At 43.5% G+C, this 555,890-nt stretch overlaps 2 protein-coding genes and 3 pseudogenes across 3 annotated transcripts; 2 read left to right on the top strand and 3 right to left on the bottom strand.

Moving 5' to 3' along the window:
• Positions 1-147,599: 147,599 nt before the first annotated feature.
• Positions 147,600-157,539, bottom strand: CYTL1 (cytokine like 1). Its single transcript, XM_040335412.1, has 4 exons — positions 157,315-157,539; positions 157,194-157,238; positions 151,481-151,609; positions 147,600-148,247 (listed from the first exon to the last, which is right to left on the bottom strand). Exons 1-4 carry the CDS (start codon positions 157,456-157,458, stop codon positions 148,167-148,169), a joined length of 399 nt encoding a protein of 132 aa, XP_040191346.1. The 5' UTR covers positions 157,459-157,539; the 3' UTR covers positions 147,600-148,166.
• Positions 157,540-191,702: 34,163 nt separating this feature from the next.
• STK32B (serine/threonine kinase 32B) lies at positions 191,703-554,908 on the top strand. Of its 2 annotated transcripts, none has more exons than XM_040335410.1 (13): positions 191,703-191,959; positions 192,054-192,509; positions 282,669-282,724; positions 332,383-332,534; positions 372,053-372,226; positions 425,362-425,399; positions 448,426-448,515; positions 484,439-484,542; positions 485,741-485,857; positions 492,972-493,097; positions 538,219-538,350; positions 541,688-541,752; positions 554,292-554,908. In XM_040335410.1, the coding sequence occupies exons 2-13, from the start codon at positions 192,434-192,436 to the stop codon at positions 554,434-554,436; spliced, it is 1,275 nt and encodes a 424-aa protein (XP_040191344.1). In that variant the 5' UTR covers positions 191,703-191,959; positions 192,054-192,433; the 3' UTR covers positions 554,437-554,908. The 2 variants fall into 2 exon arrangements, with proteins under 2 accessions (XP_040191344.1, XP_040191345.1); XM_040335411.1 differs by having other exon boundaries at positions 191,703-192,053; positions 192,148-192,509.
• On the top strand, positions 360,280-360,414 carry LOC120925205 (annotated as a pseudogene).
• On the bottom strand, positions 400,705-400,833 carry LOC120925175 (annotated as a pseudogene).
• Positions 522,382-522,525, bottom strand: LOC120925208 (annotated as a pseudogene).
• Positions 554,909-555,890: the final 982 nt, after the last annotated feature.

Below are 555,890 nucleotides of genomic sequence, written 5' to 3'. Positions count from 1 at the left end.
ATGAGCATGCATTGTAAAATTGTAGGTACACAAGATATTATATATATATATATATATATATATAATATGTATATATATACACAAATATATATTTATATAGATAGATAGAGAGAGAGGTAGATATATATATATATATATATATATATATATATATATATATATACACATATATATATAGTTATATAGATAGATAGAGAGAGAGGTAGATATATATATATATATATATATATATATAGCTCTCTTGCTCTATCAATCTATCTATCTATTTATCCAAACTGTATACTTATTTATGAAAAGCATGCATTGTAAAATTGGAGGTATACAAGACATTATATTATTATATTTTATATACTGTAATATATGAATAAGCTGTATATAATTGTATTCTTAGATACACTCACTTGTACACACTGCACACAGTATATGATAGTACATAGCTTGATAGATAGGCACATATCTTTCTATCTATCTATCTATCTATCTATCTATCTATCTATCTATCTATCTATCTATCTATCTATCTATCTATCTATCTATCTACCTTGTGCAATTTAGATAGATAGAGCTAGATAGATATAGATAGATATATCCATATATATGCAGTGGGTATAAGTAAGTGTATATAAGAATACAATTATATTCAGCGTATTAATATATTATTACAGTATAGAAATATAATGATGTAGTATAGTAACTATATATATAATGCATGCTTTTCAACTTTTCATAACTAAAAGATGCAAACAGTGTGTGTATATATCTATCTATATACTGTATGCATTGTGTACAAGTGAGTGTATGTACAAATTAAATTACATACAGCGTATTTATATACTGTATTACAGTATTGCACTCTCTAAATATCACTATATATATAGAGAGAGAGAGAGAGACATTAGAAGTATTTCTCATGTTTTTCACACCATGGAGGCTTTGAATCTCCTGCTTGCACACAGCCTGTTTGTATGAAGACTGTTTTGTCTTTAGGGAAGGATCTGGTGACCTATATAAAGTTACACTATAGATATTATAACTCATACACAATATTTCCAGTTTGTAGCTGTAGAAATATGAGAAGAAGCTGTATTTTTGTGGATGATGTGAGCCGGTGGAGCGGCAGCCTAGGCTGTGGCGCAGTACACAGCAGATCTCAGGCTAATTGCAGTAATGAGGCAGGGTTGTGCAGACACAGCGCTGGCTCCAGTTAGGCTGTAGCTCGGGGCGAAAGGAAACTTCTCCAGAGTCACTAATATCAGCGATGCTTTCAATAAATGGCCAGACCTCTCCAGTTTATTAAGCCCTCCTGTCATCCTCCAATTGTTGTTCCCTTACATCATTCTGACTGAAGGGCCAATAAACATAAATTACATCTCAGTTTACAGAAATGCCATGCTGTAATTCCCACTAATAACCCTGGAAGAAGTCTATCAGAACCGAAAAAGGTTAACCTTCTGTAATTTTTCCCTTGTGTCCAAATGATTCCCAGTCCAAAACTTCTATACAAATATAGCTGTCAAGTTTCTCTGATGAGCCTATTGTGGCCTGCAAAGGTTATAATATATAAATAAAGGTCAGCAAGGTTTATAACCCAATGGGATTTCATTATAAAAAGTGGAGAAAAACTGCAGATTATCATCAATCAACCAAATAGATAGATTTTTTTAAAACTGTTGAATGGGATCTGTTGCCTTGGATTACAATTCTCCTATCGATACAGTATTTTTTAATCAGTCTTGGATGATGTTAGAAAAGGGGGGGGGGGGGCAAAGAAAAAGTGCAAATAGGCAATTGTGTACCTGCTTTATTGTTCACAGAGGGCCAGATTCTGAAAGGATTTACGACGGCGCAGCCGTCATAAGTCCTAATCCGACCCGTCGTATCTATGCGCCTGATTCTTAGAATCAGTTACGCATAGATATCCATTAGATCCGACAGGCGTAAGTCAATTACGCCATCGGATCTTAAGGCTCCATTCACACCTAGGCGTTTTAACGCCTGAAGCGCGACGCTACAATACGCCGGAGGGTCGAAATTACATTAGTCTCTATGGAGACTGTTCACATCTCAACGCCGAACGCTGAAACGACGATCGCCTGAAGCTCAAACAAGTTCCGGACCCTTTTTTGTCGCGCGTATCAGGCGGTTTGGGCGTATTTGAGTGTTTCCATTTCCCATAGAAAGTAATGGAAACGCTCGATTCAAGCCACTTGCGCAACAACGGGCGTTTGCTACGGGCGTTTCGACGCTTTAATCAAAATAACTTGTCGCCCAGGCAGAAGATTAAAAAAATCTACCAACATAGCAACAAGTGATGAAAAGATGATAATTTTTCCTATTGGCTAAAATAAAAAACGTCGAAGTACAAAACGTCGGACAACGCTGTATGCAGACGCGCAAATAAGCATGAATACGCGCGAAAAAACGCCCCAAAAAAACGACCGACGCTCAGGTGTGAATGCAGCCTAACTGCATTTTTTTGTTGACCGCTAGGTGGCGCTTCCGTCGAATTCCGCGTCGAGTATGCAAATTAGCTAGATACGCGAATTCCCGAACGTACGCGCGGCCGATGCAGTAAAGTTACGACGTTTACGTTAGGCATTTCCCGGCGAATAGTTGCCCCTGCTATTTGAGGCATAAGTGCGGCGTAACAATGTTAAGTATGGCCGTCGTTCCCGCGTCGAAATTTGAAAAAGTTGTGTCGTTTGCGTAAGTCGTCCGTGAATGGGGCTGGACGTCATTTACGTTCACGTCGAAAACCAATGACGTCCTTGCGGCGTACTTTGGAGCAATGCACACTGGGAAATTCCACGGACGGCGCATGCGCCGTTCCGCAAAAACGTCAATCACGTCGGGTCACGCCCCCCTGTTCCAAATTTGAATTAGGCGGGCTTACGCCGGCCGATTTATGCTACGGCGCCACAACTTACGGAGCAAGTGCTTTGAGAATACAGCACTTGCCCGTCTAAGTTGCGGAGGCGTAACGTAAAGCGGATATACGTTACGCCCGCACAAAATTACGCCGCTGGACGAGAATCTGGCCCAGAGTGACCAGACTAGTCTGATTTCTTGTTATGGGAAGCAACTTCACTTTTGATCAGTTTTTCAATAATAATAATAATAAAAAAATAATAATAATTAAAGTAAATCTATTAATGAAAAATAATGTTTTTTTTTTGTTTTTTGTTTTTTTTAAAAGTGTCAGTATATGAGAAGAGAATTTTAAAGATTTTCTGATGAGCATTATTACATCACATTCAATGTTTGCCTGTCTTGCCCCAAATCAAAAACTGCTCTAAACTTCATTATGTCACTTACAGCAACAATGTAACGAGACACTTGAAGTATCTCTTGTCATTAGAGACCGCAGACAGTCTTTTGTTTGCAATTAGAGGGGCCTTATCAGTGCAATAAAAGAGTTAGCAGAAAACAAATCCTGCTTACATAATACGCAAATATGGCTGCACCCCCCATGTAAACATGTATTTACAAAACACAGATAAACAAGGTTTTAAAGATGTTAACACACTTTGATAACATTATTTACATTCCGCCTAAAAGATATTTTAAATGCTATTAGGGGGGAATTTACTAAATTGGATCAGACAGAAATCAGCTTCTAACTTCAGCTTGTTCCATTAAAGTGGCAGTAAACTCAGCTTTTGAACTTGTATCTACAGGTAAGACAATAATAGGGACAGTCAATGAATATCTCCTCAACTTGCAAGTTGCCCCATGCAAGTGCAGTTGCTCCAAAGCTTAGTAAATGAGGTAAGGCTTTACTTTGCAAAGAGTACCCAATCACATGCAATGAAAAAAAACTGCATTTTTACTTGCACATGATTGGATGATGGAAGTCAGCAGAGCTTCTGCTCATTTACTAAGCTCTGGAGCGATTGCACTTGTAGACTGCAATTGCAATATATGTGCCTTTTACTATATCCCATTATGTCGTAGCCACCCTGGCGGTATGATTATGTCAGATTTTTTGCGACTCAAAGTGGTACAATTGTTTTGTATAGTAATTTGGCGTTTTAAATTGTAGGCCTGTAATTCTTATTCATGATGCACTTAAAGCGGGGGTTCACCCTAAAAACTATTTTCTAATATTCCATTGACATGACCCTCGACAATGACAGTATGAGTTTTTTTTTTTTTTTGCTGTACTTACCTTTGTACAGCTATTTTCTTCCCTGGCTGGGTAGGGCCTCCCGCGGGAGTGGGCGTTCCTATCCAGCAGGTGATTGACGTGATGACAAAAACTAATTCCCCCCGTCGCATAAGGAGCGTCACGAGTTGCCAAAAGAAGCCGAACGGCGAGTCGGCGCTATACGGCCGTTCGGCTTCTTTCGACAACTCGTGGCGCTCCTTATGCGACGGGGGGAGGTAGTTTTTGTCATCACGTCAATCACCTGCTGGATAGGAACGCCCACTCCCGCAGGAGGCCCTACCCGGAAGCCAGGGAAGAAAATAGTTGTACAAAGGTATGTACAGCAAAAAAAAAAAAACGGCATACTGTCATTGTCGAGGGTCATGTCAATGTAATATTAGAAAATAGTTTTTTGGGTGAACCCCCGCTTTAAAGCAGAGGTCCACCTAAAAAAAATAAAAAAAAATAAAAGCCAGCAGCTAGAAAAAAAAAAGCTGCTGACTTTTATTAAATGGACACTTACCTGTCCAGGGTGCCCGCAATGTCAGCAGTCATCCTCGGTGAGGGAATCAGGAAGTGAAGCCTCGTGGCTTCACTTCCCGGGTTCCCTACTGCGCATGCGTGAGTCACGCTGCACTTCCTCACTGGTCCCCGCTATCTTCTGGGACCAGGGTGTTTCCCAGAAGACAGCGGGGGGGAGGGGTTTGACTCAAGCTGGAATCTATGCCCAGAAGCTATGACAAAGCATTGGTTATCAATGTGAAACTAGTTAGCTCTATTACTCTATTATTTTTTTTACCAGAATAAAAGGCACCACCTTTTTACCTTTTATTGGAGTGCGGCAGTCCAAAATTTCTTTTCTCCCATTTATGCCCAGAAGTGGGTGCAAATACCTGTATTATACAGGTATCTGTACACCCCCCGCCTCTGAAAGGTGCCAAATGTGACACCGGAGGGGGAAGGTTCCGAAAAGCGGAGGTTCACTTTTTGTGTGGACCTCCGCTTTAAATCTGTCCAAACAAGAGTCTAGTAGATATCCCGGGTATGATAAAGTTTGAAACACTAAATCATAAATTATAATATAATAAATAACTATAAATAATTAGAAAAAAGTAATATAATAACATTTATTTACCCACGATCGCTCTATTCTGCAAGTGTTCTATTTTACTATCGCTGTTTTCTAGCTGTTCCAAAACCGCTTTTGATGTAAGGGGACACTTTTTGGTTGCCACGGACAATCTCAAGTTTCCAGGCCGAGAGAACTGTACATATAATATAAAACTACATGCAGGGCACTGGACAAAGTACTAGCGACAATTATTTCATACAGATTTTCATGTAAGATTACAGCGTACTGTATGTGTTATGAATTTAGTACTTTTTGAATTTGCCGCCAGGCTCCGCCCCTGTGCATCACAGGGAACGGAGCCTGGCACACAGAGGCATCGGGCGGAGGACACAGTCCGTGGACACAGCGGGGTGACATCACAGGATCCTGGGTACAAGGTAAGTAACCTGCACCAGGATCCTGCAATGCAGTCCCGAGTGTGGCTCGGGGTTACTGCTAATGGTACTGAAAATTAACCCCGAGCCACATTTGGGAAAACCGCCAGGGAGGTTAAACCGACCGGGGGCCCACATTTGTTTTTTCCTTCAAGGAGTTTACTACAACATTAAAGGGGCTGTAAACCCTGATGTTTTACACCTTAATGCAACTTTGAAAAATGTTAATAGATCCAAGTTTGTAGGAATACTGATCTGTGGAATTGGAATTTTTGAAAAACGATATAATCTTTGATCCTTTTACATGGAACTTTTTCCATCCTGACATAATCAGAGCATGGAGCATGGAGCTACAGCACAACATTTCACAAACATATGATTTTCTTGGTGGAGAATGTCATTGGGGTTGTGAAAGGATATCGCATGAGGGAATCGGCCAAACCCATCTAGAGGTACTATACAGATATTAAATGGCATTCTCCAGGTCCAGCCATTTTCTGCCAAAAAGGGTGATGATGTAACATATATGGGAGGGGTAGGCAACCTTAGAGGGATAGGGCCAGATTCAGAGAGAACTTACGCCGACGTATCTGTTATACGCCGCGTAAGTTCTAGGATGTCGTATCTATGCGCCGTATTCTTGAAACCAGATACGCCTGAATTCTGGCTCCATCCGACCGACCTAAGTCTTCTACGTCGTCGTATCTTGGGCCCATATTTACGCTGGCCGCAAGGGGCACTTCCATTGATTTACGCGTCGAATATGTAAATGAGCAAGATACGCCGATTCACGAACGTACTTACGCCCGTCGCAGTAATCTATGCCGTTTACGTAAGGCGTACGTCCAGCGTAAGTTTACCCCTCATAAAGCAGGGGTAAGTCATGTTAAGGTATGGACGTCGGAAACGTCGGAACAGCCGTCGTATTTTACGTCGTTTACGTAAGTCGTACGTGAATGGGGCTGGGTGTAGGTTACGTTCACGTCGTAGGCATTGAGCCGGCATATCTTAGGGAGTATATGCGACGTGATTCTGAGCATGCGCGCGCATGTGCCATTCGTACGGCCATTCATTTACATGGGGGTCACGATTCATTTTAATACAACACGCCCACTACCTGCCTACTTTGAATTAGGCGGGCTTACGCCGGCCTATTTACGTTACGCTGGCGTAAATATGGGAGCAAGTGCTTTGTGAATACTCAGCTTGCCTCTCAGTGTTACGTTGGCGTAGCGCATATGAGATGTGCTACGCCCGCACAAAAATACGCCGCTGTCTCTGAATCCGGGCCATAGAGATCTACTTGAACAACACTGGTGAAGTAAAAGATTAAGGTTTGTTCACACCAGACTGCGAAGCCAGAAAGCCATGTTCCATGTGTGTTTCCTCCATAGTGTTAAAAACGCAGAAAAAATAAAAAATAAGTATTACCAGAGAGTGCAGGGTTTAGAGTGCGTTACAATCAGAATGCAGTGTTTTATGAGTGCGTTACACTCAGAATGCAGGGTTAAGGAGTACATTGCACTCAGAATGCAGGGATCTGGAGTGTGTTATACTTAGAATTCTGGTATCAGGAGTGTGTTGTGCTCAGAATGCAGGGATCAGGAGTGTGTTGCGCTCAGAATGCAGAGATCAGGAGTGTGTTACACTCAGAATGTAAGGATCAGGGCTCAGAATGCAGGGATCAGGAGTGCGTAGCGCTCAGAGTGCATGGATCAGGAGTGCTTTACACTCAGAGTGCAGGGATCAGGAGTGTGTTGCGCTCAAAATGCAGAGATCAGGAGTGCGTTACACTCAGAATGTAAGGATCAGGGCTCAGAATGCAGGGATTAGGAGTGCGTTATACTCAGAATGTAAGGATCAGGGCTCAGAATGCAGGGATCAGGAGTGCGTTACACTCAGAATGTAAGGATCAGGGCTCAGAATGCAGGGATCAGGAGTGCGTAGCGCTCAGAGTGCAGGGATCAGGAGTGTGTTATACTTAGAATGCAGGGATCAGGAGTGTGTTGTGCTCAGAATGCAGGGATCTGGAGTGTGTTGTGCTCAGAATGCAGGGATCAGGAGTGTGTTGCGCTCAGAATGCAGAGATCAGGAGTGTGTAGGGATCAGGGCTGAGAATACAGGGATCAGGAGTGCGTTACGCTCAGAGTGCAGGGATCAAGAGTGCGTTACGCTCAGAATGCAGGGATCAGGAGTGCGTTATGCTCAGAATGCAGGAATCAGGAGTGCGTTGCGCTCAGAGTGCAGGGATCAGGGGTGCATTGCGCTCAGAGTGCAGGGACCAGGAGTGTTTTGCACGCAGAGTTTAGGGATCAGGGGTGCGTTATGCTCAGAATGCAGGAATCAGGAGAGCGTTGCGCTCAGAGTGCAGGGATCAGGAGTGTGTTGAGCATAGATTGTAGGGAACGGAGTGCGTTATGCTGAGAAGGCAGGGATTGGGGGGGGGGGGGGATGTAAAGTGTGGTAGAGGACACTGCCCCTTCACATCACCCCCCCCCCCCCATACACGCACACAGACACAGTAGTGTCCTCTGCCCCTACCTCTGCACACAAGGGACAGAGAAACAGCACAGTTCTGTACAGGGGGTGGGGGAGGAGCTGGCAGTGTGACTTTTAAAATTAACATGCTGGTAATTGGTTGCTTTGGCCCTAGCAACACTTTCCCCTCCCCTCTTCATTGCCTAAACCTGAACACTCACACAATCCATGCATTTATGTTTTGTTTTGGGCAGCAGCTATGGCAGCAGACTTCATAATATAGTCTGATCTTACCGTACATACATGTATGATTGTTCTCTAATGTCTATGATCAGTGTGTCGTGAGGCTCTATCAGTAAAAAGGCAGGGCACATGCTGCCTAGTGCCTACCACTTATTCCTTCTCATTTACAGGAGAAAACAATCAGCTCTGTCATGCACAGTTATTCCTACAAATTGGAAAACCACTGTAAGTAATAACAAGCTCCTCATACATTGAAAATGTTATTTTATCACCCTCTGTGGTATTTCTAACTGGGGCTGTTGCTTGGAGTACAAGACTGAGATTTACTCCTCGTCCTACCGCACAGCACATCCAGATTGACCCTTATTTTTCTGTACTGCAGTTAAGCAAGAGAACCTGGTCTTCTCTCTGCCCCAGCATTAGGGGTGCAACGGATCAAAAAACTCACGGTTCGGATCGTTCCTCGGATCAGGAGTCACGGATTGGATCATTTTTCGGATCGGCAAAAAAATAAAATAATCCCCCCCACTGTAATATCCACATGTCCCCCCCCACCAACTATAGTACCCCCTCGGTGCAGACACCCCCCTCCTCTCAGTACAGTGACCCCCCTCCTCTCAGTACAGTGACCCCCCTCCTCTCAGTACAGTGACCCCCCCTCCTCTCAATACAGTGACCCCCCCTCCACTCAATACAGTGACCCCACTTCTCAGTACAGTGACCCCCATTCTCTCAGTACAGTGACCCCCCTTCTCTCAGTACAGTGACCCCCCTTCTCAGTACAGTGACCCCCCTTCTCTCAGTACAGTGACCCCCCTTCTCTCAGTACAGTGACCCCCTTCTCAGTACAATGACCCCCTTCTCAGTACAGTGACCCCCCTTCTCTCAGTACAGTGACCCCCCTCCCAGCTAGTACCGACAGACACTCCCCGAGCGGTGTGTCCCACGAGTGCGGGCTCCTCCTCTGTGGGTGTAAACAGAAGAGGGCCGCCGCCGGGTGTACCAAGATGGCCGCAGCTCTTGAGCTAGGCCGAAGCCGCGGCCTTTCCTAATGTTACGGCGGCGGCTCCGGAGCTAGGCCGAAGCCGATGCCTTTCCTAGCGTTATGGTCGCGGCTCGGGAGGTAGGCCGAAGCCGCGGCCATAACATTAGGAAAGGCTGCGGCTTCGGCCTAGCTCCGGAGCCGCCGCCGTAACATTAGGAAAGGCCGCAGCTTCGGCCTAGCTCCAGAGCCGTGGCAATCCGCGGATCACAGTGTGTTCCGATCCAAAGGGGGTGACCCGTTCGGATCACGGATCAACTGTGATCTGTTGCACCCCTACCCAGCATGGTAATGGACAGTGCGGGAGCAGCAATAGACTGATTAGGTCATCCTCTATCTTCCTTTCACAATCTATCATGCCATTATAAATACATCATTTAATTTAGGGGCGACACTAGTGCTGGGCACCTGGGGAAAATGCCCTGCATCTCCTGCAGGGTATCCCAGGCAGAGGCGGCTCTAGGCTGTGTGAGGCCTTAGGCAAAACTTAGACATGAGGCCTCACTCACGCCCATAATGGGAAAAATAATTCAAGCAAGAAAAATGGCTACAGAAAATGCACGGATCTAGCCCACAGGTGATTAGCACCAGGACACCCTCCTCACCCATCAGACATATTCAGCCAATGCAAGAGGGAGGAGAGAGGGGGAGGTGAGAAAGAGAGAGGGATAATAGAGAGATCCGATGACGCCAACATTAGTATAAATCACAGGAAAATTAGGCGGCTGCAAGGCCAATGTGAGTGCGAGGCCTTAGGCGACCGCCTAATTTGTCTAATTAGAGAGCCGCCTCTGATCCCGGGCCCTGATGCTGCAATCACTTGCCACTGCAGCCAGCATCTGCCAGGCTGCCTATCAGGAAAATAGAATATTGTACTTAGGAAAGCTTCCCTAGGTTCCTCCTTTGCCCTGATGTGTCAACTGACACAAATGGAGGGGAATTCTTGGGAGGATTCCCCTTGCCCATCACACTGAAGTCTGGTGAGTTCATGGAGGTAGTGGGAAATTGTGTTGGGGGGCCATAATATATTGTGCTGGAAGAATAGTTTTTATGGTGGGTAAAAACTTGTGCTATAATGAGAGATCTTTTTGGGGGAAATGAAGATCCTGGGAGAAGAGATCATTGGGAGAAGAGAAGATTTGCGCTGGAGAGAAGAGATACATACTCCTGACCCCAAACTCTGCAAATTACAAAATCCTGACTCCTACAATCTGGGCATTACACACCCCTAAACCCTGCAAACTTTTAGAACGACCATAAATGGTTCAATTTTGGCCAGTTCAGCAGGGACCTGCTGAGATTGGAACCACACCCCAAATGATGTCCAAGCGGACGAAACACGTTGGATAACGCTCCTGAAACTACTGCACATTGCTTTTTTTACAACCATATGTTACCAGCCTTGTATGGAACTTTTTTGGATTGTCGTCTTGATGTTTTTACAATAAACCCACTATACAATTTTACACTATGTGTGTTTTTTATGTTTTTTTACCCGTCTTCATGGATCACCAAGTTCACCAAGTTCACCTTTGATGTGGAACACTGCACCTTATAGAGATAATTTTCTGGCGGTGGATCCCCTCTGTCGATATCAGAAGTGGCCCATTCGCAGATCATCAACTTGGCATTCTGATTCCTATTGAGGTTATTCCTCATGAATGCCTGTTTGACTCCTATGGTGTATAGTATACGAGTCCACCAAGTCTGGTGAGTGTGCCACCTTATCTTTTGTTCATACACAAGATTCAGTTTGACTTCACCGGGAGGAGTGTGAGAGACTTTTCCCTATACAAGATTCACCTTTGAGCTGCATTATCTTGTTTATTCAAGAACGTTTGTATGTTTTTCATTCATTCACTTTTGGAACATTCACCTTGAGTTAATTTTGTTTATACACAACATATACTGATAGCTGGCACTGGTGGGCACTGAGAGGTGACACTGAGAGGTGGCACTGATGGATGGCACTGAAGGGCATTGATAGGTGGCACTGGTGGGCACTGAGAAGTGGCACTAATAGGTGGCACTGATAGGTGGCAATGATAGCTGGCACTGATAGGCACTGATAGGTGGCAGTGATGGGCTCTGAAGGGCACTGGTGGGTGGTAATGATGGGCACTGATTGGCCACTGGTAGGTTACACTGATGAGGCACTGATTGACACCACTGGTGGGCATTGATAGGTGGCACTCATGGGCATTGATAGGTGGCACTGTTTTGCACTGGTGGGCACTGATTTGTGGCACTGTGGGCACTGGAAGGCGGTACTGCTTGGCACAGATGAGGCGGATGTGCCTCTTCCTCTTCGGGACCGATGTCCCTTGCACAGAAGCCGACGATCGGCTTTCTTTTCTCCTCACACTGTCAGCGTGAGGAGCGGTGACGGTGCATCCATAGAGGGCGCAGGAGCGCAGCCCCCTCTCGCTCCTGTAACGCCACTGAAAAACAATACATAGATTCATGCATTGCATGAGTCTATGTATTGTCGCTCCTGCCGCTGCTGCCCACTATTCAGATGGCCGGCCCCCTGGTGAACGCCGGCCATCTGAATAACAGCAGCTGGTTGACTGTGGAAGTGTCTATCAGAGCCAGAGGCTCTGATAGGCTTTCCGATTACAGCCTGAGGGCAGTAATCGGCTTCCAAATAGTTAACCAGGGGACGCAGGGGGTGTGCATTCCTTGGTTAAGACTGACACACATCTCAGCCAATCAGGTTCACCGGATCTGGTTACCGGTAACCTGATTGGACTCCATCGAGGGATTGTGGAGTAGGATCCAAGGATGGCTGACCAAGAAAGGTAAGTGCCAGGCGGGGGGCCATCTGGCGGCATTTTAGGGGCAAACTGGCGGCAATTGATGGGCACAGTGGCGACAATGGCATGGCACAGTGGCTACGTTTGGCATGGCACAGTGGCGACAATTGATGGCACAGTGGCGACAATTGATGGCACAGTGGCTGAGTTTGGCATGGCACAGTGGCGACAATTGATGGGCAAAGTGGCAACAATGTCATGGCACAGTGGCGACAATTGATGGCCTGGCACAGTGGCGACAATTGATGGGCACAGTGGCGACAATTGATGACACAGTGGCTGCGTTTTATGGCATGGCACAGTGGTGACAGTTGATGGGCACAGTGGCTGCGGTTGATGGCATGGCACAGTGGCTGCGTGATGGCATGGCACAGTGGCAACAATTTTATGGCACAGTGGCTGCGTTTGATGAGCACAGTGGAAGTGTTTGATGGGCACAGTGGCGGCAATTTATGGGCACAGTGGCGGCAATTGATGGGCACAGTGAGGCTGCAATTGATGTGTTTTTTTTTCGTTTGTTTGTGGTGATTGAAAAAGACTAGAGGAGATTATAAAATAAATGGCAATTGTTTATTATGCACAGTTCTTTAGCAAACAAAATGGCAGTTATTTAGAGTATACATCTACTTGAACCCTTTATGCTTAACTCAGCTCTGCAGGACTTATGAATAGTTCCTTAATAGGTGGAGTGGTAAGTGGAATGAAGGGGTGAGCTGGCACCAGCTTATCATTGCTGGATCAGCAGCAACTGTAGCTATTATGTTTAATTTTCTATGGCTACTGTTAAACAGGAACATCTGGCTGAACTGACCATTCCTGATAAAATATAAGTAAACCCTGACAATGAACTTCTTATAGTTGCTCCCTTTAGGTCTGTAGCCATGCCCCTGTAGGGGTTGCTGATTACTGTGGTTCACCTGACATCCTGCCCAGCCAGACATCCATCTCTCAAACACTCAGGCCTCGTACACACGACCGAGTTTCTCAGCAAAAACCACCAAGAAACTTGCTGCGATTTTCTTTTTGCCGAGGAAACCGGTCGTGTGTATATTTTTTCGACGAGGAAACTGTCGAGGATCTCATCGAGCCAAAAAGAGAGCATGTCTTCTTTTTCCTCGACGTGAATGGAGAAACTTGCCTTGTCGAGTTCCTCGACAGCCTAACAAGGAACTCGACGAGGAAAACTATGTGTTTCGCCCGTCGAGTTCCTCGGTCGTGTGTACGAGGCATCAGAGACATAGAAAAATCCATAAGCTTTGTTTTTTTTTAAATTGAGGGGATTGAACATACATGGGTAAAGGATAGTTATGGGATGCCCAGAATGATTCAGCACAACTTGCTTTGGAACTCTATATACACTCCAGTATATACACTCCAGCACAACTTTCCCTTTCTCCTCCAGCACTTCACTTGCTGCATAACGTTACTCCTCCCACACTTTCCTTGCTGCTGACTGTTACTCCTCCAGACTAGCTAGCACCGCATGGCTAGGCCAGACACTCACTTAGCCAGGTCTCAGTGGATTGCCATTTGCAGGCAGGGACCGCAGGCTCCTATAGTGTAGCAAAAATATAATGTCTCTGGTGCTAGCTGTGCTACACATGGCTACTGAGCCCAATAAGCCATCTTCAGGCTCTGCCAGCCCTCCCGGCTGCAATGGCCCTTTCCACTGGCCTTCCCAGTCCACTCTTCTGGTTCTGCACTCATCTCAAACTGCAAACTCCCAGTTCTTTCAGGTGTGCCTCTCCAGCCCTCCTGACTGTGCTTCATTCACAAGCACTACCTTGCTGCGACCAGTTGTCCTCCCTGGAGACTTTTAACCTCCCTGGCGGTATGATTATTTCCGAAAAAAAGGTGCTAAAAGCGGTACCATTATTTGCAAGGAAAATTGGCGTTTTATACTGTAGGCATGTAATTCTTAGGAATAACTCATTTAAATCTGTCCAAACAAGAGTCTAGTAGGCATCCCGGGTATGATTTAAAAAAAAAAAAAAAATTATAAATTATAATATAATAAATAATTATAAATAATTATAACAAATAATAATGTAATTATGATAAAAATTATTCAATAATGTAATCAACTCAAAATCACTGAAATTGACTCAGTTGCAGAATTGTCGCTGTCATTACTTTTATTTTTTCATGACGAATTTCCCCACAAATCGCTATCGCACAATTCTGCAAGTGATTATAATTTATTATCGCTGTTTTCTAGCTGCTCTAAAACCATTTTTGACATAAAGGGACACTTTTGGTTGCTATGGACAATCTACAGTTTGCAGGCAGAAAGAACAGTTTTTATTATATAAAAGTACATGCAGGACACTGGGCAGACCACTAGGGACAAGGGGGGTGTGTATTTTTTACATACAGTACTGTAATCTATAAGATTACAGTATACTGTATGTATTGTGTTTGTTAACCTTTTTGAATTTGGCGCCGTTCTCCGCTCCCGTGCGCCGTAACGTTGCAGGGAAGGGAGATCGGCGGCAGAGGAGGACACTGTGTGAATCGACTCGGGGTTACCGATCGTAGCCAAAAAATCTCACCCCGAGTCAGACTCGGGAACACCGCCAGGGGGGTTAACAGTGTCTCTGCTGTCCTTTCCTTACCCTCTCATGCGCCTCTCCTCCAGGATCTATTCACCTCCTGGTTGCACCTGAGATGGTCTAAGGTCACCCCCCCCAGACTAGGGAGTTCCCTGTAGGCTGCTTACACCTGAGCCTGTCTAAGGTCATCCCCCCCAGACTAGGGAGTTCCCTGTAGGCCGCTTGCACCTGAGCCAGTCTAAGGTCACCCCCCCCCCCCCAGACTAGGGAGCTCTCTGTAGGCACGACAGCTTCCAAACTCTCACTTTAGTACCTCCACCTGACAACAACCCCTTCCCCAGCTGGTCTGACAATGGGTATATAAGAGGCCTTCCCCCTGCCAATCCAGATTGGGAATTGGTCAGGGTTTCCTAAAACACCACAGACAGTTGTGGTGTAAGGCTAGGGTCATAGTTATCTTTTAAGGGCACACACGCAAAATTGTGCAGTTTCCCAGCCTTTTTGCAGACGCGCTGCGGTGGTATTGATTCTTAATTCACCCCCACACATCTGCGATTGTGCACATTTTTGCATGCACCAACATACCTGGTGCCGCAGCAGCAGGCATGTTGGTGCAGAGTAGTTTCTCATAACGGTTAGAGATTTCTTATGAGCATTTTACATGTGTAGGGCAACCCACTGAAAGAATAGGGTGCCATATATGTGATTCTTAGAAATGCACAAAACCACAAGCACACTCCGATAGTGTGAATGAACCCTTAAAGTAGTATTAAACCCGAAAGCAAACATATACCGTATATACTCGAGTATAAGCCGAGTTTTTCAGCACATTTTTTTTTGCTGAAAATGCCCCCCCTCGGCTCATACTCGAGTCATCTTTTTGCACCTGATCTCCTGGACTTTGGGGACCGGCACCGGCACACAAACTTGGCACACATGTAGCCCCACTCTTCCTCTACAAGTGTGCAAAGTTTGTTGTCCAGGGAACCTACAGCCAGTGAGCATTAATTTTTCAAACCCAGGTACCCCTTCCATAGACTCCCATGTTAAACGGTAATTTCTCTGGTGAATTTGGGGATCCGGGCCACTTGGCACACATGTAGATCCATTTCTCCTCTACAGGTGTGCAAAGTTTGTTGTCTGGGGGACCTACGACTGGGGAGCACCGATTTTTCAAACCCAGGTACCTCTTCCATAGACTCCTATGTTAAACGGTAATTTCTAGTCATGGACACAGTGAGGCATGGGCACAATTTCTCTGATGAATTTGGTCGTAAGTCCCCTGGACCCGGAACTTGGCACACATGTAGACCCATTTCTCCTCTACAAGTGTGCAAAGTTTGTTGTCTGGGGGACTTACGACTGGTGAGGAAAACCGATTTTTCAAAGCCAGGTACCCCTTCCATAGACTCCCATGTTAAACGTCAGTCTAGTCATGGACACAGTGAGGCATGGGCACAGTGAGGCATGGGCACAGTGAGGCATGGACACAGTGAGGCATGGACACAGTGAGGCATTGACACAGTGAGGCATGGACATAGTGAGGCATGCACATGGACACAGTGAGGCATGGACACAGTAAGGGATGCACGTGGACACAGTGAGGCATGGACACAGTGAGGCATGCACATGGACACAGTGAGGCATGGACACAGTGAGGCAAAGTGAGGCACAGTGAGGCATTGACACAGTGAGGCATGGACACAGTGAGGCATAGGCACAGTGAGGCATGCACATGGACACAGTTAGGCATGGACACAGTGAGGCATGGACACAGTAAGGCATGGACACAGTGAGGCATGGACACAGTGAGGCATGGACACAGTAAGGCATGGACACAGTGAGGCATGGACACAGTGAGGCATGGACACAGTAAGGCATGGACACAGTGAGGCATGGACACAGTGAGGCATAGGCACAGTGAGGCATGCACATGGACACTGTGAGGCATGGACACAGTGAGGCATGGACACAGTGAGGCATGGACACAGTGAGGCATGCACATGGACACCGTGAGGCAAAGTAAGGCACAGTGAGGCATGCAGATGGACACCCTAGGCTTATGCTCGAGTCAATAATTTTTCCCAGTTTTATGTGGTAAAATTAGGTGCCTCGGCTTATATCCGGGTCGGCTTAGCCCAAGTATATACAGTATTATATTTCAGCTTAGCAATTCTTAGATGAGAAGCCTATCCTGCCCACATATTTGTACTTTGATTTTCTCCATCAGCTCTTCCTCCACAGTTATTACCCTCCTAGACTGTAAGCTCTAACGATCAGGGCCCTCTGATTCCTCCTGTATTGAATTGTATTGTAACTGTACTGTTTGCCCTAACCTATAAAAGTACTGTGCAAACTGTTGGCGCTATATAAATCCTGTATAATAATAATCTGATGGCTGCATTAGTTTCCTTTTTTTAGGCTTTTTGGTGATCCAGCCAGTGAGTCTGCTGTTTTTCAAAAGCACAGGCTCTCCAGCAGAATGTATCAGTTTCAGTGGAGGCCCATCCATATTGGGCGCATGGACGATGTAAACGCATTGATTTCAATGTTTTATTTTTTTTGCGCATGATTAGAGCCTGAGGCTCTATATGGCTTGAAAAAGGGGAGCCCACCCACTTGTGTCACAATAGTGAATTCATATTTGCTATTGTCTTTCTGTTTCTCCTCCCGGGCCAATCAGGTCTTTGGACTTCCGGCCAATCAGGTCTCAGTCAGGACCCACTTCCTGTTTCCTCTGGAGGAGAAGTGATGGCCCCAGAGCGAGGAGCTGCAGCCCGGATCCATGTCTGCCTGATCTGCCTACTTCCTAAAGTAAGGAGGCCTCTGACCGCGGGGCGGGTAGGGGGCGTGTTTCATTTAAATGAAGCGCGTCCCCGCGTCGAACGAACTGCGAATGCGCCGTCCGTAAAAACTCCCAGGGTGCATTGCTCCAAATGACGTCGCACGGACGTCATTGTTTTCAACGTGAACGTAAATGGCGTCCAGTCCCATTCACGGACGATTTACACAAACAACGTAAATTTTTTTTAATTATATGCGGGAACGACGGCCATACTTAACATTGAGTACGTCACCAAATAGCAGCTTTAATTATACGCCGGAAAAAGACGAACGGCAACGACGTAAAAAAAATGCGACGGCCGGTCGTACATTCGGGGATCGTCGGAAATAGCTAATTTGCATACTTGACGCGGATTACGACGTGAACGCCACCTAGCGGACGCCGAAAAATTGCATCTGAGATCCGACGGCGTACGAAGACGTACGCCTGTCGGATCTAACACAGATGCCGTCGTATCTTGTTTTGTGGATACCAAAACAAAGATACGACGCGGGAAATTCTAAATTACGCGGCGTATCAAGAGATACGCCGCGTAATTTCTTTGAGGATCTGCCCCGAGGAATCTGTCCCTTGGACACAGCCAATCACAGATCGCCGCGAACGGCCAATCAGAGTGTCTGTTTGCGATGCGATCTGTGCGGCCAATGAGAGATGATCTCATATGTAAACATATGAGATCATCTCTCATTGCCGTTTTACACAGAGACAGCGGTGCTGTCTCTGGAGAGGAGACCGATCTGTGTCCCTTGTACATAGGGACATAGATCGGTCACCCCCCCAGTCACCCCCCTTCCCCCACAGTTAGAACACTAATTAGGCTACACATTTAACCCCTTCCTCACCCTCTAGTGTTAACCCCTTCAATGCCAGTCACATTTATACAGTAATTAGTGCATATTTATAGCACTGATCGCAGTATAAATGTGAATGGCGCCAAAAATGTGTCAAAAGTGTCCGATGTGTCCGCCATAACGTTGCAGTCCCAATAAAAATCACAGATTGCCGCCATTTCTAGTAAAAAAAAAAATAATAATAATAATAATTCTGTCCCTTATTTTGTAGGTGCTATAACTTTTGCGCAAACCAGTCGCTTATTGTGATTTTTTTTTTTTTTTTACCAAAAATATGTAGAAGAATACGTATCGGCCTAAACTGAGGAAAAAAAATTGTTTTTGTTTTTTTAAATTGGGATATTTATTATAGCAACAAGTAAAAAATATTGTATTTTTTTCAAAATTGTCGCTCTTTTTTGTTTACAGCGCAAAAAATAAAAACCGCACAGGCGATCAAATACCACCAAAAGAAAGCTCTATTTGTGGGGAAAAAAGGACGTCAATTTTGTTTGGGAGCCACGTCGCACGACCGCGCAATTGTTAGTTAAAGCGACGCAGTGCCGAAAGCTGAAATTTCACCTGGGCAGGAGGGGGGGGGGGGGGGGGGTATATGTGCCCAGTAAGCAAGTGGTTAAGGAGCACTGAAAGCAGCCTTGGTTTATTTGGTGGATATGGGCACATACAACCCCTCTCTGACACCTACAATGGGTATTGTAAATGTAATGAGCTTGTATTTTGGGTTACTAGGTGATGAGTTTATTAGTGTGGTGCCACCATGCCCATGACACATTGGCAGATGACATAGGCTGTAGCGATGTACAGACATCTCTGGTCAGCCAGCTCTGGCCTCTTATCTGCTGCTGTTTGAAGATCATGGAGTCTGGACATCGCCTTGCTGTAGATTAGATCGTGTACAGAAACTTTGACATGGGAAAGCCATAGAGAAGATCAAAGACACAAGTCAGAGGAAAGTCCTGGGGCAAATCAAGGAGCTCCATTCATGGAGAAAGCGTTTTTCATGCTTGTCACACACCTTTTCAGCCTCTCCTGAGCTCTGAGAGGAGACAATAGAAGGATGGCATATAAAATCATTGAAAGAGAGACCCCCAACCCAAGGCTGGCACCCTCAGTCTCCCCCTAGCCCCCCATACACCCCTGTGATCTGGTGTCACCCCCCCCCCCCATGTCCCCAGAGATCAGGAATAATTACAGCTGGGATATGTCAATCACTTCCACTTAACCCTTTAATTCCCACAGGCAGCCCCAGCCCTTTCCAAGTGTGGGGGGGGGGGTGCCCCCTAGGCTAAAAGTCCATCCTTGCTCAATTAAATCCAGATGAGAACAATTAATAAATAGCTAATAACAATAAGTTGGGAATCACACGCTTGAGTGCTTCATCTCAATAGGAAATTCGCATACAAAGGAGCAAAAAAGGATTTGTCGGGTCTTTTAAAGGGGGAATTTGGCTTTCCTTTCATTCTTCTTTCTGGCCCCAGGCAGAGCACAAAATAAAACTCACTTTTGTGTCTTTTGTCGTCTTCGGGTTCTCAACGGGTAGCTGCCAGTGAGAATGGGGGGTTGTCTTCTACTTGTGGGTGATGGCGCCGGGCAGACCCCAGTCATTGGGGGGGGGGGGACATTCTCCACTCCTTCTCCTCCATAGACATCTGCAGGACACAGGCTGCTGTCCACTCCATCACACTGCATGTACACCCTATATATAGTACTACTATTTATATACACATCCCATCATACACCCTGTAAAATTATATATATACATCCCATCATACATATACACCCTATATAGTACTACTATTTCTATACACATGCCATCATACATATACATCCTATAAACTACTATATATACATCACATCATACATACACACCCTATATCATACTATATATACAGCCCGTCATACATATACACCCTATAAAATTATATATACACATCACATCATACATACACACCCTATATAATACTATATATACAGCCCATCATATATGGACACCTTATATAATACTATATATATATATATATATATATATATATATATATATATATATATATATATATATATATATATATATATATATCCCATCATACAAATACACCCTATAAAATTATATATATACATCCCATCATACAAATACACCCTATACAATTTGTATATACATCCCATCATACATATACACCCTATATAAAACTATATATACAGCCCATCATACATATACACCCTATATAATACTATATATACAGCCCATTATATATGTACACCTTATATAATACTATATATACACAGACATCATATCACACATATACACACTACACATAACCATATATACACACAGACATCACATCATACATACAGTATACACCCTATTCATTACCATATATACACAGATACCACATCACACATATACACCCTATACATTACCATATGTACACAGACAATTCACTATACACGTACAACTTTTAGATTATATGCAATAATCACCACACCATTTGTACACCCTATACATTACCATACAGTATATACACAGACATCACATTATACATATACCCCTATACAATACCACATACACACAGGCCTCACACTATACATGTAAATCCTATAGATTACCATACATACACATACATCACACTATACATGTACATCGATTACCATAAATACACAGACATCACGCTATACATGTATATCCTATAGATATGCAATAGTCACCATACATTTACACCCTATAGATTACCATATATACACAGACATCACACTATACAAAACATCCTATAGATTACCATATATACACAGACATCACACTATACAAAACATCCTATAGATTACCATAAATACACAGACATCACGCTATACATGTATATCCTATAGATATGCAATAGTCACCATACATCTACACCCTATAGATTACCATATATACACAGACATAACACTATACATGTACACCCTATAGATTATTTGCAATAGTAACCACAGCATATATGTACACCCTATAGATGACCATATACACACATCCTATAGAGTATATGCAATAGTCACCACACCATACATACATCCTACAGATTATTGTATATACAATAGTCACCACACCATACATGTACACCCTATACTTTATCTTTACACAATATATACTAAACACAGTCATCACACTATATATATATTATATATATACTATATATTATCATACAATACACTGTTATAACACTATACTAGTACACAGTACAGTATATATTATATGCAATTGTCACCACACCATACATGTACACACAAAAGATTATTACCAAACATCTACAATATACAGAGACATCACACCATAGGTGTACATCCTAAATATTATATGCAATAGTCACCACTCACCACCCCATATATGAACAACCCTATAGATTCTCATCACAATATATACTATACAGAGTCATCACAAAATAGATACACATCCTATAGATTAAACACACAGTCATCACACCATAAATGTACTTGTACACCCTATAGGTTAGCAGAAAATGTATACAATACATAAGTCATTACACCATAACATATACATCCCATAGGTTTTCACACAATATATTCAACACACATTACACCATGCAGGTGCACTCTATAGATTATAATAGGACATGTTCAACACACATCACCCTATTGGTTATTGCATGATATATACTATACACACACCACACTCAAGCCAAATCCTCAGACCACTCATTATACATACAAGGACATCACACCACACACACACACATACATAAATATACATACATAGGGGTCATTATACCATACATATACACACACCATTCCTCACAAAACACATCGTACACATATCAAACTATACATATACTCACAGGGTTGTTAAACCTGAATGTATGGTTTGTGTAACAACTTGTTACACAAACCATACATTCAGGTTTATAAAGACCCAAACATATGCAGGGTCATTACAACACAAATACTTTCAGTAGGATGATTACTGGTTAGGCGGAGACAGTTCACTTGTTTACTTGAATGTTTACTTATCTTGGTAAATAAGGTAAACTTGAATTTGTGTTCACATCATGTGCAAAAACAAGACAGTAAACACAAATGAACCTTATTTACTAAGATGTACAGTTTACTCAACATAGATACAAGGCGCATACATCATCGCAAACCACACACTCTTCATAAAGAATTCATAGACACAAGTCCATATAAGCACAATAAAACTGTTTTTATTTATTGTTTTGGTGAAGAAGCAGCATTTATTGTTTTTGACAATTGTTTATTTCAGCCCTTTTCCCCTGTTTTAGTTTTTTTCCCCGGTGTGTCAGTAATTCTGGCATTGATAGACATCATTATGTGATACACAGTAATAATATATTCCATTCTCCTGATGGGCTTTGTAGATTTATAAACATGTGAAATAATAACCCCCCCAGACAGGTTCCCCCTCCTGTAGGTAGTTCTAGTTCCAGGACTTTCCCTGGAGGTGGTGGAGGAACTTTCCGAATATTTTATTGCTTTTTCTTGTTTTAGACAATTGAATAATCATGTTGTGGGCACTTTGCTCTGAGTTTTATCCTTTTCTGGATCCGTTTATCGCAAGGTTTTCTTTATTCTGCAGTTAACGTTTATAAACGAATAGGAAAGGCCACAACAACGGGTCAAAGCTGATAAAATACAATTCCAGAATTTTTAACACGTTTTAAAAATATTCTACTTACTGTATATTAGTTATTCATAGTAAACATGTGCGAATTCAATTACACATACTACTAACAACATCAAAACACCAACATAGCAAAGAGCAGGCAGAAGGGGGTAAAGGACGTACAATGACACAATCAGGACAATCCCAACACACACATTACAATTCATCACAACTCACACACACACACACACTAGAGAAAGCAGATGGGGAAGAACAGATGCTATTTATTATTACTTATCATCTTGAGATCATTTTTTTTTTATAGAATGAAATACTAATACAAACCTGACCTTTAGCAAGTATAATAAAAAAAGGTCATTGCCGTACTATTAGTAATGGAAGAGGAGTACAGACAAGCTTAGGGTATAGTATCAATATATTGTTTCAGGACGAATCCGAGTTTTATTATAAAATTGATAAATAGATAGATAAGTAGATAGACAGGCAGACATATAGATAGATAGATAGACAGACAGATAGATAGATAGATAGATAGATAGATAGATAGATAGATAGATAGATAGATAGATAGATAGATAGATAGATAGGACGAGAGTCAAAATAATTAACAGAGTGACGAATGGAAGAAAAGAAGAACGAAAGGTGCCATATATAAATATTACTACACTTTAAACAAATAAGATAAAAAGAAAAGGCAAACACAGATATAGAAATTACAAAAATGACAAATACAGACAGATAGAAGATAGGACGATACATAAGTAGATAAGCAATAGATAACACACACATAGATAGATAGATAGATAGATAGATAGATAGATAGATAGATAGATAGATAGATAGATAGATAGATAGATAGATAGATACAGAAAGAAAAAAATGATAGATAGATAGATCAGACAAGAAAAATATATACTAAGAAAAAAATGATAGATAGATATAGACAAATAGATAGATAGAAAAAAAATGGGCGCTAAAGATAGATAGATAGATAGATAGATAGATAGATAGATAGATAGATAGATAGATAGATAGAGCGATAGCTAGATGAATACATACAGAAAGAAAAAATGATAGATAGATAGATAGATAGATAGATAGATAGATAGATAGATAGATTAGACAAGAAAGAAAGAAAGAAAGAAAGAAAGAAAGAAAGAAAGAAAGAAAGAAAGAAAGAAAGAAAAAATAAAGAAAGAAATGGATAAACAGAGAGATAGACAGAGACATACTGTACAAAGATGAGAAGAAAATGATAGATAGATAGATAGATAGATAGATCTATAGATAGATAGATAGATAGATAGAAAGATAGATAGATTGATTAGACATTGAGAAAAAGAAAGAAAGAAAAAGAAAGAAAGAGAAAGAAATGGATAGACATAGAATACTATACAAAGATAAGGAAAACATGATAGATAGATAGATAGATAGATAGATAGATAGATAGATAGATAGATAGATAGATAGATAGATAGATAGATAGATAGATAGATAGAAAGATAGATAGATTGATTAGACATTGAGAAAAAGAAAGAAAGAAAAAGAAAGAAAGAGAAAGAAATGGATAGACATAGAATACTATACAAAGATAAGGAAAACATGATAGATAGATAGATAGATAGATAGATAGATAGATAGATAGATAGATAGATAGATAGATAGATAGTTTAGACATTTAGAAAGAGAAAGAAAGAAAGAAAGAAAGAAAGAAAGAGAGAGAGAGAGAGAGAGAGAGAGAGAGAGAGAGAGAGAAAGAAAGAAAAAAAGAAAAGAAAGAAAGAAAAATAAAGAAAGAAAGAGAAAGAAATGGATACACAGAGAGATATTCAGAGACATGCAAAGATACATATTGATGAATGGATAGATAGATAGATAGATAGATAGATAGATAGATAGATAGATAGATAGATAGATAGATAGATAGATAGATAGATAGATAGATAGATAACATTAAGAAAAAAATGGAAAGAGAGGGATAGAAAAAGTGATAGATCGAGAGTGAGAGGTGTAAAGAAAAATATACGATAGATAGATAGATAGATAGATAGATAGATAGATAGATAGATAGATAGATAGATAAACAGAAGAAATCAAGGTAAATATAGATAGACACAATTTGACAGACCTTCAATTTTTTTCTAAGAACGTGTTTTTTTATGATTGTTAATAATAATAATAATAATAATAATAATAATAATAATAATAATAATTGTGAATACACAGCACTGATACTCAGCTGAGCACTTTTTACAGGTTGTAATGTGAGTCCATTATCTGGGGATCTGATCACATGACTCCATATAATACCGGTAGGAGGACTTATATCACGTATATAATATAATTACAACAAGCTATAACTACATATGACAAGTACCGTATGACTTAGGTGAATGATACTTATTAAACACTATGCAATATTCTGGTCATGTAATAAAAGGCGCAGACATTTATTAGCAATGCATTATTCTATGACTATGTATAAAGTACTTGTAGAATGTAGTCGGCTGATACGGTGCAGAAATCTGACGTAACACAAATCTAACAAAACTGCCACCATGTAATAGTGCTGAAAGTCAGCCCCATTGTATAATAAGATGTAATAAGTCACCACCACCAGTTTAATGATATTACAGACGTCATCCTCACTGTGACCCAGATTCTCATGTAACATATCATACTCTGTAATCTCCTAGTTATAGAACGCTAAAATATAATCATGGGTAAAGTAATAAAACTATCTAATAACATTTGTTACGTTCTTCTGCTGATTCAATATTAAAGTGGCCCATTGTAGAGACTCGAATATGTCAAACAAAAATAAGTATTAACAGGCTGTTCAGTAGTTGGTTTACTATATTTTTTTTACAAATATACAATACATACAATGACAAAAACAAAAGAAACACACAAACAATAAAAGCAAAAGAGAAGTTATGGATTAAAAAAAGGAAAAAATGAAAAATGATGAGGCTCAAAGCAACCAATTTAGATTCCAACTCTTTTTATTTTAGTGCAAATTTGGAAATGACGTCTGGAATTTTATTGGCTGATAAGAATAAAACAGACATTTTTGGCTGGTATCGAAAAGAAGTGATTTCAGGTTCGGTGGAATACAAATTATAAAATTTGTGACTACAAAAGTAAACACATATTTTAATAAATCAGAACACATAACTTCCTCTACTATATATTAAAGCCCATCTGCTACATTGTATTCGTTATCATAGAGATAGAAACTGCATAAAAATATTGAAAAAGACAGATTTACAACATGTAATAATACAAATGATGTCATCTCTTGTATGTCAATTATTACAGCTTTATAGCTGTATAGATGAAGCTGACACAGTGATCTGAGATGTTGGTTAATAAAGTCATAAACAAGTAATAACACAACATATACGTTTCAGCGTAATAAAACCAGAGATAATGACAGAGGAGGCTAGGGAAAGAAAGAAAGAAAGAAAGAAAGAAAGAAAGAAAGAAAGAAAGAAAGAAAGAAAGAAAGAAAGAAAGAAAGAAAGAAAGAAAGAAAGGAAGGAAGAAAGAAAGAAAAGGAAAACACAGATATAGAAATGACGACTATACAGGCAGATAGAATATAGGGTGATAGAAAAGTAGATAAACAATAGATAACAGATAGATATATAGATAGATAGATAGATAGATAGATAGATAGATAGATAGATAGATAGATAGATAGATAGATAGATAGATAGATAGAAAACATTAAGATAGATAGAAAACATGGGAACTAAATTGATAGAGTGATAGATAGATAAATAAATAATTAAAGAAAAAAATGATAGATAGTTAGAAAGAAAGAAAGAAGGAAGGAAAGAAAGAAAGAGAAAAAAATGGATAAACAAAGAGATGGACAGAGATAGATAGATAGATAGATAGATAGATAGATAGATAGATAGATAGATAGATAGATAGAAAACATTAAGATAGATTGAAAAAATGGGAGCTAAATTGATAGAGTGATAGATATACAGGCAGATAGAATATAGGGTGATAGAAAAGTAGATAAACAATAGATAACAGATAGATAGATAGATAGATAGATAGATAGATAGATAGATAGATAGATAGATAGATAGATAGATAGATAGATAGATGGATGGATGGATGGATAGATAGATAGATAGATAGATAGATAGATAGATAGATAGATAGATAGATAGATAGATAGATAGATTGATTAGATATTGAGACGATATAGACAGAGATAAAGATTGAAAGAAAAAGAAAGAAAGAAAGAAAGAAAGAAATGGATAAACAGAGAGATATATAGATAGATAGAGAGGAAGGACGAAAGAAAGAAAGATAGAAAAAAAGAAAGACAGACTATCTATAAAGATTAATATATTAAAAGTACTTTAAACAGATATGATAAAAAAAAGCAAACACAGTTACAGAAATTACATAGATGAGAAATACACTCAGACAGAGGATAGTGTGATAGATAAGTAAATAAGCAATAGACAGATATTAGACAGATATTAGACAGATATTAGATAGATAGATAGATAGATAGATAGATAGATAGATAGATAGATAGATAGATAGATAGATAGATAGATTATGCATATATTCCTCCCATCCATTGGTATATGGTGCACATGACCCCAGCTGTACATTCTAGATGTGTTATTTGAATTTGTATTGTCATTGATTTGTGTCCATTATCCTCACATTCAGCTTCCTCTTACTGGTTGGGGAGTGTCGCTTGTTCTTCAGGTTGTCAGTTACAAAAGCGACAATTAAAATATAAAAAAAGACAGGAAGAATAGAAGGTGAGGAGGAAACAATGACAGGATGAAGGTGAGATCAAACCGCTCACCTTAGTAATTGTCTCTTTCTTTTATGTGCTGTCCATCCCCTGACCCCCCTCCCCTCCTCTTACCTTTTCCCTGTACCAGTGACAGTCCCTTTGATGTAGAGGAGCCTGTCCTGGCCATATACTGTCTGCTATATACCTCCAGGACTGATAACAGGAACACTGAGCTTCCCCATAAATCAGCCGCATGAAATAAGCGGAGACTGCCTGATCTGGCTCCCATTATACACAAGCAGTCCTGTACAGTCCACATACCAGTGCAAGCTTCCAGATCTGATAGTGCTTACCGGTGTGGGAGATGAGGAGAGCCCTTCCCAAGCATGTTACTCTGCACCAGTCAGAAATTCACAGAATTCAATATACCATTCACTATTTATTACTATTAGTAGTAAAAGTAGTAGTAGCAGCAGCAATAGTATTAATAATAATATTAACAATAATAACAGTAGAACTACTCATCATTATAGCAGTAATAATAATAATAATAATAATAATAATAATAATAATAATAACAATAATAACAGTAGAACTACTCATCATTATAGCAGTAATAATAATAATAATAATAATAATCATTTGTTATTATTATTATTATTATTATTATTATTATTATTATTATTATTATTATTATTACTGCTATAATGATGAGTATTTCTACTGTTATTATTGTTAATATTATTATTATTATTATTATTATTATTATTATTATTATTATTACTGCTATAATGATGAGTATTTTTACTGTTATTATTGTTAATATTATTATTATTATTATTATTATTATTATTATTATTATTATTATTATTATTATTATTATTACTGCTATAATGATGAGTATTTATACTGTTATTATTGTTAATATTATTATTAATACTACTGCTGCTGCTGCTACTACTACTTGTACTGCTGCTGCTACTACTACAGTATTCTTGTTTCTATTTTGCCATTGTTGTTATTATTACTGTTTTTATTATTATTTTTTTTATTGTTATTAATTATTATTTTATGTTATTACTACTACAACTTTTACTACTACTTTAAATGTTTATATTTTGCTGTTGCTGTTATTATTATTTTATTACCATGTTGTTTTGTACATTGTATTTATTACATCAATTCCACTATACATCCATGATAAATAAGTCGCTGACAGCTCCTATAGCACTACAGTGTTGCGCTGAATTATTTGCCATTAAAAAGTTGAACATTTACATTGTTGCTTGAATAAAATTGATTTAATTCAGTTTTTGGTTCAAAACCACATTCATTCATTCATTCATTCATGATTCTAATCTAATTTGTTTTGGATTAGTTGTACAGTAAGAAGTCACAGCTCAATCGATCCTAATCTGAGTTTTTGTATGTGTGCACCATGCTCATTTCTTGCCATAGATATGATCAATATAAGGACTACAAGGAAGACACTAGAGGAGTTATTTTGCTGTCAATCTCTTTTCTCTTTCAAACTAAACATATCATAAAAACACTATTCTCTATGTAATAATTGCACCTAAAAATAAATCTAAACGAAATCTAATGGAATTAGTTAAATATTCGTTAGCACACTAGCAATCTGCAAACAACTTATAACGTTTTAATTCTCCTTTTGCATCCAGAGTCCTGGCCCCGTACTGTTGCATGTATTTTTTCTTCAGATATTTGATTGCCAATATAAATGATAGGTCCAATAGTTGTGAAGGATTTATACTCATTCCCCATGCTGTGCTGTTATGTAAAATACAAGAGGCTCCAAATTGAATGTTGTGGCTCATTGTATTTTTTTTAGAGGTAAGGGCGCCACCTAGAGTTTCTTTATTAAAATGCTGGTAACATACAGGGTAACATGCATTCACTCTGTTTTCTGTAGGTTACCTGCACGTTGAAGAGCCAGGCTGGCAGACAATGGGCTAGATTCACGTAGGTGAGCAGCGGCGTAACGTATCATAGATACGTTACACCGCCGCAAGTTTTCATCGCAAGTGCCTGATTCACAAAGCACTTGCGATGAAAACTACGCTGGCAGCCTCCGGCCAATTCAAATGGGCGTGTGCCATTTAAATCAGGCGCGCTCCCGCACCGGACCTACTGCGCATGCTCAGTTTCGCAATTCCCGTTGTGCTTTGCACGCCGTGACGTCATTTTTTCAAACGGCGACGCGCGTAGCGTACTTCCGTATTCCCGGACGTGTTACGCAAACGACGTTAAATTTTAAATTTCGACGCGGGAACGACGGCCATACTTTAGACAGCAATACTATTGCTGACTAAAGTTAGGGCACCCAAAATGACGACTAACTTGCGACAGGAAACTAGACTAGCGGCGACGTAGCGAACGCGAAAATCCGTCGTGGATCGCCGTAACTCCTAATTTGCATACCCGACGCTGGTTTACGACGTGAACTCCCCCCAGCGGCGGCCGCGGTACTGCATCCTAAGATCCAACAGTGTAAAACAATTACACCTGTCGGATCTTAGGGATATCTATGAATCAGTCGCATAGATAGAAACAGAGATACGACGGCGTATCAGGAGATACGCAGTCGTATCCCTTTTGTGAATGTGGCCCAAAGTTCCTGTCATATAAAGCATAGCGTGCCATATCTTTAACCTCCCTGGCAGTATTATTCTTTCAGATTTTTGGTGCTGAAAGTGGTACAATTGTTTTGCATGGAAATTTGGCGTTTTATATTGTAGGCCTGTAATTCTTATGAATAACTCACTTAAAGGAGTTGTAAAGGAATTTTTTTTTTTGCTGAAATGACTGTTTACAGGGTATAGAGACATAATAGTTAACTGATTCCTTTTAAAAATGATTAAAACATAGATAAAAATCAATCATATAATGTACCTACAGTTTTAGTTTCATTTTTTGCATGCTGTTTCCTGCTTCTGTGATGTACAGAGACTCAGAGCCAATACAGGGCAGTGATGGTTTGTAAAACGAAACTGATTGGTGTTGAGGGGTTTTAGACATACAGTAATCACACCTCCTTGATTAGTGACCACAGAAAGAAAGCTCCCATGACTTTTTTCATCAGGGAACAGACAACCAGGAAGTGTTCAGAACAGAGAAGGATTACAGCAACATCAGAGCAAAAACGAACAATGAGGACATGAAACCAGGACTGCAGTAAGGTAAAGGAAGCTATTTAGCTAAAATTCCTTTAGTGACCCTTTAAATCTGTCCAAACAAGAGTCTAGTAGACATCCTGGGTATTATAAAGTTTGAAACACAAAATCATAAATTATAATATAATAAATAACTATAAATAATTATAACAAATAATAATATAATAATAATAATAATAATAATAATAATAATAATAATAATAATAATAATAATAATAATAACAATTATTCAATAATGTAATCAAATCAAAAACAATGACATTTGCTCAGTTGCAGAATTGTCGCTGTCATTACTTTCAGTGTTTGATGACAAATTTCCCCACAAATCGCCATCGCTCAGTTCTGCAAGTGATTCTAATTTATTATCGCTGTTTTCTAGCTGCTCTAAAACCACTTTTGACATAAATGGACACTTTTTGGTTGCTATGGACAATCTCCAGTTTCCAGGCAGAAAAAAACTTGATTTATAATACAGACATACCCCACTTTTAAGTAAACAATGGGACCAGAGCATGTATGTAAAACGAAAATGTACTTAAAGTGAAACAATACCTTTTTTCACTTCTAGGGTGTAGTGGGGGTGTCAGAAGCTGTAGTTGAGGTCCCAGGGGCTGTAGTGGGGGTTTCAGGGGCACACTGGAACAGGGCGGGCTATGCTCTCGGAGCTTCAGCTCCTTCTACTGTGGCTGCAAAATGTCTGTACAGTACTTGTAAGCCACTTTACATACACTCGCAGGTATGTCCTTACTCGTGAGTGTATGTAAAGTGAGTGTACTTAAAGCGGGGTATGCCTGTATAAAAGTGCATGCAGGTCACTGGACAGACCACTAGGGACAAAGGGGTGTGTAATTATTTTATACAGTACTGTAATCAGTAAGATTACAGTGTACTGTATGTGTTCTGTGTTTTTTATTTTTTTGAATTTGGCACCGATCTCCGCCCCCGTGCGTCGTAACGTCACAGGGAACTGAGCTCAGCGGCACTCGGGGCACTGTGTGAATCGAGCAAGGACACAGCTCGCTCAAACGGCGGGGAGACATCGCAGGATCCAGGGGACAAGGTAAGTAACTCTGTCTGGGCACTGCAATGCAATCCCGAGTCTGGCTTGGGGTTACCGCTATTAGTACTGAAATTCCACCCCGACTGGAGCAGGAAGCAAAGCTGGCGGGCGGGCGGCAACATGCCGCCCCCTTGAAAGTGCCGCCTGAAACCATGGTACCAGCGGGTCCCATGGTAGGGCCGGCACTGACCCCGAGCCAGACTCGAGAGTATCGCCAGGGAGGTTAAATGCCACCAAACATTCTTTGTATGCCCAACCCATAAATGCAGATTTTCATTAAATAAATAGTTTGAAAGAGGATGTGGTATGAATTGGCATGGGAGTAAGGTCCATCATAATAGTCAAATGCTGCAGAATCTGAATGGCTAGTGAGGGAGCACAAGAGGAATGATATATTGCTGGTTCGGCCAGCCAGGGAATGTTGCTCAGTATATTGCTATGCAGGGGGGGGAAGGATGAGTAAGTAGCAAAACAATAATTGCCAATTTTTTTTTTTTTTTATATACATACGCTTTTCAGATCTGTATTATGCTATTTGTCTAAAGTTCCCCTTTACCTGTTGATCATTGCATTGGCTGGTACATTTTTTCTTATCATTTGCGGATTGTGTGTAAAAATCATCTTTCACTTACCCTATTAGACACAACTTTAACCTTATTTTTCAAACTAGATCCTTTCTAAATAGTGTTCTGTGCACACTTCAGAGAAATGTGTATGTAGACCTTCCTTACTTGTCCCAATGATGCTTGTCTGATGAAAATTACCAGCACTCGCTGTCTATAAGCTGGGTGGGATTTCAGCATTTTAAATTACGTTACTGATTTTAACTTAGAATAAACATATTGTGCAATGATTTTTGCATTCCTTCTTTCATAGAAATTGATGGAGATGCTTGTTAGACAGACCACCTCTTTGGGAAGCACATGTTTACAGAATGTTCACCTTCAACATGGGGGGTGAGACGGCGGAGTAGTTCCAATCTTCGCTCCCCTCCTTTTTGTTTTTGTTCTTTGGTCTTTTTTTACCCTGAGAAACTTGAGAGGAGTATATGCTATAGCAGGGGTCTCCAAATGTTCTAAACAAAGGGCCAGTTTATTGTCCTTCAGACTTTAGGGGGCCAAACTGTAGTCAGTGGGAGTGGAAATTGCATCAGTGCAACTAAACATCGCCACATTTGGTATAAGGGGGAGGAATAGTGCCCCATCATTGGTATCTTTGGGAGGAATGGTGCCCAATTGTTGGTGTCAGTTTAAGAAATGGCACCATATTGTTGGTGTCAGTAGGCAGAATAGTGTCTTGTATCAGTGGGAGAATAGTGCCCCAAGTGCCGGATAAAGGCAAGTAAAGGGCCACATCCGGCCCCTGGGCCACAGTTTGGAGACCACTGTTTTTATGAATGATTTGTATAGTTGTTTTTGTAAAAGTATGTAAGCTTTTATATTTGTATAATAATTTAATAAAAATAATTTGAAACAACATGCTTCATATGACCATCGTATTCATTTATCAGGGGTGCCCAACCAGTGGCCCTCGGAGCCTTATGATGTGGCCCGCGACCGCCTGCTTTTCGATGAAATAAAATAGAATAGAATACTGTTTATTACTAAAATCACAGTGTATCACGGCATATCTATTCTGCAGTGGTTACTGGGCTGCTTTCAAACTGATCAGCAGGTGCAGAGAAGTTTACCTGTGGGTTACCTGCACTGAGCCATAGACTTCTGTTATAATCTGCGAGTTTTGTGTGCTTTCTGAAAGTGCACCACATCTATAGCATATAATAGAAGTCTATGGCAAAGTGCAGCTAACCTGCAGGAAAGTCACAGGTGAACCATGCTGCACCCGCGGTGCAGGTAAACAACAGTACATCATCTTTCACCCAGTCAGTCCAAACCAATTGGGACCTCCATTCACCTCTAAGGAGTGGCAGATGTAAATGGACTTGTGTCCATTTACAAATGCCTACCTCCAATCCAATGCGCAAAAAAGTAGAGTGGGCTCTATAGAGTAGAGTGCAGGGCCGGACTGGCCCACCGGGATCCCGGGACATCTCCCGGTAGGCTGCCTGCCCTGCGGCTGCTTTGGGCTAAGCTGTGGCTGCAGCGCAGCGATCCGCTCTCTCCTCCTCCACTACACGTCACACTCACATAGAGTCAGCGGGCATCCCCCGCTGTGTGTTTGCGAGCTGCCTGTGTCTGCTGTGTGAAGACTTTGGCCGCGGTACTGTTTGAAAAGTCCCCCCCCCCCTCCTAGACCAGCTCGTGTCTGCTGTGGGGGGGTTGGGGCAAAGGCTAGTAATGTGGCTTCAGGGTTGCTGGCTTCAGTTATGCTTGGACGGACCCCACACTGACAGAACGCTCCCCCCCCCCCCCCCCCCCTCCTCGCACGGACGTCAGACAGGAGAGAAAAAAGGGATACAGAGAGCAGGATCTTCTAATCTCTCACCCCCCTCGTGTGTGTCCATGTGGCCCCGCCCACATTCCAATCCTCGGCAGCTCCTCCGTGGCCGTGCTTCCCAAAGAGAAACTCCAGCAGCCTGCAGCAGTTAGATTGTGGTGGAAGGACAGCTTGTAATATGGATGCTGCAACCCTCCGCAGAGGATCCACAGCTCTCCAGGTCAGCCAATCGCCTTGCTTCCTAATGAAACTTCTCAGTGAATGAAAAGAAAGCAGCACACAGGTGGGTCAGTCATTGATGGGGCTGAACAGAGTGTGTTGTCACCTCCAGAGTCCCTCAACCAACACAGCAGCCCACTAGGGTTTCCCTAGTGTGGTGCACTACAAGCCCCAGCATGCTCTGCCAGCCTATGTATATGTATAGTACAGACTAGTAGGCCTTGTTTGCTGACCAATCCAGGGCCCAAGCCTTCATTTATGGTAAGGGAAATCCCCCCCCCCCCCCACTTCCTCTCATTTCGCCAGCCTCTGAGCACACCTCTGTGGACTGTGATGTAAAGGGGGACTCTGATGTACGTGGGGGCTTTGCTGATCAGAGACCCCCTTACGTCAGGATTCCAAGAGTACCTCTTTGGGCCAGTTGACTCCAGACGCAGTTCCGTTTGCTTTTTTTATGCACAAAATGCATGCACAGTTTTTTCCATGTATTCTAATGACTTTTGTTGGCTCTAGTTCACACCATGCAGCCAGTTTCTGCACCAGAAACTGACTGCATGGTGTGAACTAGAGCCATTGGAATACATGGAAAACACTGTGCATGCATTTTTACTGCAAAAAAAATACGCACAAAACTGTACGGAACTGCGTCTGGTGTGAACTGGCCCTTACATCAGTTTCCCTTTACATTACAGTCCACAGAGCTCTCCCTTAGAGCCCTTTCACATGGGCAGACTCTGCCAAGCAAATCCACCTGCTCAGTGGGGTTCTCTATGGACCGGTCTGACTGTCATCCAATCTGCTAGATCGGATGCAGGAAGGTGTAAATGGACACGTCTGTTTACATTCGCCTCCCCATACAAAACAATGGGTAGTCCAATCAGTTCAACTGTGAGACTGCATTATGGGCACGGTGAGGCTGCGATGATGGGCACGGTGAGGCTGCGATGATGGGCACGGTCAGGCTGCGATGATGGGCACAGTGAGGCTGCAATGATGGGCAAAGTGAGGCTGCAATGATGGGTAAAGTGAGGCTACATTTGATGGGCACTGTTGAGGCTGCATTGATCTCTTGTACCATGTCTGCATTCTCTGACCATCTCCTGTACCATGCCTGCAGCCCCTTGCATCTCCTGTACCATGCCCGCAGCCCCTGGCATCTCCTGTACCATGCCCGCAGCCCCTGGCATCTCCTGTACCATGCCCGCAGCCCCTGGCATCTCCTGTACCATGCCCGCAGCCCCTGGCATCTCCTGTACCATGCCCGCAGCCCCTGGCATCTCCTGTAACATGCCTGCAGCCCCTGGCATCTCCTGTATCATGCCCGCAGCCCCTGGCATCTCCTGTACCATGCCCGCAGCCCCTTGCATCTCCTGTACCATGCCCGCAGCCCCTGGCATCTCCTGTACCATGCCTGCAGCCCCTGGCATCTCCTGTACCATGCCCGCAGCCCCTGGCATGGTTTTAACTCTTAACTGGAATTTCTGATATATCTATCTATCTATCTATCTATCTATCTATCTATCTATCCCTAGCCCTATGTGCTTTCATATCTGTCTTATCTACCGTATTTATCAGTGTATAACACGCACAGGTGTATAACACGCACCCTAACTTTAAGAGGGAAGTTTCACTGCCCCCTGCGTATAACACGCAGCCACAGTTTACCCTCTTTTTTTCAGGGTAAAAAAGTGAGTGTTATACGCCAATAAATACAGTATATATAATACACTCTTCAAATGTGCTTTATGGTTTTCCCTTTCATGAACAAGAAAATAATGACGTTATTATGTTGGGCTGGTATAATAATGCTATGGGGCTGGTATGACATTTTTTCCAGGGCTGGTTTTTACTCCCAGTCCGGCCCTGGTAGAGTGGGCTGCCATCCAACCGCTCTGCTCATTGTGGCCTGCGACCAGTTACCAAGTCTCTTAAGTGGCCCTTGCTCTTCAAAAGGTTGGGCACCCCTGGTTTAAGTGGTCAATTCCGGAAGGTGAGTGGCCATCAGGGAATGGGGAGGCATGATTAAAACATTTAAAGGGATTGTAAAGGTTTGTGTTTAAAAAAAAAAAAAAAAATAACAAAGATGTCATACCTACCTCCACTGTGCAGTTAATTTTGCACAGAGTGGCCCGATCCTCTTCTTCTGGGGTCCCATAGCTGCTCTAACTCTCTTCTCCCAGCATTGTATAAGCTTCTAGGAGAAGCACTCTCCCGGGGTTACCTTGCAGGCGTGCTCCCAATTCCAGCATTCGGCATCCATAGATGCCAAAAAAACGGACTCGGTCCTGCCCCCCGGATTTGATTGACAGCAGCAGGAGCCAATGGCTGCGCTGCTATCAATCTATCCATTCAAGAGCCGAGAACCCTGGGCAGAGAGGTAGCGCATCTTTGCTGAGAGATCAAAGGTGGTCACTGGTCAGGTGAGTCAAACAAGGGGGGAGGGGGGGTTGGTCACTTTCAGAAGTTTTTTTCAAACAACACAAGGGTTTACAACCCCCTTAAGGTCCCATGAACACAGGATATTTTTTGCTTCCTTGCCTATGCTCCAAGGGAGGAAAAAGCAGCATAAAAACGCGCCTAAAGGTGTGTTTTGCATACACATGTTTAGGCACATCAAGTGGTGGTCATTCATGCCATTGGCCAAAATATTAATTTATTCTGGCTATTGGAATGAATAAATGCTCAAGCGCTAAATGCGCCTAAACATCTGTAAGCTAAATACGCATCTACCACTTTTTGCGGCACAACACTCCTTTCCTGAATGCCCTGGCTCTGTTTTATTTTTGCCTCTAAACACTCCTGCCTCTAAATGCCTGCAAATGCCAATATGTGAAGGAAACATAGGCTAACATAAAGAGGTGCTTAGCAAAAAAAAAAGCAAAAAAAATCAAGCGCCCTTAACCCCCCTGGCGGTATTCCCGAGTCTGGCTCGGGGTGGAATTTTTGGACCAAAAGCAGTAACCTCGAGCCAGACTCAGGATGGCCTTACAGTATCTACAGGCAGAGTTTACTTGCCTTGTCCCTGGATCCTGCGATGCCTCTCCGCTGTGTGATCGAGCTGTGTCCTCCTTGCTCGATTCACAGTGCCCGTGTGCTGCCGAGCTCTGTTCCCTGCAACGTTACGACGCACGGGGGCGAAGATCGGCGCCAAATTCAAAAAAGTAAATAAACACAATACATACAGTATACTGTAATCTTATAGATTACAGTATAGCGATAATAAATTATAATCACTTGCAGAATTGAGCAATAGTGATTTGTGGGGAAATTCGTCTTCAAAAAATTAAAAGTAATAATTTTTATTATTATTATTATTATATTATTTGTTATAATTATTTATATTTATTTATTATATTATAATTTATGATTTTGTGTTTCAAATTTTATCATACCTGGGATGTCTACTAGACTCTTGTTTGGACAGATTTAAGTGTGTTATCCCTAAGAATTGCAGGCCTACATAATAAAAAGCCAAATTTCCATGCAAAATAATGGTACCGCTTTCAGCAAAAAATCTGAAATAATCATACCGTCAGGGAGGTTAAAAGTGCTGTTTTTGATGTCCTGCGGCAGTATTTTTAATATGAAGCCAAGATCAAGAACACAGGGACAAACTAATCTTAGAAAGTATTTTTTTTACCAAAAGAGAATTTTATGCTTGGACTAGACTTCCATCAAAGGTAGTGAATCAGTCAACAGTAAGGCCTCGTACACACGACCGAGGAACTCGTCGTGAATGAAACATAATTTTCCTTGACGAGTTCCTTTTTTGAGGCTTGTGGAGAAACTTGACAAGCTTTTTTTGCGTACACACTGTCAAGACCCAATCTCGTTCTCAAACGCGGTGACGTACAACACATACAACGGCAGAACTGGGAAAGTTCGATTCCACTGGCACAACCCTTGGGGCTGCTTTTTCTAATCTCATGTTACTGCGTGTTAAGTAAAAGTTTGGTAAGAGACGATTTGCACTTTTCAGACTGTTACAGCGTGACAAATGTCCTATCTGCATTACAAACGCTACTTTTACCGAAGGTGCGCTCCCGTCTCATACTTTATTCTGAGCATGCGCGGGTTTCTTAGCATACAAACGATCGTGTTTCTCATCGAAAACCAGCCCGACGAGGAACACGATGAGGAAATTGAGACTCCCGTCGAGGAAAAAGAGAACTTTTTTCTTGTTGAGTTCCTCGACAGTTTTCTCAATGAAAAACATACACACGACCGTTTTCCTCGGCAAAAAAGCTCTGCCACCAAGTTTCTTGATGGATTCTGTTGAGGAAAACGGTCGTGTGTACGAGGCCTGAGTGGATTCAAACATACTTGGGACCAGTGGCGTAGCGTGGGGGGGCTAATTTTCATTTTCTGTGTCCCCGATCTCCGGCCGCCATGTTTACTGTCCAGCGCCCTGTGATTGGGCGTATGGGGGTCATGTGCGGCGTGGGGCTGGCCTGGGTGCGATCGCTCTAGAAGTCCCGCCTCCGCACATGACTGCCATACGCCCAATCACCATGCGACGGGAAACACTGAACATGGCGGCCGGAGACAAGCATTGTGTGAGCCAACGGGGCCGCTGTCTTCCCCTCCACCTGTCCCTCTGCTCTGGTAGGTGTGTGTCTAGCGGAGAGGAGGGGCGAGGCTCGGGGTGGAGATGGGAGCATGGAGCGGAGGTGCAGTGTGTGTCCGTGTGACACATGGAGGCGGAGCAGTGCCGGTGCAGCGTGGAGCGGAGCCGGTGCAGCATGTGACACATGGAGCGGGCTGCGGGTGGATGGCGCTGGCAGGGAGTCGGGACTGAGTCCATAGGAATTTTGCACATCCACATCCAGTGCTGAGGTCATGAGGAGAGTCCTGGTGAAGAGCAGAGAGAGGTAAGGAGTATGGATTTGCACCAAGCTGTGTGGAGGGGGGAGGGGGGTGTGAGTAGTGCAGTGCAAAAAGTAGGACTCCTACTGTAGGAGTCTGGTGGGTCTGTGTAGTAGGTCAGTGTAGGTGTAAGGTCAGTGGGTCAGTGTATGTGTCAGGGAGGTGTGTCAGGGGGTCAGTGTAGGGGTCAGTGTAGGGATCAGATAGGTCACGTGTTCAAAAAATTGAAAGAGTGCAGCCCTATGTGGTTAAAACCATGTGTGAATTAAATGATATGTGAAAAATGAATTAAAAAGAAAACTAATGCAGAGTCTAAAAAGAACACAACATAGTCCGTGAAGAGTTCATTCCAAAAGCACCTCCTATCACGCAGCTTATAAACCACTCTTTCAAGGAAGGCATAGTGCCCTCACAGTTAAAAGAGGGCATAGTCCAACCCATCTTGAAGAAACCCACCCTAGACCCCAAGCACCCACTTCATCGCCGTCCCATAACAGGCCTAAACATTCTCTCCAAGGTCATGGAGAAAGTAGTGGTACAACAGCTGCAACAGCATCTAGATACCCATAATCTACTTGATCCATTTCAATCGGGTTTCCGCCCCGGACACGGTACAGAAACAGCATTGCTCAAAATATGGGACGACGCTCTAGAGGCCGCAGACGAAGGAGAATCTTGTTTCCTTGTTCTGTTGGACCTAAGCGCTGCCTTTGACACCGTAGACCACAAACTATTACTGACTCGGCTAGCGGACGTAGCCAAAGTCGCAGAAGGTGGTCTATCTTGGTTCTCCTCTTTTTTGGACAACCGATCGCAAACAGTGACGTTATCGCACGGAGTCCCTCAAGGATCGCCTCTATCGCCAGTGCTGTTTAACATCTATCTTCGTCCTCTTTTTAAAATCATTAGCAGACAAAAACTGCTTTATCACTCATATGCAGACGACACGCTACTGTATTTCCGCATTTGCAACAAAAAGGATTACCATCTCAATCTAGAGACATGCCTCTCTTTGATAGAGAACTGGATGACAAAGAGTTATCTTAAACTCAACGGAGCGAAAACAGAACTTCTCCTGTTTCACGCCAAGCGTATGAATCAACCTACAACAACTTGGTTGCCCCCGCCCATTCTGGGCAAAATCATCACCCCTAGCGCCAAAGTCAAAAGTCTCGGGGTCATCTTCGACTCCTACATGACAATGGACGCACAAATAGGGTCAGTGGTCAGCGGATCTCACCATCTGCTGCGCCTACTACGCAAACTCACTCCTTTTATTCCCAAAGAAGACATTGCGACCGTGGTGGGAGCGATTGTAAACTCCAGATTGGATTATGCAAACGCCCTCTACCTCGGACTCCCAAAGTACCAAATCGCTCGTCTGCAAGTCGTTCAAAATACGGCCGCCAGACTAGTGACTGGGAAAAAACCTTGGGAATCAATCTTACCTTCACTGAGAGCCCTTCACTGGCTGCCAGTAAAAGACAGAATTGTTTTTAAAGCACTCTGTCTAACGCATAGATGTATCCATGGGAACGCTCCCCATTATCTATGCGAAAAAATAAAAGCTCATAATCCCAATCGCGTTTTGCGATCCACCAACCAAAACCTGCTCCAAATCCCAAAAGCCAATTACAAGTCCAAAGGAGAAAGAAGATTCGCGGTCCAGGGTCCCAGACTATGGAACGCTTTACCAACCAGCATTCGGTTGGAGGAAAACCACTTGGCGTTCAGGAGAAAGATCAAAACTCATCTCTTCTGATACCAAAAGAGACAGGAACAACAAGCGCCCAGAGGCGATTTAGTTCGCATGTGCCGCGCTATACAAGTTCTTCATTCATTCATTCAAAAGCAAATCCGTGAAGGGTTAACTCCCCAAAAAAGAAAAATTGCTTGCCAAGAAATTGAAGTTAAATTTCGGTGAATGGTGAATAAGTCCCAAAATAAACCAGGGTATTGCCAGAGAAGTAGTGAGCAGTGGCGGCTGGTGGTCAAAATGTTTTGGGGGGCACAAACAAATGAAAAAAAAAACCAATTGAAGCCTCACTGTGCCCATCAAATGCAGCCACTGTGCCCATCAAATGCAGCCACTGTGCCCATCAATTGTTGCCACTGTGCCCATCAATTGTCACCACTGTGCAATCAATTGTCGCCACTGTGCCATCAATTGTCGCCACTGTGCCCAGCAATTGTCACCACTATGCCATGCCATCAAACGCAGCCACTGTGCCATCAATTGTTACCACTGTGCCATCAATTGTTATCACTGTGCCCAGCAATTGTCACCACTGTGCCCATCAATTGTCGCCAATGTGCCCATCAATTGTCGCCACTTTGCCCATCAATTGTCGCCAATGTGCCCATCAATTGTCACCACTGTGCCCATCAATTGTCGCCAATGTGCCCATCAATTGTCGCCACTGTGCCCAGCAATTGTCACGACTGTGCCATGCCATTAAAACGCAGCCACTGTGCCCATCAATTGTCGCTAGGGATGTCCTGATACCGATACTAGTATCGGTGTTGGTACCAATACTAGTATCGGTATCGGTACAGTCCCTAAAACATATTACTAGCTCCCCAATCGTTCCAGAAATCATTGCAAACACTTGCCTTATATCCTCCAGCTCATGTTGTGGTCGTATCCATCATATGTGTGGGCATGTGAAGCCCAGTTTCTTTTTCTTCCTGGTTTTCAGGGAGAGGTGCATTCTGGGTGATTTTTAGGCACAGTAATGCCCAGAGACTCCTGGGAAATTAGTGTCATCATTTCCCAGGAGGCAATGGGGCCTTAGGACAGGAAGTTGAACCACCTAGGACCAGGAACTAGGCAGATTAGGAAATCCGCCTAGTAACAGCCAGATAGAAGTGAGTAAAACATTATTCATTTATTTATTTATTTATTTTACATTAAAGGCAAGCTGTTGATAGAAAGTTCATTTTTAGAGTGGAACTCCACTTTAACCACTTCATTACTGGGCACTTAAACCCTCTTCCTGCCCATACCAATTTTCAGCTTTCAGCGCTGACGCATTTTGAATGACAATTGCGCGGTCATACAATGCTATACCCAAATTATATTTTTATCATTTTTTCCCCACAAATAGAGATTTATTTTGGTGGTATTTGATCACCTCTACGGTTTTTATTTTTTGCGCTATATACAAAAAAAGACAGAGCATTTTGAAAAAAAAGCAACATTTTTTGCTTTTTGTTATAATAATATCCCATTTTTAAAAAGCAATAAACTATTTTTTTCCTCAGTTTAGGCCGATACGTATTCTTCTACATATTTTTTATATATTGATTGGCGCAAAAGTTATAGCAATTTAAAGAATAAAGTGCAGCGCTAAAATATGAAAAGTCTAGACTGGAATCTTGGCATTAAATGTAAAATCCTTAATGTGAACTTCAATCTATAGTGCAGTCCCTGTGGTAAGAACTTCAAATATAATAACACATCTATTAAAAGTGAATAAAAAAATATAAAGTAAACGTCCAATTAGCACAGCAAAGAGTATTGCTGAATAAAGTCCACACATGTGTTTCCCAGTAGGTGAATGGAATAACCAAACAGGTGTGAAATAATGAGGTGAAAGAGTTCATAGGTATACTCCCAATGCATGAGACATTCCCCATAGGAATAATTTGATTAGAATCAGTAACAATGGTTTGTCTGAAGCAATCCTCAAAAGGTAAAAAATAGGTAAAATAGGTACTCTTACCCGCTCCGGTGGACTAACATGCTAATACTAGCAGTGAGTCAGATAGGCATGGTGGTCACACCGGACCCTGGGCTCTGTATGGATCAGTCGGCAGGGATGGTCACTCCAATGAGGAAGATGGAACCGATCTGGAGCTGAAGCCTTGTATTTAGAACAGGAACCCAAATGTATGGAGCCAGCAATGGAATGGCCGGGCTCATAAGACAATGTAGTCGATGGGATGGTAGGAAACAGAAAAGAAAAAATGCTCCCAATGGTGCAGGTCAAAAAAACCTTTGAAGGCTTTTTATTAAAAATAAAAATCACGTGATACAATTTAAAAGCAGTATGGGGTACCAGATGTACTACCCGACGCGTTTCGGCTTAAACAGCCTTCAACAGGGGTATATCCTTGTACTCCCAGACTGCTGACTTTTAAATGAAATGAAACCTCAAGCCACACCTCCTTGCGGGGGGGTGACAGGAAGTTGATAAAAGATACACACATTAACATATAAAATCATAGCATCATATAATAACATGTCAATAGCTGCACCAGCTGTTTGTTTGTGTGCTGGCTGCTTATTGTTTATTCATTTCACTTATTATTTACCTTATAGCGCAGTTGTTTTTACATATCCACGCAAAAGTTATAGCGCCTACAAAATAGGGGATAGATTTATGAGTTTTTTTTTATTTTTTATTTTTTACTAGTAATGGCGGCGATCTGCGTTTTTTTTTTTTTGTCAGGCCTGCGATATTACGGCGGACATATCGGACACTTTTGACACTATTTTGGGACCATTCACATTTACACAGCGCTAACAGTGCTAAAAAATGCATTGATTACTGTATAAATGTGACTGGCAGTGAAGGGGTTGACTCTAGGGGGTGAGGAAGGGGTTAAATGTGTATCCTGGGTGTGTTCTAACTGTGGGGGAGGGGGACTGACTGGGGGAGGTGAGCGATGCTGTGTTCCTATGTACAAGGGACACAGATCGGTCTCCTCTCTCCCTGACAGGACGTGGAGCTCTGTTTTTACACACAGAGATCCACATCCCTGCTGTCACCGCCGATCGCGGGAACCTGGCGGACATCGCAGCCGCCACGCACGCGCATCGGCTTCTCAGCGATGCGCCGGGCACAGTGTTTCCCCGCTGCGCGCCCCCAGCGGCGCGCGCTGGGAATGTGAATAGAAGGACGTCCAGGGATGTCCACCCGGCACTTGAGAGCCACGCTGTAGACGTCTTTCGTCTATAGCGTGGGTCTTAAGTGGTTAATGGAGTAATCCTCATAGATTAGAGATCCTCTACTAGTTACGCAGTCTTAATGCCGCTTCTTCAGGAGGATAATCTATAAAAACAAGTACTTTATTAAGAACAGGGATACACACATTTAGCAGATATCAAGTTTATAAGTACAGCATTAATAACAAAAGTAAGGAATCACTTACCTAATACCTACGTTTTTATTAAGACAAAAAAGTTAACAAAATAATAAAAAAAAAAAAAAAAAAAAAAAAAAAAAAAAAGTTCTGATCTGGCTGTTTTTTCTTTGTGCTTTTCAGGGAGAAGAAACAGCCAGATCGCTGTTCCCCGTACACAAAGGCCTGTGTGTTTGTAAACACGGCCAATCAGCTGATTTTACTTGAGATCATTGGATGAAATCTGCTGCCAAACTCGTGCTTTGTCCAATAAAGTAATTTTTTTAATGATTATGTTTTTGTATAGAGGAGGCCCCTTCTGGCAGGGGGACCAAGAAAAATGCCCCTTTTTGACCTCATAGAAATCCAGCACTATGTGATGTTTTTCTGTGTGCATGAGGCCTGAATATAGTAAAGAAGAAAACATGATCCGCACTCTGGTTGTTGCTCTATAAGGCCTTTGGCTGAAACACGTCAACCATTCCAATTTGCGTTTGTCCACTGTGGCTTGTAAATAAACACTATACATTTTTTAGAGCAACGACTGGAGTGCAGATCATCTTCTCTTCATTACTCTACTCAGCCAGCGACTGTGAATCGAGCACCCGGGAACCTTGCTTTCTATGTGTTGTATGGGTAGCAGCACTGACTTTTTTGTTTATATTCCGAATACAGTAAAGGTGTGCCCGACACGTTTCACCAGCCCCTGAAGATGTCTGATTGGCTGGTGAAATGCGTTGGACGGTGACATAATTTCCGGCCAGTGGAACACACGCCGCGACAGCATTTCCTGGTCTCACTGTGACTTTTTTTACCTTGTACAAGTGAGTGTAACAAAGTAATTTTTTAAAGATTTATAAAAAAAAAAACAATATCATGCTATGTGGCCTTTTTGTTCCCTTTGTATGGCATCTGAGCTATAAGGATTTAAAGCAGAGTGGTTAACCACTTCCCACCCGATCAATAGTAAATTGACGTCCGGGAAGTGGTTGTGTAATCCTGACTGGACGTCTATTGACGTCCTGCAGGATAACATGCCGGCGTGCGCCCGCGGGGGCGCGCAGCGCGGCGATCGGTGATGCGGGGTGTCAGTCTGACACCCTGCATCTCCAATCTCGGTAAAGAGCCTCCGGCGGAGGCTCTTTACCACGTGATCCGCCGTGTCCAATCACAGCTGATCATGATGTAAACAGGAAGAGCCGTTGTTCAGCTCTTCCTCACTCGCTTCTGATAGACATGAGTAGAGGAGAGCCGATCGGCGGCTCTCCTGACGGGGGAGTTTGCGATGATTATTTATCAGCACAGCCACCCTCGGATGCCCACACTGGACCACCAGGGAAGCCGCCAGGACCACCAGGGAAGGGGGGCAAATAAAAAAACAATAAAAAAAATAAGAACAATAGATGCCAATCAGTGCCCACAAATGGGCACTGACTGGCAACATGGGCACTGACTGGCACAATATGGGATAAACAAGTGATGCCCAGCAATGCCATGAGTGGCAACCCTCAGTGTCCATCAGTGCCACCCCTCAGTGTCCATCAGTGCCACCCCTCAGTGTTCATCAGTGCCACCCCTCAGTGCCCATCCATGCCCAGTGCCCACCTATTAGTGCCCATCTGTGCCACCCATAAGTACCCATCAGTGTCACCCATAAATGCCGCCCATGAGTGCCCATCAGTGCCGCCTATGAGTGCCCATCAGTGCTGCCTATGAGTGCCCATCAGTGCTGCATACCAGCGCCGCCTATCAGTGCCCATCAGTGCCATCTATCAATGCTGCCTATCAGTGCCCATCAGTGCCGCCTCATCGGTGCCCATCAGTGCCACCTCATCGGTGGCCATCAGTGCCGCCATATCAGTGCCCATAATTGAAGAAATAAACGTACTTATTTCCAAAAAAAATTAACAGAAACATTTAAAATGTATTTTTTTCAAAATTTTCGGTCTTTTTTTAGTTGTTGCGCAAAAAAAAAAACCGCAGAGGTGATCAAATACCACCAAAAGAAAGCTCTATTTGTGGGAACAAAATTATAAAAAAATTGTTTGGGTACAGTGTAGAATGACCGCGCAATTGTCATTCAAAGTGCGACACCGCTGAAAGTTGAAAATTGGCTTGGGCAGAAAGGTGCGCAAGTGCCTGGTATGGAAGTGGTTAAAGGAGACAACTGGAGTAGTGGAGAAGCTGTCTATTCCTGCCAAAGATCCGGGAGGGTAATATCCACAAGCCTATGGAGACTTTGTAGCTGAAAAGCACAAAGTCAGAGATATCCTGTGAGTGTTATACAGCAGTGGTCATCAACCCTGTCCTCAGGGCCCACTAACAGACCAGGTTTGCAAGATTACTGAAATACATCCCAGGTGATATCATTTGCTGCTCAGTGATCGCAGTATTCTAGTCTCCATCTCCCCAAGGAAATACATAAAACTTGGCCTGTTAGTGGGCCCTGAGGACAGGGTTGATGACCACTGTTATACAGCACATGAATAGTATTGCATGAAGCAATGAAGAGCTATAGGAGCTGCACTGAAGCACTTTGTATTTGGAGCACCTTATGAAGAATGTTTGAGGCTCTTTAGTATAAGTCATTCAGTGGAGTCATTTAGTGGAAGCACTTCACAGATGAACGTTTATTTTTGGGACTTATAATAGTAGCACATTATAATGGTTCACTAAATTCGCTGCACAGATGTTTATATGATTTTGTTTATAATTTGTATACGTTTATTTCATTGATGTAAATGGGTTAGCAGCATTTAAGGACAGCGCTGTGGGTGGAGTAGAAGTATTTATGGCAAGTGACTAATGCATGGGCACTTGATGAACAGCGGATGTTACCGTGATTCCCCGAAATTTAGCCCGGGTCTTATATTATTTTGTTGCAATCAAAAACACACTAGGGCTTATTTTCAGGGTAGGGCTTGCAATTTAATCCCCAGTGTGCACAGCGTAAAAGTGCTTGCAAACTGCCAGAATCTTAGCAACCACAGCAGAATATAATGCAAAGGGTATGTGTCTCTGCAATCTAACCGTGTCACATACCTTCCTACAACGCCGCTCTGCGCTTCCGTGGCCCGCCTGATTGTTCTTCCCTGGCACAAGCACTGCAGAGGTAGGGGAGCACGAGATCCCCCGATGACAGCTGGCAGAAGAGGAGAACAGCGTAGATCAGCTGAGCGTGGCTCGGCACTTTCGTGACCCATCTGAGCTCTTCTACCCGCTCTGAGCCTTGCCGAATGGGCGGCTGAATTCCCCGCTGACAGCTGGGGGAAAGAGAGGACTCCAGTGACAATTGAAGGGATGCCAGCAGCCCACAAGCAGCCTAGACTAGGGCTTATATTGCAGCCCTCCTGGAAAATTGGGGTAGATCTTATCTTACAGACCCCCCCAGGACAAACCTCCATTAGTACAGACTCCCCCCATTAGTACAGACCCCCCAGGACAAACCCTCCCATTAGTGCAGACCCCACAACAAACCCCCCATTAGGACAGACTCACCCATTAGTACAGACTCCCCCCAGGACAAACCCCCCACCCCCTCCATTACTACAGACCCCCCCTCCATTACGGTACATAAAAACACCCAGGCGGCAGCTGCAGAGGAGAGGACAGTGTGCACTGTGCAGCTGCGCCACCCGGGTGGAGCACAGATCGCCGCAGGCAGGAGTTTTTTTTAGAGACAGAACGGAGGAGGAGGAGAACATGTGTCAGCACGGACTGCTCCCCTCAGCGACATCACTGAGCGGCTAGTCTCTCTCCACACAGAGATAGCCACTCCGATGTCCGATCTCCGGCTACTTCACGCTCCTCCTCTGACAGGAGGAAGGAGGGCGGGCTTAGGCTAGGAAAACAGCAGCGGCGGGGACAGCCTCCTCACGCACGCTGGAGCTTCCACCTCTGTGGCGCCTGGGTGAACTGCACCCTGCGAACCCGCTTAGGATCGGCCCTGTGTGCACTGTACCCTGATGTGTGGTGCCCTGGGCCGGTCTGGATGAAGTCCAGGGCCACATTTTTGTCCCAGTCCAGCCCTGATGCCAACCCCTCCCGGGTTTGCTTTCCCGACACCCCATGCAGTGGCTTTAGAGACAACAGACTACTTCTTACATCCATACTTTTCCATCCATTCCCGACATCCTAGCTGAACCAACAGGATTTGAGGAACTACTCATGCAGGAAGAACCTCCAACATATGTGGTATCTCAACTTTACTCCCTCTTGCTCAGTATTTCTTCTCCTGGCTGGGAGGCAGACCTACGTTACTCTGTCTCCCCTAATTGACTGGCAAAAATGTCTTATCCTAACGCATAAGTTATCCCTAGCTACTAAGACCCAGGAAAAAGGATTTCAACTGGTAACGAGATGGTACAGATGCCCTTCTACTATACACCATTTCAACTCGGCAGTACCAGATGCCTGTTGGTCGTGTCTTAGTTCCCGGGGTACCATACTCCACATCTGGTGGGAATGCCCTCCTGTACAGGGATTTTGGCAACAGATCTTTAAACTATACTGTTAACTGATGGCAACTTCCATTCAACCTTCACCTGAGGTGGATTTCTTATTTATAATCCCTGGCAAATTCAAATCCATTAAAAAACATGTATTGTAACACTTTCTTGCAGCGGCCAGAGTAGTGATTCCCCATCACTGGAGATCGACAATCGTGCCTTCCCTGGGGGATTGGGCTACTGAAGTGGACCGCATAAGGGACCTTGAAAGTCTGTTGGGGGAGGAATATGGTAAAGACGAACAGTTTTCTCTCACTTGGACTTCATGGTCCTTGTTCCGATACTCCTCTGAGTTCCAGGGATGAGAGTGGCCGAGAAAATGTCGCCTTTGGACTCTGATAGACTGCTTCTTATCCCCTATCTTTCAGCCCCCTCTTTTTTGCCCCTATTCCTTTTCTTATATGTCTAAATACACCCTTAGGAATCCATTGAGAAAATGTACCATGACTTTTACTTATGCATTGTTACTGATTCAGTGGGTGACCCCTACGACGTATTATTTTTTCATAAAGACAGGTTTTCCATATAACCTTTCCTGATGCATTACGTATGGGACAACTATGATCCCCTTTCCTGAAATGATGGTGAATGTTACTTTAACCTGTAATGTTTTCAGGGGTTGCTATCACAGATGGTCTCCGGATGTGCCACATAAACCAATTTTCACTCCATTTTTATGTAACCCGGACTTTATCAATGTTTGTAAGGTTTATATATTCTTCTATCTCTCTTGTTTTCTATATGATTAAAATAAGATTGAATTAAAAAAGGATGCCCAATAGGAACTCACATAACAAGATAGATAATAGGCTCATCAGAAAGGTATAAGTCTGGGACGCTGTGGATGATCATCCACCGAAGAGCCACCAGGGTCTGCTGCCGTTCTGCAGAGTAATTAGGAAAGCCATCCAGACACTTCCAAGATGGCGCTGGAGTTCATGTGTGACCCACAGCGTCAGCAGTATGACATCACTGGAGTTGGAACAAAGCATTTCATGGGCAGACATGCTCTTTCATCAGGCTGAAGATACAGAGATGGAGAGCCTCTGTATATTGGGACCGGCCCGCTGACGCTGAAACTTATTAGTAGTTGGACTAAGTTGGCAAATCATATGCTTTTTTAATATAATAGTATCATCACTAGGGATGAGCCGAACACCCCCAGTTTGGTTTGCACCAGAACATCCCTTCAGGTCTGGTAGGGATATTAAGTTGAACCCTGCGCCATATAAAAAATAATATGGCATAGGGTTCCCCCCAAAATCCATACCAGACCCTTATTGGAGCACACAACCTGGCAGGCCGCAGGAAAAGAGGGGGGGGGACAAGAGAGCGCCCCCCGTCCTGAACAATACCAGGCCACATGCCCTCAACATGGGGAGGATGTCCCCATGTTGATGGGGACAATGGCCTCATCCCCACAACCCTTGCCCGGTGGTTGTGGGGTTTTGCGGGTGGGGGGCTTATCAGAATCTGGAAGCCCCCTTTTAACAAAGGGGACCCCCAGATCCCGCCCCCCATGTGAATTGATAAGGGGTACATTGTACCCCTACCATTTCACAATGAAAAAGTGTGAACATTTTAAAAATCACAGTAGACGGTTTGGGACAAGTCCTTTATTAAAAATAAAAAAATAAAAAATAAATTCCAGCCATGTTATCCAGTCTCTTGATGTCTGTCCAGCGATGTAATCCCGTCTCTCCATGTCCAACAATGATCCATTCTCCAGTGATGCTCCAGTCTCCACAATGACGCGTAAGAGGGGGCGGGGTCACCCGTCCACGTCTTTGGTTCGGCCGTTTTTTTCAATTACTTTGATCTGTATTGCCAGGACCCAACAATTTATTAACCTCCCTGGTGGTATGATTAATTCAGATTTTAGGTACTGAAAGCGGTACCATTATTTTGCATGGAAATTTGGCGTTTTATATTGTAGGCCTGTAATTCTTAGGAATAACTCACTTAAATCTGTCCAAACCAGAGTCTAGTAGACATCCCGGGTATAATAAAATTTGAAACACAAAATCATAAATTATAATACAATAAATAAATATAAATAATTATAACAAATAATATAATAATAATAAAAATTACTACTTTAAATTTTTTGATGACGAATTTCCCAAATCACTATCACTCAATTCTGCAAGTGATTATAATTTATTATCACTGTTTTCTAAATCCACTTTTGACATAAAGGGACACTTTTTGGTTGCTATGGACAATCTCCAGTTTCCAGGCAGAAAGAACAGTTTTTATTATATAAAAGAACATGTAGGGCACTGGACAGACCACTAGGGACAAAGGGGGTGTGTATTTTTTTATATACAGTACTGTAATCTATAAGATTACAGTATACTGTATAGACTGTATTTATTAACTTTTTAAAATTTGGCGCAGATCTCCGCCCCCTGTGCGTCGTAGCGTTGCAGGGAACGAAGCTCTGCCGCGCTCGGCGGTACTTGGCACTGCGAATCGAGCGAGGAGGACACCGCTCGATCACACTGTGGCGCGGCATCGCAGGATCTAGGGACAAGGTAAGTAACTTGTGCCTGTGGACTCTGCGAGGCGGTCCCGAGTCTGGCTCGGGGTTACCGCTTTTGGTCCTGAAATTCCACCCCGAGACAGACTCGGGAATACCGCCACGGGGGTTAATAGCCGCAAGTAGTTTTAAATGACTTTTTTTTTTCTTTAGAAATGACATTTTGTGCAGGGACAGTTCTAAACACAGGAAACATGCGCTACTTTACAGGCATACTATAAACACCCACTAGGTACGAAATTTTAAGGAATATTTCACTTTTATTGTTTCACTTTAAGCATTATTAAAATCACTGCTCCTGAAAAAACAGCAGTTTTAAAAAAAAAAATTGCATTGATACATGTTCCCTGGGGCAGGACCCAGGTCCCCAAACACTTTTTATGACAATAACTTGCATATTAACCTTTGAAATTAACACTTTTGATTTCTCCCATAGACTTTTAAAAGGGGGTTCCGCGGCTTTTCAAATTTGCCGCAAACACCCCAAATTGTTTGCTGTTTGCCGAACGGGCGAACAGCCAATGTTCGAGTCGAACATAAAGCTCATCCCTAATCATCATGGTAATATTTTTTACTTTTTTGTTGGGGGGGGGGCAGTGTGTGCAAGAAGCTGGTCTTGCCTAGGATGCGAAATAGTCTGGCAATGGCCCTGCAGGTATCATACTTGTTGGGAAGTGCATCCAGGACTGCAGTGCTGCCACCAAGGAGCCAACTTCCTGTACAGTGGAACCTTGGATTACGAGCATAATCTGTTCCAGGAGAATGCTTGTAATCCAAAGCACTCGCATATTAAAGCGAGTTTCCCCATAGAAGTCAATGGAAACAGAGATAATGTGTTACACATTGACTTCTATGGCATGAAATACCGCATAGGGCCAGAGGTGGAGGGGACGCCGGAGAAACTCGGAAATACTTAGAGACTGTTCGGCTGCACTTGGAAACTCTTGTAAAAGCTTGGAAACTGAGTATTTCCAAGTGGTCTGAGTATTTCCAAGTGTTTCCAGGTATTTCTGAACAGTTCCAAACGGCTCTGAATGGCTCAGAGTATCTCCGGCCAAATGCAGAGGCTTGAATCTTTCTCACAACACTCGCAAACCGAGTCAGGATTAAAAAATAAATAATTGTTTGTATTGCGAAACGCTTGTTAACCGCGTTACTCGCAATCCGTGGTTCCACTGTACTGAGTTTCAGTTATTGAAATAAAATATAGCGTCCCTGTAGTTTAATATATGTTGGTAAAATTTCCCTACTCCCCCGCTGGCATAATTATACATTTAGCTGTTTGTTTTTTTTAAACTTTGATTAAGTTACATTTGTTTCATATTTACAAATTCTCCCTTTCTGGCTCTTGGAGTAAATGATCACAGCAAGAGAGCTCTGGAGAAATTAGACATTAAAGGAACAAGGGAATCCCAAAGTTCAAACTAAACAGTCATTAATCTGGGTGGTATTATTATTATTAAACTAGAAATAGTTCTGTTGTTTTTTTTTGTGTTCTTATTTCATCTTCTTTAATCTCATTTCCTCTTGTCCTTCCCTTTTCTTTTCATCATCTCACAACACTATGGGCTTATTTACTAAGGCAGGAACAAACAAGGGCTGTACAAGATCGGTCTAGTGTGAAATGAGTGGATATTTATTTGTCAGCTCACAATTTCTTTTATGGAAATGTGGTACTGGTTTAGCTATGGATAGTACTTTTCTGGTAAAAAAAATAAAATAAAAATTAAGGGCGTATTTATAAAGCAGTAAATATGACTTTCACTAAACATTCTCTGGTGGTGAACCGAACACTATCGTTTAAAACACATGCACTTGAAATGCTCACCTGCAAGGAATGTTTGTTCAGGCCGGGTTCACACTGGTAAGACACGACAGTCGTACTACTTTGGATCTGACTTTGCCCTGCGACTTGAAGTGCGACATGCGTCCGACTTCAATGAACAGGGATCCGACTTGGATCCCCGACAATACCAGGCACAGTGTCTGGTATGAATCTTGAGGGGGAACACCACAAAACGGCATGGATTCCCCCTCTAAGAGCATACCAGGCCCTTTGGTCTGGTATGGATTTTAAGAGGAACCCCCTACCAAATCCATACTAGACCCTTATCCGAGTACGCAGCCCAGCAGGTCAGGAATACAAGTGGGGACAAGCGAGCACCGCCCACCTCCTGAACCGTACCAGGCCGCATGCCCTCAATATGGGGGGGTTGGGTGCTTTGGGGTAGGGGGTGGCCTTGTGCCCCCCCACCCTAAAGAACCTTGTCCTCATGTTGATGAGGACAAGGACCTCTTCCCGACAACCCTGGCCGTTGGTTGTCAGGGTCTGCGGGTGGGGAGCTTATTGGAATCTGACCTTTCTCTACAGAACCCAAAACAAAAATAAAAGTGTGGTTTCACTGTAATTTTGAGTTTGAATCTTTCAAGGACCTGCTTACAAGTATAATGTAAGGAGAATGCTCGTAATCCAAAGTACTCGCATATGAAAGCGAGTTTCCCCATAGAAGTCAATGGAAACTAAAATAATATTTGTTCCATACACCACCTACTGGAATTTGTGCTATCCCATGTCAGTAAAGTCTGTGGGGATAACAAGATTGGGTATTACATCTTGATTCAAAACAGACCACCTCCAGCCACCGCCAGTGTCCATATATGCTGCTATACTAATATGTTTGTAATAAAATATAATTTTTTTATATCTCTGGTGGTCTCGTGGTGTGCCTATAAAGTCCATGCACAGGGGCCTGGTTTGGGTGAATCCCATAATCCAGACCTCTTAATTGTTTTTTGGTTGTAATTTATTTGGATGTGGTTCTTTGAAAGTTCTTATTTAGCCTAACGTATATTGTATATAATATATGTCAAATGTTCTCATGAACTTTTATGCTTGCTGGAGCTTAAGGCTCCATTCACACCTCCGCGACAAGATACGCCGCGTACGCAGCGTATTTTGCCGCGAGTGTGTAACTTTTTTTTTTTTTTTTTTTTTACAAAGCCTTGCCATTGCTTTGTATGGCCGAATGCCAATGCCGCCTGAAAAAAAGGGTCCGGGACTTTTTTTCAGGCGGCAGGCGTACGGCGTCTATGAGATGTGAACCATCTCCATAGACAGCAATGGGAATTCTCCCCTCTAGCGGCACAAGCGTCCGGCGTCGGGCGTTTTGTCACCTAGATGTGAATGGTATAGTAGAAGCGGACAACCCCTGGAACATTCAAACGTTCCCAAATTGCTTCCTGGTACCAGTCCTCCCTCCTCTCCCCAATTACGGGCATGAGGGCTGGAGGCACATAGGGATATTCCTACCCATAATCAGTGGCCACCTTTCTCATGAAGATACGCTACAGGCGGGCCAGCCGTGTCAAGGTATGGGGGTTCCCAAATCCTTGTAGAACGATAGCATCGGGAGCTCTCTTTAGTACAGGCAAAAGAGCAGGCATGGGGTTAACGCCACTGGTACTTGACACTCCAACTTCCCATGTTAACTGTTGGACACCTGCAAGTGGTGCGGCAAGGCCGGAGCGTTTCTTGCGTCTACGAGACTTGTTGGCTCGGGAGCTTTTACCCCACAGAGACTCAGGAAACTCTGGTTCGAACCATCTATCGTCCTCATCTTCAGACAAAGAGTCCAAGTCCGATGTGTCGCACTCCTCTGCAGGCAGACATGTACGTCCTCCAGCAAAGATATTAGCCGTATCACTCTTGCTCATAGGCAGGCCTCGACCACAGACGTGGGAAGCCTGTGCGGGGCCCATTTTAGCGAAAGCGCGCCACACAGAGACCACATTGGTTGCTGCTGTGTCCAGTATGGCATCTGCTTCCACACTAGGCACGCACTCTTTATCATCCACATCGCTTACCTCCGGTGATGCGGTTGGGGTAGCAGCCCATGGCAGGGTCAATGTGGATGAAACGGTCACCACCTTCGGATCAGCGACTACTGTAGTTGGGCAGGGTTCCGGCCATGGGGCCTCCTCCTCCGTGGTCAGTCCCAGTGATCCAGTCCACCTTGTACTCCCGGGGAGACTCAGTCGGTGGTTCCACTTGAAATAGGTAACTCCGGCACCTCTTACATCTGGCAAAAGGCAAAAAACGGACGGCCAGCTCCGAACATCGGGGGCAGGACAGTCCGAGGGCCTCCACGCTACCGCTGGAAAACAGGACGAACTTCCCCTGGGTCCGCATTCGAATTCCGGTGTCTGTCAGGGACTCCAGCAGCAGCAGACATTCCAGATGGCGTTGATGGCACAGACATGTTCTCATGACCTTCTCTCGTGGGCAGGAAATCACTCTGTCCTTTGGCACCAAACTCAGTCTGCATCTCACGCAGGGGTGGATGACTGAGTTCTTTTCTTCACACATGGCAGGAGCACATGGCCTCGCCGCACGTGCGCCCATCTTCAATGGCGACATTAACTCCTTCCTCACCAGGCACAGTTTAACACACGACAATTCCTTGAATTAATTGCAGATTAAACTTCTGAATTCGGGTATTTTAGGTAACAGCCAATCCCGGACGAGCCCCCATGTGTAGCATTACCCCCGGAGGAGCTGCTGGATGTTTGGGCGGCACATTACCTCAAGGCTCCTCCGAATTCCTAGGGGTGAGTGATGCGTATTGCAGTAAAGGAATGTCCACGACAGGTGCTCTTTGCTGTGCTCTTTATTACTAAGCCGGGTAAAAACAGTAAACTTGTGGTGAGGAAAGTAAAGCTGAAGAAGAAGGGAGAATAGCAGATTCAGGCGTGATGATAAGGAAACAGTCCTGCTCCCAAGCGTAACACTTCTCTGCGCCACTCCTGCCGGAGTGGGTTTAGTGTACCCGGACAGGCCTCTCTCACTGACCTGGCAGCCGGAGTATCACTCAGACAATTGTAGGATGAAGTCTCTGCCACAGACTCTCCTTGGTGAACTTGAACTTGAGAAAAAAGTCTCTGCCACAGACCTCCCTCAGTGAGCCTCAGAAAGATACCCCTGCCACAGGTCTTCTCTGGATTGAATTCTTGGAGATATCCCTCCTTAGATTAATTATGCCTGGGTCTCCTTCAACCCTCCCCAGCATGCACAGCGAGGTCAAACCCTCCTGATTGGCTGCTGGGAAAGAGCACCCAAACCTTGACTCCACTTCTGCCACCTGCAGCACCGGGGCTGGAAGAACACCCCAATGCAACAGAATAGCCCACAGAACAGCCAAGCTGAGTCAGAGACCCTGTTTTGCACTTAACAATCTCGATCAGAGTCTAACTACACTCTGATCTTAAAGGGGTTGTAAAGGATTTTTTTCCCCCCCTAAATAGCTTCCTTTACCTTTGTGCAGTCCTCCTTCACTTACCTCATCCTTCGATTTTGCTTTTAAATGTCCTTATTTCTTTTGAGAAATCCTCACTTCCTGTTCTTCTGTCTATAACTACACACCGCGATGCGAGGCTCTCCCTGGTGTGGAAAAAGACTCTTGAGGGGGGAGGGGGCGAGCAGGCAAGTCAGGATACTCTCTACTTTTCAGATAGAGAAAGGAGCTGTGTGTTAGTGAGCGTCCTGACACTCCTGCTCGCACCCTCAAGAGGCTTTCTCCACACCAGGAAGATGGTGAAATTTAACTAGCACCGGTACTATAAAGTACACAGGCGCTACACATACCTCCCAACGTTTTGAGATGGGAATGAGGGACACCTATCAGCAAAAGTATGCAGGCATAGGACACACCCCTTGCCACACCGTCTTAAAGGAGAATTGTACAAATAAACAAGATTGGCTAAGCCCACGTGTTCTTTTTTTACCACTTTTTACTATTCCTTTATATTAGCTTTTGGAACTTACAAATGCAGCCATTTAGAAATCAGATGAAAGGTTTAGTGCTGGAAAACTCTTTTTGATAGATAAAGGGCCAGATTCAGAAAGAGTTTTGCCGACGTATCAGTGATACGCCGGCATAACTCACACTTTGCGCCGGCTTATCTGTTTTTCTGTATGCAGAAAACAAGATAAGCCGGTTTGCAGCAAAGATCTGACAGGCGTAATTGTATTACACCGTCGGATCTTAACTGCAATTTTAAAATGGCTGCTGGGGGCGTTCTTGCTGATTTACGTTGAGAATATGTAAATCAGCGAGATACGCCAATTCACGAACGTACACGGGCCCGACGCAGTCACTTTACGCCGTTTACGTAAGGGTTTTCCTGGCGTAAAGATAAAGCTGCCCAAAGCAGGTGCATCCTATGTTAAGTATGGACGTCGTGACCGCGGGAAATTTAAAAATGTTTACGTCGTTTGCGTAACTCGTCCGTGAATGGGGATTTACATCGATTACGTTCACGTCGAAAACACCGTCATAATTCGGAGCATGCGCACTGGGATTTTTCTAAGGCCGGCGCATGCGCAGTACGTTGGACGCGCCTAATTTAAATAGGAGATGCCCCCTACCCGCCTATTTTAAATTAGGCCACCCAATTTACGCTACGCCGCCGCAACTTAACACGCAAGTGCTTTGTGAATACAGCACTTGCGTGTTAAGTTGCGGCGGCTTAACGTAAATAAGAAAAGTTACGCCGCCGCAACTTTGCGCGCAGTTTTCTGAATCTGGCCCTAAAAGTGCATTTTATATACATCTATATAGATCAGAACATAATGAGGGACACATGAGGAGCTCAAGGCGGGCAAACCCGCAATGCCGCGATTTAAAGGGGACGTACAGGTACCATTCTGCCAACGTAAATAGTCGTGCAGCGGTCGGCAAGAGGTTAAGGTAAAAGATGTTTTTAGGTTTAGTAACACTTTAACTGACCATATTTATATCCCAGGAGTTTCATTGACTTGATTATATGCTCTGATAAAAAAAGTGTTCCTCTAATTTTTTTGAGCAGTATATATATTTATTTATTTATTTATTTATATAACTGTTTCATTTGTTTTAATCTATTTTTTTTTTTTTGCTCAAACATGGAGCGTGTGCTGCTGAGCGCCCACTTGTATGAGTAAATTAACTAGATGCATGTTACACATGTGTGTAATAAATACTGCTGTACAGTTGCGTGTGTAGGTTCATTAATGTGACACTTTAGGTATATTATTTTTAGTAAATATGGCTCGTCCACTTTAAATGTTCTCTATTATAGTCTGCAGTCCATGTTTCTTAGGGTTTGTTGATGCTTGATATCATTTTCTCATTTCTTCCAACATGGGGCTGGGATTGGGCTGGTAGCACGTAGAATGCCAGCAGGCACAATAAACCATAAACAGAAATAACCATACCATAGCTTGGGTTAGGAGGCATTAAAACATTACGTATGAAGCAGTATTTGTAAGCAGCCATGTACTCACAGGTAAAATGTTATGTATGATTATGTACTGTATTTATTTTCGTTTATTGAGTCTGTGGTTTATGCATCACATGTATCGGTCCAAACACTGGGCGCCAGCCATCATCCTGTACAGCGCAAAAATGAAAGGCTGATACGCTTGTTAAAATATAAAAGACCGCAATTCCAGAGCTCGTTCAGCTTTATGGATTTTGCCCTTGTTGAACAGTCATTCCTTTTCAATACCGATCACATAAATTTATATTTATGGCCCAACTGTATAAGTAGTGTAGAAAATCATTAGAATATGTGAAGTTCCCCATTTCAGAAAAAAAAAACAAAAAAAAAAACGGAACGTTTCTGATATTGTTAAATTTTACAGAGTTTTTGTTTTGCCTCCAATGATTTCTTTCCAGCGCTGAGGCGAAGCAATCTGAAGTATGCTTTAATCAATTCATTTTAATAGACTACTCAGTGTGCTTAGTAAATCAGCTTTGGCAATCATATAGAATACTAACTCAAACCACATGCTACAAGTACACTTCACTTGTAATATTAATTTGTGAACTATAGGGAGCTTTCCAGATCTTCTACTATTTTATGAAGAATTGCTTCAAGTTAGACCTCTATTGTTCTTCATGGAAAATATCTTTGGTACAGAGAAACATAAAAAAATAATAATAATATGAGCAAGGCAATCTCTCACTCTCACCCAGTGGGTGTAAGTAGGGGGGGTCAGACAGGGCTACAGATAAAACAATATAATATAGGGGAAAATTAATATTATTTATTTATTAATATTTTTTTTGCTAATTTTGGATGGAAAGGGGGTGGCTTAGAACCCCTACTGCAATTAGAGAGACTTCTGCTCACTTAAACCACCTGAAAAAAAAAATATTAAAAGCCAGCAGCTACAAATACTGCAGCTGCTGACTTTTAATAAATGGACACTTACCTGTCCAGGGTGCCCGCGATGTCGGCAGCCAAAGCCGATCAGCGGGGGAGGACAGTGTAGGCCGGACATGACGTAGGTCACCGCGGTGATCTATGCCAGGAAGTGGGAGCAAATGCCTGTATTACACAGGTATCTGCTCCCCCCCCACCCCACCGAGAAAAAATGCCCAATGTGACACTGGAGGGGGCGGAGGAATCCAAAAAGTGGAAGTTGAACTCCACTTTATTGTCTTAGTGGCAATAGTTTCACTAGATAAGAAGTAAGGGAAGATCTTCAACAGGGACACACACATAAATAATATGAGGACTTAACATTTTTATTAGCTTACATAGGTCACTCAAATTTCACATGTTGGTAGAGTAAATCTTCTTTTATAGTAACGTATCTTCCCTTTTTTTCCTCTTGCAAGTAAATAATGGATTCCAAGCATAAGCAAAGTGCTATCCTTGAGTTCATGGCAAAGGAGGGGGTGAAAGCTGTCCGACATTGATGGTCTCCCACTGCAGGATTTGTCTTCAGTGGTGGTTTCCCCTTCTTATAACTTCTTCATCCATCTGTGCACATAGCTCTTGTCAGTGGTGTCATCTCCAGGAACATTCTGTAACTTTCTGTTGTTCCTTCATCAAACCATTATAATTGCATGTTGCTTATGTTTGGAATCCATATATATATTATGTAGGGGGAGTCGTTTTTTTAATAACATTTAATAACATTTAATAACATTAACCAGGCCATTTGTCTGTGTATTGAGCAGTGATAATTTATCACTGCTCAATAAACTGATATCTCGTTGTTTCAGTGAATTTCTGGTACTGTAATCTCATAAAGTCTCATGAGATTCCAGTATCAGGGGCCGTTCTCCAGTGTTTGAAGCGTTGGTAGATCAATTCACCCCTCCAAGGGTGAAGCGATCCATTCCGCTTCATAAACTGGCACACAGAGGAGAAAAATCTCCACTGTGAATGCCGGCGAATGAAGCAGTGAATAGATTTTACTGCTTCATAAACGGACACCTTAGACCCCATACACACTTTTAGGCCCCGTACACACGTCCGAGAAACTCGACGGGCAAAACACATCGTTTTGCTCGTCGAGTTCCTTGTGAAGCCGCCGAGGATCTCGGCGAGCCAAGTTTCCTCATTGACTAACGAGGAAATAGAGAACATGTTCTCTATTTGGCCCGACAAGATCCTCGTCGGTTTCTTCGGCCGAAAGTGTACAGACGACCGGGTTTCTCGGCAGAATACGGCTCCGATCGAGTTTCTGGCTAAATCCTGCCGAGAAACTCGGTCGTGTGTACGGGGCCTCAGATTTTCTGCAGATTTTTGTCTTCAGATTTACCAAAACTGGAACGTGGCCCTTTAGTGAGGGTTTGAGAGGTTTCTGTGGGAGACATCTGAGGCGAAGTGTCGCAGTCAGGAATAATTTTCCATTTCCTGAGAAGATGAATGCCTTCTTCCACTGTATGGGCCTGCCTGATTGCATACAAACTGAAACTCTTATGCCTTGTACACATGACCGGTTTTCACAAAAACTGTTATTTTTTATATTGGCCGTGAAAACTGGTTGTGTGTATGCTCCCTATCATTTTTCTCGATGAAAAAACTGCCCACAAAAAAAATTAAAACAGCTCTCTTTTTTCTCTTCGTGTTTCCCGTCAGTTTTTTTCTCGTCGTGAAAAACGGTTGTGTTTATGCTTTTCCGAGGGGAAAAAACGTGCATGCTCCTAATCAAGTATGCAGCCCAAAAGCATCCCAAAGGGTGGTGCCATTTTTGCCAACTTCCCCTTTATAGTCCCGTCATACGTGTTGTACATCACTGCGCACTGGTAGGACAGGAGTCAGGCTGGAGAGGAATCACATTGGGAAAAACTAAGGCCTCGTACACATGACCGTTTTCCTCGACAGAATCCATAAAGAAACTTGGTGGCAGAGCTTTTTTGCCGAGGAAAACAGTCGTGTGTATGTTTTCCATCGAGAAAACTGTCGTGGAACTCAACAAGAAAAAAAGAGAACAAGTTCTCTTTTTCCTCGTCGGAAGTCTCAATTTCCTCGTCGTGTTCCTCGTTGGGCTGGTTTTCGACGAGAAACACGTTCGTGTGTATGCTTAGAAACCCGCGCATGCTCAGAATAAAGACGGGAGCGCACCTTCGGACAAAAATCTGCACAAGATCATAATAACAATTCACTTTACACAATTCACTTTACGTTTTTTAAAGTCCATTTTTGCCTGTAGTTGGACGTTAACTCCCCATTACTTCTATGTAATGCTATTATATAGAAAGGGAAAGCTAATTAGAATTTTTCTGCAAGTAAAAAAGCAGGCAGAAATTGCATTTTTAAATATTTTTATGTGACTGGGAACACGTAAAAAAATATAAGTAGGTGGTATTCCAATTTGGCTGAAAAAGTGGAAATACACTTTAGGTTTACAGGTTTTCTGAATTTCAGATATGGTTGTGTTAGGCTGGATCAGATAGAAGATTTTTGATCTAACATTCTCAGTACATTTGATGACTTGACGAATATCATTTGAAAGGACTTTGAGATTTTGTTTGCTTTTAACATTTGATTTAGGAATAAATGCATTTTCACACATGAAAGCCTCATACACTATTAGAAATTGTTTGCTTGAGAAAAAATTTCCATCCTACTCTTTGAATTGTCTTGTCATAAACATCGACCTGCCACCACTAATGATTAGAAAATTGAATGAATGTTCTTAAACCAAATTTTTTTAAACAACATTTTTTTAAACAAAATTCTACTAGTGTATAGTTAGCTTTAAGGGTCCCTTTTTCTGTTTGTCTTGACAGTATATAGAAAAGAAAATTCCTGAAATAATACCTAGTGTAAGACTAATTGTTCTCTAAATTGATTACTTTGGTAATAAGTGATAAAGTTATTGCCATGAGAATTGGTACATAGCTGAAATGTTAATATTGGTCTGGTCCATAAAGGGTAATAACCATTGTTAAAATATTTTTTTAAATTTTTTTTTACGGTTTAAACGTATATTTTAATGTCGGCTAATTTAAAATATTTTTGGCATACACACGTGAAACCAGAATGAATTAAAAGGGAAAACATCATAGAATCTCAGATTTTTTTTTTAATGGACAATTGACTCTACACAATCATTCTTATGTTATATTTCATGTATAGTGGCTTTAAAATGCATCTTTTTACTGAAAGTAAAATAATAAACATTTAAAAAAATATGTTTTCTTTTTCAGGTACCTATAAACTAATGCATGCAAATACTACAATACAATACTACAGGGTTGTTTCTGACACATGACCTACATACACCACTGACCTGACATGACCTACATACACTGACATGACCTACATACACTGACCTGACCTACATACACTGACATGTCCTACATACACTAACACTGACCTACATACACAATCACTGACCTACATACACAATCACTGACCTACCTCAGCCGCTGTGTCCGTCATAGAGATGCAGCCAGAGGAGGCTCAGGAGCCGAGGAGGAGAGGAGAGCCGCCGAGCAGGGAGCGGGGATGTGGCATGGCGCGGTGGGCAGCTGTGGTGTGCGGCACTGGCACGCCCAATGTGTCCGTCATACATATGCAGCCAGAGGAGGCTCAGGAGCCGAGTAGGAGAGGAGAGCCGCCGAACCGAGCAGGGGGCGGGGATATGAAATGGCGTGCCGGGCGGCATTGTAATTTCCGCCTTCTGATCTTGCAGCGCCTATGATGGACGTCACACATCCCACGGTCCCGGATTGGACCAGCGGGACGTCCATCATATCATATCCATCAATATCCCAGGAGTTCTGATTCAAAAGTGTTTCTTAATTTTTTTTGAGCAGTGTATATCATTTTTCACTTTAGGGATTTGTTCCATTTGGCTGCAAAGCACTGCGTCTCTTTAACTGACAATTACACAGTTGTGCAACGTGGCTCCCCAAAAAAAAAAATTACGTCCTTTTTTCCCACAAATAGAGCTTTCTTTTGGTGGTATTTGATCACCTATGCTGTTTTTATTTTTTGCGCTATAAACCAAAATAGAGCGACAATTTTGAAAAAAAGCTATATTTTTTACTTTTTGCTATAATAAACATTCCCCAAAAATATATATATATAAAAAAATGTTTTTCCTCAGTTTAGGCCGATACGTATTCTTCTATTTTTGGTAAAAGAAATCACGATAAGCATATATTGATTGGTTTACGCAAACGTTATAGAGTCTACAAAATAGGGGATAGTTTTATGGCATTTTTATTAATATTTTTTATCCTAGTAATGGCAGCAATCAGCGATTTTTAACGTAACTGCGACATAATGGCAGACACATTGGACACTTTTGACGCTATTTTGGGACCATTGTCATTTATACAGGAATCAGTGCTATAAAAATGCACTGATTACTGTGTAAATGACACTGGCAGGGAAGGGGTTAACCACTAGGGGGTGAGGAAGGGGTAAAGTGTGTCGAGGGAGTGATTCTTTTTTTTTTTTTCTTTTTTTAAGTGTATTTTGTGCGTGTACTCAAGAGAGGAGCCGGACTGCAGGAGTTGGGAGTAGGCAGGCCTCCCCCAGAGGCAATCTGCCACCTTTCTCCATGCCCCGGGTGGCAATGGTGGGTGTGTGAGGGGGTCCTCCCACACAGCCCGCCCTACCTGCTCCACTTTGAAGCCCAACGGGGCAGAGGGACTCCCTATAAGGGAGTGAGAGGATCTAGCCCGCTCAACCAGCCCCGTTAGTCCTTCGCCTCTCTTTTTAGAGACCGCGTGGTCAAAGTGCGTGCATGTTAACCCAATTTTGAGTGTAAGTGTGGTGGTTTTCGTGGGAGGGGGGTGGGCGTACTAAGCGCAGGCTTACCTCGCATAGCAGCCCGGGAGCCGGGCTGAGACCACCAAACTCAATTCACATGTAGCTGAGACCGGGATCCGAACCCCTAGCTGCAGAGGTGAATGGCTTGTCAGTGCAGTGCCAATCGCATTGAGCCACTGCAGCTCCCCAATGAGGGAGTGATTCTAATTGTGTGGGGGCTGGGCTACATGTGACACGACACTGATCACTGCTCCCGATGACAGGGAGCAGAAGATCAGTGTCCTGTCACAAGGCAGGACAGGGAAATGCCTTGTTTACACAAGCATCCACCTGTTCTGCAGCTCTGTGACACGATTGCGGCAGGGGCACCCGCGACCACGCGGCGGCAAATTTAAAGGGATGTACATGTACGCCCATTTGCCTGCCCATGCCATTCTGCCGATGTAAATGTTCGTGCGGCGGTCGGCAAGTGGTTAAAGAAGTACAGCTTCATACTATTCAGTAAGCTAACTGAACCTATAGTAATTTAGTAAATCAGCTACAAAGTATTTGCTTTTGCCCAAGCAATTTCTGGTTGCTTCTACCCACATACTCCATTCCATTCAATTCTCTTTTACGAGCCACTTATACCCTTATAACCTTATGTAGTTCCAAGTAGTTGTTATTGTAAAACACAATCGTTTCTCTATAATAAGGTAGAAATGATGCACCATTTACAGTGTACAATAACTCTTAGCAACTAATCAAAATCCACCTATCGCTGCTCTGTGCATTTTTTTTCCATCTTCAGATAATGGGTCAATTATTCTCATTTTCTGTACCTGGAATAGCTGTTTAAATATTACCAGGCACCGCTGCACGTTTATTTTGCCAACATGCAATTTTCTTGGTAGATAGGTCATCCTTTTTTATAAAATGATTGCTCGTTTGTAACTATGTACGACTTTAGAATTGCCAAGCGCTGTCTTGTGTATCCAGGGTAGCCTTAGACACGGCCTCTGGCTTTGCTCATAGACTGCGAATACGCGATAAGTGAAATTAGATTTTACACGCACAATCCTCTGCGCTACACAAAATAAAATAAGGACATGTTGTTTGACGTTACAGTCCCTGTAAGCCTGTAATTCTTTGAAACAACATCTGTTTAGTAACTATATCCTGTATATTCTATAGAGAATCTTTTGTATATTCTTATTAATATCAGCATCTGGATGCAGTAAACCTATAATGAAACATTGGCATGTTTTATAAAGTAACTTGAAATTACAGGGATTATTTCATTTTCTTGCCCCTTTTCTCAATATAAAAGTTTGTTGTTGAGTTCAGCAGAGCCAGGACAAAAATAAAATGTGTCCATCCCTTCTAGATCAAAGAATTCATAAATCTCTATAAAGCCTCCCCCCCCCGCAGACCACTCTGATGGAACATAAGAATATCATCAGAATTAAACAGAATGATTTGCTAAACATGATTCACGAGTTCATTTTTTTTTCCAGTTGATTAACATGCAAATTAGAAGGTATACATTTGACACAGTGATTGTGTGTACTGATAAGCGGCCTTCACTTTAACCACTTCCATACCAGGCACTTACGCACCTTCCTGCCAAAGCCAATTTTCAGCTTTCAGCACTGTCGCAATTCGAATGACAATTGCGCGGTCATGCTACACTGTACCCAAATAATTTTTTTATCATTTTTGTTCCCACAAATAGAGCTTTCTTTTGGTGGTATTTGATCACCTCTGCGATTTTTATTTTTTGCGCAACAACTAAAAAAAGACAGGGGAGCTGCGGTGGCTCAACGCGATTGGCACTGCGCTGACAAGCCATTCACCTCTGCAGCTAAAGGTTCGGATCCCGGTCTCAGCTACATGTGAATTGAGTTTGGTGGTCTCAGCCCGGCTCCCGGTGGGTGTGCTATGCGAGGTAAGCTTGCGCTTAGTATGCCCACCCCCTCCCACAAAAACCACCACACTTACACGCACTCGAAATTGGGTTAACACACGCACTTTGACCACGGGGTCTCTAAAAGAGAGGCGAAGGACTAACGGGGCTGGTTGAGCAGGCTAGATCCTCTCACTCCCTTATAGGGAGTCCCTCTGCCCCGTTGGGCTTCAAAGCGGAGCAGGTAGGGCGGGCTGTGTGGGAGGACCCCCTCACACACCCACCATTGCCACCCGGGGCATGGAGAAAGGTGGCAGATTGCCTCTGGGGGAGGCCTGCCTACTCCCAACTCCTGCAGTCCGGCTCCTCTCCCGAGTACACGCACAAAATACGCTTAAAAAAAAAAAACTAAAAAAAGACAGACATTTTTGAAAAAAAATTACGTTTTTATTTTTTTCTGTTAATTTTTTTGTAAATAAGTAAGTTATCTTCTTCAATTATGGGCACTGATATGGTGGCACTGATGGGCACAGATGAGGTGGCACTGATGGGCAACGATGAGGTGGCACTGATGGGCACCGATAGGCGGCACTGATGGGCAGTCATAGGCGGCACTGGGCACTCTTTGGCGGCACTGATGGGCACTCATGGATGGCACTTATGGGTGGCACTGATGGGTACTTATGGGTGGCAAAGATGGGCACTGATAGGTGGGCACTGGGCATAGATGGGCACTAAGAGGTGGCACTGATGGACACTGGGTGGCACTGATGGACACTGAGGGGTGGCATTGATGGCATTATTTCAGCCAGTGCCCATGTTGCCAGTCAGTGCCCATTTGTGGGCACTGATTGGCATCGTTTGTGTTTTTTTTATTGGTGTTTTTTTTTCTCGTTTTTTTGTTTTTTGCTCTATTGAGCACTGGGGGGAACTCCCTGGTGGTCCAGTGTTGGCATCTGAAGGGGGGCTGCGCTGATATACAATCAGCGCGAACCCCCCCTGTCAGGAGAGCCGCCGATCGGCTCTCCTCTACTCGCGTCTGTCAGACGCGAGTGAGGAAGAGCCGATCAACGGCTCTTCCTATTTACATTGTGATCAGCCGTGATTGGACACGGCTGATCACGTGGTAAAGAGCCTCCGCCGGAGGCTCTTTACCGAGATCGGAGATGCAGGGTGTCAGACTGACACCCCGCATCACCGATCGCCACGCTGCGCGCCCCCACGGGCGCGCGCCGGCATGAAATCCTGCAGGACGTCAATAGACATCAAGTCAGGATTTCACAACCACTTCCCGGACGTCAATATACTATTGACTGGAAGTGGTTAAAAACAAATTTGATGGCAGATTCTTTCTGGGGTTGTGATCCTTAACTTGTTCCCGACCGGCTCATGCAGATATACTGTGGCAGAATGGCTCTCCTGGGCTTCACCCAGGAGAGCCACCAGAGGCAGGTAGCCGATGCGCTCATGGCCGGCGGGCGTGATAGTCGCCAGCTACGCGCGATCGCGTGCACGAGCGGGAGCATGGGGGTTTGTGTGTGTAAACACACAAATCCCTGTGCTGTCTGAGGAGACAAGACAGATCGTGTCTTTCTACAATGTAGAAAACACGATCTGTCATCTCCTATAGTCAGTCCCCATCCCTCCACAGTTAGAACACAAAATAGGGAACACAGTTAACACCTTGATCGCCTCCTAGTGTTAACCCCTTCTCTGCCAGTGGCATTTACATAGTAATGGTGCATATTTATAGCACTGATCGCTCTGTAACTGTCAATAGTCCTAAAAATGGGTCAAAAGTGACCAACCTGTCCGGCGCAACACAGCAAAAAATCGCAGATCAAGGCCATTACTAGTAAAAAAAAAAAAAAAAATGCCATAAATCTTTCCCATAGTTTGTAGACGCTATAGCTTTTGCGCAAACCAATTAATATACAATTGTTGCGATTTTTTTTACCAAAAATATGTAGAACAATACGTATCGGCCTAAACTGAGGAAAAAAAATTGTTTTTCTCTTTTTTTAAATTGGGATATTTACTATAGCAAAAAGTAAAAGATATTGTGGTTTTTTTCTAAATTGTCGCTCTTTTTTTGTTTATAGCGCAAAAAAGAGGTGATCAAATACCACCAAAAGAAAGCTCTATTTGTGTAAAAAAAAGGACGTCAATTTTGTTTGGGTACAACATCACACGTTTGCGCAATTGTCAGTTAAATCGACGCAGTGCCGTTTTGCAAAAAATAGCTCAGTCATTGGGCAGCTAAATCTTCCGGGGCTGAAGCGGTTAACCTCCCTGGCGGTATGATTCTGTCTGAAAAAACATGCTGAAAGCGGTACAATTATTTGCAAGGAAATTTGGCGTTTTATACTGTAGGCCTGTAATTTTTAGGAATAACTCACTTAAATCTGACCAAACAAGAATCTAATAGGCATCCCGGGTATGACATTTTTTTAAAAACAAAATTTTAAATTATAATATAATAAATAATTATAAATAATTATAACAAATAATAATATAAGTAAAATAAAAATTATTCAATAATGTAATCAACTCAAAATCACTGAAATTTGCTCAGTTGCAGAATTGTCGCTGTCATTATTTTTTTTTTTTTATGACGAATTTCCCCACAAATCGCTATCGCACATTTCTGCAAGTGATTATAATTTATTATCGCTGTTTTCTAGCTGATCTAAAACCATTTTTTACATAAAGGGACACTTTTGGACAATCTACAGTTTTTAGGCAGAAATGACATTTTTTATTTTTATAAAAGAACACGCAGGACACTGGGCAGACCACTAGGGACAAGGGGGGTGTATTTTTTACATACAGTACTGTAATCTATAAGATTACAGTATACTGTATGTAAAGTGTTTATTTACTTTTTTGAATTTGGCGCCGTTCTCCGCTCCCGTGCGTCGTAACGTCGCAGGGAACAGAGATCGGCGGCACACGGAGACTGTGAATCGAGCGAGGAGGACCCGCTCGATCACACAGCGGGGTGGCATCACTGGATCCAGGGACAAGGTGAGTAACTTGCCTGTGGATCCAGCGAGAAGGTAAGCCGCGCCGCTGCACACTCTGCACGTCCACCCCGAGCGTGACTCGGGGTTACCGATCCTAACATGAAAAACCAACCCCGAGTCACGCTCGGGTTTACCGCCAGGGAGGTTAAAGCCCCTTTCACATGGGTGGACCGATTGGGGCAATCTATCAGTTTTTTAGATGGACCAGATCACACCATCCATTGCCTTCTATTGCAAGCGGAGGGAAACAGACAAGAGGATTCCGCCCCTAAGACCGATCAGCCAGAGGGCTAGTCAGAAAAAAAAAGATCCCCCATGCACACAAGCAAGGTTTATCGAGGAATCCTCCTGCATTGTTATTGTGTGTGAAAGGGGCCCAAGGCTGGCCATAGATAACTTATTTATTTTTGATCAGCCAAGGGACTGGCCACAAAAAAATGGATCCTCCTACCCACACAAGCAAGGTTGATGGAATGATCCTCTTGCTTTGCTATTGTGTGTGAAAGGGGCCAAAGGCTGGCCATAGATTTTTTTTGTTCAATCCGCCAGGGGGCGGGTCGAAAAAAACAATAAAAAATAGGATTCCCCCATACTGACAAGCAAGGTGGATGAAGGAATCCTCCTGCTGTGCTATTGTATTCTGACAGTGGGATTCCTCTGATTGACTGCAGTTGCTGGGCATCCATAGTTTTCCAACATTCCCGTTTGACAGATGTCAATCACTAGATCGACTTCTGTTGATTGGAAATGTCTATACTTGGTCTCTGAACTGGCTGAATTTTGATCCATCTATAGCCCGCGTCCTGCATTCCTATGTGTTCCCATGTGGGAGCTACAAATTGCACTGGAACGCAGTGCACTACTTTAAAGAAACACCCTGCACTAAATCGCATGGTACTGCAGTACTATACAATCTGGTGCCTGCAAATGCACTGTGATTGCATTCTGATTTGGGTTGGCGTTTACATTACATTGGCACCCACAGAAGATCACTATGGCAGAGCATTTTATTATAATTAAAGTTGATGTCACAATATAGAGAATAAGATTTCCTATCATCTGTGCCTAGTCTTGCCACACAGAGTTAATCCAGCTCTGAGCAATCCTCTTTTTATTGTTCAGGGAAATAAAACAGACTTCCAGATAAAAACCAAAGTCTTTGTTTGAGTGACAGGTTATTTGCATATCTCGTGCACTGCTTGCAGACACACACAGCTTCTGTAAAAAGTGCTCAATTCACATCCCCCTCCCCTCTTCCCTCCAGCTCTATGTATATTCTGATGGCTGTTGCATTTTCTCATGGCACTGAACTGTCACTCACCCCATATTTTGAAAACATTTCATCAAAACACAGGGGAGGGGATGTGAATTGTGCACTTTTTTTCAGAAGCAAGGACTTTGGTTTTTATCTGGAAGACTGTTGTATTTCACTGAACAATAAAAGAGGATTGCTCAGAGCTGGATTAACTCTGTGTGGCAAGATTGGGCACAGATGATAGGAAATCTTATACTCATTGTGACATAAAAAAAAAACATCCACTTTAAAGAATTTTTATTGAAATTTCCATACAAAGAACAGAAAAATTAAAACATTTCCATACTAATCTCTATCAAAGTAATGGACGATAGTCATACAAATGATCAAATGAAGCATACATAAACAGTATAATTACGGCAGGGGATTTTAAGCACAATACAGGAAACTAGCGTGGAACATGCCTTTCACGTTCTGCATTCTGGTGTGAACCAGCCCGTAGTATAAAAAGGAAAAAATATTGCGCTTATCTAAAGAAATAAAAACAAAACAGAAGCTGCTACACAACAATGTGACAAAAATTACAAAGGTCATATGTGTAAAATGTAGCGCTGGTGATTGAGGAGAGACAGTGATATCTCACTAGGTTCATAATACTGAAAACAGTGATAATATAAACAAAACAACCAAAAATAAGTGAAATAATATGCATGTGAAAAAAGAGGAAAAAAGAATGTCCATCAATAAAGCACGTGGATAAACAGTGAAGAAATTGAACGTGCAGCCACGTGGATCATCATGGGAAACAATATTCCTTTCGACTGAATGAAATAGTAAATGTGCTTACCAGAACCAAAGGATCTACCTGTCAGCGACAGCAGATCATGTAGACATGGGAAATCTCGAAGCGAATCAGCTCAACTTAATTGGAGACTCTGCGCAGTTGGAACCACAAACTTGATCGTTGGGACCCAATAATCCTCAGCAGAAGACCCTGGATGGATGGTGTCCTGGATCGGTGGAACAGACCAGAGTTCACAGGGTATCCACCCTGTTTCCCATGGGTAGTTGAGGTGGTTTGGGATGAGAAAGACCCCTATAGGGATTTGGAGGGCACATTGGAACTGTTCCAAGAAACGGCAGCCGGAACTCGCAGTTCTCCTGAGCCAGCAGCAGAAGATGACATCTGCTGCTGTTGGCTCAGGAGAACTGCGAGTTCTGGCTGCCGTTTTTTGGAACAGTTCCAATGTGCTCTCCAAATCCTTATAGGGGTCTTTCTCATCCCAAACCACCAGCCCATAGTATGTTAAAAGGCTGTGAAGTAGATTGAGGCTGGGTTCACATGTATGAATTGGATGTGGGTTTCCCTGCATCCAGTTTGCATGACAGGCGAGTGACAGTGAATGAATGAATGAATGAAAGACTTATATAGCGCGGCACATGCGAACTGAATCGCCTCTGGGCGCTTGTTGTTCCTGTCTCTTGACATCAGAAGAGCAGAGTTTTGATCTGCCTTCTGAAGGCCAGGTGGTTTTCCTCCAACCGAATGCTGGCTGGTAAAGCATTCCATAGTCTAGGACCCTGGAAAGCAAACCTTCTTTCTCCTTTGGACTTGTATCTTGCTTTGGGTACCTTGACCAGATTTTGGTCGGTGGATCGCAGAACGCGATTAGAATTATAGGGTTCTATCTTGTCGCAAAGATATTGTGGAGCCTTCCCATGGATACATCTATGCGTCAGACAGAGTGCTTTAAATGTAATTCTGTCTTTTACTGGCAACCAGTGAAGGTTTCTCAACGAAGGTGAGATTGATTCCCATGTTTTTTTCCCAGTCACAAGTCTGGCAGCCGTATTTTGAACGACTTGCAGACGAGAGATTTGGTACTTTGGGAGTCCGAGGTAAAGGGCGTTTGCATAGTCCAGTCTGGAGTTCACAATTGTTCCCACCACGACTGCTACGTCTTCTTTGGGAATAAATGGGATAAGTCTGCGTAGTAGACGCAACAAATGGTGCGCTCCGCTGACTACTGACCCTATTTGTGCGTCCATTGTCATGTAGGTGTCGAAGATGACCCCGAGACTTTTGACTTTGGAGCTAGGGGTGATGATTTGGCCCAGAATGGGCGGGGGTGTCCAGGTTGGTGCCGGTTGACACTTGCGGCTGGCGTGAAACATGAGAAGTTCTGTTTTAGAGCTATTGAATTTAAGATAACTCTTAGGCCCCATACTCACGAGCAAACATGTTTGCTGAAACTGGCCCGCGGACCAGTTTCAGCAGACATGTTTGGTCGTGTGTAGTTACGAGCGTACAGAATTTCACCGTACATTTGCCCGCCGGGCCGTTTTTCAGCAGACATTTATTTCCAAACTTGTTTTAAAACCGTCCGCTCAAATCCTGTCCGAACGGACATGTTTGGTGGTGAGTACACAAAACCAACGTACAAAAACCCCGCGCATGCTCAGACTAAATGAGGCCACGGGAGCGCTCGTTCAGGTAAAACTCACGTTTGTTTGGGATATGGCACATTCGTCAATAGAAAGATTAATTCTAGCAATAGAACACTGAAGCAAACCACACAATAAACAACGCTTGATGCCGTCGTTTTATTCATTCTTCTCTTGCTATAACTAATCAGTTATTTAGCTCATGTTATTTCAACTGAGTTGTTCCATACTGAAAAGTGACATTTGTTAGCTGTGATGTAGTAATATTTTTGCAAACTTTTATTGGCCCGACGTTTCATATTTTTAGTGGTCCTCCACATTTCAAATTTTTTGCTTTTAATGTTTAATGGTTATCTTTCCCACTTTATTTAGGTGTTTATAGTTATGTCACCATTTAGAATATTTTAATAGGAAATAGTTTTGATTTTGCTTTTGTTTGTATATTTAACAGGATTATTTTGAAGGTTGTTTAAATTGTCTACCATGTTGGCACACCAAATGCCCCCCCCCCCCCATGAGTTAGTGAATATTTTAGATTAAACATTTTATTTGTTTGTAATGTTTGATGCCTAAAATAATACCCACAGTATTACAAACAATAGGCACGTTTTTCAAATCAACAAAAAGGCTTTTATTTGAGCAAATTATAAAAAGGATCAAAAACAGAATGGCAGCACTTGAACAGCTAGCAAAATACATGCAAACTTGCATTTCAAACATGGTGAAGGATAAACTAGCCAACCTCAGGAAGCACACAAAATAAAATCTGAAGCAGCAGCACATAACCAAAGGAACCCAAGCTGTGGTAGTCCAAACAAGATGCCATTTGTGGGGGATCAAATGGAAGGCAGGGCATCAACGTCTCCTCTTCCTTGCAACCTTCCTTCCAGGCTGCCTTACAGCGGGTCTTCCCTGGGCCCTTGCAGGTGGGGATGATGTGGCAGCAGGAGTATGATGTTCCGCAAGCCGGGCCGGGTCACATAGCCCAGTGTCTGGGGTCAGCAGCTCCCTCTGCATCCACCAAAGGGCCTGGTTGATGATGCCCTTGGCCAATTGCCTCTGCTCCTCCGTGCCTTTATTGAGATCATGTGCCACGGAGGCACTGTAGGCCTCAGTGGGGTTGAGGGGGGCCCTCATGATGGCACTCGCCTCCTGAATCATTTTGAGGCTGGCTTCCTCCACTGCCCCCAATTTCTTCTTACGGCCTGGTGGCCTAATATAAAGGGGAGGAGCCTGGCTGGTGGTGCTTGTCCTGGGGAGCTGCTGAACGCCACTGGGCCCGGCCTCCTCCTGGCTGCCACTGACCCCTTCGTCCTGGCTGACAGTGAGGAGAGGATCTGCCACCTCCTGGCTGGTCTCTTCTTCCTGTGTAAAAAAAAGGGACATGTTGTATTATATTTAGGAATATACTCACTCACATTTTCATGCTTGAATCTTATTTTTTGCCTTGAATTTAAACTTGAAAACAGACTCACCCTCTGACCCCTGCAGTTGTCATCCCTGACACCTATTTGTTTGCCCACGAGTTTAGATTTTTACTTCCCAGCTTGTATTTTATTAACCAATATCAAGTCAAGAATCAAACAATAATTAAGATTATTACATAAATAGTTATGAAACTACTATACCTCATCATCGTAGAGGCGCAGATCTGCCTCTCTGTCAGCCAGGCCCTCTTCATCCGACTCTGCAGGGCTGTTGTGATCTGGGGAAGTCCCGCTGGGAGGTAGCGTGGAGGAAAGGTTGGGATTCAGACTTGACATTGATGGCCTGCCTTCCAGTTGATCCCGCAAAAATGACATCTGGCTGTAATACCACAGCTTGGGTTCCTTTGGTGGTCTTGCTGCTGCTCCAGATCTTAGCTGCTTTTGGTGAGCTTTGTACGCTCTCCTATATGTGCCCCTGAGGTTGGCAAGTTTATCCTTCACCATGTTGGCACTGCATTCTGGCACCCATGTCCTCATGTATGCTGCTAGCTGTTCAAGTGCTGCCGCTCGTACGTCCTTATTGTGGTAGGTGGGCTGCTTTGAATCCCACAGGATGGGCATTTCCCTAAATTTATCCAGCAAGTGCTGGATAATCTCTTGGGTCTGCAGGAGATCCATTGTGAAATTATGATTTACTCTTTTTTATTCTAGATTGAAAAAATAAAAAGAAACCAAAAACACAATTAAAAAAAGCCTCAGCATTTACATTGATAGAATATGTTGTTTAAAAAGTAGTACCTATATAGAAATACAAACACAGTGTCTCTTGTTTAGAAAATGCTGGCCAGCTCTGCCCCATTGGTTGGTTTTAGCTAACATTTTTTTTATACATGCCGCCCCTTTGGTTACATTGCAGGAAATAATAGAAATCTACAACCATACACAATTATTACAAATGACAGCATTCATCAAGGCACTATTGCATGTGTAGATATCCTGCCCCTCAGCATTGATTACATGAAAGAAACTTCCTAATGACCTCTGTCCAACCAACACAGAACAATACTTGGTCTGATCTGAATACACCAGACATAATTGATAATGAGTCACAGCATTTTTGACCTCTCTATTTTGTGATGTCTACAAAAGCATTTGGGTACGAAAATCACATTCTGGTATCCAAGAGACATAATAGCTTAATAAAACTGTGCAACCAACAGACCAAACCCCCATCCCATGGCTCTACATTTTAGAGCCCGCTGCTGATCCCATGTTTAAATTTCTTACCTGCCTCTCTCAAAATCCTCGTTTGTTACGCTCGCTGAATTAACACGTAACCTACGTAATCACGTCAAGCGCCTTTTATCCACTCCGCGTATGTATGAAACGCCGCCCTCGTCACCTTTGCCATGCCCCTAATCAATTGAAAAAGTAAATATGGCGTTAACTGTGTAGGTTCTGGAATCGCGCGAATATTCTCCGCGTAACCTACGTCAATACGTTGTTGGCATTCGCGACACTCCGCATATGCAAGAATCCCCGCCCTCATCTCTGCCCCTGACGGGACATTTCCTCGTTTCCACGCCCCTAATCTCTGTGGGAAGGAAAGATGGCGATGTCACACGAGCGGGCACGGAGCTCTCATGGCGCAAGTGAAGGGACAGAGGCAGGACCGTCCCGATCCAGGCCTAAAAGATATAAAGCCACTAATATGGCGTTCGAAGAAATGGTGGAGTTGGTTTACATCATGAGGAGGAAGGATTATGATGGTGAATGTGGGCCCTACAAAACACCGAACCGTAGAAAGTCACACATAATGGACAAGGTGGCAAGGAGAATGAGGAGAATGTTTGGTGTCACCAGGTCAAAGGAGCAACTACGGAAGCGTTGGTCCGATTTAAAATTGAGGGAGCCACATCACATGAAGAAGATACTCAAAATTCTGCGTAAAAGTAAGTCCATATTATTTAAGGGGGGGGGAATGTCTGCAATAATGTGTTGACATGTATTTTTTCACATCTGCCTCCTTGGCCTGCTTGTACTTTTGAACACGTGTAGATACTGTATTGTGTTTATGTCAAATAACAACCCTTACCAAATTTAGTTAAATAGTAAACACGCGTAATATGACATTGTTTTGCTAAAATGTGACGTTACTCCAGGAACAACACACCTGGACATGGCTGACTGGCCCCAAACTTGGTTTTCCAACATTGTTGAATAGCAAAATCACAGAAATTAAATTGAGTGAATGTGACAGGCAAACAAGATTCATTCTCCAAAATGCAAATAAAGATGATGTTTTAACATCTTAAAATGCAAAGCACCTGTGTCTCAAAAATCTAAGTATATTTATTTGGAGGGTCGACGAGAATTAATGTTTTGGGGGGACATCCATGTGTGTCACTTCTTTGCAAAAAAGGGGCAGGATCAGAGCTTGGCCTAGAACTACGCCAAAAATGGAGGATTGCTGAAAGAATAAACAACCAAAAATCATCATAAATGTATCGTCTATGCAATGTGTGCGATTTATGATATCCAATATCTGTGTGCTGATGAGTATACCTTTTGTTTTTTATTATTTCTTATAGGGGAAAGAAGACGCCAGCAATTGGAGGAGGCAGAGAGGGCCAGACACCCGCAAAATCAAACACCTCCACATGTTGAGCAGGAGGAGGCTGGGGAAGGAAGAGAGGAGGATGTGGAAGGAGAAGAGGATGTGGAAGGAGAAGAGGATGTGGAAGGAGAAGAGGATGTGGAAGGAGAAGAGGAAGGAAGAAAGGAGGAAGGAAGAGAGGAGGAAGAAGTAATTTTGGACTTAGAATTTATAGCAGATGAAGGGCAAGTGGCGGAAGAACAATTTGGCGAATTGAAAGAAGGTGGATTGATGGATGAAGGAGGAGTCGAAGATGATGGGGAGGTGGTGGAAGAAGGAGGAGTGATAGAAGATGATGGGGAGGTGGTGGAAGAAGGAGGAGTGATAGAAGATGAAGAAATTGGTGATGTGGAAATTATCAGGCCATCAGGTCAGTGTCACCCCTATATTAATAGGGCCAAACATATGCAGATAGGCTGGAAACTATTTACATATTTTGAATGCCAATTTGTTTCTTTTTAGGGGATGAAGATGGTGTAGCACATTTTTCACGTGCAAGTGCTTCTATAATTGTACAGCAGGTAATGGAGTGCAGCACGGAAATGGACATTATGCGGGAAAGGATGCTAGTCATGGAGCAGAATGTGCGAAATGTCATTTCAGAGTGTAGCACGGAAATGGACAACATGCGACAAAGGATGCTAGTCATCGAACAAAATTACAAAAATATCATTGACATGATGGGCCGTGTCAAAGACTGAACCACAGAAGCCCATCCCCCGCCCATCCCCCGCCCACAAAACCCTTTTTAATTTTTGTACTTTATAATACGCCAAAATTTCTAAATGCACACACAGTGTGCCAATATGTGCTATCTGCCATCACAGACTATCTATTGTCTGTGCTTTGTGGGTACAAACCCCTCCTCGATCCTCAAGTAGTTGAGAGGAAGGGTTTGCTCCCACAAAACACAGACATTGATCACCCATGATGTCAGATAGCACATGTGGCCATTTGTCTGTTTAACCAATGACATTTGGCGAGTTTTCACTGAATGTGTGCATTTAGAAATTTTGGCGTGTTCCAGTGTGAAAGCACACCATCCATATGACTGACTGCTGTTCTTTTTTTACATTTTTGTTTGGTGTTGATCTTTTTTGGTTTGTAAATGTTTCCAGTTTCAGATCACAAAACGAACAAGAAATCTCACCTAAAGAAAGAAGTTAACTAATTTTTCTAAAAATAATAAAAAAAATTTGTGTTGTGTTAAAATCTTGTTGAAAAAATTAGACACAAACAAATACAAAGCCAAAAAATGTTTTGTATAAAAACAATACACAAACATTTCTAAATGTAAATAAATGTATTCGAAACAAATCCCCAAAAAAAAAAATAGAAAATAAAAAATAACCAAAAAAATTTATACATAAATTAGTCTGGGTTATTGAAAACCAAACTAAATAAGAACTTTAATTTTGAACCAAAGTCTAAAAAAATTATGTTTAGAAGTGTGTATATATATATATATATATATATATATATATATATATATATATATATATATATCTATATATATCTCTAGAGATAGATATATAGGAGACAAGCCCAAAAATTCTTGCGTATAGTTTCAGTGAAATTATTCTTACATTGTGTTTCGATCAGTATTATTGCTAATCACTGTCAATAAAGACAAAAAAATAAATAATTAAAAGCCAATATTTTGTTACAAAAATTTGCAGGAAATGTTTTCTGCCTAAAAATACACATTTCTTGTTAAAAAATGACTAAAATCAATAAAAAATATTGTGACATCAAAAGCAGAAAAATGAGTGGCTTCTTATTTCTAGACTGAATACCCAGTTAGTAGATGAGTGAATAATGTGCAAATGTGGTTAGTTAATACATCTGAGTAAGTAAATCTGGCACTAGAAGTGCACTATTTTTGGAGATAACCTGGAAGACAGAAAAATAGAGAAAAAGCAGTAATGACAAACAACTGTATAAAGTCCAATGGTCTAATTATTTATTAGTTGTGAGAATATTCCTTTCTTTGGGGGCCGAATTAGAAAGAAATATGATCTGGCATAGCAATGGCCCCCCGACCCATGAAGTACTCAACATATTTGTCGCGTACCTCACGAGCAGATTGGGGGGCCAAGCCAGCGCGACCAGTGTCCAGGCCAGGAATGTTCTCTGAGGGTAGTCCTGCCTCAGAGCCCATGGAGGCTAGGTACGTCTGGGAGTGCCTGCGTAGAAAATTGTGCAAAATGCAGCAGGCAAATATAATGGTGTTCAATTTATATTCCGCCAAATGTATCGATGTCAGGAACAGGCGGAACCGGTTGCTGAGGATCCCAAAGGCATTCTCGACTACCCTCCGAGCCCTGGACAACCGAAAATTGAACACACTCCTCTCTGAGGTGAGGGTCCTCTGGGGAAAAGGCCGCATTAGGTGAGGTCCAAGGCCGAAAGCCTCGTCCGCTAGGAACACAAACGGAAGTCCTTCCACATTATCTTCATCTGGTGGCAATGCCAGACCACCAGTTTGGAGACGATCATAGAAATCAGTCCGTGCGAACACTCCCCCATCTGACATCCGGCCGTTCTTCCCCACGTCCACATATAGAAACTCATACTGTGCCGACACCACCGCCATCAACACAATACTATGATAACCCTTGTAGTTATAATAGAAGGACCCCGAGTGGGGTGGGGGCACAATGCGGACGTGTTTCCCATCTATTGCTCCACCGCAGTTAGGAAAATCCCACCGCTCGGCAAATTGGGAAGCCACAGACTGCCATTCCTGTGGTGTGGAGGGTAGCTGTGGGGACAAACAAAAAAAGAGATTTAGTACTTTGGCACATAAACATTGCAAACATAATCATACAAGCATCCTTGTGCAACTTTACATTTTTAAAATAGCATTTGCAAATTATGAAGGGAGAATTTCGGGGCACAAATAGATAGGCCCACTTAATTAATAAGAGACTCCACAGCCCTCTGATGGGGACAAAAACACTTTGAAGGGGGGGTGGGGGGTGTTTAAACTGTTTTTAGAAAACAAAAAAAACAAAAAAAAGTGGCATGGTGGGGGTTGGCCCGAAGATATCATGCTGGACAGGTTAATATTGGGTAAGATCAAAATATGCAGGTAGGCCAAAATAAAAAGAACATGTAAAAGCTGATATCAACATGCATAGGGAGAAAAGGGAACGTTAGTTAAACACACAGCATATCTGGGAAATAAAATAAAAAGTTAGTTTGCCACATTATTAAAGACACATTGTGAGGTTAAAATGAGGAAACTTACCTTCATATACTCCTCGTGCATAACTTTAATGATGGCAGCACACGTGTCCGGTATGATGACCCCAAGCGCCTGCGGAGAGATGCCTGTCGAGAACTTGAGGTCCTGCAGGCTCCTCCCAGTCGCCAGGTACCGCAACGTGGCAATAAGCCTCTGCTCGGCCGTGATGGCTTGGCGCATCACAGTGTCCTGCCTCGTGATATAGGGGGACAGAAGTTCCAGCAGACTGTTGAATACGGGGTCCGTCATGCGGAGAAAATTCCTATAGTCATTAGGATTATTCTCCTGGAGTTCCCTAAGCAGAGGCATATGTGAGAACTGGTCACGCTGGCGCAACCAATTCTTGGTCCAGAAACGCCTCCGCCCCCTGTTTCTGGCCAAAGTACTGGAATAATGAACATATCCAGCAGCCATCCCATAAACAGCACCAACTCGCGAAAATTGACGCTGCTGCTCCATCATGGCTTCAAACCGGCCGGCTGGTCAGTCAAGAACACACTCCAACAGAAAGCACAATCAAATCCAGCGGTACCTGCAAAGAACGCACGACACACAGATACGAACGCACAGTACGAATCTGCTAAGCAGAACGAACTGCACGCCTGTACCCGAATGCCAACTACGTACCCACAAGCACACGCACTGAACGAGAAAATACTACCTGCTAAAGCCTGGAGACCGAGAAGCGCGAATCAGCTCTAACCAAACCTTCACTAACACGAGCAAAGCCGTAACTAGCAAAAGCGGAACAGAGGGCGTCGCCATTGACTTTGGCCTTTCCCTTTATAGTGACGTCAAACGTGGATTACGTGCACGCGTTCAGGTCCGCAGGGAAATATCGTCCGCTGGTGTGTACAAGCCAGCGGGCCAAATGAAAAAACAGCCTTGTACGCCGGAAACAGCCCGTCGGACATTTCGAGCGAACATGTTTGGTCGTGAGTACTCGGCCTTAGTCATCCAGTTTTCTTTTAAAGAGAGACATTTCTCTAAACTGAGATGATGATCCTTTTTGTTGCAGATGCGAAAATACAATTGCGTATCGTCTGCATATGAGTGATAAAGTAGTTCTTGGCTACTGATGATTTTAAAGAGAGGCCGAAGATAGATGTTGAAAAGCACCGGCGAAAGGGGGGAACCTTGGGGGACTCCACATGACACCGTTCGCTTCTCCGACGTGAAAGATCCCAGTTTCACTGTTTGTGATCGGTTTTCAAGAAAAGAGGAAAACCATGGTAAATCACCTTCTGCGACTCTGGCTACTTCAGCCAGTCGCGTCAGTAACAGTTTATGGTCTACCGTGACAGTACACACAACTCCGTGGCAGCCACAGAGCAGATTGCAAAGGGGTCCTGTGCATGTTTGGGTCCAGTTCAAATGTGAATTTAGGCAAAAATTCAGACCTGAATCACACCTGAACCAGTAAACAGACAAGGCAAAACCCACGGCCGCACATATGTGAAGTCGGCCTTAGTAAAGGCAAATAGGCTGTTAACTTTGCAAGGGAATTTCCCCTTAGCTTAATGAATGTGTGGCTTTTTTTAATGAATGTAGTGAAAATTCACCCTGCAAAGAATACAAAAACACGTGCAAGTAAAATAAAAATAAAAATTGTCATTTTGGTTGTATATGATTGAATGATGGAAGTCTGCAAAGCCTTACCTTATGCACTAAGCTAAGGGGAAATTCCCTTTTAAAGTGAACAGCCCATTTGCCTTCATTTGATTTATCAACCTCTGTGTATCAAAAGAAAACGTAAAACATATCTGTTTAATATGGCGGGCTGAACAAATACCTTCATAGCAGGATTATCAGAAATTATTTTAAGCACTTCAGCCCCAGGAAGAATTTACCCCCTTCCTGACCAGGGCACTTTTTGCGATTCGGCACTGCGTCGCTTTAACTGACAATTACGCGGTCGTGCGATGTGGCACCCAGACAAAATTGACGTCCTTTTTTTTCCCACAAATAGAGCTTTCTTTTGGTGGTATTTAATCACCTCTGCAGTTTTTATTTTTTGTGCTATAAAAAAAAAAAGAGCGTCAATTTTGAAAAAAAAAGCACTGGGCCAGATTCTCAAAGGCGTTACGACGGCGCAACACCATTAGCGCCGTCGTAACACCTCATCTGGCCCGGGTATCTATGCGACTGATTCTCAGAATCAGTTGCGCATAGGTACCCATTAGATCTAACAAGCGTAAGGCTGTTACGCTGTCAGATCTTAAAAGTAATTTTTTTTCCCGCCGCTAGGTGTCGCATCGTCGCTTTTCCCCGTCGTCTATGCAAATGAGGTAAGTACGGCGATTCCCGAACATACGCGAGGTCGACGCAGCGAATTAAGGTCGTTTGCGTAGCGTACCCGACGCGTAAGGTTGCCCCTGCTAATTAGCAGGCGCAACCAATGTTAACTATGGCCGTCGTTCCCGCGTCGAATTCAATAAAAATTACGTCGTTTGCGTAAGACGTCCGTGAATGGCGCTGGACGCCATTTACGTATACATCTAGGCAAATGACGTCGGGGCGACGTCATTTAGCGCAATGCACGTCGGGTAATTTACCCGACGGAGCATGCGCAGTCCGCTCGGCGCGGGAGCGCGCCTAATTTAAATGGTGCCCGCCCCATTTGAATTGGGCGGGCTTGCGCCGAGCAATCTAACGCTACACCGCCGCAAGTTTACAGGTAAGTGTTCTGAGAATCAGGATGTAAACCTGTAGACCTGCGGCGGTGTAACGTAGAGCTCATATATTACGCTGCCCAGGAGCGAATGTATGAGAATCTGGGCCAATATTTTTAACTTTTTGCTATAATATATATATCCCCCCCCCCAAAAAAAACGATACGTATTCTTCTACATATTTGTGGTTAAAAAATTGCAATAAGCAATATGGATTGGTTTGCGCAAAAGTTATAGCGTCTACAAAATAGGGGATCGTTTTATGGCATTTTTATTATTTATTTATTTATTTTTACTAATAATGGCGGCGATCTGCAATTTTTATCGTGACTGCGACATTATAGCGGATACATCAGACACTTTTGACGCTATTTTGGGACCATTATCACTTATACAGTGATCAGTGCCATAAAAATGCACTGATTACTGTGTAAATGACACGGGCAGGGAAGGGGTTAACCACTAGGGGGTGAGGATTGGGTTAAGTGTGTCCTAGGGAGTGATTCTAACTGTGGGTGGCTTGGCTACGAGTGACACGACAGTGATCACTGCTCCCGATCACAGGGAGGAGTAGATCACTGTCCTGTCACTAGACAGAACAAGGAAATGCCTTGTTTAAATAGGCATCGCCCCGTTCTGCAGCTCCGTGACACGATCGTGGGAAACAGGCGGACATCGAGTCTGCGGGTCCCCCGGGCACGGTCACGAAGCTCGCGGTGGGCGCAGGTACGTTGCTTTGCGCACACGAGCCATTCTGCTGACGTATATGTTCGTTAGGCGGTCGGCAAGTGGTCAATGAAAGCTTCACATTTATATACATATACTTACATTTTTCATCACAAAACTGTCCTGCTTATAGAATTAGTCTTGTGTTCTACAAAGTGGGCAATCTGCAGGTACAGAGATTTAGAAAATGTAGTTATAATTCTGAAATCGATTCAATTACCTTACATCTAGAGTGCAACTAATTTGCAGTAAGGACATGTCGCGCTCCCACCCAATATTATAATAGAAATGTAAGAACAGCCTGGCCTATAATCACAATAACACATCATAATTCTTCCTCCTAACTCTAAGTAATTAGCTTTTTTTTTTTTTTCTATTGCTGAACTTTAAATTTGTGATTGAAAAACATCTCGGCACACAACGTAATCATGTCCAAATGTTTTGCAGAGACAATTAAACACAACATTATATGGAAAATTGCCTTCAGCTCTTGTACATTAAAATTCTTTTTCAGTATTTAACTCATTAATGTTTTTGTTTTTTTTCGGCCCGTTGATTTACTTAACATCCCAAATCTTGTCGGGCCAGAAATAGTCAATGTCACGTCAAAGTGTATAGGATTAAAGGCTGAATATTTTACTTATTATGTGACATGACTTAAACATTAGGGGAATCAAATTAGGGTTTGGATAGTAAAAGAAAGATGTAATCTAAGAAAGTGACACTGAAAATAAACACCATTGGCAATTATTTTATTTATTTTCCATATATATAAATATATATATATATAGAAAAGGAATACAAATATATATACACTGGGGTATAGAAAAGAATCACATTTTGTTGCCTTGCAGCCTGAAATGAAGACAGAAACAGGTTTTGTTTTAGCCCGTATATACTCAGTGCAACTTATTATTTTTTTTTTTCCTCCGCTCAGTCAATAACTTTCTTGGTGACTTTCTCATGGAAGATGGTCCCCCATCGTCTCCGAAGAAGTTTTAGCATCATCTGCGGATGTATAATTCCTTTTTATTTTAGTTTTTCATGCTAATTCTTCTTCTTTTTTTTTTTTCATAAGATATTTATTATCTTTTTTTATAAAAGGTTAATTGAATTTTTCAATCAGAGATAAGAGTAAGGAAATACATAAATTGAACCCAGCTACCCTCCCCCCCCCCACCCCGCCATCTTGTGACTCCACTTTACTAATTTATACCAGATACTACTTGAACTTTCTATATCTTCCTTTAGATTTTCCATGTATCCCCTAGTTTTTTTTTAACTCAAATCAATTTGCCCATTTACCCCTGTAGTCGGCAATTTCCTCGTCCGCCCCGTCCTTCCACTCCTTCCTCCTGTAGGTCTCCTCCACTGACTCCATCCACTCCCACACTTGTGGGCTTTCTGCTTCCCTCCACTTTTTTGGTATCAAACGTTTAGCTGCGTTGAGTAGATGGGGAGTCAGCGATCTTTTGTATTCTTTGATACTCTCTTCCCCCCCATGGAACAGAACTACCCATGGATCTTCTATTATTTCTTTCTTGGTTATTGCCTTAATCAGTGGCAGAATTTTTTTCCAATATTTTTTTATTACCGGGCAGTCCCACCATAGGTGGGCCATTGTCCCCCTTACTATACACCCTCTCCAACAATCTGCTCACTGGCCTTCTCTATATTTGCTAGTTTTATCTGGGGTAGCGTACCACCCCGTTAAGCATTTGAAATTCATCTCAGCGGTCCTTACGTCTATTGTGGAGGAATGGGTCATTTTTATTATTCTTGTTACTGACGTGTTTCCTCTAGGTGCATCCAGTTCTCTTTCCCATTTTAGGATGTATTTTGGGATCTCTAACTCCTCCCTTTTAAACAAGAACCTATAGGTTTTAGAGATGTTACCTTTTGAACTATCGGTAATGCAGAGTTTTTCAATCAATGTATACTCCTCGAGTGGTCGGAGAGGTAGCGGGAGACGCTTAATAAAAAGCGCTAACTGCATATATCGCCATTCATCCAGCCTCATGGATTCTATCTTTGCTTTAATCTCGTGGTGTGTCAATATCTTACCCTTGTGAATTATAGGCCAAATTCTCAAAAGAGATACGCAGGTGGAACTGCTGTTCAGCCTGCGTATCTCTGTGCCTAACTTTGGAAACGATCCTCAAAAGGCTTTTTCCAAAGTTAGGCAGAAGATCTGACATCTGTAAGACACTTACACTGTCAGATCTTAGGATGCAGTACTGCATCCGCCGCTGGGGGCATTTCTCATTGAAATGCCGCTTTGCGTATTGCAAATGAGGACTTAAGCAGATCCACAAAGCTTTTAAGCATTGTGGTTTCTGCGTAAGTTCTGATTTGCTTGCGCAAAACTAGGGCTGGTTTTACAATGTGGAAAGTTAGTAACACCTTGTAAAGGCCCATTCAAGCGACGGCATTTGGTATGCATTCCTGAGGGAGAACTCCACGGCAATTTGTAAAATCAAAACCGGCATGGGTTCCCCCCCAGGAGCATACCAGGCCCTTAGGTCTGGAATGGGTTGTAAGGAGACCCCCCCTACGCCAAAAAATCGACGTAGGGGGTCCCCCTACAATCCATAGCAGACCCGTATCCAAAGCACGCTACCCGGCCGGCCAGGAATGGGAGTGGGGACGAGCGAGCGCCCCCCCTCCTGAGCCGTACCAGGCCGCATGCCCTCAACATGGGGGGGTTGGGTGCTCTGGGGCAGGGGGGCGCACTGCGGGCCCCCCCACCCCAGAGAACCCTGTCCCCATGTTGATGAGGACAGGACCTCTTCCCGACAACCCTGGCTGTTGGTTGTCGGGGTCTGCGGGCGGGGGCTTATCGGAATCTGGGAGTCCCCTCAAATAAGGGGGCCCCCAGATACCGGCCCCCCACCCTAAGTGAATGGATATGGGGTACATCGTACCCCTACCCATTCACCTGGAGGCAAAGTGATAGTTATTAAACACACAACACAAGGGTTTTTAAAATCATTTATTAGTCTGCTCCGGGGGCCCCCCCTGTCTTCTTTAGCTCTAATACCAGGGGGGCTTCTTCTTCGGCTCTCCGGGGGGGCTTCTTCTTCCGCTCTCCGGGGGGGGGTCTTCTCCGCTCTCCGGGGGTCTTCTTCTATCTTCGCCGCTCTCCGCTGTTGACTCGGCGCACACCGGTTCTTCTCCAGCTGTCCGGTGCCTTCTTCTTCAGCGCTGGCTGCCTGCTATCTTCGTGTGTTAGCTCAATTACTAGCAGGAAGCCAGCACGGTCTTCTGTGACGTCATCTTCTTCTCTTCTTCTCCCTTCGTCCGATGTTGACCCGACACCTCTTCTCACTGCAATGATGGAAGCGCGCCTTGCATCCGATTTATATAGGCCTCACCGTCCCATCATGCTCCGGTAGGTACCCAGTGCGCCGAGTCAACAGAGGAGAGCGGCGAAGATAGAAGAAGACCCCCGGAGAGCGGAGAAGACCCCCCCCGGAGAGCGGAAGAAGAAGCCCCCCCCCGGAGAGCGGAAGAAGAAGCCCCCCCTGGTATTAGAGCTAAAGAAGACAGGGGGGCCTCCGGAGCAGACTAATAAATGATTTTAAAAACCCTTGTGTTGTGTGTTTAATAACTATCACTTTGCCTCCAGGTGAATGGGTAGGGGTACGATGTACCCCATATCCATTCACTTAGGGTGGGGGGCCGGTGAGGGGACTCCCAGATTCCGATAAGCCCCCGCCCGCAGACCCCGACAACCAACGGCCAGGGTTGTCGGGAAGAGGTCCTGTCCTCATCAACATGGGGACAGGGTGCTCTGGGGTGGGGGGGCCCGCAGTGCGCCCCCCTGCGCCAGAGCACCCAACCCCCCCATGTTGAGGGCATGCGGCCTGGTACGGCTCAGGAGGGGGGGGCGCTCGCTCGTCCCCACTCCCATTCCTGGCCGGCCGGGTAGCGTGCTTTGGATACGGGTCTGGTATGGATTGTAGGGGGACCCCCTACATCGATTTTTCGGCGTAGGGGGGGTCTCCTTACAACCCATACCAGACCTAAGGGCCTGGTATGCTCCTGGGGGGGAACCCATGCCGGTTTTTTCTTTGAAAATTGGCATGGAGTTCTCCCTCTCAGGAATGCATGCCGAGCGACGCTGTCATTTTTTTTTTTTTTTTTATTTTTCCCGACGCAACTTTTTTTACCCGGCGCGATCCACAAAACTCGGCGTAACGTAACTTCGCGCATGCGCAGTACGGCCGGCGCGGGAGCGCGCCTAATTTTAATGGGACTCGCCCCATTTGAATAGGAACGCCTTGCGCCGGCCGGATTTAAGTTACACAGCCTGAAATTTCTAGGTAAGTGCTTTGTGGATCGGGCACTTAGGTAGAAATTTTAAGGCAGTGTAACTTAAATGGGATTTTTTAAGTTGTGCCGGCTTTTTGTGGATCTGCCCCTAAATCCCTAAACTGAATTCTATTTTTAATCCAATTCCCTCCCACCCCTTCAGTCCCTGGTGCAAAGTATTCATTATCTTTAAGGTCCATTAGTGGGGAGTTAAATTTTGATTTCAATTGTTTGTGTAATCTATCCCAGACCCGCAGCTCAGTGCAACTTATAATATCCAAGTGAAAGATAAAACACTAATGCCCCGTACACATGATCGGAATTTCCGATGTAAAAAGTCAGGACTTTTTTCATCGGATTTTTCGATCGTGTGTAGCCCCATCAGAGTTTTTTCATCGGAAATTTAGATGAATTTCATCAGAGTTTAGATATAGAACATGTTCTATTTTTTTCCGTTGGAATTCTGTCGGAATTCCGATGTGATTTGGCCGGGCAAAAGCATGATCGTGTGTAAACGGCATAACATGTCACAAAACATGAAAAAAAAAATCAAAAACAGATTCACTGGGTTGAAAAGGGGATCACCCCCCTCCTAAAACTGACTTATAAACTCAATCAGGTGTAGCCAATCACCTTCTCAATGGCACACAAAGCCATTTAACTTTCAACTCTGATCAGTTTTTGTCATTTTGATTAGCTCAGCATGAACAGAGCTTTCTTGGAGCATTTCAGTTCCTGGTAGTGCAACCGAAGCAAACAATCAACTATGGGTTGCAAGGCACTGTCAAAGCTTCATCAAAATGTACCTTGAAGATTTGGAGGTCACATGGAAAAAGGTGTTTTGGTCAGATGAGACAAAAATTTAACTATTTGACCTCAATACCAACATGTCTGGCAGAAATCCAATACAGCTCACCATCTAAATAACACCATTCCTACAGTAAAGCATGGAGGTGGTAATATCCTGTTATGGGAGTGTTTCTCTGCAGCAGGAACACTTGTCAAGATTGAAGTAAAAATGGACGGGGCAAAATACCATCAAATTCTTGAGGAAAATATGTTGCCCTCTGCCAGAAAGTTGTCAATGGGAAGAATGTTTACCTTCCAACATGACAATGACCCAAAGAACAAAGCAAAAATGACTACACCGTGGTTGGAGAGAATGTCCTTGCATGGCCTAGTCAGAGCCCAGACTTAAACCCCATTGAAGATCTGTGGAATGACTTGAAGACTGCAGTACACAAATTATCACCATCAAATTTAACTGAACTTGAGCAGTTTTGCAAAGAAGAGTGAGCAATTATTGCAAAGTCTAGATGTGCAAAGTTAGTAGAGACAAATCCCAACAGACTAAAGGTTTTAATCAAAGAAGCAAAAGTTGGTTTTAACAAAATACTGACACAAATGGGTGATCCTTTTTCCAACTTTAACTCAACAGTGATTCTGTGTTTGAATAAAGAAAAAAAAATTCTGACATATTGGTGTTATATCTTTCACTTTGATGTTATAAGTTATAAGAGTAAATGCAGCTTGTTAAAACAAAAACATGTCTGTCTTCATTTCAGGCTGCAAAGCAACACAATTTGATTATTTTAAAGGAGGGTGATTCTTTTCTATACCTACTGTATATACACTAGGGATGGGCCCATGTTCGAGTCGAACATAAGTTTGCCCCTTTGCTGAATACCGAACACTATGGGGCGTTTGCGGCCACACTATATAAAGCTCCTTACAGGCGGCCGTATATAGTGTTATGGAGAGAACGTTAGCTAGAGGCAGGTTAGTTAGTGGTGTGCAGGCAGTTTAGTATATATATATATATATATATATATATATCTACAGCGTAGTCAGTGTAGTGAAGACTATGTAAACAGTGCAGACAGTGTATTAATATATAATACAGTGTAATACAGCCCTCAAAAACTGCACTCGCCTGCTCGCATTTTGCAAATGAATTTTGAGGGCTGGCGAGTGTGGGCTGCCTAGGAGTGGGGGGGGAATCGTAGGGGAAGAGAGAGGAGAGCCGCCGCCGTCTGATTGATCACCGCGCGGGAACATACCAGCTTTCATTTCAATAGCTGTGTGTTCCCCGCCACGCGCCTTCATATACAGCCCCTCCCCCTTGTCCGGGCACTTTGATAGACAGATCACTCGTCCCAGGATTGGACAGGTGATCTGTCTATCAAGGTGCTCAGACAAGGGGGAGGGGCTGTATATGATGGCGCACGGTGGTAACACACAGCTATTGAAATGAAAGCTGGTATGTTCCCCGCGCCGTGATCAACCCGGCGGTGACGGCTGTATCTTTCCCTAGTACACAGGTAGGCCATTGGGGACCGACGCAAGGCTGCATTTGGGGACACAAGACTGCATTTGGGGACATATGGCTGCATTTGAAGGCACAAGGCTGCATCAGTGGCGTCTCCAGGTTTCATATTTAGGGGGGCACATGGACAAAGGTAGGGGGGCCAACTTTAAAAAGCCAATATATATATATCCTGGGGCCCTTTACTACGATCCCACAATGGGCCCTTTCACATGTTCTGCAGTGAACTCCCTTCCTACTATACTGGGGCCCCCCAGGGTGGCAGAAAACAAGAGATATATGTCACCAGCACACCAAGACAATATAAGGGTCCAAAGCAGTGGGAGAACTATCAGGGTTGCAAAGGTTGTCTTGCCACCGGGCCCTGGTGTTCTGCCACTGTGGGGTTCCCCAGCTGTCCTGTCCCTGCTATTGACAGCGCTGGTCTGGTGTCTATATCCTTGGCAGCGGCGGCAGTCTATTAAGATCTAGTGCTGGTGACATTATTGGTGCATGCAGGGGAAGACTGGCACTATTGGTTATAGAGAGCCGAGCCCCCAGCTGGTCACCTAGCAGCAGTAATGCAGGGGAAGGAGCAGATCGGGTGGCTGTGTGAGCGCTTGCATTATGCAGTGTCAGCGAGCAGAGGAAGGGGGAGGAATCCCCCCGCAGAAGCTGTCTGGGGATGCTCTCAATCTCAGGAGAGACTGTGTTACTCCAGCGACGGCCCGAGCAAAATACAAAAAATGAAACAACAAAAATGTTTTTTGGGGGGGCACATGGTGAGGCATAGCATAATCTTGGGGGGGGTCAGGGCCCCCTCTTGCCAACCCCTAGGGATGACATTGGGCTGCATTGGGGACACAAGGCTGCATTGGGGACACATGGCTGCATTTGGTGACACAAGGCTGCATTTGGGGACACGTGGCTGCATTTGGGGACACGTGGCTGAATTGGGGACACAAGGCTGCATTGGAGACACAAGGCTGCATTGGAGACACATGGCTGCATTGGCAGGCACAGGCTGCATTTGGGGACACATGGCTGCATTGAGGACACATGGCTGCATTGGCGGCACAGGCTGCATTTGGGGACACATAGCTGCATTGGGGGCACAAGGCTGCATTGGGGACACAAGGCTGCATTGGGGACACATGGCTGAATTGGGGACACATGGCTGCATTGGTGGGCACAGGGCTGCATTTGGGGACACACAGCTGCATTTGGGGACAAATGGCTGCATTTGGGGACACAAGGCTGCAATTGGGGACATATGGCTACATTTGGGGACACAAGGCTGCTTTGGGGACAGAAGGCTGCATTGGGGACACATGGCTGAATTGGGGACACATGGCTGCATTGGGGGGCACAGGCTGCATTTGGGGACACATGGCTGCATTGGGGATACAAGGTTGCAGTGGGGATACATGGCTGCATTGGCGGGCACAGGATGCATTGGGGACACAAGGCTGCATTTGGGGACACAAGGCTGCATTTGGGGACAGATGGCTGCATTTGGGGACACAAGGCTGCACTTGGGGACACAGGGCTGCATTGGGGACACATGGCTGCATTGGTGGGCACAGGCTGCATTGGGGACACAATTAGGGAAAGAAGGCTGCATTGGCGGACACAGGCTGTATTAGTGGACAGGGGCAGGCTGCATTTTTGGCCACGGATAAAGTTGTTGTCAATATTTCTTTTTATAACTTAATTCTGCATAAAACATTTAAGTGTCATTTGATGAGATAATTTATGGGGTGTGTTCAGGGGCAGGGCAAGGTAGGGGTTGGGCTGGGCAACTGATGGCGAGTAACCCTTGAGGTCTGGCTAGTACCTCAGGATTTGAAATTTTGAGCCCTGGTGTAATATATATATATATATATATATATATATATATATATATATATATATATATATATATATTCTGCATTCAGTGTAGACTACCGTATATTTACAATGTAGGCAGTCTAGTATATATATGGATATATATATATATATATATATATATTGCAGGCAGTGTAGTATATATATATATATATATATATATATATATATATATATATATATATATTTTTTTTTTTTTTTTAAGTGGATCCCCCCAACGCACCTTGTCCCCATGTTGATGGGGACAAGGGCCCCCCTGTCCCCACAACCCTGGCCCGGTGGTTGTGGGGGTCTGCGGGTGGGGGGTTTATCGGAATCTGGAAGCCCCCTTTAACAAGATCCCAGCCCCCCCAATGTGAATTGGTATCGGGTAAATTGTACTCCTACCCAATCACCAAAAAAAGGGTCAAAAAGTAAAAACCACCCTTGCCTATACAGTGGGGCAAAAAAGTATTTAGTCAGCCACCAATTGTGCAAGTTCTCCCCATTAAAAAGATGAGAGAGGACTATTTTTGTCATCATAGGTATACCTCAACTATGAGAGACAAAATGTGGAAACAAATCCAGACAATCACATTGTCTGATTTGAAAATAATTTATTTGCAAATTATGGTGGAAAATAAGTATTTGGTCTCCTGCAAACAAGCAAGATTTCTGGCTCTCACAGACCTGTATCTTCTTCTTTAAGATGCTCCTCTGTCCTCCACTCATTACCTGTATTAATGGCACCTGTTTGAACTTGTTATCAGTATAAAAGACACCTGTCCACAACCTCAAACAGTCACACTCCAAACGCCACTATGGTGAAGACCAAAGAGCTGTCGAAGGACACCAGAAACAAAATTGTAGACCTGCACCAGGCTGGGAAGACTGAATCTGCAATAGGAAAGCAGCTTGGTGTGAAGAAATCAACCGTGGGAGCAATAATTAGAAAATGGAAGACATACAAGACCACTGATGATCTCCCTCGATCTGGGGCTTGCAAGATCTCACCTGTGGGGTCAAAATAATCACAAGAATGGTGAGAAAAACTCCCAGAACCACACCTAGTGAATGACCTGCAGAGAGCTGGGACCAACGTAACAAAGGCTACCATCAGTAACACACTACGCCGCCAGGGACTCAGATCCTGCAGTGCCAGACGTATCCCCCTGCTTAAGCCAGTACATGTCCGGCCCGTCTGAGGTTTACCAGAGAGCCTTTGGATGATCCAGGAAAGGATTTGGAGAATGTCATATGGTCAGATGAAACCAAAGTAGAATTGTTTGGTAGAAACACAACTCGTTGTGTTTGGAGAAGAGAGAATGCTGAGTTGCAACCAAATAACACCATACCTACTGTGAAGCATGGGGGTGGCAACATCATGCTTTGAGGCTGTTTCTCTGCAAAGGGAACAGGACGACTGATCCAGGTACATGAAAGAATGAATGGGGCCATTTATCGTGAGATTTTGAGTGCAAACCTCCTCCCATCAGCAAGGGAAACGTGAAACGTGGCTGGGTCTTTCAGCATGACAATGATCCCAAACACACCGCCCGGGCAACGGAGGAGTGGCTTCTTAAGAAGCATTTCAAGGTCCTGGAGTGGCCTAGCCAGTCTCCAGATCTCAACCCCATAGAAAACCTTTGGAGGGATTTGAAAGTCTGTGTTGATCAGCGACAGCCCCAAAACATCTCTGCTGTAGAGGAGATCTGCATGGAGGAATGGGCCAACATACCAGCAACAGTGTGTGACAACCTTGTGAAGACTTACAGAAAACGTTTCACCTCTGTCATTGCCAACAAAGGATATATAACAAAGTATTGAGATGAACTTTTGATATTGACCAAATACTTATTTTCCACCATAATTTGCAAATAAATTCTTTCCAAATCAATGTGATTGTCTGGATTTGTTTCCACATTTTGTCTCTCATAGTCGAGGTATACCTATGGTGACAATTACAGGCCTCTCTCATCTTTTTAAGTGGGAGAACTTGCACAATTGGTGGCTGACTAAATTTTTTTGCCCCACTGTAAAACAGCTGTCACAGCGAAAAGACAGCAGTCGGCAGGACGCATCCCTAGGAGGTAGAGTTTTTCTTTCTTTTCGGGTCAGTCGGGCGGCGTGATTGACGATTGATGTACATTGCGAGACACTTTTTTTTTTTTAACCTTCCTGGCAGTATTCCCGAGCGTGACTCTGGGTTAAATTTCAGGACCATTAGCGGTAACCCTGAGCCACACTCGGGATTGCATTGCAGAATCCTGGTCCAGGTTACTTACCTTGTCACCCGGATCCTGCAATGTCACCCACTGTGTCCCTTGCCAGATTAACCTGTGTGCTCTGTGTGCCGAGCTCCGTTCCCTGCGAGCATCGGGATGCTTAGGGGCAGAGCCACTTTATACAGTATACAACCAAAAAGTGTCCCTTTAAAACGCCCCTCTCCATTGAAATGAATTGAAAGCGCTGTGAAAACGCCTTACCTTTTCACACTGAGGCGTTGCACTGGTGGGGCATTGAGAAAAGTCCTGCAAGCAGCATCTTTGGAGCAGTTTTTGGGCACTGAAAAAAACGCTGCAAAAACGCCCCTCTCCATTGAAATGAATTGAAAGCGCTGTAAAAACACCTTACCCTTTCACACTGAGGCACTGCAAAAATGCCCTAAAACTTTAGGGTCTTAGTGGTGCTTTACCAGCACATTGGGATTGCAGATGAGGCTTCGCTCAAATAACGCTCGAATAACGCTCGAAAAACGTTTGAATATCGCTCGAATAACGCTCAAAAAACGATCAAATAACACTCGAAAAATGCCCAAGTGTGAAAGGGGCCTTAGTAAGTTAGTAATGCGAGAGGAGACTGAGGGAGTGAGGTAAGGAGTAGAGAGATAGATTTGTGTGTCATCAGCATAGAGATGGTACTTGAAGCCATGGGAATTTATTAACAGACCTAGGTAGGAGGTGTAAATGGAGAAGAGAAGGGAGCCAAGGACAGAACCTTGAGGTACCCCTACAGAAAGAGGAAGTGGAGAGTAGGAAACAGAGTTATAGGTCACACTGAAGGAGCGCTGTGATAGGTAGGAGGAGAGCCAATAGAGAGCAGAGTCTTAAAAGCCAAGAGAGTGGAGTTTTTTGAGGAGGCAAGGATGGTCAACAGTATCAAAGGCTGCAGAGAGGTTGAGTAGTATGACTATAGGGTAGTGGTCATTGGTTTTAGCAGTTAGAAGGTCATTAGTGAGTTTCAGTAGGGCAGTTTCAGTGGTGTGTAGCAAGCGGAGGCCAGACTGTAAGGGGTTCAGAAGTTTGTTGTCAGTAAGGGAGGAGCTAAAGCGGTTGTAGACTAAGCGTTGTAAAAGTTTTGACGCAAACGAGAGCAAGGAGATGGTTTTTAAGTTGTTCAGGCTGGTGGGAACCAGTGAGGACTTTTTAACTATGGGGGGGGGGGGGGGGTCAGGGCATGTTTTAGAGGGGAGGGGAAGGTGCCAGTAGAGAGGGAGAGATTGAAAATGTGAGTGAGGGAGCATAAGATAGAGAGGGTGACTGTAGTAGATGTGAGGGAACAGGATCCAGGGGACAGGTGGTAAGGTGGTCTTCTGAGAAATCTTTAGAGACCTCTTCGGTAGTAACAAGGTGAAAAGAGGAGAGTGTTGAGAGTGGATTTGTACAGGGTATGTTAAGTGGGTTAGATGTCTGTGCAGTGGAGAAATCCCCACAAATTGCATCAATCTTGTTTTTGAAATGATTGGCAATCTCGTGAGCAGTGAGCGAGTTATTGTGTGGAGACGGTGGTGGAGAAAGTAGAGAGTTAAAAGTAGAGAAAAGATGATGGGGACTGGAGGACAAAGTATTTATGAGGGTGACAAAGTAGGTTTGGGAGGAAGTGTATTTTAAAAAGGCAGATTTATATTGGGGGAATGCATGGGAGTAGTTTTTATGCCACACTCGCTCCAGTGCTCGGCTATGTCTCTTAAGGTTTCTGGTGTTGTCGGTCTGCCAAGGTTGTAATAGTCGGGCCTGACCTTTTGTGTGGTGACAGGTGCAAGAGATGTGGACAAGAAGGCCTGGCTCGCAGTCTCTGCTCTAATCCATCCCAAAGATGTTCTATTGGGTTTTCAGTCAGGACTCACTGTGCAGTCCAGTCAAGTTCCTCCACCCCAAACTCGCTCATCCATGTCTTTATGGATCTTGCTTTGTGCACTGGTGTGCAGTCATGTTGGAACAGGAAGTGGCCATCACTAAACTGTTCCCACAAAGTCCTGACATCAACCCGATAGATTACCTTTGGAATTAATTAGAGTGGAGACTGAGAGCCAAGCCTTCTGGTCCTAATCAGTGCCTGACCTCACAAATTAACTTCTGGAAGAGTGGTCAAACATTCCCATAAATAGACTCCTAAACCTTGTGGACAGCCGTCTCAGGCCGTGTACACACGGGCAAACATGTACTATGAAACCGGTCCGCCGGACCGTTTTCACCGTACATGTCTGCCCGGGGCTTTCTGTACGATGGCTGTACTAACCATCGGACAGAAATCCGTGCGTAAACAATACGCAGGGCGTGTCCGCGGTGTCGCCGCGTCGATGACGCTGCGACGTGGGTGGGCCTGCCAGTTAAATGCTTCCACGCATGCGTCGAAGTCATTCGACGCATGCGAGGGATGGCGGGCGCTCGGACATGTACGGTAGGTCTGTACAGACGACCGAACATGTCCGAGCGGGCAGGATTCCAGCGGACTGTTTTAAAACAAGTCCAGGAATATTTGCCCGCTGGGAAAAGGCCCGGCGGGCAAATGTTTGCTGGAATCCTGCACGCTCGGGCCTACACACGACTGAACATGTCTGCTGAAACTGGCCCGCGGACCAGTTTCAGCAGACATGTTTGGTCGTGTGTACGGGGCCTCAGAAGAGTTGAAGCTGTTATAGCTGTATAGGGTGGGACAACTCAATATGGGATGGCATTAAAGTTCATGTGTGAGTAAAACCAGGCGTTCCAATGCTTTTGGTAATATAGAGCATTTATATATTAAATATATATTTTTTTGTCTGAATATACAGTAGATCTATGTTTGTCCCATGCATTTTTTAATCTACTTACTGTTGACTGACTCACTACCTCTGTTGGAAGTCTATTTTGAACTTTCCCTACCGCTAGTTTGGTGTCATGGCCATATGTTGTTAATCTTAGCTACATATTGAATATACTGCCCTCCTCAACCTTATTCACCACCTTGATGTATTTAAAAGTTTCAATCATGTCTCCTCAGTTCATTCATCCGGACTGTACAGATTAAGTTCCTGAAGTCTCTCTGGATACATTTGACCATTTTTGCTCCCTATCTCTGGACTCGTTCTATCTTATTAATATGTTTTTGTAAGTGAGGCCTTCAGACCTGGACACAGTATTTTAAATAAAGTCTAACTAAAAATCTATATGGGGAAATAGTTTTGATTTATGCAGTAAACAGAAACTACAGTTTCAGAGTTGTTACTACAGAGTTGTAACTAAATGTTAATAGCGATCAATAGCTCAAGTTGAAATTTACAGATATGAATGAACCTAAAGGTTATTGGATCCCATCTGCAGTTTCTGTTTCTGCAGTAAACCGAAACTACAGTTTCTGTTTACCGCAGATGTGTAACAAGATGTTTATAGAGATCAATAGCTCAAGCTGAAATTTACAGAGGTGAACAAAACCACAGATTATTGGCCTCCATTTGCAGTTTTCAATTAGAAACCAATTGGAAAGGGAGCTAGGTTTGCTTTGCTATTTTTATAGCTAACCCAAAGTGCTCTGGAAATCCTGTTACTACAGGATTGAAAGTCAAATAAACCTAGTCTGCTTAAAAAAAAATATATATATCTATAAATGATTATAATAAATACAGAAAATATATGCAAAATAATGTCAACTTCCCTTTGAATTGCATGATATATAAGGGTACTATCAACTGTTCCATTTTAAGTCTCCTCCAGTCTTTTTTGGTAACCTGAACAGAAGGGTTATATGAAGTAATGGCAGACCATTCAACAGGAATGATACTGTTCTCCCCATGAATATGATGTTTGTATGTGTGTTTTCAGTGCGTATGTGATACATTTTCCATATAAACAACTAAAGTTCTCCCAGCCATGCATGTTTATATTATGTTTTGTGATTCACCATGACAACAGACAGTGCTACATACTATATATTATTGTTCATGAGAGGACCATGGACCAAGATCTGTTTCCATGCTAGCCCCTGGCAAAGTTTATCCTTCAAAATTATTTTATCATTAAACTTAATGGTGGTCGGTCAGGGAATTGTAGACTTTTCGACTGTATAAAGTAATCAGTAGTTATCCTTTGGATATGCAATGTTTAGGTTGCTTGACTCCCTCCCTGTTTGCTAATGGATTTCCATATCACACACAAAGGCTGGAGACCAAAGCAGCATGCTCATTCAGTTATATGCCCTTCCTATACAGAAAGGAGAAATACAGACAGAAACTCTATTAGCATTTTTTACAGACATTACAGAAAACCTCCTTACCTGGTCTGAGAAAGGTTACTGCCGGGCTCAGCTATAGCCTCAGTGTCCTATACCAGTGGTTGTCAAACACCAGGCCATGGCCCATTGCAAGGCTGCCACCTCCCATCTTCCAGACCTTCAGCCAGCTGCAGATCCTTTAACCTTCCACAGTGCCTCCCAGGTTACCAGAAAGCCCTCAGCACCCTCAGTGTAGCAGTGCTGCAGAGCCTCCAGTACTCCATAGTTCCCCCCCAACTTTACACAGTGCTCCCCAGCCTCCCCTGAAACCTTATCCCGTACAGGGCTACAGGGATAACCAGTGTTCTGCAGAGTGCCCTTTATCTTTTATGCATGAAGGTAAAAAACTTCTGTGTGCTGCTTCACTCACAGCTTCCCCTAATATTCACCTGAACCCCCTCTCAATCCAGCGATGTGCACGGGAGCCTCTAGGTCTCTGTCTCCTCATTGTCTGAGACACAGCAGCAGCCACTGCTGTCAATCACAGCCAGTGAGTCAATGAGGGGAGTGCAGGGGAGGGGCCAAGCTACAGGTCTATGTATTTTATGGACACATAGAGTGGGACTCAGGAGCGAGCACGCACCAGTGCTCCCATAGAGTTTGCTTTTGGGGGCATTAGTCAAGGGGGTGGGGCTCGGAGCACCAGCAGGGGACCCACGAAGAAGAGGATTTTGGTGGCTTTGTGCAAAACCATTGCACAGAGTAGGTAAGTTTAACGTGTTTATTATTAAAAAAAAAATGAACATTTAATGTCACTTTAATTCTAGTAAAACATCTGCCTGTATCTTTTTTTCTTCTCTTGTACACTTTTGTCCATTATGCCTTAAGAAAACTGTCCTGATACTGGCCAGTTTTATGCTGCTATATGCTCTGCAGCTGCTTAGTCCTTGCAGTAAAACCCAGCCTGTCACTTGTAAATTTGGGCATTGTCTTGCCATTTAAAAATGCACTGCTGCCCTACTGTAAGGCCTCGTGCACACGACCGAGGAACTCGTCGGAAAAGACACATCGTTTTCCTCGATGAGTTCCTTGTTAGGCTTGTCGAGGAACTCGACAAGCTTGCTTTGCGTACACACGGTCAAGACAAAATCTCCTCATTCTCAAACGCGGTGATGTACAACACATACAATGGCAGGGGAAGTTTGATTCCACTGGCACAACCCTGGGGGCTGCTTTTGCTAATCTCATGTGTAACGGCTACCCGGGCTAGTGAGAGGGTATCAGCCGTTGGAGAAGTCCTTTTCCCTGGCAAGCTGCGATATGCAGGTACCGCCGGTATATCCCATCGAACGCCCTTTCAAGAAACGAGACGGGCTACGTTTGCAGAGTCAAGCAGGACTGATTTTTAATGGTTCACTCTGAGATTTTATACAGTATTCAAGGCACATGAACAATCAAACTGTCCCCACCCACACATCACACCGTGGGGAAGCTTCAATCACCTTCTTTGAGCTAATTATAAACATTTCTTCATTACCAGAACTCAAACACAATGATCTCCTTGAATCAATCAGTCTCTAGACGTTCCGGCACCGAGATCTACTTAACATGACCTGGCCGGGCACATTCCTTTCTCAATAGAATTCAATTAACCTTTAGAACAATACACTCACAGATCATCACTTTAGCATACACCTGGCTGGAGGCTGTTACTACACAAAGGAGAGTCCATTAGCTATGCAAAGGGAATATTAGCATTCAGTAGTGGAAAAAGTCACTCTACAATTAACCCTTTGAGCTCAGAATAGTTCATAGGTCCGTTACATCATGTTACTGCGTGTTAAGTAAACGTTTGGTAAGAGACGATTTGCACTTTTCAGTCTGTTACAGCGTGACAAATGTGTTACCTCCATTACAAATGCTACTTTTACTCCCGTCTCATACTTTATTCTGAGCATGTGCAGGTTTCTTAGCATACACACGCTCAAGTTTCTCGTTGAAAACCAGCCCGACGAGGAACACGACGAGGAAATTGAGACTCCCGTTGAGGAAAAAGAGAACTTGTTCTCTTTTTTTCTCGTCGAGTTCCTCAACAGTTTCCTCGATCAAAAACTTACACACGACCGTTTTCCTCTGCAAAAAAGCTCTCCCATCAAGTTTCTTGATGGATTCTGTCGAGTTTCTCGGTCGTGTGTACGAGGCTTAAGTCTCCTTAACAGAAGACCTGCAGAACTCACCGCAACCCAGTTTAGGATGCTTCTTTATGTAACAACTGCTGCAAAACAACCCATGGCCAAGGCATGGAATATCTCTAGGCTTTGTCTTAGGAAGACCAAAAACAGGATCACCCAAGCCATGATCCACTACAAAAATCCAAGTCACATTACAAGATAGGGTATGCAAATATACCATAGAATTTTATCCCTGGATCACCCATTTTCTCCCTCTAAACTTTGACCCATCACTAATAATGGAACCATGATTTTCTGAGGCATTGTCCTCCTTCCCAAATGTTATGCTATGTGTCTGACTGAACACACCATTGGGACTCCCATTTCTCCCCCCCCCCCCCATGTCAACTGTATTGTTTTACTGTTTTTTTTAAACTCCTGCTTTTGAATGTGACACATGTTTCATCTAGTTCCTTTACATTGAACTTGCTCAATCTCCAGTGCCCTATTTTACTGATCTTTAATATTGTTGTTGTCAATGTTCTTACTTAATGCATTTTTCAGAGATGCGTATTCAAGACAGATGACTGTATCTTTGCTATCCTGACATTTTAAAGATTTTATTATCTTGTGAAAAGAATAAAAATGCTGTATACTGTATATTGAATGAAAACTGTCCTACTACTGGCTAGTTTGCACTCTGCAATCTGTATTTCTTTGTAATTCTTTGTAATTATCTCTGTAATTCTTGATAAGAGCTTAATTTAAATTGGCCAGCAGCAGGACAGTTTTACATCAGCAAGAACAGGACAGCCACAGAACTTTAACTGCTGGTCAATGTGGGTCAAGCATGTGTTACTGCTAAAATTAGCTGGAAAAAAAATCATTTTTAACTGAACTAAATGAGATTGGTGTGCTGCTGTATGGAATCCAAGCTAATTGTAAAAGAAATAAAAAACATTTGAATATCATCTAAAAGTCAATTTATTAGGGACGATTGGCCACATGGGCCTTTGCAGATTCAGTCCTTTCAAAATTTCTCCCTCAGGTGTTCCTGACTGGAGGGCAGGTGTTGGCGTGTTGATGTACATCCTCCCCCTTCCTCCCTGCCCGTGTCATTTCTGGGGTACTCCACCGTTCTTACTCGCTTCCCTTTCTCCCTGTCTTTTCTCCTCTTTCTAATCCCCCTCATACATGGTTTCATGTGCAATGTATGCTGATGACACCCCTCTAAATCCTGAAGATGACCTAGGCCACAGGCTCAGGACGAAACTACATCACCAGTATTTAGACCCTTTGGGGCATGCTTAGGAAGATTACGTTTCAACCTTTGAACTATTGATTTGCTTAAAATGGGAATACTTTACAATCCTCTTGACTCATGTACACACAGTATCACATTGTTTATTGATGTACCTGTACTTGCATATGATATACTATGTAACCTGTTTCTTGACTTCTTTTCAATAAAAGCTGAATGTTCAAAAAAAAAAGTCAATTTATTTGAGTAATTCAATTCAAAAAGTGAAACTCATATATTATATATATTAATTACACACATAGTGATATATTTCAAAAAAAAATTTCTTTTAATTTTGATGATTATGGCTTACAGCTAGTGAAAACCCTAAATTCAGTATCTCAGAAAATTAGAATTTTACATAAGACCAATTAAAAAAAGGATTTTTAATACAAAAATGGTGGCTTACTGAAAAGTATGTCCATGTACATTATAGTATGCACTCAATACTTGGTCTTTTGGGCTCCCTTTTCATGAATTACTGCATCAATGTGGCATAGCATGGAGGCAATCAGCTTGTGTGGCACTGCTGTGGTGTTATGAAAGACCAGGTTACTTTGATATCGGACTTCAGCTCATCTGCATTATTCGGTCTGGTGACTCTTATCTTCCTCTTGACAATACTCAACAGATTCTCTATGGGGTTTAGGTCAGGCGAGTTTGCTAGCCAATCAAACGCAATGATACCATGATCATTAACCATTAAAACCTGGCACTTTTGACAGTGTGGACAGGTGCCAAGTCCTTCTGGAAAATTAAATCAGCATCTCCATAAAGCTGGTCAGCAGAGGGAAACATGAAGTGCTCTAGCATTTCCTGGTAGAGGGCTGCACTGACTTTGAACTTGATAAAACACAGTGGACCAACACCAGCAGATGACATGACTCCCCAAATCATCACTGACTGTGGAAACTTCACACTGGACCTCATGCAACTTGGATTGTGTGCCTCTCCACTCTTCCTCCAGACTCCAGTACCTTGATTTCCAAATGAAATGCAAAATGTACTTTACTTTTGAAAAGTGGACTTTAGACCACTGAGTAACCGTCCATTTCCTTTTCTCCTTAGTCCAAGTAAGACGCTTCTGGCATTGTCTTTGATTCAGGAGTGTCTTGAAACAAGGAATGCGGCAGTTGTAGTCCATGTCCTGGCTACATCTGTGTGTGGTGGCTCTTGAAGCACTGACACTAGCCATAGTCCACTCATTGTCAATCTCCCCCAAATTCTTGAATGGCATTTGCTTCACAATCCTCTCAAGGCTACGGTTATCCCTGTTGCTTGTGAACCTTTTTCTACCACGCTTTTTCCTTCCACTCAACTTTCCATTAATATGCTTGGATACAGCACCCTGTGAACAGCCAGCTTATTTAGCAATGACCTTTTGTGACTTACGGAGGAGTGTCAGTGACTGTCTTCTGGACAACTGTCAAGTCAGCAGTTTTCCCGATGATTGTGTAACCTCTGGAACCAGACTGAGAGACCATTTAAAGGCTCAGGAAATCTTTACATGTGTTTTGAATTACCATAATTAGCTAATTAGAGTATGACAACATGGCCCAGATTCACGTAGATGGGCGCAAAATTGTGCGGGCGTAACGTATCTCATTTACGTTACGCCACCGCAAGTTTTTCAGGCAAGTGCTTTATTCACAAAGTAATTGCCTGTAAAGTTGCGGTGGCGTAGCGTAAATCACCCGGCGGAATTCAAATTTGGCGGGTAGGGGGCGTGAACCCTTTTAAATGATGTGCATCCCAGCGCCGAACGAACTGCGCATGCGCCGTCCGTCAAATCTCCCAGTGTGCATTGCTCTAAATGACGTCGCAAGGACATCATTGGTTTTTAAATTTTCGACGCGGATCCGACGGCCATACTTAACATTGGCTGCCCCTCATATAGCAGGGGCAACTTTACGCCGGGAAAAGCCTAACGTAAACGTCGTAACTTTACTGCGTCGGCCGCGCGTACGGAATTTGCGTATCTAGCTAATTTGCATACCCGACGCGGAAATCGACGGAAGCGCCACCTAGCGGGCAAAAAAAATTGCAGTTACACCTGTCGGATCTAATGGATATCTATGCGTAACTGATTCTAGAAATCAGTCGCATAGATACGACGGGCCAGATTACAACTTACGACGGCGTACATGCCGCTGCGCCGTCGTAAGTCCTTTGAGAATCTGGGCCCATGAGTCTATAATATTGAACTTTTTCACAATATTCTAATTTTCTGGATAACGTATGTTAGATTTTTGCTAGCTGTAAGAAATAATCATCTCAATTAAAATAAATACATGCTTGAAATATATCACTCTGTATGTAATGAATCTATATATTATTTCAGTTTCACCTTTTGAATTAAATTACTGAAATAAATTAACTTTTGGATTATATTCAAATTTTTGGAGATGCTCCTGTATAATGAGTTTGGAAATTCTAGAAAAATGCTTAAATAATGCATTACAATTTAACTAAACCTTCTAGATTTTATTTAACTAAAATGTACAGGCGGTGTTAGTAGACTAAATGAAAATTTGAATTTTATTTTTGTCATAGTTTTCGTCAATTGACTCAAAGTTGATGTAAACCCGATTGTTGAAATTAGCCACTTAAAGACCTCAGGTGTTTTTCAGATTTGGTGTTTGCAAGACTAAAACATTTTTTTCTGCTAGAAAATTACTTAAAACCCCCAAACATTATATATTTTTTTTTTCTAACACCCTAGAGAATAAAATGGCGGTCATTGCAATACTTTTTGTCACACCGTATTTGCGCAGCAGTCTTACAAGCGCACTTTTTTTGGAAAAAATTCACTTTTTTGAATTAAAAAATAAGACAACAATAAATTTGGCCCAATTTTTTTATATATTGTGAAAGATAATGTTACGCCGAGTAAAATGATACCCAACATGTCACGCTTTAAAATTGCGCCCGCTCGTGGCATGGCGTCAAACTTTTACCCTTAAAAATCTAGATAGGCGACGTTTAAAAAATTCTATAAGTTGCATTTTTTGAGCTACAGAGTAGCTCTAGGGCTATAATTATTGCTCTCGCTCTAACCATCGCGGCAATACCTCACTTGTGTGATTTGAACACCGTTTTCATATGCGGGCGCTACTCGCGTATGTGTTCGCTTCTGCGCGCGAGCTCGTCAGGACGGGGCGCTTTAAAAAAATTTTTTTTTTGTTTTCTTATTTAATTTTATTGATTTTATTATTTTTTACACTAAAATATAAAAAAAAAAAAAAATGATCACTTTTATTCCTATTACAAGGAATGTAAACATCCCTTGTAATAGAAAAAAGCATGACAGGTCCTCTTAAATATGAGATCTGGGGTCAAAAAGACCTCAGATCTCATATTTAGGCTTAAATGCAAAAAAAAAAAAAAAAAAGGAAAATTTGTCATTTAAAAAAATGACAGAAAAAAAATTGTCTCTTTAAGAGGCTGGGCGGGACTGACGTTTTGACGTCACTTCCGCCCAGCAGAGCTATGAGGACGGGTGGGGGCCATCTTGCCCTCACTCAAGTCCTCACTCTCCAGGCGGCAGCATCGGATCTCCTCCGCCGCTACCGACGGCTCCGGTAAGCGGCGGAGGGCGCGGAAAAGCGGCGGGAGGGGGGGGCCCCTCTCCCGCCACCGATAACGGCGATCTCGCGGCGAATCCGCCGCGGAGACCGCCGTTATCGTTTACACGGCCGCCAGCTGAAAACATGGATATCTCAGTTGTGGCAGCAGCTGCTGCCGTTACTGAGATATCCATGTTTAAAAAGAGGACGTATATATACAGTGGGGGGTCCGTAAGTGGTTAGAGCTGGGCACATATATCTGCAGTGTTTTGTTATCTCTTTTCAAAGCACTAAGTCCCGTAGCTGTCTCTAGCTCCATTCTTCCATTATCAGCCTGATAACTCCTGACAAGTTCTCCGTCACTTATGATAAAAGCAGCCTAAGTTTTGTATTGGAGGGGAAACTATAAATAGATTACCAGAGTCCTGAACTATTCAACGATCAGCTCTGAAAATCTCTACCTATAAGGAGAGGGGGTGTGTGCCTTTCCTCCAATCAGCTGTCGTGGCTTTATGACCAGACTTCACTGCAGTGTTGAACAGGAAGAGAAAATCTCCTAAAATGTTGTGCACTTTCTAAACAGTATATAAAGCTGAAGACAGCAGATATACATGTAAAAATTATGTAGGGAGATTTGTTTCATCACAGTGTATCATATGAGGCTGGTCACTTCACTGGGTATATGTGAGGGTTTACATCCACTTTAATTGTAAACTTTATTTTCATTTAGTTTTCAGCACTAAAAACATGCAGCTGATGAAGTAAATATTTTCGTTGACTAAATTAACACTGGTGGGTGCAAAAAAAGAAATATGCAGAGGTCTAGAATTAGTTGTAAAGAGTCATCCCACCCAAACCTGTTTTTTGATCACAGATAATGTAAAATAACTCACTCTTACAGTTTCTTGTGTCTTTTGGGCTGTCCATGGGTGACTCCTGTGCCCTTCAGTACTCACTCTTGCTACTTGCAACCTTTACAGTGGGGTCCTATTCCCTTTATTTTGGGCATTATGTGCCGCTTTACACTGGGGTGGCTTCAAAGTCGTCCCACTCTGAAGCTGCTCTGCGCAGTGCGACCTAAGCGTGGCTTGCAAACTACTTTTTTAATAGAAGTCAATGCAAGCCGTTCCAAAGTCACCCCAAAGTAGTACAGGAACCTTTTTCTAAGTCAGAGCGACTTAATTGAGTAGTTCCTATTAGAACGGTTCCATTGCACTGCATGGAGGATGACTTGTCAGGCGGCTAAGTCACCTGACAAGTCACCCCATTATGAACCGGCACTTACAGTCATGAGTATTGATTTATTTTGAGAATGTATTAGAGGTTGTAACAATGAAAGCTGAGCAGGTACTCCTCGTCTATAGGGAACCTCAGGATTCTTCAAGGCAGATAAGACATTACACATAACACCCAAATATCTCTGTAGCACCCTCTACCTTTAGGTAGGTGCTAAGTGTAGTGTTTTGTGTTAGCTGTGAGCTAGGCCTGTTTGTTTTTGATCTGGGGGCAGGGGAGTGGTTTTAGTGTAGCAGTGGGTGACTAACATGTACTTTAGCTCTTGGGCGCCTCCCCTGTTTCCAGTGGAGAATGTTCTGGAAAAGGGGCAGAGCTGAGTGCTGGAGTCACATGGGGTACATGTGAGGGGCTCTGACCAATCCCCATCTCGGATTGGCAGGGGGCATGCCTCTTACATATACCCACAGTCAGCCTGCTGGAGGGCGAGTTGTCGGCTGGGTGAACTGAAGGAAGGAGTGCTAGACTGTCGTGCTGGAGGAACACCCCCATCTGATGGGGGTGTGGATCCGGCGGAGGCGTTCGGGTGCTGGGAGGGAGCCTCTCCTTACTTGGTCATGGAGAGGTTTCCTGGAACAGGAGCTAGGAGAGGCAGTTGGTCTGCACAGTCCGGAGTAAGTCTTTTAGGAAGGATACAGGGCAGGAGTTGGTGAGTGAAAGCACAGTGGAGATCTGGAAGAGACATGCCAGGGAAGCTGGGTGTAGAGCCAGAGGGAGAGACTGTGGAGTTTGTGTCAAATCAATGCAGCCACGAGGGCGGGCAGGATTTGCAGGTCGGGCTTGCTGGGATCAGTAGTCCATCATCAAATATCCTCTTCAAACAACATTTACGGCCATAAAGGGGGTACTGCAGGCCTCTGGCCTATTCAGGAACATCAATTGAAACTTCTAGGACTTATTCAGAGTAAGGCCTAGTCAGCTGAAGATGACGGCACAGGAGTACTAATGCTGTGACAGGAAAGTGATGTGCAGGAGGAGAAGTGTCCTGAGGTAAAAGTCTGCAGGGAGAGTGCAGAGGCGGGAAATGTTCTGAGGTGAGGCCTGTAAAGATTAGTGTCTGCCATTTTGTCCTATCTGAGGAAGTGTAAAGCATCAACCGCTATAACATTTCCAATACTAATTCATCCTATGAGCATCCCATGTCCCTATTCCGCATCCAAGTTAATCCCCTAATAAAAACAAAAACAAACAAAAGCCTTTTCATTGACTGAAAGAGTGTGTCTAATGGATGTCTGGCAGCAGGGTGATATCAGTGGATGTAGTAACTCATAGCAACCACACCGCTACATCTCTTTTAGGGGACTGGCAATTTAAAAAAGCAGAAACCTCCTCTGTACCTAATTGGCTGTTTAACCACTTAACGCCCGCCGCACGACTATTTACGTCCGCAAAATGGCACGGACAGGCAGATGGGCGTATATATACGTCCTTGCCTTTCCGCGGGTCGGGGGTCCGATCGGGACCCCCTCCGCTGCGTGCGGCTTACCTCGGGGAGCGATCCGGGATGACGGCGCGGCTATTCGTTTATAGCCGCTCCATCGCGATCGCTCCCCGGAGCTGAAGAACGGGGAGAGCCGTATGTAAACACGGCTTCCCCGTGCTTCACTGTGGCGGCGCATCGATCGTGTCATCCCCTTTATAGGGGAGACACAATCAATGACATCAGACCTACAGCCACACCCCCTACTGTTGTAAACACACACTAGGTGAAGCCCAACACGTTCAGCGCCCCCTGTGGTTAACTCCCAAACTGCAACTGTCATTTTCACAATAAAGAATGCAATTTAAATGCATTTTTTGCTGTGAAAATGACAATGGTCCCAAAAATGTGTCAAAATTGTCCGAAGTGTCCGCCATAATGTCGCAGTCACGAAAAAAATCGCTGATCGCCGCCATTAGTAGTAAAAAAATAATAATTAATAAACATGCAATAAAAATATCCCCTATTTTGTAAACGCTATAAATTTTTCGCAAACCAATCGATAAACGCTTATTGCGATTTTTTTTACCAAAAATAGGTAGAAGAATACGTATCGGCCTAAAGTGAGGGAAAAAAAATGTATATATGTTTTTGGGGGATATTTATTACAGCAAAAAGTAAAAAATATTGAATTTTTTTCAAAACTGTCGCTCTATTTTTGTTTATAGCGCAAAAAAAAAACGCAGAGGTGATCAAATACCACCAAAATAAAGCTCTATTTGTGGGGAAAAAAAGGACGCCAATTTTGTTTTGAATTCATTTCGTTTCGTTTCAATTTGTCATTTAATTAATTTCGTTAAGTTAGGTTGAATTCGTGTGTTGAATTAGTTTTCGGAATTCGTTCGTTTTCGACCGAATTTCGAAAAATCCGGTTGAATTCTAAAATATTTCGACCGTTTTCTGAATTTGTTAGTTTTCGACCGGATTTCGAAAAATCTGGTCGAAATCGAAAATATTTCGACCGGATTAGAAAACAAATAGTCTCTTTTCCAATAGAATTTTTTTCTAATTCAATTCGAATATTTATTTATTTATTTATTTATTTTTTCGAATTCAATTCGAATATTTTTTTTTTTCGAATTCCGTCCGCGGGTTTTCGATTCGGAATCGAAAACGTTCGTTCGGATTCGGTAAATTCGTTAATATTGCAATTCGGGAATTCGTATGCATCCGAATGTCCAAATAATGAAAAATTCGTCCGAATTTCGATTCGGAACGAAACGAAATGCACATGCCTATCCGGGGCTTAAGTGGTTAAACTGATCTGTAATCTTTTAATAAAAGTCAATAATTTTTATCAAGATATTTAGCATTCTTTAGTACGATTGCTATGTTTTAAGAATTATGTTGCCTTACTTTAAGAAAGAGAAGAACTGGATATTTCTTGATTGTTCCTGTTTACTATACGCTCACTGATCACAAAGATAATTAAGGCATTTTTCTTTTCCGTAATTGAAGTAAAATGAATTCTCCGAGCAGTGGGCACATGCCAGAAAGTGGTATTTTGTGAAGTCATGGAATCCCAGGGCAAATTATTTTTGTCTAATTTCCAGTTTTGTCATTAACTATTGTGTAGCCAAAGCAGGAGAACTAAACTTAGTCATGGCAATCGCAAAAAATATCACATATAAAAAAAAAAATTCTCTCACGCACTCAGATCCAACATATGTTACGACTTATATTTCCTATAATAAGGAAAGCATGGGAGAAAGACATCAAAACTGCAATTACGATTTACAGTCTCATAATTTTAGAATTTATGGAGTTGTGTGAATTTTTTGGGTGCCTATAAATGTCTACCCCCCCAGACATAATCATTAAATTCACAATACAATACACGCAGAGCTGTTCATGAAGGAGTCAGCCACAGTTAAAGGTTCACCTGCCGGTTAATTTAGGGACAAGTCACAGATGGAAGATCTCAGGGATTTGGGTCTAAACAGAAAAGCCTGTGGTAGCAGAGGCACCCATAGGTAGACATAGTCCATGGTGGGTAAGACAGTGTAGAAAGAAAATAAAATTATGGCACAGTGGCTGCAATTGATGGCACAGTGGCTGCAATTGATGGCACAGTGACTGTAATTGATGGCACAGTGGCTGCAATTGATGGGCACAGTGGCTGCAATTGATGGGCACAGTAGCTGTAATTGATGGCACAGTGGTTGCAATTGATGGACACAGTGGCCCAAATTCTCAAAGGGCTTACGACCGCGCAATGCCATGTACGCCGTCGTAAGTCCTAATCTGGGCCGTCGTATCTATGCGACTGATTCTTAGAATCAGTTACGCATAGATATCCATTAGATCTGACAGGCGTAAGGCTCTTACTCCGTCGGATCTTAAATGTAATTTTTTTTTTCCCGCTAGGTGTCGCCTCCGTTGTTTTCCCCGTCGAGTATGCAAATTAGCTAGATACGCGAATTCCCGAAAGTACGCGCAGGTGACGCAGTGAAGTTACGACGTTTACGATAGGTTTGCCCGGCGTAAAGTTGCCCCTGCTAACCAATGTTAAGTATGGCCGTCGTTCCCGCGTCGAAATTTTAAAATTTACGTTGTTTGCGTAAGTCGTCCGTGAATGGGGCTGGATGCCATTTACGTTCACGTCGAAACCAATGACGTCCTTGCGACGTCATTTGGAGCAATGCACCCTGGGATATTTTACGGACGGCGCAACGCGCTTAATTTAAATACTACACGCCCCCTACCCGCCTAATTTGAATTAGGCGGGCTTGCGCCGGGTGATTTACTCTACGCCGCCGCAACTTTACACGCAAATGATTTGTGAAAAAAGCACTTGCCTGTAAAACTTGCGGTGGCGTAACGTAAATGAGATACGTTACGCCCGCACAGTTTTGCGCGATTCTACAAGAATCTGGGCCTCTGGCTGCAATTGATGGGCACAGTGGCTTCAATTGATGGGCACAATGGCTGTGTTTGATGGCACAGTGGCTGCGTTTGATGGGCAAAGTGAGGCTGCAATTGAATTGATTTCTTTCAGAATTTTTCAAGTTTATTTGCCCCCCCCCCAACAAATTTTGAGCACCAGCCGCCACTGTTTGTCCTTTGCTTGCCTCTTTTTGACATAGCTTTCACAGTATAGGTTCTCTTTAAGTTTGGACTGCGGGCAAAAACAATATTGGAGCATTGGCTAGGTGCCAATAACTTACCTCTACTAATGAGTGCTCCTCCAATAGTTGCTGCTTCGTTCCTGAAAACATGCACCCCTGACAGTGCCAAACTTCCACTGCTGCAACTGATAGTCAGAACTGGAGCACAACGATCATAGGAAGTCACTCACTCTGTAGCTGCTGTGCGTTTGCTGTTTACACAGTGCTGTGTTAGGGAATCGCTTCCCTAACACTGACCCACCTCTCAGCCAATCAGGTGCACCGGGTCTGGTTACCGGCCACCTGATTGGCTGAAGCGACAGGCGCTGTGATTGGATGCCTATCTGGCGTCCAATCATAGCAAAGATGACATGAAGAGGACGGGAGAAGGCATCGAGTACTCGGAGGGAGCATGGAGGATGGTGCTGACTCAAGAAAGGTAAGTGCCAGTTGGGGGGGGGGGCAAACTGGCTGCATTTGATGGGGCAAACTGGTGGCATTTGATGGGGCAAACTGTCAACATTTGATGGAGCAAACTGCCGGCATTTGATGGGGCAAACTGGTGGCTATTGATGGGGTAAACTAGTGGCTATTGATGGGGCAAATTGGCGGCGTTAGAAGGGGCAAATTGACAGCATTTGATGGGGCAAACTGGCGGCATTTGATGAAGCAAACTGGCGGCATTTGATGAGGCAAACTGGTGGCTATTGATGGGGCAAACTGGTGGCTATTGATGGGGCAAACTGGTGGCTATTTGATGGGGCAAACTGGCGGCAATTGATGGGGCAAACTGGCGGCAATTGATGGGGCAAACTGGTGGCAATTGATGGGGCAAGCTGGCGGCAATTGATGAGCACAGTGGCTGCGTTTGATGGCACAGTGGCGGCAATTGATGGGCACAGTGGCGGCAATTGATGGGCACAGTAGCTGCTTTTGATGGGCACAGTGGCGGCAATTGATGGGCACAGTAGCTGCGTTTGATGGGCACAGCGAGGCTGCAATTGATGTTTTTTTTGTTAGTTTGTTTGCGCTCCCCAAAAAAATTGATAAAACATATTTTATTATTTTTAAAGAAAATATGGAGTGGGGTTTTCTAAAACTAGAGCGTGAAAAAATCTGGTGAAGCTGTGCAAATGAATCAATCAGCCACGTTTTGTCATTGAGGCTGGGTTCACACTATACTACACGACAGTAGTACGACTTTCATCCTATTTTGCTCTGCTACATCGGTCCTACATTGATCCTACATCCATCCAACTTTCATGAACAGGATACTACTTTGATCCGACTTTGTGATAGTCTGACTTGTTCTTTGACCAATCAAAACAATTCTTTGAAAGGAATACAAGATGGAGATAACTGTACACTTTATAATCTGTTAGGTTCATCAGAGAGGTGAAATCACCCCTTACCCTAGCAGTGTTGTCTTTGGAAATCAGAACACTCAAAAGTGACCCACATAGAAAAATATTCTCAAAAACAGGACTTTTTTTAACCCTGAATTGATCGGATGTAATTTTGATGGAACGTAATACCACTTAGCCAAAAGTTTGTAATGCATTTCTGTTAGCCTCATATATACTGAGGTCGGAAAGATGTACTCTATTAGCCAGATTCAGAGACGTTTACGCCGGCGTATCAGTAGATACGCCGTCGTAACTCTGAATCTAAGCCGTCGTACATTTAAGTGTATTCTCAAATTGAGATACACTTAAATGTAGCTAAGATACGACTGCCTGCGCCGTCGTATCTTAGCTGTCTAGTCCCGCCGGCCGCTAGGGGCGTGAACGCTGATTTATGCCTAGAATGTGTAAATCAGCGAGATACGCCTATTCACGAATGTACGCTTGCCCGTCGCAGTAAAGATACGCCGTTTACGTAAGGCGTTTTCCGGCGTAAAGTTAGTCGAACAAAAAGCTGGCCTAGCCAATGTTAAGTATGGACGTCGTTCCCGCGACGAATTTTGAAATTTTTACGTCGTTTGCGTAAGTCGTCCGTGAATGGGGCTGGACGTAATTTACGTTCACGTCGAAACCAATACGTCCTTGCGGCGTACTTTGGAGCAATGCACACTGGGATATGTCCACGGACGGCGCATGCGCCGTTGGTTAAAAATGTCAATCACGTTGGGTCACGGGTCATTAACATAAAACACGCCCCCTTGTTCCTCATTTGAATTAGGCGCGCTTACGCCGGCCCATTGTTCGCTACGCCGCCGTAACTTAGGAGGCAAGTGCTTTGTCAATACAGCACTTGCCTCTCTGACTTACGGCGGCGTAGCGTATATGCGATACGCTACGCCGCCTCAGGCCTTGTACACACGACCGAACATGTCCACTGAAACTGGTCCGTCGGACCAGTTTCCGCAGACATGTCCGACCGTGTGTAGAGCCTACCGGACAGTTTTCTGGCCTAGCAGACAGGTTTCCAGCGGACAAAAGTTTCTTAGCATGCTAAGAAACTTGTCCGCTGGAAGCCTGTCCGTCGGACATGTCCGCTGGTTAGTACGACTCATCGGACATGTCCGCTGGCCCGAAATCCCGCGCATGCGTCGAATTGATTCGACGCATGCGTGGAAGCATTGAACTTCCTGGGTCCGCAGACCGTTTTCATCGGACATGTCTGGCCGTGTGTATAAGGCCTCAAAGTTAAGCCAGTCTTTCTGAATCCGGCCCTATAACTTTATGCTTTAGATCTCCTGCAATAGATTGATCTAATTTAAAAAAAAAATGGAATCCCCTGGATCAGACTTGTAACTTTTGTATCAACTGATACATTTGCCTAAAGTGGTGTTAAACCCAAAAACAAAAATGTATTATATTGCAGCTTAAAAATTCGCTGATGTGGTGCCTGCATTTGTTTTCTTTTTTTTTGTCTTCAATTTTCTCTATTTTGAGACTTCGATCCTGCCACTGACAGGGGTGCTTAGAATCATCAGCATTTATTCATTGACGTAAAACCTTTATCCTAAAAGGAGAAAAACACTGGGCCAGATTCACATAGAAGAGCGGCGGCGTAACGTATCGTAGATACGTTACACCGCCGCAATTTTTCATCGCAAGTGCCTGATTCACCAAGCACTTGCGATGAAAACCTACGCCGGTGGCCTCCGGCGCAAGGCGGGCCAATTCAAATGGGCGTGTGCCATTTAAATTAGGCGCGCTCCCGCGCCGGACCTACCGCGCATGCTCCGTTTCCAAACTCCCGTTGTGCTTTGCGCGCCGTGACGTCATTTTTTCGAACGGCGACGCGCGTAGCGTAATTCCGTATTCCCGGACGGCTTACGCAAACGACGTTCATTTTTAAATTTCAACGCGGGAACGACGGCCATACTTTATACAGCAATACGCTTGCTGTGTAAAGTTAAGGCACCAAAAACGACGACTAACTTTGCGACGGGAAACTAGACTAGCGGCGACGTAGCGAACGCGAAAAACCGTTGTGGATCGCCGTAACTGCTAATTTGCATACCCGACGCTGGTTTACGACACAAACTCCCCCCAGCGGCGGCCGCGGTACTGCATCCTAAGATCCGACAGTGTAAAACAATTACACCTGTCGGATCTTAGGGCTATCTATGCGTAACTGATTCTATGAATCAGTCGCATAGATAGAACAACAGATACACCGTCGTATCTGCTCTGTGAATCTGGCCCACTGTTGCTTTAACTGTTTGTTAGTTGGAGTTTAGTGTTAGCTGGAGTTAGTGTTAGTCCATTTAACACTCCTTTCTCCCCAGACTGACAATACTGCTGTCCGAAGGTTCCTTTGTTGCTCCTCCATCCAGAGTGGAGACACCCTAAGACAGCTAGTGTTACTGGCTGAGAAAATAAGTGAAAAAAAGATTAAAAATATATATTGTGTAATAATACATTAAGCAGATTGTAGCCATTTTTCTGCACTTGCAGCAAAAACAATTGAGTACTCTCCATGATACTTTCTTTTTTGCACTAACATTCAAATTTTCAGCACAAGCTTTTAGGGTGTACCCCCTTTTTCAAGGTATTAGTACTCATGAGACCATAGAAGAAGGGGGTTTACCAGGAAAAAAAAACATGTCCTGATTTTTAGTGCATGTCCTGATTTTTAGTGCAAAAAAAAACCAAAACGGTTTAGTATAGCGCACAATACCAACTTTGTTTTATAACGCAATGTTTCTCAACTCCTGTCCTCAAGTACCCCCAACAGGTCATGCTTTCAGGATTTCCTTCGGATGAAACAGCTGTGGTAATTACTAAGGGAGTGAAACTGATCAAATCACCTGTGCAAAATAGCGGAAAGCCTGAAAACACGATCTGTTGGGGGTACTTGAGGACTGGAGTTGAGAAACATTGCTATAACTCTTTAAAGCGGATGTGCCACGGGAACAAAATATTAAAAGTCAGCAGCTACAAATACTGCAGCTGCTGACTTTTAATATTAGGACACTTACCTGTCCTGGAGTCCAGCGCCGATCGCAGCAGAGCACGAGCGATCGCTCGTCACTCTGCTGCTCCCCCCGCCATCCACGCTGAGGGAACCAGGAAGTGAAGCGCTCCGGCTTCACTGCCCGGTTCCCTACGGCGCATGCGCGAGTCGCGCTGCGCCCGCCGATTGGCTCACACGCTGTGTGCTGGGAGCCGAGTGTTCCCAGCATACAACGGGGGACAGACGGGATGTGACGGAATGCCCGTCTTTCGCCCGTATCGTGTGGCCGGAAGTGGGTGCAAATACCTGTCTTTAGACAGGTGTCTGCACCCCCCTCCCCCCTGAAAGGTGTCAAAAGTGACACCGGAGGGGGGGAGGGTTCCGATCAGCGGGACTCCACTTTAGGGTGGAGGACCGCTTTAATGAATACAATTTTCAATGTGTACTTCAATAAAATGTCCACCAGATGGCAGCAGCGCATAAGTTTATTTTTCCTGTTGCAACGTGAGAATCACTTTTATTATGCTGTGATAGCGACTGCTAATTGTTATATAAAATTCAGGCAGAGCACAAAAAAGTGTATGTATCAGTGGCGGCTGGTGCTCAATTTTTTTTGGGGGGTGCAAACAAACTGAAAAAAACAAAAAAAAAACATCAATTGCTGCCACTGTGCCATCAAGCGCAGCCACTGTGCCATCAAACACAGCCACTGTGCCATCAATCGCCGCCACTGTACCATTAAATACAGCCACTGTGCCATCAATCGCCGCCACTGTACCATTAAATACAGCCACTGTGCCATCAATTGCTGCCACTGTACCATTAAATACAGCCACTGTGTCATCAAATACAGCCACTGTGCCATCAAACGCAGCCACTGTGCCATCAAACGCAGCCACTGTGCCATCAAACGCAGCCACTGTGCCATCAAACGCAGCCACTGTGTCATCAAACGCAGCCACTGTGCCATCAAACGCAGCCACTGTGTCATCAAACGCAGCCACTGTGCCATCAAACGCAGCCACTGTGCCATCAAGCGCAGTCACTGTACCCACAAATTGCTGCCAGTGTGCCCATCAATTGCCGCTACTGTGCTTAAATGCTGCCAGTGTGCATCCCCGCCCACCCGGCACTTATCCTGTCTCAGTGGGGCAGCGGGACACGGCGGTGTCCTCCACGCTCCTCGATGTCTTCTCCGGTCCCCATCCTTTGCTATGATTAGACGCCTGATAGGCATTCAATCGCAGCGCCTGTCGTTGCAGCCAATCAGGTGACAGGTAGCAGACCAGAGCACCTGATTGGCTGAAAGGTGGTTCAGTGGTAGGAAAGCGAATATTCATTCGCTTTCCTAACACAACGCTGAGTGAACTGCGAGCGCTCAGCATGGCGCCCACTGTTCACCTTATTGGACGCATATTAGAGCTTACGGCTCCAATCGGGTGCTTCCAAAAAATACCCTGCTACTGTCATTCAGGCTCCCGGCGCCCGAAAGGGGTGGCAGCGGTGACCATAGATAGATTCATGGTGATAGAGGGGTGGCAGGAGAGAGGGGTTGGTGCCCGTGCGACCCTTATGGACGCACCACCAATGGTATGTATATACATACATTTTTCAGCGGAAACGCAGGGGTACGCAGTTCCAGCACTTCCAGTAGGTAAAGGTAAGTGGTGCTATGGTGTGTTGAATGAATGAATGAATGAATGACTTGTATAGCGCAACGCATGCGAACTGAATCGCCTCTGGGCGCTTTTTCCAGCCAGTATCTGCTTGGCTGGTGCGGTCATTTTTACCCCATAGGATCGTGACACGCTAGGGACACACAGTCATACACACATATATACATATACACTAGGGCCAATTTGGACGAGATCCAATTTACCTACCAGCATGGTATTGGAGGGTATATTGATGCTGGCTCCTGGAAAATCTGTTGTTACTGAAGGGGATCTATTTTTGTGAAGGAAGGGAGTCTAGTGTTGCTAGGGAGTTCTTTATTTTGCTTGTGATGGGTCTATTGTTGCTGGGGCAGGTCTATTGTTGCTGGGGCAGGTCTTATGTTGCTGGGAGGGATGTACTTTTGAGTGAGGGGTCTGTGTTGCCAGCTGCTGAAGGGTCTATTGATGCTGGCTACTGGGAAATCTATTGTTGTTGGAGGGTATTTGATCACCTCTGCGGTTTTTATGTTTTGCACTATAAACAAAAAAAGAGCAACAATTTAAAAAAAAAAAAGCTATATTTTTTACTTTTTGCTGTAATAAATATCCCCAAAAAATATATTAAAAAAAAGAATTTCTTCCACAGTTTTGGCCAATATGTATTCTTCTACATATTTTTGGTAAAAAAAAAAACACAAAATATATTGTATATTGATTGGTTTGCGTCTACAAAATAGGGGAGAGTTTTATGGCATTTTTATTATAATTTTTTTTATTAGTAATAGCGGAGATCTGCGATTTTTATCGTGACTGCGACATTATGGCGGACACATCAGACACTTTTGACACTATTTTGGGACCATTGTCATTTATACAGCGATCAGTGCTATAAATAGCCACTAATTACTGTATAAATGACACTGGCAGGGAAGGGGTTAAACACTAGGGGGCGATCAAGGGGTTAAGTGTGTCCTAGGGAGTGATTCTAACTGTGTGGGGGGGTGGGCTACCAGTAGGGTTGCCACCTCATCCCTTTAAAACAGAACACATATGAATTACACAGGTTCTGTGGCTGATTTAATTTAGATAAGGCTCCACTTGAGTTCACTTACCACCTTAATCAGCCACAGAACCTGTGTAATTCATATGTGTTCTGTTTTAAAGGGATGAGGTGGCAACCCTAGCTACCAGTGACATGACCGCGATCATTGCTCCCGATGACAGGGAGAAGTAGATCCCTGTCATGTCACTAGGCAGAACAGGGGAATGCCTTGTTTACATAGGCATGTCCCCGTTCTGCCTCTCGGTCTCACGATCGCTGGCCGGCCGGCGAACATTGAGTTTGCGTGACCCACAGACATGCTCCTGTGGCTTGCGGCGGGCACGCACGCGCGCAAAGCGGCAAATTCAAAAGGACGTACCTGTACGGCCATTTGCCTGACTATGCCATTATGCTGACGTATATGTGTGTGCGGCGGTCAGCAAGTGGTTAAGGGGAGTGGCCGGGGGTGTGTCCTATGCCTACATACTTTTGCTAAAAGGTGTCCCTCATTCTCATCTCAAAAAGTTGAGAGGTATGCGTTCATAAATCAATACTGAGTGCAAAGACCCTTAACCTCTTTTTGCCCACTTAACCACTTAAGGTCCGCCTAATGCCGATATACGTCGGCAGAATGGCACGGCTGGCCACAGGCACGTACATGTACGTCGCCTTTAAGAGGCCCAGCCGTGGGTCGCACGCGACCCGGTCCGAAGCTCCATGACCGCGGCCGCGGGAACCGCAGACCCGATCGCTGCCGGTGTCCCGCGATCGGTCACAGGAGCTGAAGAACGGGGAGAGGTGTGTGTAAACACACCTTCCCCGTTCTTTTTTTTTTTTATAATTCTTTATTTAACTTTTCTTATCTTTTTTCACATACAACAAAAAGAAGAAAAACATAATACAGCTATTTTGTCATATTTTCCATCTGTAACATTCGTTAATCAACTCACATTAAATATTTGCAATTTCTACAACCTACACCATATCAGCCCAATCTCTTATTGGTTACATTACTATCCTTTGTAGGTCATTACTTCCTTGAGTTACCATCTTCTCTGGGTTTAATCAGGATAGTTTCCATCTTTCTTCTCCCCCTCCCCCCCTCTAGCAAAAACAAAAATAGGGAAAAAAAAAAATAATAATAATTTCTCTCTCTCTCTCTCTCCTCCCCCCTCCCTAGGGATTCCGATCTCTATACTCCGTATATGGAGTCCAAGTCCTCCGATATTCCTCCTCTCGTTCTCGGATTCCCATCGTTAGATTTTCCATCAACTGAATCTCATTTATTCTGCTAAGCCATTGTGACCTTGTTGGTAGAGCTGTACTCTTCCATAATATTGGTATACAGGCCTTCGCAGCTGTTAACAGATGTCTTAGCAAAGATTGCTTATATTTTTCCAGAGACATTGGGATATCAAATAATAGATATGCTGCCGGTCTGTCTCCCAGATTCACCCCAGTGATTTCCCGAGTGGTATCCGAGACCATATTCCAAAACTCTTTTAGTTTTTGACAGCTCCAAAACATGTGCATCATGGTGCCCTCCTCTTTCTGACATCTCCAGCAGATTTTTGATGTACTTGGGAAGATCCGATTTAATATCATTGGTGTTCTGTACCACCTAGTCAGAACTTTATATCCTCCCTCCTGATACCTGGATGCCATTGACGCTTTGTGTGTAAATGAAAAGATCTTATTTTTCTGTGTTTCTGAAAACTTTGTGTCTAGGTCCCTCTCCCACGCCTGTATGAAGACTAGTTCTTGGGGTGCATTTGCTTCGTTAATTAAATTATACATATACGATAACATATGTCTCATTGGTTCCCTTTTTAAGCATATTTCCTCAAATTTCGACGGTACACCTATATCTTCCATTCGTATTTTTAGAGATCCTATGTACGTTCTCAGCTGATTAAGTCTCCATAAATCTATGTCCTCGCCATAAACCTGCTCCATCTCCCCATTTTGCATCACATGATTGTCTATCATAAAGTGTGTCAGTCTGCTGATGCCTTTCCGTCTCAAATTGTTAAAGCCCCGGTCTTTCAGACCTGGCTCAAAGCTCGGGTTACCCAGAATAGGTGTCATAGGGCCGATCTGTTTCAGCAACTCTATTTTTTTACACATCTTTCTGACGACGCTAAGTGTAGCATTTATTGTTGGGTGTTTTTTTGCAGACTGGGGTATTTTACTTTCTGCTAGCCACGCCAGTCCTTCTAACGGGATGTTGCTCGTCTCGCGTTCCATGTTTACCCATGGTTTGTCTGCCTGCTGTGTGCACCAGTCCACTACACGTACTAAGTGCGAGGCCTCATAATAACCCATTGGGTCTGGGAGTCCAACTCCTCCTTTTTCCTTCGATAAGGTCAGTATGTTTCTTCGTACTCTAGCAGGTTTGCCTGCCCATATGAACTTCATAATTCTAGTTCTCATATCTGTCAGAAAACCGGTCGGTATTTTTATCGGTAAGGTTTGAAATAAATAGAGTATTCTTGGCATCACATTCATTTTAACTATGTTGATTCTGCCGAACCAAGAGAAGGTTTCTTTATCCCATTTTTGTAAATCGAGTTTTATTTGTTTTATCAATGGGAGGAAATTTAGTTCAAGAATTCTGCTTAATTTTTTAGGTATCTTAGTCCCCAGGTATTCTACGTGGGAGTCTGTCCATCTTAGAGAGAAATTAGCTATCAGTTGCTGCTGTTTCCGACTGTCTACCTCCACTCCCATAGCCTCCGACTTATTATAGTTCACTTTGAAATTTGATATTTCCCCATATCTTTTTATTTCTGCAAATAGACATGGTAGCGATGTTGTTGGGGAAGTTATTGTGAACAATAGATCATCGGCATATGCTGCCACTTTATACTCGTCCCCCTTATCTTGAATACCCCTTATATCTGTGCTCGCTCTGACTGTTCTCAAAAATGGTTCCAGGGAGAGGATAAATATAATAGGGGAGAGGGGACATCCCTGTCGAGTTCCATTCTGGATGGGGAATGAGTCCGATTTTATCCCATTTATCTTTACTCTTGCTGTCGGGCAAGAATAAAGACTTGTAATCCAGTTCTGTAACCCCCTCCCTAGTCCTATGTGTTGTAGTACAGCTTTTAAAAACCCCCATTCCACCCTATCAAAGGCTTTTTCCGCATCTGCGGAAACCAATATTAGCGGCAGTTTTCGTTGCTGAGATAGATGTATTGTACTTAAGACTCTTTGAGTATTTTCTCGACCTTCTCGGCCCGGAGTGAACCCTACCTGGTCTGCGTGAATCAACATAGGAATGTGTGTCAATAGTCTATCGGCCAATATCCTCGCAAAGATTTTTAGATCTACGCTTAGAAGGGATATTGGGCGATAGCTCGCACATTGAGCAGGATCCTTCCCCTCCTTCGGAATTACTGTTATTTCGGCCATTAAAGTTTCTGCCAACATCTTCTGTCCCTCTCGTATCGAGTTAAACGCCGCAACAAATTTAGGCGCTAGCTTTTCTGAAAAGACTTTATAATAACGTAGTGTATACCCATCAGGGCCTGGGGCCTTACCCGGTTTCAGTGATCTAAGGGCACCGCAAAACTCTTCTACTGTGATAGGGCTATCTATTTTCTCTGCATCTTCAGTCGATATCCTAGGCATCCCTGAGGCCCTTAAATATTCTTTTATCCTTTCTTCTCTGTCGTGCATTTTTGCCCTCGGTGACTGTCTCTCTAGTTGATACAAATTTGAGTAATAGTCTCTAAATGTTTCTGCTATTTGCTGCGTAGAGCTAACCATCACATCTCCTTGAGTCTTGATTTTTTCAATCTGATTCCGGGTTCTCGTTTCCCTGAGTGCGTTAGCCAACAGTCTGCTGGGTTTATTCCCGTATTCATAATAGGCTCTTCTACAACGATTCAGTTTAGCTTTCGCCTTGTCTGTTAACATAAGATTCAATTTTTCTCGTAAGCCCGTCAGATGCTCCTCGAGCCGCTGCGTCTGAGCTTTTTTATGCGCTGTTTCCAACATTCGAATCTCTCCCAGCAGACTGTCCAGTTTAGCACCCAGAGAGCGTTTTCTGTGTGCCCCCAACGATATGAGAACCCCTCTCAAGTAGCACTTATGTGCCTCCCATATATACATTGGCTTCGTTTCACCCGAATCATTGATTGAAAAAAAGATCTCTAATTCCCGTGTCAGCTGCTTCTCGTACTCTGGGTCTTTCAAAAGGGTCTCATTTATTTTCCAGTTCCATTCGCGTGGACTCCTCTCCCCCCATTCTATGCTACAATTAGTGGGCGCATGATCGGATATGGTAAACGATCCCAGTGATGCATCTCGCAGACGCAAAAGAATATTCTGATCAACCAAGACATAATCAATTCTCGTATATGTCTTGTGTTTGGGAGAGAAAAAAATGTAATCTTTTTCCTGAACATGCAGGATCCTCCAGCTATCTATCAGTTGTGACTCCTGTAATATGCGTTTTGCTTTTCGTAGTTTTCTGCTGGATAAATGAGATACCCCTTTTGAAACATCCAGTGCCGGTTCTAAGGCTATATTCAGATCTCCTCCTACAATTGGACTATTTCCAGATATCTAACCAGGGCAGATATGGGATCCTCATTTGGTAAGTATAGATTTACAAGAGTAATCTTTTGGTCCCCTAGCCATCCCTTTACTATTAACATCCGTCCTGCCTCATCTTTTATTACCTCGGATTCTTTCCAGAACATTTGTTTTGAGAGCATAATTGCTACTCCGTTCGCTTTAGATGTCTGAGAGGCCCCATGATATACAATTGGATACCTATAATTTCCCAATTTTGGGATTTTATCATTTCTAAAGTGTGTTTCTTGCAGGAAGATTACCTGTGCTTTAATTCTGCCCAATTCCGCCATTAGTTTGTTACGTTTTTCTGGACTATTTAGGCCCTTTACATTATAGGACGTAAAGTTGACTGTCTCCATTTTATCCTCTCTCCCTCCCCTCTCCCCCATCCGTTGATCTACTAACTCCTCTGATGAGAGGGGGCGTATTACGGATCCCCCGGAGCTTCCTGTGAGACCCAGACGTCTCACCAAATGGGATCAGAGAAAGGGGGGGCCCGAAGCAACGGGAAAAGAGAGATGGCGAGAGAGGGAGGAGAGAGAGCGGGAAAGAGAGAAAAGGGAAAGAAAAAAAAAAAAAAAAAAAAAAGATAACCCCTCCCCGTACCTCGGAGGCTGGTCACTCGTCCCAGTTCCCGAGTAGTATTTCCCCCCCCCCTATCCTCCCCTCACCACCTGGCTGACCTCGTATCAGTCTACGGCGCCCCTGGTATGAAAAAGGAGAATGATAGAGGGGGGAGAAAAAAAAAAAGACCCCCTTTCTTTTTGAACGCCTCTGGCTTACCTCCTCCTGGAGGAGAGGCGTTATAGGTGGGGAGAGTGTATATGTAGTACAGAGCGTGGGGCGCCTCCGGAGCCCCCCCCGTGTTTACCCGCGTGCACACTAGCTAGTCTTATTTTATTGTAGTTCTATACACCCCTTTCCCATACTGCACTCACCTTCTTCCTTTTAAATACCTTCATTCTTATACATTCTTATACATTCTTATACATTCTGCCTACTGTATGCTGTGTATACATTCCTTCAATCTTTTACATTCTTTGCTTCTGCAAAGTAAGTGCAGTGTGGATGATCCTAACCTTCCCCGTTCTTCACAGTGGCAGTGTCATTGATCGTCTGTTCCCTGATATAGGAAAAGACGATCAATGACGTCACACGCCCAGCCCCGCCCCCTACAGTTAGAAACACATATGAGGTCACACTTAACCCTTACAGCGCCCCCTAGTGGTTAACTCCTAAACTGCAATTGTCATTTTCACTGTAATCAGTTTTCACTTTTTGCTGTGAAAATGACAATGGTCCCAAAAATTTGTCAAAATTGTCCGATGTATCCGCCATAATGTCGCAGTCACGAAAAAAATCGCTGATCGCCGCCATTAGTAGTAAAAAAAAAATGTATTAATAAAAATGCCATAAAACTATCCCCTATTTTGTAAATGCTATACATTTTGCGCAAACCAATCGTTAAACGCTTATTGCAATTTTTTTTACCAAAAATAGGTAGAAGAATACGTATCGGCCTAAACTGAGGAAAAAAAATGTTTTTATATATGTTTTTGGGGGATATTTATTATAGCAAAAAGTAAAAAATATTGAATTTTTTTCAAAATTGTCGCTCTATTTTTGTTTATAGCGCAAAAAATAAAAACCGCAGAGGTGATCAAATACCACCAAAAGAAAGCTCTATTTGTGGGGAAAAAAGGACGCCAATTTTGTCTGGGAGCCACGTCGCATGACAGCGTAATTGTCATTTAAAGCGACGCAGTGCCGAATCGCAAAAAGGGGCAAGGTCCTTAAGCAATATGCGGTGGCAAAGAGGGAGGGTTTTAAAAAGGATTTCCCCTCGCTTCCTGATTTTGCTATGGGACAGGAAGTAAAGGGAAATCTCCCCAATAGGACACGGGCGGCAGAAAAAATAACTGACAGGGGTTATAACCCTTCCTTACTCCCTTATCCAAAACAAAAAAAGTTTGTCTATAGTTCTACTTTAGCAAAGCAACATTTATTGCTTTTTTCTTTTTTTTTTTATTATTATAATTATTTGTATTTACTCTTTCTTAGTATTAGCTCACTTCAGTCAGTCAAAAAAAAAGTGAAAAATATAAACCTATACCATGCAACCATTTAATAAAATTATACTATTTGGCACAGTGGTACCTCCCTATCATTATCTATCTATCTATCTATCTATCTATCTATCTATCTATCTATCTATCTATCTATCTATCTATCTATCTATCTATCCAGTGGCGTCACTAGGGTTGGTATCACCTGGTGCGGTAAAATATGGTGTCACCCCCCCTCCTCCCCCCCAATAACATTTTTCAAATATTTTTTACCCTACTGTTTGCTCTCTGTTCTCCTTTCTTCCCCTTTTCTCTCTCTCCCTATCCATCTTTCTTGTTCGTTCTATCCCTTCTTCTTTCTCTCCATTTTTCTTTGTCCCCTCCCCCCACCTCTCTTTCTCCAGAACCGGAATTCACATCTCAGGAGCCTATAGGCCAGGGGCGTACCTAGAGCATTTGGCACCCGGGGCGGATCCAATATCTGGCACCCCACCCCCCCACGTTAAAATCTCATAGCCCCCTGCACCTCTGGACCCTTTTACATTACAAAGCCCCCTGCACCACTGGACCCCTTTACATCACATAGCCCCCTGCACCTCGGGACCCCTTTACATTACACAGCACCCTGCATCACTGGACCCCTTTACATTACACAGCACCCTGCACCTCTGGACCCCTTTACATTACACAGCACCCTGCATATCTGGACCCCTTTACATTACACAGCACCCTGCACCCCTGGACCCCTTTACATTACACAGCACCCTGCATCACTGGACCCCTTTACATCTCATAGCACCCTGCATCTCTGGACCCTTTTACATTATACAGCACCCTGCATCACTGCACCCCTTTTACATTACACAGCCGCCTGCACCTCTGGACCCTTTTACACTACACAGCCCTCTGCACCCCTTTACATTACACAGCACCCTGCATCACTGGCCCCTTTACATCTCATAGCCCCCTGCACCTCTGGACCCCTTTACATTACACAGCACCCTGCATCACTGCACCCCTTTTACATTACACAGCCACCTGCACCTCTGGACCCCTGCATGTTACACAGACCCCCTTCAGTGCAGACACCCCCCCCCTTAGTGCAACCCCCCCTCAGTGCAAACCCCCTTGGTGCAACCCCCCAGTGCAAACCCCCCTTAGTGCAAACCCCCCTCAGTGCAAACACCCCCTTAGTACAACCCCCCCCCTCAGTGCAAACACCCCCCCCCTTCAGTGAAATCCCCCCAGGTGCAAACACCCCCCCTTCCCATTCAGTACCTCAGATCATCGCAGGCAGCGCCACGGCACATGGACAGAAGGTCCCCTCGGCCCCTCCCCCTCTGTACACACAAACAGAGAGGAGGGGGCTGTGCCTGTGTACCGACTGCCGAGCACCGATAACAGCCCGTGGCTGTGAGAGGAGGGGATGGATGGTGCAACCCCCCTCCTCTTGTACCGCGGCGCTCCAAATCCGCGGCGCTCATCGCTGCATTCGCGGGGGGAGCCGCCCCCCACATGTCAGCTAAAAAAAAAAAAAAAAACGTTTTTTGTTTTTTTTTTTAAATCGGGATGGTGTCATCCCTCTAGCGGGTGTCACCCGGTGCGGGCCGCACCCCCCGCACCCCCCTAGCAACGCCTCTGTATCTATCTATCTATCTATCTATCTATCTATCTATCTATCTACAGTTTATATATAGATATTAATATACATATATATATATATATATATATATATATATATATATATACACATCACAGGAGGAAGGAAACACGTTGCTTTATCTAACTAACAGCAGGCTGTAATAGCCGGATTCAGGAAGGGGCGCGTATCTTTAAGGCGGTGTAGCATATCGTATTTACTCTACGCCGCCTTAAGTCAGAGAGGCAAGTACTGTATTCACAAAGCACTTGCCTCCTAACTTACGGCGGCGTAGCGTAAATGGGGCCGGCGTAAGCACGCCTAATTCAAATGAGGATGGGGGGGCGTGTTTTATGTTAATGTTTGGTGACCCGACGTGATTGACGTTGTTTTACGAACGGCGCATGCGCCGTCCGTGTACACATCCCAGTGTGCATTGCTCCAAAGTACGCCACAAGGAGGTATTGGTTTCGACGTGAACGTAAATTATGTCCAGCCCCATTCACGAACGACTTACGCAAACAACGTAAAATTTTCAAATTTCGACGAGGGAACGACGGCCATACTTAACATTGGCTACGCCACCTAGGGGGCAGCTTTATCTTTACGCGGCGTAACTTTACTGCGACTGGCGCACGTACGTTCGTGAATCGGCGTATCTAGTCATTTACATATTCTACACCGAACTCAACGGAAGCGCCACCTAGCTGACCGAGGAAAAATTGCACCCTAAGATACGACGGCGTAGGAGACTTACGCCGCTCGTATCTTAGCCTAATTTAAGCGTATCTGGTTTCCAGAATACGCTTAAATTTACGACGGCGCAGATTCAGAGTTATGACGGCGTATCTACTGATACGCTGGCGTAACTCTCTATGAATCTGGCTATAAGTCTTTTTGTCTCCGATTTTATTAAGTTTAATTTGCTTCTCTGACTATGAAGAGTCATTGCGCTATGGATAATCAATTGCGCTCTTTTCTGTAATTGAATCTTAACCGTGTTTTGCTTCTTTTTTTTATTTGCATTATGAGCCATTCTGAAATAAATCAAATGTTGCACACACATAGCCTTTGCTGGCATTGACTCGCCCTTAGTTACTATGGCAATCCCGTCCGGGAAGATGTCAATGAATTGAATTTCATACTTTGAATCAATTCTGTCCTTCAGCTTTCCTAACCGGCTAATCATTGGAAATGCTGCGTGGAAAACGTAATTGCAAATACTTGTTTGGTGTAATGCGTTTTATGAATGGGTTGTATTTTTCCAAAGCTCTATGTATAGTTTACATTGTTTTTTCTTTTTATTACTTTGTAGTGAAAACGACTTCTATGAAAAGAAGGTGAGACTTGCGCACTTGCTGAGATATAGTATGGATATTTTTCATTTGGACTGACCCAGGGGACACAGCCTACCTGCTGAATGGCTCCAATTTTTATGGGGACATTTATCTTCAGGTCTCTGCTAGTAAAATCCCTATGGCTGCTCATATCCACATTTTCTAAATAGCCACAAATCTAAAAACACTGGCAATAGACATGAATAAATGGTCACAGGTGCTTGCACAATCCAACCCTTTCCCAATGTCTTCTGGCCCACATTCTCCTCCAAACAGGTGCACTCATGTGAACAGCAGGGCCATGAAGATGAATGCCTTTATAAATTTAGAAAATAGTAATAGAGGAGGGGGGAGAACCTCTGTGCAGACAGTCCCAGATTAGTGGAAATCAAATGTGATTAGGCAAGGTTTCCTAACCAGCTCAATTGCTTTCTTTCCTAAGAATGATTCTTCAGAGCAGTTGCATTCTGCTGCATTCTGCTGCACAGGTATTGGGGTTGGCCTACTAAGGGGGTAATTTACTAAAGACAAATCCACTACAAGCGCAGTCGCTGTAGACAGGGGAGCGATCGCGATGGAGCGGCTATAAACGAATAGCCGCGCCGTCGTCCTGGATCGCTCCCCGCAGGTATCCGACCGCCGCATGTAGCGTGGGGGGGGGGGGGGAGTCCCGATCGGACCAACCCGTGGAAAGGCAAGGACGTACATATACATGCGGCGGTCGGCAAGTGGTTAAAGGAATAAGTTTAGCCTGAGCTTTTTAGGCTGGGCTTCTCCTATGGGTCACAAGAGTGCAATTTGCTTTGCACTCCTGTGACCCGTTTTCAGCAGAGAGCGATCTGAAGTCCGCTCTCCACTGACGTCACTGCCATCAGTCCAGGCAGCGCGTCATCCCGGGCTTCTTCCGCAGTTTGTATCCGCCAGCTGCCTTGATTCATGGCAGTCTCAGCATCTCAGCGAACCGCTAAGCCGCTAAGATGGCCGCTCCCCGCCCCTCCACGGCTCAGCTCTCCAATGATCGTGGAGGCGCACAGAGGAGAGACGCTGACTGATAGTCAGCAGCTCTCCGCTTGGGAATCTGAGAGAACTGAGCCATCGGCGGTGTTCGGTGGCTCGGTTCTTAGTGCAGAGACGCCAGGGGACAGATGCCGCATCGATCTGATGCTCCATCCACCGAGGTAAGTATCAATAAAAAAAAACATACTTCTCTTTTAAAGGTGAACTTAACCTTTAACCCATACTAAACAGGGATAATGAATAGTAACACAATTGCACACAGTTAAGATTTAATCATTTTAGTTTCAAGGCCCATGAGTTACAGCCAGGGCTTTTTTTCTGCCGGAATGCACCGTAACGCCGTTCCGCCACCTATGCCAGGCATTTCTCCTAATCCTAACTGTATAGCCTGCGCCCTGCCTCCTGCGGAGGGATCAAACAAAACCGCTGTATCTGTTTAGTCCTGCCCGGCTCCTCCTCTACCTCCTATGCCATCTGCTGCGCACTGCACCGAGGGATCTAATGAAGCATGTGAGAGTGGAAGGCGGAGTGATCTGTACTCCGCGGCTTTGCCCCGCCCCCCAGTGCTGTGCGGGAGATCGGGTTGACGCCATGTGTCGGATGATGGATCGTGGATAGTGGTAGGTTACGGTAGCCTGTCTTCCTCCTCCTCCTCCTCACTAGCCCCAGGTATTTGTGGTGTGAAAAAAATGCTGCTGAATGGGGTTGTGCTGTGCATTTTTTGCTGTGAAAATGACAATGGGCCATATTCTTATACATCTAAGGCGGCGGAACGTATGTACTTTACGTTATTCCGCCGCAAGTTTAAGTGGCAAGTGCCTGATTCACAAACCACTTACCTGTAAACTTGCGGCGGCGTCGCGTAAAGTCCACCCGCGCAAGCCATCCTAATTCAAATGATCCTGGCAGGGGGCGTGGATCATTTAAATTAGGCGCGCTCCCGCGCCGATCGTAATGCGCATGCTCCGTCGGGTAAATTACCCGACGTGCATTGCGCTAAATGACGTCTCACGGACGTCATTTGTTTTGACTGTAACGTAAATGGCGTCCAGCGCCATTCACGGACGACTTACGCAAACGACGTTAAAATTTGAAATTTTGACGCGGGATCGACGGCCATACTTAACATTGAGTACGCCACCTAGGGGGCATCTTTATCTTTACGCCGCGTATCGCTTACGGAAACTACGTTAAAACACTACGGCTGGCAAGCGTACGTTAGAGAATCGGCGTGACTAGTCATTTGCATATTCTACGCTGACCGCCACCTAGCGGTCAGCGTAAATATTGCAGCCTAAGATACAACGGCGCAAGCCGTCGTATCTTAGGCATGTTTAAGTGTATCTCAGTTTGAGAATACACTTAAACATAGGAAACGGACTTACGTAGGCGTATCTGCCGATACGCCTACGTAACTTGTTTAAGAATATGGCCCAATGGTCCCAAAAATGTGTCAAAATTGTCCGAAGTGTCCGCCATAATGTCGCAGTCACGAAAAAAAAAATCACTGATCGCCGCCATTAGTAGTAAAAAAAAAAAAAAATTAATAAAAATGCAATAAAACTATCCCCTATTTTGTAAACGCTATAAATTTTGCGCAAACCAATCGATACATGCTTATTGTGATTTTTTTTACCAAAAATAGGTAGAAGAATACGTATCGGCCTAAACTGAGGATTTTTATATATATATATATTTTTTTTTTTTTTTTTTTTTGGGGGGGGGATATTTATTATAGCAAAAAGTAAAAAATATTGAATTGTTTTCAAAATTGTGGCTCTATTTTTGTTTATAGCTCAAAAAATAAAAACCACAGAGGTGATCAAATACCACCAAAAGAAAGCTCTATTTCTGGGAAAAAAAGGACGCCAATTTTATCTGGGAGCCACGGCGCAATTGTCAGTTAAAGCGTCGCAGTGCCGAATCGCAAAAACTGGCCAGGTCCTTTAGCTGCCTAAAGGTTCGGGTCTTAAGTGGTTAAAGGAGTTGTAAATACAATTTTTTTTGCTGAAATTACTGTTTACAGGGTATAGAGACATAATAGTTAAAGGGTCACTAAAGGATTTTTTTTTTAGCTAAATAGCTTCCTTTACCTCACTGCAGTCCTGGTTTCATGTCCTCATTGTTCGTTTTTGCTCTGATGTTGCTGTAATTCTTCTCTGTTCCGGACACTTCCTGGTTGTCTGTTTCCTGATGACCACAGTACTGGGAGCTTCTAGTTTCATTTTCCAAACCATCACTGCTCTATGGCTCTCTATAGCACAGAGGCAGGATAACATGCAAAAACGAAACTAGATGCAAAAACTAAACTAAAGGTACATTATATGATTGATTTTTATCTATTTTTAATAAATTTTAAAAGGAATCAGTTAACTATTATGTCTCTATACCCTGTAAACAGTCATTTCTTTTGGTGTCATTTGATAATCTCTGCGGTTTTTATTTTTTGCGCTATTAACAAAAAAATAGCGTCAATATTGAAAAAAAAACACAATATTTTTTACTTTTTGCTATAATAAATATCCCATTTAAAAAAAAAAAAATGTTTTCTCAGTTTAGGCCGATACGTATTCTTCTACATATTTTTGGTGAAACAAAATCGTAATAAGCGTATATTGATTGGTTTGCGCAAACGTTATAGCGCCTACAAAATAGGGGATAGAATTATGAATTTTTTTTTTGACAATTTTTTTTTTACTAGTAATGGCGATTATCTCCGATTTTTGTCAGGACTGCAATATTATGGTGGACACATCAGACGCTTTTGACACATTTTTGGGACCATTCACATTTATACAGCGAACAGTACTATAAAACTGCACTGATTGCTGTATAAATGTGACTGGCAGGGAAGGGGCTAACACTAGGGGGCGATCAAGGGGTTAATGTGTTCCCTGCTAGGTGATTCTTACTGTTGGGGGAGGGGACTGACTGGGGGAGGTGACCGATGGGTGTCCCTATGTACAAGGGACACACCATCAGTCTCCTTTCCCTGACAGGACGTGGATCTCTGTGTTTACATACGGAGATCCACGTCCCTGGATCTGTCACTGCCGATCGCGGGTACCTGGCGCACATCGTGCGCACGCCCCCCAGCGGCCAGAGGCCTGAGGACATCTATTGATGGCCTCCTGGACCTGTAAAGCCACCTTGTGGACGTCATTCGTCTATGACTCGGGTCCCAAGTAGTTAAAGCGGAGCTCCACCCTAAAGTGGAACTCCCGCTGATCGGAACCCTCCCCCCTTCGGTGTCACATTTGACACCTTTTAGGGGGGAGGGGGGTGCAGATACCTGTCTAAAGACAGGTATTTGCACCCACTTCCGGCCACACAGTCTCGGGCAGACTGCGGGCATGACGTCACCTCCCCCCCCCCCATTGTGTTCTGGGAACACTTGGCTCCCAGTACACAGCGGGAGCCAATCGGCAGGCGTAGCGCGACTCGCGCATGCGCCGTAGGGAACCGGGCAGTGAAGCCGGAGCGCTTCACTTCCTGGTTCCCTCACCGAGGATGGCGGGGGGGGCAGCAGAGTGACGAGCGATCGCTCGTCCTCTGCTGCGGACGTCGCTGGACTCCAGGACAGGTAAGTGTCCTATTATTAAAAGTCAGCAGCTGCAGTATTTGTAGCTGCTGGCTTTTATTATTTTTTTTTCAGTGCACAAAGTGTAATTTCTGAAGGAAAAAAAGTAATTTAAAATCGCGGCTATAATGAATTGTCGGCTCCTGGCAATTTAGAGGAAAGTCATTCATAAAAAATAAAATAAAGCGTGGGGGTCCCCCCAAATTCAATTACCAGGCCCTTCAGGTCTGGTATGGATATTAAATGACGTGGGGTTCCCCCCAAATATCCATTCCAGACCCTTTTCTCGACCCATGAGATTTGACATATTTTGGTTTACTTTTGGTTTACTTTATATAAATATATTTTTTTCTCCTTTTCCTTTTTGTTTTAGATCACATGCTGGTTTAGGCTAGCCTTGTGAGCCTTGTTCGGCTGTGTTGTGCTCTGCCCAGTGGGAGTTGCCTTTGCTCAATTATTCTAACATCATTTTATGAAAACCAAACATTTATATGTTTTTGGTCTTCAATAGTATATGCCAGGCACCTGGGCTGAATTCTTCCTTAAGAACCCTGAGGCTGGGTTCACACTACTACACTACTTTCATCCTACTTTGCTCTGCTACATTGGTCCTACATTTATCCTACATTGGTCCTACATCCATCCTACTTTCATGAACAGGATACTACTTTGGTCCGACTTCAATGATATTCAATGGGCCTGAAGTAGGATCAATGTAGGACCAAAAGTAGTACAGGGAGCATTTTCAAAGTCGGACCGACTTGTGTAGGACGCTACAAGACGCTCTCATAGGGAAACATTGAACACAGAGCAAAGTAGGATGAAAGTAGTGTAGTAGTGTGAACCCAGCCTGAGGGACTTTTTGTCTCACCTGATCTGCCATCACCTGGTCTTCTTACATGCACACAACCTTTTTTTGTGATATGTAAGTATATACCGTATACACATATACACCTTTACAATTATAAATCCCTTTTTTTTTTTTTTTTTACTTTATGTATTTTGTATATATTTTAAGTTTTTTGGATGCTCAATATATTTAAATGAGTCATGCTATCTATGAGAGATTGAAAGAAACGATTCAATATACTTATTATTACTTCAATGTTATACAAATTATTCGGGATGCGATTGGCCAATATTGGAATTGCCGTTCTACTGGCTAAGCTTCATTCTAACCAATTTTTGAACTCCCTTGCTTCAGAGGGGGATGGGGTCACATGACGGATGGCCCCGCCCTCACCTACATAAGAGCTTTCACTGGCTGAAGCTGCGTAATTTGCCGGGCTGTCTCCGATGGAGACAGGTGATGCGTGCGCTGGATGGACATTGCATTGCTGGATCCCGGACCTGGATGAAGAGGATACTGGCAACCCTAGGGGTGAGCTGTATTGTGTCTGTCAATAGAAGCACACAGTGTGGTTCAGGATTAAGCCCACATGGGTGCTTTCATAGCAAATGGCTTGCTATGGAGGCATTCAGAAGGCGGGAGGAGCCACGAGTACTGGTGGGGGACCCAAGAAGAGGAGGTTCGGGCCTGTCAGGTGTAATATGTTTTTTATTTAAAAAAAACTCAAACAATTATTTACAATAACTTTGGCCCCTTTCACATCGGAGCGGTGCGCTAGCAGGACCGTTCCAAAAGTCCTGCTAGCAGCATCTTTGGAGCGGTGAGAGGAGTGGCGTGTTTACTGCTGCTCCACCGCTCCTTCCCATTGAAAGCAATGGGAAACCGCGGCTATACCGCCGGCAATGCGCCTCTGCAGAGGCGCATTGCCGGCGGTATTAACCCTTTTTCGTCCGCTAGTGGGGGTTAAAACCGCACCACTAGCGGCCGAATACCAATGCAATTCCGACAGTATAGCGTGATATACTGCCACCGCACCTAGGGCCAGATTCACAGAAGAAGTACGCCGGAGTATCTACTGATACTCCGGCGTACTTTCAAATTTGCCGCGTCGTATCTTTAGTTTGAATCCTCAAACCAAGATACGGCTTTTGGCTTCGATCCGACAGGCGTACGGCTTCGTACGCCTTCGGATCGTAGGTGTAATACTTCGGCGCCCGCTGGGTGAAGTTTGTGTTGTTTTCCCGCGTCGGATATGCTAATTAGCTTTTTCTGGCGATTCACAAAGGTACGCGCGGCCGGCGCATTCTCTTACGTCGTCGCTAGTCGGCTTTTCCCGGCGTATAGTTAAAGCTGCTATTTCGTGGCGTATAGACAGGCCTGCCATGTTAAAGTATGGGCGTTGTTCCCGCGTCGAATTTCAAACTTTTTTTTTTGCGTAAGTCGTCCGTGAATAGGAAAGGACGTAACTTACGTCAAAGTTCAAAAAATGACGTCGGTGCCACGTCATTTCGCGCAAAGCACGGCGGGAAATTTAAAAAAGGAGCATGCGCAGTTCAATAGGCACGGGGATGCGCTTCATTTAAATGAATCACGCCCCCTACCCGCCTAATTTGAAATACGCGACGAGAAATACACTACGCCGCTGTAACTTACGGCGTGAAATCTTTGAGAATTTCAAAATACGCCAGGTAAGGTAGGGCGGCGTAGCGTATCGCTGATACGCTGCGCCTGGGCAATTCTACCTGAATCTGGCCCCTAGTTTTTATTGCATGTTTCTTTAAATCAAATTCAGAGTGCATTAACAACTGAAAGAGCATGCAAGCCATTAAAACCGAAATGTCAATCTAGCAGCCTGTAAACACATGATAATATTGCCATGAAGTCCATTAAGATGATGTCAGAGAGTGAAGAAGTTAGGGGCTATAGCAACAAAGTCAATAATTATTAAAGTGGTATGTTAAAGGTTAAAGGAGCTTGTCAGAGGCACAGGCACTTCATGAACCTCTTTGCTTTACCAGGAAAGATGTTGAAACATACGGCTAAAATGTACAGGATGCATGTTGTGAGTCATCCAGTCTTAAGACTCTCCAGATTCTGAGGTTGATAGACAGAAAACATTAAGCTAATGGCAGGCAGAGAGGGGGAGAAGAGACTCTACCTGAGATATTTTGGTCACACTTGACAGCCAAAGACCTTATCAACAATACATATTTCAGAGAAGCACCAATGCGTTAAATCTTATACTTTCCTTTTCACATGAGAACTCAATTTAAAATAAATACACTATATGAAATATATCAGCGTATAAATTGTCTCTATATTTGCAGTATACAATGTTGCTTGGATTAAAGATGAAGCCCAGTAAAACCTATGAGTTAGTCATCATTAAAATCAATAAAAAATATCCAGTTAAAATATTTCTTTATTGTTCACTAGAATAAAAAAAAATGACACTTGACTATAAGTGACCTGAATATAAGCAGAGGCACATAATTTTACCACAAAAAAACTGTGAAAATGTATTGACTCGAGTATAAGCCTAGGGTGGGAAATGCAGCACCTACTGTAAGTGGAAAAGAGGGTCAACAATGCCCACCTGCAGCCTCACTGTGCTCATCTGCAGCCTCACTGTGCCCATTTGCACTGCAACTTTTAAATAACCTTGGACAGCCATTTTTGGTGTAGGGCACAAAATATAAATTCAGGTGACCATGCCATTCGGGCACACCTGGAGTAAGTGGTTAGGTGAGGGACAGAGACCCCCTTTGTTAGAGAAGGTAACTGTCATGGACATGCAATAATGTCTGGCAGCTTACCTTCTCCTCATGTGTCCATTAGAGCCCTGACCCTCTTCTGGCTGCCTTTTTATCATCTCTCCTTCCTGTATGGCCCCACCCCAGGCCATCCCAGGAAGTCTATATTAATTGTTGCACTGCAGGTCTGCTTTGCTGTTCAACCTCGTTGTTAGTTTAAGTTCCTGTCTGCAGTGTTCTACGTTTACCTTCCTGTGTACCGCTTTTGGCTCGTCCCTGACTTCTCCTTTTTGCCTGTGACCCTGACCTTGTCTGCCTGTTGCCCTGACCTTGGCTTACCCATCACTATCGCTTGTCCTGGTTGCTGCTCCCCCTCTCTCCCTGCGGAGCGTGACCTAGGGGATCCCAGGGGTCGCAACCTGGATCCAGCTGCAGCGAAGGCCATCCTCACCAATAGAGGCTCTGGTGAACACAAAGCTGGGTCTTAGACTCCACGCCCTGGGGAATCTAACCTGAATCTAACCTGACAGTAACAGTGCAAGGAGAGGTTCTTGGTTGAGTAGGGACACCTCTGGTCTCTCCCCAGGCATTCCAGTATCTGGTCCACATCTGAAGATCTTGTCGGCATATTAGAGTGCCACCACCTTACGTGACAGTCTGCCACCCCTCCAGCAGACACCACCCTGGAATACTGTGCAACTGTGAGTAATCTGTTACTGCAATATTGTGCCTTACTGAGTATAGTATCACTGCAACACTGTGCCATTAATGACCGTTCCCTTACAACTGTATGAACACCCATAGGGCCGGATTCAGATACAAGATACGTCGTATCTCTAAGTGCGGGCCGTCGTATCTATGCGCCTAGTTTAGAGAATCAGTTACGCTTAGATTTCCCTAAGATCCGACCGGTGTAAGTGTCTTACACCGTCATATCTTAGGCTGCATATTTACGCTGGCCGCTAGGTGGCGCTTTCGTATAGTTACGCAAGGAATATGCTAATTAGGTATTTACGCCGATTCAGAAATGTACGTCCGGCCGGCGCATTTTTTTACGTCGTTTACGTTAGTTTTTTTTCCGGCGTAAAGTTACCCCTGCTATATGAGGCGTAGCTAATGTTAAGTATGGACGTCGTTCCCGCGCCGAGTTTTGAAAATTTTACGTCGTTTGCGTAAGTCGTTAGCGAATAGGTCCCCAGGGGACATGTATCAATGCAATTTTTTTCAGGAGCAGTGATTTTAATGATGCTTAACTAGTTTGCGACCAGCCGCCGTCGTTTTACGGCGGCAGGTCGGCTCCCCTGCGCGAGAGCCCATACAATAACGTCGGCTCTCTAAGCGGCCACTAGGGGCGCGCGCGCCCCTCGCTTGCCGCCGACTCCCGTGTGCGCGCCTGGCAGGCGCGATCACCGCCGGGCTCACGCGATCGCTCGTTACAGAGTGGGGACAGGGAGCTGTGTGTGTAAGGGAGAGAAATGCTGATCTTCTGTTCATACAATGTGTGAATAGAAGATCAGTCCTTTCCCCTAGTGAGTCCACCCCCCTACAGTTAGAACACACCCAGGGAACATACTTAACCCCTTCCCCGCCCCCTAGTGTTAACCCCTTCACTGCCAGTGGCATTTTTATAGCACTGATCGCTATAAAAATGCCAATGGTCCCAAAAATGTGTCAAAAGTGTCCGAATTGTCCGCCATAATGTCGCAGTACCGAAAAAAAAACGCTGATCGCCGCCATTACTAGTAAAAAAAAAAATATTAATAAAAATGCCATAAAAATACCCCCTATTTTGTAAACTCTATAACTTTTGCGCAAACCAATCAATAAACGCTTATTGCGATTTTTTTAACGAAAAATATGTAGAAGAATACGTATCGGCCTAAACTGAGGAAAATTTATTTTTTTTTTATATATTTTTGGGGGATATTTATTATAGCAAAAAGTAAAAAAAAAAAAAAAAATCTAAATTGTCGCTCTATTTTTGTTTATAGCGCAAAAACTAAAAACCGCAGAGGTGATCAAATACCACCAAAAGAAAGCTCTATTTGTGGGGAAAAAAGGACGCCAATTTTGTTTGGGAGCCACGTCGCACGACCGCGCAATTGTCAGTTAAAGCGACGTAGTGCCGAATCGCAAAAAGTGCTCTGGTCTTTGACCAACAATATGGTCCAGGGGTTAAGTGGTTAAAGTAAAAAAAAGTAAAATATTCCTTTAAATATCGTACCTGCTGGGTGTCTATAGTATGCCTGTGAAGTGGCACATGTTTCCCGTGTTTAGAACTGTCCCTGCACAAAATTATATTTCTATAGGAAAACAAGTAATTTAAAACTGCTTGCGGCTTTATTGTAATGTCTGGTCCCAGAAATATGGATACAAATCATTGAGAAAAATGGCATGGGTCCCCCCCCCCCGGCCATTACCAGCCCCTTTGGGTCTTGCATGGATATTAGGGGAACCCTGCACCCAAATTAAAAAAAGGAAAGGCGTGGGGCCCCCAGGCCCTATATACTCCGAACAGCAGTATACAGGCGGTGTAAACAAGACAGGGAGTGGTATTAGTATGAGAACACCAGCAATTGTATTCAGGTAGCTTTAGGTGCACACTGTGCAAAAGGACACAGTACACTAAGTGAAAATACTGCAGCTAGCACAATGACCTGCCTGCCTGTCAGTATATTAGGAAGAGAATACAGGAACATATCTAGCTAAACTGAATACAGTGTATAAATATGTATACAACACCTGGGATGCATATATATCCTCTACACACTGTAACTGCAGCTAACTGACTCGCCTGCCTGCTCTATCTAACTCAATTGAAATTACACTGTCTCTCTCTCTCTCAGTCTGTCTTTCACCACTGCCGCAACACACGCAGGCGGCCTTATATAGTGTGGGGCGTGTACTAAACCCCCTGAGACATAATTGGCCAAAGCCACCCTGGCTTTGGCCAATTATGGCTCTCTTTGCTTACGGCACTGTGATTGGCCAAGCATCAGCCAGCAATGCACTGCAATGCCGCAGTGAATTATGGGCCGTGATGCGCCACTCGGGCCGAACGGGCCATAATATTCGAAATTCGGCGAACGGCCGAACATACGATGTTCGAGTGGAATATGGGTTCGACTCGAACTCGAAGCTCATCCCTATTGGATACTAGTGCCTGCAACAACATATTGCATTTACTTCTGTTAATTATATTATAATATACAAGAAACTATATTGTGTGTGGTTTCTTTCAGTGTGGATACCTCGGCCCCTGGCCCTGGCTACAACCAGATAGCATATGATGTGAGGTTAAAAAACAGGAATCCCATTTTTTATCTGCTCTGCGATATCCCCATCTGGGTTATTTGGATGACCACACGTGGGAATGCTACCAAAAGAAGTGTACACAAAAAGAAGTGTAACTATTTGATGTAAATCTAATATTCATCTCCTACACTCCTTAGGAATTAAACCATTTGTCTACGAAACCCTGAGAGATTTACATATTTCCCCACTTCAGTGATCCCCAATTTGACATGGAGTCAATAAACATGGCAACACGGAATAAACACTGAATATTTGGTATGATATGGAGACTTGGTAGTTTGGAATTATATTAATTTCCAATATTATAGGTACATTTTATATTAATGAAAATAGTTTTTTAAAAATGGCATATGAATTTTAGTCTTGTGAACATCAAATAAATATTTTAACTGAATATTTTTGATTGGCTGTATCCATAAAAGTGCTGTTTTTTCTATATTGTTATGTATTTAGTGGTGTATGGATATAAAATATGTAGGATTATATATCCCAAACAAATGTAAGAATTGGTACTTACTATTGATGTCACATTAATAACATACTTTGAGCTACCCTATGCTAATAAAATACAGAAAAATCAATTTTAAGAATTCTATAGAAAAAAAAAAAAACTTAGAATTTTTAACCACTTCCAGCCCAAGGACGTCATATGACGTCCTGGACTTTCAGTGGGGATATCTGAAAAATGCCTGCAGCCACAGGCATCATTCAGATATCCATCTCTTCAGCCGGCGAATCCCTGCACCATAAGAATGATCATAGCGGCGGTTCCGCCGCTTGATCGTTCTTATAGGCGGCGGGAGGGGACGCCCCCCCCCTCCCGCCGCCATCCGGTGCTTCTCCGGGCTCTCCTTTGCCATCGGAGACCCGGAGAAACGATCCGCCGGCGTCCGATGGAAACCATAGAGTAGACTGGTGACCAGATGGTCACCAGTCATCTCTATGATCGTCGGAGGCCCGGGCGCGATGTTATGACATCACGCCCGGGTCCTGGAATGTAAACACAGCCGCAATCGCGGCTGAAAGCATTAGATTGGTGAATTTTTCAATGTCAAATGTCAAAAAAAGTGTAAAAATAAAAGAAATTGAGTAAAATAAAAAATAAAATAATAAAAAAAAAATTTTTAAACGCCCCTATCCCCGGTAGCTCGCGCTCAGAAGCGAACACACACGTAAGTCCCGCCCACATATGTAAACGCCGTTCAAACCACACATGTGGGGTATCGCCGCGTGCATTAGAGCGCCAGCAACAATTCTAGCACTAGACCTACTCTGTAACTCTAAATTTGTAACTTGTAAAAAAAAAATAAGCAACGCCTATGGAGATTTTTAAGTACTGACGTTTGGCGCCATTCCATGAGTGTGCGCAATTTTTAAAGCGTGACATGTTAGGTATCTATTTACTCGGCGTAACTTCATCTTTCACATTTCACAAAAAAATTGGGCTAACTTATTGTTTTGTTATTTTTTAATTCACAAAACCGTTTTTTTCCCCAAAAAAAGGCGTTTGAAAAATTATTGCGCAAATACTGTGCGAGATAAAAAGTTGCTATGGCCGGCATTTTATTCCCTAGGGTGTCTGCTAAAAAAACATATATAGTGTTTGAGGGTTCTGAGTAATTTTCTAACCAAAAAAATGATGATTTATGCATGTAGGAGAGAAGTGCCAAAATAGGCCCGGTATGGAAGTGGTTAAATACATTTTATTCATTTTTTTTTATTATTGTCATCAGTACTAATATCTTAGTAAAATTACAGGTGATAGCATTTAAACAAATTTATAATTTTAAGTCAATCTTGAGGCAAGTCCAAATGTTTTGCTTCACCATACATACACCACTTTAGATAATCTGCTTTTTTTTTACTTATCTCAAACCTTCCAGGAGAAAATCTTCTTTGAAGTGTGGGTTCTTTCACCACATGGCTCCAGTAACTTATCTACCCAAGCAGTACAGAGTCTGTAATCATTTAGGTGCACCCCGCAGAACTAATGTGGGAGTTGGTGTTGTGGAGAGCGATCTTCTAGCACTCAGATAACCAGCTAGGGGTGACAGTTCTTCTCAACAGGAAATGTCTCTACTAGTACAGTTGTGCGGCACCACAGCAAAAAGCCCAGGCCAGTGCGGCCGCATATATGTGTTCTGTCGGCATGAAGGCGTTAAAAATGAATACATATTTATTTTATCTTAACAGCAGGGTTGTCTTAAAGCCCAAAAATTGTTGTATTAGCATGGCATGGGATTAGATGGGGGCTAATGCAATTTCAATTATGCTTCTTCTAAACCTACCAATATGTACAGTTGTTATTAACGTGCAATATACTAAAGTGCGTTTGATGTGTACAGTTTATGTTCTGGTTTTTTTTTGGTAGCATTATCACTTTAAATATGGGCTACATGTACAGAACAGGCCAGCTGATATCCCCTATGGAGCTAAAATGAAAATACTGCCATGTCCATAGGAGTTAATCAAATGTAGCTCTTTAGAAATAATTTCTGTTTAGTATGACTGGAGCTTTCCAGCTGTGTAAATTACTATTGATTTAATATTGCACTTTAGAACAGAGTCACCGCCTATGTAATTCCCCGAATGTGATTACAGTAAAATAACAGCATGCTCAGTCTTGTTGTTGAATAAGGAATAGTGGAATCGAGAGCTTTTTCCCTGTAAGATGGACACTATTTACAGCTTAGAGTAGTAATGGAATGGCATCCACTTTACCAGTACTGCCATTTACTGAGCAGTTCTTCATCTTCTTTGTGGAATACGTTTTTCACTGTAATTCTCCGCGCTATTCCTTTTCCTTTTTTTTTTTTACTGTACACATTCTACCTCTGCAGCAACACAGGGCTCTTTATAAAGTGTACCTATCTTGTTAGCAAAACCAGTTGAGTCTTTGTGAATAGACTCAACTGGAATATATATATATTTTTTTTTTATAAAGAAATAAAAAAAAGTGGAGTTGCCATCTGGGGCCCTGTGGCCTCCGGGCCCCTGGGGACCTCCGACCCCCCTAAAAAAAAAAAAAATTTTTAAAGGGGGTTGCCATCCGGTCCCCTTACAGGTGTACTACCTGTACCCCTCTGATGGCGGCCCTGGGCCCGTGCATTGTGGGTGCACGGGCATCGCCCCCCTAGCACTCTCTGTGTCCTCCCTATCCATGCGCTTGGCCCCTTTCAGGATGCCCGGTGCATAAATTCCTATGGCGGAGATGGGGTGGGTGTGTTTTTTGAAGCATATGATTAGAGCCAGAAGCTCTATTAGGCTTCAAAAACGGGTGGACTTGGGGCACACTGCGTCCCAATCCCACCCAGTTGTGTGATGATAGCAAATACATTTTCGCCATTTTCACACAAAATCTTCTCCCCCGCCTATCAGGAAGCAAGTATGAGACCAGTTTCCTGATTGCCCAAAACATAAGGTGATCCTATTGGATGCCTGATGTGGAGTCACGGAGGAAGCCGCTGGAGTCAGAGAGGAAGCCAGCCAGGCCGGACCACGCACCCGCTAGCCTGGAACCGCTACCCGGACCCTGCACCCACTAGCCTGGAACAGCTCCCCTGACCCCGCATCCACTAGCCTGGAGCCGCTACCCGGACCCTGCACCCACTAGCCTGAAATCGCTGCCTGGACCCTGCACCCACTAGCCTGGAGCCGCTGCCTGGACCCCACACCTGCTAGCCTGAAAACCGCTGCCCGGACCCCACACCCAGCTAGCCTGGAATCGCTGCCTGGCCCCCGCATACGCCAGCCTGAAACCGCTGCCCGCACCCTGCCATGCTGGATGACACCCCCCTCTATATGAATATATCTATCCAGGTAAGTACCAGACCAACTGGCAGACGCGCACAGGGGGTTATTATTGCAGCACCCCCTAACAAAAAAAAAACACCAGCCGCCACTGCAGTACTCCATAGCATTCAGGAGGTTCCTTGTCTGAGAGAGTTAAGGCAGCTATGTGAGTCCATATGACTGAGGAAACCTGGAGGTCTCAGAGGTCTGAGGGAACCCAGGGTGTCAAGAGATCCTAGGCCAGAGTGTAGGCCTGTGCAACAAAAAGCTGGCACTAAAAAGGCTGAGAGAACTTGAAGAGCTGAGAGATCCAGGAAAGCTGGGTGAGCTGAGAGAGGGGCACAAGACCTGCCTAAAGCCAAAGGCCAAGGTTTAACCCTTGTTTAACGTTGTACAACGTTGTTTTGTGCTAATAATATGTTTATATATCATTATAGTATATAGATAATCTATGTTATAATCCAAGGCCCTGATGAAGCGGGTTATCCTACGAAACACGTAGGCCATGTACCCAGATTTTCCAGTTGGGATAACGACACCCTGGATAACTCTACTGTAACTGTTTTTAACTAGTTCTTTCGGATTTTTTTTTTACAATTAATTATATGGTTATTTTTACATCATTTTCTATTGACTTTATTAGACCTTGCAAGGTAAATGTAAAGTCCCACCTTATTTTGTTCTAATATGGTATACAAATAATTATCACATTCCGGTAGCCTCTTCTGCCTCCCCAGAGACCTAACCAAATCTTGGGGGGAGAATCCTTCTGCTAGGTTCAGTTTTCCTGGATGACCGATTTTGTGGCCTCACCCTGAGATAAGCCACTGCTTTGTATGTGCTATGCTCTGGTCTCTTCTGCAGGCATAACCAAGAGCATCAGGTGGATCCAAACATACATATTCATGAAAAAGTAAAAATCTCTTTGGTAATGATACAGTACCTGCATCTCCAACCTCCATCATATTCATACTGAAAAATAAGCCTGTAAGCAGAGAATAATGGGGGCTGCCAGTAATGACCACCTTCTGAAAATGGTGTGTGTATATAAATTGCCATAAGTCCCACGGAGAGGGAACACTGCAGACCACCAAGCTCTGAGGAAAGGGGTACGCCCCCGAAACGCGTCAGCCCTAACAACGGTCATAGATTGAAGCAATTATCGTGTTTTGCAGATGGTGTTGGACTTCTGCTGTATTGTCTTTCAAGGCCTGATTTTATACTCCACTTGTGAGTACAATGATTTATTTTAAACAATTTTAATAAAACTCATATCAGTATCACACTAGGTCGGTGCGCCCTCCGCTCTTTCTTTTTTTCACCTTCTGAAAATGCCATTTTCCTGGCTACTATGCTGACCTTCTACCTTTAGTAATTTGAGTCACTGACCCAGAGAAAAGGAAAGCCAGCGTTAAGCCTGAAGCCTTTATCACCATATGTTTTCAGGGGAGTGACTCAAAGCACTGCTCGAGTCCTGCTACATGTGATTGTTTGGATTTTAGATGTAGAATTAGCATTTGATAAATTTTTCATGCTTTCATTGTCACAGAGTTTGGTAGCCCCGTTGTGTTGACAGGGGAAATGGCAAACAACAGACAGGACAGATGCTATAGCAACGTAAGTCCTCAAACAGATGGCCAGAGCAAGGGATAGACAGTGACCTGGTCAGAGACAGATAGTCTAGACAGAGTCTAGCTTCTAAGATGGTAAATAGCAATAAATGACAATAGCAGTAAGGTAACAGGCCAATGATCAGTATAAGCACAGACACACTGGATATAAGCACAATCCAAACAATACACATAAAAGATTTAATACGGTTAGACAGAAGTCAGAGACAGACAAAACTCACACCGGTGCACGAGAAAACAGATCAGAAAAAGCTAAATCCCCAATGTTCTATCCAAAGCGGAGTTCCGTCCCCCCTTCCAAAAATTAAAAGCCAGCAGCTACATGTACTCTAGCTTCTGACTTTTAATATTGGGATACTTACCTGTCCTGTTTCCATCACCTGTTGGGTGCTGCCGCCAGGCCCGTCGCTACAAAGCAGGCAAACCAAGCAATTGCTTGGGGCCCCGAGCTGGCGTGGGGCCCCAATCAGGGCCCTTGCCACGCTTTCTATATTCTGCAGCCGCCTGAGCGCTCTATAGAGAGCCTTGAGTCATCACTTCCCCTTCTCTGTAGTGTGTCCGAGCTCCTCTTCCTTCCTCCTGTCAGTCCGGAATCCGGCCACTTACCATGCGGTACAGGAGATTCAGTTTCCTGTTCCCGGCTGGACTGACAGGAAGTGCACACTGAGTACTCACTTCCTTTCAGTTAGGCCGGGAACAGGAAACGAAATCTCATGCCACGCGGTACGGACCTGGTAGGGAGGGGGGGCGTAAAAATAACATAGGGAGGGGGCCCGGGGGGGAGTAAAAAGAACTGGGGGGGGGCTTTGCATGGGGGGGGCGGTTGGGGGCCCTCCATGTCAATTTTGCTTGGGGCCCCCAAATTCCTTCAAACAGCCCTGGCTGCCGCCACAATTGCCAGTCAGGAAACCTGGCAAAAAAGCCTTGAGGCTTTACAGCTGGGCCCCTACTGTGCAAGCACGAAGCGTGCTGCGCTCTCTTAGTGGCCCGGTGGCAGGGAAAGGAGGAAGTAGGTAGCCGGACTTCTGACATACCTTGCCACGACGAGGTCGGGCTGAAGTGGGGACAAGATACCTGTCAAAAACAGGTACCCCCCCCCCCCTCTGAAAGGTGCCAAATGTGGCACCGGAGGGGGGGAGGAGACAGATGAGAGGAAGTTCCACTTTTGGGTGAAACTCCACTTTAACCATTCTTGATTGGGATACAGGTGTGCACTGTAAAGACTTGAGTGGCAGTGCTAAGTAAAGGGCCATACAATATTGGGCAGCATCGGCCGGTTCAATAGAAACCGTTTAGGCAGCCGGCCCGGCAGAAGCAGGATGTTTGGCCAGCTTCTGTCAAGGGCCATGACTGAAAAAAGTCTGCCGATCAGTATCCAATCAGCACTCTCAGCCAATGGCAATGCATTGCTTTGTGCACTGGTCCAAATCATTTGGTGGAGGGGGGGGGGGGGGGGGGATTATGGTGTGGGGTTGTTTTTCCATGATGGTACAATCACGCCTAGGTATAGTCACTTGTCTGGATCTGAAGTACTGATTTATAATGATAAAAGGTACAAGGTTTTTTTCCAGGTAGACATAGGTTAGATAAAATGTAAAAGCTTTTTTTATTTTTTTTTATGTCATTGTGGTATGTCAGGAATTTTCTTCTGTTGCTTTGTAATGTTACTAAGAGGACTGATTTAATGTGAGAAGAGGAAACGGGTTTCCCCATCTAAGCCCAGCTTACTCAGTGTCCTTTGAATGCCTTATCATATCATTCCTGCTCTCTTGTAGCCTTTCACTTTCCAGAATATTATGAATGAATAAACCCATTCAATTTTTTTTTCATAAATAGCAGTACACATTTCAAACACAATGATGCATTTATTTAGAAAATGACTATAAAACTGTTGTATTTACTTAAAAGTCAATAGTGAGAGCTGAACACAAAAGGGTGACATATTTACTGCATTTGTCCACCAAGAAATAAGATAAGAACTGAAGTGTTCTGGAGTTTATACATTGTTGGTGGGAAAAGATATTAAATGACAAGATAATTTATGAGCTTTTAGGACTACAAAGTCTAGTTCCAAGGATAAGAAGAATCTTGGAAGACGAGCAAGAGTACAATTTTATCCAATTATTTTTCTTATGATATTACATACACTCCGGGGTGTACAGAGTAAGAGGATGTTGAACAAGATGTCCAAAAGATGAAAATATAATAGTTTCTCTTCTAACCGTCCATCCATCAAAGACCATAAGTGAACTATGTGCTTTCTTTTTAGAAACTTTCTTTGTGTTTCCTAATGGTCACTTAGATTTAATAGGTTCCTGCCATTGTTCACCCATCAGACAGAAGTTTCAGCTCTAAGAAGTTAGTGTGTCTACCAGTATCAAGGGATTTTCTAGCCCCCAAACATCATACACTTTATCTCAAAATGACTGCAGTGGGTGTTGGAGTTGGCAGATACTCAAGAGCTTCACAATCATCAGTAAAGAAGACCAAGTCCTGAAAACGAGGAAAAGAAAAGATAAGAAACTTTAATGGCAAACAGTACATTTTGACAACCCATGCCTGCCCCCTGCAAACTAGGCGGTCGCCTAAGGCCTCGCATTTACAGGGGCCTCACGGCCACCTAACTTAGCTGCTGCTGCTGTGCTCAGGCAGTGTTAAGAGCCCTGACTCAGGAGAGGGGCCGACAGCTTCCCTAACAACGAGTGAATATCTGTGACACCACCTCTTGTGACGTCAATGACCCAGCATGCCCTCAGTCAATGACGTCACAAGGGGGTGGGTTCACCAGGTGACATCACCCCGCCACTTAGTTATTAAAAAGCAGGATCTGGGGGCTGCCTTGTTAAAGGGGGCTTCCTGATTCCGATAAGCCCCTTGCCCGCACACCCCCACAACTACCGGGGGCTGACTCATGCGCAGCGGGGATCTTTGGCTAAAGGGCCGGCAGCCGCTAAACCTTGCCGGACAGAAGTCTCCCGCGCATGCGTGGGAGTGAGGTCATCGCCGCTCCAGCCAATCACAGCGCTGGAGTGGCGATTCCCGCAAGACACGCCGAGGCAAGATGTCATCTCCCTTGGCGTGGACCAGGTAAGTTCCCCTAACCTTGTTCCAAGGTAAGTATTTCATAATGAGCTAGTATGCGGTGCATACTAGCTCATTATGGCTTTTGCTTTTCAGATATAAAAAAAAACAGCAGGGGCTTTACTACCGCTTTAAATGAATGCATTTTCAGCACTTTACTGTGGCTTTATGTCTTCACAATACTTCCCATGACATTTCACATAATAGCAGATGTTTCCTCGCACAGTGCCACTAGCATGAATTTTCATCTTGCAGCAATGATTTCAGTGAAGAGCACACGTACATACATTTTAGCCATCTTCCTCTCCTACCTTCCTCTCCTCGGGAGCACCACAGAACTGGAACCACCTCCCCAGGTATACTAAGGTATACCTAGGACTGAAGGTCAGGGGGCAAGGTCCTTCCATTAGTATACTGCCTTCTCTTCCCAATGCCCCATCCATAGTTTTGCCCAGCTGGGCACACTCCCTGATGACTCCTATTTCCAGGTTTCACTGTCACTCACATTTAGGAGACTCTGTCCAGGCCCCCCACGGTCTTATGCACCACTCTACAGGAACTGCAGAAGAAGGTCAGGGGTAAACAAGGCGACTACAGCTAGTTCTTACAAGATCTGTGCCACTTCCCCTGTGAATTCAGCCCTGTGCGGGTCTCTTTAGATCAGCTCAGCACATGATAACATCTTTGCAGCTCTTAAGTGTCCTTTTCCCATATCCCTTACTCACCGGGCCCCACCCACAGCTGGCATTTATATGGGCAAAAGCTCCACCCACTGCATCACTACAGGAGGGGGTTCTTAAAAAGAGGATCTAACATCTGCTTATAACTTTCCCCCTTACCATGCCATAATGGCAATAAAGCCATCTAGTGGCAGAAAAACCAACTGCACCTGCCAACAAGTATAGCACATGTGTGAAGTGTAAGATTCTATTGTGTTAGCTTTTGGCAGAGAACTGGGCCTGACAACTAATGTTTTCAAAATATATATTTTTTCCTCATGTGCATTAAAACTGACATATTAAAGCGGAGGTTCACCCGTACATGACTCTTTTTCCCCTTAGCTTCATGCTCGTTTTGTCTAGGGGAATCGGCTAGTTGCTTTAAAGTGGAAGTAAACCCATCGATTTAACAGTTTCAAAAAGCAGTTACATTTCCGGCATGCCGGGATTGCTAACTGTCACATTGGTTGTGCTCTCAACCAAACTGTCAAACTATCCAATAGCTGGTGTCATAACTGATCACATGTGCAGCATCATGGCAGTTGAAGATTAAACATAGGCCAAGATGGCAGCTTCCTTGCCTGAAAATGATAGGTGGGTTTACTTACACTTTAAGATATGAGCAGTACTTACCGTTTACGAGATGCATCTTCTCCGCCGCTTCCGGGTATGGGCTGCGGGACTGGGCGTTCCTATTTTGATTGACAGTCTTCCGAGAGGCTTCTGACGGTCGCATCCATCGCGTCACGCTTTTCCGAAAGAAGACGAACGTCGGTGCGCAGGCGCAGTATAGAGCCCCACCGACGTTCGGCTTCTTTCGGCTACTAGTGACGCGATGGATGCGACCGTCGGAAGCCTCTCGGAAGACTGTCAATCAAGAAGGAACGCCCGCTCCCGAAGACCCATACCCGGAAGCGACGGAGAAGATGCATCTCGAAAACGGGTAAGTACGGCTCATATTTTAAAACAAATAGCCGATTCCCCTAGACAAAACGAGCATCCATCTAAGGGGAAAAGATAAAAAAAAAACATCATTGGGTGAACTCCCGCTTTAATCACCCTTTCACATGCAAGATAGCATACTCCCAAATATCTCCATACATATTTAGTGCCTCTTTGGCAAAAACAAAGGGCCAGATCCACATAGATCGGCACCGGCGCAGCGTATCTAAGATACGCTACGCCGCAGTAACTTACTTGGCTTTGTTTCAAATCCACAACGAATTTGCGCCGTAAGTTACGGCGGCGCAGTGTATCTTTGACGGCGGAATTCAAATCGGCGATTAGGGGGTGTGATCCATTTAAATGAAGCGCGTCCCCGCGCCGAATGAACTGCGCATGCTCCGTTTCGAAATTTCCCGCTGTGCATTGCGCGAAATAACGTCGCAACAACGTAATTTTTTTAACTTAGACGTGAATTACGTCTATCCCTATTCACGGACGACTTACGCAAAAAAAAAATATTCAAATTTCGATGCAGGAACGACGGCCATACTTAACATGGCAAGTCTATCTATACGCCGCAAAATACCAGCTTTAACTATACGCCGGAAAAAGCCGACTAGAGACGACGGATCGAACCCAGATGCCGTCGTATCTTGGTTTGAGGATTCAAACGAAAGATACGACGCGGGAAATTTGAAAGTACGCCGGCGTATCAGTAGATACGCCGGGGTACTCTCACTGTGGATCTGGCCCAAAGTGTGGGGGAGTGGGAGGAGCTTCAACTCTACCAGAACGTTTCAATGCTCTGGTGATTTAGAGTGGCCTGGCTATTTCATTTTTGAAGAACTTCCTCTTTATGAAAGCTGGCATTGGCTACAGAATGTGCAGCTGGTCTTATTAGCCAATCAAATTTCCAAATCCCAGCTTTAGTAAAATCAATAAGCATTTCATTTTTTTATTATTTAATTAGTAGAAACCTACTCTTTTACAAGCTGTATTCATAATATTGTACAGATTTCTTGCTTTCTTCATTAAAGCCTTCACCCTTGGTAGTCTTCCACAGTTTGGAGCTGAGACAAAGTCGCGCAGTTTTGTCATTACACAGGAATTCTGAAACAAGAGCATTTTACAATAAAATGGAGTAAATTCATAGATACTTTACTGCTAAGCCTCTCCATCCAAACTATCAAACACTTCATGGTAATAAAATATATTTTTATTTTAGTCACAGAAATTTGAAATACAGTAATACCTCGGTTCACGAACGCTTCTGTTCACGAACAACTCGGTTCACGAACAGAAAAGTTCATAAAAATATGCTCCGGTTCACGAACTCCGCCTCGGTTCACGAACAGGAGCCACGGACATTTTAATGCTATTTCCAGGCTGTCACATGGTCGTGACTTTCTGTAGGAAGACCGTGGAGAGAAGAAGACACACAGAAAGAAGTGCTGTGAGTACTCTGCAAACATTTTAAGTGATTTTTGAATTTTTGGTGTGCTTTTTAGCACATACAGTACTGTACTGTACTACAGTACTGTCTTTGCTATATTGTACAGTTCACTGGACACCCAATATGGCTCCCAAGAAGCATAGTGGAAAGAAGAAAGTGCGGAGCAGCAATGAAGGTGACAAGAACAGCAATGCAGGTGACAATGTGCAAAGTGGAAATGCAAGTGACAATGTGCAAAGTGGAAATGCAAGTGACAATGTGCAAAGTGGAAATGCAAGTGACAAGAATGTGCAGCGCAAGCATGGTGGCAAAAATAAAGTGCAGAGCAGTAGTAAAGGTGACAGCAAGGTTGTGAAGAAAATATACATTACTATGATGTACTAATGTGTATTGTAATTTGTTTCATATTTTTGTGCTTCAAAAACCCCCAAAAAAAGGTCAGCACGGATTAACCGGATTTACATTGAACCCTATGGGAAAATGTGCCTCGGTTCGCGACCAATTCGGTTCGCGACCAGAGTCAGTTCACGAATTAAGTTCGTGAACCGAGGTATCACTGTATTGCATATGGATATTGTGTCATTTTCAATTTAGCCAGTAGGTGGAGCTATTATCTCCTTTTAACAGATTTTACCACACATTGAAAAAAAAAAGCCTGCTGTTTAGGGAGAGCAATAGCTCAAGGTGACATTTACAGTTGTGCTCATAAGTTTTTTTATCAATCAACTGTTTTTACTCTTTTTAAATCATAATCACAACAGAAACTACTCAAATGACCCTGATCAAAAGTTTACATACCCCAGTTCTTAATACCGTGTATTGCCCCCTTTAACATCAATGACAGCTTGAAGTATTTTGTGGATGAGGATCTTTATCTTCTCAGAAGGTAAAGCTGTCCATTCCTCTTGGCAAAAAGCCTCCAGTTCCTGGAAATTCTTGGGCTGTCTTGCATGAACTGCATGTTTGAGATCTCCCCAGAGTGGCTCAATGATATTGAGGTCAGGAGCCTGAGATGACCCCTCCAGAACCTTCACTTTATTCTGCTGTAGCCAATGACAGGTCGACCTGGCCTTGTGTTTTGGGGTCATTGTTGTGCTGGAATGTCCAAGTACGTCCCATGCGCGGCTTCCTGGCTGATGAATGCAAAATGTTCCTCCAGTATTTTTTGATAGCATACTGCATTCATCTTGCCATCAATTTTGACCAAACTTCCTGTGCCTTTGTAGCTCACACATCCCCAAAACATCAGCGATCCACCTCCGTGTTTCACAGTAGGAATGGTGTACTTTTCATCATAGGCCTTATTGACTCCTCTCCAAAATGTAGTGTTTATGGTTGTGGCCAAAAAGCCCAAATTTTGGTCTCATCGCTCCAAATGACTTTGTGCCAGAAGGTTTGAGGCTTGTCTCTGTGCTGTTTGGCGTATTATAAAATCGGAATATTTTGTGGCATTTGCATAGTAATGTCTTTCTGGATGAATGACAGCACTGGATGAAAGATGCAAGGGTCTGTCATTGACCTTTTATATACACACACACTAATTACAATCAAACAGATCACAGGTGAGGATGGTTACCTTTAATAACATGCACAAAGGGGTTTGAATGGCTATCAGGCCAAAATCACCAGGGTCATTTGGGTAGTTTCTGTTGTGATTATGATTTAAAAAAAAAACAACAAAAAAAACAGTTGATTGATAATAAATAACTTCAGCCAAACACTAACCATGAGTGAAATAAATGTTTTTGTGTTATTCATATTCTCTGAAAAATGGCCAAGAAATCATAAATTCTGTCAGGGTGTATAAACTCATGAGCACAACAGTACATATAAAGTAGAACTAAAAATCATTCTTTTTTAGAGGACCAAAGTTTCTGTGAGGGTGATCCTACCTTAAAAAGAGAAGTTTACTTGTTCTTAAAATCCTTTGGCACACTTTAAATGCATATTTGTAAAATTGTACATATACTGTATATATCTTTTTTTCCTCTAGAACACAATCTCATTCCAGAGCTGGATTCAGTGCTGGAGCCAAAATATGACAAAGCCCAAATTGAGTGGAAAGTTGTACGGAACATGATACCTCCCTTATTTCTCCAAAATGTGCATAAGATTTAAATCTCATGTCCGTGCTAAGCATTTATCATTGCGTGAACCAGGAAGTGCCGGTAAATGTCTTTCCCAGGTTCACGCCGACAGGGAGAGACGATCGGCGGCTCTCCCTGTCGGGGGGGGGGGGGGGGATCTGTGCTGATTATCAGCACATTGATTATCAGCACAGCCCCCATCAAAAGGTGCCAATCAGTGCCCAACACCTGCCAGCCTGAACACATAATAAACGCCTGTCAGTGCCCACAACTGTGCCAATCAGTTGTTTTGTTACATCTATATGTTTTTGACAAACATATTTGCTATATGTATATTATTTCATTGACCATCTGTCTTACCCTTATTTCTCTAGATACATTGTAGTTAGTTCTAAGCTCTTGAGGAAGCTCAAATGCGAGCGAAACATGTCGAGTGAACTACAACTACGAGTCGTTTCACATTGTTGAAGTTCGTTTATTTAAAGACTTCAGTTGGTTCTTTATTTATTTACATTTGTATGTAATAATGAATAATTTTTTTTTCTATTTTTCTAAAATTGGTGTCTTGTTACACTTCATTACCACCGCTTCATAGTCCCAGGGTTCCTAGGTACCCATTCCCTCCTTTTTGTATTCGCATACATGGGATGAGGTGCTCGTATTTTGAGTGTCTGTATATCCACAAAATATCATATGTGCCAATCAGTGCCCCCAACAGTGCCAATCAGTGCATAAAAAATGCAAATCAGTGCCACTCAGTAATGCCTGTCAGTAGCTTCTCATCAGTGCTGCCTATCTAATGCCACCTATCAGTGTCCATCAGTGCCGCCTATCAGTGCCAATCAGTTTTTTATTCTTAAATTGACAGTCTTTTTTACTAGTAAAAAAATAAAAATAAAATCTTAATTAAAATGCCATAAATTATCCCATATTTTGTAGACGCTATAACTTTTGTGCAAACCAATCAATAAACGCTGATTGCGTTTTTTTTTACCAAATAATGTAGAAGAATGCGTATGTTGTTTGTTTTGTTATATATTGTTTGGGGATATTTATTATAGCAAAAATGCTTTTTTTTGATTAGGCTTTTTTTTTTTTTTGATTAGGCTTTTTTTTTTTTTAGAGGTGATCAAATACCACCAAAAGAAAGCTCTATTTGTGAGAAAAAAAGGACGTGAATCTTGTTTGGGAGCCGCGTCGCATGACCGCGCAATTGTCAGTTAGAGGGAAGCAGTGCCGAATCGCAAAAAGTGGCCCGGTCATTTGGCAGCCAAAGTACTTAATGAAGGTACAACATTTAGAAACTCACATGGTTGATGATTAAAACAGGCAAATCCAAGTATGCAGGAATCCGGGGTAAAGGTGTCCATATATATGTCTAGATTGTAAGCTCTAACAAGCAAGGCCCTCTGATCCCTCGTGTATTGAATTGTATTGTGACTGTACTGTCTTCCCTGGTGTAAAGCGCTGTGCAAACTGTTGGCACTATATAAATCCTGTATAATAATAATAATAATAATAATAATAATAATATAGACCATACCTCCTCCTGCCATTGACGGCATCCCTTCCACACTGCGCTCCACGAGCTGTCCAAGCCTCGTTTTCAGATAGCACTACTGCAGGGTAGTCTTCCCGGTCACGTTTGCAGAATGACAACGGTGAGAGCCGGCCAGGGGTGGACTGACAACTCATGGGGCAATAGAAGACTATAGGGCCCCTGTGCTTACAGATGGCCACCACGCCAGGAGGCACTGCAGAGGCGGGGCAGCTAAAATCTCGGGATTTTCACATCAGAAGCATGTTGGTTTCAGACATATCAGGGACAGATGTAAAAAAAACATATTTTTACATACTGTCCCTGGTTTTACTGAGCCTGGCAACCCTGATGGGGCCCTCTAGTGACATGGGGCCCTCGGGCAGTGCCCGAGTAACTCAATGGTCAGTCCGCCCCTGGAGCCGGCGGTGAGGAGGACGGTCTATGTGGACAGCTTTACCCCGGATCCCTGCATACTTAGATGTGCCTGTTTTAATCATCAACCATGTGAATTGCTAAATGTTGTACCTCCATTAAATGTAACCATATTGCTACACTAAGGCTGCATTCACACCTAGACATTGTCAGCTATGGCCGAACGCCGCCTGAAAAAAAGGTCCGGGACTTGTTTTGGGCTTCAGGCGTTTCGGCGTGGAGATGTGAACCATCTCCATAGCCGACAATGTAAACTCACCCCTCCAGCGTATCAGGGGCTGCTGCGGCGTCGCACTACAGGCGTATATACGCCTAGGTGTGAATGGGCACTTAGAGGCGCCTCTCTTCTCTTTTATACTCAGGAGCTTCTGCTGGATTTTGCTTCTAATCCTCTTGTGGAGGCTTCCATTTGTGGATGGGCATTTTATAGTTACACAACTTGTACACATCACATTGCTATAATCTTTTTAGATGGACTATAAACTGAAGGTCTTAATGGTTGTGGAACAAATCATTTGAGTTCCCATTATTTCTTATGGAGAAATTCGCTTTGATATACAAGTGCTTTGGATTACAAGCATGTTTCCGGAACGAACTATGCTTGCAATCCAAGGTTTTACTGTACTACACCCTAGTCATAGGTGTGCGCACAGGGTGTGCCAGGTGTGCCCGGGCACACCCTAATGACCCTGTGCTGGGCAGATTCCCCCTGCTACTTGGCTGCAGATAAAGGAACTGGGCAATCTCTTTCCTCCTTTTCTTTCTCTGTCTCAAAAGCGAGACATCAGGGGTCTGTTTAGACCCCTAATATTTCACCTAGGCCACCATGGGGCTCCAAAAAAATGTAAAAAAATATATAATATTGTAAAAAAAACTGAATATATTGTAAAAAAAAATTATAAAATTGTGAAAAAGTAATAATAAAAAAATATAAAAAATAAACTGACACCAGTCTCTACCCTTTCCACATCGTCCACTGCTATACCGACACTGTCCATTGCCATATTGCTTTGGGGTGCACACCCTAATGCAATAGGCTGCGCACACCTATGACCCTAGTCATGATGAGTAATTCTAATCTAACAACTAAAATATATTCATAAAAAAATGAGACAAAACATTAGGTGGCCAGTTGCAAATATGGTATCTAAAAATATATATATATATGAAATGAGTACTCACATGGATGTCCAGGTACAGAGTTGGAAGAGAATCCTTGCATGGTCCCTGTAACAGACAATAGCTGTTAGAAATGAAGTCTTGTGTTACTCCAATGTGCCCACATTACCCGCCAGTTACTTACAGCGGGTACAAACTTCTGCAGCGTTTTGTACGATTGCGTGATCTCTTTGCTCAGGGCGACCACTCTGGAGTAGCACGTTGGGGGCGCAGAGTATGTGAACAGAAACAATATATTAAGTGCTAAGAAACTCAGAAAAAGCTTCATTACTGTTTGCAGTATGTCAGCAGAGGGCTGCTAATGGCTCTTGCTGCGGTTTGTAAATCAATGGACACAGAGACAGGCAGTCAACACCAATTTATACAGACAGCTGAATCGAGGGGAGAGAAAAAAACACAGGGAAAAAAAAAAAAAAAAAGATTCTAGGCGGAATGCCAAGAGTTGAGATGAATATTTACATTGAAGCCATGTCAGGAACAAGTTTCCTGCATTTCCAAAAAGTAGATTGAAATACAATTACCAAAAACACGCATGCACAGAAGAAATTCTGTGGACACATCTGTAAATAATAAATTGGGCTTCTTTCCGTCCAGGTTTATTGGAGGTGAATTATTAAAATTGAAGCAAAGAGATGTAGCTTTTTCCTTTTGCTTTTTTTATTTATTTTTTACCCCTTACTGGATGAAAAATGATTGCTATATTCTGGTTAAAGGGAAACCAAAATAGTTACTGAACAATTTAAAGCGGTTGTAAACTGCTGCACGTTTTTTTTTTTTTTACCTGCAAGGCAAAGGCATAATGTTCTAGTATGCATTGCATATGTGAAACTTAAAGGGGAGGTTCACCCTAAAAACGACTTTCCCTTATTACACTGCCCCCCCCCCCCCCACATTACAATACGATTATGCCTATTAGTTTTTTTTTTGATGCTGTACATACCTTCGTACAGCATATTCACCCGTGGCTTCCGGGTTGCGAGTCCCGCGGGAGTGGGCGTTCCTAACATGGTGGTGATTGACGTTTTGACAAAAAACGAGCTCCCCCCCGTCGCGTAAGCCGCGTCACGATTGGCGAAAGGAGCCGAACGGCAATGCGCAGGCGCAGTATAGCGCCGACTCGCCGTTCGGCTCCTTTCGCCAATCGTGACGCGGCTTACGCGACGGGGGGGAGCTCGTTTTTTGTCAAAACGTCAATCACCACCATGTTAGGAACGCCCACTCCCGCGGGACTCGCAACCCGGAAGCCACGGGTGAATATGCTGTACGAAGGTACGCCCACTCCCGCGGGACTCGCAACCCGGAAGCCACGGGTGAATAGCTGTACGAAGGTATGTACAGCATCAAAAAAAAACTAATAGGCATAATCGTATTGTAATGTGGGGGGCCAGTGTAATAAGGGAAAGTCGTTTTTAGGGTGAACCTCCCCTTTAAAGTGGAGGTTCCCCCTAAAAACACATTTTTAACATTAGAGCCAGCATAGTAAGGGCATATACTTTCGGCAGGGTTTTTTTTTTTTTCCCTCCGTACATACCTTTATATTCTGATTTGGTCCAGGGCTTCCGCGTTCTGATGACTCCGGGACTGGGCGTTCCTATCCCTGCCTCAGGGTTCCGATGACTGCGGGACTGGGCGTTCCTATCCTTCCGTTCGATGATTGACGGCTTGTGAAACAGGTGACCTGTCGCACAACGCGCGTCACCAGATTTCCGGAAATAGCCGAGCTGCGAGTCGGCACTATACGGCACCTGCGCCGTGTAGAGCTGACTGCGCAGGCGCCGTATAGTGCCGACTCGCAGCTCGGCTATTTCCCGACATCTGGTGACGCGCGTTGTGCGACAGGTCACCTGTTTCACAAGCCATCAATCATCGAGTGGAAGGATAGGAACGCCCAGTCCCGCAGTCATCGGAACCCGGAAGCCCTGGACAAAAACAGAATATAAAAGGTATGTACCGAGAAAAAAAAAAGGCCGAAAGTAAATGCCCTTACTATGCTGGCTCTGCTAGATGTAATATTAAATTTTTTTGGGGGGGTAAACCCCCGCTTTAAAAGGGGTTGTAAAGAGAATTTTTTATTTATTTTTTAAAATACCAAACATGTTATACTTACTTCCACTGTGCAGATCGTATTACACAGAGTGGCCCCTATCCACGTCTTCTGGGGTCCCTCGGCGGCTGTCTCTGGTCCTGCCCGCAAGAACTTTCCACCTTCATGAGAGCTCTCATGGTGTGGAGTCCTTGCGGGCGTGTTCCCGTGATACAGCCGGCTGTTATAGCCACTCACTGTATCACTTGGGCCCGCCCCCGGCGCGGTGCGTCATTGGATGTAATTGACAGCAGCGCGAGCCAATGGCTGCGCTGCTTTCACTCCATCCACTCTTGCCAATCAACGACCATGTTCTTTTCAGTCGAAAATATAGTTTACGTAAACATACACCTCAAATGTATAAAAATAGAAAAAATGTATGCAAAAACACAATTTCGTCTGACTCTCCCATCAAATAGGAGCAGCCTTTAGCATTGGTCCTTGGGTGTACCGCAGCAGGTCCGAAAAGGGCATGAACAAAAATGGTCACCGATTGGCTCCAGATAGCTAAGAACGCTGACTGGAGTGCTCTGGCCGGAGTCCGTCCCCCTCTCAGAACACAATAACACTGCAGGGGAGCTTGTGGTGTGTACCAGGCCTAAGATTGAGAACCAAGCAATCAAAGACCGCCAATGGCTTGGCTCTCAGCCTTCATTGAGCAGGAAGCAAGTGATTGTCAGTCATCGACTCTCTTCTCTGCCCCTCCAGCACTCACTGGGCTGTGTGGGGGCGGAAGCTGTAAAGTCGGGGGGCCAGATTCACATAGAGATACAACGGTGTATCTCCTGATACACCGTCGTATGTCTGAGTTGTGCCGGTCGTATCTATGCGACTGATTCATAGAATCAGTTACGCATAGATATCCCTAACTGTGTTACACCGTCGGATCTTAGGCTGCAATTCCAGGCCGGCCGCTAGGTGGCGCTTCCCTATGTTTTACACAACGATTATGCTGATGAGCAGTTACGCCGATTCCGAAACGAACGACCGCCGTTTTTTTTTTTACGTCGTTTGCGTTCGGCTTTTTCCGGGGTATAGTTACCCCTGGGTCTATGAGGCGCAGCCAATGTTAAGTATGGCCGTCGTTCCCGCGTCGAATTTTGAAATTTTTACGTCGTTTGCGTAAGTCGATTCACAAAAGCGCTGGACGCAAGTTACGCTCACCCCGAAACCAATGACGTCCTAGCGACGTCATTGGGAGCAATGCACGCCGGGAAAATTCGCGGACGGCGCATGCGCAGTTAAATCGGCGCGGGAACGCGCCCGATTTAAATACTACACTCCCCCTAGCTGCGGAATTTGAATTCCGCCCGGGGGATTTACGATACGCCGCCGCAAGTTTTGAGGTAAGTGCTTTGTGAATTAACCACTTGCCTTAAAAACTTGCGGCGGCGGATCTTAAATCACATAGGTTAGCGGATCTAAAGATCCGCGTGACCTATGTGAATCTGGCCCGGGATCTTTCCCAAGCCTGGCTTGGCTGAGTGATGTCAGCCGACTTTAGCCTGCTTGTCGGCTAAAACAGGTTACAGGAGTGCAGAATGAACTGTGAAGGAGAAGTATACCCAAAACAGCTTTGCTACACTTCTCCTTTAAAGAGATGCAGGAATGGAAGACAAGTAGTACACAGCAGATGCCTCCATATGACGTCTCCTTGCCTTGGCCAAACTAAACACAGACTTGCGTGACCCCACACTACAAGTGCTGATTAAATGTATTTCTCCAAAGCTGAAGTATGAGAAAACAGAACAGACTGATTGCTGGCACTGCCAGCATTGCACGGGCGGGTCCCACCTGTCTCCAATAATACTGAAAATCTTCAGCAGCGTGTGCCAAGTGCTCACTACATACATTTACAATGGATACATACATACATACAGTGGGGTAGATTCTGTAAAGAATTACGCAGGCGTATCCATAGATACGCCGCGTAATTCAAACGCTACGCCGGCGTATCTATTTTCTGTATTCAGAAAGCTAGATACGCCGACTGTAGCCTAAGATACGACTGGCATAAGTCTCTTATGCTGTCGTATCTTAGGGTGCAATCTGACGCTGGCCGCTAGGTGGCGTTCCCATAGTGGTCAGCGTAGAGTATCCACATAGCATACTCACGCCGATTCACAAACGTACGCGCGCCCAGCGTTTGAGTTTTACGTCGTTTGCGTACGTCGCTTCCGTCGTAAGGCTGCTCCTGCTATTAGGAGGCGCAGCCAATGGTAAGTATGGACGTCGTTCCCGCGTCACGATTTTCGAAATTTGCGTCATTTGCATAAGTGGATCGTGAATGGCGCTGGACGCCATTTACGTTCACGTCGAAGCAAATGACGTCCTTGCGACGTCATTTACCACAATGCACGTCGGGAAATTTTCCAGACGGAGCATGCGCAGTACGTTCGGCGAGGGAACGCGCCTAATTTAAATGATCCACGCCCCCCTACGGGATCATTTAAATTACGCGCGCTTACGCCGGCCCCTTTTACGAAACGCCGCCGCAAATTACGGAGCAAATGCTTCGTGAATGAATCGTAGCTCCAGTAATATACGGAGGCGTAGTGTAAAAACGGTACGCTGCGCCGCCGTACCAGTGCGCGCCCCTACCTGAATCTGGGCCAATGTGTTTACTCGAACATTAGATTACATATAGATGTGCTGTATAATGTGCATATTTGTTAGAATTTACTAGCCTAATTTATTTCAAAAACGTACACAAACCAAGAATGTCTTCCTGTCTGGCACGAAATAAAGGGCACATTATCGTATGAGAAAATCTTCTGAGAAACGCAATGTTATTTTGTAGAAGTTGACCAGAAACAGAGTTTCATTATTTTATTCTGAAAGGACATTTTGTTTGGAGCAAAATTCCTTGCATACATCTGAAAGCGTAGAATCCACTAACTCTACCGCGTTCCCTGTTCAGCCATACGGTAATTATGTTGTTTTGAGGCTCTATATCACCGAATGAACTATACGACAACATGGATTTCATAACAAGTACAGTAACTTCTAATGAATCCATGTCTGGCCTGCTTGGGACGCCTCATTACAAGTGTTCTTCTGTCTGACCCCGTAGACAAGTCTAAAAATAAACTGGGTAGTTTAAATGGTTCTTTAAAAAATATATGTAGAGAGAGTTCATTTCCAAAATACATATTTCTATGGATCACATACTGATGGAGAAATAAATCAATATCATAAAAAATGCTGCAAGCAAAACTCAGCATTCAATAATATTTATGTAATAGAATAGATTTATTTGAAGTAAAAATGTCATGAGAGAAATACGAGGGCGGCATTTGCTGAATTATTTACCGTATTTATCGGCGTACAACACGCACAGGTGTAGAACGCGCACCCTTACTTTAACCACTTCCTGCCGGCCATACGACTTTATACGACCGCAGTGTGGTTGCCAGTCTCCGGGTGGTCGTCTATACACGGCCTCCAGCCACTGGGGGGGTGCGCATGTGCACGCTGCATCACTGAGATGCCGATGCGCATGCCTGGCGGCCGCGATGTCCGCCAGGCACCCGCGATCGGCGGTTACAGAGACAAGGACGTGGATCTGTGTGTGTAAACACACAGATCCATGTCCTGTCAGGGAGAGAGGAGACCGATCTGTGTCCCTTGTACATCGGTCACCTCCCCCCAGTCAGTCCCCTTCCCCCACAGTTAGAAACACTATGCAGGGTACACATTTAACCCCTTCCTCACCCCCTAGTGTTAACCCCCTTCCCTGCCAGTCACATTTATACAGTAATTAGTGCATATTTATAGCACTGATCGCAGTATAAATGTGAATGGTGCCAAAAATGTGTCAAAAGTGTCCGCCATAATGTCGCAGTCCCAATAATAAAAAAAAAAAAATCGTAGATCGCCGCCATTACTATTTAAAAAATAAAAATATAATAAAAATTCTGTCCCCTATTTTGTAGGCGCTATAACTTTTGCGCAAACCAGCCGCTTATTGCGATTATTTTTTTTTTTTTAACCAAAAATATGTAGAAGAATACGTATCGGCCTAGACTGAGAATTTTTTTTTTTTTTTAATTGATCAGTGTTAAAACAATGCACCTATCAGTGTAAAAATGACACTGGCACGGAAAGGGCCACTAGGGGGCGATCAAGGAGCTTAGTGTGTTCCCTCAGCGTGTTCTAACTCTAGGAGGATAGGCTCACTGGGACATGACATGATGTTCCCGATCATCACTCTGTCATGTCACTAGGCAGAACAGGGAAATGCCTTGTTTACATAGGCAGTTCCCCATTCTAGTTTCCTTTACCTTAGTGCAGTCCTCCTTCACTTACCTTATCCTTCGATTTTGCTTTTAAATGTCCTTATTTCTTCTGCAACTCCACACAGTAATGTGAGGCTTTCTCCCTGGTGTGGAGTGTCGTGCTCACCCCCTCCCTTGGACTACAGGAGAGTCAGGATGCCCACTAACACTCAGCTCCTTTCTCTATCTGCAACGTAGAGAGCGTCCTGACTCTCCTGTAGTCCAAGGGAGGGGGCGAGCACGATACTCCACACCAGGGAGAAAGCCTCGCATTACTGTGTGGAGTTACAGACAGAAGAACAGGAAGTGAGGATTTCTCAGAAGAAATAAGGACATTTAAAAGCAAAATGGAAGGATGAGGTAAGTGAAGGGGGACTGCACTAAGGTAAAGGAAGCTATTTAGGGGGGGGGGGGGAATGTACCTTTACAACCCCTTTAAGACCCCACAAGGAAATCTCAATAGCACCAATGGTTTCTTACTCTCCAGATTTACAGTGCTGAATAGATATCAGAGAGGGCGTCGGAAAGCAGACAACTTTTCCCAGGTCTATTGCCTTACTGGCTGAGGTGTCCAGATCTCTGATCTGAATCAGGGAAGGGGGTTGGTATTTATGTAGAGTCAATCTTTGGCAGGGCAGCAATCCATTTTATTCAGTTATCAGGGGTAATTGCATTTTCAATGTGCCAAAAAAAAAAAAATAATAGCTGAAAGTTTTTTTTCTTAGAGTATTTCTTTGCGTTTTAGACAACATAGTATATACAATAGTTATTGTACACTATTAGCTAGATTCACATAGAGTTAGGTCGGCGTATCAGTAGATACGCCGACCTAACTCGGAATCTGCGCTGTCCTAAGTTTAAGTGTATTCTCAAACAGAGATACACTTAAACCTATCTAAGATACGACGGCTTGCGCCGTCCTATCTTAGGGTGCAATATTTAGGCTGGCCGCTAGGTGGCGCTTCCATTGCGGTCGGCGTAGAATATGTAAATCACTAGATACGCCTATTCACGAACGTACGCCTGGCCGACGCAGTACAGATACGCCGTTTACATAACGCATTATCAGGCCTAAAGATATTCCATCAAATAGTTGGAATAGTAATGTTAAAGTATGGCCGCCGTTCCCGCATCGAAATTCGAAAATTTTACGTCGTTTGCGTAAGTCGTCCGTGAATAGGGATTTACGTCATTTACGTCCATGTCTAAATCATTACTTAGCCGCAATGCACACTGGGAAATGTAGGCGGACAGCGCATGCGCCGTTCCAAAAAAACGTCAATCACGTCAGGTCAAACCAAATTATCATAAAACACGCCCCCTCAGCCTATTCTGAATTAGGCGCGCTTGCGCCCGCCGCATTTACGCTACGCCGCCATAAGTTAGGAGGCAAGTACTTTGTGAATACAGTACTTGCCACTCTGATTTAAGGCGGCGTAGCGTAAATACGATACGCTATGCCGCCTTAAAGTTGCGCGCCCCTACCTGAATCTAGCTATATGCAATTTGATTCAGCACCTAGACCCCACCTAACCCAGCACTTCAGTTGGGTTCACCTACTGTGGGGGACTTGCAGCATCAATTGTTCGGCATTTCTGTGGCTTACAAACAGAAAACGAGCCATCAAATATCCATAACCTATTATTATACGATTTTACTGGTTGTTCTTATCCTGGCTTTTAACATTCTGCTGGTTTTGTTTGTTGTCATTCTGTGCTGGAAACGAAACCTCTCATTCCATTTTCTTTATAATGGTTATCTCATGTGGCATAAAGCGGCTGCCTAGATTGCGTCAAACAGTTTTATTCAATTTTTAGAATAAATATGCATAGTGGTTACAATACCTGGGAGACGGATTAATAGACTTTCCTGAATGCATTGCACAGTGATGACAGAATATACTCAGGACTGCTGCACTATGCCTAATGATATGAGAAACTAAGAAATTTGCCCAGCCATATCATCACTTGAAGGGTCTTGTTCTTTCAGAATGAGAGATCAGATTTGAATGCCTTCTCTCTGCAGCAGGGTACAGTCTGACCAACCCTTTAATTTTTCCGATCTGTTTACCTAAAGGATGTATCTTTCCACATTTATTCTCTTGTTGAGCACATTCCGTTGTATACATAAGAGCCAAAACAGATTTTGGATGCAGCGTTTCAGCTGTTGCTGTGATTGTTGTACAATTTTCTGACACATTAATTCTACAAACTGCAGACTGATGCCGCGTACACACGATCATTTTTCGTCATGAAAAAAAAGTTGTTTTAAAAAATGTCATTTATAATGACTGTGTGTGGGCTCCACATCGTTTTTCGGCTTCTGAAAAACGACAAAAAATTTTTTTGAGCATGCTGCATTTTTTAACAATGTTTTAAACAATTTCGCTTTTCGGGTTGTAAAAAATGATCGTGTGTGGGCTAAAACGACGTTAAAAAAACACCCATGGTCAGCCTGCTGGGGGAGGAGTTGTCGGCCGGGTGAACTGGATGATGGAGTCTAAGGCCCCGTACACACGATAGAATCCATCCGCTGAAAAATCCCAGCAAATGGGTTTCTGCGGATAGATCCTATGGTGTGTACACTCCAGCGGATCTGTTTCCGCGGATATTTCTCCCCTGGGATGGATTCCAGCAGATCGAATATTTGCTGACATGCCAAACAAATCCATCTGCTGGAATCCATCCCAACGGATGGATCCGCTGGTCTGTATAGACTCACCGGATCCATCCGTCCGAAGGGATCCCCCGCATGCGTCGTAATGATTCGACGCATGCGTGGAATTCCTTATATGACAGCGTCGCGCAAGTCGCCGCGTCATAATCGCGGCGACGGCGCGACACGTCATCGCCAGAGGATTTCAGCGCGGATTTCAATGCGATGGTGAGTACACTCCATCGCATTAAAATCTGCTGAAATCCTCGAGAGGATTTATCCGCGGAAACGGTCCGCTGGACCGTATCCGCGGATAAATCCTCCCGTGTGTATGGGGCCTAAGACTGCCGTGCCTGAGGGAACCCCCTTTCTGGGGGATGTACTTTAGGCAGGGAGCTCGGGAGCTGGGAATGAGCCTTTCCTTACACGGTCATGGAGAGGTGTCCTGGAACAGGAGCTGGTAAGGACAGTTGGTCAGCACGTCCGGCGTAAAGTCATTCAGAAAGGGATCCAGGGCAGATGTCGGTGAGTGGAAAGCTTTGGAAGAGACATGCCAGGGGAGCTGGATGTAGAGCCAGAGGGAGAGTTTTGTGTCAAGTCGCTGCAACCAGGAGGGCGGGCAGGATTTGCAATCGGACTTGCTGGGATCAGTAGTCCATCTACATTTATTCTTCTCTATCAAATCAGTTGCTACCACAAAGTACTGCAGACTCCGACCTACAGAGGGCTGTCAAGTAAATACACTGGGACTTATTCAGAGTGAGGCCTAGTCATGTGCTGATGGTGTGACAGGAGTTCTAGAGTTGGACAGTGAAGTAGTGTGCTGGAGGAAGAAGTGTTCTGAGGTAAAGGACTGTCAAGTTTAGAGTCAACCATCTTGTTCTGCTGAGAAGTGTGACGCAGTCACTTTTATTCTGCCAAACAATATTCATCCTATGGGCATCCCCAACCAAGTTCAATCCCCTAATAAAAACAACAAAAACAAGCAAGAGACTGTTCATTGACTGAGAAGTGTGTCTAATGGATGTCTGGCAGCAAGGTGAAATGTGTGGATGTTGTAACACGTAGCAACCCCACGGGGCCATCACTACATATATAATATGTGAAAAAAGGGGGAAACTAAAGCGCTAGCCAATACTATCAACGTGAGGAATAAAATTGTGAAAACAATAATAAGAAAAATTAATGCAGCTCAAATCTAAAATGTACTAACGACAAAGAAATTGAAATGAATATTGTTGGATGATGAGAGCAAAAATTGGTGAATGGTGCATACACAAACAATAAATATAAATATGAATAAGATCCCCTATAGGGGAATGAAACCAAATAGTGTATTAATTAAGTTCTAAAATGAAATTCCATAGCCACTCAAAACCACTGTGGCAGTGATGCAAACAAAAGTAAACCTGTTTTGCATGTTTGCACGCAAGGGGTCCTCAATTGAAGAGAACTGAATTTTTGGGTACACACACTAATGTAAGGCATCCTATAAAAGAGTTTATTAGTTGCCATACGGAGGGTGTGGTGTACGTATTACAGTGTACATGTAATTTACAATATGTAGGTAGTACCAAAAGACCATTAATGGTCCGGATCAAAGAACATATTAAGAATATTTTGAAGGGTTCTGACAAACACAATGTCAGTAGACATTTTGAGAAGTTCCACAACAAGAATCCACGTGATTTGTCCTTTTGGGCTATTGATAAGTTCAAAAAACCATGGAGAGGGGCACATTTAGTTAGAACCATTAGCCAAAAGGAATCTCAATGGATACACACCTTACATACATTAGTGCCGGATGGATTAAATGTGGACTTTGATGTCAACTGTTTTTTAAGCAATTTTTTATTGTAACTGTATTTTAATATAAAGGATGGGATTTAGCATTACTGTTGGTCTAGTCTTCTAGTTCCCTGTAAATCCCTCCCCTAATGCAATCCAGGTAGTTTTCCCCCGTGAGTATAAATCCAATGGTGAATGGGGATGAAGCACCTGACCTGTATTATACAGCTCAAATTAATTTTAATACAATTATTATATGAATAATTTTTTATAAACCTTATTTTATATATATAATTTTTAATATATATTTTAATATACCCATTAAATCAACAATGATTTTATATATATTTTAATTAGGGTGTATTGTTCATACATGTAATTAATATGAACTATAAGATGTCTCTACACTATTTATTTTGCTTGCCAATACTTGTCTAGTTGATCTGATTGCAAGCCGTCGGTATGTTTCCCACATGTAAGATGGCCGCGATAGATTCGATGGGCATTCCAATTTTAAAAATGGCCGCTACTCATTTCCGCCCATTGGCCTATATAAAGCGAATCCGTCTAGCCAATCCCCAGCCTCTGATGAAGTCACGTGTCGTGACGCAACGCGTAAGGCCCTGTTAAGACGTGACCGGAAGTGACGTGACATCCCGTCCGCACATCCGCAACTTGCTGTTTTAAAGTTCGATATTTTAGCTCATGCTGAGCATTGTATATATTTTTTGGACCAATAAATGTTTTCTGCCGTGAAGTATTTCACCATTTGGAGCCTCCTTCTCTTTTTTTCTATCATCTTGGTGATTGCCTGTGAACGCTCTGGGCACGGAGCCTCCATTTTGGTGTAGCCTCGCATTTCACACAGTGAAGGTAGACGCTCTCCAGGCAAGAACCCAGAGGATTTCAGTGACTCGTCCGAGCGGTGAGAAGGCTGTTGAGTCTCCATCTGAGGATCTACATGCTGTTTTTATACATCAGGAAGGTAAGCGCTCCGTGAGCCCAGCTGCCGGTGGGATTGTATCTGACACTTTTATTTGGATGCACAAGTTCATTGCTGACCATTTTGGGACACTATTCATTTTTTATTCATTTTTTGCAACACAGGACACTTTGGTTTACTTTTGTTTGCATCACTGCCACAGTGGTTTTGAGTGGCTATGGAATTTCATTTTAGAACTTAATTAATACACTATTTGGTTTCATTCCCCTATAGGGGATCTTATTCATATTTATATTTATTGTTTGTGTATGCACCATTCACCAATTTTTGCGCTCATCATCCAACAATATTCATTACATATATAATATATTATATCATTTTTATATAAATATTTATATATTTTATTATTTTTCTAGAAAGGTAAATAGAAAATGTTGCATTCACTTGTTGGCCTTCTACCTTCTATGTTAATCTCACTCCTTTACTGCAAAACACCTATTGATTATAACAGTGGAATCATCAAAGTGACTCATCCGCCAGTGTTCTAACTGAAGGGGGGATGGGACTTATTAGGGGAAATGACAGATCGCTGTTCATACTTTGTATGCACACACGATCAGTCATTTCTTCCCTAAAAGACCGGGATCTGTGTGTTTACACACACAGATCCCGGTTCTCGCTGTGTCACGTGGGTGCCCGGCAGTCATCGCGCCCGCCGGGCACTCGCATTGGCTCCAGCGGCGAGCAGTGGGCGCGCGTGCCTCCAGGGGGGCGTGCGCACCCCTAGTGGCCACAGGGCGAAGCGACATAACATTGGTTTGCCCAGCCATGCTGCCGCAGTAAAACTGCGACGCCTGGTCGGTAAGTGGTTAAACTCCTTTCATTCTAGCAGCAGTGAAAAGTGATCTGCTGTGTATTTCTTTTAAGAGCACAGTGAAAGGAGGTTTGCAGGATTTCAGGAAGCAAAAGAGACGCCTGTTTTTTTTTTCCCCATTTACTACCAAATGGTGGTTTTACATTGCAAGCATTTTGCTGCGTGGCGTCATTCCCTTACAGGCAGTTCCACCTGTTAAACTTGGCCTGTCACTAAGGCTGAGCTCCGGCGTGTTCGCAGAATACACGTGCAGAGTCCGCCAGGATGCTCGACTGTGGAGATCGGGAAATGTCTCCCTGGTTTTGATTAGCGCAGCACCGTGCAGACTTCCTGGCGGGATCTGCATGCAAACACGCTGGAGCTCATCCTTACCTGTCACTTTTAAATTGCCAGACCACAAAGTATTGTGGATGAGGCAATGCTGTCAATCACAGCTAGTGAGCCAATGGCTGTGATTGGGCTCAGGAGCAAGCCTGCTGGAATGTCCCCCATAGCAAGAAACTTGCTATTGGTGGCACTGGGCATGGGGGAGGGGCCAGGACCACTGGCAAGGGACCCAAAAAGAAGAGGATCAGGCTGCTATGTGCAAAACCATTACACAGAGAAGGTATATATGACATGTTTGTTATTTAACCACTTCCCGACGGCTGTACGACTATATACGGCCGCAGGGTGGTTCTACTTCTCTGGGGCGCCGTTTTTTCACGTCCGCCCCTTTCCGCGTTCCCCGCGCGCGCTCCCGAGCGCGCAGTGGGGAACTTCTGTGCTGGCCGTGTCCCTTGGACACAGCCAATCACAGATCGCCGTGAACATCCAATCGGAGTGGCCGTTTGCTAGGCGATCTGTGCGGCCAATGAGAGATGATCTCATATGTTTACATATGAGATCATTTCTCATTGCCGGTGATCTGCCGTGCTGGTTCCAGGTATCACGGAAGTTCCAGCGCATGCGCGAACTGATGCGCTGACATGGTTCCAGCCATCGGGAAAGTTCCTTCAAGCACTGCGCAGGTGCAAACTTGCTGACGGAAATCCCCGAATGGCGGCCGGCATCCAGGGCGACGTGGACTCACGTCCTCGCTGCGCTCGGACGGCTCGCTTCGCTCGCTCGGCCTCCTGGCTCTTTTTTTAACATCCTCCAATCCACAGGGATGTTAAAGAATGAGCCTGGATGCCGGTTCAGGGATTTCCGTCGGGAAGTTTGCGCCTGCGCAGTCAGTGGAGGAACTTCCCCCATAGGGGAACATTGAGGACAAGTCACCGGCTCTCACAGACAGCGGTGCTGTCAGGGAGAGAGGAGACCGATCTGTGTCTCTTGTACATAGAGACACAGATTGGTCACCTCCCCCAGTCACCCCCCTTCCCCCACAGTTAGAACACTAATCAGGGTACACATTTAACCCCTTCCTCACCCCCTAGTGTTATCCCCTTCCCTGCCAGTCACATTTATATAGTAATTAGTGCACTGATCGCAGTATAAATGTGAATGGTGCCAAAAATGTGTCAAAAGTGTCCGATGTGTCTGCCATAATGTCGCAGTCGCAATAAAAATCGCAGATCGCTGCCATTACTAGTAAAAAAAAACAAAAAAAAATAATAATTCTGTCCCCTATTTTGTAGGCGCTATAACCTTTGCGCAAACCAGTCGCTTATTGCGATTTTTTTTTTTTTTTTTTTACTAAAAATATGTAGAATACGTATCGGCCTAGACTGAGGATAAAAAAAAAAATTTAGCTATTTATTATAGCAACAAGTAAAAAATTTTTTTTTTTTCAAAATTGTCGCTCTATTTTTGTTTATAGCGCAAAAAATAAAAACCGCAGAGGTGATCAAATACCACCAAAAGAAAGCTCTATTTGTGGGAAAAAAAGGACGTCAATTTTGTTTGGGAGCCACGTTGCACGACCGTGCAATTGTCTGTTAAAGTGCCGATTCGCAAAATGTCCTCTGGGCAGGAAGGGGGTTTAAGGGCCAGATTCACGTAGCCCGGGCGCAACGTAACTTAACCGATTTAGGTTACACCGCCGCAAATTTTCATCCTGCCATAAATAAATGCAGTGTCCTAATCACTTCATATGTGCTACGCCAAAGAGTATCTTTCCTTCCTAGCTATCATCTGTAAACTACCAATTGCTCTGCCCTCCGTGTAATGGAGATGAAGAGTTACAGACATGTTTGGAGTCCATATCAGGAAAGCAGCTTAGGCCGGCTATACACGGTTCGAATCTCAACCGGGATAGGCAGGAACCCGCAAAGATTTGAACCATTAATGGGCAGGCTGAATGAACCAAGTTGATCAATCCATGAACTTGGGTACACCGAGCCCCCTGGATTCTCTGGGTGTTGGGACGGCTTCCCCCGCCCACTCCCATTCACTCCGGATAGCCTTTTCACAACCGGTGGTGGTCATATTGTACACTCACTCAACACTGATGTCACAAGGAACATGTTTTTTCTTCTCTTAATTCAGTTTATTTCTTTTCACCATTATTCATCCACAGACTTAATAATAATTTGGACTCATTCAGAGTTTAATTTACAATTTTGTGTTCATCCACAATGGTTTATATTGCTTTTTACAAACACATGACTTTGTAGCTGTACAGAATTTTTTTGCGCTGCACCTATTTTTTATTTCTAGACACAAATACTCAGGGCCAGATTCTCAAAAGAGATACGACGGCGTATCTCCAGATACGCCGTCTTATCTCTGAGTTGTGCCGTCGTATCTATGCGCCTGATTCTTAGAATCAGTTACGCATAGATTTCTATTAGATCTGACCGGCGTAAGTCTCTTACGCCGTCGGACCGTAACTGCATATTTACGCTGGCCGCTAGGGGCGTGTACGTTGATTTACGCCTAGAAATATGTAAATCAGCTAGATACGCAAATTCACGAACGTACGCCCGGCCGACGTAGTACAGATACGCCGTTTACGTTAGGCTTTTCCCGGCGTAAAGTTACCCCTGCTATATGGTGGCGTACATGCGGCGTACCAATGTTAAGTATGGACGTCGTTCCCGCGTCGAATTTTGAAATTTTTACGTTGTTTACGTAAGTCGTCCGTGAATGGGGCTGGACGTCATTTACGTTCACATCGAAACCAATACGTCCTTGCAGCGTACTTTGGAGCAATGCACACTGGGATATTCCACGGACGATGCAATCACGTCAGGTCACAGAACATTTACATAAAACACGCCCCCCTGTTCCACATTTGAATTTACGCTACGCCGCCGCAACTTACGGAGCAAGTGCTTTGAGAATACAGCACTTGCCCGTCTAAGTTGTGGAGGCGTAACCTAAATCAGATACGTTACGCCCGCGCAAACATACGCCGAACTACGAGAATCTGGCCCAGAATGTGTAGTAAATGTCCCAAAAATATATTCCAGAACATCATTTAATAACCAGATCCACTCCCAGATATAGTGAGGACTGCAATAGTGGAAGTCAGATCAGATACTAAAATCTTATCTACACTATATTTGCCTTCTCTCCCCTCTGTAGGTTCTTGTTGGAGTTTCTTGTCTTTTTGAACCCTCTAGCTCTAGTCCATTTGAGTTTATAAACTCAGGAAAACACACATTTTAAGTCAGAGGATCATGCTTTCCTCACTCAGCCACCAGGGGGCAGTATTAATTAAGCTTTTTTCTACTCATTTTCTCCATAAAGCATAGATGTATGTATTTTCTGTATATTCCTTATAGCTCATTACAAATGTAATTTCCTGGAGAGATATTGTTTACCTAGAGTCAATGCCAGACTTATTTTATTATGATCAAATAGCAACATGTATTCTGCTTTATACTTCCCTTCTAGCAGAAAGTTTGGAGTTTAAGTGATACCTTTTATTAGATAACTTAGAGCTGAACTTCCCTTTCCCAACCAACGCTAAATATTTGTAACCCTTGCGCTGCTAGCATTAGTAAATTGATAGAAGGGTATATTATATTTACTTGTTTTAAACTTTATTTTATTTTTTTACATTTCTTTAGTTACTTTTCCAGGCAAATGATGTCATATATCCCAAGAGTCTCCAGAAGGAAGAGGAGGGGTTTTCTTAGCTAAGTACATCCCCCTGATTGTGTGCCTGAACTAAAGAGAGATAGATTCCAGGAAGTAAATGCTACATTAACCATCTGCCCTTACTCAAGATGGCTGCAGCTAGAAATAATAGAGGGATGTCTTTTAAAGACACTAAATATTAAAACTGAATTAAATAGCGCTTTTGTTTTGTGATGCTCAGATACAGTGAAGTTCTACTTTAAAATGGAAGTTTAATCTAAAAAGAAAAACAGACATACTGGGGCAGATCCACATAGAAATAGATGGGCGCAGCGTATGTGAGATACGCTACGCCGCTGTAACTTACTTTTGGTCGGTTCGAATCCCCAAAGAATTCTTCTCTATCAAATCAGTTGCTACCACAAAGTACTGCAGACTCCGACCTACAAAGGGCTGTCAAGTAAATACACTGGGACTTATTCAGAGTGAGGCCTAGTCATGTGCTGATGGTGTGACAGGAGTTCTAGAGTTGGACAGTGAAGTAGTGTGCTGGAGGAAGAAGTGTTCTGAGGTAAAGGACTGTCAAGTTTAGAGTCAACCATCTTGTTCTGCTGAGAAGTGTGACACAGTCACTTTTATTCTGCCAAACAATATTCATCCTATGGGCATCCCCAACCAAGTTCAATCCCCTAATAAAAACAACAAAAACAAGCAAGAGACTGTTCATTGTCATTTTTTTTAACTTAGACGTGATTTACGTCCATCCCGATTCAAGGACGACTTACGTAAAAAAAAAAAAAAGAAACGCGGGAATGACGGCCATACTTAACATGGCAGATCTAACTATATGCGCCGTAAAGGGCCGTGAAGAGGCAAGTCCTATTTCGGCTATCTTCGGGAAGCGTGACGCGCCATAGCCGGCCATCAATCATCTTCCCTGTGCATAGGAACGCCCATTCCCCGTGGGGAGTCTGAAACTTCACTACAGGATTAAACTGTGAGTACGGCGAAAAAAAAAAAAAAAGAAAGGCATACTGTAGCTCGCGCTAGTATGCTTGATGGCATGCTAGAAACGTGTTTTTTAGGGTGAAACACCGCTTTAACCCTTTGATAGACCCTGGTGTTAACCCCTTCCCTGCCAGTGTCATTAGTACAGTAACAGTGCATATTTTTAGAACTGATCACTGTAATTATGTCACTTGTTCCCCCAAAAAGAGTCAAAAGTATCAGCTGCCTGATTTTTCCGCCACAATGTCGCAGTCCCGCTAAAAAACGCTAATCGCCGCCATTACTAGTAAAAAAATAGAATAAAATAAAATAAAAATATCTCATAGTTTGTAGACGTGATAACTTTTGCGCAAACCAATCAATATACGCTTATTGGGATAAGCTAGGTATTTTTTTTTCACGTGTTTGTGCGGTAATACGTTGTAACATTTATATTCTGGCCAATAAAATGAATCAACTCCAAAAAAGTGAAGGGGCATAAATATTCATGCAAGAATGTGGCTTTTACCTTGTTTTCTTTGCTGGTTCTAAATAAATAGGCATCTAAATAAATACAGTGTGCATGTGACCTGTTAGTTCACCTTTACAGAAAAAATGAAAAGGTAAACTAACACCATACACCCTCCCACCCCTGGTCCCCGCTGTACTTACTTCTGTGGGGGATGAGCTTTGAGTGCCCGCTCAGCTGGTCCAATGGATTGAGGATTTGAAATCCCTGCTTTTCTCCTTCTTCTGTGTGCAATTCTTCTGGGATGGAGCAGAGAGACTCTGATTGGTTAGTGCCTACACAGGGATTTGCTTTGGTCTGTCCCTGAAGTGCTGCACCGGAAAAAAGAACAGAGAGTTTGGATTCTTGGACCCCTGGATCAGCTGCATGGGCACTGACAGCGCAGCTCACCTTTTCATTTTTTCTGAAAAGGTAAACTAACCTTTTAATGTGGAACTTTATTTAGAAAAGGTTACTATCTTGGTCTCATCAGACCACAAGACATGGTTCCAGTAATCCATGTCCTTTGTCTGCTTCTCTTCAGCAAACTGTTTGCGGCTTTCTTGTGCATCATCTTTGGAAGAGGCTTTCTTCTGGGATGACAGCCATGCAGACCAATTTGATGCAGTGTGCGACTTATGGTCTGAGCACTGACAGGCTGACCCCCCACCCCTTCAACCTCTGCAGCAATGCTGGCAGCACTCATTCGTCTATTTCCCAAAGACAACCTCTGGATATGATGCTGAGCACATGCACTCAACCTCTTTGGTCCACCATGGCGAGGCCCAGGGGAGGGCTGGCAGCCTTAGGCCTGGGGGGCAAGTTCAGTCACATGGCCATTGAACCGCCAAATCAGCTCACCATCTATGGCCCATCTGGTTTTTCAATGCAGCCTCACCAGTGCAGCCAACTCCAGTGCCCATCAATGCAGCCTGATCGATCACTGGGGCAGGTTACACGGGGTGTATGGGGGGGGTCAACTATGGGTTTCAGGGTTGTTGTAATATTAATATAGATGTGTAGGTATTTAAAATATTATGTTATATATATATGGCATGGTTTACATACAGGCATTCAAGGTTACACATGAAAAGGTGTTTGCATAGATCACTACAAGGGTCTCACCCCAGTGATCTCAGCAGGTCCTTGCATGCCACAGCCTCCTGGGGAGGTAATGCTCCTGGCCCTGGGGTCAAGTTGCAGCCAGCACCCAGCCCTGCGTCCCGACTCCCTGGGACACACTGCCTCTGCCTGCTTCCAAAAATTTAGTCTCTGGGAGTTGTAGTTTCCTCCGCGCTGCTCTGTTTTCCACCCACCAGGACCTTGAGCGAAGACTACAACTCCCGGAATGCAACAGCTAGCGGTCGGCCGCCGTGGCCATGCCCCAGGCCCAACTTCCTAGACCAGAATAAAAAATATGGTAGCGGGCAGCGGCTGCCGGCCATTTTGAACATAAGTCAGGGCGGCCTGGGAGGCAATTGCCACCCTGCCCCCTGTCCCAGCCCTCCCTTGGCAAGGCCTGTTCTGAGTGGAACCTGTCCTGTTAAACTGCTGTATGGTCTTGGCCACCATGCTGCAGCTCAGTCTCATTGTCTTGCCAATTTTCATATAGCCTAGACCATCTTTATCTAGAGCAACAATTCTTTTTTTTTCAGATCCTCAGAGTTCTTTGTCATGAGGTGCCATGTTGAACTTCCAGAGAGAGTGAGAGCGATAACACCAAATTTAACACACCTGCTCCCCATTCACACCCGAGACCTTGTAACACCCGCTGTACACTCAATACTTTATATTGTAGCAAAGAGTAATTCCTTCAGTGTTGTCACATGAAAAGATAATAAAATATTTACAAAAATGTGAGTGGTGTACTTACTTTTGTGAGATACTGTATGTACCCTACATTGGTCTTGATGATGTCAGGAGTCCTTAGACTGCCAGAGCATGGGGAGAGAGGAGACTGCAGGGGGCAGTCTAACAGCACAGAGGTGCAGAAAAGTGGGTAAGCAGATCTTTTTTATGTTCCTTATAGCTAAATCAGAAATTAACCCTTCCTGTGTGTGCAGTCCCACTGAAAGGGCTTATTTTTAAAGCCCCTTTCACACTGCCAGCGAGCCGCGTTAGCGGAAAAAGCACCGCTAGTTTTAGCATTGCTTCACTGTCGTTATAGCTGCGCTTTTTGGCCGCTAGCGGGGCACTTTCAACACCCCACTAATGGCCGAAGTAAGTATTAAAAATTCCTGAAAAGAGCTGCTCTTGAAGCGCTTTGCAGGCGCTTCGGCAGCGGTGCCCATTCATTATAATGGGCAGGGGCGGTGGAGGAGTGCTGTATACACCACTCCAAAGATGCGGCTTGCAGAACTTTTTTTAACGTCCCGCAAACGCACCGATCCAGTGTGAAAGCACTTGGGCTCTCACACTGGAGCTGCCGGGAAGGCGTTTTACAGGCGTTTTTTTAGCCCTTTAGCACCTGGAAAACGCCTCAGTGTGAAAGGGGTCTAAGTTTCCTGGAGTTGGGCATTAATGCCCTGGTTCAAATAGAACTGCTCTGTACAAATCTTATTATCAGAATTGCTCTATGGAAACCCGGACATTGGGGGCCCGGTACTAGCCGGCCGTAGGTCCCTTGGACCCCTAAACTTTGCACACATGTAGCCTCTACAAGTGTGTAAAGTTTGTTGTCCGGGGGACCTAAGGCCGGGGAGCACCGATTTTTCAAAGCTGGGCACCCCTTCCATAGACTCCCATTTAAACAGTAATTTCTCCGGTGACTTTGGGGACCCGGTACTTGGCACACATGTAGCTCCATGTCTCCTCTACAAGTGTGCAACGTTTGTTGTCTAGGGGAACTACGGCTGGGGAGCACCGATTTTTCAAAGTCAGGCACCCCTTCCATAGACTCCCATGTTAAAAGTCAGTCTAGTCATGGGCAAAGTGAGGCATGGGCACAGTGAGGCATGCACATGGACACAGTGAGGCATGCAGATGGACACCCTAGGCTTATTCTCGAGTCAATACGGTTTCCCATTTTTTTTGTGGTAAAATTAGGTGCCTCGGCTTATATTCGGTCGGCTTATACTCGAGTATATATGGTAATTTAAAAAAGTTTTTCTGATTGAGAATTAATGTAAACTACTAAGATTGCATTACATGCCCACAATTTGACCCTACTTACATTGAAATGAATGATGGGACCCGTGTGTCCCAAGCGTGTCACGATCCTACAGGGTAAAATGACCGCACCAGCCAAGCAGACACTGGCTGGAAAAAGCGCCCAGAGGCGATTCAGTTCGCATGAGTAGCGCTATACAAGTCATTCATTCATTCATTCACTAATCAAATTGTGTCTGCCTGCACGGTTCAAAGTGTTGTGAGAGTTCCTGTAATGTGACTGCCAGGAAAGGTATATATTGGTGTATTTCTGTGACATGCGGAATCTTAGTAAATTGTTGTAAACAGAGAACAGTGTTATATTAAAACCTTTTCAAGCCTTGTGTGATACCACATCTCCCCGCTCTCCAATATCCTCATTGGTCAGTGCCATTAATGGTAATCAGGTAATTAAACAGAATGATAGATCTAATGTATAAAGTTGTACTTAAAGGGGTTAATATCCATTCCAGACCTGAAGGGCCTGGTAATGGAATTGGTGGGGACCCCCACGCTATTTTTTTTTATTTTTTATGAATGAATTCTCTCTGAATTGCCAGAGCCGACAATTCATTATAGCCGCAAGTACGGTTTTAAAATACTTTTTTTCCTTTCAGAAATGACACTTTGTGCAGGGACAGTTCTATGTACGGTAAACATGCGCTATTTCACATGCTAACTTTACACCCCCCCTAGGTACGAAATTGAAAGTAATATTTCACTTCTATTGTTTCACTTTTAGCATTATTAAATTCACTGCTCCCCAAAAAACGTCAGTTTTTAAAACTTTTTTTGCATTGATACATGTCTCCTGGGACAGGACCCAGGTCCCCAAACACTTTTTAGGACAATAAATTGCATATTAGCCTTTAAAATTAGCACTTTAGATTTCTCCCATAGACTTTAAGGCAATGTACACACGACCAAACATGTATGCTGAAACTGGTCCGCGGACCAGTTTCAGCAGACATGTTCGGTCGTGTGTAGGCGCGAGCGGGCGGATTTCCAGCAAACATTTGCCCGCCGGGCCTTTTCCCAGCAGACAAATATTCCTGGACGTGTTTTAAAACCGTCCGCTGGAATCCTGCCCGCTCGGACATGTACGGTCGTCAGTACAGACCTACCGTACATGTCCGAGCGCCCGCCGTCCCTCGCATGCGTCGAATGAGTTTGACGCATGCGTGGAAGCATTTAAATGGCAGGCCCGCCCACGTCGCCGTGTCATCGCCGCGTCATCGTCGCGGCGACGACGCGGCCACGCCCCGCGTATTGTTTAAGCGCGGACTTCTGTACGATGGTTAGTACAGCCATCGTACAGAAGCTCTCGGGCAGACATGTACGGTGAAAACGGTCCGACGGACCGGTTTCATCGTACATGTTTGCTCGTTAGTACCCGGCCTAACAGGGTGTTCCACGGCTTTTCGAATTTGTCGCGAACACCCCTAATTGTTCGTTGTTCGCCGAACAGGCGAACAGGCAATGTTCGAGTCAAACATGAGTTTGGCTGTGTGCGAATCCCTGAAGGTGTACATCGGCCGCTTTAAGAGCAGTAGCAGGCACGTGCGCACCGACAGAGCCGATCCACGTGGACGGCGACCGCGATGTCCGCCAGCCACCCACCCACCCACAATCGCTCCGCAGAGAGCCAGAACGGGGATCTGTCAATGTAAACAAACAGATCCCTGTTATGACAGGGGAGTAGAGAGAGATTGTCTGTTCTTAGTGATCAGGAACAGGGATCTCTCTCTACTCCCTGTCAGTCCACTCCCCCCCCCCACAGTTAGAAACACCTCCCTAGGGAACACTTAACCCCTTGATCGCCCCCTAGTGTTATTCCCCTCCATGCCAGTGTCATTTATTACAGTAATCAGTGGCTATTTTTAGCACTGATCGCTGTATAAATGTCACTGGTCTCAAAAAAGTGTCCGATCTGTCCATCGCAATGTCGCAGTCCTGCTAAAAATCGCTGATCACCACCATTACTAGTAAAAATAATAATAATAAAAATGCCATAAGTATATTCCCTATTTTGTAGACGCTATGACTTTTGCGCATACCAATCAATATACGCTTATTGCAATTATTTTACCAAAAATATGTAGAAGAATGCGTATCGGCCTAAACCAGCCAACCTTTTGAGGAGCGAGGGCCACTTAAGCAAATTGGTAGCTGGTCGCGGGCCACAATGAGCGGAGCTGGAGGATGACAGGTCTGTGTCCATGGACACAGCCCACTCTACTCTATGGGCTCTCTGATCCAATCTGATTCGCCCAGACGGAAGGGCGGTTGTAAACAGACACAAGTCTGTTTATATCTGCTGCTCCATAGAGGTGAATATTAAGTCTGATTGGGTTGGACCGATCCTGTGAAAGGGGCCTAAGGCTGCTTTCACACTGATGCACTGCAATTTGCCCAAACCGCGAGTGCAGCGCAGTGCACCTGTGAATTTTTCTGCGTGTTAGCTGCACTTTGCCGTAAACTTCTATTATCTCCTGCAGGTGTGGCACACTTACTGAAAGCACAACAAACCCGCAGGTAATAACAGAAGTCTATGGCTCAGTGCTTGTTACCTCTACCAGCAGCATCATTCACAAAACTGCTGCTCTTGAATGGCGGGTCGGCAACTTGTGATCTGAGCTTGCCAACCTGTCATCCCAGAGCAGGAGGTCGAGGGCCACATCAGAGGGCTCCGCTGGCTACATGTGGCCCCCGGGCCACTGGTTGGGCACCCCAGGCCTAAACTGATGAAGAAATTCGATTTATTTTTTTATTCATTGGATATGTTTTGTTTTTGCAAAAGGTACTCTGGTCAGTAAGGGGGTAAATTCTTCCGGGGCTGAAGTGGCTAAAGTACAGCGCAATTGTCAGTTAAATCGACACAGTGCCGTATCACAAAAAATGGCCTGGTCATGAAGGAGGTAAACCTTCTGGAGCTGAAGTGGTTACAGGGCAGCCATCAGGAATTATGGGGCCCCTTACACAGCTTCAGGCATGGGCCCCCTGGAGCAGAGAACCAGGGAGGGGGGGTGCTGCCGCCTGAAATTGAGAAGCGGGGGGGAGGCTGCCGAGAAGCAGAAGCGGGGGCGCCCGTTACAAAAAAAGAAGAAATAAAGAAAAATATATATAAAAAAGGGGGGTAGCCATCCGGGGCCCTGGGGACCTCTGGGCCCTTTAATACAAAATAAATAAATAAATATATATATATATATACAAATTATTTTATTTATTTTTTTATAAAAATAAATTACAAAAAAGGGGGGTTGCCATCCGCGGCCCTGGGGGCCTTCGGGCCCCTGGGGACCTCCGAACCTCAAAAAACAAAAAAAAATATGGCCCTTTAATAAAAAAACAAAATAAAAATATATTAAATTTTTTTTTTTTTTTTTTTAATAAAAAATAAATAAAAAAAAGGGGAGTTGCCATATGGGGCCTTGTGGGCTTCCGGGGCTCCTGGGGACCTCCGGTCCCCTAAAAGGGGGTTGCCATCCAGGCCCCTGGGGACCTCCGGGCCCCTTACAGGTGTACTGCCTGTACCCCCCTGATGGCGGCCCTGAGTGGTTAATCTGCATACCTGTAAGTATAGTTTGTGTTTTTAATAAATGCTCTTTTAAAACGTATTACACTACGAAGTCTTCCTCTTTCTGTACATATGGGTGGAGTGATTTTCGTCCAACTTCCTATTACCTTGAAAACATCAGTGTGATCGCAGGTGGAACAAAAAGCCCTCATAGTTTGGCTTCTGAATCCATTTGGACATTCCTAAGGCACTGAGGCGCTTCTAAACTGCCAGTAAAAACACTGAGCGCTTTTAAAGAGCTTTTCAGGCGCTTTTGAAGAGTTTTCCATTTATTTCAATGGAGAGGGGAGTTTTTTCACCGCCATGCCAACACATTGCCCCAGTGTGAAAGCATTCATTGATTTTAACAAGTACAAAGGGCCTGATTCCCAAAAGAGATACGCAGACTTAACTGCTGTTCAGTTAACACGTGGTGGGTGCCTACCCACGTGCACCCACCACGTGGGTACCTACCGGAGCATGATGGGACGGTGATGCCTATATAAATGGGATGCAAGGCGCGCTTCCATCATTACAGCGACAAGAGGCGACGAGGCAACATCGGAAGAGGGGAGAAGAACAGAAGAGAAGACCCTGACGTCACAGAAGACCGCGCCGGCTGCCTGTTAGTAATTGAGCTAACACACAAAGATAGCAGGCAGCCAGCGCTGAAGAAGAAGGCACCGGACATCTGGAGAAGAACCGGGGTTCGCCGAGTCAACAGCGGAAGAGGGGAGAAGATAGAAGAAGACCCCCGGAGAGCGGAGAAGCCCCCCCCCCCCCGGAGAGCGGAAGAAGAAACCCCCCCCGGAGAGTGGAAGAAGACCCCCGGAGAGTGGAAGACCCCCGGAGAGTGGAAGAAGAAGCCCCCCTGCTAATAGAGCTAATAAAGAAGACAGGGGGGTGCCTCCGGAGCAGAATAATAAATTATTTTAAAAACCCTTGTGTTGTGTGTTTAATAACTTTTACCTTTTGCCTACAGGTGAATGGGTAGGGGTACGATGTACCCCATATCCATTCACTTAGGGTGAGGGGGCCGGTATCTGGGGGCCCCCTTATTTGAGGGGACTCCCAGATTCCGATAAGCCCCCGCCCGCAGACCCCGACAACCAACGGCAAGGGTTGTCGGGAAGAGGTCCTGTCCTCATCAACATGGGGACAGGGTGCTCTGGGGTGGGGGGGCCCGCAGTGCGCCCCCCTGCCCCAGAGCACCCAACCCCCCCATGTTGAGGGCATGCGGCCTGGCATGGCTCAGGAGGGGGGGGGGGGGCGCTCGCTCATCCCCACTCCCTTTCCTGACCGGCCGGGTAGCGTGCTTTGGATACGGGTCTGGTATGGATTGTAGGGGGACCCCCTACGTCGATTTCTCGGCGTAGGGGGGGTCTCCTTACAACCCATACCAGACCTAAGGGCCTGGTATGCTCCTGGGGGGGGAACCCATGCCGTTTTTTTCTTTGAAAATTGGCATGGAGTTCTCCCTCTCAGGAATGCATGCTGAGCGACGCTGTCATTTTTTTTTTTAATTATTTGTTTTCCCGGCGCGTATATTTTTTTTCACCCGTCGCAACTTTAGTGTCCCGTCGCAATTCTCAAAGCCGCCCGGCGTCAATTACGTTCGCGAGCTGCACGTCGGGAAAATTACGTCACACGCATGCGCAGTACGGCCGGCGCGGGAGCGCGCCTCATTTAAATTTTAAACGCCCCCCGGAGAGGAGGACCGCCTTGCGACAGCGGCACTTAAGTTACACGGCCTGAAATTTCTAGGTAAGTGCTTTGAAGATCGGGCACTTAGGTAGAGATTTTAAGTCAGTGTAACTTAACTGCTGAAAGTTAAGTTAGGCGGCGTTTTTGAGAATTTGGCCCAAAAAGTGCAAAAAATAAGTGCAAAAAATCGATCTTAACCCTTTCATGCCTAATGCCGCGTACACAAGACCGTTTTTCCTGACGTGAAATATGCCATTTTTTTATTTGGTCATTAACCACTTTAGACCCGGACCTTTAGGCAGCTAAAGGACCCGGCCAGGTTTTGCGATTCGGCACTGCGTCGCTTTAACAGACAATTGCGCGGTTGTGTGACGTGGCTCCCAAACAAAATTGGCGTCCTTTCTTTCCCACAAATAGAGCTTTCTTTTGGTGGTATTTGATCACCTCTGCGGTTTTTATTGTTTGCGCTATAAACAAAAATAGAGCGACAATTTTGAAAAAAATTCAATATTTTTTTACTTTTTGCTATAATAAATATCCCCAAAAAATATATAAAAAAAAAAATTTTTTCCTCAGTTTAGGCCGATACGTATTCTTTTGTTAAAAAAAAATCGCAATAAGCGTTTATCGGTTGGTTTGCGCAAAATTTATAGCGTTTACAAAATGGGGGATAGTTTTATTGCATTTTTATAAAAAAATATTTTTTTACAACTAATGGCGGCGATCAGCGATATTTTTCGTGACTGCGACATTATGGCGAACACTTCGGACAATTTTGACAATTTTTGGGACCATTGTCATTTTCACAGCAAAAAATGCATTTAAAATGCATTGTTTACTGTGAAAATGACAGTTGCAGTTTGGAAGTTAACCACAAGGGGGCGCTGATTGGGGTTATGTGTGACCTCATGTGTGTTAACAACTGTAGGGGGGTGTGGCTGTAGATGTGATGTCATTGATTGTGAATCCCTATAAAAGGGATGACACGATCAATGCCGCCGCCACAGTGAAGAACGGGGAAGCTGTGTTTACATACAGCTCTCCCCGTTCTTCAGCTCCGGGGACCAATCACGGGACTCCAGCGGCGATCGGGTCCACGGTCCCGGTCACGGAGCTTCGGACCGGGTCGCGGGCTGGGTACTATCACAGGACGTACCTGTACGTGCATGTGCCCAGCCGTGCCATTCTGCCGACGTACATGTGCAGGAGGCGGTCCTTAAGTGGTTAAAAAACGATTGTGTGTGGGCTCCAGAGCATTTTTATTGACGTGAAAAACGGGCATTAAAAATTTAGAACATGCTCTAATTTTTCGCGTCGTTTTTCACGTTGTCGTTTTTCACATTGTGAAAAACAGTCGTGTGTAGGCTTTAACAACGGCAAACAAATGCACATGCTCAGAAGCATGTTATGAGACGGGAGCACTCGTTCTGGTAAAACTAGCGTTTGTAATGGAGATAACACATTTGTCACGCTGTAACAGACTGAAAAGCATGAAGACTAAAAAGCGCGAATCGCCTCTCACCAAACTCTTACTAACACAAAATCAGCAAGAGCAGCCCAAAGGGTGGCGCCATCTCAATGGAACTTCCCCTTTATAGTGCCGTCGTATGTGTTGTACGTCACTGCGCTTTGGTCGAGCATTTTTTTTCACGATCGTATGTAGGCAAGGCAGGCTTGACAACAATCACGTTGTGAGAAAAACGTTGTTTTTTCCATGACATTAAAAGCGGTCGTGTGTACACGGCATACGCCTATTTCTGACATTTGTTGCTTACAAGTTAAAAATCTGTATTTTTTGATAGAACCCCCAAACATTATATATATATTTTTAGCAGAGACCCTAGAGAACAAAATTGGGATTGTTGCAGTATTTTATGTCACACGGTATTTGTGCAGCGGTCTTTCAAACACACGGGGGCGCTTTACATTTTTTTTTTTTATTATTTATCACTTTAAAACAAATAATAATTCTGATCACTTTTATTGTGGTCACAAGGAATGTACACATCCCTTGTGACATTAATAGGTGGTGACAGGTACTCTTTATGGAGGGATCAGGGGTCTAAAAGACCCCAAATCTCTCCTTTGCACTACAAAGAATTCAGATCGCCAAAAACTGTGATTCTTAATACTGTAAAAAAAATAAACTGGCGCCATTAACAAAGCAGTTTCCAGCTTTGTTTCAGTCTCACTCTAGCCGGTGGAAGTGCCGGATTGTGGGTTGGGTCTGTGACGGTAGTAGAATGATATCCCTGTCAAACATTCCCTTCTGCCCATAAAGAAAATCACCCAATATACCACGAGGAGGAATATTCCTGGGATCGCCCAATAATCCACACATGAGCCAAGCTTACTGCTGGAACAAGAACACACTTTAATGGCAGCATGCTGCTAGGCATATATGCAGTTTACAAGCTAATCCTCAATCAAAGAACAATGAAATCTCCACCCCCTTTTCACACACAGTGGGGGCTCCCATACAGATTATAGGCAGACACTTCGGCGCCGACTCTGAAGACACGTTTCTTTAGATAATGACATCAGTGAAGTTAATTACTAGTTGTAACAGAATGCGTTATCTAGACAGCTTGGCCCCGCATATAGAAGAGGTAATTACCACAATGAAGCAATCAGAATAATTAACATGAGCCACTTATCTAATCATTTAGACACAGAGGAATGAGTCACACCTGAAATCACCTTTTACCTCTAACACACACAGCATTACTAGCAGGGAGAATTAAACTGAAGCAGATAGGCAAAAAGTCCTTCCTTTTTCTCCCTGCTCCGGCAACCCGGTTGGACCTTTCCTGGTCCAGTAGGGTTGACGGGTTCAGAGCTTTTAGTCCGAGGTTAACTCCGTTTGGCGTGACAATCCATCGGCATTCCCGTTTTGCTTGCCTGGGCGGTAATAAATCGTAAAGTCATAGGGCTGTATCTGGGACGCCCGCTGTGACTCCCTCTCCTCCAGTCGCTTCTTCTCCTCCCAGGTCAGCTTGTTATACGGCTTCCAGGACCTCTTCTTCTTGGAGGGTAGCCGGCGGTGCCTCTTTCTGCCCAGCTCCCTCCAGAGCCCCTCCGGCTCATGGCTTTCGCCCACGCGGCTGTCTCTTAATCCCCGGGCGGTTTTTCCGTTACCCATGACCAGCTGACAAGGGTGTTCCCTGTTGTCCGTAATAACAGATTGTACCATGAGGGCTTCGTAAGGGGTGCCCAATGGTTCTTCCTGACCCAGCTCCTGGGGATCCCAAGCCAAGTATACACAATGGGCTGCTGCTGGTGGGCGGTACCCTTGTTGAGACCAATTTGACCTGGTGTTGTCGTTCATGGGGCAATTCTGCTTGAAGTGACCCAGCTGTTTGCACCAGAAGCAGCGTTGTTCGTTGTCCTCCTGGCGTGGATAGCGAGGGCTAGATGTCACCGGTCTGTTAGGAGGTTGGTATCTAGCAGCTGGCGGGTGTGAGGAGACCGTTGGTCATGGAGGTTGTACCTGTGGTGTGACCTGGTTCGTCTTGCGAGTATCCGCATATTCATCCGCCAACTTAGCGGCCTCTGGTAGAGTCATGGGCCTGCGATCTCTCACCCAGTCTTTGACATCCGTCTGGATGTGATTGTAAAATTGCTCCAGGAGCATTAGTTGCAAAATGTCCTCTGCGGTGGTGGCCTGGCTGCTGTTAACCCAGTTAGAGGCCGACAGTGATAACTGGCATGCCCATTCCACGTAAGAGTCTTTCGTGGTTTTGCGTGAGTCCCTGAACTTCTGTCGGTGGGACTCTGGGGTTACTGCATAATGAGCCAGGAGCACTTCTTTAACCCTGGCGTAGCTATGGATCTCCTGATCTGGCACGGTCCGGAAAGCATCAGAAGCTTTGCCTGACAGTTTGCCTGACAATATTGAAACCCACTCTCCTCTAGCTATTCGGTGCAGGTTACATTGTCGCTCAAAATCTGCCAGGTAGTTATCAATTTCACAGTCCTTTTCATCAAAAGCTTTAAAAGCGCTAAACGGAATCTTCCTTGTGTCTGCTGTGCTGTACTCACTGTTTGGAGAATGTGCGGCTGCTTGTTGGACTGCTGCCAGTTTTAACTGTAGTTCTGCGTCTCTTATTTGTTAAGCCTCCTGTAGTTCTGCGTCTCTTATTTGTTTAGCCTCCTGTAGTTCTGCGTCTCTTATTTGTTTAGCCTCCTCCGCTAACAGGTCCATCACTTTCAGCACCACATCCGCCGTTGGGTTCGGACCGAACCATGCTAGCTTCTCTCTCATTACTTTGTTGGCTGGTGATTCCTCTTCCTGAATCACTGGTGTCTCCATCTCTTGTACTGCTGGCGTTGCTGCAACCAAGTTCTCCTGGTCTAGCTCCATTAATTCTGCTATGATGACCCGCTTGGTTTTGTTGCTAGCAATCCTTCCACGAACTTCCAGTAGTTCTTCCAGTCTCTGCTTGGAATCCGGGTGTAAAGGAGAGTAGAAAGGAAAATCCCGCCGCTGCCAACCAGTTGTGACGGTAGTAGAATGATATCCCCGTCAAACATTCCCTTCTGCCCATAAAGAAAATCACCCAATATTCCTCGAGGAGGAATATTCCTGGGATCGCCCAATAATCCACACATGAGCCAAGCTTACTGCTGGAACAAGAACACACTTTAATGGCAGCATGCTGCTAGGTATATATGCAGTTTACAAGCTAATCCTCAATCAAAGAACAATGAAATCTCCACCCCCTTTTCACACACAGTGGGGGCTCCCATACAGATTATAGGCAGACACTTCAGCGCCGACTCTGAAGACACATTTCTTTAGATAATGACATCAGTGAAGTTAATTACTAGTTGTAACAGAATACGTTATCTAGACAGCTTGGCCCCGCATATAGAAGAGGTAATTACCACAATGAAGCAATCAGAATAATTAACATGAGCCACTTATCTAATCATTTAGACACAGAGGAATGAGTCACACCTGAAATCACCTTTTACCTCTAACACGCACAGCATTACTAGCAGGGAGAATTAAACTGAAGCAGATAGGCAAAAAGTCCTTCACAGGGTCTCCCGGTGGGACAGGAGGCCCAGGAAGAACAGCGGAAGGCGGCGGGAGGAGAGGGGTGCAGTGGCGTAGCGTGGATTGTAAGCACCCAGGGCAAGGCAAGAAATTTGCGCGCCCTAACCTGCAGACTTTTCGCACTCCCTGAGTCCCTTCCATTCCTGCAATAGTACTAACCAGCCTGATTCCTATACTGACCACCAGAGCTTTTTTTCTTAGAAAATAGGTGTAGGAACTCAACCACGACCCCGTTCATATTTCACAAACAGTACAAGGGTCTTAAAGGGGCATTAAATACCAGGATTGCATTACATACAAACTGCAGAGTTCAGGGGCTTACACACAGAGTGCAGAGCTGTCACTTGTAAACACAGAAACCGGACTTATGTGTTTACAAGTGATTGTGGTGAGCAGGCACCAAATGGTCTGAGCCAGAGGTGGTGGAACTGAGTTCCCCCAAGTTCCCCCTGAAAAAAAGCCCTGCTGACCACTACACTAACCTCTACACGGACCTACATGATTCCTAGACTGACCATTGCACTTACCTACCTATCCACTGCACTGACCTACCGATTCCTACATTGGCCATTACTCTGCACACTCTGACCACTACACTACACTCTGACCACTACACACCGACCACTACACTACAATCTAACCACTACACACTGACCACTACACACTGACCACTACACTACAATCTGACCACTACACACTAACCACTACACTACAATTTGACCACTACACACTGACCACTACTCTATACACTGGCCACTACACACTGACCACTACACTGACCACTACACTGCACAATGACCACTACACTCTGACCACTACACACTGACCACTACACTGCACAATGACCACAACACTCTGACCACTACATTACACACTAACCACTACACTGACCACTACACTACACACTGACCACTACACACTGACCACTACAGTACACAATACACTACACAATACACCATCACCTGACTTTCTGGCTGCTCCCTCTCCCCAGACCATATCTACTCCCTCCGGGCCAGCAACAAAACTCACGAGGGAGTCTCTTACCTTTTTTTCTGCTCTGCCACTGCACCGCCGCCTGTCACACTGCTAGACTGCCTTCCCCCCATGGGGACATGTTCTAGGATCCGTGATTTCGCCCCCCCCCCCCAATTGTTGCACCTGGTGCCACGGCCCCCCTCGCACCCTGCACGCTACGCCACTGGGTGAACGTCCGCTCCCGCTCCTTCGGGATAACAGTCAAGCGGCTCTTGTCCACCTCGCTTTCAACGTGCATCTCCTCCCCTCCTCCTAGGCGTCCATTACAATCGCCTGTCCTTTCAGCCAATCGGGTGATGGGTATCAGACCCGATTCCCGATTGGCCGTGAGGAGGATCAGTGTTGAATATTAATTCGCTGTTGCAACACACCTGGGTGGGCTCCGGTCCCACTCTCTGCATCCAAAACCCACCCTATTTTGAAGCCTATTAGAGCCTCTGGCTCTAATCAGGTGATTAAAAAAAAACTGGCCACTGTAATTCATGCGCCCGGTGCCCTAAAAGGGGCCGGACACATGAATAGGGTGTGGCCTGCGGTGGCCATGGATAGATTCACTCTATGCAGGAATTTATCCATTGCATATAGGGGGTGGCCTGGAGAGAGGTGGAGGTGCCCGTGCGCCCCTAATGGATGGGCCGCCCCTGCTTGTTAGAGCTTACAATCTAGGAAGGAGGGGGAAGTGATACAAAAGGTAATAATTATGAGGGATGATCTGATGGAGAAAATCAAAGTACAGTTGCTGGGTGTGGGTAGGATAGGTTTTTCAGGGATCATCTAAAAGCAAACAGAGTAGGAGATAGTAGGACAGATTGTGGTAGGAAGTTCCATAGGATGGGAGAGGCTCAGAAAAAGTCCTGGAGGCGAGCATGGGAGGAGGTGTCAAGGGAGCTAGAAAGCAGGAGGTCTTGGGAGGAACGAAGAGAATGAGTAGCTTGGCATTTTATAAAATAAAAAAGAACAGACCCTACATAAACACATTGTACCATTCAGGGCCGGGACAAGGGGTGGGCAGGCTGCCCACTGGCGCAACGGTTTATTGGAGAGATGGGGGGCACCCTGTCCCTAACCCTAAAGGAAAAGGGGGGCGCAGTTTGGCATCTTTGCCCTGGGCGATGGATGACCTTGTCCCGGCACTGGTACCATTAAAGCAGAACTCCGGGCAATTTTTTTTCTCCATGTCCTTGTTGCTGATTTCATACCTTCACCAAGTATGTCACTCATGTTTTTCTGAGCTCTATAGTTCCTCTGCAATAGGCTGCTGAACTTGCTAAAAAAATGTTACTGCCTGGTGACTTCCTGTTTGTAAGACCGCTGGCTGGTGGTCCGACATGCGGCACTGAGCGGCCCTGATTACAGGCAGCTAAAATCTCAGGATTTTCTCACCAAAAGCATGTCGGTTTTGGACATATCAGGGACAGATGTAAAAAAAAACACAGATTTTTACATACTGTCCCTGGCAACCCTGATGGGACCCCCTAGTGGCATGGGGACCTCAGGCAGTGCCCGAGGGCCTCAATGGTCAGTCCGCCCCTGTGTATGTGAGGGGGGGGGGGTGTACCAATTAGTGGATTTTTGAAAATCCTGGAGTTCTGCTTTAAATCTCATCCAAAAGTTATTATAGTAAAAATATAAAAGCGCAGACCTTGTATGAACCCATCTTACCATAAAGCTCAGAACATAATGTTTCTGACTAGTATTAAGCAAAAGACAGAAAGGTCTTGGCTGCAGCGAGTGGAATTAATCAAGTCCTTTATTCTGTCACTACAACCTGTGCTGCCAGCTATCTGCTCTGCATTGAGCTCCTACCTCCAGCTGTGAATATGTTAATACTCTTTCCGTGTGTGATTTCCCTAAGATCATACTAGAGCTCTCTCCCCCTCCCCCTCCCCCCTCCGCTCTCGTGTATTGATATGCTATGAGCAGCACGTTAGTAAATAGCAAAAGCAGTTGCAGCGTGCCAGGGAGAAGATGGATCGCCTGCGCTGTGTCTGCTGGCTCTGTGCACAGGAAGGATCCCCCAGCCCACCAGCAGCTCATCATTCCAGCCAGGACCACTGCTGATGGGAGCCGTCTGTGCTGCGGGCGAGGAGAGGACTGGGGCTATGGACGGCCATCTCTTCATTGTTCATCTCTAGGCAAGAGGTGCGGGAAGACATACAACCTGCTGAGAAGAGGTGCGGGAAGATACAGCCTTCAGAGAAGAGGTGCGGGAAGATATACAACCCGTGGAGAAGAGGTGCGGGAAGACATACAACCTGCTGAGAAGAGGTGCGGGAAGATACAGCCTTCAGAGAAGAGGTGCGGGAAGATATACAACCCGTGGAGAAGAGGTGCGGGACAAGGACGACAGCCTGCAGAGGAGAGGTGTGGAAAGAGACAGCCTGCGGAGCATAGGTGCGGGAAGACAGCCCGCGGAGCATAGGTGCGGGAAGACAGCCCGCGGAGCATAGGTGCGGGAAGACAGCCCGCGGACCATAGGTGCTTGAAGACACATTCTGCAGAGCCTCTTCTTCTTCTTCTTCCTGGTCACAAAGTGGTATAGACTCCGTTGTTGGGTGGGATTGTCTCACTTGAGATGCTGCATGCTCTTCCACAGCTGGACTCTTCTTATTGGGGATGCTAAGAGCCCCGAGGATCATGATGGGGGCCAACCACTCGCACAAAACTCCGGTGTTTGACGAGAATGAAGACGGTAAGTAGCTGTCCATGGTACCTGCACTAACCTTGGTGCTGAAACAGAGCGCAGCCAATAACCTCAACTCATCCCACTACATGGCTTGTACAGTTCCAGTTGTAAGATCTACACATCTAAGTAGAGCTGCATGATTCTGGCCAAAAACAAAAACATATTTTTTTTTGCTTAGAATAAAGATCAGGATTATCGCGGCGTAAAATCTTTCACATTATACAAAAAAAAAAAAATTGGGCTAACTTTACTGGTTAATTTTTTTTATTCATTAAAGTGCAGTTTTTCCCCCCAAAAATGCATTTGATAGACCGCTGCGCAAATACAGTGTGACATAAAACATTGCAACAACCACCATTTTATTCTCTAGGGTGTCTACTAAAATATTTATATATATATATATATATATATATATATATATATATATAATGTTTGGGGGTTCTAAGAAATTTTCTACCAAAAAAAAATTATTCTAAGTTGAAACCAACAAATGTCAGAAAAAGGTTTAAAGCGGTAGTTCCCCCTCCAAAAAATTGTTAAGATTAGATTCATGCTCATTTTGTCAAGGGGAATCGGGTACTTTTTTTAAAAAGGAAGCAGTACTTACCGTTTTAGAGAGCGATCTTCTCCGCCGCTTCCGGGTATGGGTCTTCGGGAGCGGGCGTTCCTTCTTGATTGACAGTCTTCCGAGAGGCTTCCGACGGTCGCATCATCGCATCACGAGTAGCCGAAAGAAGCCGAACGTCAGTGCGGCTCTATACGGCGCCTGCGCACCGACGTTCGGCTACTTTCGGAAAATCGTGACGCGATAGATGCGACCGTCGGAAGACTGTCAATCAAGAAGGAATGCCCAGTCCCAAAGACCATACCCGGAAGCGGCGGAGAAGATCGCTCTCTAAAACGGTAAGTACAGCTTCGTTTTTGAAAAAACTAGCCGATTCCCCTTGACATAATGAGCATGAATCTAATCTTAACAATTTTTTTGAGGGGGAACTACCGCTTTAACTAGTGGTTAAACTTTCATCATTTACACACAGAAGTGTATTCCTTTGATCTAAAGGACACACAATGTTTATACTTAGTTACACTGCTAAAGAATGTTGTGATACTTGGCAGACTGCCCTGTTTTTTTTTTTGTTTGTTTGTTTGTTTTTGGACGGCTGTCGGCTTCAGCAGAGCAGAAAGAATTCTCTGCATAGAAAGAATCGGGAAATACTTTGTCAAGCTTGCAAGGGGGAAAAATCGCGATAACGATTCTTAACGATTAATTGTGCAGCTCTACAAGGCTATCCTACTATGACTGCATAGCATGGCATGCTGTCACTTGTAGTATCTTAACAACTAGGGGAACTGCACCTAGGCTATGACTTTTTTTTTGTGTAGACCAGTGGTTACCAATCTCAGTCCTCAAATACCCCCAACAGTAAAAATTTTGTGAATTCCCTTTACATAAAATATATGTTATAAACCATGGGCAGTGATTTAAAGCACATGTGGAAGGTGAAGAAAATACTTGGACTGAGGTTGGGAACCATTGATGTAGGGCTCTTCATTTACTTACTTATTATTATTTGTTATTATTAAGATAATTATCCAATGTATTGAAATCATAATAATTATTCTAATCATTTTGAAGGTTCATTTATTCAGTCAGGCTATAGCTTGTAGTCGTTTGCAACACTGAACTGGACTTGTTTTGTAATGGTGAAGATGCTTTGACACTTACCCAATTGGCTTCTGAAGCTCTAATTACTGTCAGGAACCTTCCCCCGGGTAACGCCGTTACCTGCTTATTGAAGACTTTCAGCACTCATCCAATTGTCTTCCTCAGTTCTAAAAAGTGTAAAGAACATAGGGGCAGATTCACGTAGAAATCTGTTACGCTGTGGCGGCGTAACGTATCCCATTTACGTTACAGCGCCGCAAGTTTACAGCGTAAGTGCCTGATTCACAAGGCACTTAACTGTAAACTTGCGGCGGCGTAGCGTAAATCCGCTTGGCGCAAGCCCGCCTAATTCAAATTCATTTAAATTAGGCGCGTTCCCGCGCCGAACGTACTGCGCATGCTCCGTCCGTAAAATTACCCGACGTGCATTCCGCTAAATGACGTCGCAAGGACGTCATTGGTTTCGACGTTAACGTAAATGGCGTCCAGCGCCATTCACGGACGACTTACGCAAACGACGTGAAATTAAAAATTTCGACGCGGGACCGACGGCCATACTTAACATTGGTTACACCACCTAGAGGGCATGCTTAGTTTTACGCGACGCATCTCTACGGAAACAACGTAAATTTAGATCGACAGGCAAAGCGGACGTTCGTGAATCGGCGTAACTAGTCATTTGCATATTCTACCCCGACCACAATGGAATCGCCACCTAGCGGCCGGCCTAGAATTGCAGCCTAAGATCCGACGGTGTAACACAGTTACACCTGTCGGATCTTAGGGCTATCTATGCGTAACCTGATTCTATGAATCAGGCGCATAGATACGAAAATCGTATCTCAGAGATACGACGGCGTATCAGGAGATACGCCGTCGTATCTCTTTGTGAATCTGGCCCATACCCCCTATTTATAGGCACACAGGTGGTAATGTAGACCATCATCTACTGACATTTTTATTATTATTATTTGTTATGAACATAATCATCCAATGTATTGAAATAATAATGGTAAAAAAATAAATAAAAAATAACAAAAATTTTAATAATTTGGAGGGTCCTATTTATCTATAGCTAGTAGTAGTTAGCAAAATTCAACTAGACTTAATGCTCCATTAATGTTCCATAATGCCAAAGACGTTTCATCACTCAAACAATTAGCTTCCTTAGTTCTAAAAAGTTTCAGTAACATACCCCCCCATTCATACAGGCACACAGGTGGTAATGTAGACCTTCATCTACTGACATTATTATTATTATTATTATTATTATTATTATTATTGTTGTTATTTTTTATAAACATAATGACCCAATTTGTTGAAAAAAAATGCTAAATATATATATATATATATTATATATATATATATATATATATATATATATATATATATATATATATATATATATATATATATATATAATTGCGAGGGTCCCATTTATCTAGTCATGCTATAGCTAGTAGTAGTTAGCAAAATTCAACTAGACTTGTTCCATAATGCCAAAGACATTTCAGCACTCATACAATTAGCTTCCTTAGTTCTAAAAAGTTTCAGGAACATACCCCCCATTCATAGGCACACAGGTGGTAATGTAGACCTTCATCTACTGATATTATTATTATTATTATTATTATTATTATTATTATTGTTATTTTTTATTAACATAATAATCCAATGTATTGAAAAAATAATGGTAAAAAAATAAAAAATAAATTATAATAATTGTGAGGGTCCCATTTATCTAGTCATGCTATAACAAAGAGCAGTTAGCAAAATACAACCAGGCTGGTTCCATAATGCCAAAGACGTTTCAGCACTCATACAATTAGCTTCCTCAGTTGTGAGAAGTGTCAGGAACATACCCTTGCATTTATAGTCACACAAGTAACTTTTTTTTTGGTCGATTTTCATTTACTGACATTATTATTTTGATTATGATTATTAATTAATAATATCATCATTCAGTCTATTGAAATAATAATAATAATAATAATAATAATAATAATAATAATAATACAGAGAAGGTTCCATGAACTTGTTCTGTAATGTCAACAAAGTTTTAGCACACGTCCAATTAGCTTCCACAGTTTTATGAAGTGTTGGGAACACACCCCAGTATTTTTTTTACATAGACCTTCAGTTAATGACTTATTATTATGCATTTTTTGTATTTACCATCATCATCTAATAAATTGAAAAAAATAATAACAATAATCATAGTAGTACTAAAAATTATAAAAAGAATATTTGTGAAGATTCCCATGCCACAGCTAGTAGTAGTATTGAAGTATGAATGTTGAAGACGTATCGGCACTCATCCAATTAGCTTCCTAATTTTTAAGACGTGTCAGGAACATACACCAGTTTTTATAGCCACACATGTTTCTTTTTATGTAGTTCCAGGGCTTTTTTTCAGGGGAAACTTGGGGGAACTCAGTTCCACCACCTTTGGCTCAGACCCTTTGGTGCCTGCTCACCACAATCACTTGTAAACACAGAAGTCTGGTCTCTGTGTTTACAAGTGGCAGCTCTGCACTCTGTGTGTAACCCCCTGAACTCTGCATTCTGTATGTAATCTAATCCTGGTATTTAATGCCCCTTTAAGACCCTTCTACTGTTTGTGAAATCTGAACGGGGTCGTGGTTGAGTTCCTGCACCTATTTTCTGAGAAAAAAAGCTCTGTGTAGTTCTATTATTACTGATGTATTCTTATCGTTTGTTTTTAATGTTAACGTCATCATCCAATGTATTGTAAGAATATCAATAGTAATAATACAAAACTATAATAATAATTGTAAATATTCCCATCTATCCCTGGCATGCTGTAGCTAGTAGTAGCTAGCAATATTCACCTGGACTAGGTCTGTAATGTTGAAGACGCTTTGATACTCATCCTTTTGGTTTCCTGTTTAATAATGAGTGTCAGGAACATACACATGCACATTTGTTTTGCGAGAATAGAGAAAAAAAAAAATAATGTTTTTAGGTTATTTTCTTTGCTGGTCAAATTGCTATGACTAGCGCCATCTAATGGTCAAATGCTTAACAGCCTTATAACATTCATTTTTACCCCATTCCCATAGAGTGAATGCATACGCATGTAAAGAAAAACATAAGCACACAATGGTACATAAGCAGGGGGACACGGGTGACGCGTTTCACTTGGCTTGTGTGCTTTGTCAGACCCTTAAGTTTCTGTTGCAGTGACAGGGCATGCAACCCTACCTACGGGCTGTTAAACTTGGAGCCCTGCTTACACACCTGGAGCAGGTGAATTTGCTTATTTGAATACATACGCTCTTTTACTGGATGAACTGTTTTATGCATTCTTTTTTTTATATATATAAATACACCTCTATGAGTTAGAAGACAGCAGTGCTATTAATTTAACTTGAATTGGTGTATTTTTTCACTTTTGAGCATTTTGATCAGCAGTGAAACTGAAATGGCAGCATTTCAGGTGTCTTCAAGCCCCATGATTGGCACTGCTCCACACCATGATTTTGCATGGAGCTGGGTAGTGCACATGATGTGGCATTGTGGCCTCCAAAAAAAAAATACACATAGCTGTTAAAGAAGCTTTAAACATCCCCTTCCATACATTAACCACCTGCTGACCAGCCGCCACAGTTTTACTGCGGCAGCATGGCTCAGCTGGGCGAAATAGCGTTATGTTGCGTCACTTCACCCTGTGGCCACTAGGGGCGCGCTCGCTCGCCCATGGGGCACGATGACCGCAGGGCACCCGCGATCGCTCGTGACACATCGAGAACCAGGAGCTGTGTGTGTAACACACAGCTCCTAGTTCTCTCAGGGGCGAAATGTCTGATCGTGTATTCATACTTTGTATGAACAGACGATTTGTCATTTCCCCTAGTAAGTCCCATCCCCCCTTCAGTTAGAACATGCAGAGGTAACACAACCCCTTGATCGCCCCCTAGTGTTAACCCCTTCCCTACCAGTGACATTTTTACAGTAATCAGTGCATTTTTATAGCACTAATTGCTGTAAAATTGTCAATGGTCCCAAAAATGTGTCAAAAGTGTCCGATGTGTCCGCCATAATGACACAGTCCCGATAAAAATCGCAGATCGCCACCATTACAAGTAAAAACATTAATAATAATAAAAAGGCCATAATTCTATCCCCTATTTTGTAGACGCTATAACTTTTTGTTTACCAAAAAAATTTTGTTTACCAAAAATATGTAGAAGAATACATAGACCTAATACCTTGGCCTAAACTGAGGAAAAAAATTTTTTTTGAAAAAAAAAAAAAAAAACATGTGGGATATTTATTACTGCAGTGTATAGCAAAAAGTAAAAGATGATGGGGGTTATTTACGAAAGGCAAATCCACTTTGCACTGAAAGTGCAGTCGCTGTAGATCTGAGGGGGACATGCAAGGAAAATAAAAAACAGAATGTTTACTTGCACATTGAAAGATCAAATCAGCAGAGCTTCCCCTCCTTTCAGAGCTTCCCCTCAGATCTACCGCGATCTACAGCGACTGTACTTCCAAGTGCACTTCTAGTGCAAACAAAGTGGATTTGTCTTTAGTAAATCAACCAGATTGTGTTTTTTTTTAAATTGTCGCTGTTCATTTGTTTATAGAGCAAAAAATAAAAACCGCAGAGGTGATCAAATACCACCAAACGAACGCTCTATTTGTGGGGAAAAAAGGGACGCAAGTTTTGTTTGGGTACAATGTCGCATGAACGCGCAATTGTGAGTTAAAGAGACGCAGTGCCAAATTGTCAAAATTGCTCTGGTCAGGAAGGGGGTAAAATCTTCCGGGGCTGAAGCGGTTAAGTTGTATACTTTTTTAAACTGTTGCACAGGGTATATTTCACACCGGTTAGGTTGCATAGGATTTACCCTGACAGGGACCCCCATTGCCCTCGTTGCTTGGTCCAGATGGGGGATTACATGCACATGCTCTGGGGCTGTCCCAAACATCAGAACTTTTGGAGGGAGGTGTTTGAATTGGTTAACCTTAAATTAGATCTCTCACTCCCCCTGACACCGGAGCTGGCCCTTCTTGGTATACCCGAGGATGAGCAGAGGTCTTATCATAGCAAATTGCTTATAGCATACTTGCTATACTATGCGAAGAAGGCGATTATCTGCAAGTGGTCCTCTCCTGATCCTCCATCTGTGTCCTCCTGGTTGGCAATGCTCAATGCTGCTCTCCCACTTTACAAATTGACGTATATCAATGGAAATTTGACAAAGTTTGGCAGTTGTGGTTGTCTCCTGGAGAGGGGTGATCTCTTTTATCCTGTCTCTCTTTGGGGGTGCTGGGATTTCTGACGATGTGCCATGCTCCCTTTTCCCTATGGGTATGTGATGTTTCCTTGAGGTTCCCCTTCTCAGCAAGTTAATTTTTTGGCCCTATTGATTCTATGCCTACATTTTTTCTGTTACCATATTTGCCGGCGTATAAGATGACGGGGCGTATAAGACGACCCCCTAATTTTCCAGCTAAAATGTTGGTTTAGGGATATACTCGCCATATAAGACGACCCCCTTCCTACTAGTCATGCCTCGCCTCACCTCACTGTGCCATTACATGCCAGACTGTGCCACTATTACATGCCAGACTGTTCCACCATTACATGCCAGACTGTGCCACCATTACATTCCAGACTGTGCCACCATTACATGCCAGACTGTGCCACCATTACATACAAGACTGTGCCACCATTACATGCCAGACTGTGCCACCATTACATGCCAGGCTGTGCCACCATTACATGCCGGGCTGTGCCACCATTACATGCCTCGCTGTGCCACCATTACATGCCTCGACGATCCCTTACCTTATCCCTAACATGCACAATCTCAGTCAGACCGCAGGCGTCCATTTTTCAAAAGCCGTGCCTCCTCCTCGTGCTCTTCTGTGATAGGCGGAACCCTCGGCTTCCCAGCAAACACTGCATTCAGTGTTCCGCCTATCACGGATGCCCTCTCGTCCGAGACCGAGGACGAGAGGGCATCCGTGATAGGCGGAACACTGATCAGAGGCTCTGCTGGGAAGCTGAGTGTTCCGCCTATCAGGGGAACAGCATGAGGAAGAGGCGCAGCTTTTGAAAAATGGATGCCCGCGGTCTGCCTGCAAGTCTGCATGTTAGGTACCGGCGTATAAGACGACCCCCGACTTTTAAGAAGAATTTCTTGTGTTAAAAAGTCGTCTTATACACCGGAAAATACACTATTTTCATTATTTTCATTATTTATTATGGTTGCTGTTCATCTGCCTGCCTGCCTGTCGGTCATATGTATTGTTATGACAATCGGTTATGTCAGCCAAATTTTTTTCTGTATTTGTACTGTTTTCTTTGCTCAATAAAGAATAGCTGTTTATTAAAAAAAAAGTTGTATACTTTACCTACAGTAGAGTCGCACTTTACTATTGTTAAAGAAATTAGCTTAATGTATGGAAATGAATAGTAATATATTTTGCTCAGTAGGGAATATATGTAAACGATTATTGCATTTGATATTATTATTATTATTATTATTATTTATGGCACTGTTATTATGGAACCAAAATATTATTAGACTCATTAAGACTCACTTATGAAAAGATAATTGATTACAATTATTTTAGAAGGCGCCAGCTGTTAAGGATGATGGAGATTGGTAGATGTGATTATTGTTTTTATTGGAAGTTTTTGCACAGGTTCCAAAAATATGGGATGGATGAGCCTAAGGCCTGATTCACGTCTAGGCATTTTTTGTGCTTTTTGCATTTTGCAGGTTTGCACTACAGAACGTGTTCCATAGGAAACCATGTTAACCACTACAGATCCGCGCTATCGTCAAAAGACGTCTGCAGCGCGGACCTGAAGTGCCGGGAGGACGTCTTTGGACGTCCTATTGTTTACATTACCCGCGCGCGCCATGGGGAGGCGCAGCGGGTAAACACTGTGCCGTCGCATCGCTGGGAAGCCGATGCATGTGCCTGGCGGCCGCGATGTAAACACAGAGCTCCACGTGCTGTCAGGGAGAGAAGAGACCGATCTGTGTCTCTTGTACATAGGGACACAGCATCGGTCACCTCCCCCAGTCAGTCCCCTCCCCCCACACAGTTAGAACACACCCAGGGAATACATTTAACCCCTTCCTCACCCCCTAGTGTTAACCCCTTCACTGCCAGTCACATTTATACAGTAATTGGTGAATTTTTATAGCACTGATCGCTGTATAAATGTGAATGGTCCCAAAATTGTGTCAAAAGTGTCCGATATGTCCGCCGCAATATCGCAGGCCTGACAAAAAAAAATCACAGATCTCCGCCATTACTAGTAAAAAATAAATCATAAATCTATCCCCTATATTGTAGGCGCTATAACTTTTGCGCAAACCAATCAATAAACGCTTATTGCGATTTTTTTTAACAAAAATATGTAGAAGAATACGTATCAGCTTAAACTGAAGGAAAAATGTTTATTTTTTAAAAAAAAATTGGGATATTATTATAACAAAAAGCAAAAAATATTGTGTTTTTTTCCAAAATTTTCTGTCTTTTTCTGTTTATAACACAAAAAATAAAAATCGCAGAGATGTTTAAATACCACCAAAAGAAAGCTCTATTTGTGGGGAAAAAATGATAAAAATATAATTTGGGTACAGTGTTGTATGACCGCGCAATTGTCATTCAAAATGCGTCAGCGCTGAAAGCTGAAAATTGGTCTGGGCACGAAGGGGGTTTAAGTGCCCAGTAATGAAGTGGTTAAATGGACTGCAGCGCAAATCTGCAAAATGCAAAAAGCACTAAAAATGCCTAGGTGTGGATCCAGCCTAATAATATGCAATGGGAAAGGATTGCCGGACTTAATCCGTGTTACATGGTAGGATACTGTTTAAATTCATGCAGGCAGGGTTTGCTTTGTTCTACTCCCTTCTCTTCCATTTCCTTCATCAAAGTTTCTTTAAAGAAGATGGAAATGCCATAGGAGTGGGAGTATATATTGTAACATGATTTCACTGGACCCAAATCCTCTTGGATTACGGGAAAGGTCAGCTAGTCATCATAATACGGATTACCTGTATCACTGACTAGTGCCTGAAATAGCTTATTATAGCGGCATGAACATGCTAGGTCATATTTTAACATTAATCATCTGAACCTGTGCAGTGTAATTAGAAATCACTTTCAGTTTCTTAGTAGAAAATGTCACTATGGCTTAAACTTTTACTTTCATAATGGTGAAGAATTTATTTTAGCAAAGCAGCTCTATGTGGAAACATTGGGCCAGATTCTCGTACCTGCGGCGCAGCGTAACGTAACACGTTTACGTTACACCGCCGCAAGTTTTCAGTCTAAGTGCCCGATCCACAAAGCACTTACCTGTAAACTTGCGGCGGTGTATCGTAAACACATCCGGCGCAAGGCGGCCCAATTCAAATGGGGCGGGTACCATTTAAATTAGGCGCGCTCCCGCGCCGGACGTTCTGCGCATGCTCCGTTCGCAAATTTCCCGGCATGCTTTGCGCGAAATTACGACGTGCCGACGTGTTGAGAATCGCGACATGCGTAACGTACTTACGCTGGGAAAACAAAAAAATCAAAAGTGACGCGGGAAAGACGGGCATACTTTAACATGGTGGAGTAATTTTACACCATGTTAAAGTACCCATAACTTTGCAACGGGAAACTAAGACTTGCGCCGACGTAACGATGGAAAAAACCTTCGTGGATCGCCGTAACTGCTAATTTGCATACCCAACGCTGGTTTACGACGCAAACTCCCCCCCAGCGGCGGGCCAAGTATTGCATCCTAGGATCCGACGGTGTAATTCAATGAATGAATTCTATGAATCAGTCGCATAGTTAGAACGGCCCTAAAACAGAGATACGACGGCGTATCAGGAGATACGCCGTCGTATCTCTTTTGTGAATCTGGCCCTTTACGCTTAGAGGGAACTAGTATTTTTAATTTTTCTAAGGCGCACAGGTGAAAGAGATAAGCATAAAGCAATAATAAACTCAAAAACAAAAATGTAATATATGTCAGCTTACCAATTCTTAGATGGTGTCAGCAATAGTTTTCTTTTTTAAAGTGATACTAAAGCTTTGTTTTTGTTTTTTTCAATAACAAACATGTCATACTTACCTCCACTGTGCAGCTCGTTTTGCACAGAGTGGCCCCAATCCCCCTCTTCTGGAGGCCCTCAGTGGTTCTCGCGGATCTTTCCCACATTAGATAACCCCCTAGGAGAAGCGATCTCCCGAGGGGGTTACCTTGTGGGCGCGCTCCCCTGTCATACACTTGGCGTCCATAGACGCCAAGTTTAGTACTCAGCCCCGCCGGACACATGGATTCCAAACGACGGGGGTGTTTTTTTTGGAGCATGCGATTAGAGCCAGAAGCTCTAATAGGCTTTAAAAAAGGGTGGGCTCTGTGCCCCATCTCCATCCAGTTGTGTGACAATAGCGAATTAATATTTGCTATTTTCACACTGGTCCTCCTCTCGGTCAAGCAGGAAGCGGGTCATGAGACCCGTTACCCGATTGGTCGAAAGGAGATCCAATCCGATTGACCATCAGGAGGAGGAAGGAGATTCTTGGGAACCGAGACCCACCCGCAGCTCGGAGAGAAGCAGCTGCCCGGGTTAGGGCTGCCCCTGACTTACTGACTGACCGACGGGAGGGGGTGCCGCCCCCCCCCCCCAAAAAGAATCACCAGCTGTCACTGGTCAGCACCCCTATCAGTGTTAAATGATTTGTCTCAACCCTGTAACTGACATGTTGTCTGGACAGCTTGGTCTCTTAAAGGAAGTTGAAATATAACAGATATGGAATACCACAAAAACAGCTTCACCCAACATACAGGCGGTAGAGGCAAACTATAAAGTATTAACGAGATGGTACTTGGTACCTGCTAGAATAGCTAAATACGCAAAGAATTACTCGGCACAATGTTTCAGGGGTTGTTCTAACATAGGTACACATTTCCATACTTGGTGGTCATGTCCGAAAGCTCAGATATTTTGGATAGGCATATTCAAGATTGCATCAATACTAAGTGGAAAGAATAGTCCTTTAGATCCTGCCACGGCACTTCTCGACTTGAAACCAGAAGGTATTTCGCATTCTCAATTTAAATTTCTATTGCAGCTTTTCAAAGCAGCTAAACAGACTTTGGCAAAGCATGGAGATCTTCAAAGTTAGTGGTAAATGAAGCGGTGACTAAATAGAACAACACTACGACCCATGCCAAGATGCTAGCTATAGATACGGACATGACCCCTCAGTTTGAGAAAATGTGGAAACCCTGGATCGCATATGCTATGCCATCATCTTTTGATAATACGGTACTCTTGCCATGGTGACTAGAACAATAGGAACAAATACATCTCTCTCTAGTTGTGGTGGAGGCTCTCGGCCTGACCTCGCGGACCCCTTCCATTCCATTCTTCTCTCCTTCCATTTTCTTTACTTTTTCTTTATCTTTTTACTTATTTTTTATTTTCTGGTAATAATTCGAATTTTTCTTTATGATTTGAAGCTCCTGTTTTTTTAATTATATGATAATTAGGGTTGAGCAAACCCGAACTGTAAAGTTCGGGTTCGGTACGGACTTTGTTTTTTTTTTGGTCTCTAACCCAAACCCGAATAATTGGAAAAAGTTCGGGTTCGAAGTTCGGCTATTTTATGGCGCGCTGCACGGCAGCCAATCGCCATTTGTTTTACTAGTGTGACTAGGAAGCCATCACAGCCATGCCTACAAATGGCATGGCTGTGATTGGCCAGTGCAGCATGTGACCCAGCATGTGACCAGCCTCTATATCAGATAGAGGCACACAGCACAGCTTGTCACTCTGCTTTAGCTAGGGTAGGGACAGGCTGCTGCTGATTGAGGGACAGTGTTAGATAGGATTATCCTGCTTGAGAAATCTACCCCAGCACTGTTTATTTCTGTGAGATCTGCATCTTATCGTTAGGGACTGTGCATTACATCGTTTAGGGCTCGTCAGTCTGCTTTAGCTAGGGTAGGGACAGGCTGCTGCTGATTGAGGGACAGTGTTAGATAGGATTATCCTGCTTGAGAAATCTACCCCAGCACTGTTTATTTCTGTGAGATCTGCATCTTATAGTTTAGGACAGGTTCCTGCTATTTGCTATAGGGACAGCAATAATTAGGTGACTCTCTGCATATTTCACCAGCACTGCACCTGTCACCTGTGATATACTGTGTGTGTCTAGTACATTGTTTAGGGAGAGGTTCCAGCTATTTGATATAGGGACAGAAATAATTAGGTGACTCTCTGCCTATTTCACCAGCACTGCACCTGTCACCTGTGATATACTGTGTGTGTCCAGTACATTGTTTAGGGAGAGGTTCCAGCTATTTTCTATAGGGACAGCAATATATAGGTGACTCTGCCTATTTCACCAGCACTGCACCTGTCACCTGTGATATACTGTGTGTGTCCAGTACATTGTTTAGGGCTAGGTTCCTGCTTCTTGCTATAGGGAAAGAATTGTATAGGTGAATCTCTGCATATTTCACCAGCACTCCATCTGTCCCCTGTGATATACTGTCTGTGCAGTACATTGTTTAGAGCTAGGTTCCTGCTTCTTGCTATAGGGAGAGAAATATATAGGTGAATCTCTGCATATTTCACCAGCACTCTATCTGTCCCCTGTGATATACTCTCTGTGCAGTACATTGTTTAGGGCTAGGTTCCTGCTTCTTGCTATAGGGAGAGAAATATATAGGTGAATCTCTGCCTATTTCACCAGCACTCTACCTGTCCCCTGTGATATACTGTCTGTCCAGTACATTGTTTAGGGCTAGGTTCCTGCTTCTTGCTATAGGGAGAGAAATATATAGGTGAATCTCTGCCTATTTCACCAGCACTCTACCTGTCCCCTGTGATATACTGTGTGTGTCCAGTACATTGTTTAGGGCTAGGTTCCTGCTTCTTACTATAGGGAAATAATTATATAGGTGAATCTCTGCATATTTCACCAGCACTCCACCTGTCCCCTGTGATATACTGTCTGTGCAGTACATTGTTTAGGGCTAGGTTCCTGCTTCTTGCTATAGGGAGAGAAATATATAGGTGAATCTCTGCATATTTCACCAGCACTCTACCTGTCCCCTGTGATATACTGTATGTGCAGTACATTGTTTAGGGCTAGGTTCCTGCTTATTGCTATAGGGAGAGAAATATATAGGTGAATCTCTGCATATTTCACCAGCACTCTACCTGTCCCCTGTGATATACTGTCTGTCCAGTACATTGTTTAGGGCTAGGTTCCTGCTTCTTGCTATAGGGAGAGAAATATATAGGTGAATCTCTGCCTATTTCACCAGCACTGCACCTGTCACCTGTGATATACTGTGTGTGTCCAGTACATTGTTTAGGGCTAGGTTCCTGCTTCTTGCTATAGGGAAATAATTATATAGGTGCATCTCTGCATATTTCACCAGCACTCCACCTGTCCCCTGTGATATACTGTCTGTGCAGTACATTGTTTAGGGCTAGGTTCCTGCTTCTTGCTATAGGGAGAGAAATATATAGGTGAATCTCTGCATATTTCACCAGCACTCTACCTGTCCTCCCCTGTGATATACTGTCTGTCCAGTACATTGTTTAGGGCTAGGTTCCTGCTTCTTGCTATAGGGAGAGAAATATATAGGTGAATCTCTGCCTATTTCACCAGCACTGCACCTGTCACCTGTGATATACTGTGTGTGTCCAGTACATTGTTTAGGGCTAGGTTCCTGCTTCTTGCTATAGGGAAAGAATTATATAGGTGCATCTCTGCATATTTCACCAGCACTCCACCTGTCCCCTGTGATATACTGTCTGTGCAGTACATTGTTTAGGGCTAGGTTCCCATTTGCAGCCCTCCAGCCCTTTCCCTTAGTTTTTTGGAGAAATTTTAGTAGTCAAAAGTCTGGGTCCCCATTGACTTCAATGGGGTTCGGGTTCGGGTCAAAGTTCGGGTCGGGTTCGGTCCCGAACCCGAACTTTTTTTCAAAGTTCGGGTTCGGGTCCGAACCCGAACATCCAGGTGTCCGCTTAACTCTACTCTCGAACATTTAGATTGTCAGAGAGCTTGGTGTCAACTGTAGTGTTTCACAAGATGCTGAAATCACTTCAAAGAGGGTTAACACTGCTCTTGCAGAAATAATGAAGCACCATTAGAAAAATCAATAGAACAAACCCATGTTTGTAAATCACCCCACCACTAATAACAGATGCTAACACAAAACATTTTACTTGCTTATGCTTTAATGGATTTAATGTATGGTTGTGAGATATATTGTGCATTACCACGTTCTCACCGAACAGATCATATGATAAATTGCTGTATGTACAGCTGACTTATCCTTTTTGTTATATTAAGAAAGAGTCAGGTTTTGCAGATTTTTGGTCGATTCTCTCATGGTTAGTTATTCCAAAACCTGATGAGGAGCAGTGGTGGTGGCAGATTCTAAAGTTTTTTCGGGGGTATTTTATGGCTATGCATTTGTTTGTGTTTTTGCATTTAACATTTGTCTTTTTATTGCAATTTCCATTTGCAAATTGTGTTTTGTGCAGATGTGTATGCAGGTGTAATACTAAGGGAAATGTTTTACTGTAGGTTCTTTGTAGTGCTCTTCAAGGAACATAAGCATTTACACAAATAAAATATTATACTTACTGAATTAAAACAATAAAAAGGTTCAAATTACAGAGAGTTCTACATAGGGTAATTCAACTTTACATAGATGATAGAGATCTAACCCATTTATTAATTTTTCTGTGTATATCCTGCTGGGGAGATTTCCCTTAATCACTTGCCAACTGCCTAACGTAGATATACATTGGCAAAATGGCTCCATGACCGTGCTCGCGGGACCCGCGGACTCGATGTTCTCCCTAGTAGGGATGAGCTTCGTGTTCGCGTCAAATTACAAACGTTATGGGCCGTTCACGCTAAATTTGAGTGGTGCGTCACGGCCCATAATTCACTGCGGCATCGCAGTGCATTGCTGGCTGATGATTGTCCAAGCATGCTTGGCCAACCACAGCTTGCAAATAACGGAGAGCCATAAAGGGCCAAAGCCAGGGTGGTGTACTGTCTGTGTCCTCTGCACAGTGTGCACCTAAAACAACATAAAGCTGGGGTTCTCATATTAATTCCTACAGGCAGAGATCTGCTCATATTAATACCACAGGCAGGGGATCATTCTGCAAGTACTTTCACGTGGTGTACTGTCTGTGTCCTCTGCACAGTGTGCACATAAAGCTACGTCAATAGATTTGCTGGTATTCTCATATTAATTACTACAGGCAGGGATCTATATACCGACTGTATACTACTGTTCAAAGTATATAGGGCCAAAGGGGTTGGTAATGACTTGGGGGGGGGGCATGATATTTTTCTCAATGATTTTCATCCATATTGCAGGGACCAGACATTACATTAAAGCCGCAAGCAGATTTAAATGACTTTTTTCCTATAGTAATGTCATTTTGTGCAGGGACAGTTCTAAACATGGGAAACACGTGCCACTTCACAGGCATACTATAGACACCCAGCAGGAACGATATTTAATGGGATTTTTCAAAAAATGTTTTCACTTTAAGCATCATCAAAATCACTGCTCCCGAAAAAACGTCTGTTTACAATTTTTATTTTTTTGCATTGATACATGTTCCCTGGGGCAAGACACGGGTCCCCCAACCCGTTTTAGGACAATAACTTGCATATTAGCCTTTAAAATTAGCACTTTTGAATTCGAATGTTCAAGTCTCATAGACTTCAATGGGGTTCTAAAGTTTGCGCGAACGTTCGGTCCGTACAAAGGTTCTGGTGCGAACCGAACGGGGAGGTGTTCAGCTCATCCCTACTCCCTAGTGACAGGACACTGATCTTCTGCTCCCTGTCATCGGGAGCAGTGATCAGTGTCGTGTCACTGGTAGCCCAGAACCCACACAGTTAGAATCACTTCCTAGGACACACTTAACCCCTTCCTCGCCCCCTAGTGGTTAACGCCTTCCCTGTCAGTTTCATTTACACAGTAATCAGTGCATTTTTATAGCACTGTATAAATGACAATGGTCCCAAAATAGCATCAAAAGTGTCCGATATGTCGCAGTCACGATAAAAATCACAGATCGCCGCCATTACTAGTAAAAAAAAAAAAAATTATAAAAATGCCATAAAACTATCCCCTATTATGTAGACACTATGGCCCAGATTCAAATGGGTAGATTCACATAGAATGGCCTAAAATTAGGACGGCCTAGCCTAGTCTTTTTAGGCTACACCGCCGTAAATTTTTTAGGCTATTAGTGATTCTCAAACCACTTACCTTCAAATTTTCGGCGGCGTAGCCTAAAACAAGCGCGCCTAATTCAAATGACTGGGAGGGGGGCGTGTATTATGGAAATGAGGCTTGACCTCACGTTTTTGACACTGCGCATGCGCCGGGCGACTACATTTCCCAGTGCGCATTGCGGCTAAGTAGGCCGTACGGGCCTTTTGGTTTAGACGCGGACGTAACTCCCGATTCGCGGACGACTTGCGCAAACGACGTTAAAAATTCGAACCTCGCGGCGGGAACGGCGGCCATACTTAACATTGTTATTCCACTTCATAGATGGAATAACTTTAGGCGGCCTATCACGTATGGAAACAACGTAATGCGACGGTGTAGGCCCGGCGTACGCTCGTGAATCGTCGTGAATCGGCGTATCCCCTCATTTACATAATCTAGGCCGGCCGCAATGGAAGCGCCATCTAGCGGCCAAAAGAAACATTGCAACCTAAAATAGAACGGCGCAAGCCAGCCTATCTTAGATATGTTGAAGTGTATCTCTGTTTGAGAATACACTTAAACATAGGCCGGCTTAGATTCAGAGTTAGGTCGGCTTATCTGTAGATAAGCCGGTCTAACTCTTTGTGAATATACCTAAGAGAGACTTAAGACGGCATATCTCCAGATACGCCGTCGTAAGTCCGAATGAGCGCCGTCGTATGTATGCGCCTGATTCATAGAATCAGTTACGCATACATTCTGCCAAGATACGAGCGGCGTACGCCGTCGTATCTTGGGTGCATATTTACGCTGGCCGCTAGGTGGCGCTTCCGTTGATTTCCGCGTTGAATATGCAAATGAGCTAGATACGCCGATTCACGAACGTACGTGCGCCAGTCGCATTTAGTTACGGCGTAAAGGTAAAGCATGTCTCTAGGTGGCGCAGTCCATGCAAAGTATGGACGTTGGAACAAGCGTATCTTTTTACATCGTTTGCGTAAGCTGCGCATCTTCACCAGTCTCACGATTCGATGCGATTACGATTATCAAGTCCACGATTCGATTCAATTCGATTCCGCGATGCATCACAATGCATCACGATTGCAGCTCAAGTGCGCATTGCTCTCCCCTCAAAATACTAAAGGAGATGATCAGAGACTGCAGACGTGGTACAGGAGATGATCAGAGACTGCAGACGTGGTACAGGAGATGATCAGAGACTGCAGGCATAGTACAGGAGATGATCAGAGACTGCGGGCATAGTACAAGGAGATGATCAGAGACTGCGGGCATAGTACAGGAGATGATCAGAGACTGCGGGCATAGTACAGGAGATGATCAGAGACTGTGGGCATAGTACAGGAGATGATCAGAGACTGTGGGCATAGTACAGAAGATGATCAGAGACTGTGGGCATAGTACAGGAGATTATCAGAGACTGCGGGCATAGTACATGAGTGGATTTGATCATCGCTGTAGCGATGATCAAGATATCACCCTTGCAATCCAGCAATGTACCAGTACGTCGCTGGACAGGAAGTGGTTAAAGGGAAGTGGTTGGGGGGCACATGAATGAAAGTGTAAAGCAACATCTCACTGCATCTTCACCAGCATTATGAAAATTACACAGACAGCATGTGTTCTGTCATGGATCTGTCAGTGTCAAATCGCTTTTGGGTTACGACTTTGGCTGTACTGTGCGTTACAAACTTTAACCCAGTACAGCCATAACAAAGTTAGCACCCAACAGCAATATGACACTGTGACCATTACAGAGCACATGCTGACTATGCTGCCTGTGTAAGTATCATAATTCTAAATAAACATACTGTAACATGCCATGCTGTGTTGTGTGTAAGCAATACACAGTGAGGATTCTATCCTCTGTGCTCCACTCACTGTGTTCTCTGCAGTCACGGTGCCCGGGTTTTTTCTCCCTTGTCAGCCACAGACTTGCCTGTTGCCTCACTGATGTCTCGGCAGTCTGCACATGAGGAGTTGAGGACGGGAGGCGGAGCGCTCTGCAGTTTTCCACCATGCTCTCATGTCTCTCCTGGAGTCAGCCCCTCCCACCTTTCTACTGATCTGATCGTTACAGTCAGTGGGCGGGGCTGACGCCAGGAGAGAGTGAGACGTAAGAGAGAGGCGGGCTGAGCAGTTACATGAGTGAGCGCGCCTTATACAAACACAAGGCAACGTCCGAACGACGGAGCGTTCTCCCGGGAGGGGCGTGTACGGGGCGGGGCAAAACATCGATTAATACGGTCGCATGCATCAGTGCCGCATCGGGAACACTCGAATCGCGATGCACCGATGCAGCGATTAAATTTGACAGCCCTAATATATATATATATATATATAAATATATATATACAGTCCTGATCAAAAGTTTAAGACCACTTGAAAAATGGCAAAAAATCATATTTTACATTGTTGGATCTTAACAAGGTTCCAAGTAGAGCTTCAACATGCAACAAGAAAAAATGAGAGCGAAACAAAACATTTTTTGAGCATTCAAATTAATTGAAAATAACGATTAAACTGAAACAGGCTGTTTTTCAGCTGATCAAAAGTTTAGGACCACATGCCTTTAAAAGGCCAAATCTGTGCAAAGATGTGGATTCATTGTCATTTTCTGTCAGGTAGTCACACGTTGTGATGGCAAAGGCAAAAAAACTCTCCCTTTTTGAACGTGGTCGGTTTTGAATGTTGCTGAGCTGCATAAGCAGGGTCTCTCACAGTGCGCCATCGCTGCTGAGGTGGGACGCAGTAAGACAGTCATTTGGAATTTCTTAAATGATCTTGAGGGTTATGGAACAAAAAAGTCAAGTGGAAGACCCCCCAAAAAATTCCACCAGCACTGAGCCGGAAGATCCAATTGGCTGTCCGTCAAGACACTGGACGATCCTCGACCCAAATTAAGGCCCTTACTGGTGCTGACTGCAGCCCCATAACCATCAGACGGCATCTGAGACTGAAGGGCTTCAAAAACAAAAAACGTCTTCAAAAACCTTGTCTCCTTGAACGCCACAGAACTGCTCGTTTGGACTTTGCAAGAGAGTACCAAACATGGGACATTCAGCCCTGGTTCACACTGGGTACGATTTGGAACGATTTGAGATGCGATTTGACATGTCAAATCGCATCTCAAATCGCCGGCAATTGTCGGCAATGGCACTGTCCTAATCAGTGCGACGCCGCATCTGCGATTTCAAAAAGTAGTTCCTGTACTACTTTTTGCGATTTCGGGCCGCGATTTACATTAAATTGCGGCCGAAATCGCGGCAAAATCGCGGCAAAATCGCAGCCGCGAAATCGCATTTTACCGCGATTTTGAATTCGCAGCAGTGTGAACCTAGGCTCAAAGGTGGAAGAAAGTTTTATTCTCTGATGAGAAAAAATGTAACCTTGATGGTCCTGATGGTTTCCAACGTTACTGGCATGACAAGCAGATCCCACCTGAGATGTTTTCTACGCGCCACAGTGGAGGGGGCGCCATAATGGTCTGGGGTGCTTTTTCCTTCAGTGGAACAATGGAGCTTCAGGAAGTGCAGGGGCGTCAAACGGCCGCTGGCTATGTCCAGATGTTGCAGAGAGCATTCCTCATGACTGAGGTCCCTCGTCTGTGTGGTAACGACTGGGTTTTTCAACAGGACAACGCTACAGTACACAATGCCCGCAGGACAAGGGACTTCTTCCAGGAGAACAACATCACTCTTTTGGCCCATCCTGCGTGTTTCCCTGATCTAAATCCAATTGAGAACCTTTGGGGATGGATAGCAAGGGAAGTTTACAAAAATGGACAACAGTTCCAGACAGTAGATGGCCTTCGTGCGTCTGTCTTTCCCACTTGGAGAAATGTTCCCACTCACCTCATGGAAACGCAAGGCATCAAGTATGCCGAAACAAATTTTTGAAGTGATCAACAATAACTGAGTTCATGTTTGGAAGTTGGATTTCTGTTTTGGGGGGGTTTAGTTTTTTTTTTGGAGGTGTGGTCCTAAACTTTTGATCAGCTGAAAAACAGCATGTTTCAGTTTATTCGTTGTTTTCATTAAATTTAATGCTCAAAAAATGTTTTGTCTCACTCTCATTTCTTCTTGTTGTATGTTGAAGCTCTACTTGGAACCTTGTTAAGATCCAACAATGTAAAATATGATTTTTTGCCATTTTTCAAGTGGTCTTAAACTTTTCATCGGGACTGTATATATATATATATATCAGTGTGGATGTCATACCCACAACTCCTTCATACTTGGTAGTCAACGCATTTCACAAGATTTACTTGCTTCCTCAGGACAGATTGGCTGGGTGCTGCCCAAACTTGGAAATAAGAGTGTGGGTGATAGCAGATCATGGGGACAGACACAGGGGCCACCTCAGAGAAGGACAGGGGGGACCCAAATGTCCAGAATCCAGCCCAGTCAGGTATAAGAAATGTAAAATCACAGCGCTCCAGAGAAGAAGGTGATGGGTGGAACGTGCCGGAGGGCTTGAAGCCCTTATAAAGTACGTCTAAAAACACCAATTTATCCCATCAACAATAAGGTAACAGTGTATTAAGTCCTATGTGAGAGGAACCTCAAATGGGGGGAGGGACATATGGGTGGACCAAGAAATCAGAAAGGATAGCCCAGATATATTGTATTAGTATAGATATCGGGGTTAATGGGCATTCAGGAGACAAAAGTATCCCACAAAATCTGGAACATCGCCTTGGTATATTAAACAGACACCCCATCAGCAGCATTGCCTTGCTCAGTAGCTCTCAAAATATAGATGTGGGCCTTCGAGCGAATGTGGTGATAATGATCTTGACTGGTCTCAACTGCTTTCCGACAGCGGGACCTGCTTCTCTCAAAATACACTGATAATCGGCTGATCAGCGGTAATTGACAAAAGTTTTCCTGCCTATCTCTTTGACAGACATTGATCAAACAATCAATTTCTGCCAAGCAGCGATGGCCACATATTGATCGAAATTTGTCTAATTTCAGCTGAACCGGAAATAATTAATATCCTGTTACCTGTAACAAAAATTTATAGGACAGTGACAGCTAACGAGTCTGCTTCAGGCAATACAAGTAAAGATTCCTAAGGCTGCATTCACACCTCGGCGTATATACGTCTAGACATGTGCAAAAGGGAAAATTTTGTTTTGTTTCGTTTTAATTCGTTATTTAATTAATTTCGTTAAGTTAGGTTCGTTACATGTGTTAAATTTGTTTTCGGAACTCGTTCGTTTTCGACCGAATTTCGAAAAATCCGGTCGAATTCGAAAGTATTTCTACCAGATTCGACAACAAATAGTCTCTTTTCAAATATAATTTCGAAATTCAATCGGAATTCGAAAAAAAAAAAAAAAAAAAATTCGAATTCCAAATCAAAAACCCGCGGACGAAATTCGAACGGAATTAAAAAAAAAAATGTTTTTTTTTTTCGAATTCCAAATCGAAAACCCACGGACAAAATTCGATCGGAATTAAAATTTTTTTTTTTTTTTTTTTTTTTTTCGAATTCCAAATCGAAAACCCGCGGACGAAATTCGATCGGAATTCGAAAAAAAAAAAAAATTTGAATTCCGATCGAATTTCGTCCGCGGGTTTTCGATTCGGAATCGAAAACGTTTGTTCAGATTCGGTAAATTCATTAATATTGCAATTCGGGAATTCGTTTGCATCCGAATGTCCGAAAAATGAAAAATTCATCCGAATTTCGATTCGGAACAAAACGAAATGCACATGCCTATATACGCCTGAAGCGCGACGCTCGTGCCGCTGGAGGGGAGAATTTCCATTGATGTCTATGAGATGGTTCACATCTCACGCCGAACGCCGAAACGCCGAACGCCTGCCGCCTGAAAACAAGTCCCGGACCCTTTTTTTTCAGGCGGCTTTCGGCGTTCGGCATAGACCTCAATGGAAATTATTTGTAAAAAAAAAAAAAAAAAGCTAACAAATCGCGGCAAAATACGCAGCGTACGCCGCGTTACAGTGTGAATGCAGCCTAAGACTGCAAATATTTTCCTTGTACTTCTTCCTGATTCCGCGTACACGCGATCGGAATTTCCGACAACAAATGTTCGATGTGAGCTTTTGGTCGGATATTCCGATCGTGTGTATGCTCCATCAGACATTTGCTGTCGGAATTTCCAACAGCAAATGTTTGAGGGCTGGTTCTCAATTTTTCCGACAACAAAAGTTCTTGTCGGAAATTCCGATTGTGTGTATGCAATTCCGCAGCACAAAAATCGAGCAGAAGAGCCGCACTGCCTATTGAACTTAATTTTTCTCGGCTCGTCGTACGTGTTGTATGTCACAGCGTTCTTGACGTTCGGAATTTCCGAGAACATTTGTGTGACCGTGTGTATGCAACACAAGTTTGAGCCCCCATTCCGTCGGAAAAAAATCCACGGTTTTGTTGTCGGAATGTCCGATCGTGTGTACGCGGCATAAGTTTGATTACCATCTGTCTTTCTTTTATCATGTTTTATCACTTATTATTTATCACAATCAGTATACAACAAGAACAATTCCCGTGTGCTCTATGCCTCATTAATCTTACTAATTCCTTGTGAAATGTTTGGTCTTACTATCCCATTAAGTCTCATTTATTTGAGTCTCAAACATCAACTTGTGGGGGTTATTTACCAAGGGAAAATCCACTTTGCACTACGAGAGGCATGGAAAATAAAAAACAGCATTTTAGCTTGCACATGATTGGGTAATAAAATCAGCAGAGCTTCCCCTCATTTCAGATCTACCCCTCAGATTTACAGCGACTGCACTTCCAAGTACACTTTCAGAGCAATTTCAAGTGCACTTTGCACTTGTAGTGCAAAACCCCCTATGTGTTGGTTTTTAACCACTTGCCGACCACCGCACACCTATTTACGTCAGAATGGCACGGGCAGGCAGATTCGCATACAGGTACGTCCATTTAAATCTGCCGTCCAACGGGCACACGCACCCGTCGCGTGCCTCCCGAGTGCGGCCGCAGGTCCTGGAAACTCGATGTTCCCCGGAGTCCCGCGATTGCTGTCGGTAAGAGCAGAACAGGGGAATGCCTTTGTAAACAAGGCATTCTCCTATTCTGCCTAGTGACACTGTCACTGATGACCATTCCCTGTGATCGGGAACGGTCATCAGTGACGTGTCACGTGTAGCCACGCCCAATAACAGTACCAATCACTTCCTAGGGAACACTTAACCCCTGCACCGCCACCTAGTGGTTAACCCCTTCACTGCCAGTGTCGTTTGTACAGTAATCAGTGCGTTTTTATAGCACTGATCGCTGTAAAAATTACAATGGTCCCAAAATGGTGTCAAAAGTGTCTGATGTGTCCGCCATAATGTTGCAGTCATGATAAAAATAGCTGATCGCTGCCATAACTAGTAAAAAAAAAAAATTAATAAAAATGCTATAAAACAGTCCCCTATTTTGTAGACGCTATAACTTTTGCGCAAACCAATCAATAAACGGTTATTGAGATTTTTTTACCAAAAATATGTAGAAGAATACGTATTGGCCTAAACTGAGGAAAAACATGTTTTTTTATATATTTTTGGGGGATATTTATTATAGCAAAAAGTAAAAAATATTGATTTTTTTTTTAAAAAAAAAATCGCTCTTTTTTTGTTTATAGCGCAAAAAATAATAACCGCAGAGGTGATAAAATACCACCAAAAGAAAGCTCTATTTGTGGGAAAAAAAGGATGTCAATTTTGTTTGGGAGTCACGTCGCACGACCGCGCAATTGTCAATTAAAGCGACGCAGTGCCGAATTGCAAAATGCTGCCTGGTCCTTTAGCTACAAAATGGTCCGGGGCTTAAGTGGTTAAAATCAAATTCTTATTTTTGTTTTGGCAATATCATGGTGTGGGTGGATTTCTGCCAGTCACAGGCTGTGTCATGCTCCTCCAGTCTGTGTCTTAGAATAACAGGGAGTTGAATCCTCCATTAATCTACATGTAATATCCCACCCCCATTGTGTTTAGCTGGTTAGTGGACATGGAGGAGGAGGAGGGAGGGAGTGGGCTGTCATTTATCACTGTGTATACGCCCACATGTATGACTCTATAGTCATATAGGCTTCTCAGATGTGATAGCCCAGATAGCAAGCAATTGAGCTGCAAGTTTGAAAATGACTTGCTAAGCTATTGCTAGACTTGCCAGGCTTCACAGGTTTGTTGCACAATTGCAAGTCCGTATTGCATGACTCCAGATCAACTTTCTTTGCAAACATTCTGCAAGTCTGCTGCAAGTTCTGGTTTAGTTATGTCATCCCACCACAGGGGTCACTGTGACTTTCAGCGCTCCTGCTGTAGAATCACCATTGCAACTTTGCTCATGCTAGAGACTCGATATGCAAATTTGATACAAATTGGAAAAGTGTCAACTAGAACTTGTGCTTCAAATGCTCTGCAAGTGTACAAATTGACAGTGAAAATGTGCAGCAAGATACCAGACTTACAATTTAACACTGCCACAAATTTGTTGCAAGTTATCCTTGCTAACTAGGAGTGAGGAAATGCTCAGTATAGAAACTCACCGAGAACAGAGCATGTGCAGAGCTGCCAACACTGCTCTGCAAACTACTCAGCTGCCTTGGGGACAGAAGGGGAAGTTAGAAAGAGAGCAGCAGGATCAACCATTTTTTATTTTTTTTGCAGAATATAGAAACTGCATCTCATAGTGACTGAGTGAGTATAAAAAGCATGTAATACAGCATTTATTAATAGTTTTTTTATGATGTGGATTTAGTAACACTTTAATTGCTTCTTCTCAAGAAAGAATAAATTGGGAAAGATTAGAAGAACTGAAATTATTATTTCTTGAGAAGAGGCAATTTAGGGAGGATGTGATCACCATGTATAAATACATACGTGGTCTGTATTGAGTGTTAAGTTATTCACTTTCAAGCCTTTACAGAAGACAAGGGGACACTTTTTATGTCAGAGATTTAAAATGTACCTAAAAGCAAAACTTTTTATTTTGGATTCACTTCCTGTCTCATAGACAAAACGGATGTGAATGAAAATTCCTCCAAAGTGCGTGAATCCGAGTTTGGCACCAGTGTCTCCAGAACTATTGTTCATTTGTGATCTTCTTTTACTTTAGCTCTCGATGACGACAGGACAAAGAGAGGGTGAATCTTCCTAACGGGGCATAGACAGCAAAAAAACTGAGGCCTCGTACACACGACCGAGGAACTCGTCGTAATTGAAACATCGTTTTCCTCGACGAGTTCCTTGTCAGGCTTGTGGAGAACCTTGACAAGCTTGCTTTGCATACACACACTCAAGACCAAATCTTGTCGTTCTCAAACGCGGTGACGTACAACACATACAACGGCAGGGCAAGTTCGATTCCACTGGCACAACCCTTGGAGCTGCTTTTGCTAATCTCATGTTACTGCGTGTTATCTAAAAGTTTGGTAAGAGACGATTTGCACTTTTCAGACTGTTACAGCGTGACAAATGTGCTATCTCCATTACAAACGCTACTTTTACCGAAGGTGCGCTCCCGTCTCATACTTTATTCTGAGCATGCGCGGGTTTCTTAGCATACACACAAACGTGTTTCTCGTCCAAAAACCAGCCCGACTAGGAACACGACGAGGAAATTTAGACTCCCGACGAGGAAAAAGAGAACTTGTTCTCTTTTTTTCTCGTTGAGTTCCTCAACAGTTTTCTCGATGAAAAACATACACACGATAGTTTTCCTCGGCAAAAAAAGCTCTGCCACCAAGTTTCTTGATGGATTCTGTCGAGGAAAATGGTCGTGTGTACGAGGCCTGAGAGTTTTCAGCCCTCTCCACTCTATCCAAAACTAAAAAAATTGCCTTCAGTTGAACTTTAATTTCAATATTTTTAATGAAAGATTTAACAATACAACGTACTAGCAATCACTTGTGTAGATCACAGGTAAATGCCGTTGGTACCTAAAGTAGCAATAAGTTGTACATCAGGAATTAAAGATCAATTATTTTCAACACAAAAACAAGACAGTAAAAACAACAACACTCAACACTCAGCCTCCTTGTTGAAATGTATGATGCTCTACATGTCACATGCCTAAAATAGGGAAGTATCCTTAATAGGCTTCCAACCTTAGGGAAAACACTTTTCACACATGTGTGTCTGTTACATGCTCTTTGAGGGGACCTGTTGCAATTTTTATGGCATAATACCATCATTAAATGACATGTTATGAGAAAGTCTGCAACCTTAAATTGCTTTCTTTAGTTAAAGGGGTTGTAAAGACAAAAATATTTTCCTCTTAAATTAAAGTCTGACAGTAGCTGATAAAGTAAAACGTAATGTTTTGCATTATAACTAGTTTGATACCTGTTGAAATCGAGCTGTTTTATTCACCTCCGTCACTCCTGCATCATTATTCTCACTGACTTCCTGGTTTGCGGTGTGCATTCATTCTTGCTACATCACGGCCTAATGGGAACTACAGTTCCCATTAGGCTTAGCCTCCATGCCTGTGAGGGATAAGAGAGCATCTTCACGCAGGGCTGTAGTCATAGGGAGGGGGTGAGCACATTCTGCTTTCCACCATGCAAAACGTCTCACATGCTGGTGGAAAGCAAGAAGAGGAGAGACAGGAAATGGCATTTTCAAACCTGGATTACTGTATTTTGGAGGTCAAAAGGAAAAACGAGGTAAGTGATATCTAAATGCTCTAGCTTACAGCAATCAATTGATCTAATAAAAAACGAACCTTTAGTGTTTCTTTTAAGAAGGCTTGTAGGATCTCTTATTTTTTACCAGGTAGATTCTAGTTTATAAAGTAGTAGCTAGTTGTTCCATTTTGTATAGAATTTTGTCAACGAGTGATTAAGACACGCTGGGTGTTTCTCATAAGTACACTGTACGTGGACACTCTGAATTACTTCTGACAAGTTAGGTGCCAGCAATTGTTTCCATACACTAGTTATGGTTAAACGTGCTGTAATTAGTATATGAGTTACAATAGTAGAGAGTTGTGTAACGAGTCTATCCATATTTAGCCCCAAAATAGCCAAGAATGCAGACCTGGGAAATCAGCATAAAGATAGATTCCCAGCATCCTGTCAGGCTCCTACATTCACCGAGTAAATGGTATAGATCACCCTGTTGGCCACATAATCTCCAACATCCTTCAGACCGGTTAGGGAACAGTCTATGAATTTTGTCTGGAGTAAGATACCCTCTATACACAATTTGCATTATGGTTTCCCAGTGTGAAACACAGTGGGATGATTGCATACCCATTTGAACTGCTCTCTGCCATGTGTGTGTATTGGGAACTCTTCTCGAAGATCTTTTTTCCATTTATGAATTTGTAAGGCCCCGTACACACGACAGAGGAACTCGACGTGCTTGGCACATCGAGTTCCTCGTCGAGTTTTGGGATGAAGCCGCCGAGGAGCTCGGCGGGCCGCCTTCTCCCATAGAACAACGAGAAAATAGAGAACATGTTCTCTATTTTCTCGTCGAGTTCCTCGTCGGCTCCATCGAGCCAAAACTGTACAGACGACAGAGTTTCTCGGCAGAATCCGGGTTTTGACCGAGTTTCTCGGTGAATTCTGCCGAGAAACTCTGTCGTGTGTACGAGGCCTCAAGGTTTCAGTAAGGGTTTGCTAAAAGTCATATATTTGTAAAACCATATAATGCCTTTCTTATGCCGCGTACACACGATCGGTCAATCCGATGAGAATGGTCTGATGGATTGTTTTCATCAGACCAAACGGATCGTGTGTAGGCCCCATCGGTTATTTATCCATCGGTTAAAAAATGTGAAACTTGTTTTAAAATTAACCAATGGATACCTAATCGATAGAAAAAAAACGATCGTTTGTAGGCACGTCCCTCGGTTAAAAACTCACGCATGCTCAGAATCAAGTCGACGCATGCTTGGAAGCATTGAACTTCGTTTTTTTCAGCACGTCGTTGTGTTTTACGTCACCGCGTTCTGACACGATCGTTTTTTTAACTGATGGTGTGTAGGCACGACTGACCATCAGTCGCTTCATCGGTTAACTGATGGAAAAATCCATCAGACCGTTCTCATCGGATTGACCGATCGTGTGTATAGGGCATTAGACTCTGATGTAGTAGAGTAGTATGCCCATATGTCAGTGCCAACTTCCACTGTGGTGGCCGTTGATCTGCGGTGCAGACTCTTAATCTGGAGTGATTGGTAAGTATGTGTCACATCTCGTGTGGGTAGATTGTCAGAGATATCTGTATGGTCTAGTTTTACCCATTTACCAGCGGAGAATGCTGAAATTATGTACTCATACGCTAGTGGTGGGAAATCAAGGGACTGTAAACCTCCATTTTGATGAACCACATTAAAAGTTGAGGACCAGGCCTCCATTGTGGCCTTTATTGTCAATACCTCTGGGAGTAGTATTTTTTGCTTAGTTGCTGAAGCTATCAAGAGAGAATGTAAGTCCCTGCCTTTAAGGAGGGTTTTTTCTAGGTTTACCCATCTTTTGTCAGAAGTGGTATCAAACCATGCCGCCAGCTGGTCCAATAATACCGCTTTATGGTATAATTTAATGTCTGAAAGCTCCTCTCCACCTTTTGACTTATGCTTAATAAGTATGCTTCTTGCTCTCCTGGGTTTTTTACCCTGCCAGATAAAGTGGTTTAAGGTTTTAAGTAGCTTATTGAAGAAAATGGTACAATATTTTAGGTAAGAACAACATTTTAAATGCTGCAGTACGACCCATTCACAAGATTTTAAATTTTTGATATTTGACGCAATCTTGTTTGATAGTGTGCAGTAGAGGGGGAAAGTTAATAGTCTAGACATGGGAGAGGTAAGTCTAATACCCAAGTATGATATGTATTTCGAGACCCAGGAGGGGGTTCAGCATAGCATTGTTCATGTTAATTAAGAGAATGGCAGATTTAGTTATATTTATTTTATAGTAAAATACTTGACAATAGCTATATATCTTATATTGAACTTCCTTTAAGGAAGTGTATACTTTAGGCTGGATTCACACCTAGACATTTTTTGTGCATTTAGAATTTTGCTGATTTGCACTACAAAACGTGTTCCATGGGAAACCATGTTAAATGGCCTGTAGTGCAAATCTGCAAAATGCAAAAAGCACTACAAATGCATAGGTGTGAATCCAGCCTTAGTGAGTGTAAGTAGGACATCATCCGCAAATAGTCCAATTTTGTGGGAGTATTTTACTGCTTCGATACCATGGATACCAGGGTTTTTCCTAATATACTCTTCAAAGGGTTCCATCATCAATGTGAAAATGAGGGGGGATAAGAGACACTCTTGTCTTGTGCCATTTGAAATCATAAAGGGGTCGTGTGTAGAGCACCGATATGGCCGAGAATATGTTACCTTGTAACCCAAAGACTCTGATGCCCTGTACACACGATCGGTTCGTCTGATGAAAACGAACCGATGGATTTTTTCATTAGATATCTGATGAAGCTTGACTTTCATCAGTCTTGCCTACATCCCATTGGTTAAAAATCCGATCGTGTCCAACGCGGTGACGTAAAACACAACGACGTGCAGAGAAAAATTAAGTTCAATGCTTCCGAGCATGCGTCGACTTGATTCTGAGCATGCATGGATTTTTAACGGATGGATTTCCCCACAGACGATCGTTTTTTTCTATCGGATTTTTAACCATACGAAAATTTTAAAACAGGTTCTATTTTTTTTCACCGATGGGAAAAAAACTGATGGGGCCCACACACGATCGGTTCGTCTGATGAAAACGTCCGTTTTCATCAGACGAACCGATCGTGTGTACAGGGCATAAGGGTCTCCCTGAGATACCCCCAATGGACGCTATCAAATGTATTTTCGGTGTCTTAAGTTGAAAAGGCTGCAGGTTGCTTTTGGGTTTCCATAAGTGTAATTAAATTTAACATTCTCCTGGTTCCATCCGGAGCGTGGCGTTCCTTGACGAATCCTACTTGGTCTTGATTAATGAGAAGGGGGATTACTTCGAAAGTCTATTTGCTATTTCTTTGGCATATACTTTTAGATCAGTATTAAGGAGGGATATGGGGTAGAAATTTTGAGGGTGGATAGGTTCTCTCCCTGGTTTGGGAAGGGTCACTATAAAGGCTCTTAACATTTCATCTGGAAACCTCCCTGTGTCCATGGTCTCGTGGAAAAAGTTTCCTAGTTGTGGAGATATTATTTCTTGAAATGTTTTGTAGTACAGTACTCAGATGATAATCCATCTCCCCCTGGGATATTTTGTTGGGGAGGGGTTTTATAACCTTACTGCAGCAGTTATAGGAGCGTTAAGTTGTTGTAGGGTATCTTCATTTATGGTGGGTAATCCCAGAGAATGAAAGTCATCTTTAATAGAGGGAAATTATGGTTTTAGTTTGTTCGCCAGTAGTTTCCCTGCTCTGTTCCCTTCAGAGTAATAAGAGGCTTTTAATCTATACAGGTGTTTTTCATGCGTCTGAAGCATGAGTAACCTTAGTTCCTGTCTGCACTGTGTTAAGTTGCTAAAAGTGGAGCTATTCATGTTAATTTTCTATAGGTAATAACATCAGATTGTTGACCTGGGGAATATCCAGTTGCCGTATGGGGAATCAGAATTTTTTTTCCCCCTGCTGGAGTAGCTGTGATCATGCTTTATTGTTTCTTTTTTTAGTTTTGTGTTCCTCTCGATCAAATGTGGGTATAAGATTGTGAATATAGAGGTTTTCTTTTTTTATTGAACGAACTGGACTTGTGTGGACCTGGTTGTTGACTTTTGTTAAACCTAACTATGTAACTATACTGTATACCGTAGTTTGTGGAGCTCAGTGTACATTCTAAGGAGGACTGTTAGTAGGCAGGCCTGTTTCTTCAATAAAGCGTATCCTAGGTTTTTTGGCACCCTAGAATGCTTGGACATTAAAATATTCATTTTTTTAACCACTTACCCACTGTCGATATACGTCAATATTTTGAAGAGGAATACTGTTGTTATGGTAGCAGCTAGCTACCATAAACCCGGTATTCTCTTCAAGAGCGGGCGGTCCACTTCAAGATAAAAGTGGTCTCTGTGGTGGATTCGCCACAAGATCACTTTTATCAGTGGCGGGAGAGGGCCCCCCCTCCCGCCGCTCTCGGGTGCCATCCGCCGCTTACTGGAGCAGTCGGCAGCGGCGGAGGCAATCAGGGAGGGGAAGATGCAGGGCAGAAGTGACATGAAAATGTCACTTCCGCCCAATGCTCTTAAATGGACATTTTTTTTTAAATTATATAATATTTTCATGCTTTTTTCTATTACAATGGATGTTTACATTCCTTGTAATAGGAATAAAAGTGACCCACATTTTTTTTTCTTTTTTTAAACTGTGTCAAATATTTTTTTTTTTTTGTTTGTTTACAAACGCTTTATTGAAAAATAAGTTTCAGTACAGTTTAAGTTCACATTGGCAAGGAGTGCCAAATATTTTTTTTTAAAGTAAAATAAGAAAATATAATATATATTTTTTAAAGAGCCCCGTCCCGCCGAGCTCGCATGCAGAAGTGACCGCATACGTGAGCAGCTCCCGTATATGAAAACAGTGTTCAAACTACACATGTGAGGTATCGCCACAATCCTTAGAGCAAGAGCAATAATTCTAGCCCAAGACCTCCTCTGTAGAATTTTTTAAACGTCGCCTATGGAGATTTTTAATGGTAAAAGTTTGTCCCCATTCCACCAGCGGGCGCAACTTTGTAGCGTGACATGTTGGGTTTCAATTTACTTGGCGTAACATTATCTTTCACAATATAAAAAAAATTGGGCTGACTGTACTGTTGTCTTATTTTTAAATGAAAACATTTTTTTTTTTCAAAAAAAGTGCACTTGTAAGACCGCTGCACAAATATGGTGTGACAAAAAGTATTGCAAGGACCTCCGTTTTATTCTCTAGGGTGTTAGAAAAATATATATAATGTTTGGGGGTTCTAAGTAATTTTCTAGCAAAAAAAACTTGTAAACACTAAATCTCAGAAAGAGGCTTGGTCCTTAAAGGGGTTGTAAACCTTCGCATTTTTTCACCGTAATGCATCCTATGCTTACTGGCCCCCCAGCCCCCCCTCGTTTACTTACCTGAGCCCTCGAAAGTCCTGCGTCAAGAATGCGCTGGCTTCTCGGCTCTTCTCAGCCCGGGCATCTCGGCTCCTCATTGGATAGATTGATAGCAGCGCAGCCATTTAAAAAAAAATTAAAGCTTTAGTATCACTTTAAGAAGTTAAACAATCTACAGAGCTGGCCAAAGCTCATTCATGGGGAAGTCTATTCCACATTTTGCAGCTCTTACCGTAAAGAAGACTTTCCGTATGTGGAGACAAATCTCTTTTCCTCCAGATGTAAAGAATGTCCCCTTGTCCTTTGTAATGACCTGAATGTCTCTACACTAAGCTCACTATGGACCTCTTATGTATTTATCCATGTTGATCATATCCCCTCTTTATCACCTTTTCCCAAGAGAGAATAAATTCCTCTAATCTTTCCTCATAGCTGAGCTCCTCCATGCCTCTTATCAGTTTGGCTTCTCTTCTCTGAATTGCAGTGGAGCATCACAAACATTTCTTAAATAAAGCAAATGCAGGAAGCATTAAACAAGTTATATCAGGTTTAGGCTTCCTGCTTTCTGTGAGTCTTAGCTGCAGACAGGGCTGTCTTAATGAGAAGGCACACCTGGGCACTGCCCAGGGGCCCCAGCTGCATGGGGGGCCCCTGCACTTTCCCCAAACAGCTGGTCCTTGAACCCACGCTGCCCCAAAATTGGAGGCGCTGCACCAAAATTGGAGGCCCCATGATGGCACTGAGAGTGATAGATGCACAAGGGAGTCTGTCTGCCTCCTACCTACTTGATGTCTGTTTACCTGCACTGTCATCATTGTAGGGGCCCCAGAGCATTACTTTGTCCAGGCCCATGATGCTATTAAGATGGCCCTGACTGCAGACACCGCTATTATGGGTGCAGGCTGCGGAAAAGTCATTTGGAAAAATGATTTAATAACAGTCGTTGAAGACATCCACACATCTCAGGGGGGAATACAATATATGAGAAAAAGACCTGGGAATCAGTCACAGCAGCTTATTGGCACAGCAAGCCCCGCAAGCACTGCAAATACTGAGAGGAGATACAGTATGCCCTGAATTTAGCACTTCTGATTCCTAGATTATAGTTCATTGTGTCGGTTAAGCAGAAAGTCCATACAAAGATTATTTCTCTGTTTGTTTGAAATGTGAAAAATCACATAGCTCTCAACTCCCAGCTGCCTTCCACAAAACATGTCTAATAGACGAAATAAAGGAGTATTCCAGTTTATACCATATTAACTTAAAACAAAAGATGTGTAGATAGATATATAATTTATGCAGTAAAATTATGCCTTGTTGGCCGACAAGTCTTTGCTGTTTGTACTGTATGTAAGACAAGTTCCTGGCCAACGCCCTTCGGACAAAAGTCCTACGCTTTGTCCGCAGAAAATCATATTGTGTGTACGAGGCTTAAGGTATTATGTACACACTACCTAATATGACCGCTGGCTGCAGGAAAACGCAAACTGCGCCAAAACCGTGACGTAATTTTGCACTTGTCTGTCAAGATGTTCCTTGGGAGGTTGAATCTAACCAAAGCAGTTCTTTAATGATCCTTAAAGCCTATGGCCCGGATTCACAGAGAGCGGGCGCACATTACCCTGCCGTAGCGCAAACAATATACGCTACGCCAACGCAGCGCAGCGCAGAGAGGCAATCATGGAATTCACCAAGCCAGTGCTCCCAACGCTGCGCTGGGTTTCGAAGGCGTACGCCGGCGTAGGTGGAAGTGGGCGTGAGCCATGCAAATGAGGCGTGACCCCATGCAAATGATGGGCCGAGCGCCAGACAGATACGTATCACGAACTGCGCATGCGCCGAGACGTGGACGCATCCCCCTGCGCATGCTCACAACCACGTCGGAACAACTGCCTAAAATACGCCGGATCAGACACGTCCAACGTAAAATACGCCGGCTTGTGTTCCCTGGTGTAGACCTTTGTGTGTCTGCTGCTGGGTTACACCTCCTTTATGTGGAATAACTTTACGCCGTAAAGTTACGCGCACTGCGTCGGGCGCACATATGTTCGTGAATCGCCGTATTTCACTAATTTGCATATTTGAATGGGTAATCAATGGGAGCGCCACCATGCTTCTAGCCTAAATGTGCGCCCACCCTACGCCGGCGTAGGCAAGTTACGTTGGCGGGATGAAGCCTATTTTTAGGCGCATCTTAGTTTGTGGGTGCGGCGCACAGATACGACGGCACACATTTGCACTTACGTCGGCGTATCTTGTTATACGTCAGCGTAAGTGCTTTGTGAATCCGGGCCTATGTGTACATGGACACATTGATGTTGATTTACTAAAGGCAAATCCACTGTAAGTGCACTTGGAAGTGCAGTTGCTGTAAATGAGGGGAAGATCTGAAATGAGGGAAAGCTCTGCTGATTTTATCATCCGGTCATGTACAGGGGGTCCCTGACTTACGAACCCCCGACTTCCGAACAACTTCTACTTACGAACGGGACCGTATCTGCCGTTCTACGCATGCGCGGCCATTTTTGACTGTGGGCACATTCGACTGAACATTGAAAAAAAAAGGAAAGCAACGTATCTCCCATTCTGTGCATGCGCGGCCATTCGACGGAACATCGGAAAACATCGGATAATTACGTAATTGCCATTCTGCGCATGCGGGTCTGACTTACGAACATTTCCGATTTAAGAACAAACCTAAAGTCCCTGAAAAATGCTGTTTTTTATTTTCCTTGCATGTCCCCCTCAGATCTTCTGATCTGATTGGGCTTTCACACTGAAGACTGCAGGGCAGGACTTTTTCAGGCGTTATTTAGGCGCTATTTTTAGCGCTAAAGCGCCTAAAAAACTCCTCAGTGTGAAAGAGGCCTAAAAGCCACACACTTGCTTTAGTGTTTTAGACAAAATCAGAATACCCAAAAGTACATTTCAATCATACGATACAAAGTCTATAATCTACCAATCTCATGCTTCTTAATGGCCAGCAGATCCTATTGCAGACAGGGTGGTGCAAACAAAGCAGAAAGCACAGAGCACACTCATATCTCATATCATATTCCATTTTAAACTTGGTTTAGATAAGTATAGTTTTTAATTTTTTATCAGCTTATGATCGAATTCTTCCCATCCACACAAGTGAGGTGGATGTAGAGATCCTCCCATCTGTGCTATTGTACTCTGACAGCAGGGACTCCTCCCATGTCAGAGTACACAGATCAGCTCTGCAGCAGATTGGCTGAAGCCGCTGATTGAATGAAAATTCTCCAGCATTCCTTTTTGACAGAAGTCAATTGTTAGATTGACCTTTGTTGAGCAGGAATGGCCATAGATAGATCGAAATTTGGCAAGTCCCTGCAGAAGTGGCTGAATTTGTTTCATCCATGGCCAGCTTTGTTCTGGACATTTGGCAGTTAAGCGCTGCTTTTATCCTTCCTTCTAATTGCTCAGGGACCCATTCTTATTGTTCTTGGAACCAAACAAGCTGTGTATCATTGTCCACACAATTGCCCCCACAATATGCAACACACTAAGTAGTTTTTTTCTAGTGACCAGGTACCAGATGGCGTAAAGGAAGGTGTTAAAGGATAAGGATCGTAAAGCAGACATTTACCCTTAACAACTTGATTAAAAAATAATGGCCCAGATTCTCGTAGATCGGGCGTATCTCTGCGGCGGCGTAACGTATGTCATTTACGTTACGCCGCCGCAAGTTTTTCATGCAAGTGCTTTATTCACAAAGCACTTGCGTGTAAAGTTGCGGCGGCGTAGCGTAATTCCCCCCTGGCGCAAGCCCGCCTAATTCAAATTAGGCGGGTAGGGGGCGTGTAGTATTTAAATTAAGCGCGTTCCCGCGCCGAATATACTGCGCATGCGCCGTCCGAAAAATATCCCAGGGTGCATTGCTCCAAATGACGTCGCAAGGACGTCATTGGTTTCGACGTGAACGTCCAGCCCCGTTCACGGACGACTTACGCAAACGACGTAAATTTATAAATTTCGACACGGGAACGACGGCCATACTTAACATTGGTTGCCCCTCATATAGCAGGGGCAACTTTACCCCGGAAAAACGTAACGTAAACGTCGTAACTTCACTGCGTCGGCCGCGCGTACGTTCGGGAATTCGCGTATCTAGCTAATTTGCATACTCGACGGGGAAAACGACGGAGGTGACACCTAGCAGACAAAAAAAATGCATTTAAGACACGACGGCGTAAGAGCCTTACGCCTGTCGGATCTAATGGATATCTATGCGTAACTGATTCTAAGAATCAGTCTCATAGATACGACGTCCCATATTAGGACTTATGACGGCGTACATGGCGTTGCGCCATCGTAAGCCCTTTGAGAATCTGGGCCAATGTTCTATAGCAAGGAACGTACATTCCACGTGAATAATCAATCTACCAAAATTTGTGTGCACTGTAAATTGCCTACAGCATTGCTGCTGTTTCTTCTTGCTGGAGGCTGCCATATTGCTGAAGCTCAGAGCCCCTGAACAGCACTAAATCATAAAGTGAAACCAGTTACATTCCAAGAATGCTGGTATTGCTAACTGTCACATTTGCTTGTGTCCTCTGCCAAACATCAAATGGCTGATATCATAAATGATCACATGTGCTGCACAATGGCAGTTGCAAATCAAACAGCTTTCTTCACACAGAATTAGAATCCGTGGATCATTTTTTGACCAATCTGAATTGTAATCATTTTGAAAAGTTAGAATTCATTAGAAAACAAATAAACAAAACTAATTTTAACAGATTTCAACTAAATTTGTTACTATTTCATTCGGATATTCGGATACATCTGAATCCCGGAATAACCAAAAATGTGTCCAAATTTGTATATGGATCAAAACGAATTGCACATGTCAAGAGAGCAGAGACACGTGACTGTCATGGGAAAGGCAGAAGGCAGAGGTATCTCATATGTGCTGACTGTGATGACAACCTGAACTTACTGCACATTCTCTATGGTGTTCAAGCGGTAAGATTGATGTGCTCTTTGTGGAAATTAACTTGCTCCTGAGACAGACTGGAACATAGTTTTGTTCACTAATTATGCATCAGTGAGTTGTGTATAAGCTGACTTGTAAATTTGGCTGACGTTTCTATAAACATTGGCAAAGGAAAAGGATGCTTTAAAACTGAACTCCAGGCAAACAGCTAAATCCGCAGTTGAAATACATACAGTTGCAAGAAAAAGTATGTGAACCCTTTTGGAATGATATGATTTTTTGCACAAATTGGTCATAAAATGTGATCTGATCTTCATCCAAGTCACAACAATAGACAATCACAGTCTGCTTAAACTAATAACACACAAAGAATTAAATGTTACCATGTTTTTCTTGAACACCATATAACACAGTGCAGATGGAAAAAGTATGTAAATCCCTAGACCAGGGGTGTCAAACTCAATTTCATTGTGGGCCGCATCAGCATTATGATTGCCCTCAAAAGGGCCGCTTGTATCTGTAAGATTAGATGTCCAGCGCATCCCCTCCCCTTACATTAGATGTCAAGAGCCACCCCACCATCAAAAGTTGAGTCTCCCACTCTCCCTTACATCATAGTGCACCCCCTTTTCTTATGCAGCTGCTGGGAAGAAGCTGGATGCATTGCTTGAAAGCAGAAAGTAAGGGTCTGTAGTAGGCCCACAGGAGGGCTGGAGCTCTCCTGCAGCTGCAGGAGAGGTGCGAGGGCCGGATTCGGCCCGCGGGCCTTGTGTTTGCCACCTATGCCCTAGGCTAATGACATCTACAAGAGCTAATTGGAGTGAAGTTTCAGCCAATTGGAGTCCAATCAATGAGATGAGATTGGAGGTGTTGGTTACAGCTGCCCTGTCCTATAAAAAACACACACCAGTTCTGGGTTTGCTTTTCACAAGAAGCATTGCCTGATGTGAATGATGCCTCGCACAAAAGAGCTCTCAGAAGATCTACGATTAAGAATTGTTGACTTGCATAAAGCTGGAAAGGGTTATAAAAGTATCTCCAAAAGCCTTGCTGTTTATCAGTCCATGGTAAGACAAATTGTCTATAAACGGAGAAAGTTCAGCACTGCTGCTACTCTCCCTAGGAGTGGCCATCCTGTAAAGATGACTGCAAGAGCACAGCGCAGACTGCTCAATGAGGTGAAGAAGAATCCTAGAGTGTCCGCTAAAGACTTACAAAAGTCTCTGGCATATGCTAACGTCCCTGTTAGCGAATCTACGATACCTAAAATCACAGAGGAAGACACTGCTGAAGACACTGCTGTCCAAAAAAACTTTGCTGCACGTTTACAGTTTGCACAAGAGCACCTGGATGTTCCACAGCAGTACTGGCAAAATATTCTGTGGACAGATGAAACCAAAGTTGAGTTGTTTGGAAGAAACACACAACACTATGTGTGGAGAAAAAGAGGCACAGCACACCAACATCAAAACCTCATCCCGACTGTGAAGTATGGTGGTGGGGGCATCAGGGTTTGGGGTTGCTTCGCTGCATCAGGGCCTGGACGGATTGCTATCATCGAAGGAAAAATTGGTTCCCAAGTTTATCAAGACATTATGCAGGAGAACGTAAGGCCATCTGTCCACCAGCTGAAGCTCAACAGAAGATGGGTGTTGCAACAGGACCACGACCCAAAGCATAGAAGTAAATCAACAATAGAATGGCTTAAACAGAAGAAAATACACCTTCTGGAGTGGCCCAGTCAGAGTCCTGACCTCAACCCGATTGAGATGCTGTGGCATGACCTCAAGAAAGCGATTCACACCAGACATCCCAAGAATATTGCTGAACTGAAACAGTTCTGAAAAGAGGAATGGTCAAGAATTACTGCTGACCGCTGTGCACGTCTGATCTGCAACTACAGGAAACTTTTGGTTGAAGTTATTGCTACCAAAAGAGGTTCAACCAGTTATTAAACCCAAGGGTTCACAAACTTTTTACACATGCACTGTGATACATCACTATTATGTTAATGTAAATCTGGAAATCACATCTGATTGGCTAAAATACAAGAAGAGTACAAAAATTTATTGGTCATGCTTGGTTGTCCCTCTGATCTGTCTTCCGCATTTCTAAGGATGCCTTGGAGAAAGGTATCCGCCATTTCTGTCTTCTCCAGTCTTCTCGGTGGGAGGGGGCGTTATTAGAGGCTGATTTGAGTAAGGAAGGATTACAGCAGTGTTGTAAATAAAAAAAGCAATGTAGACTTTATAGTATAGTAAAGATGCATAGAGAATATACATTTTCTAATTTATCATTGTGCTCATTACATTCCTTCACAGTGTGTCTTGTAATGTTTGTTTTTTTAAGTGGATGTATACCCAAAAAAAATGTTTTTATTTTTTATGTCACAATGTAGAGAATAAGATTTCCTATCATCTGTGCCCAGTCTTGCCACACAGAGTTAATCCAGCTCTGAGCAATCCTCTTTTATTGTTCAGTGAAATACAACAGACTTCCAGATAAAAACCAAAGTCCTTGCTTCTGAAAAAAAGTGTACAATTCACATCCCCTCCCCTGTGTTTTGATTAAATGTTTTCAAAATATGGGGTGAGTCACAGTTCAGTGCCATGAGAAAATGCAACAGCCATCAAAATATACATAGAGCTGGAGGGAAGAGGGGAGGGGGATGTGAATTGAGCACTTTTTACAGAAGCTGTGTATGTCTGCAAGCAGTGCACGAGATATGCAAATAACCTGTCACTCAAGCAAGGACTTTGGTTTTTATCTGGAAGTCTGTTTTATTTCCCTGAACAATAAAAAGAGGATTGCTCAGAGCTGGATTAACTCTGGGCCATATTCTTAAACAAGTTACGTAGGCGTATCAACAGATATGCCTACGTAAGTCCGTTTCCTTTGTTTAAGTGTATTCTCAAACTGAGATACACTTAAACATGCCTAAGATATGACGGCTTGCGCCGTTGTATCTTAGGCTGCAATATTTACGCTGACCGCTAGGTGGCGGTCAGTGTAGAATATGCAAATGACTAGTCACGCCGATTCTCTAACGTACGCTTGCCCGCCGTAGTGTTTTAACGTCGTTTCCGTAAGCGATACACGGCGTAAAGATAAAGATGCCCCCTAGGTGGCGTTTTCAATGTTAAGTATGGCCGTTGATCCCGCGTCGAAATTTCAAAATTTAACGTTGTTTGCGTAAGTCGTCCGTGAATGGCGCTGGACGCCATTTACGTTACAGTCAAAACAAATGACGTCCGTGAGACGTCATTTAGCGCAATGCACGTCGGGTAATTTACCCGACGGAGCATGCGCATTACGATCGGCGCGGGAGCGCGCCTAATTTAAATGATCCACGCCCCCTGCCAGGATCATTTGAATTAGGATGGCTTACGCGGGTGGACTTTACGCGTCGCCGCCGCAAGTTTACAGGTAAGTGGTTTGGGAATCCGGCACTTGCCACTTAAACTTGCGGCGGCGTAACGTAAAGTACATACGTTCCGCCGCCTTATATGTATAAGAATATGGCCCTCTGTGTGGAAAGACTGGGCACAGATGATAGGAAATCTTATTCTCTACATTGTAACATCAAAAAAAAAAAAAAATGTTTTGGCATTACATCCACTTTAAGTAAAATCAATAAAAATAATTTAAAATAAATAAAATGGTCTAGCGGGGCCTAGCAGTAAAAGGGTTAACATGACAAACACAATAATTTAAAGGATGAATAAAACATTGTTAGTGTAGTATAATGTTTTTAGTAGTTATTTTAGTACTTTTTTTTAAATGTATGTACCATGCATTGTCTATACAGCAGACCAAAAAGAAGGCCAATACAGGATTGGTTTCAAAAGATGGACAGTCCCTCCACAATGAAGGAAAGTGGGGATCTATGATAAAAGCCCTCATATCACAGTTGGTTGAACTAGATGGGGTTTTTTCACCATGAATAACTAAGTAACAGTTGCTGCTGAACGAATTTTTCAGAAATGTTATATTTCCCGTGACCAAGTCTATACGAAGACGAAACGTTGGGAGGTTGGCGTGCTGACGTCATCGCGTACAGAGGACGTGCCTCATTTGTTTGTTTGCCGGCCGGCTACATTTTATCTCTGCTGCATTTAATCATTTTAACTGTAAGTGCTCTACTTTTTTTACTGATTAAACCTTGATGGTATTTCACTATGAGAGTTTGCATATTTTTCATGGTTCCTGGTTACCTGACCTCTGGATCAAAATGACCTGCCTGACAAGCGTCTTCCTGCTGTAGATCGTTACACACTGACATGCAAAACTGATCCTTTGAGGGTCGCTTATCTTTGGGCTGAGTCTACGGAAGTAGGAACCCCTGTACCGCTCCACATAGGATCTATTTGTGGCTACAGTATGGATGGCTCTTCTTGATCCTCTGGGATCTATACTTCTGGTAAGGGTCAAGCCTGAATTCTTTCACTTGGATATTGTCCCAACTTTAAACCACAGATTTGGATTCACTTCCTAGTGTTTTTGGACTTTTTTTGGGGACTTTTTTCAATTATATAATATATATTTTTTATTGATTTGTTTATGAACACACATTGAGACTTTATATTTTGGTTTTTGATTGAGCTGACTCTGGCTCAGCGCTCTTTTCATTTTTATTTGTATATGGTCACTCATTTATTACTTTTAGCGCAACTCCCACTTTTTAACATTTGACTTATATGCTGTATAACATTTTGAGTTTGCTGCTTTTTTAAGTTTCTTTTTGGTATGCGCATTTTTCACTTCTTATATTCACGTTCTTATACTAAAATATTGCAGCTACCACTGTGCTTTATCATCTAGCATTACCACGCTATCTTTAGATATGGATATTTTCGAATTTAGGGACCAGCGAGTGGTCAATTCAGAGGGTGTTTTTGAAATGTTCAGGGACGGTGAAGGTGACTTGGGCGGCCTCTTTATGAGGCTTAAAAATCTCACCATTGCGGAACTCCACACTCAATGGGACATAATCTTCTTGGATACTTACATCAAAAACCAGATGGTTCCCAGAAGCCTAAGGTGGGAGATTGCCCCCCAGAAAGGTGATACCGATCTGGAGGGTTGGTATAAACACTTCAATGAAGCAGGCCTAAGTCTCCTTAAATTTTTGGGGGATCGTAAGACCGCCAAACTTAAAAGGTTGGATGATGAGATAAAAAATATTAAAGATAAATTATCTCCTTTCATACCTAGTGTGGAATACACAGACAGGTCTACCCATCTCCTAAAGATTCTTGAAAAAGAAGAAAAGGAGCAAAAAATTAAAAAGAAAAAGAAATTCAACAGAGATTTTGGGGATTACCATGGAAATGTTGTTTTCGAATGGCAGAAAAAGATTCTTGCTGAGGCTGCTGCTGTTGCCACTCCTGCTATGGAGGCTATCTCAGCTAATGTGGGTGGTTATAACGTTGCCCCACTTAGCAACATTTTTGTTAAAGCTAACCAAAGTCGCACCCCTAAGGGACAACCTAAAGGGAAAAAATCTCTGACCTCCCAGTTCCATAACCAAGGGAGAGGGAGTGGTGGCCAGAGGGGACCCCCTGTCCCCCCCCCTGGCTACTATAACTCCACTTGGGGCCAGAATACTATAAATAGATCAAATAGTGCCCAACCACGGGGTTCATACCAAAATGATGGTCCTCCTCCTGGCTATCCGCCGCACTATAGAGTGGGACAATTGGGCATGCAAGGCCCCTCTCAGGGGGGTATGTACTCCCAAGACCCCCACCCGAATGTTACACATAGGTTAAGAAGTAATGATGTTACACATTACACGGGTAACTACGAACCTGATTATAACATTCTCACGCACAATAATTTCTTACCTTTGGGACAATTGGATAATCCTGGCGATGTTGACCACTATCCCTTGTCCTCTAATGGCCAGGTGGCTACATCAGGCCCTTACGAGTTTGGTTACCCTGTTGACCAGAGCCAAAACATTGGTCACCCTTACCCCAATTGGGGTTTTCCCAGGGTCACCCAGGGAACCAAAAGATTAGCAGAGGTAAAAGAGGGACAAGAGGGGGGAAATCCAGAAAGTCCAAAAAGACCAAAGACTTAGTAGGAACAGGGATTTTTAATTTAAGTTCACACACCCTTTCCGGTCCGGAGTTAGATGTTCTTGATAAGGGGCTGAAATATGCCCCCCCAAGAAATATTAACAAGTTCAGAACATACATGGACATCCATAAATTCGTACGTAAGATAAATATACAACGATATTTTTCCTCAAACCCCTATAATCCCTCTAGGACTTCAGCTCTGAACTATACACATTCAGGGTTGGCTAATGCCTCCACTTTCAATCCACCAGGACATTTACCGGCAGCCCTTAGGGTGTTCAGGGATCTGACACTTAGGGACCTAGATGAGCTGAATGTCAAAAAAGTAAGATCTAAGTTAGACATTGAGAAAGGCATCAAGTCACTTTGTGATAATAAAAATTTGGTCATCCGCCCCGCTGATAAAGGGGGCGGGATAGTGGTCCTTAATAAAGTTGACTACCTGGCTGAGATGCAACGCATCTTGAACGACAGCGACACCTATGTCCGCCTCCCCCTCAACCCCGGTGATAAGTACAAAAAGTCATTGGTCAAAATAGTTAATAAGGGCTCCCGTCTTGGCATTCTCAATGCCAAAGAGAAAGAGTTCCTGGTTCCTAAAGCTCCTAGGGTACCGGTAATGTATTATCTCCCTAAGGTGCACAAGGATCCCACTTGCCCCCCGGGTCGTCCGATCATCAGTGGGATCGACTCTGTTACGTCCCGGGTGGGCAAATATGTCGATTTTTTTCTCCAACCCTTGATGGCTAAAATGCCTTCCTTTCTAAAGGATACGAGGCAAGTTATCAATACCTTATCTAGCCTCAAACCATCTCCCGATATGTGGTTGGTCACCGCTGATGTTGTGTCACTCTACACGGTGATCCCACATAATCTGGGATTGGAGGCGGTTTCGTTTTTTCTTGAAAGAGATTCGGGCCTACCGCTGGCCCAGATCTCTTTCATTATGGAGTTGCTGCAATACGCAGCTACACATAACTTCTTCTGGCATAATGGCCAATATTATAGACAGGACCGCGGAGTTGCGATGGGGGCCAAATACGCCCCCAGTCTGGCCAATTTGTTTATGGCCAAATGGGAGGAGGACGTCGTCAATGTGTCTTCTAGGCCCCAGATAATGCTGTGGGCCAGATATATTGATGACGTCCTCCTCCTATGGAAAGGGTCTGAGGCTGAGCTGTCTTGCTTCATGTCTTTTTTGAATAGGAATAACAGAGGCATAGTGCTCAAACATGAAGCTAGTCAGTCAACTATTAATTTTTTAGATCTGACTATCTCAATGGATACTGACCAATTTGTCACCTCGACCTACTTCAAAAGTTCAGATCGAAATTCATTCATTCCGAATGACAGCTGTCATCATAAAACTTGGCTAGGTGCAGTACCTAAGGGGCAGTTCCTTAGGCTGAAGCGTAACTGCACCAATCATGACACTTTTCGAGAACAAGCTGAAGTTTTAACTCAACGCTTTATAGAAAAGGGCTATTCCGCAGAATCTCTTCATGAAACTCTGGAAACGGTCATCAACACCGACCGAGAGGAATTACTTAGGGTAAAACCCAAAAAGGACACATCGGCAGATTTTAAGACCCCCTTTGTGACTGACTACTCCTGCCAGCATGCTAGCGTGAAAAAGATAGTAGCTAAACACTGGCATATCTTGAAAAGCGATAAAACTTTGAGTAAAATTCTACCAGACAAACCACAGGTGGTCTTTCGGGGGATACAACCCCTTAGAAACAAATTGGCACCTAATGTCCTCGACCCACCAGAAATTCAATCTATGTTTTTATCTGGGCTTGTGGGCTTCTTCAAATGTGGCCGCTGTAACACTTGTGCAGTAAATACAGATATTCCTAAGAGGACCACAAATTTCTGCTCCAGTCGTACGTCCATCAGTTACCCCATTGATACGTTCATCACATGCTCAACGATGGGGGTTATATACCTTCTCCAATGCCCTTGTGGGCTTCAGTATGTGGGGAGGACTAAGCGGGCCCTACACATACGTCTTAATGAGCATGTGACAAACATTTTGAGCGGTTTTCCAAATCACTCGGTTTCGAAACATTACCTGGTGACACATAATAAAAATCCCGCAGGTACAACATTTATAGGGATTGATAAGTTTCGGGCTCACTGGAGAGGAAATGACTTAGTCAGGAGCATTTCAAAATCTGAAATGATGTGGATTCATACGCTGAGAAGTTTTGAACCCCATGGACTCAACATTGAAGTTGATGTCAACTGTTTTATAGAAAATTCTTGAAATCAGCTTTTTCCTCCATACCCTTCGTTTATAATTTACACTTGTTCAATATTGTTATTATTATTACGGTTGCACTTTGATAGTGGACACTCAATGTTTTTTATATTAAGAACTTGTCACTGAGTTCGTGTATATAAGGAATTTTTTTGAGGGCACTGAGGTTGTTGTTATAAATATTAGACTACACTATGAATCTCCATTGAGAACAGTGTCACCTTATTTAAAAGTAACTTATTGCACTATTTTTATATCATACTATATTTACTTTTCTATTTATCTTATTTTTATTTCATTTTTTATTATATATTTTAAAAAAAAATTTATATATATTTTTTACATCTGCACAATGGGCTATTCTTCAGAATATGTTTTATGTCCCAGTTTGATATATGTTAATTTTGCACATATGTAGGGTCATTTTGTTTTTTTGCTGTTAGATTGATTTATGACAGCCTGATCACATAAATTTTCTAATGTGTTTTAATCACTGCTACGTTGATTTTTAACATGACCGTTCATATATATATTATGTCTGTTACAGTATGTGTAATATATTATCTACACTGCCTGGTTATTCATCATAATTCAGTATAGTGATGATGTTGTGACTTGATGTCTGCAAGCCTGCTGCTGTAGATTTCTGTCCTCCCTATTGGGATTGATAAACCCGCTGTAAGGAAGCACGGATGATGTTCTTGTATTAGTTTACACCTGTACCGTTTGTCCAATCATCTTGGACCAGGTCTTGTAACACCCCTTCCTCCTTTTTTCTGTTAATTTAACAACTTCACAAAAAATTTTTAATTTCTGTAATGTCCGCGCGTATAGCGCGTTCAACATTTGTTTGTGTCCCGGGGCAACATCCGCCTTACCATTGGAGTTTTGGCTCTGCCCAGTTGGGTTCCCTCACTCAAGATGGCGGGCTTGCACTCGTTAAAGGGGTGGTTCACCCTAAAAACTACTTTTTTTTTATTACACTGCCCCCCCACATTACAATACGATTAAGGCTATTAATTTTTTTTTTATGCTGTACATACCTTTGTACAGCTTATTCACCCGTGGCATCCGGCTTGCGAGTCCCGCGGGAGTGGGCGTTCCTAACATGTCTGTGATTGACGTTTGACCAAAAACGAGCTCCCCCCGTCGCGTAAGCCACGTCACGATTAGCGAAAGGAGCCGAACGGCGATGCGCATGCGCAGTATAGCGCCGACTCGCCGTTCGGCTCCTTTCGCCAACCGTGACGCGGCTTAAGCGACGGGGGGGAGCTCGTTTTTGGTCAAACGTCAATCACAGACATGTTAGGAACGCCCACTCCCGCGGGACTCGCAAGCCAGATGCCACGGGTGAATATGCTGTACAAAGGTATGTACAGCATAAAAAAAAAATTAATAGCCTTAATCGTATTGTAATGTGGGGGGGGCAGTGTAATAAAAAAAAGTCGTTTTTAGGGTGAACCACCCCTTTAAAGATCAAGTATCTGACACGCCCCATGAAATGCACGTATTTAACGCGGTGACGCGGCACGCATCCTCATTCCCGTGACCAAGTCTATACGAAGACGAAACGTTGGGAGGTTGGCGTGCTGACGTCATCGCGTACAGAGGACGTGCCTCGTTTGTTTGTTTGCCGGCCGGCTACATTTTATCTCTGCTGCATTTAATCATTTTAACTGTAAGTGCTCTACTTTTTTTACTGATTAAACCTTGATGGTATTTCACTATGAGAGTTTGCATATTTTTCATGGTTCCTGGTTACCTGACCTCTGGATCAAAATGACCTGCCTGACAAGCGTCTTCCTGCTGTAGATCGTTACACACTGACATGCAAAACTGATCCTTTGAGGGTCGCTTATCTTTGGGCTGAGTCTACGGAAGTAGGAACCCCTGTACCGCTCCACATAGGATCTATTTGTGGCTACAGTATGGATGGCTCTTCTTGATCCTCTGGGATCTATACTTCTGGTAAGGGTCAAGCCTGAATTCTTTCACTTGGATATTGTCCCAACTTTAAACCACAGATTTGGATTCACTTCCTAGTGTTTTTGGACTTTTTTTGGGGACTTTTTTCAATTATATAATATATATTTTTTATTGATTTGTTTATGAACACACATTGAGACTTTATATTTTGGTTTTTGATTGAGCTGACTCTGGCTCAGCGCTCTTTTCATTTTTATTTGTATATGGTCACTCATTTATTACTTTTAGCGCAACTCCCACTTTTTAACATTTGACTTATATGCTGTATAACATTTTGAGTTTGCTGCTTTTTTAAGTTTCTTTTTGGTATGCGCATTTTTCACTTCTTATATAGAAATGTTATATTGTCAGCCAAAATAAAGATCTAATTCAATTTATAAACAGTATTCCAAAATTGTAATTTTTTTATTATTATTATTCTTGTATGGAACCTTGAAGTATCTGCAGTATGCATTAACAATTCCAATGTTCATAAAATATTATAAAAATAAATGCAACCCAAACTCTAATATTTGCTTTATTCTCACCAGGCTGAACAAAGCAATACATCACGTGTCAGCTCCTTTCATGTTATGGAACAAAACAGAGATTTATTCATTAATAATTCCATCCTGCATTCACAATCACTTTTTGAGTGGCAATACCCAGTCATTTATAGAAGTGGCTCTATAGCTGCATCTATGAGCTTTATTGAAGTAAATGTGAGCAGATGTAAATTTAATTCCGGGCCATCATTACCTTGGTTTTGGATTTTGTAGCAATTTAGGCAGGCAAAATGAGAACTTAATGGGCAACCACACAGAAACAATGTAGAATATGTACTCTATGTTGTGAGGAATCATTGCTTAGACATAATTGGATTGTGCCGCATCCATTGGGTAGTCGTTGTATAAGGCATGCATTTTGTGCCGTTATTATCAGCATGGAGGACAAGAAAACACATATTTTCCATTATAACTACACAAAGCGGATAGTGTAAAATTAATGACTTTTACATTTTCTTTGGGTGCTCAGGGGGTCTTGGTTCCAAAGCCAAATTCCACAGTGAATGCCACTGGCTTGTCTTGTTTAGTAAATGCTACTTATCTAGGTAGGCTTCAGTCTAGATGATTAAGGTCGAATTCCAGCCTGGAAAAAACAATCTCCTGTAAACCAACAGTACATAACAGTCGCACCTGGATTAAAGTGTTTCTCTTGAAATAGAGGTCCATGTTGGTTTTGGATAGAGTAAATAAGGGGAATCTTCCTATGTGGACACCTATTAGCTGAAAGTTGCCCACAAGGGGATTTTCCCCTCACTTTGGAAAGATTTCCATTTACTTTGTGGAATAGAAAAAACTTGATTGATTGAGATGCTTACCCTTTAGTACTAAACGTTTCAGATAGAGAAATACTTTAAAGTGTTTGTCAACCTAAAATAAATACATAGATTTCCTGGTCCCTTAACCTCCCTGGCAGTATGATTCTGTCTGGAATTACGTACCAAAAGCGGTACAATTATTTTGCAAGGAAATTTGGCATTTTATACTGTAGGTCTGTAATTTTTAGGAATAACTCACTTAAATCTGACCAAACAAGAGTCTTGTAGGCATCCCGGGTATGATTTTTTTTTTAAAACAAAATTATAAATTATAATATAATAAATAATTATAAATAATTATAACAAATAATAATATAATTATAATAAAAATTATTCAATAATGTAATCAACTCAAAATCACTGAAATTTGCTCAGTTGCAGAATTGTCGCTGTCATTATTATTTTTTTTTTATGACGAATTTCCCCACAAATCGCTATCGCACATTTCTGCAAGTGATTATAATTTATTATCGCTGTTTTCTAGCTGATCTAAAACCATTTTTGACATAAAGGGACACTTTTGGACAATCTACAATTTGCAGGCAGAAAGAACAGACTGTGAATCGAGCGAGGAGGACCCGCTCGCTCACACAGCGGGGTGGCATCGCTGGATCCAGGGACAAGGTAAGTAACTTGCCTGTGGATCCAGGTAAGCCGCGCCGCTGCACACTCTGCACATCCACATCGAGCGTGACTCGGGGATACCGATCCTAACATGGAAAACCCACCCCGAGTCACGCTCGGGTTTACCGCCAAGGGGGTTAAAGCAGATTAAACAGCACAGTGCTTGTGCCGTGGAATCTGCCCCCCTCTAAAATAAAATTAAAAACCTCCCTGAACCCTCCACTTCCTGTGTCCCCCTCTCTAAACTGACCATGAAAATCATGGCTGCTGAGCCATGATCACTGTGGTCAAAGTGCGTCCCTCTGTGATACGTTGCCCTGCTCTCTGCTCTCCTCTCTTTCCCTCCCCCCTCCTTCCTGCCTGTCAGCTCGTGTTTGTGTGTCTCCGTTTCTGCCTCCCTGCCGCTAATAGAAAAATGAAAAATTTGTAACTGCTCACTGCCATACGCTTTATTATATCCTGGCATAGCACACTGCATTCATTTTTCATAAAAAACTAGTGTTGCAAATAACGATTCAGCGTCCTCAGGCCGGTCACGTGACTCTCCACTGGTTTCCAGGGCTACTGCAGGAGGGGCTGAGCCGCCATGTGATCTCCCCGACTGACATCAGAGGAAGATCATGGCCCCTCCTGCAGTATCTATCCATCTGAGCTGTACAGCAGTCACGAGTCATGTGACCGGCCTGAAGACAGCTCAAAATAGGTATTTCCAAAGTTTTTTAAAGTTACTAGGTATAAAATAAACGAATAATATCCACAAATATCTAATATTGTGGTGATAAGTGATTGACACTAGGGGCACATATAAACATGGGTGACCAATGGAAATTATAGTGACATAGTGCAAAAAGTCTTTAGTGCAATCTTGAGTGCTACGTGCCTCATTCCCAGGGTTTCCCATGTGTGTTTCACCGCGTGTAGTAAGGTATTCCCTCCACACTCACCAGATGTCGGTGACTTCCTTGCCTTATAGCAAGGAAAGTTGGCTAAGCTTGTAGATCTTTTGGGGGGACCTGTCCCACAATCCCCGGTGTCTTGCTGTCAGGAATCCAAGGCTCCTACCTGTTGCGATCCAAGGAGTTCTCCCACACAATTATTGGGCAGGTGATAAATAAATATAGAGACATCCTTTCATTGTATAAAATTATTTTGAGGCTTATGCATTTAAAAAATTGTAGTAAAAAAAATGCCACTATGTACCGTATATACTTGAGTATAAGCCAACCCGAATATAAGCCGAGGCACCTAATTTTACCACAAGAAACTGGGAAAACGTATTGACTTTGAGTATAAGCCTAGGGTGACAAATGCAGCCTCACCAACACCCATAAACGCAGCCTCACCAGCGCCCATCAAATGAAACTTCACCAGTGCCCATAAATGCAGCCTCACCAGCACCCATAAACGCAGACTCACCAGCATCCATAAACGCAGACTCACCAGGGAGGGGGGGGGACCCCTTGGTACACACATACACATCATTGTGATTGACAGATCAGTCTTAATACACACACTATATCTATATATAATGCAATCTCAGTGACAGTTTCGTTTTACTCACCAGGTGATGGTCTGGGGCTCTGCAGACTGCTCTGTGAGGAACGAACAATTTTCAAATTCTGCCTGCCTCGATGCCTCCTCCAGGCAGACTCGATCTGTAACCAAGCCCCGAGCGCAGCCAGTCCCGCCGGCAGGCGCTATAGCACTGACTGAAGCTGCCATTCTTCAGGACAGGCCAGAGGAAGAACGGCCTCCACGACAAAGGGGGGCAGGATTAGGAATCACGTGGGCCCAGGGTACAGGCACTGGGCAGAGAGGCAGAGGTGCTGGCTGGCTGTAGGATGGTCACCATAAAGAGACAGAAATTTCCGCTCCAGGCAGGTCTTGTTGGGTGCAAATCTTCTTCTCAGGAACTTAGGGTGCTAGCAATGCACATGGCAAATAAGAACAAAAGATGATCAGGACAGCCACACTCCAATCCAACGTAACTTTAATGTAAAAAAATGAAAACAGGCACTACAAATCACATTTGATTTTAAAATCAGCTATGAGTAAACACTGAAGTTAGTGTGAAACGCGTTAGTTGTCCTAGGTTCCGTTGCTGTGATTTGTAGTGCCTGTTTCCAGTTTTTTACATTAAAGTTACGTTGGATTGGAGTGCGGCTGTCCTGATCATCTTTTGTTCTTAGGTGACGTGACCATGTGATGAGATAGACAGGTCACTGATTCACTGATGATCAGTGGCGTGCAGCGGCAAGGGATGTAATCTTTCCTCCATTCATCGGCAGTCGGACACAGACACAGTCCGCCACCGCTGCGCCTCTCCTCTGACACTATGTACTGCCCTGACTCGAGTATAAGCCGAGGGGGGCATTTTCAGCACAAAAAAATGTGCTGAAAAACTTGGCTTTTACTCAAGTATATACGGTAAATACAAAACGGCCCTGTGGATATACAGAGTAATGGACGCTGCCTATGGCCTGGCATGCGTTCCACTCGCTGGACTGCAAGTGACGCATGGGAACATTAGCTTGATGCGTTTTTTCATCAATGGGTGACGTTATCTAAAGCATATGGATATTATTCATTTATGTTATAGAAAGCGCTGCCTAAAATGTATTTATTATTGGTTAACTCTTTTGGACATAATATAGTATAAACCCTTTTCTAGCATTAGTTTACCTAGACGCTGTTTTTTTTTTATTTCAAATCTTTTATTTAGTCAAAGGACATGGTCCAGGGGCACATAACATTGTATAACCATATTGACATAGAGTACAGCACAACACATTGTTATTGCAAAAACTTGAATTCTGAAAAACAAGAGAAGACATTGGGCCAAATCCACAGACATGCAGCCTAACTTAACTTTTCAAAGTTAAGTTACACTGCCGCAATTTTCCGAAGTTAAGTACCGATCCTCAAAGCACTTACCCGGAAAATTGCGGCATCGCAAATTAACTCCGTCCATCGTAAGGCGTTCCTAGTTTAAATGGGCGATTCCCATTTAAATTAGGCGCGCTCCCGCACCGGACGTACTGCGCATGCGTGTGATGTCATTTTTCCCGACGTGCAGCGCGCGAATGTAATTTACGCCGGGCTTTGTGGATTGCGACGGGACAATAAAGTTGCGACGGGTGAAAAAAAATTTACGCGCCGGGAAAAAAAATTCAAATTTAAAAAAAAATCGCGGCGATCGAAAAAAAGGTCTGGTTTTACATGGTGTACTAACTTTACACATTGTAAGACCAGCCCTAATTTTACGCGTGCAAATCGTAACTTACGCAGAAAACACAAAGCTTAAAAGCTTTGTGGATCTGCTTAAGTACTCATTTGCATACGCTAGGTGGCATTTCGACTCGAAATGCCCCCAGCGGCGGATGCGGTACTGCATCTTAAGATCTGACCGTGTAAGTGTCTTTCAGATGTCAGATCTTCTGCCTAACTTTGGAAAAATCCTTTTGAGGATCGTTTCCAAAGTTAGGCACAGAGATACGCAGGCTGAACAGCAGTTCCGCCTGCGTATCTCTTTTGTGGATTTGGCCCATTATGCCTACCAGATGTCCAAGGCGTCATTTACATTCCTACCAAGGCATAGGGAGGCATACCCATGAAACCGGCGCAGGTGTTTTTTATTTTTAATATATAAAGTTACTAGGGCCTGACTTCAGGACTAATCCTGCCAACTGCTATTTCCCTATCCAGTGAGTGCATCTGAAACCAGTAAGGATGCTCTCTGAATGGCTTTGTATATTTCTATTATTTTGAATCTATTTCTCTGGGCAAACGGAAGCCAGTGTAGGGATTGGCAGAGAGGGGTGGCAGACATTAAACAATTGGTAATGTAGAGGAGTCTTGCAGCAGCATTCATGATAGACCTAAGAAGCGATAGCCTTTGGAGAGGTAGGCCTAAGAGAAGGAAGTTGCAATAGTCAAGGCGAGAGATAACAAGGGAGTGAATGAGTAGCTTAAAAGTGGGGTAAACTAAAGCGCTAGCCAACAGTGAAAAATAACTGGTGTACAAACAAAATGTTGCTCAAATCTAATATGTGCTAACAACAAAACAAGGGTATAAAAATTGGGTGATGAGCGCAAACTGAAATAGTGAAAGAAAACAATGTACCATTATTACAGTGATCACCATCTATAATAAGAGGTCATATATGTGATAAATATCACAAATAACCATAAGAAACAAACAGTGAAAATAGTCCTTTCAATAAAAAAAAACAAAAATTAAGGAAAAAGTCCAAAATTGGGTGCACAAATTAGTATAACAACTGATTCAGAAACTTCTGCCAATAGATGATACTGCAACAATCTGGGAAGGTCTTCACAGGTATTGAGCTCACAGAGTGCTTACCTCCAAACAGTAGAAAATGCGCCTCAACAAATTCCTTGGGCCACTGGAATGGGATTTGGAGCGTCCTCTGTAAATGAAAGCAGTCCCGGTCCCAAAAACGATAAGGTCAGCTCACCACGACAACCATGAGTGAATCATAGATGGAGTGAAGAAATACAAACTCTCATCGTGAAACATGTAAAGCTCAAAATGGTTTAATGAAGCTAAAAACTTGCTTACATGAAAAACGGTTTAAAAAACGCCAAACATAGGCACTTCCGGTGGGACAGTCGGGGTAACACGTCACTTCCGGCCACGTCTAAAACCTTACGCGTTGCGTCACGTCACGTGACTTCATCAGAGGTTGAACCTCTGATGAAGTCACGTGACGTGATGCAACGCGTAAGGTTTTAGTTGTTATACTAATTTGTGCACTCACCCAATTTTGGACTTTTTTCCTTAATTTTTGTTTTTTTATTGAAAGGACTATTTTCACCGTTTGTTTCTTATGGTTATTTGTGATATTTATCACATATATGACCTCTTATTATAGATTGTGATCACTGTAATATTGCTACATTGTTTTCTTTCACTATTTCAGTTTGCGCTCAATGAGTAGCTTAGCTGTTTAATTCGTTGAAAAGGGGCAAAGGTGAAGTCTACAAGTTATTGACAGTTATTGGATTTAGAATTAAAAGGACAGGTCAGAGTCTAGGACTACACCTAGTACCCTGGTGTGTGGGATGGGACTTACAGTTGTATTATTGAAGTTCATGAAAATGTCAGGGAGTGGTTGCCTAACGCTGTATTGTGTATTCCTTGTACCTTTTGTATTCTCTGTACCATTTTGTAGGGAGGGCACAGATGGGGGGCTATTAAATGCTCAGTTTTAGAAAGATTTAATTTGAGGAAGTGGCATGACATCCATGTTAATAGGTCAGTTAGTAAGTTAGTAATGGGAAAGGAGACTGAAGGAGTGAGGTGAGGAGTAGAGAGATAGATTTGAGTGTTATCGGCGTAGAGATTTTTATTGGAAGTTGTGGGATGTTCATACATGTTTAAAATATTACTGGCCATATACATTCCAAGTATCAATACATAATTAAATTTGAAAATGCATCCTATTAATAAAAAGAAAAAAAAAGAAAATGTATCCTAAAACTGAACGAGTTTTGTGAATCTCTGTTTGCTGCCCCAAGGGTAGATGATACATGTATCGATAGCTGTAAAGTAGAACATCAATGTAAAGAATAAAGCATGATTGAAAAAGAGTAATATTATTCAAACCCCAAGAGCCTCCAAAGGGACCCAATACTTATGAATCAGCTAAAATTAAATAAACATGGCAAGAGAGCTATGAACAAAAATAAAGTGAGACAATGGCTTCAATATAATGGCAGACAGAAAAAAAATGATTATAATCTATACTGCTGAAAGCTGTATCTAGGTACATAAAGTAAAGGAGAAGAATACCCAAGTCACAAGATACAATCCAAAGAGAAAGAAAAAATATATAGATATACATTGTAGATCCACCAAAAAGAGAGAAACAAACCACCAAGTCTTCAGAGCAGTCGGAATGCCAACTTAACAAACAAGTACAGAAGGTGATCACAGACCTGTACTCTCACCTACAGAGACAAAATCTCCTCCTGGACCTTAACCACTTCAGCCCTGGACCATTTGGCTGCCAAAGGACCGGGCCACTTTTTGCGTTTCGGCACTGCGTCGCTTTAACAGACAATTTCGCGGTCGTGGCTCCAAAACAAAATTGACGTCCTTTTTTTCCCACAAATATAGCTTTCTTTTGGTGGTATTTGATGACCTCTGCAGGTTTTTTTTTGCGCTATAAACAAAAATAGAGCGACAATTTTGAAAAAAAGCAATATTTTTTACTTTTTGCTATAATAAATATCCCCCAAAAATATATATATAAATATCCCCCAAAAATATATATATAACTTTTTTTTCCCCTCAGTTTAGGCCGAAAAAGTGAAATTTCTGCTGCCATCGGTACAGACTTGCCCTGATTCCGCTTGTAAACTGAAGCTTGGCTGTGTTTCAAATTACACATATAATAGTCACTTGTGAGAGCCTCGTCTTCCATCTACTTTTTTCTTCTTTTATATCTAATCCCTTCACCAGCAGAAAATGAGAGCAATTTCCTTTCCTGCTGCTTCCTTTGGCTTGGTTCAGGATTTACATTCTGCACAATCTGACAGCCTAGCAAGTGATTTGAAGCACATGTCCAGCTGATTTGTCAGGCTGCTTGCTTAGCTCCACTAAAGGCTTGTCTCCAGCAATTCCTTTGATACCTCGTTCTACAGTATGTTTATATACAGCCTAAACTTTACTTACAGGGTTGCTTCATGTCCAGATCTCCCTGTTGAGATGTCCAGATCTCCCAATGTTTTATGTGCCGTATTTATCGGGGTATTGCGCGCTCCAGCGTATAGCGTGCGTATACAGTAGGTGCACGCGACATTGTGTCAATCTCGCTCCCTTTCTCGGCGAGATTGACCACCTACGAGCCCCATCGCGGGAGCCAGCGCCGAGCTGGCTTGCCGCGATGGAGACAGAGCCGTCATAGAAGCGACGGGAGATCCGACTTGGATTCCCGCCAATTCTACACGTGTGCAGCGTTTGTTATGAATCCTGAGGGGGAAATCCCCGCCGGATTTTAAATAAAAATCCGGCATGGGTTCCCCCCTCAGGAGCATACCGGGCCCTTAGGTCTGTTATGGGTTGTAAGGAGAGCCCCCCGACGCCGAAAAAAACGGCGTAGGAGGTCCCCCTACAATCCATACCAGACCCGTATCCAAAGCACGCTACCCGGCCGGCCAGGAAGGGAGTGGGGACGAGCGAGCGCCCCCCCCCCTCCTGAGCCGTACCAGGCTGCATGCCCTCTACATGGGGGGGTTGGGTGCTCTGGGGCAGGGGGGCGCACTGCGGCCCCCCCACCTCAGAGCACCCTGTCCCCATGTTGATGAGGACAGGGCCCCTTCCCGACAACCCTGGCCGTTGGTTGTCGGGGTATGCGGGCGGAAGGCTTATCGGAATCTGGGAGCCCCCTTTAATAAGGGGGCCCCCAGATACCGGCCCCCCACCCTAAGTGAATGGATATGGGGTACATCGTACCCCTAACCATTCACCTGTAGGAAAAATGTCAAAGTTAATAAACACACCACACAAGGGTTTTTAAAATAATTTATTTTTCTGCTCCGGAGGCTCCCCTGTCTTCTTTATTAGCTCTTTTACCAGGGGGAGCTTCTTCTTTGACGTCTTCGGGTGGGTGGGGGCCGCCGTCTGGTTCTCTTCCACTGCCGGGGGGGTCGCTTCTTCTTCAGCTATCCCGACGGGTTTTCTCCGCTATCCGGGGGTCTCCTTCTATGTTCGCCGCTCTCCGCTGTTGACTCGGCACACCCCGGTTCTTCCTCTCGCTGTCCGGTGCCTTCTTCTTCCGTGCTGTACGTCTTCTTCTCCTTCTGTGCTGTGAGTTCTTCTTCCGTGCTGTGACGTCATGTTCTTCACTTCTCTTCTTCTCCCGATGTTGACACGTCGCCTTTCCTTGCTGCAATGACGGGTGCGCGGCTTGCATCGGATTTATATAGACCTCACAATCCCATCATGCTCTGGTACCTACCCATGTGATACCTACCCACGTGGGTAGGTATCACATGGTTTGAACGCGCCGAGTTTGAACACTGCGCTGGCATATACTGAGCGCAGTACACTCGTGTATAGTCGGGCAGGCTCGGCTACTCTCGCGCTCACGTCCTGTACGTCCAGCGGGTATCGGCGTATATCGCGCACCCACTATTTTGCCCTGATTTTCAGGGCAAAAAAGTGCGTGGTATACGCCGATAAATACGGTAATTTTGCAAAAGTTAAATGGGAGATTGCAGCTAACCCTTCTCCATTCCTTATGGTTTGTTGCTCGAATGTATAGTCAGTAATGGCTGATTTATTAAGAACTCTTTCACACTGGTGCAGTGTGGCAATAAATAAAACCACACAACATAGTAAAGCACAATGATGCAGTGCATAGACATTCTGTAAAAAAAAAATCTCTCACTTCTTGTTGTGCGTTTAAAGTGTTACTAAACCAACACCAGTAAAATCAGTCTGTATATGCAGTAAAGCATGCTTGTTATACTCACTCTGGAACCTAAGAGGTTAACCCTCTGCATTGTGTAAAAAGGCTGTTTGATCCTGTGTTCTCTGATCCTCTTCTTTCACAGTCCCCAAATCATCTCCTGATAGTACAGAGCCTTGGAGGCATTCTGCACATGCTCAGTTTGGTGTGTATTGCTATTTTTTTTTTTGGGGGGGGGTGCATGTGATCAGCACAGGGCCAATCAGCACTGTCCAGACAGAAAGTCAGAGGTCATGCAGCCTCATAGGACAGCCAGTAGAATGAAAATTCCTCCTACAAGCTTTAACCAGACACTGATAGAAGTAAAAGGACGGCGATATACTGCTGATGAGAAAAGATATTTGGTAGTTTATATGTACTAAAATATTTGCATTCCAATGTTCCAAGTTAATGTTGATTGAGAGCGTTTAATTCCTGGAAATCTTGTATATTTTTTTACATTAATGTATGACCTTTTCCCCATACAGTGGAACCTTGGATTAGGGCTCCGATCGGCTACGATCGGCTCTGGCGCCCCCGCACCTCTGGCCAAATGCGGTACTGCACACCACCGTGGCTTGAATCCTGTCCGTTTTGTAAGACAACACTCGCAAATCGAATCAGGATTTAAAAAAAAAAATAATTGCTCGTATTGTGAAATGCTCGTTAACCGCGTTACTTGCAATTCGAGGTTCCACTGTATATATATTTTTTCAGAAAGCAGTAAATTAATCAATGCATTGTTTTCGGAAAGTATGCTGGCCTTTTTAAATAGCAAAGTTCAATCCCTCCTCTGAGTCTTAAGTATCGAAGGAGACAATTTCCCCATAAGTCTCCAAGAAAAATGGAATTGGTACTCTGAGCAAATTACCGTATTTTTCACATCATAAGATGCACTCCCCCCCCCCCCCCAAAATGGAGGAAAATTCCCCTGCGTCTTATGGAGATACTACTGACCAGGCACCGCCCCCCCAGTTACCACCGCCGTGTCAGAATATCAGCGCTCAGCTTCTCTGTGGAGGAGAGAGGACCGGATGTGAGGCTGATCCTTGCTGGGGCATACCAAGGGGGAGCGGGGGAGGCGGGCTGCCCCAGGTGCCAAAACATGGCGGTGTCAGTGGCGTTGCTATGGGGGTGCGCTCTGCACCAAGGTCAGTTGACACCCGCCAGATGTGACACCATCCTGATAGCGGCAAGAGCTCTGGCTGTTTTTTTCCTAGCTGGAACACCCCTGGCGCCGTGGTCTGGTTGAGTCTCACTTCCTGCTCCTTCCACCGGCAGCTGCTGCTGCAAACTATGTCCCTTGTCCTCCTTCCTAGCTGCTGCCCCGGTTCTGAGCCTAAAAGCCAGCAGGCAAGCCAGCCAGCCAGCCTGCCGGTGGTGGTTAAGCATTGCGATGGCAGTGTCCTCCGCTGCCTGAGGTGAGCTGGTGATAAGGGGGTGGGAGGTGTGGGCTGGCATGGTATCCATTGCCCAGTCACCTGAGCTGTTGTGATAGAAGAGGCTGAAGGGGTGTTTGTGTCTGTTCTGCCACCCCAAGCTTATCTGGGAAAGGGGGGGGGGGTTTCTGCGTGCGCCACCACCACCCAGGTATAGTGTAGCTATGCTGATTTGATAGGGGGGTGGTATTGCTGTGTGTCTACCACCCACCTATAGTAGTAGTATAATATTAAATATTTTAGTACACCATTTGGTTCTGAACGTTTTTTTTCTTGTTTTCCTCCTCTAAAACCTAGGTGCGTCTTATGGTCAGGTGCGTCTTATTGAGCGAAAAATACAGTACACATAGAATGAAATCATATTTTTTATTAATACAAAAAACATATATAATAACAAGGTATCCAAATAGAGGTTGAAACATTGGTTTCAGATACAAAGTGATAAAATATGTCTATACACATGTTACACTGATACTTGGTATACTTCAAGATTGAATATATAGGAGATATATTGGGTTCTCGGTGAACAGAAATCCCCTACCTGTTTCGCGGAAATCTACCACTTCTTCCAGAGACACAAGACTAAATACAGTCTGAAATAAAGATAACAAGGTACACATAATATCAGACAGTCAAAACAGTAATACATGGTATGAGTGGGTTGGCAAGTGGGGGGATGGGGTGATGCTCTCTTTTACCAATATGGACCAACACACAAAAAGAGTCCAAGACAGTGGTGCCGCTAACACTCCCCTATGGTGGGCATGGGGATGTATGATGGGTAGATAGACTGATGCTGAATAAAAATATGTACAGAGGAGTGGGCTCATAAAGGGTAAAAATAGAAATAAGAAAAATAGGGGAGGAAAAATGGGGGGGAGGGAGAGGTGGGAAAAGGCAGGGAATGAGGAAAGGGAAATAGGAGGGAGGAGAAAGGAAGAGAAAAAGGGGAGGGGGTGTTTTAATTTAGGCGTGTGTTTGTGTGGGGGGGCATTTTATAATAAGAGAGAAATGCCGCGTACACACAACCATTATTCAAGTCATTGAAAAAAACAAAGTTTTTCTCAAAGTGATTCCTCTCAAGCCTGCCTTGCAAACACACGATCGTGAAAAAAAATGCTCGAACAAAGCACGGTGACGTACAACACGTACGACGGCACTATAAAGGGGAAGTTTCATTCGAATGGCACCACCCTTTGGGCTGATTATGCAAATGTCCCTTCTCATAACTTACTTCTGAGCATGCACGTTTTTTTCCCCCGTCGTTAAAGCCTACACACGACCATTTTTGACGACGATAAAAACGACAACGTGAAAAACGTTGAGAAAAAATAGAGCAGGTTCTAAATTTTTATTGGTCATTTTTCTCGTCGAGAAAAATGCTCTGGAGCCTATACACGATCGTTTTTAATGACCAATTTAAAAAATTGCATTTTTCTCGTCAAACAGTCGTGTGCACGAGGCAAGAGACATTAACAGGAGAGAAAGGGGTAGGTAGGTAAACATCCGAGAAAGAGGTAAAAGATAATTAGGAGTAAAGCAATGCGCAAAATCCTGTATAATAATATTATTAATAATAATAATAATAATAATAAGCAGTACTGTATGTTTTTTCCCATGGTAACTATATTTGAATTGACATAAGTATCATTCAAGATACTTTATCTATTAGACCTACACCGTAAAAAGATTTTTTATTTTTTTTTGTCTTTTATTATTATTTTTATTATTACAAATAGTGGTAGTACATTTAGTATATTTATGAAGCACTAGTATACTCCACTGCACTTTGAAATATAGAAATACCCAGATCCACAAAGCAGTTACGTCGGCGTATCTATTGATACGCCACGTAACTTCTAGTTTTCTCCGGCGTATCTTTGTTTTGTATCCACAAAACAAGATACGCCTGAAGCTGTGCTAGATCCGACTGGCGTACGTCTTAGTACGCCGTCGGATCTAAGGTGCATATTTACGCTGGCCGCTAGGTGGCGTTTCCGTCGATTTCCGTGTTGAGTATGCAAATTAGCTAGATACGGCGATCCACGAACGTACGTCCGGCCGGCGCATTTTTTTACGTTGTTTCCGTAAGGCTTTTTTCGGCGTACAGTTACCCCTGCTATATGAGGCGTATCCTATGTTAAGTATGGACGCCGTTTCCGCGTCGAATTTTTAAAAAAATGTTACGTCGTTTGCGGAAGTCGTTCGCGAATAGGGCTTTGCATAGAATGACGTTCACGTCGTAAGCATTGGCTTGTTGCGGGTTCATTTCGAGCATGCGCACTGGGATACCCCCACGGACGGCGCATGCGCCGTTCAAAAAAAACGTCATTTACGTTGGGTCAAGACGTATTAACATAAAACACGCCCCCATCACATCCATTTGAATTGCGCGCCCTTACGCCGCCAAAGCTACACTACGCCGCCGTAACTTACGGCGCAAATTCTTTCAGGATAAGGAAAATATGCTGTAAGTTACGGCGGCGTAGTATATCAGAGATACGCTACACCGGACGCAACAATGCGCCACGCTATGTGGATCTGGCCCACAGTGTTATAAGTATCTTTGCAAGCAAAAATCAGCGATATCATCGCTATATTGTGATACTTCATGGGAAATGTGAAGCAGCACTTGATGTATTTAAGATACCTGATGTGGTGGTATATAACTTGTGAAAAGCTGAAAGGAATTTCCTTATATTAGAATGTGCATTAGATAAAACTCTTTTATACATCGGCCAGCTAACAGAAGCCTCTTGTTTTTTTTTCCCAGGCCAGTTTAATCCTTCACTGCTGCTGTACTGAAACTTACACTGACTACTAAATAGCTGCTTTATAGTGGTGATAGCGTTAAGGTCTTGAAATGTTGGCCACCTGCATGTTGTGGTGTGTCAGTCAAGGGTAATGTTAAAGAACTCATTCATCATTATACATGTGATAGTATAACTGGGGAAAGCTGAAGACCTTCTTTATCTACACTGATAGATACCGTATTTTCTGGCGTATAAGACGACTCGGCGTATAAGACGACCCCCTAATTTTCCAGGAAAAATTTTGGTTTTGGGATATACTCGCCGTATAAGACTACCCCCTTCCTACTAGTCTTTCTGGAAGCTGAGGGTTAGCCGGAACAACCGCTGACAGAAACAACCGCTGACAGAAACAGGCTTTTTTCAAGCCTCACTATGCCATTACATGCCTCACTGTGCCATTACATGCCCCCACTGTGCAATTACATGCCCCCACTGTGCCATTACTTGCCCCCACAGTGCCATCACATTACATGCCCCAACAGTGACATCACATTACTTGCCCCCACAGTGACATCACTTGCCCACACAGTGCCATCACTTGCCCCCACAGTGCCATCACTTGCCCCCACTTTCCCCCCCACTGTGCCATCACTCACGTTTTGCAGGCCGGTGACAGTCTCCATCTGCTTTGAGCGTCCATGATTTCAAAGCCGCGCCGTCTTCTCAGCGTGTCCTGTGATTGACGGAACACAAATTTTCCCAGTAGCGCCTCTGTTCTGTGTTCCACCAATCACGGATGCCTTCTCATCTCGTCCGAGGATGAGAAGGCATCCGTGATAGGCGGAACACAGAACAGAGGCGCTGCTGGGAAGTTTTGTGTTCCGCCAATCACAGGACAAGCTAAGAAGACGGCGCGGCTTTGAAATCATGAACGATCGCAGCTGCACGGAGACCGTACCCGGCGTATAAGACGACCCCCGACTTTGGATGCATTTTTTTGCATCCAAAAAGTCGTCTTATACGCCGGAAAATACAGTATAAAAAATAAAAAAAAGTAGGATTCCATCTATTCAGAAATAATCATTATTATTTCCATTTACTTATATAGCGCCATCAATTTCCGCAGCGCTTTACAATTATATTGTACATTCACATCAGTCCCTGCCCTCAAGGAGCTTACAACCTAAGATCCCTAACTCACATTCATTCATATACTAGGGCTTATTTAGACAGGATCCGATTAACCTACCAGCATGTCTTTAGAGGGTGAGAGGAAACCGGAGTACCATGGAGGAAACACACACCGGCACAGTGAGAACATGCAAACTCCAGGCAGATGAAAGTTGTGAGAAATTTCTGCAATTTTTACTCCATCAGTATCAAACAGGACACAAGCCTCTGCAACAGCTCAGGTTCCTGGCAAGTGGGTGCTAGCCCCTGGCCGGAGTTCATCCATGTTACCATTAGCAAAATGCAGAAGTAAAATGACTAGCTGCACTAGTTCAATGTTCAATATAACTAAATTCTTCGAGAGAAATAAAAAAAAAAAACCTCTGAGACCTTCATCTCTAACATGTTTCACCCAAGAACAGGCTTAATCATTGAAATACAAATTGTCCAACCCATCTTTCACATGCCAAAATGTTAGGTTTGTCATCAGAATAGGAATATAGAGGTAATCTTTTATTGGAGATTATTACGTTAGAGAAAAAGATGCAATGGTATAGCCATTAAAACAATTAAATCCAGGTGACTGTATAAGACGAATTGTATACATGGTCAACAAGGACATATAAGATCAAGAAAACCAAAATACGAAAACTAGAGCCATGTATTGAAATGCCTGAGAAACAAAGATGGTGTAATATATAAAGTGCAAGTCAGCAGGACCTACTTCATTCAAGCTGTACCCTATACAACTCTCAAAACTAGGAATACGTTAATAAAATTAAGAAAAATGGTCATGCATAGTAGTCCAAGCGTCCCATTTAGCATTAAAAAGTTGAGTTGTATTATGCAGAGTCAATTCTAGAAAGGATTTTGAAAATGGGACACTGGGAGCTTTCCAATTAAAGACAAGCTGTACCTTAAAAAAAAAAAAATGAAACTAGGAATACAGTACAGTAATAACATTAAAGAGGAACTGCAGTCTGTGCAAATAATCTGTAATAAAAACATCATTGTCATTCTGAAGCTTCCCTCCAACCACTTTGTACCCTCTGTACTTGCTGAAAATGCTGCAAAAATCCCCCTCCACTAAGGCCCCGTACACACGATAGAATCCATCCGCAGATAAATCCCAGCAAATGGGTTTCGGCGGATAGATCCTATGGTGTGTACACTCCAGCGGATCTTTATCAGCGGATATATCTCCCCTGGGATGGATTACAGCAGATCGGATATTCGCTGACATGCAGAACAAATCCATCTGCTGGAATCCATCCCAACGGATGGATCCGCTGTACTGTATAGACTCACCGAATCCATCCGTCCGAAGGGATCCCCCCGCATGCGTCGCAATGATTCAACGCATGCGTGGAATTCCTTATATGACAGCGTCGCACACGTCGCCGCGTCATAATCGCGGCGACGGCGCGACACGTCATCGCCAGAGGATTTCGGCGCGGATTTCAATGCGATGGTGAGTACAGTGCATCGCATTAAAATCTGCTGAAATCCTCGAGAGGATAAATACTCCCGTGTGTATGGGGCCTCAGTCTGGCTGTAGCCATTTTAACTGTGGGAAGCTGAAGATGCTGCCTGTTCACTTCCTGGATTTACACAGACACACACCGAAGCACACCTCCAGCTCTGCAGCTCTCATTGGCCCTTTTATGTCTCATCCCCCCCTCCCTTCTTGGCAAACTCTCAGAAGAGTGAGAGAGAGCTGTGCATGATGTCAGAAGCCTAGGCTTTTTATCAGACAAGAAACAGGAAGTGGGCTGTATAAGGTATTTACTGGCAGAAAAAAAAACTTTTTACTATCCAAAGTTAAAACAACAAGGCAGAAGATTTAATAGATGGAAAGATGAAAAAATGACTGAAGGTCCACTTTAGGAAAACTGGTCATGCGTAGTAGTCCAAGTGTCCCATTTAGCATTAAAATGTTGAGTTGTATCATGTAGGGTGTGGAAGATGTGCTCTATCGTTATGATAGAGTCAATTCTACAATAGATTTGTGAACATGGGACACAGGGAGTTTTCAAATTAAAGGCAATCGACCATAAACAGGCTACACAAAAGATATCCAAAACTAAAATAAAAAATATATTTTTTTACGTAGAGATTAGGCATAAAACTTGAAACTCTTCCCCCAGAGGTGCTGCTGATTGTCAAAGATTTTCCTACTTGAAAGCTCTGGTTGTTGGCAGTTTTAACATTTCTACCAAGCAAATCTGAGGCCTCGTACACACGATCGAACAAGTGCGCTGAAACTGGTCCGCGGACATGTTCGGTCGTGTGTAGGGCCGACCGGACAATTTTCCGGCCTAGCGGACAGGTTTCCAGCGGACAAAGTTTCTTAGCATGCTAAGAAACTTGTCCGCTGGAAGCCTGTCCGTCGGACATGTCCGATGGTCAGTACGACTCATCGGACATGTCCGCTGGCCCGAGAACCCACGCATGGCGTCAAAGTGATTCGACGCATGCGTGGAAGCATTGAACTTCCGGGTTTGCAGACGTGGCGGCGTCAATGTCACCGCGCTGTCTGTCCGCGGGGATTTTGGTTTGATGGTGTGTACAACCATCAGACCAAAATCTCCGAGCGGACATGTCCGATGAAAACGGTCCGCGGACCGTTTTCATCGGACATGTTCGCTCGTCTGTACAAGGCCTCAGGCTACCATTATCTAAACAGCTGCTCTGCTTCTTTTTTTTTTTGCAGTCTGGCTTAGAAAGTCAATTGTGCTCCAGTTCAACTTGTACAGCCTATGAAACCCACTGAGAACAAACATTTTCCCTTCCATGGAAACCCACTAAAAAAGCAACAGGTTTCTAAGACAAGGTTGGATTGTGCTGTAGTAAGCCGACTACCTATAAATGGAGCTTGCTTTGGCAGAGTAGATAAAAAAATTACATTCAAGCAATCTATGCCTTAAGTCTTGTACACACGATCAGTCCAAACTGATGAAAACGGACTGAAGGCTGAAGTCTGATGGTCTGACGGACTGATGGTCTGATGTGCCTACACACCATCAGTTCAAAATCCGGCCGAGTCCAACGCGGTGATGATAAACACAACAACGTGCTAAAAAAACCGAAGTTCAATGCTTCCAAGGATGCGTCGACTTGATTCTGAGCATGCGCGGGTTTTGAACCGATGCTTTTGCGTACTAACCATCAGTCCACCAGTCCGATTTTAAAGCAAGTTTTAAAACTTTGGTCTGAAGGACAAAAGTCTGATGGGCCGTACACACGGTAGGTTTGGACTGATGAAACTGAACTTCAGTCCGTTTTCATCAGTTTGGACTGATCGTGTGTACAGGGCCTAACATAAGGTGACCAGATTTTTAAAATGAAATACGGGGACATATTTTTTCTTTACTAGTAATGGCAACAATCAGCGACTCTCTGCCCGTCACCGCCCGCCTCACAGCCTCTCAAGTCTTACTCTTCGGGCCCGGCTACTACTGGATGAGGAGCGGAGGAAGATCCCTCCGCCAGGGAAGGCAAGGAGATAGGCAGGTGGCTGGCCAGGATTTGAGCCAAGGCAGAAGAACATGCGAGCGGAGCTAAATGGGCATGTGCCCGAAACTGAAGAAATATTCCCTCCACTCCGACCAGCACAAGATCATCAGAAAGGGGCACAGATAATGGGAAAAATACAACCCCCCTATGCTAGTAGGCACGGCGGAGCGGGGGGGTGTAATTCAATTTTTTTTATTTTAATTCTGCACCGATTGTCTTTGAAACTGCCCCTGCCCCCTATTAAATCCAATCTGGGGACAAAACCAGGGACAGACTTGGTCCGAGGACAGTGTCCTCAATCAGGGGACTGTCCCCTGAAACTGGGGATGTCTGGTCACCCTAGCCTAACAGCACCCAAGGTGTATGTACACATATAGCTAGATTCAGGTAGAGTTAGGTCGGCATATCAGTAGATACGGCCGACCTAACTCTGAATCTGCGCCGACCTAGGTTTATGTGTATTCTCAAACAGAGATACACTTAAACCTATCTAAGATACGACGGCTTGCGCCGTCCTATCTTAGTGTGCAATATTTTGGCTGGCCGCTATGGGGCGCTTCCATTGCGGTCGGCGTAGAATAAGTAAATCACTAGTTACACCTATTCACAAACGTACGCCCGGCCGACGCAATACAGATACGCCGTTTCCGTAACGCATTATCAGGCCTAAAGTTATTCCATCTAATAGACTAATGCCGCGTACAGACGGTCGTTTTTTGCGATGAAAAAAAACGACGTTTTGAAAAACGTCATTTCAAATGACCGTGTGTGGGGAAAACGTCGTTTTATGTCTTGAGAAAAACGACAAAAAAAAAATTCGAACATGCTCGAATTTTTTGTGTCGTTTTTCAAAACGTCGTTTTCTGTGTCAATTAAAATGATAGTGTGTGGGCAAAACGACGTTGAAAACAACGTTTTAAACCCGCGCCTGCTCAGAAGCAATTTCTGAGACGGGAGCGCTTGTTGTGGTAAAACTACTGTCCAGAATGGCTTCAGCACATTCGTTCGTTTTAATAGTAATGAAGAAAAGACTGCGCAGCATTTGACACAATGCATTTAAATGCTACACTAAAACCCTAGTTTGTTGTGGCTCATCTTGTTACATAGTTCTGACAACCTTTTTTGTTTTTGAATTATTTTTGTTAATTTTATATTTTTTTTGTTTATGCACATCTCCATGTCCCTTTTTTATTTTGGGTTGTTTAATGTATTTGAGCAAATGAATACCATGTTTAATGTTTGTTATTTTGGAGTGTGTGAAGTCACCACAACAACATAATATCTTTTTATGCAAATTACCCACAAGGAGGTTGTTGTCCCTTGTTAATTTTTTTTTTTTTTTTTTTGTGAAATGTGTTTGCCTCCTCACTAATGATCTCTATATATGTTTAAAAAAAACACATGCTCGCTCACGATTAGGACGTGACGTGGCGTGAGTGAGGTGGGAGGTACCGGACGGCTCCATGGCGGCAGGAGACACACGCCGCTCTGAGGCCCCGTCAGTACCACTCGTGGCCCCGCAGACTGCAGCGTGAGAGGCCGGATTCTGCGAGGAACGAGCGGGTATCCCATCCCCGCCCGGGACCAGACATACTCAGGGGTCCTTATCCGAAAAGCGCCGGTGAACGAGTTCCTGCTAGACACACTGCGCCGGAGAAACTAAAGCTGCTGCGCACTCAGCGCTGGATGAAAGGAAACTGACTAGCAACCTGAGCATGCCGTGCGGGGTTCCCAGAAGCCCATAAGCCCACCGGAGACACGCAGCCGGGCAGCGGTCCAGGAGGATAACCAAAGGGTCTGGTGAGGCGCTCAGTAGAGCCGAGTCTGATCGGGTCCCCCCCCGTGACCCCCCCCCGTTTGTTATGACACTGCCCTCCAGAAGTTCGTACACTTATACCCCATAGGTGCCCTCTTATGTAAAAATTGGACAATAACTAGATGCTAGTCTTCTACTGGGTTTGTTATCCGTGAGAGCTGCAATTGAAGGGAATATGAATACAAAATGTAACTGAACATATAACTCATACCGGTATAAGATGAAGTAATAGAGGGAATATCTGAGTGGTATGATATCTGGACTAATTTAGTTCTCCACCTGTTGCAATATCTCTACACTGCTTGTTGTTTATGATATATTTAAGAGTCTGGCTCTCTGTCCTTACTGAATAGAACTTTATGGAACCGCTCCGATCGGCTCTGGCTGGTCTGTGGAGTTAAATAGGAGGACAATTTAAAGGGTGATATAAATTCTGATCTCTCCTCTTGTGAGTTGCCTAATTGCCCTTCATATAGTTGAATTAACGACAATTCCGATGGCCTGGGCATTGAAGTATTAGCGCTCTGAGGGAAAATTCATACTGGTGAAGGGTGGTCATAAATATATTATTTTTCTAGACATTACCGGTATAAGACGCACACGTGATTATGAGAAGCTGGTAAAATCCCAGTTTTGATGATTGGGGGACAGTGAAAAGATTATTAAGACTCTTCCTGACACAAAGCATCTCCCTCGCTCCTGGAACAATTAGGATGAATTGGGCGGATGTAACACAGGAGATAACTCTGTAAAAACACTGAAGGTACTCCCCTTATAAGAAGAGAATCCGGTAGCCCCAGTAATCCTGCTTGAAGCAGTAAATGTCCTCTTTTCTGTTTCTCTGCCCTTGGCCCCCTCCCTTCAGTTCGGGGCCCCTGCTTTCCTTTGGCCCTCTCCTTATTAAAATATCTACTTTATCAGGGTTTGAGTAGTAGTTAAGGGAAGGTAGGAGCATACACCGGTGAAGGAGATTGTGGGCCGATAAGGGTTCTAATTATATTAAAAAAAAAAAAAAAAACATTTCCAAACTGGGGAAGAGAATTAGACCCTCCAACAAAATGGATAGATCGACGAGGGGTGGCACTACAAAACCAACTAAGAATAAAACGGGGAATAGCTCCATACAGCAATATATGACTCAAGAAGGGAGCCTCAAAAGCCCAGGACTCGCAAAAAAAACTGAAAAGAAGAAGATCGATACAAAAAAAGGTGTAGGAGCAGGTAGTGTGGAGAGCTCTAGAGGTGAAACGACACTAGAAAGCGAGCAAGAGCAAAATAATGCAGAGGAGCTAGCCCAAGATACACAGCCCCCTACAAAGGCAGAGATGAACGCAATGCTGTTGAGGATGGAAAATGTCATGGAAAATATCATAAGGACAGAAATTAACAAGGTAAGAATAGACCTTGGAGGACTCCGTGAAAGAGTGGCAGAGACGGAAAAGAGAATAGAGGAGCAGGACCAGGAAATAAACTCCTTGAAAAAGCAAGTAAAGGCTTTGACTGAAAACCAGAGACTGGCGGTATATAGAATCGAGGACCAGGAGAATCGCAACAGGCGACAGAACCTCAGAATTAGGGGGTTGATAGAACAAAAGGATGAAGACCTTAGAAGCATTATGAATACAATTTTTAACCCTCTGCTAGAGAGATCAGTAGAATCTAAGCCCCTTAAGATTGAGAGAGTGCATCGAGTAGGGAACCCCCAACAGATGGAAAAATACGGCCCAAGGGATGTGGTCGTGAGATTCAGGAATTATGTCGATAAGGCAGAAATATGGAGCAGGCTTAGGGGAAAACCCCCCCTGAGATATAGAGACACAGACTTACAAATATTCTCCGATCTGGCGAAAGAAACACTGGCAAGGAGGAGATGCTTGAAACCCCTCTTAGAACTGATGCGGGCACAAAATATTAAGTACCAATGGGGATTCCCGGCGTGCCTCATAGGTATAAAGGGGGGTAAAACAGCACGACTTAGGTACCCGGAGGAACTGAACGTATTTTGCCTTAAAATGGAAATAACAATTCCTGAACTCCCTGATTGGGTCGACTAGATGGGCTCCGCCTAGCATGGAACTTTAAGAAGCGGGACGGTGAGGTGGGGGGAGGGGGTGGGGAGGGGGGAGCCAAGGGGGAGCCCCGAACACCACCACGAAAGAGGAGCCAAGGATGAAGGCGAGGAGTCTTCTACCAGTGGCTCCCAGGCCAAGAGTGGGCCAGGGTGGGGGAGGGAGGGAGGGGGGGCTGGGTCGAGGGGGAGGGGGGGAAGGAAATGGGGGGTGGGGGAAGGGAGGGTAACGGGAGGGGGACCATCTGAACGACTCCATAAGAATTCTTCTCAAACTCAAAAAAAAAAAAAGAGAGATAAATGACAGATATTAAGTTCTTATCATATAATGTAAAAGGATTAAACTCTCATATTAAGAGACATAAAATTCTTGCCGAACTTACGCAGTATAAAGCAGACATCGTCTACCTACAAGAGACCCACATTACCTTAGAGTCTAATATAAAGATATATTCATCTGATTATCCCGTCTGGTATTATGGAGACACAGTATCATCGAGATCTCGGGGGGTCGCCATAGGAATTGCAAGAGGAGTTAGATACACATTGGTGGACAGATTGAATGATCTGGAGGGGAGGTTCTTGTTCTTGAAAATAAAACTAGGGGAGCAGGACTATACTCTGGCAAACGTATATGCACCCAATGTGAATTCGGCTAAATATATTAGTAAAATACTCAGAAAATTAAAAGATTTTGAAGAGGGACATGTGGTGTTGATGGGGGACTTTAACTTTTGCATGTGCCCGAGCCTCGATAGTACGTCCCTTGTTCAGGGGAATAACGGTGAGCACCTTAAGCTACTGAAAAAACAAATGATACAAAACCAAATGGTGGATGTCTGGCGAATCTTCAACCTCAAGACAAGAGACTATACGTTTTTTTCCCCTGTGCATGGGACGTACTCGAGGATCGACTACATCCTCGTAGACCACAGACTTTTGGAGAGGGTGGTCGAAGCAAGATGTGAGATCATAACGCTATCAGACCACGCCCCTATAACCATGAAAATAAGCACATCCATACAAAAATGCATCCCTCCTGAATGGAGATTGGATGAAAGTCTGCTGAGGGACGAGGATGTGGTCGAGAGAGTACAGAAAGAATTGGAATGGTATTTCCAGGAGAATGACAAGGAGGGAATCACAGGAGCAACCCTGTGGGACGCCCACAAAGCGTATATAAGAGGGATTTTTATTGCTGAAGGGGCAAAGAAAAATAAAGCAAGAATGAGTAAACTAAAAACATTAAAAGAGGAGATATATAGGCTGGAACAGGAACATAAATTACAGGGCCAAAAGAGGGAAACACTCCGTAAGTTAACTTTAACAAGGGATGAATATAAAGCCCTTGCCGGGCAAGAAACCAAGAATTTCATAGACAGGGTAGAGAGTGAAAGATATGTCTGGGGAAATAAACCTAGTAAAAACTTGGCCAGAATGGTAAGAAAAAAGAAAACCAGGAACTTTATCGAAAAAATCAGGAATGGGGATGGAGACTTAGTATACGCAACGAATAAAATAGCAGAATCTTTTAGAAGCTATTACGAAAAACTATACAATGTCCAACAGAAGATCAGGGACCCTGCCGAAAAAAAGGATAAGATCAGGGAAGTTTTACGGCAAACTAATTTACCGAAGATAGAAGAGTATGAGATAGAAAGAATGGAGGAAAGTATTACTGAACAGGAGATAAGTGAGGTCTTAAAAAATACTCCCAAAGGGAAAAGCCCGGGACCAGACGGCTTCACGTCGGCCTACATACAAAGGTTTAGTACTATATTAGTCCCTAGACTATGTCAATATTTCAATGGGTTGGGGCGAGACTATGAGATGAGCAGAGAGGCATTAACAGCTACGATCACTGTCATTAAAAAAGAGGGAAAGGACAATACGAATTGCTCAGGGTTCCGACCTATCTCACTCCTGAATGCAGATACCAAACTGTATGCAAAAATTTTGGCCGAACGAATGAAGGGGGTGATGACTGCCATTGTTCACCCAGACCAGGTTGGTTTCATACCTGGGAGAGAGGGAAAGGACAATGGGGTTAGGGCACTTCTTCTCATGGAGCAGATCAAAGAAAGAGGGACCCCCGGTCTATTCCTGTCAGTAGACGCTGAGAAAGCGTTTGACAGGGTAGACTGGGGGTTCCTGATACAAACACTAGAATGTATAGGAATTGGCCCAAGGATGATCAAATGGATCAAAACGCTCTATTTCCACCCATGTGCTAGGATCAAGATCAATGGATCTTTATCCGCACCCTTTGAGATGAGAAATGGAACCAGGCAGGGCTGTCCCCTGTCCCCTCTTCTTTTTGTCTTATCATTGGAACCCCTGCTGGCAATGGTCCGACAAAATCCAGAAATATATGGAATGGAGGTTGGAGAAGATGAGCACAAATTATCTGCTTTCGCAGACGACATTCTATTCTATATAAGTAGCCCAAGAGTCACTCTCCCGAAGTTAATAGCCACCTTAAAACAATATGGTGAGGTGTCAAACTTCAAAATGAACACAGAAAAGACGGAGATCCTAAATATCAACATTCTTAAAGAAGAAGAACAATATCTGCGGAAGAAATATAATTTTAAATGGCAAAAAGAAATAAAATACCTGGGAATAAAACTGGCAAATACCATCAAGAAAATATATAGAATACATTTTATCCCCCTGCTCAACGAAATAAAAAGTGAAATTAAAAACATATTTAATAGACCAATTTCGTGGTTCGGGAGGATAAATGTAGTAAAAATGGTTCTTATCCCAAAAATCCTATACAAGTTTCAAATGGTCCCAATATACCTACCACCGTCATTCATCAAAATAATTAACTCCCTCATAATGAACTACATTTGGAATAATAAAAAACACAGGGTGTCTGCTCAAATCCTAAAACGGGCCAAGAAAAAGGGAGGCTTAGCTGTACCCGACATCAGATTGTATTATAATGCTTCGGTTCTCTCACGGGTTATAGAATGGGCTAAAGAATCACAGGACAAAAGATGGATAAATATTGAATGCACATTAGCGAGGGCACAGTTAGGGAGATTAATTTGGAATCCACCACAACACAGATCCTTACACACCTCAACACACACAATTACTCATAATGCATGGAGGATCTGGGATAGACTTCACAAACAATTAAAAACAGAATTCAATTCACCCTTTATTGATTTAAAAGAAAATGAATATTTCACCCCAGAGACAAAAGAAGTAGGGGGAAATTGGATCACAAATAGAACACAGTTAAAAGATATAACACTAGAAGGCAAAATTAGGACACTTCACGATATTAAATATAGGATTGGAGTTAGGGCGCTCGACGAGTGGAGATACTTGCAGTTAGTGTCATTCGTCAAGCGCCTACCACACCCTTTGAGGTCACAAGAGGAGTACACTATATTGGAACAATTGTGCAGCATCGAAAGCTCAAAGGGAAATATATCTAAAATCTATAATTACTTGCAGAGAACGGAAGAGTTGGACACGCTAAAATACATCCAAAATTGGGAAACAGACTTAGGGGTCCCAAGGGGGAAAACGACCATAGGAAGAATCCTGAAAATGACTCACACCTCGGCAGTAGATGTAAGAACTGCCGAGATGAACTTCAAATGTTTGACGAGGTGGTACGCCACCCCAGATAAAATGGCAAAATTCAGAGGGGGAGAGTCAGAGAAATGCTGGAGAGGTTGTGAGTCAAGAGGAACAATGGCACACCTTTGGTGGGATTGCCTGAAAATTAAAGCCTATTGGAAAAAAATCTTGGCCCTGATAAAGGCAATAACAAAAAAAGAAGTGGAAGATAACCCATGGGTAGTTCTCTTTCATGGGGGGGAGATTCCAGAGAAGGAGTACAAGGGTTCACTGATCCCTCATTTGTTGAACGCAGCGAAACGATTGATTCCCCTTAAATGGAGAGACGCGAAAAGTCCGCAAATGTGGGAGTGGATCGACTCCGTAGAGGACACTTATAGGAGAGAGAAATTAAAATACGGGAGCTATAAACACAAGGTAGGGGAAAAGGATATATGGGTACCCTGGTTGGAATTTAAAAAGTCCTGGAGGTTCGCAGAAAACCTGAGAGAGGAATAGTAACGCATTTTTCAATTAAGGGAATGAATTCTTATAGTGGAGTCGTGGGATGGTCAAGGGCGGGGGTGGGTAGGGGGGGGGAGGGGGGATTTAGTTGGGGAGGGGGGAGATGGGGGGCTGGGTATTTCTTTGTCACGCAGATAAACCTTTTAAAATTCCGTACTCACTTTAAAAGAGTGAGTTCTAAACGGTGAGAAAAAAAAAAAAAAGGAAAATATAAAAATAAACAAATAAATAAAATAAAAATAATAACAAGTAAAAAAACTTGCAAAAGAAATACACCACAAATGATGCTAAACCAGATGTAGAGACGGAATTATGAATAAAATCATGAGCAAGTCTCTCGCTGTGGTGAAGTCTGAAGTGGCAAAAAAAAAAAAAAAAAACACATGTGAAATTTTTTCAAAAACCAACAAATACATTTATTCATGTATAAAATAAATAAAATAAACTTAAACACATCTGTCAAACAAAAACATATAAAAAAAAAAAAAAAAGCCCGCAATAAAGTAAAGGAGACCCTGCTTGGATTTTGCAAGGCAAGGGTCCAGCAAGCAAATAATCCAGGCAGGCAATGCCAATGTTTTGGGATTAGGGGCACCATCTCCTCACTTCTTCCTCTTTGGTTGAGGCTTCCCTGCAGGCTTCCCTGCAGCCTTCCCTGCAGCCTTCCCTGCAGCCTTCCCTGCAGTCTGCCTCCTCGGGGGCTGGGTTTCATGAGCCAAGTTTGTGGCAGGAACCAGAGCAGGCTCAGGAAGAGGAGGAGAAGGATCAGGAGCAGGAGAAGGAGCAGGAGTAGGAGAAGGAGCAGGAGTAGGAGAAGGAGCAGGAGTAGGAGAAGGATCAGGAGCAGGAGAAGGAGCAGGAAGAGCAGAAAGCACAGGAGTGGGAATCAGCCCAAGATCTATATTTTCATGTAGGTTGCCCAGTGAGGCCATGCTTATGGCCTTGAATATGATGTATTCGCAAGCGCACACGCTGGGCCCGCTCTAGATTTTGTAGCTTGGCTGCGATGAGCGCTGCGAATCCCTCTTCCTCAGATGGTTGTTCTCTGATGGCCGCAGCTGCTTGACGGAGAATGGCCTGGGTCTCCTCCTCCATTTGCATCAGTCTCCTTGTTCTTTTTCCTGGAGCGCGAAAAGGAGGGATCTGGGAGATGCAATCCCGCCTGCGTGACTCCTGTATCCCACTGGGGCCTGCCACCTCCTGGCTCCGAGTGGCCTCTGCCTCACCCTGTCTCCTTGTTGGGCCTGCCACCTCCTGGCTCCGAGTGGCCTCTGCCTCACCCTGGCTCCCTGTGGGGCCTGCCTCCTCCTGGCTTTGCTCTGTGTGTGGCTAAAAAAAAAGGATCTTATTTAATTTTTTGGCTTCATTAATCACACACATTTTACAAATCATGACATATGCGAAGTGAATGCGGAAATAGATTTAAATGAGGCCCGCCATCCCTAATTATGTTGCCCCTTACCCAGCTTCAGATATTTGCCCCCTGGAGTTGTGTGGGGGGGGGGGGGTTGATGCTGACTGAACCTGCTAAGTAGGGTGCGTTTCTCAAAACTAGGAATGTCTGTTTTGTTAAAAAAAAGTAGAAAAAATGTTAATGAACACAAAGTTTGTTAGATATCTGTGACCCCTTCCAGGTGTCTAGCGTTTACCCCCCTAATGGCGTAACATAAAATTACCCACAATCATTATGACCTCTGCATTTATGTATCTTGTCCCCATTCTGTTTTGCCCGTATTGGCTATTGCTATTTTACCAATGTTTTGCCAACTCAGCTAAATTTTACACCACTTGTAACCTACATTTCTAAGCATTATTATACTTTGCATTTCATTAATTAGTATTAAAATGCAATACCTGGCTCGATGGGTCACAATCTGTGTCCTCCATGAAGTCTTGATCTTCATCAGATGTAGCCTGCTCTTGGCTGCCGGGAAGACTGGACTGATTCCTTGGGGGAAGGGTAGACACGGATGCCTGTGTTTCGAGATGGTCATCAATGAACTGCATCTGACCATAGTACCACAGGTTGGGTTTGTAGATGCTGTCAGCTGCAGCTCCAGATCTCATAGAGGCCAGGACTTGTGACCGTTGGGTCCTGTAGGTGCCCCTAATCGAATTAATTTTGTTTTTGACAGTGTCAGTTGTTGCGTGTGGGAGCCTTAGGCTAACAAATGCAAGCAGGGTCTCCAGTGCTTGCTTCCTGGCATCTTTGTTTTTATTTTTTTTTGCTTTTTGTTTGCCAGAGCACAGGAAGTTCTTTCCAGCGTTGTATAAACTCTGTGAAAAATTCTGGCTCCTTGAAGGGGTCCATTATTTCTGTATGTAAAAATTACATAAAAAACAAAGTGTCAGTAAAGCCACTACTACTACAACAAGCTTTTACCCCAGGGATCTGCAATTAGTGGACCTACAGCTGTTGCAAAACTACAAGTCCCATCATGCCTCTGCCTCTGGGTGTCATGCTTGTGGCTGTCAGAGTTTCACTATGCATCATGGGACTTGTAGTTCCGCACCAGCTGGAGGTCCGAGAATTGCATTTCCCTGTTTTACACCATATCATCTAGCCCACAAACTGATCCACTCTTCAGTAATAGAAATGTCAAAAATAGAGTTACGTACCGTCGTATTTCACGATCGTTTACTTCCGCCTTTTTCCACAGACTGTATACGTCGCTTTCAATGACGTCGGATCCCTTTAAACACTGCGCACGTGTGACGCAACGCACGATACCCCGCCCCTGACGTTCCGTCTCGTCCTTTACACGCCCCTTTCTCGTTCTTTTTTTGTGGGTGTGATTTATGGTGGTGGAAGACAAGCAGCAAAAAATGTCAGGCTCAAGACATGAGGTAGGCCAGGCCCAGGCAACAGGAAGATCCAGGCGGAGGTACAAGGCCAAAAACATGGCATTCCAGGAGATGGTAGAGATGGTCACCATCTTCACTAATGAAGATTATGATGGGAAGCACGGGCCTTACCTGCACCCCAATAAGGTGAAGGCGGACATTACCGATAAAGTAATCAGAAGGCTCCGGCAGAAATTTGGTGAACGCAGGTCAAAAGAACAAATAAGAAAGAGGTGGTCAGACCTGAAAAAAAGAGAGCCAGAGCAACTTCGGGCAATAAAAAGATTGATTCGAGCAAAAAGTAAGTGAATTTTATGTTCCCTAATTTTAGGTGTTTGTTCTTTGTGCCATGTGCTTTTCCATTCAGGTTGAAATGTATTTGTGTGGGCACAAAAAATTGTCGTATGTGTTGTCGTTCATTCGTTAATTTAACTAATATTAAACGACGATATTCCCGATAATTTGCTACATGCCTATTTCACATGGACAAATTGTAGTGCAATCACTGTATCAGCCACAAATAAAAACGTATTTGTCTGATTTATGTTATAACGAACGACGACTCATACGACCATTTCCTGTGTTCCCAAATATTCCAGTTTCAATAAATTTATTGGGTTTAATGTGACATCAATTTGTAAACATTTATGTACATGTTTACCTAATTAGATCTTAATAATTTATATATAAAATATGCACAAAAATGACAGTATACTCAGCAGAGGATTTATACACATAGGGATTTATTTGTTTGAAAATTGTGAGTTTTAAAGTTTCATCTAAAATTTTACCATTGTGTTTTCCCTTTCTTCAATCTCGTAGGGCGAAAGGAAGCATCAAGGCAGGACGCAAGTTCACAAGCCACACCCCCGAGGGATCTTGATGAATGTGAAGCTGCCACCACATCTGGTAAAGTATCATATTCAAAAGATACACAGGTAATGTAGATGTAGGAGAAACATATTTGTAATACATGGTTTGCTTGCACATTTCAGGAGCAACTCGTGCTGGCTCCTCAATTGACAGGGACACTGCCCAGCTCCTCATTGCCGAAATTTGGTCCTGCCGGGAAAAGAATGAAGACCTACAGATAGCAGCCCGGAAAATACTAAAAAATGCTAAAAGTGTTGAGGTCCAGTTGAAAAATTTACTGGATGTTTTGGGTAGGGTGTGAAAAAAAACAAAAAAAAAAAATTAAAAAAATGATTTCATCTCATTCTTGAATTTAAAAAAAAAACAAAAAACTTAAAAATCTGATTTTATATGTTTATTGATCAAAAAAAAACAAAAAAATAAAAAAATAAGATTTTATATGTTTATTGATAAAAAAAAACAAAAAAATTATAAATCTGATTTTATATGTTTATTGATCAAAAAAAAACAAAAAAATTATAAATCTGATTTTATATGTTTATTGATAAAAAAAACAAAAAAATTATAAATCAGATTTTATATGTTTATTGATCAAAAAAAAACAAAAAAATTAAAAAATAAGATTTTATATGTTTATTGATAAAAAAAACAAAAAAATTATAAATCAGATTTTATATGCTTATTGATCAGAAAAAACCAAAAAAATTAAAAACTAAGATTTTATATGTTTATTGATAAAAAAAAAACAAAAAAATTAAAAAATGTGATTTTACTTGTTCGACCAACCAAAAAACACATGTAGATATGTGAGAATGAAAAATTGGTTTCACAAAATTTGTAAAATAAAAATTATGCAGATCAATATATTTGTGGCTTGTTATTTTAGATCAATGATGACATTAAACCTAAAAAAATGTGAAATTTATGCTGGGAACATAGAACGAGGAAGGATATTTAGTCCATCCAAAACACATGCAACTATGATAACCTAGGAGACAAAGAAAATACACAAACATTCAAAACAATAAGAAAACAAAATACAATGTTTCTTGCATAAAATATTTATTATGTTCATTCACCAAAGATCAGGCATTGGAATGGCCCCCCTACCCATAAAATAGTCAACATATGCCTGGCGCACTGCACGTGCGTTTCGGGGGGCCAAGCCTGGATGGCCTGCCTCATGGGCCGCCTCTGGGACATCAACTCCCTCATCAGGCAATAATGTCAAATAATTTGAAGAATGTCTTCGTAGAAAGTTATGTAATATACAACAACATAAAATAATATTGTTCCACTTATATTCTGCCATGTTTATGGCGGTTAAAAACAAGCGAAATCGACTGACCATAATGCCAAACGCATTTTCAACCACTCTTCTGGCTCTGGCCAGCCTATAATTAAAGACCCTCCTCTCATGGGTGAGGGCACGTTGGGGAAATGGCCTCATGAGGTGGGGACCCAAGGCAAACGCCTCATCACCAATAAAAACGAAGGGCAGCCCCTCTTCATTATCCTCCGCACGTGGCAATGCAAGGTCCTCCGCCTGAAGCCGTTGGGCAAACTCGGTCTCGGCAAAGACCCCGCCGTCTGACATCCGCCCATTTTTCCCCACATCAACATAGAGAAAGTCATAATTGGCAGACACCACCGCCATCAGTACGACACTGTGGAACCCTTTGTAGTTGAAATAATGGTATCCAGAATGGGGTGGTGGCACGATGCGGACGTGCTTGCCATCAATAGCTCCTCCACAGTTTGGAAAATTCCATCGCTGAGAGAAGTCCGCTGCCACAGTCTGCCATTCCTGTGGTGTTGTGGGGAACTGTAAATAAAGCAGAAAATGAATTGTAAGATAGTACATTACTAACAGAATATCACCAAAGATTATTGGATCCTAAAAATAAAAAATATTAGTTCAGGTATTATTGTAAAAACAACAATATTAAGGGATCACTAAGCAGATTAATCACACCCTCTCATGGTAAGAAAAATTAACATAAAAGTGTGATGGGGGCCCCCCCCCCAAGATCAGTTTGTGACCTCAAAAAAATGCTGGTTTAACATCAAATTAATACAAATAGACAGTTACAAAAATAACATTGGGGGGGGGGGGGTGGTCGTGCACTACAATGGAGGAAAAAAATCAAGGGGGATATAGGGACTAAGCTAGGTGGGTTTGCCACTAACAAAATAACCCAAAATGGACATGTGGGCTAGATAAAAGATGCATGTAGGACCAAAAAAACAAAAAAAATACATGCATGGAGACAAAGGTAACATTACCAGCATATTATTAAAAAAAGGTTAATTAGGGACTGTTTAAAAAACAAAAGAAGAAACATAGTTTATGCATTTAAAGGACAGAACTTACCTTAATATAGTCCTCCTGCAAAACCTGGATTATGGCAGAACACGTCTCCGGGATTATGACGCCCAGAGACTGGGGGGAGATGCCCGTCGAGAACTTCAAGTCCTGCAGACTTCTCCCTGTTGCAAGGTATCGCAACGTAGCAACTAGCCGCTGCTCAGCAGTTATGGCTTCCCGCATATTGGTGTCCTGCCTGGTGATATATGGCGACACCGAAGCCAAAAGCTGCTGGAATACGGGGTCAGACATCCGAAGAAAATTCCTGAAATCATCAGGGTTATTTTCTTGGATCTCCCGCAGCAGAGGCATATGAGAGAACTGGTCCCTGCAAAGAAACCAGTTCTTGGCCCACAAAGTCCTTCTCCTCCTCCTCAAGGACCGGAGCCGGGATGCAGCACACATCATAACAACATGCACAGCACGATCTCGGCGACGAGAACGTACCCGCAACATGGCTAGAAAACGGTCGTCAAATCAGATCGGACTAAAAATTACGCCCTGAAGTACAGAAAGGCCTCTGAAGAACGACCTGCAAAACAGCAACGTGCACACAAGAACGCACTTGCAAAACAAATACGTCCTAAATACAAGCACTGTATCACAGATCCGACTACAAATACACAAACTGTACGACAGAAAACGAAATTTTAAGCACAAACACTGAAAAGCGCGAATCGTCTCTCACCAAACTTTTACTAACACGCAGCAACACGATATCAGCAAAAGAGGCCGTCTTCCGCATGGAAATTACCCTTTATAGTCCCGTCGTACGTGATGGACGTCAGCGCGCATTGCTAGAGATTTTTCGAAAAACGATGGTCTGTATGCTACGTCGCTTTTGAAAATGAAGTTTCAAAAACTTCGTTTTTTTCATCACATCAAACGTCGTTTTTTTTTCATCGCAAAAAACGACCGTCTGTACGCGGCATTATAGATGGAATAGTAATGTTAAAGTATGGCCGCCGTTCCCGCTTCGAAATTCGAAAATTTTACATCGTTTGCGTAAGTCGTCCGTGAATAGGGATTTACGTAGTTTACGTCCACGTCGAAATCAATAGGCCCGTGCAGCGGACTTAGCCGCAATGCACACTGGGAAATGTAGGCACCCGGCGCATGCCCAGTTAAAAAAAAACGTCAATCACGTCGGGTCAAGCCTCATTATCATAAAACACGCCCCCTCAGACAAATTTGAATTAGGCGCCCTTACGCCCGCCCGCTTTAGGCTACGCCGCCGTAACTTAGCAGGCAAGTACTTTGAGAATCAAGTACTTGCCTCGCTAACTTACGGCGGCGTAGCCTAAACACGCTAAGCTACGCCGCCGCAAAGTTGCGGCCATCTCTCTGAATCTAGCTAATATTTTCTATTTTCTGAAAGTGGAGAACATCCTTCAGACACATTACAGCTCTGCGAATCTTAGTACAAACAAACCAGTTCCATTTGGCCTGTCTTATATCTTTAGCGAGAACCTTGGCAGAAACTTGCTAATTTTGTTCATCAAAGCTTTGTTGATACTATTGGAGATTTGCCTCAGAGGATTGCATTTCTCCTACTCTACCTTGGAACTACAAATACTTTTGCTTTTAAAGTGAGCATTCTGATGTAGAATTCAAGGGCCCCAATGCTGGCAGACTTGTCATTCCAATGACCAGTAGTTAGGTGGAGCATGTATACACTAATTGCTGTTCAAATAGTAATTGTTGCTTTCTTTTGACATTATCCTCTTGTTACTTACAGTGTCAGGGTAGTTACTGTTGTTGTGTCAGCTGTGTCCACATGAGTGCATTCTGGCTGACTATTTAACGGACAGCTAAGGAGAATGAATGGTATTACCTTGGCTGCATTTAAGCTTGTGCCATATGTGATATTGGATTTGCACTGTCATTGTAAACGATTTACTCAGTTCCATTACATGGCTTATTTCTGCTTTAATAAGGCCCATTTCACTGCTGTGTCTGTAATTGTCAGGTTATCGCTGGGAGCAGAGAGGGACTCAAGCAAATCCAGTAGCTTCTAAGGATTACATTATTTACTTAACATTTACAAGTTCATAAACATGTAATTTCTCATTATTTTTATAAAAAAAATATTTTAAAAGTAGGTGTTCAATGCAGAGCGTTTCGAAATATACACTCTATTGTCAAAAGTATTGGGACACCTGCCTTTACACGCACATGAACTTTAATGACATCCCAGTCTTAGTCCATAGGGTTCAATATTGAGTTGGTCCACCCTTTGGAGCTATAACAGCTTCAACTCTTCTGGGAAGGCCGTCCACAAGGTTTAAGTGTCGGGTTGAAGTTAGAACTCTGTGCAGGCCAGTCATGTTCCTCCACCCCAAACTCGCTCATCCATGTCTTTATGGACCTTGCTTTGTGCACTGGTGCACAGCCATGTTGGAACAGGAAGGGGCCATCCCCAAACTGTTCCCACAAAGTTGGGAGCATGAACTTGTCCAAAATGTCTTGGTATGCTGACACCTTAAGGGTTCCCTTCACTGGAAATACGAGGTCAAGCCCAACCCCTAAAAAACAACCCCACACCATAATTCCCCCTCCACCAAATGATTTGGACCAGTGCACAAATCAAGGATCATAAAGACATGGATGAGCAAGTTTGGGGTGGAGGAACTTGACTGGCCTGCCCTCAACCCAATAGAACACCTTTGGGATGACTAGAGCGGAGACTGCGAGCCAGTCCTTCTCATCCAACATCAGTGCCTGACCTCACAAATGCGCTTCTGGAAGAATGGTCAAACATTCCCAAAGACACAGTCCTAAACCTCGTGGACAGCCTTCCTAGAAGAGTTGAAGCTGTAATAGCTGCAATGGGTGGGCCAACTCAATATCGAACCCTACAGACTAAGACTGGGATGCCATTAAAGTTTGTGTGCGTGTAAAGGCAGGTCTTCCAATACTTTTGACATTATAGTGTAATTAGGTTTTTAACAAAGAAATCCGGTAGTGCCTGCTCACTTTATGGCTGGCTCTGTCTAATTGAGAAATAATATGAGCTAGTGGAGGGGTGTGTCTCTTCTCTTATTTTTCAGTTGCATGTTTGTGTTAATAAAATTAAACTGCAGAAGATTAAATTATACCAGACTATTCGCAGAAATGACTCAAAACTGGAAAAACCTGCTGTCTGGGAAGTGGTAAATGTTCATATGAAATATTTCACATGTATCTAACAAAAGAACAACACCAATAAAAAATAAACAAAATATATGCAAAAACACTACACATTACCTTAAGAGCCGGTTCACACTGGGGCGACCTGGGATCCGACTTTAAGTCGCCCCAAGTTGCCCCAAGTCGCGCGGTCAAGAAAATAAATGGAAGTGATTGGGAGCCGTCCTAATGTACACTACTGAAGTCGCTCTTCAGAAAAGATTCCTGTACTACTTCAATCCGACTTCTAGGCGACTTGTACCCATTGATTTCAATGGAAGTCGCCTCAGAAGTCGGATCCCAGTCTTAACTGAAGCAACAATACAGGAAGATAACATACATTTCTCAGGCAAACCCCTCCCTCCCTCCCTCCCCCCTCCCTCCCACAGAGCTGATTGTTGTTTGATTGGCCACTGGAAAGCCTCCTGTCCTGGAGGCGACTTGAAGTTGCCTTGTAAAGCCTTGTACACACGATCAGTCCATCCGATGAGAACGGTCTGAAGGACCGTTGTCATAGGTTAACCGATGAAGCTGACTGATGGTCCGTCGCGCCCACACACCATCGGTTAAATAACCAATCGTGTCAGAACACGATGACGTAAAACACAACGACGTGCTGAAAAAAATGAAGTTCAATGCTTCCAAGCATGTGTCGACTTGATTCTGAGCATGCGTGGATTTTTAACCGATGGTCGTGCCTACTAACGATCGGTTTTGACTTATCGGTTAGGAATCCATCGGTTAAATTTAAAGCAAGTTGGCTTTTTTTTAACCGATGGTTAAATAACCTGTGGGGCCCACACACGATCGGTTTTGACCGATGAAAACGGTCCATCAGACCGTTGTCCTCTGGTTAACCTATCGTGTGTACGAGGCCTAAGTTGCCTAATGATTCATACTCAAGTCGTGTCCAAGTTGCCTCCCAAAGTCGTGTTGCCCCTGTGTGAATGGGCTCTTAAATGTATTCATCAGTAATTTTTATTTTACATATTTATTTTCCCTTGCTCCCTGTTCACAACTTAACACTTTTCACTCACTTTGCAGTTCTTCAAGATTTCCCTTTCCCTTAACCTGCCTTTAATATGCCAAGAAATACTCCCCAGTCCTAAAAATCAAATCCATCTCATCAGATATTCCTTTTCATTTCATGACGCATCAAATATGCCTTGCCTATTATTTCTTTAAGTGAATTTTAAATAGTACGTAAAGGCAAAGATTTTTTTTACGTAGTGTAGGGATGGAGTAAAGAAGGGTACACTTTTTTAAGTTTTTATGTGCTTCTTTTTTTCTCTTGGAAGATTCAGCCTCTCTACATACCCTGAGAACCTTTTGCAATTAAGACAAAAAGTGGGGGGAAATTTAGCAATTTTCGGGTTTTATCTAAATAAGGCCGGAGGGAAAATCTTTGAATGTGGCCAGCTGTTTCAGTAACAACTGTCAAAGATGTATATAATAAAAGCCCTATATTCTCAGAAAAATAGCAGACTTTGTAGGCACAACATAAGGCAATGTATTGAAAATACTTAAACTGTTTTATTCCAAAAATCATTAAAATCGAACATCTTATAAAAACCATTACAAACACCCTCTACATTCAAAAATGTCAAAAATACCCAAACCCAAGCACGGGGATTCAAAAATGTCAAAAATACCGAAACCCAAGCAAGGGAATTGCTTGCTTCTTCAGGACTGATTGTCAAAGATAGAAATTCCATTCATATTTCCCCTAACAACTTGTTGTGCCTCAAGGTCAGAAATTCTCCATAGGGGGACACAGTCAATGTTTGGAATTTACATACTCTTTACTGTCATCATAGCACCCCTATATTTTTTTACTTTATGGAATGCTACAGTTAATGATGATAATAATAAAATAATAATAGTTTAGAGAAAGAGCTCAAGGGATGAGATTGCCATGAGGAATCAGTTGATATTTTGCTAATTAAACTATAATTTAATTAAAATGTGCTACACTTATCTGAGATACAACACTATTACATTTGGTAAAATGTTATTAAACGGCGAGTTTATCAGTTGAGGTAAGTGCACGGGGGACAAAACCTATTTAATACTATTCTGCTTTCATAAAACTTTCCTAGAAAGATACGCCTTGTGGGAATAGAGCTTTAAATGTTTTATCTTCAAATAAAATATTGCTGGTTATTTAAACCGAACACTTCTAATGTTAGCAGATAAATCTCTTTTTATCTTTCCTTGGTGCGTTCCCTGCTTTTAGCAAGGTCTTAAAGTAGGTTTGTCACCAGGAATCATATTTATGTCTGAATGCATTAGTTTACAACACAAGTTCTCTGCTCAAAGAGCTACAAGCCCAAAACAGACAGTTTTTTTTGTTTGTTTTTTAAGAAGACTACTATTTTTTGAGGTAATTTACCAAAATTAGAGCAAAACTAACTGGGGCAAACAATGAGGTGGTGGTTCATAGTGACCAATCACATTTTTTTTTTTAAAGAATTAAACATGAAGTCTTTGATCCAGTTTTGTAAACGTTGGCCTCACCAGAAACACTTTGCCTCATTAGATTCTTTCCCCTCCACAATGAAAATAAATCCATTTTCTATTTGTGTTTATTTACCTGTTTTTCAGTGTCCCTCTCCTAGGCAAGAATGATGTAAGAATGATGTGTCCCTTGCACCTGGACCCCCTTTGTCAAATGTCCCAGAGGGTTTCAGGAGCAGGAACACACAGTGCTGGTGGATGGGAGAAGATCATGCATCATTTTTATTTGGGTCCAAAACAGGGGTGTCCAAGTTGCGGCCCCAGACACCAGTACATGTGACCCAGCACAACATCTTAAACTTACCCTATTTTCCGGCGTATAAGATGACCTTTTACACTTAAAAATATGGTTTAAAAATCGGGGGTCGTCTTATACGCCAGATGCAGACTCCGCGCCTCCTCCTCGTACTGTTCCGTGATAGTTTTCCAGCAGAGCCTGTGTTTAGTGTACCGCCTATCACGGACATTGTCTCGTCTTGGGACGAGAGGAGGTCCGTGATAGGCGGAACACTGAACACAGGTTCTTCTGGGGAAACTGAATATTCCGCCTATCACGGAACAGCCCGAGGAGGAGGCGCGGCTTTTAAAAAATGGATGCCCGCAGCCTGACTCACTCTGCCAGGCATAAAGGGATGAAGCGCAGTGAGGTGAGGTGAGCCAATGGCACAGTGAGGTGAGGTGAGCCAATGGCACAGTGAGGTGAGGTGAGCCAATGGCACAGTGAGGTGAGGTGAGGCAATGGCACAGTGAGGTAAGGTGAGGCAATGGCACAGTGAGGGGGCAAAGGGGGTCGTCTTATACAGCAAGTATATTCCAAAACCAACATTTTAGCTGGAAAATTAGGGGGTCATGTTATACGCCCAGTCGCCTTATACGCCAGCAAATACGGTACTTAAGAAAAAATTTACTATGGGGGTTATTTACAAAAGGCAAATCCACTTTACACTACAAGTGCAAACTACAAGTGCAAAGTGCACTTGGAATTGCACTGAAAGTACACTTGGAAGTGCAGTCACTGTAGATCCAAGGGGGACTTGTAGTGCAAAGTGGATTTGCCTTTAGTTAATAACCCCCGGTGTCTCTTTACTTGACTTTTATAAATTTTATCTTCCCAAAGAAAAATCTCCCACGCTTGACAATCAGGCCTTATTCATGTCATCAGTTTTCAGCAGCACTTATATTTGTGAGCAACTATTTTCAAGGATGAAGCACACAAAGGGCAAAATTAGAACCAACATATCTGAATGAGCACCTTGAGAATTCATTATGAATTGCTACTACATATACTAGATATTGATGCTTTAGTTTATTAAAAAACACATAGGGCCAGATTCACAGAAAACTCCGGCGGCGTAACGTATCATGTTTACGTTACACCGCCGCAAGTTTTCAGCGCAAGTGCCTGATTCACCAAGCACTTGCATGTAAACTTACGGCGGTGTATCGTAAAGACGTCCGGCGCAAATGGGGCGTGTACCATTTAAATTAGGCACGCTCCCGCGCCGGACGAACTGCGCATGCTCCATTTTTAAATTCCCGCCGTGCTTTGCGCGAAGTGACGTCATTTTTTTGAACGGCGACGTGCGTAATGTACTTTCGTATTCCCGGACTTCTTACGCCAAAAAAAAAAATATTTTAAATTCGACCCGGGAACGACGGCCATACTTTAACATGGCTCATCTAAAGTTAAGCCATGTTAAAGCAGGCTTAACTTTGCGACGGGAAAAAATTACTAGCGACGACGTAACGAACGCGAAAACCGTTGTGGATCGCCGTAAAAGCTCATTTGCATACCCGACGCAGGAAAACGACGCAAACTCCACCCAGCGGCGGCCAAATTATTGCAGCCTAAGGCCTAGTACACACGAGAGGATTTATCCGCGGAAACGGTCCGGGGGACCGTTTCCGCGGATAAATCCTCTGGCGGATTTTGATCTCATGGTTGTACTAACCATGAGATCAAAATCCCAGCGGAATTCCGTCCACGGTGACGTGTCACGCCGTCGCCGCGATGATGACTCAGCGACGTGCGCGACGCTGTCATATAAGGAATTCCACGCATGCGTCGAATCATTACGACGCATGCGGGGGATGGATTCGGACGGATTGATCCGGTGAGTCTGCACAGACCAGCGGATCAATCCGTTGGAATGGATTCCAGCGGATCGATTTCTTAGCATGTCAAGAAATTTTGATCCGCTGGAAATCCATCCCCGGGGACAAAAATCTGCGGAAACAGATCCGCTGGATCGTACACACCAGGGGATCTATCCGCTGAAACCGGTCCGCAGATCAATTCCATCGGATCGATCCTCTCGTGTGTACGGGGCCTAAGATCCGAAGGCGTACGAAGCCGTACGCCTGTCGGATCTTAGGGCTATCTATGCGTAACTGATTCTATGAATCAGTCGCATAGATACACTCAGAGATACAATGGCGTATCAGGAGATACGCCGTCGTATCTCTTCTGTGAATCTGGCCCCTAGTAATTTAATAATGGAGTAAATATCAGCTTCCGAGAGACCACAGGTTATATTGCCACATGCCTGTATTTTTTGGGCACAGCTTTCTATTCAGTATAAATGAATGATAAAAGATGGCTGCTGGTTGGTTGGTAGAAGTTAATGTTTTCTATATTTGCCTCTGTACTGTAATTAGTCCTGCATGCATAAATAGATAGTTTATAGAACTTGTGTATTAAAATGTTCTTTTATAGTTATTATATGTGACTTATAAATGTGTTTTTTTCTTATCATTTCTCTTCTAGTTAATTTTGACCACTTTCAAATATTACGCGCTATCGGAAAAGGGAGTTTTGGCAAGGTGAGAATTTATAAATTTCGATTTTTTTACTATTTTATTTGTTCATTAAAAATATTGTGAATGGGTTACTTATGTTATTTTGAAGCTTACTTCAGTAAATCTAATGATGTTAGCTAATCAACATTCAGGCTGGATTCACACTTGTGCCCTGCAAATTTCAGCTCTGCAGAGAGATAAGAGAACTGTTCAGCAGATTATCTCAGTTTTAGCTGCGAATTTGGAGACCTGGGAGAGGGGAGGGGGAGGGGGGGAAGTGCATTGAGGTGAATGAGAGAAATCCTGAAGAGAAATGAACACATCTGCGAATCAGATGCGTGCCCATAGAAGATAATGGGCCTGAATTCGCACCAGAACCGCACTGCAATGCCTAGAAAACGCACACGTTTTTTCAGCAATGTACAGTGCGAATGCATTGCACATATGTGAACCAGCCTCATTGAAATCAATGTATTTTATAATGTTATGCAAATTGGATGCAGTTTAAGCCACAACCAATTTGCATAGGTGTGAACCCGGCCTAAAGTACAACTAAAGGCATCCTATATATTGTTAGTGAACCATTAGCAAAGCTCATGAAAATGACACACATTATTAAATCTAATAAATAAAATCATTGTTACCTCATTTTACACCTTCAATTTCTTGCTCTCACCCCTCTCCCTGAGCCTCTGCCCCTGGATTCAGATAGTGCTGCTGGGAGGAGTCTTGCAGAGATAGCACATCATTGCCCTCCACTATACTAGCATCTGTGTCTTGCACAGGGAACTACAGTTCCCATGATTCAATGGGCAGTGGACCGAGGCAAAGGCAGCACATAGGAGGGGCATAGACGAGCTGCTTGTGAGAAGAGTGGGCGGAGCCTTGGCATTGAATGACATGCTATGGCTTTCTGAGCAAAGGAAGCAACAGCCCCTAATGACCTCACGCCGCCACGCTGTAGTTTCCTCAATAACGGCATAATGCAAAAGGAGACAACGAAGACATTTGGAAAACGAGGAAGATCTGTTGTCTCCACAATAAAGGAAGCTGAAACACTGGAGAGGGAGCAGGTAAATTTCTCTTTGCATGACAAACCAAGACAATCATATGGTACATTCTACTTAGTTTTATCAGATATTGTTTTTTAGTTTTTGACCTTAAGTGATTGTAAAGGTTAAAAAAAATGATTTTATAAATAACAAACATGTTATACTTACCTCCGCTGTGCAGCTCGTTTTGCACAGAGTGGCCCCAAACCTCGTCTTCTGGGGTCCCTCGGCATCTGTCTTCTCTCCTCCCCGCATCAGATAACCCCTTCTAGGAAGCACTTTCCCAAGGGGGTTACCTTGCGGACATGCTCCCGAGTCCAGCATTTACGTCCATAGACACGAATGCCGGACTCGGCACCGCGTCCCGGCACCGCGTCATTGTACTTGATTGACAGCAGCCCGAGCCAATGGCTGTGCTGCTATCAATCTATCCAATGAAGAGCCAAGAAGACCTGGCCATGATCAAGCACGTTCTCGACGTAGGACTTTCGAGGGCTCAGATAAATAAACGGGGGGGGGGGGGGGGGGTGCAATTATCGGATGTTTTTTCACCTTAATGCATAGGATGCATTAAGGGGAAAAAACGGGAAGGTTTACAACCCCTTTAGTTCTACTTTAAGATATGGCAGTCAGCAGACCTAATGAAGGCTAATAAGCTCCTGTGTCTTTTTAAATTTCTGTGTATAATAGCAGACGTCCTGCCAACAATACATTTTGATCTTTTTTTTAATTGTCTGTAAAGCCTGTGTTTCAAATGACTATTAAAATAATAAATACAGTATTTCCCGGCATATAAGGCGACTGGGTGTATAAGACGACCCCCCAATTTTCCAGCTAAAGTGTTGGTTTTGTGATGTACTCGCCGTATAAGACTGCCCCTCACTGTGCCATTGCCTCACCTCACTGTGCCATTGCCTCACCTCACTGGGCCATTGCCTCACCTCACTGTGCCATTGCCTCACTGTGCCATTGCCTTACTGTGCCATTGTCTCACCGTGCCATTGCCTCAATGTGCCATTGCCTCACCTCACATTCTTCATTACTTGCCTGGCGTGAGTCAGACTTCAGGCGTCCATTTTTTAAAAGCCACACCTCTTCCTCGTGCTGTTCCGTGATAGGCGGAACACTCAGTTTCCCAGCAGAGCCTGTGTTCAGTGTTCCGCCCTATCATGGGCGTCCTTTCATCCGAGACTGAGGACAAGATGACGTCCGTGATAGGCAGATCACTGAGCCTATCATGGAACAGCACAAGAAGGAGGCGCGCTTTTAAAAAATGGACGCCTGCAGTCTGCATCCGGAGTATAAGACGACCCACGATTTTTGAGCCAAATTTTTTAGGTACAAAAGGTCGTCTTATACGCCGGCAAATATGGTAAATAAAGAAACATAGAAATACCTTTTTTCAGGTTTTTGATTCATGTCACGTGATCAATTTTCTCTGTACTGCACGACCCTGGTCAGTAGACATTTTTTCTGTTTATTCCCATCTTCCACCTTAAGTTGCGCAGATATGATCAAATGACCCAGCTCAGTGAAAAAATAATAAATATATATATTACTGACATAGTATTTATACTTTTTATCTTGGGATCAATTGCTCTGCCGAGGTCACTTGGATGTAAGTTAAAACTATTCCGTTTGGACCTATGACAGCAAGGCTCACTGAAGGAGCCACTGATAATCACCTAGCTAAGGCTGTCCTCTCTACCTGTGATGTGGGTAACTGGGAGATGAGGAGAACAGAGTACGGTTTTTCTGGAGGAAGAAGTGGACCATGTGCACAAGTGGAGTAACGCTGCAGAGGCCAGATCAGCCTGACGTTTTGCCACCAGGATTAAAGAAATACAAACAAATGATAGGATCACTAGGTACTGTACATTTACTACAATGTTTTTACCGCTACTAGACCATGCACATACTAAATTACAATTTTGTTTGGAAGCTTCTAATAAACAAAAACGCTTGGGTCTGCTGACATTTTAAAACTATATCTATATACTATATATAAGCACTCAAACCTGCCAACAGTGTTGAACATCCCAGAAGTACAACAATTGGGGTAGCATACATAATAATCAATTAATCCACTGATCAATCTGGAGATTTTCATTAGTTAAATACATCTTCCAGGAACAGATTTATACTAATAGATACACTCAAACCTATCTATTAGAGTAATCTGGTAAAGCAATCCAAAGGACCAATTGCCAGGTGATTCCAAAGGGTCAATGGTTATCTTTAAACAGGATAACTGCACTTCACTTTGGTTGTGCTGCTCTAAAATAAGTTTATATTAAAAGATCTCTCAGTTCAAAAACCCCTTAGTGTTAAAAGCAGTGTCCCGATTGGGTCCTATCAGGTGGCTGAAACTCACATTGGCCTTCCTGCCCCAAGAGGAGGAAAGCAGATGCCACTGTGTACTTAAGGCAGGGGTCTCCAGACTTTTCAAATAAAGGGCCACTTTATTGTACTTCAGACTTTAGGAGGGCCAGATTGTGGCCAGCAGGGGCAGAGAATGTCACAGGCCCAGCATCAGTGAGAATAAATATGGCCTCAGGGTTGGTGGTCAATAGGAGGAGTATTTCTCCTATTAGTAGGAGGAATAGTATTTCATCATTGGTATCAGTAAAATATATAGTGCCCCATTGTTGGTGTCAGTGGGAGAAATAGTGCCTCATATCAGTAGAAGGAATTGTGCACCAAGGGCCGCATAAAGGCTAGCAAAGGGCCACATCTGGCCCTCGGGCCGCAGTTTGGAGACCCCTGACTTAAAGCGGTTCTCCACCCTAAAGTGGAGTCCCGCTGATCGGAACCCTCCGGTGTCACATTTGACACCTTTCAGGGGGGAGGGGGTGCAGATACCTGTCTAAAGACAGGTATTTGCACCCACTTCCGGCCACACGCTATGGGCAAAAGACGGGTTTTTCTGACTTCCCGTCTGTCGCCCGTTGTGTGCTGGGAACACTCGGCTCCCAGCACACAGCGTGTGAGCCAATCGGCGGGCGCAGCGCGACTCGCGCATGCGCCGTAGGGAACCGGGCAGTGAAGCCACAGCGCTTCACTTCCTGGTTCCCTCAGTGTGGATGGCGGGGGGAGCAGCAGAGAGACGAGCGATCGCTCATGCTCTGCTGCGATCTGCGCTGGACTCCAGGACAGGTAAGTGTCCTAATATTAAAAGTCAGCAGCTGCAGTATTTGTAGCTGCTGGCTTTTAATATTTTTTCCCCATGGCACATCCGCTTTAAGGGAAGCAGGTGCCACTGTGGACTTAAGGGAAGTCATAAAAACTTGTCTGCAGCAGCCCCCCTAATACTCACCTGAGGTCCATCTAAATCCAGCAATGTTGCAGAAGTGTCTCAGCTGCCCAGAACTCCCCTCTTCATTGGCTGAGACAGCAGCGCAGCACCATTGGCTCCCGCTGCTCTCAATAAAAATCATTCAGCCAGTAAGGAGAGAAAGGGGGCAGGGCCAGGCCAAGGCCCCATGTTTGAATGGACACGGGGAGCTGTGACTTGGCTCTGGTGCCCCCATAGCAAGCTGCTTGCTGTGGGGGCACTCAACAGGAGGGAGGGGCCAGGAGCACCGGAAAGGGACTTGAGAAGAGGAGGATCCAGGCTGCTCTGTGCAAAACCACTGTAAAGAGAAGGTAAGCATAACATGGTTGTTATTTTTTTGTTTTTTGTTTTCTAAAATAGTTTATTCCATGTAGAGCCTTATTGACTGAGAACAATGTTATTGAGTATAAAGAGATGTTTTTTTCATGGTTTATTGGAAATGTTTGTGATGATGTGAAGATCTTTTAATACAAATAATAAAATAGAATTGTGGAGATCATTGTGGCCAAGATGGTGACTGTTACAGGCTATTGTCGCCCTCCTCTGTTTCCCTTTGGTTCTGTAACGTTTACTACGATTTTCTGTGTCTTTGTGGCCGAGCCGTGTTTGTTTTCCGCCTTGCACTGATAATTGCCATTATGGCTTTTCTTTGCATTCCAGATGTTAATGACGCTATCATCGGCGCTGTGCTGCACATCAGGTGTTGGGGTCTCCCAGATGAATGTAGGCGGGGGCACGCCTTCTGCTATACATGTCAGAGTCACATTGGCCCCTTCAGCTACAGATGTTGATGGTTGCACTTTGATTTGAACTATTTTGGGTTTTACTGCTAGAGAGAGTTGTCCACTTTGTGTGTCACTTCCGTGCTCATTCTGAGACTTAAAGGTATACAATCCCACATGTTTCTTAGTGAACCCCCATATTTTGACAGTGTGTTTGTCCTCAGAAATCTGCACATTAGGTCCTCGGGTGATCCAACTCATTGGCGCCTTCAAGCACCTGTGTGGATGGCTCAATGTCCAAACGGGATATCTTAGGCTTCACTGCGAGATTCAGTTTTTGGGTCCCATTGTGCGTCCCATGCTTGTTTTCTACTATACACTGGTAATTTCCTAGATGACTCGTTTGCAGACTCTTGAGCCGAGAACTGTAGGTCAGAAGAAGGTGTTTTCCAGCTGTAAATTGGATTGGGAACCCCGTCAGCTTCACAAGTTATCTCCACTTTATCTCCTTCTCCATGTAAATGTGGATTCAGTTTTATGCCTGATACTTTGGGTTTATACTCTACAGACACGTTTACCTTCGTTGTAACCATGTCAAAGTTCAAAGCAATGCAGGTGTACACCCCCATCATATTTCTCATTGCTGTGAATTTCTCCTCAACTTTATAGGTGGTGGTGGTGTTTTTCCTACAGGTCACTGTTGGCGGGGGGTATCCTGTGGCCCTGCAGTAAAAGCTGTGCTCCTCTCCCTCAATCCACACCAAATTGTGAGGACAGTCTGTGATCTCAGGCCCAGCTGGAAGACCTTAACTAAAAAAAACAAGACTTTAGTATCAATATAACATATTCTGCTGAGATAATTCATTATTAGCCCAGCTAACAAAATGTCCCTAATACACTTATCTCTAGACTAGTGCAATTTTCACAATTCAGCTATGGGATTATTGATTTGCCAATTAATATATCAATGCTTATGATATGGAAATTATATCTACTGTATACCTTGTTTTTGACGTACAAACAAGGTTTTTTTTTTTTGTAGTATTGCCATCCAATGATTCTTTTTTTTATTTATTTATTTTTTGATCAATGGTACTTTTAAAACAACTAATGTAACTGGTTTTATTCTGTGATCTGTCTGGTTTATCCCAGCACTAAAGCAAAAGTCTCGGTACAACATTTTTGATTTCACTGAAGCAGGTACAAGGCCCAAAGAGATCACAGATCACTCTTTAAGAAGCAAGAATTGCTCTGATTGGCTCCTGTTTACACATGCAAACTTCACCCATCAAAATGAATACCAGTCATGTTAGTAGCATATGCATGAGTGAGCACACATGGGTGAAGGGTGAGGAGGTAATGTGACATTTCATACAAGCATTCCAAAAATTTAAGAATAATTTTACTTTTGTACAGTTTAGGGTTGAAGGGAGAGCACAGCTGGTATGGCTTTGACAAGTGGCTGTACAGCAGAAACAAACTACACTGTTGAAATTTTACTGGATTTGCAGGGGCAGGTAAGTATAATGCCGGGTACAGATGAGAGGATTGATCCGCGGATACGGTCCGCCGGACCTTATCCGCGCCGAAATCCCATCGCGATGACGTGTCACGCCGTCGCCACGATGATGACGTGGCGATGATGACGCGGCGACGTGCGCGACGCTGTCATATAAGGATACCCACGCATGCGTCGAATCATTACGACACATGCGAGGGAGGGAATCGGATGGATCGATCCGGTGAGTCTGTACAGACCACCGGATCGATCCGCTGAAGCCGATTCCAGCGGATAGATTTCTTAGAAATCGGTCGGCCCGAAAAAAATCAGCGGAAAAAGATCCGCTGGGTTGTACACACCAGCGGATCTATCCGCTGGAACTGATCCGCAGATCAATTCCAGCGGATAGATCCTCTCGTGTGTATGGGGCCTAAGACTGGCAGAAGTGGCTGGGGAAACTCAACCAAGCTACATGCCTTTCAACACTGGGGAAGCAAGGGGAAGCAGCCAAAAAATATTTGGCATGACAATGATTTCACCTAGGATGTTGTTTACATAAAAGCAATGGCAGGAATCTGTCATTTAGCAACAGTAGTGGTGAGGGGCAATATCGTTGGGCAGTGTCTCACAGTGGGGAAAAATTGTTGGGGGGTATGTGTTGCCGTGAATGACAATGGATGTCCCTCATGGCAGTTATTAGCTCCCAATGCCATTTCTATAACAGTAACTTGCCTATTAGCCTTGGAAAAGGGCACAAAAAAAAATAATTTTGCCCCTTGTGAACTCCAACATGGAGTGGTACTATGTTCCGGGGTTTGTGGACTTTCTGCTGGGTTTATCAAACCTCAAGCAAACTAAACCCACCTCTGGTTTACTCATCACCGCTCATATTTCAGGAGTTGTTTGCAGCACATTCTCTACACAATGAAAAGAAAAAAAAATTTGTTGCCAATGCTTATTGGCAATAATCTATCACAATTCTTCTAGGGTCATAGAGCACCCTAGGCTACCCTTGCTCTGACTGCATGGATTTAAATTTCTAAGCAAGAAATACTCACATTATGATAGGTCATGCCCTTCAATAGAGAAAACTAATTTAGGAATGTTCTTTTCCTTGCAGACTTGGGGCTTCCCCTCAGCTGATCACCAACCCCAATAGAGGTTATAGCAATTGAGTACCAGACCCTCAAACCTGGGGCAGTGTTGCATAAAAGCCAACAGAATAACCCATAGATTGACTGGAGTAAAGGACAGGTTTGCTATTCCATAATTTTTTAATTTATTGCAAAAATCCTTGCAGACATTTTATCTCCCCATGGACCTTATGATTGCCTTTCAAGCAACTCCCTGGGAATGATTTAGAACCTGATCCTGAGACCCAAGCCATCCATAAAAGAATAAGGCATTACTTATCTGTTTACATCATTTCTTTTCTTTTTACAAACACAACTGAATTGACGAGAGGCTCAATAATATACCAATTGCAACCCATAACTGAGATACTCTTGATCTAATGCAATTTCTGGGACTTGTATGGTTAGGTATTTGAAGGGTTGGTGACATCGTTTGAAATTACTAAAGGGGCCAATAGAAAATATATTTTAAACTAAGATACAAAACCTTGTCAAGTTGTTTGCCCTTTGCAACGTGCCTTCTGTAAGTCAGAAATGTGACAGTTCTGGGCCATTCTGGGTAAAGTTGTCAAAGTTTACCTTGATGACATTTTTCTTCCTTCTTATTCCTTCAAGTCCCAAAGACTTGAATTGCTAGATTCCCTAAGGATCCCCTCTGATTTATTTATTTATTTACAAATCTCTCCAGAAACCAGCTAACTTTATTCTTATGTGAGGAAGGGTTGTAATGTGAAATACTCATAGGTAGATTCACAAAGAGTTAGGCCGGCTTATCTACAGATAAGCCGGCCTAACTCTGAATCTAAGCCGGCCTATGTTTAAGTGTATTCTCTAACAGAGATACACTTAAACATACCTAAGATAGGCTGGCTTGCGCCATTCTATCTTAGGCTGCAATGTTTCTTTTGCCCGCTAGATGTCGCTGCCATTGCGGCCGGCCTAGATTATGTAAATGAGGGTCTACGCCGATTCCCGACGATTTACGAGCGTACGCCGGGCCTACACAGTTGAGTTACGTTTCCGTACGCGATAGGCCGCCTAAAGTTATTCCACCTATGAGGTGGAATAACAATGTTAAGTATGGCCGCCGTTCCCGCCGCGAGGTTCGAATTTTTTACGTCATTTGCGCAAGTCGTCCGCGAATCGGAATTTACGTCGTTTACGTACGCGTCAAAATCAATAGGCCCGTACGGCCTACTTAGCCGCAATGCACACTGGGAAATGTAGTCCCCCGGCGCATGCGCAGTGTAAAAAACGTCAAAAAACGTGAGGTCAAGCCTCATTTCAATAATACACGCCCCCCTCCCAGTCATTTGAATTACACCGCCTAAAATTTGAAGGTAAGTGGTTTGAGAATCACTTTTAACCTAAATAATTTAAGGCGGTGTAGCCTAAAAAGAGTAGGCTAGGCCGTCCTAATTTTAGGCGCCCGTACGTGAATCTACCCCTCAGCCTTTAAATATTAATGTAAAGTCACATTTATAATTCAGATAATCTTTGTTAAACTTTTCTTTTTTCCTTTCACACAACACATACAATTTGTTAAACAAAACTCTTGTCTCCTCGTATCTTAATAGTTAGACATTCCATTAACATACAGTGAATACTTAAATAGTTATAAAAAATAATCTACCTATAAATATATAAAGTCAAATTTAAATGATAAAAGCAGTGGGAATTGTTGAGTACTTTAACAGCAGGAAAATATGTGACCTCACATGTCTCATCTACTCAGCAGTTATATAATATTACTGGACAGCCTGAAGGTCTACATAAGCTGTGACCCCAGAAGAAATCACTATAACAAATGTCCAGCTGTGCTTCAAAATAATAATCTATATATACTCTCCCAAAGTCTAGGCAATAAAAAATAATGTACATATGAAGAAAATGTTTGTGGACTTTCTGCTGGGTTTATCAAACCTCAAGCAAACTAAACCCACCTCTGGTTTACTCATCACCGCTCATATTTCAGGAGTTGTTTGCAGCACATTCTCTACACAATGAAAAGAAAAAAAAATTTGTTGCCAATGCTTATTGGCAATAATCTATCACAATTCTTCTAGGGTCATAGAGCACCCTAGGCTACCCTTGCTCTGACTGCATGGATTTAAATTTCTAAGCAAGAAATACTCACATTATGATAGGTCATGCCCTTCAATAGAGAAAACTAATTTAGGAATGTTCTTTTCCTTGCAGACTTGGGGCTTCCCCTCAGCTGATCACCAACCCCAATAGAGGTTATAGCAATTGAGTACCAGACCCTCAAACCTGGGGCAGTGTTGCATAAAAGCCAACAGAATAACCCATAGATTGACTGGAGTAAAGGACAGGTTTGCTATTCCATAATTTTTTAATTTATTGCAAAAATCCTTGCAGACATTTTATCTCCCCATGGACCTTATGATTGCCTTTCAAGCAACTCCCTGGGAATGATTTAGAACCTGATCCTGAGACCCAAGCCATCCATAAAAGAATAAGGCATTACTTATCTGTTTACATCATTTCTTTTCTTTTTACAAACACAACTGAATTGACGAGAGGATCAATAATATACCAATTGCAACCCATAACTGAGATACTCTTGATCTAATGCAATTTCTGGGACTTGTATGGTTAGGTATTTGAAGGGTTGGTGACATCGTTTGAAATTACTAAAGGGGCCAATAGAAAATATATTTTAAACTAAGATACAAAACCTTGTCAAGTTGTTTGCCCTTTGCAACGTGCCTTCTGTAAGTCAGAAATGTGACAGTTCTGGGCCATTCTGGGTAAAGTTGTCAAAGTTTACCTTGATGACATTTTTCTTCCTTCTTATTCCTTCAAGTCCCAAAGACTTGAATTGCTAGATTCCCTAAGGATCCCCTCTGATTTATTTATTTATTTACAAATCTCTCCAGAAACCAGCTAACTTTATTCTTATGTGAGGAAGGGTTGTAATGTGAAATACTCATAGGTAGATTCACAAAGAGTTAGGCCGGCTTATCTACAGATAAGCCGGCCTAACTCTGAATCTAAGCCGGCCTATGTTTAAGTGTATTCTCTAACAGAGATACACTTAAACATACCTAAGATAGGCTGGCTTGCGCCATTCTATCTTAGGCTGCAATGTTTCTTTTGCCCGCTAGATGTCGCTGCCATTGCGGCCGGCCTAGATTATGTAAATGAGGGTCTACGCCGATTCCCGACGATTTACGAGCGTACGCCGGGCCTACACAGTTGAGTTACGTTTCCGTACGCGATAGGCCGCCTAAAGTTATTCCACCTATGAGGTGGAATAACAATGTTAAGTATGGCCGCCGTTCCCGCCGCGAGGTTCGAATTTTTTACGTCATTTGCGCAAGTCGTCCGCGAATCGGAATTTACGTCGTTTACGTACGCGTCAAAATCAATAGGCCCGTACGACCTACTTAGCCGCAATGCACACTGGGAAATGTAGTCCCCCGGCGCATGCGCAGTGTAAAAAACGTCAAAAAACGTGAGGTCAAGCCTCATTTCAATAATACACGCCCCCCTCCCAGTCATTTGAATTACACCGCCTAAAATTTGAAGGTAAGTGGTTTGAGAATCACTTTTAACCTAAATAATTTAAGGCGGTGTAGCCTAAAAAGAGTAGGCTAGGCCGTCCTAATTTTAGGCGCCCGTACGTGAATCTACCCCTCAGCCTTTAAATATTAATGTAAAGTCACATTTATAATTCAGATAATCTTTGTTAAACTTTTCTTTTTTCCTTTCACACAACACATACAATTTGTTAAACAAAACTCTTGTCTCCTCGTATCTTAATAGTTAGACATTCCATTAACATACAGTGAATACTTAAATAGTTATAAAAAATAATCTACCTATAAATATATAAAGTCAAATTTAAATGATAAAAGCAGTGGGAATTGTTGAGTACTTTAACAGCAGGAAAATATGTGACCTCACATGTCTCATCTACTCAGCAGTTATATAATATTACTGGACAGCCTGAAGGTCTACATAAGCTGTGACCCCAGAAGAAATCACTATAACAAATGTCCAGCTGTGCTTCAAAATAATAATCTATATATACTCTCCCAAAGTCTAGGCAATAAAAAATAATGTACATATGAAGAAAATGTTAACAAAAAAAGCATATATGTTGTACTTGTTTTTCTTCCATTAATTACACATAGGTCACCCTAGATTAGTGCCTATAGCTAAGAGCTTCCTTGAATAGAGATATAAGCGATATAAAAACTGATTAGCGTTTGTCGGTTACTTAGTCTTACCCAGAATACTGTAGATATGGGGAACACAATGTCCTATTCAGTGTATTTTTAAATTTGAGAATCATTTCAGAAATAAATGAAGAGAAAGGCACCTGGAAGGAAAAAATGCTTCTACATCTGTGAAACTATAAAACTGAAACTGTGATGTCACTGGAAGAAAAAACAAATCCTTACATCGGTGTTGTCACTGGAAGGAAAGTGTCCCTGCATTTGTGGTGTAATTCAAGGAGGGCCTATGAGAGCATATTGTGCAATGTTCAGGGCTTAGAAGGACATATCACACAGGGTGCAGTACATACACTGCAGGGCTCCAGAGTATGTATCAAGCAGAACTCCAGAGTGTATTGTGAAGGGCTCTGGAGAGCATATAGTGCAGATTTAGCAGTGTGTGTTTCACAGGGTGCAGGGGCGAGTATTGCTCAGACAGTGGGCTCAGGAGTGGATATTGCTCAGGAGTAGGTAACATATCAGAATAGAGCTCTACTTGCAAGCCCCAGCTTCCCCACTCCTCCAGTACAGAGCTCTTTCCTCAACATGTTACCCCCACTAGAAAGCACTTTCCTCAACCTCCCCTCTTTTTAAATTCTTTCCACCCCCCAAGTATGGAACGCTTGCCCCAAATCTCCTCCCAGCAGGGGCGTACCTAGAGTATTTGGCACCCGGGGCGGATTCTATATCTAGCACCCCCCCCCCCACTTTAAAATGTAAAAACACCCCTTCTCCACAACTGCAACTCTGGACCCCTTTAGATTACCAAGCCGCTTGCAGCTCTGGAACCTTTTACACTACACAGCACCCCAACAGATCTGGAACCCTGCACATTACATAGCCCCCCCAGTTTGGGACCCCTGCACATTACACATTGCCCCCCAGCTCGGGACCCCTGCACATTACAAACTGCCCCCATCCCTGCACATTGCCCCCCTAGCCCGGGATCCCTGCACATTGCCCCCCAGCTCTGGACCCCTGCACATTGCCACCACCCAGCTCTGGAGCCCTGCACATTGCCCCCCACCCCCAGCTCTGGACCCCTGCACATTGCTCCCCACCCAGCTCTGGACCCCTGCATGTTGCCCCCACTCTCAGATCTGGACCCCTGCACATTGCCCCCCACCCCCAGCTCTGGACCCCTGCACATTGACCCCCACCCAGCTATTGACCCCTGCACATTGCCCCCCACTGCCAGCTCTGGACCCCTGCACATTGACCCCCACCCCCATCTCAGGACCCCTGCACATTGCCCCCCAGCTCTGGACCCCTGCACATTGCCCCCCCCCAGTTTTGGGCCCCTGCACATTGCCCCCCACCCAGCTCTGGACCCCTGCACATTGCCCCCACCCAGCTCTAGACCCCTGCACATTGCCCTTTCCTACCTTACTGGGGCATGCAGAGGGGGAGACAAATCAGCACAGAACAGAGGACCGGAACTGCTGGAGTTAACTTTTCATATTGACAATGCTAATGATTGGTTGCTAGGACCACCTACCAACCAATCACCTGCTGGTTAACTTGAAACTAAAAATTGGTCTTCTCCTAGCTAAACTGACAAGGCTCCATGGCCAGAAACCCCGTATTCTGGAGGTAATTGGGTAAATTGGGAACCAACAAAGGCACCACGCAATTAACCTCCTTTGAGCAATGTTATGTAAAACTTTATCCTGTCTAACCCTCAAAACCATTCCTTCAGCACTTTATGGAACACGCTAATTTACCCTCTTTATAACTGAAACATCTCAGTTCCCCAAATACTGTTGAAAAGGTACAATGGGCAATTAATCTTCTGCAAATAAGAAAGCCCCAGGACCAGATTATTACCGATTACCTGATTTTATAAACTTTTAATTCTTGAAGTGTCATCAGGTTAAAATTATCTTTAGATTACTATTCTTACCCATAATACTTTGACTTTATTAAAGCATTTTCCACTCTTAGGCCTTGTACACACGACCGAACATGTCTGCTGAAACTGGTCCGCAGACCAGTTTCAGCGGACAGATCCGACCGTGTGTACAGCCTAGCAGACAGGTTTCCAGCAGACAAAAGTTTTAAAGCATGCTTTAAAACTTATCTGCTGGAAACCCATCCGTCCGACATGTCCGCTGGTTAGTACGCTTAACCAGCGGACCGAAATCTCCCGCATGCGCCGAATGGATTCAACGCATGCGTCGAAGCATTTTACTTCCGGGTTTGCGGACGTGGCGGCGTCAACGTTACCGTCACGTCACCGCGCTGTCTGTCCGCATGGATTTTGGTTTGATGGTGTGTACAACCATCAGACCAAAATCTCCGAGCGGACATGTCTGATGAAAACGGTCCGTGGACCGTTTTCATCGGACATGTTCGCTCGTCTGTACAAGGCCTAACTCTTAAACCAGGGAAGAATCCTAAACACGTCCAATCCCGCAGACCCAGACTTCTACTTAATACAGACTACAAACTTTTAGCCATAATTATGTAGACTGTATCCAAACTCACATTCCAATGGTATTGACTTCTCATCAGTTGGGCTTCATGTGTAATAAACACTCCACACTAGGCATATGAACTGCTATAGTGGCCAAGATTCAAGCCAAATTAAGGCCTTCCCCACGCTTTCCTGCCAAGTTTTTGGGCTTAAGTGCTATTTTTGACAAAATAGAATAACTCCTTTTAAATCTTGACACCAGAGCCTTCATACACATCTTCTCCACTTATATTAAATATATCTAAAATACTCCCTCTATTAAATTTATATTAAATGATCAATATTTTCATGTTTTGAAGCACCAGACACAGTGCCTTAAAACCTAGACAAGGTTGCCTTCACTTTCCTATGTAGAACTGCCCCCGAAGTAGTCGCTTGGTAATTTGAGTTCTCTGTTCTGCACCTTGACTCAAAGAAGAACCTAAGCCCCTCTGACACACCTGGTTACTCATATAGACAGAAGTATACCTTCAGTGGCGGCTGGTGGTATATATTTTTTGGGGGGGGGGGGGGGGGCAACAATGCACCCAGAATACTTAATAAATGAACGCACAGAAAGTAGATTAGGGGTACAGCCTGCTATACAGTGTAATAGATATGCCAAAGTTACTTAGAACAGAGTTCTGTACCTATAGACTGGAATTGACAACTGAATCAGCTAGTTCAGCAATAAACAGTGCACATAAACTACAATGTGAATAGTAATACTGCAACTGGGCTAGACTGCATTCTAAGACCCATTTCATACTGGGGCAGGAGCCGTGGTGGCGGTACAGCACCGCTAAAAATAGCGGCGCTATACCGTCGGATTTGCCCCGGGATTCGCCCGCTAGTGGTGCGGTATTGACCCCCGCTAGCGGCTGAAAAAGGGTTAATACCGCCCGCAATGCGCCTCTGCAGAGGCGCATTGCGGGCGGTATTGCCGCGGTATCCCATTGTTTTAAATGGGAACGAGCGGTGAAGGAGCCGCTCCTCTCACCACTCTAAAGATGCTGCTGACAGGAAAAAAAATTCTCTCCTGCCAGCGCATCGCCTCAGTGTGAAAGCCCCCGGGCTTTCACATTGAGTATGCAGTGAAGGAGTTTTTCAGGCAGTATAGCAGCGCGATTTTTAGCGCTGTACCGCCTGAAAAACTCCTCAGTGTGAAAGGGGTCTAAGGGAATGCCTAGGGCATGGTGCAGCATCCCCTGATAGGTACGTCTTAAACTAAGCAAAGGGGCTTCTTGCTTGAAGTATGGACACCAAGATTCAGATTAATACCATCGATTTTGGAGCTGCCTCATGGTCAAGTAAACGTGGACTGCAATTATGCAATATGCTAGCTCACACACGGTTAGCTACTTACCTTTCTCTAGGCAATCTTTAGCATATTGGACATTCCTGATACTTATTTTTCCAAGAGTTGTGAACAACTTCTCACCATTATCTCACTGTATTCCAAAAATAATATTTAGCATAAGTACACCTATCCTGATCCCCTTATGTTCCTTTATCTACAGGCACACTGATGTACATACACTATAATACCAAAAGTATTGGGACAATTCATTCATTCTGTGCATTATTCTAAGCAATAATTGCATGAAGGTAAAAAAAAACTTCTGTGTGCAGAGCCCCCCAGCCGCCAAAATCCTTATCTGAGGTCCCTCAAATACAGGAATGTTCACGATAGTCTTGGCTGTCCTCGTATTCTCCATCCTCATTGGCTGAGACAGCAGCAGGAACTCATTGTCTCCCACTGCTGTTAATCACAACCAGTGAGGAGAGAGCAGAGGGACGGGGCCGAGCCATGGTTCTATGTGTCTTATAGATGCATAGAGCAGCGGCTTGGAAGTGAGCGCGCAGCAGTGCCCCCAGGTTAAGCTGCTTTCTCTGGGGGCACTGCCCAAGGGGAGGAGCCAGGAGCACTTGCAGGGGACCCAAAAAGAAGAGGAGCATAAAGCAAATTATTCCAGATGGTTGCCACAAAATTTTAAAAAGAGTTGTTTTTTTAAAGCAAATTTGTCTTTTCTATTGAGATTGTCCTTTTTTCTACTCATCCCTAGTAAGGTTTTCCTTCTACGTTTTTTTCTCTGTGCCCTGAAATTCCTTTGTCCACACTTCTCTTGTTCCATGTTCCTATCTATGAGAAAAAAAATCATGTTTATTTCCTCACACTTCTACATTGATAAGAATGCTGAGCAGGAATTCAGTAAGTGCCGCGGTGGCAGGGCTGTAGGATTGGAACCGTGGGAGGGATGGGAACAAAATTAATTGTATGCCAGTGGGAAGTCAGACTGTTAAATCAAAACAGGACATTTGTGATTTACACCTAGTGAGACAATCTCATTCATATTACATTCTGCAGAAAGTCCAATAAATTGCCTCATTTCATTTTGGGCTCAAGTGACGTGAAACAGCAAAATTAATTAAAATGTATTTGCATCAATCAAACATTAGCAGTATGACATTTAGCATTACATGAAGTAAGCACAAGCTGGCCACTGATAGACAGTGATTCCTTTAATAACACAATCCTGGCATGTTAACATAGCTTTTTAAAGCACAGCTGTATTTTTTTTTTTTTTGCCATTTTGGATGGTAGTGGGTTAAAATCTCTATAATTTTATTATTGCTGTTTGCATAGCCATTTTGGAAATATACTTCCTAATATAATGCCGCGTACACACCATCGTTTTCTGCGATGGAAAAATGCGACGCTTTATGTGCTTTAAAAAAACGTCATTTTTCAAACTTCAATTTGAACAACGACGTAGCATACACACCATCGCTTTTTCACAACGCTCTAGCACAGCGCAGTTCCGTCAATCACGCACGACGTCACTATAAAGGGTCGTTTCCATGCGGAAGACGGCCTCTTTTGCTGATATCGTGTTGCTGCGTGTTAGTAAAAGTTTGGTGAGATACGATTCGTGATTTTCAGTGACTGTGCTTTAAATTTCGTTTTCTGTCGTACAGTTTGTCTATTTGTTGTCGGATCTGTGATACAGTGCTTGTACTAAGGACGTATTTGTTTAGGCATTACGTTTGGTGTGCACGGTGCTGTTTAGCAGGTCGTTCTTCAAAGGCCATTCTTTACTTCAGGGCGTAATTTTTAGTCTGATCTGATTTGACGACCGTTTTCTAGCCATGTTGCGGGTACGAACTCGTCGCCGAGATCGTGCTGTGCTTGTTGTTAGGATGTGTGCTGCATCCCAGCGACGGTCCATGAACAGGGTGAGGAGGAGGTTGTGGACCAAGAACTGGTTGCTACGCAGGGACCAGTTCTCTCATATGCCTCTGCTGCGGGAGATCCGAGAAAATAACCCTGATGATTTCAGGAATTTTCTTAGGATGTCTGACCCCGTATTTCAGCAGCTTTTGGCTTTGGTGTCGCCATATATAACCAGGCAGGACACCGTTATGCGGGAAGCCATCACTGCTGAGCAGAGGCTAGTTGCTACGTTGCGCTACCTTGCAACAGGGAGAAGTCTGCAGGACTTGAAGTTCTCGACGGGCATCTCCCCCCAGGCTCTGGGCCTCATAATCCCTGAGACCTGTTCGGCCATCATTCAGGTTCTTCAGGAGGACTATGTTAAGGTAAGTGGTGTTCTTTCAATGGTCAAACTAATTCCCAAAAAAAAAAAAAAAAAAAAAAAATTTCTAATATGCTCAGAATGCTCACTTTGTCTCTATGTATGCTGTTCTACACAATTAGTAAAGCCCTACATGTTTCTTTAATTTAGCCAACCTGTCCATCATTCTATGTTGTGGGCAAACCCACCTAGCATAGTCCCTATATTCCCGTTTATTTGTGGCCTCCATTGTAGTGCTGCATTTTGTGTGTCCCTATATCCCCGTTTATTTGTGGCCTCCATTGTAGTGCTGCATTTTGTGTGTCCCTATATCCCCGTTTATTTGTGGCCTCCATTGTAGTGCTGCATTTTGTGTGTCCCTATATCCCCGTTTATTTGTGGCCTCCATTGTAGTGCTGCATTTTGTGTGTCCCTATATCCCCGTTTATTTGTGGCCTCCATTGTCCAAACCCCCCCCCCTAGATTTTTGAAATACATACTAATAATTATTTTTCTTATTTAGATATTTTTTGGGGGGTTGTTTCTCATCTCATCTTGAGCCCCACTCCCCCTAAATATATTTTTTCAACATCAGAGGGGGGGTGATTAATATGCTTAATTGTTCCCAATTTTTTTTTTAATACTAACCTTTTTTGTTGAATTGTTGGTGGGATCCCTTGTAATTTTAGCTATATTCTGTTTAAAATCTTTGTTCTAATGTTTTTTATTTTTTCTTTCTATCCAGTTCCCCACCACGCCACAGGAATGGCAGACTGTGGCAGCGGACTTCTCCCAGCGTTGGAACTTTCCGAACTGTGGAGGAGCCATTGATGGCAAGCACATCCGCATTGTGCCCCCACCCCATAGTGGATCCCATTTCTTCAATTACAAGGGGTTCCACAGCGTTGTTTTGATGGCGGTGGTCTCTGCAAATTACGAGTTTTTGTACGTGGATGTTGGGAAAAATGGCCGGATGTCGGACGGCGGTGTCTTTGCGGAGACGGAGTTCGCACAACGGCTTCGGTTGGAGGACCTAGGATTGCCACCTGCGGAGGAGAACGAAGAGGGTCTGCCCTTCGTGTTTGTAGCAGATGAGGCTTTTGGTTTGGGTCCCCACCTCATGAGGCCATTTCCCGTACGCACCCTCACCCATGAGAGGAGGGTTTTTAATTATCGGCTGGCCAGAGCAAGACGTGTGGTAGAGAATGCCTTTGGAATCATGGCCAGCCGATTCAGATTGTTTTTAACAGCAATAAACATGGCGGAATACAAGTGGAATTATATTATACTATCTTGTTGCATTTTGCACAATTTTTTGAAAAGAAATTCTCAAACGTACCTGACGGTATTGCCTGATGAGGCTGATCTTGTGGCTCCGGAGCCGGGACATCAGGCTAGCCATAGAGGCTTGGCCCCCCAAACCGCACGTGCAGTGCGTCAATCCTATGTGGACTATTTTATGGGGAGGGGGGCCATTGCAATGCCTGATCTTGATTAAAAAAATAAATTTTCTTTTTGTTTGATGAAACAGTGTTTATTTGTTTGATTTTAGTTATTTGTAAGTTTTGGGGGGTAATGTTTATTTTTCGTAGGTTCTCATCCAGCCATGTGTTTGGGATGTAATAAATTCCCATGAGTGTTAAATCTTAATAACTCTACAAATATGCCTGAGTAATTGAATGAGTCTGCATTGATACCAATAACTACACACAAATTGTTTGGAGTCCAAAATGTTATTTATTTGTTACTTTTTTACTTTTGATTAGTACAACAAATCAATATTTTTATTTTTTTGGTCTTTTTTGATTATTAGAAAATATAAATATTTTTTTTTCTTTTTTTGGTCTTTTTTGATTATTACAAAATATAATATTTTTTTGATTTTTTTTGGTCTTTTTTGATTATTACAAAATATAATATTTTTTTTATTTTTTTTGGTCTTTTTTGATTATTACAAAATATAATATATTTTATTTATTTTTTTGGTCTTTTTTGATTATTACAAAATATAATTTTTTTTTTTTTTTTTTAATTCAAGGAAAAAAGAAAATACACCAAAAATTAAACCCTCCCCAAAACATTAATAAAATTTTTAAGCTGCCGTTCCAGCGTCTTTGCTTTGTGACGTATTTCACGGCAGGCCAGACGTATGTCCTCAACTTGGGCCCTGCAGGTGAGAACCTCGCCGATGAGGAGCTGGGCACTATACGTGTCCAGTCCCTGACCAGCCCGATTTCCTCCTGAAATGTGGAACCAAAACATGTGTTAAAAGATTGTATGCCTATATCTATATTCACAGAAAATGTGGTAGATGTTACTTTACCGGATGTTGAGGCAGGTTCCTCTTCCTCTACATCCCTCGGGGGTGTGGCTTGATTGGCTTGTGCCTCCTGCCTTTGTGCTTCATTGTGCCCTACAAGATTGAAGAAAGGGAAAACATGAGGTTCAACCATTACGAGCGGCCTGAAATGACACCCAAAAATTAATAAATGCTAAACAAAAGGTCACTATTGTTGATTTTTAAACAATTATCAATAAAATAGACCAATATTTAATCCATTCACAAAGTAATCTCAAATCAGTTAACACAATTTTTACGTTTAGATATGTAAGCTAAACAAGTCTCCCCTGGATCTGCTCACCCCTGTGTGTGACCCAACATAGGTTGTGATTGTGACAAACAATTGTGCTACTGAGTACACATGTTCAATAAAAAAAGGAGTAGCAAACGCTCCTTTTTGTGAATCTCAAGGTATTTACGTTTCTTCTAAAATAAGCTGAAACACATTTCCATCTATTCCAGAATTGAATACACCTTTTTTTTAAGCCCCAAAAATGTCACAACTTTCATATTTGTGTCGACTAATTGGTCATAGGAGTCGTCGTTCATTCGCCCACAATTCCTCAATTTACGATTTTTGTTCAGATACAGTGCTTCAACTCCCCTTTGCACATGCCAACTAGGCATGATGCCATTTCTCGTTAATATGGTCTTGGATTATTGAAAGTCACCGAATGAACGACGACTACGACGACTGCATCATGCGTCCACATTCATAATATTCATTTTATGGTCAACCTGGCACAAAAAAAAAAATGGCACAAAGAACACACAAAAATAATTAAATACACATGGAAAAAACTTACTTCTTCTTCGAATCACCTTATTAATTCGGTAAAGTTGGTGGGGTTCCCTTTTTTTCAAATCCGACCACCTTTTGCGCAGGTGCTCTCTGCTCCTGGTTTTCCCAAACTTCCGCTGGAGCCTACGGATGACCTTCTCCATAATTTGTGCTTTTACTTTATTGGGATGCATGTAGGGGCCATGCTTGGCATCATAGTCCTCCCTCCTCAATATGGTGACCATCTCCACCATTTCATTAAATGACATGTTGGAGGCTCTGCAGCGGAATCTGCGGCGTGGTTGGGCCTGGCCTGCCTCCTGGCTTGAGCTGGAATACACCTCCATGTTGTCCATCTTTTCTCCCTCACCAAACGACAGAGAAGGGGCGTGGAAAGGACGATACCGAACGTCAGGGGCGGGGTGTCGTGCGGAGCGTCATGCGTGCGTAGTGTAAAAGGGATGGGACGTGTTTGGAAACGGCCTGCATAGTCTGTGGAAGAAGTCGTAATTCCCGATCTTTCCTAATAACGACGAGACGTAAGTTTTTAATTCCGACTTTATTATAGTGAATAGGGAATGAGTTTGTGGGCTAGTTAGGGGAAGTAAGCTAGTGCCTTTAATTACATTATGTTTTGGCTTCTGTTTCATGTGCAGAAAGAATGGATGCCTTCAAGGATGCGGACTTCCTCACAGACTTCATCCAAAAATGGAAGGAACATCCAGTTCTGTGGCAAACCAAAAGCACACTAAATAAAAACAAAGATGCCAGGGAGAAAGCTAGACAGAGCATGCTTGTTTTTGTGAAAACAAGGGTCCCCAACGCCACAACAGCCACTGTGAAAAATAAAATCAATTCCATCAGGGGCACCTACAGGGCCCAACAGGTCCAAGTCCTGGCCTCAATGAGGTCTGGGGCTGCAGCTGACTCCATATACAAACCAACCCTGTGGTACTATAGTCAGCTGCAGTTCCTGGACGACCACATTGAGACCAGGACATCCATGTCTACCCTTCCCCCAAGAGGTAGCTCCCAGCTTCCCAGCAGCCAATCCTCCAGTCTTCCCTGCAGACAAGAGCAGACAAGCTCGGAGGAAGAGGAAGAGTTCCTGGAGGACCCCAATTGTGAGCCGTGGAGAATGGTATGTGTTTTTTGTTTGAATTTAGTTAGTATATGACAAGTATAGTAATAATGGTAAATGTATGTTACTATTGTTCTAAATTCTATGTGAATCTCGTAAGTTTAGGGATAGGATCAATAGTCAGTAGTGGGAAAACATGATGGGGTCAAAATGGGGAAATTAATAATGTTGATGAAGGAGTGGGTGGCATTTTCAGATAGGCCAGTAGGGGGGGAGTAACGCAATACACCTGCAAGGGGTCCCAGATGGAAGACACCCTTTTTTAGTACTATCTAGTTGACACTAAATTGATTAAATTAATTTTTGGGGAAAAGGCCACTTATTTACTAAATTAGGCATGCAACAACCCACATAATTCCAGGGGGACCATGTCTGAAGGTGTTTAAGGGGCCACATAATTAAGGATGGCGACCCTGTGTGTAATATATATTGACATTCAATTTGCATCACTCATGATTGTAAAAATGTGTGTGATTAATGACAAACACAAATAACATATGTTCCTTTTTTTCATACACAGGCAGACCCAAGCCAGGAACAGCCAGGGCCAACAGGGAGCCAGGAAGAGACAGGGCCCACAGGGAGCCAGGAGGAGCCAGGGCCAACTGCAAGGCAGGAGGTGGCAGAGCCCACTGGGAGCCAGGAGGTGGCAGGCCCCAGTGGGACCCAGGAGGCACGCCGGCGGGATACCATCTCCCGGATCCCTCCATTCCGCAATCCAAATAAACGGCTCAGGAGTATGCGACAGATGGAGGAGGAGACCCAGGGCCTGCTTCGCCAAGCTACTGCAGCCATCCGAGAGCCACCCAGTGAAGTTGAGGGGTTCGCAGCGCTCATTGCAGCAAAGCTGTACAATCTGGAGCAGAGCCAGCGTGTGCGCTGCGAACTCCTCATGTTCGAAGCCATAACCATGGCATCCCTGGGGCAGCTCGATGACGACACCCACATTGTGCGGATTGCTCCTCCTGTCCTTGCTGCTCCTCCTGCTCCTGCTCCTGCTCCTGCTCCTGCTCCTGCACCTGCTCCTGCTCCTCCACCTGCTCCTGCTTCTCCACCTCATGAGGCTGCTATGGCTCCTGCCACCTCATCTCCTCCAGGAACCCAGCCCCCAAGGACTCGGGCTACCGGGAAGGCTGCAGGGAAGACTGCAGGGAAGGCTGCTGGGAAGAAAAGGGCGAAGAAATAATACGGTGCCCCTGATGGAATTTTTATGTGGACTCACAGGCTGTATTTGTGGCTTCGGGGACCCTTGTTTTCAGAAAAAAACAAGCATGCTCTAAAGTGCTGCCTACCCTGGCATCTTTGTTTTTATTATGTTGTGTTTTTGGGTTGCCACTTTTTTTTTTTCAAAATTTTTATGAAGACTAAAATAAAAATTAATTTTTCAGCCAAATTTCAACATGTTTCTTTATTGTAGATTTGAGAGATCAGTATTGAGTGGGCAGACCCATTAAAAAAAAAATTATGCAAACATTAACAAGGTAAAAAAACATGCTTGTGGGTGAGTAAACTAAAAAATTAGGTTGTTGCAGACACTTCACACACTCCTAAATAAAAACCAAATAGAGATTACTAATCAAATTGGTGACCAAAATTTTAAAAATAAATAAAAGGTGGACCAATATATATATTTAAAATGTTTAAGATGGAAGATACAACTAAATAACAGAACACAAACATAAACATTATCAAACAAGAAAGAAACTAATTAAAAGCTTGTCATAACTATGCAACAAGATCAGCCGCAACAAACGTCCATTTCTGGGTAGCAGTTAAAAGCAGGGGTTAAAGAAGCGCTTTCTTTTCTTGTCTATAAGCTGAAAAACACCTTAACGAATGTGCTGATTCCATTCTGAACAGTCGTTTTACATGAATGAGCGCTGCCGTCTCCTAACTTGCTTCTGAGCATGCGCGGGCTTAAATCGACGTTTTTACGTACACACGGTCAATGTTTAGAACACAGAAAACGACGTCGGCCAAAAACGACACATAAAATTGAAGCATGCTTCAATTTTTTTCTGTCGTTTTTTAGAAGACAGAAAACGAAGTTTTTGCCCACACACGGTCAATTAAATTGACGTTTTTGAAAATGACGTTTTTTTCCATCGCAGAAAACGATGGTGTGTACGCGGCATAAGAGTTTGAGAAAGAGGGATAACATGGAAAGGAAAAAACATGCAGATTGCTGAAAAGTGGGTGTGGCTAAATTGGATCTTTAGTGTCGCCTAAAGTAATATGGTATAGTGTCAGTGGAGCCGTGGAAGTGGGGTAGTGGTTAGCACCTCTGGCTGGCAACACTGGGGCCATCAGTAGTGATGGACGAACATCTGACGGGGCAGTTCGCAAACTTTCTCAAACATTCGCGAACCGCAAGTGTGCGGCGGGCCCCATTGACTTTAATGGCAGGCGAACATTAAAAACATGCAGGTCATATTTGCAGCCACAAAATACTTACTAGCTGTGCACAAATAGTCCCACAACATGGACACTGACCTACCAGAAGAATTAAGCGAAAAAACGGATACAGAAGTAAGTGTCGGCCATTACAGGCCCCAAAAATTAGCCCACAGGCGTTCACCTGACAGCAAACAACTTTGTATTCTGTGGCTGGAGGTACATTAGGCATTCACAGGATAAATAAGTGCAGGCCCCAAACATTAGGCATTCAAACATAAAAAGTATTTTATGCCACTGTATTTACCTAAGACAGGGAGCATGAATTGTTATGGATGGTGGCGGATATTTGTGGCCTGTCATGAGAAATTTGAATCAAACATGGTCTACTGGTCACATGTGTTGAATTCCTCCGAGATCCATGCCTCATTCATTTTTAGAAATGTGAGGTAGTCAGCACTGTCGTGAGCTAGGCAAGTGCGCTTATCGGTCACGACCCCCCCTGCTGCGCTGAACGTCCTTTCAGACATGACACTGGACGAGGGGCAAGCCAACAGTTCCATTGCAAATTGTGCAAGCTCTGTCCAGAGGTCAAGCCTGCCCACTCAGTAGTCCAGAGGTTCATCACTTCTCAGTGCGTCCACTTTGGCCGTTAACCCAATGTAGTCGGACACCTGTCGGTCTAGGCGTTCCCTGATGCTGGATCCAGAGGACAGCTGTCGATGGGTCGGCTGAAAGAATGATCTCATATCATTAGTGACCAACACATCTTCAAACCGCCCTCTTCTTGCAGGCGCTGTTGGATTGGTACCCGCAACTGTTTCTCTGTGAGTGGAAATTTCTCTGCCAGCGCACGCAAGAACAGAATGCAGCATTTCTCGAAGCAAGGCCTGGAAGTGCTGCATTCTGATAGCCCTCTGTGATGGTGGTAACATTTTCGACATTTTTTGTTTGTACCGTGGGTATTAGAGAAATAAAGGAGTTTGGGACTTTAAATGAGGCTGCAGACATGGTGTAGGTAGGTTGGAAAAAATTTACATATTTATTAATCAAAAGAAACAATGTATAACATATCACAGAAAACAAGAGTCACCTAGAGGAAACAACATTATAGTGCATATCGTTTCCACATATTCATGCACACATATATTATGTGCCCAAGCAAATACGGGCATTTGGAGGTACAACAGTGTATAGCGCAGCGCCACCTGGTGGTCAACGTTAATGGATAGGTACATTAAAAATGATGAGTTTCCATATGTACAATTATCATATAGGCAGCAAAAAACGAAAAAAAAAAATAATATAATAATATAATCTTGTATTGTTAAAAACCAGTAAAACCAAAAAGTTCAATGTTGGCAGAGTGGGTGGTCATTATGTCTGCGTCCCAGTTGCCCGACGCGTTTTGTTTACATAAGACACTCATCAGGGGCTGATGCTTTGGGATATCTATAAAATGTATAGTAGAATGTGGTTACTAAATGTGGTTCATGGTTAAATAAGTAAATGATGAGGCAGTGAGGCCCATCTAGAGTACTTACATGGAAGCAGTGTGACAGGAATGGTAGGTATGGAGCCAAGGCCAATAGTTTAGTCCGTCATGGGAGCTGAGGTGACATACAGGCACAAACCGGTGGGATGCGCTACCTGTTCCCCCCACAAACACAGGAGACAAGATGTTGATGTTCATATTGGAACATGCGATAAACCAACGGTGATTGCCAAAGGGGAATTCTACAACCTACCTACACCATGTCTGCAGTCTCATTTAAAGTCCCAAACTCTTTTATTCCTCTTGAATTAGGGTTGGAGGTGCACTACATATGAGCTTCATTTAAAGTCCCACCCTTCCTTTTGTGCTGGTACCGTGGGTATTAAGTACGTTGCCACCCAGTACTGGTCCTTGCCCTTTTTATACGGGGTCCCTCTTAAAACACTGGAGCATGAAGGCCCCCATTTGCACTAAACTGGAAGCGGTGTAGTGGCCTGGCTCCTGCTCATCATCCAGGATAATGTTGTCCGCGTTCTCCTCCCCCCATCCACGGACAACACCAGGGATCCCAGAAAGGTTTAAAGCATGCTCTTCTTGCTCCTCCTCATCTGGCACCATCCTCCTCTGACTCCTCTTCAGACTCCCGTTGTTGACTTGTCTCAGGTGGAGTAGCCCCCCCTGGGAATTCATCCAGCATTGCGACTTCCTCATCTTCCTGCTCCTGCTCCTCAATGGCTTCATCAATCACACAACGCAATGCACGCTCCAGAAAGAAGGCGTAAGGTACGATGTCACTGATGGCGCCCTGACTGCGACTGACCAGTTTGGTGATCGCATCAAATGGCCACAGAAGTCTGCATGAGTCGTGCATGAGCAGCCATTGGTGCGGTGAAGAAAAAACAAGCTCCCCAGAACCTCTCCTACCGCAGAGTTCGTACAGGTAGTCGCTAACTGCACTTTTCTGCTGGAGCAGCCTGTCACGATCAGGCGTCAGGCTCAGAGGCCAATAGCTATAGCAGTGGCAGGACAGGTATACAAGCAGTCACTTCTGGCAGATAATACAGGCTACCCTGAGGTGCGGAGTCTAAGTACTAGCTGGTTTTCCCCAGAGCTCCTGATGGTGGAGATGGATTTAGCTGCAAGCTAGTACCAGGTCGCGGTCCTCAGGTTTGCCCCACCAGGGTGTGAGCAAGCCGGGGTACAGTAGCGGATGAGCAGACAAGGATGAAACAGCAGCGTGGTCAGTAAACAAGCCAAGGGATCAATTACGAGTGGCTGCAGGTTGGGATCAAACAGAAGAGTAGTCCAAGAACAAGCTGAGGGTCAAACACGGGGGGGGGGTTGCAGATTGGGATCAGGCAGATGAGTAGTCCAGGGACAGCCTGAGGGTCAAACACGGGTGGTTGCAGATTGGGATCAGGCAGTTGAGTAGTCCAGGAACAGGCTGAGGGTCAAACATGGGTGGTTGCAGATACAAATGGCAGCAGAGCAGACAAATCGCAAGGCACTGGCTGGGAAGGCACAATAACCTGGCAAAGAGGAAGTGCAGGGACATGGCTTTTATAGGAAGTTCATGGGAGGAGCAAAGGGGTTCAAGGTACAACAACAATCAAAACACAAGGCAGAGTATTACAATGGATCAGGTAGGTTTGTCCAGCAGATCAGACATCCCAGATAGCTCAATGGGAAGCGTTAATGCCAGACATAGAAGAGGTCCCAGGTTCAAGCCCAGGTCCTGACACTATCAAGCATATACAAGGTTGAGTTCCATTGCGTCAGGCAGTCAGAAATAAGACATCTGACGGGCAGGTTGTGTCGCCGCTGAATGCGATCTTCTGAAATGGCCCGAGATTTTCCTGGCCTGTCGCAAGACGTCCTGGACCCCAGGGTATTTTTGCAACAACTCGCTGCATAACCAAGTTCAGGACGTGTGCCATGCATGGCACGTGTGTAATTTTGCCCTGTTTCAGCTCGCTAAGCAGATTGGCACCGTTGTCACACACCACTTTACCAACTGTCAATTTTTTTTACGATCGAACATTTGGGCCACGGAAGCCTGCCTTTTTGCAGAAAAACATGAGGACGGCATGATGGAAGGTGGTGTGGAGGACAATTGTGAGTATAAAGGAGAAGGAGAAGAGGCTGGACGGTGAGAGTCTGGAGTGTGGCTTTGTGGGTTCTGATGGCGTTGCTCCCACTGGGCTTGGTGATGGGAGGCCAGGTGCCTTCTTAAGGCGGTAGTCCCGAGGTGAGTTTTGAGCTTACCGCGACTTATGTGTTGACCGCAAAGGCTGCAGATGGCAACACTATTGTCAGCAGCGGACACGTTAAAAAAAGCCCACACTGTGGAGCCATAGGCCGGCGTCCTGGGAGCGCCAGATGTGACCGTACATGGTTTATGGCTCGCTCCTGATACATTAGCAGTCTGGTTTGTCCCTCCTGTGCAATATAAGTTCGGCCTGCTTCTCCTCCCTATCTGCTGGTCCATCTCTCCCTCTGAACCCCCCTCCTCTTCCTCTCTTATGGGCACCCACGTGATGTCTGTAGACACGTCATCATCGACGTCACCTTCCCCACCACTAACATTAGAGATCTCGGAGTAGGCAGCAACAGCGGGGACCAACCTCCTTGGGCTGATCTGGGTACTGTCGTCAGACTGCTGAGTGGCGGCTGTTACTACCTCCTCTTCCTGATCCAATGCCAAGAATGGCTGCGCATCGGAAATGTCTTCTGATGGATCGGAAAGTAATTTCTGTGACTCAAGTGGAGGGTATATGGTGGTGAGCCACTCAACCAAGTTTGGTGCGTCCTTTGACGTAATCGAACGCACATTGTGCCACTTCCCACTTTGGCTCCGGCCTGGTGCTCCAGCCCTACCCCTACCACCCCTGCGGAAGCCTGCCTCTTCCTATGCCTGTTACTTTTTTAAATGACCCTGTGACAAAAGTCTCTAGAGAAGCGCAGTATATGTGGAAGAAGGTATATAACACCCCGCTTCAATCTGTCGTTTTGGGGGGCCACTGGTTTATCGCACCAGTTATAAAACTTTTTTTTCAGTAACTTTTGTCTCTGTGTGTAGCTGAGGTAAAGCAGCAAAACAGAAAAAAAAATTCTGCAGTACCCAAATACACTATTATGAAAGTATATTTTTATATAACACCCCGCTTCAAATTTGTCGTTTTGGGGGGCCACTGGTTAATCGCAGCAGTTATAAAACGTTTTCTTCAGTAAATGTTGTCACTGTTTATAGCAGAGGTAACGCAGCGAAAGAGGCAAAAATTCTGCAGTACCCAAATACACTATTATGAAAGTATTTTTTTATATAACACCCCACTTCAATCTGTCATTTTGGGGGGCCACTGGTTTATCACACCAGTTATAAAACTTTTTTTCCAGTAACGTTTGTCACTGTGTGTAGCAGAGGTAACGCAACAAAACAGAAAAGAAAATTCTGCAGTACCCAAATAGACCACCAGTCACAATGCTGCACAATACAAATCCACTATAATATGCTTTCTATATTAGAAAGTATATTATAAGTGTATTACACCCCTATATACTGCACACCAAACAATAGTACACCTATACCAGTCCTATAAAAGGACTTTGCTCCACACAGCAACCTCTTCCTACACTGGCAAAAAGCAGAATGTTTTACACCAGTTGTAAAACTTTTTTCCAGTATCGTTTGTCACTGTGTGTAGCAAGAGGTAAAGCAGCAAAACAGAAAAAAATATATTCTGCAGTACCCAAATACACCAGTCACAATGCTGCACAGTGCACAATACAAATCCACTATAATATGCTTTCTATGTTAGAAAGTATATTATAAGTGTATTACACCCCTATATACTGCACACCAAACAATAGTACACCTATACCAGTCTTTAAAAGGACTTTTGTGGACCTTTTAGCTAGCGATTTGTTTCAATACAGCCTGTCCCTGCTCCACACAGCAACCTCTCCCTACACTGACAAAAAGCAGAATGTAAAATGGCCACCAGATCAGGTCTATTTATAAGGTAGGGGGTATGTCCATGTGCTAAAATGTCTCAATTGGCTGTCCTGTACCACCTGATGGATGTGTCATGGGTCAAAGTTCTTCTCAATGTAAAATTGCGGACGGGCGCGAATATCGCCAGATGTCCGCCTGTTCGGCAAACTGCGAACGAGCAAAGTTTGCTGCGAACCGACCGCCATGCGAACCACAAGGCCATCTCTAGTCATCAGTTTAGATCTCAGCCACCACACCACCTGCCTGGAGTTTGTATGATCTCCTTGTGCTTGTGTGGGGTTCCTCTGGGTACTCCAGTTTCCTCCCACACTCCAAAGACATGCTGGTAGGTTGAATATATACTGTAAACCTTAGAGCGCCTTTGGATATAAAAAAGGAATTAAAGTGACAATATCAGCTGCAAAATAAACTTGCTAAAAAAAGCAATAAACAGTAATAGATCATTAACAGTCCCATATGGTGCTTGTGCTCAATAGATGTATCCTATGGAGTAGTGCTTAGACTTGGTGCCCCACATAGATGTACACTCACCCCTGGGTGTTGACCACCTATCGCTAGTATGGTCTGGTAAGCATGTGGGAATACCCCAAAATCAATTCCTTAGGATGGCGTCTGGAAGTTGAGATGAGCCTCATAGGGATGGATGGGGATGATAAGAACAGGAAGAGAGCCTAATTGCGCAATGCTGTATAAAATAATTATTTTTTTCCACAAATATAAAAAGATCAGGCTTACATTGCTGAGTGACTGATAGTACTGGCACCTGGCGTGTATAGCAGGCGATTAAAATGAAGGGCAATCGGTACTGGAATGAAATAGCTCCTGTATTTGGCATCCTGGTGCACGACTCCCGGGTAGATTGAATTGGTCGATGACGTGGTAATACCTCAACGTTTCGGCTAATCACAAACCCATCCTCAGAAAGTAGTCGACTACTTTCTGATGATGTCCTGAAGTCCGTATTACTAGCCAGGATCATACATAGGTGGTTAGGCAGATGAAACTGTAGGAAGTCCTTATTACAAGCTGGGGTCAAACAAAGGGAGCAGGCAGGGTAAGCAGAGTCCTTAAGAAAGCCAAGGTCAAAGTGCTGGAGAGAGATCAGAGCAAGTCAGAGTCAATTTGGGTCGCAACAGGTAATCACAAGTTAACAGGAAGCTGAGGTAGGAACACAGGAAGTTGAGAGACAATCCAGCAATTAGCAGTGGGCTGAGCAGCCTTTTATAGGCCAGCAAAGGGATTTACATTATGCATGCCTTACCGCACCATTCTACAACACATGCGCGTGGGAAAATGCCAATAATGGCAATTCAGGCATCTGATATATCTCTGACACCGGGCAAAGAGGCCCATGGTAACTCTGGAGGAGCTGCAGAGATCCACAGCTCAGGTAGGAGAATCTTCCACAGGACAACTATTACAGTAGTTCTGCACTCTACAAATCTGGCTTTTATGGAAGAGTGGCAAGAGAAAGCCATTGTTGAAAGAAAGCCATAAGAAGTCCCGTTTGCAGTTTGCAAGAAGCCATGTGAGGAACACAGCAAATATGTAGAAGAAGGTGCTCTGGTCAGATGAGACCAAAATTGAACTTTTGGTGGAACACTAGCACTGAACATCATCCTGAACACACCATTCCCATTGTGAAACATGGTGGTGGCAGCATCATGTTGTGGGGAAGCTTTTCTTCAGCAGGGACAGAGAAGCTGGTCAGAGTTGATGGGAAGATGGATGGAGCCAAATACAGGGCAATCTTACAAGAAAACCCGTTAGAGTCTGCAAAAGACTTACTTGAGATTGGGCACAGGTTCACCTTCTAGCAGAACCAGGGCTGGTGCAAGGATTTTTGACACCCTAGGCAAAACCAAATTTTGCCGCCCCCTTGGCTCCACCCCTGACTCCACTTCCTTTGCCCTGTCCACGTATACCCCACCTTTCTAATGAAGAGCCCATCAAATGCAGCCTCACCAAAGCCCATCAATGCAGCCTACCAGCGCCCCTCAATGCAATCTCACCAGAGCCCATCAAATGCAGCCTCACCAGTGTCCATCAAACGCAGCCTCACCAGCGTCCATCAAATGCAGCCTCACCAGCGTCCATCAAATGCAGCCTCACCAACGCCCATCAATGCAACCTACCAGCTTACAACAAAGCAGCCTCACCAGCACCCATCAAATGCAGCCTATCATCGCCCATCAATGCAGCTTACCAGTGCTCTTCAATGAATGTTTGCTTGCTTCCATTCATTTGGTAGTAGGGACACAGACACGGTCCTCTGCCAGGCGCTGCGTGCGAACAGAGCGGTGGCTGCCTGCTGATGGTGAAAGTTAGTTGCTTGCTGCAGAGAAAAGAAAATAGGAACACCAGTACCCGGGTGCCCTAGGCGGCTGCCTTGTTTGCCTAATGGTAGCACCAGCCCTGAGCAGGACAACGAACCTAAGCATACAACCAGAGCTACAATGGAATGGTTTAGATCAGGGGTCTTCAAACTTTCTAAACAAAGGGACTTCAGACTTGGGGAGGGCCAGATCATGGCCAGCGGGAGTGGAAATTTTTCTGGCATCAGTAGGAGTAAACATCACCACTTTTGATATTAGGTTAGAGGGGAAGTGCCCCATTGTTGCCCCATTGTTGTTATCATAAGGAAGAATAGTGCCCTATTATTAATGTCCGTGGGAGAAATGGTGCTCCATTGTTGGTGTTCGATGGCAGAATAGTGTCTTGAATCAGTGCGAGAAGTCCCCCAAGGGCCGTATAAAAGAAAACAAAGGGCCGCATCCGGCCCCTGGGCCGCAGTTTGGAGATCCCTGGTTTAGATCAAAGCATATTCATGTGTAAGAGTGGCCCAGTGTCAGGGCACTAACCCTTACCTGCCTTCCAGAACGGTGCAATCGCGGCTGTTTGCGCCGCGCGCGTGCGTGGTGTTAGCGCGCGCGTGGTGTTGGCGCGCGCGGGCGCGTGCATGTGCGCGCGCACGGACGCGCAAGACCTGTAGTTCCGTCCGGCCAATCAGAGCCCTGAGCGGGCTATTTAAACCTCTCCCTTTCCTGTGGCTAGTTGCTGGTTTGTCACAGCGTTTGTTTGGAGTGTTTCCTGGATCTTGAAAAAACCTTACCTGATCTTGTTCCTGTTTACCTGACCTTGGCTCTACTCTACCGGATTGCTGCTCTCTCCTACCTTGACCTCGGCTTGCTCGGCTTGCTTCTTTCTGATTTCTCAGTTGGATCTACTTTCCTCTTTGAAGACGGCTTCCACCCAAATTACCAACATACCCTCACTCTCTCTTGAAAGACGAGACGGTTTACTATGGTCTCGAGGCAAAATCTTTGTACCTGAACAAGTGAGACAACTAGTACTGAGCATATTCCATGACCACAAACTAGCAGGCCATTTTGGAGCTCGGAAAACCGCGGAATTAGTTAGCCGCTCCTTCTGGTGGCCAAAGTGGAGGTCGGACTGTAAAGACTATGTAACTTTGTGTTCTCGGTGTCAGCGTTACAAAGCCCCAAACGCCAAATCCTGGGGTTTACTCAGACCTCTTCCTGTTCCTGAACGCCCCTGGGCGGACATCTCTATGGATTTTATTGTAGACTTACCACCTTCTGGAGGCTTTACTACAATCCTAGTAGTGGTCGACCGGCTGTCCAAATTTGCACATTTTGTGCCTATGATTGGCACACCCTCTGCAGCAGAAACCGCTAAAGTTTTCTTCAAAGAGATCGTGAAGCTCCACGGAACACCCAAAAGCATCGTTTCGGATAGAGGTGTACAATTTACATCTAAATTTTGGAAGGAACTTTGTAAATCTCTGGAGATTAAAACCTGCCTCTCATCAGCTTACCACCCGCAGTCCAATGGTCAGACAGAGAGGACCAACCAAACGTTGGAACAGTATCTCCGTTGCTTCTGCTCCTCGTCGCAAGATGACTGGTCGTCTTTGCTACCATCCGCAGAATTTGCGTATAACAATTCTCTACATTCATCCACTAACCAGACTCCATTTTGGGCTAACTATGGTTATCATCCTACTTTCCTTCCGAGTTCAATTCCCGAGATTCCTGTACCTGCTGTTCAAGAACATATAGTCGCTTTACAACAAAATTTTCAAAAACTTCAAAAAAACATGCAACAAGCCCAGGAAAATTACAAAAGATCCTACGATAAGGGAAAGAAGGAGTGTCCAGCTTTTAAAGTCGGGGAGAAGGTATGGCTATCGGCCACGAACCTTAGATTACCCATTCCTTCTCGGAAACTAGGTCCCAGATTCATAGGCCCATTCGAAATTAAAAGAGTGATCAATCCTGTGGCTTTTGAACTAACATTACCAGGGTCATACAAGATCCACCCCGTATTCCACGCATCTCTGCTCAAACCCGTTATTCCAGACTCTTTTCCAGGAAGGGAGGAACTTCCACCTCCTCCAGTGGAGATTGAAGGTGAAAAAGAATTTGAGGTCGAATCTATTTTAGGTTGCCGGAAGAGAGGGAGACAACTCCAGTACCTTGTCAAGTGGAAGGGTTACCCGCCTGAAGACACCTCATGGGAACCTTCCAGAAATTTACATGCTCCTCGCCTGATCCGAATTTTTCACCGGGACCATCCGGAACTGATGGACAGTTTAGGCGTCCGGAGTCCGCCCCTAGGGAGGGGGCACTGTCAGGGCACTAACCCTTACCTGCCTTCCAGAACGGTGCAATCGCGGCTGTTTGCGCCGCGCGCGCGCGTGCGTGGTGTTGGCGCGCGCGTGCATGTGCGCGAGCACGGACGCGCAAGACCTGTAGTTCCGTCCGGCCAATCAGAGCCCTGAGCGGGCTATTTAAACCTCTCCCTTTCCTGTGGCTAGTTGCTGGTTTGTCACAGCGTTTGTTTGGAGTGTTTCCTGGATCTTGAAAAAACCTTACCTGATCTTGTTCCTGTTTACCTGACCTTGGCTCTACTCTACCGGATTGCTGCTTTCTCCTACCTTGACCTCGGCTTGCTTATTGGACTATTCTGATCTCACCTGCCCTTGACCTTTTTGGCTTGAACTTTGGACTACCTTGTTTATCTGAGCTTCCTTGACCACAGTCTGTTTCCTGGATTTCCTACCAATCCTGCTTCCCGGACCTCCTGGAATTCCCTGCCGTGCTTCCAGCTATTTCCAAGTGGACTACTGCCTGGTTGTTCCTGTTTCACGCACCCAACCTTCACCTTCCCATCGGTACCGGTGCCTCCTGGTGCGTCTGTTCCCCTGTCCCCACTTCAGGGGGCGGACCGCGCCGGGTCGCAAAGGGAGCCACCCTCAGCATCTTGGCCTTGGTAAGTGTACTTTTGTTACTACCTGATAGTACCTGATACCCAGTCAAAGTCCAGACCTAAATCCATTTGAGAATCTGTGTCAAGACTTGATAATTGCTGTTCACAGACGCTCTCCATCCAATCGTACAGAGCTTGAGCTATTTTGCAAAGAAGAATGAGCAAACATTTCACTCTCTAGATGTGCAAAGCTGGTAGAGACATCATCAAAAAGAATTGCAGCTGTAATTGCAGCGGAAGGAGGTTCTACAAAGTATTGACTCAGGGGGGCTGAATACAAATGCACCCCACACTGTTCATATAATTATTTGTAAAATAAAATGAAAACCATTTATCATTTTCCTTCTATTTCACAATTATGTGCCACTTTGTGTTGGTCTATCACATAAAATCCCAATAAAATACATTTACGTTTTTGGTTGTTACATGACAAAATGTGGAAAACTTCAAGGGGCGTGAATACTTTTTTAAAGCACTGTATATTATATGTATATACATAGTATATATACACATATATGCTTTATGTCCAATAAGGTCATTGCACACCTTGTTTTTGCTCACTCAAAAGAGGAAAGCTTTTTATTTTTCAATGCATAAATTCATACATCCTGGCAAGGACATACATGTGAACTTGTATGAATTTATGCATTGAAAAATGAAAAGGTTTTCTACTTTGAGTAAAGAAAATAGGTGTGCGGTGACCCTATTGCATATTTGTATGTGAGACAGAGTGGAGCCTGTCAGACACCTGCACCCAATATTCACTGTGTTGGTAAATATTAATATATATATATATATACACACACACACACACACACACACAAAGGAACTGGAAACATAGGCCCGGATTTTCATACCTGGGCGCATAGTTATGCCGGCGTAGCGTATCGAATATACGCTACGCCGACGTAGTGTAGAGCGGTGAGCACAGAGGGGCAGATTCATCAAGAGATACGACGGATCTCCTGATCCGCCGTCGTATCTGTGAGAGCCGATGGTCGGATCTGTGAGATCCCACGGTCGGAGCTATGCGACTGATTCATAAGAATCAGTTCCGCATAGATCTCCCTTAGATCCGACTGGTGTAAGTGACTTACACCAGTCGAATCTTAGGCTGCTATCTCCCGCCGGCCGCTAGGTGTCGTCGTTTTTTTTACACGTCGCATATGCAAATGAGGAGAACCGCCGATTCACGTCCGTACGCCCGCCCGTCGCTCTTTTTCAACGTCGTTTGCGTTCGGCTTTTTCCGGCGGATAGCTACCCCTGCTAATATGAGGGGTAGCTAATGTTAAGTATGGCCGACGTTCCCGCGCCGAGTTTTAAATTTGTTACGTCGTTTGCGTAAGTACATCGGGAATACGGATGGCCGTAAGTAACCTAGCCGCCGAAAACAATGACGTCCTAGCGACGTCATTTGGAGCATGCGCACTGGGATTTTTCGCCAGCGGCGCATGCACAGTTAAATCGGCGCGGGAACGCGCCTGATTTAAATTGTACACTCCCCCTAGCCGCGGAATTTGCATTCCGCCGGGGGGAGTTAGGATCCGATGGTGCAATTTGCGAGGTGAGTGCTTTATGAATCATGCACTAGCCTCGTTAATTGCACCGGCGGATCGTAAAACAGGTAGATCTGGCGGATCTGAAGATCCGCTGATCTACATGAATCTGGCCCAGAATTCTCAAAGCACTTGCTCCCAACGTTGCGCCAGCGTAACGTAAATCCGTTGGCGTAAGCCGGCCTAAGGTGGGCGTGATCCATTTAAATGAAGCGTGACCCCATGCAAATGATGGGCCGAACGAACGGCGCATGCGCCGTCCGTGGACGTATCCCAGTGCGCATGCTCAGAATCACGTTGAATATACTCCCTAAGATACGACGGCTCACTGCCTACTAAGTGAACGTAACCTACGCCCAGCCCTATTCACGTACTACTACGTAAACAACGTAAAATACGACGGCTGTTCCCTGGTCCATACCTTAACATGACTTACACCTGCTTTATGAGGCTTAACTTTACGCCGGACGTACGACTTACGTAAACAGCGTATATTAATGCGCCGGGCGCAAGTACGTTTGTGAATCGGCGTATCTCACTCATTTGCATATGTGAATCGAAATTCCCATATGCCTCCAGCGTAAATATGCGCCCAAGATACGCCGGCGTAGGCAAGTTACGTCGGTCGTAAGAAGCCTATTTTCAGGCGTATCTAGTTCTATGGGCACAGCGCACAGATACGATGGCGCATCATTACACTTACGCGGCGTATCTCGAGATACGTCGGCGTAAGTGCTACGAGAATCCGGGCCATAGTATCAAGATGCAATCACATAGTAATACAAAACATATGAATCATTGAGACTGAACCGCCCTCCAATTCTGTATAAAAGTTGCATATGAGTATATAAAATGATCTATTGTTCAACAATAACAAATGTTTCTCATCCCAAAGTAACCTGAAATAAAACCACAAAAAAAAAAACAACATAAATATATAAAAAGTAATTATATAGTAAATGTATCTATAAAAAAAATAAACAAAATAAAATATATGAAAAATGCAAAAAAAAAAAAATATTTAAGAGAGATGCAATCCAATAAATCTCCCTTTTCTTGAGTATCAGCTCTCCATTGCTACCACTTCTGTCTTTTGGTATACGATCCATTACCATAAACTGCAGTTGTTATGTACTTATGGATTTGGCAGCTAAAAAGAAGTCTGATCATACCTCATAATTGGAAATTGTACGCCGTTTCTATAAGAAGGGAGGGGTGGATTCATCAACTCTGGATCATCAGGGTAATTATTGCACAGGATGGACCAGTGTTTTTTGATAATAGAATAAACCTCCCATGAATAAGGATGATATTGGATGACAGAGGCAACTAGTTTGTTATCACTTTTGTACTTGCGCTCACTCCTTTTTAAGTACAGTAGAAAGATAACCCCTTGTCTCTAATTTAATTCCCAACTCATTTAATCTTTCTTTCAATAATGTCTCATCCCTTACTATCCTCTTAACCCGTGTGAATTGACTACGGAGGATAGATTTAAATACCCCTGATGGTTGGAAACTCAAATCATGAAGTAATTGATTTAGATCCGTGGGCTTAACATATGGGTCACTCATTAGCTTCTCATCACTGAAAAAAAGCTGTGTTTCTACAAATTGTATAGAATACTTTTTAATAACCATATTAAAACCTAACTAATTTGTAGTTTAAAGACTCACTATATATACTTGATATATTCCATGTAACAAGAAGCAGTGTGTAGACACCATTAAAAAATTATGTAAAAAATCACAAAGATATTACGTGGGGGTCAAGGCTCATTATAATACAACACGCCCACTGCCTGGACAATTTGAATTAGGCGGGCTTACGCCGGCCCATTTACACTACGCCGCTGTAACTTAGGACTCAAGTTCGTTGTGAATACAGTGCCTGCCTCACTAAGTTACGGCGGCGATGTGTATCTGAGATGCGCTACGCCTGCCTAAAGATAGGCAATTCTATCTGAATCTGGCCCATAGTGTTTATCTGATCATAATTTGGAGAATCCATTACAACAACAGAACCCTCTTACCCGCCAACTTGATAAGTATATCTTGCTGTGAGCGTGCAATGCATCCATCTGTTGAACCATGAGCGTTTTAAGAATGTGATCAGCTTTTGTTCTGTCCACCTTCACCTTTTTTTTAACAAACAATTTAACAGCTGGATATGATAATACAGTATGTATTTCTGTGTGTTTGTGTTTATAGACCTTTTTGGCTAACAAAGGTAACAGCAGGCACATTGGGCCAGATTCACAGTGGAGATACGACGGCGTATCTGCTGATACACCGTCGTATCTCTGTTTCTATCTATGCGACTGATTCATAGAATCAGTTACGCATAGATAGCCAGAAGATCCGACAGGTGTAATTGTTTTACACTGTCGGATCTTAGGATGCAGTACCGCGGCCGCCGCTGGGGGGAGTTTGCGTCGTAAACCAGCATCGGGTATGCAAATTAGGAGTTACGGCGATTCACGACGGATTTTCGCGTTCGCTACGTCGCCGCTAGTCTAGTTTCCCGTTGCAAAGTTAGTCGTCGTTTTAGATGCCCTAACTTTAGTCAGCAAGTGTATTGCTGTCTAAAGTATGGCCGTCGTTCCCACGTCAAATTCAAAATTTAACGTCGTTTGCGTAAGCCGTCCGGGAATACGGAAGTACGCTACCCGCGTCGCTGTTCAAAAAAATTACGCCACGGCGCGAGTTAGGAAACGGAGCATGCGCAGTAGGTCCGGCACGGGAGCGCGCCTAATTTAAATGGCACACGCCCATTTGAATTGGTCCGCCTTGCGCCGGAGGCCGCGGGCGTAGTTTTCATCGCAAGTGCTTGGTGAATCAGGCACTTGCGATGAAAAATTGCGTCGGTGTAACGTATCTAGGATACGTTACGCCACCGCGATTCTACGTGAATCTGGCCCATTGTGCCCCAAGGTTAAAATGTTAAATGGAGTAAAGTTTATTCCATGCTCTCTCTTTTATACATTTAAGATAATTTGGTGTAGAATTCCTTGGTGTTTTTTTTTTTTTTTTGCAATGAAGATAAAAGCTAAATAAAGAAATCTGCAGCTGTAAATATATTGGTAACTGCAGCTGTGAGTAACTCAGAGTGCAGCTGCTACAGGTCTGCTGAGCTATAGTTAAATCACAGAGATATCAAGCATCAGCAAACAAGCATGTTTTTAATGTCACATTGCTAGTGGATACTGTTACAAAGAAAATTGAATGTTTTAGATATATTCAAATTTAAAGTAGTTGTAAAGGCTGAAGGTTTTTACCTCAATGCATTCTCTGCATTAACCACTTGCCAACCCAGCCATTTCAGACACTTTTGTCATGTATATGTAGCGCCTGGGTACTTTATAGTACCGGTGCTAGTTAAATTTGGAGGGAGATCAGAGTGTAGTTAAACTCTGATCCAAATTGTTAAGTGCAAAACAGGGTCTCTGTCTCAGCTTGTCTGTGCTGTAGGATATTCTGTTGCATTGGGGTGTTCTTCCAACCCCGGTGCTGCAGGTGGCAGCAGTGAAGTCAAGATTTGGGTGCTCTTTTCCAGCAGCCAATCAGGAGAGTTTGGCCTCGCTGTGCATGCTGGGGAGGGGTAATTATGAGGCAGACGCCATTGGTTCTGGGTCTTCTTCTTTGAGTGTGGCACCCACCTTTAGGGTGACCACATCACGGCGCCCCAGCGTTATGGCCTACCTGGCCGGGGAGTGCGTGCCATGCGGTGTTCCTGGTTCCGGGACCATGTTGGCCCGGAGCATCTGAACAGCGCTGGGAACCCAGTGAGCGACTGGGTTCCCACCTTTGAGGATCCCAAGCTGTATTGCTGTTCGGTGGGGAATCTGTCTGAGGAGCACCATTGAGAGGCTGGCGATCCAAAATGACCTTGACAAACCACTGGGGATCAAGGTAGCTGGACACTGAAGGATTGATCACCTGTCAGTCGGTACCTGGGCGACAAGTTGAAGGAGATCCAGGCGTAATTTATCTAAGGAGGATTGCCTCCGTAACTACAAGTCAGAGAGGGCCTGTGGCAGGGGTGTCTCCCTGAAGTTCACCAAGGAGGGTCTGTGGCAGAGACTTTATCCTACAAATGTTCGAGTGATACTCCGGCTGCCAGGTCAGTGAGAGAGGCCTGTCCGGGTACACTAAACCCACTCAGGCAGGAGTGCTTGGGAGCAGGACTGCTTCCCTATCATCACGCCTGAATCTGCTGTTCTCCTTTCTTCTTCAACTTTACTTTACTCACCACAAGTTTATTGTTTTTACCCGGCTGGGTAATAAAGAGCACAGCAAAGAGCACCTGTTGCGGACATTCCTTTTACTTCTACCAAATGCAATACGCATCATTCACCCCTAGGAATTCGGGGGAGCCATGAGGTAAATATGCCACCCAAAACAACCAGAAGCTCCTCCAGGGGTAGTGCTACATATATAAAAATAAAAATGACTTGAACCCCCAAACATAATCTATTTAATTGTATTTTAATAGTAAAAATTGTAAAAAGAAATTTTAATAAAATTGTGATCGTCACATGCTTATAAACACTTTAATGTAAAAAAACTAAATATGTAACCCGATTTTCTCATAAAATATAAAATATGATGTTGCGCCGAGTAAATAGATACCCAAAATGTCATGCTTTAAAAATTGCACACACTCGTGGAATGGCGGCAAACTATGGTACATAAAAATCTCCATAGGCAACGCTTTAAAAATTCCTACAGGCTACAGGTTTAGAGTTACAGAGGAGGTCAAGTGCTAGAATTATTATTCTCACTCTGACGTTCGCGTCGATACCTCACATGTGTGGTTTGAACACCATTTACATATGTGGGCCTGACCTAGTGTACATCTGCAATCAATGGAAGGTCGCCTCCTACCCTGTTTCTGTCAGCCAAAAGAACACTTGTCCAAACCTGGAAAAAGCCACCTGTCCCCTTTCAGGGGGTGAGAGGTCGCATCACCGCATTGTTGCTTAACGAACAGATGTTGAGCATCCGCAGTGACTTTCATGCCAAGTTCCTCAAAATTTAGGAACCATGACTGTCATTTGCGTTTCCTACCTTGCCCCCAGCCAGCTTGGGCCGCCTGTGACGGAACGACCCTGATGCTCCCGAGCCCTTAACTCCCCCCTGTCTCCGGGCCTCTAAATTTCTAGCCTGCCTCCCTCTCCTAGACTCTTATTTTCCTTCTCTAGCTCCCTACTCGGTTGGTGCAAGATCCTTCCCTCTAGCCTTACCTTTCTGCCTAACTTTCTTCTGATTTCAGTTCCCTTTTAGATCTGTCTAGGCTGCATATTGCACCACCTTTTAGATTATGGAGGGTCCCTCATGGGTCCATGAACACCCCTATTCATTGCTGTTATGTTAGCTCTTGTTTCTTATGTTCATGTATCACCTCATTTTTTGCCTTGTGAGCTAACCCTTGTTACCACTTCAATCCTACCCCTTGCATGGGTGACCACTTTTATCGCTTAGAGACTTGTCAGCTGAAAAAAACAATACTGGGGTTATGGCATATTTCTACAGCCATAACCCAGCGATATTCCACTGCCAACTGAGGACATCTTTAAACTATGGCCCAGTTGGCAAGTTGTTAAGGTAAAAAAATCTTCAGAGTGCAGCTCCACCCAGCCACCCTTATGCCGCGTACACACGATCGTTGTTTGGCATGAAAAAAAATGACGTTTTAAAAAACGTCATTTAAAATGATTGTGTGTGGGCTTCACATCGTTTTTCGGCTTCTGAAAAACGACAAAAAAAAAAAAATTCAAACATGCTGCATTTTTTAACGTTGTTTTAAAAAATGACATTTTTCGGGTTGTAAAAAATGATCGTGTGTGGGCAAAAACGACGTTTTAAACCCGCGCATGCCCAGAAACAAGTTATGAGACGGGAGCGCTCGTTCTGGTAAAACTACCATTCATAAAGGAGTAAGCACATTCATCACACTGTAACAAACAAAAAAGCGTGAATCGTCTTTTACTAACAAGGAATCAGCTGAAAGCAGCCCAAAGGCGAATAGAACTTCCCCTTTAGAGTGCCGTCGTACGTGTTGTACGTCACCACGCTTTGTTCATCATTTTCAAAAACGATGGTGTGTGGGCAACATCGTTTTTAATGATGAAGTTGGAAAAACGTTGTTTTTTGGACATGCTGAAAAACAACGTTTTTTTTTCATGACGAAAAACGATCGTGTGTACGCGGCATCATACTTACCTGAGCCTAAATTTGATACATCAATGTGCACATGAGCAGAGGCTCGCTCCCCCCTCACCCTCATGGGCTCAGAGACCAGTGTCAATAACAACCAGTAAGGAGGGAGTAGAGGGCGGGGCAGAGTCAAGCTAGGATTTACAATCACTTTTTAAAAAAATGCCAAAAAGACAAGAAAGATTTTTTCCAGTTTAATAACTGAACTGAGCTGTTGAAAAGAAATTTAAAGTACTTTCTGCTATAACATTTGTGGATGAAGCTTCCAGCGCAACTACATTTCTTTCTGGTGAGAAATTGATTTAAATCTCAAATACTGCTTGTTAGAAATATGTAAATCCATAGACTAGCTATGGCTATTTTAAACCTCCAATGCGAAACACACCATCTAATGCTGTTATGTTCTGTGTTCAATAAAGAACTAAGAAATTAGAGTTGTTGTTTGTGTGTTATTAGCTTAAGCACATTATGTTTGTCTATTGTTGTGGCTTAGATGAGGATCGGATCACATTTTATGGCAAATTACTGCAGAAAACCAATTACATTGGTGTCAGTGGGAAAAACAGTGAGAAGTGGTGTCAGTGGGAAGAAGAATGTCTGTTTTATTGGGGTCAGTGGGAGAAAAAGTTTATTTTACATTGGTGTCAGTGGGAAGAAACGTTTCCTCTAAACTGGTGTAAGTGGGAGGAAGATTGGCATTTACATTGGTGTTAGTGGGAGGAAGAATGCCTTTACATTGGTGTCAGTGGGAGGAAGGGTGCCCTCTAAACTGATGTCAGTGGGAGGAAGAGCGCCCTTTACATTGGTGTCAGTGGGAGGAAGGGTGCCCTCTAAACTGATGTCAGTGGGAGGAAGAGCGCCCTTTACATTGGTCTCAATGGGAGGAAGAGTGCCCTCTACACTGGTGTCAGCTGGGGGAAGAATGCCTGAGTATTGGGGTCAGCTGGAGGAGGAGTGTCCTCCAAATTGGTGTCAGTGGGAGGTCGAGTGCCCGCTGCATTGGTGTCACCAGAAGAAATAATGCCCCTGGATTGGTGTCAGTTGGAGGGAGAGTTCCTTCTACATTGGTGTCAGTTGGAGGAAGAGTCCCTTCTACATTGGTGTCAGTTGGAGGAAGAGTTCCTTCTACATTTGTGTCAGTTGGAGGAAGAGTTCCTTCTACATTGGTGTCAGTTGGAGGAAGAGTTCCTTCTACATTGGTGTCAGTTGGAGGAAGAGTTCATTCTACATTGGTGTCAGTTGGAGGAAGAGTTCCTTCTACATTGGTGTCAGTTGGAGGAAGAGTTACTTCTACATTGGTGTCAGTTGGAGGAAGAGTTCATTCTACATTGGTGTCAGTTGGAGGAAGAGTTCATTCTACATTGGTGTCAGTTGGAGGAAGAGTTCCTTCTACATTTGTGTCAGTTGGAGGAAGAGTTCCTTCTACATTGGTGTCAGTTGGAGGAAGAGTTCCTTCTACATTGGTGTCAGTTGGAGGAAGAGTTCATTCTACATTGGTGTCAGTTGGAGGAAGAGTTCCTTCTACATTGGTGTCAGTTGGAGGAAGAGTTACTTCTACATTGGTGTCAGTTGGAGGAAGAGTTCCTTCTACATTGGTGTCAGTTGGAGGAAGAATTCCTTCTACGTTGGTGTCAGTTGGAGGAACAGTTCATTCTACATTGGTGTCAGTTGGAGGAAGAGTTCATTCTACACTGGTGTCAGTTGGAGGAAGAGTTCCTTCTACATTGGTGTCAGTTGGAGGAAGAGTTCATTCTACATTGGTGTCAGTTGGAGGAAGAGTTCCTTCTACATTGGTGTCAGTTGGAGGAAGAGTTCCTTCTACATTGGTGTCAGTTGGAGGAAGAATTCCTTCTACGTTGGTGTCAGTTGGAGGAACAGTTCATTCTACATTGGTGTCAGTTGGAGGAAGAGTTCATTCTACACTGGTGTCAGTTGGAGGAAGAGTTCCTTCTACATTGGTGTCCGTTGGAGGAAGAGTTCCTTCTACATTGGTGTCAGTTGGAGGAAGAGTTCCTTCTACATTGGTGTCAGTTGGAGGAAGAGTTCATTCTACACTGGTGTCAGTTGGAGGAATAGTTCCTTCTACGTTGGTGTCAGTTGGAGGAAGAGTTCATTCTACATTGGTGTCAGTTGGAGGAAGAGTTCCTTCTACATTGGTGTCAGTTTGAGGAAGAATGCTTCAGGATTGGTGTCCAGGGAGGAAGGGTGTCCCTTACACTGGTGTCAGTGGAAGGAAGAATGCCCCAGCATTGGTGTCAGGAGAGGTTCCTTGTCCCACAACTCTGGTCCTGGCTTTGCAATGTGATGTTAACAATATGACTAAACAGGCATAGGGCAGAAGAGTAAGCAGAACAGTGTCTACAAGATTGTCTGACTGCAGAGATTCTGATGAAGAAAGCTCAGTGCAGTTAAGCCCATGCTACTAGAAATAGTATACAATGTACATGTTTTAAAACCACTACTATAATTATCAAATTGGTGTAGGTCTGACATGGTGGCATATTTTGAAAAACAATCATCTATCACATTTACACAGTAATTAGTGCATTTTTATAACATTTAAAGGACGGATAGCTGTAAACAGCATGATATGTAGGCTTTTAGATCTTAATTATTCAGAGATCCAACAGAGTTTTAGATAAATTCACTAGGAAACTAAAGAAAGAGTCATTTTTACATTTGTCCAGTGAAATAATGTTCTTTCAAACATCCCACCATTAAAAAAATTCTACTGGGTGTTTGAAGCGAATACAGGTTTGCTGACTTTAAATTTGATTTAAATTACAGCTTCCATAAGTCAGAATGACTTTATTATATTAAAACACAAAGGGGTCAATTCACTAAGCTTTACCGCATGTGGTAAGGGTATCATGTTACTCTTTTGCATACATTTTCGCATGCGGTAAATAAAGTCCAAATCATTTTAAAAAAATAAAGATTTTCCAGCAAGAAAACATATTGTTGGTAAATATCACAAAAAAATGTGCTATAATCTGTTAAGTTCAATTCACAAACGCAACAGGAACAAAAAAAAAAGTGCAATATTTAACACCACCTTTTTTCCATAAAGGGGGGCCTATTCAATCCCTCAGAAAGGGGCATTCTACCCACCTAGAGCCTAATTCAACCCACAGAAGACCCAAAGAAAGGAGCTTAATTCCACCCACATGGGCCATATTCTTATAGATCTCCGGCGGCGTAACGTATGTCCTTTACGTTACTCCGCCGCAAGTTTAACTGGCAAGTGCCTGATTCCCAAACCACTCACCTGTAAACTTGCGGCGGCGTAGCGTAAAGTCCACCCGCGCAAGCACTCCTAATTCAAATGATCCTGGTAGGGGGCGTGGATCATTTAAATTAGGAGCGCTCCCGCGCCGATCGTAATGCGCATGCTCCGTCGGGTAAATTATCCGACGTGCATTGCGCTAAATGACGTCTCACGGACGTCATTTGTTTTGACGGTAACGTAAATGGCGTCCAGTGCCATTCACGGACGACTTACGCAAACAACGTTAAATTTTCAAATTTCAACGCGGGAACGACGGCCATACTTAACATTGAGTGCGCCACCTAGGGGGCATGTTTATCTTTACGCCGCGTATCGCTTACGGAAACGACGTAAAATCACTACGACGGGCAAGCGTACGTTAGAGAATCGGCGTGACTAGTCATTCGCATATTCTACGCTGACCGCAAAGGAAACGCCACCTAGCGGTCAGCGTAGATATTGCAGCCTAAGATACAACGGCGCTGGCCGTCGTATCTTAGGCATGTTTAAGTGTATCTCAGTTTGAGAATACACTTAAACATAGGACGGCCTTAGAATCGGACTTACGTCGGCGTATCTGCTGATACGCCGGCGTAATTCTTTGAGAATATGGCCCAGTTTCACCAGAAGTGGACACACAAAAATGTGGCATTATACATCCTGAGTACACAAGTATTTTTTTTTTTTTATTATTTAATCAATTTGCAGTGCAAATTAAATGCAAACATTGGCTGAAATTTAACATCAAGAACTTAAAAAAAAAAAAAATAATATATATATATATATATATATATATATATATATATATATATATATATATATATATATATATATATATATATATATATATATATATATATATATATATATATATATATATATATATACATATACCGGTATATATATATATATATATATATATATATATATATATATATATATATATACATATATATATATATATATATTTTTTTTTTAAGTAAATGTTTACAAAAGTGCAACAGTGAAGTATGTGAACCATGACAATAACGCCAGCTAGAAGGGACCTCTTGAAGCGGCCACTGTAATACTTTTGGTTATATACACCATTACAACAAGTCAAACTTGGATAAAAACATGAAAATAAATAAAAATGTTTAAAAAATATATATGATTGTGGGAAAAAAGAGAATCGCGTTTTTTTTGCTTAGAAAAAAGATCACGATTCTGACAAACGTTTTTGTTTTAAAGATTTACAACATCTGAACATTAGGTCATCAAACAAGATGGCTATAAAAAGTAGTGATTCATTGGAATCTTTGGTGTTTTAGATTGTGATTTTCAGAGAAAGGGAAAACATTCTTTAACCACTTGCAGACCGGCTCACACCGATATATGTCAGCAAAATGTCCCTGGTTGACCTCTTTAATGAAAAAGACGGTCAGATGTGCTTGAGCAGGATAATGCCTGCAGACATATAAATGGACTGGAGCATGTACAATACCTCACCCTCGGAATGTTGAGATTTTAAAACATGGAATACAAACAGAGAGCTTCCATAGTGCAACGCTATTTTATTAAAATCGAATAAAAACACAAGCCAATTGGCTACTCAAATAAAAAGTGCCCTTCTCCTGTCACTGGGGCTGCAAGCTTTGATAAAAAACACAGACCTGACGTACGCCACTGACGTACGTTTTGTATAGTTACGTTCCGAAACGTACGTCGGCGGCGGAACCTGGTCACGTGTACTATGTCCTACGTCACTTCCAGGTCGTCTGGATAGTGTCAGCATCTGGTGGAACGCACGCCGCCATGGAGGTCGGAGAGCCAGTATTTTTTATCAAAGCTTGCAGCCCCAGTGACGGCAGAAGGGCACTTTTTATGTGAGTAGCCAATTGGCTTGTGTTTTTACTCCATTGTAATAAAATATCGTTGCACTATGGAAGCTCTATGTTTGTATTCCATGTTCTAAAATCTCAACATTCCGAGGGTGAGGTATCGTACATGCTCCAGTCCATTTATATGTCTGCAGGCATTATCCTGCTCAAGCGCATCTGACTGTCTTTTTAAAGAGGTCAACCAGGTCTGGTAAGCACAATTCGCTACTTGTGCACATTGGGTGTCGTACTAATTATCCAGGTGGTGGAAGATTAACAAGTTTGCACGACCGGAGACGGTTTTTGTATCACAGCAAGAAATATATTTAGAGGATATTCGAGTATTGATTATTTACTATTGATTTATTGATTTATTTATCATGTACAACAGGACACAGTTTTATTAAATTACTTGTTGTTGCATATTATAGGATAAGTTGTGTAATTACATATTACTCTATAGCGCCCCCAGTACACTTTTTAGCACGCATCAGATAGAAGTCACATACACTTTATCACTTTCTAGGGAAGCAGCTTAGCACGCATTGTGTGTTTGGGACATTTACATGGGCACCCAAATTATTGTTTAATAATATATATAATTTTTTTTTGGCGCAGAATTGTTTTTTATATTAGATATTTAACGCTAAATTCTTAGTAAATTTAACTTTCACAACTGATTTACTGCATGCGTTATTTTACCGCATTTTATTCGCCGTTATTTAACTCTTAGGCCTCGTACAGACGACCGGATCTATCCGCTGGGATTGATCCGCGGATCAGTTCCAGCAGATAGATCCGGTCGTCTGTACGTCCGAGCGGACATTTCCCAGGGGATAAAAATTTTGTAGCATGCTACAAAATCTATCCGCTGGATTCCAGTCCAGCGGACTGATCCGGTCATCTGTACAGACTCACCGGATCAGTCCGTCCGCTCCCCTCCCTCGCATGCGTCGTAATGATTCGACGCATGCGTGGAAGTATTTACCTTCCAGCGTCGCGCACGTCGCCGCGTCATCGTCGCGGCGACGGCGCGACATGTCACCGTGGATGTTTTCCGCGCGGATTTCGATCTGATGGTGTGTACAGCCATCAGATCCAAATCCGCCAGAGGATTTATCTTTCCAGCGGATATCCTCTCGTGTGTACGGGGCCTCAGTGAATTGACCCCATAGAAACTTGCATCTATACAGTATATAAAATTCCAAGCTGAAAAAATAATGGGAGGCCTGTCAATTAAATGAGTAGATTACTACAGAAAAGGAGATCTTTTTGCCTATGACCTATTGACTTTATGTCTTGCAGGTGTGCATTGTGCAGAAACGAGACTCAAAGAAGATGTATGCCATGAAATACATGAACAAACAGAAATGTGTTGAAAGGGATGAAGTGAGAAATGTTTTCAGAGAACTACAGATAATGCAGTGCCTTGAACATCCCTTCCTGGTAAATCTATGGTATGTTAAAGATAAGATGTTTTTATTAACTTTTCTAATTCTTCTCCTACAAACCTTTACCATAAGCTTTCATGGCTCTCATAAATTGTTCAAGTCAGACATTTCCTCACCTACATCAAGTGGTGATATGATCAAAACCTTTTTGTTTTTTTGATAGTAAAAGTAGATAGGGGGTGTACCATCGTCCTAGTTCAATAGAAAAGTAGAGGGGTCTCAAGGGTTCCCCAACTAACCCTGAGACTCCAATGAAGCAATATGGGCAGGGAGGACTATACCGGTACTTAATAATTAGGTTTAGAAACCTGAATAATTCATTTTTGTGAAAGCATTTATTAACAAATAAACATTAAAGACAAGAATAAAATCACAAAGCATACAAACATTACAAAAAATACAAACTTGACCACAATCAGGTCACCGGTTGTGCAATCCCCATTTAGCAGACGGGGTAAATATCGGTGAAACAATTGAAATCATGAGACCATAAGTCTCGAGTCTCGACTAGTTTCGCTTTCGCTTCGTCAGGAGACGGTCTAAAAACACAACATAAAACAAACATCAGGTATTTAAAAACAACACAATTTGTTATTTAGTAACGGGGGTCTTTTGTATAGAAAGACACTACCCGCTACGTACTATAATATCCAAGGGGATTTTATGTCCAAACATGTCTCATACCTAGAGGCACAAAGTCTCTTGTTCCCAGAGAGCGGGTCCCAGTTGAACGATGATGCGTATGAACTATGACCAAGTCTAATAAAACAGACCTGGGTAATACAACAATAAATGGTAAGTTGACTGTGTATATATAAAGAATATATAGAGAGATATCAATGTGAGGGAGCTTCTGCAGATGCAGAATGCATGCAGTGATGTGAACCAAAAAACGTGCAAAAATAGGTGAAAAAGGGGAAAAAGAGGGAAGACACAGGTGGGGAAAAAAAAAACTGATAAACAGTTGACGTGTATTGAAGACTGTGACCTAAACAGAGAGTTAGGCCCAGATACAGTCCAAAAAATTACTTATAAAAGATATTTGAGACAAGTAGTGCATATATAAAGTGTGCTGTGAAGAGCATAATAAATACCACCCAAACTAGAAGTGAGTGGAATGTGAAGAAAAGAAAAGAACAAAGGGAAAAAGGGAAAATGGGGGGGGGGGACAAGGGAAAAAGGGGAAGGGAGGGTGGAGTGAGGGAGAAGGGAAAGGAAAGCCAGGGGAAGGTAAGGAGGAATATTGAAATAGGAATTGGGCACAGGGAGGGGGGGGGGGGAAGGGGGGCCGAGGGGAGGGGAAGATGTGGGGAGGAAGTAGAAGAACGAGGGGGGAGGAAGGGGGGGGGGGGAGAAATAAGGGAAAGAGAGAACGGGTGAAGGAACAAAGTTGAAAAAAACTGTGAATGAAAGGGAGGGAGAGGAAAAAGAAAATAACATCCTCTCAAGGTCCGTGCTAGAGGGTTTAGGTTAGAAGGTGCCAAAATAAATATGGTGAAGAAATCAGGCAAGTTCCAAATGACTAAAAGTTCACCCAGTGTATAATGAAAGCTACAGTAGTGCAAAAGAAGGAACCTCAGATCCAATTCCCGTGAAAAGGTAGTGGAGAATCTAGCAAACACTCCATACCTGTATGCCCAATAGGGCCTTTAAAAGTTAAAGGGGTGATAGTGGGTCCCAGGACATAGAGGTCCTGTAAACCAAGAAATGCTCACAGTAATGGCCAGGTAAGGAGGCCAATGCAGGAGGCTGGTAATATATCAGTTACCAGTCAGCGGGGATACCCTTCAAGTGAGCCTAGGAAGAGTGATGGCAAACAAACATCAAATCGTTAGTGTCTATATTGAATGATCCAGTGTTAAATGGGGGTATAATACCCCCTCTATGGAAGTAGCCTTGTACTTACTTTTTGGTAATTGGAGTGTGTGTATGTCCTGGGACCTGGCTCCGGTGCACTGTCTCCAGCTGAGGACTGCAGTTAAATACTGCCCCATGTGCGTCTCAATCAGGCGCGTCCTGAACACAGGAACGCGCTGACGTGTGTGGGGGCGGGTTTGCAGAAAGACTAGCTATCTCTCTGGGCGGCGAGGGACCTGGATCATGTGCTCGAGACTTATGGTCTCATGATTTCAATTGTTTCACCGATATTTACCCCGTCTGCTAAATGGGGATTGCACAACCGGTGACCTGATTGTGGTCAAGTTTGTATTTTTTGTAATGTTTGTATGCTTTGTGATTTTATTCTTGTCTTTAATGTTTATTTGTTAATAAATGCTTTCACAAAAATGAATTATTCAGGTTTCTAAACCTAATTATTAGGTACCGGTATAGTCCTCCCTGCCCATATTGCTTCATTGGAGTCTCAGGGTTAGTTGGGGAACCCTTGAGACCCCTCTACTTTTCTACATCAAGTGGTGGCAAAATAGTTAATGGTTTGGGACCATAAACATGAATGCAATACGCATAATTCCAATTCTGTTCCACAGGTCTAGATTTCATTGACCACTTCAGTTCTGGAAGATTTACCCCCCTTCAGGCCATTTTTTGCGATACTGCACTGCGTTACTTTAACTGACAATTGTGCAGTTGTGCGACACTGTACCCAAATAAAATGTATGTCCTTTTTTTCCAACAAAATATAGCTTTCTTTTGGTGGTATTTGATCACTTTTGTGTTTTTTCTTGCGCTATAAACCAAAATACGACTGACAATTAAAAATAAAAATAAAAAAAAAACAATATTTATTACTTTCTGCTATCAAACATATGACAGTTCTTTACCCATGTGGTCAGCTGTGTCCAATCACAGCTGATCACATGTACACAAGGAAATTATGGTTATCAGCTTTTCTTCTCTCACACTGACAGAGTGTGAGGTGAGGAGAGCCGATCAGTGGCATCTCCTCACAAGAGAGACCTGTACAGGTAATCAGTGCCCTGATGATTAGTGTAGCCCCAACAGTGCCAAGTAATGCCAGTCTGTGCCGATCATTAATGCCAATGTGTGCTCAACGGTGATATCAATCTGTACCCATCAGTGATGCCAATTTGTACCTATCATTGAGGCCAATCTGTGTCCATCATTTATGCAAGTCAGTGATGCCTATCAGTGCCCACCAATGGCTTCTCATTTGTGCCACCCATCAGTGCTGCTTATCCATCAGTGCCCATCAGTGCTGCATATTAGTGCCACCTTATCAGTGCACATAATTGCCACCTCATCAGTCTCCATTGGTGCAGCCTATCAGTGTCCATCAGTGCAGCCTCATCACTGCTCATCAGTGAAGGAGAAAATGTACTTATTTACAACATTTTCTGACAAAGACTAAAGCCTCGTACACACCACTGAGATTCTCGGCAAAAACCAGCAAGAAATTTGCTGGGAGATATTTTTTTGCCGAGGAAACCGGTCGTGTGGACATGTTCGTTGAGGAAACTGTCAAGAAACTCGACGAGCCAAAAAGAGAGCAAGTTCTCTATTTCCTCGACGGGAATGGAGAAACTTGCCTTGTCGAGTTCCTCAACAGCCTAACAAGGAACTCGACGAGGAAAACGATGTGTTTCGCCCGTCGAGTTCCTCGGTCGTGTGTACGAGGCTTGAGAAAGACTTAATTTATTTTTTTCAAAATGTTCAGTCTTTTTTTTTTGCAATTTTTTTTAAATCCAATGGTGATTAAATATAAGCAAATAAAAAGTTCTATTTGTGTGAAAAAAATTATAACAATTTCATTTGGGTACAGCGTTGCATGACCGCTGAAAATTGGCCTGGGCAGGAAAGGGGTAAAAGTGCCCTGTATTGAAGTGGTTAAAGTATGTTATTATAAAATGGTATACATATAGAGATTTCAATCTATTTTAAAAATTCAAATTTCCTGGTTGTAATTTAATCCAATGTCTTCAGCACTTTCTGAGTCACTGACCTGAAACAAGTATGCAAACCAGGAGTTGTAAGCTTACCCTTGGTCACTAATGGGGGACAGCCAAGCAAGTAAGTGGTGTATCTGGATTTTGCAAAAGCATTTGTCATAGTTCCCCATAAACTTTTACTGTACAAAAAAAGGTCCGTTAGCATGGGAACTCAGTCAAGTAATTGCCAGACCATTGTTCCTAATTTTTACTGAAGCCTCGTACACACGACTGAGGAACTCGACGGGCGAAACACATCGTTTTCCTCGTCGAGTTCCTTGTTAGGCTGTCGAGGAAATCGACAAGGCAAGTTTCTCCATTCCCGTCGAGGAAAAAGAAGACATGCTCTCTTTTTGGCTCGACGGGATCCTCGACAGTTTCCTTGTCTAAAAATGTACACAGGACCGGTTTCCTCTGCAAAGAAAAAATCCCAGCAAGTTTCTTGCTGGTTTTTGCCGAGAAACTCGGCCGCGTGTACAAGGCCTGACAGTCTACTGACTGTCAAGGTACCAGCTGATTGGAGAAAAGCCAATGTAGCGCCAATATTTAAAAAGGGCCCAAAATACATCCCTGGGAATTACAGACCAGTTAGCCTAACATCAATAGTAAGCAGGCTCTTGGAGGGGATGATAAGGGACTATATACAAGATTTTAGTAATGAGAATGGTATAATTAGTAGCAGTAATCAGCATGGATTCATGAAGAATCGTTCTTGCCAAACCAATCTATTAACCTTCTATGAGGAGGTGAGCTAAGTGAGCTAAATAAAGGGAGGCCCGTAGACATGGTGTATCTGGATTTTGCATAAGCATTTGACACAGGTCCCCAAAATTTTTTACTGTACAAAATAAGGTACGTTGGCATGGACCATAGGGTGAGTACATGGATTGAAAACTGACTACAAGGGCGATTTCAGAGGGTAGTGATAAATGGGGAGTATTCAGAATTTTCAGGGGTGGGAAGTGGGATCCCCCAGGGTTCTGTCCTGTGACCAATCATATTTATTTTGTTCATAAATGACCTGGAGGATGGGATAAACAGCTCAATCTCTGTATTTGTGAACAATACTAACCTAAGCAGGGCAATAGCTTCTCCGCAGGATGTGGAAACCTTGCAAAAAGATCTGAACAAATTAATGGGGTGGGCAACTACATGGCAAATGAGGTTTAATGTAGAACATTTTTACATAATGCATTTAGGTGGCAAAAATATGAATGCAATCTACTGACTAGGGGGAGAACCTCTGGGGGAATCATGGATGGAAAAGGACCTGTGGGTCCTAGTAGATGACAGGCTCAGCAATGGCATGCAATACCAAGCTGCTGCTAACAAAGTAAACAGAATATTGGCATGCATTAAAAAGGGGATCAACTCCAGAGATAAAAGTATGCTGTCCAGTTCTGGGCACCAGTCCTCAGGAAGGATGTACTGGAAATGGAGCGAGTACAAATAAGGGTAACAAAGCTAATAAAGGGTCTGGAGGATATTAGTTCAGCGAAAAGGTTGCAAGCACTGAACGTATTCTCTCTGGAGAAGAGACACTTGAGAGGGGATATGCTTTAAATTTATAAATACCATACTGGTGACCCCACAATAGGGATAAAACTTTTTTGCGCAAGGGAGTTTAACAAGACACGTGGCCACTCATTAAAATGAGAAGAAAAGAGGTTTAACCTTAAACTATGTAGAGGGTTCTTTACTGCAAGTGCGGCAAGAATGTGGAATTCCCTTCCACAGGCGGTGGTCTCAGTGGGGAGCATTGATAGTTTAAAAAAACTATTAGATAAGCACCTAAATAACCACAACATACAGAGATATACAATGTAATACTGACATATAATCACACACATAGGTTGGACTTGATGGACTTTTTTAAAAAAAAAATCAACCTCATCTACTATGTAACTTTGTAAGTAGATTTTTTTCAAAAACAGTAACAACTTCGATATTTGACTTTTGATGGAGCAAATGCGCTATAAAAGTACAGTTATGTTTTAATTATAAAGTGCAGTGACTGTGCAAAGTAGAACAAATTCTAGTGACCTATACTATTTCATAGAGTGTAATTCGATCAAGCAAAGATTTAATTCAATTGTTTGATGTAGGTCACTGTACTTTCCACTGCCTTATTAAGTAAGTCCTGTAATCCCTTTTTACCCAATACGTGTCATACTTCCACCAAATACTTGTTTGTAAAAAAAAAAAATCTTTGTATTGGGTACAAAATATGTGTATGTTTATGGCCAATACAGATGTGTAAATAAGCTTAGCTTTGCAAAATTCTATTTCGTGTTTGTTTTTAGATTCTGCATATTTGCGGAAAACCGTTTGATGAATGTAGAAATCGGATTCAATTCATGCAGAGGCACGGAGGGTGCCCGTCTTGGATAAATTAAGCATTAAGCTGCACAAAGCACCCTGTCACTGTGACTTGTTTTTTGGAAGAAAGGTTTTATTGCGCAGTGTGTGAAAAATTGGAGTTCAACTGTGAAATCCTCTTTTTAATTGTGTTACTGTTTCCGACAGCAAATTTCATTTTATGCGCAATTGATAACTAGGGTTAGATGGGGACAAGAGGAATGAAAAATCAAGGTTTTCCTCAAAGAGAACAGTCATGCTGGAAAGTATCTATATTACATTCAGTACAAATAAACATTTGAATATGTCAATTCAAAAGTGAATACAAGAGAAATGAAGCATAGAAAAGTGCATGTTATTTTTAGAATATTTTATCCATGTAACATTTTCATGCACACTACAGTAGGATACACAGTACAATTCTACTGCTAACAATGTAAAACAATACCACTATAAAATAATTACAACAATATAGTACATCCAATATAAAAGGTATTGTCAGAAACGTAACTTACCAAGGCCGAGATGCCTTTGCGACCCGGCGCGATCTGCCCCCTGGATTTGGGACAGAGAGAAGGACGCAGTAGCAGGTGGAGATCCGATGCAGGGACGGGAACTGGATAGTGGTAGCTCACAGGGAACTTCTAAGGATCAAACAGGAAACAGTGCAGAAATGGGGTGCCCACACAGGAACAAGGGCTAAGGAGTAATCCAAGGAACAAGCCGTGGTCAGGGGCTGGAGAAGGCAGGGTATCCAAAGTTCAGAGCCAGAGGTCAGGGGTTAGAGAGATCAGACAGTCCAAAGTTCAAGCCGGGGTCAAGGGGTTAAAGAGAGCAACAATCCAGAGAGCAAGCCAAAGGTCAGGTATAACAGGAAATCCACAGATATGATCAGCAGCAAGGTACTTTAAAAAGCTGTTACGAACCAGCAACTTGAAGGGAGGAAGGGGCTGGTTTAAATAGGCCGCTCAGGCCTCTGATTGGCCCAAGGTGGAACGAGCCTGTGCGCGTCCGTGTGCGCGCCCGTGCACACGGCGCCCAGTCATGCCGCGCATGCGCGCGCGCACCAGCGGCGCGCGCAACAGCGCTGGTCTGCCGTGAAACTGAGGAGTTCGGGTCTGTATAGGATTGGTGCCCTGACAGGTATGCAAGCTCAAGCCTAATGGAAATTTGTGCTTTGCCCATGCACTGCCATATTTTGTCAATGACTCCACCCAGGAGGCCCTGCCCCTTTAGTTACTTTTAGCGGAGGGGCCCCAAAGATGTTATTTTCTTTGGGTTTCCCCCGATGACATCATGACGAAACTAGTAGGGCGGAGTCTATGTTCAACTTCACCGTGCTATTTTGATCCTGATCTGCAGATTTTTATGTAGGAATTTTTATTCATGTGTTACACTTTATTGGACTTGTAAAAGCTTTTAACAAGGTTTTTTCAATAAAACCATTGTGGTTTTACATTATGTGGCAATTTTCTCCTTCTTTATATATTATTCATGAGAGAGAGTGAAAAATTAGCATGGTTGGCCAAGACATCATTCTCCTTCTTACCCAGTTGATGGATCCTTCATGATGTGTGAATCCATGTCAGACTAGGCTCCTATAACATGGAGTCTAGACATTTGGTAAGGGCACATTTTGGTGTACTTGGGTGTATGGTCGTCCACCATCCTTGGGATACGATTGCAAAGATTATCATATTTTTTCTTTTAAGGACACCTTTGTGGACTTACCATTGTCATTTATATTTGTATGCACTTTATTGTCACTCACAGCACGGCAATTATTGGTTTATATGTATTTTACACAAATTGTTTTGTTCTGTGATTGCCAGCTGCTGTTTTCACAGTGCTTATGGGAGTAGTATACTGTTCCAGAGAGTAATGACACATCAAAAGAGCTAAGCAGGACAATAACTTCTGCACAGGGTGTGGAAACCTCACAAGAAGACCTAAATAAGATAATGGAATTTTTATAACAGCTTACCTGTAAAATCCTTTTCTTGGAGTATACCACGGGACACAGAGCCTTAAATCATTACATAATGGGTTGTATGGTCACCAGAGGTGATTGGACACTGGCACAACCAACCAAAGACAGTTCCCCTCCATATAACCCCTCCCATCAGGGAAGTACCTAAGTTTTGTAGCAAGCCATAAGGTTCCCATAAGAAGGGGGGGGGGGGGACTCTGTGTCCCATGATGTACTCAAAGAAAAGGATTTTATAGGTAAGCTGTTATAAAAATCCTATTTTCTTTATCGTACACCATGGGACACAGAGCTTTAAATCATTACATAATGGGACGTCCCAGAGCAATGCTCAATATGAAGGTGGAGAAACCCAGATGCGAGCCGGCCGTAAACGGACAAGAAGCCCTAGAATGCTGCCTGCAGTACACTGCGCCCAAAGGCAGAATACTCATGTCCTCTTACATCTATTTGATAGAATTTGGTGAATGTATGGACTGAAGACCAAGTTGCAGCTTTGCAGATCTGAGTTATCGAAGCCTGGTGATGCACTGCCCATGAATCAATCATAGCTCTGGTCGAGTGCGCCTTAACAGAAAAAGGAGGAATCTTGTTCCTTAAACCATAAGCTTGAATAATTACTTGTCGAATCCACCGCGCAATGGTGGATTTTGATGCTGCTTGTCCCTTCTTGGGACCACCTGGCAAAATAAACAAAACATCAGTTTTACGTATCTGAGCGGTTGCCTGCAGATACGCTTTTACTGCTCTCACTACATCTAGAGAGTGCAATAATGTTTCCTCCTCTGTCTGCAGATTCAGAAAAAAAATAATATCTTAATTCAAATGAAATGTCGACACCACCTTTGGTAAAAAGGTTGGATGGGGTCGTAGAACAATCTTCTCCTTATGGCAAATTAAAAAAGGCTCGGGATTGCATTGCAGGATACAGGGGGAAGTTACTTACCTTGTCCCTGGATCCTGCGATGCCTCCCCACTGTGTGTGCGGGCTCCTCCGCTGTGTCTCCTCGCTCGATTCACAGTGCCGTCGAGCTCCGTTCCCTGCGACGTTACGACGCACGGGGACAGAGTTTGGCGCCAAATTCAAAAAGTGAAAAACACAATACACATACAGTATACTTTAATCTTACAGATTACAGTACTGTATGAAATAAATACACAACCCCTTTGTCCCTAGTGGTCTGCCCAGTGTTCTGCATGCAGTTTTATATATTAAAAACTGTTCTTTCTGCCTGGAAACTGGAGATTGTCCATAGCAACCAAAAAGTGTCCCTTTACATCAAAAGTGCTTTTAGACCAGCTATAAAACAGCGATAATAAATTAGAATCACTTGCAGAATTGAGCGATAGCGATTTGTGGGGAAATTCGTCATCAAAATAATGACAGCGACTATTCTGCAACTGAGCAAATTTCAGTGTTTTTGATTTGATTACATTATTGAATAATTTTTATTATAATTACATTATTATTTGTTATAATTATTTATAGTTATTTATTATATTATAATTTATGATTTTGTGCTTCAAACTTTAGCATACCTGGGATGTCTACTAGACTCTTGTTTGGACAGATTGAAGTGAGTTATTCCTAAGAATTGCAGGCCTACAGTATAAAACGCCAAATTTCCATGCAAAAAATTGTACCGCTTTTGGTACAAAATTTCAGACATAATCATACCGCCAGGGAGGTTAAAAGCGTGACATTCAGGCCCGCCCCTCCCCCTCCTACTGAGATTATCATAAAGCGTGCCACCGTGTGCGCGTGTGTCCTAGGGGCATCTTCCGCACCCCTGTGCGGTTCATGGCGTTCTCCTGTGTTTGGAGATCCTTTCTGTGGAAGAGGGAGGAGGGCAATGCAGAGCTTGCAGTGAAAGGAGTGTGCTTGTCGTTTGGACTGACACTGCGTTGGAGCTTTGGTGAGTGAAAACTCAGTTCTTTACTCCCTCCAGTGGCGGCTTAAAAAATTACACCCACTCTAAAATAGGAAAAGTCACTGGCCCGGATTCAGATACAGTAGGTGTTTGTGATATTGTGTTTTTAGCACGACAGCATCGCGCTGATTCTCGGCGACATGGTGCCGAGATCTCGCCGACATCTCGCACTCACTGGAATAGTGACAGCACATCCCAGCAAGCGCGTCATAGAAGCGACGGGAGATCCGACTTGGATTCCCGCCAATTCTACACGTGTGCGGCGTTTGTTATGAATCCTGAGGGGGAAGTCCCCGCCGGATTTTAAATAAAAATTAGGTCTGTTATGGATTGTAAGGAGAGCCCCCCCCTACGCCGAAAAAACGGCGTAGGGGGTCCCCCTACCATCCATACCAGACCCGTATCCAAAGCACGCTACCCGGCCGGCCAGGAAAGGAGTGGGGACGAGCGAGCGCCCCCCCCTCCTGAGCCGTACCAGGCTGCATGCCCTCAACATGGGGGGGTTGGGTGCTCTGGGGCAGGGGGGCGCACTGCGGCCCCCCCACCTCAGAGCACCCTGTCCCCATGTTGATGAGGACAGGGCCCCTTCCCGACAACCCTGGCCGTTGGTTGTCGGGGTATGCGGGCGGGAGGCTTATCGGAATCTGGGAGCCCCCTTTAATAAGGGGGCCCCCAGATACCGGCCCCCCACCCTAAGTGAATGGATATGGGGTACATCGTACCCCTAACCATTCACCTGTAGGAAAAATGTCAAAGTTAATAAACACACCATACAAGGGTTTTTAAAATAATTTATTTTTCTGCTCCGGAGGCTCCCCCTGTCTTCTTTATTAGCTCTTTTACCAGGGGGAGCTTCTTCTTGGATGTCTTCGGGTGGGTGGGTGCCGCCGTCTGGTTCTCTTCCACCGCCGGGGGGGGTCGCTTTTAAAAAAGCCCCCACCCCCCGGCGGGTTTCCTCCGGCGTCTTCGGCGGGGGGGCATCTTCTTCCGCTATCCCGACGGGTCTTCTCCGCTATCCGGGGGGTCTTCTCAACTCTCCGGGGGTCTCCTTCTATGTTCGCCGCTCTCCGCTGTTGACTCGGCGCACCCCGGTTCTTCCTCTCGCTGTCCGGTGCCTTCTTCTTTCCGTGCTGTACGTCTTCTTCTCCTTCCGTGCTGTGAGTTCTTCTTCCGTGCTGTGACGTCATGTTCTTCACTTCTCTTCTTCTCCCGATGTTGACACGTCGCTTTTCCTCGCTGCAATGACGTGTGCGCGGCTTGCATCTTACTTATATAGACCTCACAATCCCATCATGCTCTGGTACCTACCCATGTGATACCTACCCACGTGGGTAGGTATCACATGGGTAGGTACAGAGCATGATGGGACTGTGAGGCCTATATAGGTCCGATGCAAGCCGCGCACACGTCATTGCAGCGAGAAAAGGCGACGTGTCAACATCGGGAGAAGAAGAGAAGTGAAGAACGTGACGTCACAGCACGGAAGAAGAACTCACAGCACGGAAGGAGAAGAAGACATACAGCACGGAAGAAGAAGGCACCGGACAGCGAGAGGAAGAACCGGGGTGCGCCGAGTCAACAGCGGAGAGCGGCGAACATAGAAGGAGACCCCCGGAGAGTTGAGAAGACCCCCCGGATAGCGGAGAAGACCCGTCGGGATAGCGGAAGAAGAAGCCCCCCCGCCGAAGACGCCGGAGGAAACCCGCGGGGGGGTGGGGGCTATTTTAAAAGCGACCCCCCCGGCGGTGGAAGAGAACCAGACGGCGGCCCCCACCCACCTGAAGACGTCCAAGAAGAAGCTCCCCCTCGTAAAAGAGCTAATAAAGAAGACAGGGGGAGCCTCCGGAGCAGAAAAATAAATTATTTTAAAAACCCTTGTGTGGTGTGTTTATTAACTTTGCCATTTTTCCTACAGGTGAATGGTTAGGGGTACGATGTACCCCATATCCATTCACTTAGGGTGGGGGGCCGGTATCTGGGGGCCCCCTTATTAAAGGGGGCTCCCAGATTCCTATAAGCCTCCCGCCCGCATACCCCGACAACCAACGGCCAGGGTTGTCGGGAAGGGGCCCTGTCCTCATCAACATGGGGACAGGGTGCTCTGAGGTGGGGGGGCCGCAGTGCGCCCCCCTGCCCCAGAGCACCCAACCCCCCCATGTTGAGGGCATGCAGCCTGGTACGGCTCAGGAGGGGGGGGGGGGCGCTCGCTCGTCCCCACTCCTTTCCTGGCCGGCCGGGTAGCGTGCTTTGGATACGGGTCTGGTATGGATTGTAGGGGGACCCCCTACGCCGTTTTTTCGGCGTAGGGGGGGCTCTCCTTACAATCCATAACAGACCTAAGGGCCCGGTATGCTCCTGAGGGGGGAACCCATGCCGGATTTTTATTTAAAATCCGGCGGGGACTTCCCCCTCAGGATTCATAACAAACGCAGCACACGTGTAGGAATTGGCGGGAATCCAAGTCGGATCTCCCGTCGCTTCTATGACGGCTTTGTCTCTATCGCGGCAAGCCAGCTCGGCGCTGGCTCCCGCGATGGGGCTCGTAGGTGCTCAATCTCGCCGAGAAAGGGAGCGAGATTGACACAATATCGCGTGCACCTACTGTACATTTGCGTATCTTTCGGCGGGCGTAGCGTATCTCAGATACACTACGCCGCCGTAACTTACAGCGGCAGGTCCCGTATTCAGAAAGAACTTGCGCTGTAAGTTACGGCGGCGTAGTGTAACTGGGCTGGCGTAGGCCCGCCTAATTCAAATGTGGAGGAGGTGGGCGTGTTTTATGTTAATTACTCGTGACCTCACATAAATGGAGCTTTTTACAAATGGCGCATGCGCCGTCCGTGGACGTATCCCAGTGAGCATGCTCCAAATTACGCCACAAAGCCTCATTGGTTTCGACGTGAACGTAACTTACGCAAAGCCCTATTCGCAAACGACTTACGCAAACGACGTAAAGGACGCAAAATTCGACGCTGGCCCGACATCCATACTTAACATTGGCTACGCCTTATAAAGCATGGGTAACTTTACGCCGGAAAAAGCATTACGTAAACGACGTAAAAAAATGCGCCGGGCGGACGTTCGTTTCTGAATCGGCGTATCTACCTAATTTACATATTCTACACGTAAATATATACGGAAGCGCCACCTAGCGTTCAGCGTAAATATGCAACTAAGATACGACGGCGTAAGAGACTTACACCGGTTGGATCTTAGGGAAATCTATGCGTAACTGATTCTAAGAATCAGGCGCATAGATACGACCCCGCACACTCAGAGTTACGACGGTGGAACTCGTATCTGAATCCGGGCCACTAAGTTTAAAGCCTAGGACTTTTTCCTAAATCATCCTGGCCCTGCCGCAGGTTCTCTGCCAGGCAGATACCAATCTTCCCCCATCTCGGCGGGGTCTGCGTGCCAACTTCCAGGGGTATGGGTTCCTACGTAAAGGAGACTTCTTCCCTGGGCTTTGTAAAAGACTCTTACCAGGACTTTTAGCGTATAGAGCGAAAGTGCTGGACCCCAGAGCCCAGTCCTCCAGAGAGAGACATTACAGGCGACACCTCGTCCATGAGCTCCGGATACCATCCAGTCTTGGCGTAATATAATTAAGCGTCTTGGATGGACCCACAGTGTAGCTCTCTACCCTCATAGGGCTTCTTAGGCAGAGCTTTCTTCAGCACATTTTCCTCGCGTCCAACACCTTAGACAGTAGAAATATTTGCCAGCACACCATGGAACGACGTAAATAGCGTCCAAATGGATGGTTTATTGCATGATCACAACACAAAGAGAGTGCAACATTTTGGAGCCACGCAGAGCCCCTTCGTCAGGCATGTGATGATCACATGCCTGACAAAGGAGCCCTGCGTGGCTCCAAAGCGTTGCACTCTCTTTGTGTGGTGATCATGCAATAAACCATCCGTTTGAAAGCTATTTACGTTGTTCCATGGTGTGCTGGCAAATATTTCTACTGTAACGTGCACCAGTATCCAGTTGTTTGTTGCTACGAGCACCCATACCCAAGAGCTTATCCAGGAATGTGTGCGGTGGGAATATGAAGTACAACACCTTAGACCAAAAAACGAAGGAACTTCCTTGATGGGAGGGGTTATATGGAGGGGAACTGTCTTTGATTGGTTGTGCCAGTGTCCAATCGCCTCTGGTGACCATACAACACATTATGCAATGATTTAAGGCTCTGTGTCCCGTGGTGTACGATAAAAAAAATGGGTTGGGCAGCAACATGGCAAATGAGGTTTAATGTTGAAAAATGCAAGGTAATAAATGCATTTGGGTGTTAAAAATATGAATGCAAGTTACTTGCTAGGGGGAGAACCTCTGGGGGAATCCAGGATGGAAAAGGACCTGGGGGTCCTAGTAGATGATAGGCTCAGCAATGGCATACAATACCAAGCTGCTTCAAGAAAAGCCAACAGAGTACTGGCATGCATTAAAAAGGGGATTCACTCCAGAGATAAAATGGTAATTCTCCCAATCTACAAGACTCTGTTCCAGGCCGCATCTGGAGTATATCGTTCAGTTCTGGGCACCAGTCCTTAGGAAGGATGTGCTTGAACTGAAGAGAGTACCAAAAAGGGCAATAAAGCTAGTAAAGGGACTAGAGGACCTCAGCTATGGTGAAAGGCTACAAGCATTGAACTTATTCTCTCTGGAGAGGAGACACTTGAGAGGGGACATGATAGCGATATACAAATACCTGAATGGTGACCCTAGCTCAGGAAAAAAAAATCAGTGATGAGAGTTTAAAAGACATGGCCTTTCACTGAAATTCAAATAGAATGGTTTTAACCATATTCTGTGTAAAGTGTTCTTTACTGTCAGAGTGGAAAGGATGTGGAATTCTCTTCCACAGGCAGTGGTATCAGCAGGGAGCGTCGATAGTTTAAAAAAGCTATTAGATGGGCATCCTAACTATCGCAACATACAGAGATATATGATGTATTATTGACATAAACGCACACACACATACAACTCACTGGCTATGTAGCTATGTAACTGAGGAGCTGAGAGTTGAAAACAAAGTGAGCCTAGGTTCACACTGCTGCGAATTCAAAATCGCGGTAAAATGCGCGATTTTACCGCGATTTCGCAGCCGCGATTTTGCCGCGATTTCGGCCGCAATTTAATGCGGCCTGAAATCGCAAAAAGTAGTACAGGAACTACTTTTTGAAATCGTAGATGCGGCGTCGCACTGATTAGGACAGTGCCATTGCCGACAATTGCTGCCGATTTGAGATGCGATTTGACATGTCAAATCGCATCTCAAATCGTTCCAAATCGTAACCAGTGTGAACCAGGGCTAAGAGTCACAGGGGACAGAAGGTAGATATGGAACGGGAATAAATACAGTGGAACAAGCAAAGAAAATGTTGCAGGTTAGGGGGTCATAAAGTGAGAAAGAAGGGGAAAAAACATACTCACAGCTGTATTACCATCCATTAATGCACATAGGGGGTTATTTACTAAAGGCAAGTCAACTTGCAAACTACAAGTGCAAAGTGCACTTAAAATTGCACTGAAAGTGCACTTGGAAGTGCAGTTGCTGTAGATCCGAGTGGGACATGCAAGGAAAATAAAAAACAGCATTTTAGCTTGCACATGATTGGATAATAAAATCAGCAGAGCTTCCCCTCATTCCAGATCTACCCCTTAGATTTCCAAGTTCACTTTCAGTGCAATTTTAAGTGCACTTTGCACTTGTAGTTTGCACTTGTAGTGCAAAGTGGATTTGCCTTTTGTAAATAACCCCCATAGTGAACATCAATACCTGTGATACATTCATTCCTATGTGCATTTTAATTTGGAAAAGGAGCCAAACATATTTTTGTACAGTGCCTGTTAAATTATGTATTTTTCTATTCTATATGCAATTTTCCAATTCACTAATGCTTTATTCATAGTAAGTCAACCAAACAAAAAAACAGTTTGGCCACCTGGGTTTACAGCCACGTGTACCCACAGGGAGCGCATCCTGCAGATTGCAATCTAGAGGTTACATCTGCTGTTTTCAGCCATTTCTGCTGATAGTTCAGGTGGAAATAAATCATGTTAATTCTGTAATTAGGGAAAGGTTGTACTGCCCTCGTATTACAATAAATGTCATGCCTAGAATTCATATATTTGTAGATTGCAATCGGAGTCATTGAAACCTACAGTTTTTCACTTCGTTTGAGTACTGCTAGCTCAATCGAATGATTATTTTCCAAACAAGCTACACAATCATTGGTTAGTACATGTAAAATAGGCTCTCCATAGAGCGAAGTATGTGACTCCAGCTTATGCAGCAGAGAACAATAAAGGAGTTACATCTCATTGCCGTTTTAGTACTCAGCTGCTGCAATCATTAAAGTACAATTAAAGCTAAAACGTTATTATCATTTTGGATAGAGTAGAGAATGGTAAAACCCCCCTTTTTTTGCCATCTGGGTTCCAGTTAGGAGTTTTCCTTTTAGTCACAACAGATAAGAGAGTTAATTAATACAAAGTGAGAGAAATCTCATCTAGATAGATTTCACGGAAACAAATGTAACAAACACTGAAAGATTTCCCCTTTATTCCTTACTTTCAGTCCCAGTGATGATGGTCACTCAAACAAATAGGATTACATATCCCCAATGGGGACAAAAACAGCAATAAAAACATGACAGGGGTTCTAAGTCCACCCAACTCTATCCAAAACTTATAAAAACGTTAATTTAAATGCACTTCAGTATCTATACAATATAAGCTTTGTTGCATTAACACATTGAAATTGACGTCTGTAGTTGCATATATTAAAGTGACCCTGAACTTGTCTAAAATGTTTCCAAGATAACATGGTGCTCAAATGCAGGTATCGCTTGACTCCTGTTAGCACCTGCATTAGCCTTCAAATTAAAGCAATACTATAGGTTTAATTTTTTTTTTTAAATAACCAACATGTCATACTTACCTTCACTCTGCAGTTCGTCTTGCACAGAGTGGCCCCTAACATCCTCTTCTGGCTTCCCACGGCGGCTCTCTCAGCTCCTCCCTGCATCAGATAGCGCTCTTCCAAGGGGGTTACCTTGCGGGTGCACTCCCATGTACAGCATTCAGCGTCCGTAGCCACCGAATGCAGGACTCGACGCCGCCCCCCCCAGTACCCGCATCATTGGATTTGATTGAAAGCAGCGGGAGCCAATGGCTGCACTGCTATCAATATATCCAATGAAGAGCTGAGAACCTGTGGAGAGAGTGATGGCGGGATCGTGCCCAACGAAATTCGGGGCTCAGGTAAGTAAAACGGGGGGCGGGGGGTGGGGGCTGGACACCGCAAAGTTGTTTTTCACCTTAACCCCCCTGGCGGTATTCCTGAGTCTGGCTCGGGGTGGAAAATCAGGACCAAAAGCGGTAACCCCGAGTCAGACTCGGGGCCACCTCGAGGAGTCCACAGGCACAAGTTACTTACCAAGTCCCTGGATCCTGCGATGCCTCCCTGCTGTGTGATTGAGCTGTGTCCTCCTCACTCGATTCACAATGCCGAGTGCCGCCGAGCTCCGTTCCCTGCGACGTTAGGACACACGGGGGCGGAGATTGGCGCCAAATTTAAAAAAGTTAATAAACACAATACATACAGTATACTGTAATCTTATAGATGTAGTGGTCTGCCCAGTGTCCTGCATGCACTTTTATAAAATAAAAACAGTTCTTTCTGCCTGGAAACTGGAGATTGTCCATAGCAACCAAAAAGTGTCCCTTTATGTCAAAAGTGGTTTTAGACCAGCTAAAAAACAGCGATAATAAATTAGAATCACTTGCAGAATTGAGCGATAGCGATTTGTGGGGAAATTCGTCAACAAATAAATTAAAAGTTATCATTTTTATTATATATTTAATTAATAATATTATAATTTATGATTTTGTGTTTCAAATTTTATTATACCCGGGATGTCTACTAGACTCTTGTTTGGACAGATTTAAGTGAGTTATTTTTAAGAATTGCAGGCCTACAATATAAAACGCCAAATTTCCGTGCAAAATAATGGTACCGCTTTCAGCACTTAAAATCTAAAATTAATCATACCGCCAGGGAGGTTAATGCATAGGATCCATTAAGGTGAAAAAACATAAAGGTTTAGAACCCCTTTAATTTCTGTGGAGCCCCATGAAAAGTAAATGAAGGTTGGACATTTACCTCTGCTCAATTCATGATTACACCTTGCTACTTCCAAGTGCTAAGCGTTGCCCCATGTCATAGAACTGTTAATTGTCAGAGCTTCAGTGGGCACCAGAAACTTAGGCTGGGTACACACGGGACAAATATTGACCAAAAAACAGAACAAAACAGTCGGTTCGGCAGAAATCGTCCGACTTTTGGCCCCTGTGTACAGCTCCTAGTACGACAAAAGCTGGTCTCATGACCAGCTTCTGTTGAACGAGCATGCTGGAAAACCAGGTCCCCCTAACAGAACACATTAGCTCAGAGGGGAGATCACTGCAATAACATCGGATGTGTTAGTATGGCGAGCTGTATGTTTTTTTTTTTTTTTTTGTTTAGCCCTCTGGGTTGTATAAAAAAAAACAACCCCTGTGTACCCAGCATTCGGTATTTGATAGTTAGTGGTTAAATAGCTGAATGGTTAGAATTGGCATCACTCTGCATGTGTGTTTAGAACAGTGTGATCTTCAAATACACCCCTGAGCATGGGCGTCCGCAGAACTTTTTCCAGGGGGGGGGGCATAGTTTTACGATCACCTATGCTCCGCTTCTTTGACAATGTCATGAAGGGGAGGGGAGGGGCTTAGTCATTATCCCATAAAGCGCAGGCATGTACCCATGATATGCAGCCTCACTGTGCTGATCAAATGTACAATACAGAGGGTGTACAGTATGTGTATATAGAAGGGGTGGATGGTATTGGTATATAGAGGAAAGAAAGGTGGGTATATACAGCTCTATATACAGGACAGATGATGTATATCGGCAGTCAGTGATGATGGAGGAATACAGGAAGGAAGATGGGTGTATATAGCTGTACACAGGACAGGACAGATATGATCTTTCCTATATCTGGCACCCCCCCCCTTTACTGATCATACCTGTATGCACTCAGCTGCCCCCCTCATCTGTATATATGTCAGTCCCCCCCTGTACACAAACAGCCTCCTCCCTTCACTTGTACTCACAGCCCCCACTTGTAAGGTCACGATGGTCTTCCTTCTCCCAAGTCCTGTTTCCACATGTCCCTTTGAAAATACATTAAAGGCAGCAAAGCAAACACGAGGGCGCACTTACAATAAGCGGCCAGAGGTGGCAGTAAAGAGCTCTGTAAGCTCCGTGACACTGATCTTGCAACAGCTGTGGAGCCGACTCGTCCAAACACAGAGAGAGTCAGCACAGCTACAGATGTGAGCATGGCAGACCCTTGCCCTAGTGCCCTATGCTTGCCTTGCCCCCCCCCACCTTCACCCCCAGTCCTATAATATTATGCATCATACAGAACTCACTGTGTGCCCCAGAGGCTCCAGTCAAAAACATAAAAGTCTCATCCACCTCTCCTTCCTAGGAACAATTGCATTCCCGGCAATGTTTATATACTCAGTAGATTCAATATAAGACAGGTACAGCTGTCCTCCATTTGTTTCACAAGCATGCATTTCCCTTTTCAAAACCTAATTCAATCCTGAAAGTGATGTAAAAAATCTAACTCATTAGAGTAGCTGAGAATCAGCATCCTGCGCTGCCGCTAATGTATCCAAATCAAATTTAGTAAATTAGATAGTCAAAACAAAAAGCACAGTACCATCAACAGAAGTAACAGAAAAGCAGTTATACTTTGGCAGCTGATTCATCAAACCTCCCAAAAGCCAGCCGGTAACCAGGCTTATTACCAAAAGTGAGACAATAATCCAGGATCCTCTGAGGCTGTTTAAAACCTCCTTTTAGCTCTAAGTGCTGGTAAATTATTAATCCTGGGTATATGCAAAATCTTTACAAGGGTTTATCTGCATCAAATTAGTTTGGAAATCTCTATTTTCTGACTCTCTCCTTTGCCATGTGGAAGAACAAAGGAAATAGTACATGTTCACTTTCATCGCTGGCTGATCATTATGGTGGCCCCAGCACCATGGTGGTTCATCTATCCACTTGTTTCTTACAGGGAGTTATTTGCCAATTGGTTGCCAGGTTTAGGCTGCCCATACATTATACAGTTTTTCTGTACAGTTTTCCTTTGGACTTACCTTGTAATATGGGGTCAAACCTTAATGCCCTGTACACACGATCGGTCCATCCGATGAAAACGGTCTGATGGACCGTTTTCATCGGTTAACCGATGAGGCTGACTGATGGTCAGTCGTGCCTACACACCATCAGTTAAAAAAACGATCGTGTCAGAACGCAGTGACGTAAAACACTACGACGTGCTGAAAAAAACGAAGTTCAATGCTTCCAAGCATGCGTCGACTTGATTCTGAGCATGTGTGGGTTTTTAACCGATGGACGTGCCTACAAGCGATCGTTTTTTTTCTATCGGTTAGGTATCCATCGGTTACATTTAAAACAAGATTGCTTTTTTTTAACCTATGAATAAATAACCGATGGGGTCCACACACGATCGGTTTGGTCCGATGAAAACGGTCCATCAGACCGTTCTCATCGGTTTGACAGATCGTGTGTACGCGACATAACACTTTCAATTTGCATGGCCCATGTACTGCATAGTTGAACATAACTCTGATGCCGCGTACACACGATTGGTTAAACCGATGAGAATGGTCTGATGGACCGATTTCATCGGACCAAACCGATCGTGTGTGGGCCCCATCGGTTATTTATTCATAGGTTAAAAAAAAGCAATCTTGTTTTAAATGTAACCGATGGATACCTAACCGATAGAAAAAAAACGATCGCTTGTAGGCACGTCCATCGGTTAAAAACCCACAAATGCTCAGAATCAAAACCGATCGTGTGTGGGCGCCATCGGTTATTTAACAATCGGTTAAAAAAAAGACAACTTGTTTTAAATGTAACCAATGGATTCCTAACCGATAGAACAAAACCGATCGTTAGTAGACACCACCATCGGTTAAAAATCCATGCATGCTCAGAATCAAGTCGACGCATGCTTGGAAGCATTGAACTTCATTTTTTTCAGCACGTCGCGTTCACCGCGTTCTGACACGATCGGTTTTTTAACCGATGGTGTGTAGAAGCGTAGGACCATCAGTCAGCTTCATCGGTTAACCGATGAAAACAGTCCATCGGTCCTTTTTCATCGGATGGACTGATCGTGTGTACGCGGCATAAAGGAAATGAAATAAGAAAATTGTGTAATGTATGGCCAGCCTTAGATGAAGGGTCCCTGGTCAAAGATGGGGTTAGTTCCCAACAGACATGTAGGTATCTCTACTTGATTCAGCCAATGGCACGAATAAGTAATTTTTCCTCATTGGAAGTAAATAGCACTAGGTCTTGCAGAGATTTATATAAACTCCCTAAATTGATGAACCTTTATGAATCTATGCATATAAAAGACAAATTTACTGGCATATCTCTGTAAAGTAAAGTAGTTCAGTTCTGTTATTTACATTGCACAGCTCATTTACTCACATGGAAGCACCAGAGGCTCTGTAATGTTGCCCCCTATCTGAAATCAGCCAAGCTGGGATGGACTGGTAGTTGGGGAAGCGGGATACTACCAATAATTCTAATAATGTAAGTATATAAGCTAATGGCTGTAATTCACTGAACCCCCCCCCCCCCCTGAAAATTAAAATAATATTTTTCTTGAGAACCTCTTTATTGTAAACCTGCAAGAACAGAAATATGGTAGCTGTTTCTGATCACTTATTTTCAAAGGTGCAAGTCATATGGCTGACATTCTAATCCTGACTTCACTATCTAGTGCATTGCCATTCTGAAACAAGACTTTTTAAATTTAAAGTGGTTGTAAACCCTTACATATACCCACTAAAGTGGCTAGCTTTAGGTGATATAAAGAGATGAACCAAAAATTAGTACATAAGTTGTTATTGTTTATCTGCAGCGCTCTCTCCTCTACAACTGTTCAAAGTACAGAATCTAGACAGCATTTCTCACCTCCAGAAGGCGAGGGGAAAGAATATGACATCACACACTGCACAGCATAGGGTAGGGGACTGAGTGTAATCTGAGACCTGAGAGAAGGTAATGGGCACACCCTCTCTACACAGTCTCAGACTTTCAATTACTTGCTGTGTGCTGAAGAGGGAGGAGGAGTGGGTCTGTCTCCCAGGATTGTCTGGTTTCAGCATAGACTGTCAGCACTGACTCTTGGAGATAGCAGAGTAATGGAAGAGGATACAGAAATCACGCTAAGTTCTTTTTGTATAGAGGCACATACACAGTATAGAAGGCTATGCTTTGTACATTTTTTATTTCAGAGGTTTACAACCACTTTAGCTTGCTATGTGCTTACCTCAGGTCTGAGATTCCCTTGGCGGTGAAGGCACAGTCAAAATTTCTGCACCTATAAATAGAAGTCTGTAATGGCAGCTTCCATTTTTCTGTCTTTACGGTTTCCCATTAATTCTAGGGATATTCACTTTCTGGAAGAATTAGGCAGAGCAAAAAGAATAGAAACAAAATTGTGTAGCGCTATGGCAAATTAATATCTATAATGGTAGTTCCTCATGGGAACAATGGGAACATAAATAAAGTAACAAATGCAATAAAAAAGTTCTCGTGAAAGATAAAGTCCAATGGTTGTAAACACAAAGTCCATATATCTGTAGACACCACGTGCAAAATGAGGGAACTTGATTAGAATCCCATCGAGACAAATTGTGTAGTGAGTGATCACCGCCACCAGTGGTAGTAAATGGAGGCTTACCGAAGATGGTGGACCTGAAATGACGTACGTCAATCAAGTCATAACAAGCTTCAAGTACCAGACAGGGTACACAAAGTAGCAATCACCAAGAAACTTGCTAGAAGTAATCAATCAGTGTATGATCATAAATGGATAACCTTGGATTCTTTGCAGCTCAGCAAGGGGTTAAATAGTTGAAAGAAAATGGAAAGAGAAGGGCCACATAGTGTAAACCGGTATAAAACTGGGTATTTATTGTAAAAAGATAACAAGTGCACTCACATGTATCTGGATAAAACTCGCATATTCTATAGTATGAGGCGGCAGTGGAGGCGACCCGACGGCGTTTCGTGTTATTCACACATCATCTGGGGTGTCTCTCCACTAAAGCCTCAGTGTATATATAATGATCATAAACCTCATACCTCCAATCAGAAGAATTGTGGCATCCCATCCACCTGTGTGCAACAATCAGGATCCAGTACTTCCTGGTATAGGAGATGGCAAATAAGCGTGTGTTCCAAGCCTCAATATCAAAACCTATGGAAATTTACATGGAAGACCTGACAGGAAGTGATCCGTGTGTTCCAAGCCTCAATATCAAAACCCTATGGAAATCCACATGGAAGACCTGACAGGAAGTGATCCGTCAGACCAAGACCTGACAGGAAGTGATCCATGTGATCCAAAAAGAATAAATATTCCTCGAGGTTCTTACAAGCATGATGCTTTGAACTTTTATTGAAGTCTTGCAGCAGCATTGCTCTAGGTACGCAACAGAAATTTTCTGCTTGCCAATAATTCCACAGCAAATTTTGTATCTTGGCTTTTATACATTCTATACTAAAAAAAGAAACATTAAAAAAAAAATGTAATTCTAATTAATTGGGTCAATAGGGAATAATGTTTATTACTATTTCCTATTAAATAATTGCAGCCAGCAAATGGAGCTTCATACCATGTCTGTCCTGTGTCAAGTATCTTTCTATCAAATGATGTTCTGTTAAGAAGAATAGTATAAAATCTCCCATTTGGCATGCTGAACATATGGCTCTAGTATTCTCTGCTTTAACACAATTATGTTTGTCAGGAAACCAATATATGTTCCAGTAGTCTTTATCTACATACCTTTTTGGGTTAGTGACTTAAAATTTTGAAGAAGAGGGTTAGATCGAAAGCCAGGCAACTAGCAGAAGAGAAAATGGTGTGTTTCCTTCTGGGAAAGTTTACTATAAATGAACCTAAATGAAGCAGAAGGGGTAGACAACTGCCTCTTATATTTGTAAGAATGTAAACATCATAACTATTAGATGAAAACAATATCTTAGAAAGCATTATTAGATTATTGGGAAGCCCAGCATGATTTTAAAATACAGGCTCATTATTGCATTTGGCACTACATGTCTATTTCTAGAAAAGTTTGGACACACCTTCTCATTCAAAGAGTTTTCTTTATTTTCATGACTATGAAAATTGTAGATTCACACTGAAGGCATCAAAACTATGAATGAACACATGTGGAATTATACATAACAAAAAAGTGTGAAACAACAGAAAATATATTTCATATTCTAGGTTCTTCAAAGTAGCCACCTTTTGCTTTGATTACTGCTTGGCACACTCTTGGCATTCTCAAGAGGTAGTCACCTGGCGCAGCACCCCATCACTCTTCTTCTTGGTCAAATAGCCCTTACACAGCCTGGAGGTGTGTTTGGGGTCGTTGTCCGGTTGAAAAATAAATGATGGTCCAACTAAACGCAAACCGGGTGGAATAGCATGCCGCTGCAAGATGCTGTGGTAGCCATGCTGGTTCAGTATGCCTTCAATTTTTTAATAAATCCCCAACAGTGTCACCAGCAAAGCACCCCCACACCACCACACCTCCTCCTCCATGCTTCACGGTGGGAACCAGGCATGTAGAGTTCATCCGTTCACCTTTTCTGCGTCGCACAAAGACACGGGGGTTGGAACCAAAGATCTCAAGTTTGGACTCATCAGAACAAAGCACAGATTTCCACTGGTCTAATGTCCATTCCTTGTGTTCTTTAGCCCAAACAAGTCTCTTCTGCGTGTTGCCTTTCTTTAGCAGTGGTTTCCTAGCAGATATTCTACCATGAAGGCCTGATTCACACAGTCTCCTCTTACCAGTTCTAGAGATGTGTCTGCTGCAAAAGGTGGCTACTTTGAAGAACCTAGAATATGAAATATATTTTCAGTTGTTTCACACTTTTTTGTTATGTATAATTCCACATGTGTTAATTCATAGTTTTGATGCCTTCAGTGTGAATCTACAATTTTCATAGTCATGAAAATAAAGAAAACTCTTTGAATGAGAAGGTGTGTCCAAACTTTTGGTCTGTACTATATATATATATATATATATATATATATATATATATATATATACAGGGCTCAAAATTTCAAGTCCTGAGCTACTAGCCAGGCCTCAAGAGTTACTCGCCACCAGTTGCCCCACCTAATTCATACACTGCCCTGCGCCTAATTGCACCCGTAAACACGCCCTCGTAGATTATCTCATGGAATGACACTGTTAAATGTTTTATGCAGAATCAAGTTACAAAATTAAATATTACCAACAACAACTTTAACAAAATGGGACAGGGCACTGGGGGCAGACTAGAGGGACAGGGCACTGGGGTCAGACCAGAGGGACAGGGCAATGGGGTCAGACCAGAGGGACAGGGCACTAGAACTGGGTCTCTTCCCCATTCTCTTGCTGTCTCCTCTGCAACTCCCATCCATCCTCTCTCTCTCTCTCTCTCTCTCTCTCTCTCTCTCTCTCCCATTTATCTCATCATCAGGAGCCTGTGTGTGCAGCTCCACGCTTGCATGTCCCCACTTCCCCCTTTTATTCAGGCTGGCAGTGAGGAGAGGAGCTGCAGCACAGCGGGAGGGAGTACAATCCAGCGCTGAGATCCACACAACTGCACAGCCATTGACACCATAGCACAGCGCACACTGACAGCGCACAGCACACATTGAGACCAGTCTGTTCACAGTGCTCAGGCTAAACTGTTGGACACTTACATAGAGCACAAGGAGAAGAAAACTGTACAAACTGGAAGGCTGCCGCTGTCATGTCAGGGCAACTTTCAGTGAGCGCTGCACCGGAGTGGTAATTTTCGCAATCCTCCACCTCACTCATTACTTTCTGCTCTCCAGCTACATTGGTCGGGGGAGGGGGGCAGGCTCAGAGAGGTCATACTGTTAGGTCCCATGGCTTAATGAGAATTGTAAGGAGAGCACCTGTGTACTGCTCTGCCTGTGCGTGGCTCACCAGACTACTTTTCCCGAGCATGCACCTTTCCTCTTCGGCCACCAATCTCATCGGGACTCTAAGTGTAGGCACAGATTGGAGGGAGATTGGTCATGTAGCCCTGTCATCACTCGCCCCCAGCTTAAATCCACTCGCCAAATGCTAGTAGGCGAGTGGAAATTTTGAGGGCTGTGTATATATATATATATATATATATATATATATATATATATATATATATATATATATATATATATAATATTACCAAAGGATGCCTGCCTTTACACGCACATGAACTTTAATGGCATCCTAGTCCATAGGGTTCAATATTGAGTTGGCCCACCCTTTGCAGCTATAACAGCTTCAACAATGCCTGACCTAACAAATGTGTTCTGGAAGAACGGTCAAAAACATTCCCATAGAACACACTCCTAAACCTTGTGGACAGTCTTTCCCAGAAGAGTTGAAGCTGTTATAGCTGCAAAGGGTGGGCCAACTCAATATTGAACCCTATGGACTAAGACTGGGATGCCAGTAAAGTTCATGTGTGTGTTAAGGTAGGTGTCCCAATACTTTTGGTAATATAGTGTGTGTGTGTGTGTATATATATATATATATATATATATATATATATATATATATATATATATACATACACTAATATATATATATATATATATATATATATATATATATATATATATATATATATATATATGTATATACTCAAAGTCAGTGAAATAAGATTAAATACAAATTGACCTAATACTATTACTATTTCTCTGTAGTGCGAGTACATTTTCTTTTACCATGAAGAAAAACAAACAATTTTTTTTCCCTAGTGTTCCGTTGTATCTGCCATGAAATATAACTGAACAATTTTGCTAATTGATATTAATTACCCATGTCCTAAATAAACCAATAATATGTCATCATAGCTGCATGCACACAACAACTTTGTACATGGTGATACAAAAGATAATTAGTCTCGTTGTAAAGAACAGCTGGAATTACAGATTTATTTTAAGAATAATGACCACCCTTGAGCAATTAATGGATTTCAATGAAAGTAACACGTTTATAGAAAATTATGAATCTAGCTTGGACTTCTTAATTTTTTTTATGTACACAAAACAAGTATAAATCTTGTTTTGGGCATTGTCATATGGAAACTTCCAAAAAGACAAAATTGCACACACATGCTTACAATCTTTAGTTATATTTAAAATGTGACTCCACTTTTGGTGAGACAATATCCCCTTGGGTGATCTATGTACACAGCAAGGACTTTAACTTTTTAGCAGATTCCTACCTTTTCTGTTCTGAAGAAAAAAAACAGTTTGTTCCACTATGACCTAGCAAGACTGATTCTTGAATGGAAGGGTCTGCGATCAATATAACCATCCTGTGTACTTGCAGTGTTCTATCGAGGAAAGTTGCAGTGTCTGTCTCTTTAGAACGCTTCTATGCCTTTTGGCTAAGATCAAGTGTAGTATCTGTTCTTATCAGTTGCCAAGAGATGGCACTATGCTAACCGTCCCTAGTACATGGCGAGGTGGAAAGGGATGGCGGTGGCATTTGCAAAACCTTTTTGGCGTAATGGCAGTAGCCTCCTGATGAGGCACTGCGTCGCTTTAACTGACAATTGCGCGGTCGTGCGACGTGGCTCCCAAACAAAATTGGCGTCCTTTTTACATTAAGTCACAGAAGATGCCATAGGACTTCTTTCTGTTTTATTATACCATTAAACCTTGGTTTATGAGCAAAATCCGTTCCAGGAGAAAGCTTGTAATCCAAAGTACTCGCATATCAAAGCGAGTTTCCCCATTGAAGTCAATGGAAACAAAACAAATTTGTTCCGCATTGACTTCAATGGCATGCAATACCGCATGCAGCCAGAGGTGGGGGGTCGCCGGAAAGCCTCAGAAACAGCCGAAAAGGCCCCGAGGACACCTCGGCTGACCCCGAGAAAACCTCGGAAGGGCTCGGAAACTGAGTATTTCTGTGTCTTTCCGAGCATTTCCGAACAGCGCCGATCGGCGCCGTTCGTCTCTGCCCGGCTCTGGCGCCCCCCCACCTCAGGCCAAACGTGGTACTGCACACTGCTTTGGCCTGAATCCTGCTTGTTTTGTGAGACAACACTCGGAGTTAGGATTTTTTCGAATACAGTGCTCTTATTGCGAAACCCTCGTTAACCGCGTTACTCCCAATCCGAGGTTCCACTGTATTGTGTAAGAGCATCCAGTGCCACACATGATCATTCAAAAAAAAAAAAAATACAAGGTGGAATTCTTCTTTAATGAACACTATTTTTGCAGAACAAAGACATTTCCCACTGGGCAAAAGATAGCTTTGAACAGTGCCAGGCTGATCATATTTCTGTTGTACACTCATCATCATAATGCACCTGTAAAAATGCTGCTTGCCTGTGCATTTGTTATAGTATATCATTAAAATATAATTTAAAGGAAATGATAGTGGTTAGTATTCCTGAATCCACCATTCTCTGTAGAACTCCAGAGTCAGCAGATAAAACCATAATGAAAGATTCCTTTGTTCAAAATTCAATTAATATGCAATATGAAGCACGTGGCTTTTGAACATTTCTGCAATATTTACTGGCTCTCCTTTTCACAATGATATTTAAAATTAGTTGAATTTCACATTTCTGGAAGCCTACCCTAGGAGCAGCTTTGTAAAGGGTTTCTGCTATCTTTCACTCTAGCACAGTGATGGTGAACCTTGGCACCCCAGATGTTTTGGAACTAAAGTTCCCATGATGCTCATCCACTCTGCAGTGTAGTTGAGCATTATGGGAAATGTAGTTCCAAAACATCTGGGATGCCAAGGTTCGCCATCACTGTTCTAGCAGGTTGATCATGTATTAATTCGAAAAACAGCTGTTCTGATTTTCTATTATAATAATAATTTATCCACTTCCTGCCCTTCAGACTCAGTTGACTCAGACTCAGTTGATCACAGATTGGGGTAAAGGTAGGGTGACCAGACATCCCCAGTTTCAGGGGACAGTCCCCTGATTGAGGACACTGTCCCCGGACCAAGTCTGTCCTTGGTTTTGTCCCCAGATTGGATTTAATAGGGGGCAGGGGCAATTTCGAAGAAAGTCAGTGCAGAATTAAAATAAAAAAATTAGAATTACACACCCCCACTCCGCCGTGCCTACTAGCATAGGGGGGTTGTATTTTTCCCATTATCTGTGCCTCTTTCTGATGATCATGTGCTGGTCGGAGCTTAGGGAATATTTCTTCAGTTTCGGGCGCATGCCCATTCAGCTTCGCTCGCATGTTATTCTGCCTTGTCTCAAACCCTGGCCAGCCACCTGCCTATCTTCTTGCCTTCCCTGATCTTTCTCCGCTCCCCACCCAGTAGTAGCCGGGGCCCGAAGAGTAAGACTTGACAGGCTGTGAGGCGGGCGGCAACGGGCAGAGAGTCGCTGATTGTTGCCATTACTAGTAAAGAAAAAATATGTCCCGGATTTCATTTTAAAAATCTGGTCACCTTAGGTAAAGGGCCAATCACGGCGACCCTTTATCACATGATCAGCTGTGTCCAATGACAGCTAATCATGGATTTAAACACAAGCCAGTTATCGATTATTCTTTCCTCATAAAGAGACATCGGCACTGATAATCAGGGCACTGATCAACAGTGTCCTTGTTATAAGTGCAGTCCCAACAGCGCCCACAGTGCTGCATGTAGTGTAGTGTCCAGTCTGGTTAGATAATTGATGTTTAGATGTTATTAGTATGATGACTATAAATTAGGTTGTTCCGCATCAACACACAGGCTCTCCAGAGAACGCATTTTAATTAACTTCCAATAACAAACAAAGTCTAAATTCCATAGATGATACAAAAATCCAACAGAGTAATTCAAAGTCTCATCTTAGAGAATGTATATATTCTGATCACTTCCAGACCAACATATATTCATGCAGAGAATACATAGGGGTATATTCTCTGAGTGACAAGGCTCACCTCCAAGTTTATATTCTCTATCCACTGAATAGCTGAGCAATTTGATTGGTCGTCTTTGATCTACATCCTGTCTTTCAGAGTGACAGGTAATTGTCACTCCCAGCCGGAGCCACTAATTAGTACTAGGGAGCTAGCTAGTATACATCCTTGACCCCTGCACACTGACAATCGACAAGCCTCTCTTTTGATGCAGTTACAGGTTTGAAATCTGGCCTGGTCAATTTTGGACTCATAACACAATAATACAACATATATATATATATATATATATATATATATATATATATATATATATATATATATATAATTCCACATAAATCGGCCTACATATTACAACACTGCAGTGCTGCCCATCATTGCTTCTTTATCAGTGCTGACTATCATTGCCCATCAGTGCCACCTACCAGTGCCTATCAGTGCCTATTAGTGCCCATCAGTGCCACCTATCAGTGCTGCCAATCAGTGCTACCTATCAGTGCCCTTCAGTGCCTCATCAGAGCCCACCCGTGACGCCTGATCAGTGCCCTTCAGTGTCACCTATTAGTACCCATTAGTGCCACTTCATCAGTGCCATCCATCAGTGCCTATCAGTGCCCATCAGTGCAGCCTTATCAGCACACATCAATTAAGGAGAAAAATCACCCGTTTGCAGCACAAAACACAAACTATGAAAATGTTTTCTTTTTTTCTCTCTAAATTTTCGGTCTTTTTTTGTTTTGTTTAGCAAAAAATAAAAATAAACCCAGCAATGATTAAATACCATCAAAAGAAGGCTCTATTTGTGTGGAAAAAAAATACAAAAATGTAATATGGGTAAAGTGTTGCACGACCGCTCATTTGTCATTCAAAGTGTGACAACGCTGAAAGCTGAAAATTAGCCTGGGCAAGATGGGGGTAAAAGTGCCCAATAGGCAAGTGGTTAAATAAGTTATGGTGCTTATTAACCTATATCATAAGTTTATTTTGAAAAACATTGCAGATCTTGATTGTAGATTGCAACTAGAAAGGCAGTCTAAATTTTGTGTGTAAAAACAAAAAAACTTGCTTAACCACTTAAGGAACACCTCACACTGATATACGTCGGCAGGGCAGCACGGCTGGGCATAAGCATGTACAGGTACGTTGCCCTTTAAGAGCCCAGCCGTGGGTGGCGCGCTCGCGACCCTGTCCTGAGCTCCGTGACCGCTCCGATCGCTGCCGGTGTCCCCCGATCGGGTCACAGAGCTGAAGAACGGGGAGCGGTAAGTGTAAACAAACCTTTCCCCGTTCTAGTGTGAGTGTCACTTATCGTCTGTTCCCTGTCATAGGGAACGTCAATCAGTGATGTCACATGCCAAGCCACGCCCCCATACAGTAGTAATCACTCCCTAGGAAACACTTAACCCCTTTGTCAGTTAAAAAGATGCAGTGCCGAATCGCAAAAAGGGGCATGGTCCTTTAGCTACAAAATGGTCCGGGGCTTAAGTGGGTAAATCAAAGCTAGAATTAAAAAATACTTGCCTTACCCCTTTGCTTATGCCTGCTTGTTGTAGGCACAGATGATGTCACTGGGCCACACCAAGAGATCCTGGGAAAGCTGAAAATCCCAATTTCCTTCAGAAGATGCTCCAGCACTGTGCAGGAATGTATTCTCACAGGATTCAAAATCCTCAGTTTTCTCAGGATCCCACGTTGAGGAGCAGTGCCATCACCCCTGCCTAAGCAAACCTACTGGAAGTCAAGACATAAGGTGAAGTTTTTTTTTTCTTAATTGTTTTATTTTTTCGTAGCTTTTACTTACCATTTTGTAATCATACAGTGGGGGGTTCGCAGATAAATGGACCTCGTTCTCATGCAAGATCTGCCCCTGCTGAACATTTTTGGCCCGAAAAGGCATTCCCTTTAATCACTTAAGGACCGCCTAATGCCGATATACGTTGGCAGAATGGCACGGCTGGGCACAATCACGTACCTGTATGTGATTGTTAAATGCCCAGCCGTGGGTCGCGCGCCCGTGACCGCGCCCGCGGGACCCGATCGCCGCCGGAGTCCCGCGATCGGTCACAGGAGCTGAAGAACGGGGAGAGGTGTGGGTAAACACACCTTCCCCGTTCTTCACAGTGACAATGTCACTGATCGTCCGTTCCCTGATATAGGGAAAGGCGATCAATGATGTCACTACAGTTAGAAACACATATGAGGTCACACTTAACCCCTTCAGCGCCCCCTAGTGGTTAACTCCCAAACTGCAATTGTCATTTTCATAGTAACAGTGCATTTTTATAGCACTTTTTGCTGTGAAAATGACAATGGTCCCAAAAATGTGTCAAAATTGTCCGATGTGTCCGCCATTGCGCAAACCAATCGATAAACGCTTATTGCGATTTTTTTTACCAAAAATAGGTAGAAGAATACGTATCGGCCTAAACTGAGGGAAAAAAAAGTTTTCTTATATATTTTTGTGGGATATTTTTTACAGCAAAATTGTCGCTCTATTTTTGTTTATAGCGCAAAAAATCAAAACAGCGGAGGTGATCAAATACCACCAAAAGAAAGCTCTATTTGTGGGAAAAAAAGGACGCCAATTTTGTTTGGGAGCCACGCCGCACGACCGCGCAATTGTCAGTTAAATCGACGCAGTGCCGAATTGCAAAAAGGGGCCTGGTTCTTTACCTGCATATTGGTCCGGGTCTTAGAACTTATGTTCTTCATGAATGGATATATTTCCTTTTCATTCTCAAACCACGTGGGCTCTGCTGCCTGTCTCATTACGCTGAACTCTTTTCAGTTCTAGAACATGTAATTGGATCCATAGGTCTGCGTTGTACATGAAAAGAGAAGTTATATATAAATAGAGCATAATCATCTTTAATTTTTCTGAAGAAGTCTACATTTATGTATGTCATTTGACATAAAGCGTGTAAGAAGCTTAGAGAAATACAATTACAGAGTAAAGGGGAGAAAGCTAATCTCAGTGTGCCATATACTTAAAGATTACTGTGGATTGAATTTTGGAGGTTAGTTAATTCTAAATTTATATATTATTTTGAAAAAAAAAATAATAATAATCTTTTACCTAACTGTTGCAAGTTCTGTTAAATAATATAATAATAATAATAATAATAATAATAATAATAATAATAATAATAATAATAATAATAATAATAATAATAAAGAAACCAATTTATAACCATTTCTGGGAATCTTTTTGTTAAAGGAAACCTAGAACAAGTATGCAAATAAAATGTTCTGACTTCACTGACTGCATGCATGTTACAATGCAGTAACCCAGTAGGTGCTTACGGCTGGGTTCACACTGATACTACACGACAGTAGTACTTTCATCCTACTTTGCTCTGCAAAATCAGTCCTACATCACTCCTACATCCATCCGACTTTCATGAACAGGATACTACTTTGATCCGACTTTGTGATAGTCTGACTTGTTCTTTGACCAATCAAAACAATCCCAGTGTGAGATAAATTCCTTTTACTGCTGCTGTAAAACACATGTCGGATGTCAAAAGTCGGATGGTTAGGACTGTGGCCCAGATTCACAAAAGAGATACAACGGAGTATCTCCTGATACTCTGTCGTATCTCTCAGGCCTAGTACACACGAGAGGATTTATCCGCGGAAATGGTCCGGGGGTCCGTTTCCGCGGATAAATCCTCTGGCGGATTTTGATCTCATGGTTGTACTAACCATGAGATCAAAATCCCCGCGGAATTCCGTCCGCGGTGACGCGTCGCGCCGTCGCCGCGATGATGACGCGGCGACGTGCGCGACGCTGTGATATAAGGACTTCCACGCATGCGTCGAATCATTACGATGCATGCGGGGGATGGATGCGGACGGATTGATCCGGTGAGTCTGTACTGACCAGCAGATCAATCCGTTGGACTGGATTCCAGCGGATCGATTTCTTAGCATGTCAAGAAATTTTGATCTGCTGGAAATCCATCCCCGGGGAAAAAAATCAGCGGAAAAAAATCCGCTGGATCGTACACACCAGGGGATCTATCCGCTGAAACCGGTCCGCGGATCAATTCCAGCGGATCGATCCTCTCGTGTGTACGGGGCCTCAGAGTATCTATGCGACTGATTCATAGAATCAGTTACGCATAGATATCCCTAAGATCCGACAGGTGTAATTGTTTTACACTGTCGGATCTTAGGATGCAGTACCGCGGCCGCCGCTGGGGGGAGTTTGCGTCGTAAACCAGCGTCGGGTATGAAAATTAGGAGTTACGGCGATCCACGACGGTTTTTCGCGTTCGCTACGTCGCTGCTAGTCTAGTTTCCCGTCGCAAAGTTAGTCGTCGTTTTTGGTGCCCTAACTTTACACAGCACACGTATGTGCTGTATAAAGTATGGCCGTCGTTCCCGCGTCGAAATTTGAAAAATTTTCCTTCTTGCGTAAGACGTCCGGGAATTCGGAAGTACGCTACGCACGTCGCCGTTCGAAAAAATGACGTCACTTTGCGCAAAGCACGGCGGGAATTTCGAAACGGAGCATGCGCAGTAGGTCTGGCACGGGAGCGTGCCTAATTTAAATGGCACACGCCCCTTTGAATTACGTGGGCTTACGCCGGAGGCCGCCAGCGTAGGTTTTCATTGCAAGTGCTTTGTGAATCAGGCACTTGCGATGAAAACTTGCGGCGGTGTAACGTATCTACGATACATTACGCCGCCGCACTTCTATGTGAATCTGGCCAAAAGATCCTACTTTGATCCGATTTCAATGATATTCAATGGGACCAAAGTAGTGCAGGAACTTTTTCAAAGACGAACCGACTTGTGTCGGACCAGTTGAGACGGCTCTCATAGGGAAACATTGATTTTCATACGTCATGCGACATGAGCTCCTAATGTTGGAGCCTTTGTCGTACAAGTGTGAACTCGGCCTAAGTCAGGGTATCTGTATGGCTACCAAGCAATTAGCATTTTCATAAAGAGGTGAACAGCCTTCATATGTTAATTTGCAAACATTTATTCTTTTTTACATATTTTATTTCTTTAATTATACATTTAAAAAATGTATCAGGTAAATATGAAATATTGCATATTATTATTATTCAGGATTTATATAGCGCCATCAGTCAGGGGTGGAATGACCATTCGGGCACTCTGGCACTGCCCGAGGGCCCCATGGCACTAGGGGGCCCCAACAGAGTTGCCAGCCTCATTTTTTTTTTAAATCCCAAGATTATAGCTGCCCTACCTCTCCAGTACCTTTTCAGTGTGTTTATGTGTATTCTGTATGTATGTGTACTGTGTGTGTATATTGTGTGTCTGTGTGTGTATACTGTGCATGTATAATGTATGTGTGTGTATACTGTGTGGCCCCATAATCTATCGCCTGGGGGCCCCATAATCTCCTATTGCCCAGGGGCCCCATGAGTTGTCAGTCCGCCCTTGCCATCACTTTGCACAGTGCTTTACAACATGAGGGTAGACAGTACATGTTACAAAACAATCCAATACAGGAGAAATCAGAGGGCCCTGCTTGTTAGAGCTTGAAATCTAATTTTGTATTCTCTTTTTGAGACAGCAGGTGGAGCTTTAGGTTCATTTTCATACACTTCCTTACCTGCTGCTGGGAAACAAACGTTTTTTTCAGAACTCAATAGCTCAAGCTGAAATTTTATACGCAAGTAAGGACCAGTGCCAACAAGCTTTCATTCACTTACAAATTGATTCTCTCTTCATACAAGACTTTGGGAATGCAAAAGGCAGTCAATGCAGATCAGCTGCTTCTGCATTGGATTCTGAATGATCTCAGAAGCATCTCAAACTGCATTTATCCATTAAAGCTTATTTGCCAAATGTTCTTATTATTTATTACTGGTATTTATATAGCGCTGACAATTTATGCAACATTTTACACATACATTGTACATTCATAGTAGTAGTGCATCCCTCATTGAGTGATTTTCTCAAGTTTCAGTAAAAGTCGGCCTTCCTGAAAGCAGATGAATGCTACCTTATATGCCAACCGATAGTGCTCAGGGAATCCTTTGTCGTGTATTAATTATTTTGTTAAAAAAATGTATGATATACATAAAGCAAAAAAATATATAGGCCCGGATTCACAAAGCACTTACGCCGACGTATCTCGAGATACGCCGCGTAAGTGTAACTTTTTCTGTGCGCCGTGCCCACAATCTGAGATACGCCTAAAAATAGGCTTCATCCGACCGACGTAACTTGCCTACGCCTGCGTATCGCGGGCGCATATTTACGCTGGGCGCATTTGCCGCTCCCATTGATTTTCTATGCACATATGCAAATGAGGGAGATACGCCGATTCATGAACGTACTTGCGCCCGGCGCATAATATACGCGGTTTGCATAAGTTGTACGTCCGGCGTAAAGTTATTCCCCATATATGAGGTGCAACCCATGCAAAGGTATGGACCAGGGAACACAAGCCGTTGTACCTTTTGTCGTTTATGTTGTACGTGAATATGACTAGGCGTAGGTTACGTTCACGTCGTAGGCAGTGATCCGTTGTATCTTAGGGAGTAGTTCCGACGTGATTCTGAGCATGCACACTGGATGCGTCCACGGGACGGCACATGCGCCGTTCGTTATTCGTATCTTTATGTCGCTCGGCCCATCATTTGCATGGGGTAACGCCTCATTTGCATGGCTCACGCCCACTTCCACTTACGACGACTTACGCCTAAGAAACCCAGTGCAGATTTGGTGGCAAGTGCTTTGTGAATTCGGTGCTTGCCTCTCTGCGCTGCGTCGGTGTAGCGTAAAAAAGATACGCTACGGCGGCATAAATATGCGCCGATGTATGTAAATCCGGGCCATAGACTTTAGTTAAAATCATAGTTGAAATAAAACTGATGCAAAACCTGGTTTACGTCTAATGTTATAAATAAAGCATGTTTAAAAAGGAAGTGAAAAGCTGGGGCCAGATCCACGTAGCGGATCGTAATTTTATTCCGGCGTAGCGTATCGTCGTAACGCTACGCCGCCGCAACTTTAAGAGGCAAGTGCTGTATTCACAAAGCACTTGCCTCTAAAGTTACGGCGGCGTAGCGTAAATCTCCCGGCGAATTCAAATGATGAACAGGGGGGCGTGTTTTATGTAAAACAAGCTTGACCCCACGTAAATGACGCTTTTTTCCGTACGGCGCATGCGCGCGCATGCTCAGTATCACGTCGGAATTTCAAATTAAATTACGCCGGCTCAATACCTAGACGACGTGTACGTAATTTACGCAAAGCCCTATTCGCAAACGTTTTACGCAAACAACGTACACAACGGAAAATTCTACGCTGGCCCGACGTCCATACTTAACATTGCGTACGCCTCATAAAGCAGGGGTAACGTTATGCCGGAAATCGACGAAAGCGCCACCTAACGGGCAGCGTAAATATGCACCTTTGATCCGACGGCGTACTAAGACGTACGGCAGTCGGATCGAGCCCTCATTCGGTCGTATCTTGTTTTGTGGATACAAAACAAAGATACGACGGGGGAACTTAGAAATTACGCTGCGTATCAATAGATACGCCGTTGTAATTTCTTTGTGGATCTGGCCCCTGGTTCCAAAAAAGGGGCCCACAATTAGACCATATTAGCTTATCCCATAAACAGAGTGCAATACAAAACAATCTTCATGATCAAAGAAGCACATGAACATGATTACTTCAATCCCATGCACACCAAAATATTATTTATGTGACAAAAAGCATTTGGTTGAAAAATTCAGTAAGCTAGTACACTTATTCCCTGATAAAAGACTGCTAAAGGTTTTTACTCAAGACTTTTATTACCAATAGACAGCCTTACTGTCAACAACTTTTTACAAAAGCCCATTGGGTTCACTGAAATACAAAAGACCCCAGGATTTAATGTTGGGCTATATACTGTATCTTAAAAAAAATAAAGCAAATAAAGCAAATATAGAATAATATGTATTAGGGAGGAGCCTTCATTCAAAATTGATTATTTAGTAATCAGTAGAGTATAGAGAGGTTCACACTGCTGTCCTGAACCTCTGGTACGGATATAATGGCCAAAGTTAAGCTTAAGCTGTTCAGTTGTGTCTTCATTGTTTCAAATCTATATAAAAAATGGATCTCAAAACTACTTATATTTTACGCAACAGAAACCAATTCGTCTTTTGGGGACGGGTTACCTCCACAACTTAGTTTATTAGATCAATAAAATTATGGGGAAGCGGACAGGGGAAGGGAAAGTAGTTGAAAGGAGGACCAAACCATGATATTCATATGCCAAATACATTTTAATTATGCAAAAAAATTTTTTGTGAAAAACCACCCTCTAAGTACTGTAAATTGGTTAAAAATATTTCAAAGAGACAACGTTGTCACCCTAAAATAGTAGATACACAGAACCTACCTGCAATAAGCTGAAGTACTAACCACATCAAACATGGAACACATATATTCCCATATATCTAGGCCAACGTGGTCTTGTAAGTGGGTTATTTAGAGCACGGGAATATATGTGTTCCATGTTTGATGTGGTTACTTCACATTATCGCAGCTAGGTCCTGTGTGTCTACTATTTTAGGGTGACAATATTGTTCTTTGAAATATTTGTAACTATTTTACGGTACTTAGAGGGTGGTTTTTCACTAATTAAACTTTTTCATAATTAAACATTATTTGGCATATAAATACCATGGTTTGTGTCCTCATTGTCCCTGAACTGATTTCTCAGGAAATTTTTCATTGCCATCCAGCGCATTGTGCATAAGAACATATGGAGAACCCAATTAGGTTAGAAACTATGGTAACACAACTGAAAAGCCAAGCTCTGATTATTACAGCCAAGTCAGGGGTAGATGAAGTTCAACAGCCCGAAGCATGAATCCTAAACAGTAACAAAAAATGACATATTTTTTAGATGAACAATTTGACTGTTCTTTACCTCCTTTTCCCTCCTCAATTGTTTACCTGTCACCTATATTTTTTAAATCAACAATTTGACTTTTTTTTACCTCCCATTTCACTCCTCAATTGTTTCCCCTTCATCCATGTTCTGAAAGGCTTTCTCAAATGACACTCACATTTTATTTAATGAATTCAGTTACGATACCTTCTGTAAGATGCACGTGGTCAAACATTCTATATGAGAGCAGCCATGACTAGGATATATATAAGTTGTACAATTTTGAATAGAGTAGATCTTACAAATATGCTGTCTTTTTGTCATGCTCCCCCGCACACCTCCAAAACAATCACTCAAAATCGTATCTTTCAGGTACTCCTTCCAGGATGAAGAAGACATGTTTATGGTGGTGGACCTGCTGTTGGGGGGAGATCTGCGTTATCACTTGCAGCAGAATGTTCATTTTAGTGAAGAGGCCGTTAAACTTTATATCTGTGAACTTTCACTGGCTCTGGATTATTTACAAAGACATCACATCATTCACAGGTAAGGTAATGATCATGATATAAATATTTTTTTTAATACCTCCAGAAAAGGCACACATACATGTTGTAAGAATTGAATCTACCTATATTTGCATCTTCTTTCTGGAACCTTCATTCTGGTAGATGTAATAAGGTCGTGTGTACGGTTTTCATTGAGGAAACTGTCGAGGAACTTGACGAGAAAAAAAAAGAACAAGTTCCTCGACAAGCCTAGAAAGGAACTCTTTGTGGAAAACAATGTGTCTTTTCCGACGAGTTCCTCGGTCGTGTGTACGAGGCCTCAGGGTAGCAGCAAAGCTCGTTTGACTGTCCTGGCATACATGGATTAACAGGGAAAGTAACACAGTTGGTGCTGACAGAATTATTCATTCACTAGTATCAAGGGTATGTGGCTGAAAATGTCAAATCCTGGTTCATTTGGTAACATGCAGTCTCTGAACAGAGATCGTAATGTTTGCCTATTTGGTATTGATGATGCCATCTGTGGCACTGAATTCTCTTTTTGAAATAATGCCAGAAAATAGCCAGAGTCATAGATCACTTGAACGACCAAGAAGACCAGATAAGGCTATTTTGGCAGCAGTGTAAAGTCAGCCATGGTTCTGAATACTCTGTTATATAAATAAATTAGTCATGACAGAAAAAACGTACTATAATCGTGGCTGACAGAGGTGGAGCGATTCTCATCACCCAGTGGCGGTTGGTGCTCCACCTTTTTTGGGGGGCGCAAACAAACTAAAAAAAAAAAAACAATTGCAGTCACTGTGTCCATCAAACACAGCTACTGTGCCAAACGCAGCTACTGTGCCATCAAACGCAGCCAATGTACCCATAAATTGCCGCCACTGTGCCACCAAACGCAGCCACTGTACCCATCAATTGCTGACACTGTGCCCATCAATTGCCACCAGTGTGCCCCATCAATTGCCGATACTGTGCCCCATCAAATGCTGCCAGTGTGCCCATCAATTGCCACTACTGTGCCCCATCAAATGCTGCCAGTGTGCCCATCAATTGCCGCTACTGTGCCCCATCAGATGTTGCCAGTGTGCCCATCAATTGCTGCTACTGTGCCCCATCAAATGCTGCCCGGCACTTACCTGTCTTGCAGGGGGTCAGCGGCGGTCTCCTGCGCGTCCTCCATGTCTTCTTCCATCCTCTCTCAGGCATCTTCCTCTTCTCGGGTCCCTGGCTGGAGCTCCTGGCCCCTCCCTTCTGTTCAGTGCCCCCACAGCAAGGAGCTTGCTATGGTGGCACCTGACCCAAGCCGCAGCCCCATGTGTCCATGTATTCATTCAGACACGGAGCCGCGCCTAGGCCCCACTCATTTTCTCTTCATTGACTAACTTTAATTTACATTAGTGGGAGCCAATCAGGAGGGAGAGTCCTGGACGAATGAGGCATTCGTGGACATCGCTGGATCGGGAGGGGGCTCAGGTAAGTACTAGAGGGGCTGAGGGAGGCTGCTGCACACAGAAAGCTTTTTCCTGTCCCTGCTTATTCATTGTTAGATGGAGTTTGGCTTCAATTTGTTAGTGTTCAAATCTGCTAGTACATCTAACATCCCCCCCCCCCCCATATTATCATTACTGCTGTCCAACGGTGCCCTCCTGCGCTCCTTCATCCAGAGCAGAGGCATTCTAATACAGGAGGTGTGTTACTGGCCAGATCACCAGGTAAAAACCGAGGGGGGGAGCCTAAAAAAAGAAAACTAATGTGGTAACCACATCTAATGATTGGTAAGCTGCAATATACAGGGTGGGCCATTTATATGGATCCACCCGGGTGGGCCATTTATATGGATACACCTTAATAAAATGGGAATGATTGGTGATATTAACTTCCTGTTTGTGGCACATTAGTATATGTAAGGGGGGAAACTTTTCAAGATGGGTGGTGACCATGGTGGCCATTTTGAAGTCGGCCATTTTGAATCCAACTTTTGATTTTGGTGTATACATATAAATGGCCCACCCTGTATTTCATTTTTATTTTTGGGTTTAATACCACTTTAAGTGAAAAACAACTCTTATTTGTAATAAAAGAATGTACGGCAATAACTAGCAATCAGTATAAGGATTGCAGATGGAGCCCTCCTGTTCTTAAACCACAGAAAATATTCCTGATTAATCATTTTTGCCTGGTTTCACATTGTTTTTTACTATTAGAGCAGAGATAAGCCTCACACAGAACTGTTGCCTACAGGTGTTCTTATAATGTGCAGGAGGTTAAACACAACAGGATATCTTTGAATGCTAGAGAGTACACACATTCTTCCTGCAAATTCACAATTTTACAGTGTTTTTCTTTTTTTGTATTTGGAAACTTGACAGATTTAACCTTGAGGTTTCTAATTCTATCTTGGTGGAAGTTATGTATTTTTTTTTTCCACTTGTGCTGAAATAAACTATTTACCAGTAGCGGCACAAGGTTATTCTGATGGTCTTGAACTGCTCAGAGAGCTGGAAAAAAACAATCATAGGCAGAAAGATAAGGGCTTAACACAGGGACGCAGTTTTTAGTTGCCTCAAGATTGTTTCAGATATACTTGTGTAATTTACGCACTGAACATTGCCTGACCAGTTCTATACCGCAAATCAAGCCTTATCCCATAAACACAAAGAGAAAGTGGAACAAGCAGGTGACGGAGTTACCTAGAGCAAAACTCAAAGCTGTAGAGCTCTACAAGAAACAGACTGAGGAATTTAATAAAGGCTTAAAGTGGTACATCCTGTTTTGTCATTTACCCCGTTCAAAACAAACTGGTTGATCCTGCCAGTTCCTGTGTCCCCCTGTCTGTGCTGACCATGTTAATCATGGCAGCTGAGCCCTGACCATCTGCTGGTCTCCTCTCTCCACCTCTCCCTCCCTGCCTGTCAGCTCGGGAGTGTGTAATATTCCTATTCACAAATCATGTAATCGCCTGTGTTACAGGATTATATCATGTCCATTGTGTGTATTTGTGTAAAATTATTGCTGTAAATTCCTTAATTACAGCGCAGCTGTGTGCTCACGTGACCCCCTGCTGCTCTCCTCCCAGCTGATGTCAACAGTTAATCTTGGCCCCTCCCTCTGCAGTGCCTGGAACATGGATGGAGAGCTCCAGCGGGTCACGTGAGCGCCCAGTGGCGCTGTAATTAATGTACTTTCAGCAATGATTTTACACAAAGACACACAATCAACATTATATAATCCTGTAACACAACGCATTACAGGATTTAATATAATGACTTTACAAACCACTTAAAAGTGATTATAAAGGTAATTAAAAAATAAATAAAATAACAAACATGTTATACTTATCTGCGCTGTGAAATAGTATTGCACAATGCAACCCCAAACCTCCTTTTCTAGGGTTCTCCACCAGTACTCTAGGCTCCTTCTCTTCTCCAAATGCCTCTATAGCATGCCGCTTGCTATGGGGGTACTCGTGCGTGCTTGATCTGAAGCCAGGCTGTGTGTGTCTACAGACGCACACGCAGCATGGCTTGGCTTCTCCCCCCGCTCACTCCTTACTGGAGCCAATGGCTGCCACTGCCCTCAGTAAAGCTTATTAATCTCTTGGCACACCCAGGCCGTCATATGACGTCCTTGAATTGTGGGGGTATATCTGAATAATGCCTGTAGCTACAGGCATTATTCAGATATCGGCATTTTCAGCCGGCGATTCCCTACACCCTAAGAACGATCATAGCGGCTGTTCCGCTGCTTGATCGTTCTTACAGGAGGCATCCCCCCTCCCGCTGCCCTCCGATGCTTCTCGCGATGCAATCGGTGAGAACGGATCCGCCAGCCCCGGATGTTGACGATAGAGATTTCCGACGGACCAGATGGTCGCCAGAGTCTCTATGATCGTTGGAGGCCGGGCGTGATGTTATGACGTCACGCCCGGCCTCTACATTAAAAAAAATGGCGCTGCCTCGGCTGGGAAGCTGAGATCGGTTTATTTTGATTTCTTTTTCATTTCAGGCTTCCCAGCCTAGAGGTGAGATGTGGGGTCTTATTGACCCCATATTTCACTGAAAAGAGGACCTGTCATTACACTTTTTTTTTTTAAGTGTCAAAGAAAAAAATTAAAGTGTAATTTACAATATTTTTTTTTTAAAGTGCCCCTGTCCCTGTGTGCTTGCACACAGAAGCGAGCGCATACTTAAGTCCCGCTCACATATGAAATCTGTGTTCAAGCCACACATGTGAGGTGTCGCCACGAACGTTAGAGCGAGAGCAATAATTCTAGCCCTAGACCTCCTCTGTAACTCAAAACATGTAACCAGTAAAAAAAAATTAAAGCGTCGCCTATGGGGATTTTTAAGTACCAAAGTTTGGCGCCTTTCCACGAGCGTGTGCAATTTTGAAGTGTGACATGTTAGGGATCTATTTACTCGGCGTAACTTCGTCTTTCACATTATGCAAAAAAATTGGGCTAACTTTACTGTTACTGTTACTTTACTTTGCTACTAAAATGCGGGCATCCATATTTTTTACTGTATGCCTAGTCATAGGCTTGCAGCTTGGTGGCACAGATGATAACTTGTGATTTGGGCCCCTGTCCTGTACATCTCCTATCCCTTCTCTTTGCAAGCTTTCCATAAATTACCAACTGTATGCTCTTTACATTCACCTCCTCACATCCCAAGTATACATCTCTTGCAATCCAGAGTTTCCAAAAATGATATTCCAACATGTTCCATGCCCCCATTGCCCCATAATTACCTTACATCTTCCCCCTTTCTACCACTAGATGCCATTAGTTGGCACATTACCCACAACCAGAATTATCTCCCAAAAATTCCACCATTAATTTCTGTTTTCCACACTCTTCACTATAAGCTCCCACTTCTTACCCAAATGCCAACTTTGTCCTCTACTACAAGTGACTTCCACACCTCCAGCTTATGATACAATAAAGAATGTATGCATTGTGTAATGAAAAAATGTAAACAAAACTGTATTTGACGGAAGGTGTCCACAAAAGGAAATGCATGTTGGCATGTTTTATTTGTTTTGAGATGATATTGTTTTGAGATGATATTCCTGAGTTAAGATTGCAAAATGAGATTACGATGATGTAAGATCAAATCAAGGGCCATTTTTAATTCAGTTTAACATTTGGAGATTGATCTATTCTGTAAAGAATCATGCATTTCAGGAGCTCAACCCAAGCAACTGTGATTCATAAATTAGATTCTAGATTATATTCTCCACTGGCTGGACAAATCTGCATTTATTCAGACAAATAAACAAATGCAAACATTTTTGACAAGGATACGTTAAACTGAGAGCTTTCGTTAATCCAGATTTCATCAAAATGCATTGGAGTGGTTTTTAGTGTTGGGTGAAATAGGCTTTACATGGCTTCTATGGTCTACAGAAGGACATTTCAGCTGTCCTGAAACTGTTCTTGTGTCAAAAAAAATGGCTCCTTATTAGACACATTATTCTACATGTTTTCCACAGAAAATAGACAGAAAATAAATCCTTAATGCAAAAGTTCATAAATAATGATTAAACCCCCCCCCCAAAAAGCAAAAACACCACTTTAATGCCGCCTACAGACGATCGGACATTCCGACAACAAGACCGTGGATCTTTTTCCGACGGATGTTGGCTCAAACTCGTCTTGCATACACACGGTCACACAAATGTTGTCGGAAATTCCGAACGTCAAGAAGGCGGTGATGTACGACACGTACGACTACACTAAAAAAGGGGACATTCAATACCGTGTTTCCCTGAAAATAAGACCTACCCCGATAATAAGACCTAGCATGATTCTTGGGGAGGGCTGCAATATAAGCCCTACCCCGAAAATAAGCCCTAGTAAAATTAGTTTAATTTTTTTTTAATCCATTTTGCAGAATGATTGCAGGGGCTTCCCCTCTCCTCTCCCCTCCCGCCCGATGCCTGCAGCCCCTCCCTCCTCAGCACATGGAGCTGGCAGACACCAGCGGGACACTGGCTCCCCCCCTCCTCTGCTCTCCTCCCACCCGATGCCTGCAGCCTCTACCTCCTTAGCGTACAGAGGGGCAGACGCCAGCAGGACACGGCTCCCCCCTCCTCTGCTCTCCTCCTGCCCGACGCCCGCGGCCCCCTCCCCAGTGCACGGAGCAGGCTAATGCCAGAAGGATGCCGGCTCCCCCCTCCTCTACTCTCCTCCTGCCCGATGCCTGCGGCCCCCTCCCCAGTGCACGGAGCAGGCACGGAGCAGGCCGACGCCATCGGGGATCCTGGAGCAGAGAAGAGCCCAGGCAGACCATGCGATCGCCAGAAAATTCATTGAAGCTGCAAGAAAGGTACCCACTTTAGGATCATTGTACATACCATAGTTAAATAAGACACCCCCCGAAAATAAGCCCTAGTGTGTTTTAGGTTGCCAAAATGAATATAAGACCCGGGCTTATTTTCGGGGAAACACGGTACCAATCGTGTTAGTAGAAGTTTTGTGAGAGACGATTCACGCTTTTCAGCCTCGTGCTTTTCAGTCCGTTACAGCGTGACGAATGTGCTACCTCCATTACGAACGGTAGTTTTACCAGGCCGAGCGCTTCTGTCCTGTGCTTGATTCAGAGCATACGTGGAATTTTGTGTGTCGGAATTGTCTACACATGATCGGAGTTTAGGAGAACGGATTTTGTTGTCGGAAAATTTGAGAACCAGCTCTCAAATTGTTGTTGTCGGAAATTCCGACAACAAATGTCCGATGGGGTTTATACACGGTCGGAATTTCCATCCAAAGCTCCCATCGAACATTTGTTGTCGGAAATTCAGAGCGTGTTTACACGGCATTAGGCTGCTTTCACACTGGGGCGTCGGTGGCGTCCGTGGTAAAGCGCTGTTTTGCGGAGGTTATTGGCCGCTAGCAGGGCGCTTTTAAGCCCTGCTAGCGGACAAAAAAGGGTTAAAATTGCCCGCAGCCACGCTTTGCCGGCGGTTCGACGGTGCTGCCTATTCATTTCAATGGGCAGGAGCAGTGTATAGACCGCTCTTTCACCTCTCCAAAGATGCTACTTGCAGGAGTTTTTCAACGTCATGCCAGTGCATCCCCCCAGTGTAAAAGCACTCGGGCTTTCACACTGAGACTGCAGGGGAGCCGTTTTTCAGGCACTTTACAGGTGCTATTTTTAACCCAATAGCACCTGGAAAACGCCTCAGTGTAATAGGGGTCTAAATACAAGAAAAATACGTACATTTGCCTATGTAGCTCAAATTGCTAAATAAAAAGTGTTTGCTTTGGTGAATGTTGCCAATAAATACATTTTTCCCAAATCACTTTTAGTTTTGGATAAAGTACAATAGCATTAGAACACCTGTAAGTTTTTATCGCTGTCTGTGCCACTGTTAGGGAGAGTCATCCACTCTATTTGGTCTGTTTACTATTGTCAGCGAAAGTGAAAAAAATCCCAAAGTTTGGGTTGACATAAGAACAGTGAGGCCCCGTACACACATCCGAGAAACTCAACGGGCAAAACACATCGTTTTGCTCGTCGAGTTCCTTGTGAAGCCACCGAGGATCTCGGCGAGCCAAGTTTCCCCATTGACTAACGAGGAAATAGAGAACATGTTCTCTATTTGGCTCGACGAGTTCCTCGTCGGTTTCCTCGGCCAAAAGTGTACACACGACCGGTTTCCTCGGCAGAATACGGCTCCCATCGAGTTTCTGGCTGAATTCTGCTGAGAAACTCGGTCGTGTGTACGGGGCCTCAAAGAGGGGAAATCCTCCAATGGGAATCAGAGTTTTGGTGATACCACAGGATTGCCACACTTTTTTTTTTTTTTTGGAGTGATTTGTCTTGGCTATGGGACAGGAAGTAAAAAGGAAATCTCCCTGATTTGACACATATGGCAAAAAAAAAAAAAAAAAAAGAGGTTATAACACTTCCCTATTCTATCCGGAAAAAAAATTATTTGGTTACACTTTGTACTGAATACAGAGCCTGACAAGGCCATTGGCTTCAAATCAGATAATGCTTTAGCTACACCAGTTCCTATTCAATAGTAATAGGAATTGTGTCCCTAAAGCCTTGTACACATGATTGGTCTGCATACAGACGACACAACATTTTCAGCCAACATTAACCAAATCACGTGGTTTTTCAACTCTTTACTGCCACCCTTTGGGCAACTTCTGCTATTGTTGTCGGATGTTTAGCATTGGTTCCAAGCATGTGTGTTTGTACTTTGGATTTTAGTTGGATGGACTTGTGTACACACGATTGGATAAACAGACGTAACAGATTTATTGCCAGACAGTTGGTGAGCATGAACAGCCAAGATTTGTTGTCATTAATTCAGCCGACAATTGTCTGATGGGGCATACACACGGACGTATTATCCGACACAATGCGTCCATCAGACAATTATGGCCATAAAATTGGATCGTGTGTACGGGCCTTTATAGTCTACAAGAGTGAGGTCTGCTAGAAAAGTAAAGCTGGCCTTTACATAAATGCTCCAGTATCACAGGTGGTATCCAGTAATACAGGCACTAAATGTAATGCCTTGTACACACGAGCGGAACGGAAAAAGTCAGACGGAAGCTTTTCATCGGATATTCCGTCCGTGTGTATGCCCCATCGGACTTTTCCGATGGAATTAGATAGAGAACATGTCTCAATTTTTCCAATGAAAAAAAATTCTATTGGAATTTCCGTTCGTCTGGATGCAATTCCGACGGACTAAAAACCATGCATGCTCAGAATCAAGTTGACGCATGCTCGGAAGCATTGAACTTATTTTTTCTCGGCTCGTCATAGTGTTGTATGTCACTGCGTTCTTGACGAACGGAATTTGGTGTGACCGTGTGTATGTGTAGCGGCCAGCTACTTTTTAGCTGGAGCTGCTTTCAATTTACAGGGTGGTCTGAGAGTTGGTTGGCTCAGACTGTATGATTTTTCCCTAAATTTGGGCCTTTGTTTCAGCCAAGGCTGTACTGTGAGTGACCACTATTGTTGTCTGGGGTGTCGTTATTATCCCAGGCCGAGGGTGGCAGCAGTTAGGCCAAGGTGTTTTGGTGTTCCCCTTCGGCAGTCAATCAGAGGGAGTTGATCATCCCGCTGAGCATGCTGGGGAGGAGTACTTAAGGGACAGACGTCATTAGTCCGGGGTTTGTCGACGATCCTGGGTCTGTCATCCCACCACCCCCCGTGTGTGGCCCTCATGGCCGGGGGTGCGTGTTCTAGTGTTCCTGACTCCGGGACCACGTTGGTCCGGGGTTGTGATCTACTGAGTAGACCCGGTAGTCAGTCCGTACTGAGGGAGGAAGCCACTCGATGAAGAACCTGTCTTGGCTAGCACCGAGCAAGAGGCTGGTATCTCAGGAGAGGCCTAGAACTTCATCGAAGGATGCACTATTACTGGAAGGCTGGATGATGATCGCCTGTCAGTTCTAATTTTATAAGAAGTTCTTTGGGAGAGATCCGGGTGCTTAATCCTGTGCTGAGAGGATTTTGGACCGAATATACCTCCATCTCTGGGAAGGTCTGTGGCGGAGACTTTACCAAGTTTCCGTGTGACACCCTGGCTGCTAGGCTAGTGAGAGAGACCTGTCCGGGTGCACAATACCCACTCTGGCTAGAGTGGCGACGAAAGCTGCGTTGCTGGAATCAGGAGTGTTTCCGAACAAAAGTTATACACCTGATCCTGTTACCTATTACCCTTCGACCTCTTCAACTACTACTTTTATTCTACCACGTTTGGTAAATAAAGCAGAGAAAAAGAAGTCTAAAGTGTGGACATTGAAGTTTTTATCAACTCTCATCTGATACCCTAGACGGCGAAGAAATAGAGGTAACATGTCGCCCAAAATAATCCAGCAGCTCCTTCCAGGGTAGTGCTACATATGCAAGACAGCTTGAGCGGAATTCCGTCAGAAAAACCGTCAAAGTTTTTTTACGGCGGGAAAACCAGTCGTGTTTACAGGGCATAAGTCATTCTATGCCACTCTGCAAACAACCATTCAGATATTCCCAAGTTCCATGTTATTGACCTAAAGATTTTTGAGCCAGTTCCAGTATTCACAGCAGGAAGAACTAATACCATAACTGTAGGAAGCTGAGCAGTAAAATAAATAACCTTGACACCACTTGAATGGGGCCTCTCATTTTCAGCTGGAAAATGTATAGACATTGTCAGGTTATTCACAGGATGAGCACTGTTAAGAATCGAGTACAGTCTGCAGATTGTCTCTGTGAGAGAATAAGGTGATTATGAAAAATGATTCTTCAAAAATAAAGATAAAAATACTCCAGCTGAGTAACCAGAAAATCCCAGAGAGCTTATCTTAGCTTCTTTATATACGTTTCTGCTGGTATGAGGTCTCCTGTGGAGCAAGTCCTCATGATCATTCTTTACTTATCTTGCATTACAATATTAAACAAAAAGGAAAAATGCAGTGTGGTGTGGAATTTGTAGCCTTCAATTAAAGGGATTCTGTCACTGAGTTGAAAAGAATATAGTAAAGCATCTCCTGCAAAAGAAGAGGGTTTATACTCATTAGTCCTGCTGCCTGTTCCTCTGACCTATGGTCTCTTGAAGCACAATGGCTTCTTTATGCCAACACATTTCCAGGTATGCTGCATGCCTGATCCCCTACTGCCCACCGTGGCTTTTTCTGCTAACACCTAAACCACTACAGGACACAATACTGATGTAGGGGGTCAGTGAAAAGAACCCCAGAGTTGTGGGGGATGCAAGCATCAGGAGGTTTTAAACATAAAGATTCTTAAAGGAGAAGTACAGCTTTGCACTCCTGTGATCCGTTTTCAGCTTTCCCGCTCCCACCCCCTCCACAACCCAGTGCTATAGTGAGTGCAGGGAGGGGGTAGAGCAGAGAGCCAGTGACTGACAGTCACCGGCTCTCTGTTCAGGAAGCACTGAGAACCGAGCAATTAGCGGTGTTTGATCGCTCGGTTCTCAGCCTTAGAGCCAGCGGGTGACAGATGCAGCATTGGACCGATGCTGCATCCACCTAGGTAAGTATGATTTAAAAAAAAATCCCATACTTCTTTTTTAAGGTCAGGGGAAAGTCAGGGGAATGGTCAGGGGAACATGAGAATATAAAACCTTTTCATTTGCTGGATGGTCCTTTGCTAAATTTTTTAACCAGTTGACTCACTTTAAATGTTTTCTGAAGCACCTTAGGTTTTCCAGGATGTATAAGGATAGTTCACTCTGTAAGGGCTCTTTCAGATGGGTGATGTTAAAAACAGGTGGCTGAACCCCCAACGCTTAACCCCCCCCCCCCCCTCAAGAAGTGTAACAATACAGCCAGGCAGGGCTGTACACATTTCACAGTCAAGATGCATTGCTCTGCACCATTGGCAGTTTTAACTTAGGGTGTAGAGTTTGACAGGTGGCGGTGCCTGTCAAACTTCTCTGTTGAGTTCAATGGGGCCGCACTGCCAAACATTTGGCTCACAATTGCGGCATGGTCCCACAAGGTAAAATTGCTATTTGGCATATAAAAAATAAAAGTTAAAGAGGAATTGCATTCTGCTCACATAATTTGGAATAAAAACATTGGGCCAGATCCACAAAAACCTGACGTAACTTAAAAAATCCAATTTAAGTTACACTGGCTTAAAGTTTCTACCTAAGTGCCTGATCCACAAAGCACTTATCTAGAAATTTCAGGCTGTGTAACTAAAATTCCGCCGGCGCAAGGCGTTCCTATTCAAATGGGGCGAGTCCCATTTAAATGAGGCGCGCTCCCGCGCCGGCCGTACTGCGCATGCGCGTCGGCCGTACTGCGCATGCGCGAAGTTACGTTACGCCGAGTTTTGAGGATCGCGACGGCTTAAAGTTGCGTCGGGGAAAAAAAAAATGACAGCGGCATGCATTCCTGAGGGAGAACTCCATGCCAATTTTCAAAGAAAAAACCGGCATGGGTTCCCCCCCCAGGAGCATACCAGGTCCTTAGGTCTGGCATGGGTTGTAAGGAGACCCCCCCACGCCGAAAAATTGACGTAGGGGGTCCCCCTACAATCCATACCAGACCCGTACCCAAAGCACGGTACCCCGGCCGGCCAGGAAGGGAGTGGGGACGAGCGAGCGCCCCCCCCCCTCCTGAGCCGTGCCAGGCCGCGTGCCCTCAACATGGGGGGGTTGGGTGCTCTGGGGCAGGGGGGCGCACTGCGGGCCCCCCCACCCCAGAGCACCCTGTCCCCATGTTGATGAGGACAGGACCTCTTCCCGACAACCCTTGCCATTGGTTGTCGGGGTCTGCGGGCGGAGGCTTATCGGAATCTGGGAGTCCCCTTTAATAAGGGGGCCCCCAGATACCGGCCCCCCACCCTAAGTGAATGGATATGGGGTACATCGTACCCCTATCCATTCACCTGGAGGCAAAAAGTTAATAAACACACAACACAAGGCTTTTTAAAATATTTTATTATTCTGCTCCGGACGCCCCCCCTGTCTTCGTTATTAGCTCAATTACCAGGGGGGGCTTCTTCTTCCACTCTCCGGGGGTCTTCCGCTCTCCGGGGGGGCTTCTCCGGACTCCGGGGGGCTTCTTCCATCTTCTCCCCTCTTCCGCTCTTGACTCGGCGAACCCCGGTTCTTCTGCAGCTCTCCGGTGCCTTCTTCTTCAGCGCTGGCTGCCTGCTATGTTTGTGTGTTAGCTCGATTTCAAACAGGCAGCCGGCGCGGTCTTCTGTGGCGTCAGGGTCTTCTGGTCTTCTGTTCTTCCGATGTTGTCTCGTCGCCTGTTGTCGCTGTAATGATGGAAGCGCGCCTTGCATCACATTTATATAGGCATCACCGTCCCATCATGCTCCGGTAGGTACCCACGTGGTGGGTGCCTACCCACGTGCACCCACCACGTGGGTACCTACCGGAGCATGATGGGACGGTGATGCCTATATAAATGTGATGCAAGGCGCGCTTCCATCATTACAGCGACAACAGGCGACGAGACAACATCGGAAGAACAGAAGACCAGAAGACCCTGACGCCACAGAAGACCGCGCCGGCTGCCTGTTTGAAATCGAGCTAACACACAAACATAGCAGGCAGCCAGCGCTGAAGAAGAAGGCACCGGAGAGCTGCAGAAGAACCGGGGTTCGCCGAGTCAAGAGCGGAAGAGGGGAGAAGATGGAAGAAGCCCCCCGGAGTCCGGAGAAGCCCCCCCGGAGTCCGGAGAAGCCCCCCCGGAGAGCGGAAGACCCCCGGAGAGTGGAAGAAGACCCCCGGAGAGTGGAAGAAGAAGCCCCCCCTGGTAATTGAGCTAATAACGAAGACAGGGGGGGCGTCCGGAGCAGAATAATAAAATATTTTAAAAAGCCTTGTGTTGTGTGTTTATTAACTTTTACTTTTTGCCTCCAGGTGAATGGATAGGGGTACGATGTACCCCATATCCATTCACTTAGGGTGGGGGGCCGGTATCTGGGGGCCCCCTTATTAAAGGGGACTCCCAGATTCCGATAAGCCTCCGCCCGCAGACCCCGACAACCAATGGCAAGGGTTGTCGGGAAGAGGTCCTGTCCTCATCAACATGGGGACAGGGTGCTCTGGGGTGGGGGGGCCCGCAGTGCGCCCCCCTGCCCCAGAGCACCCAACCCCCCCATGTTGAGGGCACGCGGCCTGGCACGGCTCAGGAGGGGGGGGGCGCTCGCTCGTCCCCACTCCCTTCCTGGCCGGCCGGGTACCGTGCTTTGGATACGGGTCTGGTATGGATTGTAGGGGGACCCCCTACGTCAATTTTTCGGCGTAGGGGGGGTCTCCTTACAACCCATACCAGACCTAAGGGCCTGGTATGCTCCTGGGGGGGAACTCATGCCGGTTTTGTTTTTTACAAATTGACGTGGAGTTCTCCCTCGGGAAAGCATACCAAATGCCGTCGCTGCAATGGGCCTTTACAAGGTGTGACTAACTTTACACTTTGTAAAACGAGCCCTAATTTTACACTTGCAAAATAACACTTACGGCGCAAAAAAGAAGCTAGAAAGCTTTGTGGATCGCCTTAAGTGCTAATTTGCATACTAGCAACGGCATTTTGACTCGAAATGCCCCCAGCGGCGGATGCGGTACTGCATCCTAAAATTAGGCAGTGTAAATCAATTACACATGCCGGATCTTCTGTGTAACTTTGGAAAAAGCCTTTTGAGGATCGTTTCCAAAGTTACACACAGACTGAACAGCACTTAAGTCGGAGTATCTCTTTTGAGGATCTGGCCCATTGTTGCCATTCTGAAACTTACCTCCAACCATTTACTGTCAAAAGTTAAAACAACAAGTTTAAAAGATTTAATAGATGGAAAGTTGAAAAAATTACTGAAGGTCCGCTTTAAAGTATAAGCTCACCTTTTTAAAATAAATAAAACAAAATAATAAATAAATGCACTTATTTTTGCAAAACAAATTGGGCCAGATCCACATAGAAATGGACAGGTGCAGTGACGTACAACACTATGATGAGCCGAGAAAAATTAAGTTCAATGCTTCTGAGCATGGGTCAACTTGATTCTGAGCATGCGTGGTTTTTAGTCCGTCGGAATTACCTCCAGACGAACGTAAATTCCAATAAAAAAAAATTTAATTGGAAAAATTTAGACATGTTCTCTATCTAATTCCATCGGAAAAGTCCGATGGGGCATACACATTGAGTGGCTTCCTCCCTCAGGACGGACAGCTCAGGATCACTCTACAAGCGTAGACCCAGTCTGACTACCGAGCCTACTTAGTAGATCACAACCCCGAGCCAACGTGGTCCCGGAGACAGGAACACTAGAACACGCACCCCCGGCCATCAGGGCCACACACGGCGGGTGGTGGGACGACAGACCCAGGATTGGCAACGAACCCCAGACTAGTGACGTCTGTCCCTTAAATACATACAGTCTGAGCCAACCAACTCTCAGACCACCCTCTAAATTTAAAGCAGCGCCAGCTAAAAAGTAGCAGGCCACTACATACTCCCCCCACTAAAACAGACACTGTCCCCAGTGTCAAAACCATGGCGTCTCAAGCCTGAGTGCCACACCTGAACCCTTTAAACAATGCAAGAACAGTAGAGAAGAAAAGAGAGAGAATAATAAAATATAACAAGTGTTATCACATCACAGTGTGCTGTACAAAAATTTTCATTATTATTTCTATCTATCTAGTCTGCCTCATTCTCCGACAGTCTTGATAGAAGATCAACTGGACCTGAAAAATAAAATAGAAAAAAAAACACACACTATATCAAGTTATATACATTCCCTAAAGAAGAGTGAAGCTACACCTTCTGCCATAAGATGGAGCCTCTCTCATCCCTCAGGAGCATTCAAAATGCTAGGCAATATATGAAAAGTTACAGAACACTTCCCTCTAGCGGCAGAGTATATGATCTGATTGGTGCACCACTTTCTGCCAACGAAGATACTTTCTTGACCACAAAGTCCTCATGGGCATTAATATAAACTAACTAGGTTCTTTCCCCCCAAAGTCAAACACATCTCCGCAACAGCAAGGTAGAAAGTATAGTTCCTTTTGGACTTCTATAAAGGGCAAAAAAAAACCTGCGAGCAAGTTCTGCTGGTTCTCCTTACAAATAGAACCTGGGATCAGGCAAGGTAAGGGTTTTTCCCTGGTTATCAATGTTGGTGATCGAGTAGACCCGGTCATCTTTTCCAGGCCTTTGAATGACCACCCGATCAGAATAAATGCTGTAGCTCCAAGACTCTCGACAACCTTCAAACCGGTGGGTCAGAATAAATGAAAATTTGAAATCCCTGGATGGCTTTGGCACTTTGAGATAGTCCCAAATGGCTTCTTGATACCATTTCTCTTGGTTATCCTCAATCTCCTTCGTGGTGGCCTCGGGCACATAGGGGAACTCCCACCCATAATTAAGTTCTACCCCTTTTCATTAAGATTCTTTGCAAACGGGCAAGTTTGGGCAAAGTGCGGGAGTGTCCCAGTCCTGGCATCACACAGGCCTCAGGAAACCTCTTCAAGGTAGGTGTCACGGTTGGAGGCACATCCTTCCCTCCAGTGATGACACCGGTATCATACACAACCTCCCAACTCACATTTGGGATCTCCGCCCGCGGCGTTGTATCCCCAGAGTCCATCGGTGAGCATTTCCCTGAGTTGCGGGTAGTTGCAGCACGGAATCCCTTACCCCATGTAAGTTCAGGCAACTTTGGCTCAAACCAATGGTCATCCCCCACATTAGAGGATGAATCTAGTTCTGAGTCTGCATACTCCTCTGCGGGCAAACAGGTGCACACGACTTTAGTTACATTGTCCCCAGCCTGCTTACCAGTTCCTATCGCGGGTTCGACGAGGGCAACATCCTCCTCGGAGTCCGGTCCCGGTAGGCCTCGACCACGGTCAAGGGAGGCTTTTACATAGCCCACTTTCCTTGCAGCAGGCCGAGCAGGTACCACCACCATGCACGTGGTTTCTGTAGTGGCATTCACACTCGGTTCTCAGTCCAGGTAAAAGGCAGGCTGAGTTCAGGGAATAGTCCAATATCCTGTCAAAGGTCATACACAGGGAAATCCAAACTAGCAGAGCAGGGCAGACAGACAGACAGGGGGCTTGATCAGGAATTACACAGATTTCACTCTCTATCACAAGCACAAGACTGAAGGCTTGACTCGTTTATAACAGGTTTGGTTTCCACTCAGAGACTGTGACCACATCAATCACCTTGCAGGTGGACAAAGACAGGGCGAATGGAATGAGTAGCAGGAGCGCTAGAAGGTCCTGACAAGCAGACAGAATATGGAGCAGTTGTGTATAGCTTACAGCAATGTTACTCAACTCCAGTCCTCAAGTACCCCCAACAGGTGATGTTTTCAGGATTTCCCTCAGCCTGTGGTAATTACTTAGGCAGTGAAACTGATCAAATCACCTGTGCAAAATAATGGAAAGCCTGAAAACTTGACCTGTTGGGAATACTTGAGGACTGGAGTTGAGAAACATTGGCTTACAGCTTCAACTTATTTAGTTAAGCTTTGAAATCTAAATTTAGAAGTTGATTTGATTTGGTTGTTTTGCACAGTGGCTTCCGATTCTGGCTGCTCCAATATTAGTAAGTTTCCCTCATTGGGCTTAAAGTTGATTATCTTTCTCACCTATGAAAGTTGGGCTATATAGACATTTTGTGGAGGAAACAGACTGCCCAGTGAAATCATGTAAACCCTATGGAGACATCCCCTTTGTAGACAGTTTCTTTAGTGTAATTCCAGCAAGCCCAGGAAGCATTCCATCACCGCAAACTAGGAGTGCTAACCACCTAAACATCATGGGCAGGGTTCAATCAACTAATACTACTGGGCAGTAAGCCAATTGTAGGGGATTTAAATGGAAGCACAAGTACAGAGATCAGGAAGGTGTTAGTGAGGGTAATTTTTTTAAATGGCAGTAAAGTCCTATTGTTAATGTTTTACCTACAGGTAAGCCTAAAATAAAGCTTAACTGTGGGTACTGTAAATATCTCCTAAACCGTTTAGGAAACAATAACTTGTATTGCAGCCAGGGACATTACCAGCGCATGTGCTCTGAAGGAACAGCATACCTGTGCAGTTCCTTCAGTGCTCTGTGCCGCAAACCGTGACTGCCACGCGCGTCCTTTCCCATGACTCGGCCATTCAAAGGACCCGCAAACCCGGAAGGAAGACCAGGTGAAGATGGAAGCCCTGTGAGCGGTCGTTTTAAGGTAAGTTTCACATAATGTGCAAGTATGCAATGCATACTAATACATTATAACATTGCCTTGCAAGGGAAATATATATATATTTTTTTTATCTTTTAGTTTACTACCGCTTTACACACTAAAAAACAATACCTACTTATGCTTAAAATTAAGAGAGCCTAGCAAAACTTCTTCCTCCAAGGCTCCAGGGAGAAGGCAGGGCATAGCAGTGATCCAGGTCTGTACACTGGCAAGACAAAGGGAAAAAGGAAAAATATTGTGCTAATCTGAATAAAATTAAAACTAAAACTGCTACACTACAATGTGACAAATATTGAACAGTGGTGTGAAGAAAAAATGTAGCACTGCGGTAACATAGAGACAATAATTTCTCTAAGTGAATAATAAATTAATGATCGCTGTACTGCAACAGTGATAAAGTGACAAAAACAAATGTGGGGTGAATGGATAAACTAGTGCTATAAACAAACACAACCAAAAATAACAGTGTAAAGTCCATCAAAAAAACTTGCGAATAAATGGATGGTAAAATGACCACGTAGATCCTCAAAGGCAAACAATCATTTTCTTAAATTCAATGAAGATATGAATGCGCTTACCAGAAGGCAAGGATTTGCCTGTCAGCGACAGCAGATCAATAAGGCATGGACACTCTCAGGGCACAATCTGCTCGGCTTCCTCAAACTGGATCAACGAGTGGGATCAACGAGTGGGCCATGGATGCACGGTGTCCTGGAATGGTGTCCCGAATATCCCAAGATGTCTAGCCCCGAATGAATGAGGGGGGATGATGATGCAGCCCCTTAGGGGATGGGACATTGTAGAAATGGAAGGCTCCAAACAGCATGTGGGGGACAAAAGGAAAACACAGCCCCAATGGTGCAGGTCAAAAAATATAAAGGTTTTATTGTAATAAAACCACATGTATACATTAAAAGTGATCACAAATGATAAAAGGGGCAATATGAGAAATGGTGAAAACCAAGTGCTACGTGTTTCGTCCTAGAGGGACTTCAACTGGGGAATTGAATTTAAGAAAATTATTGTTTGCCTTTGAGGATCTACATGGTCATTTTACCATCCATTTATTCACAAGTTTTTTTTTATGGACTTTACACTTATTTTTGGTTGTGTTTGTTTATAGCACTAGTTTATTCATTCACCCCACATTTGTTTTTGTTTTTATCACATTATCACTGTTGCAGTACAGCTATCATTAATTTATTATTCACTTAGAGAAATTACTTTACACTGGCAAGCTGTCACTAAGCCGGTACTGGTGTGCTGGAGTCAGAACTTAGTCACAAAGAGGCTAATGGGAGATAGCAAGAAAGCACACGTGGGCAGAATGGGCTTGTTAGGCAACGCATTTCAGACTGCCTATCGGCTTTAATAAAGTATTATTTTCATATTCTGTCACATATATATTTTAACTTTTAAAATTTCGACTGTAGGCATTTTTTCACCATTTGCAATATAGTATATTTACTTTTTATTAGCCAGGAGAATTAAAGTGGTTGTAAACCCACTATTTTGACTTTTACCTACAGGTAAGCCTATAACAAGGCTTACCTGTAGGTAAGGAGAATATCTCCTAAACCTGCACGGTTTAGGAGATATTCCCCTCGCAATGCGGGCGGCGCATGCGCAGGGGGGAATCCACGGCGAAAGGCCTGGCATCCGCCGGACCCTGACGATTTTAAATCTCCCGCGCGCACGCGCGGGAGTGACGTCATCACCGCTCCAGCCAATCACAGCGCTGGAGAGGCGATACCCGGAAGACACGCCGGAGCAAGATGACATCCTGCTCGGCGTGGACCAGGTAAGTGGTGGTCACCTCGTTCCGAGGTAAGTATTTCATAATCGGCTAGTATGCGGTGCATACTAGCCGACTATGCCTTTTGCCTTGCAGGTTTTGAAAAAAAAAAAAAAAGTTTATGCGGTTTACAACATCAGTAGAATTTTCTTTAAAAAAAAAAAAAAACTTTTGAGCAATCATGTGATTTTCTAATGGTTACTGAGGTCAAATCAACTTTCCTTTTCAACCGCTATGTTAAAAAAATTTAAAGGTGCAAAATTTAAAATTTTCGAAAATTAACACATTTCTAACTAAATGTGTTTTTTGTTTTAGGGAAAATCATAAATTTTGTGATGCAAACTGTTTGCAGGTCTGGATGAATATTTAAGGGATTTTAAACAAAATTAGTTGATTAGTAGTGGTAAGAAAGAATAATCAGATGACATATTTTAAATTTTTTTTATACAAATGTTTGATCTATAGTCTTTGGTGAGCTTTCGACCAGGGCTCAAGTCCTGCGGGAACGCGTGGGAACGGAGTTCCTGCACTTTTTTCACAGCAGGAACGCAGTTCCCTTTGCAGGACTAGAGCAGCCGAGCCGCCCCAGCCAATCCTTCACTAAGCGGCGATGCCCAGCTCGAGTCACTGTCAGCGGCAGGCGAACCTTAGTAATCCTTTGTTACTGGCCGCTTCCTGTATATGGATTCATCGGGTAATGTGCGGGTATTCCGTCACTTCCTCAATGCCGCAATGTCTCCTGGGAGCTTTTGTCATTGTTCCCAGGAGAATTTGCGGAGATCTGCCGCCAGTTATCGCGGGATTTAGAAAGAACTTGCTTAAAAAAAAAACATGCGTTTTAGTAATTATGCATATGAGGGTATAATTTTTATTTATTTTTTTGGTGGGGGGAGTGGATCTTGGGTGGGAGTTCCCACACTTTTTTCCCCAGGACTTGACCCCTGCTTTCGACTAATACTGTTAAGAGATTAGAAGACTCTAAAGAGTTACATATCAGCTTTAATTGTTTTATGCATCTTGATCTTTGGCCATCTTGCTTTTGAGATTTGCCATATCCTTGCTTTTTTAGATGAGCTGGAGGTTGTACTGTAGTGAAACAAAATTTAACAATGCTCTGATTGGGCAAATCACATTGTAGTGCGTTTCGCACTATAAATTAGTGCTTGATCATAGCTGATTTATAGTGTGAAACGCATCAGCTCTGTTACTCCCGTGTAGCGTGCTGTGACTTGTAGTGCATTTTTCCTTTTTTAAATAAAGACAACCATCAAGGTTTTTTGGAGTGCGGCTGTCCATATTTTCTTTTTCCTTTTTTCCATTTGTTGCCTTGTGCATTGCCAGTACCCTTGATCTCCTGAGACCATACTGATCATCCTAACACAATCCACCTGGAGCTGTAACTTTCTTTCTTACATTGTAGTAATAGACCCAATCATTTTGCCTCTCTACTACTGAAAAGGCACAGGTGAAATTGTCATTCAGAGAAAAAAAGACATATATTGCTTGTTTGTAAAATCTTACCTGCCCCTAGTCTGCAGTACTGGGCACAACATGTTGCGTTATTATATCCAGATTACTCTCGGAAATGTGTGGCAATATTATACTTAAAATAAATCTTAATCTTTTAGTACAAAGGAAAAATGAAAATCTGTTTAACGTGTGATTATTTAATAGAACATTTTGACCCCATTTGATTAAAGGAAATTCCAGATTATATATTTTTTATTTAACTTTTATTGATCTAAGGAAATCTTTCAAAGAGCAACAGAACAGTTAATCTCTTGAAAGCTTTATTAATGTTTTCACACATTGACGGAGCACTTAAATTAAATTCAATTTAAAAAAGTTTAAATAAGTCATCATCAAGTTAAGAAAAACCAGTCAAGGAAAAAGTTTTACTAAAATCTGTGTTTATCCTTTCATGTGTACAGTATGTAAGCAATAAAAAAGAACTACGAGTAAATGAAGTAAAATATTTAAGTCACATATTTAGGAAAATAATTGATATATTTATTGCCCAACGCCAGTCATTTTATTTTATAGCAAAGGGAAGATTAAACATTTCTGTCTAGTTTTCCATTTTTATCTGTGGCCTCACTGGGGAAATTTATTTTCATTTCCAGGAAATAGAACCAAGAAAAAATGCTCCCATGGGCGATGTTCCCTCTATAAGGCTAAGTGAGTAGATGTATGAAAAGCTGCAGGTATCAATGTCCTGCAACCAATTCCTCCCACAGAATGATGTGAAGTGGCAGCATTAGTTAGGTCTGATGCTGCCACTTCACGTCTTTCTGTGGGAGGAATTGGTTGCAGGATAATGATACATGCAGCTTTTGATACATCTACTTTGCCTCATTAAAGGAGAACACCGCCACTCTTTAATGGAGGCTCTTCTGACTCAAACATAGATCTTTGAGTATAGTGGATTTTCCATAATCTCCATTTGTAACAAAGCCTAATGCCTTGTACACACGACTGGTTTTCACGATGAGATAACTGCCATTTTGTATGCTCCCTAGCTGTTTTCTCGACGAAAAAACTGCCCGCAAAAAATTGAAACAGCTCTCTTTTTTCTCGTTGTGCTTCCCGTCAGTCTTTTTCTTGTCGCGAAAAAAGGTTGAGTGTATGCTTTTCCGAGGGGGGGAAAAAAAGGTGCATGCTCAGAATCAAGTATGTAGCCCAAAAGCAACCCAAAGCGCGGCGCCATTTGAAAGGAACTTCCCCTTTATAGTCCCGTCGTACGTGTTGTACGCCACCGCGCTATGGTAGGAATTTTTTTTACATGAACGCGTGTATGCAAGTCAGGCTGGAGAGGAATCATGTTGTGAAAAACTACAGCTTTTTGAACGTCAGGAAAAATGATGGTGTGTACGTGGCATAAGGCAACTCCTACCCCTCCTGTCAGCATCTTTCTGACCACAGTTCATCAACACACCATTCTATGGGAAAGGACCTTGAGTGGGTGCTGTCGCACCCACCCATACCTAGCAAGTGTGACCTCTTGTAGGTCGTTCTGTGGTTCCCACACCCCACTTCCTGTTGGAGGGGCGAACCTCTGAAATTACCCAGTTTTGGTGTTTTTATCCTACTCTGGTCACACACCTTAATTTGCAAGATGTCCTCAGCCCCCTGAGGAAGATTGCAACTTTTATAATTGAAACACGTTGGGGTCCTTGCTGAGCGATAACATTAAAGCGGTGGTTCACCCTCAATAGCAACATTCTACCATTAAATCAAGCATAGTAGCGCGAGCTACAGCATGCCTTTATTTATTTTTTTGGCCCCGTACTCACTGTTTAATCCCGGAGATAAATTTCAGGCTCCCCGCGGGGAATGGGCGTTCCTAGTCAGAGGGGACAATGATTGACGGCCAGCTATTGTGCGTAACGCCTCCCGAGTAGGACTCGGCTCTTCACGCTTTACGGCGCCTGCGCACAGACATCGGAGCTGACTGCGCAGGCGCCGTGAAGAGCCACGTCCTATTTCGGCTATTTCCGTGAGGCGTGACGCGCCATAGCAGGCCGCCAATCATGTTCCCCTCTGACTAGGAACGCCTATTAGACTGAAACTTATCTCCGGGATTACACAGTGAGTACGGCGCAAAAAAAAAAAAAAAAGGCATACTGTAACTCACGCTACTATGCTAGATGGAATGTTCGATTTTTTTTTTTTTTTTTTAGGGTGAACCCCCGCTTTAAGTGTGATATCTCTATATATTTTTATTTGTCAGTATATAAGGACATCTTTGTTGGTCCTGTATGGAGGTCATGCAAACCAGAGCATATGTTTTTAAAGTGTTATTGATATTTGATGTCATTTTGTACCAATAACAAATTCTTTTTATATCCATTTATGATTTAGTTTTCCTAAAAGCCCTTGGGTGTATTTTTTTCTTGAATCTATTTCCAAAAGTTTGGGGCGAGTAGCAATCTCTTTTCGTCCAAGTGGGTGGGTTCCTCTTTTTCCTATATTCATTTCCTGTTCTTGTGAATAAACGGGGTTAGCAGTCAGCAGTCGTCGCTGGGACAGTAATGCACAGATAGCAGTAAAAATATTATCAGACGTTTCTCACTCTTATGAAATTGTGTTTTTGTTTTGTCTGTGTATCCTAATGGGAGAAGAAATCTCCACAATAGTGACACAGACAGCAATAAAAACATAACCTTTTCTGCTCTATCCATTTTTTTTTTCTTGTGGAGTTGACATTTAACCTGTGTGTAATGATCCTGAATTATTTTTTAAATTAAATGGAATATGTTTTTTAATAGTTACAAAAAATACTTTAATCATTCTAATCAAGTAAATAGTAAAAAAAAAAACAATACACATTTATATTTCAGGCTGCAGGTAGGGCAAAGAGAACAGTATCTGAAGATTCTTCTTTACAACTGCAAAGCTAAAAAATAGACCTGAACAGGTCTAAGGACTGATACCTCCTTCCTTTCCTAATAAAAGTCTAATGCCGCGTACAGACGGTCGTTTTTTGTGATGAAAAAAAAACGACGTTTTAAATCATGAAATAAAACGAAGTTTTTGAAACATCATTTTCAAAAACGACGTTGCCTACACACCATCGTTTTTTCACAATGCTCTAGCAAAGCGAGGTTACGTTTCACCACTTTTTTCCATTGAAGCTCGCTTCATAACTAGCTTCTGGGCATGCGCGGGTTCAAAAACGTCGTTTTAAACGTCGTTTTTTGCTACACACGGTCAATTTCTGTGAAACCAAAAACGACGTTTTCAAAAACGACACAAAAAATTCAAGCATGTTCGAATTTTTTTGTTGTTGTTTTTTTGAAGACATAAAACTACGTTTTGCCCACACACGATCATTTTAAATGACGTTTTTTAAAACGTTGTTTTTTTTTCATCACAAAAAACGACCGTCTGTACGCGGCATAATAAAGAGCATACAGGCATGCTTTGCAGTGTCCTGGTAGGTAAACCCTTTAAAACATGTTTTACTTTTTATCTAGATATTTCAAACATGTTGGATTCAGAATGAAGCCAATCTTTTTAAACTGAAGGGGGGATATCGGTAGCTAGATTAGCTTCACCAATTTTTTTTTTATTTTAGTGCCTACACTGCCTAAATTAAAAATAGCTTTGTTATGTAAATTTGATCATTTTAAAGGGAATGCACAAACTTACATTTTTAAAAATAAATAAATGCAGGGCTTTTGTCAGCGGGAACGTGGGGGAATGCAGTTCTGGGACCCTCCCGCACTGAATGTATTATAATAATAATAATTATAAATAATAATAATAATAAACTTTATTTTATACAGTGTCTTTAAATGTAACTTTACAAAGAAAAAAAATTACAATTACGTAAAAGCTTGTTTAAAAAAGTTTTTAGATTTTATTTGAATGAGTTTAGAGAAGATGACTCTCTGGTGTTCTTTGGAAGTGAATTTGAGAGTTTTGCGGAATTGCAGTATGTAATGGCATAGTACGTAATGGTAAGGGGTGCTGGGTTTTGCTAGTGGGTCTATTGATGATGGCTGTTGGGGACCTATCGTTGCAAGGGGGTCTATTGTTGCTGGGGAGGTCTCTTGTTGCTGTGAGGGATCTACTGTTCAGGAAGGGGTATTTTGTTGCTGGCTGCTGGGTGGTTGAGACAGGTTAGTGGCTCTATTGGCTCCCGCGGCTGTCAATCAAAGTCAGTCAGCCAATCAGGGAAGAGAGGGATGGGGCCAGGTTGGGGCTCCTGGTCTAAATGGATACATGGAGCTCTTACTCAGCTTGGGTGACCCCTGTAGCAAGCTGCTGGCTAAGGGGCACTCAAATGAGGGAGGGGCTAGAAACAGCAAAGAGAGACCCAAGAAGAGGGGGATCCAGGCTTCTCTGTGCAAAACCAACTACACAGAGGAGGTAAGTATAGTAACATCACTTTAGGGACAAAGGGCCATGCAAGGGGGTGAGACTTTACTGCCCTCCCTTGCAAGGTACCTTCCCAGTGATTAAAAGCATGTGGCTTGGTATGGTCCAGAAGGATGGGCTGTAAACACTGCCCCGGCCATCCAGGCTACATGCCTGGATTAAAAAAAAGGGGGAAGGAAACTGCGCTGTCGTTATTGAATGGTAATGGCTGCCTGCACAACAGATATACTGTAATAAAAATAAAATGGAAGTGATAAAGTGCGGTGCTCAAAGTGATATTTTGTACAATGAAAATAAATGTAGGTTGAAATAAGGAATTAATGTATGACTTTGGTATTGAATCAAGGAATAAATAAACCCAATATGTGTTATTTAAAAAGCACAAAAAATAGTGGAAAAAGGTTAAAATAAAGATGACCAATATTATAACCTTAATATGTGAAATTAAACTCTATCAATGGCAGTAAACCAACTGTGCTGGTGAACAAGTGAATATAAAGTCCAAATAACTCCAAAGTGATAAAGGTGACTGTATAGTTAGTTGTCTGCAGGTAATCCACCACCATGAAGATCAAAGGCTTACCAGACAGGTTGGACCCAACAAGACTTACGCCTAGTGAGTCAAATGAGCTTATTGGTGTAACACACCTAGGGAGAGGTACAGCAAGTACGGCATCCAATATGAACCAGGCAGAGGTATTTCACAACATTGACATCAATGAATGTCCACCATGAGTTAGGTAATGGTACTTCATATACAGATCCTCCCAATGTATCATATGTTAAAAGGAGAAAAATTGGGCCACATAGTGTGATTCCGTTTAAAATAAGAACATTTATTTGTAAATAATAAAATGCTCACACACATTTGAGAAGACATATAAAAAAACATGTAGATCGAAATAACGCAGTGGCATCAGTAGAGCCCTCCCGACGCATTTCATCCTAATAAGGCATCCTCTGTGGTGGGCCTTATTAGGACGAAACGCGTTGGAGGGGGCTCTGCTGATGCCACTGCGTTATTTCGATCTACATGTTTTTATATGTCTTCTCAAATGTGAGTGACCATTTTATTATTTTCAAATAAATGTTCTTATTGTAAACGGAATCAAACTATGTGCTAATCATGTTTAGTGATGTAGATCTCCATCAGACATGATGATCTACCATCCTACCATCTTTCCACATCACCCAATGATGTTTCCATTCCACCATGGTATTTGACTGCTGTTGCAAGGACAGATCCCCAGCCAGCTGCTGTGTGTTCCTGGCCAGGGATCCTGGATGACACCATTGCCCAAATATGATTATGACTATATCTAGTCAATGACATCACCCAGGATCCTTAGCCAGGGACAAAGATAAGCCAGCTGGGGATCTGTCATTTAGCAGCAGTATTGCTATCATGGGTAAATAACAAATCCCTGGCCTCTGTTTGTAAAACAAACCACTTTGGTTTACTCATTCCCAATTTACTGGGTATTTTGGTGAACTGGAATTTTGATGTCAGATTTTTGTGAGCTGACACATACTGTATGTTATACTTTTTATAATGTCAGAAAGAGTAAGCATACTGAAGATGTTCAAATATTTTAGTTATGTTTACAAATTCTAAATAAAATAAAATAAAATGAATAAAAATCCCTATTTCTTAGCTCTTAAAGTTGTCCTTACTACCAGTATAATTACAAGTCATTTGTACTGATAAAAATGATCTCCAAGTACAGGACTATTTCTCGTTGTTTTCATTAGAAATGAGAGCCTCTTGTCTCCAAGAGTACGTGATCTTTGTAGTAAAACACAAATTATCAAGTGCTGCAGACTTAAAAACTGGTTCATTTGCATGATTAAATGAATGCCGTTTCCTCTGGCAAATTTGAATGTATCAGCCTATTAAGTATATGGATGTGAAATGTATCCACCATTAAAGCTAAACTCCAGGCAAATAAAATTCCCTTGCAGTGGGGCCTTTTCTAGGCCTGAAAACCAAGTAACTGAAGACTGGTAAAAAAAAAAAGTTTAAAAAAAGTAAATATGATATCGTTTCCTGTCTATTTAGTAATGCTGGCAGCATAAGGAATAAAACATTTTTTTTTTCTATTGAAAAGCCTGTGGCGTGCAAAACACAACCCAAAAACTCCTCCCGGTGCAGGAAAAAATGTGCACACACATAAAGAGTGAAACACAAAAAACTGCAACGGGTGCCATCGTCAATGGTCCTCCGAAAAGGACCCAGCTCTGATCCCCCGGGGCGTTAGGCTCCTGACAGGGAAAAGAGTAACTGTGGTCCATACAGCCAAAGCCATATGGACCCATCTTGGTCCGAGCAGCGAAAGCCACAAGGACCGAACATCCTCGGAGGGACTGCCGAATCAGAACCCTCCTCGGTGAGGCTCCCCCAAAGGGAAACCCCATGAGAGCCGGTGAACTAAGCCAAAAGGCCATGTCCACCAACTCCCAAGACGTTCAGAGGCAGGCCCGAGGACCAGCACCCTACTCGCCACACTAAAAGTGCCAAGCACCAAACAAAAAAAAGTGACAAAACAAGACAAACACAGGGTAAAATAAAAAAAGAAAGTGGGGAAGAAGGAAGATGGGAGAGTGAGGTAAAGTGACCAACGTGCAATACGTTGGCCAGCCCTCCGGCCAGGAAACAAAAATTCCACTGGTCCTGGCCAAAAGGCCCGACCCTAGCGGCAGGTGTCAAAAGGGTGTATGTGGAGATTAGTGACCAAAAAGGTGCCACACGTTGAGTGTCCCTCACACACTTAGTGCAATGTATGGCACCCCTGGACTGCCACTCCAGGGGCACTATCTCCACAGGCTTTTCAACGGTCCCTAGCCCCCGGTCCGAACCGGCAGCACCCTTCCCAGCCAGGAAGGTAGGAGAAGAGGTCGGGGAGAGCCCACCTAAGCAGGCTACTACCCACAACCCCTATCTCTCCCACCTAATCACATTTTGGAAATACTACCCGCTCCTCCCGGTAAAAAGAGGAGCAAGGGTTCTCATCAGAACAACTGACTGGGGCAGATACCACCAAATCCAGGCCAAAGGCCAGGGACCCGGCCTCCTGGCTTCGACCTCATGCCTCTCTGTCCTGATCAGAAGGCTTTCACCTCCACGCCAACAGGCTTAGCGTCCGCCGACTGCCATCCCTTTCCCTCTGCCCAGGTACTGGGGACAGTCAGCTTAGCACCACCTATTGGCAACTGATAAGAACAGATACTACACTTGATCTTAGCCAAAAGGCAGAGAATCGATAAGGAATAAAAATAGTTAATGTTGATTCAGAGAGTCATGAATTAAGCTCTGGAAACTGTGCCCACCAAAAGGGAGGGTGCTGAATCTGAACCTCATTAAAGTTAATGAGAGCCAAATGTTAAAAAAAAATAAAACATTAATGCCTATGTAGCAAACCCCTGAGGGAGCTGCTTTTTTTTGTTCAGTCCGTTACTCTGCCTTTCAACCCCAATGAACTGCCCAGCCCCTCTGGCACACCTAGCAATGGGATTAATGGAATAACTCAGCATGAATACACAACACAGTTCTTCTTGTAGTTTACTTGAAGAAAAGTAAAATTCAGGTTAACGTTAGTCAGCCAGAACCTGTGTAAGTACCCAGGACTTGGTTGAAACAGTTTAAAGAAAACAGTCAGGAACACTATGCAAACAATGAAAGCAATAGGTAACAATATGTACAGATTAAATAGACTCCCCAATAACTTTTGGTGTGTGGGGGATGCTGTGGCTAAAGGAGAACCCCAGTTCGGCCTACGATACCTCTAGTACACACCCAGCGAAATGATATCAATACCCGTGGTGTGTCCCCTTTAAGAGCAACCGTGGCAATGTCCTGGAGGCAAAGCTTTGCATTTTATTATCTTCACCGGCAATGTAGGAGCTCTGTGGACAATATTTGGATGTGGTATTCTATGAAAAGCATTAAAGGTTCCTGGGCAAAGCCCCCTCACCAAATCCTGTACACAGTCAGCGGTCCTCCCCTGAGCGATCGATCGATCTTAGATGCAGGTGTGTCGCAGTGGCATTTAGTCCTTGAGCTGTTGCAGGGTGTCCTTCTTTAACATGGACAGTCTGTTCCTCTGGGCTGGAGCTGCATGAACAATCTGTTTCTCTGGGCTGAAGCTGCATGAACAATCTGTTCCTCTGGGCTGGAGTTGCAGACTGTGTGCCCCTTGGTAGGCCGCGATTCCACACACACATATAGCTGGATTCACGTAGGGCGGCGTATGTTTCAGCCGGCGTAGCGTATCGTATTTACGCTACGCTGCCGTAAGTTAGAGAGGCAAGTGCTGTATTCACAAAGCACTTGCATCCTAAGTTACGGCGGCGTAGCGTAAATGTGCCGGCCTAAGCGCGCCTAATTCAAATGAGGAACAGGGGGGCGTGTTTTATGTTAATGAATCGTGACCCGACGTGATTGACGTTTTTAACGAACGGCGCATGCGCCGTCCGTGGACATATCCCAGTGTGCATTGCTCCAAAGTACGCCGCAAGGACTTATTGGTTTCGACGTGAACGTAAATTACGTCCAGCCCCATTCACGGACGACTTACGCAAACGACGTAAAATTTTCAAAATTCGACGCGGGAACGACGTCCATACTTAACATTGGCTAGGCTAGCTTTATGTTGGACTAACTTTACGCCTGAAAACGCCTTACGTAAACAGCGTATATTTACTGCGACGGGCAAGCGTACGTTCGTGAATAGGCGTATCTCGCTGATTTACGCATTCTAGGCGTAAATCAACGTTCACACCCCTAGTGGCCAGGGGAACTAAACAGCTAAGATACAACGGCGCAGGCAGTCGTACCTTAGCTACATTTAAGTGTATCTCAATTTGAGAATACACTTAAATGTACGACGGCGCAGATTCAGAGTTACGACGACTGATACGTCGGCTTAACTCTTTCTGAATCTAGCTAATAGAGTGCAGATGCTCTCCTGATGAGGTGCAGGCAAAAAAAAAAGGCTCTGGCCTAGTTCCTCTGGCTTTTTATGTCCTCCCCCACAGTCTTTTGCTGCTGTCTCATGATTGGCTCAGGCTCTTCCAATAGGGAGTTTACAGACAACCTCCAATAGGGCGTTTCCAAACAAGCAGTTCTGAGTGTCTGTGTGTGAAGAGAGAAAGGAGGATGAAAAAGCCCACGCTGCTGCAGCAAACAGCTGTCCTCTAATAGATTAGATCAATCTGGAGAAGTACCTGCTACATCTACTTTTTAGACTAAAGGCAAGGCCTTGTCAAACAGATGTCATGGAGGCCTGGGCACTGCCCTAGGGAACATGCACAAAACCAAAAAAAATAAAGGGCCAAATCCACAAAAGGGATACGACGGCGTAATTGCTGTTACGCCGTCGTATCCCTGTTCCTAACTATGGAACTGATCCACAGAATCAGTTTTCCATAGTTAGGCAGAAGATCCGGCATGTGTAAGGGACTTACACTGCCGGATCTTAGGATGCAGTACCGCATCCGCCACTGGGGGCATTTTGTGTCGAAATGCCGCCTCGGGTATGCAAATTAGCACTTACGGAGATCCACGAAGCTTTTCAGCTTCGTTTTTTCTCCGTAAGTTTTAGCTTGCATGCGCAAAATTAGGGCTGCTTTTACAAGGTGTAAAGTTAGTACACCATGTAAAAGCAGACCTTTCTGTCCAGCGACGCGATTTTTTTTAAATTTTGAATTTTTTTTTTCCCGCCGTATCTTTTTTTTTCCCGACACAACTTTATTGACCCGTCGCAATCCACAAAGCTCGGCGTAACGTAATTTCGCTCTATGCACGTCGGGAAAATGACGTCACGAGCATGCGCAGTATGGCCAGCGCGGGAGCGCGCCTAATTTAAATGGGAATCGCCCCCATTTGAATAGGAACGCCTTGCGCCGGCGGAATTTAAGTTACACAGCCCAAAATTTCTAGGTAAATCCTTTGTGGATCGGGCACTTAGGTAGAAATTTTAAGGCAGTGTAACTTAAATGGAAAAAAATAAGTTACGCCGGATCCTTGTGGATTTGGCCCAAAGATTCTGTTTGGCTGGGAGCAAATATTTAAAAAATGCTTAAAATGAAAAAAAATCAGAATTCCATAAATAACACACCTGGGGAAACCCTTAACCTGCTTGTGAAGTGGTACATCTGTACTGTACAATGTATTTAACCCACTGCAGCAAAACTGACATTTACAAAGAGAACAAAAAACAATTTCAGTGGCCAGAAAATGTCAGCTGCCGGACAATTTGTTCTGTTTGTAAACAAAGCAGTATATGTATGAATGTTAATGGGGAAACCTATGCAAGTAAAAACAAGTGTAAGAGCCGGTTCACACAGGGGCGACCTGGGATCCGACTCGAAGTTGCCCCAAGTCATGCGGTTGAGAAAATGAATGGAGGTGAATGGAACCGTCTTAATACACACTACTGAAGTCGCTCCGACTTCAGAAAAGGTTCCTGTACTACTTCAATCAAACTTTTAGGCAACTTGTACCCATTGATTTCAATGGAAGTTGCCTCAGAAGTCTGATCCCTGTCTTAACTGAAGCAACTTTACAGGAAGAGAACATACATTTCTCAGGCAAACCCATCCCTCCCACAGAGCTGATTGTTGTTTGATTGGCCACTGGAAAGCCTCCTGTCCTGGAGGCGACTTGAAGTTGCCTTGTACTGTCCTGGAGGCAACTTGAAGTTGCCTTGTAAGTTGCCTGATGATTCATACTCAAGTCGTGTCCAAGTTGCCTCCCAAAGTCGTGCTGGATGTCGTAACCGTAACCTGTGTGAACCGGCTCTAGGCCCCACAAAATTAATACCAGATCCTTATATGAGAATGCAGCCTGGTGGCAGACCAGAAATAGTGAGGAGAAAGCAAGCATGGGTCAGTGCTCCACAAACCATATCAGGCCACATGCCTGGCAAAGCATCCCTAAAGCTTCCATTTATCCATGTGGCTATATTTGGTTAGATGAGCACCTGCCAAGGCAAAGTCTTATTCCAGATCTCCCAAGACTAGAATTCAGAGGCAGCAGTATCTTAGATCTCAAACTGCAGGTGTACAGCTATAAGGATATCGAACTGGAGTGCCTAGGCACCCTCACATACCAGGAAATGCAATGCTATTTTTTCAGAAGAAATTTCCAGGCAAAAAAAAATACTTTTTTTTTTTAAACTCTTTTTTTGACAAGATATTACAAAAATACATTTTGTAAAAACAACCAATGTGCTCAACATGAGCATATTAAAATACAAAATTTGGTACACAATTACATATTAAAGGGGTTGTAAAGGAAACATTTTTTTTTCATAATAAGCATCCTTTGCCTACAGACATTCCTCTTTTCACTTCCTCATTGTTCGTTTTTGCTCAGAAGTTGCTCTATTTCTTCTCTGTTCTGTTCACCTGCTCGTCTAATTGTTACTCACCACTGTGAAGGGAGGCTTTACTGCGGTGGTCAGTGACGTGCTCGCCCCCTCCTGGGAACTACATCTGTGCGGCAGGACGCTCTCTACGTGTTAGAGACTTCAAGGAGGTTTGAATTACTGGGCGTGCCGCAATGCATACTGGGAAATGTAGTTCTTACATGAACGAGCGCCGCAAACCAGGAAGTGAATGAGAGAACAGAAACTAGAACGCCGGAGGTGATATAGATGAAGGAATTTAATAGGTATTTACTCGTTTTTTAACAGAATCATTACACTATTCTGTCTGTCTACCTTGCAGACATTAATTTTAGGCAAAAAAAAAAAAATGTTTCCTTTACAACTCCTTTAAGTCCAATATTGCATATATAAATGTTAGTTGACCAGTTCTGTGAAATAACAGTGACAAATTACCCTCCAATCAAGTGAAATTAAATTGGAAACATAATAATGCTATGCATAGTACACAAGTACGTTCACACATTTACACGTATACTAAATACATACTACAAACATACTACAAACACCTTATATATTAGTAGTAGTGAGAGTGGAAGAACACCAGGTGTCCCACACCTTGTCATATTTAGTAGGGCAACCCCTATGCTCAAAAATACATTTTTCATATAGTAGTATCTGGTTCACCATCTGAATTCATTGACAGATAGATGGAGGAGCGGATTGATTCCGCTTAAGTGCAATAGCCTTTCGGGCCAGAAACAGTGTTTCCCTCTTTCATTATTCTAGTATATTTTGCCCATTTTTCATCTAACATACACAGGAGGCATATTTGTGGATTGCACTTCACAGGAACAGAGAGAATTTTAGTCAGTACATCCATCACCTGTCTTCAATATTTATTTATAACAGGGCACAACCACATTACATGACTAAAATCTGCACGTTGATAGGTGCATCCAGTGCGCGCTGACGTTGGTGTGCGATGCATAGCATGTAGTCCCACGGGGGTTATATATGACTGATGCAACATATATAGTTGAATAAGTTTGTTATTGACAGCCGGTGAGACAGTTAAATAGGAAGTGCATGCTTCCTCCCAATCTTCATCCGACAAATCAGTTATAAGCAGTTGAAATTTAGTACGAACTATCAAGGGATTTGTATTCATCGAGGTGGCTAAGAGGTGAGAGTAAAAAGTAGAAATCAAGCATTTAGGACCTTGCGACCATAGGACACCTATCCTATGACAATCAGAAATCCTAGTGCTAGTGACCCAAAATTGGGTTTGCAAAACATGGCGAACCTGGAGATACCTATAAAAGGCAATACGAGGGAGTGCATATGTTCTCTGTAGGTCGGTGAAGGAGGCTAATTCATTTCCAGCATATATGTCATTTAAGGTGACAAGACCCCTGTTTTCCCAGAAGGAGTGGTCTGTAATCTTCAGTACATGAACACAAGGGTAGATTAGTGTCTAGGGGCCAGATTCAGGTAGAATTGCGGCGGCGTAACGTAGGATTCACAGAGCACTTGCAATGAAAACCTACGCCGGCGGCCTCCGGCGTAAGCCCGCGTAATTTAAATGGGCGTGTGCCATTTAAATTAGGCGCGCTCCCGCGCCGGACCTACTGCGCATGCTCCGTTTCGAAATTCCCACCGTGCTTTGCACGCAGTGACGTAATTTTGTTCGAACGGCGACGCGCGTAGCGTAATTGCGTATTCCCGGACGGCTTACGCAAACGACGATAATTTTAAAATTTCGACGCGGGAACGACGGCCATACTTTATACAGCAATACGTTTGCTGTGTAAAGTTAAGGCACCAAAAACAACGACTAACGATGCGATGGGAAACTAGACGAGCGGCGAAGTAGCAAACGCGAAAATCCGTCGTGGATCGCCGTAACTCCTAATTTGCATACCCGACGCTGGTTTACGCCGCGGCGGCCGCGGTACTGCATCCTAAGATCCGACAGTGTAAAACAATTACAGCTGTCGGATCTTAGGGATATCTATGCGTAACTGATTCTATGAATCAGTCGCATAGATACTCTGAGAGATACGACGGAGTATCTGAGATACTCCGTCGTATCTCCGCTGTGAATCTGGCCCTAGATTCCTGTAATCAAACCCATCCAAGTGTTTAGCCTAAAGAAACATTTTACACGTTGTCGCTTAGGTACAATAAACATTTTTTTTATATTTCCTATAACATAATTTTTATGGAAAAAGTTCAGTCCAAAACTCAATGTTAGATGTGAGAATTTAGACTGATTTGTTGTAATACGCTAACCATATCTGTCTTGGAATTAGATTGTAAGCTCCACGAGCAGGGCCCTCCTATTCCTTATGTATTGAACTGTATTGCAATTATACTGTCCCCCTTTTTATTGTAAAGTGCTGCATAAACTGTTGGTGCTATATAAATCGGGTACAATAATAATAATAATAATACGGGGTCAGGAATCTCCACTGGACATTTCTGTTGCACCTCTTTATGTTTTGGTTCTCAGCTGCCCTGCTGCATTTGCTGTAGTGTAAGATGAATTCAACATCAAACAAAGATAGTGAGCCCCATCTTTTTTAATACGGTGGGTGGGTGAGCCTAGGTACTGTTAAAGTGGAGTTCCACCCAAAAATGGAACTCCCCCCCTCCAGTGTCACATTTGGCACCTTTCAGGGGGGAGGAGGGAGCAGATACCTGTGTAATACAGGTATTTGCCCCCACTTCTGGGCTCCCTCTGTGACCTTACGCCACTTCCTGCACCTACACTGTGCTCCCCGCTGTATTCTGGGAGACACACAGGTCCCAGAAGACAGAAGGGACCAGTAAGGACGTGCAGCGTGACTTGCGAACGTGCAGTAGGGAACCAGGAAGTGAAGCCGCAAGGCTTCACTTCCTGATTCCCTCACAAGAATGGCGGCAGCAGCAGCCGAGAGCCGAGCGACTGATTGGCTGTGAGTGCCCTGTACAGGTAAGTGTCCATACAGTGCTACAGTGCTGGAATCCCTGTAGTCAAGGGTAGAGGCCCTTTCCCACCCGAATATCACTTCAGGGCTTCCGAAATTCCTGGGTCCCAAATATCTCTCTATTAACCCAGAGAGAACTGCGTGTCAGCCCTCTCCTGATTATGGCTATTCCCAGGAATTTCTCATTGATCCTAGGTGACTCCCTGAATACTTCCACACTTCCCTTAAAGGAACCATAACCCAAATATCAGTGCTATAGAGCACCCGTCCAGGACCCAACCTTGGCATCCTGTACATATCCCCCCTGCCTCAACGCGAAGGCATTGAAGGCACCATTCAACACCATACAATGACTCGGGAGAGGGCATCGGCATTCTGATGTTGTTTCCCGGGTCTATACTCTACCACAAAAGTTAACTCCTGGAAATAAAGTAATCATCTTGTCACCCTGGCATTGGTGTGCTTGTTCTGTCTCATCCAGGTCAATGGGGCATGGGCAGACACCAGGCGAAACCTCCTACCTAGGAGAAAATATTGTAGAGAGTCCAGAGCCCACTTGATGGCAAGACACTCCCGCTCTACCCCGGCGTAGTTTTTTCCGTTGTCGTCAGCTTCCTACTCAGAAAAACTTTGGAGTGCTCTTCCCCATTGACCTCCTGAGACAGGACCACTCCTAACCCTTTACTTGAAGAATCTGTTTGCACCACAAAATCCTTAGCAAAATCTGGAGCTATGTTAGATTTTAAATGTATTGATATTATGTTCTAAAGGTCTCTGAATCATTTATTTAAACATGGTAGCATTTGAAGGTTTGTTAAAGACAAACGAAGGTCAATGTAGGTTAGGCCATATCTATTCTTAAAGTCCTATGTCAAGGATAGGGGAGGAGATGTTACTTAAATATACATAGCGAGCGTTAGAGCTCATCGCAACCTTCTTTGGAAACGAGCCAATTGTGCTTAGTTAGCTGTTAAACCTGTATAAATGTACACGTGGTAAGCATAGCAAGTGAGGAAAAACCTCAGGGTCATCTGACCCACGGGAATCTCGAGGGTCATCCCGGCCCTACGGAAGCCTCAGGGTGGGGATGGGACCCTCACCCAGGAGAAAGATCATAAGGGGCTCATTCCAGCAGAGAAGATGTAACATCTATTTCCTCCTTCTGTAACTTTGTGATGCCTACCTGCCATGATGTCTGTAACAATGTAACAATGTAAGCATAAACTGTCTAGCTGTCATAATCGTTGGAAGAATAAAACATCGTATAATGAAGGAATTTATGTCTGAATATTTTGGAAGCAACGCCTGGAGAGGAAGAGGTTTTTGACACATTGCATGATACGTGTTAGAGGCATATGTCCATTATGTCCTCTCTGCTCTATCTCTGTCACCTCTTCCCCCTGCCCCCCCGGCATTTAACAAGCTACAATTCTGAAAAGCCTCTTTGGCATCTGCATTCCACTTTATCGACACTGACTTACTGCCTTTGGTCAAGTCAGTCAATGGTGCAGCAATGGTGGCAAAGTTGGGGACAAACCTCCGGTAGTTGCAAACTATGCCCAAAAATTCTCTGACCTGCTTTTTGGTTAGGTCACTTCTCCAGACACCCTTTGGCATCTGATCTCAGTGAAGAATCAGTGGAGGGCCAGGTTGGTTATTTCTTGCCAAATATTATTGTTTTGTTGCAATTGAAATAAGCCTGTTGCAAGATGTCCTCTTAGCCTCTCTTTGTGATTAAACATGCATATACAGAAGATCCAAGAGTGCATGTTAGAATATCTTTCTTAAGAAAGATCTTTCAGCAGCCAACCTTTACATGTGAATCCAACTGTCGCCTGATCCCACAGCTAGTATTAGTATTTTATTTATTCTGCGTATATCTGGGAAACAATTGCTTGCCTTGTCCTGGCATTACACCACAATGATTTAAAATCCTGTAAAATAGAAATGCTGAAATAAATCTTTGACCTATTTCAAGGTCTCCTTAAAATTAGGGCAATCTGTGTTTTAGATCTTGTTATATTATCCATGCATTCAGCAAATAGGGAGTGTGTAGCTTTGAATAAATGCACCACTGGGTTTATTTTGGTCTGGCAAGCCTATGATAATTTTTCTAATTGCTATATGTAGACTCTCAGCTTGACAAAACTGCACTCCCACATAAGTCGTGTGTGCAAGCTAAAGTGTCCATTGTTAAAATTGAGATGTATTAGACATTGCTATTTTCTAACTGTGGGAAGTCAAATAATCAGTTCCCCACACATATTAAGAGAACATTATTTTACGTGTTAAGTGATATTAATGTCAAACAAACACAATATGGTTCCTTCCCACAGATCTCCAGGGTTCTCATTTTCCTCAGGTCTAATTAGGTTGTATAAGGATATTACATATCCTCATTATTATTTATGAATAAAAATGGAAAAAATAGGATATCAAAACGTCTGTTTTCTTTTCACTGTAAGCTGGGTATCTAGTAAAAATTGGGCAAAAAGGGCTGAAAATTTCAAAATTACAGTAGGGATCTTCCTGAAAAATGTCTGTCAGACAGGTGTAGATATATTGGGGTTAGGGGTGCACATACCTTTGTAGACTGTCTACTGAAAATGCATGTTACTTATTTTTTCTGCTGATAATCAGGGTGTACACGGTCTACATCTTACCACTGAATGAGATGGAACATGGACATTTCATGAGCCACATATGCAGATCTCAAGCATCTTTTTAGGTTTCTCTCCACACAATAAGAATGGTTGACTCCCCCGTTAAAGTGTATCTAAAGCCAAAACATTTATTTTTCATTTTGCAGTAGGTAATGGTTTAAACTGCTGTCAGGATTTTTTTTTCTTTTTTTGCCATCTGTGTCATACTGGGCAGTACCTTTCCCATTTGTCCTGCAAACCCTGTGAGAGGAATTACACAGAGCTTCCATAGGTGTATTAGGGCTTGATTTACTAAAGAAGAAGGGACAGAGCTGGATCACACACAAAGCAACCTAGGCAGCAGGCTAGAGACCAGCTTGTATCCAGAAGTTCCAGATACAGCATACAAGATTCTGCAGTAAACCAGGTGGTAGCACAGCCTTGAAAATCTGTACAATAAACAGTATCTTGATGAAGGGATAAGAGCCTGTATGCAATTAATATCTGACTATGCCATTGGGTGACAGGATGACTGTAGGGGCAGGTCCATGGGCAGACTTTCAGGCTGCGTACACACGGTCGATCCAAACCGATGAATGGTCCGACGGACCGTTTTCATCGGTTTACCGCTGAAGTTACACACCATCAGTTCAAACCGATCGGGTCAGAACGCGGTGACGTAAAACACACAACGTGCTGAAAAAAAATGAAGTTCAATGCTTCCAAGCATGCGTCGACTTGATTCTGAGCATGCGCCGGTTTTGAACCGATGCTTTTGTGTACTAACCATCGGTTTGGACCTATCGGGTAACGGTCCATCGGTTTGATTTTAAAGCAAGTATTACAATTTTTGACTGAAGGACAACGGACCGATGGGCCGTACACACGGTCGGTTTGGACCGATAAAACTTGACTTCAGGCCGTTTTCATCGGTTTGGACCGACCGTGTGTACGCGGCCTCAGTGTCTCATGCAACACTTTTCACAGTATTTTGTTGCCAGCTATGAGATAGACCAGGAGTTAGGACACTGTACAAAAATACCTATTGGCCTAGGGAACTACGACTCAGTAATTGAACTGAACTATTAAAGGGAACAGGATAGAAAAAAGAAACAAGAGTATGAAAGGAAGTTTAAGTGTATTTCCACTTGAAGTCAAATTTGAGAAAGATCCACTATGTTCATGTATAATTTTTCTTAACCTTTTAGATGTTTCTCGGGAGAAGGCCTCATGGCTGACTGTAAGCATTTCTAAATGGCATTTTGAATGGCAAGAATGCGGTGACGTCATCGACTACGATGAGAATGCGCTCGTCACATTTGATGCTGTCGCCGCCATCTTGCTTCACCCTACCTATGCCTTGGAAGCTACCGCTCATGCGTCAAAGTCTCATTGATCATGCACGGGTTTCCATGGAGGCAGGTAAGCATACACACGTTCAGGTTTTTCGGCAGGAAAACTGCAGAGAATCCAGACGAGAAAATAGAGAGCAGGTTCTCTATTTTTCTCGTCGAGATTCCGCCAGTTTTCTCGACGAAAAAACATACACACGAATGGTTTTCTCGGCACAAAGCTCTGCCAGCAGTTTTCTTGCTGTTTCTTGCCGAGAAAACCGTCCGTGTGTACGAGGCTTTAGTCTGCCCCAGTACAATTTCTTATTGCTGGAATTGCCGTATATACTCGAGTATAAGCCAACCCGAATATAAGCCGAGGCACCTAATTTTACCACAAGAAAAATGGGAAAACGTATTGACTCGAGTATAAGCCTAGGGTGTCTATCTGCATGCCTCACTGTGCCTCACTGTGTCCATGTGCATGCCTCACTGTGTCCATGTCTCACTGTGCCCATGCCTCACTGTGTCCATGACTCACTGTATCCATGCCTCACTGTGCCCATGCCTCACTGGGCCCATGCCTCACTGTGCCCATGCCTAGACTGACGTTTAATATGGGAGTCCATGAAAGGGGTGCCCAGCTTTGAAAAATCGGTGGGGCTGTATGTGTGCCAAGTTTGGGGTCCAGAGAACCTACGACTGGCCGGTACTAGGTCCCTAAATTCACTGGAGAAATGACCGTTTAACATGGGAGTCTATGGAAGGGGTGCCCGGCTTCGAAAAATAGGTGCTCCTCGGCCGTAGGTCCCCCGGACAACAAACTTTGCACACTTGTAGAGGAAGAGTGGGGCTACATGTGTGCCAAGTCCAGGGGTCCCCAAAGTCTGGGAGATCAGGCGCAAAAAGGTGACTCGTGTATAAGCCAAGGGGGGCATTTTCAGCACAACAAAAATGTGCTGAAAAACTCGGCTTATACTCGAGTATATACGGTATCAGGAAAAAAAAAACATTTAAAATAAGCAGCATTTTTTTTTTTTTTTAAGTTATGCTTTGTGAATATGTAACATGTAACAAATTTGAAGTAGGTGCTATCCCAATTTGGATGCAAAGGTGGAAATACACTTTGTGTAAGATGGAAGGAAAAGAACAGAGTGCTAGAAGTCTAAATTGAAGCTGGCTGAAGTGGCACATAACTACAGTGTAAAGGCAATAAGAATATGATAGAAATAAATGGAGTGAGAAAAAAGAAAAAAGCAATTCGTAAAGGGTGGGAAAAAGAAATGGAAAAAAAGGAGAGAGGAGAAAATAAATCAAACAGTATGATGAAAGCAATTAAATACTGAAAATTCATTTTTGTAACTTCCTTTTTTTACACTCTATGCTTAAAGTAATGTATATGTCGCTACTCCAATCCCTCTCCATCATATACCAGTAGACACATTTACACGGTAAGGAGGGGCTTAGACAATAATCGAGATTGTCAACATTCCTTCAGTGTTACAAATGATTACCTTTATGTTCCTCCAATGGGACTGTTAAGGCAACAAACTCTACTGCATATAGTTAAAAGATAGAAAGATTTTTTTCCTTATATCTATACATCATAAAACAAATAATTTGTTAAAAAATTGTATTTTGTGGCTAAAAATGTGTACATCATATTTTCTGTACATTGCATTACAGCAAACCCAATTTATAACCCGGGCCGAAGTGCGTTCAAAAGTACTATATCAGTTCATCTGTCTTTGTCCCAAATACGGGTTGACCCACCGCATTTCAATAACTTCATCTTCCTCAGGGGCGAGGTTATGCTGCACCAGAATAAATTAAAACAGTTCTCAAAAACAGTATATAATATATTACCATTGTTTTTTTCAAATTGAATGCTACACTTGTATATCAGTGAGAGCATACAGTACTTATCTTTTGGTGTTTGATAAGGAATAATATGCTTTTATCAATATCTGCATCTGTCTGCTTTGTGACATTTTTGTGCTGATTTGTATCAGCAGTAGGATTTTGGTTTAACTTTTTTTATACCACCGTATCATTTCTATCACTTTTCATATTTATATTTTGGGTTTGTTTTTAATCTCTGTGCTGAATTGTGAACCCTATCCCTCATTGAGTTTTGAGTGAGTGGCTTATTACTAATCCATACTACTATTTAAACACATCCAAGTCTGCAATCAGATAGATCTGAAGAAAGTGTTACACCCCTCGAAACACGTTAGTATCTGTTTCTGCTTTGTGATGTCGCTGATGCCCACATGCCCACATAGAGTTATGCCGCGTGCACACGATCATTTTTCGACTTGTAAAAAACAACGTTTTTCAGCCTCTAGAAAAAACAACGTTTTTTCCAACTTCATCATTAAAACGACGTTGCCCAGACACGATCGTAAAAAAAAAATGCTCTAGCAAAGCGCGGTGACGTACAACATGTACAACGGCACTATAAAGGGGAAGTTCCATTCGGATGACGCCACCCTTTGGGCTGCTTTAGCTGATTTTGTGTTATTAAAAGACGATTTGTGCTTTTCTGTCTGTTACAGAGTGATGAATTTGCTTGCTCCATTACGAACGGTAGTTTTACCAGAACGAGCGCTCCCGTCTCATAACTTACTTCTGAGCATGCGCGGGTTTTTCACAACGTTAAATCCCACACACGATAATTTTTTACAACCCGAAAAACGACATACCGTATTTATCGCTGTATAGCGCGCTCCCGCGTATACTGCGCACCCCTAAAGTTGCCCCCGAAATTCCTGTAAAAAAAATGTTATATGATTTTATTACTTACAGTTTTGGTGTCTTCCCAGCGTCCATCGTCCGGTCCGCGGCCTCGGTGGTGTCCTCCCGGCTTCTCCAGCGCGCGCCTCAAGTCGAGTCCCCGCTTCCCGCGCTGAGTTCGAACGCCTCCGCCGACATATACCGAGTGCAGTACACTCACGTACATTCGGCAAGGCTCGGCTTCGCTCGCGCTCACGCTCTGAGGTTTATGCGTGAGCACGAGCACGAGCGAAGCCGAGCCTAGTCGAATGTACCTGAGTGTACTGCACTCGGTATATGTCGGCGCAGGATTTCAAACTGAACGCGGGAAGCGGCTATCAGCGTATATCGCGCACCCACGATTTTCCCCTTATTTTAAGGCCCAATGTCGCATTCCTATATGTGCTGCCTCAGCTCCCATGGAGATGCCTGTATTCCCAGGTTACCCTACACCGTCTGCCGCGCACTGCACTCACTGTCTGAGTTGGTGAGTGTAGCTGGTTGACTATCGTCAGCTATATACCCCACTGCTTGCTGTTTTTTGTAGTGCCTTATTTCTTTTACCATTAAAAGGCTACCTTTTTAAAGTTTTTTGGTGTGCGGCTGTCCATATCTTCTTTCCAAGTTTTTGCTCCGTGCATTGCCGGCACCCATCTGGCTCTGAGAGGACACTGATTGCTCAGTACACTCACCTGGAGCGGCAGTTCTCCCCTTTCAGCATTAGATAGTACCTTAGATGGCATTTATGGAGGCAAAATGGGAAGCAGTAATGATATCCATACCGGACACTCCATCTTCAGTGCAACTCACATAGGTGTGCACAGCCTATTGCATTAGGGTGTGCACCTCAAAGTTCAAACACACATGCCTTTCTCTGTAGCCTCAGCTGCACTGGACATTGAATAATTGGGAAGAGCTCTGTGTTGAGCATCTTCCTGTTCATTCACATATTTACTATGCTTCAGTTATGAATGAATGCTATATGTGAGTGTGTTCACTGTGTTCATTTAGAAAAGGGAGGGGCTAGTGAGTGACATATTGACTAGCCCCTTACCCTGCTCTCCATCCTGAAATATCCCCCCATTTCTGAGGCACAGCGCCGGGGATTGGCATGTGGACAGACACAGAGGGGTAGGAGTGGCAGGAATAGGAGCAGATCAAACACTCTCTCCTCACCCGTCAGTGTGGTAGGTGGGGGGAGGGGAAACTGTTAGTGCTGGCTTTGGGCAGTGTGAAAGAGAGTGTAACAGACACTCTTGGGTTAGGCAACTGTAGCCAGAAACCCTTCTGGGAAGCCATAGTCCGGTCTGAACAATGTGTCCGGGTTTCAGGCAGTCTGAAACCTGGACACATGATTAAAAACCCGAACTGTCCGGGTAAATCGCCTGGCACACCCCCTATACGTGCCTTTGGCAACTCAGTAACTCACTGAGTTTCCAGCCTGACGTTTTCAGTGACCAAAAGCCTGTTAAAAGTGCAGGTGCAGCATCACTGAACACAGCAATGCCATCCACTACACCTGCTTGCATGACAGGCACGGCATCCAGGCAGGAATCTCTGCTCAATGTCACTGAGTCTGCAATTTTAACAGGTTTAGCGTCACTACGCTGAATGTGTGTGTCTGTGTATGTCATGGGTCTTCAAACTACGGCTCTCTTAGATTCCCCCGGCTTGTCTCCGGTAGATCTGGTCATGGATAGGCTGTTTAGGTAGATGAGGGGGGTAGTCAGTCATGGGGGGCAGTCAGAGGGTGGGGAGTTTGATCCACTGGATGTGCTGTTTGTATGTGAGCAGGGGGATGTAGGTGCTTCGGTGGGGCTAGTGCCTTTTGAATAGTGACCTCCGACCAGGGTTTTATGCCATATGGGAGTCTGCGGTGCTTTATGTGTAAACTGTCATTTGCATTGATGGAAGGTTTTGGTGATGTGTTTTAGAGCTGTGTATTGGCTGTGATTTTCTTTTATGTTTTTAAAAACAAAAATGTCTTGTTTTTTTTTTTCTCAATAAACATTTCTGATTTAAAAAAAAACTACGGCTCTCCAGTTGTTCAGGAACTACAATTCCCATCATGCCTAGTAGGGTTGTCCCGATACCGATACTATTATCGGTATCGGGACCGATACCAAGCATTTGCCCGAGTACTTGTACTCGGACAAATGCTCCCGATGCTTCACCCGATACTTGTACTGTCGGCGGTGATCAGTGCATGGGGAAGTTACAAGCACCGATCACCACTGATTTTAAAGCAGCTGTATGCTGCCGTGTATCCCGTGTATGCTGCCGTGTATCCCGTGTATCCCGCCGTGTATCCCGTGTATGCCTCCGTGTATCCCATGTATCCCGCCGTGTTTCTCTCCCCTTCCGTGCTCCTCCTCCACCCCCTGGAAATGTCAGGATGGAGAGCAGGGTAGGAGCCGGTAAATCCGGCTCCTTACTGCTCCGAATGGACAGAGTCAGTGATCACTGACTCTGTCCATTCACATAACTGAAACATTGTAACCTGTGTTTACAAATGTTTCAGTTTATGAATGAAGAGAAGACACTGTCTTCACTCCAGCGCAGCTGATGCTGCTGAGAAAGGGACAGGGGGACACGTGTCCCTAGTCCCTTTCCCTGTCTCAAAGGGAAGATGTCAGAGGTCTGTTAAGACCCCTGATATCTCACCAAAGCCCCCCCCCCCAACAGGGCCGAAAAAATAAATAAAGAATAAAAAAACAAAAGAATAAAAAAAAGATTGTAGAAAATAAAAAAATTTAAGAAAAAACACATTGAGATGGTCCACCCCCCCCCCCTTAAAAAAAAGAAAGCATTATAAATAAAAAAAAAACATACTGACACATGTGCCGCTGTCACATGAGATTAAAAAAAAGTATCGGTATTCGGTATCGGCAAGTACTTGAAAAAAAGTATCTGTACTTGTACTCTGTCTTAAAAAAGTGGTATTGGGTCAACCTTAATGCCTAGTCATGTCTGTGAATGTCAGAGTTTTACAATGCCTCATGGGATATGTAGTTCCGCAACAGCTGGAGGGCTGTAGTTTGAGGATCCCTGGTGTATGTGCACTAATGTCCCAGTATCCAGTGGTGGGGGTGCAAAAGTGGCCACAACCGCTCCAGCATGGCCCCGCATTTAGGACAATCCGCCTGACTGTCAAACAACTAGTATTTTCAGAACATAAGCAATGCCATCTGCCACATTTTTCCAAGAACACACTGGGCTAGATTCAGATAGGTTAGCGGATCTTTAGATCCACGTAACCTATTTGATTTACGTTACGCCGCCGCTATTTTTTGAAGCAAGTGCTTTATTCAGAAAGCACTTGCCAGGACTGCTAACCTGATAAAGGGCTGGAACAGGTCTGTTATGCATTATTTACTATTTCCCTCTAAGTGTTGGACAAAATAGAAGCCTAAATGAAGTCCTAAGGTACGTGGACTTACTGCTACTGAAAAATATAATACTACTATTACTTGTCTTTTTTTACTGTAAAACTGAAGGGGACTGCACTTTGATATTGATCCTATAAAGCCTATAAAGTCTATAAAGCCAGAGATGTACCATGTGAGAATTAGACGAGAAAAGAACCTTGGCTACAAAGTATAAACCCTTAAAGGACCTCAAAACGGTGCTCTTAAACAGATACCTGGGCCTATAAGTTCTGTGCTATGTGCGCTGAACAAATGCATGTAATACATCTAATACAGGCATGAAATGTAATAATACGGTATGCAAATCAACACCTGGGTCTATCTGAACTTTGAACTTTGAACTTAGTTATTTGCATTTTTTTTTTTTTTCCTCTTTTTTCATTCCCCTTTCCTCCTAGAGCTTATTAAGCCTATTAAGACCTAACGGTGACATAACATCAGAATAGGGGAATGTTAAGCAAAAAAGAAAAAAGAGGGACTGGGAAGGGAATAATATCAAATAGGCGAGTCCCCCTGTGAATATGCGATTCATTAGTGATATTGTTTCCGGAGTATCTATCAGAACCCCTGAAAACCGATAGGTTGGGAGTCAGGAGAGGGGTGGAGGGGGAAAGGACAAAATTAAAGGAGCAAATAGCAAATCCCTTCAAAGCAAACATCTAACCCAACCCAGTTTGGCACTTCATACCGGGTACTTCCCTGATACTGGACTCTCTATTAACCGGCTGGGAACAAGAGGCCAAGCTGGGGAAGAGAATTAGAAGGAGGGAGACTAAAATTAGCAGAATGACGAGTAGATCAACAAAAGGGGGACCCCCAACTACTCCAAGCAATACAACAGCAACAAGTTCAATAAGACCATTTGTGACAAGAGGGGAAAGCCCGCGTGCCCCTGAGGCCCAGGGGGTAACAAAGCAACAACAAGTGAATAAAGTCAAAAAGGCTGAAAATAAGAAATCCCAGAGTGATATCCCCAGAGAAACATATATTGAATCAAGAGAGGAGGGGCCTACAGGAAGCAGACTGGAAAGCAGCAGGATGGATGAACGAAGCGCAGATACTCAGTCCCCCTCAAAAGGAGAAATGGCAGAGATGCTGTTAAGGCTGGAAAACGTGATAAAAGGTGAAATACAGAACCTACGGACCGATTTTGTTCACATGCTCTCTAGAATCGAAACAGCAGAAGAACGAATAGAGAAACAGGAACAGGAATCAAACGCACTAAAAGCTCAGATAGATCAGATTCAATTACAACAGAGGCTTATTCTCTACAAATTGGAGGATCAGGAAAATAGAAGCCGGAGACAAAACTTAAGGATAAGATTTATACCAGAGAAGAGGGACGAGGACCTCAGGCCAATAGTGCAGAAGATATTTAATCCAATACTGGAAAGAACAATAGATAACCCAATTGGAATTGAAAGGGTGCATCGAGTGGGAAATCTGAAAAGAGCGACCCCCGAGCGAACAAGAGATGTCATAATAAGGTTTAGATTATATGAAGACAAAGAAGCAATTTGGAGGAAGCTGAGGGGACAACCTCCGATAGTGTTTGAAGGGACGGAGCTGCAAATATTTACCGATGTGGCCCCAGAAACCCTGGCAAGGAGATGGTTGTTAAAACCGTTATTAAAACAGATGATAGACTTGAACATTAAGTATAACTGGGGGTTCCCTGCTTGCCTAATTGGAACAAGGGAGGGGAGATCTGCGACACTAAGATTTCCAGAGGACTTGAGGGAATTCTGTAGGAAATTAGATATTCAGGTCCCCGACCTACCGGGTTGGGGGTAGGGGGGGGGGCGGGGATGGGAGGGAGAGGGGGGGAGAACGGGAACCCCCCCCCTCTCCCCTCTCCCCTGTTCCCTCTAGTTGCATTTTTTTTTTCTCTCTTTGTTCTCTTTTTCTTCCTTTTTTTTTTTTTTTTTTTTTCCTGCTTGGTATGACTTTGTGTCTTCTTCTCTTTCTCGTTTTTTTTTTCCCTGTGCTTTCTTTTGTCCCTTGCTCGGGCTTTCCTCTGACCTTTGGTTGGGGTTTTTCCCCTCCCCCCCCCTTTCCGGGTGGAAAACCGGGAGGGGGGGGAGGTAATCCCAGACCCCCACCCAGAGCGATCTGGACCAAGACATGGAAGATGGTTCAGAGGCCTTTAATGGGCCAAATAGGGGGGGAGGGAGGGAGGGGGGAGGAGATGGGAAGGAGAGAGGGATGGGTTGGAGGGAGAGAGGATGGGAGGGAGGGAGGGATGGGAGGGAGGGGAGGGATGGGAATGAGGGAGGGAAGAAACCCTATCTCACCAGAACAATCAGAAGAAAGCATAATTCGAAGAAAGGAAAACAAGGATGCCAGTGATTAAATGTCTGTCATATAACGTAAAAGGCCTTAATAATCCAACTAAGAGACATAAGATATTGAGGGAGTTGAAAAGGTATAGGACAGACATTGCCTTCTTACAAGAAACCCATCTTACATTGGGGTCAAACATAAAGATATACTCCCCCGACTTCCCTAGATGGTACTATGGAGATACCATTTCAAAAAGAGCTAGAGGGATAGCAATTGGAATAGCGAAGGGGACACGGTTTGTTCTAACAGATAGAATGACAGACCCGGAAGGGAGATTCCTCTTTTTAAGAGGAAAACTGGAGGAGGAGGAATACACTCTTGTAAATATATATGCCCCGAATACATCCCCGATGAAATACTTGTTGGGAATACTAGGGAAACTAAAAGATTTTAGGAGGGGAAAGTTATTAATGGGAGGAGATTTAAACTTTTGTATGGACCCGAAAGTAGATAAAACTCATCAGACATCAAATACCCAAGACATACAATTAAAAAAGGTTAAGGAAAGCCTATATAGAAATCAATTAGTGGATACATGGAGGATCTTTAACCCAGGCCAACGAGACTATACGTTCTACTCCCCGGTCCATGGCAGTTATTCTCGGATCGACCACATACTGGTAGACCATGGAATGCTGGAGATGGTGGTCGAGACAAGAATAGAAACCATGACGATCTCGGATCACGCCCCCATTAGCATATCCATAAATATCTCAGGGAATCAAAAGCCCTACCAAAACTGGAGACTAAACGAGGAGCTAATAATCAAAGAGAAAAGTTTCCTGAGGGTTAAAAAAGAATTAGAAGAGTACTTTAAAACAAATGAGATAGATGGAATTTCCAAAGCAACACTATGGGACGCCCATAAGGCGGTGATAAGAGGGGTTTTGATCTCGGAAGGAGCAAGGAAGAAGAAGGAAGAGAGTAGTAAAAGGGAAAAACTTATTGGAGAGATTTTTAATCTTGAACAAAAACATAAGAAAATGGAAAAGCAACAAGACTTATACCTAAACTTAGTAAACAAGTGAAACGAGCTTAAAGAACTCTTAGATCAAGATACAAAAAGGGAACTTAACTCAATAGCAAGGGAAAGATACAGGTGGGGAAACAAAACAAGCAAACACCTGGCTCGGATGGTACAAAAAAAGAAATCCAGGAATTATATAGACAAAATTAAAAACGAAAAAGGTAAGGTCTTACATACAACAAAAGATATTGCAGAAACATTCAGAATATACTATGAAAAATTATACTCGGTAGAACAAAAGAACTGGCAAAAAGGGGAGAAAGAAAACAAGATTACAACATTTTTAAAAGAAGCAGGAATATCAAAAATTGATCAAACGGAGGCAGAAGGGATGGATAGGCCTATTACAGAAAATGAAATTAAACTAGCATTAACAAGTTCAGAAGCAGGAAAAAGCCCGGGCCCGGACGGCTTCACAGTGATGTATTACAAAAAATACAAGGAGATTCTTCTACCAAAACTATGCCAGTACTTTAATGGCCTTGGAAGAGAGTATAAATTAAGTAAAGAAGCATCAGAGGCAACCATCACCGTTATTCCAAAGGAAGGTAAGGACACAGGAAGTTGTTCAGGGTACCGGCCGATATCTCTGCTAAACACAGATATAAAATTGTACGCAAAGGTATTGGCCGGAAGAGTTAGACAGGAAATGTCAAAACTGGTACACCCGGACCAAACGGGCTTTGTTCAGGGTAGAGAGGGTAGAGACAATGGAGTAAAAACACTCTTGTTGCTCCAGAGAATGAAGGCAGTAGGGTCCCCAGGTTTACTTCTGTCGATTGACGCAGAAAAAGCGTTCGACAGAGTAGACTGGGGACTTATGCTGCAGACCCTGAGGGCCATGGGGTTTGGACCGAGAATGATAGACTGGATTGCAGCCCTCTATTTGTCTCCCACGGCCAAAATAAAGATAAACGGCAGTCTATCTCAAACTTTCTCAATGAAAAACGGTACAAGGCAGGGGTGCCCTTTGTCGCCACTCCTGTTTGTGCTCTCTTTGGAGCCGTTACTGGCCAGGATCCGTAACTGTAAAGAAATAAAAGGGATTAAAATAGGAGAGGAGGAATACAAACTCTCTGCCTTTGCAGACGACGTCCTCTTCTATTTGGATAAACCCAAAACATCAATTTTAAGCCTATTAAATCTATGTAGAGACTATGGGGAAATCTCGAATTTTAAAATAAACCTCACCAAAACGGAGATTATGAGTATAAATATAAGTAAATTGGAAGAGCAATTCTTGAAAGTGAAGTACCAGTTCGCCTGGGTTAAAGAACTCAAGTATCTAGGGATACTGTTAGCAAATTCTATAAAAAAAATGTATAAGATAAATTTCATTCCCCTATTAAATGAAATTAAGATAGAAACAAAAAGAGTGGAAAATAGAGCAATATCATGGATAGGACGAATCAACTATTGCAAAATGGTTATTTTACCTAAAATATTATATAAATTTCAGATGATTCCCATAGCTCTCCCGAGAACATTATTTACCGCACTAAAAAAAATAATTATGAATTATATATGGAGAAATAAGAAACATAGGATATCACTCCAGACCCTAAAACAACCAAAAAAAAAGGGGGGCTTAGCGGTACCGGATGTCAAAGGATACTATGACGCAGTGGTAATGACAAGGGTGGTGGAGTGGGCCAGAGCCAACAAAGAAAAAAGGTGGGTTAGTTTAGAAAATGAATTAGCACAGACGAGGTTGGACAAGATAATATGGAATCCTCCCCAATTTAGAACACTAGATAAAAACACACATGAAATAACAAAAAATGCACTTAAAATATGGGATAATGTCTATAAAAAAATTGAGAAGGAATACAACTCACCTTTCATAGCACTAAAAAATAACGATTATTTTGCACCAGGTAAAACACAAGTTGGGGGGAATTGGATCAAACAGGACACTGCACAATTAAGGGATATAATAAGGGAGGGTCACATAATAACACTACCCGAGTTAAAAACTAAAAAGAATTTAATGGAAATTAATGAATGGAGGTACCAGCAGCTTAAACACTTTGTTCAAGAGCTACCAGGCTCACTGAGAGCGGGAGACCAGTTAACAGATCTAGAAAAAATATGCTCCACGGAAAGAGCTAAAGGAACTACCTCAAAGTTATATAGGATTCTACTGAAGATGGATGAGCAGAACATACCTCCATTCATTAAAAAATGGGAAAGGGAACTGGGAACACAAAGGGATAGAGGCACAATAGATAAAATGTTGGCTTTGACACACTCCTCTGCGGTAGATAGTAGTACGGCGGAGATGTGTTTTAAATGCATATCCGGATAGTACATGACCCCGGATAAGCTAAAAAAATTCAAAGAAGAACAGACAGGAGAGTGCTGGAGGGGATGTGGATCACCAGGAAATATGGCACATCTTTGGTGGGGATGCACCAAAGTTAATAGGTATTGGGAAAAATTTTTGGCCTGTGTGGAAGAGATCACGGGGAAAAAGATCAAGATGGACCCATGGGTCATCCTATTCCATGGAGGGGAGGAAGGTATAAAAAGTTACAGGAAAACGCTTGTACCGCATCTACTTAATGCCGCTAAGAGACTTATTCCAAGGAAGTGGCAAGAAGCAGAGTGCCCCTTAATTTGGGAGTGGATAGATGCGGTTGAAGAAACTTACAGAATGGAAGAATTGAAAGAGGGCATAGAGGGTAACAACATCTTACAGATCACGAAATGGGATAAATGGAGGACTTTCAAGAAATCGTGGAGTTATGCAGAAAAATTAAGGGTAGATACTTAAAAGATACACTAGAAGAAAATTAGAGAGAACTAGAGATATAGGAGATTGTTTAAGGTGAGATGGGGGGGGTGGGGGGGGGAAGGATAAGGGGGGATAAAATGAAATTGTAATCCTTTCAATGCCTCTGAAGCATGAGGAGTGACATTTAATAAATAACAATAATACGCATGTATATAATATATAAAGTAAAAAAAAAAAAGAGAAAAAAAAAAAACGAGGAATAATAAAAATTTTCACATAAAAAGAAGCGACACTTATGATGCAAAACCAACATAGAGATGCAATGGGCTGGCACGTGGAACATGAGCATATAATGCACACTCTATGAGGTGGAGTCTGAAGTGAAAAAAAAAAAAAAAGAAAGCACTTGCCTCTAAAGTTGCAGCGGCGTATCGTAAATCCCCCGGCGGAATTCAAATTCCGCGGCTAGGGGGCGTGTACTATTCAAATCAGGCGCGTCCCCGCGCCGATCCAACAGCGCATGCGCCGTCCGCAAGTTTTCCCAGCGTGCATTGCTCCAAATGACGTCGGTTTAGACGTTAACGTAAATTACGTCCGGCCGTATTCGCGAACGACTTACGCAAACAACGTAAAAAATTTAAAACTCTGCGCGGGAGCGACGGCCATACTTAACATAGGATACGCCGCACTTACCTCTGCTATAGCAGGGGTAACTTTCCGCCGGAAAAAGCCGAACGCAAACGACGTAAAAAAAAGCGCCGGGCGGTCGTTCGTTTCTGAATCGGCGTAAATGCTCATTTGCATATTCAACGCGTAAAAGATATGGAAGCGCCACCTAGCTGCCGGCCTGGAATTGCAGCCTAAGATGCGACGTGTAAGTCACTTACACCTGTCGGATCTTAGGCATATCTATGCGTAACTGATTCTATGAATCAGGCGCATAGATACGACGGCCGGACTCAGAGATACGCCGTTGTATCTTCTTTCTGAATCCGGCCCCATGTTTCCTTTAATTTTGCGCAGTGTTTATGATTAAAGGCACCCATTCTATATACCTTGTACTGTTCAGATTGAATGATAGACTGATATCATATAATAGAAAACTGATTTTTTTAGTACACTGAATATTTATGTTCTCTTTTTTTTACAGGGATATTAAACCAGATAATATCTTGCTGGATGAACATGGTAAGTAGAAATCATTTTCTGAAATATATTTGTCCTGTCTACAATGTAACCCATGCATTATTGTTCCATAGTGCTCCCTTTGCACTTCCATTGTATTACCAGCTGATGAAGAATATAAAAATCTAATGTCTGCTTGTCTGACGGCCCCCTAATGTCTATGGCCACCTGCACATAAATCACATTGCCATGTACATTAGTCCCTGCTTAGAGGAGCTTACAGTAAAATGTGTCTACAGTATTCACATGTGCACACACAGAGGCTATGACCAATTTAATAAGAAGCCAATCTTTTAGATCCCACTTATGCCACGTACACACGATCGGTTTGTCTGGTGAAAACAAACAGATAGATTTTTTCATCAGATATCCGATGAAGCTGACTTTCATCAGTCTTGCCTTCACACCATTACAGATCCGATCGTGTCCAACGCGGTGACGTAAAACACAACGACGTGCAGAGAAAATAAAGTTCAATGCTTCTGAGCATGCGTCGTCTTGATTCTGAGCATGCGTTGATTTTTGACCGATGGATCTCCCCACAGATGATCGTTTTTTTTCTATTGTTTTTTTGACCATAAGAAAAATTTAAAACAGGTTCTATTTTTTTTTACCGATGGGAAAAAAACTGATGGGGCCCACACATGATCGGTTCGTCCGATGAAAACGGTCCATCGGTCCGTTTTCATCAGACAAACCGATCGTGTGTACAGGGCATACCACGATTTATTTTCCACCAAAATTCTAACATGATGCAGCTAAAAGGTATTTTCTGAAGTGCTCTGATTGTATTATAATAGCGCATCTCTTAACAGGTCCCTCTTCTGCTTTCTGCACTGTTGTTATACAGTCATGCTGGGTTAGAAGGATCTTTTCCCAGTTCTCTAAAATGAATCACATTATTTATGAGGCTGGAAAAACTGATACAGTACTTTTTAGACTTGTGTGTTTAATATGTTCTGGATGCACTGACTGGAAGAAGAAAAATTGGCTTTATACTTAGTTTAACAGCCTACATTGCGCTATACCAAATGTTCAGATCACGCGTTAGAGAAGCTGCCTAGACTTCTTTATCATGTGAAGCCAGGGCCGTTTGAAGGAATTTGGGGGCCCCAAGCAAAATGGACATAGAGGCCCCCCAACCCCCCCCCCCCCGCACGCACGAAAAACCCCCCATGTTCTTTTTACTCCCTCCCAGGCCTCCTCCCTACCTATGTTCTTTTTATGCCCCCCTCCTGGCGCCCCCTCTCTACCGGGTCCATACCACGCGGCAGGAGATTCAGTTTCCTGTTCCCAGCCGGACTGAAAGGAAGGGAGCACTCAGTGTGCACTTCCTGTCAGTCCGGACTGATAGTAGGAAGGAAGAGGAGCTCCGCCACGCTACAGAGAAGGGGAAGTGACGACTCAAGGCAGCAGTGCTGCAGGCTCTCTATAGAGCTCTCAGGCGGCTGAAGCATATAGGATGCGCAGCAAGGGCCCTGCTTGGGGCCCCAGGCCAATTCGGGGCCCCAAGCAATTGCTTGGTTTGCCTGCCTTGTAGCGACGGGCCTGTGTGGAGCACACTATGAGACAGTTTTATCTGATGGAATAGGATGGTTGCTCGCTTCACTCCTCTGCAATCTGCCCCTGAATGCGTAACGTAGAGAGGCAAGTACTGTATTCACAAAGCACTTGCTCCCATATGTACGCAAATGGGCCGGCGTAAGCCCGCCTAATTCAAAGTAGCAAGGCCGTGGGCGTGTTGTATTTAAATTAACCGTGACCCCATGTAAATGAATGGCCGAACAAACGGCGCATGCGCACGCATGCTCACAATCACGTTGAATTTACTCCATAACATACGCCGGCTCAATGACTGTGACGTGAACGTAACCTACGCCCAGCCCCATTCACGTACGACTTACGTAAACGGCGTAAAAATATACGCTTGTTCCGACGTCCATACTTTGCATTACCTGCGCCTCATATAGCAGGGGTAACATTACGCCGGACGTAAGCCTTACGTAAAGACTCGGGCTCGCCTCGCTGAATCCACAGGCTTGGTTTACTTACCTTGTCCCTGGATCCAGCGATGCCACTGCGCTGTGTGAGCGAGCGGGACCTCGCTCGATTCACACAGCGTCCTCTGTGTGCCGCCGATCTCCGTTCCCTGCGACGTTACGACGCACGGGAGCGGAGAACGGCGCCAAATTCAAAAAGGTAAACAAACACATTACATACAGTATACTGTAATCTTATAGATTACAGTACTGTATGTAAAAAATACACACCCCCCTTGTCCCTAGTGGTCTGCCCAGTGTCCTACATGTTATTTTATATAATAAAAACTGTTCTTTCTGCCTGCAAACTGTAGATTGTCCATAGCAACCAAAAGTGTCCCTTTATGTCAAAAATGTTTTTAGAGCAGCTAGAAAACAGCGATAATAAATTATAATAACTTGCAGAATTGTGCGATAGCGATTTGTGGGGAAATTCGTCATAAAAAAATAAAAGTAATGACAGCGACAATTCTGCAACTGAGCAAATTTCAGGGATTTTGAGTTGATTACATTATTGAATAATTTTTATTATAATTATATTATTATTTGTAATAATTATTTATTATATTATCATTTATAATTTTGTTTTAAAAAAAAATCATACCCGGGATGCCTACTAGACTCTTGTTTGGTCAGATTTAAGTGAGTTATTCCTAAGAATTACAGGCCTACAGAATAAAACGCCAAATTTGCTTGCAAATAATGGTACCGCTTTCAGCATCTTTTTTTTTAAATAATCATACCGCCAGGAAGGTTAAGGAGATATTTGCAGAAAAGACTGCACCGATGTCTGCGGCGCATGCGTGCCGTAGTCAACAGCGCAGGCGCAATGAGCGTGCCATTAATGAATGTGACCGTGCCGTCCCTGACGGCTCCCACTCACATGGGCGGGAGTGACATCAGCCCAGCTCCGGCCTGTCACAGCGCCGAAGCAGCGATACCCGGAAGTCACTCCGGGTATCATGGCAGCGGAGAAGAGGAACGAGGGCCGCTGCAAGGGCTTCGATCTAAGGTAAGTAATTCATAATGAGCTAGTGTGCTATGCATACTAGCTCATTATGCCTTTCTCTTGCAGTTTTTTTTTTTTTTTGGAAAACTCTCTGACTTTTCTTGACATTTCCTTCAAGTGCATGTTCAGCTAGAAATAGCTGCAACAATAGGATACGACTGGAAAAATTCCTTAAGGTTATATTCTGTTACAATAACATATAACTTTTTGAAATATTACCAGTCTTGTGTTCTGCGCAGGATTAAAGAGTAGAATGAAAAAAAACCTGTGTAGCTATTAATAATAACAATTATAGCAACACAGATTTTTATATATATCTACACTATATTGTCAAAAGTATTGGGATCCCTGCCTAAAAACACTAAAACGCAACTGTAAAATGTATGTGCGCTGTGAACACAAATGGTGGAAAACAAAATGTATCCCACCACAATTTGGCTCACAGCAACGTAGCACAATGAATACAAGGGGGTACACACTACGTAGCACACCACACTGAAGTTCCCTGTAATGTAGCGCAATGTGTCACAGTGAATACAGGGGGGTGCACACTATGTAGCACAATACATCACTATATATAGCACTGTATAGCAATATACTGTATAGGAGAAACTATCTTTCCCATTATTGGCCCTTCTAAACATCTGAGCACAGTTCAAAGGCCAGGAAGTGCATTATTGTTATTTTATAAATGCAAATAGGCTCATTAATTTACCATTTTCTCAAACTTTGAACAACTTGGGGACTCGAAGCGCATCTGTAATCTGTACTGTTCTATGTCTATTACTTTGTACAGAATGGGAAAACAATATGTATCCTGCTACTGTGGCTGCCAGACACCAAATAGCTATTGCACACAATTGTACCAGTCAACCGTTACTCATTCATTGATCTGAAGCTTGCTTTCACTTGCAGGGAAAGCATCAGTACACATTAGAACAGCAAGTAAATAAATATATTTGCTGTCACTTCTGAATCCCGGTCTAACAATTTTAAAAGGATTCTGACAGGTTTCCATGGGTAACAAGACATTTTCTTACCCTGAGTTTTCCTTTAAATAAGCTCACCAATGTAGACTTCTGCTTCTATATGCTGATTAGTTGAAAACCTTTGACCTTGGTGCCAGCAAAAGCCACAGTCATTGGGGCAAATGTGTATAGTCAGTTCACAGTGTCAAATAGATCTGGGTTATTGACATAGCCAGAGGCCCCCCCCGCTGGGATTTCCAGCTTCAGCCTGGGACCCGCTTTACACATTTTCAGTACTTTCTCTCTTCTCACCTATGTACAGGAGAGCCGAGTAGCACAACCTCATTAATTATACATATGTGTGAGCACAGGCTCTCTGACTTTTCTTGACATTTCCTTCAAGTGCATGTTCAGCTAGAAATAAAGCTGCAACAATAGGATACGACTGGAAAAATTCCTTAAGGTTACATTCTGTTACAATAACATATAACTTTCTGAAATATTACCTTGTCTTGTGTTCTGCGCAGGATTAAAGAGTAGAATTTAAAAAAAAACCTGTGTAACTATTAATAATAATAATAATAATTATAGCAACACAGATTTTTATATATATATATACACACTCTATGGGCCAGATTCAGGGACCTGCGCCGCGGCGTAACGTATCCCGTTTACGTTACACCGCCGCAAGTTTTCAGCGTAAGTGCCTGATTCACAAAGCACTTACCTGTAAACTTGCGGCGGTGTATCGTAAAGACGTCAGGCGCAAGCCCGCCTAATTCAAATGGGGCGTGTACCATTTAAATTAGGCGCGTTCCCGCGCCGAACGTTCTGCGCATGCTCCGTTCGCAATTTTCCCGACGTGCTTTGTGCAAAATTACGGCGACCCGACGTGTTTGTGAATGGCGACGTGTGTAACGTACTTACGCCGTATTTACGCCGAAAAAAAAATAATAATTTAAAATTCGAAGCGGGAACGACGGCCATACATAACATGGCGGTGTAAAGTTAAGCAATGAAAAAGATTGCTTAACTTTGCGACGGGAAAAAACGACGTTATGCACACGAGTAGGTTCGTGGATCGCCGTAAATGCTAATTTGCATACCCGACGCTGGAAAACGACGTGAACTCCACCCAGTGGCGGCCGAATATTGCAGCCTAAGATCCGAAGGCGTACGAAGCCGTAAGCCTGTCGGATCTTAGCCAAAAGCCGTCGTATCTTGTTTGTGAATCACAAATTAAGATACGACGCGGCAAATTTGAAAATACGCCAGAGTATCAGTAGATACTCCGGCGTATTTGTTCTGTGAATCTGGCCCTATATTGTCAAAAGTATTGGGATCCCTGCCTATACACGCACATTAACTTTAATATCATTCCAGTCCTTGTCCGTAGTGTTCAATATTGAGTTGGCCCACTCTTTGCAGCTATAACAGCTTCAACTCTCCTGGGAAGGCTGTCCAGAAGGTTTAAGAGTGTGCCTATGGGAATGTTCGACCATTCTTCCAGAAGTGCATTTGTGAGGTCAGGCACTAATTTTGGAGGAGAAGGTCTGGCTCGAAGTCTCAAATCATTCATCCCAAAGGCGTTCTATCGGGTTGAGGTCAGGACTCTGACCAGTCAAGTTCCTCCACCCCAAACTTGCTCATTCATGTCTTTATGGACCTTGCTTTGTACGTTGGTCCAAATCATTTGGTGGAGGGGGGATTATGGTGTGGGGTTGTTTTTCAGGGGTTTTGCTTGGCCCTTTAGTTCCAGTGAAGGAAACTCTCAAGGCGTACCAAGAAATTTTTGGACAATTTCATGATCCCAACTTTGTGTGAACAGTTTGGGAATGGCCCCTTCCTGTTCCAACATGATTGCACACCAGAACACAAAGCTAAGTCCATAAAGACATGGATGAGCGAGTTTGGGGTGGAGGAACTTGACTGATCTCAACCCGTGAGTACACCTTTGAGATGAATTAGAGCAGAGACTGCAAGCCAGGCCTTCTCATCCAACATCAGTGCCTGACCTCACAAATGCGCTATGGACTAAAACTGGGATGCCATTAAAGTTCATGTGCATGTAAAGGCAGGCGGCCCAATACTTTTGACAATATAGTGTATAATATATGGGGATGAGCCAAACACCCCCCTGGTTTGGTTCGCACCAGAATATGCGAACAGGCAAAAAGTTTGAGCAAACATTCGAACCCTATTAAAGGAGTTGTAAATAAAAAACTTTTTTTATGCTGAAATGACTGTATACAGGGTATAGAGACATAATAGTTAACTGATTCCTTTTAAAAACGATTAAAAATAGATAAAAAATCAATCATATAATGTACCTGTAGTTTCTAGTTTCCTTTTTGCATGTTGTTTCCTGCCTCTCTTCTGTACAGAGCCACAGTGCCAATACAGGGCAGTGATGGTTTGGAAAACGAAACTGATTGGTGCTGTGGGTTTTAGACACACAGTAATCACACCTCCTTGATTAGTGACCACATAGAGAAAGCTCCCAGCACTGTGGTCATCAGGAAACAGACAACCAGGAAGTGTGGAGATCAGAGAAGAATTACAGCAACTTGAGAGCAAAAACTAACAATGAGGACATGAAAACAGCACTGCATTAAGGTAAAGGAAGCTATTAAGATAACAATTTCCTTTAGAAAGCCTTTAAAGTCTATGGGCCACAAACATGAAAAACCAAAAGTGCTAATTTTAAAGGCTTTTATGCAAGTTATTGCCATAAAAAGTGTATGGGGACCCAGGTACTGCCCCCAGAGGACATGTATCAAAAAGTTTTTAAAACTATCGCTTTTTTCAGGAGCAGTGTTTTTAATAATGCTTAAAGTGTAAAACAATAGAAATGTAATATTCATTTAAATATCGTGCCTCAGGGTCCCCTTAGTCTACCTATAAAGTGGCAATGTGTACAATGCTGCAGCAAAATTTAATTTCTATAGGGAAAAATTAGAAAACTTGCTCGCGGCTGTAATGTATTGCCGACTCCCGGCAATATAGATTAAAAATCAAGAAAAAAACTTGGCGTGCGTCCCCCATACCAGGCCTTTTGTGTCTGGTGTGGATTTTAAGAGAAACTACACGCCAAATGGAAAAACAAAATTCATAGCAGACCCTTATCCGAGCAAGCAGCATGGGGGACAGGATCGCTCCCCCCTCCTGAACCACACCAGGCCACATGCCTTCAACATGGGAAGGGTGCTTTGGGTTCCCCCCAAAGCACCTTGTCCCCATGTTGATAGGGACAAGGACCTCTTCCCGACAACCCTGGCCATTGGTTGTGGGGGTCTACGGGTGGGGGGCTTATTGGAATCTGAAATATCCCCCAGATCCCAGTCCCCCCTATGTGAATGGGTATCAGGTACATTGTACCTCTACCCATTCACCAAAAAAGTGTCAAAAAGTAGTTCCCTTTAACAATATCCTCCTTAGCAGATATCAGGTATTTTAGTGTTCTAAGGTAAGTAACAGTAAGTAACAGCATTAGAAAACTTTTTCTCATACTTGTTTGCTTTTCGTTGGGAAATATTGTTAGGTTGTTTGAGATCCACCCACATACCCACAGTGTGTTTGAGATCCACCCACATATTTCAATAATTTTCTAGGCAGGGGACTGTGAAAGTCATTACCACAGTAACTTTTTTTTTTTGACAGTTTGTGGTTGATTTTTTAATTGTCTTTTGGCTTGTTGCCTTGTTGAGAAGTCCATTCTCTTTTAAGCTTTGGAGCAGTGGGATATTAAGCATTTGTAATTGTTTAATTCATTCTTCCCTGTATCCACACAATATTTTGTGTTCTTTTATATAACCCAAATGCATCCGTTACGAGCCTGCTCCCACCCAGACCTGGCAGTCAGCTACTAGGCAGACTTCCATTACCTGTGCTGCACAGGGAACAGCTACTAGGAACCAGGAATCCAGCTCTCTTTCTCTCCTCGTGGACTCCTTCATTCACCGCAGGTAAGACCCTGCCTCTCAGGGCCTACCATCCTGGGGAACCACTGACGGCCATCCTTCTCAGGGCAGCCGTCACTCAGACCCCTCACTGCGGCTCTCTATTCCCTCTTAGGCTCGGCATCCCCACTCGCACGGCCTCCCACGATTGTGGTGGCCCCCAGACACCCCACCTGGGTGTATTTTCGGCGCTTTTCGGCGTTTTTTACACGCCCGCGCCAGCCTGCTACTTTCCGCGGCCGCCGCGCCTCAGGAAAGTCCGCGGCTTCAGCCGCGGCCTACCGGCGCTCCGTCCGTTTCTCCCTGCGCCTGCCACCAATAGTGCAGGTCTTTCTGGTTATCGCACCTGCACCCCTAGAGGTCCCCTCCACCCCCCTGCTTAGCAACCAGATCGGTGGAATCATTTTCTTACCAACCTGATTGCCCCCCCAGCCTGGGTCCTGTGTCTTTGCCTGGCGGCCATCTTGGTGCACCCCAGCAACAGTGACACCCAGCATCCCCCCCCCCGTTTTTTTCCCCTCTTTAAGTTCAGCAGTCTTTGATCCAGGGCTTGAGCCGATCGCCTTTAGGGATCAGGAAGGAATTTTTTTTCCCTGCCGCAGCACATTGGCCAGCTTGCCCAGGGTTTTTTTTGCCTTCCTCTGGACCAAGGATTGCTGAGAGCGAGGATTCTCCGAATCCTCTCTCACCAAACACCCGCACCCCCGCCCACGGTGACTGGCAACAATGGTTAAATTGCGATACTCTGCGGATACCATTTGGGGTCTGAGACAATTCGCAACAATATTACCTGCCGTCACCAAAAAAGCCTTAAAATCAGATCAACTTTTGAGAGTCGATCGACGATCGATCATCAAAAATTTCAACCGTTCAACACAGCTCAAGCACATATCATGTGCGTTGCTTAACACCAGATCAGCAGTTAAACACCGATCAGAAATCCATGATTTCTTACTACAAAACGATCTAGACTGCCTCTTCATTACAGAAAGTTGGCTGTCAGACGATTGCAACACCATTCTCGGAGAACTGGTACCTGCAAATTATCGCATCTTAACGGAAAATAGAATAGGGCAAAGAGGAGGAGGCCTGGCGGTGATTCATAAGTCTCATATTGCAATCACTAAACCGGTCCTTCAAAATCCTCTACCTTTTATGGAAACCCTTACGCTTCAACTTCAAGCTCACTCTCAGGAGACCGTTCACATTCTCCTCTGCTATAGGCCCCCTGGGCCCAAATCGCAGTTGATTTCAGCATTAACGGAGTTCATATCCACTTACTCCCTTAACAGCAATCATCTTTTGCTGCTCGGGGATTTCAATTTGTGGGCCAACTCCTCACAGGATCCCATCGCGGAGGCCTGCATCGACCACCTGGAAGGGTTAGGACTTCAGCAACTTATATGCGGACCCACGCATGCTTCAGGTCACACTCTCGACCTAATTTTCAGACAAAATCTGAAAATAAACATTTTGGGTAATGAACCTTTGCCATGGACAGACCACCATGCAATTAGCTTCATAATTCCCAGAATTCCACTAGTCATGAAAGTACCCAAGCCGGTGACAATACACTGGGCTAGATCTCAGAGGAAGCTCCAATCGGAACTCTTCAGATCTACCCTGGGAAACCGAATTGGGGCTATTCCTCCTCAGCTAGCAGCCTCAGATACATTGGATGCCATAAATGCAGCTCTGTTACAGTCAGCCGACTTAGCAGCACCAAAGCGCAAAGTCCGCAGCCGGGCAAAAAAGTCCAGCTGGTTCAATAACCAGCTGTCGCTATTGAAGCAAGAGCGCAGAAGGGCGGAAGCCGCCTGGATAAGAAGTCCTTCAGAAGACCGCCTCAACTTCTACAAAGCAGTAACAACACGATATCACAAGGACATTTTCAAAGCCAAAAAACTTCACTTTTCCATGGTGATTAACAGCGCAATGAATCGCCCACGCGAACTCTTCAGGATGGTCACCCAGACCATGAATCCGGGATGTCTTGAAGTCCCCACTTCAGACACCCAAGAGTTCTGCAATGAACTATCGGATTTCTTCATCAACAAAATTGAAAAAATTCGGGTAAGTATTCGGCAAAACAATACTCCACTCAGCCCCCTCTTCAATCAAAACACCGACGAAACGCCTCTACAATCAACTAAGTTCACTTTGGAACCCATCTCCATTGATACCACTAAAAAATTCATTGGCGCGCTGCGCAACAGCACAGCACCCAATGACATCATTCCCACCAAGCTACTGAAGGATTGTGCCGACATCCTGGCGCCTCCGATCACACAGCTTATAAATCAGTCATTTAAGGAAGGCATAGTGCCTTCCCTGCTGAAAGAGGGCACAATCCTGCCGATCTTGAAAAAAACTAATTTGGATCCTATGGACCCAACTCACCGCCGTCCCATAACAGGTCTAAACGCTCTGTCCAAGATAATGGAGAAAGTGGTGGTAAATCAGCTGCAACAGCATCTGGATACCCACAACCTACTCGATCCATTTCAATCCGGGTTCCGTCCCGGACACGGGACAGAAACGGCCTTACTGAAAATATGGGACGATGCGCTCGAGGCCGCAGACGAAGGAGAGTCGTGTCTCCTGGTTCTGCTGGACCTAAGCGCAGCCTTTGACACAGTAGACCATAAATTGCTACTGAGACGACTAACAGAAGTCGCCGGAGTCTCAGAAGAGGCCTTACCATGGTTCTCCTCTTTTCTCGGAAACCGATCACAAACAGTGAAACTGGGATCTTTCACGTCAGAAAAACGCACGGTGCCATGTGGGGTCCCCCAAGGATCCCCCCTATCACCGGTGCTGTTTAATATCTATCTTCGTCCTCTCTTTGATATTATCAGTAGCCAAGAACTACTCTATCACTCTTATGCAGACGATACGCAGTTGTATTTTCGCATCTGCCAAAAAAAGGATCATCATCTCAGATTAGAGAAATGTCTCTCTTCAATAGAAAACTGGATGACTAAGAGTTATCTCAAACTCAATAGCGCAAAAACAGAACTCTTTATGTTCAATGCCAGTCGGAAGAGACAACCGACAACAAACTGGACACCTTCGCCCATCCTGGGTCAGACCATCTCCCCTAGCTCCAAAGTCAAAAGTCTAGGAGTCACGTTTGACACCTTCATGACAATGGACGCACAAATAGGGTCAGTAGTCAGCGGGACGCACCATTTGATGCGCCTACTACGCAGACTTATTCCATTTATTCCCAAAGAAGACATAGCAGTCGTGGTGGGAACAATCGTGAATTCCAGACTGGACTATGCAAATGCCCTTTACCTCGGGCTCCCCAAGTACCAAATCGCTCGTCTGCAAGTCGTACAGAATACGGCCGCCAGACTGGTGACTGGGAAAAAATCTTGGGAATCAATCTCACCTTCACTGAGATCCCTTCACTGGTTGCCAGTGAAAGACAGAATTGCATTCAAAGCACTCTGCCTGACACATAAGTGCATCCATGGGAAGGCTCCTAGATATCTATGCGACAAGATCAAAACGCTCAATTGCAACCGCATTCTGCGATCCACCGACCAAAATCTGGTCAAGGTTCCTAAAACCAAATACAAGTCCAAAGGAGAAAGAAGGTTTGCTTTCCAGGGCCCCAGGCTTTGGAATGCTTTACCAACCAGCATTCGGTTGGAGCAAAACCACCTGTCTTTCAGAAGGCAGATCAAAACCCTGCTTTTCTGATGGCATGAGACACTAACAACTAGCGCCCAGAAGCGATTCAGTTCGCATGTGCCGCGCTATATAAATTTTTCATTCATTCATTCATTCATTCATTCATTCATTCATTCATTATAGATCCACTCAATCATTACCAGGAGACAAATGGGTTTCTTTCTTCTAATGCTTTTAAAGTAATTTTTTCTATGTTTTATTTATGTCTCTGAAAAAGAAATCATAAAATAATGAGGCTAATGGGGTGCCATTTATTGGAACAACAATAGGTAAAGGATTGTTTAAAAAGGAGCTTTTGCAGAAGATCAGAAGCAATACAAAGACCATGGCCATACTGCCGCTAAAAAAATGAACACGTTTATAAGCACAGTGATGGGCTTTAGCAAAGTGCTTAGTGCTCCTGCAATCCCAAAGCCAGTGGAGTGCTACTCTTGTAAATAGTAAAGTGTGAGAAAACAATTCTAGGAGGAGAACCAGGTCATATAACCTGTAAGGCCCCGTACACACGACCAAACATGTCTGCTGAAACTGGTCCGTGGACCAGTTTCAGCAGACATGTTCGGTCGTGTGTAGGCCCGAGCGTGCAGGATTCCAGCAAACATTTGCCCGCCGGGCCTTTTCCCAGCGGGCAAATATTCCTGGACTTGTTTTAAAACAGTCCGCTGGAATCCTGCCCGCTCGGACATGTTCGGTCGTCTGTACAGACCTACCGTACATGTCCGAGCGCCCGCCATCCCTCGCATGCGTCGAATGACTTCGACGCATGCGTGGAAGCATTTAACTGGCAGGCCCGCCCACGTCACCGCGTCATCGTCGCGGCGACGCCACGGACACGCCCCGCGTATTGTTTACGCGCGGATTTCTGTACAATGGTTAGTACAGCCATCGTACAGAAATCCCCGGGCAGACATGTACGGTGAAAACGGTCCGGCGGACCGGTTTCATTGTACATGTTGGCCGGTGTGTACGCGGCCTTAAAGTCACATCACTACCTTTCATCCAATCACCAAGCTCTCTCTGCTGTATTAAACAAGGAGAACTAACAGGCTCTACTCTGTGGTTTGCATTTCATGAATTGGTCATAAAATGCAGGCTATGGTGTGTGTAACCTGGCAGAGTATAACAAAGAGAAGAGAGTGGTATTCACTCCTAATACATGGACCACACAATATCAAACAGAATTGCTAGCTGTAAAGCAAAATGTACTAGGGTTCCTCCAGAGTTTTTTGGGGGTGCCTTGAGGTGTGAGCAGAGGTGAACATTGATCTTCCACTTACACTGATCATCAATGTAAGGGTGCAATTTTTCACCAACATCCGATGCAAGGGGTCACTTCTACACTCGTTCGCCATTGACAACGTCACATATGACAAAACGTGTTTGGAGGAGGTTACACACTGACGTCACCATGCTGTTTCTTTAGGAGGATAGGAGTTTGCTTTTAGCCAGCTGGCTTTACAATTTATGCGCAATTTGGAAGCTTTGAAATGTAAGTGCAACTAATTTTATTGAGCAATAAATTATAACATAGACAGTATTACGCTATGGTCAGTTTTTTATTTTTGGGCTTACTACTGAATATTGTGATACAGAGCTTATGGTGTTACCGGCCTGTGAGTCATTGCAACCATCCATCCAGGGTTCCCTGAGATCTTCCATACAAGCAAAGGCTTTTGCTGGGCTATAGCCACATGCCTGGTTTGCTTGCTATCTGGTAAGCAAGTTTTCTATAAGGTGGACTTTAATTAGCGCAGCTTTTTTCTATATATCTATGCTTTGTGTATATCCCACATTTAGCTGCTGCTTTTGGATTGGTCCATCCATTTTTATTTTTTACCCCTTTCTATACTTCTACACTCCCCAGTAATGTAAGTGGGCACTTCTACATGGATTTTTTTTTGCATAACAGGTATGACACGCATCCCCTATATGCAGGTCCATGCCTATCAGAGTAATGCTTCTTTTTATTTTTGGCATTAGGGTGTAGTTGTGTAGAGTTTTTCTGTTTCTTTTCTGTTTTGAGGAGAGTTTTTACAAATTATTACTCTGTCACATAAGAATCCTGGGGGTAATCCACAAAAGGGATACGCCGGCGTATCTACTGATACGCCATCGTATCCCTGTTTCTGTCTTTGGAACTGATCCACAGAATCAGTTTCCAAGAGATAGACAGAAGATCCGACATGTGTAATTGAATTACACTGTCGGATCTTAAGGATGCAATTCTAGGCCGGCCGCTAGGTGGCGAGGCCATTGCGGCCAGCCTAGAATATGCAAATGAACACTTACGGCGATCCACGAACGTTCCGACGGGCCCGTTGCGCTAATTCTACGTCGTTTACGTCAAGTTACGCCGTGTAAAAATAGGGCTGAGTCCTATTTGACTAAGCCCTATTAAGTATGGCCGTCGTTCCCGCGTCGAAAATTCAAACTCTACGTCGTTTGCGTAAGACGTCCGTGAATGGCGCTGGACGCCATTTACGTTACCGTCTAAGCAAATGACGTCGGAGCGACGTCTGTTAGCGCAATGCACGTCGGGTAAGTTACCTGACGGAGCATGCGCAGTACGTCCGGCGCGGGAGCGCGCCTAATTTAAATGGGACTCGCCCATTTGAATTGGCCCGCCTTGCGCCGGACGGATTTAAGTTACACCGCCGCAAATTTCCAGGTAAGTGCTTTGTGGATCGGCACCTAACTTGGCAACTTTGCGGCAGTGTAACTTAAATGGAAAAAGTTACGTTGCGCTGGCTGGCTGTGGATCTGGCCCATAATTCCAAGAGTAGAAAAATTGTTCCTGTGAAATTCATGACCTATGAAGGTCAGACCAGAGAGACTTCCTCTTCATTAACAATATCGAGCTACTTGATATATATACGATCTACATAGGAAGCTTCATAGATCATGTATCTCCTTATTACTTTCTCTAAAGACCACAATATCCCCTTAAAACTATCTGAGAGCCCAGGGGTTGATTTACCAAAATTGGAGAGTGCAAAATCTGGTGCAGCTTTTCATGGTAGTCAATCAGCTTCTAACTTCAGCTTGTTCAATTAAGCTTTAAAGTGGATGCAAACCTGATTCAGGAAATTTGAGCTGGGCACATATATCTGCAATATTTTGGTATCTCTTTTCAATGAGCCAAGTCTTATAGCTCTCTTCTGAACGGTTCCTCTGTTATCACCCTGAGAACTCCTGACATATTTTTTGACTTTTTAGACAAAAGCAGCCTGAATCTTTTGTCAAAGGAGGTTGCTAAAATAGAGTAGCAGAGAGCAGCTCCTATTACAAAACAGCTCTGAGAGTCTCTGCCTATGATGAGAGGGGGTGTGTGCCTTTCCTCCAATCAGCAAGGTTAGCTATCTTGGCTGTATCCCCAGACATCACACTCTGTGTTAACCAGGAAGGGAAAATCTCCTAGCACAATCTCAACTTTCTAAACAGTATGTAAATGTGAAGACAGCAGATATACATATAAAACCTATATAGGGAGATTTGGTTAATCTCTGTGTATCATCTGAGGCAGTTCACTCCACTGGGTGTATGGAGGGTTTACATCCAACTTTAACAAAATAAAAACTGGAAGCTGATTGGTTTGTATGCACTTTCCAGTTTTAGTAAATCAGCCCCACTGTCTCAAACTATATTGTCCCATAAGACCAATCTTGGTATGTCTGACTACTATAGATAAAGCTGTCTCATCATACATCTATTTTCTTGTCAAACTAATCCTTCATTGTTTGACTAATATGGATAAAAGTGTCTTATAAATCTTTCAACTTAAATTTCCTCTCAATGGATCCATGCTTACTACCCATATCATAGCTTTCACATCTCAAAGTAGTTCATCATGCATGCCTAAAAAAAACCTTTGTAAATTACTATTTTATATCTGAGAATTGCAAAATCTTTAGAAGTACTATCTCTTAAAACTGTATTCTTCTTATTTCACTGTCATAAATGTCATATTATATCTGTTTTCTTATTACTCTGGTCATCAATTAATTTCTTCCTCTGGTCAGGAATTAACCCCATTGTAAATGAAGATAATGTAATCCCTTATGTTTATGGCATCTGTCCATGTGGGCCGGAGCTAACATTAGCATGATCATGGTTTTCGCAAACCTTTTTGATACATGGGTTTCCATTTTCATAATTTCCATCCCATATCACCATCTCATTTCATTTTGTGCACATTAGAAATGGTTCTATCTAATTATGCTGATCCGGAATATGTGCTACGCAAACATTTAGGAAACCTTGTGTCATGCTTGTTTGAAAGTGTACTGGGCAAAAGCACATATGACATGTTTTGTATGTTGTATTGCCTCCTCTGCACCTTTTTTTTAAACCCCCTAATTAACAAACAACCGTGGTGCAACCACACTTGTTGTATGCAGTTTTGGGGAAGTTGCAGCGCAGTCTTATTAATTTGCACGTGTGGGTCAACGTGGAGTATAATTCCTGCACTGTGGCCTCAGCATGTGTACAACTTGCCAACTGCCTCAGCAGCAGCAGGGGAGTAATTGAGGGGCAGTAAAAAACACAGCTTTATGGGGGGTTTTACTACCCCTCAAGCGCAAGTGCAAATTAGGCCAAAGGGAGCACTTCTCCAATAACCATCAATGTATGGGGGGTCTTCTCCAAAGACCATTAATGTAGGGGATTATTTCTCCAATGACCAGCAATGTTAGGGGGCACTTCTACAATGAGCAGTAAATTAAGGGGGACTTCTACAATGACCAGTAAAGTAAGAGTGCACGTCTACAATGTCCAGTAAAGTAAGGGGACACTTCTACAATGACCAGTAAAGTAAGGGGGCACTTCTACAATGAGCAGTAAAGTAAGGGGGGCACTTTTAAAATCCCCAATAAAGTAAGGGGGGCACTTTTACAATGACACATAAAGTAAGGGGGCACTTTTACAATGACCAGTAAAGTTAGAGGGCACTTCTGCAACGACAAGCAATGTAAAGGGGCACGTCTACAATGACCAGGGAAGTAAAGGGTACTTTTACAATGGCCAGTAAAGTTAGAGGGCACTTCTAAAATGACCAGTAAAGTAAAGGTTTACTTCAAAACTGAAAAGTAAAGTATGGGGGCATTTCTACAATGACTAAGAAAGTAAGATGGCACCTTTATAACGACCAGTAAAGTAAGGGGATACTTCTACAATGATCAGGAAAGTAAGGGGGACTTCTACAATGACCATTTATGTAAAGGAGACACTTATATGACGACCAGTAAAGTAAGGGGGCCCTTCTACAATAACCAGTAAAGTAAGGGGGACTTCTACAATGACCAGTAACGTTAGAGGGCACTTATACAATGACCAGTAAAGTAAGTGGGCACTTCAACAATGACCAGTAAAGTAAGGGGGACTTCTACAATGACCAGTAACGTTAGAGGGCACTTATACAATGACCAGTAAAGTAAGGGGGACTTCTACAATGACCAGTAAAGTTAGAGGGCACTTCTACAATGACCAGTTAAGTAAGTGGGCACTTCAACAATGACCAGTAAAGTTAGTTTTGTTATCTAGAGCATAATGGTGTTCCACACCCTTATGTTAAATCATCTAGGTCCAGAAAATTCTTTGGTATTTTGTTTTTTCCTGTACTTTCTATATATCACACTAATATAACATTGACGGTAGATACAATGTTTTGCAGGGGTTCCCTAGGACCTGGAAATAATTTAAAGCTTACATGTGTGTTTTTTGGATTACAGGATCCTATAGACCCCCAACGCCCCCCCATACTTTCCTAAGCAACTGGTGAACAAATACATGTTATAACCTCATACTGATATTATATTATATTAGTGAGAACTGCTTTAATTCCAGATGATGGAATCTGCCGGTGCAGTGCTTTCACCCTGAACTCTGTTCCAATGCCCAAATGATAACACTATTATCAGTTCTTTACTATCCAATGTGTCAGGGATTTTATTATGAATGACTGAACATTTCTGTAATCTGTAATTCAGAGCCAGTGCTCCTGTTGGCCGACGCTGCGTATATTTCCCAGCATTAAGTATCTGAAAGAAATACTAATGGCTCATTAATGTACGAGAAGGCAATCTCTCTGACCCGAGGCATTATTTCCGAAGGTTTTCCGGCTATATTGTTGGAGATGCGGAACTTTAATATTTCACTATTTCTAAAGTCTGTCTCCACACACTGACCCTTTTTCTGGCTGCTCAGTCGTGTGTAGAATCTCTTTGATTTACTGTGCTCGCTAATGAGGTGTGAAGCACAGCAGAATGTATAAAAGTTTACCTAGAGAGAGACACAAACCACATTACGGTCCAATCTTCAGAGAAAAACGTAGAGCCAAAGAGTCAGCGGGTCATCACCATGCTTAAATGTTATTAGTGTCGTTTTGGTTAACCAGTTATCAACTTAAAGGGACATAACTCCATCATTTTCTTAGCTGTTTACCAATAGGCAGAGACAAAATATAGCTGGGTCACATTATCACAGTTTGCAACATGCTGCTATCTAGTTCACATTGTAAAACAACCCATTCAGTTTAAAATATAAATGAAAGGCAAAACATTTTTGTATAGATATAAAAAAAAGATTATAAATACCTTTTTCCACTTTTTAAGTGATTACATTCCCTCTGTTCTCAGCTGCATAAGAGCTGGGGGAGGAGAAGCAGCATCACGCTGAGCCTCCCAGTGAATGGCAGTGCAATGGGCGCATGTCAGGACAAGTCTGAACTTTGGAGAAGAGCACACTGAGGGCCAGATTCACCAAAGAGATACAACGGCGTATCTCCTGATACGCCGTCGTATCTCTGTTTCTATCTATGCGACTGATTCATAGAATCAGTTACGCATAGATATCCATAAGATCCGACAGGTGTAATTGTTTTACACTGTCGGATCTTAGGATGCAGTACCGCGGCCGCCGCTGGGGGGAGTTTGCGTCGTAAACCAGCGTCGGGTATGCAAATTAGGAGTTACGGCGATTCCCGACGGATTTTCGCGTTCGCTACGTCGCTGCTAGTCTAGTTTCCCGTCGCAAAGTTAGTCGTCGTTTGACATGCCCTAACTTTACTCAGCAATCGTATTGCTGTTTAAAGTATGGCCATCGTTCCCGCGTCGAAATTTAACATTTAACGTCGTTTGCGTAACACGTCCGGGAATACGGAAGTACGCTACGCGCGTCGCCGTTCGAAAAAATGACGTCACTGCGCGCAAAGCACGACGGGAATTGCAAAACTGAGCATGCGCAGTAGGTCCGGCGCGGGAGCGCGCCTAATTTAAATGGCACACGCCCATTTGAATTGGCCCGCCTTGCGCCGGAGGCCGCCGGCGTAGGTTTTCATTGCAAGTGCTTTGTGAATTAGGCACTTGCGATGAAAACTTGCGGCGGTGTAACGTATCTACGATATGTTACGCAGCCGCTCACCTACGTGAATCTGGCCCTGAGTTCCCAGCATAGCTAGAGAACCGACCATGGTTTGTTCTCCTGCCTAGTGTGGTCAGTTTTTAACAGAAAAGCAGAGGGACTGGCAGGAACACCAGGGATTTCACACAAAGGAAGCACTACAGGAGAACAGGATACTTCTTCATATAAGCACATGGTATAGCAGACACATTAACCACTTGCCGACCAGCCGCCGTCGTTATACGGCAGCAGGTCGGCTGTCCTGCGGAAAAACGATGTAGCTGTATGGCGGCTCGCACAGGCCCGATAGCGGGCAGGTGCGCGCCGCCGTTGACACGTGCTCCCACCAGCTGCGGGAGCGTGTCTGTGGGTCTGGCGGACTCGATAAAAACACAATATCGGCCTAAACTGAGATTTTTTTTTTATTGGGATATTATTATAACAAAAAGTAAAAAAATTTTTTTTTCAAAACCGCAGAGATGATCAAATACCACCAAAAGAAAGCTCTATTTGTGGGAAAAAAATGATAAAAATATAATTTGGGTACAGTGTTGTATCACCGCGCAATTGTCATTCAAAATGCGTTAGCGCTGAAAGCTGAAAATTGGTCTGGGCAGGAAGACCGAGTAAGGAAGTGGTTAATATACGCCTATTGCGATTTGTTTACCAAAAATATGTAGAAGAATACATATTGTCCTAAACTGATGAATACATTTGTTTTTTAAGATATATATTTTTGGATTTGTATTATAGCAAAAAGTAAAAAAAAAAAAAAAGTTTAAAAAAAAAAAAATTCAAGCAGAGGTGATTAATTACCATCAAAGGAAAAATGCTCTATTTGTGGTGAAAAAAAGGACATACATTTTGTTTGGGTACAGCATTGCATGACCACGCAATTGTCAGTTAAAGCAACGCAGTGCCGTATCGCAAAAAATGGCTCGGTCATTAAGGGGGAAAATCTTTCCGAGGCTGAAGTGGTTAATGTGCCTTATTTAAAGTGATACTAAAGCACTGTGAGCCAAGTCGCTGCTCTGTGTGTCCATTCAGACATGGAGCCATGGCCCAGCCCTGCCCCCTCTCTCATCATTTGCTCACTGAATTTGATTAACAGCAGCAGGATCCAATGGGCCTCTTCTGCTGTCTCAGCCAATCAGGAAGGAGAGTCTCGGCCATCCGAGTCTCTCATGCAACATCACTGGATCGAGTTGAGTAAATACTAGGGGGAGGCTGCTGCACACAGAGGCCCGGATTCACGTAGAAGCGCGCATCTTTGTGCGGGCGTAACGTATCCTATTTACGTTACGCCTCCGCAACTTTGAGAGGCAAGTGCTGTATTCTCAAAGCAAAGTTGCGGCGGTGTAGCGTAAATAGGTCGGCGTAAGCCCGCCTAATTCAAATGTGGAAGATGTGGGCGTGTATTATGTAAATGTATGGTGACCCCGCGTAAATGACGCTTTCTCCGAACGGCGCATGCGCCGTCCGTGAAAGTATCCCAGTGCGCATGCTCCAAATTAACCCGCAAAAAGCCAATGCTTTCGACGTGAACGTAAATTACGCACAGCCCTATTCGCAAACGACTTACGCAAACAACGTAATCTACGCCTCATATAGCAGGGGTAATTTTATGCCGGGAAAAGCCTAACGTGAACGGCGTATCTGTAATGGGACGGCCGGGCGTACATTTGTGAATTGGCGTATCTAGCTGATTTACATATTCTAGGCGTAAATCAGCGTACACGCCCCTAGCGGCCAGCGTAAATATGCAGTTAAGATACGACGGCATAGGAGACTTACGCTGGTCGTATCTTATACAAATTCTGGTGTATCTGATTCTTTGAATCAGGCGCCCAGATACGACGGCTCAGACTCAGAGTTACGACGGCGTATCTATTTGTCCCACAAATAGAGCTTTCTTTTGGTGGTATTTGATCGCCTGGGGTTTTTATTTTTTGCTATACAATTAAAAAAAGTGGTATAGCTGTTCGGTGGGGAGTCCATCTGAGGAGAGCCAATGAGAGGCTGGCGATCCAATAGGGTCTCGACAAACCACCGAGGATCGAGGTATCCGGACACTGAGAGGCTGGTCACCTGTCAGTCGGTACCTGAAAGTAACTTGAAGGAGATCCAGGCGTAATTCTACCAAGGAGGTTCATCTCCGTAACCACAATCAGGAGGGCCTGTGGCAGAGGTTTCTCTCTGAATGCATTCCAGGAGGGTCTGTGGCAGAGACTTTTCCTTAAAAGTTCGAGCGATACTCTGGCTGCCAGGTCAGTGAGAGAGGCCTGTCCGGGTACGCTATTCCTCCTCAAGCAGCAGTGGCGCAAGAAGTGTTACACGTGGGAGCAGGATTGTTTCCCTATTGCTACGCCTGAATTTGCTATTCTTCTTCTCCTTTCAACTCTACCTTCTTCACCACAAGTTTTATTGTTTTTACCCGGCTGGGCAATAAAGAGGACAGCAAAAGACACCTGTCGTGGACATTCCTTTACCACAGCTATATGCACCGTACACCCCTAACATGCCACCCAAAACAAACCAGCAGCTCCTTCGGGGTTAGTGCTACATACAATTTTGTAAATAAGTAAGTTTTCTCCTTCACTGATGGGCACTGATGAGGCGGCGCCAATGAGGTGGCACTGACGATGGGCACTGATATTCAGCACTGATGGGCACTGGTAGGCGGCACTGTTGGGTGGCACTGATATGCAGCACTGATGGGCATTGATAGGCGGCACTGATGGGCACTCATCGGTGGCACTGGTGGGTACTGATAGGCGACACTGATGGGCACTGAAAGTCTGCAATGGTGGGTACTTATGGGTGGCATTGATAGGCGGCACTGCTGGGCACTGATAGGCAGCACTGATGGGCACTGATGGGCATCGATACATGGCACTGATGGGCACTAATGGGCAATGATATGCAGCACTGATGGGTATCCCTGGTGGCACTGGCACTGGCAGGGATTTTGAATGGGCACTGGTTGGCAGCTGCCTGGGCATTGATTGGCAGGTGCCTTGGCACAAATTGTCATTCCCTGGTGGTCTAGGAAGCATACCTGGTGGTCCAGTGTGGATGCCCATCCCTGGTGGTCCTGGGCGCCATGCTGGTGGTCCTGTGCAGTGATCCAAGGGGGGGCTGCACTGATAAACTATCAGCACATACCCCCCCCTGTCAGGAGAGCAGCCGATCGGCTCTCCTCTACTCGCGTCTATCAGCGTCGATCACGGCTTTTCCTGTTTACATTGTGATCAGCCGTGATTGGACACGGCTGATCATGTGATAAAGAGCCTCTGCCAGAGGCTCTTTACCGAGATCAGTGTAGCGGTGTGTCAGGCTGACACACCGCATCACTGATTGCCGCGATGCACGCCCCCCGGGGCGCGTGGCGGCTGTTATGCTGCAGGACGTCAATAGACGTCCAGTCAGGATAACTAAATCACTTCACTATTGACCGGGTGGGAAGTGGTTAATGAAGGTACAACATTGAGCAACTCACATGGTTGTTGATTAAAAGAGGCACATTTAAGTATGACCGGAAAGACTACCCTGCAGTAGAGCGATCTGAAAGCAAAGCATAATTCGCTCGTGGAGCACAGCATGGAAGGGACGACATTAGTGGCGGTGAGGAGGACGGTCTGTGGACATTTTTACCCCATATTCTTGCATACTTAGATGTGCCTGATTTAATCATCAGCAACATGAGTTGCTAAATGCTGTACCATAATTAAATGTAACCATATTGCTACACTTAGAGGCGCCTCTCTTATCTTGTATACTCAGTTGTGACATGACACTACTTGTAAATCAAGACATCGCTTGTATATCAAGTCAAAATGTATAAAAAAAATTAGCTTGTCTTGGAAAACGCTCTCAAACCAAGTTACTCTCAAACCAAGGTTTTACTGTATTTTCACTTGCCTGGTTTCTAAAAATGTGTGTTCTCTATCATTACAGGTCATGTGCACATCACAGATTTTAATATTGCAACAATTGTAAAAGGATCAGAGAAAGCTTCATCCATGGCAGGGACAAAGCCTTACATGGGTAAGTGTTCCACTTACCTTCTGCCTGTCTGTATTTAATATTGAATTTCTTTTTCACAACATATTAATTGACTAAGATCACGTAAAGAAAATAAATCTTCTAAGGTCTTGTTTACAAGTGCAGCCAATCGGCGGTCATAACAGGTGGTTGACCTGCGTTTTACCAACCCCCAAATACCAAGCCGCAAGTCATCAGCATGGTAAAATTCCTTGTCAAAGAGGTTTATTGATTGCACAATAGAATGAAAGTAAATTTTTTACATGTACAAGGATATATAGACAAGCTTTTTGTTAAACAATAACAAATGTATATATAGGTAACATAGTATGTTCCAGTTAGTGCTAAATTTCCACACATACATATAATGAATAGGGATAAGCTTTGTGTTCGCGCCAAATTCGAGTGATGCGCCACGGCCCATAATTCAATGCGGCATTGCACGCTGATGATTGGCCAAGCATGCACTATGACCCGCATGCTTGGCCAATCACAGCGCGCAAAAAACGGAGAGCCATAATTGGCCAAAGCCAGGGTGGCTTTGGCCAATTATGGCTCAGGGGGTTTAGTACACGCCCCACACTATAAAAGGCCGCCTGCAGGGTGGCCTTGTGTAGTGTGCTGCGGCAGTTAACAGAGAGAGACAGAGAGAGTGTAATTTTTTGCAGGTAGATAGAGCAGGCAGGCAGGCAGGCTAGTCAGTTAATGTTACAGTGTGTAGAGGATATATATACATCCCAGGTGTTGTACATATATTTATACGCTGTATAGTTTAGCTAGATCAGTTCTTCCTAATTTACTGGCAGGCAGGTGATTGTGCTATTTAAAGACGTTATCACAGGCATACTATAGACACCCAGCAGGTACAATATGCAGGAGCAGTGATTTTAATGATGCTTAAATAAAAAAAAAAAAATATATGAAAAATTCCTTTAAATATTGTACCTGCGGGGTGTCTATAGTTTTCCTGTGAAAACGTCTTTGAGAACCCAGGTCTTACCCGAGGGAACATGTATCAATGGAAAAAAAGTTTTAAAAACGGTCGTTTTTTTCGGGAGTCCTGCTCCTGAAAAAGACAGTTTTTTAAACTTTTTTCCATTGATACATGTTCCCTGGGGCAAGACCCGGGTTCTCAAAGACGTTTTACGACAATAACTTGCATATTAGGCTTTAAAATGAGCACTTTTGAATTTGAACGTTCGAGTCCCATAGACGTCAATGGGGTTCTAAATGTTCGCGCGAACGTTCGGTCCGTTCGAAGGTTCTGGTGCGAACCGAACGGGGGGGGGGGGGGTGTTCGGCTCATCCCTAATAATTAACTGTTCTATGTTATTTTATCATGTTAGTATAAGTATTGTAACTATTAATACCTAATAAAAGTAATCATTTAAGAAATTGTACATGTGTAGGTCAAACATGTGTTAAAATAGTGCTGATATATATAAACAAATATTATAAATGAACTCATAATAGAAAAAAAGGAGAAGAAGAAAGGTAAGAGAAAGGGGATAAAGCTCTATGTACCAGAGCGCGGTTCAGCACAGTAATTACCTGTGTAGCACTACCCCCAAAGTAGCTGCTGGTTTAATTTTGGGCCTGTCGTTACCTTACTGTTCACCACACTCGATCTAGGGGTCTCTCCTGAAGAGTTGTTCAAAAAGAATGTCCGCGCCAACACTTCAGTTTCTTTTTTTTCAAGATTTTTATTGCGGATCCCGGGTACAGTCTTAGATCCAGAGGACAAATCAGTTCCACACTGGATTTAGGAACCATCGGATAGGCCCACTCTCACTGACCTAACAGCCGGTGTGAAGCTTGTTCAAAGTCTCTGCCACAGACTTGATGAGTGTCGTTGGGTCGTTACACAGCCCTCTGCCACAGGATCGTGTAACCACGCATACACTTAGCGAAAATTCCAAAGAAAGTACACAGCTCACAGTACCAGGATCTTTCAGCCAGGCCGGCAGCACAGTGAGGCAAGTTGATCCGGGTGCGTCCTTCATTGGAGTCCCTAATTGTTCAGCTTCTTCCTGCAGGCAAGACAGCACAGGACCACCCCTGGACCAGTAGGCCCCAGAAACTCCTGGGCCTACTCTCAGTTGCAGAGCCTCTGGCCAGCAGGCCCCGTGACCGGAAAAACACTGTCAGCGCATTCCTGAGGCTAGGAGGGCCATCAGGTCAGGATCGGAAGACCCTGCCAGAAGGGTGTCTGCACCTTAAGTACCCTCTCCCAGCATGCACAGCGGGTTGACCACGCCCACTGGGCTGCTTCTGGGAAGAAGGCACCCAATGCGCCCAGCCTATTGCATTCCCAACCTTGACTCCCCGTGGCAGAGACACCTGCAGATAAGGGGAACATGTGCAATACAGCTGGACTGGAACAGAAACCCACAATTTGGTATAGTCTTATGAGCTAAACTAAACTACAGCTCAGGTAACTACATTTGCAAAATAGCTCCTACTCAACAGGAGCAGGGCGCTACGCCTGTATGAATAAAAGTGTGGTTTCTCGGTTTTGGTAATAAACAGTTACCATGGTTGAAGAACAGAATCATAAAAATTTGGGTTTAGGTGAGTTTTTAACCATGGGTTCCATATTTTCTTGAACTTCCGGATATGGTTACCTTCAATGGCAAACATTTTGGCATGAGACATTGCAGAATTCATTCTGTTCTTTGTTTCAGCCAATGCCAGTGTTGGTGATTTCCACAGCATGGTAAAATTCATACAACATGTCACATTTGACAAATGCAACCCATTCAAGTGAATAGGAACACAGTGCAACTGCAAATAATGCACACGGTTGTGGCACGGTGGGTTTCGAAGGTTAAAACAGGCTTTCAGGAGGTGACATATGTTTTTTTTATGGATTGCTTTTCAGAGGGGTGGTAAACTCTACTGCACATGTAAATGTGGACTATAAGACTTGTTATACTGTAACTGTCAACAGGGATGGACTGGCCATTGGGACTACAGGGAGTTTCCCGGTGGGCTGATGGCTCAGTGGGCCGGCTTCAGTGACAGCGGCCTGGGAGTTTCTCACTTCTGCCTAATCTTGTCCCAAAAGGGGGGGCACCAAACTGATTGTTTGCCCCGGGAGAAATAATGTCTAGCTTCCCCACTGGTACTGCCTATAAGAGTACCAGTACCAGCCATTCTACTCTAATAAAGTAAAACGGCTAGTGGCTAGTGAAGGGGGAGAGGGGGCTTGGGTGGCCAGGGGGGGGGGGGTGCGGGAGTTGTCCGGCCGCTGTGGGAGAGACCTGTCAAAGTGGGCCAGTCTGGATGAAGTCCAGGGCCAAATTTTTGTCCCAGTCCAGCCCTGACTGTCAATACAGTAAATTCTCTAGGGGTTGAAATGCCTAAATTCCACCAGCAATTTGGGACATTCTGAAAATATAGATGTGTAAGTGGGCTGGCAAAAAGAAAGGGGGCACCACATTCTGTTCCTCCTGATAAAGCGGTGTTATCCCGACATCATCTTTCCCGATCTGGACACCCTACAACCTCCCCCCCCCCCCCCCCAAGCAACAATCCTTAATTCATATTGTTAGTTATAGTTGTATGCTGTCAATGTGGGGTATCCTTGGAGAAGTGATATTTTCTGGAGGTGCTTTCCTGCTTACAGCATGATTACCTTTGTTTCAACCTGTTGGATTTCATGTTTTCTATGTAATAAAATTGTGTTTTAACTTAGTAATGTTGTATCTGTTGCACCTTAAAAATCCAATGTGTTTAGATTTTTCTCTATTTATTCTATTTTGGAACAGCCTAAATGCTTTCTCCACAGTGTTGAGCTTTACACAATATGAGAATAATAAAAGTATCAGTAATTGTTATTACAGCAGGGCAATTTTTCATCATAAAAAAACTGGAACAGCCACAGAAAACTACTGGCTAATTTCTATCTAATGGTCTATTACTGTGTGATGCAACAGCATATGTCACTGCCAAACTACCTGAAAAAGCCTTTTTTTCCAAATCGAAATGAATCAGATTCAGATGCAGCTGCTGTATGGAAGCCAAGCTAAAAAAAAACATCAAAGCCAATATTGGCTGCAAGTGTATGCTATTACTGCAACTGTATGTGAAATCATATATTTATTTTTATAACACCACATACAGCCTTATGGCATCCCCTAAGCATGTTATTTAAAGAAATCATGTATTTTTTCAAGGTTGCCCTTGAAGCAACATCAAATACAGATGTATCCTGACTCTTTGTATCGCTAATTACTGTACCCACCTTATTGCCCCAACCAGACTTGCCAAAAATTATCCAGACACAAAGGTTAGAATAAAATGGCAGTTTTTTGGCCCCTTCTTAAACAATAACAATTATGTAAACAAAATATTACCAAGCAAAAACAGGTTGCCGATCCTTGGATTCACTAACTATAACACATTTTCCCTTGTATCTGCGTAACTACTTCCACGGTCCCTGCAGCATTGTACCGACTCGGGGACGAACCACATTCTGCAGATACCACCATTGTAACTATGGCCTCGTACACACGACCGAGTTTATCGGCAAAAAACAGCATTAACCTCCCTGGCGGTATGATTCTTTCAGAAAAAAAGGTGCTGAAAGCGTTACCATTATTTGCAAGGAAATTTGGCGATTTATACTGTAGGCCTGTAATTCTTAGGAATAACTCACTTAAATCTGACCAAACAAGAGTCTAGTAGGCATCCCGGGTATGATATTTTTAAAAAAAACTAAATTATAAATTATAATATAAATAATTATAAATAATTATAACAAATAATAATATAATTATAATAAAAATTATTCAATAATGTAATCAACTCAAAATCACTGAAATTTGCTCAGTTGCAGAATTGTCGCTGTCATTACTTTTATTTTTTTATGACGAATTTCCCCACGAATCGCTATCGCACAATTCTGCAAGTGATTATAATTTATTATCGCTGTTTTCTAGCTGCTCTAAAACCATTTTTGACATAAAGGGACACTTTTGGTTGCTATGGACAATATACAGTTTGCAGGCAGAAAGAAAGGTTTTTATTATATAAAAGTACATGTAGGACACTGGGCAGACCACTAGGGACAAGGGGGGGGTGTATTTTTTACATACAGTACTGTAATCTATAAGATTACAGTATACTGTATGTATTGTGTTTGTTTACGTTTTTGAATTTGGCGCCGTTCTCCGCTCCCATGCGTCGTAACGTCGCAGGGAACGGAGATCGGCGGCACAGGAGGACGCTGTGTGAATCGAGCGAGCACCCGCTCGCTCACACAGCGCGGTGGCATCGCTGGATCCAGGGACAAGGTAAGTAAACACTGTCTGTGGATCCAGCGAGGCGAGCCCGAGTCTGACTCGGGGTTACCGATCGCAGCACAGAAATCTAACCCCGAGTCAGACACGGGAACACCGCCAGGAGGGTTAACTTGCTGGGAGATATTTTTTGGCCGAGGAAACCGGTCGTGTGTACATTTTCGTCGAGGCAACTGTCGAGAAACTTGACGAGCCAAAAAGAAAGCATGTTCTCTATTTCCTTGACGGGAATGGAGAAAATTGGCTTGTCGAGTTTCTCGACGGCTTCACAAGGAACTCGACGAGCAAAACGATGTGTTTCGCCCGTCGAGTTTCTCGGTCGTGTGTACGAGGCCTAACAGTTAATTCACCATAGCTTGCATTCCACTGGGGACCCATACCTTAGATGGGTCCCAATCATCTAATCGCAGCAGGTTATTTTAAAATGCCTCCGAAGACCCAACTGAACATACCCTGTAAAAAAACAAAAAAACATCACAGACAAACAAGCAAAAAAGCGAACCAATCCAATGTAGGGCGGGTGGGAATGCTTCTCCTCCGCATGTCCTACCCTGGATGTCCGGTTCCCTCTCGTCTCCCTCACTCCTGGCTTTGAAGTCTCTCCCCCATGCTGGCTGCCCAATCCCCTGCAGCCCCAAGTTGCCTGACAACATATTTTAACTCTGACTTGCCCGGCTTCCCTGTGTTCCTCTTCATTCTAGCCCTACGCCCTTTTTTTTTTTGCTTCGGGCTATACTTGAAAAGACACCTCCCCTGCTGTATGGAACAGGCATACCCTACTTTTAAAGCGGTGGTTCACCCACAATAACAACATTCTAGCATTAAATTAAGCATAGTAGCGCGAGCTACAGTATGCCTTTATTTATTTTTTTTGCCCCGTACTCACTGTTTAATCCTATAGTGAAGATTCCGACTCCCCGCGGGGAATGGGCGTTCCTATCCAGAGGGAAGATGATTGACGGCCGGCTATGGCACGTCACGCTCCCCGAAGATAGCCGGAGTAGGTCTCGGCTCTTCACGGCGCTATACGGCGCCTGCGCACAGACTATGCGCAGGCGCCGTGAAGAGCCAAGTCCTATTTCGGCTATTCCCGGAGAAGCGTGACGCGCCAGAGCCGGCCGTCAATCATCTTCCCTCTGGATAGGAACGCCCATTCCCCGCGGGGAGTCAGAATCTTCACTATAGGATTACACAGTGAGTACGGGGCAAAAAATAAATAAAGGCATACTGTAGCTCGCGCTACTATGCTTAATGTAATGCTAGAAAAAAATTTTTTATAGGGTGAACCCCCTCTTTAACCACTTAAGCCCCGGACCAAAATGCTGCCTAAAGACCCAAGAGGTTTTTACAGTTCGGGACTGCGTCGCTTTAACAGACAATTGCGCGGTCGTGCGACGTGGCTCCTAAACAAAATTGGAGTCTTTTTTTCCCCACAAATAGAGCTTTCTTTTGGTGGTATTTGATCACCTCTGCGGTTTTTATTTTTTGCGCTATAAACAAAAATAGAGCGACAATTTTGAAAAAAATTCTATATTTTTTACTTTTTGCTATAATAAATATCCCCCAAAAACATATATAACATTTTTTTTCCTCAGTTTAGGCCGATACGTATTCTTCTACCTATTTTTGGTAAAAAAAATCGCAATAATCGTTTATCGGTTGGTTTGCGCAAAATTTATAGCGTTTACAAAATAGGGGATAGTTTTATTGCATTTTTATTTATTTATTTATTTTTACTACTAATGGCGGCGATCAGCGATTTTTTTCGTGACTGCGACATTATGGCGGACACTTCGGACAATTTTGACACATTTTTGGCACAATTGTCATTTTCACAGCAAAAAATGCATTTAAATTGCATTCTTTATTGTGAAAATGACAGTTGCAGTTTGGGAGTTAACCAGAGGGGGCGCTGTAGGAGTTAGGGTTTACTTTGTGTGTGTTTACTAGTGTAATGGGGTGTGGCTGTAGGAATGACGTCATCGATCGTGTCTTCCCTATAAAGGGAATGACGCGATCGATGCGCCGACACAGTGAAGCACGGGGAAGCCGTGTTTACACACGGCTCTCCCCGTTCTTCAGCTCCGGGGAGCGATCGCGACGGAGCGGCTATAAACGAATAGCCGCGCCGTCGTCCCGGATCGCTCCTGAAGCCACGGGGACCGCCGCATGTACGGGGGGGGGGTCCCGATCGGACCCCCGACCCACGTCAAGCAGGGCACGTATATATACGTTGATGTGCCTGCCTGTGCCATTCTGCTGACGTATATGTACATGAGGCGGTCCTTAAGTGGTTAAGTACACAATGGGGATTATTTACTAAAGCTGGAAAGCGGAAAATCAGGCTCACTTCTTCATAGAAACCAATGAGCTTCTAACCCCAGCTTGTTCAATTAAGCTTTGGGAATAAAACCTGGAAGTTCAATGGTTTTTATGCAGAAGTGAGCCTGATTTTGCGCTTTCCATCTTTAGTAAATAAACCCCATTGTGTACTTAAAAGTGGGGTATGCCTGTATTTACGGTACTTATTTATTTTTGCATTGGTACATGTCCCCCATGGCAGTAGCCAGCTTCCCAGTTTTGACAGTAGCTTGCCTATTAGCCCTAAAAATGGCCAGAATCAACTAACAACATCTTTATAAACTGCAATGGGATTCGCATCTAAGTTTGAGTTCACTGAATTTTGAGCAAGATTTACTGAGCCCTTGGTGAATTGAACCTGGACAGATTTGCCCATCACTATATCTCAAATCTAAACAAAAAAATAAAAATAAAATTGCAACGCTAAAATAGAAAGTGATAAAACCAAAATACAAATTATATATACGGTGATAAGTCCACGAAAACATCTAAAATATAAATGTTCATATCCGTGAAAAAATCCAACATAGATAAAATGTTCTTAAATATTCGTGTCTCAGTGATGGTAAACGATTGAACATCAAAAGTGTACCTTCCACCGTGATAAAAAGAAAGGCTGTGTCCTTACCAGATGACTAGACTCCACATTATTCTTTTTATCACGGTGGAAGGTGCACTTTTGGTGTTCAATCCTTTCTCATCACTGAGACACGAACGTTTAAGAACATTTTATCTATGTTGGATTTTTTCACGGATATGAACATTTATATTTTAGATGTTTTTATGGACTTATCACTGTATATATAGGGCTAGATTCAGAAAGATTTTGGCGGGCGTAGCGTATCTCAGATACACTACGCCGCCGTAAGTTAGAGCAGCAGGTCCTGTATTCACAAAGAAGTTGCGCTCTAACTTACGGCGGCGTAGTGTAACTGGGCCGGCGTAAGCCCGCCTAATTCAAAATAGGCTGGTTGGGGGCGTGTTCAATGCTAAATACTGTTGACCCCACGTATTTGACGTTTCTAACGAACGGCGCATGCGCCGTCTGTGGACGTATCCCAGTGCGCATGCTCCAAATTACGCCGCAAAGACTCATTGGTTTCGACGTGAACGTAATTTACGCCCAGCCCCATTCACGGACGACTTACGCAAACAATGTAAAACGTGAAAAATTCAACACGGTTCCGACGTCCATACTTAACATTGGCTGCGCCATCTTTTTGGTGGTTTATCTTTACGCCTGAAAACGCCTTAGCTAAACGGCGTATCTTTACTGCGACTGCCGGGCGTACGTTCGTGAATAGGCGTATCTAGCTGATTTACATATTCTAGGCGTAAATCAGCGTACACGCCCCTAGGGGGCAGCGTAAATATGCAGTTAAGATACGACGGCGTAGGATGCTTACGCCGGTCGTATCTTAGCAATATTTAAGCGTATGTCAGTTCGAGAATACGCTTAAATATACGACGACGGGGATTCGGACTTACGACGGCATATCTACTGATACGCCCATCGTAAGTCTACATGAATCTGGCCCATATTTTGTATTTTGGTTTCATCACAGCAATTTTTGAGTTTTTATTATTTATACACGAATGTTCTGTTGTGTTATTGCTAGCCGCTGTTTTGATCACTTAGTTTACATCTGCGCAATTACTATCCACATTTTTTACATAAATAATAAAAGCATGCCAGCTGCCTTTAGGGCCCTTTCACAGGGAGCAGATCAGTAATGATCCGCTTCGTGTGTCCGCTTTGCTCAGCGGGGATCCTCTGTAAAATCCCCGCTGAGCTGGCAGCTGACAGGGCGGTCCCCGCACACTGTGCAGGGACCGCCCTGTCTTTCCTCCGCTCTCCCCTATGTTCATCCGATCCAATCCGGCAGACGGAAGAAAAATAGGATTTCTTCCGTCTGCAAATGCGAATCTTTGCGGAGGCGGACAAATTACGGGTGTCAGCGGATGTTCATCCGCTGACACCCGTAATCACATAGGGACCCATGTATGTCCCGTTTTCATCCGCAAACGGACGGATGAAAATGCGGACATACGGTCCGCTAGTGTGAAAGGGCCCTTACTTTTGTTGTCAGACTGATTATTTTTAGCCACCTAGTGCAATGGGTTTACCAAAATCCATGTGGTTTGCATGATTGTGGGTAAAATGGGGGCAGGGCTTTTTAATATTGGTAGGTATGAATATGATGTATGTTAATACAATGAAATATTTCACAATGGAATGATTGTGTAAGTAATCATTGCATGGCCTTAGTGAAACAATGCCATATTTTATGTAGCGTTGACATATTGAAAGGGCAGAGTATACCATTCTGCTGTTTCTCGACCTTTAAATGTAGTCACTTAATAAGGGGGAGGTAAGGATAAAAAAGTCAGGCGACTGAATTTCTCAGTGTTATGTATGTTAATACATTTTTTGAAACACACACACATACCTAAGTAGACAAGTGCATGCTAAAATTTCCACTTAGGACCACTAAAAATATGAGACATCGATACCATCTATGCTGCAAACTGTATTAACCTGAATTTAGTTTTATTTTATATAAATGATCATTCTACTCTAATCACTCGGCCTGCTTGGATGTACAAAGCTTTCAAGCAATTTTCTTTTCTGTATTCTGTTTATTTTCACCATTTAAAATGGTACATTACGTGTTGGCCTTTTCAAAATTGATTAAAGAGAGGCTGAAATTATTTATTATCCGCCATCATGTATTCTTGGTGCACATGAAGATCCATTGTCTGTACCACTTGCACATTTAGCTATCGACTTTGCCACAAGATTTTAAGGGCTTGTGCAATTCCATCAATAAAGTAAAATGCCATTACATAACATGATAACTTCATAAGTATGAACGACATCGATTTTTTTAATAGGGTTCAAAATGTTCTAAAAGAGAAGAGATATATCCAGGTACTGAATGCAGAAGAGTTGCAGCAATGTGCAGCATAGTAGTTCATAGGCACTGCTAGGATGCTAAATGATCTGGGACACCGTTTGGCACTTTTTATAAAGAATGGCGTGTGTTACTAAATATGGATGTGGTTGAAGTGGATGTAATGTGTAATGTAATATGTAAGCCGACAGCTACTGACCTCTAATACAGAGGGTTAAAGTTACTACCACTGACCATCAATAATGATGGAATTATTGTAGCCACTTACTGCCACTAATAAAAATGGTGAGGGTTACCCTTAATGCGATTAGCACAAAGCTGGGCTTATTTCACTCCCACACCACAAATGATATACTGTAAAGTGCCATCCACATACATTATGGGCCGTGCCTCCAAGTGATGCTGAGCAGTGCTTGCCACCTCCTTCTTGATACCTCCTAACTATTTTCAAATCTTGGCAACTTTGCAGGAGATAGCGTATCTGAGCTCTGGCATGTCAGATGAATTGATATGCTAAGTTCAGTACCTCTGAATAAAGTTGAAACCATACTTAAAGCTGCTGCTCCATCAGCTAGTTCTACTCCCACCTCCAGCACGTATGATATTTAATTTCATGTTTATTACTAAGTATAATTTTGATTCATGGGGGTGTTAAAAAATTATTCACCCTGGGTGCTGGATATGCCGCTGACCCTAGGTCTGATGGCAGGTGCCCATACCGCTCAACTTTTTGAGATGGGAATCGAGGGACACCTATTAGCAAAAGTATGTAGGCATAGGACACACCCTCTGACATGCCCCTTAACCACTTGGTATCCTGCCTATAGGCAAAAGATGGCCACAAGGTGGCTCTCAATTGTCTATAGACGTCCTCGGCTCCTCCGGCCACTGGGGGGCAGTGCCGATGTGCGTGCCTGGCGTCCGCGATGTCCTCCAGGCACCTGCGATCGGCCGTTACACATATATATTTATTTTTTTCTGTTATAAAATGTTGTAAATAAGTAATTTTTCTCGCTCACTGGGGTGTGCTGATGAGGCTGCACTGATGGGCACTGCTTAGGTGGCACTGATGGGCACTGATGAGGAGCACTGATAGGCTGCACTGATGGGAACTGCTTAGGTGGAACTGATGAGGAGGCACTAGTATAGCACTGATGGGCTAAACTGATATATGGCACTGTTAGGCAGCACTGATGAGGAGACACTGACAGGTAGCTGATTGGCAGCACTGGTGGGCACTGATGGGGCTGCACTGATCATCAGGGCACTGATTATCAATGCCCTGATTGTCAGTGCAGAGGTCCTCGCTGAGGAATGCTGCTTACCCGCACTCCTCTCCTCACGCACTGTCAGCATAAGAAGAGGAAGTGATTTCCTGTTTACGCTGTGATCAGATGTGATTGGGCACAGCTGATCACATGGTAAAGAGCCTACATCATAGGCTCTTTACCGTGATTGGTGATGTGCTGTGTCCGAGGGACACCATGCACCACCAATCGCTGCGCGTCCCCACGGGTGCACACGCACTGCAAGAATGGGAGGACGTCATAGGACGTCCACTCGGAATGAGAGTGCTCCCGCCCATCTGTCATTTCACTATGTGGCGGGAGAGAAGCAGTTAGACAAAGGGCCAGTTTACATTCCTTCAGATTTCAGGCCGGACTATGGCAAGTGGCAGTACAAAAATGTCCTGGTGTCAGTGGGAGTAAACAATTCCTCAATCTTTGGTATTGGGGGGAGGAATAATGCCCCATCATTGGTGTCAGTGGGAGGACTAGTGCCCCACCATTGGTGTCAGTGGGAGGAGAAGTTTCTCGTCATTGGTGCCAGTGGGAGAAAAAGTTCTCCAAACAAGCAAAGGGCTGCGTCTGGTCCTTTGGGTCGTAATTTGGGGACCACTAATCTTGAGAAAAGAAGGGAAAGGGGGACATGATTGAAAGCTGTGATTGCATTAAACCTGGCTATACTCTGCTTGAATTCGGTCCATTCCTGCGGAACAAGAATGTTTGCTCATCTCTATTACTTACATGTTTGAATCTGACAAATCTATTTCAGCCCTTTACTGAAATAGACAGATAAATAAATGATATTTCACTGACATGTCATAGATCATTTGATTCCTGAAGCTTTGATAACCATTGATCTCATCGATGCTGCAGGATTATGACATCAAGCTCACAAAGTTCAAACACATTTCATTTAACTGAAGGAGAAAGATAACAAAAATCTGCATTATGACATGTACATACCCAAGCTATCGTCATGTGCTTTGCATACAGGCTGGATCTCAAAGTGAATTACTTTGGAAGAAGATGCCTCAAATAAATGCTTTCAGAAAATGTCATGGAGAGAAGTGCGGGAAAATGAGAAAAACGTACAACATTGCATCACGGCGATCTAAAAATAGAACTAAATAAAAAAAAAACATACATACTACAGCTCAGCCGTATCTAAATAAAACGTGAATGACTACAATTTTCTAGCGGCAGATAAGGATTCTGCCATAAAAAATAGGTAGACGTTCAACCTCTAAATCCGATAAGCAGAATCCGATACCAAAAGCTAAGCTTTTTAAGTTAGAAGGTTTAGCTATTGTATGTGCATTTTTTATGTGTGTATGTAATGGTACTTATATAAAAATACTATTTAAAGCGGAGGTTCACCCAAATATCCACTTTTTGACATTAGCTGTAGCATACTGCTAACATCTGCAGTATGCTGTTTTTTTTTTTTTATATACTTATCGTTATATGAGCCCTTGTTATCCGGCTCCGAACGGGGAATCCTGCGGGAAATGGGCGTTTCTAATCGAAGAGGAGTTGATTGACGGCTGCTAAGGCGCGTCACGCTTTCCGAAAAAACCTGAAGTCACACTCGGGCGTTTACGGCGCCTGCGCCTGCCGTGTAGAGCTGACTGCGCAGGCGCCGTAAACACCCGAGTGTGACTTTGGGTATTTCCGGAAGGCGTGATGCGCTTTAGCAGCCGTCAATCAACTCCTCTTCGCTTAGGAACGCTTATACCCGGAAGTAATCCCCCGCTCGGAGCCTGACAACAAGGGCACGTATAACGATAAGTACAAAAAAAAACAGCATACTGCAGATGTTAGCAGTATACTGGAGGGATGTAGCTAATGTAAGAAAGTTTATTTTTGGGTGAACCCCCGCTTTAAGAGACATCTTGAGGCCTGTCTTGGTGGATGTGCCTGTAAGGAGACTGTCTACTCTTAAAGGTACAGTAAGTAGGTGATTCAGTACAGAGCGGTGTGGTAGAGAGGTTCCATTACTGTTTTTTCCTATGGCAAGGTCTATCCCCATTAAATATATAGGGGCAGATCCACATAGATCTGCACCCGCGCAGCGTATCAGAGATACGCTACGCCGCCGTACCTTACCTGGCATTCTTTCAAATCCTCAAAGATTTTGCGTCGTAAGTTACGGCGGCGTATTTCTGGCGGCGGAATTCAAATCGGCGATTAGGGGGCGTGTTTCATTTAAATGAAGTACCGAATGAACTGCGCATGCTCCGTTTCTAAATTTCCCGCCGTGCAATGCACGAAATGATGTCGCAACGACGTCATTTTTTTAACTTAGACGTGAATTCCGTCCATCCCTATTCACAGACGACTTACGCAAAAAAAAAAATTCAAATTTCGACGCGGGAACGATGGCCATACTTAACATGGCAAGTCTATCTATACGCTGCAAAATACCAGCTTTAACTATACGCCGGAAAAAGCTGACTAGAGACGACGTAAGAGAATGCGACGGCCGCGCGTACCTTCGTGAATCGTCGGAAAAAGCTAATTTGCATACCCGACGCGGAAAACGACGCAAACTCTACCCAGCGGACGCCGAAGTATTGCATCCACGATCCGAAGGCGTACAAAGCCGTACACCTGTCGGATCAAACCCAGATGCCGTCGTATCTTGGTTTGAGGATTCAAACTAAAGATACGACGTGGGAAATTTGAAAGTACGCCGGCGTATCAATAGATACGCCGGCGTACTCTCACTGTGGATCTGCCCCATAGTCCTCTCTTCTGGAAAGGGGCTCAATTACCATAAGTGGAGCCAGCAGAGCACCAAGGAAGTGATAAGTGCTTCCCTGGGTATGTTGAGAAATCTAACATTGCCAGTGAAGTAAGGAATAAATACTACTAAGATAAAAGCAAGTTTAGTGCTTAAATCTCAAAAGGTACCGCTGATGTTTCGGTCTTCTGATTCCAGGTGTCAACTACCTTTCTGGGAATGTCACACCCATAGGTGTGCGCAGCCTATTGCATTAGGGTGTGCACTCTAAAGCTCAAACACACATGCATGTGTGTGACTGTCTACATATATATGACCCCGGCACATTGATCTCCCTGCCGGAACAGTGAAAGAGAAGAGCGTAAATACTTCTCTAATTGGCAGAGCCGGTAAGAAGGAGATCTTTCCCATGTTCCTACTGCTACACAGAACGATAATACTAATGTGCATGAGCTGATTAGGGTGTGCCTGGACCAGTAGTGTATTTAGATTTTGTGCTGCCCTAGGCCTGACTAAACTCGTGCACCCCCTAATTTAAATATGCCCCATCCCTTCCTGTTGAGGTCACAACCCTTTCCATTTAAGACCCGCCCTAACATTTTCGAGTAGGGACACTAGTTCTGAAGGCCTGGGGGGGGGGCACTGCATTCCCTTAATTTGCATAGATTTCCTCTCACTTCCTGTTTGGCTATGGGGCAGAAAGTGAAGGGAAATCTCTGCATTGGGACAGGAATGGTAAAAAATAAACTTACAGGGGCTATAGCCCCCCCCCCCCCCCCTTACTCTATCCAAAATGAAAAAAAAAGTGTTACCTATAGTTATACTTTAAACACAAATTTCTGATAATTTTATGGAGAGGACTAAGAAGATATAACCATGCCAATGGTGCAGCAGAAAACATATAGCACACTGAGGAAGGTTTGTGGTCCAGGATAATAGGGCAGTCAAAATTAGAAGCAGCTTGCATTACACTAAAAGAGTAGCGCAAGCCGGATGGGACTCTTTCTGTGCTGCCCCCTGCAAATTACTGCCCTAGGCCTGGGCCTTGTTGGCCTAGGCCAGGATACAGCGTTGGCCTGGACACACCTGGCACACCCTGTGCGCACGCCTATGGTCACACCCTCTGACACACCATGGCTAAAAAGGTGGCTTTACTTGAGAAAATATTCCCAAATTATATACAAACTAAATTATATTAGTGCCCCCCTCCCCTTTCCCTCCCCCCCCCAGTCCTCTACACATGCTACAACTGAAAATTGTAAGAGATGCCATAGAGTTAATGACATGAAATACTTATAATGCACATCTGGATCCTCGATATGTGTGTAATTGATAAATATTGGTTGGGTGGGAACTCCTGGACGGGTACTGATCTACTGATGAATAGACCTGTATTCTACTGTACCACTGTAAGTTGATTGTACTGTAATGCTAAATTGCCTAATAAACTTTTCTGTTAAAAAAAAATGATATTAGTGTGTAGCAGTTTTACACCAATGTAGCAAGGGGTGTCAGTGGATTTCCACTAACAGTAATGAAACTTGACTTCCACCGGTACCAGTGCAAGAGGGGGCTTTCAACCTGAGACTCCTGAACTACCAATCTACAAGTGGCATTTTTCCCAACACCTTACCACCAACCACTTTAAAGCAGTAATAAACCCAAAAGAAAACATGTTATTGCATTGAAGCTAACCAATGCTTAGATGTGATAGTTTCTTTTTAAAGCTTTTTTTCTTTTATTTTCACCTGCTGATCCTGCCACTAAGTTTTGTTTTTTCAAAAGAACAAGCTCTCCTGCAAATGTGAGAGTTACAGGTTTGAGATAAACCATTTTCCACTGACAAGGGTGTTTACAATGGTCATCCTTTATTTTATTATGTAAAATCTCTAACTCTAACACAGCAGGTGTTTTACTGGCCAGATCACCAGGTAAAAACAGAGGGGGAAAAAGAAAACGAATGCAAATGAATTCAACAATCTAATAATTTTTTTTTTACAGCTTTAAGTTGGTAATTAGTGAGAAGAAGAATATCTTCTTGTATTGATGATCAGTGGACTGAAGCATGCTCCCTCACATCGGTGATTAGTGGGATTAGAAGATTGCCCCCTATGTTGGTGGGAAAGAAAATGCCACCTTGAACTTTTTTACTTCAAATGAATATAGAATAGGTGGACGTTCTTCTACCCACTGATCACCAATGTAAGAGGGGAATCTTCTACCCATTGACCAATAATGTAAGGGGCATTCTTCTACCCACTGACCACCAATGTAAGGAAGCATTCTTCTACCCATTGGCCAATAAGGTAAGGGGCATTCTACTACACAATAATTACCTAATACAACTTATGGAGGTCGGTGATAAATTGGATAAAAAAATGGATTGGTAGTTAGGGAGTCTCAGGATGAAAGCCTTTTTTTGCTCTGGTACGAGTGGAAGTCATGTTTCATTACCATTATTCTTTTCTTTATCAAGCTATTCTTTCACTGTATAATACACTGGGGTAAAGAGGAATTATTAAAACTAAATTTGGTATTATTATTATTATTATTATATAATTTAGCTCGGTGTCATCACTGTAGTAATTACGATGTTCTATGGCATTTTTATTTCTGTTTGGCGGGGGGCCTCCGAACATTTTTGCTATGGGGACCAATGACTTTTAGTTATGTCACAGTTAGTACTATTAAAAATAATCTTCTTAGAAAAAAAAAACGATCTTTTCCAGATGTTCATTTAAAGGGGTAATATCAAACACAGAACAGCATCCTCAAAGATAAAATTGTGTAGAAGAGCCCTTAACGAGGTTACGTTAGTTCTTCCTATAGTGAGCCTTGCCATATTGCTGGCATAATGTTTAAGGCACCATGTCATCACAGAGTCACTTTTAAAACAAGGCTAGCCCTGTAAAAGAAGTCTATCTAGACTTTTCTTTCTTGAAGGCCTATGTCTTTAAACCCCTCTGTAAACTCTGTAAACAACACTGTAAACAACTATAAAGTCCACAACAAATTTGGTGAATTACAGTATTTACATATAAATAAAGCTCAAGCAGCATATTTCATATACACCAAGAGAAGACCTCTGTAAAATGTCACTATTATATGTGCAATAAAAGTGCAAAAACATTTTATGTGAATTTTTTTTTTTATTTTAAACCATCAATAAAGTGCTTTTCAAATAAATAGTGTCACGGTCTGGAGTCAGGCTGAGAGGCCAGAAGCTATAGCAGCAGAGCAGATTTTCACACAGGTCATCCTGGCTGATGACACGGGTTCATCTGAGGTGCAGAATCTAAGCACTAACTGGTATTAACCAGAGCTCCTGATGGTGGAGATGGGCTTTGCTGAGTGTTAGTGCCAGGTCGCGGTCCTCAGGATAGCCCCACCATGAGATGAGCAACCCGGAGTCCGGAAGCAGATATAACAGGTAGGGATCAAGCAGAAGCGTAATCAGGGAAAGAGACAAAAGTCGGTAACAAATAGTTGAAGGTTGGGATTCAGCAAAAGCGTAGTCGGGGGACGAGCCAAATGTTGTTAGCGAATGGTAGCAAGGATATGGTCGGCAGCAAGAGAGAAAGGAGCAAGATATTGGCTGGTGAAGGCACAATATTCTGGCAACCAGGAAGTGCCGGGACATGGCTTAAATCAGGAAGTTCATGGGAGGAGCAAAGTGTTCAAGGTTCAAGGCAAACAAGATTCAAGACAAGACCATTTAAGGAACTATGCAGGGAACTGTCCACGGAGCTGCCCAGTCACCAGACACACCAGAGGTCTCAGGTTCAAGCCCAGGTCCTAACAAATAGAGTGTGTGCTCCAATTCTTTTAATTCTTTTTAAAAAAAAGTCCTCTTGCAATAGTCCTCTAAGATATAGCTAGAATTCATGAAAAACCTAGGATCATATGGGGAATAAACATATATATATATATATATATATATATATATATATATATATATATGTATATAAAATATGAGTGACCATAAATTATACAAGAAATGGGATACAAAATATCCCACTGCAATGGATAAGATTGAAGAAATTCTCAAATAAACGCTGGGATAGAAATAAACCCCAAGGTTCATCAATGGACATCCAAATTAGGAAAAACGTCAACACACTATGGTAACAAATAACTTCAAATAGTCTGTGTAGACATAAGTGGTATGCTGCTGGAAATATTACATGGGAGTGCCTTCACCTTTGGGCAGGGGAGAGAAATTAATACTCTTACCCTCCAATATGGACCCAGCTCACCATACGGTGGTGGATCACTTGCGCTTATGTCCACAGCGTGGACTCGAGGGAACTGGATCTACGAATCACTTCCTCTCTCGACTGGCAGCGATTCCGACCGGATCAGCGACTCATTGCAATATGTATATATGTAAATAATTCACCAAATGTGTTATGCACTGCCAATGTTCCAATTTATTTATCACTGGATGTGCACTGTTTTATGTATGTTCTTGATAGCTGCTGTAATTGATGTCCTTTGAGTATATAATATTTACTGTAGCAAAGGTGTCTAAGCAATTATAAAACTTCTAAGTATGTAGAATAGCTTCTGCTCCCATTGTGGTCCCTCCTGTTGGCTTGTACAGCAGTACAGAATGTGTAGGCCAGAAAGAGGAACCACTGCGTGTAGTGGGGTAAACTGTTTTTTTACTTACACAGAAGAAATGAAAACCTGCATCGACCAGGGAGCAGTGAAGTGGCAGCGCTTCGAAACGCGCCACTGGAAACATAAGTATAGATGGGCTTATTTTACAGGGCTTGCTTTTTTTTATTTATTTTTTTATTTGACCCTGTATATAACAGGTTTAGTTTAATCACAATCAACAAAAGGGAAGAATTCTTGTACTTAATTTTGAAAATGCTTTAGTGTAGACATGTTCCTAAAAATAACAGAATTTTGCACATGATTGGATGCTTGATGTGACCACAGCTTTGCCTTATTAACTAAGCTTAGTAAACATGTATTTTACAAAGTGAACATTCTGTGGTTTTAGTAAATCAATCCAACATTGTAAAGAATTCACTGTAAAATTCAATTTGTAAGAACTTCAGGGAAAATAAGAGTCCCCACATACTGGGCATGAATGGTGGGCAGAGCTGGGGAGAAGGGTTATTTATTTAACCTACCCACCATAACTGAAATTACAGTGTTTTAATGGACTAACCCCTTCAAATCATTCTTATTTTATTATTATAAAATAGCTCCTGTGCATTTCTTTGTTGTTTGGAAAATTGAAGTGAGATTTTTCCATGTTAGCTGTGTTCTAGTGTTTGTTGTTTAGAAAGGTCAAGGTCTGTTATTTGTGCTTTGGGATTTCTTTTCTAGGATGGCGGTATTGATTGAAATCATAAAACCACAATCGCAGTCTTAAAATTCAGATAACACACTGAGAAGGGAGAGGATGAATCATTTGATTTGCAAGTTAAGGATGCTGTTTGTTTCTTGGGAGAAGAATGTCCTTGGTTGTTTCTGATGTTTTTAAAGATGTGAAAGTAGAAGGAAGAAGAAAAGAATAATCTAAACGTGTTTAATGATGTTGAATTGACCTTTACTGCCGCTGTTCTGTGTCAGTGTTCAACATATGCTCATCAGATTTAACACAAAATGATTAATGACTCTGACAGTCGCTCTGCCCCGCTATGAAGGTTAAGTGGTATGTACTGTACTCTGTGTAAAAGAAGAAACATTGTAAAGAATGTATGTGTGGATGAGACGTGGACTATACAATGAATGCATGCTACTTTTTACAGTGACAATAAAAAATATACTTATTCTCCAAAAAATAATCTATACACATCCACTACTTAATGGTCCTGTAATCTATTTTTCATGAAATATTTTCTTACTGTGTTTTTTTGCCTCCTTCTTACATCCTCAGTGAGCTCCTGAACCCCTCCACCCCCCACCCACCCTTATGTTTGTTTGGAACACATTAGTTGTGGTCATGTGCATTGCTTTATGCACACTACAAATCCCATAGTCCATAGTACCTAGTCTATCTTGGGAGCAAGAAATAGAGGGTGGCAACATTCCTACATATAGTGGAACCATGGAGAACAAATGTAGCCACCCTCTAAGAGGAAGTCAGGATCACTGCAGCAAAATATGGAATTTGGAGATTTTGTGGAGGCTGAAAGCAATAACAAGGTAGGGTTTGGCATTAAGAATACACTTAGATTCAAATTTTTCTTTTTAAACCAGAGTTTAGGACCATTTTAAAGAGAAACTCAAGGCAACAAGGAAAATCAGTAAGTGAACCCCAAGGGCTACTCAAGGAACACCAGTGATATTCAAAATCAGATTTATATTATGATTTTCATATGATCCCGTACAGCCAAATTGACCTAGTTGTCTGGCTCTTGTTATTTTTGTTTTTATTTCAGGACACCAGGCTAGTGTGCCAGAGTCTCTATAGAGTTGTGTATCATACATTCTTTTTAAGCCCCCCACCCCTTTTGCCTGTTGTGAATACTGTTTGCCTGGAGTTCAACCTTATCCACTGGTACATGGTTATACTGTAACGAAACATCCCACACTCCGCTTGAGTGCTTTCGTCATATACCGCTTCCTCCCAGTCTGAATATAGATTCCAGATATTCCAACCGCTGACAACTACAAACAAGACAATACTCGTTTGTTTGCTGAACATGGACTCTTTATTAGAACAAGAATACAAGTCTTATATACAGTTAAAGAGGAGGTTCCCCCTCCTGCTCATATTACTCTAACAATACACCTGCAACCAGAAACATAAATTAACATGAGCTAATTAACTAATCCCTTAAAGCAGCCAATGTGACTTCCTAACTACAATACACATTATCATACATATCAACATAGAACTCCTTTATACAATTGCAAGGTTAATTAGCACAAGCAACAATGAGTGAAAGACCCTTCAAAGCCATACTAGATGTATTTACATTATAGCAGACAACAGACAGACAGGTGGCTGGAGTTGATGACATCAGCATCTTCTAACAGTATGAATCAGTAACTATTTCTAATATTGCATGTACAAGGTTCCCAGAGTCTGTGTGTCTTGGGAAACATGGACCTGAATCCAAAGTAACACCACCTCAAGGGTCCCCAGGCATAAAGCTCACAAAGAGCACCGTTCCCCCAAATGCCAGGGCCCATAATCGGTAGGCAGGAGGCTAGCATTCAGTCCCCTCCAAAAGCCTCTGACCTGGGTGAGTCTGTCACATATACCATGTGCCATATCTCTCTTAATTTAATTAGGTTTTGCCATACATTATATCAGAAACCAAATCCCAAAGTACTAGCTTTATCACATTGCCATTAGCTGTACAATTTACCTGCATTCCCTAGCATTCTGTAATACAGCCTATATTATGCATATACTATATACACAAAACACCTGAAGCTAAAAGGAAATACTTTGACTCAAAAGAAAATTCGCATTCCTAATTTGGATAAAATCTTATTTTTTATTCAATAAGTTATATCAATCAAAATCCTGAAACCCCAGAAACACATTGGCCCGGATTCACATACATCGGAGCATATTTATGCCGCCGTAGCGTATCTCATATACGATACGCCGACGTAGCGCAGAGAGGCAAGCACTGGATTCACAAAGCCAGTGCTGCCAAATATGCGCTGGGTTTCCTAGGCGTAAGTCGTCGTAAGTGGAAGTGGGCGTTAGTCATGCAAATGAGGCGTGACCCCATGCAAATGATGGGCCGAGCGCCATAAAGATACGAATAACGAACGGTGCATGCGCCGTCCCGTGGACGCATCCCACTGCGCGTGCTCAGAATCACGTCGGAACTACTCCCTAAGATACAACGGATCACTGCCTACGACGTGAACGTAACCTACGCCTAGTCATATTCACGTACAGCGTAAACGACATAAGATACGATGGCTTGTGTTCCCTGGTCCATACCTTTGCATGGGTTGCGCCTCCTGGGGAATAACTTTACGCCGGATGTACGACTTACACAAACCGCGTATATTATGCGCCGGGCGCAAGTACGTTCGTGAATCAACGTATCTCCCTCATTTCCATATTTGAATAAGAAATCAATCTGAGCGCCACATGCGTCCAGCGTAACTTTGCGCCCACGATACGCCAGCGTAGGCAAGTTACGTCGGTCGGAGGAAGCCTATTTTTAGGCGTATCTTGGTTTCTGGTTCGACGCATAGATACGACGGCGCACATTTGTACTTACGACGGCGTATCTGGAGATACGTTGGCGTAAGTGCTTTGTGAATCCGGGCCATTGGCTTTATTTTCATATATAAGTCCAGTAAAGAAATTCATTCTACAAGCATTACAACCCTTTGACTCTGTATAACATACAGTAATTGCTCACTGAATGTTTATTCATTCAACTTACAGGAAGTCAGCATTGGCCATTGCGTACAAAATAGTGCTCAGAAAAATTAGATTTTACCAGATTAGACATTAACTATCAACTGAGCAGCACAAACTTCCTTGTGTATCTTTAAATTAGCCTATATTATAATACCCAGCTGGTATAGAAATGTTGGTATTGTGTGTTCCTTCCCTTAAATATAGCAAAACATTTTCACTGTTGTCTGAATACATGTACAGTAAGTGACAGTTATTTTTCTTACCACTATGCCCGCTGTCACATTACATGATTCTTATCAGTCAGGACTGAATAGCAGCCGCGGTGATTGCATGTCATGATGGGGGATGTAGACTATAAGGCTGCACATCCGCTAAGCTGCATGAAAAGAGAAAAACGCTCACATTAGTCCAGTTTTCTGAAATAAATTTAACTCTCTCACCATTCTCACTCTGTACAGGTTCAGGGGAAAGTGTGAAGGATCCATTATCTGTTTTTTTTACCCAGCGCCATTTACCAGCTTTGTATATTTGTGATCATTATGGAGCCCTAGTCACTCACACAGTTCTTTATAATACATTTTCTGAGGAGGGAAACAAAGCTCAAAAGGAGAAATGGATACACTGGACGGAATTCAAGAAAACATGGAGTTATGCGGAAAACCTAAGGGTTAAGGATTGACAGGGACCAGTGGAGGTTGAATGAATCAATGAATGAAAGACTTATATAGCGCGGCACATGCAAACTAAATCGCCTCTGGGCGCTTGTTGTTCCTGTCTCTTGACATCAGAAGAGCAGAGTTTTAATCTGTCTTCTGAAGGCCAGGTGGTTTTCCTCCAACCGAATGCTGGTTGGTAAAGCGTTCCATAATCTAGGACCTTGGAAAGCAAACCTTCTTTCTCCTTTGGACTTGTATCTTGCTTTGGGTACCTTGACCAGATTTTGGTCGGTGGATCGTAGAACGCGATTGGAATTGTGGGGTTCTATCTTGTCGCAAAGATATTGCGGAGCCTTCCCATGGCGTCAGACAGAGTGCTTTAAATGCAATTCTGTCTTTTACTGGCAGCCAGTGAAGGGTTCTCAGCGAAGGTGAGATTGATTCCCATGTTTTTTTCCCAGTCACAAGTCTGGCGGCCGTATTTTGAACGACTTGCAGACGAGAGATTTGGTACTTTGGGAGTCCGAGGTACAGAGCATTTGCATAGTCCAGTCTGGAGTTCACAATTGTTCCCACCACGACTGCTACGTCTTCTTTGGGAATAAATGGAATAAGTCTGCGTAGTAGACGCAACAGATGGTGCGATCCGCTGACTACTGACCCTATTTGTGCGTCCATTGTCATGTAGGTGTTGAAGATGACCCCGAGACTTTTGACTTTGGAGCTAGGGTGATGATTTGGCCCAGAATGGGCGGGGGTGTCCAGGTTGGTGCCAGTTGACTCTTGCGGCTGGCATGAAACATGAGAAGTTCTGTTTTAGAGCTGTTGAGTTTAAGATAGCTCTTAGTCATCCAGTTTTCTATCAAAGAGAGACATTTCTCTAAACTGAGATGATGATCCTTTTTGTTGCAGATGCGAAAATACAATTGCGTATCCTCTGCATATGAGTGATAGAGTAGTTCTTGGCTACTGATGATTTCAAAGAGAGGGCGAAGATAGATGTTGAAAAGCACCGGCGACAGGGGGGACCCTTGGGGGACTCCACATGACACCATGCGCTTTTCAGACGTGAAAGATCCCGGTTTCACTGTTTGTGACCGGTTTTCTAGAAAGGAGGAAAACCATGGTAAATCACCTTCTGCGACTCTGGCTACTTCAGCCAGTCGCGTCAGTAACAGTTTATGGTCTACCGTGTCAAAGGCTGCGCTTAGGTCCAGCAAAACCAGGAGACAAGATTCTCCTTCGTCTGCGGCCTCAAGAGCGTCGTCCCATATTTTAAGTAATGCTGTTTCCGTCCCGTGTCCGGGACGGAAACCTGATTGAAATGGATCAAGTAGATTATGGGTATCTAGATGCTGTTGCAGCTGTTGTACCACTACTTTCTCCATTACATTGGAGAGAATGTTTAGACCTGTTATGGGATGGCGGTGAGTTGGGTCCTTAGGGTCTAGGGTAGGTTTTTTCAAGATGGGCTGGATTGTGCCCTCTTTCAGCAGGGAGGGCACTGTGCCTTCCTTAAATGACTGGTTTATAAGCTGCGTGATAGGTGGTGCCAGGATGTCGGCACATTCCTTCAGCAGTTTAGTAGGAATAATATCATTAGGTGCTGTGCTGTTTCGCAAAGCACCAATGATAGTTTTTGTGGCATCGATGGAAGTGGGTTCCAGAGTGAACATTGTTGATTGTGGAAAGTTTTCGTGGGTGTTATATGGTTGATTGAGGGGGGGGGGTTGAAGGGGGTATTGTTTTGCCGAATGCTTTCCCGGATTCCCTCAATTTTGTTGATGAAGAAATCCGACAATTCATCGCAAAATTCTTGGGAATCTGAGTTGGGGGCTTCAAGACATCCTGGATTCATGGTCTGGGTGACCATCTTGAAGAGTTTGCGGGGGCGGTTTAAGGCGCTGTTGATAGCCATAGAAAAATGATGTTTCTTGGCTTTGAAGATTTCTTTATGGTATTTTCTTGTTATTGCCTTGTAGATGAAGAGGTTTTCCTCTGAAGCGCTTCTTTTCCAGGCGGCTTCCGCCCTTCTGCGCTCTTGCTTCAGTAGCGACAGCTGGTTGTTGAACCAGCTGGACTTGTTTTTACGGATGCGGGCTTTGCGTTTCGGTGCAACTAAGTCGGCTGCCTGTAATAGGGCTGCATTTATGGCATCCAGTGTATCTGAGGCTATTTGATGTTGATGGATTGTTTTGATTTTGTTTCCCAAGGTAGATTTGAAGAGTTCCGAATGGAGCTTCTTCTGAGATCTAGTCCAGTGTATTGACACCGGCTTGGGTGCTTTTATCAATGGGGGAGTTTTGGAAATTGTGAATTTGATTGCATGGTGATCTGTCCATGGCAATGGTTCATTTTCCAGAATGCTTATTTTCAGATTTTGTCTGAAAATTAGGTTGAGCGCGTTACCTGAAGCATGTGTGGGCTCACATATTAGTTGCTGTAGCCCTAATCCTTCCAGGTGATCAATACAGGCGTCGGCAACGGGATCCTGTGAGGAGTTGGCCCAGAGATTGAAATCCCTGAGCAGCAAAAGGTGTTTGCTGTTAAGGGTATAAGTGGAGATAAACTCCGTCAATAATGGTAGAAGCTGTGATTTTAGCCCGGGTGGCCTATAGCAGAGAAGAATGTGGACAGTCTCCTGGGGGTTTGTTTGTAGTTGAAGAGTAAGGGTTTCCATGAATGGAAGAGGATTTTGAAGGACCGGCTTAGTGATTGCAAGGTGAATCTTGTGGATCACCGCCAGGCCTCCTCCTCTTTGCCCTATTCTATTTTCCGTTATAATACGATAGTTTTCTGGCACCAGTTCTCTGAGAATGGTGTTACAGTCGGCAGAGAGCCAGCTTTCTGTAATAAAGAGGCAGTCTAGATCGTATTGTAGTATGAAATCGTGGATTTCTAATCAGTGTTTTACTGCCGATCTTGTGTTGATCAGAGCACATGATATGTGCTTAAGCTGGGATGAATGGCTAAAATTTTTGATAGTCGATCGATTCTCAAAAGTTGCTCTGTTATTAAGGCTTTTTTGGTGACGGCTGGTAATACTGTGGCGAATTGCCTCAGATCCCAAATAGTTTCTGCAGCGTACCGCTGCTTGGCCATAGTCGTCAGTCGCTGGGGGGGGTGCCAGTGTTTAAGTGACGCTGGAGAGAAGATTCGCTGAATCCTCTCTCTCGGCTTTGTCCAGAGGAAGGCAAAAAACCCTGGCCGTGCTAGGCCAATGTGCTGCGGCAGGGAAAAAAATTCCTTCCTGATCCCTGGAAAGGCGATCGGACAATCCCTGGATCAAGTGCTGTTGGTTGTGGAGGGGGGGGGGAGGGGGGGTGAGAAGTGTCTCTGTTGCTGGGGTGTACCAAGATGGCTGCCAGATGAGACACAGGACCCAGGCTTGGGGGGCTGTCAGCTGGGTGAAATGCTGGCAGTGCTGAGCTGGGTTGCTAATCGGGGGATGGTGGGGTCCTCCAGGGGTAGGGGGGATAATCTGGGAAATTTCTGGGCAGTTTGATGGCTTTGCTGGGCGTATGGGAGGCGCGCCGCTAGGCTAGTCTTTCCTAAGACGCGGCGGCCGCAAAATGGCCTAGGCTGGCGCGGATGTGGAAAAAGGCGCCGAAACACGCCAAAATTAAGCCAGGGGGTGGCGGGGGGATGCCTCAATCGAGGGTGGCCGTGTGGGGGGCGATGCTGGGTAAAGGCGAGGCGGAGAGCCGCAGTGTGGGACCGGTGTAACGTCTGTCCTGAAAAGGACGGCCGTCAATGGTTTCCGGGGGTGGAAGGCCCTGAGAGTCAGGGTCTTACCTGAGGAGAAGAATGGGTCCAAGGGGAGGAAGGAGCTGGTCCTAGGAGCTGCGGTTATCTCGTGCAGCATGGGGTTTACAGGAGCCTGCCTGCCTAGCTTCTGTCTGTCTGGTCCCTGGGCGGTTGGTTGTGAAAAACAGAGCGGTAAGAACAGTAACTGTGAGGTAGGCGGGGGAGGGGGGACGGGGAAATAACTAGGGAATAGAGTATTTCAGCATGGGGTTTTCCTTTTAAATGTTGTATATGGCTATACTTCTGTCAAGTATCTATCTTGAACCATGTCAGGAGGTCTATAATTTAAAAAAAAAAAAAATAAGAGAAAAGAAGGGAGATAAAAGGAAAACCACGAATGATGCGAAACCTTAGTTGAGACGCTATAAGCAACCAAAATGTGAGCAAGTCTCGTGTTTCTTACTGGTGGAGTCTGATATGGTATAAAAAAAAAATAATACATTTTCTACTTATCCAATCTTTGTCTTGATATATCTAAGCCCTGCATTTGCAACAGGATAAATACGGTAATAACTCAAGGTCCTTCAACGGGCATGTATAATTTATTTAGGGCCTGTGTCAATTTGTTTTTGTTTGTTTTAAGTGGACCTGTTTGAAGTGGATCAAATGCAGGTCAGAAGGAGGTCAACTGTAGGTCAAATGCATCTGTTAGGGATCATTTACACTTTCTTCAACTTCAACACACATTAAAAGCGCCTACTGCTTGAAGATGTTTTTTTTATGTGTTTTTGATCCTTCTGTAATGCTTCATTGGTGCTTTCTTGAAGCTTTAATGAAGCTTGGCAGATGCCCTGTGTGTTGATATGTCATGCCTGCAATTTCTCCAAAACAAAGCAAAGGTAATGCTTCTCTCAAAAGCTTGAGGTGCTTTAAGCATCAAAGACTTCTATGGAGGCTTTGAAGAAGCTTTGAAGCACCACTAAAGTGACATGGGGTATCGATTTTGAAGCAAAGCAAAGCCAACAGAAGGTGTGAACTGGACTGTAAGCTAACCATTTTATTTAGTGACAGCTGCTTTGATTGGCGTTCAGAGTGCTTTAAAAAAGTGTGTCCAATGCCATGTTTTGAAGCAAGTGTAAACAATTTCCCAATGATCTCAGAAGCATCTCAGACTGATGCCATCAACAAAAGCCCAAAGCCTGTCTCCTGAACCATGATCCACCCAAATCAGGCTGATCTGCGGTAAATGCATGTTTTTCATGGACCAGTGTTTAACCAGAAAAGCCAGTCTATCTAGCTGACCTTGTTTTTTTGTTTTTTTACCACTTCAGACTCCACCAAACACTAGAGACTTGCTCATGTTTTTTGGCTTCAATCGTCTCTGTAACGGTTTTGCATCATTTGTGTTTTTTTTTTTTTTTGCGCTTTCTTTTCATTTTATTATATCAAATTTAAGGATCAAGTGACCTTTGTAAATCCAGTAGTGGTCACCTATATATGTATCTTTCCATACAACATTCCCAAAACCTCCACAATATATCTGCCTCACCCCTACCACCCCTGCGGAAGGGCCTGCCTCTTCCTCTGCCTGTCATTTTTTAAATGACCCTGCGACAAAAGTCTCTAGAGAAGCGCAGTATATGTGGAAGAAGGTATATAACAAAATCTGTCGTTTTGGGGGGCCACTGGTTTATTTCACCAGTTATGAAACTTTTTATTCAAGATTTTTTTTTAATGTGTGTAGAAGAGGAAACGCAGCGAAAGAGGCAAAAATCCAGCAGTAACCAAATACACCGCCAGTCACAATGCTGCACAATACAAATCCACTATAATATGCTTTCTATATTCGAAAGTATATTCTAAGTGTATATTGCACCTATATACTGCAGTTCACAGCAAGTAGCACACCTATACCAGTGCTTGAAAGGACTTTTGTGGACCTGTTAAGTAGCGATTTGTGTCGCTAAACTCTGTCCCTACTCCAAACAGCACCCTGTCCCTGCACTGACAAAAAGTATATGAATGTATTAGACACCTATATACTAGAGCAAGTAGCACACCTATACCAGTGCTTGAAAGGACTTATCCTCCCTATCTGTTGGTCCATCTCTCCCTCTGAACTCCCCTCCTCTTCCTCTCTTGTGGCTATCCACGTGACGCCTGTAGACACATCATCATTGATGTCACCTTCCCCATCACTAACAGTAGAGATCTCGGAGTAGGCAGCAACAGCGGGCACCAACCTCCTTGGGCTGATCTGAGTACTGTTGTCAGACTGCTGAGTGCCGGCTGTTGCTACCCCCTCTTCCTGATAAAATGCCAAGAATGCCATCCGAAATGTCTTCTGATGGATCAAAAATAATTCCTGTGACTCAAGCGGGAGTGGACTGTGGTCTGTGGACCTGTTAGGTAGCGATTTAGGTAGACACCTATATACTAGAGCAAGTAGCACACCTATACCAGTGCTTGAAAGGATTTTTGTGGACCTGTTAGGTATCGATTTGTGTCGCTAAACTCTGTCCCTGATGGAATTGCCAACCTCTCCCTAAACTGACAAAAAGTATATGAATTTATTAGACACCTATATACTAGAGCAAGTAGCACACCTATACCAGTGCTTGAAAGGACTTTTGTGGACCTGTTAGGTAGCGATTTGTGTCGCTAAACTCTTTCCCTGATGGAAACACCAACCTCTCCCTAAACTGACAAAAAGTATATGAATGTATTAGACACCTATATACTAGAGCAAGTAGCACACCTATACCAGTCCTTAAAAGGACTTTTGTGGACCTTTTAGATAGCTATTTGAAAGAATACAGCCTGTCCCTGCTCCAAACACAGCACCCTTTCCCTATACTGACAAAAAGCAGAATGTAAGATGGCCGCCAGATCAGGTCTATTTATAAGGTCCATGTGCTCAAATGTCTCAATTGGCTGTCCTGCACCACCTGATGGATGTGTCATATGTCAAAGTTCCTACCCATGTAACATTCCGGGCCACCGCGAACATCGCCAGATGTCAGACGGTTTGGCGGACCGCGAACAACCAAAGTTCGCCGCGAAACGTCCACCTGGCGAACCGGCAGGCCATCTCTAATGGGGACTGACACTTCCAGTTATCATTGACAAACCACTTTCAAATCAGCCTAAAAATATACATTCTTCCATGACTGACTGTAGCAAGGACTGGTTATAAAATAAAATATGTAGACAGTATCTATTATAACTGCTTGGGAAAAAAAATTCTGTATCTGACCTGCACATTCTCTCAAGGCTTTACTAGTTAATTATGTCAAATCTCTCAGCAGTTTGGCAGCAGCTTTAGGAAATTGCTGCAGGCATCATCCCGGTAATGTTTTTTTCAGAGTGGGCTTTCCAGGGATAACAACCGATGCAGCTAAAATCTGCTTGGTTGTTATCCCGGAGGAGCGGAAGGGGACATCCCCCTCCCGCTACCTTCCACCGCTCTTACTGGCCTCCCGTCCCACCAGGAGACCCGATCCGCGATCCGGTACTTCCACCGGCTAGAGACAGACTGGAACAAAGCCATAAATGGCTTTGTTCCAGTCTCCTGTATGTACAGTAAACACGGAAGCAGCATCACGACATCGCTTCCAGTTTACTCTGCTGTTAATGGCACCAGTCTTTAAAAAAAAAAATACAGTATTCAGAATCACTGTTTTTGGCGATCTGAATACTTTGAAGTGCAAAGGAGGGATTTAGGATCTTTTAGACCCCTGATCCCTCCATAAATAGTACCTGTCACCACCTATTACTGTCACAAGGGATGTTTACAATTCTTGTGACTGCAAAAAAAGTGATCAAATAAAAATAAAAACACAATGTAAAAAAAAACATAATTTTAAAGCGTTCCCTTCCCCGCGAGCTCGCGCAGCAAAGAAAATGCATAAGTTTTTTTTTAATTCATGAAAGTGTATTTTTCCCCAAAAAATTGTGTTTGAAAGACCGCTGCACAAATACCGTGTGACAGAAAATACTGCAACAATCACCATTTTATTATCTAGATTATCTGCTATATATATATATATATATATCATATTTATCGGCGTATACCGCACACTATTTTGCCCTGAAAATCAGGGCAAAATCGTGGGTGCGCGATATACGCCGATACCCGCTTTCCCGCCACGAGTTTGAATACTGCGCCCGCATATAGCGAGCGCAGTACACTCGTGAATCTTCGGGCAGTCTCGGCGCCTCTCGTACTGACGTCCTGACGTCCTGAGCGTACAGGACGTCAGTGCAAGAGGCGCCCGAGCCTGCCCGAAGATTCACGAGTGTACTGCGCTCGCTATATGCGGGCGCAGTATTCAAAGTCGTGGCGGGAAACGAGCGGGAGGACGCCGCAGAAGGACACCGGACCCGCCGAAGATGGACACCGGACCCGCCGAAGATGGACACCGGACCCGCCGAAGATGGACGCCGGACCCGCCGAAGATGGACGCCGGACCCGCCGAAGATGGACGCCGGACCCGCCGAAGATGGACGCCCGACCCGCCGAAGACGGACGCCGGACCCGCCGAAGACGGATGCCGGACCTGCCGAAGAGGACACCCGAAGCCGCAGAAGGACGCCGGACCCGACGAGGCCGCAGATGGACGCCGCGCAAGACACCAAAACTGTAAGTACAAAAAAACTAAAAATCTTTTTTTCCCACAGGATTGGGGGCCACTTTGGGGGTGCGCGGTATACGCCAGAGCGCGTTATACCGCGATAAATACGGTATATATATATATATATATATATATATAAAGATGCATATAAACAGGGCCGGCGCAACCACCAGGCGGACCAAGCGGCCGCTTGGGGCGGGCAGGTCCGCAGCCTGGGATGGGGCGGAAAAATTACTTTTTTTTTTTAATACTTTATGATCCGGAGTTGCCGCCGCCCTCCGGCGCCCCGCTCCGGTGTGCTAATGCGCCGCAGCGCCTGTCAGCTGCTGACTGGATGTGGCCCGGGCCGGGCGCAGCCAGTCCCGACTCCCATCCTTAAGTTACTGCCTGGTGAGGTGATGGATGACGCCGGTTCCTGGCCTGTACGGCACGGCACTTCAGTGACGACGTCCTCCTCTGCGCAGGAGGACGTCTGACGTCACTGAAGGGGCGGCCCTCCGCTGCTGGCGCCACAGAGGCTGCAGCAGTAGTACAGAAGAGTGACACAGTACCCAGTCCCGCGCCGGAAGATTGGAGAAAACAGCACAGGAGGTGAGGGTGGGGAAGAAGAATGGATGGATGATGGAAGAAGGAGCAAGGGGGGTTAATGGAGACTGGGTCGGGTGGATAATTAATAAAGCAGGAGGGCCTAATGGAACTGGAAGAAGGAGTGGGGCCCCCACTCCTTCTTACAGTTCCATTATGCCCTCCTGCTTTATTAATTATCCACCCGACCCAGTCTCCATTAACCCCCCTTGCTCCTTCTTCCATCATCCATCCCCCCTGGGCCCTGCTCTGCTTCTGCCATTCCTCCCCCTGGGGGGGGAGGAATGGCGGAAGCAGAGCAGGGCCCAGGGGGGATAGATGATGGAAGAAGGAGCAGGGGGGGTTAATGGAGACTGGGTTGAGACTGGCTGCACCCCCCTCTGCTGTCCACCTGGCTGCACCCCCCTCTGCTGTCCACCTGGCTGCACCCCCCTCTGCTGTCCACCTGGCTGCACCCCCCTCTGCTGTCCACCTGGCTGCACCCCCCTCTCCTGTCCACCTGGCTGCACCCCCCTCTGCTGTCCACCTGGCTGCACCCCCCTCTGCTGTCCACCTGGCTGCACCCCCCTCTCCTGTCCACCTGGCTGCACCCCCCTCTCCTGTCCACCTGGCTGCACCCCCCTCTTCTGTCCACCTGGCTGCACCCCCCTCTTCTGTCCACCTGGCTGCACCCCCCTCTTCTGTCCACCTGGCTGCACCCCCCTCTCCTGTCCACCTGACTCCATCCCTTCACCTGGCTGCACTTCCCCTCTCCTGTCCACCTGGCTGCACCCCCCTCTCCTGTCCACCTGGCTGCACCCCCCTCTCCTGTCCACCTGGCTGCACCCCCCTCTTCTGTCCACCTGGCTGCACCCCCCTCTTCTGTCCACCTGGCTGCACCCCCCTCTTCTGTCCACCTGACTCCATCCCTTCACCTGGCTGCACTTCCCCTCTGCTGTCCACCTGGCTGCACCCCCCTCTGCTGTCCACCTGGCTGCACCCCCCTCTTCTGTCCACCTGGCTGCACCCCCCTCTCCTGTCCACCTGACTCCATCCCTTCACCTGGCTGCACCCCCCTCTGCTGTCCACCTGGCTGCACCCCCCTCTGCTGTCCACCTGGCTGCACCCCCCTCTCCTGTCCACCTGGCTGCACCCCCCTCTCCTGTCCACCTGGCTGCACCCCCCTCTGCTGTCCACCTGGCTGCACCCCCCTCTTCTGTCCACCTGGCTGCACCCCCCTCTTCTGTCCACCTGGCTGCACCCCCCTCTTCTGTCCACCTGGCTGCACCCCCCTCTTCTGTCCACCTGGCTGCACCCCCCTCTTCTGTCCACCTGACTCCATCCCTTCACCTGGCTGCACTTCCCCTCTCCTGTCCACCTGGCTGCACTTCCCCTCTCCTGTCCACCTGGCTGCACCCCCCTCTCCTGTCCACCTGGCTGCACCCCCCTCTTCTGTCCACCTGGCTGCACCCCCCTCTCCTGTCCACCTGACTCCATCCCTTCACCTGGCTGCACTTCCCCTCTCCTGTCCACCTGGCTGCACCCCCCTCTGCTGTCCACCTGGCTGCTCTCCCCTCTCCTGTCCACCTGGCTGCTCTCCCCTCTCCTGTCCACCTGGCTGCTCTCCCCTCTCCTGTCCACCTGGCTGCTCTCCCCTCTCCTGTCCACCTGGCTGCTCTCCCCTCTCCTGTCCACCTGGCTATATCCTACCTCCACCTGGCTGCACCCCCCTCCTGTCCACCTAGCGGCACCCCCTCTCCCTCCACCTGGCTGCACCCTCCTGTCCACCTGCAATCCTTCTCCTGTCCACCTGGCTATATCCTCCCTCCACCTGGCTGCACCCCCCTCCTGTCCACCTGGCTCCATCCCTCCAACTGGCTGCACCCCCTCCTGTCCACCTGGCTATATCCTCCCTCCACCTGGCTGCACCCCCTCTCTTGTCCGCCTGGCCATATCCTCCTTTCACCTGGTTGCACCCCTCCACCTGGCTGTACCTCCCCTCTCCTCTCCACCTGGCTGTACCTCCCCTCTCCTCTCCACCTGGCTGTACCTCACCTCTCCTCTCCACCTGGCTGCACCTCCCCTCTCCACCTGGCTGCATCCTCCTCCTGTCCACCTGGCTCCATCCCTCCACCTACCTGCACCCCCCACCTGTCCACCTGGCTTTATCCCTCCACCTACCTGCACACCCCTCCTGTCCACATGGCTCTATCCCTCCATGTGGCTGCACCCCACCTCCTGTCCACCTGGCTGCACCCCCCTCTTCTGTCCACCTGGCTCCATCCCTCCACCTGCCTGCACCCCCTCCTGTCCACCTGGCTCCATCCCTCCACCTGCCTGCACCCCCTCCTGTCCACCTGGCTCCATCCCTCCACCTGCCTGCACCCCCTCCTGTCCACCTGGCTCCATCCCTCCACCTGCCTGCACCCCCTCCTGTCCACCTGGCTCCATTCCTTCACCTGCCTGCACCCCCCTTCTGTCCACCTGGCTCCATCCCTCCACCTGCCTGCACCCCCCTCCTGTCCACCTGGCTTTATCCCTTCACCTGGCTGAACCCCCTCTCCACCTGGACCAGTTCTGGTGCTAAAATTATTGAGTTTGTTTAGATTTTTTTTTTCGGGGGGGGGGGGGCGCAAGTAGCTGGTCTCGCCTAGGGCGCAAAATAGTCTAGCACCGGCCCTGCATATAAACATTTCCTAAAAAAGGAGAAATACTCTGCAAAACACGTTTTTAATATATGCACAACATAAAGTGGATATCAGCTTCATGACAAACTTCCAAGTTGTAACATTTAGTCACCGTGACAAATATATGTCAGTATACTTTTTGAATGTTCTTATATTTAAATTCGGTTTTCAAAAATGTTTACAATTTTTTTTTTTCCCTAATGTGTATGTGCTTACCTCAGTGAATACTCCATCCTTGAAGGTCCTGATGCCTCTCTGCATTTGAGAGGCGTATTGTTGGTTTGTTTTGGGCACTATATTAAATAGGATATGGATAGCTGTCCCTGGAACTCGCCAGTGTTAGTTGTATGACCTTTTCAATTTTTGTTATGTTTTGTTTGACTTTTACTATCTCATATGGGTATTAATATTTAATTTATGAAATGTACCCGTTTTTAAAAGCAAGAAGTAATTCAAGAGCCATCTTGAGCAGTCAACGTTTTTTTTTGTATGAGATAATGAGAGATATTATAATGTTGGTACATGAGGTCTTCTTAATACCAAGCCTACAGTAATATGGTAAATGGAAGTCATGCAGTGGCTGAATTTACCCTATGACACATATGTTTCTAAATGTATTGTATTAAACACAGAATGTTAACCTTGTTAATCTCTGTTTTGTATTTAAGCACCAGAAGTGTTTCAGTCTTACATGGAAGTGGGACCCGGGTATTCCTATCCTGTGGACTGGTGGTCATTAGGAATTACAGCTTATGAACTCCTGAGGGGTTGGGTAAGACTACACCATTTGTCATATATCATTCACTATACTACGGTGCAGATCCTCGTACAGCGGCGCAGCTGTACGCCGGGCGCAGCGTATCTAAGATACACTACTCCACTGTAACTTATTTTTTTTATTTCTAATCCACAAAGAATTTGCGCCGTAAGTTACGGCGGCATAATGTATCTTGGGCGGCGTAAGGGCGCGGAATTCAAATGGTTGTAATGGGGGCGTGTTTTATGTAAATATGTCGTGACCCGATGTAAACAAGTTTTTTTTTAACTGCGCATGCGCCATCCCTGGGGGTATCCCAGTGCGCATGCTCGAAATTTAACCGGAACAAGCCAATGCTTATGACGGTGACGTCATTCTACGCAAATTCCTATTCGTGAACGACTTGCGCAAACAACGTAAAAAATTCTAAATTATACGCGGGTACGACGGCCATACTTAACATTGAGTACGCCACCATATAGCAGCTTTAACTATACGCCGGAAAAAGTCAAACGCAAACGACGTAAAAAAATGCGCCGGCCGGACGTACGTTTGTGGATCGCCATAACTAGCTAATTTGCATACTCGACGCGGAATTCGACGGAAACGCCACCTAGCGGCCGGCGGAAAAAATGCACCTAAGATCCGACGGCGTACTAAGACGTACGCCTGTCCGATCGACCCGAGATGCCGTTGTATCTTGTTTTGTAGATACAAAACAAAGATACGACGCGGGAATTTTTAAATTACGCCGGCGTATCAATAGATACGCCGGCGTATTCCTTTTGTGGATCTACCCCTACATGTTTTACTGGAGCAAATGTAAGATTATACAATATTCTTTGGTAGATTCTGCCTCTCATGCTATAATTGTTCAAAAACATATATAAGCATAAATTATTTTATTCCCCCCAAAAAAGACACCTCAATGTTTTAATTACAGGTCAATATCCCTAATTAATTCTGGTACTATGGCTTGCAGTAATGAGTGGATTATCGCAGCACCTTGGTGTGAAAGGGCCCCAAGTCACTTTTTTGAAATAATAATAATTAATAATTAATAATAAACTTCAAATAAAAGACTAATTAAAAACTGATATTTTACTGTGTTTAGTTGTGATCTATATTTTTGATGAGAGCCAAATACATTTATATAATAATTCTTCTTACTGCAATCCCCTGTTTATGTCCCTTTTTTTCCCTTTTTTTCTAGAGGCCTTACGAGATTCACTCTACAACTCCAATAGACGACATCCTTAACATGTTTAAGATTGAAAGAGTGCATTATTCATCAACGTGGTGTAAAAACATGGTGGCGTTACTCAAAAAGGTAATGCTAGCTTTGGTACAGCCGTTTGAATACCAATAACCTACTACAGTAGTAATATGTTTAAGGGAACATGTCAAGATGACTGTTATCTGCAAGTTCATCTGTCTGACATCACACAAATAAAATCAATGGGGACCTTTTCTCCCAAAGACTTTTTTCACAGAAATCATTCTCTAAGTAAAGGTTGCAGACTTAAGCAGTTTGATGAAAAATCTTAACCAAAAATAAAATAAAAGCAAACCTTATAATATTATCCCCATAAATGAATCTGTGGCCAGGCTATGAACATTCAAGTATAAATCTATTTTTAACACGCAGTAAATTAACTTAAAAATAAGCCCACACTGACCTCTATGTGAGTATATAAATAGTATTTATTACAAGTAAATACATGAATACTAAGGTTATACCATTATGAGGCTATAGAACAGGGATATGCAATTAGCGGACCTCCAGCTGTTGCAGAACTACAAGTCCCATGAGGCATAGCAAGACTCTGACAGCCACAAGCATGACACCCAGAGGCAGAGGCATGATGGGAATTGTAGTTTTGCAACATCTGGAGGTCCGCTAATTGCATATCCCTGCTATAGAACATAGTTGTAGTTCGGGGGGCCTCACACCCCAGACTGACAGGTGGCAGCAGTGGAGTCAGGGTAGTGTGGATACTTCTCTTCGGCAGCCAATTAGGAGGGTTGATCGCCTCGCTATGCATGCCGGTTCGGGGTCGTCTTCGCCATCATCCGCCTGGGCAGTCGTCCCACCACTCCTTGTGTGGCCCTCATGGTCGGGATGTGTGCTTCAGTGTTCCTGGCTCCGGGACCACATTGGTCTGGAGCAAAGAATCTACCTAGCGCACTCAGTGTGTAGACTGGGTCTGCAACTGCAGAACTGTCCTGTGCTGTCTGTCCCGTGGGAGGGAGCTGACCAATGGAGAACCTGTCTGGGAAATACCGAGCACGAGGCTGGTATCTCGAGAGAGACCTACTGCTTCATCGAAGGGCATTTAGTTTCAGAGAGGCTGGACGATGGTCGCCTATCAGTACTGAGATGGCTAAACATTGTTCAAGGGAGATTCGGGTGCTTAATGCAGTGTTGAGAGGGATTTTGGACTGAGAACGTCTCCACCTTTATTAAAGGGGGCTCCCAGATTTCGATAAGCCCCCCGCCCGAAGCCCCCGACAACCAACAGTCAGGGTTGTCGGGAAGAGGCCCTGTCCTTATCAACATGGGGACAGGGTGCTCTGGGGTGGGAGGGCCGCAGTGCGCCCCCTGCCCCAGAGCACCCAACCCCCCCATGTTGAGGGCATGTGGCCTGGTACGGCTCAGGAGGGGGGGTGCTCGCTCGTCCCCACTCCTTTCCTGACCGGCCGGGCGGCATGCTTTGGATACGGGTCTGGTATGGATTGTGGAGGGACCCCCACGCCGTTTTTTTGGCGTAGGGAGGTTCTCCATAGAACCCATGCCAGACCTGAGGGCCTGGTATGCCCCATGGGGGGGAACCCATGCCGTTTTTTTATTTAAAATTTGGCGTGGAGTCCCCCCTCATGAATCATGCCAAACGCTGCGGCTAGAATTGGCGGGAATCCAAGTCGGATCCCTGTCGCTTCTATGACGCACTTGCTGGAATGTGCTTTTTCTATTCCAGCGAGTGTGAGATGTCGGCACCCTGTCGCCGAGAATCAGCGCGATGCTGTCTTGCTGGAAACACATTCTCTGCAACAGGTACAGTATAACAAAATGGATTCCCATATATAAATCCAATCCTCACTATTGCACTTCTGGAAGAATGGTCAAACATTCCCATAGACACACTCCTAAACCTTGTGGACAGCCTTCCCAGAAGAGCTGAAGCTGTTATAGCTGCAAAGGGTGAGCCAACTCAATATTGAACCCAACCGACTAAGACTAAAGTTCATGTGCGTGTAAAAGCAAACGTCCCAATAATATAATAATATAGTGTATTTGGCCTAAGGTCTTTTCCCCAACAAGGTGAGGATATGGAGCTAAAAAGCCTGAAATCAAATTTACCCTTAAAGTTCACTTGAGGATTCCTTTGTTTGTTTTATGTCTGCCCATCCAATCATTTTACATCAGGACCAAAGAGCAAGTCTGCCGAATAAGTGCTGCTAGTAAGAACCAGCAGTTATATCATCACTATTAATAGGGCTGTCACATAATATGGCAATTTTTCTTATGCTGCATGTCCTTGAGAATACCTTATTTTTTTTTTTTAAGCGGGTCCTTGACAGCGCACTCATATGAGAACACAAAAGAAAAATGTTCCCTGATTATCCAGCAGACACTAAATAAAGATGACACGTCTCTCCGCAAAACAACTCGCCAAACTGTTTTAAGCAAAGCTGTTTCGACAATATGGAAAACACTTATTAATATGTAGGAAAGTAGATGCAGCGTACCCTAGAATAAAAGAAGAAATGCCAGGGTTATTTAGTAGCAAGATAAAATGTGTTAGAGCAAAATATTTGTTAAGTAAGCTTTGGCAAAATAGGCAGTATAAATCCAAATAAAAAATGGTTTTCTTCTAGGTGCACTGTGACCAATCAGGACGCAAGCAGAGATGAGCAGACATTTCCAACTTTAAAAGCCAAACTGATCACAATATTTATGTATTTGCAAATTTAAAGCCACGGGTATGGTAGAGCCCATTGGCTCATCTGTGCATGTGCAGAGGTTTTACTGTGTATGCGCAAAGACAAGGAAGGTTTGGACTTCCCTGTTAGCAGTCTTTGTGCATGCAGCACTGATGGCCGGAAAAACTGGTGCATGTGCAGATGTGGTGCAGGGTTCTCTCGGGACCCAATCTTCACATGTCTCATCTACACGGGAAATGCAGAAATGCCGCTTTGAAGCAAAAATAATGTCCACTGGTAAGAAAGTAAGGGGGAGGAGGCAGGGCAGCCCAAGAATACATTTAGGCCCCTTTCACACTGGGGCGGGAGGTGCGGTGGCGGTAAAGCGCCGCTATTTTTGGCAGCGAGGAGGCTGAAATTGTATTTTTGGAGGGCAGATTTATACTGGACGAAGTCTTCCTGGGACTTAGTCTTGCGCCAAAGGCGCTCGAGAGCACGGCTGTGTTTTTTCAGACTTCTAGTATCATCTGTTTGCCAGGGCTGAAGGGGACGGGGCCTTATTCTGCGTGTAGTGAGGGGGGCCATTCTGTCCAGTGATGCTAGAAGTGAAGTGTTGTAGACAGAAGTGGCTAGGTCGGTGCAGGACAGGGGTGTGATTTTGTCATAGAGGTGGTCAGTCACAGAGTGTAGAAGAGAAGAGTTGATATGATGAAGGTTTCTACGAGTGACTGTTAGGCATTTGGAGGGAGAGGAGACGGAGGAGAGGGAGAGAGTGAAATTAATAGGGTAGTGATCAGAGAGGGGTAAGGATAGATGGAGAGGTTGCATGGAGTGCATAGGTGGGAAAAGACAAGGTCAAGGGTATTGCCTTCAAAGTGAGTAGGAGCATGTATCCATTGCTTCAGGTCAAAAGAGGAGGTTAGACTGAGAAGTTTGGACGTTGCAGAAGTGTTAGCATTAGTAGGGATGTTGAAGCCGCCAAGAATGATTGTGGGGATTTCAGAAGAGAGAAAGTAGGGTAGCCAGGCAGAGAAGTCGTCAAGAAAGGAGGATACTGGACCAGGGGGCCGGTAGATCACAGCTATCCTTAGACAAACTGGAGAGAAGAGATGAATGCAATGCGCCTCAAATGAGGAGAGTGACAGAGAGGGCGGTGGGTGAAGTACCTGAAAGGTGCTATGTGGGGCTAAAAGGATTCCAACACCCCCTCCTTTGCGTCCACTGGGTCTGGGGGAGTGAGTCCAAAGAAGACCACCGTGGGATAGAGCAGCAGAAGACGCAGTGTCGGATTCGTGAAGCCAGGTTTCAGTAATGGCGAGTAGATTAAATGAGTTAGTGATAAAGAAATCGTGGAGGGACGTGAGTTTGTTACAGACAGAGTGAGCGTTCAAAATGGCGCAGGAGAAAGGGAGTCTGGTCTTGGGAAGAAGAGAAATGGGAACTAGATTGTGTGCATTGCGGCTGCATCCAGAGGGTGTAGGGTAATGGGTGCATTGAGCACAGTTGCATAAAGGAGGCCCAGGGTTTGGGGAGACATCACCAGAGGATTGGAGAAGCAGGAGGGTGAGGGAGGTAATGTGGGAATGCGATTTATATGAGTGGACATTCCCCAGTGATTTGGAGCATTGGGCGTTTGACTTTAGAATTAGCATAAGTTGGTGAGTGCAGTAATAAGGAGAGGACAGAAGTGAGGGCGATACGTATATATAGGGTGTGGGGTGGACCAGAGGGGTGAAGGAAAGTCAGTTTGAGGATAGAAGACACAGCTGTCATAAGGGGTGGTACTAACTGCCACTTTTTTGGGCGACCAGTGACACTATTACAGGGATCAGTGCTAAAAATATGCACTTTCATTGTACAAATGACACTAGCTGGGAAGAGCTTAACATCAGGGGCGATCAAAGGGTTAACTGTGTGCCTGACCAATGTTTTACTGTTGTGAGGGAGGTGCTTTTACTAGAGGAAGACATAGATCTGTATTCCTGCTTTGCAGGTACGCAGGATCAATGCCTTCCTTACTGACAGAACAGCATCCCCATTCTGCCTTTGTAAAGAATGATCAGCGGGTGCTGGTGGATATTGGGTCCATGGGACCTGCTGATTAGCTCCTGCTGTGTAGAATTACAGCTGGAGCGAGCCCCCAGTGGCACGCACTTACGCCCGGTATCCTGTGCACATCACTTTAGGTCCTGTTCAAATCTGTGCATTGGTTGCTGAGCAATATGGTGGGATAGCTTGCCGCCCTTGCCCCAACTTCTGCTAGCATAGAGGCAAATACCTAATTAATTCTAACAGTGCAATACAAGAGGGAGCATGACAGACAGTGCACACAGAACCTGCACAAAACTTACCCAAAAACCTACGGCCCTCCTATGTAATTACATTGCTTCCATGTACCCATCACTCTCCCCTGCCATCTTCTTTGTACTGAAAAAAAAAGGCTGAGACCATTCCTGGTTGACAGCCACATACAATTTGAAGGAGAGAGACTGGAGAAGTGACTGTAGGCTTGTTTTGTTGTGCATAATGGTAGCTAAAGAGGAGTGCCATAAAAACACAAGCCCACAACAACACACTCCAGCTACTACATTATTATCCCTCTTACATGTGTAGTAGCTGGCTTGTGTTTTTGTGGTCTTGTGTTTTTTGTGAATGATGGCACCCCTTTTCAGTGCTACTACTCTCCCCTGAAAAGCTGGTGGCTATATATGGTCTCAGTTTTTATGTCAGTGTTATTGAAATCTTTTCAATAGGTGGAAGTTGGCAGAGGTCTACAACAGGGCTTCAGAGTGTGGGCTGCAAAGGAAGGGCTTTAGAGCCGACTGTAGCTCCTCCATCGGAGCACCCATAAACTGGGTTTCAGCCTGGGGTGGAGCTACAGCACAGCAATTACAGAAAAGCAAAGTGAAATAATTTTAACACCACTGCACAGATTTGAACAGGACCAAGTGCAATGTGGATTTAACAAAATTCCTGGCAACACTTTTTAAATTTAAGCTACCTTTAGGTTCTCAAAATCCCATTGTGAAGTAATCCACTTTATAAAGGTTAAAGTGGCACTAGCATGAAACTGTAGACCAGTTTGTTTGGTATGACAGTGATAAGCATGCTTCTCTGATTTACAAGGATCAGGGAGTGTTCAGTAAAGAGCCATAATCCTGAGGCCTCGTACACACGTCCAAGTTTCTCGGCAAAAACCAGCAAGAAATTGCTGTTTTTTTATTTTTTTCGCCGAGGAAACCGGTCGTGTGTACACTTTTCGACGAGGAAACTGTCGAGGATCTCGTCGAGCCAAAAAGAGAGCATGTCTTCTTTTTCCCGACGGCAATGGAGAAATTTGGCTCGCTGAGATCCTTGACAGCCTAACAAGGAACTCCACGAGCAAAACGATGTTTTTCGCCCGTCGAGTTTCTCGGTCGTGTGTACGAGGCCTGACTCTTATGAAGTATCTGGTTTGCTTTAAAGTGATACTAAAAGTAAAAAAAAAAATCTTTTAAAAATAACAATCATGTAATACCTGCTTTGTGCAGTGGTTTTGCACAGAACAGCTCAGATCCTCCTCTTCTCGAGTCCCTTTTCGGCGCTCCTGGCCCCTCCCTTCAGCTGAGTGCTCCCACAGCAAGCAGCTTGTTATAGAGGCACCCAAGTCAAGTCTCTGCACTGTGTGTCAATTCAGACATGGAGCCACAGCTTGGCCCAGCCCTACCCCCTCCCTCTCCTTATTGGCTCACTGACTTTATTTGACAGCAGCAGGAGACAATGGCGCCCTGCTACTTTGTCAGCCCAGGGAGAGTCCCGGATTACAGAGACTTTCATGCATCATAGATGGATAGAGATGGGCTCAGCTAAGTATAAGGGGGGCGGCTGTACACAGAAGGTTATGCATATAATGCATTAAGATTTAAAAAAAAGACTTCTGACTTTAGAACCACTTTAAAGTGTATGCCTTTGCAACGCATTTTTTTTTTTTTATTGCTTTGGATAGGGTGGGAAGGTGTTAAACTCCATGTCAGGTTTTTATTGCTGTCTGTGTACCCTTTGAAGAGATTCCTCCTCTCTGTTTGACCTGGTGTGCATTATCACAGGGACAGAAATGGATGGGAAATCCAAAATGTTGAAATTTTCACAGGAACAGGAAGTGAAGATAAATGTTCCAATAGAGACACCTATTCCAGTGACTTATCTGCATGCTTGTTCCAGGTGAGTTACAGAAATTACTGAAAAAAGAGTGTCAGCGAGACAGCCATGAAATTAACATTTTTAGAACAAGAGATCAGCAATGGCAATCTCTATGTTTCTCTTTTTTCCTTTAAAAATATATACTGAGATATATCGGCTTAGAAAATTGCCACTGCAGTTTTCAATTCTGAAAAGTGTGATGGCTCAGGGCATTTGTCTGACCTTGTCCTTGACTGGCCTGAGTACAATAATGTGAAATTGGTTGGTTGTCAGCATTTCCTCAGTTTTGCACAATTCTGATTTATGATGCTGTAATTTATGATCACTGACATTTTTTACAGCTTCTTAACAAGGACCCAGAGTGCCGCTATTCATCCTTATCTGACATTCAGACTTACCCTTACCTGGCTGATATGAACTGGGATGCCGTTTTGGAAAAATCTGTGACACCCAGCTTTGTCCCTAATGTGAGTTTTAAAGAATTAAAACTATGATGCCGTAATATATACTTGATATTGCTATGTTCAAGGTTTTGTTTTATGTTTATTTTTAGGTTGTGTGTATAATTATCATACACAAAATTTGTATTTTAAATGTATTATAGTTAATATAGGCTAACCTTATCAGCAGGTGCTAATGTGTATTTCCACTTTTGCAGCTAAATTTGAAAAAAACTTCACTATGTGTTTGTATCATGTACCAAGTGCTGGAGGCCAATGTAGAGAGGGCTTCCTTTGCAGCTAAGTTCCGGACTCCCCTGAAGGTGAGGCAGGAGGAGTCGGGCACAAAGTAGCACAGGTCCAGAAAACTCAGGAATACTACAGTTGTGATGAACAGAGTCTGCAGGCAGGTGGCACCTGTGAGGTGTGACAGGTCTGTAAAGTCACTGAGATAATAGAGTAGTCAACGCAAGCCGAGATCAGAACCAGGTGGAAAGCAGAGCAGACAAAGTCAGGTGGAAGCCGGGTCAAACACGAGAAGCAGGCAGAGGGTATCCATGAGAACCGGGGGCCAAGGACTGGAGACAGGCAGACAGGTCGGGAACAAGCTGGGTCAGAAACTAGGGATCACAGGAGCAAGGGATCACAGGAACACAGGTAACAAGCTGAGATCAGTCAGCAACTTCAAGCACTCCCTTATAAAGGCCCATGTGATGTGCTGCTGGAGACGCTGGGTCCTAGAGCCCTTCTCTTATTGTCGGTGCCCTGATAGTTTGTTATGTGTTTCTATTCAAACCGCATACCTAAAACAAAAATTAAGGAAAAAAAATAGATGTTTCTGAGGAGAAGGTGTCATGGCTGACTGCAAGCATTTCTCACCTAGCTTACCATGATCTGTCCCAATAGAGGGCTGGGGACTGGTTGAGTCCATTTCTCATTAACATACAATAAGGAGGCCCAGCTCCAAAACCTTTAACCTTTTGTTAAGACAGACAGTATTTAAATCTGTTACAAATGATGAGCTTGCTGCCTTCAGACATGGTTAATTATGGTAAATGCAGCTTCCCGCCACCCTGATAACAAAAAAAATAAAAACTTTTTCTTTGAAGTATTAGGAAAGGGCTATTAAAAAGGTAAGCTGCAATTGTTAAATGTTTTTTTAAGTTATGCTTTGTGAATGTATATGAAATATAAAGTAAGTGTTATCCCAATTTGGAAAAGCCCTTTTTATTACCCTGTGATTCACTGCTCCTCTCCCAATGCAAGCATGTAGATCAGGGATATGCAATTAGTGGACCTCCAACTGTTGCGAAACTACAAGTCCCATGAGGCATAGCAAGATTCTAACAGCCACAAGCATGACACCCAGAGGCAGAGGCATGATGGGACTTGTAGTTTTGCAACAGCTGGAGGTCCACTAATTGCATATGCCTGATGTAGAGGATAGGCTGAACTAGACTGAAAAAATTACAAAATAGACTCTCTATAAAGCTAATTCAGCACATCCCAGTGATGATTAAAGTAGACCTTCAATGCCAAATTAAAGCTTGCTGCCATTACAACACAAATGCCATTTGTTAACAAACAAATTGCTCTAGAAAAAAATGAACTGTACTTACTTTGGCCTTTAATTCTTCTGTGATGCATGGGTTATGTCACTGTGTCTTTTCACAGAACTGGTAGCTCGAAATTCCAGGAGAATGCAGTCCAGCCCCAGAGTGTATTTTCTTGGGTTTATCCCAGGAGGCATTGGTGATGTGCAGTGTCATCACCAATGCCTCCTGAATCATTGCAAGTCACAGAAAGGGTAAAAAATTACCCTCTATTATCCTTTCCTTGCCTCTCTGAAGCCATGACATTGTAAAATGTTGATCCCGAGTGTTATCCAGTTGTGTTTGAAGATCAGAAGTCATACAGTGAGGAAAATAAGTATTTGAACACCCTGCTATTTTGCAAGTTCTCCCACTTGGAAATCATGGAGGGGTCTGAAATTGTTATCGTAGGTGCATGTCCACTGTGAGAGACATAATAAAAAAAAAAATCCAGAAATCACAATGTATGATATTTTTAACTATTTATTTGTATGATACAGCTGCAAATAAGTATTTGAACACCTGAGAAAATCAATGTTAATATTTGGTACAGTAGCCTTTGTTTGCAATTACAGAGGTCAAACGTTTCTTGTAGTTTTTCACCAGGTTTGCACACACTGGAGGAGGGATTTTGGCCCACTCCTCCACACAGATCTTCTCTAGATCAGTCAGGTTTCTGGGCTGTCGCTGAGAAACACAGAGTTTGAGCTCCCTCCAAAGATTCTCTATTGGGTTTAGGTCTGGAGACTGGCTAGGCCACGCCAGAACCTTGATATGCTTCTTACAGAGCCACTCCTTGGTTATCCTGGCTGTGTGCTTCGGGTCATTGTCATGTTGGAAGACCCAGCCTCGACCCATCTTCAAAGCTCTAACTGAGGGAAGGAGGTTGTTGCCCAAAATCTCGCAATACATGGCCCCGGTCATCCTCTCCTTAATACAGTGCAGTCGCCCTGTCCCATGTGCTGAAAAACACCCCCAAAGCATGATGCTACCACCCCCATGCTTCACAGTAGGGATGGTGTTCTTGGGATGGTACTCATCATTCTTCTTCCTCCAAACATTGGACTTATGACCAAAAAGTTCTATTTTGGTCTCATCTGACCACATGACTTTCTCCCATGACTCCTCTGGATCATCCAAATGGTCATTGGCAAACTTAAGACGGGCCTTGACATGTGCTGGTTTAAGCAGGGGAACCTTCCGTGCCATGCATGATTTCAAACCATGACGTCTTAGTGTATTACCAACAGTAACCTTGGAAACGGTGGTCCCAGCTCTTTTCAGGTCATTGACCAGCTCCTCCCGTGTAGTCCTGGGCTGATTTCTCACCTTTCTAAGGATCATTGAGACCCCACGAGGTGAGATTTTGCATGGAGCCCCAGTCCGAGGGAGATTGACAGTCATGTTTAGCTTCTTCCATTTTCTAATGATTGCTCCAACAGTGGACCTTTTTTCACCAAGCTGCTTGGCAATTTCCCCGTAGCCCTTTCCAGCCTTGTGGAGGTGTACAATTTTGTCTCTAGTGTCTTTGGACAGCTCTTTGGTCTTGGCCATGTTAGTAGTTGGATTCTTACTGATTGTATGGGGTGGACAGGTGTCTTTATGCAGCTAATGACCTCAAACAGGTGCATCTAATTTAGGATAATAAATGGAGTGGAGGTGGACATTTTAAAGGCAGACTAACAGGTCTTTGAGGGTCAGAATTCTAGCTGATAGACAGGTGTTCAAATACTTATTTGCAGCTGTATCATACAAATAAATAGTTAAAAAATCATAAATTGTGATTTCTGGAATTTTTTTTTTGATTATGTCTCTCACAGTGGACATGCACCTACGATGACAATTTCAGACCCCTCCTTGATTTCCAAGTGGGAGAACTTGCAAAATAGCAGGGTGTTCAAATACTTATTTTCCTCACTGTATATATTCTTTTCCTGTCGGAGCACATTAAAAGTTTTTTAGTAGGATTTTTTGCCCAAATTAGCATCAATTATGGGTTTAGAAATCTGAAGATGCATTTATTTTGGGCTCGACATGCCTGTCATCATTGCTAACTTTCACCCACCATTCCCCATGTAATAAGGGTGCTACTTGTTAGCTACTGTAATTGAACAAGAAGGACCAGGGCTTTGACGACAATTTAGAGAAGCCAAGCTCTTAGTAAAAATGTGGTAGACAGAATAGGGTTTTCTGGCTACAGATGTAATACTAGGTGTTTTGTTGTACAGTAAAACCTTGGTTTGCGAGCATAATTCGTTCCAGAAACATGCTTGTAATCCAAAGCACTTGTATATCAAAGCATTTTTTTTACAGGATATAAAAGAGAAGAGAGGCGCCTCTAAGTGTAGCAATAAGTTGCTAAATGTTGTACCTTCATTAAATGTAACCATATTGCTACACTTGGAGGCTCCTCTCTTTTTTTTTTATACTCAGTTGTTACATAATGCTACTCTTATATCAAGACATCGCTTGTATATCAAGGCAAAATCGATTAAAACATTTTGCTTGTCTTGCAAAACGCTCTCAAACCAAGTTACTTTCAAACCAAGGTTTTACTGTATTCTTAAATTTTGGCTCATTACAATGAATGAATGAAAAACTTATATAGCGCAGCACATACGAACTAAATCGCCTCTGGGCGCTCGTTGTTCCTGTCTCTCTTGATATCAATAGAGATGAGTTTTGATCTTTCTTCTGAAGGTCAGGTGGTTTTCCTCCAACCGAATGCTGGTTGGTAAAGCATTCCATAGTCATAGTCTAGTCTTTTACAAGAAAGGATGTTAATCATAATCCATTATATAGAGATGATAGTCCAAAAAAGCATTTACAAATGAATGGATGAAGAATGTTGGGATACCCTTTATTGGCTAAGTTAAAGTCTTATGTTAGCCATCGTGTTATGCATGTAAACACAGCATTGTAACCCTATTACCACAAGTGAAGGTAGCATGAATTTTACAAGAGTTAACTGCTATTAAAAGAAAAACATGATAAGAGAATAGCAAAACATATAGGATTAGGTGAAGGTATGCCATATTTATTTTAAGGCCGAGGGTTGAGATACGCTTTCTTGTGCATTATACAATTCTGAAAATAATGCCACATATTTGTATAATGCCTGAGGAAAGAACCGAATGGGTTGCAAAAGCTTTAATCTTTAATAAGTTAAGTAAACCGATAAAGGGTGTTAACTCCAAACTTTCCACACTAAATGATAAATAATATGGCATAATACTCCACTACTGCAAATCTCTGTATAAATATGATAATCACAACATGTGAAATGTAAATACTACATCAAAATGTGATACGGATTACTGTGCTGGGAAATTAGTCTGTAAGAGCTACTCGCAGAGTCACCCATAGGACTGAGTCATCTAAGAGAATGACTGATGTGCAATATTTCCTACAACACTAAAGCCTCGTACACACTATCCAATTGTTGGCCAACTGAGCATCAGATATTTGTCTTAAGGGCGTGTGCCTTGATCTTGTCTTGCATACTAACAGTACACAATTTTCATGCAACAAAGACGAACGTAGTGACGTACTACGAATTTCAGGTCTTGAATGCTACCCTTTGGGCACCTTCTGCTAATTTCGTGTTTTGTGAGCATTGATTCTGAGAATGCGTGTTTGTACTTTCAACTTTTGTGTGATGGACTTGTGTACTGACCATCAGAAAATCTGACAACCAACTGTTGCTGCTGAAAATTTACTAGCATGTCATCCAACATTTGTTGGCAGAAAGTTGGACAACAATTGTCAAAAGGAGCGTACTAACGGTCAGATTTTGGCCGGGTTCACACTGGTCCAACAAACGCTCCGACATTGGGAGCTCATGTCGCATGACGTGTGAAAGTCAATGTTTGCCTATGAGAGCCGTCTTAACTGGTCCGACACATGTCGGTCCGACTTTGAAAATGCTCCCTGTACTACTTTGATCCGACTTTGATCCTACTTCAGCCCATTAAATATCATTGAAGTCGGATCAAAGTAGGATCCTTGTCCTTAGCATCTGACTTTTGACATCCAACATGTGATTACAGCAGCAGTAAAAGGAATTTATCTCACTCTGGGTTAGTTTTGATTGGTCAAAGAACAAGTCATGTGATAATTGGGGTATCAAAAAACTGCGCCCGACTGATAACCCACTACTGCGCCAGATGGAAAGAAGTTGAAGCGCCTAGCTGCTGCTTAAATAAATAGTATGTGAAATAAGGGAATATATTTTGTACATAAAGTGTCAATATAAAACCACAGCGCTATGAGAATAAATTAATATTCAAATCTAAATATGCAAACACAAGTGTACAATGTGATATCACAATGTTAAGTAAAAAACTTATAAACTTGTAAACATGCAAAGTAAGTGAAAAAAAGTGAGAAAAAGTTCGTGACGCTACAGAATACGTAACGTATTCAAAAAAGAAAATTCATGTGACTTCAAGAGTAGTTGATCCACTTTCCAGGACTTCCACCACACCTCAGTGTTCAGTGCTCCAATCCCCCTCACAGTGGACACTCACCACAATCATATGCCTCCCACTCTCGTGTTTGGCTAACGAGCTTGTAATAAGAGTATCTCCAGGGTATCACCAATATACATCCAAATGTTAATTCCGAGAAGTTTCCAAAGTGATAATGCAAAACAAGAGAAAAAATGCACAATAGTGTAAAAACGTAAGACCAGTTTATTAAAACACTCAAATGAACCTTCAAAAGTTGCACTCACAAATCAGAATCACAAAAACAGCTTTGTGTGATAGCAGATCACTGCACACTTCAAACTCCTTAACTGTAGATAATAGTGGTCACGGCGGACCCTCGATTAACCGAATGATCTCACCGCAATCCTTGGCACAGCACACCACCTCAAATGATAACTCCTTCACTCGATAACACAAAAGCAGCTGAAAGATGGCTGCAAACACTCCTAGATGTAACTTGGAACTTCTTTTCTCTCTTTCCTTTCAAACATGGATTAGGCCACGCCCCGACATGTTTCGACTTCCTGTCTTATTCATGGGTATGGCCAAATCCCCACTTCCCTCTTTTATATATACCTGGGGTTATATAGCAGCGAATCAGAGCAGAGAGTGACGAAACGCCATCCTCTGCTTGTGTGTATCGCTCTATCTGGCAGCGAATACGTCACCGGGTCACGTGCAATGACGCGTCCAATAGGGTGAAAGCATCGCCGTATCTATGGGCGGGAGCTGTGTATGACGTCTCACTCGTCAGTCCAGCAGCACTGAGCGCAGCCAATCATGCTGCGTATCTCTTGTGACACGTTGCCTTGCCGGAAATGACGAGTGAGTGTTGTCTATCGTGAAGGTGCCGCGTTGTCCTAGCAACGGGGGACGCGACCAGCTGGTCACATGCACGTCGCAGCCAATAAACAATTGATCGCAGCAAAAGCCCAGACGGGAGTGCAATGTACATATGGCACATTGACATATCACACAGCGGTTTACTAATTGTTAAAGAAGGACCATACTAGCAGATCAGTATTAGAGTTATTAATTTTTTGTGTGAGTGTAACAGTAATTTTTCAAAAACTAGGGGAATTTAATCATAAATCAGGGGACGGTCTCTCGAGAGTCCCCATGACCACCAATCCCCAGTTATTACACACTAAATAAAAAATATAAAATACAATCAATATTTAAAATCAAATATAAAATTAGCACTATAACTTCGATCTAATATACAAATACCACTACTAGCATTATCTTTTAATGAACTAATCTAGACTAAATCAATTCATCAAACACAATGTATACATATACTCACTATTATAAGAGTATTGGGCATCATGCATGTGTATAAGTACACAAACTAACTGCATACAAATTAAAAATACTACTTAATTCGATCGAGGAATGAATGGTTAATGGTGACTATTGATCACAAATGATCCAATAATCTATGGGTGGAACATTTCTGACATCACAGTAGTAAAACCAATTAAATAAACATTTGAATAAACATACAAAATGTATGAAAATATAAACTAGATGTCTGACCACATACTGACAATTGCAGAGACAAGGGTTTAACTGGTATCACCCATGCTACTTAGCTAATAGTCCTGCATACCAGTAATCTGGTACAGTCCAGATACGAACTATACGACACATTGTATATTGAGGTCAGTGTTCACCTATAGCATATATCAATAACACAGTTATACAATAAGAACAAAAAAGGAAAAGAAAAAATTGGAGAAATTAAATCTGTCAAGAGTTGTTAATAAAACAATTGAGGTCAACCTCTATGTTTAAACCCCTAGGCTGAAGACATCTAAGCAGGTATATCCACTGGGTTTCGCGTTGTGAGAGGTCCCTAATCCTATTTGAACCCCTCCACCCGAAATATACCACATCAATACCACAGAATTGAATCAAAGATGGATCCTGCTTGTGTCTTTTCTTAAAATGCATTGAGACGCTATGATATTCAAAGCCCTTTTTAATGTTCGCCAAGTGTTCAGCGATTCGCACCCTAAGCAATCTCTTTGTCCTCCCCACATAAAGTAGACCACATGGACACCATAATAGATACACCACGTAAGAGGAGTTACATGTGCTAAATTCTTTGATCTCAAAAGGACTACCATCGCTTCCTCTTACTTGACATATCCCCCTGTTGTGTATTTTGACTGTTCGACAACATATACATCTTCCACAGGGAAAAAAACCTTTCAAGTCAATTTTAATGGAGGGAGTTGGGGGGTCCAGAATTTTCCGGACAACTTTATCTCCGAAATTTGGTGCCTTTCGGTAGATAAACCGAGGATGATCCGGTATTATAGTACCCAAATGTGTGTCTCTGGCTAGGATGTGCCAGTGTTTACGAAAAATCGTTTCAACATCCTTGTATTGGGAATGAAAGCCTGTTAAAAAACCCCATTGATGCTGGCTGTTAGACTCAACAGATGCCCTCTTCCTCAAACATTGTTCCCTCGGTACTTCTGCTACATCTCTTATGATGTTATTCAATTTCGCTTCATTGTACCCCTTCTGTACAAATCTCTGTTTCAACATAGTTGCTTGTTCTAAATAGTCTGATTCCTCAGTACAGTTTCTCCTTACTCTTAGGAACTGTCCTTTCGGGATATTGCTTATCCACGCCGGATGATGTCCACTCCGGATCGACAAGTAGCTGTTACGATCGGTTGTTTTGAAATGTACTTTCGTCTTCAATTTCCCATTTAGATGTTCAATGTTGACATCAAGAAAATCTACTGAATTCATACTAATATTATATTCAAGCTTGATGTTGTTCTTGTTGTTGTTGAGATCTGTCAGGAACAATCTGAGATCCACCTCCGATCCCTCCCAAATTAGTAAGAGATCGTCGATGAATCTGCGATAGAAGATGAGCTGTTGTCTCTGATTGCAGAAGATATATCTGTCCTCCCACTCCGCCATAAACAGGTTGGCGAGGCTGGGGGCAAACTTAGCCCCCATAGCCACGCCAACCTGTTGCGAGAAGAAAAAGCCATTGAACCAAAAATAGTTGTGCGCCATGCAGAACTCCAGAGCTTGGCCCAAAAATTTCTTTTGGACATGAGGGATGTCATCCCTCCTACTCAGTGCCCAGTTTAATGCCAGCGCAGCGTCCTCATGCTGGATTATAGTATAAAGGGACGCTACGTCCGCTGTTACCAATATGATGTTGGACCCAGGGTTGATATTTAATAACTCTAAAGATGTTAATAAATCCGTTGTATCTTTCAGGAACGCCCTAGTATTACGAACACTCGGCTGGAGAAACTTATCTAAGTACTCTCCCAACCTAGCAGTCACAGATCCAATCCCATTTACAATGGGTCGGGCTGGTGGGACTGTTGGGTGTTTATGAATCTTAGGTAACGTGTATATCACTGGAGTCCTACATACAGAGGGGGCTAAATAAGCCTTTTCTTTGGCATTAAGAGCCTGCGTGCGGAATCCCCAACAAACTAGAGCATCCAATTGCGATTTGTAGTCCTCAGTAGGGTCTGAACCCAATCTTCTGTAGGTCACAGGGTCGCTTAACAGTGTAGTCAATTGATTCAGATAAAACTCTTTATCCATAACGACCACTCCGCCTCCCTTATCTGCAGGGCGGATGATAATCTCCTTGTTGCTTTCAAGGCTTTTTATTCCTTCTTTTATAAATTCAGGGTTCACCTTCTTCTTTTGCGGTAGTTCATCAATATCCTTCAACACCAAATGCTTGAAGACCTCGATGTAATGATTATTCGGGTTTTGGGGATTAAATAGGGATCTATTTTTTAGGCCGCTATCTATATGTGCTGGGGCGGCAGTACTCTTAAAAGATGATTCTGCCGGATGACTCAAAAAGTATTTTTTCATATTAAGAGTCCTTATAAATTTATGAGTGTCAATGTACAAATTGAACTTGTTCATGACTCTCCTTGGTGCACATTTTAGACCAGTATTAAGTATGTTCAATTCTTTCAAATTCAACTCTACTTTGCTCAAATTAAAGATCCCTGTACTTAGGTTTTCCTCGGTCTTTTCTTTGGATTGCTTTCTCCGTCCGGCCCTACAGCCCCTTCTTCTCTTTGGGGGTAGTCTCCATTCTTGGGGTGAGGATATGGATGACCATTCCTGTCCCCCCCCTTGTTGTGACCATTGTGAGGGGGTCTCTTCGGGGTTGCTCCTCTCCCCCTCCCCCTCTGCCCTAAAAAAGGCTGCGGTGGATGATGATAATAATTGGGTGCTGGGTGTGCATACCATTGTTGATATTCTTGTTGAGGATAATACTGACAATGGTTCTGTTCACCCTGTGTGTAATAAGGGCGAGGTGATTGATGACCATGACCATATTGATAATCATCTCTCTCTCGTCTAGGTGCTGCAGGTGATTCGAATTGTGGGCCATACTGTCCACTCCCAGAAGCCTGTGAGTCAGAATTCCGTCTCTGATTAGGCAGTAGATGTTCATTTTTCCTCAGTATGGCTTTACTGGTAGTATGTTTAATCGAATCCTTTTTCTGGCTAACGGTATTTAGTTTTTGTGTAGGCTTCACTTCCTCATTACCGTTTTCAGCTCTGGCAGCAATTTGCCAAGCATAAATCTTGTCATTTTTAAAATCCTCGGAGTCTCGGTTATATTTCTTAACCTTTCTCTTCTGTGTCTCCCTATCAGTCTTCTCCAATTTTTTCTTCATGTTCGTATTGAATTCTTTAATCATAGCAGAGTCATTAATTGGTGCTAATTTATCTTGTATGATTTTAATTTTTTCATTGATCAAACTTAATTTTATCTGTTTCCTTTTCAGGACCAGCACCTGTAATTCCATCCCCACTTTGTTAAAGAATTTCTTCCATTCATCCATATATTTAGTCTCATAGAGACCATCCTGGGGAGTCACCTCCCACCTTAAACTCCTAAAAATAAGTCCCTCCTTATTATAGTGCTCGAATGTAAACACATCCCACCAGGCTTTAATTTGTTTTTCTAATAAAATTTCCAGGGTTTTTAAAATCCCTGGATAATCCTCCTCACAGTCTGTCATTTCCTGACTGGTGGAGAAGATCGTGTCAGCACTCAATTGCCTATTCATCAAAAAATTGATAGATTCCATGGCTGCTAATAGTTAAAAAGTATAGAAATGTGATAATTGGGGTATCAAAAAACTGCGCCCGACTGATAACCCACTACTGCGCCAGATGGAAAGAAGTTGAAGCGCCTAGCTGCTGCTTAAATAAATAGTATGTGAAATAAGGGAATATATTTTGTACATAAAGTGTCAATATAAAACCACAGCGCTATGAGAATAAATTAATATTCAAATCTAAATATGCAAACACAAGTGTACAATGTGATATCACAATGTTAAGTAAAAAACTTATAAACTTGTAAACATGCAAAGTAAGTGAAAAAAAGTGAGAAAAAGTTCGTGACGCTACAGAATACGTAACGTATTCAAAAAAGAAAATTCATGTGACTTCAAGAGTAGTTGATCCACTTTCCAGGACTTCCACCACACCTCAGTGTTCAGTGCTCCAATCCCCCTCACAGTGGACACTCACCACAATCATATGCCTCCCACTCTCGTGTTTGGCTAACGAGCTTGTAATAAGAGTATCTCCAGGGTATCACCAATATACATCCAAATGTTAATTCCGAGAAGTTTCCAAAGTGATAATGCAAAACAAGAGAAAAAATGCACAATAGTGTAAAAACGTAAGACCAGTTTATTAAAACACTCAAATGAACCTTCAAAAGTTGCACTCACAAATCAGAATCACAAAAACAGCTTTGTGTGATAGCAGATCACTGCACACTTCAAACTCCTTAACTGTAGATAATAGTGGTCACGGCGGACCCTCGATTAACCGAATGATCTCACCGCAATCCTTGGCACAGCACACCACCTCAAATGATAACTCCTTCACTCGATAACACAAAAGCAGCTGAAAGATGGCTGCAAACACTCCTAGATGTAACTTGGAACTTCTTTTCTCTCTTTCCTTTCAAACATGGATTAGGCCACGCCCCGACATGTTTCGACTTCCTGTCTTATTCATGGGTATGGCCAAATCCCCACTTCCCTCTTTTATATATACCTGGGGTTATATAGCAGCGAATCAGAGCAGAGAGTGACGAAACGCCATCCTCTGCTTGTGTGTATCGCTCTATCTGGCAGCGAATACGTCACCGGGTCACGTGCAATGACGCGTCCAATAGGGTGAAAGCATCGCCGTATCTATGGGCGGGAGCTGTGTATGACGTCTCACTCGTCAGTCCAGCAGCACTGAGCGCAGCCAATCATGCTGCGTATCTCTTGTGACACGTTGCCTTGCCGGAAATGACGAGTGAGTGTTGTCTATCGTCAAGGTGCCGCGTTGTCCTAGCAACGGGGGACGCGACCAGCTGGTCACATGCACGTCGCAGCCAATAAACAATTGATCGCAGCAAAAGCCCAGACGGGAGTGCAATGTACATATGGCACATTGACATATCACACAGCGGTTTACTAATTGTTAAAGAAGGACCATACTAGCAGATCAGTATTAGAGTTATTAATTTTTTGTGTGAGTGTAACAGTAATTTTTCAAAAACTAGGGGAATTTAATCATAAATCAGGGGACGGTCTCTCGAGAGTCCCCATGACCACCAATCCCCAGTTATTACACACTAAATAAAAAATATAAAATACAATCAATATTTAAAATCAAATATAAAATTAGCACTATAACTTCGATCTAATATACAAATACCACTACTAGCATTATCTTTTAATGAACTAATCTAGACTAAATCAATTCATCAAACACAATGTATACATATACTCACTATTATAAGAGTATTGGGCATCATGCATGTGTATAAGTACACAAACTAACTGCATACAAATTAAAAATACTACTTAATTCGATCGAGGAATGAATGGTTAATGGTGACTATTGATCACAAATGATCCAATAATCTATGGGTGGAACATTTCTGACATCACAGTAGTAAAACCAATTAAATAAACATTTGAATAAACATACAAAATGTATGAAAATATAAACTAGATGTCTGACCACATACTGACAATTGCAGAGACAAGGGTTTAACTGGTATCACCCATGCTACTTAGCTAATAGTCCTGCATACCAGTAATCTGGTACAGTCCAGATACGAACTATACGACACATTGTATATTGAGGTCAGTGTTCACCTATAGCATATATCAATAACACAGTTATACAATAAGAACAAAAAAGGAAAAGAAAAAATTGGAGAAATTAAATCTGTCAAGAGTTGTTAATAAAACAATTGAGGTCAACCTCTATGTTTAAACCCCTAGGCTGAAGACATCTAAGCAGGTATATCCACTGGGTTTCGCGTTGTGAGAGGTCCCTAATCCTATTTGAACCCCTCCACCCGAAATATACCACATCAATACCACAGAATTGAATCAAAGATGGATCCTGCTTGTGTCTTTTCTTAAAATGCATTGAGACGCTATGATATTCAAAGCCCTTTTTAATGTTCGCCAAGTGTTCAGCGATTCGCACCCTAAGCAATCTCTTTGTCCTCCCCACATAAAGTAGACCACATGGACACCATAATAGATACACCACGTAAGAGGAGTTACATGTGCTAAATTCTTTGATCTCAAAAGGACTACCATCGCTTCCTCTTACTTGACATATCCCCCTGTTGTGTATTTTGACTGTTCGACAACATATACATCTTCCACAGGGAAAAAAACCTTTCAAGTCAATTTTAATGGAGGGAGTTGGGGGGTCCAGAATTTTCCGGACAACTTTATCTCCGAAATTTGGTGCCTTTCGGTAGATAAACCGAGGATGATCCGGTATTATAGTACCCAAATGTGTGTCTCTGGCTAGGATGTGCCAGTGTTTACGAAAAATCGTTTCAACATCCTTGTATTGGGAATGAAAGCCTGTTAAAAAACCCCATTGATGCTGGCTGTTAGACTCAACAGATGCCCTCTTCCTCAAACATTGTTCCCTCGGTACTTCTGCTACATCTCTTATGATGTTATTCAATTTCGCTTCATTGTACCCCTTCTGTACAAATCTCTGTTTCAACATAGTTGCTTGTTCTAAATAGTCTGATTCCTCAGTACAGTTTCTCCTTACTCTTAGGAACTGTCCTTTCGGGATATTGCTTATCCACGCCGGATGATGTCCACTCCGGATCGACAAGTAGCTGTTACGATCGGTTGTTTTGAAATGTACTTTCGTCTTCAATTTCCCATTTAGATGTTCAATGTTGACATCAAGAAAATCTACTGAATTCATACTAATATTATATTCAAGCTTGATGTTGTTCTTGTTGTTGTTGAGATCTGTCAGGAACAATCTGAGATCCACCTCCGATCCCTCCCAAATTAGTAAGAGATCGTCGATGAATCTGCGATAGAAGATGAGCTGTTGTCTCTGATTGCAGAAGATATATCTGTCCTCCCACTCCGCCATAAACAGGTTGGCGAGGCTGGGGGCAAACTTAGCCCCCATAGCCACGCCAACCTGTTGCGAGAAGAAAAAGCCATTGAACCAAAAATAGTTGTGCGCCATGCAGAACTCCAGAGCTTGGCCCAAAAATTTCTTTTGGACATGAGGGATGTCATCCCTCCTACTCAGTGCCCAGTTTAATGCCAGCGCAGCGTCCTCATGCTGGATTATAGTATAAAGGGACGCTACGTCCGCTGTTACCAATATGATGTTGGACCCAGGGTTGATATTTAATAACTCTAAAGATGTTAATAAATCCGTTGTATCTTTCAGGAACGCCCTAGTATTACGAACACTCGGCTGGAGAAACTTATCTAAGTACTCTCCCAACCTAGCAGTCACAGATCCAATCCCATTTACAATGGGTCGGGCTGGTGGGACTGTTGGGTGTTTATGAATCTTAGGTAACGTGTATATCACTGGAGTCCTACATACAGAGGGGGCTAAATAAGCCTTTTCTTTGGCATTAAGAGCCTGCGTGCGGAATCCCCAACAAACTAGAGCATCCAATTGCGATTTGTAGTCCTCAGTAGGGTCTGAACCCAATCTTCTGTAGGTCACAGGGTCGCTTAACAGTGTAGTCAATTGATTCAGATAAAACTCTTTATCCATAACGACCACTCCGCCTCCCTTATCTGCAGGGCGGATGATAATCTCCTTGTTGCTTTCAAGGCTTTTTATTCCTTCTTTTATAAATTCAGGGTTCACCTTCTTCTTTTGCGGTAGTTCATCAATATCCTTCAACACCAAATGCTTGAAGACCTCGATGTAATGATTATTCGGGTTTTGGGGATTAAATAGGGATCTATTTTTTAGGCCGCTATCTATATGTGCTGGGGCGGCAGTACTCTTAAAAGATGATTCTGCCGGATGACTCAAAAAGTATTTTTTCATATGGATCAACTACTCTTGAAGTCACATGAATTTTCTTTTTTGAATACGTTACGTATTCTGTAGCGTCACGAACTTTTTCTCACTTTTTTTCACTTACTTTGCATGTTTACAAGTTTATAAGTTTTTTACTTAACATTGTGATATCACATTGTACACTTGTGTTTGCATATTTAGATTTGAATATTAATTTATTCTCATAGCGCTGTGGTTTTATATTGACACTTTATGTACAAAATATATTCCCTTATTTCACAAAGAACAAGTCAGACTATCACAAAGTCGGATCAAAGTATTATCCTGTTCACGAAAGTCGGATGGCTGTAAGACCAATGTAAGACCAATGTCGAAGAGCAAAGTAGGATGAAAGTCGTGCTACTGTCGTGTAGTATAGTGTGAACCCAGTCTTAAGGACAACAGTCTGTCAACAGACAATCCCCTTTCAACAATTGTATCGTGTGTACGAGGCTTAAGAGTAAACTTAAGAGTAAACCCCATTAGGTAAGATTAACCTCCCACTTGTAGCAAATCTGTATACAAGATATCAATAGGAAATATAAATCTGCAATAAATGTATCTTTAGAACATATTTACAATATATGATCTGTTTATACAGGAATTCATGAATTTATCATAGTATAGGCATTTCTACTTACTTTTACCAAAAGTTAACCTTTGAAATAGTAAGCTATGGGTGTACCTGAAATTAACTATATACAGTAGAATGTTGCTTACTACTACACTAAAAATCATAAACATTTTAGCAATCCAGCATTATCTGGAAATATTAATGACTCCGCCAGCGTGCTTATGACCTCAGGCTCTTAAACTTTTGTATCTGCATCAATGTAATGTCAACTTTATAACTTGAAATATCAGTAAATGAAGACAGATTTAGGTAAAGCACTTGAAGAGGTATAATGGCACTAAAAATATAATTAATAAGATACATTTTTGCACAGAAGAGTCAAACAACTTTAACCCAAGATTCATATATTTTTCTAATAGGATTAGAAAATTGTGGGAATATTGGGTACAAATTGTGGGAATATTGGGTGAAAACATATTAATAGACCCCTAGCAGGAATGATTAGAAGTGTCTTGGATGAGGTCACATACCTAGACATCCTCTCATACTAGGAGCTACACTGCCATTCTTCTGAAGTAATTAAAGACAAATAGGTATATACTTCAGAGAACTGCTTAACCTCCCTGGCGGTATGATTATTTCAGAAAAAAGGTGCTGAAAGCGGTACCATTATTTGCAAGGAAATTTGGCGTTTTATACTGTAGGCCTGTAATTCTTACGGTAGGAATTAACTCACTTAAATCTGACCAAACAAGAGACTAGTAGGCATCCCGGGTATGACATTTTTTTAAAAACAAAATTATAAATTATAATATAATAAATAATTATAACAAGTAATAATATAATTATAATAAAAAATATTCAATAATGTAATCAACTCAAAATCACTGAAATTTGCTCAGTTGTAGAATTGTCGCTGTCATTACTTTTATTTTTTTATGAAGAATTTCCCCACAAATCGCTATCGCACAATTCTGCAAGTGATTATAATTTATTATCGCTGTTTTCTAGCTGCTCTAAAACCATTTTTGACATAAAAGGGACACTTTTGGTTGCTATGGACAATCTACAGTTTGCAGGCAGAAAGAACCGTTTTTATTATATAAAAGTACATGTAGGGCACTGGGCAGACCACTAGGGACAAAGGGGGTGTGTATTTTTTACATACAGTACTGTAATCTATAAGATTACAGTATACTCTATGTAATGTGTTTGTTTACGTTTTTGAATTTGGCGCCGTTCTCCACTCCCGTGCGTCGTAACGTCGCAGGGAACGGAGATCGGTGGGACAAGAGGACGCTGTGTGAATCGAGCGAGGTCCCGCTCGCTCACACAGCGCGGTGGCATCGCTGGATCCAGGGACAAGGTAAGTAACTTTGTCTGCTGCTGCAGCGAGGCAAGCCCGAGTCTGACTCGGGGTTACCGCTTTTGGTATAAAAATCTCCCCCCCGAGTCAGACTCGGGAATACCGCCAGGGGTTGTAAAGTTAAACATTTTTTTCCTAAATAGCTTCCTTTACCTCAGTGCAGTTCTCCTTCACTCACCTCATTCTTCCATTTTGCTTTTAAATGTCCTTAATTCTTCTGAGAAATCCTCACTTCTTGTTCTTCTGTCTGTAACTCCACACAATAATGCAAGGCTTTCTCCCTGGTGTGAAGTGTCATACTCGCCCCCCCCCCCCCCCCCTTGGACTACAGGAGAGTCAGGACAACCACTAACACACAGCTCCTTTCTCTATCTGCAACGTAGAGAGCGTCCGGACTCTCCCGTAGTCCAAGGGAGGGGGCGAGCATGACACTTCACACCAGGGAGAAAGCCTTGCATTACTGTGTGGAGTTACAGACAGTGCCATCATTTATTAACCTTTAACTACTGTTCCAGGTTACCAGCAGTTGCACAACTGCTAGGTACAACTTAGAAAATATGCTTTTAAAGAAGTGTGTTTCCTAAGCAATATCAATGTTCAGAAAGGACTGTATGAGCCAGGTGCTGTGAGTTTTTTTTAAACATGGCTCCTATGGATTATCCGTTGCTCAGTGCCAAATTTTCCAGAAAGGATGTACATCTGTTCACTGCTGAGACTTACTTAGGGCTCCTCACAATTATTTTTTTTTAGGAAAATGCTCAAGGCTTTGCTGTCTTCTCATGGGAAATGAACGAGAATTGGTGAAAATGCACCTTGTCCTACTAAAAGATTGTAATAAAGAATTGACATTCAATTCAATTGAACGCCACACACTGTATGAGTTAAGGCAGCAGCATTTTGTTGCTGAATAAGAAATCAATGTATGCATATGGAAAGCTAACATAAGCTACAATTACATACTAGGTCCCAGGTCTTCCTTCTTCTGAATTGTAATGTGGGAGGGTCCAGTCTGAAGCTCTCACATTACCCCTTGGTAATGTTGCCCTGCCAGGTGTCTACATTCACCCATCAGTAGGTCCTCACAGGTCTGGAAGCCTTCCATTGTGATGAGAGGTAGACAGAAGACTGATCGGCAGAGTATAGATGAGAGCTTCTGTTCAATAGTCATGCTGTTGGAAGAGTATCACAAGCCAACTGATTTGAGTTCTTCAGGGTTTTCGGGAATTAAAAAAACAACACATATTGGGTTGGAAAAAGGTGTTTAAAAAAAAAAAGAAGTTCACTTTTAAGGAAAAAACAATACATGCACATATTTTTGCAGAAAAAAAATTTGCATTTATTATTTCTTTCCTGCAGGAAGCATTGCACCCATGATTAGTAGATCACAGGTGCAGTGTGGGCTCCTATAGACATGTCCTCCGGCTTTTTGTCTGTATCCATGTACAGGATTTCTGTTTGAATGCAGGTCAGTGGACTATGAGAAAGATTATCAGCGCCCCCATAGCCCATTGAAACTACAAGCCTGTCTGCTGCAGTGGCAGATGATACTTGTAATTTATTCATTCACAGGAACCTGTGAATAAATGACACGGCTGTGTGGACAATGCAAAGAACCCCCATGTGCTGTCACAGAGAGAGGGGGATCGGAGGGGCTGGAGCTGGAACATGTTACACGTTCCACCCCAAATATGGGTGGAACGTTTATTAGGTTGGGAACGCTGATCTTATCGGATGCTACATCCTGATTGTAACTATTTCATGATAATTATTTGAACGTGAACATTTGTATGATGACTTGTAATAAAAAAGGATTGAATAAAATATGGGTGGAACCAGGGCCGATACAAGGCAGGAGCGGGAGGGGAGAGTGCCCAGGGCACTACCATTTTCTGCAGGAGGCGGACTGAGGTGACCATAATTTTTTTAATAAAAAATTGCAGTTTAAAAAAATGTTTTTGTGTTATTTTGAGCCATGCTTGCCTTCTCTGACAAAAAAAAAACATTAATTGCAGCCTCACTCTGCCACCAAACGCAGCCACTGTGCCAACACACGCAGTCACTGTGCCATTAATTGTTGCCACTGTGCCCATCACACGCAGCCATTGTGCTAATTACACGCAGCCACTGTGCCCATCAAACGCAGCCACTGTGCCATCACATGCAGCCACTGTGCCAACACACGCAGCCACTGTGCCATAAATTGTTTCCACTGTGCCCATCACACGCAGCCACTGTGCCCATCACACGCAGCCACTGTGCCATCACATGCAGCCACTGTGCCAACACACGCAGCCACTGTGCTATCAGTTGTTTCCAGTGTGCCCATCACACGCAGCCACTGTGCCCATCAAACGCAGCCACTGTGCCCATCAAACGCAGCCACTGTGTCCATCAAATGCAGCCACTCATCTGTGCCCATCAAACGCAGCCACTGTGCCCATCACATGCAGCCACTGTGCCTATCAAACGCAGCCACCGTGCCCATCAATTGTAGCCACTCAGCTGTGCCCATCACACGCAGCCACTGTGCCCATCAAACACAGCCACTCAGCTGTGCCCATCAAACGCAGCCACTGTGCCATCAAACACAGCCACTGAGTGGCTGTGTTTGATGGCACAATGGCTGCGTTTGATGGGCACAGTGGCTGCGTTTGATGGGCACAGTGGCTGCGTGTGATGGGCACAGTGGCTATGTGTGATGGCACAGTGGCTGCGTTTGATGGGCACAGTCTGTAACCATCAATTGCCGCCAGTGTGCTGCCAGTGTGCCCAACAATTGCCGCTAGAGTGCCCATCAATTGCCGCCAGTGTGCTTTGTTCTATTGCTTTAAGTATATTCTTGTTTTGAAACAACATTGATTCTTTCTTAAAAACGGGGGGGGGGGGGGGGCGCGCAGTTTGCCATCTTCGCCCTGGGCACCAAATGTCCTGGGCACTGGGTGGAACATGTAACATGTTTCAAAGGTGAACTTATCATTTAAATGACAACGTGCTTCAAACTTTCAGGTGTATGTAAAGTATATGGACAGATTTCAGGTGATTTCTCTGACTTGCTTAAACTTTTTTTTCTGACTTTTCTTTACAGGACACTACTTGTAGCAATGGAGTACAACGTATTTCTGTCAAAATCTTACCAATAAACAATAGGGTAGATTCAGCAAGCAATTACGCCTGCGTATCCATAGATACGCAGCGTAATTGCTAAGTAGCGCCGGCGTTTCTACTTTCTGTATTCAGAAAGCTCGATACGCCGACTGTAGCCTAAGATACCACTGGCATAAGGCTTTTATGCCGTCGTATCTTAGGGTGCATTCTGACGCTGGCCGCTAGGTGGCGCACCCGTAGTTGTCAGCGTAGAGTATGCAAATTGCATACTAATGCCGATTCACAAATGTACGCACGGCCGGCGCTCGTTTTTTACGTCGTTTGCGTACGTCGTTTTTGCCGTAAGGCTGCTCCTACTATTAGGAGGCACAGCCAATGGTAAGTATGGACGTCGTTCCCGCGTCGCGATTTTCAAAATTTGCGTCGTTTGCGTAACTCGTTTGTGAATGGCGCTGGACACCATTTACGTTCACGTCGAAGCCAATGACGTCCTTGCGACGTCATTTACCGCAATGCACGTCAGGAAATTTTCCCGACGGAGCATGCGCAGTACGTTCAGCGCGGGAACGCGCCTAATTTAAATGATCCACGCCCCCTACAGGATCATTTAAATTATGCGCGCTTACGCCGGCCCCTTTTACGAAACGCCGCTGCAAATTACGGAGCAAATGCTTCGTGAATGAAGCGTAGCTCCAGTAATTTACGGAGGCGTAGCGTAAAAATGGTACGCTGCGCCGCCGTATCAGTGCGCGCCCCTAGCTGAATCTACCCCACTGATGATTATGATTGCTTGGGAAAAAGTAATTCTAGACCAGCAACCGTCTGCTTTTTTGAAAAGGTGCATTATCAATAAAGCACTCCCTCCTTTTCTCCCATTCTACTTTTTCTTGGGGCATTTTGTAAGATCTGTACAGTTAAAATAAAGAACATAATATAATCTCAGCAGGAGGCTTTATTCTGTTGGTGCCATGTAAAATTCAATCACACTTATCCACAGAGATCTGCCAATATGTCCAGCGCAGGCTAATTCACTTTTGTTGGACTTTCTGCCAACAAAATGTCATGTTTACCAAGATGAGAGGGACATTATGGCCATGCATATTTAATACGATACATAACATCCGAGGCATATGAAATGAGCAGACATTTTGGCACACAGAGCTAGTTTTGGCTGCCGCTGAGCACTTGATGACCGTGTGCCAGCTGCAGCTCCTGGCAGGAAACCACAGGTTCTACTGGAGAAAACTCTTATCCCAGAAAGTCATTAGTAGGTTTTTTTTTGCTTTTTAATCTCCTACAGTAAGTATGTTTCTTCTATTCCTGGGATAATGGCTTTAAAGGGCAGCTCTAAGCAAACAGCTAAATACATTTGTAAAGGAAACCTAAATGAAATGAGAAACAGGGCTGTAATTTTTGACCTCCTTAAAAAAAATACTCGCTGCATGGCTGCCTCTTACATCAATACTTTGTAATTTTTGCCTTACAAGCAACCAGAATAGAAAAAGTGAATTTGGGATTTTAACAGTGATTCTAGGGCTGGATTAGTATGACTGTCATGAAAGTGGCCATTTTTTAAAGGGAAATGTTAGCAAAGAGAGTCTCTAGCACAGATTCACTTTAAAGTTCAGTTGCACTGCCGTCAATTTTTTTCCAGCGGATATTTGGCTCAAACTTGTGTTGCATACACACGGTCACACAAATAATCACACGGAAATTCCGAATGTCAAGAACACGGTGACGTACAACACTACGACGAGCCGAGAAAAAATAAGTTCAATGATTCCGAGCGTGCGTCGATCTGATTCCAAGCGTGCGTAGGATTTTTTGTGCGTTGGAATTGCATACAGACGATCGGAATTTCCAACAAGAACTTTTGTTGTCGGAAAAATTGAGAACCAGCTCTCAAATATTTGTTGTCGGAAATTCCGACAGCAAATGTCCGATGGAGCATACACACGGTCGGAATATCCGACCAAAAGCTCACATCGAACATTTGTTGTCGGAAATTCCGATTGTGTGTACACGGCATTAGTTTAAATCAGCTAAATAATTTCCAGGTTCAACAAAGCAAAAGATCTTCAATATCTCATAGTTAATTTTCTTTGTAAAGCAACTACAGACTGGGAAAAAGGATGTCCTCTACTTTTTGCCCTAGCTTAGCTTACAAATCGTTTATTGGCACCTAAAGAAATACAGTGAACCAAATGGTTTTTAATACTGTATTTGTGATTTCAGTTGTTTAAAGCTCTTTCTAACTATTACGTAATTGCTGTGCCCAGTGATGTACCTTGGGGTAAGCGGGGGTTCATAATGGGTACTGCTAAATATGTGCAATATTAATCAACAATTATATATGAGGAATATACTACGCTAGTGAAACAAAAAAATAAAAATAATAAAAGTTGTACTAATAAAGCAGCTGCTCAAAAACGTGAGGTATATACATAAATATAATAGAAAAGGAAAAAAGAGCTGCGCTAAAACACTAATTGCAATCAACAATATGGGTTTAACGTGATGAAAATCCAATTGTGATTAATATAATCAAAAATATAAGTCCATATATTGTGTACAAAAGTGAGTATTCTTGACGAAAAACAGAATGTGCACCTCCACCACATAGATTGTGCGCTTACCAGAACGCAAGCTTATATAAGCCTGCAATTATTACATCCAAATGGGACCTTTATCCAGAAGTGGTGGAACAACAGCTCTCAAGGTAGAATTGAATTTGAGGCATAAACCATAAGGCAGGCAACCAGAAGACCTCAATCGTCAGGCAAGCTGAAGCAGTGGTAGATCCCGATGCCACTGCTTCAGCTTAGCCTGGTTATGTGTCTGTCCTGGTGCCCTCTGCTTACCATGCTGATCTACCAGATTTCAACTGTAAGTGTACTATACATTTTTGGTTATAAATCAGTTGCTTTTAGTCTAACTTGGATCCCACGCTTATGTCTTTCTGTTGTTTGAGCTGCACTGGATTACTCCGAATTCCTTTGTGGAAGGCGCAGGATCCTATTACTCAATTATCCTTAATTATGTTGTGGCTTGGAAGTAACTTTTTGGTGCCATTGAGTTTGTTTACTGAAGCTGGGATTTGTGGTGCGCTGTGGTGATTTGTGTATTTTCTTCTTGTCATGGATGTTGGAATGCTGAAGTGTTTCTACTTGAAATCTGTTACACAGTGGGGGGTCTTCTGCCCTGTCTTAAGGCTAACCCCCCCCCCCCCCTCCAGACGGCTCCATGGTCTGGAGGAAAAGCATTGTTCTGTGTTTGGCTGTTTGTGTACTGTGATTGCCCCCTGGGGCTTCTGTCTCATTACACATATCAGTCCTCCTATTCAAGCTATCGGACCAATCCCTGCTGACCCTGTTTCAAGTCCTCATTTGCATGGCCAAGAGGACCTAATTGAGAACTACAATGTACTTTACAATTGACCAATAGGAAAAAGTGGTTGTTGGGGGCAGGGTGTTCAAACTGCTGTATAAAAGTGTGTGTGCATCCAATAAAAGCGTCTCCTGTTTGAACTTACATACAGTCTGCCTGGTGTTTGTTCTGAGCTAACACAAATGGATTTCGAACAGCTGTAGTTCGAATCCCGGAGCATCGGATGGCCGAACCATCAGACGTTGCGAAGTGCAATCTGATTGAATAGTAGCAGAGGAGTGTCGGGAGAGTGGAACCAAGCGAGCAAGGGTCTCGTTACATTGGTTGGCAGCGGTGGGATTTGCTCTCCAGTTACTGGGACACTCCAGACCACCACAGTGAATGACCAACTATGCAGCATGCAGGAGAGCCACACAGAAAGACTTACTTGAGAGCCGTGGAGGGACCGGTGGGACAAAGAATAAGGCCACCCTGATCAGTGAGCTAGCCGAGATGGATCAGAGGGATGGTGATGCAGGACCCCGGTCAGTTGAACACTTGTTTCAGCAACGAGTTCGAGAGCGGTTGGCATTATATGGTGCTAACCCATCAGAGACCGCCGTACAGAATGCCATTAGAGACATCCAGCTCCAGAATGAGCGACAAGAGAGAGAACGAGAGCGACAAGAGAGAGAACGAGAGCGACAAGAGAGAGAACGACTAGCCAGTGACCGCCCTTCTCAGGGGGGTCAAACAGGCTTAGTAGAATGATGGTCCTCACAGGAATAATATGGAATCCTCCCATCTGTAGTCAAGGGGTTCCGATACATGATTCCCAAACAGAGTCAGGATGTAATCCACAAAGCACTCCTGGGTGAAGTCTGCTCTGTGTACCTGGCACACCACTCGGGCTCTGCACAACCTCCCCTCAGATGTTTTCTCTCGCTCTTCCGAGTTACTTCACACATGACATAGTCACTAAGGAACTTTTTCTGGGCGGTGAGTAGGCTGGAAGAAAAAATAATAATTAAACACACACCGGATGTGGGGCAAGACTCGCGCCCCCCCAGACGGAAGTTGACATTTCTAGCCAGCCCCACTTCCGTCTGGGGGGGGCGTGAGTCTTGCCCCACATCCAGTGTGTGTTTAATTATTATTTTTTCTTCCAGCCTACTCACCGCCCAGAAAAAAGACACGCAATTCCGACGCATGCTAGGAAACAATTCAACGCATGCTCATCCGGGTTACTTTCCACATAACATAGTCACCAAGGGACTTTTTCTGGGCGGTGAGTAGGCTGGAAGAAAAAAATAATAATTAAACACACACCGGATGTGGGGCAAGACTCGTGCCCCCCCAGACGCAAGTTGACATTTCTAGTCAGCCCCACTTCCGTCTGGGGGGGCGCGAGTCTTGCCCCACATCAGGTGTGTGTTTAATTATTATTTTTTCTTCCAGCCTACTCACCGCCCAGAAAAAGACACGCAATTCCGATGCATGCTAGGAAACAATTCAACGCATGCTGATCCGGGTTACTTCCCACATAACGTTGTCACTAAGGGACTTTTTCTGGGCGGTGAGTAGGCTGGAAGAAAAAAATAATAATTAAACACACACCGGATGTGGGACAAGACTCACGCCCCCCCAGACGGAAGTTGACGTTTCTAGCCAGCCCCACTTCCGTCTGGGGGGGCGCGAGTTTTGCCCCACATCCGGTGTGTGTTTAATTATTATTTTTTCTTCCAGCCTACTCACCGCCCAGAAAAAGACACGCAATTCCGACGCATGCTAGGAAACAATTAGCATTGAACTTCATTTTATCGGCTCGTCGTGGTGTTGTACGTCACCGCGTTATTGACGGTCGAAAGTTCAGAGTATTCTTGTTTGACTGTGTGTATACAAGCCAAGCTTGAGTGGAATTCCGGCGGAAAAATCATCCAAGGTTTTTCCAACGGAAAATCGGATCGTGTATACGCGGCATTAGGTAGATATGTATATTGAGTACAAGAGGACATAACATTGCCATGTCTTTAATGAGAACACATAGGATACCATTGCTGACCTTTCGTTCTGAAAATGCAAAACACCTCAATTCTGTGCCTCTGTTCTCCTCCTAATGGTATGTGCCCACTTCTAGTAATTAAATCAGAAGGGTTGGAGCATGCAAAGACTGTGCCATCCTTGAAAGTTACAGCCATTCTTCAAATGCAGAATTATACCTAAAGTGTAACTTCACTTTTGTTGAAAAAAAAAAACATTCCCCTCTGGGTGATCTTTGTACATTAAAAAGATTTTCATAAACTTTGTTGCAGATTCATACCTTTTGTTATTCTGAAGAAATCCCTGTGTGTTTGTCTGTATCCATGTTTAGAAATTAGTCTAATAGGCCTGTTTTTATAATTATCAGTCAGCTGCTGCACCTGCAGGGCTCTAATGAGGAAAATTGCTGGGTCTGCATCCCTTTAGATGCAATTTCATATTGGGAGTATCTTACAAAAAATGACATTTTTGTTGTAGGGGATGCCTGAAATGTGACTTGTATCTTAGTGCAAACTTCTGGGAAAATCAGTGAGCCAATCGCACAAGCAAGAAATTACATATCTGGGGGGCCTTCTGTACACATTACAGAACACTTACAGGTAGCCATATTGCATTTTACAGAAATTACAGAGTTGCAGATTGTAAAGAAAAGGTAATTTTTAAAAACGTTCAATTACAATATGACTATGGGGGTTATTTACTAAAGGCAAATCCACTTTGCACTACAAGTGCAACGTGCACTTGAAATTGCACTTGGAAGAACAGTCGCTGTAGATCCGAGGGGGACATGCAAGGAGAATAAAAAAAACAGCATTTTAGCTTGCACATGATTAGATAATAAAATCAGCAGAGCTTCCCCTCATTTCAGATCTACCCCTAAGGCCCCATACAGACGACCGAACATGTCTGCTGAAACTGGTCCGCGGACCAGTTTAAGCAGACATGTTCGGTCGTCTGTACAGCCGAGCGGACAGGATTCCTCCGTACATTTGCCCGCCGGGCCTTTTTCGAGCGGGCAAATAGTTCTAAACATGTTTAGAAACATGCCCGCTGGAATCCTGTCCGTCGGACATGTTCGGTCGTCTGTACAGACCGGCCGCCATCCCTCGCATGCGTCGAATGACTTTGACGCATGCGTGGAAGCATTGAACTGCCAGGGCCGCGCACGTCGCGGCGACGGCACGGCCTCGTCGCTGCGTATCGAGTACGCACGGATTTCTGTATGATGGTGAGTACAGCCATCATACAGAAATCTCCGGGCAGACATGTACGCTGAAAACGGTCCGGCGGACTGTTTTCATCGTACATGTTTGCTCGTCTGTACGAGGCCTTAGATTTACAGCGACTGAACTTCCAAGTGCACTTTAATTGCAATTTCAAGTGCACTTTGCACTTGTAGTTTGCACTTGTAGTGCAAAGTTGATTTGCATTTAGTAAATAACCCCCAAAGATATAGCATATTCTGATGACACGAAAGACGTATCATGATTGTCATCCATTGTATTTCACCTTGCTTAGCTGCATTGTTCCGGATAAAATTGCCCATACCTTTATTACTTGCAGAATACAGTGTACAGATTACATCTCCCCAAAGGCTAGTTCCATTTTCTTTCTGGAATAGCAATTTATAAATAAAACAAACCTGCTGCAGACTGATGCTCTCTCCAGGTCAAGCAGCATGGATTCACACAAATTGGAATGTGAAAAGGGAATATAGTAAAATGCATTTAGATTTCCTTTTAACCACAGCTCAAGACTAATAGCTAAAAACACATATGGATTACATATTTAGGAAATACGTGTCAAAAGATTTTCCAAGTAATGAACTTACCGTACTATTATGATCCAGCCTGTATCATATATGGATGGGTAGCACTAAAGGGTGACAACCCCATTTATATTCTGCAATTCTTTAGTCTCTATGTCAATGCCTGCTGTCTGCTCTTGATAATTTGCAAATATAGAAGTCAAGTGAGTAGCATGTTTAGAAGGAAAGTTTAACAGTGGCAGCCTCCATATCATCTATATCGTCTCATTACAGGTTTTCTTTAAACCTTGATCCACACCTAGCTTCTCCATTTTTAATGCATGTTTTTGCACGTGTTTCATGTGGTACTATTAAAGGGGTTGTAAAACCTCCTGTTTTTTCACCTTAACTTCTCCTAGGAAGTTATCTAATGCAGACAGGAGCTGCGAGAGCCACCGGGGGACCCCAGAAGACGGCGTTCAGGGCCACTATGTGCAAAACAAACTGCACAGTAGAGGTAAGTATGACATTTTTTTTTTTTTAAATCAAACCTTTAGTATCACTTTAAGGATTGACCCTAGGTTTACATCTCTGCGTGTTTGTGGGCTGCATTTGCACAGACACGGTAGTCTATTTATTTTTTCTATTGAAAAGCCTGTGGCGTGCATAACACAATCCAAAAACTTCACCCGGTGCAGAAAAAATGCGCACACACATAAAGAGTGATACACAAAAAACTGTGACGGGTGCATCGTCAAATGGTCCTCCGAAAATGACCAAACCCTGATCCCCCGGGGCATTAGGCTCCAGACGGGGACTGAGATAATCTGTGGTCCATGCAGCCGAAGCCGACACGGACCCAACTTCCTTAGAGGGTCTGCCAAAACAGAGCCCAAACTCGGTGAGGCTACCCCGAAGGGAGAGCCCACGAGAGCAGGCGAACTAAGCCAGAAGGCCATGTCCACCCACTCCAAAGACATTCAGGGCTGGCCCAAGGACCGGCAACCTACTAATCACACACAAGGTGTACAAACGTGCACCAACAAAAAAAGACGTAAAGTGACAAACACGGGGGTAAAATAAAAAATAAAATGGGGAAGAAAGAAGGTGGGAGATGTGAGTGGAAAGTGACCATCGTGCAATACAATGGCCGGCCCTCCGGCCAGGAAACCAAAATTCCCCTGGTCCTAGCCAAAAGGCTCAGCCCTAAAGGCAGGTGTGAAAAGGGTGTTTGTGGAGATCGTGATTATGGTGCCATACGAGTAAGTGCCCCTCAACACTCGTGCAATGTATGGCACCCCTGGACTGCCACTCCAGGGGCACTCTCTCCACAGGCTTTTCAACAAACCCTGACCCCCGGCCCGGACCAGCAGCACCCATCCCAGCCAGGAAGGAAGGAGTTCTGAGAGATTGGGGAGAGCCCACGACAATAGGCTACTCCCACTACTCCCATCCCTCCTTCCTTATCACATTCGGGAAATACTAACCGCTCCATCGGGTGGGAAGGAGGAGCAAGTGTTCTCTCCCGAACAACTGACCAGGGCAGGTACCACCAAATCCAGGCCAAAGGCCAGGGACCTGGCTCCTCAGCTTCGACCTCATGTTTCTTTGTCCAAATCAGAAGGCTTCCAACTCCACGCCAGCATGTTTAGCATCTGCCAACCACCATCCCTTTCCACCTCGCCGGTTAGCATAGCACCACCTACTGGCAACTGATAAGAACAGATACTACACTTGATCTTAGCCAAAAGGCAGAGAAGCGACACGGCAGTCAATTTATTTTAATGGGCTCCCGTGCCCGTGTTTTTATACAAAAAAAAAGGTGCGTTCCCAGCAGTTCCCGCACCCACACACTCATGGCGATTTTACATGTGTGGGGGTTTTTTGTTTTTGTTTAAAAGTACTGTATTTGCTGGCGTATAAGACTACCTTTTACACTTAAAAAAAATGGCCAAAAAGCAGGGGTCGTCTTATACGCTGGGTCAGCTGCTCGGATGCCTGCTGGATGTGCGGTAATACTGTATGTAGCTTCGGCTACATACAGTATATACTGCTTAGCCAATCCCAGTGAGCGACGTATTCAAATGAATACAGAGCCTGCTCGGATTGGAGTAACAACCTCTGCCAATCCGAGCAGGCTACATACAGTAGCCTGCTCGGATTGGCTTTGAGAGTCAGAAAGGCGCGGGCTAATGATGTTACAGCCTCTGCCAATCCAAGCAGGCTTTGTATTCATTAATAGAATACATTGCTCGCTGTGATTGGCTCCAGCTCCAGCAAGAATGAAGAAAAATATGGCTCCAGAAGGAAGAAATATGAAGCGTCGGAAGCCTCAGAAGGGGGGTCGTCTTATACTGTGAGTACAGGCTGTACTGTGAGTACATATTAAAAAACTGTAAAATTAGGGGGCCGTCTTATACGCCGGCAAATACGGTATTCAGAATCTGAATTGAGGTGTATGGGGCTAAAGACGCATATTGATGCACTACAAAAAGCACCTGTACAAGTTGGCTATGCACATGTGTTATCACATTCTGCAAACCAGTTCCAAGCTGAGCATTTGGGATGGGCTGTGGAAAGACCTGCCATCCTACCTTGTAGAATGTTTTTCAAGAAAATTCTATGGAAAAAACTCTTAGTATAACAGACATGGCGCTCGGGCACTCTGTCTCATACATAATGTTAATGAAGACACAGATACATTGCTTGTATAATCTTTCCTATTAAACACATTAGACACAATGAACATCTCATGGCTTCTTTAAAATGGATGTAAATCCACTCTCATCCTTTCTAAACTACTGCCATAGTGCTGATCTATAAGGATATATATGTCTCCTGCATGTATCCTTACCTGTCAAATGTCTCCCCTCTGTCTGTTTACTCTGTTATAAGAACTGAAAAACTGCAGATTCTGTGGGTGTATCTGTTGTCTGGAGCTCGATGGGTGGAGTCGTCATTTCAGTAGACTTCATGCCCTCCTCTACACTCCCCTTACACTAAATTCTGCTATGATCGCTAACATTCAGTCAAAATCCAGAAAAGTAACCACATGACTTCAGAAAAGGAGTAGGGGTGGGAATTAAAAAATAATGCCTGTCTCCAAGCTAGTACATGAGATATGTAAATAACCTGTCACTCACAGCAAGGGGGCGGAACGGACAAAAGTTTTTCTCTGTAAGTCACTGAACAATAAAAGAGGATTGCTCAGAGCTGGATTAACTCTGTGTGGCAAGACTGGGCACAGATGATAGGAAATCTTATACTGTACATTGTGACAGCAAAGAAAACATTTTTTTTTCGGGTTTACATCCACTTTAAGTTTTCCCCTAGAGTTCCCAAGTTCTTAGCAGGTAAAAAAAAGTTCCACAAACTGTTAGGCCCCGTACACACGACCAGTTTCCTCGGCAGAATTCAGCTTCCGACCGAGTTTCTGGCTGAATTCTGCCGAGAAACCCGGCCGTGTGTACACTTTCGGCCGAGGAAGCCGACGAGGAGCTCGGCGAGGAAATAGAGAACATGTTCTCTATTTCCTCGTTGTTCTATGGGAGCTCTCGCCCCGCCGAGCTCCTCGGCGGCTTCAGTGCTGAACTGGCCGAGGAACTCGATGTGTTTGGCACGTCGAGTTCCTCGGCCGTGTGTACGAGGCCTTATCCTTATCAGCAACATGGAAGCTGTTCCTATTGCACTTATTGCTGGTCCTTTGCTTGCCTTCATCCTGACATAACAGTCCCCTCATGATCAAATGACTCAAATGACTTCACATTCACACTTCACACTTCAATATCTTGTAACATTTTACTACACACACAATTTTATATGTAGCGTACCCCACGTAGGAGCTGCAGATGAACAGGGATCCCCCATTCCTGCACAGCAAGGCAGACCAAATCTTCACAGGCACACAGAGTCAGGGAACAGTCCATAGCTTTGTTTTTGTGGTTTATTAGGGGGTTAACAACTTGAATGGGGATAGAAGGTTATGGGATGCCCACTTGACTTCAGGAAACTTTGCTTCTCTCCAATCAGCCTCTGCTGGTTCACTCCTGGGGGGGGGGGACTTGACAGACTCCTTGTCAGTTCAGCAGCAGCCCATTACAGGCAGGAATTCACAGTCCCTTAACAGTAGCACACGTGGAGCGACACAGCATGTTACTTTCCCTTCTACTTCCTTTGTGGTCACTGATCCCAGCACCACCTCCTCAGGCAATACAAGCCCACTTGGCCATCTCTCTACATCTACACCAGTCTGCCCAACTGAGTCTTCACTAGCCCACCCGGCTGACACTCTGGAGATCTCTAGGGGAAAAGGTAGAAGACTTAAGCCCACCTCTGTCTTCAAGGGAGACTGTATAGATATGGCAGTCTCCCTCCCTTTATTGGTCCCCACCAGTGTTGAATTATTTACTCTGTCCTCTCTTTGTTCCCATGCCCCCAGTAAAGATTCCTCCATTGTGTTTTCAGTGGGATCCTTCCAGCACCTGAGCCCTGGCCAAAGGTAGGACAACTCTCCCCAGACTAGGGGGTACCCCTTTGGGCCACCGACAGCCTTCTCATTACTGTATCTCCGTCTTCCACCTGACTGCCCTGCTGGCATGGCCCCTGCCAGCCCACTTCTGGGGATTGGCAGAGGCCCCACATATATTCATGGTAGCTCCTCCCAACCCCCACCCTCTAGTTTTACAAGGTTCTCTAACCTTCTAGACAAGGGAGAGGCAACAGAGAGAGCAACCAGCCCTGGTTTCTATTAACCCTGACCAAATTGAGTGACTCAGGTTATTACTGGCCAGAGTATATTTTGCCTACTCTCTTACTACTAGTAGCACACGCTAGAGGGTGCTACATATAGAATTGTCCTACTTTTCTTGGCTTTGTGTGAGACATCATCATAAATTGTTAAAGAAGCTGTAACTGCATTGAGATATACTGTACTTATTAAGGGAAGTATGTAACTCCCCCAAACACCATCCAAAGTCCTCCACCCTGTGGAATGTGGAGAGCTATAATGCTGGGATTACAGCAAGCAAAGCACCATCAGTAAGAACATTTAAAGTATAACTAAAGGCAAGACTTTTTTATTTATTTATTTTTTATGGATTGAGTGGAGAGGGATTAGAACGCTTGCCAGTTTTTATTGCTGTTTGTGTACCTGTTGGAGAGATTCATCCTCTCTATTTGTCCTCCTGTTTACCAATATCTTTGAAAATGAAAGTAAAAGAAAATCCCACATTTTGGGTTGCCCCCAGAAGTCTTCTAATGGGGACACTAGTTCAGGTGACCTGGGGGTCCCCAAGAAATTTGCAGGGGTATTATTTTACTACCTGTTTGACTATGGGACAGTAGGTGAAGGGAAATCTTTGCAATGGAACACAGATGTCGAAAAAAATAAAATCACACTTACTGTATCCAAAATAAAAAAAGTTTTATCTATAGTTCTACTTTAAACCAACTTCCAGGTGGTCATTCACTTTAGTGGTCAGTCCGAGAGAAAGTGTTGGATTTGTACACAGTAAATTATGCCAGTAGTGCTATTGATTACTGTTTGCTTATCTGAATGATGTAGAATGCTATGGAATGATAGTAAAATGGAGAGGTAAAACATAAGTGTTTTTTTTTTAGTAAAGCTGGGGAGTGCAAAATCAGGCTCACTTCTACATAGAAACCAATCAGCTTCCAGGTTTTATTGTCAAAGCGTAATTGAACAAGCTGAACTTAGAAGCTGATTGGTTTCTATGCAGAAGTGAGCCTGATTTTGCACTCTCCAGCTTTAGTAAATAGTTAGTTTAGTAAATAAACCCCATAGTGTGGTATTCCAGTGAGCCCTGACTGAGGCTCTTACCAAGAGAAACATAGCAGGAGAAGGAATGCAGATAAAGGAACAATGATGCACATCTTTTGGAAGCAGTGGAACTACATTTGTCAGCAATGATTTCTGCAGTTGGATTCTGATAACTAGTTGCTTCCTTGTTTTTCTATACTGTAATTTCAATATTTTTATGCAACCACTGGATTTAGCATTGATATTCAAAACAATCGCTCCCATCTAAAGTCTACAGCCCTTCAAATAGTACCACCAGATCTACATACATCAATCTGTTTATACCTAGGACTTGCTAAGAACAATATATCAAACCTTGATTTGTTATGATTTTAAAATACCGCTTTTTCACCAAGGTAGTTTTGATCTAATTTTTTAAAAGTTCCCACATGAAAGAAATAAATTCAACAGCATAAATCTTGTTGACTTGATGAACATTAAAATATAATATTTTTGTTTTCTTCATTACTTGAAGCAGCAGTAAAATTAGCTATTAATTCTACCATTCCAAATGACTAATGTAAGGTATGTAGTGCTGCCATTAATAAGGTGGTTTATACTAAAAATAAATTACAAATATTTAATTTTAGACCATTTTAATGTATAGTGTAGAATTCTACCTCCTAATTTGCTGGATTATTTTATTTTAGTGTCAATACTCTGGTGCTTGTACATGTTTGGACCATGTCATTTTAATTGTGATAGTATTTTCACTACTAGTATTGTGATGAGTATTTATTGAGAGGAAAATATAGAATTTGTTAGATACATGGGGCCAAATCCTCAAAGGAGATACGCAGGCGGAACTGCTGTTCAGCCTGCGTATCCCTGTGCCTATCTTTGGATCTGATCCTCAAAAGGATTTTTCCAAAGATAGGCAGAAGATCTGACATCTGTAAGACACTTACACTGTCAGATCTTAAGATGCAGTACCGCATCCGCCGCTGGGGGCATTTCGAGTCGAAATGCCGCTTTGCGTATGCAAATGAGTACTTAGGCAGATCCACAAAGCTTTTTAGCTTTGTGTTTTCTGCGTAAGTTACGTTTTGCATACGTAAAATTAGTTCTGCTTTTACAAAGTGTAAACTAGTAACACCTTGTAAAAACAGACCTTTTTTTCGATCGCCGCGATTTTTTTTAAATTTTGAATTTTTTTTCCCGGCGCGTAACTTTTTTTTTACCCGACGCAACTTTATTGTCCCGTCACAATCCACAAAGCCCGACGTAATGTAATTTTTCGCGATGCACGTCGGGAAAATTACGTCACACGCATGCGCAGTACGGCCGGCGCGGGAGCGCGCCTCATTTAAATTGTAATCGCCCCCCGGAGAGGAGGACCGCCTTGCGACGGAGAAACTTAAGTTACACGGCCTGAAATTTCTAGGTAAGTGCTTTGTGGATCGGGCACTTAGGTAGAAATTTTAAGGCCGTGTAACTTAACTCGGAAAAGTTAAGTCACGCTAGTTTTCTGAGGATTTGGCCCATAGAACTTTAAGTGTCAGAAAGTCAGCACTGATATGAATTGGTGCCAGAAAGGTATGAAGATACATACTGACTTAAAGCGGAGTTCCGGCCACAATTTCACTTTTTAAATATAAATACCCCTGTAATACACAAGCTTAATGTATTCTAGTAAAGTTAGTCTGTAAACTAAGGTCTGTTTTGTTAGGTTGTTACAGCATTTAGACACTTTATAAAATAGAAATTGACTGGGGCCATCTTAAGTGTGGGCATCATGAAGCCAGACTGTATGACTTCCTGGATTTCAGCCTTGCAGATCTCGCACATGCTCAGTGCTGCACAAGTAGTGTAATAGGTTTCAGATCAGGTTTCAGCACCTGTACTGTCCAAGTCACATGATTCTTCGAGACTGGGGAGTGCACAGACTCCTGGAAAGTTACACCCACTACATTCCCAGGAGTCTGTGCGGTGTAGGTTAGGAAGCTTAAGCACCTAGGTGCAGGAAGTGGGAAGATTAACTATTCTGCCTAGCAACAACACTTTGAAGGAATCTAAAAAAAAAAAAATTTCTTAAAGGACTAATGAATTTTTTTTAAAACTACTGATGCAATGTTATATTTATGGGTGGAACTCCACTTTAAGAAGAAAAGTATGAATCCTATCGTTGCTGTGATAGTTTAGGTTTTTGGGTTAACTAGTTTAAGCGTTAAGCTGGGCTTTGAGTCAGGTGTAGGGTGACCATGTGTCCCGGATTGCCTAGGACAGTCCCGCATTTTGCAGGTCTGTCCCAGGCACCTTCATTCCAGGACAATACAGTGTCCCGGAAAGAAACTGACACAGCCACCACCCGGGCCAATCTGATGCCCACAAAAAAGGCCACTGCATCACAGCTTTACTCACTGATAGTATTTGTCCTGGCCGGGAATGATGGGGGGAGCACAATCCCCGCCCCCCTACTTGTGATTGGAGAAATCATAAATCTTGCGTTCAATCACTGTGCTGTGATTCATTACAGCACAAGCTGATTTTTGTGCTCACCCTAGTCAGGTGGGTTAAAGTATATGTAAAGTCAAAACGTTTTCTTCATTTTGGATAAATTTCATTCCCGATCACATTGATGATCAAGATAATTAGAGAAAGTGAATTTTCCAATTGGAGGCACAGACACCAATTAAAAACTGACAGCGATTTTAACCACTCACACTCCATATAAGTATAAAAAATATGCATTATATTTATATCAATCTGAGTTTTATTTTTTTTACAAATAGACGAAGAATGCATACATTAATGGCATTGACGTACCATCAAACATCTTACAAATACATAACACAACCTAACATAACCAAAAAAAGAAGAAAAAAAAATAAAATAATATGGTAAAAAAAGGGAAAACTGCCACACATAGACATCATATATTGAAAACCTATTTAGTCACACTTAGGTTCTACTCTAATTCCCAAAGAGCCTTCTAATTTTCTGATGATTGCTTGGAGATAGCACATTTGTCACTCTGTAACAGACTGAAAAGTGCAAATTGTCTCCTACCAGACTTTTACTTAACACACAGTAACATGAGATTAGCAAAAGCAGCCCCAAGGGTTGTGCCAGTGGAATCGAACTTCCCCTGCTTTCGTACGTGTTGAACGTCACCGCGTTTGAGAACGAGGAGATTTGGTCTTGACCGTGTGTACGCAAAGAAAGCTTGTCGAGTTTCTCGACAAGCCTAACAACAGACTCGTCGAGGAAAACGATGTGTCTTTTCCGACGAGTTCCTCGGTCGTGGCCTAAGATTACGTGCCCATTTATTTGTAAATTCTGGGAGCTCATGATGTTTTTTTTGTAAAAAGGATCTTATATATTGCTGATGTTTTGGTTTAGTATTTTAGATTTAGATTTTGTTTAAGGGAGTAGAGAACAAGAATGACAACAGTTACTGATATTCCAACCATTGCATAAATGAAGGCGGGAGTCTACCTTGATAGAATTTGTCTCACTCTTCGGTGAGACTCCTTATTCCATGTAAGGAAATGTATCCGGTCTACTGCAGGTGGGAATTGAGGATTGACGAATAGGGGTGTCATTGGACCTACTTGGAAGAAAACCCTAGCCGCAAAACAATTTTATACCAGATGTTTAATAAATGAGATGTAAGAAAGGGTAGGGAAGAGGATGTGTCTTGGTGGATACCAAGGGAACATAAATCTAACCAAGGAAGTTGAAAACTGATTTTACCCCTGTTCTATTGATACCCATTGTTTAGTATCAGAATAATGGAAGCAGTTCACTTACCTAGTCAACCTTTTGTTTTAGGTAATTATAAAGTTTTCCTATGTAATCCAGATCTTTTATGCCCCAGATAAACTTTGTAAAAGCAGATTGTAGAATGGTAAAAAAAAAAAGATCTGGGGATATTAACATGAATAGTTTGAAAAAAGATTAAAAAAAATGGATATTATGTCCATTTTCAATAAGTTAATTCTCCCGAACCACAAATATAGATTAGAATCATATTTTTTAAGATCCTGTAGAGTACGTTGCATAAGAGGGATATAATTTGTCGAAGAATAATGGGTCAGATCAGGAGGAATATTAATTCTTAAGTATTTTTGGGCAGAGGAGCAGAGTCTAAATGAAAAGTTATTCTTCAGCATCGTGACTTGATATGATAAAAGTGACACATTGAGGATTTTTGGATTTTGATACGTTTACCTTGAAATTACTCAAAGCTCCAAAACGCTGAAATTCGGATAGAATACAAGGTATGGAGATATGTGGATTGGTAACATAGAGTAACAGATCATCAGCAAACAAAGCAAGTTTTATTTCATGTTGATCTATTCTTATGCCAGTAATAGAGCGATTCTGTCTAATTGCTATAACTAAATGCTCCATTAATAGAACATAAAGCAAAGGAGATAGTGGGCATCTTTGGCAAGTACAGTTATGTATAGGGAAACTTGTAGTCAATGATCCCTTGATCCTTATTCTGGCCTTAGGTTTAGACTATAGCACTAAGATCTTCTTAAGCAAATTTGGGCCCATCCCTATTTGCATCAAAGATTGCTCAAGAAAAGGCCAACCGACCGATCGAAAGCCTTCTCTGTCTCAACCGAGAGAAGGCATGCAGGAATTTTAGCAGTTTGGGCATAGTCCATAAGTAGGAAGGTTTTTTTTGTGTTGATGCATGTTTCTTTTCCCTAAGGCCCCATACACACGAGAGGATTTATCCGCAGATACGGTCCAGCGGACCGTATCCGCGGATAAATCCTCTCGAGGATTTCAGAAGATTTCTATGCGATGGCGTGTACACACCATCGCATTGAAATCCGCGCTGAAATCCTCTGGCGATGACGTGTCGTGCCGTCGCCGCTATTATGACGCGGCGACGGGCGCGACGCTGTCATATAAGGAATTCCACGCATGCGTCAAATCATTACGACGCGTGCGGGGAATCCCTTTGGACGGATGGATCCGGTAAGTCTGTACAGACGAGCGGATCCATCCGTTGGAATGGATTCCAGCAGATGGATTTGTTGTGCATGTCAGCAAATATCCGATCTGCTGGAATCCATCCCAGAGGAGATTTCTCTGCGGAAACAGATCCGCTGGCGTGTACACACCATAGGATCTATCCGCAGAAACCCATTTGCTGGGATTTATCTGCGGATGGATTCTATCGTGTGTATGGGGCCTAAGAGTTATCTTAAAGAGTTAGGGTTAGGGAAAAAATAGGCTTATGGTAGGATGAAATAAGTGATTAGCTTGTGCAGGGATTATGTAGACCAGCTGTTGATATCTACTGAGCATTCTCTACTTTTAGTTCCCTTCTAAGCTGTTTGCTAATTTCTCTTATCTGTGCAGCCCTTGTTACTCTAGAGTCACACATGTGGGCCTATACACAGTGGTAAATGACACTCAGCCTCCCTCCCTCCTCCATGTCATCTCATTGCTAAACACTATGGAGAGGTATATATGATGTTGATTGATGGAAGCTTCACCTCCCTGTTAGTCTAAGCACATGTGACACAGCCTGTGATTGACTGAACCTCCCCCACGTCTCTTTACAGTGTCAGCAAAGTGAAAGCTTTTGTCAGTCAACTTAAACTTCACCTATACCATGTTATTGCAAAAACATAATAAGCATTTGCTTTGAAATATAGATTTAAAATCTTTAAAACACGTTGTTGCAATTATTTATTTTAATTCTATATTTTGAAATCCTTCTTTATGTCATGTGACCAACACAGCACCATTAAGCGCTGTACAGACACAGACTCATACATCAGCAAAGTACTAGAAACTCCTCCCTTAGAACTTTTCCTGAGGACAGGAAAGACCCTGGAAACATCATGTGACCTCTAAACAGCATTGATTAAAAAAGGTACTCACATGCATCGCATACTAGCACATTATGTGAAACTTACCTGAAAACAAAGCCTTCCAGCGATGTGTTGTCACTACTGGAGGCTGCTTCCATCTTCACCCGGTCTTTCTTTCCGGGTTTGCGTACTCCGGCTGTGTGAGTAGCCGGAGCCGCGATGATGTCACTCCTGCGCATGCGCACGGGAGCCACCGTTTGCGACTCTAAAGGAATGGCCCGGTTGGAGTGGCCTTTTATTGTGGCCAGCCTAAGGCACACCTGTGCAATAATAATGCTGTCTAATCAGCATCTTGATATGCCACACCTGTGAAGTGGATTACCTTGGCAAAGGAGAAGTGCTCACTAACACAGATTTAGACAGATTTGTGAACAATATTTGAGAGAAATAGGCCTTTTGTGTACATAGAAAAAGTCATAGATCTTTGAGGTAAGCTCATGATAAATAGGGGCAAACACAAAAGTGTTGTGTTTATAATTTTGCTCAGTGTAGCTGTAATTGTCCTACATAATAATCTATATATATAAAACTCAACGTGTGTGTGTGTGTGTGTGTATGTATGTATGTATGTATGTATGTTCCAGCATCACGTCCAAACGACTAAAGATATTAACATGAAACTTGGCACACATGTTACTTATATGTCAGCAACAAATTTAGGATAGGTGATTTAACCCTTACCCACCCCCATTTGCCTTGGTCGGGGTTTTTCTTTAAAGTCCTATTCAACTCTATGGGAAATACATGTTACTTCATAACTTCCAAACGGCTGTACATATTTCGATAACACTTGGTCACATGTTACTTATATGTCCACTTAAACTATAGGATAGTTAATTTATCCCTTAACTACCCCCATTTGTGAGGGTCGGGGTTTTTGTTTAAAGTCCCATGCAAATCAATGGGAAATGTATGTTCCCACATAACTTCTGTACGCCTGGAGATATTTCAATAATACCTGGTACACATATTACTTATATGCCAAATAAAAATATATGACAGTTAAATTAACCCTTACCAACACCCTTATATAAAAGATGGGTATATTTATATTACTATGATTTTCCTCCCCAAAAGGTTAAGATAGGAAGACCGGGCAACGCCGGGTATTCAGCTAGTATAATAATAAATGTGAATCCTCCTTTAAACGTTGTGCCAACTCACTGTAAACTTCAGTGATAAATACCACCACCAGGTGAATTGCCCGCTCACCTTAGAAAGTTATCCCACTGGGTCTAATCACACCTTTTAGCTGGTATATCTGGTATATCTTTAATGTTCCTAATGGGGAAAATGCCACTGCGTCTTGGTCTATAAGTCTCCTCCAATGAAATGGACAGACTATTTCTCTGGAGTGGCTCAGAGTAAGAAAAAAAGAAAGCTGGGGGTACATCCACAAAGGTCCTTACTCAAGTCCCTCCTGTTACTGGGTAACAAGTGTTTATTCATTTGTTTTATACTGGTGGAATGAGCGCACCATTCCCCTAAATTGTTATTTTATTAACAAAGACACAAGAAATAATGTGAGTAGACAAACAGATAATAACAAATATGCATATGCGATATTTCATATGTACCCAGCCAAAAAAAAGGAGCGTGTTTTTTTTTTTTTGTTCTGAACGCAATAACTGAAAAAAACAACCCACTAAAAATCTAAAGAAAACACTTTTTTTTTTTTTTAAATAACATTTTATTAAAGGTTGTATCACATTACACATGACAAACCAAACAGCAAAACACAAATAAATAATTACAAGAGAAACTGCACAATAAACAGTACACTTGTCCTCACATAGTTCAGATGTTAATATGCAATTCCAGAAGAATAATAAAGTAAAAACTGGCATCGGAAAAGAACTGAGAAGCATCTAAAGATTCTTAAATCAGTCGATTATTAAATGTCAAGGAGAACACTCTTACTTTGATTAAACATTATTGTAGTGAGGAATATACAATATACATAAATAAACAGACTATAAAATGAGAAAGTATAAGCCACCCTACGACTATAAGCACATTGTAGGCATGCCAAACTATCATGTAGAACAACTGATCTTATCGATCACAACATTTATGCCTGTTGGAGCATGACTTTAGCAGAACCATTAGCATTGTAATAGCTGTAGAGATACAAGAGCTAATGGGGCCAGTCCTGGAATTTGTAACCAAGGGTCCCATAGTTTGTTAAACTTGAATGGAGTACGACAGTGCTTAAAGATACGTCTCTCTTTAAGCAAGTTAGAGTTAACCTGCATACGCCACTCCTCAAACATGGGAGGCATTGATTGGCGCAATCTATTTTATCAAAACACACTTGCGTGCCCAAACCTCAAAAAAATCTAGAGATAGCAAACCGGTCATGGGGCATACATAGTTCTTCATCTAGGAACCCTAATATGCAGGTCAAAGGATCATTATGTAGAGCCACTTGAAATGCCTGATTATTGGCATCAGTTATTCAATTCCAGTAACGTACTCGTTTGAGGCATTTACAGAACATATGTAAATGATCAGCAGGATAATCACAATATCTAGGGCAATCTGGGTTCTCTCTCTACAAGGACATTAATGCAATTTATTGGGTGTACATAATGCTCGATGGATAACAAAGAGTCACCAAAGGGTACCTTTTGTTACCCTTGGTTACCAAAGGGTAACCAAGGGTACCTGTTCTAAAACAGATCGCCAGATCTCTTTATCTATGGTCGTTATAAGTTACTTTGGGAACGGTTAAAAAAAACGTGTAAAAAAAGGATATACTGTAAGGTCCTACTTATCAGTAAACAGCAAAATATGCTTTCTTTATTACTAAAGTAATAAAGTTGGAAGGAAAATCATTATTTGAATACTTACTGCAAACACAGTGTGAAAAGAGTAGGGCGCAGTAGGTGTGAGATAGCATATGGCCTGACAGGTTGCTTTCTAGGGAGAGTGAGAGACTGACAGTCCATGGAATAAGATGCAATAAGACCTGCACTGACTATACCCAGCAGGATACAAATTCCCATGAAAGCCTACAAAGACATCAATTGTACTGGGAAATAAAAAGAGATCAACCTTTAGAAGATGACACTTATCATTGTTTATACACCTTTTGTTATCACTATAATAGCAGTCCTTTTTTTACTGAATTTTGGTCCTGAGATTTTTAACTCCTTCTAGGATTTAGTTTTTTGTTTGTGTGGACTAAGTCTGCATTCTTCCAAGGTAACTTTAAAAAAATAATAAAAAAATGTGACTTATGTAGCATTATGTGAAGATAACAATAAATATTAGCCTTTTAGACTTAATTGTATTTATGTTTGGATACTGGGGAAGAGGGTATGACTTTGGTTAGGTTTTATTTGTTGTATGATCCCCATTGAAGATCTGTTGGTCATTTCAGCCACTTTACTAGTCAAGCTCTGAGTTATAAATTTTGGTGCATCCCAGTGAAATTCTCCCTGTACCTTGTGATTGCTGTGACCAATCACAGTGATCAAAGTAGTAAACAAGGACTGCGTAAATGTAGTCTTTGAATAGTGTTAGGGAATTGATTGCTTACTGTTGTAATTTTGTCAGTTGTAAGCAATTACAGTGTCAAAAAATAAATAAATATATATAACCTGTATATATCTGCTTTACAGTATATATTGTGTATAGCTATAGATATGGATATAATTGTTTCTACTGCTTGCTATTCAGCTTTCTACGTGGGCACTTGTGTATGCCCTGTAGGTCCAGCTCTCTCATCACTGGCTGTGATTGACAACAGTGGGAGCCAATGTCTCCCACTGTTGTATCTGAGCCAATGAGGAGGGAAAGAGCCAAGAGAGCCTCATACACATTGCTGTATCAAGATCTGGCTCAGGTATGTATTCGGGGGGCTGCGGGGGCAGCTACATCCAGGTTTTTTACCTTACTGTAAAAAACCTTCTGCCTTTACAACCCCACGAAAACAGGGTGATTGAAATGAGAAACTCACTGCCATTTTAACAGACGTGCAATCAAAATTTAATCAAGTTTGGCAAACTTGGATTTCTCAGACATCGACTTTTAAGCAATTGCTTCTGTCTGACATTAGTGAGATGTTGCACCCACTGGGATCTCTTTACTTTCACTTTCTGTTCTTTTACTTTCTTTTCTTCTCTTCTCTATTCAATGCACTTACCATCTCCTCCTCACTTCAAGTTTTCCATTCTTTCTCACCACTTTTTACTTCATTGTGAAATTGTGATGTGGTATTCACTCTACGCAACTATACCCAAAGAAAATGTTTTGTTCTATTTGTTTCTACTTGTACAATATTATCACTTATTGTCTGTACTCCATCAAGTCCTTGGTTTTTGCTCTCTTGTATATTGACTCGCACATGTGATGTGTGCCATTAATATGCACAGACCCTTACGCTTACTGCATCTATGTCTTTGTTGTGGTACTTTATTATTAACTTCTTTTCAATAAAAATTTTGTAAAAGAAAAAGTCTCATACATGTGGTATTGTCATACTTGGAGGAGTAGCAGGATGTGTTTTGGGGTGTATTTCTAAGTATGACCATGCTGTGTGAGAAATATCTTATTAAATTGGCAACTCTGAGCACAAAAATTAATTATTAATTGTTTCCTGTATTTTCAAAAACTTGTGTCAAAACATTTCCTTAAAAGACTTACCATGCCTCTTAAAAATATACCATGGGGTGTTTACTCACCAAAAGCTGGTCAATTTGTGAGTATTTCTATTGTCCTGGTACTTCATGACCTCAAAAAATGTTAAAGGAAGACAGGAAATTAGATGCATAATTTATGCCCCTAGAAAGTCTGAAGGTACTCCTTGGATGTTGGGCCTCTCCATGTGGCTAGGCTGTGAAAATGTGTTTTACCTGTGGTATTGCCATATTCAGGAGGAGTAGCAACATGTGTTTTGGGATGTAATGCTAAGTATGCCTATGTTGTGTGTTAGTAATATCGTATTAATTGACAACTATGTGTAAAAACATACATGTTGACTTTCATTACGCATTTTCCAGAACACTTTTGGCATACAACTAAAGTCCTCAAAAGACTCACCATGCCTCTTAGAAAATACATTGGTGTGTTTTCTTTCTAAACTGTGGCCATTTTGTGGGTGTTTCCATTGTCCTGGTGCTCCAGGGCCTCCAAAAATGTAACAGGTAGATAGGAAATTAGATGCCTACTATGCTCCTTTAAATCGCAAAGGTGCTCCTTGGATTTAAGGCCCCTCTAACACCTATTTGTGATTATTATTAAGATGATTGTGATGATTAAGATTATTATCTTGCAGGTTTATTTCTCACATTTTTAGTACATTTTCCTGTATATAGTAAAAAGCAAAAACCCAGTAGTAATTAAATACCACCAAAAGAAGTTCTGTCTGTCTTAAAAAAATTATATACATTTAATTTGGGTACAAAGCTGTACACATGACACAGTAATTGTCATTCAAAGTGGGACAGCACTCGCTAAAAACTAAAAAATGGTCTGGACTGGAATGGGGGTAAAAAAGTCTGACCTTGAAGTGGTTAATGCACTTGTTAGTGCAGTTTTGCCACACACATCATTTGCCACTTTACTACTCTCCTCTGTGGCTGGTGGGAGGGGGTAGTTAGGGGGTTGAGTATCTGAACCTATTCCCTAAAAAAAAAAAAACCCTATGTAAAACAAGGGGTGCTGCCCTTACCTCTCCCAGTGTTGTAAAATGTTAATTTTAATGAACACATACATGTAAATACCTTTAGTGGTATATTTATTATATTTGCCTGAATTTGTACTTTAGTATTGTCGTTTTTTTTTTCTCAGAAAGGAAGACTGAACTGTGACCCAACGTTTGAGCTAGAAGAGATGATTCTAGAGTCTAAACCTCTCCATAAGAAGAAAAAGAGATTAGCCAAGTACAAGTCAAGAGAGGCAGCCAAGGAAAGTTGTGCGCTGGTAAGTATTTTCAGAGACTGTTAAAGCCCAATTGATTTCTCAAACCTTTATTCTTATTATAGTCCTGTACTGTTGTATGTTATGATTTTATCTTGAAAATGCCTTCACATTTGAAATGTAAATCCATTATGGTGTTCTATGTTGGTATTAAAATTAAAAACTACAGACCTACTTTCAGGTGTCCTTACACAGATTTAGTAGCGGTGAGAAAGAAAGGTGATGTGTCTGACCAGGTCTGTTAAATTAGAGAGAGCACTGGGCAGTGTGGTCAAACGTTAGTGCCTGTTGGACTGCCTAGTCATAGTTAGACGTCACTCAACTGCTGTTACAGGCAAGACATAAAATGGAGGCGACTTAACCACTTAAGGACCGAGCCTGTTTTTCCAGACTCAGTGTTTACAAGTTTAAAACAGGTTTTTTTGCTTGAAAATTACTTAGAACCCCAAACATTATATATTTTTTTCTAACATCCTAGAGAATAAAATGGCGGTCATTGCAATACTTTTTGTCACACCGTATTTGCGCAGCGGTCTTACAAGCTGACTTTTTTTGGAAAAAATTCAATTTTTTTATTAAAAAATAAGACATCAGTAAAGTTAGCCCAATTTTTTTTTCTATTGTGAAAGATAATGTTACGCCGAGTAAAATGATACCCAACATGTCACGCTTCAAAATTGCGCCCGCTTGTGAATGGCATCAAACTTGTACCCTTAAAAATCTCCATAGGCGATGTTTAAAAAATTCTACAGGTTGCATCTTTTGAGTTACAGAGGAGGTCTAGGGCTAGAATTATTGCTCTCGCTCTAACGATTGTGGCGATTTTTCACCGTTTTCATATGCAGGCGCTACTCACATATGTGTTCGCTTCTGCGTGCGAGCTCGTCGGGACGGGGCGCTTTAAAAAATTTTTTTATTTTAATTGATTTTATTTATTTTTACACTGTTTTAAAAAAAATGGGCCACTTTTATTCCTATTACAAAGAATGTAAACATTCCTTGTAATAGAAAAACGCATGACAGGTCCTCATAAATATGATATCTGGGGTCAAAAAGACCTCAGATCTCATATGTTTATTAGGACTCTATTCATGGTTTGGTTGGTTGTTTTTTACTTTTTTTTTTAATGAGTAACAAGGGGTGCTAACATGTGGCAGGATCCCCAGGTGACAATAAAAAGAAAAAAAGACCAAAAAAGGCTAATGTAGGCTCCTCATCTAAGGACTGATTAGCTGCAATATATTAAATTTTTGTTTTTGAGTTTAGATATGCTTTAATTACAGCTGGGGCACATTAGTCATTTTGTAATGTGGATAAAATGAATGTTTCAGAGATGAGTTCATGTAAAATGTATTTAAGACTTGGGGCATTGGTGTATTTGATAATCAACATGCTGTGCCACTGGCTGTATACGGTCTGTCCATACAAATGAACATTAGCCAAACTCTAAGCTCACGGCTGCTAATTTTATAGTAGAGCAACTATTTTCTACATCATTTGCACTGTAATGCTCATAACCACAACTTCTCTGAACTGATATGAGGGTAGACAGAGCACGCTCCAAGCAACATCATTTTATTTGATCTTTGTGTGCAGCGTGGGCTACTGCAGCATTTTATTATTTTCTATAATATTCTTTGAAGACATTAACGTTTAAATAATTGTTATTACTACCACTCCAGTAATAGGGTAGGAATGCTAATAAAGTAGCAAACATAATTTACATTCAAATTCCAATGTGGTACATTGCAGTATAGTACAAATTGCAGAAAATAGAATTGAATTGATTTGATATTCCAGAAAATAATATTGTTTAATGTGTTATAAGGAATGCATAACAATGCTGTAATTTGAAGTTGCTTACTTAAAGATGAGGTCTATTAACTACTGCTTGTATTTAATATATAATATGGACACAATTTTTTCATTTTATTACTTTTTTTTAATTGTTGGATTTTCTTTGCTACGGTATATGAATGCACTGTTTATAAAGCTTTAATTTAAAAGATGTGCAATAAGGACTTCTTAGTCCTGTTGTCTAAGTGTAGTGCATTTCTCTCAGCAACTTAGTGCGCTCAGGAGGAACAGGTTTAGCATCCAGCGCCACTGCCTGCAAAGTTTATTGCAGACTGTGCCAAAGGTACTCAAGCTTTTAGCCCTGTGCATTCAGCCAAGGGGCCTAAAAAGTCATAAAATACAAAATAACAGCACAGACAAACATTGTTCTGTCTCAAGGACATCCAGCTAAACCTTCTTATCCCATAAACTTCAGATACCATATTTCTTTGAACTCAGTTTATTAGAACAAGCTAGGTGAAACTACAAATAGACCTCAATACGTACATTATTGCATACAATACATCATACATAGCAGAAACAACGATATACAATACAATATGTGATAGTAAAAACTTTTTTTTTTAAGTTCCCTAAGGGGTGATGGTGATATATTGAGCAGGACATGTCCTGCTCCCTGCAGTGTCTTCTCAGAGCATGGTGGCTGTTCACTTCCTGTGAAGATTCTACCCAGAATTCCCTTGTTTACTAACAACTTCCTTAACTAAACATATAGTAGCAAATAAACAGAACTGAAGCAATACCAAAAAAGAACACTGGATGGAGCCTGCACTCCACATATGATTGTCGTATGTAAATTACAGACTTTACATGTTATTTTCACAACAAAGATACAGGTAATCAGCATAGGTGTGCGTAGTCTTTTGCATTAGGGTGTGCACCCCAAAGCTCAAACACATATGCGTGTGTGTGCATGTGTATATGTACTGATGGTGCCAGTAGAGCAGTGGACGGTGTCATAAGGACAGAGATTGGTGTAAGTAAGGCAGTGGACAGTGTCAGTAGTTCTATTTGTCTTATTTTTTAAGATTTTAGGGCCAGATTCACATAAAACTGCGGCGGCGTAACGTATCGTAGATAGATATGCTGGTTTACGACGCAAACTCCCCCCAGCGGCGGCCGCGGTACTGCATCCTAAGATCCGACAGTGTAAAATAATTACACCTGTCGGATCTTAGGGATATCTATGCGTAACTGATTCTATTAATCAGTCGCATAGATAGAAACAGAGATACGACAGCGTATCAGGAGATACGCCGTCGTATCCCTTTTGTGAATCTGGCCCTTATTTCTTACATTATTTTATTTGGTGAAATATCAGTGGTCTAAACAGGGGGATATGCACCACACAAGGCGATTAGGGTGTGCCCAGGCACACCTGGCACACCCTGTGCGCACGCCTATGGTAATCAGAGTATAAGTCTGGTGGACAGAACAAACATTGGTGAGTTGGTTTCAAGTCCTTGTCTCCTCTCTCTTCCAGAACGGACACCTGCAACAGTGCTTAGACACAGTGAGGAAAGAATTCATCATATTCAACAGGGAGAAGTAAGTATATTTATCAAACACGTGCTCATGTTCTACAAGGAAAATTGCTCTTGAAGCATTGTAGGTTATTTCTTAGCTGTTACTGGAAATGATTAATGATTGTGACAACAGGTGCAAAAGGGCTTTGCTGGCAGACTGTGTGCGGCTTCCCAGCATGAGTCTGTTTATTGATTGCACGCCTTTCTTGTCTGAAATACTGTAATATTCTACTTTCTCACTCCTACAATCCCAATTACTGGAAAGATTTAAGGCACATATTCAGAAAAGAGTGTGCTGGGAATAAATCTCACCCTGAAGACGACATACAGACTGGATCTTGATACTGTAATCCATACAGCCAGGGAAGCAAAAGGAAATGGTAGACTAACCACCCTAAACCTACTTAAATGGACATTGCCACACCATGACATTCAGAAGTGCCTTTTACCTTTTATCAGCAAAAAAACAAAGATGTAATAGAAGAACTCTGATATAAAACCTAAAATTGCATAATTATCCAAATATCTAAATATATCTGAAAAACAATTTTATAAAGCTGGGATGGATGCTTACATACTAATTTGTTGCTCTCCTAAAACCAGACCATTAGTGATGATTGATATTCTAAAAATCAGCTTTGCTAGGTATTTTGCAGCTTTAACCCCGAACTTTGCTGCTCTATGTAGACAGTTAAGCCTCATACACACGATCGGATATCTGATGGAATCTAATTCGATGGATTTTTTTGTCGGATATCCGATGAAGCTGAATTTCATCAGTCTTACCTACACACCATCAGTCAAAAATCCGATTGTGCCAAAACGCAGTGACGTACAACACTACGACGAGCCGAAAACAAATGAAGTTCAATGCTTCCAAGCATGCGTCGACTTGATTCTGAGCATGCGTGGATTTTTGACCGATGGAGTTCCATACAGACGATTAGATTTTTATATTGTTTTTTTATCCAAAGGAAAGATTTAAAACATGTTCAATTTTTTTACACCGTTGAAAATAAAACCGATGGGGCCCACACAGGATTGGTTTGTCCAATGAAAACAGTCCATCGGTCTGTTTTCAGCGGACAAACCGATCGTGTGTATGTGGCTTAAGTGTGTTGAACTTGTAGAGGGGCTATTGGACACCTACAATCCCCTAAACTATGCAATATCCTGAGGGAGACCTGTGGTTGCTTTTTTGGGGGAAGTTGCACATATGCTTATTTTGTCTGTTATATGAAATGGGCCATGAGTGCTATTCCACAGTTCCCTGCATGATCTGCCTCTAAATAATAGCTGGATCCTTATTAGATAACTGCCCAATGCCCATACAGTATTTGGCTGAGAGGCCAAACTCTGGGGTGAAGCACAGGGCTCACAGGATATAAAGGAAGAGATTAATTGAAGTAGCTTTTAGTATAGAAGAACCAAGCCACTCATCGCTGCCATTTAGACCATTGGGGATAAGTTGTAACTTCCTTCATTTGTGTTAACCCCATAACTTCATCATCATGAATGCCTTTGACACGAATGAGAATGGGAAGCGACCACCTTAAGGCCCTAATTCTATTAAAACCTCCAAATGAGTATGACTCTCATATGGATCCCTTAATTTTTAATACAAGTTGCGTGTTTTGTGTTTTTTATTTTGACTTTTTTTTTGCTTGGATAGAAAAAATATTTAAGAAAACATGATCACAAAAATCACTAGATGGCAAGAATATAAGGGCAAAAAAATAATAATCACTCAGTAGGCTGCATTCGGAGACACAACAGAAAACATCCAAACTGCATCTCATTGTCATTGTCCGCGGACCGTTTTCATCGGACATGTCCGCGGACCGTTTTCATCGGACATGTCCGCTGGGATCATTTGGTCTGATGGCTGTGCACACCATCAGACCAAATTCCCCGCGGACAGACGATGCGGTGACGTGGCGGCGATGACGCGGCGACGTGCGCGAACCCGGAAGTTCAATGCTTCCACGCATGCGTCGAATCACTTCGACGCCATGCGCGGGTTCTCGGGCCAGCGGACATGTCCGATGAGTCGTACTGACCATCGGACATGTCCCACGGACAGGCTTCCAGCGGACATGTTTCTTAGACCACTGATTGCTCAGTCCCCAGGTCCACTCTGAACATAGAGTGGCAACCATCAGTCACCACTCTGTGTTCTACCCCTCCAGCACTCACTGGAGCACCAGATTGGATGGGAGGCAAGAGATTCTCAGTGGTGCGCCGAGAGGCTGAGCCAGCTGCTGGTCAGGCATTTGGGGCGGACCCTGATATTATTGTCAGCAAGGTGCCTTTAAGGCAAGGCAAAAGGGAAACTGCCCTGGGCCCCATCATTGTTGTGGGGCCCAAAGCAGCTGCCTTATACTTACCAACTATCCCAGTTTAAATTCCCTTGTCTTGTGAAGTTTTAGTCCTGTGCTGTTTTTTCCCTGATATCTCAGTGAGAAGTTATGTTACTAATACTGCCCAGCTCTGCCCTATTGCCATGTACAGATGTCTCTCCTTCCGAGCCTGTGTTTACATGCAAATAACCTGCATTGATATGTAAATAGCGGCAGCATTAATATGTAAATGGTCCGTGGATCGGTGGCATTGATATGTTAATAGAGGTAACATTCATATGTATATTATGCCCCCCCTGAGGTCATCTCCACCATCACTTCTGCTGAATGTTGACCACCCGACAGGTAAAGGGGCATGCTAGAAAGTCCTGCCTACAACTGTGGTCATTAAGCCCAACATCAGCTTGTTCTACAAAGGTAAGCAAATTGTAGGTTGAACCCTTTATCAAAATAACATGGTGCCACAGCACCCTGAATTTTGCTGCATGTGAACATACACACCTCAGCAGATGTGTGAGGGTGTCATTAACAATTAATGGCACTGCTGTGTATCTGCTAAAGGGCAGCACATTTCTGAAGTGTCAGGAAAGTGATTTTGCATGCATTCCTGACACACACAAATGTGAGCATAGGTTAAATGTCTCAGTTACATTGGTGGTCAGTGTAAATCTTTTCATTACATTGGGATTTACTGTACAATCCTTTCATGCACACTAGTAGCCAGTGTGAATGTCCCCCTTACACATTGGTGGTCAGTGTAAATCCCTCCTTACTTTGGTGGTTAGTGTAAATGCTCCTTTTACATTAGTGGTCAGTGTAAATCCCCATTACATTAGTGGTCAGTGTAAATCCCCATTACAAGAGGGACCAGTGTTGAAACTCCTCTTTAAATTGGTAATCGGTAAAAAAAAAAATCCAAACTTGCATTTTTGGTCAGTTTTGAATCCTCCCTTACATTGGTGGTCCATGTAGAAGCCACCTTTAAATTGGGGGTGAGTGTAAATCTCCCCTTACATTGGTGGTTAGTGTAGAAATCCCCCTTTATTGGTTATTGATGTAAAATTCCCCATTACATTGTCAGTGCAAATTCTTCATTACATTGGTGATCAGTGTACTGTTGTAAATGGCGCTGTTGACGTATTGTGTTCCACGCTGGAACGCATACGGCGACCGCTCGATGACGTCATCGCCCTGCGCCGCGTGCATTCCAGCTTGGAACGCGAAAGTGCAGAATGCAATCAATACTGCATTCGGCACACATGACTATAAACCGAACGGCATGTACTACACACGCCGTTCTATTATTGTCAGCCGTATCGGCCACGCTACAATCCTGGTACCATTGCTCCCACACTGGACAACAAGCCAGGCTGCAAATTCATGGACATTTAACCATCACCCTCACTAAGTCCAGCCTGCCATTGCTGGGGACTCCCTGACAGATCTTCCCTGCTGACACCCTACACTACGGAATCCTTTGCCGTTAACTTCAAGCCCTGCAAAACGGATAAGTAGCATTTGTTCCATCTGTAGTGCCTTAGAAAGACCTGCTACATATTTTGCTTCTAAACATTCGTTGCATAAAACTCTGGCTTGCTAGATACTAACATACTGCTTGGGACTGACTGTTGTGTTACTGCCTGTTGCTGTGGAACATCTTAAAGAGGAGTTCCACCTAAAAATGGAACTTCCTCTTAACCCACTCCTCGCCCCCTTACATGCCACATTTGGCATGTAATTTTTTTGGGGGGGGAGTGGGGCTTCAGGAGAAGGGGACTTCCTGTCCCACTTCCTCCTTCCGCCAAGGGGCTGGAAAGGCGATTAGCTTAATCGCCTTTTCACAGCCCCTCCCTGTAGGCAAATGCCTGCCCAATCGGACGGGCGCCGCGCCGCTCACGCTTGCGCACTGACGCTCGCACATGCGCAGTGGGTGCCCGGCTGTGAAGCCGAAAGCTGTCACTGCCGGGTGCCCACACTAAGAATGAAGACGCCGGCCGGCGAGGGGGGGCGAGGAGCGGAGCACCGGCCGGCGCTTCGCTGGAGCCGTGGAGCAGGTAAGTGTCAGTTTATTAAAAGCCAGCAGCTACACTTTTTGTAGCTGCTGACTTTTAATAAACTTAAAAAAAAGGTGGAAAACACCTTTAAAGGAACATATACTCTCAAATTAAGCTGAGCTATATATGCCTCTCTTACACAACTATTAGTTGTTATCACAAACCCTATTTACTACCTGTAAATGGGAGAAGAGAAATTTTGGACAGCCGCACTACAAAAAAAGGTAAAAAGGTGGTGCCTTTTTATTCTGGTAAAAAAAATACTACAAAAGCAAGAAAAAAACAGCAACCAGTGGGGTAATAGAGCTAACTAGTTTCACATTGATAACCAATGCTTAGTCATAGCTTATCAATGTGAAACTAGTTAGCTCTATTACCCCACTGTTTGCTGTTTTTTTCTTGCTTTTGTAGTATTTTTTTTACCAGAATAAAAGGCACCACCTTTTTACCTTTTATTGGAGTGCGGCTGTCCAAAATTTCTCTTCTCCCATTTATGCTCTGTGCATTGCCTGCACCCACTGGATTTTGGGCTATTTTATTCACCACTGAGGTACATCATCTGGAGCGGCGGTTCCTTCTTTCTATTTACTACCTGCTTGACATAAGTTGTTACTTATTTATGGGCCTGTGCCCTAAGTTACTATGTTCGCCCTATCTTTTCTATGCTAAGGATTGAGGTATTTTATATCTGCTCCCTTAGTGGCCTAATGCATTTCCTTATGTTTAGGTGATATAATGTAGAGAACCCCCAAACTCCTGTTCTTGATTGGAGTGACGTCTGGGGTCCAGTACTGATAATCACTTGCATAAGGAAGTCTATTGGAATCTTCACGTGCATCATATCTTTTAACACTAGTGGTTGGACGCATGTTGTAATACGTCCACCCCTAGTAGCTCAATGCATTCCTTTATGTGTGAGAGAGAGATGATGTAGAGAACCCCCAAACTCCTGTTCTCTAAATTGGAGTGACGCCTGGGGTCCAATACTGAATTCTCATAGAGAAGTGCATTGAAATCCTTGCTAACCGCAGTTGTGGTTCACTCGCATTCACCAGAGCTGTTACAACTGTACATTTCCCTTTACATTGGTGATAAGTGCAGCATTGCCCTTACACTGGTGGTCAGTACAAATCTCCTCGACAATGGTTGTCAGTGTAAATTCTCCCTTACATGGAGGTCAGTGTAAATCCACCCTCACTGTGGTGGTCAGCGTAGAATCCCCCAATATATACTTGCCAACGATTCCCAGCTTTGCTCTACTTGATTTTAAAATATGTACTGCCTCCTAACTAATCCCATCCCCCACCACTGCCACTGATCTCATCAACCCCCCAGCATTGCCACTAATCACACCCCCCTCGCCCAGTTTTGCCACTGATCCCAGAAGTCCTAGGATTCCTAGGAGTTTTCTGTCTACTGATGTGCAGGCAGTGAGGAGATTGTGTTCTGTAACCTTTAGCAAAAATTAGTGAGCAGTAATAATGTGCATTAAGCTCTTGCAGCCAATCATTGAGCGGTAAGGATATGGGGTAACCTCTAGCAACCAATCAGTGAGCAGTAATAATGTGCAGTAACCTCTAGTAACCAATCAGTAAGCAGTATTGATGTACAGTAATCTCTAGCAACAAGAAGACGTCATGTACTGTAATCTGTAGCAAATAATCAGTGAGCCATAATGTGTGCTGTAACCTTTAGCAGCCATCTAGTGAGCAGTAATGATACACTGTAACCTCTAGCAACCAATCACAATTTCTGCTTGATCTGATTCAGTAAACAGATTTTGAGTCTAGCTGCTATTTATTTTATGTCTCAGAGCAGGTGGAGAGCGAAATTGCATGGGGGGGCAATAAAATGTTTGCCCAGGGTCCAATCAATATTAAAGACGGCCCTGATTGACAGGATCCCTGCCAAGCCTGGACTGGTTTTGTGATGTCAGCCAGCGCCCAGCAACGGACTTTAGTTTAGTTTGGCCATACTTCTCTTTTAACATATGAGACATGATAGGCACTAAGATACAATATTGATCTAAGATATAATCTGAGGTTCTTACTGTTTGCGGGATGAGCTCTGTACATTAAATAAATTCAGGACATAATTGTACAGTCTACCGTGCTTTGGAAACAGAGAGATCATTTGCAGATTTCTTGGCTCTAAATTATCAGTAAATCATATATTATAGGTCCATGCCAACAAGACTTTGGATTCTTAAGTCAGCAGGGCATGACATACTTCCAATTATTGAGCTCTAACAGCAGGAGAGACCATCATTGTTTGATTTTAATGATAAAAATAAAAGTGCACACAGAGATGCTCTTCTCAACTTCAGCTATACCTTTGACTAAAGATTTTGATAATGAAGCATAATGGGTTGTATCAGAACTTAGTAACTTCATAACCGTGTGGCTCAAGGTTTGAATTTTATCAGGAATACCATTTCTATGCAGTTAACATGTTTCCCCTAGTTTTTATGGGTTTTCTCCATTTATTTGGCTTTTTACTAATATTGACTTTAGAGTTTATCATTGTAATAGTTCAAACAAGGTCCTCTGAGGACATCACCTTGCCAGCTGCTATAGCCACTATGACAATACGTGGCATTGCAGAATCTATGTGAAGTTAATGGGGTGTTTATGAAGAGTATGATGTGATCATTTGAAGCTTTATAAAGCATATCTAAAGCCAAAACCAAAAATGTATAATCTATATTGTAGCTTACCAGTCCCTAGAAAAGATGGAAATATTTGTTTTATTTTTTGAGTCTCTGATAAGTCCCCCCCGCTGCAGACCCCCACATCCAACAGGCTAGGGAAGTGGGAGTAAGACCCTTTTCCAAATCAACATGGGGACAAGGTGGTTTCCCAGGGGAGGCCTCCTGGCAAGGTACCACCCCCCGTGTTGTGGGCATATGGCCTGGTATGGCTCAGGAGATGGGACACGCACTCACTGTCCCTCTCTTTCCTGGCCAGCCAGGCTGCACTTTTTTGTTGCCCCCCAACTGCTCCCCTTAAGCTGAATAAGCATCAGACATGCCACACAGTAATGCAAAGCAAGAATTACACCCCCTATCGCAATTGGTGAATAGAGCCACACCATAACCAAATGCTTTGCACATGGTTGCAGTGCTGTGAGATTTTCTTTAGGTTAAAATAATAAGGGGCCAACATAATGCCTTCCCACCAGTGACGTGAGGTGAGGTCAGTGGCTGGTGAGGCACTGGCTAGTATCAGATCCAGAACACACAGAATACAAACGCCGTGATCGTTAGAGCGAGAACAATAATTCTAGCTCTAGACCCCCTCTGTAACTTTAAACATGTAACTTTTTTAAAGCGTCGCCTATGGAGATTTTAAAGTACCGAAGTTTAGCGCCATTCCACAAGTGTGCGCAATTTTAAAGCGTGACATGTTAGGTATCTATTTAGTTGGCGTAACATCATCTTTTACATTATACAAATAAAAAATATGACTAACTTTAGTGTTTTTTTTTTATATTCATGAAAGTTTTTTTCACCCAAAAAATGCATTTGAAAAATTGCAACGACCGCCATATTACTCCTTAGGGTGTCTGCTTAAAAAAAAATGTATGTATATATATATATATATATATATATATATATATATATATATATATATATATATATTATGTTTGGGGGTTCTAAATAATTTTCTAGCAAAAAAAAAAAATTCTCATGGAGGAGAGAAGTGTCAGAATTGGCTATAAATGTGCACTGATTGCTATGTAAATGTCACTGGCAGAGAAGGGGTTAACACTAGGGGGCGATCAAGGGGTTAACTGTGTTCCCTAGTTTGTATTCTAACTGTGGGGGGATGAGGCTGACTATAGGAGATGACAGATCGTGTTTTCTAGAAAGATCTGTCCTTCCTTCTCAGATAGCATGGAGATTTGTGTTTACACACACAAACCCTGATTTGATTCTAAGCTTCTCATTCCCCCTTTGACTGCCGCTTTGATGTAGGATTTTACTTGACATGCATCTGCCGCATTACCCCGGGTGGCTTCCTTCATACAAGAAGCACATACTGTACTACTGTAGCTTCCCTGGTAGCACTTCCGCTGAACACGCCCAACAGGCTTTCTCTTCCACCCATGTTGGCGAGGAGGCCCTAGAAGAGGAAGAGGACCTTCGCCTGTGTTTACGCCATGAGTTGCTCTTTTTGGACGCTTTTTGAAAATGCGACATCTCCTGGCTCAGATCCAAACGACTACAGTGAGGGAAAGGAGAAGGAGATATGGAGTGCCGTCCTGACGGAAGTTTATTTGTTGCTGATCTGATTTATCACGCCTTGAACCCTTCTTCCTCTTTTGAAGGTGGGGTGACGATTTAGACCCTTTTCGTGGGCGTTTATCCTGCACTGGGCTCCTCTCTCTGAAAACAGATAGAAGGATGCTCTCTTTTAATACAAAAAAAAATAAAAATGTATTAATTAAAACAGACAGGAGAATTGGGAAGACCTGCAAAGACATAAATGTTAATGAAATGCTCAAGCTGCTAGCCAGTCAAGACAGTGCTCAGAACAGCCTGGAGGACTTACCTAGCAGAGAAGAGCAACAGACTGGCGCATCTGATCTCCTGAAGCACACACAAACAGGGAGGTGAGCAGAAATCCAGGGCCGTCTTTATGACCAGCGGTGACTGCCAATCAAATTACGTTATTCACTGGTTGCTAGGCAACCCGACCTGGCCTCCCACGATAGCTCTGCCCCTCCATGAGGTTGGCAATCCCGGAACTGCCCAGTAAGGAGCCACATCAATTCTTTATCAGCCCTTATGCATTACTTTATACTGCCTACCAGGGAGGATTGTATACAATAGCAGTAGTTTATAATGCCCATAATAAGTCCCAGCGATCGAACATTGCAGATCAGTGGCGGCTGGTGCTCCAAATCTTTGGGGGCGCAAACAAACGAAAAAAAAAACATCAATTGCAGCCTCACTGTGCCCATCAATTGTCGCCACTGTGGCATCAAACGCAGCCACTGTGCCATCAATTGTCGCCACTGTGCCATGCCATAAATTGTCACCACTGTGCCATGCGATAAATTGTCACCACTGTGCCATGCCATCAATTGACGCCAATGTGCCATCAAACGCAGCCACTGTGCCATCAATTGTCACCACTGTGCCATGCCATCAATTGTCACCACTGTGCCATGCCATCAGTTGTCGCCACTGTGCCATGCCATCAATTGTCACCACTGTGCCATGCCATCGATTGCCGCCAGTTTTCCCCCACAAAAACCACCAGTTTGCCCCCACAAAAACCGCCAGTTTGCCCCCCCCCCGGCACTTACCTTTCTCAAGTCAGCCATCCTCCTCCAGACCTCCACACTCCCTCAATGTCTTCTCCTGCCCTCGATGTTGCTTCAGCCAATTTAGTTACAGGTAACCAGACCCGGTGAACCTGATTGGCTGAGAGGCGTGTGGCTGTGCGCCCTATGTTTAACTGTTTGGAAGTCAATTACAGCCCACAGGCTGTAATCGGGAAGCCTGTCAGAGCCACTGGGTCAGATAGGCACTTCCAGAACACACCCACCGCCAGCTACTGCTGTAATTCAGATGACCAGAGATGGGTGCAGGAGAGAGAGGGGGCGGCGCTCCTGTGCCGACTATGGATGCACCACCACTGTTGCAGATGGCTCGGTTCTCACAGCTCCCCGAGCAGAGAGCTGTTGACTGTCAATCAGCAGATTTCCACTCTGCTCCTCCATGCTCACTGGAGCGCTGAGCTGTGGAGGGGCAGGGAGTGACCATCTTAGGATCTCAGCGGCTTGCTGAGAGGCTGAGACAGGTGTCAGTCTGGCACCTGGCGGATCCAGACTTTATTGTCGTGATGACGCGGTGCCTGGACTGATTTCTGTGACAACAGCAGAGAGCGGACTTTGTCACAGGAGTGCAAAACTAATTGCACTCATGTGACCCATATGAGAAGCCCAGCCAAACAAGCTTAGGCTGGACTTCTCCTTTAAAGCATAATTACAGGCACTATACTTACGTCCTCTCTCTAATGGTCTGTGTCCCTCAGTGGTGCTGGCATCTTCTTTCTGGGTGTTGGTCTTTATGTATCTCCATTAGCTGACGTTTGGTGACCAACTCCTGCACGTGTGCAGGAATCCGTCATCCTGGTACCACAGGGACATGCCAACAATGCAAGCTGAGCTGTGCATGAGCATCTACGTTTATGTGCTTCTAAAGATGACAAGCAGGCAGGTAGGTGTTATTCATTACATAACAGACATTGCATGTCTCTTTTGCAATAATAACTTGCCCGATTGCTTTCTGTTGTAAAATTACTTAAGTTCCGCTTGAAATACTCTGTGCGGAAGTTGCAAACTAATGAGGTGTTCAGTAACCTCCAGGGTCAACATCACTACAATATAATGTAGTTCAAATGTAACAATAGACCTCTATTTGAATTTTTTTTTAAAAAAAACATCCTTGGGTATAATTCTTATCACCCATAGTGAATACATGACAGGCAGCTCTAGTTGTCACTTGTCCAATTGAGTGTGGATCACAGGTCGCAGGCCACTGGCCCTGCATGCCTTGCTACATTTATGTAGGGGGCCTACTTCCCATCGTAAAGCCATCCATCATGCACACAGTGTGCATAGGCAATAATGTAACCACGCAGGCAGTTTTTAAATTCTACCTAGTTTATGATTTGGAACACCAATACTAAATTGAAGCATAAAACAGAATCTAATTAAAGCAAAACGAACCGTAGGATCAAAATGACACAGAAAAGCATCAGAGGATTTTTACATAAGATTGCCCTTTTCTCTTACCTATACGATTATAATTAAAACGACACGTGATAGGAAAATTGTCTTCTCACTGTATGACATATAGGCTGTGTAATTTTAATGCCTGGAAAGGGCCCACTTGGTGAACCTAGTCTTTTTCACAGATAGCCACTAATCTAGCGGATCCATGAAACTGATGCTTTAGGAGTGAATCACATTAAACCCTCTCACTTCAATGTACTTCTTCCTATCTGCATGAACCTCTGCAGATTGTACAAATCATTACTCCCTGTTGCAGGATGAATGAATGCACAACATGCGCATATTTAAGCAAATCATTGAATCATGACTTAGCTGTAAAGTATTTGATCCATGGCAAAATCATACATTGATTCAGTAATTTCTATTCATCAAAGACATTTATTTATTACAGAAAATGTAAAACCTCAAGTTGTGTATTTCTCAATATTAAAGTAGGCAATGTTCTATCAACTCAAACAGTATTCCCCATTTAACTTTAAAAAACTGATAAAATCTTTTTAACAAAAACCTACCTGTATAATTATAATTGTATAATTATAAGTGTCGTATAGTCAAAGCTATGGTATTCCCAGTGGTAACCTATGGCTGTGAAAGTTGGACCATAAGCAAGCTGAATGCCAAAGAATTTATGTTTTTGAACTATGGTGTTGGAGAGGACTCTTGAAAGTCCATTGAACAGCAAGAAGATCAAACCAGTCAATCTTGAAGGAAATCAACCCTGAATTTTGACTGGAAGGACAGATCCTGAAGCTGAAACTCAAATACTTTGGCCATCTAATGCAAAGAGAGGACTCATTGGAAAAGACCCTGATGCTGGGAAACATGGAAGGAAAAAGAAGAAGAGGACAACAGAAAACAAGATGGATAGATAGAATGATCGTAACAATGAACATGAAGTTAAGAAAGCTCCGGGAGATAGCAAAGGACAGAGAAGCCTGGCGCGCTATTGGCCAAGAGGTCACGAAGAGTCGGACATGACTAAACAACAACAATCTGTATAATGATTTCCCAGATTGAAGTGTATGCTATGCTTCCCGGTATATAAGCCCAGTACCGGCTGCTTGCCATTTGGCGGCCTGTGTAAAACTGTATACACTAGCCAGATCTGTGTCTCTTATTATTCAGCAGTCTGTGTATTCTGATCTTTCCTGTTCTGTAGTAATGAAAAAAAGCTACAAAAGCTGTTGATCTTTCTTGGTGCTCACAATGTATTGGCTGCAGGTGATAAATACAAAATGTTAACATATAGTATAGCTATAGCCGATTAACATATATATTTTTTATTTAAATTTTGAAAATAAATATGCAGATGTATTTTATTTGTGTTATTTTTTGTCTAGGCTGAAGCACCAACCAGAGCAAGATGGACAAGCTTCGAGCACAGACAGCAGAGCACATAGCCAGCAACACATAAAGCCTCAAGATGGACACACAACAAATAACAACATCTTGGTACATGGCTGCACAAGAGGCTGTAGCAGCTAGTGGACAGTGACTGGACACATTACAATATAAAGACAGTTAAGGAGCCCCTTTGCATGCCTTCACTCAGAAACATGGACTGCTCTTCAAAATGTGAATTATTACCAAGTATTCAAGCACAACTCTTAAATGAGTTTGCTTATGGGTGGCACTAAGATTCCTTCTTTAAAATAAGAACTCCAAATGTCAAACTGTAACAAATATAAAAGACAAAACGTTCACGTGTCCTGGGATAAAACTTGAACTTATACTAATTTATTTTTTAACATTTCTGAATATTAAGGCAGTGCTTATGCAGAAATTGAAGCATCTAGATTATTTTTATGCAAAGAAAGCTACAATATCTAGTTTCTATTAAAAAGAGCTTTAGGTATTTGGTATTTGGCTTTGTATTTGTGTAGCCTCCTTTTCTCTGTTATAAAATATTGTAGGCTAAAGATGGCTCACTGGAGGCTAACGTGTTCTCCAGTGGGGTTACTGGATAAGAAATCAAGTGGAATTTAGGTGTATTGGATCTTTATATAAAATTGTAAAGTAGCAGACACCTTCTGATCTATGCTCTCATCTGCTAATTATTTTCAAAGCACCCTAGATTAACTAGAACCCATTTTGGGTGTAACTGGCTATGAGAGCCAGCATGGTTATGCTCTTATACCCTGAGCTTTTGTATTTGCCTAGCAAACCAGCTATTACATTGGTGCCAATAGGAAAGCACAAAGTGCTGATATGGTCATATCAGCAAAGGACACCCCTTCCCTGAACCCAGGAACACCAAGAATTAATGTGCAAAAAATAATTAGTTAAAGCTAAAGTTTAGGTATGGACATTTTTGCCTAGCTTGGAACATGTTATGCCGCGTACACACGATCAGTTTTCCCGTCAGGAAAACTGTCATGTTTTCTCTTGGACGAGAAAACCGGCCGTGTGTAGGCTCTCCAGCAGTTTTCCCGATGAGAAAACCGATGAGAATCACAACGACAAAATTTAGAACATGTTTTAATTTTTCTCGTCGTGAATCACAAAGTTTTTTTCCTCTGCAGTTTTCCCATAGGGAAACACTGCGGTGAAGCCTACACACGGCTGGTTTTCTCGACCAAGAGAAAACATGTTGGGAAAACCAGCCGTGTGTACACTGGCAAATGGGACCAAGCCGGTCCTCGGTTTTCCCGTCGGGTTTCTCTGCGCTGTTTTCACCGCCTAGAAACCCGATCGTGTGTACGCGGCATAAGTATGTATGTGCTTTACCTAGCCAATCCCCATGGCAGCTGAAAATCTCTGCATTATGCACTGCTGCTACAGTGATTGCCACAAGCTTGCGGGTCCCATGCTAAGCTATCTTGCTGCTTACTGAATACAGGGAGTTGCTTGTTCTGCATAGACATCATTCAGAGAACACTTTGCATTGTCTCAATGAATGCAAAGTATTCTTTGATTGTATGAGGTGGAGAACATGATGT

This window comes from Rana temporaria, chromosome 1 (genome assembly GCF_905171775.1).
Source record: "Rana temporaria chromosome 1, aRanTem1.1, whole genome shotgun sequence".
Taxonomy (NCBI): Eukaryota; Metazoa; Chordata; class Amphibia; order Anura; family Ranidae; genus Rana; species Rana temporaria.
This window is presented reverse-complemented; position numbering and strand designations above follow the sequence as displayed.

Excerpts from the sequence above, each read along its gene's own strand:
- CYTL1 (XM_040335412.1), bottom strand. The coding sequence starts at position 157,458 with ATGAAGCTTTTTCTGAGTTTCTTAGCACTTAATATATTGTTTCTGTTC. Across the intron at positions 151,610-157,193 it reads CTCTGTACCTGGACATCCAT|AATTCCTGTGTAATGACAAA; the intron begins GTGAGTACTCAT and ends CTCTTGTTTCAG. Across the intron at positions 148,248-151,480 it reads TGAATACAGCTTGTAAAAGA|GACTTGGTCTTCTTTACTGA; the intron begins GTAGGTTTCTAC and ends CCTCGTTTTCAG.
- STK32B (XM_040335410.1), top strand. The coding sequence starts at position 192,434 with ATGCTAAGAGCCCCGAGGATCATGATGGGGGCCAACCACTCGCACAAA. Across the intron at positions 448,516-484,438 it reads AGGGACAAAGCCTTACATGG|CACCAGAAGTGTTTCAGTCT; the intron begins GTAAGTGTTCCA and ends TTTGTATTTAAG. Across the intron at positions 538,351-541,687 it reads CCAAGGAAAGTTGTGCGCTG|AACGGACACCTGCAACAGTG; the intron begins GTAAGTATTTTC and ends TCTCTCTTCCAG.